Source organism: Felis catus, chromosome A1, assembly GCF_018350175.1.
Source record: "Felis catus isolate Fca126 chromosome A1, F.catus_Fca126_mat1.0, whole genome shotgun sequence".
NCBI classification, from domain to species: Eukaryota; Metazoa; Chordata; class Mammalia; order Carnivora; family Felidae; genus Felis; species Felis catus.
Window position 1 is genome coordinate 226,321,991 of NC_058368.1, and position 576,716 is coordinate 226,898,706.

General features: G+C 42.5%; 1 protein-coding gene and 2 long non-coding RNA genes across 4 annotated transcripts; 1 reads left to right on the forward strand and 2 right to left on the reverse strand.

Moving 5' to 3' along the window:
• Positions 1 to 23,774: 23,774 nt before the first annotated feature.
• On the reverse strand, positions 23,775 to 421,097 carry FBXL7 (F-box and leucine rich repeat protein 7). 2 transcript variants are annotated; one of them, XM_019812685.2, is made up of 5 exons: positions 420,582 to 421,097; positions 361,617 to 361,779; positions 316,073 to 316,162; positions 36,087 to 36,698; positions 23,775 to 27,409 (listed from the first exon to the last, which is right to left on the reverse strand). In XM_019812685.2, exons 2-5 carry the CDS (start codon positions 361,672 to 361,674, stop codon positions 26,673 to 26,675), a joined length of 1,497 nt encoding a protein of 498 aa, XP_019668244.1. In that variant the 5' UTR covers positions 361,675 to 361,779; positions 420,582 to 421,097; the 3' UTR covers positions 23,775 to 26,672. The 2 variants fall into 2 exon arrangements, with proteins under 2 accessions (XP_019668244.1, XP_006928163.1); XM_006928101.5 differs by lacking the exon at positions 361,617 to 361,779.
• On the forward strand, positions 36,695 to 38,776 carry LOC109492206. The gene is made up of 2 exons (XR_002146025.3): positions 36,695 to 36,928; positions 38,419 to 38,776. It is a non-coding gene; the product is annotated as an uncharacterized LOC109492206 (long non-coding RNA).
• Positions 421,098 to 454,123: 33,026 nt separating the features above from the next.
• On the reverse strand, positions 454,124 to 456,758 carry LOC123385443. Its single transcript, XR_006597966.1, has 3 exons — positions 456,595 to 456,758; positions 455,294 to 455,745; positions 454,124 to 454,210 (listed from the first exon to the last, which is right to left on the reverse strand). It is a non-coding gene; the product is annotated as an uncharacterized LOC123385443 (long non-coding RNA).
• Positions 456,759 to 576,716: the final 119,958 nt, after the last annotated feature.

Sequence of the window (576,716 nt, forward strand, 5' to 3'; positions counted from 1 at the left end):
TTAACCAACTAAGCTACCCAGGAGTTGCAAGAGGCCAAAAATTATTACTCAAGTAATTTACAATGAAATTGAGATGGCCTATACATCTGCAGTTTTATGAATAAAGGAAACACAATGTTCAGTATTCCTTCTAATTCAGTGTCCCCAATACTCAAGAATGTCTAGCCATGGTTGGCAGGAGTGCACAAAATTAAAAAAAAATCATTTTAGGTATCATCCACCATGGCTGTGGGGTGATTCTAAGAACACCACAATTTCTCTTACTAATCGAATGAAATCCGAGGGAAGTGATTTGGGTAACCCACCCCTTGGGTCTCAGACTGGGCTGATCAACATGAACCTTCTCGACTCTAGGTTTGGCATGAATGCTGAAGGATGCTTAACCCGGACAAGTCTTTCATACCACTGCCAGTTGTCTGTAAAGGATGAGATAAATAGATAAGTCAGACACATGCGGTCTGGGTTACTTTGTAGACAGCCTTATATTATGCTATGTTAGTGTAAGTTGTGTTGTGTTGTGTTAAGTTATGGTAGGTAAACTACACATTAGATTTAAATTTTGATTCATCTCATCAGTCGAAACTGTTCAAAATGCAAGGGTAATTTTCTGAGCAACTGAATGTCTGTCTGCCTCTTGAGCAACGTGCCACATTAAAATGCCCAGGCTACACAGTTACATGTGACTCCATTGTCCCTTGGTATTTCGTGTTGCAGAGGCACTTGACCAAAGGCAACTTGTATTCAGCTTATTCTAGAAGCTTATAAAATTTTCCTTTACTTTTGAAATTCAACTTCCATCAGGATGTAGGGATCTTGTTACTGAGTATTCCTGGAACACGCTAACGTGCTTTAAATCTGTATCCTCAGATTTTATTTATTTTTATTTTTATTTTTTTTAACATTTATTTATTTTTGAGACAGAGAGAGAGAGACAGAGCATGAACGGGGGAGGGGCAGAGAGAGAGGGAGACACAGAATCGGAAGCAGGCTCCAGGCTCTGAGCCCTCAGCCCAGAGCCCGACGCGGGGCTCGAACCCATGGACCACGAGATCGTGACCTGAGCTGGAGTTGGACGCTTAACCGATTGAGCCACCCAGGCGCCCCTGTATCCTCACATTTTCAACCTCAGACTCGGCAAAGTCTGTAAACATGAAAGTTGCTTTCTCAAACACACCTTCGATGATTGCTTCTGCAGTTTCCCCAGGTTCTCTTCCATATCACTTCTTTTATTTTTTTACATTGTCAGTTCTGTGTTTTACTGCCTCCCATAGAAAATTTAACTTTGTGACTATATTGCTGACTTCCTTCTAATAATTCCCTGTCCCATTTATCTGTTGTTCATGTCATTGTGTTGACTTTTCTCAGCCATTTCTCTCCTTGTAGCTTTTTCTTCTTTTCTATAATGCTCATATGTTTCTCACAGCCATTAATTAATGCCAGGTATCCACATTTTTCACTCCTATGTGGTTCCTATAATAAATGATTTTTAAAGAAGTTTTTGTCTCTGAGTCTCAGGATAATGTTCCCTTCATCTAAGTCTGTTGCATTGAATGTTCACACAAACTTTAGGTGATCAGATCCATTGTTAATTTACAGAAAGGATTAGATTGTATTCTAGCTCTTTCAATGTGGTGGCTAATCGAAGCCTTGTGAAAATATTCTGTTGCCCACCAGCTGCTCTAAAGTTTCTGGAGCTCCTTTGGCCTGTGGTTTTCAGTTGGGTTCATCCAATGGGACTCATGGATGTTGTAGTATCCGTTGCTCTGGCCCCCTTCCTGAGGCTGCTGGTCTCTGAATCAGTGCCTTGAATTAAGGCACCCCTTGCACTCAGCTCTTTTTGTCCATATTCTGGTAATCACTTACTCCTCCCCTCTTCTTGTCTTTTTAGACCCACGGAGAATGGCAGCCCTGTTGTTTTTCACTCCAATATACTCTACTATCAATTTTGTTTTCCCTTACTTTTATAAATAGTCCCTCCTATAATGTGTCAATTACATATCAATTGTATGTGTCAGCTTGGCTAGGCTATGGTACCCAGTTGTTTGGTCAAAGGTTAGTCAAGTTGTTCTTGTGAAGGCTTTTTGTAAATGTGATTAGCACTTGCAATCCACTGACTTTTATAATCGGATTCTCCTCCATAGGATGGGTGAGCCTCATCCAATCAGTTGGAAGCCTTAAGAACAAAAACAGATTTCCCAGAGAAGAAATTTGGTTTCAAGACTGGAACATAGAAATTGCGCCTGAATTTTGAGCTTACTAGCTGCCTTACAGATTTGAGACTCACTAGTTGCCACAATCTTATTTAGCCATTTCCTTAAAATAAATCTCTCTCTCAATAGAGATACCTATCTATCTATCTCTCCAACTGGTTCTGGAGAACACTGACTAATACACGCACTCAAGTTATCATAATTTGAATGTGAAAATCTGATTCCTGTAGGAACCATGACTGCTGTAAAGCTCTCGATAGCTACAGCTTGAGAGTGGTCTGGATTCCCCACCCCAATTCTCATTCCATCATTATTTGTCTCAGGAACTTCTTTTGTGCTAGTGTCTACGAGTTATTACCCCTGGAATTGGACTGGGAAGATGTAGTCCTTGCTTTGTCAAGCTTTCAGATTCTTGGGAAGCCTGAAAACTACAATAAGATAAAACAAATGTGATGGTGGACCAAGAGAGGTATCATAGGGCATCTTCTCTTGTTGTGGATGTTAGGAAAGCTTCTGAGTGGAAACCAGCTCCAGGTGGGGAGGAAAGGTGTATGGGGTTATGCAGATGAAGAGAAATTGGTAATTGGAGGATTTCCAGACCCCAGACCTGCCTGTGTGGAGCTTTTAAGGCAGAAAATGTGGGTAGGAGATCCACCTCCTATATGTTGATACTAATCTTCCCAATCTCCTTGGCTCCCTGACATTTTAAAGAGCTAGACCATAGGAGAAACCCCATCCCAAGTCAGTCCTGCTTTCTGGGCTATTTCTGCAGCTGCATCCAGAGTACGTTATTTGGGTGGACTCTTCTCCCTGGATGTTCACTGTCAGCCTCCTTCTTGCTCAGAAGTTTTCTGGGAATTTCAGTCTCCAATGAGTGTAAGCATAAAGGTGCTACCACATTTTCAAAATCACATGTAATACTTCAGTTGATATTTCCTTGCAGATAAGAAACAATGGTCCAACTTTCTGGCTGGTACCATCCTTACCTTTCTTGGCCAGAAGCACACAGTATGTAAGTTTCCATCAATTTTATAGTTAATGGAAATTCCCCCAAATCCTGGAAACATTTGCCCAACATTTCTGCTTCTCAGAGCAGTATGAGTCATTATTGATTGATGGATGGATGGATGGATGGATGGAAGGATGGACTGATGGATGGATGGATTGATCTTTAGCCAGAAAGGTCAGAAAATGAAGCAAAATGTTAGAGGAAGCCGGGAGAAGTTTCTTCAGGAACTGTTAGCCAGATGTCATTTTAAAACATGAAGTCTGAACCCATAGTGTTTGATAAGGGAATGACCTTCAGTTCCATTTATATAAGTGAAGTCTGCCGGTTAGAGCAGAAACTTTATCGAATCAAAGAGGACTTCTCTTGGATACTCTAGATAATTGCCTCAGTGGTCCCTTTAGTGCACATATTTTGCAGAAATAGTGTTCGAGGGAGTGGGGGATGGTAGGGCTAATTGGTGAGTCTGGTTTTATAAGCAGGCTGCTTTCATCTTGCTCTTCTTTGGAAATAATGAGGTTTGTAAAATCGCTGTAAATATATGTCTGAACATGTAACCCTCCTCACCTCTCTCTCCTCATGATTTCATAAGCAGCTGGTGCTGCCGGGGCAGTTTAACAGAGTCAGCTTGCTGTTTCGAGGACATCTGTATCCAATATAGACTATCTCTGGCATGTCTGGGTCCCTTCTCTGTGTGTAACATGATGGAAAGCAGGCTCCGAGTTTTGGGTCCTTGCCCCATGTACTTCTCCATATCAGGAAGTGAACAGCCACTTCCTTTCCAAGTTTTGTAAATGCGGAGGGGCTTTTCATTTTCTATCAAGAGGATGAGATTTTCTTCCTCCCTGTGATCTCAGAAGTTCTTGTAGCTGGCACTTTGCAGAAAGTGAAAAGAAAAAGGGTGGGGGGGGGGGGGCTCTGTCCTCCATTATACCATCTGCTCTACAGTCTCGTAATTCCCAAAACACAGCAAGTCCCAACTTCTCATGTCGGTTTTGTAACTAAAAACAATAGACGTAAAACAAGCCATATTTAATACCCAACGTTGAACAAGGTTGGGTGATGCCTACAAAGGGACAATTCAGATCCACGTGGTGGGTGTGTTCTCCATTTTCTTTCGTTCTGGAATTTCCTTTTCAAAGAAATCATTTTATAAAATCGTCTTAGAAAGTATTCTCTGGCCTATAAATTCTGATGAATTACTTGAAATGAATCATAAATAGATTAACGTACTTTAACTTGATCTTGTCCTGTGTAAACTAGAAGAGTTTGCTGAACGAAGAGAGGATTTGACAGAGTTGATGTCCTTCAGTCATGGCTCTCAGTGTGTGGTCCCTGCGCCCGCAAAATCGGCATTCCTTCAAAATTCGTCCGGGAGGCAAATTCTCTGCCCCATCAAAATCAGAAGGTCCTGGGCTGTGGCCCATCAGCCTGAGTCTTAAGAAGCCCTTCGAGTGATTCTTGTGAACTCCAAAGCTGGGGAATGTCCAGGCCCCAAAGGGCAACTGGACAAGTAGAGCTGAAGTAGAAGTTGATGTCTCTACAGGGAAGCCCAGAGAAAAAGTGGCAGTGACTGAGAGGTCCAGGCAATCCTGTGACAGAGTGATGGCTCTGGCCACGTTTGTTTGTTTAGGTAGCCACAAGGTAACTTGGCAGCTGGTGTATGTTTTCTGTGAGAAATCACCTGAGTGTTCTGATTTAAGCCGTATTAATTTAATCTTCACAACAATCCCACGCGGTAGGTACCGTCATCCTTGCTTTCAAGATGCGGAAACTAAGGTTGCTGCCTTGTCCAGGCCACACAGCTCAGTCAGCAGAGAAGGCACGCTCCTGCCCAGTATCCCTGGGGTTTAGAAATGGCCACCTCTCCCTGGATTTGCAGAAATCCAAGAAGGGGCTAGAGACCTTTCACCAGAAATGCAGGAGCTCTCTCGGGGTAGGGTCTGAGGCTGTACGTGCTCCCAAAAGTACAAAATTAAGGAAGCGTCTCAAGAAAGCTAGGATACAACTTCATATGGCACAGATCCTGTGCTCTCTGATACTTAAGCATCCTTGTCCCTAGAATCACACTCAACCGTAGCATCGGTTTATGTAGGCAAGTCCATTTCTCAATGCTAACGCCCACTCCAATGGAATATTTCTCATATGTGGTAGGGATCTATGTAAGATAGCACGTTTTCATTTAGCTAGAAGGAAACCAGAGGCAATGTTCAAATATTAACGGTTCTCCTGGATTGACAACGTGAAGCAACATTATATTGCGGTATCATTGGTAGGAGCATTTGATTGTATTATTTTGTGTATCTATGTTTTGAGGGAAGAAAAAAATCAGGAAAAGCTTAGTGTGGGAAAGGTGTGGAGATTTACTCTCCACTTACTCTTTACTTCCTTCTGTTGATTTGTAGCTATTATTTTACAACATATTCATTTATTTCTTTTTAAATTCCAGTAATTCACACAGTGTTACATTAGTTTCAGGTGTACAATGCAGTGATTCAACAATTTTATACATTACTCAGTGCTTATCACTGTAATGGTATTCTTAATCGCCTTTACCTGTTTTGCCCACTCTCCCACCCACCTTCCCTCTGGCAACCACGAGTTTCTTCCCGATATTTGAGTCTGGTTTTTTGTTAGTCTCTTTTTTTCCTTTGTCTGTTTGCTTTGTTTCTTAAATTCCACATATGAGAGAACTATGCTATTTGTCTTTCTCTTGACTGGCTTAGCTTAGCATTATATTCTCTAGATCCATCCGTGTTGTTGTAAATGGCAAGATTTCATTCTTTTTTATGGCTGGGTAATATTCAGTCGTGTATACATACCACAGCTTCTTTATTCATCTGTTGATGGACACGTGGGCTGCTTGCAGAGTTTGGATATTGTATGTAATGCTACAACAAACATTGGGGCACGTATATTCCTCCGAATTAGTGTTTTCATATCCTTTGAATAAATAGCCAGTAATGTGACTACTGGATAGCATGGTAGTTCCATTTTTAATGTTTTGAGGAACCTCCATACTATCTTCTACAGGGGCTGCACCAGTTTGCATTCCCGACAGTGCATGCGTGTTCCTCTGTCTCCACATCCCATCACTTAGTTAGTTATTCTGATAGCTTATTTTATTTGACTTTATTTTTTATTTTTAAAAGCTTACTTACAACACTGAGAGAGAGAGAGAGAGAGAGAGAGAGAGAGAGAGAGAGAGATTGAACTCAAGCAGAGGAGGGGCAGAGAGAAAGAATCCCAAGCAGGTTCCATGCGACCAGAAGAGAGCCTGATGCTGGGGCTCAATCTCACAAACTGTGAGATCATGCCCTGAGTTGAAATCAAGAGTTGAACACTTAACTGAGCCACCCAGGCACCTTGACAGATGATTTTGATTTGTATTGTGGTTTTGATTTGCATTTCCCTGATGATGAGTGATGTTAAGCAATTTTTCATGTGTGTGTTGACCATCTGTATGCTTTCTTTGGAGACATATCTATTCATGTCATCTGTCCATCTTAAAATAGAATTATTATTATTATTTGGTGTTGAGTTGTATATGTTCTTTAGAGATTTTAGATATTAACCCTTTATTGGATATGTCATTTGCAAAGATCTTCTCCAATTTGGTGGGTTGTCTATTCTATTGATGGTTTCCTTCCCTGTGCAAAAGCTTTTTATTTTGATGTGGTCCCAATAGTTTATTTTTGCTTTTGTTTCGCTTGTCAAAGGAGACGTGTCTAGAAAAATGTCTCTAAGACTGATGCCAAAGAGATTACTGCCAAGTATTCTTCCAGAAATTCTACGGTTTCAGGTCTCACATGTAGGCTTTTAATTCATTTTGAGTTTATTTTTGTGTATCGTGTAAGAAAGTGATTCAGTTTTATTCTTTTGCATGTAGCTGTCCAGTATTCCCAACACCATTTGTTGAAGAGACTTTTTCCCATTGCATATTCTTGCTTCCTTTGTTATAGATTAATTGACCATATAATTGTGGGTTTATTTGGGGGATCTGTGTTCTATTGATCTATGTGTCTAATTTTGTGCCAGTACCATATTGTTTTGATTACTACAGCTTTGTAGTATGTTTTGAAGTCTGGGATTGGGGCGCCTGGGTGGCTCAGTCGGTTGAGCGTCCGACTTCGGCTCAGGTCATGATCTCACGGTCTGTGAGTTCGAGCCCCGCATTGGGCTCTGTGCTGACAGCTCAGAGCCTGGAGCCTGCTTCGGATTCTGTGTCTCCCTCTCTCTCTGGCCCTCCCCCATTCATGCTCTGTCTCTCTCTGTCTCAAAAATAAATAAATTTAAAAAAAATAAAAAAAAAGAAATCTGGGATTGTTGTACTTCCAGTTTTATTACTCTTTCTCAAGATTTCTTTGGCTACTCAAGGTTTGTACCCATTATTTGGACAGTTTCTTCCTGGTACCTAACTTGGGCAGCCCAAGTCACAAATACTCTTCTATACTTTTCAATGAGAGGTGACCAGAATCCACAAACCTGGGCTTCCCTTTCTATCCAACTACCACTAAGAAGACTGGGTGCTCACTATTTCTTCCACAAGCCCTAGTCAGTTTTTGCTCACTTCTTCCACATCTGGCCGTGGTCGACTCTGTTCACTTGCTCATCCCAGCTAGGGATGCTCAAGTGGCTGGTGTTGCTGTCTGAGCACAGTCTGTTGGTGTGGCTGGTGGGTCATTTCTGTCCTCATTGACGAACGTGGCCAAGTAGGTGAAGAATACATACATTTAAGCAGCAAAGCTTGTTCTTGAGCCATAAACATGTTAAAATTAAACTTAAGGATATTTTTAAGAGTATCTTCTTGATATTCAGAGATAGAGTATACAGATTGCCTTAGAATAGGAAAGAAAATTGAAAGAATTTAAACAAAGTTTTCTAGCATAATTTTTTTCCTTCATAGAAGACCATCTTGGAAGCCAAAAACACTATATTTTTAGGAACTTTTCAGAGAATAGGCTACTCTGAACCAAGTTTGTACCTTATAGGTAGTGTCTTCCCCAAGAACTTAATCGTAATAAGAAAGTAAATAAATCAGTAGTTGACTGAAACCTTAGCATTTTTCAATCACAGTGAATGTTCTTGAGTTCAGAGTGGCATCTGAAGGTGGCTTCAGTGATATGATGACTAAGAAGGCAAAAATCGATGCAAATAAAAGAGAAATGAGCAGGACTTCTTGGAGACAACCATGGAGAGCTAGTGGAGCAGAACATGAAAGCAGGTGTAAGATCTTGCTGGGTTTGCACCCTGAAGACTTTGTTGGAAGTGCAGAAAGGTTACTTATCCTTTTACAGGACTTCAGAGTTGAGAAAGTACTTTCTTTTACCATCCCTCAGTCTACAACCAGTAAAAGAGGGCTGGGGCAAATTCCCACATGTGAGGGATGAAGCCCTGAGGAAAGGATTAAGTGACCTGTCCAGGGTCATATAGCTAATAAGTCATAGAACTGACACTTTAAAATATATATATATATATATATATATATATATACACACTATTTGTTTATTTATTTATTTATTTATGTTAAAGAGAATAGAAGTGGGTAAGAGGAGCAGAAGAAGAGAGAGAAAATCTTAAGCAGGCTCTATGATCAGTGTGGAGCCTGATGTGGGCTTGATCCCATGACCCTGGGATCATGACTTGAGCTGAAATTAAGAGTCCAATGCTCAACCGACTGGGTCACCCAGGAACTGTAAGGCATAGAACTGATACTTTTGATGCCAGGACTCTTGGGGACTCCATGACTCCAAGCCATCTCAAGAGATGGCAGTGAGCAACCATACTTTGGCCATTGCTTCTTTGTTCCCACAAAATCATGAAGGAAGTAGTTACAGGAAGCAGTTGGTAATAGTACAGGGGATGCATGATGGTGACTAAGATGGCATTGTCATAGCCACCATTCATACTTCTAGATCCCTCTGGACAAAAAATAGTAGCTGATGAACTATACTTCTCAGTCCTGTTATCATAACAAACACGAATAAAGGGACACACCATCCATCAGTTCTTCTGACGTATATATGTCTGGCACCTGGATACTTGAGTCAGCAGTTAAACATCCTACTTTCTTCACTGAAAGGTTTGCATCTTTGCATGGATGGGTTCAACTGATATCTTGAGGAAAAATATCACCATGTACTTTCAAACAGAGATGAGAAGAGAACAGAAATAGGCCCTCATTTATCAAAGTTGGCCATTGGCATAATAGCATGGAAATATCTGGAAAAGCTCTGTCTGCAGCACATTTTGAAGATGGGAATAGAAGCTGAGTGTCACTAGCAACACCATCTTTGGATGCATAAATATTTATATCCCCTTGATGAAAAGGAAATACTACTCTAGTTTTTTTTCAAAGGAAGAGGGGAAGAAAAGGAAATATCTGCGTGTCTTTAGCTTATCTACAGAGGACAAATTTTTCCTGGTTCTGAATTTCTACCCACAGCCTCTCCCCATGCCCCCCACCCACCCCAACTTTATTAGACTGTAAGATCAAATTAGATGTTGGAAATGTTATTCGGGTATGGTTTCAGCAGAACTGTACTACTGCAAAAATCTTCTGGGCCAAATGTGCTCCTCTGTCTTTCTTTGGGAAAGCAAGAAGGATGTGTCAATAAGATGTACCATGAATATGACCTATGGCACCTGCATTTTAGGATCTCTCCCCAGACCACAGGAGAAGGTGTTATGCTCTTTACCAATCTGCAGGTTTAGAAAAGCAATTTAACATACACAGGGTTTTCAAACAATTTCAAAAGAGGAACAAAAGATGATAATTGGTGGGTTTGAGCCATAAGGAATATGACCAACTGTGGCATTTTAGAACTGAGTGGAGAAGCACACACTTTGGGCCTTACAGGAAACATCTTGTCTTTGATACTTCCCTCTCCCTATTAGCATTACCTTACCCCAGTAGGGTTCAGAACAGTGAATCGTTGATCCAGCCGACCGTGCTTTAGATACTTCCAGAAGTTCACTTGGAATGTAGCCAATACCTTTAACATCATTGGGTTTTGTCACTATATTCCCTGTGTTCAGCTTCTGTGTGGTTTCTTGCCTTCAAACCAAATTGCAGACAATTACAGTTTGATCCCAATTATGAAAATATTGAAAGCTTTAGTTTTTATTCCTTTGTGAGAGGATATAATAGCAAATTAATTAACTAGGACTGTCATAACTAAGTATGACAGATTGAATGGTTTCACAACAGAAATTTATTTTTTCATGGTTATGGAGATTAGAAGTCCAAGATCATGGTGACCACAGGGTTGTTTCTTCTGAGGCCTTCCTCCTTGGCCAGTATATGCCTATCTTCTCCCTGTATCTTCACATAGTCCTCCCTTTGTATTTGTCTATGTCCAGATTTCCTTTTCTTATAAGGACACCAGTTATATTTGATTGTGGCCCAACCTAATGAACGCATTTTAACTTATTTACCTCTGTAAGAACTCTATTGCCAAATACAATCACATTCTGAGTTATTGTGGGTTAGGACTTCAACACAGGAATTTTGTGATGGGAAGACACAATTCAGAACACAAAAAATAGTATCCAAGTTGACTCAAAGGAAGAACGAATCTGAGTCATCTCTGGCTGGCTCCATGATTTTCAAAAAAGAACATATATAAAAGATAGCCTCCTTCTCAAGATACTGGAGGGGTCAGCTAAGAGTCCTTCATTTTCAGCAGTGCCATTGGAACTGAGTGACAATGCTTATGTACGTGGACCTGAACTTTAGAGCTTGAGTCAAAAATCATTTGCTCTTGGCTGAAACTGTCATAATTTACTATTTATTTGGAATATAAATCCTGCCTACTGCAAAAGGACTAGAGGGGGCATATAACTTTAAATATAATGAAAAAGAGAAGAGTAATCATACCAAATATAGAGAAAGAATAGATGTTACTAGTTGACCAGAAAGTGCTAAAGATTATAGTTTGGCCTTGATTATTTTCTGGATTTCCTGAAAACAAAAGAAGATAGAGAAATATACTGAGATATGTCAACTTCATGGACTATTAAAAGAAAGCAGACAAGCCTGCCTGCAGAGTCAATTTTTTTTTCTGGAACTAAACCCAAGGAGATATTTATTGCGTGAGACATTTTGCAGAGACCCTGAGTGAATTAAGAGTGTCAGATGTTGAATAAGGGGTAGTGGATCATAAAATAGGCAATGTCTTCAAAAAGGTTTAATGAAAGTAATTATTTATAATAAAAATTGTAACTGACTTTCTTGTTCTAAGGGGAACATTTGGCATAATTCATAACTTTGGGGAAATAAAATCCTTCAGAAACCCCATTTTCTCTGTGATACTTGAAGTGACTGCTAGTGGAAGAAAGGAATCTGGAGATACTGAATAAGCTACCTCATTACAGCAAGGCCTGGTACTGAGTCTTGGGACACGAAGTGCCGTGTCTAGACATGATCTTGGCTTAGGAGCTACAAAACTGAAAGACTTTCCAAAAAAAATGCAGAAGTTTCTTTCTTTTCTTTCTATTTCTGTCCTCCTCTTCCTCCTCCTTCTATTCCTGCGTTTCTCCTCTTGGCTCCCAAGAGACAAGGATTAGAAGAGGTAGTCCATACCATGGCTGGATAACTAAAAGCTGAGTGGCTCTCAAAAATGGGATGGCAAAGGGGCGCCTGGGTGGCGCAGTCGGTTAAGCGTCCGACTTCAGCCAGGTCACGATCTCGCGGTCCGTGAGTTCGAGCCCCGCGTCAGGCTCTGGGCTGATGGCTCAGAGCCTGGAGCCTGTTTCCGATTCTGTGTCTCCCTCTCTCTCTGCCCCTCCCCCGTTCATGCTCTGTCTCTCTCTGTCCCAAAAATAAATAAAAACGTTGAAAAAAAAATTAAAAAAAAAATGGGATGGCATGGATCTGATGTCGCCAGCCTCCAAGATAGCCTCCCAGTGATCCCTGCCGTCTGGAATTCATGGCTTTTGTAATTCCCTCCCACATTGTATCAGGGGCAGTCCGTGTGACCAATAGGATACACCAGAAGTGATGGCATGTCATTTTAAGACAAGGTCATTAAAAACATGTGGCTTCCTGCTTGCTATCTCTTACCCTCTTTCTTGGATCACTCACTCTGGGGGAAACCAGTTGTGTCATGAGCGGCCTCATGGAGCGGCCCATATGGCAAAGGCTTCCTGCCAGTAGCCATTGAATGAGATTATAAGTGGGTTCTCCAGCCTGTCAAGCCTTCAGATGACTACAGCCAGAGCCAATATCTTAACTGAGAGACCCTGAGCCAGAACCATCCAGCTGAACTACTCCCAAGTTCTGTGAGATGTAAAACTTGTGACACAGTGTTGATACGGTTCTGTGACCCACAGAAAGTGTGAGATCGTAAATGTTTGTTGCATTGGATTGCCAAACATTGGGCTAATGTGTGATCTGTAATAGGAAGCTAATAACAGAATTCAGTTGCAAATTGTTTGCATTGCTGCAGCGCACATACATTCTCTTTCCCGCTGGAATGCCGTCCCCCCAAAGAAGATTTCCCTAACCGTTCTATCTAAAATAACACCCCCACTCCCTTGGGTATGCACCCTACCCTTAATCTACTTTAGTTTTCTCTATAGTCCTTATCACCCAAGATATAACATTAAGTTTTGGTTTATTGCCTGCCTTTCTTTAAACAAAGTAAGTTTCACAGGCATAGAGAATCGTTTGCTCATTTCACAATTTTGGTACCTAAGAAAGTGCTTGGTACATAATTGAAGCTCAGCAAATATTGGTTGACTAAGCTAAACGATTAACAAAGTCTGTGATAATCGTTGGCTTACAGTCCTGGGAAGAGCCGGTGCACCAGGGGAAACGGCTTGAGAGATGGCCAGAGGGAATCTGCTGAGTGCAGGGTCAGCCAGGATCCAAGGGAGGTTGACAGATGGAGGTGTCAAGTAGTCTCTGTGTGGCTTTCCAGAAATTTCCTTGGGAAGTGAACCAACCGGCAGTAGTGGCTCCAGAATTTCTATAAGGAGGTTTGGTTAAGAGACAATCTGCTTGAGGATGAATTCTCGTAGCCTCTTAAGCAAGATTGAGAAAAGCCGAAGTGTCCATAACAAAGCAAGCGGTTTGACGGAGGGTTGGCTCTAGTCCTTCCATGTTGTTTTTGCTCCCAGCTGCCAGTGTGGAGAGGCGAATGGACAGCTCCCCGTGAACAGGAGGGGCCTTTGAAGTTTTTGTCAGGCAGAGAGCACAGGAAACACTACCTACTTTATTTTGTGGTCCTCATCAATAAATCTAGAGCATGTTTCAGTTTGCTTGGGGTGATCTTTGTTCTTTTTGTCTTTCCACCCACACCCAATCTGTAGGCAAACCCTTTTGGTGTTTTCTCTCTCCAACATATACCCAGAAGTTGACCACTTCTCATCACTTCCACCTCTGCCGCCCTATTCCAAACCACCCTCATCTCTCACTCAGATTGTTCCAATGGTTTCCTAGCTAGCTTCCCTGCTTGTATCGTGGTGCCACTGTTAAAACACAAGGCCAGAGGCCACCCTTTAAAATATATCAAATCGTATTATTTATTCTGTTTGAAATTCCCTAGTCTCATTGGGAATAAAAGCCAAATTCCTTGCAATGGCACCAGCCTCACACAAGCTGTCCCCGTTACCTCTGGACCCCATCTGCCACCACCCTGCCCCACGCTTTCTGCCCCAGCCATGCTGGCCTCCTTGTACTTCCTGGAACAAGAAATAGGGCTCTTTGCTCTTGAATCAAGGCCTTTGCATTTGATTTTCTATGTGCCTGAAACATTCTTCGTACAGATGCCCACACTGCCTGTTTCCTAACCCCCTTCAAGTCTTTTCTCCAATGTCACCTTTTCAGTGAAGACTTTTCCAATCATTCTTTTATTTTTATTTAGTTAAAAAAAATTTTTAGAGAGAGAAAGAGTACAAGTGGGGGAGAGGGGCAGATGGAGAGAGAGAGAGAGTTGTAAGCAGGTTCCATGCTCAGCATGGAGCCAGATATGGGGCTTGATCCCAAGACCCTAGGATCATGACCTAAGCTGAAATGTAGAGTCAGATATTCAACTGGCTGAGCCACCCAGGTGCCCCTGATCATTCTAAAAATCAAAACCTTTCTACACTGCACTTCCCATCCTCCTTCCCTGCTTTATTCTAAACCACACAGAATCTCTCATCCTCATTGATATCCACATTGTCAACCACACACACACACACACACACACACACAAATTCATTGATTTTATTTTATTATTTGTCTGCCGCTAATAGACAAGGGCTTTTCAAAATTTAATCTGAGGATTCTGTTAAAATGCATGGTCTGAATCTTTAATATCCCAAATGTTGCTGATGCTGCTGACCCAAGAACCATGTACCAATAAGCAAGTTTCTAGAACTGTGCTGTCCGATACAGCCTCACTCCACACGTTTCTTTATGTTAAAATTTACTAACATAAAATAAATTTATGTTTTATTTTTTTTAATTTTATTAATGTTGATTTATTTTTGAAAGAGAGAGAGAGAGGACAGAACATGAGTGGGGAGGGGCAGAGAGAGGGGGAACACAAAATCTAAAGCAGGCTCCAGGCTCCGAGCTGTCAGCACAGAGCCTGATGTGGGGCTCGAACTCACCAACCGTGAGATCATGACCTGAGCTGAAGTTGGACACTCTACCAACTGAGCCACCCAGGTGCCCCAACATTAAATAAAATTGAATATTCAGTTCCTCAGTCAGGGTAGCCACACCTCAGATCGTCACTAATCACATGTGACTAGTGGCTACCCTATATACAAGACAGCACAGATAAAAGAACATTTCATTACTACTGGAGTTCAAATAGGTATCCCTGCCCTAAAACTACTCTATACGGTAGCCACATCTGACTATGTAAATGTAAATCAATCAAAATTAATAAAATTTTTCTTTTTTTAAATTTTTTAGAAAGAGAGAGCATGCAAGAAGGGGAGAGGGGCAGGGGGAGGGAGAGAGAGAGAGAGAGAGAGAGAGAGAGAGAGAATCCCAAGCAGGCTCTACACTCCATGTGGAGCCCAACATGGGAATCAATCCCACGACCCTGGGATCATGGCCTGAGCCAAAATTAAGAGTCACTCATCTGGGGCACCTGGGTGGCTCGGCTGGGCGGCCAACCTCAGCCCAGGTCATGATCTCACAGCTCGAAGTCTTGTGGGTTTGAGCCCCACATCGGGCTCTGTGCTGACAACTCAGAGCCTGGAGCCTGCTTCCGATTCTGTGTCTCCCTCTCTCTCTCCCCCTCCCCTGCTCATGCTATATCTCTCTCTGTCTCTCAAAAATAAATAAACATTAAAAAAATTAAAAACAAAAGAGTCACTCATCCAACTGAGCTACCCAGGCACCCCAAAACGAAATAAAAAAAATTTTTTTCGAAATAAAATTTTTTAATGAGTTTTTTATTTCCATGAGTTGATTTCAAGCAGTCAGTAGCCACATGTGGCTAGTGACTGCTCCGGTGGACAGCAGAGATACGGAATATTTCTATCACCACAGAAAGTCCCGTTGGACGGGATGGCTTTAGAATCCAAGCTCTATGAGGTCATGGACTTTTGTCTGTCTAGTTCACCGGCCCATCTCCAGTGGCTGACATGATAGGATCCCTAGGCTGGCCTTCAAGAAATATTTGTTGATTTGAATCAAAATGCCATTTACATTTTGGTCTTCCCTGAATAGATGATGGGTGTCTTGAGGCAGGACTTGTGTTTGCTTTTCATTATGTCTCCAGCAGCTGTTGATGGAAGACCATCAGTCAACATTCACCGTATTGAATGTTCAGAATGCTTGAAACTTTCCAGCTCCTGAGGGATCAGTGTGTTTCCACGTGCGTATAGTTAACTGGGCACAGGTGGAGGCTCTCGTTTGTGACTTTAGTCTTTCTTCGTGGTCAGACATGGGGAGGGCCTAAGGGCTGCTGCCTTCTACTCTTTTGGAGAGGAATTGCTCAAGTCCCTGGGCTGGTGCAAACTCCGATCTGAACAAATTACACCTAACAGCCCCTCTCTTCCTGTGCGGTACTCCACATTCCCAGATGTGCCACCTAAAAAAAGAAAAAGGTACTTCATTCTGAAAAAGTAGCAACGTAAGACCTACAGCAAGTGTTTCTTTGATATCTTTGGACTATTTCATATCTTGAGTCCTTTAATTGTGCCTTTCCGTAATCAGATCTAACTGCTCTGTCCAAAAGAAAACACTAAGAGGCAGCACATACAAAAATTTAGCTGTGTTCTTTGGAAATTATTTCCCTAGAATGCTGGCTATTTCTGATTATCAGTGGTATTCATCCAGCTATATTTTTTTCCAGAAAAAAGTCTGGCTAGGGAATTTTAAAATCAGTACAAAAGACACATTTCACTACTACCACACTGGGAAAAAAATATTGTGTTTGGCCAAGAGGAGACTTTGGGATGCCACCAATAAATACCCTCATGTTCAGTCTTGGTAACCAGAACTGAGAAGGAAAATCAGGCCATGAAGTCCTGTCTGCATCCTAATTCAGCTGGGTTATTTATCCCCTTGGCTTTCTCTTCCAGCATTTCAATTTTGTTGGCTGAGTCAAGCATCTTGTTTGTCCTCATTCCAGCATCGGTAGAATATCTCTGTTCTTTTATTGTTTTTAGTTGGACAGATTGGCAAGATTTAGAGTGATTTTGACAAAAAGGGAGGGCAGATGCAATGCTCAATATTTTTGATAGATGCAGTTCTGTTGCTCTTTTGTTCTGGGCCTTGAAGCTAATGTGTCTCATGAAGCTAAATAAAATATGAAGCAAGTGAGTGTTTCAGGAACCCCGGAAACTTTTATGAAATGGCATCAGTGCTGTGTACTCTGACTAAATATATACACATATGTGTATGTATAGGTATCTATCTATATCTTTCTATCTATCTATCTATCTATCATCTATGTATCTATCATCTATCATTATCTATCTTCTATCTATCATCTATCTATCTATCTATCAATCATCTATCACTGTTTATCTATCTATCTATCTATCTATCTATCATCTATTCTCTCTTGTGGGGGTCTGTAGGGTGAGGCTTTCTCTTAGTATGAGACCATATTGAAGTTCTGCTACCACGCAGACTTCTGTATCAAGAGAAATGCTGAGGGACACATTAAGAATTTATTTCAGAAAGCCCCTTGGAGACATCCCGAATGCTGGACCAAGGTAAATCCAGGGACATTTGGAAACAGTTAATACAGATTGGGGTAGTGGGCAGAGGCCTGAGGAAAGTTAGGAAAATGGTCGGCAAGTGGTTCTACTCTTTATTCGGATTCTGTGAAGTCACAGAGATGGTGGCTTAAAGCAGTTTTCTGGAGGATTAGGTGTTCAGATGTGCATAGATCCTACTGAGGTTAGCTGCCTGACACTCACTTGAAGCAGATTTAAGTTATTCCGATGCTAATGATATCTTGGAATATGATCAATGATATCTAGAGCTTTTCTACCACCCGGTCCGTGTCTGTTGCATCCATTACAACCCAAACAGAAGGGAAAGGTTTATTTTTCAGTTCTATAATGCGGTGGGAGCAGCGGGTATTACCATGACAAGGCAAACGGAAATGTGAAATCTCTAATCACGATCCTTTCGCCCGGAGCCAGAACACTTGCAAAGTGAAATGCAATGTTTTAAAAATTCAGCTATTTGTATTTCTAGTCCCTTACTGGACATATAGAAAGAATATATTTGGTCATGAAAGACATGACACGATACCTACAAACCCCTCATTCCTATGATGTTCTAGTAGAAAGAAAATGTTGTAAAGAACCCTGACACATTTCTCTAAGTGGCTTTTTGAAATTATTGAACCACATCTATTAGAGGGCTTATCTGTAGTTTTATAACAGTTTTCAAAAACTTGCTGTCACTCATCCTTTACCTGAGGGTCCCTGGATTCTAACAGCAACAAAATTTATCATTGTAAACGCTGCACCAGCAGGAACATCCACGTAAAAGAGGAGGAAATTATGAGTGATGAGTGAACATCTACAGAGAGACCATGAAGTTTTTGGTTGGCTCCCAAGCCCCTCCCCCCCCAATTTGTTAAACGTATTGTTTATAGTTATGGAGTACACTTGATCTTAGCCAAAAGGCCGAGATGCGATAGTTATGGGGTAATTAACTCTCTGCCTACAGTTTGGAATTCACCTGCCAGGAGTAGAGTGGACCTCTGTGGTCTTCCAGATTGAGGCTCTTTATTTTTCCAAGACCATCTCCAAAAATGTTCCATGTCCCTGACAAATTAACTTTTGTGCTCCAGCAGTGATATTTTCTTTTGGACACTGGGCTATCCACACTGAGTAATGTTGCCAAGATGGTCTTTGAAATCACCATAGACCCCCACAGGGACACGTCTCTGTCTGACAGTAGCAGACAACCCAAGAGTGGCCAAACCCATGTTGTGTGTACAACTAAAAACAAAAACAAACCCAAACCCAAACAAACAGGATAAAAAACATAGAGAACTCAAGCCTGAATTTCTATTTCATCAGTTGCCACAGAAAATGTAATGGACAGGGCTATGCAAAAGGAGAGAAGTACATGAAATTAATCCCACTCAAAGTCAAGAAGGAGTAAGCTTTAAAAAAGTTTAAAAATTTGCATCTGCTATCACCCTAAGAATTACCAAAGGTGACTTAGTTTCAGCCAAGGGAGACTTTTAGCCAGATTTCCCCAAGACCGTTCTTGGATTTCAGCTACCGCCAGGGTTAACGTCGGGCTCCCAAGCCCTGGAGAGGAACTTTGCGATGGGGCAGCCTGATACAGTTCTTTGCGTTCAGAAAGTCGGGTAAGAAAGGTCACTTTTCTTCCTGGACGGGACAAGTTATTGGCTGTGAGCAGTTAGGCATTAGAGCCACAAGGCCAACGAAGTTAGCGTGAGGGAAGTTAAAAAAACAGAAACACTTCAGCACTGGAGAACGTGTGGCTTTTCTTTTTGTAAACGCAAAAGGAGTCCTTCCATAACTTGATCACCTTCAAGACTATTTTGCCACATGCATTTGGGATTAAACACTAGTTTGAAAAGGAAGGGAGGCTAAGGCTCTCCCCTGGCAGTGTTTGTATTTCCCATCGCCTTCCTCTGTGCACTATTTTTAAAAGAAACATTACACACAGGAGCCCTAAGGCGATGGCACCGGTGAAACAATGCCAGCTTGGAAATCCGGAGGAGACTTTGGTTTTCATTATGTGAGCAAGAGGTCATTCATTATTTAAGTGCTTCTCTCTCTCTCTCTCTCTCTCTCTCTCTCTCTTTTTTCTTTAAATCTACAGCCTTTTGGTCTCCAGCCTTCCAGTGCATCCATGGTCATTATTCTTTGGATATTTTTAAATTATGAACATAGAGCCAACTGGAGTCTCACAGTCCAACTTGCTAATGGAAAGCCTTTGTGGCACAGACGCCATTCATATAGATCAACTCTGTCGTAAATCACATATTGGCCTCTGTGGTTGTAATGAGAAAAAGAGAAATGGTGTGAATTCTCCCTCTCTGGTTTTCTTACTAAGAGCAGAATCTGTTCAGCAAAATGATCTCTTTAGGGGCTTTACTAAGTGGCCAGGGAGCATGAAAACCCAACACTTCTCACATTTCTTCATTATTAAGGGGAGGGATTGCAAAAATGAAGACTTGTACAGTTGAAATCCAATGCATTTGGGTAGTTATCCTGTAAGTATGAAAAACGTAGAAATCTACAAAGGTAATTATACCTACTTTGGTCTCCATCTCCAAAAGAAAGGCTTTGAGATAAAACAAGAAAGGCCATTTATCAGTTGTGACAGTTTTGTCCCGTTATCTACTTTCTCAGAAATGAAAAAGACCATGATAAGTTTGTTTAAATTCTCAGCGTAAATACCCATGAAGAATACATTATTGATGTGAAACCTGGAATTAAAAAAAAAAAAAAAAAACTTATAGAGGGTGGCTGTGTTCATTAGTGGTGGTAGAAGTTTGGAGAAAGAGGGAGTGCTGATGCCTGGTTAATCTTTGTAGTTAGAAATCTCTTTCCCTCTATCTTTTGCCTGCTTATCTGGAAATGGCCTTAATATGCCTTCTCAAACTCTGGAAGGCATTCGGGGCTCTGGAAAACCACAAGGATGGCTGTGCCTCACTGCAGCGAAACAGACATTAAAAGCCACCGCCCTCGCATTTTCTGCTTGCTTCCGTCATTTGGTGAATTCTTACTGTGGCAAATGATTTCACCTTCACAAGCCTGATAGTATTTGAGGTTTCAAAGAACCCATTCTCAGCGAATTTACAAACAAAATCAATTTCTTGCCAATTTTAATGGCTACTTAATCAATTTTACTTGGGCCATCTGATATTTTTGCCATTACTGACACGGACTGGTTTGCAATAAAGGGGCATGGTAATTGAGAAGCCTCAATTACTCTGACCGGTCCCATCATAAACATGTAACAATTGGAGTGGTACCAAAGAACACTTATGTGGGCTGAAGAATCCAAGGATAACTGAGGGAAGGGGCTTCTAGCATCCTCTCCCTGTGCTAGATTCTGGAGAGATCCTGACTGCAGGTTCTCAGGCACGTGGCTGTGCTTGAACTGTTACCATGTATGCTGTCTGGGAGGACAGTCAAGCTGGTTGAGGTTTGTCAGAGTTTGTTCGAGAAATTTTGTTGCAGGGTTGTTTTCACAGAACGTCCCCACTTTATAGTGTGTGTGTGTGTGTGTGTGTGTGTGTGTGTATGAAAGCATGCGTATGTGTACCCAGGAGTTACGCCGTGGGATGATGTTAGAACAGAACAGAACTTGCCATTTCCGTATGACTACCTCAAGTTAACAAAGTTAACTTAGACTTAGTATAGTTAGTATTATGATAATGCTAACCTATGGTAAGGAGAAATTGCTTTGTTAGCCTTATTAAATATTGTCTTCCTGAGTGGGCTCCATGTATGCTGTTGTGGATGTTCAAGTGCACCATGGTTTGTGATGCTCCCCTTGACGGAGTTATGAAATCCAGTTCAAGGGTCCCTACCTCTGAGATGAGTCCCTAAGTGCTTACTCCTCTCCATAGGGTGACGAAAATTACTTCTTGGGTAAACTCAATCAGGGGAAGACTCAGTGCCACCACAGCGTCTGGCACATATTAAGTTCTTAGTAAATTATTTGTTGGAAGAATAAATGAAAGGGTGTTGCCTCTGTCCTTTTTATATTCCCCTTCCCCTTCTACAGCTCATCACATGATAGTATTTGATCCAAGGGTCCACTTGGGGTAAGGATATTATCTCTTATCTACCCAGATCCTATAATAGTACCAGCTCGATAAACCTTTGGAGAGGGGTTGCAGGTTGCTGGGTACTGTCTGCTCCTTCAGAAGAAAATGACTGGAACTCCCTGGGCATCCTTTGTTTATGGAGAATGGCTGTAGTTTCCTGTCTCCATCATACGTTGATCCTCATGGGTCAGGACAGAGTTCAGACATCTTGATCTCATCAGTGTAAAACTCGGTAGCTCAGTGACTGCAAAGAGAAACATTCCACAGTACAGAAATGGCTAGATTGGAAATATTTAGGTCAAGGTTCCTTGTTTTTTTTGTTTTTTGGTTTTTTTAAGTGATCTTCAAGGCCATCCTTGGTACCTGGATGATGCTGGTCGCTAACACCTGAGCAAGAATTCAGAGTTTAAAGGGAGCCCTCCTGGGTGGTTCACAAGACCAGCATCCTACTTGCAGATATTTCTTGGGATAGCGCTGCTGGAGATGCCACATGGTGCCGGTGACAGGCAGGGATTGGGCCACCTCCAGCTTCCAAATGGAGATGTTCCTTCCCAGGTGGTTTTAGCAGACCCTAGGAGATCTAGTGGCTCGAAGGTGGGGAGAAAGCCTCTACAAAATGGACCCGTGACTTTAGGAGAGAATGGCGCACTCAGAGAAAAAGGAGGAATAGTCACATGCCAGGTACATCCCGGATGGGGTGCCCCCAATCTGAGTGTCTGTGGGAGTATTTCTCCGCCCAGGTAGAACAGCTCGACCCACCAGGTGGCCATTAATGAAAGTGCCTGAGTTGCTCTTTGGGCACCCAGAGCTGTGTTTGGGGGCATCTCAGTGGTAGCATCAGCATCCACTGCAGACAGATGATGACAGGCACGCCCCTTCCCCTGTGCCTTCCCTTCCTGCGACATCAAGAACCATGTCTGGTGAATGGATCGAGGAGAAACCACTTGACCAACAGCATGCAAGAGGGAACCCCACCTGATTTCACAGATCGTCTGTGTGAACGTTTTCACTTCAGTGTTTACCAGGTCTCTATGCTCTCTCCCCTCCCCTACTGTCGATTCAGCAGTTCTTCCAACTAATGTCTTTCTTAACTAATCATGACTGCTAGCTCTTGAACAAATGTACTCCTTTTTGTGACTTCTCTGTGAAAACTTAGACGTGGGTAGCAATTTTATCGAATTACTTTTCCTCGTAAAAATGTCCGACCTGTGTGGTTTCATGCCGCACGCTCTTGGATATCAAGTTTCTTGAAGATTTTTTCTAATTCTGAACAAATGTCAATCTCAGAAGTCATGAACCTCAAGGACAAATGCATTTTACTTACTGCTAGCTTTATTCTGGGATCTTGACGGGAGCCGCCTGGGGCTACCTCAACTTCATGTTCCCAGGTAGTTAACCGTCCTATTGGTTAACGTGACAGTCATTAAGCAGCTGACATAGGACCCGAAGAAGGCTGAGGACAAATACATTTAAAATCAATATCTCTTAAAACCTTTTTACTTGCTAAGGCTGAAGTGTGCCATTCATCTCTCAGTACTTGCTTTCTGCCCTATTGATTTCTTGGATCTAAAGGTGTTGGTGAGTAGAGAGTCGGCATTTACTTTTTTCCAACTGAATTATAATTGTTCCTTTTAGATCACGTTGCCATATTTCCCTGCTGGGTGGTTTTAATGCTTTAAGACCTTTTAAAAGATTTATAACAACCAATAGCATAATTTTGAAGATTACTCCGTTTGCATTAGGGCCAAGGGAAGCGCATTCAGGTCCACAGTTACTTATCCACAATTCTGAAATCTGGAAATCTCTGAAAGAATAGAAGATTTTTTTTTTCATTGCGTTTGGTGCAAATTAATTTGGTGACAGAATCTGACCTGAATGGATGCAAGGCTCTTTACAGTCTCTAATAATCTTACACAGTGTGACTATTTGTACCTATTGCCACGGAATACTAACATGTTTGACTAATGTTTGACTAAGGGTGCTGTTCTAGACTCTGCTAGAGGTATTTCAAAATACACCACAGGTAACTTCCTAAAATATAAAAAAAAAATTATGAATTCCAAAATTCATCTGACTCCAAGAGTTTGGGTTAAGGAACTGAAGACCTGAACCAAACTGTGAAGGTAATGATTTTTCACCCGCCTCCTAATTTTCAGCCACAGTCACTGAACCAAGGGAAATGACCAAATGCAACTTTAAGTGGACAAGAGCTGCAGTGACCTGACTTGCTCTCTACTTCAGAAGAGAGCTTGCTCGCCCTTGGATGTCCCTCTCTGAACACCATGTTCCTCTGGCCAGGGTATTAAATGAGGCTTAACCCAATTACCAACATATTGCTTTATTTCTTGGTGGTAGTAAATTAAGGCTTTCTAGAGTCATACAGCACGCAGTGATTGAACATTAGAAATAAAAAAACAACAATGAGCATTCATTTTCGCAGAGGCAGGAAGGAAGCAATGTTTTAAAACAGAGAGATTTCCTAGTGAGGCCTTTTGCTTGGTCTCTAAAAATCTGCTGAGCTGTTTCCCCAGTGACCTCTGCCATAGATTCCCACCCCAAGTGGAGGCAAAGCGGATGAAGAGAAGACGGGGAAAAAGGAGAGACGGGGAAAGACAGCATGTGCTGGGCAATGAATGTAGAGGTCACCTTTGACTCATGTTTGGAAGACAGTTTAGGTGATGCGGTCAGGTGATGGTGATAAAGGTATTTTTAATGGGACACCTATTCTCTGGTTCAGGGAGCCATTTTGGATCTCTCTTCTCATTCCGGGAGTATGAAAATACCACTTGGAAGACCCCGGTGCCAAGGGGTAGGGACGATCCTTTGTTGGCTCTCAAATTCTGAAATTTTAGACAGTCACAGAGCAGGGGAACGCTACCTTCAACCTCATCCATGACTCTAAACCCTGTGCTATCTCCAGGATACTATTCCCAGACAAGCAATTCATTTCCCCCCGTGGCACGTAGTATCGATCGCACACTAAGTTGTTGGCGATGTTGACTGGAGAGGAGGTGATGTCATATGACGCACGAGAGAAACCCCCTGGGCAGGTGCCACGTCACTCTATCTTTTCCTTCCCAACAGAAGACAAAGAAACGCAGTGAGCCTACGGTGGGAGTGCAGCTGTTGACTTGCGTGTGGGCTCGATGTGAAATAAATTCCATACCCCTGGCTTGGAGATGCAGAGGTTCTGTGTTGGGGCGATGGACCCTTTGAGAAAGAAATGGCTGAGTACTTGAATAGTGGTGAAGGAGAGTGGTGGCCAGAGAATAATCTGGGAAAAGTCACGTGTGGATTAACCAAAGGCAACTAAGTTTCATGAAATTGAGCAGCAGACGTTTCTTCTGGCATCCTGATCTCACACGCATGAAGCTAGCAAATGGATCGCCATCCAAATAGGGCCATTTAAAGTTCCTATTTGGTTTGGGGCGCCTGGGTGGCTCAGTCACTTAAGCGTCCGACTTCAGCTCAGGTCACGATCTCCCGGTCCGTGGGTTCGAGCCCCGCCTCGGGCTCTGGGCTGATGGCTCAGAGCCTGGAGCCTGCTTCCGATTCTGTGTCTCCCTCTCTCTCTGCCCCTCCCCCGTTCATGCTCTGTCTCTCTCTGTCCCAAAAATAAATAAAAAACGTTAAAAAAAAAAAAAGTTCCTATTTGGCAATCATTTTAACGTTCTATTCCAAGGGCCTGGTTGGTGGACCGGCGCCTGAGTTGTATCAACTTCCTTCTTCCATTTGCCTGACATTTTTGAGTGAACAGTATTTAAACACCTGAAAGTCTGTTGTGCATTCTTGGACAGAGAACATTTAGAGAGCCATGGGAGAAGGCACCCGAGGTGGCAAATCTGCACCGTTAAACACTTATGACTCAACCCCAAAAGGCTTCATGCGATGATGTCTGGATGCCCAAAGAAATAAATAGATGAGAAAAGTCGAAACGTGATCTGAATGACAAAGAACCAACAGGCCTGTTCCTGCCGGCTGCCGGGCAGACCTGCCTGATGCAGGCCACAGGTGCACGGAGAGGGCCTGGAAAAACCTTGGAAGACATGCGTTCTCTTGGGCCTCCCTTGTTAATTAAAAATCGTGAGGGTCTTTCCTCCTATTTGAAAACACTCAGCAAGATCACCTTGACTGGGGATATGGGCTGTGCTGTGCGTAGGAATCCCATTGCCTCCACAAGAGGGCGTGGGGTGCACCCATGTGGGAAGCCCTTGTCACAGAAAGGATCCACCTAGGGGGACAGGGAAGGTGCCCAAGAGACTCACCCACCAAAATAAACAGGGGTGGAGTGACATTCGGATTGGAGTGAAGGAACTATAGGGCATTCACGCTGGCACTTCTGAATCTCCTGAAAGCACCCTCCAAAACCAATAGAGGTGGATGCCTCCTACGGTCCAGGCCAGGGTGCTCCTGTTTATTGACATCTCTGTCCTCTCAGTTCTAAAATGGGAAGGGAGCGGATCCTGGGGCAGGGGTGGCCTCTGATTCGGTGCTGGAAGCTGAAGCCCAGAGAGGTCAAGTGGTTTGCCCAAGGTCACACAGCTATTTAGCGGCAGCGCTGGGGGGAAGAATGCAGCCCCCACTCCCTCTCCCTCCCCTGCACCGTGCTGCCTGGACAAGTGATTCTTTAGAAAAGGGTCCTTAGCACTTTGCATATACCACTTTGTATGTTCTTTAACGAGAATCTGCCTGGGTGTGGGATTGATGGGTAGGGCTTAGGCCAATGAAGCAGTTTAAGGGGGAGGAGGTCCGGAGAGCATCCCTATTCGGAGGATTTGTGGCTGCTCCTGGCGAGGGCGGGGTGGGGGTGGGGGTGGAGGTGGGGTTGCAGGGGGTGCGCGTAGAAGCCTGGGAGGTGGCCAGGGGCGGAGAGACAGAGAAAAGAGGCGTCCTCCAACACTCCGCCTCCAGCTTGCCGAGGCACGCCTTTCGGGAGACGAGACGCTGCCTCGCCATGACCCGACCACACAACCGGTTCGCTGTCAACAGAAATTCGTGCCCCTCCCCCCGCTCCCCGGGCTCTCCCCCCCCCCCCCCCCCCACTCCCCCTTCCTTCCCTTGACTCCTGTGGGCCCGCCAGACATAGGGAGAAAGAAAAGCCGGATGCCTAAGAACCTTCCAGGAAGAAAGAGCTGTTACGAGCGAGCGGCGGTCGGTGCTTACATACGCTGCTTTCTAGAAAGGGGTTCGTGGGGTCCGTGCGGCGCGCGCCAAGCGCGCTCAGAAGAAGGCGGGGTTGGTGTGCTCGATGACGCAGCGCTTGCAGTGGCGCTTCACGAAGCGCAGGGCCTCCACGGACACCTCGCAGTCCTGGACGTTGAGCATCTGCAGGTCGAAGCAGTTGGCCGCCACGATCTGCAGGCCCTGGCCCGTGATGCTCTCGCAGGACTTGAGGCTGAGCCGCTTGAGGTTGAAGCAGTTCAGGGCCAGGCACTCCAGGCCCGTGTCGGACACCAGCGGGCACTTGCCGATGTCCAGGGACTTGAGCTTGGCGCAGTTCTTGGCGAGGTACTCCACGCCGTGGTCCGTGAGGCCCTCGCAGCCCCGGGCGTTGAGGTAGCGCAGCTTGCCGCAGTACTTGGCCACGTAGCGGATGCCCACGTCGGTGACGCGGCCGCAGTGGGCGATGCTGAGGTACCGCAGGCGCGACTCCAGCTTGGCGATCTCGCGCAGGCCGAAGTCGCTGACGAAGCGGCAGTCGCTGACGCTCAGCTCCTTGATGGAGGCGCAGTAGACCATCAGGTAGCGCAGGCCCTCGTCGGTGAGGCGCACGCAGCGGCGCAGGTACAGGTGGGTGAGCTGCGTGCAGTGCGCGGCGATCGTGTGCAGGCCCTCGTCCTCCAGCACGAAGCAGTCCGTCATGTCCAGGTAGCGGATGGAAATCTGTTTGCCGTGCAAGGGGGACAGTTTAATGGAGGCCTCCCGGGTCAAGCTGATGCAGGTCACTTTGGAGCACCCTGCACGGAGAGACAGAACACACGCTCAGAGAACCTCCGGGAAGGCGGGAGGCGGGGGGGTGGGGGGTGGGCTGGGGAGCCCCGATCCCCTCCGCGAAGAGGGGGGGTACCGTCGCGGGGTCCTGCTGCCCCGCCCCGCCAACGTGCGCGGCCCCGGCGTTACCCTTTCCGTCCTGTGGCCCCCGCGGAGAAGGGAAAGCAAGAACGGGTCCTGCGTGTTTATCTGATCGGGTAACAACTTCGGTTATCTGGGTTGCAGAGGCTTCCCGGGCTTTTGAGTCGGAAAACTGCGCTTTGAATTAATTCCACATCCACCACCAGTTGCCGGATGTTGGGCCAATCAGTCCTTCCTGTGTCTTAAAATGAGGGGTGATCGCTTAAAAGGAGCACTTCCTTTGTCTTAAAAGGGGGATGATCCCGTTCCCTGAAAGGTGGCTGTGACGAATAAAGGAGGCCCTGCTTGTAACACATCTTGCCCTGGCCCAGGAACGTTCCGGAAGCTCCCTAAGGGCCGATTCTCACCCTGCAGTGGTCTGGTGGCTCTGTGGTCAAAGAGGTAAGGTAATGCAAGAAGGGTTGGCCATGGTCTAGGGTTGGCAGAAAGAGCGCTGGCTTGGGAGGCACAGCTGGTTCGGGTCTACCTTTTTATGGCCCCAGGCAGGACGCCTAGCTTCTGTGTCTCAAGGTTCTCCTCTATGCAGCGAGCATGAGTAGCTGGTGTGCCTCTACTGTAGGGATATATTGAGGATTCAGTGAGATGATGGGTACAGAGGTACTTGGAAACTCCAGGGAAATACACATAATTATGAATCTGAGATTAGGTGGCCACCTGGAGACTCAATTCAACCCTCTTTGGTCCAAGAACAACCGTGTCACCTGGATTATTGCTCTAGCGACTCAACCAGTATCCCTGCCCTGTCCTTACTCCCAACTTTATCCTCAGAGCCGCTCTCCTGAAAAACAGAACTGGAATCATGTCACTTTTCTCAAAGCCTCTGGATACCACCCATGGCACTCCAGGTGTGAAACCTCAAGTCTGAGGGGGCCTCTGAGGACCGGCACCACTGTGCTCTCTGACCTCATCTCTTTCCCCACTCCTCTGACTCCACCGGCCTCCTTGCTGGTTCCCAGACACCCTCAGGTGCCTTCGGGCCTCAATGTCTATGCATTGTACCGTGCTTCCCCGGTTGCCCTGTGGGCCATCCCCACTCTCTTGGGTCTCTGAGCAAATGTCCAACTTACTGGCCAACTCTTCCCCAATCGCCCTGTATCAAGTGATACCCCCGGCTTGACTCCCACTTATTTTCAACACTTTTCATCACTTTGTGGCACGATGCATTTATTTGCTCATTTATGTATTTGTTGTCCTCACTCTGCAATATAAGTTCCTGAGGAAAGGGATTCTGGGCTGTTCACTGCTGTACCCCTCATCCCTGGTTCATAGCTGCTGTTCACTAAGTATCTGTTGAATGAATGAATGAGTGAATTATGGAGTGAATAGAACCTTCTACAGGAAGATCAGAGAGGACAACTTATTTTTTTTTTGTTTGTAGACAACAAATATTTATTTCTCACAGTTTGGAGGCTGGGAAGTCTAAGATCAAGGTGCCAGCCAATTCAGTTCCTGATTCCTGATGAGAACCCTCTTGTAGACAGCTGTATTCTTGCTGTATCCTCACACTGTAGAGAGAAGAGCAAGTTCTCTGATCCTGTCATAGGGGCTCTTCCCTCATGACCTCACGTAAACCTAATTACTTCTGAAAGGCCCCACCTCTTAATACCATCACACCAAGGGCTAAGGTTTCAACATGGATTTGGGGGAGACAGGCATTCAGTCCATAACGCTTCCTTCTTCTTCCCACACGCTAGGCAGACCTTTCCCCTCAGGCCAGTGCTTTCATATCAGAAATGTCTCTAGCAGATGGAAATTAGGGATAAAGCATGCCCAGCACATGGGAGGCCCACCCCCATAGAATGGGGGGTGGGGTGGGATGAGGAGTTTTCTCTCTGTAGTTAAGTATGCACAAAATACATGACTTCACCTCTCGGCCCCTGAAGCCTATATAAGTCTCTAGGAAATACTTGCGGACCTTGGTCTAGAGTTACTTCTGCCCCACTTAGGATAATTTAAATTCAAACATTTAAATGTCCTCAGGACTTTGACCATGGCTGATGTATATGTATACTGCAAAACAGGTGTCTATTTTACAATGAATTATAATGCCTTTTATTTGTATTAAATTATGAAGTTTCCAGAATGCTTTTATGAACATTTTCTTACCTGATTCCTAATCCATTTTATTGATAAGGAAATTAATGCTTAGGAAGACTTTTGTGTTTTGTTTTTTTTTTTAGATCTAGAAAGCCCTTTAATACTCTGTCCTTCCTCACACGATTGGAAGATGTCTTTAGCTATCTCCCTAAATCTAGCTCTTCTTACCCTAAGAATATGTGTATAAATTATACATTGTATACATCATATACTATATATAATCATATATGAAATACGAATTTCAATATATATTTCAGTTCACTATATATTAATATATAAATATATATAATATACTGTACATACAAATATACTATATATAAAAACATACAGTAATATACATATTTTACATATGTATACATATGTATTATGCACTTTATGTGTGTATATATATATATATACACACACACACACTTTATGTAGTGGGATGAAGTATCTATCCATACACATTGATTTATGTTATATATTGATGGCACACCATTTATATTTATATACTAAGACTATACTGTAATATTACATATACATATATATATTACAGCATACTTTTATGTATGTAAAATATGTATATTACAGTAGTTTTAGTATATAAATATAAATGGTGTGCCATCAATATATAACATAAATCAATGTGTATGGATAGATACTTCATCCCACTACATAACGTGTATATATATTTTTCATTTTCTCTGTGCTCATCCTGAATCCTTCTGGCAATTCCAAAGCCAGGTGCTTCACCTCAGGCACCTCCGTGCTCTGGCTGCTCAAGCAATACCCAAGCTCCCAAGTGGTGACATAATAGTGCTAATGGGGACTTTCCTCCCATGTCTTGGCAGGCTGCCCAGGAAACCCTTATAAAATTCAGGCCCTGGGAGTAATGAGGTTCAAAAGCCAAGTGCTACCAAGTCAAAGAATTTCAGGAAGGAGTAAAGCATACAGTCCAATGCTGGAGAACAAAGCTGTGACTCGTCAGAGGCCGTCCACTCTGCTCCAATAGCCTCTGTGGTTTTGCAGAAGGTGGTTCAGCTTCTGCTTTGAAAGTTGTTCCTTTCAGTTTCAACTTCGGCTTTGAAATCGTCCTTTGTTTTGAGTTTCTTTTTTTGTTAGAGCAACTGTAATCCTGTTTCTGTGGAATTTCTATGTCCACAGTAGTGGTTTTCCCATCTGTGATGCCTGTGAAGGCACTTTGGTTTTCAAGATCATACGACAACCTTTGTTTCTAAACTCTTAGTTCTGGTTTCTTATTTATTTATTTATCTTAAATATCTAGTAAAATCCGATGCACTCCAGGAAGGACAGTATGTTTGATTCAGGGAAATATATGCCTTGTGTTTGAAACTGAGTCCCCAATTTAATGAAATACTGATTAAGCTCAGTTTTGGTGGAAGACACTACTTTGATATGCTTGCATTGTTTTAGAGCAGTAATTTTAAATTTAAGCTTCGGTCTTAATTCCTACAGGCTTGTTAGGTTTGGCTTGAGAAGAAAATAAATTGGTCCGTGGCTGAGTAGGTAGTATCTGTGGTTAGTTCATGCATTCATACATTACAAAGGTGCAGACCACCGTAGAAATCCTCCCAATTAACCTTTATTTTTTTAAAGATGAGGTATCTCACACTCAGTAATATTATGGGACTTGTACAGCCAGACTAGGGAACGTTTCCTGATCCAGGGCTTCAGTTATAGGAGAGGAGGTAAGAAATGACGAGGATATGGCGGGCAACTGATGAACCGCATGAGAGATTTACTGTACATGCGTCGGCACAAAGTGAACATTTAAATACCGAGGAGTCAGGAGTCTTGGAAGCGGTGAATATCTATAAGGGGAATCTTGACCGAGGGGAGCAGTTTGTTTACATAATATGGAGCTCAGGTAGTAAGTAACAGCACGAGCAAATATGAGAGACAAGAAAGCTGGGGGGCAGAGGGGTTGTGACGAGTTTCCACAGGGTGGAATGCAGGGTTTCTGAAACGATTTGATGGGAACTAAGTTAGGAATGGTCCACTGGGATCAGATTATGGGGCCTGCCCTAATACTCAGGGTTAGGAGTATGGATAGTACTCAGTGGGAAATGAACAATATAGGTTGAACAGATCTCTGGCGTTTCTTTAGTTAGTTCCAGATTTGGTTCTCCTTTCACAAATATAATCTTCGTTAACACTTCCTCTCGTTATTGGGGTAATACCTCTACCTTCTCTGGGATATAAGATGGCGAAGTCAACATAGACCAAGTACTGACTTCCAAGCATGTTTATAACAATGACAATCCAAAAACAATGACAACAGTCATGACTTAGTGCATGCCTGCTACACGGTTTGGAGCAGAGCATACATGTTTATTTGATACTTAAATATTTAATATTTATGTTAACCATTGATATTTATTAATTTCCCCACCAAACCACTTCTACTGATAAGGAAGTTTTAGCTACTGTAGCTTCCTAAATGCGTGTTTAGAGTATTAACCAATGGCAATTTTGTCTGAACCTTTTAGAAGTCAAGATGACCACTGAAGACTTTGACACACATAAGTTCACATAACTGTGGTATCCTCAAGTGCAAAGACAGAACATGCCTCATTTTTGCCCTCATAAAGCTTATAATGAATTGAGAGAAAGGAATCTGGTAATATGCAAATACTCAATTGCAAAACCCAGTGATGCTTTACCTGCCTGTACTCAAAAGGCAAAGAGCTGGGAGGAAACTTAACTTGCTGGGGGTCAGGCAGGGAAGGCTTTCCTTAGGGGATACTTGGATTAGAGCTTGGCCAACGAGAAGGCTGTTAAGAGGGCTGTTGGGGAGGGACAGATGAGGGAACGGTATGTAAGCCAGAGAGGTGTCCACACGCCCCAGTGTGCACAGATGTGATGTGTTTGGAGAAACATACACACGTGTAGAGAGCCAATGGCTCCATAGAGGGGAGCACTGAGTGGAAAAAGTGACATGTGAACCTAGGGCAGCTCATGAAGGGCCGTCTACGCTTTGCTGCAGAACTCGAATTCTTCCTGGAGGTTATGGGGAGCAACCGGAAATTTTATGCAGGAAAATGTATGGTTTGACTTGCTGTTTGAAAAAAAGTCCCTCTGGAGGTTGGTTGTGTGGAGGGTCGGTTGATGGGGTTGAGATGAGCGTAAGGAGAATGGCTAGTGAATCATGCATCGTGGCAGCAGGTAGAGGAGAGGGGAGAGACTCAAGGTACTGGGCAAGTAGAAATACCTGCACAGGATTCTACTGGTTCTGTGTATAAGATCAGGAAAAGAAAAGCAAGGAGGACTCCCACGTCTCCAGCTGGAAGAGGACCCTTTGAAGCAATTTCATCTGCAATAATTACGCGGTTTTACACTTTGAAAACTGCCTGGCTTTACCACATTCCATTGGTGTTCAAAGATATTGTTAATGGTGACAGTTAATTTTATGTGTCAACGTGAGTAGATGACAAGGTGCCGAGACACGTGGCTAAACGTTTCTGGGGGCACCTGTGAACCCGTTTCTGGGTAACATTAACATCTGAATCAGTGGACTCAGTAAGGCAGACTGCCCTCCTCAGTGTGGATGGGCATCATGCAATCTGTTGAGGGCCTGAACAGGCCAAAAGGTGGAGGAATGGAGAATTCTTTCTCTGCTTTCACTGTTGGAACTGACACATGGGTCTTCTGCTTTCAAGCTGAGACTTATACCATCAGCAGTCCTGGTTCTGAGGCTTGTGGACTTGGACTGAACTGCATTTCCAGTTCTCCTGGGTTCCCAGCTTGCAGATGGCAGATAGATCTCTTTGCGCGTGCTTGTGCACGCACACACACACACACACACACACACACACACACACATTCTGTTTCTCTGAAGAACCCAGACTAAATATTAATACAAGGTAATATGTGATCATGACAAAACCCTACAGCTAGCTATAGTCAGTTTCATTGACTTGAAAAGATAGCTTTTAAAGTGGGCGCACTAGGTTCAAGGAAGGCAGTCTCACATCCTCTGGGGGAATTAAGCTCTAGATCAGGGATGAATCTTGCCAAGTCAAGTTTACTGCCAACGAGAAGGTCAACTTGAAAACCAAAGGGAACAAGGCATAGGGAAATTACCTCTGGCAGCCCTCTGGCTTCTCCCAGTATCAACATAATGTTGCCGGATTCCCTCAAAACTGGAGGGCACCATTTGGACACCCCCACCCCCACCCCCTAGCTGGAATTCTGTGCTCTTAACTTGGTGAGTTAGAGATTCCCTTGTGTATATAATCGCCACATAGATCACAGGGGGTCACAGAGAGGGCATGTGAGAAAGCCACAAATATATTAGGCCCTGCAAATTAGGGTGATACAGAAGGCGGGCATCATGGCTTTCGTAATGGTTAGTCAAAAGGGCGAAGCAGGGTCCACTCACTCAGTTAGAAGCCCAGGAATTTCCATTCCCAAAGTAGTTTCCACATTTCTAAATTTCCAAAGGACTCCAAAAGAGAGGGCACAATTTGCAGCCTGGATGAAGGGTGCGTGGGAACTCCTTTAACAAAGATGGGGATTCCAAAAACAAGGCCTTCTCTAATCTGATTTTCGAAAAGAAAAGGAAACGAGGCTCTGAAAACCAGGCTCACAATGTTCAGCATCTTAGCATGTTAAAGAAGCCAATTCCTCACTTTTTTTTTTCTTTTAACTGAAGAGGAAACACATCGAGAGAAAGCTGTGAACTGTCCCAAATCACAGAGTTTTGAAACCAGTCTCCATCACATCACAATGCGTTCCCTTTCCAGAATTCCTTGGAGGAAAAGTGTAAGAAAACCTCTTTGTTTCCTGCCTCTTTATGCCCGCAGCTGCTCATGACTAACCGAACGTACGGTTACTATGGTTTTGTCCTGAAGCCAGCTGAAGGAGGGGAGAAACGAGTTGCTTCCCAGCAAGGGAAAGAATCTGCGAAACATAATTGACTGTCATCTGAAATATTTTCAGATGTCGGCCTTTGAAAGAGAGAGCAAGCTCAGAGAGTGGACTTTTCCTTCAGGTTTTGTTGGAGGGTCTCATTTCCCTCAGATGCTTGTAAATCCCAAGTCCTGTTTATTTGCCTGTCACTGTGGTTTTTACTGCTTGACCCCTCCCCAACCATCCCCGAGGTGGTGGCTCAGGCTGTTCGTTTCTTTAACTCCCTGATGCATCTTACACATTTCAGCCTCTCCAATGTTGGCCTTTTGACTGGGCAGTGAAGGAGATAAAGAAAGGCTGTCAGTCCAGCTGGATCCTCGTCTGGCACCAAAGTGTGAGTCTGGGTTTTAATTCTTCCTGCCGGAGAGAGGTTTTCGAGGAAAGCAACCATGCTGGGATTTCCTTTAATTTTTTTAAAAATTTTTTTTTCAACGTTTATTTATTTTTGGGACAGAGAGAGACAGAGCATGAACGGGGGAGGGGCAGAGAGAGAGGGAGACACAGAATCGGAAACAGGCTCCAGCCTCTGAGCCATCAGCCCAGAGCCTGACGCGGGGCTCGAACACACGGACCGCGAGATCGTGACCTGGCTGAAGTCGGACGCTTAACCGACTGCGCCACCCAGGCGCCCCGGATTTCCTTTAATTTTAAAAAGATCTAAAGGCTTCCCTCGATGGGCCTGATTCTTGCACTACGTAACTGAGAATGCTGCTTAAAAAATACATATATACAAAATCAACCCAAGGGTGAGGAGAGTGGAGGTGAAATATAAGGAGACACTTGGACAGGATGGATTTTCCCCAGTGTCTGCAAGATGGCAGGCAATTCTGAGCACAGCCCAGAGCACAGAGTCAGCTCAGACACAGCTTTCTGGCTCAGGGTGGTGTCTAAACTGCCTGTGTCAGAGTTAGTTACTTGGTTCCCATTTCTGTGGTTGCTCTGACATTAAGTGACAGCCATGGGGAGGAAGGGCGTTATTTAAAAGTCAGACTAACTTAACGGCCAGACAAAACGGTGACACTAGTGCCTTTAAGGAGTTGGCATTGTCTGGGGTGCCTGGGTGGCTCAGTCGGTGAAGCGTCCGACTTTTAGCTCAGTTCATGATCTCGTAGTTCGTGGGTTCGAGCCCCGCGTCGGGCTCCGTGCTGACAGCTCGGAGCCTGGAGCCTGCATCAGATTCTGTGTCTCCCTCTCTCTGACCCTCCCCTGCTCACGCTCTCCTCTCTCCTCTCTCTCAAATAAATAAACATTAAAAACTTTAAAAAAAAAAAAAGAAGAAGAAGTTGGCATTGTTTGATGAAAGGGAGACCTCTGGCCTCCTGGGGTCCTGATTACATAGAGACAGTTTCTCCGGAAGACTCAGCCTCCCTGCTGCCCACCCTCCCTCCCTACTGGCTATCAGGGAGGGGACCTCCTCCAGGCAGGGGTGTCCCTCTCCCGCTTGGGGACGGTGCACCGGAGGGCCCCGCCGACGGGAGGTCAGCTGCCGTTTACCTGACACATCCAGGTGCTCCAGGTTGGGGCACAGGGACACCACGTCGAAGACCGCCTCGTTGGAGATGTTGTAACAGCCCGAGACCTCCAGGCGCCGCAGTTCCGGGCAGCACTGGGCGATCGTGTAAAGCCCTCGGTCCGTGAGCCGCCTGCAGCCACTGACAGTTACGGTTTCCAGCATGAGACAGACGTTGGGTGTGTCCTGGCAGAGTCTGCGGGTCAGCACCTTGAGGGCGCGGTCCACGTTGATGGTCTCGCCCGTCAGGCGGATAGTCCTCCAGAGCCGCGGGTCCCAGGCCAGGTTGTACCAGCGGCGGCACACGCGCGCGCAGCGGCACAGCTGGTTGGTGGGCAGGAAGGAGAAGATCTGCACCATGGACTGGTCCGGGAGGCGCTCGATGCTGGCCTGCTCCTTCTGGGGTCGGGAGGCGAGCCGGATGAGCGGGTGGGTGAGGCGGGTCGGGGGCGGGGAGTGGACCATGGCCACCGTCTCCCCGGTGATGGACGACGAGGAGGTGGACGAGCCCCTTCCATTCTGAAATCCGGGCAGGGTCGGTGGACATATCAGGGCCGGGCTGGGCGTGCTCAGGGTGCGCATGCTCAGGTCGGAGTCTGGCAAAGGACAGAGAGCAAAGGGTTAAGGGTGGCGGCCGCGGAGCCCCGGGAAGGAGGCCGACGCCGCCGTCACACGCATTCCACCGGTAACCCTTCCTGGGCATCCTTCCCCCCGGCTGCATCCATCACCGGAAGCAGCAGCGCGTGCACGTTTCACCCATTCCAGACAAAGGCTAATCCTCCATCACCTCCAGGAGGGGCGGGCAACCGTTTCCGGGAAGGACCAGGTATGGGCACTGCAGGCCACACGGGAGCTGTCTCTGCTGCCATCAGTCAGCCGCGCCACCGTGGTGCCAAGGCCGCCACAAACCGTCCGTAAACAAACGGCGGTGGCCGCTTCAATGACACTTGTTCTATCCAAACAGACCAGCCGGGCTCGTCCCGAGGGCCACGGCTGGCTGACTTCTGATCTACGGTCCTGGCGGTTATCTCAAGGGCACACCTTCAAAGGTTCATTATTTCTATTCTGGGAAGAAACCTCACATATTATGAACACAAACTCTTTTCCCTTTTCTAATCACATTTTGGTCAGGCGGATAATGATGTTCCGTTTACAGACGCGGGAACGAGTTTCCGAAGAGAAAGAGATACAGAGAACACTGCTGTCTTCGCTCTGGCCCGTCCCCTAGTGTCCAGGCCCCCATCTTTTGATAATGGCACCCCAAACTCTGCCAGGGGTCTGAGGATCCACCCACTTCCTCCATTAGACCGGCCATTTCAGATGGTATTTCCAGGCCTTGACTACCTGTGGCAATATATGTGTTTCCTTATTCACAACTGTCTTCGGCAGTCCAATGATGTGATTCGTATTGCTCCCCGACACCAGAAAAGACCACTTAATGAGGATAAAAGTGGCTTTTAAGCTTTTGAGGGATGAAGAGTTCTTTAGAATACCAATTCAAGAAGCCTGCTCATTTCATATCCCCACCTTGATAGCTATATCTATATGAAATAATTTAGTTTCTATATAAATATATTTATTTATCATACAGTTTACATACATAGCTGGACAGATGTATTTAGGATGACATTTATTCTGTCTCTCTAATGTCTATATATTTCACACACGCACGCGCGATCCCACACACACACGCGCGCGCACACACACACACACACACACACACACACACGCAGAGTATATTCATCCCCAAAGCATGAGTTTCTTATTCTGTAGAATAAATGATATGGGCTAGATGAATTCTAAGGTATTTCTAGCTCTAATTCCAGTTCCAAAGACTTAAACAAAAATTCTGTTCTTGTGTGCTTTTCCACATTTCATACTTGGGAATTTTCAAACACCTGTTTTTTTTTTCAAAGAACTTCCAATAATAACAGAGGACACGGGAACTTCTGACACGGGAATCTCCACTGAGGGTCTGTCTGTAGTTTTCCTACTGGTATCCTTTTTCTACTGCTATTATGTGTTCTTTCAATTTATTTCTTTATAACCTGACACTGAAAATGTCCTACACGTGCCCATGACTTTGCTCGTGGAGCATCTCCGAATGACTGCCTACTTCCTCTCCCCTTGTCTGCCTCTTGCAATACTAAGAACAAATGCTACCTCCTCTAAAAATATTTTCCTAATGTCTTTGAGAAATAATTAATCCCCTTCCTATTCACATCTCCATCCTTGGTTATTAGGCAGTTGTGAGTTTATCTTTCCCTGATGTGCCTGACTGTATTATTTTTCTCAATGTTGCACCTCTCTCTACAGCCACACATTTTTGCCAGGTGACTCTGCCGTTCCTTCTAGATGCAGTATATTTGCTCCATCCAGTGATGCTGGACTTGGCCACGTGACTTGCTTTGGCCAGTGAATATGAGGAGATGTGAACATGCCTGGCTAGTCCACCGACCTTAGGGTGGGGAGAGGACCATGGAGAGGACAGAACTGGCTGAAACCTGCAGCTTAGAGCCACGCTCAACCAAACCCAGCTGGGGGCAGCCGATGCCCAGGTGAACCAGAGATGTGTAAGCTAACCCACTGAGCTTGGGGCGACTTGTTACACAGCATTACTGTGGCAGCAGATGACAGATATGCCTTCATTACACTAAAAGCTCCTTTGAGACAATGACTGACTCCTTTTCTTACTTGTGTCCTGGAAGCACCTGACATGGTTTATGGTACACAGTAGCTGCATATGAATGTTCTGAATTGAGAGGAAATACTTAGATGTTCAGAAAACAACGGTTTCTAGCTTGGCATGTGCTTCTGTCTCCTAGGTGGTATACATACTGCATTTTAAATCATTCATAAGAAAGGAAGTGTGTACCTCTCTCTTTTGTAATCAGGTAAAATAAACAGTAAATCCGTAAGGAAAAGTTTGCATGGAAACCAATTAGGGATTTCCAAACTGCCATCCAAGCTACTGTGGTACTAACCTTCGTCATTAGGTGAACTCGGAGAATTGCCTCCAAAGCCAGCATTTTCCGTAGGCAGGTGAACAGCTTATTTAGGGCCAGGAGGGGAGGTCAGTCTCAGGCTTTCAGCTCTGACGTTTAGCGGCTACGAGGGCTCTGACATCTCTCTCCTACCTGCCTACATTCTATTCACCTTGAAAGGGAAGCAGTACTCTGCGGAGACCTGCACATCGTGAGTTGGGCCCCCTGCGGGATGGACATACTCATAGTGGGGGTCGGGGCAGCTTCCTAAACCTGCATCTTTCGCCAATTCACTTTTCTTCGGTTCACACCCCCCACCCCCTGCACTGAGGGAGAGAATGGGAATGCATCCAGACTGGCCAGCACGGCTGTGCCTTTGGTGACGCGTTCAGGATTTTCTTTGCCAACAACCATACCCGAGCGTTCCAGAATTCACACTCAGAAATGGAGGGCAGCCTCGCATGTCTGTGAGGAACATCCTGCCCTGGAGGGGACTCAGGAGCAGGCACTAGCTCTCCGTCCTGCCTTTTCTAGAGCTCCACAGCAGGGTAGGAGTAATTCATGATCGCTTACCCACATGAGGAGACAAGTGGAGGGGGTCCGGGGGATTTCCACCAGGGCAGCTGGGTGTCTCTTTTGCCAGAATGTACAACAGCATTCTCTGGTTATTTCCTACTTACTCAGATCGAGAACCCTCAGAGACTTTTTGAAAGGATATAATTTGTCATCATTGAATAAATAACACTTGAGAATTAAATAAATAATAAAGAATAATGAGTCATGCTATGGTCTAAATGTTGGTAGCCCTCTCAAGTTCATATGTCAAAATCCTAACCACCGAGGTGATGGCATGAGGAGGTGGGGCCTTTGGGAAGTGATCGGGTCCCGAGAGTAGAACCCTCACAAATGGGATTAGTGCCCTTATCAAAGTCATTGTTATATCTCTTTGTTGTATTACCTCCTTTATTATTACAGTGCCCTTCTTTGTCTCTTGTCACAGCCTTTGTTTAAAGTCTATATTTTGTCCCATTGGGGCGCCTCGGTGTCTCAGTCAGTTAAGCGTCCGACTTCGGCTCAGGTCATGATCTCGCGGCCCGTGAGTTCGAGCCCCGCGACGGGCTCTGTGCTGACAGCTCAGAGCCTGGAGCCTGCTTCAGATTCTGTGTCTCCCTCTCTCTCTGACCCTCCCCCGTTCATGCTTTGTCTCTCTCTGTCTCAAAAATAAATAAAACATTAAAAAAAATAAAGTCTATTTTGTCTCATATAAGTATTGATACTCCCTCTTTCTCTTCACATTGATTTGCCGTGATAAACATTTCCCCATCCCCTCACTCTCAATCTGCATGTGTCTTTAGGCGTGAAATGAGTCTCTTGTTGGCAGCATATAGATGGCTCTTGTTTTTTTTAAATCCATTCTGACACCCTATGTCTTTTGACGGGAGCATTTAGTCCGCTTACATTCAAAGCAATTTTCGATAGATATGTATTTATTGCCATTTTGGTACTTGTTTGTGGTTGTTCTTGTAGTTCACTGGTTCTTCTCTTGCTCTCTTTCATGGCTTGCTAGCTTTCTATAGTGATGTGCTTGGATTCCTTTATCTTTCTTTTTTGCATATCTATTACTGATTTTTGATTTGTGGTTAGCATTAGGTTTGTCTATAACATCTTCTGCCTATAGCAGTCCGTATTAAGTTGATGGTCACTCAGGTTTGAACCCATTCTTTACTCACCCCCAACATTTTAGGTATATGGTGTTATATTTAACATTGTTTTATTTTGGGAATCTCTTGACTGATCTTTACAGATATACTTTGTTTTACTGCTTTTGTGTGTCCCACTTTTATAACTCTTACTTATGGTCTTTCCTTTTCATTCAGAGAGTCTCCTTTACCCTTTTTTCTTTCTTTCTTTCTTTCTTTCTTTCTTTCTTTCTTTCTTTCTTTCTTCTTTCTTTCCTTCTTTTTTTTTAGAGGTGGTTTAGCGGTCATGAACTCCTTTAGCTTTTGTTTCTCTGAGAAATGTTATCTTTCCTTCTGTTCTGAATGACAGCCTTGCTGGATACAGTATTCTCAGCTGCAGACTTTTTTTTTTCTTTTTAGCACTTTCTATATGTCATGCTACTCCCTTCTGGCTTGCAAAGTTTCTCATGAAAAATCCATTGATAGCCTTATGGAGTTTCCCTTGTATGTAACCATCTTCTTTTCTCTTCCTGCTTTTAAAATTCTCTATCAATAATTTTTGCCATTTTAATTATCTATGTCTTAAGGTGGACATCCTTGAGTTGATTTTGTTAGGGGATTTCTGTGCTCCTGGATCTGGATATCTGTTTCCTTTCCCAGGTTAAAGAAGTTTTCAGCTATTATTTCTTCAAATAAATTTTCTGCCCCCTTTTCTCTTTTTTGTCTTCTTTTGTCTTATAATGTGTATGTTACGCTTGATGGGATTCACTGAGTTCCCTACATCTATTTTCATTTTGTAGATATATTTTTTCTCTCACTTGCTCAGTTTGATTACTTTCCATTACTCTGTTTTCCAGATCGCTAATTCATTCCTCTTCTTCTGGCCTGCTATTTATTCCATCAAGTATATTTTTCATTTCATTATAGTGTTCTTCATCTCTGATTGGTTCTTTCTTATCTCTTTATTAAGGAACTCACTGATGTCCTCCACTCTTTTCTCAAGTCCAGTGACTATCTTTATAATCATTACTTTAACTTCTCTATCAGGCATATTACTTATCTCTGTTTCACTTAGGTCTCTTGTTGTGGTTTTGCCCTGTTCTTTTATTTGGGACATCCTCCTCTGTCTCTTGATTTTGTCTAACTCTCTGTGTCTGTTCCTCTGTGTTAGGACAGTCAGCTACATCTCCTGCTGGGAGTAGTGGTCTTCTGAAGAAGAGATCCTTCAGTGCCCTGCAATGCAATGTTCTCTGTTCACCAGAACCTGGTGTTTCAGGGTGCTTCCTACGTGTGCTGTGGGTGCCCTGCTGTTGTATCCTGGCTGCTTTTTCCTTTGTTCCAGTAGTCTGCAAATGCTCTCTTTTCCTGCTGTAGATAGGGTTGGGTCCCTGCCCAGGGTGGGGCACACAGTTTTAGGAAGATGTATGTCAGTCAGCTAGTGAAAGGAGACCTGCTGCTGCCACTGCTGGGACTCAGGCTCTGCAAATCATGCCAGTTGGGAGATGCAGTGTTGGCAAAGTTCACGCCAGTCTTCTGGGAGAGGGGGCCCACGGTTCCAGGACTGAGGCAAGTTAAGACTGGAAAGGGTGGCTCCAAGGAAGCATGGTGGGGTTTGGTGTGAACAAGTAGGGTAGTGAATTTCAGAGCCATGATGGTTCTCACAGGTGGCCATGTGTTTACGCTGCATGGGCAGTGGAGGGAAATGGCACCTGCCAGCTCCTTTGTTTCTGGAGAAGTCCCTCAGTGAACCCTGCGCCTCCTGGACATGCTCCAAAATGAGTAAACTATTCTCCTTCCTGTATGTTCCAGGCATTCTGCAAACTGCTGCCTCTGCCTTGTAGCTTTGTGGGCTGTTTGTCATGCTGTTTCTTTAAGAATGGGGACTCAGCTTCTTCTCACCTTCCAGGCTCTCCCAGAACTGAACCCACAGATTTGAAAAATTCTAGGCATTAAGTCCTGTTGGTTGTAAAAACTCATAAAATTCAGCTCCTGTTGTTTTCAAAGCCAAATGTTATGGGGATTTGTCTTACCCATGTGGGCTCCCTCGTGTGACAGCCTGTTTCTCTCCCTGCTCTGTACCCATGGATCCCTTCCCCCACTGGGTGGCTGCAGTCCCTTTATTCCCCACGGCATCTCCAAATGCATCTCTGCGCTTCCTACTCTGTTCAATATGGCCTCTTCTCTACCTTCAGTTATGGAGTTTGTTCTGCCAGTCTTCGGGTCATTTCCTGGGTCATTTACACTGATGTGAGTGTTACCTATTTGTATCTGTGGGACAAGGTGAGCATAGGCTCCTCTTACCCTACCATCTTCCCAACCTTCTCCAGAGCAGATGGCTTTTGAAATTTACCAACACTGCAGTTTTCCCTGCAGACATTTTTTGAGGAAAATTTTTTTCAAAAATAAATATATAAACTGATAATGAAATCTGTTCAAGGTAGACTCAATGAGTTACCTTGTGGTAGGATGGATGGTTGCATGGAGGGGTGGACAGACAGCCAAAGGTGTAAGAGGAAAAAAGTATAAAGTCTGCAAAAAAGACATGTCTGGTTAATTACAATTTTTTAAAAAAAAATGTTTGTTTATTTATTTATTTATTTATTTAGAGGACACAAGTGGGGGAAGAATAGAGAGAGAGGGAGGGAGAGAAAATCCCAAGTAGGCTCCACACTGTCGGCATAGAGCCTGATGTGGGGCTCAAACTCACCAACTATGAGATCCTGACCTGAGCCAAAATCAAGGGTCAGAGGCTTAAGCGACTGAGCCACCCAGGCACCCCTGGTTAACTGCAAATATAAGAATTAGAGAAGAGGTTACCAATGATGAATATGTAAGACTCTGTAAGAAAGACAGAGACACACATATGAAAGTGTCATGAAAGCAGAATGTGAGAATTTAAGGAAATGAGCATGTATTTCCGTCACGAGATGTGTATTTTGTGGCCTGTGTCTCTTAATGATACTGGGAAGGTGGATATACACAAAAGACTGAAATCAAATGAAAAATACACAGCACCGATGTCGACAGGAATATATAGAGAATGGATGGCAAGCAGTACACAGGGATAGCCGCTGGGTACGAAAATGCAGTAGGTTGGGCTGCTGCAAATTCTAGGATTACAGATTTATAGGCAGAAAAGAAAGTGACGATTCATTCTTTCGTTGGATCATTTACCACACATTATTACTGTGCTTGAGTGCCCAGTGGGGTCTAGGAAGGGAGGAGGTTTTGCATTTGACTGGATTCTAAAGCAAATATTCCTAGCCCAACTCCTTTCTGTACCACAGTCCCATTCAAGGACCTCCACAGCAAAGATTTTGACCTCTCCAATTTCTTGCATCCTTTAGGGAGCGAGAAACATGACCCTTTTGAGAATGTGCTCAAATCAGCCTAAACCCAGGATGGTAAGGGATAGAACAGTTTGTCTAAGCCTGGAACAAAAGACAGTTTTCAGAAGTCCAAGGTAAAAACAATGACTACAGAATCTCCCAGTAGCATAAAACATTTGAACTCAACAATATTTTTGGTAAGCTTTTGGACTTACTCAAAATGGTGCAATCTTTGTTTGATACAAAGGACATCTTAAGGCAAATAAATATAATTATACTTTTTTATTCATATTTTCATCTATTGACTAAAGGAAGAGAAAGTTTAAGCACTGGTGATTACATTAATGATTTAAAACATTCCAAGTATGTAATTTATGTGGGAACAATACATTTAGTGTACTTAGGTTACTTTACATATGTAAAGACTACCAAAAAATATAGCTATCTTGGGGCGCCTGACTTCGGCTCAGGTCATGATCTCACGGTCCGTGAGTTCGAGCCCTGCATCGGGCTCTGCCCTGACAGCTCCGAGCCTGGAGCTTGCTTTGGATTCTGTGTCTCCCTCTCTCTCTGCCCCTCCCCTGCTCATGCTCTGTCTCTCTCTGTCTCAAAGAGAAAATAAAATATTAAAAAAAAATTTTTAAAAATATAGCTATCTTATTCTGGGGGAAAAATAAAACCCAATAAATTTGTTTTCTCATGGTTTCAAAAGTCCATGCAAAAATTTTGCATCTTTAGTAATTATAGTACAGTATCAAAAATATTCAAGGCATCTCATACACTCATGCTTATTAGACACGTTTTCCTCTAACTAGAGAGCTGCCTGTTTCGCACAAGTTTTTATTTTCAAACCACTGCTGTTTACACGCGAGGAAGTCATATTTACATTACCCTGGCCTTTCAAAGTCAAAATTTACAAAGCTACTCTGCATTTTCCCCCTCTGATTACCAAAACTTTTCTGCAAGATGCTTTCCATTATAAATTATCTTTCTGCTCAAGAACGCTTGCCATAAAAAACAAGGTTTCTTTTCTTAGCTTAAACTCAAGCTTAAAAAAATAGATCTCTAAAACCTCACTAGTGAAAAAAAAATACAATCTGAGGGATCTTTTTCCTTCTTGTTTTCTTTCAAAATATTTTCTTTTAATGTGGTTCACATAATGTACACACCCCAGAACTTAGTTAAGGTATTGGTTGTATAAAGTGGAAATTTATATAGACAAGGTTAATTTTGCATTTTACCTGGAGAAAGTTACCTCTAGGACCCAAAGATTCTTTCCAGGATTGTCGTCCAGAAGGTGGCACCCCCCCAGCGGGATCAGATTGTGACAAAGACTTCTGTCCAAGAACAAAAACCTGCTTTGTTAGTCACGTGGACCAGTCCCATAAGGATAGGGCTACAGTGATTGATCCTTGCAGTCTTTTTTTTTTTAAGTTTATTTATTTATTTTGAAAGAGAGACAGAGCGAGTGGGGGGACAGGCGGAGACAATGGGAGAGAGAGAATTCCAAGCAGCCTGTGTGCTGTCAGCACAGAGCCCGACGTGGGGCTCAAACTCATAAACCACAAGTACGCGACCTGAGCCGAAATCAAGAGACGCTTAAGCCACTGAGCCACCGAGGTGCCCCTGATCCTTGCAGTCATGATGAGGATGATGAAGCTTCTCTCCTGTCAGGGCATATGGTCTAGTGAAATGCCTGGCTCAGTCTTTATGCTGAGCACCAGTTCCCCAGTGTATCCAGTTTTTGACCCTATACGATGCTGGGTATGGATCGTCTTTGACCTTTAATTTTTCTAAAAGGAAACAGTCATACTTCTAAGGAAGCTTTTAAAGTGCATTGTTCTAAAGAACATAAATGTAATCAATGAAATGTAGAGAATGGCATCTTTAGAAATGCAGTTTGATTTTGTCTCCAACGTGAATATCTACAAAAGATGTTTTAGGAAAGTAATGCCAGAGGAAATAACAGGTGACCTCAGAAACTATGTGAGAGTCCTGGGTTAAATTCATCAGCCTTATGGTTTTATCCTAGGTTGAAATGATGACTTCTCAGCACCTTTCTTTTTCTTATCTATAATATGGCAAAGGGAGATGACCTTATACTACTTATCCTTTAAAGGAACGTAGGATGCTTCATCCCTGTGAGAATTCACTGCTATTAGATGCCATCCTTTGCAAAAGGCAAGGGGATGTTCTTCTTATGGTTGAGCCTCTTTTGAGAATTTCCGTTTGAAGGTCTCAGATGCAAACTCTTTGACAGGCATCAGTAGTCAATGACATTAATTTAATCATATTTTAATTTTTTATTGCTCATCATAATTTATTTTTATTAGAAATTATCATCTATTTATCACAAGTGATGCTGGCCTTTCAAGTATGTGGCTTTTAGGCAATAACTGAAGTTTACTTTTAATGATGTTAAATGCATGGTAGTACAGGTGGTAAGGAGATCGCAGCAAAAGTCATGACAGCATTCGTCAGTGTCTTAAGTTAAGGGAACGCTGTTAAGGTCAAAAAGAACATTGAATACAGATGGCCCTGGGTTCCTGTCTCTGCTCTACGACGTACAACCTGCATCGTCTAAGGCAAGCAGCCTAGAGCTTCACAAGCCATAAGCCTCTTCTTTTGTAAACTGGAAATAATTCCACTCATTTTATAGAGTAATTAGATGAAGTCTATGAAAACTGGTATTGTTATCGGTAGAAGCATTTGACAAAAATTATACAGTCTCTCAGAGGACGTCATGGGGAAAAAATTCTGGGCCCTCCCGTTGTGGAGCTAGGTTTTAAGGGGTATCTGGTATCCACAGTCCCATCTTTATGAGTATTGTTGCCTCCGTAAACTTTTGAAATATCTTTCATGCTGGTGGGGAATGAGAGGGGGGAATATCATACAAATCCATGTCTCCAGCACACAACATACTTAACTCTTGCTGAACGCAATATGGCCGTTGCGTTTATTGGCGAAGGGATGTTGTAATTTTGAAATCCCTTTCTCATGGTTTGTGGGGAACAAGCTTAGGGATTCCCTGAGCTTGCACTGAGGGGCTCACAAGGCATAAAGAATTAGAAAGCCATAGGATGAACACACCCAAGTTTGGGTAAACAAGATTAGGTAAACAGGGCAAAGGCCCCCCAGTCTAGGACAAAGATGGAGGAATAGAAAAGGCTCAGGATGAAAGCATCAAGAGTGAGGTAAACAAGATTAGGTATTCAGGGCGGTAACACTCCCCAACTTGGTACAATAGCAGAAAGCTGCTTTCGTAGGAAGGAAGGACCAAATTCGGTAAACAGGTAAACAGGGCTATAGACAGCAGCGGGGTGAAGCTGTCCAGAGGGGAGCTAATTAGCAAAAGAAAGGTGCCTTGTGGACCCTGAGGTAGCATGCTCTGTCTTTCTTGTACCCTAGGCAAGTTTACATAAACACAGGTGGAGCCTCAGTCTGCTGCAAACAGCCATCTGCCTGGCACCAGGACTTTGTTTTGTATTGGCCCAAACTCCTAACACCGCATATCCTCCAAACCCCCTTTCCTTCACACCCATGAGTTAATGTCCATGGATCCATTGTCTCTTTGTGCACATCCATCATTCTTGTAAACCTCTGATCTTAATAAAGATGGGGCAAGGACCCTTAGTTGGGGCTCTTGTCTCCTCCCAGACATTAGCCTCTCTTGCATTTTAATCCTGCATTTGCTCTCTTGCTGGACAAGAGTCTACGACAATAGTTTATTTAAGAAAACATATTTTTATACAATATAGTGGACCTGCTGTCTCATTTAGATTTCTCCCATGGCTTTTGAAATACCATCCTCTCTTCTCCTTTTTCTTTCTTCTTCTCAGATGCCGTTTGCTCCCCCTCTTCTGTGGTGTACCAATTATATATTGCTATTTCCCCAAGGTTTTCATTCTTTACTCTTTGTTAGCATCTGGCCTTCCCTGAGATGGGGGGAGGTGGGTTCATGCACTCACACGGCTTCAGCAATTGCCCATAAGCTCATGACTCCCCAAACTCAATCTCCAGTCTGGACCAGGCTGTGTATCTCTCTCAAATATTAAACACATGTCTCCAAATACCTGCCATACCATTGCTACCTAATATATGATGGACCTAGCCATATGAGACTAGGCAAACTAAACTTATTAACATTGACCTAAAAATTCAGCTCCATAGGTGCAGAATTCAGGAGCTCATGAGCCACTTGTGGTCAGTGGCTATGGTACTGGACAGGACAGATACAGAAAAATTCCACTGCAGAGAGTGTTAGTGGACAACGCTATCTATCCTTTCCCTGAAAGGATATCTAGTCCTTTCCCTGAAAGTGTACTGGATATACCTTGGTTACAATACACACAAGGCTGAACACATCAATGTCTTTGCAGAGCAGAGTCTCCTTCCCTTCCATTCCATGTTGCTGTTAATGGTACCAATACTTGTCAGGTCTGCCTCCTAAGCTAAAAACCTGGGAATGATTTTGAATCCTACCCATATCTGACCAGGTGGTTAGCTTGTGGAACTAACAGTCCCCTCTCCCCTTTTTCCATGGCTGCCATCCCACTTGGAAGTTTTCAACATCTGTCTCCTCTCAATAATTCCTTACCTGAGAGTGCTGACTCTTCCTTCTAAACCCACCACTTTCATATAGCCTTTGCCCTGCGTTTTGTGTTAACCTTCTAAAATATGGTCCAACCTCCTGCCCCCAAACCTTGAATGACTCATTCCTTCTGTTGTGGGTTGAGTTGTGTCCCTGGCAAGATATGTTGAAGTTCTAATGGTATGGGTGAATGTGACCTTATTTAGAAGTAGGGTCTTCGTGGGGCACCTGGGTGGCTCAGTTGGTTAAGTGTCCAACTTTGGCTCAGGTCATGATCTCGCCGTTTGTGAGTTCCAGCCCCACGTTGAGCCCTGTGCTGACAGCTCAGAGCCTGGAGCCTGCTTCAGATTCTGTCTCCGTCTCTCTTGCCCCTCCCCTGCTCATGCTCTGTCTCTCTCTCATTGTCTCAAAATAAACATTAAAAAAAAATTAAAAAAAAAAGACGTAGAGTCTTCGAAGATGGAATCAAGTTAAGATGAGGTCTTACTCAATTACAGTGGTCCCTAATCCAATATGATTCGGTGTCCTTATGAAAAGAAGAAACAGAGACACAGGGAGAGAAGACAGAAACACATGGACACAAAGGTAACAATGGCAGCTTAAAGCTGGGAGCAGAGATTGGAGTGATGCTATCATAAGCCAAGGAATGTGTAGGGGCACCAGGAGCTGAAAGAGACAAGGTTGGATCCTCTTCCATGTTTCTAACAACACCTTGATTTCATACTTCCAGATTCCAGAACTGTGAGAACATAAATTCTGTTGTTTTTTAAACCACCTGGTTTGTGGTACTTTGTAACCACAGCTCCTGGAAATCTAGACACATCTTTTGACACCTTTTTACTCAATGCTTTCTACGTGTCAGACATTATACTAAGCACTACTCAGGGAATAAAGTTCAATTTTTTAGACTATGCAGGAGACCAGAAGTTCTATTCCCCCAGATTAAGTGTAGATTCCTAGTCATACCTCAAGTCCCGGGTGGGAAGTCCACTTCTCTGGCAATCTTTCCAGATCCACTGGGGCTAAATAATTTACTTTATAGTGTTTCCCTTGATATCATATCCACCTGTATGTTAGCCCTTTTCACATAGTGTCTCTCTTCTCACTAGACTGTGAGCACCTCGAAGCCAGGAGGTGTCTCACTCATCTCCAAGTGATTCCAGAGTCTTTCCTTGATTCAGCCATCCAGCAATCATTCAACTAATGCACCACAAGGAATGCTCTTTGCTTGGTTCTACCACAGATCCCTTTCAGTTTTCTTTTGGTTGCTGTTGGAAACATTTATAGGAACTACTTGGAGGAAGGAGGTGTTTCAGATTGCGGAAGAAGTTGGAGCATCTCTGTGCCTTATCAACATTTCATTTTTAGGTCTATTTTCTTTGTCCCTCCACTTAATATTGGCTGAGGTAGTACACACACTGAGCTTAACGGTACTCATCTACTCAGAAGATATTTAGAAAGACACATGCACACATAAAAACAGTCTCTTGCATGGGGCGCCTGGGAGGCTCGGTCGGTTGAGCGAGTTCGACTTCGGCTTAGGTCATGATCTCATGGTTCGGGAGTTCGAGCCCGGCATCGGGCTCTGTGCTGACAGCTCAGAGCCTGCAGCCTGCTTCAGATTCCGTGTCCCCTTCTGTTTCCGCCCCACCCCTGCTTGTGCTCTGTCTTTCAAAAAGGAATAAACATATAAAAAAATAAAAAAAAAAACAGTCTTTTGCAGCACACATCACCTAAAGTTTCCCAGAGTCAAATTCTTAGTGCTTTTTGTCCCGATGCCCTTGCTATTGTAGTTTACTCACATCTCTGTTCACTCCTAGTAACAGTGAACCATAAAAACTCACGATAAATAAAAAAAGAATGACACTTTTACATTGGCTCAGAACTGTAAGACTTATTTTAAGTTCAGTTACCTAAAACGGAAGAGGAACTCCCCCCACCCCCACCCCCCTGAACTGATTCACACATCGGTTGTAAGAAGCACAACTGGCTTTTTCTTCACAGTGCGGGAAAGACGGTGATATTTATTTGCCGTTCTCTAGAGAGCTCATGGATAGCTTTCCAAAGCTTGGGAAATGAGCCAGCTCTTGTCTTGACAAGGGAAGAAACACAGAGATTTTCATGAAAAGCCCTGCAATCCATACCATTCAACCTTCAAGTTATACTTTATATGGCGGCCTTAATTGTTTTCTATCTTCAATTGTCAGATAATGCTTCCACCTTCTTTCCCCATGAACAGCTGCCAGATCCCAACGTTTGCATCTTTCAATTTGAAAGATGCAATACATGCTAGAGTATTGAATTTAGATTCTGACAAAGAGAAACTTCGAAATCGTCAGTTCGCAGCAGAAAGCAGGCCTCACAGGGAGCTCTAGCGTAGCTCACACATTCAACTTTCCAGTGAGGGAAAAAGCGAAATCTCCAGTAAACTTAGGAGCATGTACGAGAGTAGTAATTAATTAGAATGTTCCCAAAGCAAAGCAAATCCTTGCATTTCCTTAGCCATTTGAAAAGACGATCCACTGTTGTTTAAATTCTTACAACGATTTGTTTTAATGTAAAAATACATGTAAAGCATTTATTATATACAAGGCACTGTCTTATGCACTACAGAAATATTGATTCATAAATGCAAAATCCCTATTACATTTTTAAATTTTTTTTTCAACGTTTATTTATTTTTGCGACAGAGAGAGACAGAGCATGAACGGGGGAGGGGCAGAGAGAGAGGGAGACACAGAATCGGAAACAGGCTCCAGGCTCTGAGCCATCAGCCCAGAGCCTGACGCGGGGCTCGAACTCACGGACTGCGAGATCGTGACCTGGCTGAAGTCGGAGGCTTAACCGACTGCACCACCCAGGCGCCCCCCTATTACGTTTTTAAATGCTTGGGAAAACCAATGACCAAATGATGTGGAGAAACATTTTATTCTCTCTCTATTAGCAAATGGAGAAGGCAACAATTAAAGAACTTAGTCTATATAAATATTGTTTTATCTACCTGCTGACAGCCTTGCTGCTTCCTGATAGGTGGATGGATACCTTACACTGACCTGGGATACATTTTGCATGGGGAGTTCCCTGGGTCTACCGGAGTCCAAGTTCATAACCTCTTTTTGAGAGATTTCTGGGCTACCCTACAGAGTGGGGCTTCTCCAAGGAATAGAGCCTATACTCAGTAGCACAAAGATTGGCTTTCATTGGGCTCCTAGGGTTTGGGGGGCAGGACTTTACATGGTTGGCTGATGGCTCCAATTCTAGACTATCTTATTTTTCAAAAGGGAAATCATATTTTTTCAGGGGGCCCCCATTTTAAATGGTAATCAATAATAATCTTTTGGAAATTCAGCTGCAGAGTAGAATTCAAACAAGCCAAAATACCTCTGGGAAATCTCTCCACTCCAACCGCATAATACTTTTCTGGAGAATTAAGACCTTTTATCATAAACCTTCCAATTCATCCTAATCTCAATCAGTCCATAATTTCTATTTCTCTTTAGGAAAATATTTGTAAACTTATATGTATTGGATATACCTTTTAATAGCATTACAACAATAAATCTAAAAGTAAGCTCTTAATTATAAATGTGCCATTAATCAGTGTTTAAAGCCCCCACTTAATCCCAAGATCATTAAAAAAAATTCCTTAGGGTGGAGGCTGGAAAGCTGGAGGGATGGAAGTATACATTTGATACGTTGGAGATCGTCTCTATTTAAGCCCGCTTTTCTAGACAACCTGTGCTTTTAGTTGCCTTTTACTCAAAATTTGAGACTTATATTTAGTCATAAAGCAAACAAAATGGTAGATTGTGGCTCATCACTTATAAGATATTCCCTGTTTAAGGATGCAAAATATTCGGTACTAGATTACAGTTCTAGTTCCTTCTTGGAAGCTAACGTTTGACCATGTAACATGGGTCAGTGTGGGGATGCAGAGATCCCCACAAGTGGAGATAATTTAAGACTCAATTCCTCCAGCCTATCCTCTGCATTCTTCCCTTTGCTTCCCTAACCCTTACTGGGAATCTATGATGCTTTCACAGGTGGATCACTTTGCTTACCTTCATATGTTTAGATCTGAACTGAAAATACTTTATTTTTACCAACAGATGTTAATACTCTCATTTTATATGACAGGCTGGTGGCCTGAGTTTTCCTCAAGGTTTTTTGTTGTTCTTATACTGGTTCATTTTGTTTTAAAACACCTATTAAATCAGTAAAAGCAAAGATCACCAAAGATGACAAAAACATTTTCAGATTCATTCTTCGGAGGTTGACCAGATAGAAGCCTTGAGGTAGAAATTGTTTTGGTGCATTCAGTATGAACTGTCTTAAAAGAAATTCCTTCCTTCTAGATCAGATGATTTACAGGCTGGACCCCAAGCAATAAATTAGTCCTTTTTTTTTTTTTTAATTAAGAAGACAATCACTTCTCTTAAAATGGTTCAAAAAGGGAAAATAAGATGAAACAGGCACCTTAAGTTTGACTTTGATGACAAACTTCAGTGTTTTATTGTTTTTGAATTGATTTTAGGTCATTTTAAATCACAACAACAACAAAAAAAAACATAGCTAGAAAATTCATAGCTAGAAAATTGTTTCATTTTGCTTCCTGGTACAGGCAAATAAAACTATGATTAAAGCAGCATTTGCAAAAGGGTCAGTTTGGCTCTTTTTGGTCACGTCGAGAGCCATATGAAATAATATAGCCGAATATCCAGTGATTAACTATTGCAAGTATAGTACAGAGTAGCACAAACCACAAAGAAATCGTCAGATATTCTTACTTAACATTCTTCTTTGGCCAGGGATGTTAAGTAAAGGACACACATTTTTGTAATTATTAAAAAATAACCCACATAAATACAAATAGTGATGGAGTAAATATTTTGCTTTCTTAGGAAAAAATGTAGAAACATCTTGACCAAGATTAATGTATAAGACATCCAACATGCGGTCAGTTTTTCTTGCTTATTTATTTATTTTGAGAGAGACAGAGAAGTGCAGGTGGGGAAGGGACAGACAGAGAGGGAGACAGAGAGAATCCCAAGCGGGCTCTGAGCTGGCAGTGCAGAGCCTGATGCAGGGCTCGAACCCATGAGGTTGGGTGAGCCGAAACCACAAGTCAGACACTTAACCAAACTGAGACACCCCGGTGCCCCTTGAACATGTAGTTATTAATGGAGCTCTTTCTTTCTTGTATCTTAGCATTCCTGGAAATGATTTTGAGCTCTGAACAGAGCTGTCCTTTATCCCTGGAAATACAATTTGAATTGTGTAAAGACCTAAAATAAAATTAGAAGCAACCTATCACAACTGTAATCTACCTAATACTTAATCATAGCAAGAAACCTCTGGGTTTGCCACAAAATCCACAAAGGGTTTATAATGACCTCCCTTTTGTGTTTGCTGGCTACATAATCAAAATAGGGAACAAAAAGCACTCTGTGTTCACATCAGGGTTGCAAGTTTTGCATGTTTACACTGTGTATGTGTATACAAAATGTCAGAGAAAGGTCCGTGGCAATTTACATTTGACTAAAAGATAACCTACTATGATCAAAGATGGCTCAAATCTTAGAATGTATCAAAACACAAGAATACGTCTTTAAATGAGAGTAGCCAAGAAAAACAATGCTTGAAGTTGTCCTCTGACTTTGCTGATAAAAATGAAAATTATAAGCACAATAGGAAGCTGTATCTATGAAGATTTAGAGATACTAATATATCATACCTTGAAATGTGGCAACTGCCTTAAGATGTACCAAGGGTATTATATCTCACAATGTCAACCTTACACTTGGGTCCCTAAAATAACCATTATGTCTCCAGTTCTTCCCTTCTCTCTCCAGAAGCTGTAAAAATGTAGTCTCCAAAAGTTACACGAAGAGAAAGTTGTTATCCACAATTCCAATCCCTGGACAGTGAAAGAGCAGAAGACAGAAGGATATTCTACTGTGCCTGCTGGACTTCTTTGAATGAATGAGTGGCACTCTGACCTCGAATTTGTTTTTGAAAATTTGAGCTGGATGAGAAATAGAAAAAAAAAAAATAAAGCAATGGCTACATTGTACAGTGTTTTAATCTCCTGTATAGAAGATTCCATAAAGATACCTATTCATGTTTCTATCTTTCAGAATTAAAAACTAAAATCCTGTTTGAAAAAAAGGTCAAATGTCTGAACAAATTCTGGGTTCCACTCACCTCCCCCCCCCATTATTGCACAAAGGAAGGACTGTTGCTTGGTAGAAAGGGTCTGTTTTCATGTGTGTATGGCCAGAGGCCATAAAAAGATAAAACTGTACCAACCACAAAGTGTCGATCTTTCCAGAGGGAAGTGTGCCAGAGTATCGAAGGATGAGGACGACATTAATCAGATGTCATGGTGTTTACATCTAAACCCCCTTCTCCCAATCCCTGTATTTAACAGTCTGCGCTGGCTGGACACAATACTCGAAAGGGAGCATCGTGGGTCATGGGGATTGGAGAATGACCGCCCGGGAGACACCATTTTTCAGAATCCTTTAACTAAAGAGGCATTTCCTTTTGTCGCCGGGTCTCACTTTCCACTCTTTTATTCCTGAAATGTTATACAGGGAGTTTAATATCCTTTGAAATGGCCTCTACTCCTCCACGTATTAACTTGGCCTGCCTGGCCTTCAACCTGCTCTATTTTTGCACGTAGCTCCCAGCGATCATCAAAGTGGTGCTTGCTGGGTCTTTTGCTCTCGTCGCTTTTGCTTTGGAGCCCAGACAGTTGGTCGGCAGGTCACCAGTGAGTCCTACAGGGCTTGCTCTGCTCTGATCTAGACCCACTCACTACCTGAAATCCCCATTGCCGATGTTATTACCACTTCGTCGAGGGGCTGTATACCATGATCGCCTGGAGACCAGAGGGGGCAGAATCCTGAAGTGACCCTGGAGGACTGACAGTGATAGCATGGTATTGGATTCCTGAGGATAGCCTCGTGACTTCTCTCAGTCCAGGGGATTTGGTGAAGGCGCTGCCCTGTATTGCCGCCTCCTGAACTGTGCCAAGCCAACCTGAAACCTCTCGGGGGAGGGGTCCCCTAAAAAGGAAGCTAGAAATTCTCTCCTAAAAAGTAAGCTCTCCACTCTGATACGGGCCAGCTGTAAATATCAGTATCACTGGGGTGCCTGGGTGGCGCAGTCGGTTAAGCGTCCGACTTCAGCCAGGTCACGATCTCACGGTCCGTGGGTTCGAGCCCCGCGTCCGGCTCTGGGCTGATGGCCCAGAGCCTGGAGCCTGTTTCTGATTCTGTGTCTCCCTCTCTCTCTGCCCCTCCCCCGTTCATGCTCTGTCTCGCTCTGTCCCAAAAATAAATAAAAAACGTTGAAAAAAAAATTTAAAAAAAATAAAATAAAAAAAAAATATCAGTATCACTAATTAAGCCATATTTTGGGATTATATTGCAGATGAAAGCATCTCTCATGTGGAAAGCTGGGTTGGACCAACATTCTCAAGTCATCTGGACACTTTTTTTCTTTAAATCAAAGCACTGAATTCTTCCTTGTGCATCTTTCAGTTGTCTTCAGTCGACATAATGGCAGCAAATGGCGAAAATGTGCCGGCTCAAAACATTAGACCGCTTAGACAATAAGAACTGTGTAAACATAGATGTGACGTTGGGCACTTTGTGCTATGAGGACATTAAGAGCTCTGGGACTTTGCATGTTAGGGCATCTGTGCCTTCTAAGGGAAAACAAACTGATAACTCCACAACTTTAAACATCCTGTTCCATCTCACATCTTCAACATATGTCGTACAGGGAAAGAAAGCACAGCCATGTGGAAGCAAGGCAACCAATATAAAAGTGTCACTGAGCACAAGACAGGCCCAGAGAGAAGACTAGGAGCGACAAGATGAGAGTCAGCTGCCTCGGACCTTTCTCGTTTGCTAAACTGGACAGAAGCGGAGAAGCAGGGTCTCTGGAATGGAGTGATTTTGACTCTTAATTGAATGCAGTTTTCTGCTCAGCCCATAATCGCATCACCTTTGATCATCTGCACAAAAAAAAAAAAACTTGAAGGCTGCGGTACAATCCCCATGTACTTGTGTTCCAAAATGAATAATATTGATCTGGATAAATAAGCCTGTGGCATATAGAGCAAGGCATGGCAATCACTCCCAGCTTAAAAGTAATTAAGAACACAATGCCAATCATTTGCACTCATGCCTGAGTATGTAGTGCATTATGCGGGGTATGATTCAAAAATCCTTCTAGAGGTGGGACAGTGATCTTGGCCTTGGTTCTACTCAAAAAGAGTAATGCATTGTGTGAAATTTAGTGATATGACCAAACTCTGACTTTACCAGATTCTGGTCTGCTCCAACGTTCTGTGGTTCACTAAGGAAAAATCTTGTGGGGAAATCAGTGATGACTTATTAATTTAAAATATACAATGAGAGGGAATACAAGGGGCTTCCAGCATCCATCATGCAGTAAACTTTGGTGTTGGGAATACATGGCTTTTAGAAATTGGAGTAGTCACTGAGGAGTCTCTATTTCCAGAGTGGCAACTAAAGAATCCATTTCTGAGTCCTATGGTCTTTCTACAAAGGTCTTTGAAGTTAAGCAGGTTTCTGCTTGATATTATGGAAGAATTTGGGTTACAGTAAGAATCCAGAGTACTAGACCTCCTAAAGGGTTTTAATTTCAATTAAGCCCTAATTGTGAAGTAAAATTGTTCTAAGAAAACTAGAAATCTACTAATTAGGCCAATAGGTACAAACGCGGAGACATTATCAGAAGTTATAGCAACAGTGATTTTCTCCTTCCTTGAACCGAATTCATTACATTTCAGTCAATACTGCTTCAATTTCTACAATCATAGGCTTCAGTTTAATTGACTCACTTGTTATTTGATTGGAAATATGTATGATGCACTCTGATTGTTGGCTCATAAAATTCTAGTGTTTATACATTTGATTTATTTTCATAGGTTTCTTTGGTTCTAATAGGGAGTCCACAAGAGTAAGTTTGCTGGGAATTATAAAGTATAATTTGAAAGGTAAACGAAAATCTTCAGGAAGTGATTCTTTTGCTTAGTATATCTCTACCTGTCATTCTTTCTCGCGCCACGGCTGGCTTTGCCGTGAATAGACCCTATGGACTGGAGCACCAAAGTATTACATTTTTCCTCTGTGTAATTCTTCAGGACAGATCCAAATTTGGTGTTGCAGAGTCAGCTTATGAGAAAGGGCTACGCTTCCAGTTTAGGAAAGCGGTGAGTAGGACTTCCCTTATCTGTCCCCAGTAATGGATTTTTGTCTTTAGAGATGCCCCCCCATGATTCCAGATTAAAATGAGGATATCTCTAGGACAGGTGAATGCAAAGTATTAACCCATCGATTTCTTATGAGAATAAATTGATTATGTTCTTTTGGGCATGGACTACACTTGCTCTTGAGTGTACGTAACAATATTTTCATTTTCTCTAATCCTCAGTACCAGGGAAAACTTCTACATGAAAGATCTTGAAGACAAATTCTTGGCGACATGAATTTCTTAGGGATGTATGTTTAACATTAAAGATTAGTTTCTCATCTTTGATCATTATCAGCAACATTCTTATAATAAAATAAGCCTATTAAAAGCTCTATCCCTTACCGATTCCATTGGTAGGATGATTTTATGGGCTCTTGCTTCTCTCTCTCTCTCTCTCTTTCTGTGTGTGTGTGTGTGTGTGTGTGTGTGTGTCTCCTCCTTTCTTGTTTAGGTTTCTCTTTCAGTCTCTGAACAGCTCCTAATTGGGCCAGGTTGCACGGCATTACTCTTCCAGACTTGTCTAACACTTTACATTGATATGATGACTGCTCCCTGTGTCTTAAGAATTGCCACAGCCAAAACCAGGGTTTGTTTGTTTCTTGAATTAATTTCTCGAGTCATTCAAGACCAAAATTTTAAGCTTATAAAAAGCTGTTTTTTCAAATCTGTTTATCTCAATGACAACCCCTTTTCTGTGTAAATGATCTTACAGGGTGTCGTTCCATTCAGCAGAACCCATGACACAGAACATATTTCAGAATATTTAAAGAGTCGAAAATACTATAACGATGGATAGCATGTATGTATGTGTGTATGTTATACAATCTTTATATATATCTTACATTTATATACAAATATATATACAAATATATATATACAGATGCTTAAGAAATAGGTATATTCTTAGTTTTGAAAGCTCTATGAATTATTCAGCCCTCTTCAAAAAGAAAGGCTAAAAAAAGAAGTCCCTGTAAGAAACAGGAATAGCTGGCCAAAAAATAAATATTAGGCAGGAGATGAGCAGGTGCACTGAAGTGACTTCCCAGCTGAAAGGGAAGATAAACAGAGGAAATGGCACTGGAAATGCATGTGATGTTAAACAGGTTCATAACACAGTTCCGAACTTCAGCTCTTCTGCAGGTATAATGGATTGGCGGAGCCAAGAAAACTTGGAGTTTTATCCCTGTGTCTATGGAAACGATTTCAGGTGAAAAGCAGTATCCTGACACATAGTTTTAGCTTGGCGCTAAAATCTAAATTTTACCATAAAAACATTTTCCACACATCTACGCCCAAGGACAGTTTGGTTGGGATCAGTGAACCAGTGTCCTTTGAGAATGATGAGTGCTCAAGTCAAATTGCTCATTTCTCTCTTTTGTGCTGCCTGATATGTAAGATCTCTCTCTCTCTCTCTTTTTCTCTTTCTGTCTCTCACTCACATAAACGTTACGTGTCTAGCAATCAATCTAGCTGCCGGCCAGCACTGCTCTACCGCCAGAAATCACTTCTAGGTTTATAGTTTACTGTTGCGTATGACCTCTCCTTCATGTTTTCGAGTAAGCCAACAGAATTTCCAAAGTGTTTGGAGAGAAAGAGGCGGCTTCATCAGAAATGGGCAGCTGATCATTGCTATCGGAAAAAAGGTTCTAGCTTATGAGGTTCCTGGCTGGGGCCAGAATCACTATGGGAGTGTCTTTCCTCTGCATACGGGAAGAATCACGCTTTCTCCTATGTTAGTTGTGATAACTATACTCAACAAAGTTAAAGAGAGATCTTTATATTCATGAGTTTGGAAAACACATTTATAGGGGGGCAGGAGCTCCATGGGGGTGCAAATCTCTGACTAGATATCTTTTTTTAATTTTTTATTTTCCCCCCAGATCCTCTAAATGTGTTCCGTTTGCAAGCTGGCTCTGCAGTGCATTTCCTTATTATTATTTACATGCGACACAGTGACATGATGGAAGATGGCTAATGCTAGTGACAATCCTCCCACTGGGCTTCACACTTTCTTTTCTTGGATCGATCTTTGTTTGTTTTTGTGTAGAGGGTCACAATTTTTGCATCCCTGGAGTGAAGCTGCCAGTTAGTCTCCTTCAGTTATGGTAAGTCCCCTGTGCACTGAGCCAGCAGTGGTTGAAAGCCTGAAATAGAACGCGATAATCGCCTTGGTGGAGACTCTGATGTCCAGATCAATCTTAAACCACACCTGTTGTCCACCCAATCGCAAACTCAACATCCGGCATTGCTGCCCCTACTGCCTGCTGAATTCAGAACAAGCCTCCTGCCTATTCACCGAAGGCTGGCCTTGTTGGGACTTTGACACATTTTTTTCAACTTCCTCTGCTAGTATTTCCCTTGGTGTGGCCTAACCTCTAGAAATTAGACTATTCGCTATTTTTTGGAGCACAAGCTAATCAAAGTCCCCCTTGCCCACGCTATCTCCTCTTCCATCTTGTGAAATTATGTTGTTGTTTTTAAATCCTTTTGCGGCTGACCCCGGTACTTTCTTCTTCATGGGATACTTCCTGAGTCCATCAGCATATGACGTGTGCCTCCTTTAAACCATGGTGGCATTTTCCATCTCAAATAAGGCTTACTAGGCTGTAAACTTCATGATGATAGGTACCCTGATTATCTTGTTCACAATTATTTTCCTAGCATTGACACTTAGGACGTATTCAATAAGTGGGGTGCATGGATGGCTCAGTCGGTTAAGCGTCAGACTCTTCTTTCGGTTCAGGTCATGATCTCATGGTTTCATGAGTTCAAGCCCGCATCAAGCTCTGGGCTGATGGCACAGAGCCTGCTTATAGTTCTCTCTCTCTCTCTCTCTCTCTCTCTCTCTCTCTCTCTTTCTCTCTGCCCCTGTCTTTCTCAAAAATAAATAAATAAACTTAAAAGAAGTATTCAATAAGTATTTGCTAAATAAATAAATGGGATGAGTAAAGGCTTTAGATTTCACTCCTTGAAGGCTTCCTTTTTATCTCCTGCAGCGGCAAGCTAAGTGATTGCATTGACGACCAATATAGACTTGTTGAATTCAGAAGACCCTGCAAAAATATGTGCTGAATTGGGAAAAATGGCACTGGCCCATGTATAAAACACTTCTTTGTCTTTTTCCCCCAAACTTAATGAATTAAAGTGAAAAAGTTAGGTTTTTGTTTTTTGTTTTTGTTTTTTTTTTTTTTCATTTTAGATTAAATTGACAGTCACAGGGAGAGACAATAAATGGCAGCCTGGGGAAACGACTGCTGGTGTCCTGGTGTTCGTCAATGACAACAGACGCCTAAGTAAGCTATCGAGGTAATTTCCATTTCACAGGGTTAGAGGAGGCAAGAATTGGCAGGAGTTATTCTTATTAGCCTGTGATGCAGGCACATCAGTTGGAGAATTAGGCCACCACGGTCTTGATCCTTCAGAGCTAGGACATATGGATTGGTTCTAAGGCCATCATCTTCACACCAGGTGAGATTCTCCTCTTCCATCTCTGGAACTATGAGATGGGTAACTTTAGAGGCGATTTGGACCATTCTAGGCTCTCGGGATATACTGCTGGTTTACCCACCATATGTGGAGTAGGTCTCTGAAGTGAGGAATAGGTAACAGGCCAGCAATTTTGGTATCATGTGCATTCCACTACCTAAGCTCCCACCTTTCTAATATAAACATCTAAGGTCAAAATGGACACTCCATTATTAGAGGGTGGTCGACACAGTCAACCTTGAGTTCAGTGCCTTAAATCCCAACTTTACAATTAGCCCTGGGCTTAAAAATATGAAACAAGAATGTCCTGAGTATCAGCATTAGATGATCATTCCTACAGACAATGGAATTTAAAGAATCAAAGACATGTGCGTTTTAATGTTTGCAAATGAAACATCCACTAAAATGTAATGTGTACAGCTTAAGGCATCTTCTTTACTTATTACGATTAAATTTCACATTTTTTTCCCTTAAAAAACTCTTAAGGATTTTCAATGATTTTTTTAAGGCTTTCTGTAAGAGTTTCAATTATGCCCCAATCCATATGTTCTATGCTATGCATGATACTGGTTTTCTTGTCTTCAAAATTAACTAGATCTAGATCTTTTAAAAAAATTTTTAAATAGCTTTATAGAATTTTAGTTCTATAAGTAATACATGTTCCATGTTAGAATTCAGAAGACATAGAATAATATGAAGACTGAAGATGGTATCTATAATCTTTTGACTTATAGGTAATGTATTTAACAGTTTGATTTGTATCTTTCTAAGTATAGGTAGGAAGGTAGGTAGAATGGCCAAGTAGAACAGTGAGAACAAACATGCTTTGGAATGTTGATAGTTTTGAACTACTTCTGAAACATACAAATGTTTTGATCTTCAGAGTTGGGTGATTCATTTCACAAAAATAAATTATTCAATACCTGAAACATTATATAATAAAATCCAAATTCTTATAACTTGCCATTAAACGGTATAGAAGGCTTATTGTGCCCTCTTCTGTGAAGTAACTTGCTATCAACTATTAAAAAATGAATATCCACCCTGTCTAATTCTAATAATAATAATAAAAAACTTTAAAAACTTGATGTAAGCCTCTAATTGGGCCCTATGGTGCCATTAGAATTGAGTTGAGGTATGGCTGTTGAGCAGAATCTAGACATGCCCTTCTGTGAATTTACCTTTTCCGGAGGGTTAATGACAGCTGGAACGCGACCTCACAAATATATGTCAAGATACAACACGCTTTATATACACTTACTGACATCTGGCAGAATCTTATCCTTGGAAGAAGTTTTTTTAGGTAACTCCCACAGGCTTTGGATAAGAGCTCATCTAAATTATAAACAGAAAATACGATAGAAAATACACTTTTCTATGTAAGGACATGTTCCTACTATCAATCAATAACCTCTCCCTGGTTCTTGTGATGTTCATGATATCGGTCACTGGTATTTACTGTTTGTGCCTAATCGGTGGGTGGTTAGGTAAGTCACATATTTCAATTTTCCCCGCAAGAAAAATGGTATCAGGGCTTATTTTTGTTATTAGAATATTCTCTATCAGCTGTGTGTTACAAATGACCAAATACTGCAGTGGTCCCCCTGATACATGTGTCACAGTGATTGGTATCCGTGAGCACTATCAGCCTGGAGCCAAACACCTAGTTTTTCCAAATGTTGACATCCTTTGTCTACAGCCCTATCGGATGGACTGGACTCTCGCCCAAATGCAAATTTGATCATGCCTCCATATGGCGGTTGACAAAGTGTGTGCATTGAGTTTGCGTTTGCCTCTTCAAAGCAAAGTACAGTGGAGAGAAAGAATTTAATTCATTCCATAGCACTATGTGCTTAAATATAACTTCCAATATAATATATTTGACCTAAATGATTTTGACCATGATGGGATAATTCTGTTTTAATCGTTGACTAATTTTGGCCTAATGTTGCATTAGAAATGTTAAGAAGAATGCACAGTGTCATTATTGCTCAAATGGACCCTGTAGACGAAGGCACATTCAGGATTAAAAGAAATTCATTAAATCCAGGCCATGCTTTTATGCAGTAGCCTAACTAAAATCAACAGGTACTCTGTTCATTGTAGTCTTTTTTGGATGTTCGCTACTTGCTCTGTTCAAATTAGTTGTTTAGATGAGGAGTTCCTTGGTCCCACCAGTCCTCATTTGGGTGCATACACTTAGTACTGATCTATAACATACCAAAGTATGATGCTCATTTCTGCCTACTACAATGGATACAAATTTAACTCTGACCGTTTTTTTTCCCATAAGTTTGTAGGAGTCTTTGTTTTTTTTGTGTGTGTGTTCTGTTTTGTTTTGAGAGAGACAGAGTGTGCGCATGGGCATGCGTGTGTGTTGAGGGTGTGGGCAGAAAGGGCAGAGACGGAGAGAGAGAATCCCAAGCAGATTCCACACCCAGCTCAGAGCCCAACATGGGGCTCAGTCTCACAACAGACCTCGAGATCAGGACCAGAGCCAAAGTCAAGAGCTGGTGCTTAACCGACTAAGCCACCCAGGCACCCCTCATAGCATCCTTTGAAAGAGATGTTCAGAGAGTTTCTCGAGTGTTACATTAATAAACAATATCTGTGACTTGTGTTGTATCTCTGGCCATTGGTAGTGCAGGAACACTGATGTGAGGTCAGATAAACTGATTCCCACCCTGCATCTCCCCAACTCAAGGACTTTGCACACATCACCTTTAACTCTCTTGATTCTTAATCTGAGAAAGGGGGAGGAATGGGGAAAATACCATCTACTTCATTGTGGGTTATGAAATGAAATAGAAAACGTATAAGCCTCAGTTAAATATTTAGCGCACAAGTGCTCCATTAAAATTCCTTCCCTCTTTTCCCTGAGCTAGAGAACTGTCTGAATTCATGCTCTGCACATCGTAGCTACTTAATACATGCCATAAAATGAACGAAAGTATCACAAAAGGTGTTTGGATGCAATAAGACGGCAAACCCGAAGAACCGCAAGACTGATTTTCTCAACATTTCTAACTCCTGCTGCTTCCACTTTATTTCAAACTACCATCATCTCCCATCTGAACTTCTGCTCCGAGCTCTGGGTGACTGTAGTCATTTCCGTTCTAGCCCCTTAAGCCCTGTTTTCCATATGGTACTATGGACTCCCCTGCATAAAAAATTCCTCTCGTATCTTTACCTCACTTTACATAAGATGACGGCCAAAGCTTTGTGGAGTCCACACAGGCCTGTGTTATCAGGCTCCCCCTTGCTTCAGTGACCCTGATTTCTACAAGATTTTCCTTTAGCCCCTGAGCTCCTGCCCCGGAGACCCCCTTGCTGTTCCTACAATGTGCCAAGCATAGCCCTCTTTAAGAATCTTCCTGCTGGTTGGAGTGTGTCCCCAGAACGTGGGCTGGCTCACTCCATTTGTCCCCTTTCTCCAATGCTCTCTCTGCCTCTTGCTCTCATGCTGACCTCGGTGAATTCCTTCTCCCAGGCTCCCTTGTCCCATGGTTTCCAGCCAGGAGGTATTGGCAGGAGGCAGGAAAGCAGGCGGAGACAGGGAGAGAACATCTTTCTTTCCAAGATTTTAAATGTTAAAGGCAGCGACTTAATATCAATAGCAACTACTCTGATCTGGTCAGAGGAGAACTTAAGGGTTAGAGGGAGTATAAAACCACTAGCTGGGCATCTGGGTGGCTCAGTCGGTTGAGCGTCCAACTCTCGATTTCAGCTCAGTTCTTGATCTCACAGTTTCGTGAGTTCCAGTCCCGCATCTGGCTCTGCACTGAGAGCGTGGAGACTGCTTGAGATTCTCCTTCTTTGTCTGCCCCACCCTGGCTCTCACTCTCTCTCAAAATAAATAAATAAACTTAAAAAAAAAAAAGATAAAATCACTGAAAATCTACGGTTCTTAAGTTAGGCTTATAATACAAGTCATAGTACCTCTCTGACCTAAGCGAGAACTTGTAGATACTTAGAGTCTCCTTTTCTGACTTCTCTAAATGCATATGGTGGAAATAGGAAGTGATGGATTAGGCAGTGTTATTGGAGGGCTTTTAAAAGTGTTTCAACTCAGTTGAAGTATCCAGACAATAACTTACAGCAGCAACAGTAGAAGGAAAAGGGTGAATTATGCAGAGGAAACATTAAAAATCATTTGGCTATAATGAAGCTTGAATTCCCTCTGCACAGATGATAAATCTTAGCATTTCTTAGATTTTTCTAATTGTATAGATTATTATTTTTTTTTCTTCAACGTTTTTTTTTTTATTTATTTTTGGGACAGAGAGAGACAGAGCATGAACGGGGGAGGGGCAGAGAGAGAGGGAGACACAGAATCGGAAACAGGCTCCAGGCTCTGAGCCATCAGCCCAGAGCCCGACGCGGGGCTCGAACTCACGGACCGCGAGATCGTGACCTGGCTGAAGTCGGACGCTTAACCGACTGCGCCACCCAGGCGCCCCAAATTGTATAGATTATTTTAAAAAATGCATCACTATTTCAGTAATGCTGTTTTAAAAAGGGATTATCACCAAACTTCTTATCAGAAATAGTTAATAAACTTTTTTTCAAAAATGTTTTAATGTTTATTATTTTTGAGAGAGAGAGAGAGACAGAGAGAGAAAGCAGGGGAGGGGCAGAGAGAGAGGGAATCACAGAATTGGCAGGCTCCAGGTTCCGAGCTGCCAGCACAGAGCCTGAAGCGGGGCTTGAACTCACAGACTCGCAGGTGAGATCACCTGAACTGAAGTCGGTTGCTTAACCAACTGAGCCACCCAGGTGCCCTAGTTAACAAACTCTTGATCTCTTTCTGAATTTGTTTATAGTATTCAGAGTTTACATATTGAAAGATAAGGCTAATAAACCAATGTTCTTGGCGTTCCATGTCAATTGCCATTTTCAGACCATCTTTGGAGGCTACCAAAGTTGTGTTATGTCAATGCTCTGCATTTTACTTAAAAAGAGAGAATGAAGCCTGATGTTCCCAAGAATTTTTGTCCCTTACGAAGTCAGCGCTATGAGAAATCTACATCAGGTTAGGAATGGCCCACCCTCCTACTACCTTCCTTCTTAAAGTGACCTGGGTTATGGCACCTGGTTTTTTTGGTTTGTTTGATGTTACAAGTCTTCGCCCTGCTTTTTATTTCGGAGTAGCTGCTGAATAACCATATGTTTGTGGAAGGAGAAAATAAATGGGGCCCGGAGGTAGTAATGATCAAAGAGAGCCACACACCAGCAGACACTCACAAGTGCTCCGATTCTTAGACCTAGCTGCACGTTGAAATTCCCTGGAGAGTTTTAAAACAACGGCGATCCTAGACCTTACCTCCTGAGATTATGATTTAATCGGCATGGTGTGCATCACAAGTACTGGAGGTTTCCAAAGTTCCCATATGTTCCAATATGGAAGAGAGTTGGAAATACCCTGATTTAGGGAACCTGAGCACCACCGCATACCTTTAATGAAAGTTTCAGCTGATTCTAGCCATCCATAGCTTCTGCTACTTTAACTCTAAAACCACCACTGATGTTCCCGCATACCCTCACTTTGGTTCATTACGTAAATCTCTGTGGCTCAGTAATTTGCTAGGAAACACGAGCCTTTGCTTTTTAGTGAGGAAGACAATTAGAAGTCATGTGCAAGCCTCCTGATAAATCACACAAAGAGAATCTTACCTTAATCCCTGGTAAGGTTGTTTAGGGGTACATCAAGAAGGATGGACAGCTACTCATTGAAGAGAAGGATAAACCCTCCACATGTTAATCTTTAATCACTGGAACCCAAACGGGAGTGTTTTCATTGGCTTGTAGCCAGTTGTTGGTAAATTTCATAGTGCTTTCTAGCACTCATGGTCTCTGGGAGGCTATTAATGCCCCTTCCTCTGCCTTCTTTTTTTCTGTTTGTTTGTTCCACCGGATTTTTGTTGCCCATCTGTGATTTAGAGAGATGAGTCTGGGTAGTCTTCTAGGCATGAACAAAGAAGCAACTCTCACTGGGAGAAGGAACTCTACTATTGCCTGAACTTTGCTCCAGGCTTTAGGATGATAAAGACTAATTTTGCCATTTTTTCACAACACACAGAGAAATTTGCCCACGAATGGCGGAGTAGACACTGGTAACATGATGCAGAAGGTATGTGTCTCAGTCTCATCTCCCTATAAGACTTTTTTTACAAACTTGACCAAGTGGTTCTCTTAAGCACTTAATAGTTTAAAAATGTCATCTTACTGGGGCGCCTGGGTGGCGCAGTCGGTTAAGCGTCCGACTTCAGCCAGGTCACGATCTTGCGGTCAGTGAGTTCGAGCCCCGCATCAGGCTCTGGGCTGATGGCTCGGAGCCTGGAGCCTGTTTCCGATTCTGTGTCTCCCTCTCTCTCTGCCCCTTCCCCGTTCATGCTCTGTCTCTCTCTGTCCCAAAAATAAATAAAAAACGTTGAAAAAAAAATTTAAAAATGTCATCTTACAAAGATTAAAATCAAGGGAGGAAACACTCAGTGGCTTCTGGAAGGCATTTGTGTAAGCATTTTAGGTGGACCTTATAGGTAGATCACAATTCATCAGAATTGGGAAGGCAAAATTAATAGTTATTGAGAAGTTCTTGGGTGATAACGCAATATAAATTAATTTTAGTGACTATGAAAGCCCTTTATGAAATCTCGTTAAATTGGCCTCTCAGATCGTCCAGACAGGCTTTTTTGATTGAGGAGAAGAGTTCAGGGACATGCAGAGCTTATGGTAGCATGATATCGGACCAAGGAGGCGTAACCGTAGAGTCAGGTGTTCGGGTGCCTGGAAGAGCAGGTAGATATGGAGTAGAACAACATGGCAGCCATTAGGGAACAAAGAATCCCAGAATAAGTTACCTTTTTTTTTTTTTTTTAAAGATCGGCATTTCCTTCCCTCTCCACTGGAAAAACACATGTATTTAAAATAATTTCACAGACACTAACACACACTCAATCCTTTTGGGCTCAGCAAAATAACCACATGTTATACCTTCTAATTGCCACAAAGAAAGCTACCGTATGCGTGATTACAAGTAGACTGCAGACTGACAGCTATCATGGCTGACAGAGTTAGTATGATAATAATCGTATTTCGTACGGCCCTCACGGCCTCGCTATGTTCAGGGACAGCCCCTGAACAAAGCCTAGAAATGCACACGGTCAATATTTATATCAGGATGGTTTGGAGCCATTTCCAACAACAGCTGTGCAAATGGTCGATGCCGTACTGTTTTCAGACTTAAATCTCCATTTGGCAATTCCTACATATGTCCAAACACTGAAAATATTTTCACTTTTGATATGTAGGAGAATCCAATTTGGGATTTAAGTGTTAAGCCAAGAGGGATCATCCATTCTCTTGCCTTCCCTTCCACATGTTGCTTTATTGTCCTCCCCCGCTCTCCTTCTCGGTGACAATGCACACTGCCATGACTTCCCCTTGAGAAATTCCCAGAGCTTGCTCTTTTGTGCTGTCATAAACATAAGGGGTGAGGCATTGGCTGGAAATGTAAACTTGGATCAAGCTTCCAAAACACAACAGAACAATTGGTGGTCTCGTCGGGTCCAGTCCTTTAATTGGACAAAACCATAGTCTTGACGAGGCTGTACTGTTTATAAGGCTCATCTCCACATATAAACGATTTTTAAAAATTATGGGAGACCCAGTTTATAAATGCAATGAGTCTTTGTTTAGAAAAAGCAATTTATCTGTCTCTTGAGTTGTTCAGTTTTTTCTTAGTCCTCTTTCCAGCCCAAAGCAAAACAAAGCACCATTAGGTCTTTTAACCGAGGCAAGCCACAGTGAACTTGCTCAATGCAAAGAACTCTTGTTGTAAATCATTTTGAGGAGAGTGTGAATATTAGATCAGCAATGTTGCTTTGCGAGCTATGACTCTTGGAAAATATGTGCTGCGAGCATAGGCACGCACCCGTGCGCGCACACACACACGCACACACACACACGGGCAAACACACACGTAGCTTCCAAAGTTTTGTCAGACTTTATTAGAAAAGGATTTTCTCTTTGGCTGTGTATACACTATTTGGACCCTGACAATTAAGGAAGTGGAAGATCTTTGGTTTATGGGGTGGAAAGACCTATTGGCAGGATGGTCAAGCATAAACTAGCATAATGAAGGGACAAAGTAGGGATAACTGACATTAGCCTCCATTTGAAGACAAAATGGAAGTGGGAGATTTGCTAAGTACTATCCGCTAGGATTGCTCTTTGGAAAAAAAAAAAAGAAAATTGCATAGTTTGGAGAAAGGAAATGGCTTTTGGAGACAACTAATTTAGGCTTCACCAACTTAAAAAATTTCCTGTGCCCGGTTTTACTGCCATAGTGAGAAAGGAGCTAGGTAAACACACGAGGCCACCCACTGGGACCCGTGTCCCTTCCCCCATGTGTGTTCTCACTGTGAAAATCCGCATATGCGCACATATGAGCGCATGACCACGCACATGCGCAAAAATACACAGAGCACAAAATTATTTCTTCGTAATTCTTTCAGCTGATTAGTAGAAAGAGAAACAGGGACACCACATATCTGGCTGCATTTGATACAGAACATTCTAGTTGTTTGCCTGAGTGGATTTTCTTCTCTCTTCTTCTTGATATCCTTTCTTGATTTACTTACACACATTTTAAACAAGAAAATGTCACGTTTGAATGTATGACTAATGATAATAGGGACTGTTAACTTGCCCAGTTCTGGCTATACATATGGTCATGGAAATTGAATCAAGTCCTGGAGAGATGATTTGTATATATTTTTAACATTTTGGAGGAAAAACTGGAGAACTTGAATATTACCTGATCTTCTACGTTTCATGTGGCCACCATTAAAGTGGAAACCGATCACCGTGTGTGGTAGGGGCTTTCTGATAGGGTCTCAAAGATCTCACTTCCTTTTATTTGCCTATCCATGTAATCACCTCACTCTTGAGTGTGGATGGGCCCTCGTTATGTGCTTCTACAAAACGAAATTTAGACAAGTGGGAAGATGTCACTTCCGAGGTTAGACGGCAAACGTGGTGACCTCCCTCTTGCTGCACTCTCTGACTTGCTCACTCTAACGAAGAGGATGTCACGTGTGAGCTGTCCTGTGGAGAGGCCCATGTCAAGAGGACAGGGAGGCCTTCGGCTAATAGTTTGTGAATAAGCGGGCCCTCAGTCCACCCATCTTCAAGGAGCTGAATCCAGCCAAGAACCATGTATATGAGCGTGGAGTGGATCCTCTCCCAGTCAAGACTTGAGATGACCATAGCTCAGCTGATACTGCGTGCTGTCTTGAGAGGTACACGGCGCCACACGGCACAGCTAGGCGGGGCCTGATTTCCGACCCAGAGACATTCTAAGGTAACAAAAGCTGTTGTTCTAAGCCAGCCAATCTTGGGGTAATTTGTTACACAGCAATTAGTGGCCAATAGACCATTCTAAAAACGTTCACCGTCATTCATGGGTAGAGTCTGATTTTTTCAAAAAAGGTAAACACAGTCACATACAATTTATTACAAGTGTCTATCCACTTTTTGGGGGGGGGGATTTTTATTTTGAAAACACCCACACCCACCACTATTCTCCTTCTAAAAGACTCTGGTGAGTCTTAAATGGTGAAAATGTCCCGAATGAAATGAGACGGTTTATAGCAACTGAATTCCTTACTCAGAAAACTGTCTTTTCTTCATTAACAGCCTGAATTTGATATTTTTAACTATCTCTCTATAGTTTTTAAATGTTTATTTTTGGAAGAGAGTGAGAGCGTTAGCATGTGAACAAGTGGGGGGGGGGAGGGGCAGAGAGAGAGAGACAGAGAGAGAGAGAGAGAGAGAGAGAGAAAATCTGAAGCAGGCTCCAGGCTCTGAGGTGTCAGCACAGAACCTAACGCGGGACTCAAACCCATGAGCCGAAGTCGGTGTTCAACCGACTAAGCCACCCAGGCGCCCCTTAACTGTCTATATTGAATTATTTTGTGAGCAAATTATGTTTTTCCGTTTTAGTCTACCTTTGTTTATTCATTTCAACAACAAAATAACAGATAATCAAGATAAATGCAATTAGTTGGATGAGCCATTACCCCCTTTTTTTGGTACAAAAAATAATTCCATGAGCATTTAGTAGACAGCTAATTCTATTTGAATCTACTATACGCTTGAGGGGATAGTTTGATATTGGTGAGCAAGTTACCTTTCCTTGGAATAGTTTCTCAAAAATAGATGAGTGTTAGGATTTTGATTAGTCTTAAGGCTCCAGCCACCTAGTTTTGTCCTCTGCCACCCTCTGAAAAATTGTCTCCAGATGTGCACTGAAGCCGAAAGACCGACAGAAGTGGCAGTTTGGCCAGCAGTGATCTAGGACTTAAAGGAATGTTCCCAAGACCACATCTTGGACTTGCTGCTAAATCTGTCCGACGAAAATGATTCCTTTCTCGCCACCTGTAAAGCTATCAGCTTGTAATGCCCAACTTGGGGTCATAAGACCCATTTCTTACAACATCAAAAATTGTCACGCCTCCATCCTGTGAGGGGAAACCAATGTGCGGGAGAAGCCTTACTCGGTGAAGAACAGCCTTTCTGTACATGGGTTTAGAAGCCATTGAGTATCTCATGATTTATTTTCAATAACAGTGCAGCAAATGGGTAGTATTTTCTCTTCTGGGAAAACCCCCCAAACCAAACCAAACAAATCAAATCTTCAAATGGTCCTGCCAAGGATCAAGGGCTTGGGAATGTGCGTTCTTCTGAATTCCCTGCCCTGTGATGATGGTCTCCAGTCGGCATCAGTGCCAAGATAGCAACTATACCAACACTGAAAATGCAGATTAAAAAATAACCTCCTGGGGCGCCTGGGTGGCGCAGTCGGTTGGGCGTCCGACTTCAGCCAGGTCACGATCTCGCAGTCCGTGAGTTCGAGCCCCGCGTCAGGCTCTGGGCTGATGGCTCGGAGCCTGGAGCCTGTTTCCGATTCTGTGTCTCCCTCTCTCTCTGCCCCTCCCCCGTTCATGCTCTGTCTCTCTCTGTCCCCCCCCCCCCAAAAAAAAATAACCTCCTGTTTCCCATCTAACTTCAAATGTTTAAAGAACACACCATAGCATATGAATGATAAATGTGAAGAGGATGGTTTTAATCACACCAAAGAATTTTTCAACTGTTGAGAGTTTGAGAGTTGGCCACCATCTTAAAAGACCAGAGAATTCAGGATCATCTGTCTGAGACTAAGAAGGCAGGCTAGGCCTTACTTAATTAATTTTTTTTTTTAAATGACTGGACCGACATGTCACTAAATATTTTAGTTGATAATACATATTTTGGTAAAAAAAAATATACGAGGTTATTTTTCAATATGCCTTTCTGAAATTGGGACTATATTAGTCTTCAAAAAAATCACCTTGCCTGGTGATCCCACACTTATGTTATGTCTGCTCTGCAAACTTAATAGTTTCACTTCAGTTTAGCCTTAGGGGTTTGGTCAAGGAGAAAGAACAGGTTCTGTGCCCATAAAAAAGAGATCTTCTTCCAAAGGGGAAGAGACTGAGAAGAGATTGTGTTTACTGCATTAAAGACCACGTGACTTCACAGGATTCACTGCTCATATTCCCCTGCCTGGAAGCACTGATGTATTTCTGGATCTGTAGGGTGACTTCCATCAGGTCTGAAATGTGACTTCTGTAGAAATCTTGGCTGCTTATGAAGAATGGGGGAGCTGTTGTGATTCCTCGTCATCGAGAGCAGACATTTCCTGCCTTGTATGACCACGCCTCAGACAAGTCAGATACACAGAGAAAGCTCTGTGCTCCAACACGAGCCTGGATTGGGTTCCACAAGAGCGTCTTGTATGACTTCTGGCCCTAACCCCTCAGGCGCTGATATACTCATCTCCGGTGGGTCACTGAGACCGCAGCACCAGATGACCCGTAGCCAACACTTCTCTCATCGTCTTGTGGGAGCTTATGCTTGGTAGCTGCACTTTCTCAATGAGGCAGATAAGAGAATTTGAGTCTCCACGGAGAGATGCTAGTAACTTACGGAGAGAATTATAGGATCTCTGCAGAAAAGTAAAAGCCTCAAAAAAACAAACAAGCTCAAATTTGGAAACAACAAGTCCAGCAGAACAATGAAATCATCTATCTTGTGAGCCATTGTTTTTTAAAAATGGCGTCTGGCTTCCTCCGAAAAATAGCATATCTGGCTAAAGAATCTATGTTTTAAAGACAACTTTTGGCAGTGAGTAATAAGTTTCCTCCTGGCTGCCCTACGGAGGGGAGTCCACGCAAGAAGGTAATGCGTTTGGTGGATGAGAGTGAAATTTCTGGAAACAGCCTGCTTGGGAAAGTTACTTATCTCTCTGTTGATTAGTTTTCTCATCTGTAGAATGGGAATGGAGATAGTAGGAGCCTGCTGGGGGAGTATCCAATAAACGTAGGCAGAAGGATTACGGTAAGTACTCAGTACATGATTTTTTATTATTAAGTGAAAATATAAAACTTTCCTTGGCCTACATCTTTCAGAATTTATTTCGCTCAGCACATGTTACAAACCAAAGTATTTATGTGATAAGGAGCAGGGCTTCTCAGCTCCCTATTGTTAAAGTACCAGTGGTTTGTTTCCCACCCATCCCAGGCCAATGCTTTCGCAAAATTAGTAACAGTGACTTATTAGGAAAGGGGGATGAAACTGGGATAAAGATACCGAGATCCAAGCCTAAGCTGCTGTATAAAATGTTTCTGAGAGCTTCTTCTCGATTTTTATACTTGTCCCTTTGTAGGCTGGTCACACAGTTCACGGACCGGTCTGCAGACCCCACCTGGAGCGACACCGGGGTAAGAGGGCTACTGTTTTTCCCCAGGACTGTCGTGCACACCTGCACATTCTCTAGTGTTGGGCAACTGCTCCATCCCTGAAGTGACACTTCCCTCTACCTGCAGGCACTGAAAATGCTAGGGCCAGCCCTTGGCCTGGGTTCAGCCATCAGGTATAGACTTGGAATGGAAGCTAGGGAGGAGAAGAAGCAGAGAACCAGAGTCCATTCCAGTAAATGGTGGACAGAGCACAAGTACGACTCAGCCTCCAGGAACAGAAGCGATTCTAGAAGCAGCCTGGCGGGGGGCGGGGGGGGGGGGGCGGTGTCTGTGGGTGCAGTTCCTTACCAGACCAGCATCTGGCCACTTTGATTTCAGATTTTCCTGGTGGGTCAGTGATCTACTTAACATTCTTCCCACCAGTTCCTCCTGCTTAAATTAGCTGGCAGATTTGTATTGTTTGCAACTGAGAGCCCTGAGTAAGTAATTCACATGAATTTAAAAGACAAAGTCAATGGGGTACCTGGGTGGCTCAGTGGGTTAAGCGTCTGACTCCGTCTGACTTTGTGTGACTTCAGCTCAGGTTATGATCTCACGTGGGTTTGAGCCCCGTGTCGGGCTCTGTGCTGACAACTCAGAACCTGGAGCCTGCTTTGGATTCTCTCTCTCTCTCTCTCTCTCTCTCTCTCTCTCTGCTTCTCCCACGCTCATGCTCTGTCTCTCTTCCTCTCCCCAAAATGAATATACGTTAAAAAAAATTTTAAAAGACAAAGTCAAGCCAACGGGCTGTCCTGGCATTTGACATTCCATTGAGTCTAGCTATCCTGGGGCTGTTTAGAAACATTTTGGGCATTCTCATCCATATCATTGCCTCATTACTAACCCCAGTTCTACTGACTTCTTTTTTATTTTATTTTATTTTATTTTTTTGCCTAGTTCTCTACAGTACCATCGTGTGTATAAAGGCGCCCTTCAGTTTAGTTCCAAAATCAAGCTGAAAATCGATGAACATTTTGTACTGCATTCTGACAAGTTCAAGTGACATGGGCCAGTAGGGAGTACATGTGTCACAATTAGATAGGAAATCGGTCTTGCTGGATTGTCCTTTTTTCGCACCGAGGGAATTTATGCTGAGAATTTCCTCTTTGGTGGTCTTGAACAAAATTTAGCCCAGCAAATTTTCCCATGTAGGAGACTGCTCAAGTGGAAGCCTCCTGCCATTTAATGGGTGATGGGGGTAATTTTCTGCCCAATCAACAGAAACCTCTTTAACCTCGAGAGAGGGGCAGAATGGTGAGTTCCCCTCGGGATCTGTGACCTTCCATTCGTGTCATGGTGCATGCAGAGACCATCCAGGCATCTTCTAGGAAAACTTTAGATTTCAAAAATAAGGAGATTAGACCTGAGGATTTCTTTTCCTTTCTTAACTGAGAGACTGGCTGCTGTCCTTAAAGTTCTCCTCGGGCCATTATGAAAGCTGAGCTTCCTATTTGAGTAGCCAGCACACTGTGCATCAAAATACTTCCTCCTGTGTGATCTCTGAAGGACATATAAGGATAAAAGAAAAATGAAGTACCTGAAATTATCATTAGTGGAGCTAGGACTTCGCTGGTTTGTACAGGGTCGTATAGGTTCCATATCAAGGTGCACATAATTATTGAAAGAGGAAATAATGAAATCATCACCTATTACTGGTGAGTTAGCAGAGATCCCTGTTTCGACTTGCTTTTGTCTGAGTACCCAGTTAGCTGACAGCAAGCAAGTTCATTTGGGAACGAGAGAGTTCAGGGCAACAGGTTCTTGACCTTGGCTGCATATTAAACTCTCCATTATCCGTGTCTGGTCCCACTTCTCAAGAGTCTGATACTCTGAAGGGTCTTCAGGAGATCATACCCCAAACTTAGAAACTCCACTGGTGTCTTCACATAAAACTTCAGAGTAAAAAATCTTACTCCTTAAAATAAGAAAATATTATCCTTTGTCAGCGTTTTTGTGGCTTATTTCTTTATTTATTTTGAGAGAGACAGAGAGATCGCAAGTGGGGAGGGGCAGAGAGGGAGGGAGAATGCTAAAGCAGGCTTCGTGCCGTCAGTGAGCCATGAGATCACGACCTGAGCGGAAACCAAGAGCCAGACACTTAACTGACTGAGCCACCCAGGCACCCCCTGTGTCAGCTTCTGGACCATTCTGCTTTATAGTCAGGTACGTTTGCAGTCTAAACTCCACTTCTTTTTGGTAACCAGGAGCTTCTGCGTCAGTTTCCTTAAAATAAGCAGTTCTTGACAATAAATAATTGCAAAGTCAAACTCAGTTCACACTTTCTGGAGAACATCTTCATTGTGTGGTGCAATAATGGTCCTCCAGAGGCAAACTAATTTATTAACAAGGGATGCGGAACCCTGTCGATAGGAGATAGGTCATACGTATTTTGTGAATTGATGAATGAGAGGTTCAGAGGACATTCTCAACCTACGTTCATGTGGCTTCATAAACTCTCATGTCCAAGAGCAGGGGTTTTGAATATTTCATATCTCTGTGAATTCGCTTCTCTGGAGATCAACTAAACTTTCTCGATAACTGCATAGTGCAACTACCCTATCTCCAAATTCAGAAAGGTCGGCTGGCTCATCTCTGATCATGCAGCTCTTAGCACCAAAGCCAAGTCAAACCCCCAGCTTACAGCGTCCTATTCCCCCCGAAACAGCCGTTAGTGGATTCACATTGTACCCGCCACCGTGTACCTTTACAGCGCCTTCTTCTTTAGTAACGCACAGACATTTTGCCAAGTACCCCAGTTGTCCTATTTCTTCCATGCTTGTGTTCTGATTACGGAAAGAGGAGAAAGCCCATGCAGAGGCTCGAATGGGAGACTTTTTGATCAGTCCCTCTGCCGTCTCGACTGACCTGATAATATAACCTTCAAAGAAAAGTTAGACCGATGCGAATAGTAACGGAGATATTAATTTCCTTCACGTTGCTTGTTAATTGATGTGAAGGGTTCATTTAATCATATTTAAATTCCGCAGAGATTAAAGAGATGCAATTAGCAGACTACGAACAATCCATCTTTGTGGTTGCAGTTCCTTGCTGTTTAGATCTGGGAGGCTGGCAAGGTAAATAACACTGAATAATGGAATAATTTCCAAATATTACTTGGAGCCATCTCTCAGTGAGTAGCAAAAGACAGATCCCATAACAGGGGAAATTAACAAGCAAAACAGAGAAAATTAGTACTAACATAGATTTCGAATTTGCTATTATTTCTGCATCACTGAACGCATCCGAGGGGCTGATTTTTCCCTTTAAAACAATGTGTAATTCTTTCTAAACTCCTGCCGGTCTAATCACCTGGCTTCTAAAGACATTGCTGTTTTTAAATATTTCTGCAAAAGAGAAGCATTGCCCTGATTAGTTAACTCTCTGAAAAAATATCACTCTTCCACGCTTGTCCCTCTTCATCTTTAAAGGTTTGTCCTCCTTCATGTCTTTTCACATGGCTTCCTGCGTGACTTTCTAGCCTTGCCAGACTCAGCCTTGGTCCTCAGAAGGTCCTGGGTTTCAGCCCTATGTGAGCATAGCTTGATTCCACAGATGCAGACCAGATCACGTGCCCATGGGCTCCCCAAAGTACCTGACCATGAGGACAACGTGGGCATAAAAGGACCATGCAAATGTTTCAATCGTCCTGGCCGACAACTCATGGAATACCCTGCTTTCAAAGTCAGCCACATCTTTTTGAATGAAGATCAGCCCAAAAAGTCCAGGAAGTTGGCTTTCTTAAGGATGACGGGGGGCTGAAGTCACCATACAATGACGATAATGGAAGCTGTTTGTGAAGATGTCCTATTTCTGTTAATAAAATCCCTACACATATAGATATAGAATCACATGAGAAACTCAACTCCAATGCCCACTGCCAGCCCCTTTCCTGCCAAATCTCTCTCCAGATTCCCTGGTAACTCAGCAGCTGCCTAGGCCAGTTTCAGCTCAGAATTTAATCCCCATCCCAGAGAGCCCGGAACTTGATCTTCCAACTATTTAGAACTCATTCTCAGATCACAATCTAGTCTCCACATCTCCAAGGCCTTGAAGAATTCTCCAGTGTTTAGACCTACTCATTTCTTGCAAAAAAACCTTAAACCCTTTCTTCTGGTGGTCTTTTGATGGCACTGCACTGCCTTCTGTCCAAATCACAGCACAAGCCAGGCAGCCAACTAGGAGCGTGAGCGAGATAAGAGAAGCTGGAGGGAAGGCCAGGCTCTTTATCCCTATGTTACATGTTAGAGGAGGTGCAAGCTACTTCCCTTTTAATATATCCTCTTAAACCAGTGGTATTCCCTCCTCCTCTTCCTCCGCCTCCTCCTCCTCCTCCCACTTCCAGATGCCCTAGGTATTCTCAATACCTCTTGGCTGACCTACACTTGGGTTACACTTATTTCAAGGAGTGAAGGCAGAACCCCCAAACCCCGCCAGAAGCCAGAAAACATCAATATTTTAAAAAGTTTCCCAGGTGATTCTGACATGAAACCAACACACGGCTCCCGAGAACGCCTGCTTCCTGGGACTCACACCCTTATGTGACTGCCTCCCCTTAAGCACGTGCTGGGCCTAGTGACCACCTCCTAAGAAACAGAGAATAGAGGAAGTGATGGGATGTCACTTCCAAGATTCAGTTATGAAAGCGTGTGACTTCCATTTTGTCACACTCTCATGCCTTCTAGGCTTGATCACTTTGATTAGATGCTGCTTCTGGGGCTACATCTCTTCTGTCTCCTCTTCCACTTAAATTTTTTTTAATGTTAATTTATTTATGAGAGAGACAGAGAGAGAGACAGAGAAAGAGAGAGAGAGAGATCAAGCATGAGCAGGGGAGGGGTAGAGAGAGAGGGAGACACAGAATCCAAAGCAGGCTCCAGGCTCAGAGCTGTCAGCACAGAGCCCGATGAGGGGCTCAAACCCACAAGCGGTGAGATCATGACCTGAGCAGAAGTCGGACGCTCAACGGACCGAGTCACCCAATGCCCCTCTCCTCTTCTGCTTTTAAGGACCCCTGTGATTAGACTGGGCTTACGTGATCATCCAGCTTAACCTCCCTACATTAAGTTCCACAAACTTAAGTCCATCTGCAAAGTCCCCTTCTATCATGTAATGTAATGCATTTATAGGTTCAAGGGATTGGCCTGTGGACATTGTGGGGACAATTACTCTTCCTGCCACAGAGGGGCCCTTTGGGGAAACATCAGAATTACTGAAGATGCTCAGATGCTCTACTGCAGTTGAATGACAAGTAAACCAATCACTGCTATGACCGGTCTATGGGATCAGTCTACCTGCTAGACGTTATCTATGGGACCAGCCATCCTCTTCCTTACACTGGAGAACTGTAAAGAAAAACTTTCTGTAGGAGGTGTGCTTGAGTTAAGTCTTGCAGGATATACAGGAGAAGGGCAGAATTGATAAGCACACTCTTCCGGAGAGAGGAAGCCCTGAGGAGAGTCAGTTCATCAACAGCACAGAGCTAGATGCCAATAACTCACACTACCTGCTTTGGGGGAAAGAAGGGAGTGAGTGATCACAGGTCTGAGACAGGGGCTTTAAGTGCACAGTCAGCGTAAGAACTTTATCCTGAAAGGTAGAGATTAGAATTTACAAGCTGTTCCCATTGAGAAAAATTTAAATACCATGATTTATACATAAAGTAGAAACTCTGTGCTTCTGTATGCTTTAATGCAACCCAAATATGTGTTCCTGCCATAATGCATGCTTCCGGTTTCTAACTAAAACCTAAGGTTAGGTATGGACACAAATTGGCTCATTTTACCCCATTTCACGTAAGCGATGGGCATTAGGTACAGATAAAATTAAACTTGTAAATACAGGAACGATTTCTCACAGAAGTAGCAACTGGAAATTTCTGATCACATGTGGCTATGGACATGTGTGCATATGTACACACTAGTGTACCTCTAAATGTATATTTATAATCTGTAAATGTTTTGCTGGTTTTCTCTGATTGGCACATTATATAATAGACATTGATGTTAGTGGTTTAATTCTACATATGGTTAGGGAAACATCTGTCTCAGTACCATCCGTGACCTCCACTCACCTAATGATTACTGTTTTGTGGTTCCTATGTTGTGTCTACAGCATCAAGTGTAGAATTGCAACCGTTCTCTGAATGTTCGACAGCAAAATCTACATCTGTCTCATTTGTGGACCATTTCTGGGAAAAGGTGACCTTTTCTCTGGTAATGAATGTGGTCATGTAGATTTTGTCTTAGAGAAAAGACATGCTCACAATTGTTTGTTTGTGAGAACTGGTTGGCCACTGTGGGCCTTCTGGGTTAAGGGGTCCCATTGTTGGTGTCTTTGAAGATAATAAGAACGGGTAGGAGATCTATTCTGCTGGGAAAATTAGAGAATTACATGTGGTGATGTCAGGAAGGGAGTAGTCGCTTCATGTGGGCACTTCCCCTGCAGCTGGTAGTTAGGGGATTATTTTTTCTGACCCTTGAGGCACTTTTAATTTTCTCAACATGGAAAGGTCAGTATTTCATCTCAGCAACAATTATGGTGAAAACAGCTCTAAGTAAAAGTGGATTGAAAGTAATTGTCCTCCCCAGCGGTACTATTGTACATTGTTTTCAAAAGGCTATTTTAAAGAGAAAGAGGAGGCGGGGGAGAGGGAGGGGGGAGGAAGTGGGGAGAACGAGACACAGACACAGAGACCCAGAGAGAGACCCGGAGATGGAGGACAGAGGGAGCACAAGGCTGAGTGAGTGAGCATGTGATGGGCTTGGGTGGATGTTTCAAGGTGGGTCAAGACCTGCCATCAATTCTGAGCACCCTCCAACAGACTTGGGAAGGGCTGATCTGGGTCCAGCTTCACGCGATGCCGGAGGCAAGCTGTATGTAGAATCTTCATTGATTCTGGTTCCCTCTGACAAATCTAATCCCAGTTTGAATCTTCCTCCCTTTGGTTTGCAGAGTCTGTACTCTGATGAATGCCCTCTTCCAATATCCAGGAACCTCCCATTTTGCTTCTAAGCTATTTCTCCTGCTGGGGGACCAAGGTCTCTTCAAGCCTGTAGCACAGAGCTGTGACTCCTATGTGCCCTCTTTGGAGCCTTTCCTGTGGGACCCACCCATCCCCACTTTGTGGGATAAGGATAGAGCTGGCAGTCCGGGGGGGTGGGGTGGGGTGGGGTGGTGATTGCTCCTCCCATGAAAGCTAGACAAGTCATGCCTGCTTACTCACTGGAGACTTTCTGGGAGGATGGAATGGACGCTTGGAGCCAGAGATGTTTTCTCTCCTTATGAGGTTTTGAGTTATTAGGAACACTTACATTTAAAATGGTTATCCTTCCCATCGTGTGAAGAGAATTCACGGGCAGCGAATGAAAGCAACATTGCAGAAATCAGATCCAGAGTCAGTTCTCTGAAGCCATCCACAGAATCCCTAAATTTAGCCAGTCTAAAGCAAAACAACACCAGAACTTTTTAGTCGCACTAGCCAATAGATTCCTGTTTAGCTTAAGGCTAGTTTCAGGTGGATTTCTATTTCTTGTACCGGAAATGTTTTCTTCAATATCTTTTTAAGTCTGATGTTCAAGGTCAAGGCCGAATCTACTGACTGGGTTCCACTGAAACCTAGACCACGCATCTGGGCTACATTCCCACGGTAACGGAAATCCGCACTATTTTTCAGGCTTCTCTCCTGAAGTTTCTCTACTTGCTCGGCAGCCCTTGTGTTAAATTATTTCTGCCAAGGTCTGCTCCTCCCCGCTGGGAAACCTGAGGGCTAATCCTATATTTTCATCCATTCGCACCTCCGAATCCTCAATACCCACCCATAAGTCTGGTCAATAGAAGAACAGAGACGGAGCACCCACCTCATTCTAGCCTTGGAAGGTCAATGACAGCAACACAGAAACAGTGGTGGACAGCAAGGAGAATACTGTCGTGACAGTGAGGTCACATCCACTACTCTCTGAGATTCCCACGTAAATATTTTTAAAATCTACTCCATGTGGATGAAATTAGCCTGGTACTCCTTAAATTTCTTCCTCGATTCATGTGAACAGAACCCTACACTCTCTGGGAAAAGAAAAGGCATCAACACTTTTTCTTCTTAAATGAAAATGGGTGCTTCAAGAGAAAATGATGACTGGAAGGGACATGCTCCTTGCGGAAAAGATTAATACTGGAGATCCTTAATTATTGGGGATTTTCTCAGTCCTCTTGTGGTTTCTCTTTCTGGCTTTCCACTCTTGAGTTTTTAGTACTGGCTGGCATCGAAAGCCGATGAAATGAGATCTGATTTCGAGTGGACAGTCTGCCACCTGGTAGGACATGTGGGAAACTTTAGTAGAGCAGGTCACTGGCTAACCTTCTTGCTGTATGGAACATGCTGGGATTACAGTCCACCGAGGTATCTCTGTGATGAGCGTACATACACCCACACAGAAGATCATGCTGTCAATATGCGCTGACGTGCACATACAGGAAAAGGCCTGCGTCCCCCGGGGGCTTTCTTAGGTGGGGATGAGCAGCCATGTGCCCCTCACATTTTGGATGTGGCAAAGAGCAGAGAACGCTGGGGCGGATCCCCCGCCACCAGGTTAAAAAGCACGTGGCTTCCCACCAGCTGGACTCAGAGGGAGCCACGTTTCTTTTCTGCTACAGGTCAGCAAGCCCCACCTTCGGCTCCAGCTCCGAGTAGATGACCTTCGCATTGCTCATTCCTGTCCCATCTCGCTGTCTTAGAGGCACATTCCCGGTCAGCAGGCCAGGCTGGCCCATTTCAGCATTCTCCTCCACGGAAGGCACTTCGAGTACAGAAAAAAGCAACATCGGGCTTCCCTCCTGGCTCTCCACTCGCTAGTGGTGAGACCCAGGCACGTTATATTCTTAATTCGTAAACTGGGGACAATCATGATTCCCTCACAGGTTCTTGAAAGGACTCAGTGCAGTAATATACATAAAATGCGTGGGTTTTATAGATGTTCTATAGACAGGATCTCTTCATTCTCTTCCTTCCATTCCCAAGGGGAGTTGGTGATAACTCTATCCCTAAGTTTAGTTTTCCATCATCTATTATGCTAGTAACTATGCCTGGCCCATAGTAGATGCTTCATAGATATCATTTAATCAATAATTAAATGAATCCAGCTGATCACCTATCATCACATTGTGTTTGCAGAAGGTAAATGCAACCTGGCTCCTTACACAAAGACACTTGGAATATATATGACAGGCTGAGCATGTGCCACAGTCTCCAGAAAGGGGACCCCCACAATGTGCTGCACTGCAGAGGACCAACTCCTGCAAAGGGCAGCCGACTTTCTATGGCCGACAATCCAGCTGGTGAGAACACCAGCATGGCTGCTGGCAAGGTTAACAGAACCATGGCACCAGCTTTCTCTTCTGTTCATAGCTCTGCTGCTGTCTTCCAGAAGAGCCTGTGTCTCTACCTCTACTTGGTCTTACAACCAGAGGTTGGAAGGTCTGGGGAATGAGGCCGACTCTCACCTTCCCATTGAGTCTGTACAGATGTGCTTTGTCTGGGTGTCCAAAGAACTATCACGAAGCTGTGCTCCCCACACACCCCGTACACAGTGCGTCTCACCTTCCAACCTACATATGACTGAACAAAAAATGGCTTTGGCTCATGAGGAGAACACAAGGATTTGCTTTCTGCCTCCTAGTTTGAGCAACTATGTTTGCTCTTTTAAAAGACAATAGAAATAAAGCGGCGCCCGGGCAGCGCAGTCGGTTAAGGGTCCGACTCTTGGTTTCAGCTCAGGTCATGATGTCATATTCTGTGAGTCTGAGCTCTGTGTTGGCCGCCATGCTGGCAGTGCAGAGCCTGTTTGGGATTCTCTCCCTCCCTCGCTGTCTGCCCCTCCCTCGCTTACGCTCTCTGTCTCTCTCAAAATGAATACATAAACTTAAAAAAAAAAATAAAAGACAATAGAAATATGGACAAAACAAATGTCTGCCCGGTAATATTCTTGCATATGTGGCGTGTGAGGCAGCCAAACTTAAGAATTTGTGCCTGTGTCTGATCTATCAGAAGGCTGTGACAGCAATGACATTTCCTCTTCCAGTGCTTAGCTAAGTATTGCTTCTACAGTCATCACACCCAGGCCCAAGAAACCGGGTGTTATCTTGGCAAGGCTAGTTAGGCCACAGAAATAGGCCGTGTTAAAGAATACCCAGGGAGCAGAATCACATCACTCTGGAATCAACGATATGGTCTGTGGAGTAGAATTCATTACCATATAGCAAATACTACCTTGAACCACATTCCAGTGAGCTCTATTACTGGAAGAAACTTGGTCAAAATATGTAGTGCAGAGATCATGGCAATGAAAATCAACAGATAAGGACCATGGTCCCACTGTGACAGCTCACTGGCTATTGGCCTTGCCAAGACACTCACCCTTGTTGGCTCTAACTTCTCTACCTACATAAACAGGGGACTGGACTGGACGCTCTCTATGACTCCTGTCAGTGCCAGCATCCCATGAGTCATTTGGGCCCAGAGACCCGTGCTTTTCCAAGAGGAATCCACTGGTAAGAACTGCACTACCCCTAAGCATTTAAGTGGTTAAAGAACGCTTGAGTTTGTTGGGAGGGACTATGGAAATGGGAAACTAATAGCCAGGTTGAGAAAAACTGATGTGCTAATGAGCAAATGTGAGAAGACAATGGGGGTAGGAATAAATAATTTTCAAAGACGGGCTCCAAGGACCTAAGTTTGAATAAGGGCAGAGGGAACCCAGCATCCAAAAGAGTGAAATATTGTCACTAAAATTGGGAGTTTTCAATATCACGTGCAAGGCACAATCAGAATTCTCCACTGGTAACCTGGCCACCCTGGACGTCTCTGAAGACTGGTAACAAGAAGAAAATGAAGGAAGTGGGATGGCCAGAGGGCATTTCTCGATATTTGGAAACTAAAAATGAAAAGTTACGGAAATAACACCTAAAATAAAATGTCCGGGCTGATTTTGGCCCGAGTTTGCTACTCTCAATAAATTTTGGCAACTCTAGGCTGTCAGACAGAAGAATATGTCTGTGTAAACAGGAGAGCATAAGGAATGAAATTTCATGACTAATAAATTGGTTGAAAATAGGAATTTATGTGCGCTGGTGTATTTTCTCCATGTGCCCCTAGTTGAGCTCCGATTTTCTAGAAGTATTGCCTTTTGTTTAATATTTCTGCATATAAACCTTCAATGGCTCCACAATCCCTCTAGGTTACAGTCTCCTCCTATTCATAACCGTCTATAATTGGATGTTGATCTACATATTCTGATTTTATCTCTTACTACCTGAGAAGGGATGAGTTTCAGTGATAAAGCGTATCAACTTATGAGTCAGCCCTGGGTTTTGATTCTAGCTCTGACATTCACAAACTGTGGTCCTTTAGAGCCTCAGGTTCCTTATCTGTAAAATGGAACAGGGTTTCTCGGCATTGGCGCTATTGACATTTTGGGCACAATAAACTAAGTAGCATCCTGGACTCTGCCTGGGATGCCAACAGCATACCAAATGCATACGTGTATTTGGGACAACCCAAAATGTTTACAGACATCACCCAAAGTACCCTGTGGGACAAAATTATCCCAGGCTGAGGATTTCTGCGTTGGGGTATTTATGCTTGTCTCGTGTGTCACCAGGAACATGGGATACAAGAAGAAGAAAAAGCTCCTGGTACCGTCTGGGCCTAGTAGTTGCCTACGCACCTTCTCTCTTGATTCCAGAATTAGCGAAAACACTGGGGACCTTCAAAGACTCCATCTACCTCCTCCTGTGTCCCTGCAGCATCTACTCAACATGGGGACCTAAATAATTGGCTTCTCTGATCTCTGTTCAATGCCTGATGGTGGTGACTGGCTTTGAAAACCTCATTTTAAGTGACATAGATAAGGAAGAGGAGGGACAGGATCCAAGGTATGTTTTAGAAATCCCAGGATAGGGCTTCCGGGGGGCTCAGTCGGTTAGGCGTCCAACTTTGGCCCAGGTCATGATCCCACGGTTCTTGAGTTTGAGCCCCACATCGGGCTCGCTGTTGTCAGCGCAGAGCCGGCGTGGATCCCCCGTCCCCCTCTTTCTCTGCCCCTCCCCCCAATCTCTCTCTCAAAAATAAATCAACATTAAAAAAATTTAAAACAATAAACAAAATCCCAGTATATTAAAACAGGTATTATATATTTATTAAGCCATGCGAGTAGAAGTTTTTCCAGACCAAATTGTGTACTAGTCACATTACAGTTCATGGCCATAGAACAATATTTTATTGCATTAAATTTCTGGTGATCCATGGTATACCCTTAAGCACAGTAAGGATGAGCATATAAAATAATACCCTAGGTCATTTAAAAGTGAAAAAAAATGGTAAAATCTGAAAAAACATTTCTATTTTAGCTTTGGCCAAAGAGGCAGAGACAAACAACTTAAATCAGGCTAAAGAATCAAAATAATTTGGTGGTTTTAAAAAGAAAGAAAAGAAAAGATAACCGCCCTCCCCCCATGAACACTTGGTCAATGTGGCTTGCTTCCTTATGAATTCACAGCTGGGCAAAGTAGTAGAAATGTGTACATCAGATCATTCCCAACAGAGCATCTCTTTGCAAATGAAATTAATGGACACATAAGGGTACGATTGCCTGTCCTGTATAAACATGGTACTTAACAATAAATGCCCTTAGACAAATTTTTCCAATCCCTCAGAGCCAACTACCATAAAAGGGCTTCAGCTACAAAACCACTGGCTTTCTCCTGCAAACCCTTCTTTCTTCCACTGAATACCAAAAGAATACTTTTACTGACCAAAACATTGACTGAATGGTTTAGTGTAGAATAATCCTTTATCTTTGCTATCGATGATGATGTGTTATTTGTGGTATTTTTCATATGATGAATTGTTTGAGTGTTTGACACATCTTAAACTACACACACACACACACACACACGCACGCACGCACACACACACACACACACACACACACACACAAATATATACCTTGGTTGGTTTTTTTTTTTTCATTCTCTAATAGCTATAAGGCTGAAATTTGCTATGGTTCTCTTAGAGTGTTACAGAATTTTAATGTGAAAAACTAAATGGAATAATACTAGAATATCAAGCCATGAACTTGGAAAAAAATCCAAACTGCCATATTGATGAATGCTACATTTTCTTGAGTCTGTGTGCCAGCTTGTAACAACTGTTTAACTTGTCTGTTTTTATTTCCTCAATTTATGGCTGTTGGTCCTTGAAACAGAAACATTTCAAACATATGCATCAAATAATTATACACATATATATCAGAAACTGTACGCTATATACTGGAAATCACCCTCTGCTCTCCATCTTTACATGTATCTGTTGGGAGTTAGAAAGATTCAGAACTTTACTGGAGGAAAAAGGAAATCTTTTTTTAATGTATAATTAAAGTAAACTCAGATATGTCTCCTGATCCCAGTCCAATTGTGCTGGTTTCCCACTGTGCCCAGGACCACAAGAAAACATTTATTACTTTTACCAACTCCCTCGTTAATAGACTCTGAATAATCCCCCATTTCTAGAACAGTGGTTTTCAACCTATGTTCCCAGGAGTTCTAGGGTTCCACAGACCTATGTCAGGGGCTGCCTGGGGAGCCAGGTGGAGGCCACGGAGTTGAGTCTGGGGGCTCTTCTACGCTCACTCCCAATTAGCACAGCTTCAATTCAATCTAAAACAAATGGAACCAAAAGATTTCAAAGAGGATCCACCACCGAACCCAAAGTTACCACGAGTTTCCGATGATTTGTGGAATGACAGCTTGGACAAGGGAATCGGAATTCTTAAAATCTTTCGTACCCTGGGCTCATGTTCAGCCAGGTTTTAGGAGAGGAGGGGAGAGGAGGAAAAGGGGGAAGAAGGGAGGGGCAGAGGAGAGAGTTTCCAAGAACAGGATTTGCAAGAAGGAAGCAGGACACGCACTTCCTGTGCCACCAGGTTCTGTGGCAAATGGTAAGTAAAGCCTGACAGACATGCCAGGGCACCATGAGTGTTGGAGGAAAAAGTTCTGCGGTGGCAGAGCGGTGGAGGGGACCACTGAGATTCCCCTGATGTTCCTGGAGAGAAAATGGGTCCCCGAAGTGTCTTGGGTCTCATTATGGAGATGAAGAGGGCAGCTGGAGGTGGGTTCAGAAGGATATGCATTTTGCTTAATGTAAGGGTCAGGCATGATGCCCCCTACCAAAGCAGGCAGATAATGTCTATTTGCGTCCTCAGGGGCCCATCAACCTGAAGAGAGCTTTGAGGGTATGAGATCCCTGTGCCTCCACAAGTTGCTACACCTAGAAAACAAACAACAAGCTGTGCAACGTACTTGAGTGGAGAATCTTAACTCATTGAGATGCATACTTGGAAAACATTCTCCCCATAAAGTACTAATTGCGCCCTTTTTACTGAATCATAAGGAACACCCTAATTGATACCTCCTTTTTTCAGCCATTTTCAGCTGGGAGGATTTTTCCAGTCCAGTTTATACCCCAGTCTCTTATTCAGTTTGCAGCTTTCTTCACTTGCTGGATTTATGGCTCAAGTGGTTTTTGGAGAGCAGAGCTTGTGTGTGGTCTCTGCTCTTACTCCCAAGAAACCCCAGCTATAGTTCACTGGTCAGAGCTGACCAACACATTCTTCTCTGCTTGCCCGAAACTCCATACTCATCTTTCCCAAGCATTCACACACACACACACACATACACACACACACACACACACACTTGGGGTTCTTTTTAACTCAAAATCCTTGATCCTGCTCTTCCTCTACATTTGATGGTACATTGGGGCACCTGGGTGGCGCAGTCGGTTAAGCGTCCGACTTCAGCCAGGTCACGATCTCGCGGTCCGTGAGTTCGAGCCCCGCGTCGGGCTCTGGGCTGATGGCTCAGAGCCTGGAGCCTGTTTCCGATTCTGTGTCTCCCTCTCTCTCTGCCCCTCCCCCGTTCATGCTCTGTCTCTCTCTGTCCCAAAAATAAATAAACGTTGAAAAAAATTAAAAAAAATACATTTGATGGTACATATAGACGCTAATACTTAGGACTTCTTAAAAAAATTTTTTTAACGTTTATTTATTATTGAGAGACAGAGAGACACAGAGCATGAGCAGGGGAAGGGCCAAGAGATGGAGAGACACAGAATCTGAAGCAGGCTCCAGGCTCTGAGCTGTCAGCAAAGAGCCTCAGCGTGGGCTCGAACTCACAAACCATGAGATCATGACCTGAGCTGACGTCAGACACTTAACCCACTGAGCCACCCAGGCGCCCGAAAGAAAGGGATTTTAAAAGCATTTACAGCAGTGTTTGGCTCTAAAGTGTTGGCCATCATTATCATTACTAATACTATGACCTCAGCTGGGCTTGCACCCAGTACTTATTACACCAACGATGATGGGAAAACAAACCTTCAGCACCTCTCAGGCTCAGTGTTGCAACTAGAGAAATGAAAAGGCTGAATAATCTCCTCCATGCCCTTCTTTGGTTAGGGTTTATAGATGGTGGCTGCGGCAGTGGAATGGGGGCACCTCTACCTGATGCTATACGAATGACAAGGGGTAAAACCTTTTTGGAAGGCGGCTTTAGAGTATTGTTTATAATTTAATATGTGCAAAATTTCAATCTCAGGCATTTTTACTTTCTGCAGTATATCTTCCCCCAAATACCTGCATACATGCAGAAAATAAATACTCAAGAATGTATACTGAACCACTGTTTATGATGACCCAAGATAGACCTTTATTAGCATTTGGTTAACTATCAAAAATAAATCTACTTTAGTTTATAGCCACTAAAAAGAAGTTGGATACTCATAGGAGTAAATAGCCAGGTGGAAAAACAGCACAGGTTGTAAACAATGTGTATCTCATGATCCCATAAAACAAAACAAAACAAAACAAAAAATGAAAAGAAAGAAGGAAGGAAAGAAGAGAAAATGAAGGAAAGCAATAAAAACACATGTGTATCTTAGCATATGCATGGAACGCTAGCTGAGAAAATAAAAGCCTGACAATTACCAGTAGTTATTCTGGGAGTGGGATTACGGATATCTTGATCTTTATGGTAGCCCTATCTTCAATATATCATTTTTCCTAAAATTATTTTTATTTTAGAGGGAATTAGAAAATATGCACATTAAGGAGTAGAAGGGTTAACTTACCTGTGCTATTTTACAGTCTGCCCTTCAGGACAAAGTATAGACAGAATCTTCATGTCCCAACCCATCTACAAGCACTGCAGACTGTAAGAGTTATCATTTCATTGTAAATTTCTGTAAATATCTATTTATGTAAATTTATATAAATATACACACACATGTAGAGAAACCCCTTCCTCACATTAACAGTGGTCATCTTAAAATACAAAACTGCAGGAAAAAATTTTTAACTCATTTACATTTTGCATGCTAAAAAAATTTTAACCTGGGGGTGCCCGGCTGGCTCAGTCAGAAGAGCATGCGACTCTAGATCATGGGGTCATGAGTTCAAGCCCCACATTGGGTGTAAAGATTATGAAAGAAACAAACTCCAAAACAATTTTTTAATGTCTATTTTTTGAAATAAAAAATGTATACTAAAATGTTGTAAACTTTTCTTTACTTACATTTAAAATATGTAGAATTCGGCAACAATAAAAAATAAACCAGGGTCTTTGATAACCATTTTGTTCTTATTTTCTATCAAAATTGCCAGGGCAAACCTTGAAGCTCATTGTATTCCTGATTTGGATGAGGTCAACTCAAAATTATAAAGGAAATGAGAACAATGGATTCTGACTTGTTTCTAACATTAGGAAATACACTGGTCTTATCACAACGGTGGACTCATAAAACCCTGGTTTCATTATAAACAATTAAACAAAACACTGGTCACCAAGTGGATGGGTACTATTTAGGGAATATTATCTGCTTTTTGCGGCCCATCTGAGTCTGTGATGATTGAGCAGTTTAACTAGGGTATTTTTGAGAAAAAGAGTAACCATCACAGTGCCTACTCATAGAACCGGACTCAAGAATTCTGCTAAGTTAATACAATGGGGCAGTTGCTGTAAGTGATGGGGGCTGTTTGCTGCTGGTTTCTGAGCAGAATAATCTATTCTGTGCTGAGAGCATAAATATGTCATAAGTAGGAGAGCATGTGGAAAAATATGAAATGTTATACTCTCAACATGTTCACATTCAAAAAGGACTAAAAACATCCGGTTTAACGCCTCCTCTTTTATGGAAAAGCACCTGATTTAAACAGGAACGTTTTCTTGAACCTGAACCTGAGCCACATATCCCAACTCAGACTTCTTCCTTCTTTTCTTTCCACCAAAACATGCTAATGTGATTAACATTCAGGTAAGGTCGCAGGGTAAATAGGCCTAAGATCACCTATACAGATTCCAAATCCTATTGAATGACAGGATAGTTCACGTGCTGGGTAACAGAATGATTATAAAAAAAAAACAAAAAAAAAAAAACGAAAGAAAAAAAACCTTTTGGAATTTGGTTTTTTCAATTTAGGCTGACCTATTCATTATAGTCAACTGTGAAATGTACACACTTACGAGGACAAACACTTAGTGTTGCATGTCCAAATGAAGCAAGCATGCCTCGGCCCTCTACAAATATTTGTCAGATAAATTGTTAGCAGATGGTTATTTACTATATGGATTTCACAGCTCCTTTGCCTCTCTCTCTTATTTCTGCTTCGTATTCTGGTGCCAGAACCATTTCTCTCTAAAGGCAGAAAGATGAAATCAGAGTAAAGAAACTCCCAAGTGGTCCACTTTATTCTATTGAACATTTTGGTCCAAAGGCTTGGCAGAGAGAAACTTTGTAAAGGTTGATGAAAACAATCTGTTACATCTCTGTCACTGTTCATTAAAGGATCGAAAGGATCAAATATCCATATGTCATTCAAGAAGATAGCCAGTGTTAAAAATGCAAAATTTAGAGTTGTGTCCCTAACAAATTCAAGCTCCACACAACCACAACTGCCATGCTGATTTTTCTAAAACCATCAGTTCAGGGGAAATTTCAAGTTCCTGCTCAGAAATGCAAAACCCTTGTTAATTGCACTCTTGCCCGTACCCTTAACTACATGGCCTGCCCTTTCCTGCCATGCAATTGATAATTCAGAGCTCTGAACGGCTGTACTCCCAAGTCAGAGCATGAGTGCACTTAAATGTGCAGGGCACCAACGGCTTGGACTGGGGAAAGGCAGGGTGCTGTGTTCCTCCAGGGGGTGTCCTCCCAGATACCCCACAGTAAACACCTCTATAGCCATCTTCATTGGCCAAGATTCAGTCTCATCACTCAGGTCCCAGGAATACATTCTCTTCTTCCACCTCTCACTATCCCAACCCTTCGCCCCAAGTACCATTCCTCAACTCAGGGCCCTTGCTGGGCTGTGGCCTCTCCTTGGTAGGTCCTCAGGTCTCTTCCTTCAGCTAGCAGCCACCTTCTCATCTTTTAAATCCCTGTTCAAGATGTCACCTCCTTGAAAAGACAAAAGCACACCCAGAGACTATACCTGGAGTCCCACTTCTCCAAGCCCACCGTGGGCGAGGCCAGATGCCCCTTGTCTGTGCTCCATGGTACCTGGTGATCAGGGGTTTAACCCCTACATTCACTGTCTTGTACCAGATCATAGTCTGAACACGGACTCTGGAGTGAGTGTACCGGACTCGACTCCTGGCTCCTTCACTTGCCGGCAGGGTCCGGTTCCTTTTTTGTTAAACGGACATGACGAAAGAATCTACACCGAGAGAGGAGGATTAAATAAACCAGTATCTCTAAAGTTTACAACAGCGAGTCCTCGGGGTGAGCTATGAGCTGTGTTTATATCCTCTCCACCCTTGATAACCTGGTTTATTTTTCTCAGGAACAGACTTCTTAATTATCTGTATATCCCTCACCCCATGCATACTGCTTGACATCTCTAGGAGCCATGTATGTGGCAAACCAAACTAAACTTGTAAGAGTGAGAAAAATGATTTCAAAGTGGTAGAATGACTGGTCCTAGAACTGGAAATGCCTAAAACATCAGCATTTGGTTCCAAGTTTGCAAGTAGGGAAGTATCCTAGGGTGGCATAGGGAGCCATGTTTTTCCCAGGAAGGAAACAATTAAACATTTCAGATTCTACCCTTGACTGTAAACATAGTCTCCTTCAATGGCACAGCCCTTACATAGCTTCTGACTAATACCCAAAGGCTTTATGTTCTTGCAGGGTATTCAATTATAGTTTTCAACAGAAAGTGTAAATTACAGGATGCCTGATAAATTCATCCAAAAACGCTAAGAAAAACAGATGGTATTTTCCAAATCTTATCAAATGATTCCCTTTCTCCTCACTCACCAGGGTAGTTTTGCGCCAAATATGATGGAAAAGTAATTTGCCTGGCCCTGATCATTTACACACTCCAGAGGGAGGGGCTGTCGGAGTAAGTAAGATATATTGATTTCCCACACACTGCTCTCTTCCTTCTCTGGGTGGTTAAAACAAAACAAAGTATTTGATTTCCTCCATTTTTCTACTGATGAAAGATGACAGATCCAATAGTTGAGCTCACAAATGGAAATCTTTATTATGTATGATTAGAATCTCTCTCTGTGTTTCCACTGTAACCAGTCCAATATTGGAGTGACATTCTAAAGTCTGCAAGGATAGTGCTAAGGGAGCTACTATCTAGCAGGGTCCGGTGGACTTTTCACCATGATGTCATCTCCTTGCACACTCAAAGACCTGGCCAGCTGTGACCTTGATGAGATCGACGGGGCACGCAGAGAGAGAATAGGTTGTTTGTGCTCAGTGGTTTGTGTCCTAGATAGCTCTTTATTATATTTTAGACATATCCTTTACTAGTGACAAGTGAACTGGTTATAGGTCTTTTAGTGAATAAGAACCTGCCTTAGAACAAGGCCACTGGGTAGCTGCATGTAGGAAAAACTCCTGGTTTCTTAGATTATTTATATTTTTTTTTGTAGTTTGTAGACTCGTGTTTTCCATGTTGCTATTTATTTCCACAAATCTGACAAGCTCACGCTAATCCTTATACATCCTTCGCTCCCCCAAACTACATTAACTACCAATTAGAATGCATTAAGAAGGAATTGAAACTATAAGATGAGAGATATGGCAAATAATATTTATTCCATTCAGGTCGATCTAGCCTTGAGAACCACAGTGACTAAATCCCTCGCCCTCTTAGGCATAATAAGAGGGAGAAAGTGTCCTTAAGGCTGCAGGGCATATATTAAATGATTGGAATGATCCATTCATTCCAACAGACTTCTGTTGCTGATAAATTAAGGTCTAGCCTCTTGGAGGACAGGGAAACCAGGACAAGTTGCTAAGAGTCCACATCCCCAGGGTTGAGTCCTGTAGTGACTCGAAGCGTGTGCTACTTGGTGAGTGATTCTAAGAGAAAAGTCTGTTCACAAGTTGGACTTCATTTTGCATACAGGCCACAACGGGAAAAGAGGGCATTTATGCCTCATTTTCAGACGGAAAGTCCTTGATGGATGAAAAATCCTCTGAACAGTGGTAGAACTCTCCAGAAGACAGGGAATGCCAAAAAAAGCGGGGGGTGGGGGGTGACTGGGAGCTGACCTGGCAACATGTTCTCCAGGAAACGGCCGGGTGTGTGCATCCCTGCAGATTATATACAAAACAGCTCCAAAGCAATGTTCTCTATCAGGCAAGGCTGCATTTCAGAGCTGTGTTTTCCAAAGGAAAAAAGAAAGAACCCTCGAATGCAGCCCTTTTGGAAAGAGGCTCAGCAGCCTGGGGAGCAGAGAAGTTAGTAGGCGCTCCCGTGCGCTGGCACCCGGGCAGAACCCCACACGAGAACACGAGCAGGGCACACAGCGCGCATCCGTAAGGACAATCCTTACTCTTCCAGGATTTTTTATTTTTAGTATCTATTTTTTTTAATAAATACTTTCGAGAGAAAGAACACTTGCTATAATTCCCAGCACCTATGTTCTAGGAAAACCTGTAATGCTTAATTATAATATTACTAACGTTAACGAATGTCTGAGCGTTAAGAAGCCCTTCTACCCTGTCATTCAGTAGATGACGTGGACATGATCACAGTCTATATGGCTGGGTAAGTGGTGTCCCTGTCACCCCCACCAAGGTCCAGCGCTGATGTGCCTGGTCTGGGAGACCTGTCAAAGACATGTCCCCGTCTCGACAGAAGCTTTGGTCCAAGGAGTCAGTAAGATGGAAACTATTCGGCAAGAGAAATGTTCAAGAGAAGCTAGAATAGGAGCTCAGCTCTTAGAGCCCGACAGGGGAGGAATATTACACAATTTCTTTTCAAAATTATTGCTTTTTCCACAAGGAATCACGTTTGAGATTTTCCCTTGAATTTATCAATCCAAAGTTTTCAAATACTTTCCTATCGTTGCCTGTATCGCAACGTTTATACAAAGTTTTCCCACATTCAGAAGGAATGATTACTAATTTAACTTGAAGTTGTGTAAGAGCCTTAATGGGTGATCACGCTTTTCCAGGATGTCACGGCGTACGGACATCTGGGATGGCTAAGCTCTAACGTCCAAGGTAGGATCGCAGGTGCTTACGAAGTCCGCTCCTGGAAACAGAGTGCCGGGGTTCAAACCCTCCCGCCACCTCTGCCTACCTTGGATGTCAGATAAGCTGACTCGTCACTCCATACCTCAGTTTTATCAGCTGTATAATGGAGACAGTAAGATACTTCACTCCTGGGGGCACTGAATGAATTAAGATCTATGAATTTTTGAGACCAGGTAAGGCAGAGGCAGACGGTCATGGACTTCAAGTTTTAACAGGCAAATTTAATCCAGATAAGCTGTCAGAACACTATTAGTAATTTCATCTCAAGAGATGAAAAACAACACTAGCATGTAAAAAATTTGTACTTTGAATTAGCAGTGATTTGTTTCTTCTGCTTCATTCATTGATCTATTCATTTATCTTCCAAGTGTTTACTAACCCTCTGCTGAAATGTCTCTTTCTGATACAGTGAAAAGAAGAAAAAACGATGCTACCATTTAACAGGCATATCAAGAGAGGGTTCACACACTGCATTCACGGTACAGTTAGGTGGCCTTGTGCAAATACTTAAATCACAAACCAAAGGACAAAATTTAGGAGTGAGCCAAAGCCATAAAGAGATTTTAATACATGGAAGAATCACTTACATAAACCATACATCAGTGGAGTTCATTAAACTGCACAGTACTAGAGCAATGATTTATACATTCAGTTTTAAGAATACCCCCCAAAAGAGGGTCCGACATGGCAGCTGCCATCTTGGGTTTACTTTTCCAGAAGAGAGATTAATTCCAGGCAATAGCATTTGAAAACATTGACCCCTGGCTTTGTTTCCTTGTGAAGAGCCAAAGATTCGGTGCTCTGAAAAATACTGTTTGAAAAATAATGAAACCTCTAGAGTTTCTGGAGAAGCAACAGAGACTCCTTCTTTTTCATGAAACGAAGTATGGGCTCTCAGTCACAACAAAAATCATGCAGCTACTTCAGTTGCGCTAGAAAGCTTTAGAGTTAGCTTAAAGTTGTGTCTGACCTCAACAATTCCGTTGAAACATACATGCATGCACACACACAAAATCATCTTAGTTTCAAAGACTGTTGTTCCTGCCATATTGAATTACCTTTAAGAATGGGAACATTAGTTAAGTGGGGTGGGCCTGATGACACAAAGAACTGGAAAAGCCTTGGAAATTGTCACTGAAAGATCAGATTATCCTAAACCATTCTTCAAGGTACATGATCCTATGTGAGACACTGGAGACTTGACAGGGTATTTTTGTCAGTTAAATTTCTAGAAGTGCAAGTGCTGGGTGTATCAGTCACCTACTGCTGCGTAACGAATAATCACAAACTTAGTGGTTTTAAATAACCCCAATAATTATTTCACAGTTTTTGTGGGTTGCTAGTCTTGGCTGGGTCTTCTGCTCAGTATCTACCCAGGCTGCAATCAAAGTTCTGGGCTGTGTTCTTTCTAGTGTTCAGGACACTTTTTCAAAGTTACATCACTGTTGGAAGAGTTCACTTCCTTGTGGTGGCAGGACTGAGGTACCTGTTTTCTTGCTGGCTGCTCACTGGGGCCCACTCTCAGCTCTTAGAGGTTGCTTGCAGTTCTTTATCATGTGATCCCCTCAAGACCAGAAGAGAATCTCTTCAGGAAAGCCCCAGTCTCTTCTTTAAGGGCTCTCACCTAATTAGGTCAGGCCCACCCAGGATAATCTCCCTTTTCGTTAAGTAAAAATTAACTGATTTGGGTGCTTAATTACATCTGCAAAATTTCTTCCCCTTTGCTACATAATGCAACCTAATCAAGAGAGTGAGATCCCATCATATATGGGTCCCGTTCACACTAACAGGAGGGAATTGTGCAGAGCTTATGTGCAGAGGGTGAGAATCTTGCAGATTTTCTTAGAATTCTGCCTTGCACCCTGGGCTAGAGTACTTCCTCCAAAAATTTGGATCGGTGTTGCCAAATTGGTCTGTCGAGATTTGGGGACAATTATCAATCCACCAGTGTATGAATGTGCGGTTTCCTCATGTTTTAATCAATATTCAAGATGAGTGGTGCTTTCATTTTTTCGTTTCCCTCAAGTTGAAAGAATCCACTTCATAGAAGGACCTATTTTACATAGTGGTTAACTCAGAGGGATCAACAGAATTAGGTACCAAACTACACAGAAAAGGAGGTAAGAGATGGCCCCAGCCAGGCGGTCGCCTTTGCATCTGGGAACACAGCACACACAGAAGGTGAGCGGCCAAGATGGAGGTCAGGTGTGTCCTACCTGAGGGAAGGAGGAACCAAGATGTATCCTGAGGCCAAAGTGGCTAAAGGAGTGGGGTCATTCTTCTACAGGGATCCCTAGCCATTTGGATGGTCTTATATCTTAGGACTCTCAGTTATTTCTGAAGTCTTTTTTATTTGAAGAGGGGGATCTGTGGGTGACCCAGTTTGTCCCTTGTGACAGAAATAATGCCACGGATCTCTGTCAGTGCCAAAGCACTGGTCCCCTCCGGAGCACACCTGCTCTGGCCCTCTCCACGCGGCCTATGGTGTGGCCTACCCACTACTGTCTGGTTTTCTCTCATCCCTGCCACCTTCTCTCCTGGGACCCGAGTGATGCTGTTGGGGGTCGAGATGGCAGGGGCACTGGCCTCCTTCCCGATCCCTGACCATTTCTCTCCATTCAGCTCAATCCTACCTCATATTCTGCTCGGGGGCTTTCTCCAGCACGAGGGGACAAGACCTGCCCCCCCCCCCCCGCACCGCGTGACCCAGGTTTTCTCTCTGCTCCAAGGAGAGGACAGCGAAGGACCCGGGGAACCTGGCCAGGCAAGGACAGGAGCCTCGTGGAGGACCTGGGAGCAGGCCCCCTTCAGACATGTTACTGCCGTTACCCGGAGCCCCCTTAATGCCTCTCACAGCCCATTTCAGGGCTAGCAGTTCTAGAAAGAAGGCAAGATTTGCTTCGGCAGCTGTAGCTAAGTGGAAGCAGACCTCCAGGGCAAGCAGTGAAGGTAATACTTCCCGTTCCCTGGCACTTGAATAAAAAGGACTGAAGCAAAATAAAAGGCCAATCTGTATGTAATTAAAGCTTCTACTGGCAATTGCTTCCCCCCCCCCCCCCCCCCACCATTAAAACCAGTAGAACTCCAAACTGTCCGCCTTCTCAGGCTGTCCCCTGCCCGGTGCTAAATAAATGGCCACGGTGGCAAGTGGTGTCTTTAGGCAGATCCATCAAAGGGAGGAAGATTTTTTGTTTCTATGAAAACAACTTTTTTTAACATAGGGCATTTCTCCAGAACAGGAGTTACTCACTTTTTAGCCGCATCTTCGGAAAGGATACGTATATCTGCTGCCCCTGTGCATAGATTCTTTCTTAAAGATGACACATCTGATACCTCTTTGAGATGTAAATCAGCTTTAAGATTTTAAAACTTAGACCCAAAAAAGGCAGTAAGACCACACTGATTATTCAGCAATCTGCAATCCACTGGGATTCCCAGAAATTCTCGAGATTTTTACCATCGTCTTTTAAGCTTTTGTTCATCAGATTTAGGAATTTAAGGACAGCAATTTGTAGATATTCATTTGCCTTCCCAAAAAAGTTGGGACTGAGCACACTTAGAATATGGGACTCTACCACATTTTTAATTCTATGACCACATAGAGGGAAAGATTCATACTATCTTATTCATTTAAATATTTTCTGAATTCCTACTACGTGGAAGGGACACAGAAAAGAGGCGAGATCCCTGTCTGTAGGGAACTTGCATTCTAAAAGGGAAAGACAGACAGACAGACAATTAGCCAATAAACACACACACACACACACACACACACACACACACACGTGTGTGTGTGTATGCAAAGTGTTATGAAGAAAAAAAAGGAGGGTAATGAGGACAGGAAGAATGAGGGCATTGATTTTAAATCGTGTGTCTTAGAAGAAGAGGGGGATATGTTTTTTAACAGAAGCAAAAGCCAAGCTTATTGTCTTTATTAGAAAACATACATTTCTTAGCTCTATGGAAGAAATTGGAGGAAAGTGAGCAAAAAAAAGATGCTTCCTGAAAATTATATGAAGAATCACATAGAAAAAAGAGGTTGATATAGGGATGTTTCAAAGCATAACGTTTTATTTGTGCAGGTGCTTCCATAGTCTTTTTTGCTTTTCTGATCATAGGTAGTAAAATACAGTACAGCTTAAAGAAGCTAATGGTTGTTTCCTTACTTGTTCCACTGAAAAGCACTAGTTCATAAGATGCATTTTTCTTTATTACAACTAAATCATTAATACACATTGGCCACAAATCATTTAAATGAGTCACAGCAATACACCCTATTCTCACTGGCTTTCTGAAGCCACTAGTCAACCCACACTGTCTGTTCCGCTCCAGAAGCTGCCTCCATTCATCCAGACCCCATCTCCGCCTCCACTTAGCCAGTTCTGCTGATTTCAGCAATGATGTAACAATAGATGTCATTTGAGAAAGGGTCTCTAATAGATCAGGCTTGGGAACAGAATGCTAAGGCAAGAGCGCTCTTAGCCTCAAGATATCAACCCATCTCATAAACCGCCACGCAGAATTAATACGCAGAACCTCTCAAAATTATTTAAAAACGGCATCGGTGTTTTTGGTAGTGTAACTGAAGGGATATATATGACAACAAAACTATTTTGAGAAACCATGAGTTAACATAAGCCCCACGAAAAGACCTCTGACACTTGATTCTTCTGGATGTCTGTACCCCCTACAAAAGATGATCGGCATCCCCAAGACAATTTACAAAACTGGGGAACTTACAAAAATGTTTTGAAATCAGGAGAGATTTTAAATGCTTTGTACTTTTTGTAAGGTATCTCCTGATGTCTGAGCAACCTAGGACATGAGGAGACAATGAAAAAAAAAAAAAAACAGACAACCTGATAGAGAAATGGGTAACGTGTATGAGGAGGGAGGCAGGTCCTAGCAGAGAAAAGCTGGCCAGCACAGCAGTACATGCAGAGATCTTGAACTGCATAGTACTGTGGGAAAGCAACAGCTTTTAAAAACCGAGAACATCACTGGGGCGCCTGGGTGGCTCAGTTGGTTAAGCATCCGACTTCGACTCAGGTCAGGATCTCACGGTTCGTGGGTTTGAGCCCCACGTCGTGCTCTGTGCTGACAGTTCACACCTGGAGCCTGCTTCGGATTCTGTGTCTCCCTCTCTCTCTGCCCCTCCCCTGCTCATGCTCTCTCTCTCTCTCTCTCTCTTGCTCTCAAAAATAAATAAAACATAAAAAAAAAAAACTTAAAAAAATGAGAACATCACAATGAAGGAAAAACAAAGAAAGAAGACGACTCTTAGGAAATCATGGTAAACAATTGATAAAAGGCAAAGCCGTTGTATGGCTCACTGGCTCTCTATATTTTTAAAACAAACAAAAATAAATAAATAAATAAACAAACAAACAATTATAGTTATTCAGTAATAGTTACTGTTAGCAATATACCCATTGTTTAAGCTACCTCTATCTGTAGAATTTAGGGAAGAAGAATCAGGGTTCAAAATAATGATTTTCCACACAAGTTTTTAAGTCATTAGAAGTCTGCAGTAGAAAGTGTAGTGGAAGAAACACAGGGGGTCCGGAAAGCCTCTCCAGACATGAATTGCATTTCAAATGCACAGCCAAGGGAGAAGAGATGTTCATACAGGAAGATGCTCTTGGTTCCAGGGGTGGAGTCAGAAACCAAGAGTGGAAAGGATTTCAAGAAGGGAATGTAGTCAGCAGAATGTAGCAGATGTACTGCACCAAATGTAGCAGAAATACGCTCTGCGATGGATATGCAAATATTGCAGGTTCTTAAAATTCGGCATTGAGAGTGGTCTCCATTCATGGCGAGCTTGTCCGATTCCCTGATGTGGGCACGAGTCACAGCCACAGCAGGGGGAAGCCCACCCACACGCCTCTCCCATCCTCCAACACACGGAACCAAACAGTTGTTTTCCTTCATGGCCTAATGACACATTTCCACGGTTCACCTTGGAAATGTCAAGAGAAACGAGTATCTCCCTTTTGCTCCCAAACAAGACTTACTTATTCATTTAGCCTTTTTGGGCTTTGTGCTGAGTGATTTGAGTTTGAAAAATCTCAAAAAAGAAAAAGAAAGAGAAAGAAAGAAAGAAAGAAAGAAAGAAAGAAAGAAAGAAAGAAAGAAAGAAAGAAAGAGGAAGGAAGGAAGGAAGGAAGGAAGGAAGGAAGGAAGGAAGGAAGAAAGAAAGAAAGAAAGGGAAAGAAAGGAAAAAAGAAAGAAAGAAACAGAAACAGAAAAAAAGCAACTGTTGATCCAAAAGCAATACAAACAACTGCTGAAGGCAGTCTGCATCCACAAAACCCCCAGCCTTGAGAACCTCAGCTGTCAGATGCTGACCTTGGATTCCTGACTTCCTACCAACTCAGTTTCAAGGAAGATGCATTGTGCTCTGGGTCTTTGCCTGACTTGACTTCTAGCCATCCTTAGCTTTCAGGATATCTTAGCACTAATCACAATAATAATACTTACCAAACAGTGATTAGGTAATAGGTTATCCACAGAGGGTTGTCTAAATCAGCTCTATCTAGAACTTGGCTCAATTTCTCTTTGCTGGATTCAATCTTAAGCACGCTTGTCTTAAATGTCAGTGGTAACCAAATATAAACGTCTTGTTCAAACAAGTTTATCTTCACTAAACTCAACTGTAGTCTCTGATTAGCTGTTTGGAAGTTAAATAAAGCATATTTATGGTTGTTTTCCCCATTGACGGTATGCCGGCTATATATGGGCAAAACTGTATGTCTCTGATCCTTTAAAATGTCCTAGAATTTCTTCTGTGAACTTTGAAAGAACAGGTGTCACACAATTTTATCCAATATATGTGGTTAAAGATAAATTGAGTATTCGCTGCTTTTGAAAGGATTCTTCCCATAGTATAAGAAAACTATACATTTTCTTAAAAGAAGTCACATAATTTCATAAAATAATATTATTTACAGTATTTCAGTTTATGTTGAATTTTTTAAATTTATTTTTTATTTTTTTTTATATATATATTTTTTAACGTTTATTTATTTTTGAGACAGAGAGAGACAGAGCATGAACAGGGGAGGGTCAGAGAGAGGGAGACACAGAATCTGAAACAGGCTCCAGGCTCCGAGCTGTCAGCACAGAGCCCAACGCGGGGCTCAAACTCAAGGGACGGCGAGATCATGACCTGAGCCGAAGTCGGCCGCTTAACCGACTGAGCCACCCAGGCGCCCCTATGTTGAATTTTTAATTGGAGTGTTATGATGGCTTCAGTCAAAGTTGGATAAGTGCTCTAGACTTGTACTATAGACTAAATGTTTGTGCTCCCCCACCCCCATCAAAGTCATACATTGCCCTCTCTTCCCCAATATGATGGTAGCAAGAGGTGACTAGCTTTTAGGAGGTGATTAATTCATGATGGTTGAGCCTTTGTGGATGGGATAAGTACCCTTGTAAGAGAGACCCTGGACAGTTCCTTCACTCCTCCCTCAACATGAAGTTACAGCAAGAAGGTAACCATCTAGGAACCAGGAAGCAGGCTCTAACCAGACACTGAATTTACTAGTGCCTTGATCTTGAACTTCCCAGCTTCGAGAACTGTGAGAAACAATTCCCCGCTGTGTAAAAGCTACCCAGTCTGTGGAATATTTATTATAGCAGTCTGAACTAAGACATGTCACCAAAGCATCAGAGACCTTAGTATCATAGATTAAGGAGTGCCTTAATGTCTCAGCCCCAGGCCCTGTATTTCTGCTAAGTTCTGGGTATTTGTCTGCTGGACACAGGGAGCAATTTAAACCTGCAAAGTCTGGATGCCTCGTGCTTTCTTGTAAGTGAAGTCGCAGAAGGTACCAAGAGTTCACAAGATGTCCAAGAGGACGTCCTGCCTGGACAAAGGGTGAAGGTACAGTTGACAGCTGATTTGCCCCAGTTCTCCTGGTGGAGGATCGCCTTCCAGATTCCACCACAGAATGTGACATGGGCGGCCATGGCGAGTGGTTGACAGGAGGCTGAAAGCTGACACAGGCCAGGTCCTGTCGCTCTCTGCTCCACAACTTGCAGGGCGCCTCGGACTGAGTGGGGCATAACACGTCACACGGTCTGGACTCAGTATCTCTCGGACCCAGTTCTTACCATCCTTCTCTTTTCCATTTTGCTCTAGTGCGTTGCTCCTCACTGTTCTTTGAATACACTGGGCGCATCACCACTCAGAAGCTTGGTGCCCCTGCTGCCTTTGGTGGAATGCTTCCGTCACAAACGTCTACGCGGCTCATTCCCTGTCTTAGTCCATCGGGGTTGTTGTAACAGAATACCAGAGGCTGAGCAGCTTATAAACCACAGAAATGTACTTCCCACAGTTCTGGAAGCTGCAGGTCCAAGATTCAGTCACCTGTAGATTCAGGGTCTGGCGGCTCCCCTCCTGAGAAGCCAGCCATCTTCTTCCTGTGACACTCACTGAAAGAAAGTGCTAGTTCTCTGGATTCCCTTTGATGAGGACATGAATCTCCTGTGTCTCTCCCTTCACAACCTAATCACCTCCCAAAGCCCACCCCCCCACCCCCACTCTGAATACTATAACATTAAGGGTGTGGATGTCAACATATGAACCTGGGGGAACATAAACACTCAGTCGAGAGCACCCCCCCCCCCCCCACCTCACGCAGGTCTTTGCTCAAATGTCACCTTCCTGATGAGGGAGACCTAGAGCGTCTTATTTAAAATCGCAATCTCCTTGCTCCCATCTTGGTCTTCCCAATCAATCTCTCTTCACATAATCTGGTTTTTTTTCTTTTACTTTTTCTTTTTCCTCTGGGGGCACTTTTCATCTCCACAGTACTACATAATGTTTCTCATTTATCATGTCTACACAGTACTGTCTGCCTTCCCTTGCCAGATGCGTGTTCCAGAAGAGCAGGGATCTTTATTCTGTTCACGGATGTATCTCAAAGCCCTGGAAACATTTTTTGGCACATGATAAGTGTGCAATAAATATCCGATAAAAGAATAAATGAGCGAAGGCAACTGACATACTACTGTAAAATGGTAAGATATAAGGACCACGAGAGCAGAGACCATTTGGATTTTGTTCATCATGATGTAGCCACAGCACCTCAAAATAGTCCCCAGCAGCAAAGGGTACTGAATTTGTTGAGTGAGTGAATCCACGTTATTGGTGGGTGCGGGCGTCTTAAACCCATGTACGTCTTAGTAGAAAATACTAGGCCAAGATTGAAGTACTTTTGTGACCCAAGTCCCGCCGACAGTTCTTTTTTTTTTTTTTTAATTTTTTTTTTTTTAACGTTTATTTATTTTTGGGACAGCGAGAGACAGAGCATGGACGGGGGAGGGGCAGAGAGAGAGGGAGACACAGAATCGGAAACAGGCTCCAGGCTCCGAGCCATCAGCCCAGAGCCCGACGCGGGGCTCGAACTCACAGACCGCGAGATCGTGACCTGGCTGAAGTCGGACGCTCAACCGACTGCGCCACCCAGGCGCCCCACCGCCGACAGTTCTTTAGCTACACACAGGTCATAGAATTACCTGTTTGCAAATAAGCTGCAAAACAGATTATTCCCAAGAGAACTCCAAGGGGCTACAGCTACTTCCGAAAAAGTCCCGACGAAGGTAAGAGGATGTGTTATATAAAGCAAAAGCATGTGAGGATGAGTGGTCCTGTGACACAACGTTCAGGTTCCCACTGCAGGACGAAACCTCTCCGCTCGGCGCTATTTTCCTGTGTTGTAATTCGAGACCACAGACTTTGTGGTCAGGCAGACCTGCAGCAAACGTCCTCCCGACCATGTCCTGGACTGTGTGATTCTGAGTCACTCACTTTGTCTGGGCCTCCGCTTCCCATATTTTATTTTAGTTTATTTTAATTTTTTTATGTTTATTTATTTTTGACAGAGAGAGAGAGAGAGAGAGAGAGAGAGAGAGAGACAGAGCATGAGCAGCCGAGGGGCAGAGAGAGAGGGAGGCACAGAATCGGAAGCAGGCTCCAATCTCCGAGCTGTCAGCACAGAGCCCGATGCGGGGCTCGAACTCACAGACCGCGATATCATGACCTGGGCCGAAGCCGGACGCTCAACCGACTGAGCCACCCAGGTGCCCCTCCGCTTCCCATATTTTAAAACAGCACTCAACTCTTCAGGGTCATTGTGAAGCTGAAGGGGATGTGTCCAGGGAAATGCTTAGTAGACATTCCAGAAAAGATCACTGTGCACTGTAGGTCCTTTCTCCGCATGATTCTAGTATTTTTTATAGTATTAATTAAGTAATTAATTAATTAATTAGTTTCTTTATTTATTTCAGAGAAAGAGAGAGGAAGAGAGCACAAGTGGGGGAAGGGCAGAGAGAGAGGGAGTGAGAGACAGAATCCCAAGCAGGCCACACACTCACTGGACAGCCAGATGCGGGCTTGATCCCACCACCTTGGGATCATGACAGGAGCCAAAATCCAGAGTCAGACGATCAACTGACTGAGTCACCCAGACGACCCTCTAATATGTCTATTATACGTTATAATTGCATAGTTGTCCATGATCATACATAGTTACCTATTATAACCCTAAATGAGACTTTGTTTCTCATCCAAGGTCTGTTTTGTTTCTCATCCATAAGACTGTTCTGTTCACATTTCCTTCCTGCATTTTACACAGGAAACGTATGGTACAAAATGCCATGAGAATTGGAATTAAAATCCAGGCCATTTCATTTCTTTCCTGGGTGCAAATCTAGCCGGTGATAGCCACGATCGGTTAGTAATGCTGGCTTCCTTAAAAATGATTGCATTACATCAGAATATTTACTAAAAGGGCAGAGCAATGACTCGTAAGTTACCCACTACGTACATCTGAAAGACGCTGATGGTGTACATCCTTGATAAATCATGACTTGATAACTGAGCACAAGTGACCATTAGGAGATGAAACTAGTTTACAATGAGTGGCCTTGCTCCATTACTTAGAAATATTTCTTACTGAAATGTAATTAACATTTAACACCTGGAATTCAAGAATAAGCAAATCAGTAGCCAATGAATTTGCTATTTTTTTCCATTGCCTACTTAGGTCTTAATAGATAGCACGCGCATGATGTAAATCTTATTGACAAAGGGGCACTTTTGCGATCTGCATACTTCTAGAAGGCCAGGCTTTCAGCCTCGAAGCTAGAAAACACACAGGTAAGAGGAAATGGGGGCATCCAAGGATTGAGAACTCTGATAGGTTCCTACAGCTTCTAAGTGTATGATCTGAATTCGTTCTTGGAGCCCAAATTTTTGCAGACAAAAATCATTTGACTGGACAAGAACGTACTCAGATCATACACTTGGAGCCATGATCTGAATTCCTTGAAAGAGAAGCCAGTTAAGGTCACAGGATTTATAATCAGAGAACCGCGCATTTAAGGTTATCTGGGATGCTTCCAGTCCATCAGATTCAGAGCAACTATACTTTTAATCTGTGTTATATACGTATCCTTCATGGGAGACAAAGATCCCATTAAAAAAAAATCTATGTACTACCTGTGCTGGAGTATAATTTTCACAAACTTAAAAGTACGACTTTCATAGAAATATAGAAAGAGCAAGTGAAAACATTTTCTTTAACTCTTTAAAGGGAACCGGCAAGGTGGATTCAAAAGAGAATGAAAACATACAGGCAGTGAGAAAATAATCTTGTAATGAGATTTCTGGATCAGTTACACAACTGGGCAGTGCCCCACAGGGCAGATATCTTTCCTGCAGACAAAAATCATTTGACTGCACAAGAACGTGTATGATGATATATAATTTCGTATGATATGGGCTTTTAACCAATAGTACTTAGTGAGTCAAACAAAGTGACATTCCCTAAACAAGTATACAATCCGTGGGTGAATCTGTCCAACTGTGTTCCCGTATGGCATCACAATGACATGCTACCTCACTTTGCTTATTTCCAACTATTGTGAAACTTTTCTTAACTCCTAGCAAAGGTCTTCGTGGAAATGAACATAGATTAATAAGTACAGTGAAGATAATAATGTTTTCTTTACATATGATTCTACAGTTGACCATTCTAAAATTTATAAATTACCTAGACGGTGAAAACGGCCAGTGATGCAAGAGAGTGTGACTGTTATTTTCGAAGAGTAAGGACCAGATCTTCTCTATGAAAACGGTTACCAAAATATGTATTTTGAATGAAAATGATTACTTTTGTCCATTTCGTGAATAGCATCATGAAAGTCTTAGCACATCCATGCCCTTCCTCCCAGACAGCACTGGGACGCGGATGCAAAGGAGGAAAAGTGACAAGTTGAAGGTGCTATTCCTGATCTGGATGAGAAGATAAACAAATCTACTTTCGCTGTTATAACCTCCTTGAGCTTGAATATGGGTCTCCGTTCGTCACAGGGACAAATGACAGAACCTGGTTAGATTGGAAAGACTTGCTTTGTGTGGCCATTGCGTTAGAGAATGAGCCTTGCTCCATATTTGCTGAAATTAAATTAATAGGGGAAATACTGGAGGTGGTCTATCACAGCAAATTAGAAGGAATAACCCACCAAGGACTCCATATAGATTTTGACTCAATCATTCTGTGTACCAGATAAACCCTTCTAGGATCTGTTTCCGTTTGGGTCCGCTGCAATGGACAGAGAGAATTTCTATTAGCTCAAGAGTACTGTGTGTCACCCAAGTGTCTGTATTCTCTTTCATTGTTCCACTTGCCAAATCATCCTCAATGTAACTAGCTGTTCTCATGATGGTTAATCACAGTGCCTTGTGTTAAGAAAGGTCATTGACCTAACATGGAATGAGGATGTTCTTTAATCTGACTTCTGAGAATTATTCAAATACTTTTGAATGCATAACTTCACACTGAGGTATAACAAACTGATGTTTATCAAGGAGCAAATGATTTTCTTGCTTGTCTTAATCCCTATTAAGTGTGATTTCTAGGATTTGTAAAAATAACCTTTAAACAGATATAACAAAATCATATTTTATGATGTTATGAGGCGGCTATTCTCTGAGGTTACTTGCTTCTGTGATCCTTTGCTGACAATTTAGGCTGCACAGATAGCTTCCTCTATGAACTGCCCTCAGGGAAAGAGTAATACAAAGGAGCTTCAAGTAGGCTTTTGAAATTCATAGCAGAGACAACAGTCCTGAAGGCTGGAATAATTTAAATTCATAAGAAAGGCTTGGAACTTCCAGGAAAAAGAAAGATGTGTGGGTTCTATTAACCAGAGCCTGGAATATTTAGCATATAGGGTTCTTACCATATATTCTGGAGCAGGGAGGGCTGTGTTAAGAGTGGTAGCTCCTTTCTTACCCTGAAGGCCAGGAATTGGAGCGGAAAGGATAGTAGAGATCCTGAGGGGTGGTGCACGGGACAAGGACCATGGGCACCAGCAGAGCAAGGACGATGGATCATCTCTTTACAAATAGATGAGTCACACAGAACACGGAGCTGCCATGTGTCTGGACAGATGTTTATTATCTTCTTTCCTAAAAAGACGTTACTGCACATCTCGGCCACCCCAACACCCTTCCCCTTGCCAACCCTGGTCCCACATACCCTGTCACCTTCCCCCTCTCCACTACTCTCTAAGGGTTTACATGGCTTTCTGCAAAGGGGAGGACGGTAAAACCTTGGTTGGCGAGCATAATTTGTTCCAGAAACATGCTTGCAACCCAAAGCACTCGCATATCAAAGAGAATTTCAAGCACCGTTGGCTCAGTTGTGATCATGTGACGTACGGTGCCACGTACTACTCCTATTGCACAGCATCGCTCGTTTAGAAGTTAAGATTCATTAGAAATGTTTGCTTGTCTTGCGGAACACTCGCAGGACAGGTTACTCGCAATCCAAGGTTTTACTGTATTCTCACTGCCCTTCCTAAGAGCAGCCTGGTGTGATATTAGAACAATGTTTCCTAGAAGAAGTTCCAGAGAACACAATCTGAGAAATAAACTTCTGGACTCACCCTGACATTAGCCTATTAAAGCTCTTATGAGTTCCGTGCGGGAAAGGAAAACGTTTTCGTGTTTCCTAGAGTATCTGATCATATGAGATCCCCTCAAATACATCTCTTTCCCGGGAATTATACTGACATCCCGTGAGGACATTGTTCCTTGAACTGTACTTTGGGGAACAGTAGGCCAGCTCCCTGGTGGTGAGGTCAGTGCGTCCTGGGGGCTGCCTCCTGCTCTAGACTTTACCCCAAACAGAAATAATACCACTGAGCATTGTTGGCAGTATCAGATGGGACTGTGTGTTGCAAAATGTGCAGCACCTGGTACGTGGGAAAGTGCCCTGTCCCTTTCCTCTCTTGCCCTTTCTTACATACCTACTGCTGGGAATGTTCTGACTCACATCCCCTGCTGTCTACATCCTCCTCAGCCTTGAGGCTTGAAAGGCCACCATCTCCAGGAAAGGTTCAGTTATTCTTCTGATGCGTAATCTCCTCTGAGCTTCCAAAGTGTTTCGTTTCACTTGACCTTGGAAGAATCTTCAAGATCTTCCGTGTAACCAACTACTCTTTTGATTGCTCGCACTAAAAGCACTCTGCCATGTATTATCTTTATCTGGGTAGACGTCTGTCTTCTCCATAGATAGCAATTCCCTTGAAGAACAGTGTGTTAGATGCTTTTATCCCAGAATTTTATGCATCTACAAAGAATCTTGACTAGACGAGGCACCCATTTGTTGTCTGATGGATTGAACAGATTGCCGGGAGAGAGAAGTGGGGACCACAGGGGGACTCTTAAGCACTATAAATAGTACTTCAGTCAGGATGAGCTAGGCTGTGCTCCAATAGCAGACGGCCCCAGAACCTTAGTGGTTCAAACAATAAAGGCATATATCTTATTTGTGTTACACGAGGGTGACTGTGCAGTTATATGCCAGTCATTTCCTCTGAGAGACGGGATGCTACCTGGAACATTGCTTGTTGATGCAGCAGAGGGAGAAAGAACTGAGGAGGGTCGCCAATCAGCAGTTTAATGCTCCAGCCCACGTGCTGTGCCATCAGCTCTGTTCCCAACTCTTTGGCTACAACTGGTTACGTGGTCGGGCCTCCGCTGCATGCCTCTTCCTTTAGTTTATAGTCCGAGCCAGTGCAAGGAAGCCACCTCCTCTAGATACCTCCACTGAGACCTGATCAAAGCAGGTGTGCCCTCCGTGTCCCCCTGTGGAGGCTGATGCCGAGACACAGGAGGTGAGTAAGCTCTGAGTGAATGTGGAAGCTTCAGAGGACCACGGTGCAAGGCTGGAGGAAGGGACTAGGTTCTTTGTATTGTTGTTTCCAAAATGTTCTCAAAAACACTTCTTTTTTGGTGAAAATAAGCATCGCCTGAAAATGCAAATACAGCTAAGAGGGTGAAGTTTATTGTTGTGGTGTTCCCAGGTAAATCAGCACGTTTGCCTTTTAGGAATGGCTCACCGCTGTGAGCAGCGAGGTACTTTTGAAGTTTGGGGGGAGCAGATTGGCAATTCTGAATCATAGATGACATCCTGAAGGGAGATAGGCCCCCCTGTGCGAAGGAACAGGCAGAGGAGCCCCTGGGCAGAAGAAGAAAGTGTGAAAAAGCAGATGGCTTGGCGGAGAAGGCACACTCAGACGATTTTGAAATTTTACTTTGGTCTTGCCTCACTCCCAGGTAGAGAAGGCAGAAAGCACCGTCTTTCTTCTCGGCTCCCGTCCTGTTTCTCAGGTCCTGAAACTGGGAATCAGGCGGATATCCTTCTGGGCCCAAAGCCTGAATGATGGTGTATGCTTTACTGATTTATTTAGTTTTCATATAAGAAAAATCTTCACATTCTTCTTCAAGAAAAACTGAGGGAGGAATCAGGTTTTGAGGGACTTCTGCGTTTCCCTGCGGGAGAGAGTTGTGGACTTGGTTCGACTCCAGCAGACATTTCTTTATTTCCTCATTTTATTTTATTACCTTTATTTATTTATGTATTTTTACTGAGGTGTAACTGACATGAGGTGTAACTGACATGTAACTTTACATGAGGTGTAACATTATTATTAGTTTCAGGCGTACAGCATAATGATTCAGTATTTGCATAAAACAGACACTCCTTATCAGAAATCGTAACAGGACCTTTTATGTTATTTTATGTAGGGCCCGTGTATTTGGAAAAATGAGTTGATGTGATTGTAATAAAGGGCTTAGATATATTATCATTTGAAACCAATAATTCTAGAACAAACGCAGATAAACGGGAGCCACAGGAAACCCGGACTAAGGGTGACCACGGTATCTGTTGACGTTTGATGAGTGTTTCCCATGTGTCAACTATGGTGCCACACGTCTTACGTCTGTCTACTTATTTAATTCTCAGGACTGCCCTGTGAGCTACCTCCATATACCCCATTTTGCAGACGAGGACAGTAGGGTCCAAAGCAGCTACATTATTTGCGGACATAACAAATAAGGAACAGAGCCTGGGTTTGAAGTCGGGAGGTCTGGCTCTAGAATCTTCCAGCTTCAACACCTGCCCCTCACCCTGTCAGTAATGTGACTGAATGGAAAACATAGCGGTGAACGTTCGAGCACCCGGGCAAGGGTGAAAGCACACAGAACTCCACCACCTCTCCCGGCTTAACAAAGCTCTTCTCTTGTCATTGTTTTATCCCGACACCTCCAACAAAACATTCAGCAAGTCCCACGGCACCCAGTTACTCAATCAGGCAAGGGATGGGTGAAGGCTGATCCCAGCCCAGGCCACGAGAGCCCCGGCCATTCACTATTGATTCTGGTGATCCCTGCAATCACAGTATTTTTACTAAAGATATCTGTGGTAAGGTTGCCATTGTGTTCTATCTTTTGCCCTCAGATTCTGAGAAAGAGCTAGAGCCCAGGGCTGAGAACCTCCTGGGTTAGTCTCTCTGGGTGTGAAGATTGGAGGGAAGTCAGCCTGAAGAGTAAGGGAACAGGGGAGCAGGGAGGAGCCAAGTCTGGGAGAAGCCATGGTGGGCTCCAGGACAAGGGCTGGGAACCAAGGGTTGAGGGTAGGGGGCTCTCCTCAACCCCCGACTCTCCCTTGGGGCAAAGTTGGGAGTGAAAAAGCTGGTTCCAAGGCCAACATGTGACTAACAGACATACTGGTAAAAAATATTCAACCCCCTTTAAAATCCAGGATGTGTAATTAACACAATAAGCTGGCTCTTGGAAAGAGGGGTGGACTCCAGTTTAGTGGGGCCTGAGGTTTGCACAATTTGGAGGTTTTCTTTCAGGTTGGAGAGGAAAAGAGACTGAAGGACTGAGGTCTTACCTGATTGTGGTGATATCCTATTTGTGCAAAATTTTCTGAAGCCTATGTGAATACATTTCTACATGTCTCCCAGGACTTTGAAAGGACCCAGGTAGGTGTGGGCCCTGAAGCAAAAGCCTCTTGGCTTTAGGATAAATCCAGCCTTGCAGGAGAGGATTTTGAACAGGGAGACATGTGGCCAGGAACGTGCTACATGAGGGCACCTTCGCTCATTTGTCAACCCAACGTGCAACTTTCTGGGCATGCCTCAAGACATCAATGATTTGGATTTCGGTTTTATTTTAAACTACCAAAATAATCACATTATACCAACAGAAGAGGGGGAACCTAAGGGCAATCACTTTTTAGGTTTCTTACAAAGGAAATATCCAAGTGCCACATATTATTATTTTTCCAATAAAACAATAATATTTCAAAAGTAAATCTTGATATTCAACTTTCCAAAGTTATGGTACCACTATAGGATAACGATTCATATACTCTCAGGAGCACTTTTAGGAAAATACAGACTGATTGTCCACTGGCAAACTTACATGCCAACTGGTGAATTTTAAAGCAAAGAGAGCCGATGCTATTAAAATGAAAATAATTATATATGATTCAGGATCCTAAATGATTACCATATGTTACTTGGGTGACTCGCAATGTAGAAAAAAATGCAAAAATGAAAAAAAATCCATGTTTTAGTTTTAACCATTTATTTCTTGAGATTGCTATTGAAACATGGATTTTAAATATATTTAAAAGGTGCCAACTTTCCAAAAGTATAAGATAACTTAAAAAAAAACCCTATAGATTTAGTATTTTCTGCAGTTACAAATTTCTAGGGATAAATGGCTTAGCAAACAAACTAACAAAAATTGTGATCATCACATGACATTAAAAAAATCGAAGGCAATTACTGTAGATGACAAGGGTAAATAGAAAGGCTTAAGATGGCTCTCAAGTTTGAAGAGTTAATTTAGGGTCACTCTTAAATAATGATATGAGAATACAGTTACTTAATTAGACGGTTAATGCAACCAGATGGATAAACAAGCTATACTAAAACCCAATAATCCAGGGCAATGGGCCAGGTTTCTAAGGTCATGAATCACTATTCAAATTAGTTATGTTACTAACAACGATTTCTTCTCATACTTCACTTTTGCTATCTCATTAAAAATTATTAAAAAAAATTTTTAAGGTTTATTTATTTTTCAGAGAGAGAGAGACAGAGCACAAGAGGGAGATGGCCAGAGAGAGACAGAGACATAGAATCCAAAGCAGGCTCCAGTCTCTGAGCTGTCCGCACAGAGCCCAAGCGGGGCTTGAACTCATAAACCACGAGATCGTGACCTGAGTCAAAGTCTGATGCTCAACTGACTGAGCCACCCAGGCGCCCCTCATTAAAAATTATAATAACTCTGAAGCCATATAATCTCTCAAATCAAACAGGACTAAGCGGGTAGAAAAGCTTACGTGAACAGGTTCCCATGGCATTTGTTTTACTGTCTTCAATTTCTTTCACAGATCCACTGAAGGTGCTTCCAAATCAGGTAACGATATTCTGCTATCACTCTAGTTACGATTTCTACTGTAGGGGTGCCTGGGTGGCTCAGTTGGTTGAGTGTCCAACTCTTGGTTTCAGCTCAAGTCATGACCTCACGGTTTGTGGGTTCAAGGCCCCCATCAGGCTCTGCACTGTCAGTGCAGAGCCTGCTTGGGATTCTCTCTCCTTAGGATTCTCTCTCTCTCCCTCTCTCTGCCCACCCCCACCCCCTCAGCACACACACACACTCTCTCTCTTTAAAAAAAGCAAACACACACACACTTAAAAAAATTTCTACTGTAAATTCCTTTCGGCCTTTCCAACATGCCATGGCAGGTCGGAGGGAGACTCAACCCAAACCTACACCTGGCACAGAAGGCCCACTGGACCCCCGAACTCTAAATGGTTGGTTCACCCGGAATTTCTGATGCACTTCCTGGCACCTAACTCAGAAGGTGTTCCATGAATCATAGAAGGCTCCTGCTGTAGGAAATTTTTTTATACCTTCCATTCAGTTGATGAAAACACCCTTTAAAGTTACATGCCTTGGGACACCTGGGTGGCTCAGTTGGTTAAGCATCCGACCCTTGGTTTTGGCTTAGGTCATGATCTTGCAGTTCATGGGTCTGGGCCTCACATCGGGCTCTGCACTGCTAGTGGGATTCTCTCTCTCCCTGTCTCTCTCTGCTCCTCCCCTGCTTGCTCTCTCTGTCTCTCTCGCAAAATAAATAAAAAAAAAAAAACTTAAAAAAAGTTTTTAATAAAAAAAATAGTTATATTCCTAACCTTCACCTAAGGTTTATTCATTCAATCACCCTACGGTCAGCCAGATTAAATACTGGGCAGCCAGTTAAATCTGAATTTCAGATAACAGATGATTTCATAGTGCGAGCGCGTCCCAAACATTGCACGGGCATCCTTATAATAAACAAATTATGCATAGTTTCCCTGAAAATCAAATTTAACTGGGCATCCACATTTTTATTTGCTAAAGCTGGCAACGCACACTCAATTGCATATTAATGGCAGCTAGCAAAAGCACATACACAGCACCGACTAGGCCAGATGCTTAATGTGTTTTTATGTGCTTTTAACTATCGCAGGAACCTCCTGAGGTAGCCGTGATCCGCATTTTACAGGTGTGAAAGGGAAGCACAAAGAAACAAAGTAAACATTCTCAGATGAAATCAAGGACATTAAAACCTTGGTTTGCGAGCATTACATAATGTGTTCCGGAACCATGCTTGAAATCCAAAGCACTTACATACCTAAGAGAATTTCTCCATAAAAAAATCACGGCAACTCGGGTGATTCGTTCCACAACCCAAAAATATTCATGTAAAAATGATTACAATGCGGTAATATAATACAAAATAATAAAGAAAATACACAATATAAAGAAAAGTACACCAATGAACCTGCACTCACCTTTGAAAACCTTTGTGGCTGGTGTGAGGGAGACAGAGAGGAGGGTTATTGGGTAGGATGTCTTTCACTATCACTAATGGAATCACTGCTATCTATTGGCTCCATGGAATCTTTTTCTTTTCATGCAGGTTTAACAAGGAACGTATCCAATGGTCTAGAATGAAGCAAAGCATTCCTGAGCTTACTCTTGTATGGAAAAGCAAACGACTGTCCATAGAAGTGACCAAAAATACATTACTGCCAGTTGTGGGCACCTTCCAACATTCTGAAAAATCACTGATTTCTGCCAAACACCCCAGCCCGACACTGAATATCTGCGCATGGGAGACGATCACCCACAATCCTGCAGCGAGAGAGAGACAGAGACAGAGACAGAGAAGAGAGAGAAGAAACATTGGCTCAGTGGTGACCATGTGACGTTCAGTGTCACGTACTACTCGTATTGCAAGACATCGCTCATTTATCAAATTAAAATTTATTAGAAATGTTTGCTCATCTTATGGAACGCTCGCAGAACAAGTCACTCGCAATCCAAGTTTTTACTGTATTTTCAACCTGGACACTCAGATGTCTTCCTGTCGTGTGGAGGTGGGCAGGGACAAGATTTTCCATAGAAACAGTTCTCAGCTGTTTGAACACAAGGACAGATGCTCAGTCAAGATCCTTAACAATCTTTGGCATGGAGTATTGTTATATACTTTTAGTTTGGAAAATATCCACAGCAGGTGTTACCAATTGCCCACTGTGCCCTTTAAAATACTCAGAATATTGAATTTTAAGCAATTAAACTTTGGGTGAGCCTTCCAAGATAAACTGGCTATAATTTATGCCCTTTAATAGCCAAATAACTTGACCTATTTGTTTGATAGAAATCATTTAAATGGGCACCAACAACTGCCAAATGAAGATTTCTGTTTTAACGTAAGTTCACGCACCTCCTATGTGTCAAATCTGGAAGAAAGACACATCAAGAAATAATTTAAATGCACTATACTGGATGTAAAGGTAGAGAGATACTCTCAGTTGCTATATAAAACATAACAATTTTTATTTTTATTTGTTTAAGTAGGATCCACACCCAACATGGGGCCTGAACTCACTACCCTGAGACCAAGAGCCATAGGCTCTACTGACTGAGCCAGCCAGGCTCCCCCATAAAATAGAAATACAGAGTGGAGTAGGGCTATCGATCTCAAAATTAGGGGACTACAAGAAGGTCCTTGAGGAGGAGATGTGGCTGAACTAAATCTTAAAGAATGAGAAAGTGGTCCTTGAAAAGGAAATTGGGGAAGGTTGTTGTAGGTAAAGTTGATCGAATGAAATGGAGAGAACTTTGCCTCTCATCATCGTTAGGCAGCTGAATCCATCTTTCCTTGAGCATATTTTCAGTATAAAAACTTGAAGCCATAGGGATGGCCCAAAGGAGAAAGCCTGGCTCTCTACACTGTCAAGAGACTACCACAAGGAACACAGTTACACTCTGTTATTTCAGGCCTCCTGGCTTTTCTTTGAAGATTCTATTTTTAAGGAATCTCTACACTCAATGTGGGGCATGCATTTATGCTGAGATCAAGAGTCTCACACTCTACTGATTGAGCCAGACAGGCACCCCTAGGCCTCTAGGCTTTTTGACATTATTTTTCCTAATCGGACTGCCTGTCCTGGGCTTAAAGACTGAAATACATATGCTCTAACCACTATTTTCTCTAAGTACTAAAGTCTTGGCAGTTCATCTGCCTTTTGTAAGATTTTCTCAGCCTTAGACATCCAGGATTAAATGAGGAGCCTTTAAAATATCTTCAAATGTGCATTCTCTCCAGTATTTTCATCTGTCAGTTTGTAGCTAAGAAGTGGGAAGTAAGGACTTGGAGAAAGAATGGACCGATACAGACGTTGATCAGACATACTGGAAATAACAGAAAGTGCTGACTTCGGTACATTTAATTTCGCTCTCAAGACAAGTCTTGTTCTAGGCTTGTTCTGGGCCTGGCCTCTGGTAACCCAAGAAGAAATGTGAACCATGTCATCAAGCTTCTATAATATGTTTCTGGCCATTTTAAGCTCATTAAAAGCTCCATAAGGAGGCTAGGATGATGCACTTTAGGCGGTGAGCACTCAGTTGGGAATCAAAGAAACCCAAGTTTGCTTTTGATTTTTTTCTTACTGGGGCAGGTCGTCAAACTACTGCGTTTCTCCCTTTCTGCATCGCCAAAATGGGACAACTGAGGTCGATGATTGCACCAACCCTGTGACTCTAATTCTCCTTCCGTACCGTAAGTTGTTAGAAGGAACTACTTATACTTCTTTGCATTTCAAATCTTTTGCATAATAGATTTTAGCAAAATCGCAGGTGACCTGGGATAGTATCCAGAAAAAAGATGGTAACTAATGCCTCCCACTGACCAAAATGCACATACCAATTCAGAAACTAGAAAACACTTAAAATAAAATGTCCAAAGGTTTATATTTTGCAGTAGGAATCGGAATACTGTCTACTTCTGATCAAAACATAACAGGTCTACTTCATTCAGATGCATGTGTGTTCCTTCCTTTGCTTGGCTAGAAGCCAGTGAAAACCTCAAACAATTCTAAATAAGTAAATTGCAAAGTTACTCTAGTTAGAGGAGTTGTAAGATCTATTCAGTATTTTATAGCAACATATGTGGTGTTTTATTGGATTGAGACCTTGTATTCCACATAAAGTCCTATTTTTTTTTTTACCAAATAAAGATGATTTTACTGGATCCAGTTCAGATAATATTTAACATTTATGGACAAATTCCAAACTTCCTTTGTTTTCTAGTAATCATATACGAATAGAAGTGGTTTTGACAATTCCATGAATACATTTACTTCTGTCAGAAGCTGTATGAGCAAGCATACAAGAAAACATCAGAAAATAAACACTGAAACTTGGACTTCCAAGGCATCCATCATAGCTTATGGATTTTATTAAATAAATGCCAAAATAATTAAATTACTGCAAAATTTTAACTAAATGTTTATTATTTATTTTGGCTTGAAATAAAAAAAAACCCTGAAAGTTTATAATATCTCATGTTACAAAATTAATATATCTGATTTACTAAAATAAAAACATATCCCAATGAGTTAGGTTCACATCTGAAACTTGCAGACGGGTGTTGACACTGCTTATGCCTCTTGGAAACTCTTCTAACTTCTTGGAACTTCGGCCCCACATCTGTAAAAAGACTGGCCTGACAATTTTGAAAGTGTCTTCAACTTCTGAGAGTTTATGAATCAAAATAATAGCTTTCAAGATGTACTGAGAGGACCCTGGAACTACTCTGTTACATGGATTGTAAAATTCTAATGTACGGGTGCCTGGGTGGCTCAGTCGGTTGAGCATCTGACTTTGGCTCAGGTCTTGATCTCGTTGTTCGTGGGTTCAAGCCCCATGTCGAGCTCTGTGCTGACAGCTCAGAGCCTGGAGCCTGCTTCGGATTCTGTGTCTCCCTCTCTCTCTGCTCCTCCCCTACTCACGTTCTGTCTCTCTCTCTCTCTCTCTCAAAAATAAACATTAAAAAAATAAAAAATAAAAAAAAGATATAAGGTAAAAAAAAAAATCAGCCAGTAGGTGAGACTAGGTTATTTAGACCAGGTGACATTGCTAAAAGGGGCTCACAGTGTTTGTCCACCGTGAAGAAGAAAACGATTATTGTTTTAAGTCAACAGATGTAATGTTCTCCTTTCAATCACAGCTTTTTCTTGGAAAATGCAAATGTTGGGAACCCTTAAGAACAGCAGAGGGAGCCACAATCACAACCAAAACAAAAGAAAAAACTTGACATCACATCCAGAGCCAGGAAGTCCTAGCTGTGAGTCTGAGAAAATGAGCCATAGCCAGGTGGGAACAAAACATTTTCAGGATGTATTGGGGAAACTGCCAATAAAAATGATTTACATTTAGTCTCAGCATGCATTTCTAGATCAAGGGCTGTGATTCTCTTTCTTGGGTATCTTCAGGAATATTCCATTCACTTTGGGACGCTGTATTTGCAAAGGAACTGTGCCAGGTTAAAGAACACCCATGGCAGGTGGGGCGGGGGTAGGAAGATATGTTTGGTGCACAGGGAATAACTGAAGACCGAGGGCTGGTGGAGCTTGAAGGCTAAGTTCTTGGGTGGTGGCTTTGTACACTGGAATGGTCTCCTGTGAAGCACAGAAAAGGCTTGTGTGTCCCTGGAGGGCCCAGGTCTTGGATGCTGGAGCTCACAGGAGGGCAGCATTGGGGGGGCTATGGAAGAGAGCTCCAAAACACGGGAATCCGCCCACAAGTGAGTCAGATAATGGGAAATTTCCAGGCAATGGCTGCCTGCCCTTCATTCACAGATCTCGGAGATTTATGAATCTGGTGAGCGGTTGGAGTTGATGACGAAGAACCTATCATTCTAATGCATGAATTACCCTTGTTGTTATGTCAAATTGCATAGAGTTTGATTTACTTCTAAAAACGAAGTATGGGATTGCATATGCTTTGGAAACACAAGCCCATTATTTCTAAATAACGTGTACGATGACTATGATGGGCTCACAGATCTGTCATTAAAGCAAAGTAATGATTATAATCGTTCCAATAAGAATGGTTCAAGAAGTCGCTAATGGTTATTCTCTATCTATCCGCAGTTGGACTCAGTGGAGCACCTGGTTATAGCATAGATGCATATATTCATCCACACACATGCATGAACAGCTATACAGGCATATTTACATGCAGAAAGGGAAGAACAGCTTATATGGAAATGGACTTTCTTCCTGTTAAGCAGATCGGTCGTGTCTAGTTATCACGCAGGTAACACCAAGGCTTTGGAGGCTTGCTCGCCTGGTTTGGAATCCAGACTCTGCCACTTCTGGGGCCCTGGGCAGCTTACCCCATCTCAGGGGCTCTCAAGTGCATCAGCCTAGAGACTTGCCTGAATCGCAAATCCTCAGACCGCACCCCAGCCCCCCTGAATCAGAAACTCTGTCCCAGGCATCTAGTTTAACGAGCCCTTTAGGTGACGTCTGATGCATACTGACATCTGAGAACCACTGTCCCATCTTCGTGTGCCTCAGTTTCTTTGGCTATAAAATGAGACAATTTGTGTTGTTGTGAGAAATACATGACTTAATAGATATCTCCAGTGCATAGTACATGCAAAGCAATATGTAAGTGTTGTTTAATATTACTATATAATCTCAATAGCTGTTAAGAGAAAAAAAAGTGACACTGACTGGAACGTGAATGTTATTTGGAGATACCCTGTGAAATGTGGAATGGAGAAATATCCAGGCTCATAGACCAGGGCTTACAGGACTTCCTAGAGAAGAAAGGCCAATCACATGGTGTTCATCAGAAAGCAGCCCTATCACCCTCACTGCCTGCATCTACACCTACTGCTCTAGCAAGCTTTCTGAAGGGCATCATTTGGGTTAAGGCTGGCCCACCTCAGACCCCAAGGATGATTTTTACGGAGGCAGGCAAAGGAACTTTGTCTAAAATGCCACGTCTTCATGTCCATTCCCAAGATGGAAGCTGGCTGCGGCCCTGCGGTTCTCCATTACTGAGAAGTTAGAGACTATTTCCCCCAGGCGCTAGAAGGGTAAGGGGAAACTGGGGCTTTCCAGGCACTTTCAGCTCATCCCCTGAAATCTGAGAAAAGTCAGTCCTGACTTTTTTGATGGTGATGAGTGAAGGCTGTGGAGTTTCTTCGATCCTTTAAAGTTTGGGGAGTCTTCAATCCTCAGTTTCTAAATATGTACCCCAGGAGTGGTGGCGGTGGTGACAGTCCTTTCCTCACAGGCTGCGAGCATCAGATAAGAGAAGGGATAAAATGGCTACCATCTAGTGCCTGCTTTCACCATTGCTCAAGTATTAATTTCACACATTCTGAGAGGTGAAGTAAATCGCCCAACATCCCACAGCCAGCAGATGGCAGAGTTAGCAGCAGGGCATGTCTGACTCTAGAATGCATGTGTTCTGCCCTGGGCACTGCTTTCTTAAGAGCTGCCATTTTATGGCAACTTGAGATAGGTCTCCCTTTGGAATTACTGGAGACGTGGTTCAAGCACCATTATGAAATTAAAAAAAAAAAAATCTTCACAATGGGAAGACCGATGCTCATAATCTAAAAAAAGACTGAAGGAAAGATAGGTCTAGTCAGTAAAATAGATACAATTATAATCTTTAAAAAAAGTTTATTTATTTATTTTTGAGAGAAAGAGGGAGAGAGAATACAAGCAGGGGAAAGGCAGAGAAAGAGAGAGCGAGAGGGAGGCAGAGAATCCCGAGCAGGCTCCGTGCTGTCAACGCGTAGCCCAACGCGGGGCTCAAACTCACGGACTGCAAGATCGTGACCTGAGCCCAAATCGAGAGTTGGACGCTTAACCGACTGACCCACCCGGGTGCCCCCAAATTATAATTTTAATGGATGAAATTGCCAATGATTTCTTACCTTTGGAAATTAACTCATCATGAAGCTACCCAATTAAGAAATCATTTACCGAGGACATACCATGTGTTGGGCCCTCTTCAGTGGATGGGAAAACAAAGTTGAGTAGCAGGTGTCCTCACCATCAGGGAGGCAGTATTCCCATAGCACTGTGACTTACCTCTATCACAGCATTTACTGCTCCAGATCTATTCCATCAGGATTTCTGAGGAAGTATCTCTTAAAATCTCCTTAGCTAACACTAAGCTGCAGCCAAGACTGAGACAGCAGGGTTAAGGACCCCATTCAAGTCCTGGGATTTATTCTCTCCTCACCGGCCTGCGTGCGGCCAGGTGTTCCTTCCTAACCAACCATCCTTCCTGATGGGCAAAAATCTGGAGCTACCACCAGATGCAAGGGTGTGGTCAAGTCTTCAAAAATAAAAGCATTAAGAGCGAGAAGAGAGAATTCCGTCGACAGGAAATGGGAAAATTGACATTGAATGCTATGGAGGAAGTCCACAAATGGACCTCAGAAGACTAGCAAGACCGCGGTCTAGGAGCAGTTTCTCGTATGGAGCTTGGCCCCGAAGGGAAGAAGGAGGGAAAACGGCACTTGAACTGTGGGAGGAAAAATGGAGGGAAGAAGGGAGAGAGAGTGAGAGAGAGAAGTTAAGATGAGGGAGGCTTCAGTGTTTGTGGTTAATAAAAAAAGAGGGAAAGATATGCTCAAGATATATTCAAGTGAACACAGGCAGAGGATAAGCCACAGAGCACTCTCAGAGGAGAGAGAAAGGAACGGGGTCCAAGATCAGGTGCAATGAAGGTACCGTGAGGAGGTGAGAGTGCGTCCAGATGAGGACAGGGCCAGAGCCTGGGCAGGTCAGTGTTGAGTGTAGCCCTAGAAGCTGTGCTGCTGAAGCCAGCCGGAGATCCGAGCACTCAACAGGCTTGTAACATTACGTGCGAGAGGACTTCAGAGATACAGGCTGGAGTTCGTTCCAAAAACAAACAAACAAACAAACAAAACTTTGGGTTCCAGCATTTGCAAGGAATGCAAAACAATCCTAGCATTTATATTTGCCCTAGATTCTGGATAAACAGAGCTGGTTTGTTTTCATTCTAGAACTCAACAGGGGGCCCAGCCTCACCTTCCAATACCATTTGGAAAAGGAGGAGAAGCCACAAGAAGAGTTTTGCTGCGAGACATTGGTTCCTCTTTCTGTCGTCTAAGATTATCAGCCACAACAGAACCCGGCAAGGCAAGACTGCACATCGTCCCCCTTTTGCAGGTTCTCTTTCCAGCATTAGGACTCAGATGGGGTTAAGCTGGGAAGTACGTGGATGGCTAAGTCTGCACGCGCATTATCCTGGGGCTGGTTACAACTCCTAACAAAAAAATCTTTAACTTGCACACTGATTGACATCAAGCTAACTCAGTGCTCTCCTGGCTTTAACTGTGATGCTTTTAAGAGAGTAGCTGATATTAAAACGTATATTATCTTGTACTAGAACCTTTTCTCCCCCCTCCATTGGCCTTCATTTTAAAATACCAGATTCAAAGTGAAAAGAAAAAAAGGTATAATTTGACTTTGTTTCCAGCTTTTTAAAATACGTTGAGATCACTCTTGGAATGAGGTACACAAAAGTTTAGTAATAATCATAATGATAACGTAATAGGTGTTTTTTAAACTTTAGATGTCCAAACATCCAGATGTTTGGCCTGTGCTGAAGGTATCCAGATGACTGATTGCATCCTTGTGGTTTTCATACACCCACAGGACTTTATGGAGCCACAAGCCTATGAGCTGCAACAATGTAATTAGAGATCCAAATTATTCTCCTATCATGTAGGACCCTTGTGAGCAACCAAGGTCTGCAGGCTAAATCCAGCCCTGACCGTTACTTTACAGACCGTCTCTGGAGGCTTTCACGCCACAAGGCAGAGCTGAGTGGTTCCAGGGCAGATCCTGAGGTCCCCGGTGCCAACAATGTTTCCTACCTGGCCCTTTGTGGAAAATGTCTGCCAATCCTTCACGTAGATCATCTCCTTTCCTTAGCTAATTGTCTTTCTAGGACCATTGTTAGGAAGTTACAATAAATCAGGAGACTTTACATGCACACGAACGACACACGCTTTGAGAAAATGTACTAATGAGCTTGGCCATCGTTCAGAGGCGAGCTTCTGTTTTGGAGGCCATTGGGTTAACCGCCCTTTGCCTTGAAAATCATTATGCCTTCGTGAGGAAAAGGGCTGACTTCAGATGCACTGGTAAACAAATAGCTAAAATGTTTTTCACAGTTTCCATTTTTATAATTTTAAATGACGCAAATCATAAGAAATGATGGAGCATCATCTTCACCTCAATTAGATTTAAGTCCCACCAAATTTTATTACTTAGCATTATTAATGTGCTTATTTCATGACCAATATTAAATTGACATTTCAATAGAGAAAGCTAATGAATAAAGAAAATGTCTAAAAATAATGAGGTGACTATATTTTCTGTATCATTTAGAATGTAAAGTTTTGCAGTATTTACTTTTTTTTTTTTAATTTTTTTTTCAACGTTTTTATTTATTTTTGGGACAGAGAGAGACAGAGCATGAATGGGGGAGGGGCAGAGAGAGAGGGAGACACAGAATCGGAAACAGGCTCCAGGCTCCAAGCCATCAGCCCAGAGCCCCACGCTGGGCTCGAACTCCCGGACCGCGAGATCGTGACCTGGCTGAAGTCGGACGTTTAACCGACTGCGCCACCCAGGCGCCCCTGCAGTATTTACTTTTTAATCCTATTATTTAGTGGATTTTTAAAAGAAAGGGTTGATTTAGCTACCTTAGAACTCACAATTCCTAACAAATCTGGATCAGTAAGTATTGACTAAAAAAAACCCATCAAATTTCTATTTTGACATCTAGCTATGAAAAAACAAACTTCAAGTGATCCTTCCTTTTTCATTAGTTTAAGAAACTGGAAAAAAAAAGCCATAGCATATCTATGATCTACAGATTCTTAGGTTCTCATTTAAACATGATCTGAGAATCTCTCCTAGTATAGATATGCTTTGTCAGATTTTATCTCTCCGTGAATACCATACACATACTGTTTTATTTACTATATTAACATATGATACTAGCATTATATACGTGTAAGCACATATACATATATATGCATATATACGTATACATAAGTTTATATACACATGTATACGGATACATGCAGGTCTGTGTGTGTGTGTATGCGTGTTTATATAGTACTGTGGCTGAATAATGATAGAATGTCTATCATAGCACTATCATCACAAAGATGTTCTCTACGACTCCTGTTGATTCAATGTCGTGTAGAACTGCCATTAAAGGAAATACAAAGACTTGAAGCTCGATCACAGAGAAGCATGCCTTCTCTTGCCTTTATTTCCAAGATGAATCTGCTGATATCCAGTCTCTAAACTTTATCACCTATGTATTAATTATTGTTATTATTATTATCATTATTATTATTTTTAAGTAGGCTTCATGCCCAGTGCAGAGCCCAAGGCAGGGCTTGAACTCACAACCCTGAGATCAATATTTGAGCTGAGATGAAGAGTCGGACGGTTAACCAACTGAGCCACCCGGGTGCCCCTTATCACCCATTTATCTATTTATTTTTTAAAGTTTATTTATTTATTTTGAGACAGAGAGTGTGTGCACATGGGCACGCAAGTCAGGGATGGGCGGAGAGAGAGCATCCCAAGCAGGTTCTGCACTGTCAGCACGGAGCCCGGCTCGAGCCTCCGTCTCACGAACCATGAGGTCATGACTTGAGCTGAGATCAAGAGTCCTACCAACTGAGCCACCCAGGCACCCCTCACCTCACTTGGCTGCCACCATGCGGGCATCCATCTGTGACAAAGCTTCAGACACTTCCCCCATCACTTTCTGACTTGTTGAGAGGGGTGTCATTCCCCTTTTACAGGCGAGAAAACTGAGGTGTGGGCAGAGTGGGTGACTGGCCCAAAGTCTGCAGCTGAATCTGGGACTTGGTCCCGCGTTTTTGGGCTCAAAGTCCAGGCAATTTCCTACTATTTAAAAAAAATTTTTTTTTTAATATTTATTTATTTTTGAGAGCAAGAGAGACAGAGCACGAGTTGGGGAGGGGAGAGAGAGAGGGAGACACAGAATCCAAAGCAGGCTCCAGGCTCTGAGCTGTCAGCACAGAGCCCGACGTGGGGCTGAAACTCATGGACCACGAGATCATGACCTGAGCTGAAGTCGGACGCTTGACTGACTGAGCCACCCAAGTGCCCCCATGGGCAATTTCTTATTACCTCTCGTTCAGCCACAAACTTCTCATGGATCTAAACACAAACAACCTACACAGAAATTAGGAGAAGTTCTTTTAAACTTTGGTTTTTCACAGAAGTGGATCGGTTAAGGAATTACACTTCATTTTCCGACAAAAACTTCTTAAGATTATTTTGTATGAAATAACAAAATAGACCGATCTCTCAACAGGAAATTTTGAGTAGATTACTAACTTTGCGGTCTTCATAATGAAAAACATAAGTAGCTACAATGTAAGATATTTAAAGCAGCTTTGAGTGTAAGGGTGGCATCTAAAACATGTCAAATATCTGTGCCATGACAGCGTGAGCTACATTTTTTTTTTTTAACCTGTGTGCGGATGCCAATGCAAAACCATGATGAGGATTAAGGCAGCACTGAGCAGGGGGTCTCTGGTAATTTTTCATCTCATCGATGAGGAAATTGTAGCCAGGAGAGCCCAGGACTACACTCACAGCCAGTCAGGATCAGATTCAGTAGTCTTATCACCAAATCGTGCTTCTCTACTGCCGGGTTTATGTCAGGATTTGGCTATCAAATTAATTCAGTGTTCACTGCATCCGAAAAGGCATGACCTGGACGGATGCACAAAGCAAAGGCCATTCACGGCATGAGAGGGGTCACCATCTCCAAAAAGAAAGGAGATCCTTCTGCTGTTAGATTTTACCATATCCATTCACTCCCACACCCTCACGGCTTTCTCAAACTTACAGCCAGAAACAGAAACAAAAACCACCCAAACTTAAGAAATTAAACCCTTTTTATGTGTATACCTATGAGCAGAAGTGAACAGAGGTAGATGAGTTACAAGAGAAACAGGTTATTTTGGTAACCTCCCTCCACCAGCTAATTTCTGAGTACTTTCTATCAGAGTGGTAAGATCAAGTCTAAAGAAATGGTAATAATCGTTCTGAATATAGGAGTTTAGTTTTGAACATCCAAACATTTCCAAGTACCTCAAAACATTTTAATTATGCTTTGTATCTAAGTCTTGAGGTAGACGTGGAAAATTTCTATCATGCTGGTAAGGATCCAACAGCACTTTTCACATATAAACATCTTTTCACAGCCCTTTCCAGACATTTTGAAATGAAACCTATATTACAAATTAATCTAAAATAAATTACATTTTTCTCAATTGCAGCCATTGGCTGTCACCTTCCTAAAAGCACCCTTCAGCCAAAACTCCGGTATCTAGCCATTTGATTTAGTGCAGGCTACTGAGGTTTGATGAAAGCAAGAAAGTGTGAAAACTTAAAACCTTTAAAGCAAATACAGGACATTTTATAGGTGATGAAAATAATTGAGTATAAATCCTGTATTTTATTTCAATCTTTCACAAAATTGTCCTGTCCTAAATAGTCAAGTGTCTTGATTGAGTAGAACTTAATGTTCCAAAAATAATCTATCAAGGCAGAGTTTCCCCATTAGCAGCATATGACTCTCATCACCTTCAAATATTTCTCATTAAATAGGGATTAATTCACAAGGCCCTTACTCCACTCAGGGCCCACTGTAAATATGCAATAGTTCAGGGAAAGTTGCTAACATCATTATCAAAGGCACTAATGTCCTAAAGAGCTTAGCAAGTTTGCCTGTATAATGAGTCCATAAAGAATTCTGTTTCCATGGAGGCTGGACAGCTATTCTGCATTGAAGCCCTATTCGAAGTTGTACGCTTATGTTTCCTTCTCTCTAAGAGGCATCTCGTGGCGTCTCTTCCTTTCTTCATTTTGTTCAAGCGGTCAGAGAATTAGCTGCAAAAAGCGTTATCAAATGCCAGTCATGATAGAGAAAGATTCCAACGGTATCTCCAACCCGGAGTGAGGAAGTGGGTGGAAAAACTGGCACCAGCTTGTTGGTAGAGCGCAAAAAAAGGAAATTCATAATTTCGGAAAGAGTTGTTAAGTGCATAACGTCCTGTGTCAAACTAAGAATGCATTCTGGAGATAGGACAGCATGGAAACAATGGCTCATTAGAGACTGAACTCATCGGCGGGGTTGCTTAGGGTCGGACTCATCAGCAGCCCTCTGCAACGGCACGACTCAAAGGCAAGAACGCCAACACAGAGCTGGGCCGCCACCGTGATCTGCCAAGTGGGTGTTCCATGGGAAGATCTGGAGATCTGTTTTGTTTTTGTTCGGTAAAGCCAGAGCCCTACAGCTTTCTCTTGGGCACGATAGCATATTCAAGGGCTCCGCTAAATGAGGTGTCCCTAAGCATGTCTCAAACCAATCTTGTTACGGAAGATTTTCGTGACCGCACTGCTACCGACTGAACCGTGTCCTCCCCAAATCCGTATGTTGACGTCCTCAGCCTACCTACCTCAGACAGGTGACTATATTTGGAGATAAGGTCTGCAAAGTAGTAATTAAGTTAAAATGGGTTCTTAGGGTGGGTGCTAATCCAATATGACTTTATAAGAAGAGATTAGGACACAGGCACACATTGAGGGAAGACTATGTGAAGACACGAGTTTATTTATTTATTCTGAGGGGGAGAGAGAGAGAGAGAGAGAGAGAGAGAGAGAGAGAGAGAGAATCCCAAGTAGGCTCTGTGCTGTCAGTGCAGAGCCTGATGCACGGCTCGATCCCACACCGGGAGATCGTGACTTGAGCCAAAATCAGGAGTTGGACGCTTAACCAACTGAGCCACCCAGGTGCCCCTCCATATCTACATTTTGTTTGACCATTTATTTGTTATGTCTACTATGTACCAAGAACTATGCTAAATGATGAAAATACAGAATAAGTAAGATAGGTCTGTCTGTTGGGTTTTTGAGTTAGGGGGAGAGGGAGGGATTAACAAATATTGATGCAATTTATTATTTCACTTCAGTTTCGATACATCACATAAATGAAAAATATAGTGGCAGCTGGACTTTAATCATATATTACAGCTTTCAGTGAACAAATCCAAGGCATATAAAATAATGGTGCAAAGAGAGTTTGCAATCATGGTAAATGTTAATGTGTTCAAATCCGTATTCCATGTAATAATGCTTTTTAGTATTAAGGCTGATCAGTGATTATTATTCAATGGTACATGTTTATTCACCTCCTTAATATGATTTGTGCTGAGAGAGATCTAGAAACAGTAAGCAACAAGAAATACACTTCAATTTAAAATATATTCCTCTATTATTTTTTGCATAGAATGAAAACAATGGGTCACTATATCTGATTTCATCACTGACATGTATTTGAACAAGAAAATACACGTATTATACCAAAACAGACCAGTGTATTTGCTAAACTATCCGACAAAATATTTTCCGTATCCAAAGAAATTCTGGGAATCCACATTGAGAAATGCGTGTTGCACATCTGAATGACAAACGTCGTTCATGACACTGGGAAAAAAGGCCAGAATTTGCAGCCCTGGCTGATAAGATATCGTGACACTCGGATACTGTTTCAAACGGCCATGCTGATATTTCTTCCCTTACGCAAAATAAACATTATTTTCAAGTTAGCTTTTCTCATCTTTTTCACTTCCTTTTTTTCAGTTTAATCAAATAATCCTGGTCTCTCTTCTCATTTGCTGTAGGCTGGCTTCTCACCGAACGGTTAAAGCTATTTTTTTCTTCAAAATGGTATGAGCTTTCTAGGAGTATAATACATTCATATGAATAAGTGATTATTTTAATAATAATATGAGTTCTTTGAGACTCTAGTGATAATGATATGAATGGCTAACAATTATTCAGTGTTCACTGTGTATAAGGCTCTGTCCTAAAATCTGTACATATCCTCATCAGATATAATCCACATAACAGCCCTATGAAATTGATTCTGTTAGTGGCTTCCTGTTTTCCCTCCCCTCCCCCCCTTCCCTTTCCCCTCTCCTCTGCTCTCCTTTACTTTTCTTTGGAGTGAATAAATTTCAGGGAGGGTAAGCAATTAGGATTCCAATCCAGATCCCAAGCTCTACACTACCACGATCACTGCTTGATAAAATCAGAGGAAGCTATCTGAAAGCACTGAAGGACTCCACAGGTAAATCTGAAGTTCAGCATTCAAATAACCATCTGCGTAAACCATCCAGAAAATACGCGTTCACCATCTTGCTTTAGAATATGCAATCATACAGATGTTCATGATAGAGAAACACTGAAACACGACATATGTGTGAAGTTAGGCAACTTCACATGATGACCATTATGTGTTGCCCACTAGCAAAATATATATATATATATATATATATATATATATATATATATATATTTCTGCACATTAAATCCACAGCAGTGGTTTAACGTTAAGGGAGAGCAATTCCTGTTGTGAGTATTACCTAAGGAACACAGCTGGGATTTGGATGGTTTGTTGGGTGAAAATAATAATCAGTTGTCTTCAGAAATCTAGGCTGGGCAAAATGAGATGGTTAATGCAAGCAGACTTTTAAAGAGCAGCCCACATGAATTCTGAGCGGCAGTGGTGAAAAGAACAAAATACACCTACACAAGCTCACGAGCTATGCTGTAATTAGGTTCCACACTCTGAGTCCCTACTAAGTGTCAGGAACCGTCCAAGCACTGGTGACGCAGTACAGGACAAAACAACGCAAGCCCTTGCTCACGTGGAGCAGCTCGGCTTTCACTCGTGGGAGACACTCAGGGGAGGGGGCCGCCACTGGGAACCGGCCACTTGGGGCAAATCTCTCTCATATCATAATTTATCAACCTGTAATTGTTTCTTCGTGTTGGGGAAGAGAATGGGGCTATATGGCTATGTCTCGTCCATCTTTATTCTCAGGGCCCAGCCCGCCATCTTTCCCTGTAACAGTTACTGAAGGATGGGAGCCAAGAGACCAGCCACACACTGTGGGAGACGCGTGGCCACGCCCACGGAATCAGTGGAAGATGAGGGAGGGGCGAGTCCAGGCTGAGGATGAGGAAGGCGCTCTGGGAAAGTGTTACCATTGACCACCAGAAGTCCATGGCTGGATATGGAAAGATTTACCACAGAAAACACATTTTCAACCAATTCAGGAGTCCGTCTCATTCCACTTAAACACAAAGAGAGATGCGTGTAAACGGGACACTTGGCCTAGAGTTCTTCAGAATTTGAGGCGACACCGAGAAAGACAATGAAGGGAATCTAAAGAAAAAGGCCTGTGGCCAACTCAACAGGAAGCAGGCAAGGGGTTAGATCACGTCCAAACACATATTTCAGCTTATTTGGAAAAAAAGAAAATAATAAATTATCCGGTCCTCAGGCGTGTGTGAGAAATTTCCAGCACAGATGTGCCCCCTGCTGCTGACAGACCTGGAAAGGCTGTCTTGTCTCAAGTGCCAAATCCTGGGCTTGCTCACAGGGAGACCCAGCGGTCAGTCAGAGCCCCCTGTAACTTTCGGTCTTTGCTTTCTGAGCCGAGGATGGAACAGTGTGAGCTCTGGACGACCTGTGAGTTCAGAGTCCAGGGCAATGTAATGTCACGCAAAACCACGTAATGTTGATTTGCCCATTCACACTCAGGCGTTACTACCAACCACAGGCCAAACTACCAGCCCTGAATGCTTCTGGGGGCGCCTCACTGCTAGAAACCTGCGTATTTGGCGATCATAAGGAAGAAGTGCTCCTTCTAGAAAGAGCGCTTGAGAATAGGAAGCTCAGTTTATGACACCTTCCTTAGAAACGCAAAAGAAAAACAAGTGTTGGAGGCAAAGTAAATACCTAGCTGGGGGAATTGGATTAAAACCAATTTGCATCTTAATGGTCTAATTTGGAATCCTGAACATTTAGTACTATCAGAAAACTCCATTTAAACACTCTGACCTGCATTTTATCAGCATGTGCTAAATGTCACCCACTGGTAACTACAGCTGCTTTCTCCTGTCCAGACTGAGGGGACTACTTCCGGCTTCTCTAGGTTCGGCCCGGGGGTTGCTGGGAACACAGTTCTTCTCTCTCTGTGCCCTGTCCTGCCCAGCAGGACGGCTGAGAGTAGGCTGAAGCTTGGTGGGGGAGTGGGGCAGGGGCTCTCTAAAGGCTGGGTGGCCCATACCCTTATGCCAACTTGGTCAAAATGATCACCTTTTGCTTCTCATTATAACATATGCACTCTTTACTGTTTAGAAATGCAGTCATGGGGCGTCTGGGTGGCTCAGTTGGTTAAGTGCCTGACTTTTGATTTTGGCTCAGGTTATGATCTCATGGTTCATGGGTTTGAGTCCCATGTCGGGCTCTGTGCTGGCAGTGCAGGGCCTGCTTGGGATTCTCTTCTCTCCCCCTCTCTCTCTAACCTTCCCCAGCTCACACTTGCTCTATCTCAAAATAAATAAATGTTAAAAAAAAAAAAAAAAAGAAATGCAGTCATGACATAGATTTAGAAATGGAAGATGCCTCAAAGGAGAGTACACATTTGACAGATGGGCATCTTTGGTCCAGACAGGTGGAGGGGAAGCCACATAGCCAGTCGCTGTCCACCTCTGCCACTTGTCCAAGAAGAAAGCGGCTCCCAGGCACGTGCGGGCCCCCACTCTCTTTAGCTAAAGTATTTGAGAGACAACACTTACCAACCTGTGATTTGTCCGGTTGGCCCCATAAATCTCTGCTGGGTTAATCCTCCCAAAGAATAGGGTGATCATATATCCAAGTTTCCTGGGAAGAGTCCTGTTTTATACCTAATGTCCCGACCTGACCTGATAATTATCACAATATCCACATGCTCAAATGAGACCCAGTAAGGAAGATTAACCACGGGGCTATCCTAATGTCGCTTCTCGACTCAAAGTCTTTCAACTCCTTCCCATCCATTGCCAACCCCCGAATTTTTCAAACTGGTTTGAAATAGTTATTTATTTTTAAGTTATTCACATTATTTTCCCCCTCAGGCTATGCCAGAGATTTATTTTTGTTCTGCATTTATATTTGTCAAAGCTAATTTAAACAGATACATGGGAAGGTAATTTTGAGATGCATCATCCACAAATCAACATGGTAAGTGTGAGTGTTTGTGGAGTTAATTTTTCTATTTTGACTAATTTTTCTATTTTGACAAGCACAAAAGTGTCAGACTTTACATTATTTTGGAGCAGAAAAACAACTAGCTTATGTAGCCTATACACAAGCAAGCTGCAGAATTATTGGAACAAATTAAACAGGTTTATTTTTAAGTTTTAAGTATTTCTCTTAAACTGTTCAATCTGTTAAGTGAAGTCACTTTGCTTTTCTTGGGTCTCCGTTACCATACCTCTCTAGACGCTGGAATTGGATCAGACCCTCTGGAAGGACTTTATTACTTGTAAATTTGATTCTGTGATGATGAGGTTTTTTTAAGCAGGTCAACTTGAGAAACAAACTTAAGGAGTGATAGGACCAAGCTTTACTTTTCTTGCTTTACTCAAAGCCTAAAAAAGGAAGAGAAGTTTTTTGTTTTATTTTTTATCTCCTTCAATACACTGATTTAAAATAAATTAGGGCACCTGGGTGGCTCAGTTGGTTAAGCACCATACTCTTGATTTCAGCTCAGGTCATGATCTCATGGTTTGCGGGTTTGAGCCCTGTGTTAGGCTCTGCACTGACATCACGAAACCAGCTTGGGATTCTCTCTCTCTCTCTCTCTCTCTCTCTCTCTCTCTCTCTGCCCCTCCCCCCACCCCCTGTCTCAAAATAAAAAAATAAGCATTAAAAAATAAATTAACAAAGTGAAGAAATCTATTTTATATGCCCAGAAGCTGAATAATTAGGTAATGCCATCAAATACTTAAGTTAGCATAAAGATCTTAGCTTTCTGTTTAAAACCGTATGATTAATCTTTTTTTTTTTTTTTTCTGAATGGATTATTTTTCTCCTGAGAGTGATTATAGCTGATACTCAGTGACCTTAGGGGTTGAATAGGACCTCTGGGGCCCTATGTTGACTACTTTTAAAACACCTCAATGGCTATGGTGATATAGTTGCCCAAAGAATTTTGTAACTAGATCATTATATGAACCCACATTATAGACATGGCTCTTAAACAGATCTTAAGTTCAATCCATAAAAACCTTAAAATCCATAAAAATGAAAAAGTTATGGCTTAATACAACATACTACTATATATGACATGATATTTCATTATAACTTCAGATTGTGGAGTATTTGTAGTTACCAAATTCAAAGACTGTGGATTTCCATTTGGAAGAGTGCACTTTCCGCATCTAAGGGGAGACATCGTCCTTCTCACTGGCCTGTAGATGGTAAGCCATTGTGTGGATTCAGAACAATATGCTTCTCTATTCTAGTCTCTGTGTAGTTGGTGTGGGTTGCGTTGGGTCCCTCCAACATTCATATACTTGAATTCCTAACCCCTAGTACCTCAGAATGTGCCTGTATTTGCAGATCCCTGAGTCTTTCAAGAGATGATTAAGTGAAAACGAGGTCCCCACTCAGTATGACTGGTGTGCTCATAAGAAGAGAAAATAAGGACACAGACACATGATGTGACGACACAGGAGAAGCTGGCCATCTTTAAGCCAAGGAGAGAGGCCTCAGAAAAAACTAATCCTGCTGATAGCTTGATCTTAGACTCCCAGCTTCCAGAATTGTGAGAAACTACATTGCTCTTAATTAAGGCACCCCAGTCTGTGGTGCTTTGGCATGGTAACCCAACAAACTAATACAACAGACAACTTTTAAAATTTTATTTTAAATGTGGAACAGTAAGAATGCAATGAAAAGAAACTGCCAAAAAATAGTCTCGTGTTAACAAAAGATATTGAAGAATAAAATCAATTATTTTAATATTTGGGTGAAAAGGGACAGTCGCAAATACTTATAAGTGAGGGCAAGAATCGTGTGACAACCTCTTTCAGAAAGGGGTAATTACTATGCTAGTGCAGCGGTTGGACTGTTCCTTCTTTGTATGACATAAAGGATGTGTATGGAATGTTCTGGTGGACTACTGTGGAATGTCCAAAGCCTGTCTTTCAAACATGGGAGTTTCCACTGTGTCACCCCCTGCACATCTACTGGGGTGCCTGCCCCTACCACAGTGTCCCTGTACTGCTCAAGGGAAGAGTCTGTGGATGCAAGTAATGAAGTGAGATGTAGGAGCAAGGAGAATAGATGTTATGAAAATTTTTCTTCTTTTTAATTTCAAAGTAGAGCCTTTGGAGAAAGGTGGAAGTCATGCAATGAATTTTCCCATCTGGAGTTGCAATGAAAGGTGACAAATCTTGAGACATTGGGATTATAGAGAAAGAGAGGAGAGGGAGGGGGAAGATGGAGGGAGAGCCATCAAGAGAGAAATATGAGGAGAGGAGAATATTTAATTGGGCATAACATGCAATTTCAATCCCCAAATTCAATGTGAAACTTATGGCAAGATAATCAATGCTTAGATTTGTACAAAGTGACACAGGTTCCCTCAATCATTCATTTGCTACACATTTCCTCTTCTTTTTCTTCTGTTTAAATGCAAGGAGAAGATAATGCTGTATCCAAGAAGAGGACAGAGTGATTACAGGAAATACTGAAGTCGGTTTTACCTGATTGAAACTCATTGTTACGTAGACAGTATCTATGAGACCAGGGGATCCAGGCTCTACCTGTGGTATATTTGGGGGTAAAATGTTGGTCAAACATTTTTAGGAGGCTGGTTTCCAAGGTCTGAGCATCGAACTGCTAGAAAGCAGCCAGTCCACAGATGGCCATCAGGTGCCCACTATGGTGATGTGCGCATTGAGGCGCTGAGGACACAGGAAATCCTGGATGATGTCCACATCTTCAAGGATCTCACTTTCTCTCAAAGAGGGACAAATCAACATGAAGTCCACCCACAAATTTTAAAACGTATGATTTCAGATGCAGGTAAGTGCAAAGAAGAAAACATGCGGGGCCATCCGGTGAAGAACGTGAGACCACAGAGACCCCCCTGGGCCATGCGGGAGAGCATGGATTTTACCCAAATTTGATTCAGTGTTAAGCAGGGACTTGACATGATCTGGCTATGCTCTATCATCACTCTCATTGCTGTTTGGGGTAACAACAGGGAGAGGGCTATCCAAAGAAGGGATGAGAGGACATCAGAATGGACATGGGGAGAAGTACTCAGATTCAAGGTGGTTTTGGAGGTGGAGCCACTGCACGTGTTGATGAACTGAACGTGGGTACGAGGGAAAGGTGGGAACTGGGGAAATCTAACCACATGTGTAGACTCCTGCCATCTTGACAGCTTCCTTTTTTCTGCCAAAGTGAAGAACACTCCATTAGGCTAAGCCTTGTTAACTTGAAGTCCCCAGCATCTGGGACTTTCATGGATAGAAGGGAGATAAATACACTCTTTCAGGAAGTTCAACACACGCAGTAGAGTATTACTAACCACGCTGGCAAACTAGCCCCCTGTAGAAATATGGAAAGAGGTTACTACATTGACCATTTGGGCTTAGAATCTTCTCCACTGTGAAAAAGATACAGTAAGGGATATCTTTGGAGAAGACAGACAAAAGTAGACCACCCCTCTCCCACCTTGATCCACACACACCCCAACCCCTCTTTGCAGTGCCAGAAAAGATTATTTAAAAATTCTGGCTGGCTTCGGAGTTTGTTTTCCTTAGATAGCAAGGTGCAGGATTCTATTCCTTGATACATAAAACCTACATAGAAGACAGCTTTTTACAAAAGAAATGGTGTGTCTTATATTTTCTTATCAAAATGAAAGCGACACTTTTGGCCCATGATGTTCTTTATTATATGCCATTTACAATTAGTTTTCCATTTAAAGTTGGTTATAGATGTGCCTTGCTCTGTAGTACTTTAAAGTATAGTCATCCTATGGCCTTAACCTTTAACTGACTACTATCCTTTCTTCTAGTAACTAGAAGTGGCTTAAATTCCTTATGATGGTTAGTTTTATATGTCAACCTACCTAGGCTATAGTACTCAGGTACCACTGTGAGGGTATTCTGTAGATTTGGTTAACAAAGATGGGCTGTTCTCCAAACAGTTGAAGGTGGAAACAAGCAAAACAATGAGGTTTCCCTGAAAAGAAAAGGTCTGTTGCATCAACTCCTGCCTGAGTTAGCAGCCTGTTGGCCTGCTCTATGGATTTTAGACTTGCCAACCCCTACAATCCCATAGGCCAATTCCTTAAAACTAATGGCTCTCCTCTGTTTCTCTCATTCTTTCTCTTTCACACACACACACACACACACACACACACACACACACACACACCTTTTGGTTATGTGTGCATATAAACAGAGTTCCACTGGTTCTATTCCTCTGGAGAGCCATGGCTGACACATTCCTGAAAACATTTGCTTGCACGTGCACCTGCTGATGAGGCCAATTTGACCAAACTGGAGGTTTGGAGGCAGGGCCTGCTGAAGAGACTGGCCTCAGGACCTTCGTAAAATTCTGCAACACCCAGAATGTGGCTCCTTCAAATACCGTGGTCCATGGATGCCAGAGTATGTTTAGATAAGGCCTCGCCAGTCTGCCTTCAGCACTCACTGGTCATTGGTAAGAAGACTTCACCTTCCTGGGTTATCACTTCCTGGCCCACAAATTAAGAATAAAATTATCTGCCTCTTCAGTTTGTCGTGAAGATTAAGTGAAATGATTACACCATGTTCCTGGCCTGCAGGGAACTCAATCAATATTAGTTTCCACTCCCTTCTCATTCATTTTTGTAAATGTTTATTTATTTTTGAGAGAGAGAGAGAGAGAGAGTGCAAGCAGGGAGGGGCAGAGAGAGGCGGGGACAGGGGATCCAAAGCAGACTCTGTGTCTACAGCAGGGAGCCTGACGCAGGCCTCAAACTCGTGAACCCCGAGATCATGACCTGAGCGGAAGTCAGATGCTGAACCACCTGAGCCACCCGGGCACCCCATCCCCCCAACCCCAACTCATTTTTTTAGGGTTGGTTTCCTCCTTTCAGGAATTGTCTGTACTGATTAGGCCTGTGTGTTATTTGCTTAATAGAAATTTATTACTTTCTGTGTTTTGTTTCCAATTTATGAAGACAACAGGTGCAGTCTGTGTAGCTTTACCTTCTGTAACACTGTCCTCACCTCTGCTTCTTTTGGATCATGTCTCCCTTCATCGGTAACCAAGAAGCAAGATGAATCTTAGGATGTGACACCTATCGCAGAAAGGTGTGGATTCCTGGGGTGCCTGGGTGGCTCAGTCGGTTAAGCATCTGACTTCCGCTCAGGTCAGGATGTCACAGTTAGTGAGTTCGAGCCCCGCATCGGGCTCTCTGCTGACAGCTCAGAGCCTGGAGCCTGCTTCCGATTCTGTGTCTCCCTCTCCCTCTGCCCCTCCCCTGCTCATGCTCTGTCTCTCTCTGTCTCAAAAATAAATAAAAACAGTAAAAATTTTTTTTGAAAGAAAAGTGTGGATTCCTACCATCCACCAGTCACCAACGTCCACACGGCTCATCGCATAGTGAAAAAAAAAATCTTCTTTTGCTACCTTTCCTCCCAGCTTTATGGAGATGTCATGGACACATAACACTGTATACATTTAAGTTGTACAACGTGTTGATTGGATACACTGCTATATTGCAAAATGATTACCACCACAGTGTTAGCTAACACCTGCATCTCATGACATAACTGCCCTTTCTTTTTTGTGATGAGAACATTTAAGGGCTATTCTCTTAGCAACTTTCAAGTAGACAATACAGTATTATTATCTATATAAGATGACATATATCACATCCCCAGAACTTACTCATTTTATAACTGCACATTTGTACACTTTGACCAATCTCTCTCCATTTCCCTCACCCTCGACCCCTAGTAACCAACAGTCTAGTTTTAGATTCCACATATAAGTGATATCACACAGTATTTGTTTTTCTCTGTTTGACTTATTTCACTTAAGGGTAATAAATACATTTAAGGTCCATCCATGTTGTTGTAAATGGCTAGATGTCCTTTCTCATGGCGGAATTAAATCCCATCATATATATTTACCACATCTTTACCTATTTACCAATCGATACATAGGTAGTTTCCATATCTTAGCTACTATGAAAAATGCTTCAATGAATACGAAAGTGCAGATATCTCTTTGAGATCCTATATTTTTCTTCTTCTTCTTTTTTTTTTTTTTACATATACCCAGAGGTGGGATTGTGGGATCATATGGTAATTCTATTTTAATTTTGTGAGTAACCTCCATACTATTTTCCACAGTGGCTGTGCCAATTTACGTTCTCACCAACAGTATAGAAAGGATTCCTTTTTCTCCACATCCTAACACTTATCTCTTGTCATTTTGATGACAGTCATTCCAACAGGTGTGAGGTATTACTCATTATGTATTTGATTCGCATTTTCCTGATGACTAGTGATGTCACGCACATTTTCATATACCTGTTGGCCATTTGTATGTCTTCTTTGGAAAAATGTCTATTCAGGTATTTTGCCCAGTTATAAATCAGACTGTATTTTAGCTATTGAATTGTGTAAGTTCATTATATACTTTGAATATTAACCCTTATCACATTTATGTTTTCCAAATATTTTCTTCCATTCACTAGGTTGCCTTTTCATTTTGTTGATAGTTTCCTCTGCAGTGCTGAAGCTTTTTAATTTAATGTAATCCTACTTGTTGATATTTGGGGTTTTTTTCCCTTTCTCTTAATATTCAGTATGACGGCACCTCCCTCAAAACCAATATACTCTGTTTTATTGTGTGTTCATCCCCCTATTTCAATGAAGGTACAAAAATCAATAAGGTGTTAGTGAAATGTTTTTTTTTTCTCAGTGCCAGACAGAACCCTTCCCCATATCTTTGTTTCCCAACTGACTCAAAAAGAATCTTTCTCAAAGATTGTTGTATAATGGCTAGTAATTAAACAAAATACACACACACACACACACACACACACACACACACACCAAAGAACACTATGACAGTATGTGACTTTAATTGCTGAGAGTGATATTCGGAAGGAAATATTTTGCCCTGGTTAAAGCTGGTCACCTTTCTCACGACCCACCAATAAAACCCCAAGATGGCCTGTTTCGCCAAGAGAATGGAATGGACCTTCTAGAGACCTGATGCCAATCTGTGTAAGTTCTCTGTGATGATGCACTGAACACTTTTCCTCAAGCCTCTTAGACACTGTCAGCATTGTGACCTTCCCCCCCACCCCCACCCAAGAGGGTCTGGGGAGCTGTGGAAAAAGACCTTTACCGCAGTTCCAGTGGGAATCAGATACAGGCACACACTCTTCCTTGATCAGCCTAGGCCTCGCTAGTTACTCCTTTTCCCATCTTCCCACAGAGCTTTATAGTGAACCATGGCTTACATTGTACCATGCATTGCACCTATGACAGAGCACTGATATTGTGTATTTAGACTGATGTCTCCTCGGTTACATGGGACACTCTGCTGGGCAGAGTGCATTCAACTGCCTGGCCAATGCTGAGGATGTGTGGTCCATTCTCTGCTTATCATATGAATGAGTCCTACATACGAGGGATTCTCAGTTAGTAGGAAAAGGCGTGATTACCTGCAATAAAGTCCGGCAAAATGGACTGCCTCGGTGCACCACGTGGCACCACAAAAGGCCCGTGGGCCGTGATTCAGTCTAGCTCAGAATCCTCACGCGCAGAAAGGGAACTTCATCTCCCCCGAGGTGACCAGGTAGGGCCAGAGGTGAAAATGTATCAACAGCTCTGACCTGACCATGTCAACCACGTTCTTTCAGAAGAGCGGGCATCTGCCAGACCTTCATGATTCTAGCGCGGGAGAGAGCGCCGAGGAGGCACTTGCTCAACTTGCTGTTGTTGGTTTTGTTTCCATTTAAAAAGTATTTTAGCTTAATTTTTTGAGCAGGTAAGCAATTCGCAGACATCATAAGTGCAAGAAAACCAACACACATGGCAAAAAGCCTCCTCCAACTCCCTCTCCCGTCTGCTCAGCACACTGTTCCCCCCATCACCCCTGCTACCAGGTTTTGTGAATTTAAAGACTTTTTACGTATGCATATACGCACATAAATTCTTATTCCCCCCCCTTTTTAAAAAAATGGTACTTAGTCATAAAAAAAGTTAATTCATCAGTGCCGAAGGAAGTCTAGAACAATGTGGAGAAACCATAAGATTCATGAACGGAAGAAATTAAATTGACCCACAGGAAAAGGGGAACTGGAAGCAAGGCGAAGCAAAGAGTGCTCAAGTGGTTTTTATTTGCTCCTCCATCATCCTTGAGCAAAGGAGAGGCTCCATTCCACAGTGTGAAGGGTCTTGGCAAGTCCTGTGGGTAGTCTGTGTGCAACAAGACACACGTTTTGGTCATCAGGCTTTACAAATAAGTTTCGCGTCTGCCAGGAACAGAACATGGAGAACAATAGCAGACTGCGTGGTGTGCTATAGCTTGTGGTCAGAAGAATTACGTGACATGGCACCAGTACTCTTAAGATGATGGCCATCTTGTCTTATTCTCCATCTCAGAGTACGAGATATATATGTATCTCTTTCTGTCATCTGGGCTATATTAATGGAGAAATGGGGGAGGAACCACAACAATTATCTGGAAAATTAGGTGGAAAAATCCAAATGACTCTCCCCCGGAAGGTCCAGGCAAATCTAAAAGCCAGTATTTCCTATGACTGAGAGGACTCCAACTTTCAGAACATAAAACCGCTTTTATAGGGGCATAAAGTTACGTTTTTAAAAGCACAGGCATCAAGAATCTCTTGCTGAATCGCAGGCTTTTACTAAGATCTGTTCTAATTGCTTTCACTGAAACCTGCATCAGTTCAAATAACACTGATTTTAGATCAAGGCTGCAATGCTGCACATATTGAACAAGATATGTCACCATGAGCCTATTTTAACTGCCATTACCACGGTTCAGGGCCAAGCGGAACAGCCACATATGGTTGTACCCTGCCAGACGTTGGGCCAGGGGTCCACCACTCAGTGAGCTATGGCCTAGGGAGTAAGGCCACATCAGTCCAGGGGAGGGGGAGCCCATCTCTCGCTGGCCACCAAAAGGAGTACCTTCTTGGAACTCTCACAAAGTTCGCATGTTCTAGCTCAGGCCTAGAGCCAAGCACCTGCAAACGACCAGCAGCAAGAGGCGTCATCAACATCAATGCTTATATGGGAGCCCACACACCAGATTCACCCGGGGTGGCCCTGCATCAGACCTGTTGATTCGGCTTCATTATTACTAATGCTGCTTTCACTCTTTAACTTTCTTTTTAATGTTTATTTATTCTTGAGAGAGACAGAGACAGAATGAGAATGGGTCAGGGGCAGAGAGAGAGGGAGACACAGAACCCGAAGCGGGCTCCAGGCTCCGAGCTGTCAGCACAGAGCCCAGCGTGGGGCTCGAACCCACGAGCTGCGAGATCGTGACCTGAGCCGAAGTCGTACGCTCAACCGACTGAGCCACCCAGGCGCCCCTAATGCTGCTTTCGCTCTTAAGAGATTTGGGGACTGGATGACCTGTTACATTGTCACCCTAGTCTTGTATGCTCTGTCCTACCTACGTTTTCATAGCAAGGAGATTAACTTACAGGGAAAAACTGGATCCCTTTCCAAGCTGCACTTATGCTAACAGCCAGGCTGGTCTGTTAGCTGTGTTGTATTTCTTTTTGAAATCCACTTTGTAGTTCAGATTACTTACAAATAATTGTATTTTTTTAAACCACCCAAAAAAAAACGGGTTCTGTTTCATGATGATATTGATAGCTGTGCTCCTCCCTGGACTACCATGGACAGGCATGGTAATAAAACGTCCGTGGGAGTAAAACCACCACTCTGCAGTCTACTGCTCTGAATCTCCCACCCATCAGTTCTAGATCTCGAGACGCATTCTCAAATCCATTCCGTGCTGCCGTGTCCGTGCTCCATTTTCAAACTGACTTGGTCAACTTGAGCACTTCAGGCAGTCTATAGAATTCCTTAATCCCCTCTTGGCCTGGCACAGTGCGTCGTAGTGAATCCAGGACTGCACTAGTAGGAGGAAAAAATATTTACTGCTGAGGTGCTAAAAGCTTTAGGTACTTCTCTCACATTTGCAAACCATCTAGGAAATGGATGTCATGGCAGGGTGTCAATTCCAACTGCTTTGATGCCTTTCTCTTAGGCAATGACTTGTGTCTTTATCTAGGACCCTTTCTTTTGACTTGGCGGTTTGGGTCAGGAGCTGGGCAGATTCTAAAGAGACAAACTAGCAGCACAGGGCATGTCAAACTTTGTAAAGAGAGGGGCTATAAATACATCAGCCTTCACATGTCCAACGGTCTCTGTTGTAACTATTCAACTCTGCATTGTAGTGCAAAAGCAGCTCTACACAATGTGCAAACAGATGAGCGTGGCTGTGTTCCAATAAAACTTTATTTACAAAAGGAGCTGGCAGGCTGGCTTTGGTCTGTGGGTCATAATTGGCTGATGCCTACAGTTAGAGAGCTTGCCTTCCCTCTGGTTTTCCCAATTGGCTATTTATTAGAAAATGTGCCTTTGGGGCACCTGGGTGGCGCAGTCGGTTAAGCGTCCAACTTCAGCCAGGTCACGATCTCACGGTCCGTGAGTTCGAGCCCCGCGTCGGGCTCTGGGCTGATGGCTCGGAGCCTGGAGCCTGTTTCCGATTCTGCGTCTCCCTCTCTCTCTGCCCCTCCCCCGTTCATGCTCTGTCTCTCTCTGTCCCAAAAATAAATAAAAACGTTGAAAAAAAAATTAAAAAAAAAAGAAAATGTGCCTTTACCTTCATTATGACGCATAGCAAAGTTCCCACCTTATCTTTCCTTATTGAACAAGACATTCTTTGTTTCTGTAGCAGAAAACCATTCAGAGATTTTTCAGGATTGACTTTGGGAATCCTATGATACCGCAAGAGTTACTTATAATTTGGGGCCCCCTAGGTGGCTCAGTTGGTTAAGTGTCTGACTTCGGCTCAGGTCATGATCTCACAGCTCATGGGTTCGAGCCCCGCGTTGGGCTCTGTGCTGACAGCTCAGAGCCTGGAGCCTGCTTCAGATTCTATGTCTCCCTCTCTCTCTGCCTCTACCCCACTCACATTCTCTCTCTCTCTCTCTCTCAAAAATAAATAGACATTAAAAATTTTTACAAAAGAGTTACTTACAATTCAACAATTTATTCCACATGCAATCTGTCCCTAGGGAGAATGTATAGCACAGAAAAATTACAATGGATACAGTGTATCAATACAATGGCTCAACTTGAAAACTCTTTTAGTAAGAAAAGATGCTCACTGAATAAGTTGTCTAAGGAGAACACACTGTAAGGTCATAAACTGAAAAAAAAAAGGTTATAGATTATTATGAAAACTTGATAGCTTTGGACCTGCTATTATTTCAGTTTTAAGATGTGGGTCACTTTTCTCTTCATCTGTTATATTTATGGTAGGAATTTGATGAGCATTACTTTGAAATCAATGAAATGTTCGTGTCCGTTTGGATCTCTGAATAGGCAAAATTATCAAGAAGCCATGTGCTTACTTCTAACTTAAAACCAAAATATTATTTTCTCCCACCCTCTCCACTTAGCCCCCCGAATACACAAAAATGGAATTCTCTGTATTCACCACTTAAAAAAAGGCAGGACGCAAAAACCTTGAGCTGATTTTAATGATCAACACACTTTTTTTTTCTTTGCAGATAATTCTCGTGACTTAGTCCCTAAGGAAAGCACATTTTGTTCGAAATAGCCATGTGCAAAGGACATGAATTGCTCACCATGACAAAGGTACCTGGATGCTGACAGTGATATCTGGTTGTTAGGCCTATCCTCTTTAGAATTCTGTACAGTTTAAGGCTTGCAGATTGTGTCAGATCTTGATAATTCTGTTAGGTTTCCAAAACTGACGTGCACTTAAAATCCTGGTGTGAAACACTAAATCATCTTTTGACCATCTCTCTCAGAACCGCAAACAATTACATGTTTAGAAAAATGTTAGTCAAATGGTAGCCAATGATAAGAAGGAAGTCTTTCTAGTTCCGCATGGGTTACCAGTATTCCCCTTCACTCCCCATCTTTTCTCAGACCTCTTTCACCCTCTCAGGTCAGAGCCATGAATTCTTGAGGCCCTGAGCTCTATCCCTTGAAGGAGGAAGGGAAGGATACAGAGTAACAGAACACCCAAACAAAACCCTGGCTGGGCAAGGGGTGTAACCAGGGAAGAGGAACCAGAGAATCACCCTTAAGGCTTCCCCCACGAAAACTGTTGTCGGTCAGCCTAGGCCTTAAAATACCTTTTAAAGTTTCATGAGCGATTCATGATAAGGCATCACACTAACAAATGAAGCTAAAAAAAGTTTTAAAATATTTCCCACAGGAAATGCACCCTGCTTGTGCTCTCTGGCCTGTACTAAAGCCAAATTTCTATCTATAGAGGAAGGACCTTTTGTGTTGGGTTTTACCCACTCTCCCCTCTTACATTATTATTAGGTTGCAAACAATGGCTTTTTTTTTTGTTACAAAGCCAGAATAAAGGAGCCTAAAATCAGCACACAATTGTGTGATCACTGGTTAGCCTTGTATCCCAAAGTTGTTAAGGAAAAAGAAATACATCCATTATTCACAAAACCAATCATCCAACTCACAACAAAAGATAAGGGAAGGCCCGGGAATCTGTGTGCAAACATCTTCACTACCTCATTTATGAGCCTCTGGCAAGATTTCCCACAAGGGCTTGCCAATTTTAAAATGGTTTTTCTTGCTTTATTTACCTGCCTTTACGAAAGGCAGATATTATTAGTCCTGGTCACGCATTCATTGCTCTGAACATGGCAGTAAGAATAACAACTTAGAAAATGTTGATGGCCTTAAAACAAAGCATGTGGCGAGCATCTTTTCTTTCTTTCTTTTAGATCTTCAGAATTTTCTATCACCTCTGAAGAGGTCTACCTGTTATTTCGCATCTCAGCCAGGAGATGTCACTGTAGTTGAATTAAATAATTAAGAGTAATTGAGCTATTCTGGGAGTAATTGAGCAGCCTGAGTGTGAAAAACTTTCCATGGATTTGTTACAAATGAGTGGACAGGCATTCTGGAGTAAAAGTAGGCTTTGTATACCCAATTCTGCTTTTAGCTAATAGATAGAACATTTGTCTACACTTCAGATAAAAAAGAACGCTTAACCTTCCTTGCCCAAATGCACACATACTAGAGCAAAATAGCATCATTAACTTAATGATTTATTCATCTGGGTGAGTAAAAGTTTTAGTAGCTCAGAGAGATTTGTTTCCATTTTTCACAGAAACAGAAAATACAATCCTAACATTTGTACAGAACCACAAACGACCTCAAATAGCCAGAGCAATTCTGAGAAAGAACAAAACTGGAGGCATCACATTTCTTGATTTCAAACTACACACAAAAAAAGCTGTAGTAATCAAAAAGTTATTACATTGTCATAAAAATAGATACATGGGGCACATAAGTGGCTCAGTCGGTTAAATAACCATCCGACTCTTGATTTTGGCTCAGGTCGTGATCTCACAGTTCAAGGGATTGAGCCCCACATTGAGTTCTGAGCTGACAGCACAAAGCCTGCTCAGGATTCTCTCTCTCTCTCTCTCTCTCTCTCTCTCTCTCTCTCCCCCTCCCTCCCATGTTTATGCACCTGCATGTTCTCTCTCTCTCCCGCTCTCTCAAAATAAATTAATTAACTTAAAAAAAAACAAACAGACATATAGACCAGTAGAACAGAATGGAGAGCCCAGAAATAAATGCCTGCATTTATGGTCCATTTATATTTGAAAGGCTGATAGGAACACTCAGTGGGGAAAGGATAGTTTTTTCAACAAACGATGTTGGAAAAACTGAATAATTACATGCAGAAAAACAAAACTGGACCCCTACCTTACACCACTCACAATAATCAACTAAAGATGGACTAAAAGTTGAATTTCAGACCTGAAACAATAACCCAGAAGAAAACAGGCGGTAAGTTCCTTGACAATGACCTTGGCAAGGATTCATTGGATTTGACACCAAAAGCAAAGACAAAGGAAAAATAAACAAGTAGAACTACATCAAACTAAAAACCTTCTGTACAGCAAAAGAAACCATCATGAAAAAAAAAAGACATCCTATGGAATGGGAGAAAACATTTGCAAAACATGTCTCTGGTAAGGGGCTAATATCCAAAATATATAAGGAGCTCACAACTCAATAGCAACAAACCAAATAACCCAATTAAAAAATGGGCAAAGGACTCCAGTAGACATTTTCCCGAAGAAAACATACAAATGTCCAACAGGTATATGAAAAGGAGCTCAATTCATCACTAGTCAGTAGAGTGATGTAAATCAAAACCACAATGGAACACCACCTCACACCTGTTAGAATGGCAGTCATCAAGAAGACAAGAGATAACAAGTGTTGGTGAGGAGGTTGACAGGAGTTATGGTGAGAGTATGGAGGTTCCTCAAGAAATTAAAAAGAGTTCCCAGACGATCCAGCCACCCGGACAAGCCGGCCAACTCTGTTTCTCCTCATTACAGTCCATCTTTGGAACGGGAGGACCGTACCCCACTTATGTCCATAATGCATGCTGGAAAACATGTCAGAGTTGAATGTCTGAAAGTCAAACAATAGAATTCATGTTATTTCATGTGGAGTGTGAGAAAGGAATACCTTCTTTTTCCTCTTCTTCTTCCTCTTCTTCTTCTTCTTCTTCTTCTTCTTCTTCTTCTTCTCCTCCTCCTCCTCCTCCTCCTCCTCCTTCTCCTTCTCCTCCTCCTCCTCCTTCTCCTTCTCCTCCTCCTCCTCCTCCTCCTCCTTCTCCTCCTCCTCCTTCTCCTCCTCCTCCTCCTCCTTCTCCTCCTCCTCCTCCTTCTCCTCCTCCTCCTCCTCCTTCTCCTCCTCCTCCTCCTTCTCCTCCTCCTCCTCCTCCTTCTCCTTCTTCTTCTTCTCCTTCTTCTTTTTCACCAGCACATGGCTCTCTTGGTGTGGAATGCAGATAAGCCAAATCAAAGGGAAAGAAAAAAGCAGAGTGAAGATGTCCCAATCACTGCTTCCTCACAACCAGAAGGTACTTGATGGGCATCATGTCATCATGGGGTCAAGGAGAGTTTGCCTGAATACTAAATATTTGACAGCTAAGCCATTTATTTTTTCTACCTTTATGAGTACATAGAGTGGGATCTTGCCATTTATTATTATCCTATCACCATGGTTAGCTTTTAGTAAAGTTCCAGGTGACAAAATGATTCTCTCTTTAACCATTACCCAAAATTACCTATTGTTCTTGCAAAGTAGGTATAACTGGAGTTTTTGCATGGGACACTCTCTGGGGTCGTGTTCTGCATTAACTCCACTAGATCCACTCTGGAACCTTCTATACCCTACTCTGTACCCAGGAGCTAGACTCTTAATGGTTATATCTATACAACAAGGCTCCTTTGCTCTCTGGCTTCTGGTTGGAAATGACCAAAGGCAGCCCATAAGAAACAGAGAGGGAAAGAGAAGGGAGAATTTGGGGCACCTGGGTGGCTCAGTCGGTTGAGCATCTGACTTCGGCTCAGGTCATGATCTCGCAGTTCGTGAGTTTGAGCCCCACATCAGGCTCTATGCTGACAGCTCAGAGCCTGAAGCCTGCTTCAGATTCTGTGTCTCCCCCTCTCTGCCCCTCCCCTGTTCACACTCTGTCTCTCCATGTCTCTCAAAGATAAATAAACATTAAAAAATGTGTTTTTAAAGAGAAGGGAGAGGTCATCTAATTTCCTATCTGCCATCTTCCCCAGTCAGCCATTCCTCTACCAAACAAAGGTTTCTCCTTCAGACACAACTCTAGCTCCCTCTCATACCTGGCAAGTTCCCCAGGAGTATGTCTGCCTTTGTCCTGTCAGGCTCAGAAGCTAGTCTGGAGTACTGTCAACTTTGGTAGGGTCCCTTTTAACCATTTCTCTAGTAAATTCTCTCCAATTACCTTGGTGGAATGTTCTGTACATACACGTCATTTCTGGACCCTAGGTGGCACCTAAAGCATGACATATGCATGAGTAAAATATGTGACATTTACTATTCAGATACATGACTAGGCATATATCCCATATAGATGCCTTATATTGGGAACAAAATTGCTTTTATTTGGATTATCAAAACCCAGTTCTTTATGAGAGAAGAAAATGTATAAATTTAACAGTGTATTTGGAACAAAGAACCCCAGAACTAAACTCGTTAGACACAATCACAAGTTTATTTTAAATCTTGATTCTAGTTGATAGTACTCAGTATACCTACTATCTATGGAGCACCTACTAAGAGTCTGACACCATGCTCGGCATTGCAACATAATAATTTTTATTTTATATTAAGTTTATTTATTTTTAAAGAAGAGTGAGAAAGAGAGAGAGGTGGGGAAGGGGCAGAGAGAGAGAGAGAGGGAGAGACAGAATCCCAGCAGGCTCCATGCTGTCAGCACAGAGCCCCATGCGGGGTTTGATCTCATGACCTGTGAGATCTGACCTGAGTCAAGATCAAGAGTCAGACCCTTAACCAACTGAGCCAGCCAGGTGACCCCAACATAAATCATTTTTAATGTGTCTGATAATCTTGCAGGGCAGGTGATATGCCTATTTTAGAAATGAGGAAAAATGAGACTCAGAGAAGTGCAAGAATCCACCGTCATGCACAAGGCCAGCCGTGACAAAGGAAGGAGCCCAGAGGAGCACGTCAACTGCACAGCACATTCTGTGCAGCGGGACATTGGTTACTCCCGGACTCCTGCAGGGCAGACCGCCCTGTGCAGCGGGACATTGGGTACTCCTGGACTGCCCATAGGCAAAGGGACTTTAATAAGCCTGAAGCCTTAACACAAATCTGTTTAATTTTACTTAATCTAATCTTCCAAACACACGTCTTCATGGAAAACCAGTCTCACAGAAAACTCGATAGCATCTTGTCCATGAATCACAGTTTGGGGAAAGTGGGATGTTTCACTTCTGTGCCCCTAGTTCCGGAATTTCCGAACTGAGAAATTCTTAGTTCTTAGAGCTGAGTCTGATGCCCGTCATTCTTCCTGGGATCCGTGATTAAACTTCAGAAAGGCAGCTCTAAAATGTCAGATGGACTAGAGATTCTCACCGTGCTGTTTTCAAAAAGATCAGCCATGTTTTTTAGGGCGTATAATTGTTTGATGACGATAAGGAAAAGGAAAGAGAAATCTTTATAACAGGAAATTTTCTTTAGTGCTTAATGATCTGGGCAGTGGCTAGGCTAGCAGTCATCTGATAGAATGACTTGCTAAGCAAAACGCTGGTGTGGTGACTTTCATAATAAATAGACACAGGAATAAGAACTAACACTTAGCACTTTAAGAAAGTGGCAGGCATGGCATTCACCTCTTTACATGAGTTACCTCACTTACTGTTTTTTTTTTAATGTTTATCTTTATTTTTGAGACAGAGAGAGACAGAACTTGAGTGGGGGAGAGGCAGAGAGAGAGGGAGACACAGAATCCAAAGCAGGCTCCAGGCTCTGAGCTGTCAGCACAGAGCCCGACGCAGGGCTCCAACTCGTCAACTGCGAGATCATGACCTGAGCTGAAGTCGGACGCCCAACCGACTGAGCCACCCAGGCGCCCATGAGTTACTTCACTTAAAGCTCGTGGTACCCCTTTGAGATAGATGGGATCGTCGGTCTCTGATTTTACAGTTGAGAAACTAAGGCACACAGAGAGGTTGAACAAGTGACCGACATCTGACAGATAAAGCAGAGGAAAAGTCACCGAGCTCTTGAGAGTTGAATTCCAGATTCTACCTATGCTCAGAGGACAGGTTTCAACTGTATAGGAGACACTAGCTGCCCTCTGTTATGGACCAGCCAGAGTTGAGCTCTTTTTAAAAAATCATGCACAGTGATCTCAACGTACTGCAAGGATGGGTCGACTCTAAGAATATGAAATGCGGTAGGGTCACATTTAAAATAAGGTCTGATATTTAAAAAAATCTAGTTTCACGAGTTCAGGGCGAAGTGAAATTTAGCAGCATTGCGGAAGTGATCTGCAGATTTTAGCGAAAGGGAATCCAAATAGGAGCAACCAGTGTTAGGGGAGCTGACAATGGAGTCTCATGCAGCGTCAGAGCAAGTTCAAGGTTCAGAATCTGCCCTTCATGATTTCTCAAAAGCGTGTCACGTGCACCAAAAAGCATGATTTCATTTTGAGCGTCACACTCGAGAAGGTCTTTGTTCCGAGGCGAGCCATCAGTGAAGCGATTCACAGGCTCATCTCACAGCCTTCCCGAGGCACCCCTCGTCTACCCTGCCTCCTGCCCAGAGCTGGCCACAGCCACGGAAGCAGAGAGAGGGAGCTGGCTTCCATTGAGGTGAATGAAGAGGAGAGGCTGGGACCCGGGAGGGGTGGGGATGGGGGGGTTGTGCAGGGGTGCGCAGAGGCCGGGAGGGACCCACGTGCCAGGGAGAGCACAACCAACATTTGTGAGTAGAAGCCATGGCAGGGCACCAGGCTGTGATCCCAAGGCCGAGTTTGGGGCTCACCAGTGATGCAATCAGAGCACCAATGGCCAGAAGACCTGCCGGGCGTGGGTGGCTGACTCCTTGATCATCTTTGTGTGCCTCACTTTGAGCTCAGCAGCTACAGGCAGGGCATTGCATTGCCTCAGGGGGCAGATAAATTCACTTAAAGGACAGAGGTAGTGTGTTCAGGTTAAAGAAGCCTTAGGTGGGCCATGACAATAGTCTTAAAATCCGTGAAAAGCTGTCATATGGAGGGACCATAGAACATCCCAGATGCTGGGGATGCTTCGGTGAGCATATTAGGCAAGGTCTTGTCTCCACACAGCTCCTGGCCTGATAGAGGCCAAAGACATTAAACAAACCACTGTGTCATTAAAAACATCGCCCCCAAACTGTGAAGGCCTCTGGTAAAGGAAAGATATCAGTTCCACAGAGCATCTGGAGATGTGCCACCAGTTTTGAAGAAGTGCTATGTCAGCCAAGAGCTAAGGATGCGGTGTTAGTTGGGTGGAGGGAGAGAGAGGAACGTTTCAGGTAAAGGGACTGAGATCAGAAGAAGCTGGCACGGCTTCAAAGTTTCTCTTCCCTCTTCTAACACCCCTTCTCTTCTCTTGTTTTCCCTTCCAAGTGTCACTTTTTAGCAATGTCATATGATTAGTGGACATGACAGGTCTGCTTCCTCATCTAGCACAAATGTATTGGTTACCCACTGTATGTCAAACCCTGGGCCAGGCCCTATGGATTAACATATAAACAGGAAGTATAGCGGGTTGAAGTGAGTTTCCCCACAATGTGTGTCCACCCACAACCTGAGGATGTGACCTTATATAGAAATAGGGTTTTTGCAAGTGTAATTAATTAAGATGACGTCATCCTGAATTCTGTTGGGACCTCAATCTCATAACCGATGCCCTAACAAGAAGAGGAGAGGACCCCGCTGGTGGCATGTGAAGAAGGCCACATGAAGCCAGAGGTATTGGCTGCAATGATGTGCCTAAAAGTCCAGGAGCTCCAGGGATTGCCAGGGGTCACCAGAAGCTCGGATGAGGCCAAGAAGGATCCATCCTACAGCCATCAGAGGAAGGCTGGCCTTGCTGACACCTTGATTTCAGTCTTAGTCTCCAGAATTGTGAGACGTCATATTTCTACAGCTGTAAGCCACTCAGTGTGTGGTAATTTGTTGCACAGCCTAAGAAACTGATATAGGGTGCATATCTCTTCCATGAACTTTCTTCTTTTTTTTCTTCAAGTTGATTTATTTTGAGAGAGAGAGAGAGAGAGAGAGAGAGAGAATCTCAAGCAGATTCTGCACTGTCAGCACGGAGCCTGATATGGGGCTCAGTCTCACGAATGGTGAGATCATGACCTGAGCTGGTCAAGAGTTGGACGCTTAACCGACAGAGTCACCCAGGCGCCCCATGACCTTTTTTCTAAATGAGGTCGCATTCATAGGTTCTGGTGGGTAGAATGTGGACGTATCTTTTGGGCAGGCCACCACTCTGCCCACTGCACTTAGGTCTGCATTCACGTACCTGTAAGTTCCTTATGCAAAATATGCATTTGGCAGCTAAATTTTTGCTTATTAAATTACATCAAATTCAACTTTTGGACACTTAGCTTAAGAGTATCTACAAACAAGTCTACTTCACTTTTTACTAAGAGTATCAAACTCTTGCTAAACCACAAACTCCATCTGGGTGTATGATTACATTTCTGCCAACTGACTTTATTTGACACTGAATGACCGTCCCAGTACCAAAGAGAAAGTTGGCACTGTGAGTGTATTAGGGACTAACACAGTCCATAATACACTTCATAATATACATCACATCCTGTGATGACATTTAAAGAACACAACAATCTGACAGGAAACAGAAGGGCCACCTAAGAAAATGGGAAGTATCAGAAAATACAATCCAGAATGATACTCAGAAACTTTGTAAGATCTAGGCAAGTGATAGAACGAGTTTAAACTCCAGTTCTATTGATGGCTTGTCAAGTCATGGCAAGTTCTGTTAATAGCTCACTTTTATTTTATTTATTAAAGGGAAGGAAGGAAGGGAGGGAGGGAGGGAAGAAAAGAGAGAGAGAGAAGGACAGAAGGGAAGGAGGGAGAAAACAAAAACCCACAAAATATCTCAAATGCCATCTCCCTTTAATTTCGCAGTATTGCAAAGATCATTGAGAATTCACCTACGGAAGCATCTGTCAACAAGTCTAGAAGTTGTGAGGACTCTATATTTAGTAGCTCTTGCAGTAGAAGAAGACGAGTTTTAGGAAGGCTGGTCTCAAACAGAAGCTGTTTTTGCATGTTGCTTTCTTCTGCCCGTGGACTCACTTTCCAATGACAGTCTAGCCCAATTAATCAGATCCATGGAGTAATTCCAGTACCGAATACTGTTTTTATATTTTCTGTTTATTATGAAAATTAAGACACGCCATTGTGTTACAGATGCCACCCAGGGCCACATGCTGCTACAGCCGAAGATGGCGATTTCATAATGTTGCAAAGTTACAGCAAACAGGCCACAATATATACCAGATGCAGCTCAACTGAGACATAGCTTAAAAGGATTTAATCGAAAATGTTTCGAATCTGCTTCGCCCAAGAATTATCACTGGGCCAGTGTGCTCTTTGATATGGTAATACAACCAGCTGTTAAGTTCTTCTCTATTTCCAACACAATAATCCACATTGCTTTTCATCTTCTTTCCATCACGCACTTCTAATATTAGGAGGCTCAAGATTCCACGTATGAGGCTCACTTCTTTCCTTTAATTGGGAGTAAGGACGGGCCGACTGGTTTGTACTCTTGGAAGCACAGAAAGGATGAAGGCTCCAATCTCATCGACCGCCTCTCTTCTGTGTATAAAACATTCCAAAGTAGCTGGTCTGAAGTTATAACCAACTGGAAGCAGAGGGAACCAGGTTGCTGCTAGAAGCCTGCCCCATCCTCTGAGATGTTCAGAGTGGGGTATGGGTGTGTGTACCATGCCCAGGGACAGGTCGATCACCGTGGGATTCTCCCTGTACTGCAGAAGGCACAGCTGTTTATATTATTCAAGTAGGCTTCAGGCCCAGCGTGGAGCCCAATGCCGGGCTTGAACTCAGGACCCGGAGATTAAGACCCGAGCTTAGATCAAGAGCTGGATGCTTAAACTGATTGAGCCACCCAGGCGCTCTCCAAGCGGTGATTCCTTTAAACCTCATAATTATAAGCTGTTTTCTTGAAATGTGGATAATTGCATAGACTCTTGTGTTGGTGAGACAGAAGTTTGCTTCATCATATCCAACACTGCGTTTTGGACTTGATTCCTGGAAATAGGTACACATAACCCTGAGACCCTCAGATCCATGAAGGAACAAAAGAAAAAGAATATAAAACAAAATGATGGTGGTGATGTATATATACACACACACACACACACATACATACATATATATATGTGTGTGTGTGTGTGTGTATATATGTGTGTGTGTGTGTGTGTATACACACATATGCTACATTTATGCTTGACTATATACTTAAATATCTTCTCAATTACAAATGGTGGGATGATACATATGCCAAAAAAACAATAAGGAAAAAAAAGAAAATTCCATCTCGTATGCTTCTTTATAAGCCCAATATCCTTCAGCATTCATTTCTGTTGGATGATAATGGGCCCAAATCCTTAATTTTAAAATGCTACAAACACATCTTCATATACTTAATGTTAGAATCATGAATTTAACCAGAATAATCTACTTTTCTTCTTTAATGAGGAATCTGAGACTCACAGAAGTTACCTGACCCACCCAGGTTTCTGGTGAGAGCGGGGACTGAGGCACCCTTGCCACCCTCAGCTCTTTCTGACATGTCCACACAAGCATGACACTGTTACATTCTCTAAGGCAACTTTCACCAAGGCAATGACAAGGACTTCTGAGGAGGTGGAGAATGTGGCCGGCCAGAACTGTTCTAGTGACATCGGTGGTGAAGGAAGAGTCACTTCTGTGTTAAGCAAGCTAAAGGTTTTAGGGTCACCATGCTAGAACCTAGTGCCCATCTGCCTATAAGAAACCCTCAGAATTAACTCATCAGGCCTCACGCTGCTGTTTACCTCAGCCATTGTCAACAGCTTCTTGTGAAATCTGATAGCCTTTGTTCTCACTGGCATCAATCCTGTCTCATGACCCAGAACTTCACTCTGCCTTTCCCTGCTAAGTCTTCCTATTATGATTCCTGACGCTCTCAGTCATCAACCCAGCACACAGCCCTGTCTCCTCAACTCCGCTGAATGCCCCCTTCACCTCCGTGCGTGAACTGACACCTGCTCCCTGAGCACACTGCTTCCTCTGTTGCCCTCTCCAGTGAGCAGTGAATTTTCCCCACGGTCCTTGAACCTCAGGGCTTGGAGTTGGGGTCAGTACCCTCCCTGATCTTGCTACTCCTCTTCTCTCACCCCCCTTGTTACAATGTCGTGTCCCTTTGAAGCTCGTGCCAACCAGTTACACCACCCTCATCATTGTCATGTTCATTGTCACCCTCATGAATGACTCAGAGCAATCACTCTTGGACACTTCCGCAGCCAGTACTCTTGCCTTCCAGTTCCCTGACCTCCCCTCCAGGCGCCTTTTCTTCTACTTTACCTTAGTCATCTTCTCCCAACATCACACCCAGGACCTGCTCACCTCTGGGAGTCGCATCACCTCTTGGTTCTCTACCACCCCTCGTAAACCTTCCAGCTTACGTGCCGGAAATGATCACAGGTCCGCGATTCCAAATCTTCAGCCTTCCTGACACTCTCATCTACTAACCCCATCACTTTCTCACTATTCCTCACCCACCTTCTGTTTTCCCTTTTTCTTTTGCTCAGCCCAGATTTCTTGGGCCACCACTACTGTTGCTCTCATGCAAAAACCGTCACTCTCCTGCTTCTCTGTTCTGATGCTGTGTTCACCTGTCAAAACCCCAAATCTCACTGTTCCAACTCTCCACTTGCATCCTATGTAATTTGTGTTGCTGGCGAAAAATCATACAGCAGCCTGTTTCACTTTAAATTTATGACTGCAAATGTCTAGTCAAATCCCGATATTGCCCGGTAAGCCTGCTACATTTCCTTCCTAAAGTCACATCTCCACATTATATATCCTTTCTTCTCAGACATCTCCCATGGCCACCTCCCCAACCCCAGCCTCTGTCTCAGAAATGCCCCTTATCTTTGCACAGGCAAATGCCTTCACTTTGCCTGTAGATCTCATCCTCCCTTACTTCCTCAAGAATTTTGCTTCTGTGGTCGTGCTTGCTTCTCCTGTGTTACCAATCTCCCCATTTCAACCTCTCACTCCCATAAGCAAAAAATGCACACTCCAATCTCTCCACTTAAAGGAAAGGTCCTCCCTCAACTCTTCAGACGTCTTCCGCATCTGCCCCATTTTATATTCTCCTTTATGGTGACTCGTCAAGGGATGGTCTGCATACATGGTCTCTACATCCTGGTTTCTCATTTCCATTTAAAATTTTTTTATTTTTAAAAGTTAAAGTAAGATTCTTACATAGTCTAAAAAGATGTATTTATTTTTAAATTTCTTCCCATAGACAGCAGCTTGTAACTCTCACTAAAATCACCTCTGATTGACCTTAAAAAAAAAAAAAAGCATGCTCACAAAGCACTTGTCTACTTCTAGATTTCTGACACTTGTATTGGCTCCTCAGTACTGAAAGGCCATTTTACTCTACTATATAGCACTCCTACACTCACCCGTACATTTCTCCTTTTCTCATCCTCCCAGTGTGGGTATGCCATACTTTTTGGTTAAACTCATGTTCAATGGTATGGAAATATTAGATTGTTGTGTGCCATGCCTGTGCTGTGTTTTTTGAACACTTTAATTTTTTCTATAGTTATCGGTTGCTTAAATTTTCTAATTATTTTTCTCTTTATCACAGATTCAATCTCCACTAGAGCTACACAACTTCTTTGTAATTTATTCAAACATATACTTGCAGTCTCAATTACTGTTGGTCAAATCCTTCCTGGAGTCTTCTATTCTCTGACTCGAAGTAGACCAGGGTGGCACAGGGGAGATCTATAATAAAAGAGGCCCTAGGGAATCACTGTTACAACTGCTTATGCAGCGTATCTTAGAAATCTGCCTGGCCAAGAAGTCTAAGAAGGTGATAGTGAGATTATGAACAGCAACGGTTTCAGGATAAATGGAATCAGAGCACTACTTCGAACAGAATATTCCTGACTCCTTGGTGCAACATGGAAAGGCAAAGTCAGCTTCCAGCGCTGGTCAAAAATCTGGCTTGCTTTGTCTGTTCATTTGTTTTTGTTTTTGTTTTGAGAGAGAGAGAGAGTACATGCAAGTGTGCACATAAATGGGGGAGGGGTAGAGGGAGAGGAGAGAGAATCTCAAGCAGGATCCATGCCTAGGGCAGAGCCAACATGGGGCTCAATCCCACAACCCTGGGATCATGACCTGAACCAAAATCAAGAGTTAGACGCTCAACTGACTGAGCCACCCAGGAGCCCCTCCATTCATTTGCATACTAAATTCCATTTCATTCATTTCTATACTAAATTCTTCAGAATATTAAAACTGTGTGAATATAGATTAATTGAAGAACAAAGTTTTATAAGTCTGAACAGGAAAATCATTTTTATCTTTTGTACAGTAATTTCAGCCACAATTCCCAGACTCTATTTCCTCTGCTTTAATAAACACAGAACTCACTGACCTCCTATTTTAGAGGTGCCCGTTGAACAAACAATATAACTGTGTCAAGCCTCTAAAACTCATTCCTGTGTCAGTAACTCTGAATTTGGTTTCTGGAGTTATTGTACTTAACAAATTGTTTTTTTCCCTAGAAAATAAGTACGTAATCATTGGACAATTACAACTCAACATATGGGATATTCTGAATTAGTAGAGTTCAAATGATTTACAATGTAAAATATACATATATAATACAGAAATATAAACAAATATAAAATTACATATATTTATTTAAATTTTTTTAACGTTTATCATTTTTGAGAGAGAGAGTATAAGCAAGGGTCGGGGAGAGAGAGGGAGACAGAATCCAAAATATGCTCCAAGCTCTGAGCTGCCAGCACAGAGCCTGATGCGGGGCTCTAACCCATGAACTGTGAGATCATGACCTGAGCCAAAGTTAGCACTTAACCAACTGAGCCACCCAGAAGCCCCCAAAATTATGTATATTTATATAACTTTATATTTGTTTACATTTTTGTATTATATATGTGTATTTTACATTGTGTATATTATATATATAATATACACCTTCCCCTCCCCCACCCCTATCCCGGATTCTACCGGAGATTCCTTCCAGTAACACAAATATGGCTTCCTTAAGTTCAGTAAATGTAAACAAGTTGCCATGGCTAACCTTTAGCTTTTTATTTTGGATGAATGATTATATACTGAATTGACCATTACTATTGCTATTTATTCAGTGAAACCAACCACAATTTGCTTTATTTTAAGTAAAGAAATGTAGACACAGCAATGGAAAATAACCCATTTACTCCCCTCCCCAAACCTTCTTTGTAGATTGAGGCTTCCCTTGGAGGGAAGTTCCAAAAGAGGACTGGTCAAAGAAATCATTTGTTTTACTCAAAACACACATGATGTGGCGATCGGTTTTCAAATACATTTTTGACAAACACAAGTAGGACATCTGGAATTGAGGTAGGGATGATTAGGTTTGGGAGAGAAGAACAATAAATGGAAATTTCAGAAATCTTTACTGAAAAAACAAGTATTCTAAGAGTAAGTGGTTCTGTCTTTAAAATGAAATTGCTTTTTCAAGTAAGAAAATGCTTCTTGAGCTCCACTATAGAACAAACTGATTTTCCATGATGATTCTTGGGCAAAAGCTAAAACTCAAATCTTAAGCACTTTTTAAAAAGACAATGCAGGGGCACCTGGGTGGCTCAGTCGGTTGAGCATCCGACTTCAGCTCAGGTCATGATCTCGCGGTCTGTGAGTTCGAGCCCCGCGTCGGGCTCTGTGCTGACAGCTCAGAGCCTGGAGCCTTATTCGGATTCTGTGTCTCCCTCTCTCTGACCCTCCCCCGTTCATACTCTGTCTCTCTGTGTCTCAAAAATAAATAAATGTTAAAAAAAAAGACAATGCAGATGTTTATTGTTTAAACTTATACTGTCACTAGTTTGTTGACTCTATCTGAAAGACTTTAACATGCTCAAAAATATATACTCAAATTTATTTTGTAAGAATTATGATGAAAATACCCCAAATTATTTTAATCTATGTAAAATTCTAACTTATTGATATGAAGCACTTTTTAAAAATGGGTCATGGATGGTTTTCCTTAGAACTCAAAATGGCCGGAAACCAACAACTGGGAAGCACATTTCCTGAAAAGCCACTCCCTGTGATGGACAAGAGAAAAATTGCTCCTAAACCATTCTTTTCCCTGTTCAATGACACAGCTTTTCTAGTCTACTCTGGACATAGTAATAATAAGACCCACCACAAGAATATATGTCGAAAACTGCATCAACAATTATCAATAAATAAGGATTTTGCCCACCAGCTAAGAGAAAAACAAAAAAAAATCAATGAACAGTCATCTGACACAACAAACTTCATATCACATTGATTTAGTAGGAAATAACATTCTTTCAATCTTCAGAAGTGGGACCCTACAATTGTAAGACATCACCCCTAGAGAGATGTTCCTTTGTTCATACCTTAAGGCATGGCCCATTTTTTTTATTTCTGGCTGAAATCTCTTCCGGTTTCTTTGGCTTTGGAACCATGACTTTCTGAAGCCATTTCACCTGCGGTAGAAAGCTGACTACAGCAGCTGTGGCTATGCATGCGTTCTGTGGAAGGGGATGGAGGCTCAGAGATTCGCTGTACCTACAATGATACTTGAACTAATTTGGGGGGATATAAAGAACTGAGGACAATGCCCATGAACCACTGGAGAAGAGAACTTGGCAGGAGAGGAAAATAAACAATTAGAAAAGGATTATAAAGATAAGAAGAGCGGTGATTCTGGGAGCAGTGCCCTTGAGAAGCCAGGAGATGTGTTCTTGACCAGAGGTGGACACTTGGTTTTATTTTGTTTGGTTGTTGGAGTACATGGGTGGGGAGCGAGATTGTGTGGCTAATTTCCTACAATCCCCTAATTATAGAGAGGATGATTAGTGTTGCCCTAGACTAAGTGCAATAAAAACGCTTCTTGCACAAATGAGTACCATGCCAATATAAGAAAAATGTTATTCAACCTCGGAATTTACTTTTTTGTTTTTTACCAGACTAGGGGTTTGCACACTATATATAGCCCACTTCCTTAAAAGGGAAATTCTTGTGTGTCTCCTAGGACCCGAAAGTTCTATGTATCGAGCTTTTACATTTCGATTCAACTTCTCTTTCACTATTCAAAACTGTGCCATGTGTATTGTAATATTTCAACTCTGACAATCTCATAACAAGTTTGAACGCAGCAGCTGTTTACTATTTCATGCTAATTGAATGTGATTCCCATCATTGTCAATTTTACTCTTTTACTTCCCGATCACTTAACTACAAATAAGAGAAAGACACAGGTGGACTATAGGGAATACAGTTATCCGTACATTATTAATTGATGAGTCTCAACTATAAACACTTTTTGGAGTAAAGATTAAGAGCTACATTATTTGACATACTAAAGGTTAATATCCAGGTGCATTTAATTTTAAGCTTGCATGGTGGCCGCAGCGTAGAGTGAAAATCATGCAACAACATCTGAAGGTATAGGTGGGGGGTTGCCCCTACTTTCACTGCTAACTAACTGAATCATTTACATCTCAGTTTCTTTTTATGCAAAATGAAAATGAAAACATCCTTTCTCACCAGGTTGTTACCAGGAAGAATGGAATAACGTGTGTGAAATATATTTTTTTAATTTTTATTTATTTTCTTTCAATATATGAAGTTTATTGTCAAATTGGTTTCCATATCATGTGAATTATCTCCAATTTAATTTTCTATTTGGAAAATGCATTATGTTTGCATATTGAGCTTCCTGGAACAAAGCATAATAATATACAGTGATTAGGAAGTAGAAATTAAGCTACAAGTATAATTAGTGAGCCACAGGGATCCAAGGGTTAAACACCAAAATTCCAAATTGGTGGCTTGATAGTTTACTGCAGTTCTAGAATTCTTATCTTGATAAATATTAGCATTATGCCTTGTTATGTGTAAGCAACCAACATAAGACTATTTAAAACACAACTTGTGAATACACTCCTGAACTTAGAAGGAAGCTGGCCCACTTAAGGTTCTTTTCTTTCTTTTGTGTTGATGTTGGTGCCATGAAATTATAAGAAACATATGAGAGAAATTATAGTTAAAAAATGTGAGAATTTTTTTCCTGCCTCACCATCACATATGTTGAGCCCCAGACACAATTATCCTTTTAGAATGTATTACAGATGCAGCGCTTAGCAAATGGGTGCAAGATGTTTGTTCAGATATAAACTTGCAGGCCAATGCTACGGGAGGCTGGCAAAAGCTTTTAGCAGGCAACGTTTCTTGTAGGTTGCCAACCCAGATCATTTTTTTTCCCTGAGAGTTTTGGCAGCTGTCTTCCATCGCTTCAGATTGCACTTATAATTGGTTGTTTCCATGGCAACACAGACTTTAAACCATAGTCTTCCTTATTAACTAGATATAAAATGAAGGTGTGCTCTAAGTGAAATGGGCTTTGGGGGGGGGAACAGCAATTAGGATAAAATCTACCACACTTTTCTATACAATGTTAATTCTGCACCCAAGAGTAGTACACTCATGATGTATTAACCCACGTTGGTGGGCATGTACCTTGACTTCTTCCTGTTAATGTTTCACTTAACAAAGGGCTCTGCACCCAGATTTATTTATTTATCATCCCACTTCTTATTATTACTAATATTATTATTATTAAATACAAGAACAAAACTTTCGCTCACATGCTAAATGAAGAAAACTCACAATATAACACAGGTGTCTATTTTTAATTCTGGGAAATCATCTAAACTGAAATCTGTTTCAAGCTTTACTAGTTAAAAACCCAGTAGTTTCAGGTGGAAAATTCCACAATCAGACTATTGCTGCGCCTGTATGTCTAGAACTTCCGGTATGTCCAAGTACAAATCTACCACAAATGAAATGTAGAAGAACCACCAGAATGTTCTGATAATAAAATTGCAATGAGGTTGCTTTGGCCAACTTTATCTACATGTAAAAAGGCTACTATTCTTGCTTTTATTTATTAAAAAGTGTGCAACTGACATGCCTGGTCCATATTCTATTCCTGTGCCTCTCTAAGGTTTGAAATTAGCTGAAATAACTGTGTAATCACGGTTATTTGTGTATGAAATCTGTAGTTTTTCCTGTCAAATAATGTGAATCACAGACATCTAGCACCTGAAATCCATTTCTAATTCCCATTCCATCCCATCCCTAAAGAATGGAGGTTTCTAAGATGAGGAACTAATGAATAATGAAGATCACAGATAAGGTCAAGGATCGAAAGTGTACGCTATCTTTGGTGAAAGGATGTAAAGAGTGGGAGAAATCTGTGGAAAGGCACATTCCCCACCATGATGTGTGATGATGGTGTCTGGGGTCGGGAGGGAGGAGGTGGGAGAGGAAGGAGAAGTGTAGGGGAGGGGCAGATAGTAACCTCAGAAACATGATGATTGTCAAAAATGCATGACATCAAAAATACATGTAATAAATTGCACAAGGTAGTATTTTCCATCAAATCGCAAGCAAAAAAGCAATTTGAACATTTTTGTGCAATTCAACTAATCACTATATTTTTACCTATTTTGTTTGCCCAAAGGTTCACATGTACACCCTTTACATTGTTCAAGGCACAAATATTCTTTTTCCTTTTAGTTATTTGACATTTATGCCATGATCAGTCATGATATCTTTTTTGTAGTTGTATTATGTGAAAATTATGTCAAACAATGTTTTCCTATTATCTACCTGGCAACCTATCAAAGGCTCTGCCTGTCCAACAAACTGTTCATTTCATATTCTCTCACTAAGCTCCCTTCACAGCTCTAACTTCTTCTCTTCTCACCTCCTTCAGAATTTCTGGAAAACACAGTGAAACAGAGACAGAGGGGCTGGTGTCCCAAAGGTCAAGAGAAACAACTGAACTCTAGCCTGCAGAGTGGTTCAGGACCATGGACAACTGCAGACAGACCTGCCTCCACCTGCACATGCAAAGGTCAGAATCACAGACAGCCAGGAAGAAACTCTGCTCTTATTACTTGGTAATTAGTCAGCGCTTGCTATTAAATTTTTATTATTTGTATGCTGTCAAAATTCTTCCTACAGCCAGGTTCACATAATTTCATTCAAGTATCATCCTCATAGGAAAATAAGGAGCTGGTTAAAACTTACCAGGGCTGGTAAGGAATCTAGACTCCACGCTATGGTGGGGACATGACAAGCTCGGATACGGAATTCAAAAAGGGGAGAAAAAATTCTGAAGTCCAGGGCCATAGCTAGTGAGATGGGACCTAGGAACTGAGGGGAACAGTAAAATCTGAAATAAAAACCATATCTAGGTCAATATATGTAGTAGGTGGGGCGCCTGGCTCAGTTGGTTAAGCATCTGACTCTTGATTTTGGCTCAGGTCATGATCTCTCAGTTTGTGACATCGAGCCCCGCATCAGGCTCTGGGCTGAAGGCACAGAACCTGCTTGAGATTCTCCCTCTCCCTCTCTCTGTGTCCCTCTTATGCTCTCTCTCCCAAAATAAATAAATAAATACACGTTAAAAAACATGTATATATATATATATATATATATATATATATATATATATATGTAGTAGGCTGAATAGTGTCCCTCCAAAGATGCCCATGTCCTAATTCCTGGAACCTGTAAATATGTTACTTTATATGGTACATGGAGTGTGCAGGTTGAATTGAGGATGTTGAGATGATGACACTACCCTGGATTATCTGGAAAGGCCCAATGTAATCACAAGGGTCCTAGTAAGAGGGAGGCAGTTGGGTCCGAGTTAGTAGAAGCAGAGGTGATAACAGAGAGAGGGAGGGCCATGAGTCAAGGAACAGAGGTAGTCTATAGAAGCTGAAAAAAAAAAATCAAGGAAACCTTATTGCCTAAGAGCCTCAGGAGGAATGCAGTGTTGTCAAAACCTGATTTAGACTTCAGATCTCCAGATCTGTAAGACCTGCATTTCTTAAAGCCATTATATTTGTGGTAATTTTCTACCGCATCAAAAAATAAAATAAGGGGCGCCTGGGTGGCTCAGTCGGTTAAGCGTCCGACTTCAGCTCAGGTCACGATCTCATGGTCCGCAGTTCGAGCCCCGCGTTGAGCTCTGGGCTGATGGCTCAGAGCCTGGAGCCTGCTTCCAATTCTGTGTCTCCCTCTCTCTCTGCCCCTCCCCCATTCATGCTCTGTCTCTCTCTGTCTCAAAAATAAATAAACGTTAAAAAAAATTAAAAAAAATAAAACAAAAAAATTGAATACAATACACACAAGAAAAAGCCATGCGCAAAGAGAAGGAAAGGAGATCAAACAACACGGAAATATTTTTGAGCGGGAGGGCTCCTGTATTGTTGCCTTCTCCTGTCCATTTCCTTAGTTGACTGGGATATCCAGTAAGTATGTCCTTCCTTTACTCACTTATCTTTTCCCCCAAGTAGACTAGACCACCCAGAACCATTATGAAGCACCCATTTCGTTCATATGGTCCCACTCTGCTGTATAATAAACAATGGCAATTGGTAAGGAATTCAGTAGGTTGTACTCCAGGCCACTTATAATTTCTTACATTTTTTGAAGATCCTGAGTTTTGAAAAAAAGTGCTTAGAGCAAAATATTTAAAGTGAAGCCAAATTCAGTAAGGTTGGGTGCAACTGAGTAAGTGCAACGCAAATAAAGGAACTTTTTTTTTTTTTTTTTGACGATCTGGTCTTTTCTCTCTGTTTAAATGTCAAGTAGTTTTATTTTATTTAAAAAGATTTTTTTAATGTTTATTGTAGTTTTGAGAGAGAGGCAGAGACAGAGTGCGAGCAGGGGAGGGAGACAGAGAACCCGAAGCAGGCTCCAGGCTCTGAGCTGTCAGCACAGAGCCCGAGGCAGGGCTCGAACCCATGAACTATGAGATCATGACCTGAGCCGGAAGTAAGACGCTTAACCGACTGAACCACCCAGGCGCCCCTAAATTTTTAAAAAGCATTTTAGACCTCAGAAAGAAGGGTCATACTATTTTCATAGCTCCTGGTCCCGACAGAGGTGTTCAGAGCATCGAAGAGGCACTGAAAGAATGTATGTCAACGAGAGATAGAAAGAACTAATATGCAAATAAGGAGGGGAATAATGAAGGGTATTTGGGGGCAGAACAGCATGGTAAATACAAGATTGGTGGGAACTGGCTCTTTCCTCCAGTAATTCCAATCAGGTATGGAGTCTGGGGAACCACTGAACTACAGTCTATGCCAACATATTTTTAAATTCATGCAATCACACCATGAAGAGGGCATTATTATACCCATTTTAATAAACTTAGAGATCTAAGTAACTGGCCCACGTTGACATAGCTGGTATGGCGGGGCCACAGGGTCTAATTTAACAATCTCTGACTCCAAAGCCGTGCTTTTTCAATCATGCCTTTCGGTGAAGAGTGTACGTGAAGCCTTTTAGTTTAACTACTTGTCTTCCATGCTTTGGAAAGATAAGGTTTTGGTTGTTCCTTTGCCAAGGGGTCAGGATGTGCACTGAAGACAGACAGTGGTCCAGCAGCCTTATAAACCACCAGCCCCTTTTCTCACTGATATACCAAGTATGCAATGGCTCAGCCTCCAGAAATATGAACAACGTTCTCACCTATAAACCTGCACACATAACATCTCCCTTGGGTTTAACTATCCTGTACCATTAAGTGGAGCAAGAGGAAGTTGAAACTGCTAGAAAAATAGGAGTATAGAGAATGTGCACTAATATTGCTCCCATAATTCTGATGTATGATTTATCAATTTATGAGATTTTTAGTTCATTTATGGATTTTCTTTTCCTTCCTTCCTTCCTTCCTTCCTTCCTTCCTTCCTTCCTTCCTTCCTTCCTTCCTTTTTTCTTTATTTCTTTCTTTTTTCTTTCTTTTTCTCTTTCTCTTTTTCTCCCTCCCCCCATCTCTCTCTTCCTTTCTCACTTCCTCCCTTCTCCCTCTTCCTTCCTTTCTTCTTTCTTTATTCTTTCTTTCTTTCTTTCTTTCTTTCTTTCTTTCTTTCTTTCTTTCTTTCTTTCTCCTCTTTTCTTCTCTTTCTCTCTCTTTTTCTCCCTCCCTCCCTCCCTCCCTCCATCTCTCTCTCTCTCTCTCTCTTTTCCTTTCTCAGTCCCCCCCATCTCCCTCTTCCTTCCTTCCTCCTTCCCTCCTTCCCTCTCTTCCTTTCTTCCTTAATTAGCTTATCCATTGACCTTCTTCTAATAGTCCAGATAACTGTGGTTTTGGAAAGAAGGAGGGTCTACATGGGAGGTAGAGCAAATATTTTTTGAGCAATCACACCCAACCTCTCCTTAATACTGACTTACACTGCTGCAGCATTCTAGTCTTTTCGAAGCACAGCTGGCTTGGAATCCAGACCTCCTAATTCCCAGTCAGAGTTTGTCCCGTTCTGATACCTGTCCTTCTCTCAAACTTGACTATAAACCCCAAAGTTGTGCTGATTGCCCCTCAGATCTCTGATACGTATCCCCAGTGTAGCTTGAATCCAGTAAGTACAAACCCAATAAAGTAACATCACGATGAAGATGTTCTGGGCATCCTTTTCTAATGAAAAAGAAACAGAAAGTGAAGAGCAGTGAAAAGTAAAAATGCCAATAAGATGTACTGTCTAGGGGGAAGCTCCCAGTGGTTAAAAGGTTGAAGCAAATGTCACACATTAGAGCAGACTAGCACAGTGTCAGGAAGTCCACGGGCCACTGATGACCGACTACATGACCTTGGGCTGGTCACACAGCTTCTGTTGCAGAGAAAGCTTAACTATAAACTATAAATTACAGGGAAGAAAGCTAATTCTGATCACTCCGTAGGAGTGTGGGATGATAAAACTGTATCAGAGATTGTAGACAGTTCTTTGTACACCTTACTTGCTGAGCTATTTAGAAATAAGAAAGCAAGCCAAGCTTCGAGGGCATCTGGAGTCCTCAAACTACTACAACGCCCACTTCGTAGGTAACTCTGGGCAAGTTTCCTTAAATGAGCATTTTTGCTGCCATTCCGGGTACAAATCACCATATAGAAGCCGTGTTGTGTGGTGGAAGAGGAAGAAAGCTTAGAGCCAGGCACGTTTGGATTCCAATTATAGATTCACTCACATTTGTCTGACTGTGGGAAAGTTAATGAATCTTCATAAGCCTTGGTTTCCCAATCTGTATAATGGGTAGGATGGGAATAAGGTCTGTATCCAAAGGAGAGTTGTGAAGTTGAAAGGAAATGGTCCACGTAAAACTTTTGGGTAAATTAGGAATGTTTTCAGCTTCAAGTAACAAAAACCACAACACTGGCTTACACTAATAAGAGTTTATTTTCCTCCCATATCAAAAAACTCTGGAGGTAGGTAGCTGCTGGTGGGCTTATCACCTTGGGGCTGGCATCTCTGTAGTTTTCTTGGACTCTGCCTCTTGTCACAAGCTGGCTGCCAGAATTCCATACATCACAGCTGTATTCAGGGTAGGTAAAATGGGGGAGAAGGGAGGGATCAGATTATGTTTGGTCCTTTTATCAGGAAAGCAATGTTTTCCTAGAAACACTTCCTGCATCCTTTCATGTTAGCTTATTGGCCGGAACTGTCACATGGGGACCACCTCCGCTGCAAGGGAGATAGGGAAATCAGAGATCATGGTGAACTCTCACCCAGGCTAGGCACGTGTGGCCCTGAAGAAAATCAGGGTTCGTGCGGCAAGAAAGAATAGGCCAACAGATACTGGGACACAATTAACAAGAGTTGCTAAAACCTGGCACCTAGTAACTAACCATTAAATATTACTTTTTCATCCCTCCAATAGGGATCCACCGATAAACGGAATCAATCCACCTAGCTCTAATAGTTTGCGATTCCATACGGATTCTTAAATTACAATCAGACATCAATACTGGAGTAAAAATTCCAAACTGGCCTACCTGAAGATAAATGGCACAGTGAAAAATTTCATTCATGAAACATTTTTAACTCTTTCTTTTGAGATTATGTCAGATTTATAAAAGAAGTTGCAAAATTAGCACAATAGAGTTTCCTACCCCCTTCCCTCAGCTTCCCCAAATGCTAGCATATTTTATGACCTTAGTAGGATGATGAAAACCAAGAAAATAGCACTGATGCAATGTGGCCAACTATGTCTCCTTAGCCTCCCCCAGTCTGGGTATGAAATATTTTTAAAGCTAGAATTTTTTTTTTTTTTTTAGTATTCTGATGCAGTGATAACAGAGCCAACTGTTTTAAAGCCTTTTGGATATTTCAGATCAAATTTAAAAACTATATTGCTATGTGGTATCTGAAGGATTAAACGGTTGATTTGCTCTTGTTAATTTGCTTAATATTCTTTTACACCAAGAATAGATATAGATTTCAGAAGAAAAAGCATAGATGCTCAAACTGCAGACGACTACCAGCATGGATTTTTGCATCTGGCTTTGGGTAATGCTCAATTTCTCCTTTGGAGCATTTTCCTTCCCGTGACATGTACATTCATCATACCATAGTGGGTCGATTTTGGGGGTTCCAGCTGGATGCATTCAAGATATATGCCCAAATAGTGATAATTAGCTCGATACAGCATCATTTATTGGAGAATTCCACTACGGAGTGCTTGGTGGTTCCTGGAATGGCGGGGATCCCACATTCCCCTGTGCGGTGGCAGCTGGTGGCAGAGAGAGTTACGTGCCCGAGGCCATGTGTCAAGGCAGCAGAAAATGCAGCCAGGGCTCCCCACGCAGCCTTCTTGCCTCTGTGCCCTGCTGCCTGCCTGCTCAGGGAACGAGAATGATTTATGACCTTGGCAAACACATTTAAATATTACGCCAATAGTTCGGATCAATACGGGGGTGCATTTCCCTAAACGATGCGTCCTATTCACTCTTCCGCCGGTCACTGTTTTGATAAATTGAGGCTTGCCTGGCCTGAGGTCAGAGTCCAATGAATCAAAATGCCCACATTTCTGGGCTTTGATGTATATTTACATCTCTGTGCTCAGTCCACACAAACATCCTCCGGTGGATGTTTGGTGCACGGTCTCACCCACAGTGCACAGGCAGACGGGGCCGGATGGAGTGTCCTGGCTCAGCGCTCACAGAGAAACCCACCATGCTCGTGAGCACATCGGGAGGCCTGTACTATCACAACTCACCGCACATGCTCAGAACAGGACAGTTTACCATCACTCAAAATCCCAAATGCAGGGGGCCGTCTCCGCTTTCCACGGGTGTTGGACAATATATTTCTGTTCCGAAGGTTAAGAAGTGGCAAATTTGTGACACTTTACTCTTTAAGCAAATGATAGGTACCTGCTTTTAGAGTTTCCACTATCCTTGGAGTAGAAGGGGTCAGTACACATCAGAAAAGGACAACACAGCTTAATGGTATTCGATTGCCCCTGATCTGCCGAAAACTGAAACAAGCGATTTCTGACTCTGACCCTGATGACACGGTGACTTGTTAACCAAAGAAATGGGACATATTGAATCTTTCGAATGTAATTACGAGGAAATTGAAGAGGTAGGAAGGAGATAATTGTTCTCAAGGCACTCAGGACAAAAAGTAGAAAAGCGTATGAATGTGCCAGCATTTCTTGCCATGTGTACATAATAGGATTCCTTTTGTAGATTGAAAACACTCATGTTATGAGCATTCGTATCGTTTGTTTAAATATACTCTGTATGCTTTCCTTTCTTTTTTTTTAATGTTTATTTATTTTTGAGGGAGAGCGAGAGAAAAGCGTGCATGGGGGGTGGGCAGAGAGAGAGAGGAGGACACAGGATCCCAAGCAGGCTCTGCACTGACAGCAGTGAGCCCACAGGGGGGCTCTAACTCACAAACTGCAAGATCATGACCTGAGTTGAAGTCAGACGCTCAACCGACCGAGCCACCCAGGTGCTCCTGTGTGCATGCTTTATCTTTGTGCAGCATAATACTGGAGCCTGACCATCACATCACTACATATAACCAGTGGAATAATGTTGAGGATAATAGTTGAAAATAACAGTAGACGCGCCCGGCTGGTTCAGCAGGTTAGGTGTCCAACTTCGGCTCAAGTCTTGATCTCAGCTTGAGTTTTTGAACTGGAGCCTGGCGTTGGGCTCTGTGCTGACAGCTCAGAGCCTGATGCCTACTTCGGATTCTGTGTGTGTCTCCCTTCCTCTGCCCCTTCCCCACCAACGCTCTCTCTCTCTCTTTTTCAAAAATAAATAAACATTAAAAAAAAAAAAAGAAAACAGTAAATTAATTAGCAAAGGCAAACAGTAAGGAACAAAAAAACAAATTTTCCAGCAAATTGCTTTTGCTTTGATATGTTAATATATTTATATCGATTAAGTATAAGTATGTATTCATATATTATTAATACATATCTATAAATTATACATTTTTATTTCACCCTTTCTACTGTGTGAACCTTTCCCACATTTTTTACCTGGTCTTTACATACGTGCTTGCTGGTTTTACAGTCTCGGTGTTTCCTTATCCCTAGAGAGGCCCTATGCTTTCAGAACCAGGTACGAGGGGACTGTGTGCTAAACGTCCGCTGTGGCTCTAGGGTTAAGGGGACAGTTCTGTAGAGCTGTGGTCTTCCACACGCTGGAAGGGCTGTGCTTCCTAGATGCAGGTATGAACACCGAACGAGCAAATCTGAGCCCAATCTTAGTTTTGGTCCCGTGGTGCACTGTGGATTTCATCCTTTGAGTAAAATGGGGCCAACTGCTTCATAGTATAATAAGACACTCTTTGGTTTATTTATTTAAAATTTTTTTAACGTTTACTTATTTTTGAGAGACAGAGAGAGACAGAGTGTGAGCGGGATAGGGACAGACAGAGAGGGAGGCACAGAATCTGAAGCAGGCTCCAGGCTCTGAGCTGACAGCACAGAGTCCGATGCAGGGCTCGAACCCATGAACCTGAGCTAAAGTTGGATGCTTAACCAACTGAGCTACCCTCCACCCCAATAAGACATGCTTTTAAAGGAAAATTACAGATTTTAAAAATAGAGTTGTTTTACCATTGGTGTGAGAGGGAAAAGCAAGGCTGCCCAGCGGAAAACTGACCTCTTCTCAGACTGTTCTCTGTCACAGCCGAGGACAGCAGTGGCTGATGGTGTATTGAGTTTCTTACTAGTGTGTAACAATGAGAAAATTCCAATTCTCTTCCCTTCCATTTCTTGCATTCGATGAAGGTAGAGAAAAATGAAACACTCAAATACGAGGCAAGATAAGCTGACAGGAAAGTCATTAATCCGCCTTCCATTTGGGAAGAGCAAATACATGCTAAGGAAGGCTCTATTAGAGACCACGAGAGTCAAGTTTAAAACAGGAACAGTTTTATTTCAAAACAACCACAGATCTGTACACGAAGAAACAATATGGCACCTGTAGCCATTTGGAATGGAATGGAATAACCGGCCATTTGATGATGCTGGCATGTTTGGAGAGATAGGTTCAGGTCCCGATATGTGAGTCCTGAAGACCACGTTAAGGAACTTATTCCTGCCTAGGATGTAAGTCACAGCATGTTTTAGAAATGGTCATGTGAACACCCAGACCAGGAAGATGATAGAGGGCTGGAGCACAAGGGGTGTATTTAAGACGTGATGGGCTGGGGGCTTGATAATGCATCGGTATTACAGGATTAGTTGGAGATTCCTGTAGGCGATCCAGGCAGAGATGCCCAGTGGGCAGGTGGATTTATAGGTGGAGGCTTCTGGAAAGAGTCGGCAACTGGCACATAATTGGGGTCACTATTGGTAAGAGGAGGCACAGAACTCCTGGTCCCAGAGCTCAGATCTCCATTTCATCGTCCCCCACACATCAAAGAAGAAAAAACAATCTTCCTTTGCCTACATTACACTCTCCCTTTTAAAAAAGAGGATCTGGGGGTGCCTGGGTGGTTCAGTCAATTAAGCGTCCGACTTCGGCTCAGGTCATGATCTCACAGTTCATGGGTCCGAGCCCTGCATCGGGCTCTGTGCTGATGGCTCAGAGCCTGGAGCCTGCTTCAGATTCTGTGTCTCCCTCTCTCTCTGTCCCTCCCCCAGTCTCTCTCTCTCTCTCTCTCTCTCTCTCTCTCTCTCTAAAACAAATAGACATTAAAAAAAAAAAGAGGCTCTCGTGTCACAGCACAATGGTCAGGCGTGATCAGTTGGGATATGCGTCTGGCTCACTTGTGACTACATTAACTATAATGCAGAAGTGTTTGCTTGAGGCAGATTATTTCTTTCATGTGTCACATGAAAGGGTGGGGTTAAAGCTATGGTGCTGGGAAGTGAGTGCCATGGGAGCGTGTCACCTCTGTGACCGTGACCCATGGTGTGGATCTCAGTGGCAAGACCGGGAGAGAAAAGTTGGGAGCCGTTGTTCGTGTTGCAGCTCTCTGGCCATATGTGGCCCATCACCTGTCTTCATACAGCCCTCCCGTGTGTCCAGAATGCCTGCTGCAGATGAACATTTGCAAAAAGAAACTTGGTGACAGGGCGCACGAGCTTTGAACCACGGTTAAGGGAAATACCATCTCCCTGCAAAACAGAATTTCGTCCTCCTTAGTACCTCTCTATTACAAAACACTGTGCTCTGCTACGTTATTATATTTTGCATTCTGCCATTAAAACTTTTGTAGGAATACGTCTAATCTCTTATTGTAAGGACCCACATAATAGTGTCAATTTGGCCCTTGGCCTCCAAAGCCTAAAATATTTACTCTCTGGCCCCTTAGAGAAAAAGTTTGCAAAGTACTGCTACTGGTTATAGCGAGGCCGCAAAACACACGGAACACTCACACTGTGCCCAGTGCGCTGCTAAGAGTGATACGCTCCGTCTCTCGTTCAAGGCTCACAAACGCTGTGGGGTGAATGTTGGAGCCGCCTCCACCTCACAGATGAGGAAACTAAACCGCAGAGATGCTAAACACCCTGCCCAAGCCCACACATTCAGAAATGACACAGCTAGGACTTGAAACATACTGGCCCGCGTTGGTTTCGTACACATATATTCGTAACTCTACGCTCTGGGAGCCTGAGGCACCTGCCTCTGTCCCTCCTCACCCCAGGCACATACTTTGACCCTTAAGGCTCCTGCAGGTCTCTGTACTTCCTCTGTCCTTCTCCTTCCAAACTTCTTCTACACGTCCCGTCTGCTTTTAATATTCACTTGAACCATGTTGATTTCTCGGCCTAAAGGGGCTACTCAATCTCAGGTATGAGAAAACGGTGAGAGAATACATCTTTCTTTACGTATACTTACATCTGCTCTTGTGGATATGCCTAAGAATAACAATAGTCTCCTGCAGTCAAAATGAAGGAATGTTCCCAGCCCGTGGCATGTCTTCAAGCTTCTGATGTGTAGAATGTGAATAACAGTGTCACTTTTTGTATCTATTAAGCACTTTCCAATAGTACGCTGATACTCAGTCTTTGGTTTAAACTTGTTATTAATGAGGATTAATGAGTTTTATTTTCAACTCAAAGTGACTTCAAATACTTTCCCTAGAAGAGAAACCCAAGGAAGCGTAGATGCTATCATGCTTTGAGGTACAGAAAGAAAACCACTACACGTAACCTGGCTGGCAATATGAGATGATTACCATGGTTTTTTTTTTTATCAAAGGAATTCCGAAGGGACAAAATCCAAATGACATTAGATCTAACATCATAACAAAACTTCAGTGATCTAGAACTCACTGGAACACTGTAGATGCTAATGTACTTTGATCAAAAAAAAAAAGAGCCCCAAATTATAGCCTGTTTGTCCTTATATTTCAGAAAATTCTAAGAGCTACTGATGCAAAATTTTAAATAATTATAGCTAAACGTATCACATGTTTACCATATTCTAATAACTGCATATGCATAATCTAATTTACTGCTAATAAAAATAGTTCATAGGTTTTATAGGTGATATACACAGCGGCACAGGGAAGCTAGGTACTTGGAGTCAAGTACAATCCAGAGATAGCAAGTATGAAGGCTGGGATTTACACCTAGGACTGTCTTATGCTCTTAAGCAGGACACGCTGCCTCCACATCTTAAGTCCACAACAGATTAGAAGAGAGAAGGGTGGCAGCACGCCGCACAGTGATGACAATGAAATGTACTAGATGGCAGGGTTAGAACCGGACAGAAGAAAAAACAGATTAAAATCAAATATAAGCACTCAAAATTAGCGCAGTTTGGGGCCATTTAAGGAGGCAAAAAGTTTCAAACGTCTCAAGAGCCACTCAGACCTCACTACATATATATATATATATATATATATATATATATATATATATATACACACACACATATATATACACACATACATATACATACATATGTATATACACACATATATATATACACATACATACACACATACATATACATACATATGTATATACACATATATATACACATATATATACACATATATGTATGTATATGTATGTGTGTATATATATACATGTATATATATATACATATATATGTGTGTATATATATATGTGTATATATATACACATATATATATACATATATAGCAATGCAAAGCAACATTTAGATTTTACACAAGGGTCACAAAATATCGAGTTTCAAAATTCTGTTGGGTATAAACTATCTGAAAAGACACCACATAATGCATTTTAGGTAAGTTTCAATGGAAATGTTAAATTAAAAAGTGTCGTTTCAGGGGCACCTGGGGGGCTCAGTCAGTTAAGCTTCCAACTCTTGATTTCAGCTCAGGTCATGATTTCATGGTTCATGAGTTCTACCCCACATCGGGCTCTGTGCTGACAGTGTGGAGCCCACTTGGGATTCTCTCTCTCTCTCTCTCTCTCTCTCTCTCTCTCTCAAAATAAATAAATAAACATATTAAAAAAAATTCTTTCAGCATTCTGAAAACCTCAGACACTGACAACATTTCACTCTCTGAACAATATGCTAGTTGTTTTACAAGAATTATTTCAATTAATCTGCAAAATGACTTTAGGTGGGAAATATTTGTTTTATCTCCTTTTACAGATTTACATCTACAGATGCAGCAAGTAAGGCTGAGGTTAAATAACTCACCCCAGGTCCTAGAGCTAGTCAGTAGCCCAGATGCAACCTGAATCTGCAACTTTAAATCTACTCTCAGTAAATTACATACATAGACTGCTCATTAAGAAAGTGACCAGGACATGGGGCGCCTGGTGGCTCAGTCGGTTATGCGTCGGATTTTGGCTCAGGTCATGATCTCGCGGTTCATGAGTTCGAGCCCCACGTCGGGCTGTGTGCTGACAGCTCGGAGCCTGGAGCCTGCTTCCGATTCTGTGTCTCCCTCTCTCTCTGCCCCTCCCCCACTCACGCTCTGTCTCTCTCTGCCTCTCGAAAATGAATAAATGTTAAAAACCAAAAAGGAAGTGGCCAGGACATTCAGAATTATATGATCCTTATCTCCTGCTAGCCATGCTTCTGTGGATCCCCCTCACCTCCTCCCTAAGTGTGCCTCTCTAAGCAATGGCATCTGGCAAAGGTCAAGCGATGCCACCTCCCTGAGTACATTACAAAAGGCTGGGATTTCCCTCTTGCTAGCAGACCGTCCCCCTCACTGGTTTTGATGGAGCAAGCTGCCATGTTGGAGAGGCCTCCGTGACAAGGAATTGAAGATAGGAACTCAGACCCCCTGGCCAACAACCTGCAAGAAACCTGGATCCTGGCAACGACATGAATTCAGAAGCAGATGCTTTCCCGCTCAAGACTTGATGTGACCACGGCCCAAGCTGACAGCTTGAGACCCTGAAGCCAAGGACCCAACCAAGCTGCACCTAGATTTCTGACCCATAGAACCTACGAGGTAAGAAATGCTTGTTGTGTCAAGCTGCTAAGTTTTGGGGAAATTTGCTACACAGTGATTGACAACTGAATATGGGGACATAGTAATATGGAAGGCCCATGTTGGTCTCAGAAGGTTGCAGCACTTTTATTTTAAAAAGTGATTCAAACATCTTTGAAGATAATTTCCAACGAGGGCTCACCGTTAAATTATTTCTGGGAAAAGAAGCAGATAAATGTGCAGTTTCAGAAATAAGGAGGTTCAATAGACTGAAACTAAGAAATCCTTTGTTTCCAAGCTTCACCAAGCTCAGGCTTATGAAGACCCAGGGAGCAGAGACACAGGGCTTGAGCAAATCTCTCTGTGGTCCCAGGAGAGCAGAGACAGATGCGTGGTCGTGAAATCCTAGGCCCCGTCTCTGCACAGGAACATCTTAACGAGTGTGGAATCGCTCTCTGTTCATGGCATTCTCCTTCCTGAAACCAGACCGTGATATTTTTGGCAACAAGACAGCCATAAACAATTATTTTTGAAGGGAGGGAAAAGGAAATTACCTACTGAAAAAATTAATGCCGTAGATTACTCAGAAAGCAACGCTGAAGCAATGGAAAGGAAATGGAAGAAACAGATCGCTTCCAACGTCAGTGCAACCGTACCTCTTAAACACTCCTCCTGTCCTTCGGCTCACACTCTGTACCTGACCAAGACAATGGACAAAGCAGCCAGGATAGGAAGGTGGTTGTGTCCAGAAAAGATGAATGTTTTTCATGTTTCCTACCTCTTTCATTTCCCTTTCATGCAATATTCTTGTAACCGTCTAATACCTGCGGTCACACTGAAACACGAATGGTTGGTTATTTGCTCTGCTTCATTCTCCAGCCATTTCCAGCCTATTTAGGGGTTCTAAAAAATGTCTCATTTGACATTTCACTTATGTGGGAGTTAATTTTCTTTTCCATGAACTCATCGATCTTTGCAATCCATGACTTAAAAGTTACGTTTGTCCCACCACTACCCCTTTCGCTACCCCCATTTTCTCCACCATTTTATTCCAACAAGGATACAATCCTTGGAGTGAACTCAAGGACAGTGCCTTGGCCTCTAACTTGCTGGCTCCATCCTGGTTATAAGGATGACCTCTTGGCTCTGGAAAACAGTAAGTCCCGGGTCCAGAGTGCCTCGTCCCTCAGTTTTCCCATCTCATCATTTACCATTTGAAACCCAAGCAAAAATCAAAACGAATTTAGTTCCCACATGAATACCAGTCTATTTAGTGATGAGGAACCTGTGAAAAACCTCAACAGAAACATAGCTGAAACACGGTGCATCCTGAATACTTTCATATTCAGTATGAATACACACACACACACACACACACACACACACACACACACATATATAATATTTATTTAATACCCTATACAAGGGAATACCACAGCTCATCATTTTTCTAGGATATGAATAATCACAGAACAATTAGCGTGTGTGCCTTGTAAGTGTGCGTGACTTGGTATAAAACGGTCTAGACAATTCAGGAGAGCAGCTGACGCCTGCCCCTGCAGGAGACTCCAGGTGCCTCCCGGCTCTGTGTTCGATCCGTTTGTGACTTTCCAGACCTTAGTTTCTTCGTCTTTAAAAAACAAATAATTCAGGCATACAACCTCAAAGGTCCCCTATGGCTCTGCAATGATATCGATATATAGCAATCAGTGGCTCATTTATTGATATGAGTTAATAAAATGCCGAGTCTCTCATTTTACTCATTCAATTTTCCAAGAGAAAGATCAATTCTTCCTTGGGCACAGCATTGCCCCGGTGGATGCCAAGCTCTACCCTTGGCACACTGTGCCTATAATATTCTCTGAGGGAAATGCCTACTTTTCCATCCAGGTATCGTGTCTCCCGGGCAGTCTTCACTCAGGTCGGCTTGTCCTTGGTTAGGTTTGGGCTCTCAATGCAATGCTCTGATCATACCCTGTACAAAGCTGTTGGAGGAGTTACCCCACGGTAGTGAAGTAATTTGTTTCCCATCTTCGTCCTCTCCAGCTGGACTCTGAAATCCTCATGGCCAGACACCAGTCGTTTTTTAAATTTAAAAAAAAATTAATGTTTATCCATTTACTTTTGAGAGAGAGAGAGCACAAGCAGAGGAGAGACAGGGAGATACAGAATCGGAAGCAGGCTCCAGGCTCTGAGCCGTCAGCACAGAGCCCAACGTGGGGTTTGAACTCACAAACCATGAGATCATGACCCAAGCCGGAGTCAGACACTTAAGCGAGTGAGCCACCCAGGTGCCCTGACCAGCCAGGCTTCAACGGGATTTAATCCTCATGAGGGCAGGAATGTTGTCCATTTTGTTCCCTGTCATCTTCCCAGTGGCCTGGCATGTACTAGTGGCTAAGTAAACATTTTCTGGACAGAAGAATGAATAAATATATGAATTGACACCTATTGATTTTAGTATCATCAGTACCTCTCAGAGAAGAGCATATTACAAACATGAAACAAATGATTGGAAGTCACAACAAATACCTTACATTTCTAGAACACACACTAATGAGTCCAGAAAAAAAATCTATGTTACAAAGTGCAATGTCAAAGCATAATTATTTTGTTAAAAAGTACAAGCAAAAATGATTTCCTGAAATTCAGAAACTTGCCAACATTGTGTACTAAGTTATTTCAAAGTTTCTCAACGGAAGTTAGAGAAAAATCACCTCGAAGAAAGATGAAGAGTACTTGCATCATCAGTGTCTCCTTTCAAGTCCATGGTTCGGTTTTAATAAAAAGAAAAGTCAAAGAAGTTATCAAATTATTTCATAGGACTGGAAAATGTGGCCTGCCATCAATAGAATTATACTAACACAGTATCATGCGAATAGCTTCAGCATTCTGAAACAACCTCCTTCCAATGTCTTAGGTACGAAAATCCTAAGAAAGTAACTAGTAGGATGTAAAGTGTAGCTTCATCTGTGTAAACACCTCACGAGTCGGTCAACAATTCATGTCTACCTCCAGCTTATGTGTGGCCACAATTATTGTAACACATCCAAGAAATAATAATCGTCTGTTGGCAAACACACATTAGCATAATTCAAATGTGCATACTGTCTATTCTGAGGACAGACATAGATTTTAAAGATTTAATAAAATGGTAACAGATCCTGGTCATTTGTTTTCTCAATTACAACTCATGTATGAATCCGTCCTATGGTTTTCTTTCAAAATGTATCAGCATTACTTTTATTAATTTCTCTTAATATAAAAGCAATTCAAAATAATTAGACTATGAAGATGAATGAAAAGAATACTTACCATCACAACCAACTACAGAGAAACAATCCCTATATATAAATACCTTGCTATGGATACACTTTATTAAGTCCATGTTTTTAACTGAAAACGAGATCATGCTACTTTGTGACTAGCTTTTTAAAATGTAATATATTAGGGGAGCAGCCCACTCTTGATTTTGGCTCAGGTCATGATCCCGGGGTCGTGGGATCGAGCCCCGTGTTGGGCTCCACACTGACCATGGAGCCTGCTTCAGAGTCTCTCTCTCTCCCTCTGCCCCTCTCCCCCGTTTGTGCTCCCTCTCTCTAATATAAATAAACAAACAAACAAACTGCAATATGTTGTGATAGATTTCTGTATCATTTGATATATTTTGGTAACACTTTAATTGTTGCCAACTAGGTCATTATATAGAAGCTCCACAATGTATTTACCTAGCCATTTATTTGGGGCTATTTAGCACTTAAGGAAACATTCACGTATACCAGGGGTTTTTAACTGCAATCCTATTACCACTTTGGGCTGAATGGTTCTTCGTTTTGCGGGTCTGTCCTGTGAACTGTAGGACGTTGGGCAGCACGGCTGTCCCCTCTCTACTGCGTGAAGCAGCATTCCCCTCCCTCAAGCTGTGACAACTAAACTTTCTCCAGACATTGCCAAATACTCCCTGGCGGACACAATGGCCCTCAGACGGGAACCACTCCCGTAGACAAATAATTGCATAAACCGTGGATTATTTCCATTGAATATTTTCCCTGAGGCGGAACTCCTGAAGCAAAGGACATGCCTGGTAGAGGGTTTGATGACGTGTGGCCAAATGGTTTCTCTTGAAGACAGATCACGTCAACTCCCCAAGCCAACAGCACACAGTGAGATGTTCTGTGTCTTTTTCTGACCAGCACTGAATGGTTTCCTTTTTAAAAAATCTATACCAACTCGAGAGTATCTTGTTGCTGCTTAAAATTCACGTTTTAAAACTACTGGGAAGGTAAAACACTTGAAAGTATGTTTCGCATCATCTTTGCTCTTTGGTGAACTTTTTTTTTTTTTTTGTCTTTTCCTGATAAAGGATTTTCCGTCTTTCATTTTCTAAGAGTTCTTTACATATTAAGAAACTGCCACTGACTCTGCTACGTTGCAAATACCGTTTTCTCCATTTCTTTCTCTACCTTTATTTTTCACTTAATAATTGCTTTTATACAAAAGCTTCATAATATTGTTTCTCTTCACAGTTGCTTTTATAAATTCTGATCTTGGCATCATGTTACAAGCTACTTTCCCTCCTCAAAATTACGTAAATAATGAATTATATTTCCTTATAGTACTTTTGTTCTTTTTTCCCCGATTCCTTTTTGTTTTCAATTTAAATTTTAGTTAACATACGCTGCAATACCGGTTTTAGGAGTAGAATCCGGTGACTCATCACTTACATACCCCACCCGGCACTCATCCCAACAAGTGCCCTCCTTAGTACCCATCACCATCTAGCCCATCCCCCGCCCACCTCCCTCTATGAACCCATATTCTTCTCGATCTGTAAGAGTGTCTTGTGGTTTGTTTCCCTCTCTTCTCTTTCCCCCCTTTCCCATACGTTCATCTGTCTTGTTTCTTAAATTCCACATGTGAATGAAGTCATACGGTATTCGTCTTTCTCTGACTGACTTATTTTGCTCACCATAATACTGTCTAGCTCCAACCACATAGTTACAAATGGTAAGATTCCATTCTTTTTTATGGGAGACTACTCTCATATATATATATATAACACGTCTTCTTTATCCATTCATCAGTTGATGGGCATTTGGGCTCTCTCCACAGTTTGGCTGCTGTTGACAATGCTTTCCTGATTTCTTCTCTGTACATATTTTAAGCAGAGACTCTTTGGGGAAAGTAACGTGTGAGGTGATTTTCAAAATATTTTGATGTTAAAGAGAAGGGGCCCTGATACATGGGTGAGTAGGACCCCCAGACCAGCTCACCATTATGTTTTACTCTGTTAGCCTCACTTGGCAACATGTTGGGTTCCTTCATTCTTTCTTGCTATTTCTCCTATTATGATCACAATTGGATCATGAGATAGGTACCAAGAGAGCCAAACAGAAGAAAAAAGGAAGAAAGAGAAACCAAACTTATCTGTGAACGTGAAAACCAGTTGTGGGTAGAAAGTGAATATAGAATATAATGGGGTTGATGGAGATAGCTTTCTGTTGGCTGAATCAAGCCTTATTCCCAATAGCCCCATCCTTCAGCCCTTTGAGATTTGTGGAGGGCCTTAAGTACACAACATGTTTCCACATATGCAACCTACTTACATCCTCACAAGAATCCTACTCGAAATTTTAGTCATTCTCAGATCACTAATGAGACAACAACAGTTCAGTGCCTCACAGCCATCATGCGGCTGCTGGGTGACGAAACTGGGGTGCTGAGAAAATCCTGGATTCTTTGTATATCACCACTATCTCGGTTACAGCAGCGTAAGACATCTGGTCACAAAAGGCTTTGTTGTTGTTTTTGAGAACAGAAATCCGTATCGGGCTTTGGCAGGAACATAATTCAGCTTTCTGTTTGTCACAGTGAATGGACGTCTTCTGGACTCTGTGACTCTACCTGGGATTAGTGTCTGAAGTCTGACAGCCCCCTAGGAGTACAGCAAGAATTTGAAGCATTCTTCAAAAAACCGTAAAGGCATGTGAGTGCCCAGGTCTCAGAGCTGTACTACTTGAGTCAATTTACTGCCGGTGGCCTCCCTGAACTGAGGCAAGGCTCCTTGGGTTTTCAGTTAGTTCCTCATCCTTCGATAGCTTTTCTTAACCACAAAACTTACCTTTAAAGAAAAAGAACACAATCTCAGGGTGCCTGGGTGGCTCAGTCCGTTAGGCATCCTACTTCAGCTCAGGTCATGATCTCATGGTTCTGAGTTCAAGCCCCATGTCGGGCTCCATGCTGACAGCTCAGAGCCTGGACCCTGCTTCGGATTCTGTGTCTCCCTCTCTGTCTGCTCTCTCCCCCCCACCCCCCCCCTCTCTCTCTTTCAAAAATAAATAAACTTTGGGGCACCTGGGTGGCTCAGACCGTTAAGCATCTGACTTTGGCTCAGGTCATGATCTCACAGCGTGTGAGTTCGAGCCCCGCATCAGGCTCTGCGCTGACAGCTCAGAGCCTGGACCCTGCTTCGGATTCTGTGTCTCCCTCTCTCTCTGCTCCTCCCCTGCTCATCCTCTCTCTCTCTCTCTCAAAAATAAATAAACATTTAAAAACAATAAAAATAAAAAATAAGCTTTAAAAAAAATTAAAAAAACAAACAAAAAACAAACAAGAATGCACTCTCTAGAAAAGGATCCTGACACAGGAGCAAGATACAGAATTTGGACAAGGCAGTTTTATTGATGTGTCTGTGATTCCTAAATCCAACACACCCAGTTACTTTCTGAGCTTCCCAGAAATACCATTTAATCTACTCTCTGTAGGCACTACTGCTGAATAAAGAGCACCCCACCCCCCAGCCCTCTCTCTCCCCTCCCAGCAAAAAATACTTAGAAACCCTCATATTTACTCCTCTGCTCAAACTACTGACCCTAATTTTTTCCAGGCAATAAAAAATTAGGCTTTTTTTTTCTTTAAGTTTGGTAATTTTTTTTTAATTTTTTCACTTTTATTTCTTATTATTTGTCCATCGAGGTTATTTCTAATATTGGATAATGCTGAAGAATATACTGAGTTCATTAAAACATTTCAGACTGAGGCAAGAACAGACTGGAAAGTAATCTCTTAATGACTTCAATTATATGTTTTACAAGGGGTACTTGGCATCATTAAAAATGACCCAGGGGCGCCTGGGTGGCTCAGTCGGTGGAGCGGCCGACTTCCACTCAGGTCGTGATCTCATGGTCTGTGAGTTCGAGCCCCGCATCGGGCTCTGTGCTGACAGCTCAGAGCCTGGAGCCTGTTCAGATTCTGTGTCTCCCTCTCTCTGACCCTCCCCTGTTCATGCTCTGTCTCTCCCTGTCTCAAAAATAAATAAAAAAAATGTTAAAAACAATAAAAAAAATGATCCACTTCAAACCTCCAGGCACCCTTGTGTTGTGGGGACTTGACCTTTGAAATCTTTTCGCTGGTTAAGAACAGCACAGCGAGTAAAACTTGAGTCATGCAGCTTTAAACTATCTGCATCCAATGTTGATATCCTAAAAAATGGTCCATATCTCGCGGCGCTTAGTGACTTGAAGGCTTTTCTTATGATTTGCCCTGTACGTTCCTGGCAGAAGCCACAGCAAGACAAAGCTATCAGAAATGAACCTGCAACTCAGATCCGTCTTTTTTTCCTTGCAGAAACGGTTGACTTTCTGGAGAGTAATTTGGTTCCATGGGTGTGAGAAATGACTATCAGGATGCCCTGTTCATTCTTTTGGACCCTCTGCTGTTGGTATTTTTTGCCATCTGGTTAGAGCAAATGGGTAACCACGGATTATGGAAACGAAGAAAAGAGAGAGCAATTTGCTTGCAATTAACGCTGAAATGCATACAAGGAGGGGTGGGGGGGAGATTGAAATTGTATAGTTGTGCTATCACAAAACTAAATAAAATATTTCCATTTTATATGAGGGCACAAAGAAATATGAAAAAAATCATAGGTTTTTTTTGGATAAGATTGTTCTTTTTTTGCTTCCTCTTGACGTAAAGAATTGGTAAATACTATGTGTAAAGCTTACATTTTTAGAGTGAAATATATTTGAAGTGAAATATTTAAACACACCATGTAGACTCAGTGAAGAAAAAAAAAGAATCTCAGCCAGGTCTTGGGAAAAATCCTTTAAGATTTCAGAAACATGCAAATCAGTAACTAGATCGGACAGCTTCAGGGCTAATCCTATAACTATGAAAATTCTCATTATACCTGGAAATGCCAATTTACTTCTAAGCCAATTTCTCGTGAACTAGGGTTTTGTTGTTGTTGTTAACTGAAGTATCGTTGACACATGAACTAGGTATTTTTACTGTAGCCAGCTACTAGGGGAGTCTGGAAGCTGACTATTGTCTCTCTGTGTGTGTCTGTGTCCCTCCCTCTCTCACCTTCTCCCCCACTACTCTGAAAAAACAGAATGCAGTTGATTCAACAGATACAACAGGTTTTTCCTCCTGCCAAGGCACTGGAACGCACCAGATTCCTTCAGGGCTAGGCTTTCTCAGTTTATTTCAGCGGTGAACCTCACAACAACCTCTAAACACCTCGTCACATTTTATAACATTCTGAGTGGCTGATAACATACGTCTGGTTAGTTCTTCTTGGCCAAGATTGTGTATTAGTCAGTGATTCTTCCTGGCCATTTCCAGATGTAATGGAAAGTGTTCACCCTGGCGGAGAAAGGAGGTAAAGGGCCAGGGATATTTCTCCTGGATGCACCTTCTGAAAATTGTCTTTGGGTAAATTATAAAGTATTTGGCGAGGCAAAGTGCAGCTATTTTGCTGAGAGTTTAATGCTTGCTGTGTGCAGACACTGCATTTGGTGGGACAGGGTGATTTGAATTTGTAGATCAGAGAGACACCCCCCCACACACACACACACACACATCCACACCCACACACACCCGGAAGAGCTAGCCAGCACTCGGAAATCTGTCTTTTATACCTGCTCATTCATGCCTTCAATGCCTGCATCCTCATTTTCAATTAGAGATATTCTTGGATGGGATCTATTGATATACCTCAATCACATCTTTCTATAACATTTTTACAATTTTTATAACGATATAATAACGCTTTTATAATATTGTGGGAAAGGTTTGGAAAAACCAAAGATTTAATGTTTTCCAGAATCGCTAATAGAATCTAAGAGCCTAGACAACAAAAAAGCCAGCACGATTCTTAGGTGGTATTCTGGGCTTCTGCACGTTATTTATTTTGCAGTTGCTGAAGGATAATGGTGATACAGAAATAACCAGAGCTTTTAAAATTTAACTTTATTTTTAGAATAGTACAATTTTCTCACTGATACTAAAAGTTACATTAATTATAGAAATACAAAGGGTATTGGTTGCCCCGTGACTGGCTTATAAAATCAAATTACTTTTTTTTCCGTACCCAGTATATATCCATAAACTTGTTCAAATTTGTCACATCGCTTATACTGAACACACTAGCCTAGCCCAACCGAATGCCAAGCTCCCTCTAGCCGTGACCACTATGGTCCCCCTGTGTTCAAATTCCAACATGTCAACTTTGGATGCCAGCACATCCCTAACCGTATCGGCCACAGACAATGCATTCAGAAGGTCCAACTAGGCTACCACAGCCACTAACAGCATGACCCGACAGCCACTAAGAGCATGACCCGGTCTCCCAGAATTAACGCTGGAAGAGGTCAGGTAAATCACGAATCCACTGATTCTCAAAGTGTGGCCTTGGACCAGTAGCATCAGCATCACCCGGTTAGAAAGGCAACTTATCAGACCCCCAGCCCAGGCCCTGCCAAATCTGGGGGGGGGGGGGTTGAGACCCTGTGATTTGCATTTTAACTAGCCCTCCAGTTGATTCTGGTACGCGCTCAAGTTTGAGAACCACTGATGTAATCCAACTACCCATTTTACACATGAGCATGAGTCTCATGAAAATTTAATGAGTTATCCATGACCTCATTGCTGGTTGGTGCTGAAGTCAAGGCTAGAACCCACATCTGATGTGCAGTCCAGGGCCTTCTATGTTCCATAACAGCATTATTATTCATCATGCTGACCTGTCCTAAACATTGGCTGACCCTGTCCTAAACTAATAAGTCCATGTTAGTAAATACAAAACTGTGAAAGGGGGCTGGAAGTAGTGAGAATTGAGGCTCTAAAGGCATGTGCCATTTCTTTATCCCACTATTTTTACTCTCCCTGCAGATAGCTAAGTCTAGGAAACAATGGATATATCCACTAGGAGAACCAGATCAAAGCACTTACCTACGTCTGACTAATGGTACTCAATAAGGCAAGTAATGAATTTGTACTAATTAAAGTTCTGAAGGGGGAAAAGCAACAAAATGTAGACATGGGAATTTGATCATTAGAACAAAGGGCCATGAGCATTTCTTGTCCACACCTCCTGATCTGCAAATTTAAAAAGCACATAGCATTTTAACAATAATGAGGGCTTTTAAGACTTGCTTTATGCGTGCACATTAGAGCTTCTGATGTATGCTCATAGGCTGGGAGGAAAGAAAGCCCGTTGTGCTTATGGCTCTGCTAAGTCACAAATACTGACATTAAAAATGTGGATCATCTCAAGTTGAGGTCAAATATTCCCCTTGATCGTCCTTGAGCTTGCTCAGCTAGCTGATTATTCACTTGCCAAGATGGGCTCTCAAATAAACAAATGGTCTGCTGAAGGAACAAAGTAGGAGATATTCAAGTGCTGAGTGAATTCATCAGTGACAAACACGAGGAGGGAAATAAAAGAAAAAGTGTGTCCTAGAGAGAGCGTGTCTAGCCTGCTCCCTAGACTCCACATCTATGCGGGCAGAACTGTAGCCCTCCAATCTCACTGCTGCTGAATAGCCAAGTACTACTTGAATTGCAGTGACAGAAATGTTCAAAGTCTTATCGCAACAGAAACAACTTTGCCCTAAAGTCAACATTTTGCTGAAGAAAAAAGATTGATTAAACCCAGGACAATTCCCTAGACGCATCACTCTGAACCAAGAATGAATGATGGTAGTGAAAGCACAGTCATCCCTGGAGTCGTTTACAGTTCCCTAAGAACCTTCTAGAAGGATCATTTATAGTTGATGAATTTAAAACATAACTGTAAAAGAAAGATTAGGGGACTGAGGTTGGGGCTGAATTTATATGAGTCTCTATAAATATACGTACGTTTACTAAAACGAAGTAATAAAAAATATAGTAAATAATGCACTGTGAATTTCGATACATAATAAGTTAGCAGTCCTAACACAATACCGTTGAATTCCATTTCTCTTTCCTTGATGACACATATTCTTTAAGATCTTCCCCTGCAGATTCAAAGAAATGTCTGCAAATTCTTCTGTTGCATATTAAGATGCATATTTTTCCAGGCTTTTTAAAAAATCCTGAACTCTTAATGCCTTTGAAATTCTAAACTCTCACCTCCTATTACTTGCCTTACCATTGGAGTAATCCAATGGTATGGGATTTAAATAAAATACAAAACTGCTTTGGGAAATTTAGCTCTGTTGACTATTTCTAAAGCTACATTTCTTTTACCTGACATTTTCTTCCGGCAAAAACTTCATGACAAAGCACTAGGCCAACAACCCTCTCGATTCACCTCAACTTCCTCTGTTGCGATGCTTGTCGCCGGAGAACACAACTGAGGCACAAGTCTCCTTTCATTTTTTTCCCCTAAGATTTTTTTTTTAAAAACCTCTAGCCCTTTCCCTGTGGTTTGTTTGCTTTTATATTCCATTTTCTACTCTTTGCCCCTAGGTACAGTCTCCATGTGGGGTGATGTGCATACTGTGTGCACTAGAAATACAATTCTGAAGATGGATGAGAAACAAACAAGGCATTAAAATTTTTGCAAGAGGAACTTACGCTTTGACCACAAACCTTACACTTACTTAGTGAGGTGAAATGATTTATCTATTTCTCCATTCTGTGATATTCCCGGAATGACACTGGGGATCTGCAGTTATGCCTGGTGTTTACTCACTTTGTGGATTATCCATTTTTAATCCAGTACCCGTTTCCCAACTGCTGTCCTAACCTAATAATCCAGCATACTCCAGGACTGCTCTCCTGCTGATGAGTAATCATTATGGATCCAGGGAACACATTCTTAAATATTAATCTGACCCCAAAAATATCACTTCGTATGTAAACCCACTTTAAAAGTAATGGGCGCAAATACTCTAAACACTGAACACAAATGCATTTTTAAGATAAGCCATTGTTGCAGACCATGCCCATTGCATTCCACTCTTTAATACATGACACAGAACCCCGAGGCTCACCTACTTCTACTTATTGTAATATTCAGTCTTCAACATGGTGGGAAGAGAATGTGATTCCATTCAACTTATGTATGAATCCTATGGTCTCTAGTATTTTTAAGCTTTATAGATAAGTCAAACTCACCTAGAAGATATTTAAAAATATCCTAAGTGGACTCTAAAACAAATAGAGTGAAAAGATTTCTGAATCATCCATACTTAGAGATGACTCGGTCGCACACCATGAAGTCTGGCCTGGATTGCCTTCCAGTCAACTGAGTTCTAACTGGAACCTCACACAGGAACATTTCCTTCAAACTCTATCACATTTTGTGCATCTTTCAGCCTCCTAATGGTCCCCTTTTCACACCCCCAAATTGTAGTTACCATCTGGCAAATGATCAAGAAAAGGTAAGAAAAAAAGTTTTATTATTGGGCAAGAGGCTTATGGGAAAAAAAGGCGACCTTTCAATAACAGTTATGATGGCATTGGTTTTGGGTAGGAGTCTACTTTTACTGAGTATCACGCACATATTTTGCTGAAAGCACATAACCCTCAGAAATTACAGTACCCTGGTAACAAAATACACAAAGAGAAATTTGTTTGAAGATGGTGTACGAATTATGTCTTTTTGAAAAAGATTATCTTCCATCTTTCTCTTTCAATGAAATAGGTATACGTTGACAAATTTTGGAACGGGAATGATTGTGCCTAATAGTCTATATCCTGCAGACTTGGGCACTGTCTTCTCCCAGGAACACTCAGGGTAGTTCACACTTGGGCCAATGCTATTCAACACCACATTCCACATGAGCCACTCGCTGCTGCTGCTTTATCAGCTTTATCTTTGGTTTTATGTGCCCTTACATGCTTCACTCCAGGATTGTGGTTATGGAGATGGCGGTATATAGACATTGGAGTAAGGCAGCCGCTTATGACATTCGGCCAAAAGCAACCCAAAACCCCCCAAACAGAAACGTTTCCACTGATAGGGCCCAAGATGTGGGTTTTGGGTACCTGAAGGCAAAAAAGCAAAACTACACAGCAAAAGCAAGAAACGTCTCATAAATTCAGAATGGGGCCTGTGAGCAAATGTTCCATCAGGTACTTGCCAGGAATGGCAGGTGAGGCTGCTGGAAATATTCAGAGTCGTGCAGCAGCGACCAAGCATACCCCTCCACTGTCTCCCCTGACCCGCCAGGGTCAGGTGGTTGAGCGCTGTCCTGTGCTGTCCCAGGGGCCCTACCTAAGCCCACGGATGTGCACAGCACACACAGGAGATGCCCCCCGATTAACAGACGCTGGTGGTCAGGAAGGATTGTGTTTCTGGGCCCCACAGGTCTGAGACCACTGGAGACAGTTTCTGGAAGGCTGTCAACTCAAGGACACCGCAGAAACAGCAACTGAAACAAACAAACTGCCAGTGTGCCTGTGAAAAAGCTTGGAGCTTCAGCCTGAGGGACAGGACTAGCATATATCTAGAGGCTTCAGAAGTGTGCTAAGGGAACTAGGTTGGGGACACCATTTTTGTGCTCTTCCTTGGTCTCCTTACAGCTTTCTGGTACCTCCCAGAAAAAAAGTTCATACACATGTCTGGAGCCCCAATTTTTGCAACTCTTGTGAAGGAGACACCTCCAGATCACCTGGTCTAGAGGCCAGCAGGGTTTACAATTGCAGTCCTACAGGGCTGTACATATTTACGTACCTTAAATACTGTTGCCTGAGGGTCTGGCTTCCAATCAGCCTGAAACTAGGTGCTGACAGAGATCCCTCCCTGTGGAGCACTCACAGAACTTGGCACTCCCTCAACAACAGGGTCCTATCAAAAATATATCAGGCTGTCTTGAACCTGACAGTCACACAGGTTCAAGAAACAACTGAGAGAAGTAGCTGTTTCACCTTATACACAGAAACAAACACAGAGAGTCAAGCAAAATAAGGAGAAAGAGGAATATGCTCCAGAAGAGAGAGCCAGATTAAACCAAGATTAATAATTTATCTGGGGCGCCTGGGTGGCACAGTCGGTTAAGCGTCTGACTTCAGCCAGGTCATGATTTCGCGGTCCGTGAGTTCGAGCCCCGTGTCGGGCTCTGGGCTGATGGCTCGGAGCCTGGAGCCTGTTTCCGATTCTGTGTTTCCCTCTCTCTCTGCCCCTCCCCCGTTCATGCTCTGTCTCTCTCTGTCCCAAAAATAAATAAACGTTGAAAAAAAAATTAAAAAAAAATAATTTATCTGATACAGAGTTCAAAATAATAGTCATGAAGATGTTCAATGATCTTGGGAGAAGAATGGATGAACACCAATAGAACTTCAGCAATGAGACTGAAAATATAAGAAAGTACCAAATAGAAATCACAAAGCTGAAGAATACAATAACTAAAATGAAAAAACACTAGAGGGGTTCAATAGCAGACTAGATGAAGCAGAAGAAAAAGTGGAATTTGCCCAAATAAAGCAGACAAAAGAAAATAATTTTACAAGTATAATAGCTTAAAAGACTTATGGGACAACAAGCAGAATGACATTCACATTATTGGGGTCCCAGAAGGAGAAGAGAGAGAGAAAAGAGTAGAATACTTATTTGAAGAAATAATGGTTGAAAACTTCTCTAACCTGGGGAACAAAACAGACATCCAAATCCAGGAAGCTAAGAGAGTTCCCAAGAAGATGAACCCAAAGAGACCTACACCAAGACACCTTATAATTAAAATGTCAAGAGTTAAAGATAAAGAGAAAATCTTAATAGCAGCAAGAAAAAACAACTTGTTATGTACGAGAACCCCCATAAAACTATCAGCAGATTTCTCAGCAGAAACTTAGCAGGCCAGAAGGGAGGGGCATGATATATACAAAGTGCTGAAAGAAAAAAAAAGCTTCCAACCAAGAACATTCTACACAGCAAGGTTATTTGCGATTGAAGAAAAGATAAAGACCTTTCCAGACAAGCAAAGCTAAACAAATTTAAGACCACTAAACCCATCCTACCATAAAGTTAAAGGGACTTCTTTAAGTGGAGACAAATTAGTAAGAAGCACTAATTAGTAAGAAGAAAACATATGCAAGTAAAAACTCCTTAGAAAAGGTAAATATGTGGTAAAGTAGTAGATCAATCACTTTTACAAAGCTATTGTGAAGGGCAAAAGGCAAAAGAAGTAAAAACAACTATGCAATAATTAGCGGATACACACAATAAAAAGATGTAAAATGTGACCTCTGAAACATAAAACATGGTGGGGGGCAAGTAAAAATGCTTTAGAGTTTTACAGTGCATTCGAATTTTACTTGCTAAAATAAATGAATCATGGAAATGTTTTATAAAAAAAAAAAAGAGAGTCACGCAGGAGGTACAATGCTTCCTTCTTTGCTAAAATAGGCCGTTAGCAAAGACGCGAGATCAGAGAATAGTGTTACAGGAAGTAATGCAAGAAAACTGCCCCAGGTTCAGGATGAGGTCAGCTGGCACCTTCAGCAACAAAAGGAAAGTCCAGCCCAAGGAACTTGTAAGATTTAAACCAGGCTATTGCTGAATCTAATGATAAAAATCCTCAGCAATTTATTATTTTTCACCCAGAGTATATAATTATTAACTTTATATCACAAACTTAAAAAAAATCAATGTTTATTAATTTTTGAGAGACAGAGCATGAGTGGGGGAGGGGCAGAGAGAGACAGAGACACAGAATCCGAAGCAGGCTCCAGGCTCTGAGCTGTCAGCATAGAGCCTAACATGGGGCTCAAACTCACAAACCGTGAGATCATGACCTGAACTGAAGTCAGATGCTTAACTGACTGAGCCAACCAGGCACCCCACACATCACAAACTTTTAAAACAAAAGTTCTACTAGATTGTATACCCTACTAGAATATAAGCTCCTTGAGGGCAGGGATTTTAACTTATTTTATTTGCTGATGTATAACAGTGCTTACAATAGATACACGGCGGGCAGTTAACAAAATATTTGCGCAGTAAATAAAAACCAAAAAGGATCCTTATCCCATCCCCAACATGGCTGCCGTATACGACTGTGCAGGTTGTAGCCTGTATAAAATTACCTTGTCCAGCTGGCAAAGTGAGGCTGGAATCCAGCCCATGTGTATCCACGAAACTCTGGCCCTGGCCTGCTAGTGCAACCACAAAAAATGTGTGGTTTTGTAATCCATATGCCCAATGAGGAAGGTTTCTTGTGGACAATGTCTCCTGGGCTCTGCCAATGCATGCTTCCTCAAGATGGTACCCTGGTGAGACACATAGGTCAAGCCACTAGAAGCAACACAGTCCATTTCCTCAAAACCATTCTACAATTCAGACATTCTGTCAGTTTGTTTCATTACTGAGATCTTCCTGCATCAACAATCCTGCCCAATGACTGAGAATAACACCTTCAACAAGTCCTTACAAACCTAACTCGCAAGTTGAATCTGAAGTCTTGAAATTGCAAAGAATTTGCCCTGCCTCCTGTATAGCTTTTAATTAGTCAACATGCTACTCTGGGCAATTGGATCATCATTTCTTTTTCCTTTTCTTTTGTTATTACATAATCAAAGATAATTAGTAACTGAAAGCATATAAAATATTTAAGTGGGGAGAAACATTAGCATGTAGGGTAAATTAATGAATGAATCAATGGTGCGGCATATCAGTCAAGTTTCCTTAAACTTTGATACTCTTGGCATTTGTGGCCAGATAATTCTTGTTGTCAGGGGCTTCCTGTGCATTGTGGGATGTTTAGCAGTATCCCTGGTTTCCACCCACTAGATGCCAGTAGCATTCCACCTCCCAGCCGAGTCATGCCCAATGTCTCCAGATGTTTCCAAATGTTTCCTGGGGAGCAAAATCACCCCCAGTTGAGAACGACCAGTAGGCAAAGCTGCCATATTGGAACTGGGGTAAAGCCAGAAGATGTTTAGATAGTCATGGGTAAATAAAAAGAATTACCAGCAAAATACTAGCCTAAGCCTTAGCCTTAACGGCAAACTGAGAAATGGTCCAAGTACAGCTGCCTTTTCGGGGAACAGAAGATGGTAAAAGGGGAGAGGGATGAGGTCAGATAAGCAGAAGACTAAGCAAAAAATATGGGGTAATGTTTGTGACTGGGTAACTAAGTCAGAGATGGAAAACCTGGATTGTGCAATCCCCTTGGGTTCCACCTCAGGGAACAATCTTACGTAAGATCCTCATGTGTGCATTTGAGCCTGCTAATCCCCTTTGCCTGAGAAAACAATCTTTGCTGAGAAATCAAGAGTACCACCACTCTGTTGGCCTGATGCAGAGAATGTATGCATTGAAATAAGATCTACTGTGATAATAAAGAAAGAAACGCCGAGCAAATAGAAATGGTTGGTTTCATAATGACCATTGTGAATGGCCAGGTTGACCCCCAACAACCTCCAATCTATGAGTGAAGTTGATTAGCTTATGTTTTTAGGGAGGAAGTTGTTTAAAACTGATCTCACTCTAATCTTGATGATCCCGTTGCTCTTTTCGGAAACTTTCTGAACTTCAGGTTTGGCCCCAAACTATCTTAGAGCAGAGCACGCATTGACAAAGCTTAAGACTGCAAGAACTGTATCCTCATGAAAGCTTGTGAAGGAAGGAAAGATTAAAAGCAAAGTGGCATCTTGGCATTCATTCTGGCCTATTTGATCATTACGGTTGAGGCCTGGGAACATTGCTTATGATATCTACTAGCCTCCTGGTTTTCTTGAAATATCTCCTTCGTTTGAATTCCAAGACCCACAGTCTGATGATTTCCTCCTCCTCCTCTTGCTCGGGGCTAAAATTGGAGGCGCAGGACTCCCTCTCTGGGTAGACTCATGTCCAGCTTGGTGGCACCACCACCACGGTCCCTGAAAGATGCTTCCTATGAACTGTTATCAGTCCACAGTTGTGCAGGTACAGAAAGCCGGGGTAAGCATTTAGAAACTTGTGTAGCAGTTTGACAATTTCATGTCCGTGAAATGTAATAGCAATAGACTAAAACAAAAATGTAGCCCTTTATATTCTTCATGTCTTTATTTCACTTCTCCTTTAATTTCATTTTGTCTTTATAGTTCCTGTATTTAACAAAGTATGTGTCCACAGCAAATGAGAAAGAAAAAAAACAAAGATTCTTTACCAGAGATCAGAGAGGTTTTGAAAAAGAACCATCTTCAGATAATCTCATCTAATTCCGTGGTTTTAGCAATGTCATCTCTATGCTGCTGGCATTCAGTTTGAGATCCCCAGCCTCAACATTCCCTGAGTTCCAGATTCAGATGTCCACCAGCCTACAGGCGTCTCTACTTGGAAGTCAAGAAGCAACTCATAGTTGACATGTCCTGAAACAAAGGCTCTTGTTTGATGTTGCTCAACCCTGCTCTGCCTCACTTACTATTCCTCAGCTCATTAAATGCACTACTACCAAATTTTAAGGCCAAATACTCAGGGGTCATCCTTAACTAGTATGTTTCTGTCCCCCTCTACATCCTATGCAGTAGGTATGCCTGGAGACCCTGACTCCAACAGATATCTCAAGTGGGACCACTTCTCACCATCCCTTACCAGCAAGACCCCAGCTCAAGCCATTATCCCCTCACCCCTGAAGAAATGAAACAGCCTCTGTTCCTTCCCCTGCTTCTACTCTTGTCCATAACAGTCCATTTCCCCAGCAGCCACAGTGGTTACTTAATAGTATAGACCTGATCAAGTCCCCTGTACTCTAAACTCTTCAGTGGGTTCCTATCACATTACAACAAAGTCCAGAGTATTACCACAGTCTAGGAGACCCTGTAGAATCTTCCCCTCCAGTTTTCTGACATCACTTGTGACTGCCCTTCTGCTGGCTCACTCTGCTTTGTCAAACACAGGGCCCTCCTCTGGTCATGTCAACACCTCAAGCATGCGCCTATCTTAGGAGATTTTGCAGTTGATTTCCCTTTGCCTGAAACATTTTTCTAGACATCTCCAAGGCTCACTTCTCTGCTTCCCTGAGAACCTTTTCCAAGCAACATTACCATGCTTTGTCTTTTTTTTAAGTTTATTTATTTATTCTGAGGGAGAGAGAAGACAAGCAGGAGAGGAACAGAGAGAGAGGGAGACAGAATCACAAGCAGGCTCCACGTTGTCAGCACAGAGCCCGACGTGGGCTTGAACTCACAAACCATGAGATCATGACCTGACCTGAAATCAAGAGTTGGATGGTTAACTGACTGACCCTACCATGCTTTGTCTTAATCACACTTACTACAATGCATCACAACTAATTAATATTGTCATAGAATTTCATTATTTTAAAATTTGCTAATTACCTCTCTCTTCTCTCTAGAATGTAACCTCCACAAGGGCAGGGATTTAGACTTGTTCATTCTCCTGTGTCTGAAGAATGCCTGACACAGAGGAGAGGCCGTGTTTGAATGAGCTACTTTATTTCAAACCCGTTCATGAAAATACCAAGTAATAACAGTATATTAGCTAACAACAAGGGTTCTTGACTTAGGCTTGTCGCTCACCCATTCATCGGATTCCTTTATCATTTTTATCAAGAAACCATGCACCCTATGGGCCACCCTTTCCAAATAATTAAATATTTATAACTAAACATTTAGACTGTTCAGCAATGAGCCACAGAAATGGGAACTGCGGAGAAATGCATCAATTCAGACTCACCTGACTTTTACTTTGTGGTTAACAGTTTTGAGTTTTGTCCAACACACCATAGGCAATTCAACGTAACAGTGTGGATAAGATTGAAAGGAAGTGATTTAAAATTTTTTAAGGATGCCAACTCTCCAACACCAGCGAAGAAGTCATAAAAAATACAAGTGATTTTGGGGGCACCTGGGTGGCTCAGTAGGTTAAACGACCAACTACGGTTCAGGTCATGATTTCACGGTTGATGGGTTCAAACCCGCATTGGGCTCTGAGCTGTCAGCACAGAGCCTGGAGCTTGCTTGCTTCAGATTTTGTGTCTCCCTCTCTCTCTGCCCCTCCCCAACTCATGCTCTGTCTCTCTCTCTTTCTCAAAGATAAATAAATATTACAAAACTTTTTCAAAGTACAAGTGATTTCAATGATAATCGAAATGTCATCTCATTTTTCCATAGTACATGTCATTGAAGACTCCACTAGACCGCCCTCATTCATTTAGTCCTTGGCTATTGGGGCTTATCACTCATTCATTCATATTATAGGGATTTACTGAATACCTACTTTGTGCCGGGCACTGTTCCAGGGGGTGGGACAGAACAGTACAGCCAACAACAAAGCACACAGAAGTCTTTTCCCTCACCCAGCTGCCTTTCTGGGGGAGCTTTGTTACTTCTGACATCTGTTTTTAAAAAGAGCGAAACTACTTTCATCAGCCAAATTCTGTAATTCATTGGCTTCGAGGAGTTTTCGTGTCCGCTCTGTAGAGATGGGTTTGCTCTTTTTTTTCCATAGTCCATATTTTAAAATGTCTAAACAGCTTCAAAATTAAGATGTATATCCTTCTCTACCACCCCAGGGAAAACACTTAGGAAACGCTTTTCAGCTTTTGATTTATTAAAGACAAAACCATTTGTATTTCTCACAAGGGAGTATTTATAGATATGTATCCCATACAAGTAATCTCATCAAGTAATTTTGGATGAAAACATTTCTTAAAACAGCAGAAGGTGACTATAAAGCAGAAACAGACTTAAGCAGTCTATGTGCTCAATTAACCACTCGCTCCTACTCCCAGAGCTCTGGGTTTATGCCAACATGCTGCTGACACTAGCATCCGTAAAATCATTGCTTTGGATTTTTACTCAAACCCACTTGTAACTACCATGAGGCCATATATCCCACCACTGGTATATCTGTCCCCTGACTACTGTGCTCCCGTTCAGTCAGTGGATTTACTTTATATTTGCAAGGCAATCTTATTCTAGCTGAACTGTTGGTGTTTCCAGTGAAAATCTTTTTTTCCCTATTCAGCCTGTATAGATGGTGTTAAAACTCTTAAGGACGGCTCCATTTTCCCTATAAAACTTAACCGGACTATATGTGTCTTCCTTTCTTGCTTCCTACCTTGCCTTTTTCAGCAAGGCAGCCTCTGAGAACCCATGAATTAATATTCACTGCACAGAGCCAGATGTATTTTCAAAAGTTGTAGTCTTTGATTCTTTTTCCACCCAAGAACAGCGTTTTCTGGGAAAAGAAGAAAAACAAGGCGAGGAAGGAGCTTTAAATCTTCCACAAAAGGTAGTGAATGCCAAAGAATGACCTCTTCCATATACATAATTTCACCATGACTGTCGATCCACAGTTTTTGGAAAGAAAAACTCTATTTTTTCTTAGTTGAAAGTTCATGGGAGAACTGTATGAGAAAGAAGTTGCAATTATATATGCAAAACACTCATATCTATCCAATGGGCAAATCACCAACAAAACTGGGTATTACGTTTAATATGAGGCAGAACTGTTTCCAAAATTAAAAATATGTATCAGTAGACCTAAAGCGTGTCTGTGTAACTGTGAAAGCCAAAAACCAGGCAATGTTTACAGCGAGACCACCAATTAACATCATGTGCCCGTCTACAAGAATATTTTCTAAATAACAAATAACCTCTGGCAACGGGCCATCTGTTCGCATTGAGAAATGTTCCAAGAAAGAGCATGAGGACACGTGCTACTTATGTGGGTGATACTGTCTTTTGGTCTTCCTCCTTGTTTAGTGTCCCCAGGATGAGAACACACGGGAGACATTTATCTGTCTCTTAGGAAAATGTATGATTGTCCAGGGCAACGCCACTCTTCAAGGCTTACAAATATATTGAATTGTGAAATTGACTGTGTTTCTCTCTTTGTCTGGACAGTTAGGGAAGTGAGCCAAACTTGTGACCGCCTCTGACAAATGTGGCAGAGCCCAGCCTTTGCGAATGTTACCTGTTCCTTAGCTGTGTTTCACGTTTCTGTCCATACTTTCCCTGTGCCAAATTGATCGTACCTCTCACCTCTCCATTGATTCAATTCCACACTATTGGTGAGCCACCTCAAACCCATTTCATCCAAAAGGTAAGGGTTTAGGGAACCAGGGACACACACATATTTACCAGCAAAAATAATTTCTCATTAGATATATAAATGCTCTCACTTGTGATTCATGACTATTTGCAAGAGTCTGGTGTTCTTCTCCTGGAAAGCCGGTCGTATAGGATGCAGTTCATTTTAAGGGGCAAATGAAAAGGGTAACACGTTCAAGTGAAGTCTGAGGAGGCCTGTGCCCAACACAGGGAGCTGTGAGTAGACAGCAAATAGAAGACCCATGCTTTCAGGGGCAAGTCACTTGTTAGACGGACATTCCAGCTGACGCCTGAACACTCTAGATCCAACACTTAACACGTGACCCAACACATAAAGTGAGGGGGCAAATGTTACTGTGCAGAGCTCATAGCAAAGGAGGTGGAAGAAAACCAAGGTGATGAGTCTGGAATCCCTCACCCTCACTGAGATAGAAGGTTTCAGAGACTGGAAGTTAAAGAATGGTCTTTGAATGATCTTTGTCATTAGAACTTTGCTGTGAGTGCCCTATCTCCACCAGCTAACGAAGCAGGTATGGGGTGTCCCCTCCAACGTCAGTTGGGAAGCGGAGGGCCTTACAAAAACCACTTGAAACCGGTAAGATCCTACAATGGATATCATGAAAAGAAACGGTAAGAAGTGGGAGGATGTAGAGAAATTGGAACCCTCATAAAATGCCGGTGGGAATATAAAATGGAGCAGCTGCCGTGGAAACCAGTCTGGCAGTCCCTGAAAGGTAAGAACCACCCCATACCCAGCAATTCTCCTCAAACGCGTATACCAACAAGAGACGAAAACGTATGTTCGCACAAACACTTGCACGCAACTGTTCCTAGCAGCATTCTTCAGAAGAGCCTGCAAATTAGAAGCAACCCAAATGGCCATCAACTGATGAACGGATAAACAAATGGGTGAATGCATAAAAGGAGAATATCTGACAATAAAAATGGGAAGTGCCGACACACGCCAAAACGTGGAGGAACTTCGTAAACGCTACACTGAGTCAAGGAAGCCCATCACAAAAGACCACACACTGTGTGATTCTCTTCACAGGTTTTCTAGGTGTTTTAATGAAATAGGGATGCATCTGTCCACGGGATGGAAGCCACAGGTGAGAAAACCCCAATGGTGGGGGCCTCTGAACAACCAAGTCAAGTAGGCATGGGAGAGAAAGAGTCCGATGTGGACATCTGCTGAGTCCAAGAAACAGAGACGGCAATGCCACCATAGCATCCGTGAGCACAAACCCCTTTCCCCTCTTCCCTCTGCCCCCTCTGCACCCTGGAGGTCTCAGAATCCCAGGTGACAAAGGAGAGGTCGGTAACCATCAAACTTGACTTCCTCCAACGGCAGGCTACGCGCTTTCCTCCCTGCAGCAGTCGCATCGAGGGAAGAAGTAAGCCACTTTCCATTGGGCTGGAGGCTTCGTGATTATAAGGGTCTGAACAACGGAAATACTGAAATGAGGTGGTCTTTGCACCTCCCTTAAGAGCAACTGAGAAGACTGGGTCCATGTGAGTGCTCACCCGGGGAGGGCAGGGCTGGCCCCCACTGACTAATGAGGAGAACATGGGAGACAAAATAGCTTTGCTTAACGAATGTGTGCCATGAGCCATAACTTGTCTGACATAACATTTTCACATTTTTTCCACGTGTTACATATTTGTTTGTCATGGTTAATGTTACGTGTTAACTTGACTGGATCATGGGGGTCCCAGATATTTGACTGAACATCATTTCTGGGCGTGTTTCCGAGTGTGTTTCTGGATGAAATTAGCATTTGCCTTGGTGGTCTCAGGGAGGCAGTTCACGCTCCTCCGTGTGGGTGGACATCACCCCATCTATTGAAGACCCAAATAGAACAGAAAGGCTGAGTAAGGCAGAATTCAGCCCTTCCCGCCTAGCTGTTTTTTGTTTGTTTGTTTGTTTTTAGCAGAGACATGGATCATCTCCTGATGCCCCTGGTTCTCAGATCTTTGCACTTGGACTGAATGACACCACCAGCCTTCTGGTCTCCGGCTTATAGACAGCAGATTATAGGACTTCTCAGTGTCCATAAATGTATGAACTAATAGTTCATAGTAAATCATACATGCATATCCCATTGGTCTGTTTCTCTGGAGAACTCCAATACATTATTTCATCCAAACCAAAGAAATATCCTACAACATGAAGCTCAACGTGATCTCCCAACCTGTAAGTGACACCCCTTTTCTACGGACCACATCCTGGGTCCTGGGGACGCTGGTACTGTTTCCACATGTTGGAGGGCAGGCATCAGCTCTACAGGAGGGACCAGTGACTCAATCACACTTCAGCTTTTCTCAAGGGCAATCACAGATCTGAAAAGGTTATTGTTGACCTATTTGACGCAGACACTTGTCAACGTGTGAGATAATGACACTGCCACTCATGGAAAAGTACACAAAGGTGCAATGCAAGATCTCCTTCCTTACTAGATCTGCTGAGGGGCTTCTCAGCTCCCTCTCTATGATGACACTATGCAAAGTGGCCATTACACAAAGTGACACCCTCTTTACAAAGTAAAAAAGTCACTTTTCTGCCTACCCTATCTTCTGCCTGCCTATGTCAAGGGTTTGACATACTGAGGTTTTGAAAATAAAGTCTGTCTACATGACATTTATAATTTTATAGAGTTTAAGCCACGTGTTCATTGAAATATTTGTTGAACATCTACGGGAGACAAATTCTGGGGCTTTGATTTGGGTGTAAAAGATGAACGTGGCCAAGGACCACTTAGTCTAATGGGGAAGACACAGAAACTGCTAGCTATAAGAGCGTAATATCGATGTGGCAGAACAGATACAACAAAGAGCTCAAGTGCCCATTGGAAGAAGGATCAGGGAGTGGTGACTACGTGGAGAAGTGAACATGGCTCTGGAATTAGGGTGCTGGCTCTCACATCTTAACTTTGGCCACTACTGGCTGTGTGACTCTGGGCAAGTTAGTAACCTCTCTGTGCTATTGTTTTCTCATCTATGAAATGGAATGATAACTGTATCTACCTCTTAGAGTTGTTATAAATATTACGGTTAGCCCATAGAAAGCACATAAAATGGCTTTTGGACACAGGGAGGACCACATACATTGCTGATATGATAATTAGCAGGTCCCATGAATTGTGACAATGAGCAAATATCTGCTACTTTTTTATCCATAAAAGAAAATAGATGGAGCATGCTCTGTGTGTGTGTGTGTGTGTGTGTGTGTGTGTACACATACATCCCATCGGACAGAAGTGTGTCAAGTGGCCCCCTGCGGCTGCAAGAGAGGCCAAGAGTTTGTATACTTCACTTTCCAGCTTTTAAGCTGGAGGAAGGCAAAGGGAACTGATGTTAAGGAGACCAGACCTTGGATGGCAGAATCGTCTCCTTGGTGCATGAACTTTTTTAAAAACTAGCCAAGTTTAGAGTGAGGGACAAAGACGATGAACCCAAAACAAGCCCAGTGCACTAACATATTTGTGTTTAGAAATTTGTGTGTAGGGGCACGTGGGTGGCTCAGTCAGTTAAACGCCAGACCGGATTTCCGCTCAGGTCACGGTCTCACAGTTTGTGAGTTCGAGCCCTGGGTTGGGCTCCACACTGACAGCGGATTCTCTCTGTCGCCCTCTCTCTCTGCCCCTCCCCTGTTCACTTGCTCTCTCTCTCTCTCTCTCAAAATAAATAAATAAATAAACTTTATGGGGCACGTGAGTGGCTCAGTCGGTTACACATCTGACTTCAGCTCAGGTCATGGTCTCACGGTTTGTGGGTTTGAGCCCTGCATTGGGCTCTGTGCTGACAGCATGGAGCCTGGAGCCTGCTTCAGACTCTTGTCTCCCTCTCTCTCTGCCCCTCCCCCACTTGCCTTCTTTCTCTCTCTCAAAAATAAGCGTTAAAAATTTTTTTAATAAATAAACTTTATAATATATATTTTAAGAAATAATTTATATATTTTTCTATTTTATCTATCACATTTAAGATAGGGTAATTTCTTTAGGTTTTCTGTCTTAATTATAAAAATAATAAAAATATATTAGTCTATAAAACAATACTGTAATGATCAAGAGAACTGAAGGGTGACCATCCTTACACATTCGATTGTTTACATTTAAGTAGGTTTCTCCAGAACTTGGGGCCATTTAGTTTGTTAGACCACTGAAAAGCTTGGAAAAGGGAAATGAATACATTACATCTATGAATGATATTTAAATAGTTAGTGACGGTTAATTAACTTCGTTGTGAAGGTTCCCTTGAAAATGACTGCTCAAGTGTACCAGATTTATAAATAGAATGATGAGAGTCTGAACACAAGAGCTTAAGAAAAATTAGGTTTTGGAATTTGCAACTTTAGTATACTGAATGGTCACTAAAAGAAAGGCAAGTAGGTACAAATGATTGTTTTTCTTTGGATGGAACATCCAGAAAGACACTAAATCGTACACTGAAAACAACTAGTAGGAAACAGACCTTGATTGAAAACCATCAAATCAAATTCTATCCCATCCTTCTGAGTAGTTCAGATTCCTATTGTGGTTTCTCTGGCTCATTGCCCATCATTTCAAAAGTCACTCTCACTATCTTTCACATCATCTCACATCATTATAGCTCAGCCCTGTTCTCCTCTGACATTTATGACCCTTGGACGTTTCCTGGTCATTTAACCTCTATTCCACACGCTACATAAATGGTGCTTAAGTAGCCGAGGAATTCAAGGCTTATATTTGCCATCACTCTAGAAACATGACGTGCCAAATTCCTAGCCAACACCTCAAACTTCCTCCGCAAAAATCCTTCTTTCCATCCACTTCCTGTCCAAGACATTGTCTATCCTTCCCGTCACTAAGCTTAAATCCTCAAACACCTTTGCTTTCACCACATGCTCTGCTCCCTACATGCCATTAGCCGTGAGTCCTACTTAGATTGCAATTTATTTCTCAACAACCCTTTCTATTTTGTTTGTCACTGCCTGATTCAAATCCTCTGAAGGGTCGCCCTGTTCTCTTCTGTACCTATTCAATTAATCACAAAAGTCACTTTCAGTATGAACACCCTACAGTTACACCTAGGACATGATTAAAACACACACACACACACACACACACACACACACACACAGCTCTGAAGACTCCACACCGCCTGAGAGATTCAAACACTTTCACATAGGATGCAAGGCCTCCATGATGGTTCTAACTTCCCATCCACCAGTCTCCATGTTCTTTCTCTCTTTTTCACATGTGTAAAGTCTAGTTGAACTGCAAGATCTGTATCAGATGCTCTCCCTGAATATCTCTCTTGTGCTTTCACACAGAAATCTTTCTTTTCTTTTTTAAAAAAATGTTCATTTATTTATATTGAAAGAGAGCACAAACAAGGGAGGGGCAGAGAGACAGAGAATCCCAAACAGGCTCTACACTGTCACCACAGAGCCCGACATGGGGCTTGATTTTATGAACCATGAAACCATGGCCTGAGCCAAAGTCATGAATCAGACACTTAACTGAATGAGCCACCCAGGTGACCCCATTAATCTCTTTCTTTTCTAAATACCAAACACATCACAGATTCTACTTTTGTGGGTCTAATATCTTTAAAAACTAATAAAGGAAAGGAAAGGAAAGGAAAGGAAAGGAAAGGAAAGGAAAGGAAAGGAAAGGAGAAAGAATGAAAAGAAATCGAGCAGAAGAAGGAAAGTAGGTAAGAAATAGATAACACAAAGGAAAAAGGGAGGGAGAGAGGGAGTGAAGGAGGTGAAGGTTCATGGACATTTCTGGGGTCTGCTCTGGGACAGGTCCTAGGAGAGTCTTCCTCTCTTGTTGCTTTCCTGATACTTACAACAACGAATCCTATGAAATCTTATCCTCTATGATAATCTATATTTTTCAGAAGTAGACACAGATTAAGAAATCGGATGCCTTGACCAAAGTCTAAGCAGCCAGTGGCATCTAGAGCAGGGATTGAAGTCAAGAGTGTGACTGGCCCCAAGGGCTAGTGGCACATGGGGATGTGGGCAGGTCACTTAGCCCAGCTCAGAGGCAGCATCATGTTGGAGGGAACAATGAAAGGGCTTGTGTAGCAGGCTGTGGCCTGAAGGGGTGTGCTCAGCCACAGTGGGGACAGCAAGACCAGAGACTGGGCTGCAGCAAGAACATAACCGGTTACCTCATGGGAAGGAAAAATATTATTAAAATAAAAAGTAACATGCTTGAAAAACACTACCCTGCGATATGTCACAAAGCTTTTCCCCTTAATTTGTCACCATCTACTTTTAGAGAGCCACACTGTCTCCGCTGCACCCACCCTCCCCAACAAACATTTTAGTTACATTATACTTATGTGGAACCCCAAATTCTAGCCTTCCATAGACAGATAGGTTGTGTTATGACAGTGATGACTGCATCCCCTTTGCGGTATGAAATCTTCCTAGGACAGAAGGCAAACAATCATTAAATATGCACCCAATGTTTACAGCAGCACTAGCTACAATAGCCAAATTATGGAAAGAGCCCAAATGTCCATCGACTGATGAATGGATAAAGAAGATCTGGTGTGTGTGTGTACGTGTGTGTGTGTATATATATATACAACACACACGTACACACACACACACACACACACACACACACACACACACTGGAATATTACTTGGCAATCAAAAAGAATGAAATCTTGCCATTTGCAACAATATAGATGGCACTAGAATGTTTTATGCATTTTATGCTCCGTGAAATAAGTTAGAGAAAAATAAATATCATATGATTTCACTTATATGTGGAATTTAAGAAACAAAACTGATGAACATAGGGGAAGGAAAGGAAAAATAAGACAAAAGCAGAAAGGGAGACAAATCATAAGAGACTCTTAAATCCCAAGAAAAAACTAAGGGTTGCTGGAGGGGTGGTGGCTGGGGGGATGGGCTAGATGGGTGATGGGCATTTAAGGAGGGCACTTGTGGCGATGAGCGCTGGGTGTTACATACAAGTGATGAATCACTAAATTCTGCTCCTGAAACCATTATTACGCTGTATGTTAACCAACTTGAATTTAAATACAATTTCAAATATATATATTGTGTTAAATTTGTGAGTTTTGTTCAGACTCCATCAATCATTTTAGAAAATAACGATAACACCCTAATACAGTAATCGCATCTTCCTGTCTTTGCATTCCTGTTAAATCAAGTTCTAAGATTTATGCCTGGTCTAAGTCAATGGTATTAATGCAACAGTCACCATCATACTTGTCAGAACATTTCTGGAATTTGCATAGCTTTACCTCTTAACTGAAATAGTTCTGTGCTGAAGTCTACTATACTCCTAGAGAGAGTTAAGTCGGCATCAAAATCCTAAAAGAGAGGCAAATCCTAGAGGCGCAAAGCTCCTTTGCTCTTTCTGGATTAAAGTCCACGGGCAACACCATTACTCCGGATGGCATTTTGTTTTCTATATTTGGCTGTAGGAAGCCGAAAAAGGAAATTGCAATGAAAGGCAATCCTTTTTGACATTAAGTTGTGGTTCCAAACCTGTGGGTAGTGAAGTTTAGACTAAGTGGGGTTTCTGTAGACTGGGATCTTAAAATATACGGCCATTTACCATACTCCCAATCTTCAGTCACGTTACCTTTATTTTTTAAAAAATATTTATTTTTGAAAGAGAGAGACAGAGACAGAGACAGAGAGAGAGTGCAAGCAGGGGAGGGGCAGAGAGAGAGGGAGACACAGAATCCGAAACAGGCTCCAGGCTCTGAGCTGTCAGCACAGAGCCCGATGCGGGGCTCGAACCCACGAACCGTGAGATCACGAGCCGAAGTCAGACGCTCAACCGACTGAGCCGCCCAGGCGCCCCGGCCATGCTACCTTTCAAAGAGAGTTCCCTAAACTGGCCATACCTATGCTTCTGCAAATCAACAAATGTGGAAGTCCTGCATCTGACATGCTGGGGTTTCTTTTATCTAACAAGACACTGAAGGATAAATGAAAATATAAATAAAAGAGATAAATAAGAATAAATATGGAAAACTTCGCTTTACTAAAACTAGTTTCACTGGTATTATGTTATTTAGTATACATTAAGTAATAAAAAATATAAACCACTAATGAATATCACTAATATTCATTTTGTATTAAGCTTCTCCTTCTCTTGTTTATTTTGTTCGTCTGTTTGGCTAACAAACAGAGTGACCCTTAATGCCTGAAAGAATCGTACCCCTGACATGTCCTGGTTATAAAGAACAGTAACTTGAGGAAAGAATTTTAGACGTGAGTCAATAAACACGTCTGTGGAATTAACGTTAAGAATTATTTGGTTAACTTTCCCAGAACCAACCTTCACATACCGAATTTTATATCTGGGGGAAAAAGTTTTTCAAAGTGTGGAAAACAAACATACCATGAGCAAAAGAGCTCATAAGATCCACCAGAGGGAAATGGAACAAGTAAATTCGCCCATCTGTTCATACCTTTTTTTTTTTTTTCCTCCACTGCATTTGGAAACGTGCTGGACAGAGATAACTTTGTTCAGTCCTGAAGTGCGACTTGACATGATTGTTGTTTCTGGCGCCTGACACTCCACACAGGACCGGTGAAGTCCAGAAACCAGCCAGGAAAAGACAGCTGCCAGTTTCTGCAAGATTAGAACCCGGGCGCAGCCTCCTTTATCTACCTCTACCCTCCAAGCACACTCAGGAATTCTATCCATCAAGAAAATTCATCGTCTCCACTTACTAACAGCACAACTCTCAGAATGCAGGGTCATCGTGGGTTCTGCGACCCGCCACACGGGATTCGACAGGGGCTGGCCAGGAAGCTGATGCCCCGCCCTGACTTACCTTACCCTGGTCATCTGTGTCCTGTGGTCATTAATTTTTTCAGCCAGAACCAGTATTTTCTTTTTCCTTCTTCCCCACCCCCCCAGGATTCTTCCTCTTCTACGTTCCATGGGATAGGATAATGTGTTTTTTGTTTTTGTTTTTGTTTTTAGATACTCTCCATGTTGTAAATAAGAGTGGACTCGTCTTATATCGGTCGACAGACAGGTTGTATATCTGGGTTGTAATCTCGGGGGTTGTACCTCTGGGGCCGGAGCTGGGTAGAAACGTCATGCTTTCTTGGCCACACGGATAATGAGATGCTCCCCGACATCACTACCAAGAAAGCTTAGCAACCTGGTTTCAAATACAACCTTTTAACCTCGTCTGCATAATCGGTATGGGTGTTCCGTCTCCGAATTGTGAGAATAATCAATTGTGATGTCACTGCCCAGTTGCGGGGGTTAGGTCGTTACTAGGTCATCCAAAATAACACTATTTTATCAGCTACACAATTTTCTGGAATAATGCACCTTTGACGTTTATTATCAAGCACCAGAAAACTGTCTCTGTGTGTCATACAACTAATGGAATGGAAAAATATGCTTCAGGAATAGTTTCTCCAAAATAAATTTTTTATTTCTTCATGGATATTTTTGAGAGAGAGAGAGAGAGACAGAGTAAGAGTGTGAGTAGGGGAGGGGCAGAGAGAGAGGAAGACACAGAACCTGAAGCAGGCTCCAGGCTCTGAGCAGTCAGCACAGAGCCCGACGCGGGGCTCGAACTCACGAACAATGAGAGCATGACCTGAGCTGAAGTCAGATGCTTAACTGACTGAGCCACCCGGCTAGACCTTCCCTGTTTTATTTTTGATGTCCAGGCCTCAGTAAGATTTTGAGGTGCCTTGAAGGAATTTTTACCACACAGCAGAATAAAGAGTAAACAGCTCAAGAAAACAGGGCCCAGGAAAAATGGGGTAGAGAAATAATAAAAAGTCTCGAATATGATTAGTATCAGGGCATCCCCAAATCCTATACAATTCCTATAGGTAGGCCGCACGTGTGGTTCCGAACTTCTTAGCAGCCAAAGGAAATAGGCAAACCTGGTCAGTTACAAGACTCACAGTGTCTCTTCGAGAAAAAAATACATGAGGGTCCGAGAGAAATTCCCTCCAAATTTTTCTGTCCTCATCAAGTGGAGATGATGTGAAACAGCAAAAGTGACTTTACAATTTAGTCTATTTCTCCATCCTGTGATTCAAGAGAATTCTACGGACAGAGATCTTCCTGGTCACTGAACTTGTTACCTCGATAACAGAACCTGCTAATGGTTTCAGGCTCTGCCTTTGTTTGGTGAGGCAGGTGCATTGTTTCTCATGCAAACTCCAATTCCTTTCTTCTCTAACTAGACATCGAATGGCGGTTTAGCATAGAGCTCAGAAAGTGGAATCTGGAACCAGCACGTGCACCTATCACCAGCGTGAATGCGTTGACCTGATTCATTTCTTCGGGCGTTATGCTAGGCATTTGTAAAATGGTTGGCATTTGTGACAGTCTTTTAGGTTTATTGTGAGGATCACACTAAATTACTTACGTTAGTGCCTGGAGCAGAGTCCAGCACTGACATGTCAGCTGTGACTAAAATGATCATTGCTATTTGCTATTCATATCTCTGTCCGTGCACTATGCATAACTATTCATATCTGTACATACAAGAGTGTCTAACCAACACTAACTCTGCCGTAAAGAAAAGATACACACCGTTACCAATAGACTACGTCACAGTATTTGTTTCCCAAATGAAGTTTGTACGTCCACTTCCACTAAATTAATTTTTAGTGCTGGTTTGGAATCACCGTGTTCTTTTTTTCTTTCTTCCTTATAAAGCACCCATCGTCAAGGAAAGCGCCTAATAATTGTACACGTCGTTATCTGGAACACTGGCCATTACAAAAAGTCGGCATCAGTTCGATGGGCCTCGGGGAAGAGAGTATGGTCAAAAGACCCTGAGAAGTCAGTCAACACTGCCGGTGTGAACCAACCAACAGGGAACACTACATTGTCCGGACCGATGAATTCAAAAACTGAAAAATAAACTTTCAAGGATTGACAAGTATCTTCAGGCCTTGGTGATGTGGCGACAGTCCAGGAAGAAGTGCACACAAAATTTCTGTCACCCTTCTTGACTCGTTCTGTCCGGTAGAGAAATGGGTTCTTTAATTATATACGTTCTGGTTCCCAGTTCAGTGCATTTCCGTCATGCATGAACTCTATGGAAGTTAACTTTGCCCAGTCAGCAAATTAGGTCCATACATGCATTATACACTACAGTCCTCTGGGACACCAGTAAGTCACTCATCATCCGATTCTCAATTCTACGACACCGAGTAAAATCAGATGATGTAAGAGTCAGACGATTTGGCAGTTTCATGCACAGATGCATGAAATGTCTGATTTGTGTTGACTGGAGAAGGGTCCTATATGGACAAGCAGAAGAGCTTCCATCTGAGCCTCACACTCAGAAGTCTGTGATTTTGACCTAGATACTTAAATCTCTCAGCCTCAATGTACTTAGTCATAAAACAGAAAGAAAAAAATAATAATAATTATCACTTTTCAAAGACCATATTGTGATAACATGAGATTTTTGTAAACAAGCCTTTGAACACTAGAAAATATTATTCAGAAATAGAACCACTGTTTCTGATCTGGCCCTCACTTAGCAACATCAAAAATACAATCTGAGGGGCGCCTGGGTGGCTCAGTCGGTTGAGCGGCTGACTTCGGCTCAGGTCATGACCTCACCATTCCTGGGTTCGAGCCCCACGTCGGGCTCTGTGGTGACAGCTCAGGGCCTGGAGCCTGTTTTGGATTCTGTGTCTCCCTCTCTGTCTCTGCCCCTCCCCTGCTCGTGCCCTGTCTCTTTCTCTCTCTCAAAAATAAAGAAACATGAAAAAAATTTGTTTAAATACAATCCTAGTGTTTCAGGCAAGAATCAATCTCATAAGAGAATTAATTACAAACTAGAATCCCAGTTTAGACTTAAGTTGTAGGATATAATTGGTCCAGGCTTTCTTCATAATGGCCATAGCCTCTTCTGACACTAAGTTATGCATTAAAAGTTTATTTTATGAGGGGCGCCTGGGTGGCGCAGTCGGTTAAGCGTCCAACTTCAGCCAGGTCACAATCTCGCGGTCCGTGAGTTCGAGCCCCGCATCAGGCTCTGGGCTGATGGCTCAGAGCCTGGAGCCTGTTTCCGATTCTGTGTCTCCCTCTCTCTCTGCCCCTCCCCCGTTCATGCTCTGTCTCTCTCTGTCCCAAAAATAAATAAACGTTGAAAAAAAAATTTAAAAAAAAGTTTATTTTATGAGCACTGAATTAGAGACAAAGTAGCAGACGATTTTTCCTGAAGCTAAGGACAAAACTCTAGAAACGCACAGCCTGAGTTTGGAATCCTAGTCGACTATTATTTTTCCGGCTGTTAATTTCTCCAACCGTCACTTCCTTTTTTTCTGAAAAGATGGAGGTGATGATAAAACATAGTAAAACAATTGTGAAGACTAAGTGAGATGCTATATGTGTAATTTAACAAAACAAAGGATCAAAAGGGAAAAACAGAGAGGCAAACCAAGAAACAGACTTAACTATAGAGAACAAAGGGATGGTTACCAGAGGGGAGGGGCTTGGGGGGGTGGGGGATGGGGGATGAAGGAGGGCACTTGCTGTGACAAGCTCTTATGGGGAAGTGCTGAATCACTAAATCGGGCACCCAAAACTAATATCACACTGCATGTTAACTAACTGGAATTTAAATACAAACTTACAAAAGAAAAGACTAAGTGAAAAGACATACGTGAAACATGCAGTGGAGTGCTTGGCATATGCCAAGTGTTCAAAGAGGGCTTGCTTTCATTATCTATTAACAGGGGACCAAGATCCTACACTACTCAATGCAGAGTGGTCTTCCTCTACATATGAAAGATGACCCCTTCACTGGAGCATCTAGTTTAAGAAAGGATGCAACATACAGCAGAGATGGATGAACCCTATGGACGAGTGATCTACCCTCTGTAGATAAGTCAAATTATTTGCGGGTTGAATGGATGACAAACATGATGTCACCACTTCCTTGACTGTGCTTAAAGTTTTATTTAAACAAAATACCAGTAAGACAAACATTCCAAGATTGATCAAGAAAAGAGACAGCAGGGGGCGCCTGGGTGGCGCAGTCGGTTAAGCGTCCGACTTCAGCCAGGTCATGATCTTGCGGTCCGTGAGTTCGAGCCCCGCGTCAGGCTCTGGGCTGATGGCTCAGAGCCTGGAGCCTGTTTCCGATTCTGTGTCTCCCTCTCTCTCTGCCCCTCCCCCGTTCATGCTCTGTCTCTCTCTGTCCCAAAAATAAATAAACGTTGAAAAAAAAAAAAAAGAAAGAAAAGAGACAGCAGTCTGAAATTAAAACATCCTGCAAGAAAGTAGGAGGAACTACGGGAGGACTAAAGGAGAACTACAAATAACACAGCTGTAAAATAAACTTTAAAATTTAGATGAAATGGGGCGCCTCGGTGGCTCAGTCGGTTGATCTCGGCTCAAGTCATGACCTCAGGGTTGTGGGATCGAGCCCACGTTGGGCATAGAGCCTTTTTGAGATTCTCTCCCTCCTTCTCCCTCCGCCCCTCCCCTGCTTCCATATGCACGCGCACACACTCTCTTAATCAATCAATAAAATTTAGATGAAATGGAGAAAATATTAGAAAATGTAACTTAACAAAACTGATTCAAGAAGACACAGAAAATATAAATCGCCCTAGTGTCATAAAGGTATTTGAATCTATTTTACTGAAAGGAGCCAGCAAAATATAGTCTACAGGCTGGCCTCCTGTATTTTCATATAAAGTTTTATTGAAACGCAGACATAAATATTTGCTTACATATTATCGATGGTTGCTTTTATACTGTAACAGCAGAGATTAGTAGTTGTGATGGACTGTATGGCCTGCAAGCTGAAAATATTTATCAACTGACTCTAAGAAAAAGTTTGCCAAACCCTGGTCTTTGAACCCAATCTCACTCATGAAAATATGCAAGTAGGACATTAGAGGAAAAAATTGATGATCAATACAATCCAATACCCATTAATGACTTGGAAGTAAAAAGAAGTCAAGACAATCTGATACCCATTAATGACTTGGAAAAGGTTAGCTAACTGAAAATGGAAAGCAATCTACTTAGCTTAATAAAATCTGTTTATATAACACCTACAGCAATTATTAAATTTAATGGTGAAATATGGAGAAGCAATTCTTTTGGAAAATAAGAGACACATGATGATGCCTACTGTTGTAACATTAATTTAGCACTGAATGTTCTGGCTAGCATAAGACAAGAAAAGTAAAGAGTATAAGGGTTGGAAAAGAAGAAATCAAAATGTCATCATCTCTAGATTCTATGATATTCGCATTAAATAACCAAAGTAGTCTCTATAAATTATTGGTTTAATTTAAAAGTATAGCAAAATAACGGTCAATAAGATCAATTTTCACAAAACATAAATTTCATTTTCAGATAGCAGTAAACTTGTACATAAAATGTTTGGAAAAGAATACCATGTTTAGCAAAAAGAGCCAGACACAACGATGTACATACGATGTAATTCGATTTATATGATGGTCCAGAACAGGCAAAGCTAACCTGTAGTGACAAAAAGTGAATCAGTGACTTCCTGGGGCTTTGAAGAGAGGGTGGATTTGACTGAAATGGGGCAGTAAGGAACTTTCTGGGAGGAGGTGCATGAGTGTACACATTTGTCAAAATTTATCAGACCATACATATAAAGTTTGTGCATTCCATTGTCTAGACATTAGATCTCAATGAAGGTGACTTAAGCAAAAAAAGAAAAAAGATGAAAAAGTCCTTACATCAGCCACCAAAAATATAAAATATTTAGGAATAACTCTAAAAAAAAGTTTTAAACATTTTAAGATCTTATCAAACATGAAAGAGACCTAAAAAGAAGAATACAGTATTAATGCATAAGAAATCTCAGTATCCTATAGGCATCTGTTGTCACCAAACTGACCTACTATTCAATAGGATTTCATCCAAAATCCCACGATTTTTTGGTGAAATTCACAAAAGAATTATAAAATGTGTATCGAAGTGGGCAGTCTCAAGATACTCCTTTACAAGAACGGCCAAGAGATTTTGGAAGAAAATTGCCAAAGGACTGCACTTCCAGATATCAAGCTGAATTTAAAACTGAATTAATTAATAGTGTTGTTTTGGAGCAGAAATAAATAAATAAATAGGGCAACAGAATGGAAGAGCAAACCCAGGAACTTTCCACATAGACTGTTCAGCGAATGGCATTGGGCAATACTGTACTGGAGTTGCTCTGAACCAGCTTTCAATAGCCAACCATTAAACTTTAAAACTTTCCAAGGTATTGTTTTTTGGTTTTTGTTTTTTGTTTTGGTTTGTTTGTTTGTTTGTTTGAGACAGAGAGAGACAGAGCATGAGCGGGGAGGGGCAGAGAGAGAGAGAGACAGACAGACAGACAGAATCTGAAACAGGCTCCAGGCTCTGAGCTCTCAGCACAAAGCCCGATGCGGGGGGCGGCTTGAACTTGTCAACCACAAGATCATGACCTGAGCCAAAGTCGGACGCTCAACAGACTGAGCCACCCAGGCGTCCCTCCAAGCTACTGTTAATATGGCCATTATTAAAAGTAAATTGTATAAACTTAAAATGAAGGAAATCATATTAATAACAAAACAAAAACTCAAAACTCATCACTTCTTTATTTTGACTGCATTTTCTGTATGTCCTTTGATCTATATGGTGGACACACGAAGATGTGGAACTCTGTGCATCTTGTCCCAACTCTGTGTTCAGCTTGGTGTTCAGCATGGTAGTAGCTTGACATTCACAGATTGAGGAGTATTTATACCACAGAAATTTTCAATGTTACAAATCAGGGCTTCATTTGTTATTTTTGGTCTTGCCCAGACTTAGGAGCATCACGGCAAAAGTGTTAATAATACAGATTAAGCTTAAAAGTGTATCATGTCTATAGCCAGCACATTGTGAGTAGTGCATGAAGTTAAGAAAATATTTTTCCAGGTCTCAAATATTATTATATGATTTAACATAGAGGTCATTAATGTCACTGACAAATGGTGAATTTTCCAAACATTTTATTGTTTCATTTTTGTATTACTCGTTAACATAAATAAGAACATTATCCATTGTTCTTTTTTTTTTTAATTTTTTTTTAACATTTATTAACATTTTTAACATTAATAACATTTATTAACATTTATTAACATTTTTTAACATTTAACATTTTTGAGACAGAGAGAGACACAGCATGAATGGGGGAGGGGCAGAGAGAGAGGGAGACACAGAATCGGAAGCAGGCTCCAGGCTCCGAGCCATCAGCTCAGAGCCCGACGCGGGGCTCGAACCCGTGGACCGCGAGATCGTGACCTGAGCTGAAGTCGGACGCTTAACCGACTGAGCCACCCAGGCGCCCCGTTATCCATTATTCTTTACTACACACCAATTGCGACCATACGTTGGCTACCAACAATACAGCATTAGTGAAAGCATTCTGGAATAATCAATCAGTCACATCGATTTGGCTACAAAGAACATTGTATAAAATATCTATAATACATGCACAGACATTTTCACTGCTTTCTAGTATTCCATTATGTAACACAAACTGTCCAATTTCCTGTTAACCAATAAGTGAGTTGTTTCCAGATTTTTTTAAGCAATGCTGGTCCAAATAGTTCCATGAAAGCTTCCTAGTGCCTATGTGCAATAAATCAGCCACCCAAGGGAACGTACCCTTGGTGATACCTGAGTACCTTGCACCTTGTTCCAGCCCACATTCAGATATCCCAGACGCTGCCCAAATGGCCCTATCCCAACTGCAGGGACTGTGTCGTTCTATTTTCTGGGTCTAACCTCTCAGCAGCAGACTGTGCCATGGCTATGTGCCCACCTAAGCTTGATGGATAGTTGAAGGCAACCACTGGTGAAGGTTAGGGGTGGAGCCCGGATATGCACGCTGTGATGGCCAAGTGTATATGTGCAAATTTCCTGTCAGTTTAGAACAAGTTGCGGGATGGCGGGAGTATGAACGAGACACCAAGGTTCCTGGAATTCTAAACTCAAGACCTGGTCTTCCAGGTTGCTACGAAGATATATTTATCAAGTTTGCAGGACATACTTCATTGTAAGCATGACATATATCTGTTAAATATTTATCACGTGGGAGGTAGGCTTCCATTTGTATGCTCACTATGGGCTCTATAGACTGGCTACTAGAGGTATTAAAATATTTCATAATAAAATATTTCTTAGAAAAAAGAAATACGCTAAGTGCACAATGATGTACATTCTCAGGCAACACTTGTAATTTTTATAATAGCAAAACATCCACTATTAATAAGTTTATGATATATTTTTTAATGATCTAGCTAGGCAAAAAATAGCGTATAATGCAATCCTACCTAACAAGCATTCTTATCTGGCTGAAATACGTCTGGGAAAGTATCACTGAAATGCTAACAACTCAAAAAAAAAAAAAAACAATACAAAAAATGGAGGGGTGGGGGGTATGAGGAAATAAAAGCAATATGAAAATCAACATTAACTGTGAAGGAGAGCTGAGGAATTGACACAGGTGGGAAGGTCTGAGAGTCAAAATAGATATTCTCTGTCTTTTTGTAAGTTGGGGAATTTTTTTTTTTGTATTATCAGAGGAACTGAAGGCAGTGCAGAGAGGCAAGAAAGGGGAAGGAAGAAAAGGAGGGAAAGAGAGAATATAAATAATCTCATTTGAATTACAAATAACAAGGTAGGACCTACAATGAGTCATTTTTCTCCTATTTTTTTAAATCTTTGTTTGCCATGATTTTAGGCAGAACTTTTGGAGAATTTGTGAATGATCTTACTGACACATGCTGTAGCTAACCTCACAAGCTTGCAGCTTTTTAGAAAGTCACTTTAAATACTCACAAGTCTCTTGAAATCACATGCCTAAAAGAATTTAGAAGGAGACTGTTTTCTTTGATAGCACTGATCTCACACCGAAAAGCAAGTCTTTGAAAATCCAGGATAAGGTCCATAAGCAGAAAATGAAAGGAAAATTTACCTAGTCCTTATAATAAAATAAAAGATGAGCTCCAGGGATGTGTGTGAATGAGCATTCACAAAGCTCTTACCAAACAGTCTCAATCATAAAAGCAAATAGGTAATTTTGAAATTTACGATAGGATCACTTTAAAAGCAAAATACTCAAGAATTAAAAACAGATATCACGATACTACAGAGGAAGTTGCACCAGGAATATAACTTAATAGAGGAAGAAAAAGATACTACATTTGAAAACTATTTTCAATCATATGTCTCACTTGACTCACTGTTGCCTTTATTTAACAAATAATTTGCACTGTAAAAACATCCATCGTGTTCCAGAACAAGCTTATTCTCTAAGCCTATTATACGAGGTCTTAGAATGTTGGCATTTTTCTCCCAGATTCTTTTTTCAGAGAAGCAGGGGTAACTACCAATTTAAGTGAAAAACCTCATATTAACCTGTTACAATAATCGTTGCGTGATTGCATAATATTATACTCCTTCCAATAAACCAGTTTGAAAGACAACGGATTAAAAAAGATAGTAGCTGATGACATTCCTGCTAAAGCCAGTGGCTCAGTGTTCATAATGATGGGTCATAGTAGGAAAATTAATCGTTGACCAACACGTTTCAGATAACAAAGATTGCTGAATTTATTAAGTGGGAGAGAAAAATAAAATTAGCTAGCTATAAATGCAAAATCAGGCTTCCAATTTAAAACATATTAAGTTTTAATGAATTATTAAATGGTTTCCAAATAGGTACAAACTACATGCATATTTCCAAGGGTTCGCAATAGAAATGGATCATGTAATGAGGCACAATGTGGCTTTATAACACCATTTTAAGCATGGAGAAAAGTCAAGTAATTTACTCAGTCATCCAAGGTAAATATAATCAAAGCTTAATGTTTACAACACGGAAGTTGCTAATTAGTTATCTTCCACCTGATTCTTGAACGTTTTCAGGAAAAGATTCAGAGAAGACCATAAGGAAAATGTCCTGTGGGCATCCATAACGTGGGCTTTTTATTACTATATTTTAAAGATGATGCTAATAGTCATGATTGCTAACAAATGACTGATTGAGTGTCGGTATTATCGTTTATTGCTAACATCCTACATTCTGCATTGCAATTCAATAGAGATGGTGAATTGAGATCGGGAAACTGGGGCGATTCCTCAGGGTGACTTCAGTACACGGCCCAGTGCCTGGCACAGAAGTGATGATCATGTTTGTTGAACAAACAAGTATCAGTAGCTACTAGATGTTGAATAGGCGCTCAACCTCCCACCTGCCGAGTCTTTTCCAGCTGGTGGATGGACTTCAGTGGAGTAGCCTTCTTGCTTCAGAATCTCCCACTGCTGTTCTCTGTCCTTGCAAGGAGGGTCCTTGAGAATTCTGCTGAATTCTTCCATGATCATTGGTCTACATCAAAGCAAGTTACCTTGACATGAATCATTCCTGCAGAATGTCTGACATTTCCTGGAGTCGGTGGTATAGATTTTAATTGACAAATAAATGTCCACCCTTGTTAAGACTTTAGAAAGATAAAGACACTCATAAAAGACCTAACTGTTCAGCTGGTAGGGAAAAGCAATAAAATTGTCACCTGAAAAGGATTTGTTTCAATCCATTTGATTGTACTTCTGGATGCTATCTGTCACATTCTGAAATGCAGGATGGAATAAAGAAAAATAAATGCCCTTCATTTGCAGGACGTAATATATTGCAGTGGTAAAAGCAAGACTTTATTATCGGACCAACTGCCACCTATTAACTTAGCCTTAGAATTTTCCTTCTCTGCCAAATAAGATAATAGTACCTGCTACAGGGCTCTTGTGGTGACTGTAGGAGATCATTGTAGGCAGTTCACCTGGCATATGTCAGAAACATCATATTTTTCCGTAAGGAAACAAAGGGGAGTGTGAGGTCAAACACACAAAGAAATCTTTGAACCTTTGCTGTTCCTCAGAGTAGTGTGGGGATCCTTTTAAAACTGGTCTCGGGATAACTATTAAGATGGCTACAGTGCTCAGAACAACTGGTTTGAGTCAATTCCTGGGAAGTAAGTAATGATATCCCCTGAGCTTACAATTCCATTCTGAATTGGGTTCCAAGGGAAAAAAATCCAGATTTCAGTAGGGAAGTGTGGCCAACGTGCTTGGACAAAATTCTAGGTTTATCCTTGGGTGAAGGCCACAAACAGAAATGGTTTAGCGTTGTTTAAAATGATGGAGAAGCCCTTTTGTGACCAGTCTTTTTATCACCTTTAGTCACTCAGAATTCTGTCTCCCCAGTACACATTCATGAGAACTTCAAGTGATCTTAATGTTTAAAGAAAAAGAAAAAGGTCATTTATGTTTCCTCAACACTGCAAAATTGCACTGATGATATTTATTTTAAACACTATGTATTTTTCCCTTAGCGGAAAAGCCCATTATTATTACAGCTGAAAGCAATAACTTTCAAACTGGGAAACATTTCCAAATCAAAAACTTGTGATTATCACCATGCGTGGATGACTGGCTGTGTGATTTTATTTGTTTGTATATTTGACAGGCATCCCTTAAAGGGTCAAACGTATATGAAGACATATTTATTTAGCTAGCCTTCGACTGCCCTTGTTTATAATTACCAAAATATCCAAAACTTATAAAGGATTAGGACAGATTATTTATTTTAGTAGCTTGGGGATTTTCCACTTCAGTTTATCCGAACCTTAACTAATAATCCACCCAAAGCCAGGGAAAAAGACACTTTGGGACTTGTTGCCTTTTTCTCCCCAACATTTTGTTTTGAAAACTGTCAAACCTATGGAAGAAATGGAAGAACAGTATAACATATGTCTATATACCAAGATTTACCAATTGTTAACATTTACCACATTCTTTCTCTCTCTCATTTACATCTGCCTATAGATGTATGCATACGAGTGTATGTGCATATATATGTATATATGTATGCACAGGTACCCACACAGGTACAGATTCTCTTATTCTGAATTAATTGAGAGTCAGTGGCAAATCTTATTACTCTGTATCTCTAAAATATTTCAGCATTGGGGCGCCTGGGTGGCTCAGTCGGTTAAGTGCCCGACCTCGGCTCAGGTCATGATCTCACAATTCGTGAGTTGGAGCCCAGCATCGGGCTCTGTGCTGAACAGCTCAGAGCCTGGAGCCTGCTTCCGATTCTGTGTCTTCCTCTCTCTGACCCTTCCTCACTCACGTCTGTCTCTCTCTCAAAAATAAATAAACATTAAAAAAAAGAAAAGAAAGAAAAGAAAAGAAAAGAAAAGAAAAGAAAAGAAAAGAAAAGAAAAGAATTCAGCATGTACCTTCCATGAAGGATATTAGCCCATACCACATCAATATAATTATCACACACAGAAAATTTAACAATAATCTGATACTCTTAACATACACTCTATATTTAAAGTTTTTCCCATTGAGGCAGTAATGCCCTGTAAAACTGAGAAATTTTATTTTTGAATTCGGGAGCTGATCAAGGATCCTTTATTCTGGAACATTTCCATAGGCTCGTTGGCTTTCAGGACACTGGCAATATTTTTCAAGAGCCCATGGCATTGTTTTACACAACAAGCCTCCATCTGGGTCCATCTGTTTTCTCACACCTAGTTTCAGGTCACACATCTTTGGCAGGTGCACCTCAGAAGCGATGTTGAGCAACTTCTTGTGTCTCTCTTTACGTGATTAGGATCTCAGCTTTTCACTCACCTTTTCTTACTCAGCCAAATGTACAATGTCAAGGGGGTAAGCAAGCACTTTTAGTTGAGCTTCTTATTAGGCTCATGACCTGACCACCAGTCTGCAACATCATTAGACATCTGAAGTGGAGTGAGTCCAGAGAGAATTAAAAAGGGGAATGGTTTGGTACTCAGCACTCATTCATTAAAAAAAAATTTTTGTTAATTTTTTTTTTTTACATTTATTTTTGAGAGACAGAGAGAGACAGAGCATGAGCGGGGGAGGGGCAGAGAGAGAGAAGGAGACACAGAATCTGAAGCAGGCTCCAGGCTCTGAGCTGTCATAACACAGCCGGACACAGGGCTCGAACCCACAAACTGTGAGATCATGACCTGAGCCAAAGTAGGATGCTCAACCGACTGAGCCACCCGAGCGCCCCAAATGTTTATTTTTTTTTGAGAGAAAGAGAGACAAAGTGTGAGCGGGAAAGGGGCAGAGAGAGAGGGAGACCCAGAATCCGAAGCAGACTCCAGGCTCTGAGCTGTCAGCACAGAGCTCGACTGATGCGGGGCGCGAACCCACGAACCACAAGATCGTGACCTGAGCCGAAGTGGGACGCTTAACCGACTGAGCCACTCAGGCGCCCCAGCACTTATTCATTGTAAACAAATATCCCTAGAAGAGTTTGTGATTGAGTCTCAGTGGAATTCTACTTTGCCTATCTGCTGGGTGGATGGAAGTATATATACACTGTCAAACCAGGCCAAGGACACAGTCTTCATACCTACAAGACATCAGAATACAAGGAGCAGGTATTCCTGAGAGCCTGAAAGAAGACAGAAATACACTGCCAAACACAGCTCTCCAGACCAAGTGGTCCATTCAAGGAAGCCCCGCCAATGCATAGCGCCTTATATGGCAGATTATTTAAAGTAGAATCAATCCATGTCAGGAGACTCTAGACTTGCTTTCTAGATAAGTCTTTGAAGAAAATAAAAATGCTTAATCACCTGGAATAGTTAGGTGAAGTCAAGCCATAGCCAAAACTGTTCAGGAATACTGCCTAATTATACTTTGCTTCCAAGACATTGATTAAACGTTATTATCAAATACGATTTTTTAAAACATAAATGGCAACCACTAAGCAAATCTGGAAATTAGAGTGGATTGCATTCTCCAAAATATTAAGGGAAGGAAAAAAATTTTTAATTAAATAAAAAAAGAAATACTAAGGAAGGGGGTGAACACTTGCTGTAACTTAAATGGTAAAATGAAAACAAGGATTCTGTTGTAAGCCCCCAGCATATTTTTCAGTATAATGTCATACACCTATACTAAAATCCAAAGGGTCTTTTTTCAGAAGTGGGCAAATCCAGCAGGCAGAAAATAAGTACACAGCTGAACTGAATAACACCAAATTGACATCTATAGGCTACCTCATCCAACAACAGCAGAATATGTATCTTCTCAAGCTCATATGGAACATTCACCAAGGTGGATCACATTCTGGGCCATAAAACACCCTGACAATTGTAAAAGGATACTCATATACAATGTCTGCTCTCAGACCACAATAGATTTAAACTAGAAATCAGTAAAAGAGAAATAATAGGAAAACCCCCAAATATGTAGAGATTAAACAGTATACTTGTACATAATACAAGGGTGCGAGAAGAAATCTCAAGAGCATTTTAAAAATACTTTTAACTAGATGAAAATAAAAACACAATTTGTCACAATCTGTGGGAGCAAAAGCAATGCTTAGAGGGAAATTTATAGTATTGAATGCACAGATTAGAAAAGATCTAAAATCAATAACCGAAGTTTCCACCTTAAAACCTATAAAAAGAGGAAATTAAATCCAATGTAAGCAGAAATAAAATAAAATTAAATTAAATTAATAAAATTAAAATGATCCAAAGCAAGCAGAAAAAAAGAAATAAGAAGCACTAGAGCAGAAATCAATGAAATTATAAACAGGAAGTCAATAGGGAAAATCAACAAAACCAAAAGCTAGTTCTTCAAAAACATCAAAAGAATTCATAAGCATCTAGCCAAGGTAACTAAGAAAAAAGAGAGAGGACATAAATTAATACTATTAGAAAAGGGGGGACATCATTACAGATTCTCATGGAAACTGAAAACATAATAAGAGAATATTATGAACAACTCTATCCTCACAAATTTGATAACCTAGATGAAACAGACCAATTCCTTGAAAGACAGAATCTACCAAAACTCACACAGGAAGAAATAGATGATCTGATTAGGCCTATCTCTGTTAAATAAATTGAATTAATGATGAATCATCTTCTAAAACCAAAAGCACCCAGCCCAGATGAGTTCACCAGTGAATTCTACCAAACCTTTAAGGAACAAATTATACCAAGTCTACAATCTCTTTCAGAGGATAGAAGCAGAGGGAATACTTCCTAACTCATTTTTTTGAGGCCAGCATTACCCTAATATCAAAACTAGACAAAGATAGAACAAGAAAAAGAAACAACAGACCAATATCTCTCATGAACATAGATGCAAAAATCCTCAACAGAATATTCGCAAACTGAATCCAAAAGAGTATAAAAAGTACACACTATGACCAAGTGGGATTTATCCCAGGTGTGCATAACTGGTCCAATACTCAAAATTCAATTAATGTAATCCATCACATACATCAACAGACAAAAAAGGAAAATCACATGATCATATCAATAGATACAGAAAAAGGATCTGGCAAAATCTAAGACACATTCATGATGAAAACTCTGAGTAAATTAGGAATAGAGGGAACCTTTCTCAACTCGCTAAGGACTATCCACAAAAATACCTATAGCTAACATCATACTTAGTGGGATGAAACTCACAGCTTTACTATTAAGATCAAGTACAAAGCAAGAATGTCCCTTTCACCACTCCTTTTCAACATCGCACTGGATGTTGCTAATGCAATAAGGCAAGGAAAAGAAATAAAAGGTATATATATTGTGAATGAAGACTTAAAACTGTCTTTGTTCACAGATGCCATGATCGTTTACATAGACAAGCCAAAAATATTGGGAAACATAAGCAAAAATAAACTATTGGGACTTCATCAAAATAAAAAGCTTCTGCACAGCGAAGGAAGCAATCAACGAAACTAAAAGCAGCCCACAGGATGGGAGAAAATATTTGCAAATGGCATATTGGGTAAAGGGTTAGTCTCTAAAATCTATAAAGAATTTATAAAACTGAATACCCAAAAAGCAAATAATCCAGTTAAAAAATGGACAGAAGACATGAACAGACATTTTTCTAAAGAAGACATACAGATGGCCAACAAGCATATGAAAAGATGCTCAATATCACTCATCATCAGGAAAATACATCAAAATTGCAGTGAGATGTCACCTCACATCTGTCAGAATGGCTAAAATCAACAACACAGGAAACAACAGGTGCTGGCAAGAATGGAGAGAAAAGGGGAGCCATCTTAAACTGTTGGTGGGAATGCAAACTGGTGCAGCCACTCTCCAAACAGCATGGAGGTTCCTCAGAAAGTTTAAAAAGAAAGTTAAAAAAATACCCTATCATCCAGCAATTGCTCTCCTAGGTTTTTACCCAAAGGATACAAAAACACTGATTCAAAGCAATACATGCAACCAATGTTTATAGCAGCATTATCAACAATAGCCAAATTATGGAAAGAGCCCATATGTCCAGTGACTGATGAATGGATAAAGAGGATGTGATTCTATATAAAACAACAGAATATTAATAAGCCTTAAAAAAGAATGAAATCTTGCCACTTGCAATGACATGGATGGAGCTAGAGAATATTATGCTAAGTGAAAGAAGTCAGTCAGAGAAAGACAAGTACCATAGGATTTCACTTATATGTTGAATTTAAGAGGGAAAAAATGAACATAGGAGAAAGGAAAAAGAGGCAAACCAAGAAACAGCCTTAAAAAAAAAAGAAATAGACTCTTACCTATAGAGAACAAAGTGATGGTTATTGGAGGGGAGGTGGGCATGGGGGATGGGATAAATAGGTGATGAGTATTAAGGAGGGCGTTTGTGATGAACACAGGTGTCATATGTATGTGATGAATCACAAATTCTACTCCTGAAACTAATATTGCACTGTTAACTAGCTGGAGATTTTTTAAAAAATTGGGAAAATAAAAAAATAAAATCCAAAAATATCAACAGAAATCTCTTGGAATAGGGGTGCCCGGGTGGCTCAGTTGGTTAACTGTCCTACTTCAGCTCAGGTCATGATCTCACTGCTCATGAGTTCAGGCCCCATATTGGGCTCTGTGCTGACAGCTCAGAGCCTGGAGCCTACTTCGGATTCTGTGTCTCCCTCTCTCCATCCCTTCCCTGTTCATACTCTGTCTCTCTGTCTCTCAAAAATAAACATTAAAAACAAAAAGAAGGGGCGCCTGGGTGGCGCAGTCGGTTAAGCGTCCGACTTCAGCCAGGTCACGATCTCGCGGTCCGTGAGTTCGAGCCCCGCGTCAGGCTCTGGGCTGATGGCTCAGAGCCTGGAGCCTGTTTCCGATTCTGTGTCTCCCTCTCTCTCTGCCTCTCCCCCGTTCATGCTCTGTCTCTCTCTGTCCCAAAAATAAATAAACGTTGAAAAAAAAAATCCAATGCCATTTACATTAGCACCCTCCAGAAATAAAACACTTGAGAATAAGTCTAACAAAATATGTACAGGATCTGTATGAGGAAAACTACAGAACTCTGGTGAGTGAAACCAAAGAAGACTAAATAAATGGAGACATTCTGTGTTCACAGATGCAAAGACTCAATACCAAGATGTCCGTTCTTCTCAACTTCATCTATAGATTCAATGTAATCACAATAAAAAAAACCAGGAAGTTATTTTATGATATCAATAAACTCTTTCTAAAGTTTATACATTCAGGGACACCTGAGTGGCTCAGTTGGTTAACCATTTGATTTCATCTTGGGTCATGATTTCATGGTTTGTGAGTTCAAGCCCTGCGTCAGGCTCTGTGCTGACAGCTCAGAGCCTGGAATCTGCTTGAGATTCTGTGTCTCCCTATCTCTCTCTGCCCCTCCCCTGCCCTCTCTCTTTCTCTCTCAAATATAAAAATTTTTTTTTTAATTTTTAAGTTTATACATCCAGAACAGCCAATACAATAATAAAGTAAAACAACAAATTTGGAACAGTGACACTCACTCATTTCAAGACTTAATAGAAACTATACTAATCAAGACAGTGTGGTATATGGGTGAAAGAGAAGACAAAAAGATCAATGGAACAGAATGGAGAGCCTAAAAATAGATCCCTATAAACACAGTCAACTGATCTTTGCCAAAGGAGTAACGGGAATGATACAATGGAATAAAGATAGTGTCTACTGCTGAGACAACTGATAACCACATGAAAAAAAAGGAAAAAAAAAAAAGAATCGAGACACAGGCCTTACATCTTTCACAAAAATTAACTCAAAGTGGATCATGAACCCAAATGCAAAAACACAACTATGAAACTCCTAGAAAGAGAAGACAGGAGAAAACCTATATTGATCTGAGATGCAACACCAAAGGCAAAATCCATGAGAAAATAATTAATAAGATGAATTTTGTTTAGAGTAAAAAAACTCTCTTCTGTGAAAGACAATTATCAAGAAAATAGTGAGACAAGTTACAGACTCAGAGAACATACATGTAAAAGGTGCGCTTGACAAAGGGCTGTTATCCAAATATACAAAGAACACTTAAAAATCAATAATAAAAAAAAAACCAAACAACCCATTCAAAAAATAGACAGTAACAGACCTTAACAGACACCTCAACCAAGAAGATACACAGATGGCAAAAACACTCATGGAAGCTTCTGTCATCAGAGAAATACAAATTAAAACAACCATGAGATTGCACCACACACCTATGATAATGGCCAAAATCCAGTAAACTGAAACGCTGACAAGGATCGTGGGGCTACAAGAATTCTCATATACTGGTAACAGGAACGCAAAATGTCCTTTTCGAAGGGAGTTTGGTGGTTCCTTACCAAGCTAAACATACTTTTACCATACAATCAGTGCTCCTTAGTAATTCCCCAAGGGAACTGAAAGCTTACGTCCACACAAATGTCTGCATACGGGTGTTTATAACAGCTCTATCCATAACTGCCCAAACTCTGAAGCAACCAAAGTATCATTCAGTGGGTTAATGGACAAATGAACTGTGGTCTGTGGTCTATCCAGACAATGGAATATTACTCAGTGCTTTAAAAAATGAGCTATCAAGCCATGGAGGAACCTTTACTGTACGTTCCTAAGTGAAGAAAAGCCAATCTGAAAAGGTTACAGGCTATATGATTCCAACCGTCTGACATCCTGGAAAAGGCAAAAGTATGGAGATGATAAAAAAAGACAAGTGGTTGCCAAGAGTGTGTATAGGGGGGAAGAGATGAATGGGAACAGCACAAAGAATTTTTAGGGCAGTGAAATACTCTGTGTGATATTATAAGGATGGAATTTGTCCAAACCCATAGAACGTACAATACCCAAACTGAACCCTAAAGTGAACTGTGCGCTTTGGGGAATTCTGATGTGTCAATGTCAGTTCATCCCAGATTTAAAAAAAATGCACCTGGTGAGTGATGTTGATAATTGGGAGGGGCGGGGGCTATCTCTACACCTGCCTCGATGCTGTTATAAATTAAAAATGTCCTAAAAAAATTAAGTCTTTGAAAAATCCAGAGAAGGCTCAAATTAAGCAAAATCTAGCAAGCGAATAAGCCAGAAATATTTATTATTATACTTAAGTATTAGGAGCTATAAATAAATTATAAGCTAGTTTCTGAATATGAGCACCTATGATTTGGTAGGATGCATGCAAAAATCAAGTAAACAGCAAAGCTTCATGTGACATTAATTAACTAACCAACATATAGGCCAGAGGATGTTAGGAAAAGTTGCAGAGGGAAGTGATAGATAGCAATGCATGACTGACCAGAGGGTGGGCAGAATTGGATCTAAGCTGTTAAGGTCGGAGTCAGTATGACAGGCAAGGAGGAAGGGAGAAGAAAGCCAACAGGCACAGGAAGGGGGTCGCTGTCACATCATCCTAATATAATAAATACGATGGGGACAAAACTGTCTGTGGCAAGCCAGGTATAAGCTGGCTGCTTCAACTTGCCGCACATATACAGATGTTTGGGATCAGGTTCACACAAGCACAAAGTTCTCCTGTAAGACATGAGCCTAAAAAGAATCCCCGTGGGCAGCCATTTCTTTGGCCAAAAGTCACACCGTCTGTAGAGTTCTCCTCTGCCGAGAGAACATTTGCCTCAAGAGAGATGTCCCAGGGAGAAATGATAAACAAAAGAGCGTTAGCAATCCTGAAAGCTGTACACAAAAACATGGTTTTACAGTTTAGTGTCATCCTCTGTAGACAGTGCTGGATGGGATACATTTTGATGAGATGTGCACATTCTTAGAAATGCTGGCTGCTTTGTGAAAATACAATACGATCTTGTCGCTGGAGCAAATCTAGTCTGAGTACTCGAGCACAACTATTTACACTCCTGAAGCACAGCTTTCGCAACGGGCAAACACTGAGGAATTAGAGATAACTGTGGAGTCTTAATAATGAGCTTGACCTTTACAGATTAAAAATCGTACTGTCGCTGGCTGGAGAACAAACCACGGGCCACTGGCGAATGTTCTATAGTTAGTTCACTGGGTCATGTGGCACACTTAAATCGAAACAGATTCCAGGACATGATGAAATATAAATTAAATGAATACATAGTGATGAGACACAGGTTTATACCATGTTATCAGCAAGCTACAGCCCATGGGCCAAATCCGGTCTATTACTTATTTTTATAAATAAAGTTTTATTGGAATGCAGCCATATCTGCTTATTTACATGTTGTCTCTGGCTGTTTTCTTGCTACATGACAGAGTTGAGTAGTTGCGACAGAGACCATATGGCCCACAAAGCGTAAAATATTTACTATCCGGTCCTTCACAGAAAAGATGGCCAAGTCCTGGCCTCTGCTTTTAATTGTCAGGGCCTTCCTTAATTTCTCTTCCCGAAAATATGTGTGTTAGTTTCCTATTGCCACTGTAATATATTATCATAAATTAATTTACTTAAAAAAACAGAAATTTATTATCGTACAGTCTTGAAGGTCGTAAGTTCTAAAATCAAGGTGTCAGCAGATCTGCGTAACTTCTGGAAGCCCCAGGGGAGACCTCATTTCCTTGCCTTTTGTAGCCTCTAGAAGCCAACTGCATCCTTTGGCTTGTGGCCCCATCCTCCATTGTCAAGGCCAGCAATTCAATCTCTGCTCTGTTGTCATGGTGCCTTTATTTTCCTCTTTGCTCTTATTATTACATCTCTTTCTCAGAGTCCGACCCTCTTGCCTCTTTCTTAGTAATGACCCCTGTTACTACACTGAACAAAGCCAGGTAATCCAGAATAATCTCCCCATCTCAAGATCCTTGACTTAACTGTATCTGCAAAGTCCCTTTTCCCATGTAATTTACAATATTCATAGATTCCAGGAATTGGGATGGGGCCATCTTTGAGGGGACATTATTTGGTCTACCCCAATATGCAAAAGGATTTATTTTCCAAAAAGAGCATGAGTGCTTGAAAAACAAAACCAAAGGTGGTTAAGTATGCATAATACAGACTTAACATTCACCAAACCTTTTCCACACTTCTTAATTCTTATCAAACCTTTCTCTCTGAATCCTAAACTCTTTCCGTCATCGTGTATTGCTGTCTCAGAACATCACGTCCTTACATGTGAATATTGACATATTTTTGTTCAGAACAACACAAAAATTTAATCAAAATTTATATCTACAGTTTCCTGGAAAAAAAAAAAAGAATCACTCTTTTGGTCTGCTTATCACCCTAACTTAGAAGAGACAAAAACTTCATTCACGTACCCCTAAAAGGCAGGGCAGGAAATAATGAATGCCACAAAATGTTAGGGGTAAACTTGCATTTGAAGATGGAGAAGCTGGGCATAGGAAGGAAGTTGGCAGGAAAGGCCTTAAGTAATGGCTGCCTGTGACAAGAGCTGAAGGAAAAGCATAGAAAGAAACTTGTGCAGGGATGTAGCAAGGGGTAACTATAGGTAGGAGCAAATCCTACAAGTTAGATGGGTCACAGGTTATGTGACCCATGGTGGATCACATAATGGTGGATGGCAAACCAATGTGGAAAGCCTCAAATTCTAGAGACTGTAGACAAGGTATAGATGCTCAAGATTTTCTGTCTGAGTAGATGCTGGACCAGAGCTGTGCTGATGTGATATTAGTCTCATTAAATTCATAGGAAGGGGTGCCTGGGTGGCTCAGTTGATTAAGCGTCCGACTTCAGCTCAGGTCATGATCTTACAGTTTGTAGTTCTAGCCCCGCGTCGGGCTCTGTGCTGACAGCTTAGAGCTTGGAGCCCTGAGCTCCTTGGATTCTGCGTCTCCCTTTCTCTCTGCCCCAACCCTGTTCATGTTCTGTCTCTCTTTAAAAAATGAATAAACATTCAAAATAAATTTTTTTAAGAATTTATAGGAAAAAGGGAGGTCAGATAACATACAAAGGGAATACCTTTTTCTTCTGTCCCTTCCTTCTTTTCTTCCTTTCCTTTCCTTTCCTTTCCTTTCCTTTCCTTTCCTTTCCTTTCCTTTCCTTTCCTTTCCTTTCCTTTCCTTTCCTTTCCTTTCCTTTCCTTTCCTTTCCTTTCCTTTCTTTCCTTCCTTCCTTCCTTCCTTCCTTCCTTCCTTCCTTCCTTCCTTCCTTCGTTTCCCACCATCCCTCTCTCTTTTAGTTTCTTTAGCTACCAGTACATGGCCTCTTGGCTTTGTGGGGATTTTCTTTCAAATCCTTATTTAAGGGGTGCCTGGGTGGCTCAGTTGGTTAAGCGTCCAACTTCAGCTCAGGTCATGAGCTCCTGGTTCCAGCCCCGCATCAGAATCTGCTGACAGCTCAGAGCCTGGAGTCTGTTTAAGATTCTGTATCTCTTCTCCCTCTCTCTGTCTCTTGCTCTCTCTCTCTCTCTCTCTCTCTCTCTCAAAAATAATGAAACATTAAAAAGTTTTTTAAAAACCTGATTTAAAATATAACAATGGAGTGCTTGGGTGGCTCAGTTGGTTAAGCGTCTGACTCTTGATTTAGGTTAAGATCAAGCCCCTTGTGCAGCTTTGTGCCAACAGCGTGGAGCCTGCTTGGGATTCTTTCTCTCTCTCTCTCTCTCTCTCTCTCTCTCTCTCTCTCTCTCTCTCGGGCCCCTGCTCATTCTGTCTCTCAAAAATAAACATGTGTGTGTGTGTGTGTGTGTGTGTGTGTGTGTGTGTGTGTATACAACACATGCTCTATGTGTGAACTTCCCACAAAAGAGACATGTAAAAAGCAACACACAAGTCATACAACAGGTAACTTCATGAATCATAAAAGGTGACCCACCCAAGACATGCATACATACACTCATCAAGAACGGAGCATTTCATTATGTCTATCCATGTCTATATCTGTGTCTGTCTGTCTGTCTATCTATCTATCTTTGGGGGTAAAAGAAAGGTAGAAGAAGCTAGGAAGATTTCTCCTAAGAATGAATTTGATGGAAGAACTGACAAAAGCATAAAGCAAACCAGAATCCTCCAGAGTTGTATTGATGAGAGAGTACTTCTGGCCACAGAAGAGGCAGGGCAAAGCTCAGAATTTCCCCAGGGTAGCCCTTCTTCTGAGTGTTCTGCTCTTCTCCAATTGTCTTGAGAATTTTCTGGCTACTCTTGAAAAGCATCTGATGGTAGATTAAGGACTTACACGAGCACAGGCACTGTTCATTTGCCAATCCATTCGACTGGCCTGGTGGGGACTAAAGGACTTCTAAAAGAAGTCTGAATTGAAATACTTCCATTACCAAGCTTACTCCAATCTTCAAAGATCAGTAGTGCATAAAGAAAAACAGAGTAGCGTAGAACGTGAAAGAGAGAGGACACGAACAGAGGGAGAGAATAGGTGTCTCAAAGAACAAAGACTCAAAATGTACGTTATGAACTAGTTCAACATTAAGTTGAAAAGGACAGGGCAATTAACATCTCAGGTCGCTAGATATGATATACACAGTGTTTCTTACGGAGACATGAAGCATAAATGCAAGTTTCAAGAGAAGTTCTCAGTAATATGAGGAAAGTAGGAGAATTTAAAATGTGCAGCCAATGCATTATTTCGTCACGATGAAAACCAGCCCTCAACTCCTCCCTCACTTTCTAGTAGTTCTTTAAGGATCTGTTTCTTGAAGGCAGAGGGCAGTCTTAGATCCACGTTCTTCTGGGTAAGAATTCCAGGAGACACACAGCCGGCCACAGATATTGGCTGCCTCTGGGATGTGGGGCAGCTTGTGGAGGAGGGGATGCAGGGTGCCAGTGTCACTAGGGGTGATGGACGTGTCTTCAGACCTTCCTGTCTCCCTCGGGCTCCATCCCCCAGGCAGAGAGATGCTTTCTCATCTCCGGCTTCTACCTCATCACACTCGAGAGGCACCTGTTACAGGATCCTGTGTACTCTTCCTTCAAATCTCATGCCCACCATCTGCTTGCCGTGTCCCCATTTCCATCATCTCTACTTACCTCAGAGCCTTACCACCTTTTTGGGGTCAAGCTGTGCCCCCTGGAAAGATATACTTAAGTCCTAACCTCCAGTATCTCAGTGTGACTTCTTTGAAAATTGTGGCAGATGTAATTAGTTAAACTAAGATGGGGTCACACGAGAGTAAGGTGGGCCCTTACTCCAACATGACTTGTGTCCACATAAGACGCCACAGACACACACAGAAAGGAGAGTACCACATGAGGACACTGCCACAGGAGGAGAGAATGCCCTGTGATGATGCAGGCAGAGATTGAATGCCGCGAGCCAAGAATGCCTGAAGCTACCAGAAGCTGGCAGAGGCGGGTAGAGATGTCCCTCTAGAGGTTTCGGAAGAGCGTGGCTCTGCAGACACCTTGATTTCAGGCTTGATCGTCCAGAATTGTGAGCCAGTAAATTTCCGTGGTCTTAAACAACCCAATTTGTGCGATAGCAGGCCTCGGAAATGAATCCACCACCTTGTCTGCGTGTCTGACGCCACCCCGCGTGCTCAAGACGCGGCAAACTGGAAGAAAACCCAACACTGCCTTCAAGGAGCTTACTTCCCACTGAGGAAAAGACAGACCAATATTCAAAATATTAGGGCTTCCCATGGGGATATCTACATGGAAAACAATTAAAGTGAGTACGTGTGTGTGCGTGTGCGTGTGCGTGTGTGTGTGTGTGTGTGTGTGTGTGTGTGTGTTCATGAATCCAATTTAAGAGAACGTGGCCTAGGAAGACCTCACTGTGAGTGAAGACAGGAACACAGGAGAAACTGAACCATCTGAGGCCAAGAGGTGTCCGGGCAGGGCAAAGGTCCTGAGGTAGAAGCATTCCTGGCATTCTCCAGGAGGGGCAAGGAGATGAGCAGAGAGGAAGCAGGAGGCTGGGAGCAGAGAGTCCCTGACAGTATATGTGACGGGACTGTGTGTAGGGTCTGGTCTGTGTTGCCAGTATCCTTATACTAGCTCTACTCTGAGGGGGCTGGGGGGCCCCTAGGGGTTCTCAACAGAGGACCCACGTGACCAGATCACCCTGAGAAGTGGCTAAAGAGGGCAGCAGTGAAGTGTAGAGATGCCACGTGGGAGATTAGGGTAATAATGGCAGTGAGATGAGAGGGTTTAGCGCGGGTGGCGGCAAAGACTACATAACGTTGTGAAGGGAGAGCTAATGGGGTATGAATCTGTAATGATGGCTTGGGACCACAACGTCAGGTCTTAACTGTCCGACAAGACTGTAAGCTCCCTGTGGGCAGGCCTTAGTCTTCAGTGACCCCAGGGACTTCCTCTTACACAGAGCAGGGGCTGCATTTCCAACACATTCTTTTTTTAAAAATTTTTTTTTAACGTTTATTTATTTTGGGGACAGAGAGAGACAGAGCATGAACGGGGGGAGGGGCAGAGAGAGAGAGGGAGACACAGAATCGGAAGCAGGCTCCAGGCTCTGAGCCATCAGCCCAGAGCCCGACGCGGGGCTCAAACTCACAGACCGCGAGATTGTGACCTGAGCCGAAGTCGGACGCTTAACCGACTGAGCCACCCAGGCGCCCCTCCAACACATTCTTAATCAGATTCATTTACCAAGAAGGAACTAACCATGTCCAGAGACCCCATGCAAGTGTGGTTCCAGAGCACTTGCCATTTGAGTCGATGACCAAATATGTGACACGACGTTTCCTGGGACAACCCCCAACCTTTATCCCCTGTTCCACCCAACAGCACATAAGCTTATTGCTGTAAATTTAGCTGTATTCAATTATCCCAATAATAAGCACTGGACAATTCCTTAATTCCATATACTCTACTTGAAGCACTCTTTTGACTTGAAAACAAATTAAACCCAAAAGAAAAAAGACATGACTTGGAGAATTCATGAGAATAGAACTGAGAACAAAAGCATGTCAGATTACTGGCTTGGGTTGCTTTCAGTGAAAGAGGAAAAAAACGGACTCTTTTCTTCTGAGGATAACATCTCAGGGATTTATACAAATGGTCAGAGGATCTGGTAACTGACTGCTCATTCCCTGAAGCAAAAATGAACTGGCAAAGAGAATTCTTCAGGATTGGGATGTCAGGCAACATGATATTGGGCATCGGCAACTGTCGGCACTTCGGTTAAGTTCCTTGAATGCTAACGGTTGCGATTTCTAGCTACAGTGCTAGCAGTGAGCTTGAGGTAAGGGTACCCCTCTGCACCTGCTGAGACAAAGGGCAGAAAGAGTGGACCGAGCATTACACTCTCATTTGGGTTTTTTTTTAAGTTTATTTATTTTGAGAGAGAGAGAGAGAGAAAGAGAGAGAGCTCTAGCGAGGAGGGGCAGAGAGGGGGAGAGACAGAGAAACCCAAGCAGGGATTGGGGGATGGACTCACACCCGCGAACCACGAGATCATGACTTGAGTCGAAATCAAGAGTCAGATGCTTAACCAACTGAGCCACCCAGGTGCCCCATGAAAACAAATTTTATTTGTTTCACACACAAATTGCAACCTGATCTACAAACGCCCTATCACCAATAATCCCCCTTTTAATTTCTTCTTCCTCCTTCTTTTTGTAGGAATTGAACCACATTTTGACGTAGGATGTGAAATGATATTGGAAAAGGAGCCTTACCTTAAAAGATTCATAGAACTTGGAATACTGCCATGAACTAAACACAGATCACTGGGGCGTTACAATTTGTGGACCACTGTATACAGCAGGCAGTAAGGGTCCAGGGGCTGAGAAGCAGCTGACGTAGGCACCAGGTCAGGAGGTTGAAAGGATGGTGAGAGCCGCGATGCGGACATGAGAGACGACAGGATAAAGGGCAGGTGTGAGAGAGGACAAAGAATGGAGTCATGGTCAGAAAGGGCAAATAGTGTAGACAAGGGTCCTGTGGCAAGTAAAGGAGGTGTAGGAGCAGGCTGAGAATGTCAGGATGGGTAAATAGTGAGGGATGAGGAAAAGCATTTGAGGTAGTTCAGTGTTCCAGGTCCACGTGATGTAAACTGAAGGCTTGAATTTGGTACACGCAGCGGGTTTCCCATCACTGTAGGCTCGGTGTGTGAGGATTCTCACGTTTGTATCCTTAGCTCAGACGTTTCCTCTGAGATCCACACTCACATACCTGGCTCCCGACTGCTACCGGGTATCTCTGAGTTTGTCTGGCAGACATCTCAAACTTAACCTGTCCAGCACTAAACCCGTGTTTCCTAGCCTGGATGGGTATTGCCCCCCTCAGTAAGGAGACCCCCCCCTATCTACCCACTATTTCAATCAGAAACCTAGGAGTACTCTCTTCCACTTTTTTCCAACAGCAAATTCTTTCATCCAACCTCACATCCTTCCATACCTGGTTTTCTTCACTGCTGCTACCTTGGTAGCAAGGTCGCCATCTTTTTTTAAATTTTTATTGACTTCCTTATTTTTTGGATGAACTATGAAAGCAAATGCCCACTCCCGTTCTGGTGTACCACAATCCATTCTCCACATCTGAGCAAGAAGGAATGTTTAAAGAGGGGAGAGGGGCCAAGAGAGGCGGGGAGAGAGAGAGAATCCCAAGCAGGCTCTGCCCTGTCAGCTCAGAGCCCAACGCAGAGTTTGAATTCACGAACCACGAGATCATGACCTGAGCCGAAATCAAGAGTTGGACGCTTAACCAACTGAGCCACCCAGGGGCCCCAAGAATGAATTTTTATAATGTTATTATATTTTGTGCCTCACAGTACACTCGTGTACCATATGCCATCTTCATCCACACCCTTCAGTACCTGCCTCCTTCTTCACCACCATCTGGAAGCTCTCTTGGTGACTGAGTTCCATAATGCCTTTGGACCCTGGGGCTTCTGGACGCACATTTCCCTCTGCCTGTAATGTTCTTCACAGAGCCGGTTCCTTCTCATCCTTCAAGTTCAGCTTAAATGTTCCGTTTTTCTAGTTCACTTTCTTTGTGAGTAGCTATTACGTTGGTCTCTATCTCCATGTGCCATTTTTTTTTTCAAAATGTAACATTTTTCATTACTTGGTTTCTGACGGTTTTCCCCATTAGATTATAAGTTTCATTGGGGCAAGACCTCCATTTATTTTATTCACTATTGACTTCGCAGCCCCTGATATACTGCCTTGAACACAGAAACACTCAAAGATTTGTTGCATAAATAAATAAATAAATAAATAAATAAATAAATGAATGAATAAACAAACAAACAAAGAAACAAACAAACCACTGACATCAAAGTCTGTTGGGGGAAAATTCTTGTTTATATTATTGTCCTACTTTGAATATTGAGGACAATGATTTCAGTCATTATTTGGACAATTAAAATATGACTGTCCTGAGGTAATTTCCCATTGTGATCTCAAATTATTACTGCTCCTTAATCTTTCGCCAATCTGCCTCCAGAATGTAAACTCTTTAATGGCGATGACCATATCCTTAAGTTCATTCATTCCCTCGGCGAATGAGAGGCAGACACTTTTTGAGGGGCTGCAGATACAGAGCCATACAAGACAGGCGTGATGCTCACCCTCAGGAGAGCATGGGTCACCCTCACGTTCATTAATTTAATCTAAATCAGCATCTTTTGCACCAAGGCGAAAGGAATAGGATAGTAAAGAAAGAGAAATCCCTGTCCTAGTGATCTCACATTCTTATGTACGTGAACTTAAGTATGTTTGTTATAAAACTCAGTCTCTAACACTGAGATCATCTGTATGTATCTCTGGATTGACCTCAAAACAATGTTAAGTTCGGAAGGAGTAAGATAGGGATGAATTTATGGAAATTCAATGCAATGCTTCTTGAGATCACAGAGAACTGGCAGAAGACAAAGTCAGAGGATGGGGCCACTCTGCATCCTGGGTGCCGTCATTCTTTTAATCCACTTAAACCAGGTAAAAATTGCCCAAATAACTTCTTGACATAATGCAACCCACCAACCTGAATGAACTGTCTATGCATCGAAATCTGCTTTTTGTCTGCACTAATTACCGGGGTTCAAGCAAGAGGGAAGAAACGCATGCCCGGAGGTAAGAAAGGAGGCGAGGGGAAGGAGACTGCCCAGCCCAAGCCCTGCCCTTCATGTGCTCTAGCAACACACGCCACATCTCAGCCCTGTGATTTCACTCACAAGGTATTTTAAATAGTTTAGTATGTTGCATCGTCAAATGACAAAGAGCATTCTGGAATTAAAAAATAAATAAAAACATTCAGCCTAGGCTCCAGGAGAATTTAACTCCGACTGAGAGATGAAACAGAAGACATACTGTAGGTCTTGACCAGGACACTAGAGATAGGAACTGGAGAAGTCGCAGGATTTGAATCCAATTCTTGGATTTGATATCACCACTTGGGGTTCTGCGTCATAGTTCTTTTCTACAATTGTCTTTCAGAAGCCCTGTGTCAAAAGCTAAGGTTCTACCTGAAATCTGAGAAACCTTTTTTTTACCTCAAAGAATTACCTTATATTCCAAGGTCAAAATAAATAGACTGTACATTCAGTAATTAACACACATGAAAGAAGAAAGAAAGAAAGAAAGAAAGAAAGAAAGAAAGAAAGAAAGAAAGAAAGAAAAAGAAAGAAAGAAAGAAAGAAAGAGGAAGAAAAGAAAGAAAGAAAGAAAGAAAGAAAGAAAGAAAGAAAAGAAAGAAGGAAGAAAGAAAGAAAGAAAGAAAGAAAGAAAGAAAGAAAGAAAGAAAAGAAAGAAAGAAAGAAAGAAAGAAAGAAAGAAAGAAAGAAAGAAAGAGGAAAGGGAGGGGAGGGGAGGGGAGGGGAGGGGAGGGGAGGGGAGGGGAGGGGAGGGGAGGGGAGGGGAGGGAAGGGAAGAATTCTGTCTTGAATTACAGAACCTCAGGTCTTTGACTATCAAAGTTAGAGGGGCCATTGTCCCAGTTCCTCATTTTATACATGAAGGAACTGAGATCTTGAGAGACCAAAGGATTTCCCCAAGGCATCATGTTGATGAGCAGCACAGGCACAATTTAAATTTGGTGACTTGAAGAGTGACCTCTTCACTTTTCCAGGACGAGCTGCTGTCTTCCTCATCTGGTTCCTCTCTGGCTAGTTGTCACTGCCCTCAGATCACATTTTGCCCGAACCACCAGGGGCAGCAGAAGGAGCAGGAATCCAGGCCACTGGAGAGGGATCATGGAGGAGTCGAGTTTAGTGCTGTGCCAGCCTGTGACTCCAAGCTGAAGCACAGACACCAGGATCCACCAGTGCCTGCGTGTGACCTTGTTTGTCTGCTCTGGACATTACAGGCTGGCGGTATCCTTGCGCCATGGGGGGAATATGATTGTATTTGTTATTTTGTCTTCTTAACACTGTGCACTTTTTCAGCGACAGTGAGGTCATTTTCATGTAGGAGACTGAACTGGACACTGTATTATTTTTAAAATTATACTGTTAAAAATAAAAGTCCAATACTCCACTTTTGAATCAACGGGGCCACACCTTTCAAAATTAGCACCTCCTTATTGTCACCGAGATTCTGGCCTCACCGCTTACCAAAACGTTTCTGACCTCGTGAAATCCACAAGACACACGGTCTGTTGAAGAAGGGTCAGTAACTGCTATCAAAGGTCAGCAGTTATTTTAGGGAGACTGTGCCTAGAATTGACCATTCAACATGCGAAGCTATGAAAGGTGAATTTACATGTCAGTCCATGATCCATCACTTTCCATTTAGATCAATCGATGCTTTGCTACATTAATTTTGCTTGTTTTTCAATTCCAAGTTGTATTATGGGTATACAAAACGTAAAGCAGTAACCCCCGATATACTGGCTCCATTAGCACAAGAACTCCCTCAGAGTTGAATGATGCTAATTTTATGTCAATATTAGTAGATGTTTCACATGCACCATAAAGTTAATTCCAACAATAATTTGGCTTTTGTCATCCAATTCATAGAGTCAAAGCAAACTTTTGGAAATTCATTCTTTTGGAGGTGAAAAAACTGACATTATTGTGGACGACCATTGCGAACTCAGTTTAAAATTTATGGGGGCACTTGGGGGGCTCAGTCGGTTAAGCATCCCACCCTTGGTTTCGGCTCAGGTCATGATCTCATGGTTTGTGGGTTTGAGCCCCACATCAGGTGCTGCGCTGACAGTGTGGGGCCTGCTTGGGATTCTCTCTCCCTCTCCCTCTGCCCCTCCCCCTGCTTGTGCGCTCTCTCTCTCTCTCTCTCTCTCTCTCTCTGGATAAATAAATAAACTTTAAAAAAAGAAAATAAGATGTTAACATTATAAATAAAATGTGAACAGATTTGAGCTGAAATAATTACATGTTTAAATATTAAAAGGTAGAATTAAAAATAAGCTCTCACCAGCAGAATTCGCTCCAGACCTCGTAGGCACCTAAGCAACTATAAACAGTATTTTCACAATTACAAGCATCTACAGACAAGAGTCGACTGGAAATGTCAGTGATTTCCAATCTGTTAGCCAAAAATGCAACCTTGAAGATGACTGCAGGAAATTTTCTTAAAATGAAGATGGAGGAGGAGGAGGAGGAGGAGAGGGAGGAGGAGGAGAAGGTGATGATCTATTGAAAAAAATACATCATTCAGTAAAAATCCAGTGATTCTGTATTAGAGAAAACACACATAGAAAGGAACATAATGAGACCGGGCCGCTTAGACTCTCAGAGACAGACGGATACAGAGTGCTCACCTGATGCCCGGTTCTCTCGAGAGCAGATACTCCCTGCCTTTTGTTTCTGTGAGAATCCCTCATGTCTTCAAATGACCCTACTTCACTTGAGCCCATTTGGGTGGACTGAGTCTTTGGAAACTAAAGAACCCAATAGCATTTCCTTCTCAGGAGCCCTTTCCTCTCTGCCCTGGCCCAAAGACCATCAGTTCTCTGCACTTCCATAGAGCCAAGATTGTTCTGTCACCTAGCTGTCTTCCCCTCCACCTATGAGGGCAAAAAACTTTGTTCTAGTCATTATCAGCACAATGCCCAGTACATAGAAATGCTGAGTTAAGTATACGGCAAATGAGTATCATAAAGGCCAAGAGTGTGTCCATTTCACCAGGAGTATCTTACTACCCGTAGATTTCTTGTTACCTTCTTCTTCCATGCATTTTTCTCGCATTTTGCTCTTGTGTTACAGTATATTATTTACCACGTCCGTTCCAACAGTTGGAAACTTTTTCCCAGAGATCAATCTTCTCAATTACACTGAGTTTCTCTTAAGTTGTTACATGCAAGTGAATGCAAGCAGTAAATGTTTGAAAAATATTGAAGAATTAATTAATTAACTAATACGCAGATAGAAAAAAAAAAAAAAAAAACTAAAGCATAACAGTGAAGATGCCCTGTGGCCAAAGGGAAGAAAGCCCAATGACATGGCGATAACTGGCTGTTAAATGCTGACATTGAACTATACACACCCCTCTTTGCCCAAAGCTACTGTTTTCTGATGAAGGTCTGAATATTTATGGGGAATGTCATAGATATTCTTCAGAATATTCGGAGTGTTATTCCAGCTTGGTGTTTTCTGCTTCTCTTTGATAACTTTTGACCCAGAGACACAAAGATAATAGATCCATCAAGAGGATGCAACCCTTCTCTAAGAATCCGGAAATCAAGGCTTCAGTCTCAGCGGAGACTAGATGAAACCAAGAAGGTATTGCGGCTAGAAATAGTCTTTGTCTACTTGTGTCTCCAACGTGACCCTGAGAAAGTTCACAGACATCATCTGCATTCAGCCACACTCTTCCCTCAATCTCGGTCCACTTCTGGCATATGGAAACTGATTGAAACATTTGGCTCAGTCACATTAAATAACACTTTCTATGAAGTGATAATTTTGGCAAAATATTTTACGTACCAGATTTATGCAAGGAATCATCAAAAACGTGTACCTCACTTTACATCCAACATTACCAGGGAGGCAGATACAATGGAGGGGATTTTGCCACCAAATGCCAATCGGTAAACAATGGCACTATGGGGGGGGGGAAGGTCCCATTGGAACATACATGTAACTAAAAATACGCAAAGGAAACTACGAACTGACTACCAATTATTCAAGAAGAAACCACATTTGCTTTTTCAAAACGTGCCATTTGAAACAGCAAACTGGGCCGTGATCGTATAGTGGTTAGTACTCTGCGATGTGAAACAGCAAACTGCCTCATTAAAATTATAAATTCCACTCGACGGGCAATTCCGTGACTCTGAGACACGCTTGTTAATTCTGAGAGTGGCATGAGTCCTCTTGCCAAGGAAAGGGCTAAATGCAAACCTCCAGTCTGTAAGACCCACGAAGGTCCAACTCGTTCCTCCAGCAAGATCGGCTCCTACAAGCAACCACTGGCAGACTCCTCTTACTATCATACTTAAGGACATGCAATTTGAATTATCTTAGTCTCCAAAGTCAGAAAATTGGTTCCACGAAGAAGCCTGCAATTACTCTGAAATGGCCAGGGATTAACAACGTATGTATTATCGAGTGCGGCTGTGGCAAAGAGTACTTTTGGCCTCAGAGTCTCTGTATTTTATCTGTATTCTATCTTGAAAGGAGGATTGTTAAACATGCCATTTTGATCAAATGCATGGTCTCCTTAAGTCCTTAGAGGCTTGGTGAACTCACATCTGCCTTTTGGTTCCACTTTAAGACGAGCCTTTGCCATTATTAATGAAAAGAAAGCAGTCATAATGGGGTCAATGGCCCAATTTTTCATCATCCCGTTGATAATTAAAATAGTGGAAAAACAAAAACATTGAAACTGCGCTTCATTTTATAAAAGATGGCTCTTAGGAGGAGCTATAATTTTCCTTAAACGCATGGAACGATCAATTAAACAAGCATAATCTGTGAACACTGCTTCCCTGCTCCTGCCGAGACAAACATATGGTAGCAGCTCATTGTGGAGACATTATACATAGTTGTTACATGTGGCTATACCTCAGTTTTACGTAGTCATAATTTATCATTTACACAGCCCATTCAGCAAAACATAATTAAGCGGATGCTTCCGGCGGGGTTCCTCAGAGTGGGACTTTCCTACAGATCAGTAACACAATGCGAACACGATTGTGTTCTAAGGCACAATCTCATCCTCACTGAGCTGGAATCTGGAGCTCAGGTTAAAGGAACCTGTGATTCTAGCTTGTTTCTTAAGAGACCAGACAGTCACGCTGGACCAATTTATGACGCTGATTTGTGAATCCCGGACCTATTCTAGCCACGTGCCCTTCCTCCCTCTTTTGTGGATTAAATCACGTCTTCCAAAACAGGTATGTTGAAGTCCTAACCTCCAGGACCTCAGGATATAACGAATTATTGGGCAATAGAACTGCTGCAGATGTAATTAACTTAGTAAAGTTGAGGCCACACTGGAGTAGAATGAGCTCTTAATCCAATATGGCCGGTGTTCTTCTAGGAAGAGGAAAGAGACACAGGGAGAACGCCATGGGGGACAGAAGCAGGGACTGGAGAGACTGCCCCTACAAGTCAAGTAACGCCAAGCGAGGTTTGAAGGCCACCACCGTAAGCTAGGAAAAGACAAAGAAGCATTCTAGCCAGGCTCACAGGGGAAATCACCCTGCCGACACCTTAATTTTGGACTTCCAGTCTCCAGAACTGTGAGACAATAAATTGCTGTTGTTTAAGGCCACTTAGTTGATGGTGCTTTGTTTTGGCAGCGCCAGGAAACAAACATAGCTCCCAATTTGGTAACAGGAAAAAAATTCAGAGGAAAAAAACCGGTAGAAACAGAACTTCAACCAGGATGGTCCGCCTTCCACTAGAACATCCTTAGCAAACCGCACACGGACCTGGATGTTTGTTTTCTCTCACTTGAATTACTACATTAACCTTCTCATTTAGTGATGATGAAGGTATGCTCTGAGAACACCTACCTCAGAACCAGCTGAGAAGCGCTTAACAAGAAACGGCACGTTCCTGGGTTCCATCTACGACCTGGTGTGTCAGAGTCTCTTGCAAGTAAACTGCAAGAATCTGCCTTCTTAAGAGAAGCCTAGGCTACTCCAAAAATTAGAATTAGTTTGCAAACTCTGTCTGAAAGAATAGGGTTTCCTGATTAATTTAATTTAGAGTTAATTGAGCATCTTGCAAGCAATGCTTTGATTTTAACCATGGTTATGGAAAATCATCATGTACGTTCAAGTCCAAATTCTTGCTGGAGTAACTGAACTCAGTAATGCTATTTGTGAGTAACTGTATAACGCACACACTTGAACTCTGTGGAGAAGGAAAGAAGGAAAGAAAGAAGAAAGGAAGGAAGGAAGGAAGGAAGGAAGGAAGGAAGGAAGGAAGGAAAGACAATCCTTAATTGGAGATGACTTAAGATGCCAACTAAAGGGGGTGCCTGGGTGACTCAGTGGGTTAAGCATCTAACTCTTCATTTCGGCTCAGGTAGTGATCTCAGGGTTCATGAGATTGGGCCCCACATCGAGCTCAATGCTGACAGCATGGAGCCTGCTTGGGATTCTCTCTCTCTCTCTCTCTCTCTCTCTCTCTCTCTGCTCTTCCCCTGCTCTAAACAAACAAACAAACAAACAAACAAACAAACTTTTAAAAAGACGCCAACTAGAATTTATCATTACTGTTTCAAATAAAAATCAGGAATAAAATACAGTCTTCTGTATTTATGAGAAAATACAGCATACCATCTGTACTTTGCTCATTTCACTATTGAATGGTAAAGATAAAAGAGATTAGCTCTGGCAATCATGACTCTGGCTCTGTAGTTCTTAACTTTTTTAGGCACCCATGACCCATTGGGTAAACAAATGAAATTTTGGTCAATGTGCTCTCCAAGAGCACGCGTACATACGCAGCATCTATATACAACTCAGTAACTGAGATTAAAGACACAATTTGGATTTAGGTGATAGCCATTGGGTGAAAATATGTACTGACTCTACCATGTTCCAGAAGGTGTTATGCCTTCATACAAATCCTTGATAACCCTTTAAAAAAGTAACCGTGAGTTATTTTTTAAAGGATTACAAATAACCTGTCTTTTGGTGATTTTTCTAAAAACACTCCCTTCCTATTGCTTTCGGTTAAGATGAACAAACTCCACACGCCTCCACTTCTGAAAGACACATTAAACATCAGGAAGAAATAGCTTTCACACCACAACTTCCCATGTGACTATAAGGGTTGTGACTCGTCATCAAATCTCCCTCTAAAACAGAAGTGATTAGGTAGGTCTCAAGATAATGTTACCCTAGTAACAGGTCTGAAGTCGTTATTAATTTTGGAAAAAGAGCATTTCTTTAGTTCTTTGCTCTGGGATGCTGGCTGGTTTTGGTAAAATCCAAAACAGCATAGGCTTTAAAGTTGAGAGCTGGCTTCTTTGCTTGTATTTAAACACATGACAGGGAGAAGAAACAGACAGAACTTCACAATTTTGCTTTTCAGGCAAGTCTTTAAAATGTACAAGAGAGAGAAGCAAATGAGTTCCTTTGATAACTTAATGAAGTCTTGTGTGCACAAACACTCTGCCAATTCCTAAGAAAAAAATGTCTTTATCACCTCAAGCATTCTGTCTCCACCCCACCAGTCTCGATTTATGCCTCCTTACCCCAATCCTAGAATGTTAAAATAGACTGTTAGGAGATTTTTCTGCCCATTTAACTTCCTATCATCCTTAGAACATACACCACGGTCATATTAATCTCATAGCACTTTTTCAATCGTATCATTCTTTAGCTCAAAGACCTACATTTGCTCTCCAAATGCCTTCAAAATTAAGTATAACTCCTTGGTCAGACATTTAAGACCCTCCAAAATGTGTCACCAAAATGTATTATTCTCTTACTCTTCTCATCGGAGCCTCTAACTTCCACTCACATTTTCTCCTTGAGCCTGTATTGTGCTTTCAGACTTTCTAGACCTTGCAATTTTATCGTCCCTCCATCCTGGCATTCTTTCTCTGTCAATCTGCACCTGGCCAGAGAAGATCTCCTTCTCAAGTCCCAACAGAAATATTAAGCTCCCCCTGCAAATTGCGCTGGTCCCAAGAGGATGTGATCTCACATTCACATAGACCTTGATAACACGGTGCCTGCAACTCACAGAACTTCCCATAATCTGCCTGGTGCTGGGTAACCAGTGACCTTTTCTTATCTGCCCTGAGTTTTTGTAAAAGCGTATTCTTTCATTCACTCACTCAACAGAAATATTTATCGATCACCTACTAAATGATGGTGATAGAAATCACTAAGTTGTACACCCAAAACTAGTGTTAAACTTGTGTTAACCATATTCAATTTTTTTTTTAATTTTAAAATACTTAAAAAAAAACACTTTACATGACGGGGGTGACCTTGTTATGATAAACTCACAGAGGTGCTATGGAAAAGGGCTAGGTAGGGTACTTCCGTCACACAGGATGTGACAAAAAACCCTCCAAAGAAGGAACTCCTAGGCTGAAATTAGCATTTGTCCCATAACAGCCCTGAGAGAAGGATGTATTTCCAGGAAGAAGGGATTATTTCATGGGTTCTCAATACCCAAGTTATAATTAATCCAGATATTATTCTGGTGGAAATTAGCACCGAAGCCTTTTGGGGAGAAAAATCTGCTCTAGTTATAAAGTGATATTAACAAGGCAGATAGACCATGCATATAATAGAAGGTTCCCTTTAATATGTCAATAGTGGTGAAAAGTTACAATAAGCAATACTCTAATGAAGCCGGAGACAGCTGCACAGTATGACTATAAGATAAGATGTAGTTCGTATACCTCGGCCCACACAGGACAGTCTTAATGAGAATTCAGGTGGGGGTCCAGCTTACTGTCTAAGGAGTCATTGAAAACAAAACCAGGTCACATGGTGCTTTTATTTTAAATTCTAGGATGTGTCTGGAAACCCTTCAATTTTAAAATAATCCCTTTCCTTTTGTTCAAGTCCCATGTATAATACTATGGAGAGAAAATAAGATAAAAACAGAGAGGGAGGCAAACACAAGAGACTCTTGAATACAGAGAACAAACGGAGGGTTGCTGGAGGGGAGGTGGGTTGGGGGGGGGATGGGCTAAATGGGTGATGGGCATTTAAGGAGGGCGCTTGTTGGGAAGAGCACTGGGTGTTATACGTAAGCGGTGAATCACTGGGTTCTACTCCCGAAACCAAGACTACACTGTATGCTAACTAACTTGAATTTAAAGAGATAAATTTTAAGAAGTACTATGGAGAGAAAATCGACGTCTGTAAAGATGACTACAACTCGAATGCACAACAATGATCGTGTAACATTTAAAAAAATGTTAAATTAGGCTTACCTTATTTCTGGGGCAGTAAAATGTACTAGTGGAATGACAGAAGAACCCGAAAATGCAGTTAACCACAGGGCACGGCACACGCGTTCCAGTAACGCAGTGTCTCGGTCCCAGACGGCAATAGGTTGGGGCCAAGCATATTCAGTACAAGGATAAGCAAGACAGGCACAGAGGACAGGGGGTGGCAAAAACGAAGCCCAGGGAACCCCACACGTGGCCTGAGGACTCAGCGGGCATGCTTCCTTTGGCAAAGAAACAGATCTTCCAGAGACTTTCTGCATGCCTCTTGCCCAGGCTTCAGCAAAGAAGGGAAGCAGAACTGGTACATTTCTCAGGAAAGAGAAAGCAACGGCAGCCAGAAACAGCACAACAGAGCCCTTCATTAACACCATCACTTTTCTGGAACAGGGGTGAGCAGCTTGATTTCTGGCTTCAGACAGGCCAGGGTGGAACCCCAGCTCCAACTTGTATATATTGTGTGATAATCTCTCTGAATCTGGTTTCCACATCTGTGAAACGGAGATAAATGAAACCTACTTCAGAGTGTTTCTTGGGAGATACGGAGATAATCCACATAAAGTGCTTTGCACGGTGACTGACGCACAGTGAGAAATCCATAGATCACAGCCGTTGTGTTTAATTACTAAGAAATCACCCCAGTGCCTGACCTAGATGTGCTAGTATTTTGACAAAATATTCCCAGCCCTCCTCTCCCCTTCAGAGTAATTTAGGATGACCACTTGTTCTCAAAACAAAACAAAACAAAACAAAACAACAAAAAACATCATTGGGGGGCACCTGGGTGGCTCAGGTGGTTAAGCATCCAACTCTTGGTTTCGGCTCAGGTCATGATCTCAGGGTTCTTGGGTTCAAGCCCTGCATCGGGCTCTGTGCTGACCTTGCAATGTCTGCTTGGGATTCTCTCTCTCTCTCTCTCTCTCTCTCTCTCTCTCTCTCTGCCCCTTCCCTGCTCACACTGTCTCTGTCTTCCTCGAAATAAAAACTTTACAAAAAAATCATTGGGAACTGATTTGACCTCTGGCCAAAGACCTTCACAGCAGAGCAATGCAGACTTACCACAAAGCAGGGGAAAGGGGGCAAAAAGTCCTCGTGGCTTTAAACACTGTCCCCTCCCAAGGCCCAGGATACTCTCACTGACTGCTATTTCCTCCCACCCTGGGTGTCAGGGGGGCTCTGCACGGGAGGTGCTCTGGGGGAGGACTCCTGTTCGTGCTTTAGGACTATGTAAGCATCAAATGGAAGAGCTGCAGATGAAAGGCAGGTTGAAGTCATCGCAAGTACTGTTCAAGGACATCTTTCCTCTTTCTTGCTTTTGACTCTAAAAGTAAAAAGTTATTAATCATATCACAAGCCTAAAAAAAGAATTCTCCTAATCCCGGTCTTTGTGGAGTTGGGTTAGACACGCAGGCAGCAATTTCTGTTTTTGTTTATTTTTGAGCAGGTCTGTTGCCTATGCTTAAAGCCTCTTGTTAAATCTCCCTGTTTTATAGCTAATCACATTTTTATAGCAGGCATGAAGCTCTCTACAAGGCCCTTGCTGAGCTGTTCCTGTAAATCAAAACCTTACTCGGCTGTTCTCGTAGCTGGCAGTGGAACAGGGTTAGTTTTACCATTTATGGTTGTAAAGTCCATCCAGATTTTTCCTTTGGTTCCCTTTAGCTTTTTGGGTTTTTTTTTTTTTCTCCCACTCAACCCCTTCCCCTCCTGCTGCCTTAGAAATGTATATTCCAGGCTTGGCTACAATATGTATGAATAGATTATTTCATTCCTTACCACGGTACGTTAATAAAGGTGTCAAAATGACAGAGGATCCTTGGCTTAGGCTCCTTTGTCCCAGATCTATTCCTCGAGGGCAGGCTGCAGCTATTTGGGAGAAGTCTCTTGGGCTCCTGGAAGCTGACCTATAAAGTCTATTTAAAGTATTAAAACACTTTCTAGTAAAATACATACAGCAGACAGGGCATGTAAATGCACGCTGTCTTCTTCGGCCACGCATACCTCGTCACTGTCCTTACCTCTGTGCCTGCGTCAGGCTGGGGACAAAGCAGGGCCAGGCATATGTAACCCAGGATCACCCCACTGAGGGACTCAGTGTCCCACCTGTGTTAGCACGAGGGTTAAAAATGGTCCCACTACGTTGTTAGTTACGGCAAGGCTAAAACAAAAGGAAGGTGTGAAGGCTTAAGGCAAATACAAAGAAAGCTTAGGGGCACCTGGGAGGCTCAGTGGGTTAAGCATCTGACTCTTGACTGCAGCTCAGGTCATGATGTCGTGGTTTCTGAGTTCTAACCCCTTGGGCTCTGCGAGTTGACCAGGCAGAACCTGCTTGGAATTCTCTCTTTCTGCCCTGCTCCCACTCGTGCTCTGTATCTCTCAAAATAAATAAACTTAAAAAAGAAGGCTTAGTCATAACTGAGGGGAGGGGTATGTTTTTTAATGTTTGTTTATCTATTTTGAGAAAGAGTGAGAGAGCGGGCACATGGGTGGGGAGGGACAGAGAGACAGGGAGACAGAGAATCCCGAGCAGGCTCCATACCGTCAGCCCAGAGCCCAACGTGGGACTCGATCTCACGAACTGTGAGATCATGACCTCAGCTGAAATCGGGAGTCAGACGCTTACCTGACTGAGCCACCCAGGTGCCCCAAGGGGAAGGGTGTTTTCAAACAGCAAGTTAAAAGGAAGCTTGGGGATGAGGAGCTGTGTATCCTAGCCAATTCTCCCCAAAGGAAAGACTCTCCCAGGCACCAGGGAAATTTGTACCTGTGGAGTAAGACAAGGGGGCAGTGACCAGATGGCTTCGGGCTGCCAGGGAATCCCACATCTGGTGGCACCCACTGTTTCCCGTTCCAGGTGAAAATCTCGGAGGAGACCCTGCTCTCAGGCGACAAGGAGACACTGGCCTGGTTCCAACGATTTACCAAGGTCAGCCCCACGAAATGGGAGTCTTGGTTCTGACATGTGGAGTTCTGCTTCTCCCAGGGACCCAGGTGGTTCCTCTGCCCCGGCCAGGTGCTCGGCTAGGCCCAGGTGTTATAAAGATAGGAAGACATCGTCACTGCCCTGGTCCTAGTAGAGCTCCTTAGGTTTTCTCTGTTTGGGTTTTTGTTTTTGTTTTTGAGTTCTGGCACTCCAACTTGTTCAGGGGACCGAAGCGCAGCTCAAACATGACTGAGCAGAAGGGAATGTACCGACTGTGCAAAGGAAGGGTGGTGAGTGACAGAAGGGACTGTGCTCACACAATCCGCCCCCCCCCTTTCTCGAGGCTGCTTTCAGCCTCGCTCGCTCTTCCAACTGAAAGGAACTTTGAGGTTGCCACCACCAGCATAGCAACTCCAGCAGAAAGAGGAAATGCGTTTAGCCCTCTGTATCTACTGCAACCGCTATAGAGGGCTCCGAACACGTAAGGTCATGTGCACGGACCTTGAACATCTCTCTTTACAGCAAAGGGGTCCTTTTGGTCGGGCCCGGAGCAGGTCCCCAGTACTATGGCCAGGAGTACAAGTCTGCCATCAGAAGAAGGAGGGGTCAGAGAATTAACTAGTGGCCCCAGTTAACCCCATGGGTAGAGAAGAACGGTTCTACCAATGTCAGGATATTGAGCTGGGAAAGAGACATTGAGAGGCAAGGAAAAATATTGAACGGATGGCTCTCTAAAAATAGCACGGGGAGATAAAGGTTGGGCCGAGGTCCTTTGCAGATGTTGGTACGTAAGCGGGGAGAATGGCAGTCCACTTGACTGGGGAGATCGACTCCTCGTAGGCTCGACGTTTCTTGCTAATAACAAAGGATAGCATTGACAATTATCGGGCCCCAAGTCTAAGGACTTGAACCGTGTAACCCAGTTAATTCTCATCTCTATGGAGAAAGTACTTGTGTTGTCTAAACTCTACAGATGTAGAAACTTGAGGTAAAGAGAGAAGTCTTCTGTTAGACCTTTCACTTAAGAAGGGGAAGAAAACCTGGATTCCCAGCCAGGTGACCGAACGCGAGAGCTCACGCTCTCCCTTGCATTCTCTTGCCCCGAGCCTCCCCTGTCCCCCACCCGCCCTGGGCTGCTGCAGACACTTCCAGAACCTAAGTCCTGCCCAATCATGCATCAGACTCATCTGCTCACAGCTCTTTGCCGGAAACGAAGCCTCCCATCTTTCACTGAATGCTGCTTCTGTAACCCCGGCTCAGTGCTATGGGGAATCCCGAGGGAGTGGCTTCCTCCTTGAAGATACCATTGACTTCTCACACTTCCCTCGTCAGTGCTTGGGGCTTACATAGGCTCAAAGAAGGAAGTGGGCAGAGGGAAACTTCACCGCTGAAGCATAATGAGCAGCACCTGGGGCCTCCTGGTGCTTCCCGGGGTCGAAGGAACCTCCAAAGAACAGGGAAGCCCCCAGAGGTCACTGAATGCCATCAGCTCCCTACAACAGAACAGAGCTGCATCCCAGCAACTCCAAAGAGATAATAACAGAGGCCAGTTACCCCCCTCTGCCACCATCCTGGGGACCCAGTTCAGCAAAGGGTGACATGATCAGCTAGGAAAGTCTGGTAAGGAGGAGGATGAGAAGGGCATGGCCCCTACAGAACATGTCCCACTTGGGAAAATTAAAACAGAATATTCTAAATGAAGATGAGAAGGCATGCTTTCCCTTAAGGTCTAGAAGAGGGCCAATAACCGCAGACACTCTGCTAACACTCCATGCACAGAAAACCCATTCTCCTCCCAACTGTTCTCCTCCTATGGTTACGGCACTCGTCCCAGCTCCTATAGCCTCTGAGCTAAAGGGACCCAGGAGAACCTCCTCAGGATGGCCATCACCCCCCACGGTGTCACGAGTCCAATCTGAATAACAAAGTATGTTTGTTCTAACCACTGACCAGAGGGACAGTTCCTTAGCTGTGTGTTATTACTGAATTTATTTTAATTGAATTGGGTTTTGATTACACCCACAAAGCTGATTATTTGAAGTAATTACACAATTTGAAAGTTGGAAAGCAAAGGTTCTTTTCTAAAGAAATGCCTCCTCACTTAGCTCATCTGTTTAAAAAAATATTTAGAAAAAAATGATTCTCCTTCATGATGAGGATAGTGAAAAGGGCAGAAAAGTATTGGTTCCCGTCAGTGGGTCTCAGCCAGAGGCAATTCTGCACACAATCCCCCTCCCCAGGGAGGTCCGGCAACGTACGGACGCGTTCCGGGTTGTCACATGTGGGGTGTGTCGCCGGCATCTAGAGGGTAGAGACCGGGGATGCTGCGAAACATCCTACAATGCACAGAACGGCCCCACAGCGAAGAATTACATAGACCCACATGTCAGCAGTGTCAAGGATGAGCCCCATGGTGTAGATACACCTGGATTCCATGCATTCGTAGCCAAATGGTTCTTCACGGTCCAGTCACTTGAATTCTCCGAGACACTGTCACATTTTCAAAATTGTGAGTCTTAAGCACTTATTATGCGTTAGGTACTGTTCTCAGTGTTTTTCTTTCAGTTCGTCAGTATGCCTTCTGAGGTACCATTATTTCCCCATTTTACAGGAGAGAAACTGAGACAGGAAGGGGATGAGGATCTTGCCCAACGTAAGAGCTGGTAGAGGAACAGGGCCTAGAAAATGCTGGGCGGGTTATCAGAGGCGGTGTCATTGCTACTGATCTCAGATGCTTCAGGAAACACTTAAAAGACAGTGAAGAGGGACATCGCCCAGGATCTCTGCATCAAGACCCATTGATCAAAGGAGGCAGAAATCACTCATCGAGTCACGTATTTTTTTTTCCCATTTGTTCCTATCATACTGGAAACACTGCCTTATGCGTTTTTCTAAAACTAAAATAATTGAGAACTATCACCCTGAGGACAAGCAACAGTAATAATATGTAGGACAACAGAGAAAGGAGTAAGAGTACAGAGAGAGAGAGACAGAGAGAGAGAGAGAGAGAGAACCCCCCAATATCATGGTGGAGCAAACCGCCCAGCAAGTGGCAATAGCATCAGCCACTGTCAGTCCTGGGGTTCCTGTCAGGAGCCCAGGGACACGGAAGCAACGGTGTGATGTTCTCCATGTGCATGGCTTTGCTACTCTAGGAGCATGGGGAACGAGACCGAGTTCACTGGCTCTGTCACTGACAGTAAGTTATGGAGAGGACCTTCCTTGCTGGACCAATTACCCAAAGGGATTCTAGAATGCTCCTCTCCCAGGGGCACCTGGGTGGCTGAGTCGGTTAAGCATTGGACTCCGGCTCAGGTCATGATCTCATGGTTCGTGGGTTCGCACCCCGCACTGGTCGAGCTCTGTGCTGACAGCTCGGAGCCTGGAGCCTGCTTCGGCTTCTGTCTCCCTCTCTCTCTGCCCTTCCCGCGCTCATGCTCTGTCTCTCTCCCCTTCAAAAATGAATAAAAACTTTAAAAAAAAAAGTTCCTCTCCCAATCTCTGTGTAGCCCCTTTTTTGAGCCTCGTCAGCCCCATTACTGCTTCACATACGTAAACATACTCAGTCACGAAGTCAGCCCACTGTCATCTGACATTGAATGTTACTCGAAATGGAAACCACATGTGTTGTGGTCTCGCTGATGGCAGGAAACCTTTAGCCTCAGGCCACTACGCTGTTCCCCAAGTTCACTGTGCACATTTCCTCCAGTAGGACATTCGTAGACAGATGCTGGCTGATCCGCATGGACAGCCCTTGGGTAATACCTGTAGGCTACCGTCTATGAATCTCACTTTATAGGACAGTGAAGGGGACAGAACCACACATTTGTTACAGGATTGTTGGGTTCCATTGTGGATGGCAACCATTGATCTAGTGCCCATCCGCACGTCGCAGGTACTATGACAAAGGTGCTACAATTATCCCCAGCCGGCATAGGTGCTAGGCAGTATGGTCCCAGTTTGCAGACAGAAGACGAAGGGTCAGGAATGTGCTTGCAGCTGGGAGCCGGCATTCGAATTTGTGGGGTCTGCTCGCAACAGTCTGCCTCCGGCCAGGGGACAGGTATTAACCTACACACATAGCTGCCAAAGAAATGATATAACGCTCTCAATACGTAACGAAGGAGAAACAGAAGAGAAGCAAATGGCAATAAAATACCATGCCTTTAAATTTGCGATCGGTCAGACTCCACCAGGGAAGATGCGAAGCTAGTTGTCATGCCTCAAGCTGCACGGGGAAGTTCTGACTCAGAGTCCTGCCATCCCTCAAGGGGAAGGGTCATGCCGTCCTCGGAAAATACGATACATACTCATTCTGCACACACACACACACACACACACACACACACACACACACACAAAACAAAAAACAAAAAGCTTCCCGTTTACAAAGACAAAGGAGTTAGATCCTAGACGCCAACCATTATTAAATAATTTTTTAGCCTCCACGAATGTCCAGTGAACTCACAAACGTTTCTTCATTGTCTTTGTTGTGCACGACTCTTCCACGTGCTGCAGGGTCATTAGCATCCCTTTCCTTCTCAATCGGAATCCCGGGAGCTCCCCTCCAGTCATTATGATAACCAAATGCGTGTTCACGACTTTGACCCCAACAGTGCCTTGAGAGTTGTGCCACACCAGTTAGGAAGCATTCCACCAGGTCAGTGATATCATTATCTCTCTCTCTCTCTCTCTCTCTCTCTCTCTCTCTCTCTCACACACACACACACACACACACACACACACACACACACAATGTCCTACAGTTCTATGAAACGATCATCCATCATACTGCATTAAATGCATTTAGAATTAGCACTACGTAGTAAAAACAAACCCATGGAGCCTCCCTCATGGAGACTGAAGGTACGAGAAGCATAAGAAGCAACTCTAAGTGGGGAATGAGCCTCTGGCCCTTGTCTCTGAATGTCTTTTTCTGCTGCCACAATTTGGAGCCACTAAGACTGATACCAGGCCAGCGGGAGTTAAGCTCAGAAGTCTGGAGAGCAAAAGGCAGCAGTTATATTCCAGGGCTTTTGAATTCTAATCAGCCATGTGGATTTATTTCTGACGATTTTCCAAAGATAGGGTTTCCTCTAAAGGGGTTTTGGTATGATTATAGCCACCTATCCTAATCCAAGGTGGCCTTAGAGTGTGATTCTGTCTCATGCTTTCACTTGTATGCTTTTAATGGGGGCTGGAGAGAATTTAATCATGGGAGTAGATAGTGTGGTATTCTAATTCATTCAACAAACATGTGAGCTCCACAACCTGCCAGACCTTGAGTTCAGATGAAAGGACAGGCTCACTTGGTACCCTACATAGTTACTAAATCCATGTGATGATTCTAGAATTTCTCCGGCCCAAATAGAGGTGGTCTTCATTTAATTAGAACTATCTTTGGCCTTGAGCTTGACAATCAGGACACCATGCCTGAAGCCCAGTGGGTGGTCACCATGCTTCTTGGCTCGATGGTCCAATCCATTAAAAGTTAAGTAGGTCACAATTTCTGAAAGTTTTTCCTTCCAAAAATTTACATTTTCAAGCATCGCTGCATTTCCAAGCTATTAAAAATCCAGTAACTAAAGATACAGGTCCAAAAAAGTCAATTTCACCTTCTAAATTACATTGAAAATGATATAAATTGAGGTTTTTGTAATTCTGTATGTTTAAGTCTTGGATAAAATGCAGGAATTAAAATAATATCCCCAGAGGTCAATATACTTTGTTCATTGCTACACAGGGAGAGGTTGGGAGAGAAAAAGAACACAAGTAAAGCAGGAACAAGGCCCCTAACTCAGGTAATAGAGCTTCCAGTCAAGATCGGGTGGTTTAGGTAGAAGGACCACGGAGGTTTTGTTTGGTTTGATATTGAAACCTTTTCACTGTGTGCTTGGAAATTAATTTAAATACTGTCACATTTATCAAACAACAGTTCATTACGTAAATGTGTTGGCTCTGTCCAACATGGGGCTTTCTAAATCTGAGTGTGCAACAGACAACGTAATAACAAGATACTCTGGTCTCTTTATGATCTTGAAGGACTTCAATGGAGAGTTGATCTCACCTGCACATCAAGTGCAGAACAAAAGTCTATGTGAAATTGACCACGTTTTAAAGTACTTGGAGTGACCCAGTCAACAAAGCCATTCAGACAGCTCACTGGATGCATTTGGAACTATTGTCCAACACTATTTTGTTATGTTCAGTCCCTAACCCACTCATAAGGGCATTCCTAAAAAACCACACACCATCTGGTCTCTCTGTTCTCCAGCAAAGACACCAAGAGGACCATTGTTACAAAACCTTGTTTTCCTGGTACGGTTTTGTGTATTTGCACATCTGCTCTGCCCTCAGCTACCTAACTTGAATACCAGGCTGGTGACTTCAGATTTAAGATTGCATCATGAGAAGGCCCAGCAAGGTGAAATGCAGAATATGCCGTGATAATAACTTTATTTGTTGAGTGTTTCCTATGTTCCAGACATAGTGCTAAACTCTAGACACATATTCTTTCATTGAATCTTGGTGACAGCATGTGAAGAAGACAACAGCATTGTCACCCCAGTTTATAGATGAGGACACTGAGGCACCGAGTGGCAAGAAAAAAGTGGCCACGGTCATAAATAGGGCAAACAGCAGAGCTGGGATTTGAATCCTAGTATGACAGTCAAGAAAGAAATTTGTTCAGTAGCCTTCTGAAACATGCAACCCACATTTTGTCAGCACTACAGAAATAAATGGAATATTCTACTATCCCCCCCCCCATACATTTCATCCTGACATTTGAACGACACTAAATGCCAATCCTTCCCCCTGAGGTATTCACCCCAGGCCTTCAAGGTAAAGTTGTTCTTATTGCGTGCGTGGAGATGCTATCTATGATTTTGTCCTCCCTAACTGAATCATAAGAACCACCCTCCTCCTCCACCACCACCATTCGGCTGCAGTGACGCCAGCCGCTTCCAAATACCCTTTTACCTTCTCTGTACACGAATCTGGGAAGCATATGCAAGATGCGTTTGCACGTTTTAGGGACTCCGTGTCACGTGCAACGCTGCATCCAGGCTTATGACATTCACACTACGGACATAATTAAAATTTTGAAAATGATTTTCCCAAGTGCATTCATGATCTTTATTATTTGTTCACACTCAAGAGTAAGGCTTTTTTCTTGTTGTGGAAGCAATGCCTCTGTCTGGATTGATACTGCCACCGGGAAAAGTGTTGAATAAGGTAGGATCTTACAAAACATCACAAGCAGAAAAAAAAAATCTCTATTCAGAGAAGTATTGAGCCCTACAAATAGGAAACACTTTGTCAGTTTTCTCTCCAACAACACTGCGGTGGCCATTTCTGTCTTCACCATCACAGATCTGTTGACATCCCATTGTAACCTAATGATAAATTTAACACATTTATTATGTTGTCCATGTAATGTGTCTGAGAAAAGAAAGATCTTGTTGTTCCTTTTTAACTTTCTATGAACCACGTAAGTCATTCTCTCTCCCTCCCTCCCTCCTGCAGGGGCCACACTGTGAGCAAATTTCCTCAGATACTATGGCGAACAAGACAGCCACGTCCACACAGTTTACAGCTTTGTGACTTCTATACATAGATGCAGTTGACTTTCACAGACAGCATGGCATGACACGAAAGGACAGGATGTTGGGGCTGGGGAGGATCCGAGTTCATCCCATGCAGGGTCCTTATCTAGACGATGAGGACGCTGAGCACCAGAGAAAGGAACCTTCTTGCCTGAGGCTAAGTAGCTAGTTAGCACATGTAGAAATCTACATGGACTACAAGGACTGTAGATTCCTTCCAGTCAATGTCTGATTTCTTTCAACCCACGTCTGGCTGATTTCTTTCAACCCCTATTATCAATTCTCTTCACTCCATGAAATAAAAAAAAATCTTCGGAAACGTATTCATATGCTGAGAAAGAGAAATGTTACGCCCTCCTTGTTGGCAATCCTTCCACGGATTCCCTCCAGCTGCCGGATACTTTCTATACACCTTTGTGTGATCTGGCCTCTGCCTACTTTTCTGTTTCCTGCTGAGCAGCCCCATTTAGTCTATAGCCACCTGCAATTGCCCAAAAGGGCCATGGTCTCTCCCTCATTCACACAGTTTGCTTGACCGATACAAACCCCATGCCGGTGACGTGCCAGCTGTCCAGAGACACCAGGGACAGCCAGTTCTTGCTGTAGGCGGAGCTCGCATTCAAATGTATTTGTTTCCCATTGCTGATGTAACAAACAACCAGGAACACAGGGGCTTAAAACAACACAAACTACCATCTCCCAGTTCCAGGGGTCTGAAGTCCAAAGTGGGTCTTACAGGGCTAACATCAAGGCGCTGACACGGCCGAGTTCTCGGTGGAGGCTTTAGAGCAAAACCCATCTCCTTGACACGTTCAGCTTCTTGAGGCCACTGGCAGGCGGTGGCTCCTGGCTTTTTCCATCTTCAAAAACAACAGCATCGCCCCTTTCAGTCTCTCTCTACCTCTGACGACCGCTCCTTTGTTAAATCTCTTTCTCTGTCACCGGCTGTCTCCCTCTTATCAGGACCCATGTGATTGTATCAGGCCCGCTCAGACCACCAGGATAATTTCTTCATCTCAAGATCCTTAACCACACCTGCTAAGTCCCTTTGACCATCCGAGATAACACATCAAGGGTTCTGGGAGGTTGGACGTGGACACCTTTGGGGCCATTATTCTGCCTGGCATGTTTGCCCATCGTTGATTATGTTTCTGAAAATATCTCTCTCTGTATGCTCGACCTACTTAGCCTCTGCCCCCCAGATCAGCCACCATTACCTGACCCGCACCCACCCAGGTAGATGCACCGCTTACCTCTTCTCTATACTACTTTGCATATATCTTTCTCATAGGATGTATCATATTATAGTATCATTGGCTTGCCCCCCTTACCAGATCGTAAATTCAGGGGGAGCAGGTTCTTAGGCTCATGCATTCATGCAGCCCCCTAAGTCGGTACACAGATCTATGAGGACTATCTCAACAATAACTATGTGGGCAATGAATAGATGGAAGAAAGGAGGGAAGGGTGAGGGGGTGGACAGCATGGACTAATGGTAGCATGTTGTGATTTAAACTGTATCATATGCATAATATTGAGAATTAGTATGTTGTATGCCTGAAACTGTTACCTATCAATTACATCTCAATCTGAAAGATGTAGACTATATTGAAAATGATCGAAATTATCTCAATGTGGGAGAAATACTAAAATATTCTTAACTTTTCATCACTTCGAACTTCAATGGGGCTTTGTATTCTTAAATTGTACTGTGTATAGAGCCCTTAGGAAGCACTGCGGGGAAGCCCTTGCATGTTTTCCATACAAGGAAACTGCAGTTTAAGGAAGTTAAGGGGTCCAAACATGGAGGAGGAAGGGGAAAGAAGTCATGCACTTCAAGCCCCCATCTTTGCACTTATAGAAGAAAATGATTAGAAGTGAGGATTTTGGTAAAATTATTGCCTACAGTTTCTTCTCTAACTTGGATTATTGTCAAAGAGAAAGATAATTTTTTCTAGGGCTAAAACTCCTTAACTTTCTTAAAAGCCACGCCTCCCACTGCCTACGCTTTTATGGGGGTACGTTCCATATTAACAGCTGCGCTTTTATAAATATGCTTCGAGAAGGATCTTTGCTGTGAAATTTCTTTCCTTCTGAAATCCATGAAAATTTCCACCCTCTTTTTGGTGTTCCAGAGCACGTGGTTTATTTCTTCTTAAAGGGGGGGCCCTCTCGTGGGACCTGGGGACAGATGTGGTTTTACAGAAAGCCTTGGGTGGGAATTCCTGAAGAGTCCAAGGGTGACAGAGGCCCTAGAGGGGTCAGGTGGTTCCCTGAAGTTGTTCGAGTCTGGTACAATTCTGGTATAAAGCCACTAGACCCAAAGGTGCCTCAGTACAATACCACACATACACACACTTTCAGCTGATTAATTACAAATAACTACGAACCATTACTTGTGAGTTGCGGGCTTCAAGAAAAATAAAAGACAAAGTTAAGGGCTCCAGAGTCTACTTCTAGGTGCTCCTGAATCAGTGGTTAATTCTACATTTGAAAGAGAAATTTCCTGCATTTCAAATGAGTAAGCAGTATCAGCAATAACAACTTCACCTTTTATTTTGCTCTCCTGTTCTATTTACAACCTGTCCTTGGCCTCTGTAAACATTATAAGAAAGATAATTAGGGCTACAGTTTACTTACCACGACCAGACACTGCCTAAAGCTTCAGATCTGAGAAATGAAACTAGGTGATTCCATATGCTCAAAATTTCTTTTACTGCCCTCTTCAACAAATAGAAAATCTCAGACAGTAAAGTGTTTTTCCAGTGTCTGATACAAGCTGAAGACTTTCCAATCAGACATAAACACTTTTGAAGCCTGGAGGCAGGGGTAACAGACTGTATCCATCAGTTAGGTTGTAGCCTACACAAACATGTAGTTATTAAATTGCTCTCCTCTTAACCGAGAGCCACTTGGGGGTTCTGTCCAGGAAATATGTTATCATCTTCTTGGGCATCAATTACTCCCTGATAAATACAATTGGATTTTCTCAGCTGGATAGAAAGGTTTTACAACAATGGACTATAAAAAAGAAAGTATTGAACAAGCTCCCTACAAGATCATTTAAAAGCAATATTTTACTTATATGCCAAAGTAAGATGGAGTATTAAAGTGCCATTCTCTGCCATTAAAGATAAAGATCAATTTTGAATGGTACGTTAGGCGTAAGTGGTAATGATACACCTATACGTTCACTCAACCTGTCTTATTTTGTTTCCCTCCCAAAATACACAGTAAGGTACATTTCCAACCTTCCTCTGTGTTAACCTTAAGTAAGTTCATGGGATTGAATCTGGCCAATGGAATAGAGACACAGCTGACAGGACACATCATACCTGGCCGTAAACTCCCTCACAGCCTGAGTACTATCTCTTCTTATTTTGTGACAGTTTTGGAAGTCACACGTTGACCATGATGAACAAAGCCTGGGTTCCCAAATGTCTAAATGACATAATGGAGCTGAATTCCCTCCCCTTCCCCTGCCTCTGACCACATTGGTCTATGACGTAATTAAGCAAAAAGCTTTTACTATATTAAGTCGCTGATATTTTAGGTGTTCATTGCAACAGTCAGCATATTCTGAATAACCCGGACCTGAATTATCTGAGTGACTGGTACGCTGTGTTTACATAAACCTAGTCTAAATGAAACAAACCAGAGATTTCTTATTCCTTGAGAGAAATCGTCATGCCTGGGCAGCACAGTTATGCTCTACCATCAAAAACATAAAACAAAATTCATTTTCCTTATGCCCTTACGCTCCTTGTTCCTGTATTTCCTAAAAAAGGCAAAATGAAAATGCAAACGTAAGATAAGCACAAAAACCAATATTAATTCTTTATACTTGGTTCAAATGTAATCACAGGATAAATGACTACATTAAAACCGTATTTTAAAAGTCTTTCTCTGATTACAAAAGGAATACAGTTTAGTGTAGAAAAAAGAAGACATATACAAAAATGGAAAGGAAGAACTAAAAATCACCATTATCATACCCTCCATCGGTAACCACTATTCACAGGTTTGCACAAACCATCGCGGTCTTTTCTCTGTGTATGCATGTGAGTGTATAAATACATATTCAATTTTACAAATTTGTAATCGTACACTTTCAATAATCCCTTTAAATATTTTTCAATAAGTTAGAATGTTTCTTCTACAAAATCATTTGTAAAGCTGCATATGAATATACTTTGTTTACAAAATCTCCTACTATGAATATTTATATTTTTTTCAAATGTCGTTAGCAGAAGCAATGCTAAAGTAAATAAACCTGTAGAGAAATCTTTGCCACCTCTTTAATCGCATTTTTTGAATAAATTCCCCTGGCTGAAATTGATGAATCTGAGAATATGACTTTCTGGAAAGGTTTTTGACACAAATGGCCAAATTATCCTCCCGAAAGGCTGTACCAATTTATGTTCCTATCGGGTTTATCATGTTCTTCACATTGATTCCTATATCTCTCAACAGATTTATGTCCAAATGCTATGTGTACCTATTTATTCACATCTTTTAATAATTGCATTCTCCCAGATGATTCTTTGTGGCATATAAAACCACTACTAATCATTGCCTTTTCCTTTCCATTCTAATTAATGGCATGGACTTTGGGGTCCCCATAGGGTAGGGTGTCTAACTTTACTTTAAGCATTATTTCCTCATTTAGATTATAGGAATAACTAAAACAACAGCTCTCAATGAGTTATTACAACCACTCACTAAAATATTACATAGAAGGCATTCAGCACAGTATCAAAGTACCTGATAAGTAATTAATACAATTCAGTAAAATGATACACTAACAGGGATGCCTGGATGGCCCAGTTGGTTAAGCATCACTCTTGGTTTTGGCTCAGGTCATGATCTCATGGTTCATGAGTTCGAACCACACTGGGCCCTTTGCTCTCAGTGTAGAGCCTGCTTCAGATCCTCTGTCCCCTTCTCTTTCTGTCCCTCCCCTGCTCTCTATCACTCTCTCTCTTGAAAAAATAAGATACACTAACAGAGTATCAAATACATTTTCAGAAATCTACACATTTAGATGAATGTCACTGACATAGATTGAAGCTTGTTCACAATTATGATGTCAGTGAGCTTCAGCTAGCATTTATTCATCACAACTTATCTGGTAATTTCTAACTGACATCTCATCTTTACAACTGTTTTCCCCTACTTTGGATACATTAATTGGAAGTCTACTGAAATCCAAACACAACCCAGTAAAAGACCACGTGACCGATTTGAGCCTGGTTCTTTTTTCTCTATTTGACTATAGGACAGGAAGATAAAACTAGATAGATTTCTGACTCTTGGAGTAATTTATCCCCTAAAATACCTGCGTAGTGCAGTTGTTTAGGTTGTGAATTGCACAAGGGTGACATATCTAATAGGCTGTAATTCACATCTAGTTACCTTTTACTATGACTTCATTACATCCAGAGATAAGTATTTATGAGACAATTTTCCCAAAAAATGGCAGTGAATTCTTTTTCTAATGAACTTAACAGAATAATTTTCTAGTAATTGGAAAGGAAATGTCTCAGGAGGAATTACCTTTTTCAAAAGCACAGGAAGCCATCACGTAGCAGTCACTTTGTCCTCAGTGGCTTCAGTAGTTTGCAGAAGTGATTAAAGCACCGAACAAAATTGCATTCAATTGTGAATGCGGATACTTGTACCACAAACAAAAGTTCAATTAAAACTTGTCTGGGGCGCCTGGGTGGCTCAGTCGGTTAAGCATCCGACTTCGGCTCAGGTCATGATCTTGCGGTTCGTGTGTCCGAGCCCTGCATCAGGCTCTATATTGACAGCTCGGAGCCTGGAGCCTACTTCGGATTCTGTGTCTCCCTCTCTCTCTCTGTCCCTCCCCTGCGCGCTCTCTCTCTCTCTCTCTCTCTCTCTCTCTCGAATAAGTAAACGTTAAAAAAATTTTTTTAATAAAAAATCAGAAAAAAGAAACAACTTGTCTGTATCACCTATTAGAAATCCATATTGGATAATCTACCTCTCTGTTTCCTCCAATCATGTAATGGAGGCATTTTGGCAATATGCTTAGTAAACAAAAATATAACATTTTTTTCTTTTTAATCTCAATTTTTTCGTTGGTACAAATGTCTATATTTTATTCCATTTTCAGGGTTATCGCCATTTCATTTCTTTTTTTTGCTCATGACTGAATTGTTAGATGTGGCTAATTAACTCTCTTTCTATGGAATAGTGAGTGCATAGTCCTCTAAGACTTCCCCCAAAACAGGGCAGCCAGAAAGCCTTTACCATCTAAAAATTCATTCGGCACTCAGGCGTCCAACAGATACTGGCACTCTTGTATTTACTGTTCTTTTTAAGAAAAAACAATGTAACTTTCCACAACTATATTCATGAAATACATTTTAACTTTGGTACTTGAGTATGAGAGGGAGAGCATTCTGGAAAACAAAAGTAAAATAAATACAGTATCCTAGGGGAGCTTATATTTTCCAATCTTAATTAACATGTAGACAGTTTCCCAGCAAAGCCACCAGAATGGCGTGTAACCTACTGAAAAACTGAACTGGAAAACCTTAATTAAAAACTAATCACATCGGGGTGCCTGGGTGGCTCAGTCCAACTTTGAAGTGTCCAACTTTGGCTCAGGTCATGATCTCAGGGCTCATGAGTTCGAGCCCCACGTGGGGCTCTATGCTGACAGCTCAGAGCCTGGAGCCTGCTTCCAATTCTGTGTCTCTGTCTCTCTCTCTGCCCCTCCCCTGCTTGCACTCTGTCTCTCTCTCTCAAAAATAAATAAGCATTAAAAAAATTATAAAAGAACTATAACCACATCTAAAATAGGGGTGTTAAGAGGCATTGCAGTAGGCTAGCTAAAGCACAATCCATAATAGTCCATTCAACTGTTAAGTCAGGTTTCAAGAGGGTGTTTTATCAGCATTTAGAAAAAAACAAGTGAGGGGCTGCCGGGTGGCTCAGTTGGTTAAGTGTCCAACTTTGGCTCAGGCCATGATCTAGCAGTTTGTGGGTTTGAGCCCCACATCGGGCTCTGTGCTGACAGCTCAGAGCCTGGAGCCTGCTTCGGATTCAGGGTCTCCCGCTCTCTCTGCCCCTCCCCCACTCATGCTCTGTCTCTCTCTCTCTCTCTCTCTCTCTCTCTCTCTCTCTAAGATAAACATTAAAAAAAAACCTTTAAAAAAAAGAAAAAAACAAGTGAGGTTTTCCTTTGGCATTGTCATCCAGTAAGTATTAATGAAAAAAAAAATCAACCAAAATTTTCAATTCCTTTTGTCCAAAATCACTCTTGCGTCTGTAAGCAGATTAGTAGATGGTTGTATTTTTTTTTTTTCAGATGTTGGTCAGAGGGCTAGAGTGAAGAATTTAGTCAAAATCATTTTACGTGGTCAAAGAAACTGAGGGGGCAATAGAATTTGCAGCTGCGTGGTAACGCAGAGTCTGAAGAAAAGTAGAGGACCCTGCCCCACCCGGATTCTCTCAATTCATAAAAATGAGAACTAGAAGTTCAAAGCCATTTGTATCTGCCTGAAATTATGTGATTCCCAAATGTCCTTTCGTTCCTTGCCATGAATGTGCTCAAAGAAACAGTGTGATTCTTCTCTTCTCCAGACACGCTGGCTGGTTTTAAGGATGATTTTGTTGCTCAGTCACATCCACCATCTTGAAGAGGTCTACAAATATTAACTACTGAGGCATATTTTCTTACATATACAGACATTAGTAAGGAACCTCAATATCCCTAAGTCTGTATCTCTCCTCTTCTCTGGGCTCTTGAAGAATCAAGAGTCTGAACACCGAGATCACTGAAACCCAAGCAAAGTCTTTCTCGTTTCCATCCTGTAAGCTCGAAAGCAATGCATCCATGTCCTATTTATCCTTGGAGAGGATTAATTTAATTTGGATTTCCGCTCTCTGTGTTTGCTTTGGGGGTTTTCCCATGCATTGCTGAAACTAACTAGATCTTGGCAGTGAGAAGGCTGTAACGTGATGTATATCCCTTCAGCCTCCCTCGGCCAACGTGGCGAGGCTGTCAATGGAGGAAGGAGGACAGCTTCATCTCCCATCAGGGGGCAGAAGACTGGGAAAGGGGAAAAGTGGAGGGATTGTGTTTTTTAGCACAAGAGTACCGAGAGCTTGTCACACTTAATATCGCAGGTGCGTGGGCATCCTCCAAACTATCACCTTTCTTAGGACATGGGGCTAAAGAGAAAGGACATCTCCAGGCCAAAATCACACTGGAAGAGGATTAAAAGTTCAAGCTTTGCCACCGCCCTTGTTTCTCCCCTGGTGTTGGTAGTGAATAAAAAAGATGGGAGCATCTGGGTGGCTCAGTCAGTGAAGCATTCGACTCTTGGTTTTGGCTCAGGTCATGATCTCATGGTTTGTGGGATCGAGCCCCACATCAGGCTCTGCACTGCCGGTGTGGAGCCTGCTTGGGATTTTCTCTTCTCCCTCTCTCTGTGCCCCTTCCCTACTCATTCTCTCCCTCTCGCTCCTCTCTCTCAAAATGAATAAATAAAACAAAACAAAAAAGGTTGGTCAGAGTAGTAGTTCAGAAACGAAGCCCATGTTGTTAGACTGAGGTATATGTCCCCAAACATGATGTTATACTAAAGTATCGTGTTTCTGACTTTGATACTTTTAAATAAAATTCTCCCTAAATGAAGTTGTTTGCGTATCTTGCCCATTGTGAATAACGCTACAAATAACATGGGAGTATAAATATCTCTTCAAGATTCTGATTTCAACTCTTTTGGATAAATACCCGGAAGTGGACTTTCTTGATTATATGGTAGTTCTATTTTTCATTTTCTGAGGAACCTCCACACTGTTTTCAATTTTACACTTCCATAAACGGTAGGCAAGGGTTCCGATTTTGTTTTGTTTTCTTTTATGACAGCCATCCTAACAGGTGTGAAGTGATATCTCATCATGATTTTAATTTGTATTTCTCAGATAAATTGATAAAGAAAATGTGGTGTGCACATAGAACAGATTATTCCACCTGCAAAAAGAAGAAAATCTTGCCCTGTGTGATAACCAGAATAAACCCTGAGGATATTATGCTAAATGAAATAAGCCAGTCACAGAAGGACAAATACTGTGTGGCTGCACTTACATGAGGTATCTAGAACAATCCAACACATGGAAGCAGAGAGTGGAATGGTAGTTGCAGGGGTGGGGAGAGAGGGAATGGGGAGTTGCTACCCAAAGAGCATAACATTATGACTATGCAATATGATTCAGTCCTAAAGATCTGCTGTATAACACAGCACCTGTAGTTAATTATACTATATTTATTGTACATGTAAATTTTTGTTAAAAGGGTAGATCTCATGCTACGTGTTCTTAGCGCGCGCGCACACACACACACACACACACACACACACACAACTCCCCAAACTAAAAAACTTTCAGAGAAACAGATGAGAATTAAAGCTCAAACCTACTGGGGCACCTGGGTGGCTCAGTCGGTTAAGCATCCGACTTTGGCTTGGGTCATGATCTCACGGTCCGTGAGTTCGAGCCCCGCATCAGGCTCTGTGCTGACAGCTCAGAGCCTAGAGCCTGTTTCAGATTCTGTGCCTCCCTCTCTCTGACCCTCCCCCGTTCATGCTGTCTCTCCCTGTCTCAAAAATAAATAAACGTTAAAAAATATATATTTAAAAAAAAAGCTCAAACCTACTGAAATGTCTGCTGATACATTCAGTCTCTGACCTTTCCAGAAATTTCCTAAGGACAGCAACTATTTTCATAATCATTTCTCTACCTCAAACACGAAAGCACGACCCTGATGAGCCAGAATCGTCCCGGCTGATGACGGTCATGAAAAGGCCAATGGTTCAGCCAACGTGAAAGAGGTCTTTTGTATTTTCATTTCCATCACAAGAACTTAACACCTAAATTAACAAGGTCTGCCTTTACAGTCAAGGCCCGTATTTCATTTGTGGCGTTGCAACAAAAGAATATAAAATGGCAGGTATGGATATTTCCCAGGTAGTATACATAATGATAAACTGCTTCGCATGCAGTTAGGATCTATCGTGTGGAACACTTGCTTGGGGGCCAGTTCACGAGCTCCTTCCTACTTGAAAAGCATTCATTCCGTCTTTGCTTTGCCGTGCTCACACAAGTGTTTTCTTTGGCTGACCCCTCGTGAACAGCAGTGCCCTGCAGCATGGTGACCCGTGGTCCGACTCCTGTAATTGGAACCTTAAGCAAGAAGCCTTCTTAATACAGACATGAGATCTTGCAGGGCAAATCACAGAGGGTGAAACATTGCACTAGGTAGGAGCTTCTTCCATCTCCATCAGAAATATTTTCAGTAAAACTGCCGGAGATAGACACAGAGGACCAGAAAAATGATTGTTTTGAAAAGCCTGAGTAAGAGTTTAAAAAATACAGAATCAGACATCTTTGCAGTTGGTTTCTAAAAATATAACCATATTTTCTGCTTCTCAAATTACAAAGCCTAGCGAAAACCCTGGCATCAATATCCTGCTGCATTTTAAGGATCAAAACGTGGGGTCAAGAAAGGATGTTCGACCAATCAGATATAAGAGCAGAAACGTGAAGAAGAAAAATATCTCCAGCTCTCCTCTACTTCAGTTGGAGATCAACTCATTACTCAAAGAACATCTGCAAAGATCGTTTCAGCTTTATTTTAGGGATAAGCAGCCTGAGACTCAATGAAGCTAGACTCATGTTCCAAATTAATTAGAAAAAGGAGAGATCTTCGATCTCCTGACATCCTGCTTTCCCTCTATGCAATACTGGTGGGGGAAAACATAGTTAAAAGTGTAAAAATGTGGGGAGCCTGGGTGGCTCAGTCGGTCGAGCATCCGACTTCGACTCCAGTCATGATCTCACCATTCGTGAGTTCGGGCCCCACATCAGGCTCACTGCTGTCAGCATGGAGCCTGCTTCAGATCCTCCGTCCCCATCTTTCTCTGCCCCTCCCCAGCTCACACGCCGTCTCTCTCTCTCTCTCTCTCTCTCTCTCTCTCTCTCTCAAAAATAAACAAACAGCTTTTTAAAATGTATAATAATTTAACCTCAAGGACAACGGCACAACACATGATAGACATTCACGGGCTGTGCAGTTGGCCACTGAACACTTTTCCCTACTCTATGCAGCCCACTCTGGCGTGCCCTAGGTACGCAAAGATCGTGAAAAGTTAAGACCATGCGGGGAAGAGAGCCTTGGAAGTAAAGAATGACCAAGCCACAGGGTAAGGCCCTGCCAGAGAGCAGGACTTAAAACCGCCTTTATGCCCAGTGGGTGATTATTCCACGCATCAAAGATGCTGAGTGCTGGGTGCTATCCGGGGTTGTCAGGGAAGATTTCTCCAAGGCAGGGACGCCTTGAGTTGTGTCTTAAGGGATGAATACGAGTTTGCTTGGGTGTCAGAAGGAAGAAGAAGAATCCGGCAAGATGGGAAGAACTTGTGGTCAATCAGCAGGGTGGCGTCCTAAAGAAGCAGACTGCCGTGGATAATATGCATCATACAAAGGAGGAGTGGTAGAAGGTGAATTTCGGAAGCTAGGCGATGGCCTTGTATCACATGCAAAGGAATTACAGCTTTATCCTAAAGCCCATCATTCCCCAATGTGTCACAGAGCATCGCCGTCTAAGAAGATGCTCTGTGTTAAAAGAAAATACTATCTCACACCCCCGAAAGGTCACAACTCATACTATTACACTTATAGTTTCAAATACCAAGCAAAAAGTATCATTCTCAACTTTGATTTTACTTTGTTGAGTTATAGCTGAGGGAAAACGTGGGTAATATTTACATAGCAGATAACCGATCCATGAAACACAGTTTGGGAGAAGTCACTGTATGTGACAGAAAGATCACCGAGGAGAAATCGGGTCAAACATGCATGCAAACAACACTAGATGAATTAAGACGTAAGAAAGAGGCCCAAGTGGAGCCACTTAATTCCAGATAGCAAGGGGACATCCAGGAAGCAACAGAAATTAGGGATAACAAATAATATGGAATACAGGATTTAGGAAAGACTCCAAACCCCCAGCTGGAAGCAGTGAAAATTCCTACAACCCTGTCTTAGTGTTTCCTCCCTTGTGTTCTTAGGCTTGTGATGCCACTATCATTCTGGACTCCACTCTAGTGGCCAAGTACTATCACCCAAAAGGTACAGAAAGTAATAAAAGAATAATACGATCACATACTTTTGTTTGACGCCCAAAAAAAAAAAAAAAAAAAATCTAACCCAAGCCAGGGAGTGAACATTCATGTGATAAAATCAATGGTCCTATTAAAAGCTATCAAAAGGCATTCAAAATCCTTCAAAGAGTGCCCTGAGTAAGATGGAAGACTGCTCAGGACCTACAGAATGGGAATGCTGGGAGGTATTTATCCCAGCAAATCCACGAGCGGTAGTGGGAATGCACACCCACTGAGGGAAGTGGGAGCGCCATGCACAAAGCTCTGAGCAAAGGAAATACTTTCCTGCTGCATGTTTCCTCCCAGTGGATAATGCATACAGAAGAAAACCTTACATTTCAGCTCAGTAAGTAGAGATGTTCCTTGCAGCACTTCCGTAAGCTAACTGAAACGATGAATGGAAACAATTAAACAGATTTCTCAAGCTTTAAAGGCCAACACTTTGATCCAAAATATCCAGAAAATGGAGATGATATGCGATTGTCTTATTTGTTAAAGTTTCCCAGATAACAAGTTGTATGCTTCCATTACTTAGTTGAGATAATGTCTAAATTCAGAAGAAAACCTTGCAAATGCAATATTTCTCAAAGACATTACGAACAAAGAGCCTAAGAATTCTTTTTAAAGTTCAACGATAGCAGAAACACTTTCAATTAATGCGTGAGTCATATAAAACTTAACGTTTTGAATATAAAGCATATTTTGACTCAACTGCTTTTTTTCTTAGGGATTTACATCCCATGCCAGCCACTGCAACTGATGAATTATTCATCAGATTCCGGATTCATTTTGTGTTCCAAAATAAATGCAGATCGTCTATCTGACCCAGCCTGTTGCAGTTCAAGGAGGTCTTGGGGGGAAGCAGGTTCATTTATGTAGCAAAGACTGAAAAGACATGGAGGTCGTGCTGTGAATTCCAGGAATCCTTCCAGAGGTCAGTCCTGGAATCTTCATCATCTATGTGAAGGAAATGCTGTGAGACTGTCAGAACAAATAGAAGTATCCCTGTGAACTAAGAAAACTTATCTCTTTCAGACAGATAACATAGGGTAACACTAAAATCTCCCATACGTGGCAAAATATCAAAATTACCGAAGGTAATGGTCAACTGCATTTTTGTGGTCAAGAGAGACCGGGCTAACCTCTAACCCAATGGTAAGAGAGAAGGAGTTCTGTTAGAGCTTTCAAATTTAATACTTGCCCCCTCCTTATTTTTTTGTGTAAAATCAAAAAAAAATCTTAAGGTAAACTGAAATTCCAAACTGCGTGAATTATGTTTATGAACTTTGTGGACTGGAGTTCTTTCCCCAAATGACCAGATAGTTCCGTGTGTGAGCTATCTCTCTGAACAGACTATGTACAATTCCACGATCTCTAAAGCTCTCCTCTCACCCTGATCATTGTTTTCAGTGTTCTTCTTTCATAACCTTGACACCTTTGCAACAAACTCTTAAGCAATTAATAGTTGGATCCGGTCCTTCTCAAAAACTTTTCAAGAACCCTCGCCACGTATCTATTTGCTTCTACAATGTAAGAGTTGATATGCAGTAATACAACTATACTATCAGGAAGCTAAATAAAGCATTCTCTGAGTTGTGGACAAATATTCTGATAACATTAACCTCATTAATGGTACCATTATTGAGCCTGGAGTGACCCTAAGCCTTGCAAATGGCTTACTGCTAGTTCTTACTCTAGTCTGCAAGGTTGCTTCTCTCAATTCTGCTTCAACGCTGAAGAAATAGTAGTTCAGAAAGACACCTGCACACAGTTAGCCAGTAGTCGAGCTCTTTTTGAACCGATCTCCAGGACTCTTCAAAGCCTGCATAGGCATTTTTCTCCTTCTATAACATTACAGTGCAATGTAATGGATTTCCCCAACTTGCCAGACCCATTTCCAAATGCATGTTCTCACTTGCAGGATAATTTGCTCAGGGAATTGCATGTGTTTTCTAGTAGGCTGCCATTGATTCACATATTTTTTTGGACTTCCTCCTTTTGGAATTTCAGTGTTTAAAACATTTACACACAAATGGCAGCAAACCTCTGTTCTTGAAAGATGTGTTTATTGAATACTACAAAAAATATCATAAAGAGCCAAGATGTATTAAAAAAAAAATGGATGATCAGGCTTCAGGATACTATTTGGGGTCAAAAATGAGGTGTACCTAAAAGTACAAGATTTATTTTCTTCTGTGGCTTGTAGACCCTGAAGACAGTTCCAAGGAGACCCAAAATTGTTAAAGCAGTGGTAACACTGTTGGAATAAGTGCACGTTCTTACCATGTGGCCGTTCCAAAGGACAAAATCCCTTCTGAGGCATGACTTGTGCTTAAAACTTTGTTTCTGCATTTGATGATCAATGTTCACCGTCAGTATAGTCACTAAGAGTCATACCAACACTGTATTGTAGAAACTAAGTGAGTAATAAATGACTACACTTCTAAAGTACTATAAGCCATTGATAAGGATAAGTATTACTTTCAGTCTAATTATTTAGCATTTTTCTCTAACTTCAATGGCTCTTAAGGGTCCAAGAAAACCCCATTCAATATCCTTTCTGTATCTCTCAAATCAAACTCTGAATCATCTCAAAAAGCTGGTGGAACCTTTGTAAGTGCCTGAAAACAGCAACCAAATACATTTTTCCAAAATAGAAAGAAAAAGAACGGGTAGAACACTGACGAGGTTCCAATTTAGGAAAACAAATTACGAAATCATTTTTGAATTTTACAACTTCAGATTTTAAAAGACCTCCTAGAACATTATTTCCAGCATAAAATCTCTCTATAAAAACAGGCCCATTTTTAGAAACTAAATGAAAACACTGGTAATAAGTCTAATTTTAAACAGGAGGAAAAAGAGATGTAATGCTGGCCAAAGGTGTTTAAACCTCTAAGAACATTGTAAAGAGTTAAAACTCTTTAAAATAATATCTCTTTCAAGTAGTTTTAAGGCATTAGTTGCTAAAATTTCCAGAAGAAATCCATTTAGTGATATTAAGATGCCATGAAAATATCCCTTTTTGTTGTATTCTAGATAGATAGATAGATAGATGACAGATAGATAGATAGACAGATAGATAGATAGATAGATGACAGATAGACAGATAGATAGATAGACAGATAGATAGATAGATAGGCTACGTACAACAAATTTCACTCTATTCTTGGACAGAGCTATTATAAAAATAAATATAGTTTATAAATATATATAACACATATATACATACATATATACATGTGTGTATATATATATATATATATATATATATATATATACATATAGGAGCAACTCAGAACTATCATGTAATCAATCTTATGACCAAGAACAATAAGAGATAAAAACAAGATTATTTAAGTGGACTTTACCAGGTTGAATGTTACCAATTCATGAATCAGTGTTAAATTTGAGAGGAGGGATTTCTGGCAGATACCTCTTTGAACTCAGCTGTGACTTATACAATAGTTTCATATATATATATGTATATATATATATATATGACAATGGTTTTATATATATGGCTATATATATATATGGCTATATAAAATGGATATATATATATATATATATAGCCACATGGCTATATATATATATATATATATATATAAAGGACTATGGCTTTCTCTTTCCCTAAAAGGAAAGGAAAGATATATATATATATATATATATATATATATATATATATATATGACAATGGCTTTATATATATATATATATGGCTATATATATATATATGGCTATATAAAATGGCTATATATATATATATATATATATGGCTATATATATATAAAGGATATATATATATATATATATATATATATATATATATGGTTATATATATATATAAAGGACCATGGCTTTCTCTTTCCCTAAAAGGAAAGATATATATATACGACAAATGCTTTATATACATATATGGCTATATATATATATATATATATATATATGGCTATATAAAATGGATATATATATATATAAAGGACCATGGCTTTCTCTTTCCCTAAAAGGCAGGAAAGATAAAGTAGAAGTCCCCATCATTGGCACAAGTCAGAGTTTACTCATGCCATAACTTCAGGTTGCTTTTCTTTATAATTTTAAGCTAATTTTTATAGCAACTATCATTATCAGCATTAATAGCTAATGTGCATTCAACACCTGATTCCTACTCTAACTTCTAGGAAACTGCTTAGGTTTAGCAAGTATAGTCCTCTTTTCCAGGAATAAGAGGCTCACGTTTTACACACGAGTGCCCGGCAGGTAGGTCACTAGCACTTAACGGGGTTTTCTTTCTTGCTACTGTCTACCCATCTCACACTGTTAAACCTGTTTGATTCCATCAGATGAAATTGATCCAAAACAAATATCTTTAAATTCAGCTTGACTGATCAAGATTCTGGCAGTTATTTTTACTATAAAAAGGAAGAAAGGAACACACCCCAAATGGGAAAAAAAATGCCTGTTTCGATTTTCTAAGCTTCCATTATTGTGAACCAGTGACTAGAATTCACAATGGCCCATCGGTATATCCCCATCAACTTTCTCTTTTATTTGTTACGAAATTAGAACAAACTACAGGAGGTCTTCCATTGCACCACAGAGCCATCCCACAAACAAGGTCACAATGAAACTTATAAAAGAGTACTGAGGTTAAAATTGAAATCTTGAGGTCAAATTAATACATGATCAACTAAGATTAAGGCAGAGCCAGAAACTCTACCTGGAGCCAACAGATAGTAAGAAATGACAAAGAGAGAGCTCCTACCTACCTTTTGTTTTCCCTGATAATACACATAAGCTACCATTTGAAAATGATGGGAAAAAACAGTTAAATGTATATGAATCCACAAAAGAATAAAGCACCATACAGAATAGCTGCTATAGGATCCAAGTGAGTTCCAGTTTTCTGCCTTGGGTTAAAAATGTCCCAGAGGACCAACAGACATGCACCTAAAACCAGTGAATGTGGTATCTGAATAATTACGGCAAACGGAAATGATGCCAGAAGAATAAAACAATAAATGGGCAAAAGTTATGATTTTTCAAAAAAATAAGCAAGGTGCTCTCCAAACTGTAGATATTACTATGGATTGTTAAGGTATACATATATATATATATATATATATATATATATATATATATATATATGTGTGTGTGTGTGTATGTATATACGCACATATATATATGTATATACATATATATGTGTATATATATACACACACACATACATACATATATACACACATACACATACATACATATATACATACATACACATATACATACATATATACATATATACATACATGCATGCACACATATATACATACATATATACACGTATATATATAGGAGCAACTCAGAACTATCATGTAATCAATCTTATGACCAAGAACAATAAGAGATGAAAACAAGATTATTTAAGTGGACTTTACCAGGTTGAATGCTACCAATTCATGAATCACTGTTAAATTTGAGAGGAGGGATTTCTGGCAGATCCTTCTTTGGACTCAGCCGTGACCTATTTGATAGTTCCATCAATAACTTACTGAAGGAACAGGAACTCTGTCACATGGGAGATCAGGACTCCCCAAATCCAGGTAGTCTGAAGAGATTACATTCATCCCCAAACTATAATTTAAAATGACAATTTGCAAAACTTTGCTCCAGGGATCAAAAAGACAGCTAGAAGTTCAGGGTTGGGAAGAAATGGTTTAGCAATGGCAGGATGTATGAAAAAGACCTGGCAGATAGTTTGACATTATACACACATTATGACGCAATAACATGCAAGGCACAGTAAAAACTGAACTGACACTGATAAGTATATAGCTGTGGATACAGCCTAATCTACTCTGTTCACCTGAAGGATTATCTTTATTTCAGGGTAATGTAAGTGGGCTACCAGCAAATTGTAACCCATTCATTAAAGAGTATCTAGGTTGGTGAACAGCTTCAAAACCATAGCAAACTATGATGCAAAAAGTTGCAAGATAATGCTGTTCTCATTGCAGCAATGGGAAAAACCCAGAACCTTGTGATCCTTATCTAAGAATTGAGTTCATAATGCAATCTAAACTGAATTCCAAGGAGAGACAGGAGACAACCTTTGGCACAGCATGGGAGGAAGAGGTGGCCTTCATACTAGTAAGAAGAAATCAGCTGAAAGTTGATTGGATTCTTAAAGACCACACTTGGACTCGGGGGTCGGTTTACGATGGCTGAAAGTTCAAAAGACAGGGAGAGTTCAATATTAATATCCAGGCTCTTCATAAGAAGTGGGGGCAGGGGAGGAAAATGGTGAGAATTCTTCTCAGTGGTGCTGGTGAGCAAGCAAAGAACTACTGCTGTGGGGAGCAGGCATGAAATGTCTCCCATTGTGTTGAATCCTTCTTTTATTAAAAGTATAATCCTGGGGTGCCTAAGTGGCTCAGTTGGTTAAGCATCCGACTTTGGCTTAGGTCATGATCTCATGGTTCATGAGTTCAAGCTCCACACATCAGGCTCTGTGCTGACAGCTCAGAGCCTGGAGCCTACTTCGGATTCTGTGTCTCCCTCTCTCTGCTCCTCCCTGACTTGTGCGCTCTCTCTCTCTCAAGACTAAATAAATAAACATTAAATATATATATATATATAATCCTTACACTGCTGCGTGGAGAAATGTACCTTAACATATTTAGGAATAAAGATAAAATAACATGCAACCCAGAAGACAGGGAAGTAACAGCCTTAATGTACTAAAGAAAAACAAACAAAAAAATGGTCAACCAGAATCCTTTACCCCATGAAAACATCTTTCAAAAATGAAATCACAGTAAGCACTTTATTACACAAACACAAGTTATAAGAATTCATTACCTAAACCCAAAGTAATAACCACAAAATAAAAAATGTTAAAAGAAGTTCTTCAGAAAAAAGTAGGATACCAGATGAAAATCTGAATCTCCACAAAGTAACAGTGAACTCCAGAAAAGATCAAAATGGACGTGAATATTAAAGATACGTTTCTTATTTTTAATCACTTCTAAAGACGATCGGATGTGTAGGCAACGGGTAGTGGGCTGCAGGGTTTATACTATACATAGAAGTAACGTACATGGCCACAGCAGTACAAAGGCTGGGAAGAGAAAATGGATGTATACTATTGTAGGGTTCTTACACTACAGGTAACACCCTATATTATTATTTCAAGGTAGACTGTAACAAGTTAATGATGTATAATGTAACCCCTAAGAATCTGCCACATAAAGAATTATAAACAAGAAGAAACAAGAGCGAAGATAAGATGGAATCATAAAAATAACAACAAAGCAATAGAAAAGAAGGCAGGGAAAGGTGAACAAAGAAAAACTGAGCAGGCAAGATGAGAAGAAAACAACTGGTGAGATGGTAGATATGAAGCCAATCGCATCAACAATTACATTAAATGCAGCGTGAACACTCCAATTGCAAAAGGTAGCTTGAAGAGATAATGGATGGATTTTTAAAAGCAAGATCCAACTGTATAATGCATGTAAGAAATCCACTTTAAGTAGAAAGGCATAGCTAGATTAAAGAAAATGGATGCAAACAGTAATGAAAAGAAGGCTTGAATGACTAGATCATTGCCAGGCAAAGCAGATTTCAGGTAAAGGAATACTACGATACAGAGGAGTATTTTATAATTATGAAAGGCCATTTCCTTAACAAGGTGCAATGATCCTGAGTGTGTATGCACAGAACAATAGAGGTTCAAAATACGTGAAACAAATCTAATAGAACTACAAGGAGAAATAAAGAAATCCACAGTTTAGATAGAGATGTCAACACTCCGCTCTCAATAAGTACATAGAAAACAACTAACGATACAGAAGATTTGAATACAAGCTACCAAACTGACCTAATTGTAATTTAAAGAACACTCAATCCAATAATAGCTACATATAGATTGACGTGCCCATGAAACTTTTGCCAACATAGAACATACCCTGTGTCATAAAACAAATCTCAACAAACTTAAAATGACTGAAATCACACAAAGTAAATTTCCTAATGACATTGGAATTAAACTAGAAATCAGTATCTGAAAGAACGTGGACAATCCCGGTATCTTTATAAATAGGAAAAATACGGAACTTTTTAGAAATAACACATGGGAAGTCACGAGCAATAAAAAAATTTGGAAGTGACAAATGAAAATACCCAAATCAAAGCTTGTGAGATGCAAAGAAAGTAGCAATTAAGGGCTGTTTATACCGTCAAATGCTTAACAAGGAAAAAGAAAAGCAAATTAGACTTCAAGGAAGAAGAAAGAAAGAAAGAAAGAAAGAAAGAAAGAAAGAAAGAAAGAAAGAAAGAAAGAGCAGAAGCCAATACAGAAATCATTTTGAAATGGAAAAATAATAACAAAAATGACAAAATCTGGTCTTTTGGAAAGATGAAAAAAAATAACCTCTAGACAGACTGTTATGAAGAAATGGGGACAGAAAAAGAGAGAGAGAGAGAGAAAGAGAGAGAATGAAGCAATGATCAATACCAGGAATGAAAGAGGAAGCATCATTACAGATCCTAGAGATCTGAGAGAATATAAGATGACATTCTGAAAATCTTTGGGCCAATAATTTTGATAAAATAAAGGAATGGACAAATTCCTTGAGAGACATGAATTACCAAATTTCACTCAAGAAAAAAATAACCTGAATAGCCATTTACCCATTAAACTATATTCACAGTTAAAAGATGTTTCCATAAAGAAAACTGCAGGTCCACGATACTTCACAAGCGATATTCACCAAATATTTAAAAAAAGAAATAATGCCAACTCCACACAAGCTCTACCAGAAAACATAGGATGAAAGAATACTTCCCAACACATGTTAGGAGATCATCATTACTTTCAAATCAAAACCAGACAAAGCTCTTTCAATATAGGAACAATGATAGACCAATATCCCTCATGAGCATGGATAAAAAAAAACCCTTAACAAAACAGCAAATTAAATCCAGCAATATGTACACTGGATAATACATCATGAGCAAGTGGTTTCTCCCCCTGGAATGGAAAGTTGGTTCAATAATCAAGAAGTGCTTACTTTGGGGCATCTGAGTGGCTCAGCTGGTTAAGTGCCTGACTCTTGATTTCTTCTTAAGTAATGATCTCACAGTTGGTGAGTTCAAGCCCCGCATAAGGCTCCGCACTGACAGCGTGGGGCCTGCTTGGGATTCTCTCTCTCCCTTTCTATCTGCTCCTCCCCCACTTACTCTCAACAGATGATCAATAGTGGCAAAAAAAAAAGGCATTGGACAAAATCTATTGATAATATAAACTCTGGGCAAACTAGGATCAAAAAGAAACTTCTTCAACCTGGTTAAGGATGTCTACCAAAAAAGCTCTACAGCTAACAATATACTTAATGGTGAAAGACTGTTTTTTTCCCCTAAGATTGGCAAAAATGTATGCTGTCATCACTTCTATTCGGTATTGTACAGGAGTCCTGGCTGCTGCAGTAACGCGAGGCAAACAAACAGAATACACAGAAACCAGAAAGAACGGAAACTGCCCTTACCTGACAAAAAAGGTACAAATAAGTAACATTAGCGAGGTCACAGGATACAAGCCAATTAATAAAAATCAGCTCAATTTCTATATGCCAGCAATGAACATTTAGAATTTGAAATTATATTTGTGCCATCCTAAGACCAGCAGGTGAGAGGTAGAAATACAAGATAATTTTCTCAGTATGAGAGATTGCTTCTTAACAGTCAGACATACGGAGAACTTCCAGGGATTACCCAGCAGCTTTAAGAAACTATAGCTGTTCCACCCTGGCAAACTGCTTCAAGGGAATTGGAAGCGAGACAGGTAAGATCCTCAACTTTACAAAGCCATGGTATAAAGCCATAATATGTCACAGAAAATGCTGCAAAAATAAAGGAAGGTGAAACCAGAAGCATTTAAAAATTGTTAAGACTCCAAGTTCTATAAAATGGGCAGATGTGTGCTGCACAGTTAGGATCACGCGAAGAGCCCTCATACGCTATCCAGTTACGGGTACCACCTAACAACTTGGCTGTGTCATCAATTTGGTTTCAAGCTAATGTCTGGGCAGTAATAAGCATTAAATTAACAGTAAGTTTGTCTACCTTCTTATAATTAATGGGAGTTTGGAGAGAGAAATTGGATGGACGCACTTCACTTAGGAAATCTACAAAGACGTCTGAGCAAGTACCATTTTCCTCCTAATTAATTTCTCTTCTGTAAGTCCCAGCGTCCAACTACTTTCCACTGAACTTTGATCTGCTTCAGTGACTGGCAGTAATGGCAGTCAGTGTCTTTGTGAAAAAGGAAACACTGAAAGCAAAAAGGAAGGAATGGGAAATTTACTCTTCCGGGGCGAGAGGATGGTAAGAAGTAAAATGTTTCTATCAGAGCTTGGACCAGGATGGAGATTCCCTGGTACCTGCTGATGGAAATGTGGCTCCTTCCTCAGGGAGTTAAAAAATCTCCCAGGATCTTCTCCACAACATAAGCACTGTTAGCAATGTGGTGAGTATCTTCTATAATATTAATTTTTAAGATAAAGTAGATTTATATATATAATCTTTTACACTGAGATAAGATTGAAACTTGACATTTTCATTTAACAAAATATCGAGAACAGTCTTCCGAACGCATGCAGACAGACCCGCCTTAACGGCTCTATGGAATCCTGAACTATGGATATTAGCCTCTTTATATCAGGCATTCTCCTTCCAACGGTTTCCAGATGTTTCCTATTCCAAAGAAACTGGTGATAAAGTTCTTTGTTTATATTTATGTGTGTTTATGTTTATCTTAAAAATCCAGGGTTTTTATTTGTTTTTGGTTAAATCCCTGTGAATGAAACTAATAGATCAATTAGTGTCCAGATTTTAATTGTATAAAGTATTGCCAGGTCACAAGGCTTCACGCCTAGCCATTCCTACCAACAGAGTATATGAGTAGATATTGAACATTCGTTCAAGCCCTGAATTCTAGCCATATTTTAAGTTCTAGTAAATATGACAGTTAAAACATACGATGTTATCATTGCTTCCCTAGTTATCCCGGTGGTTATGTAGATTTTTATCTGCATTTTTTTTCCTTAATAGATTGCCTGCTTATAGAACTTGTGCATTTTTTCCTCTTTGGTTGTTTTGATCCTTTCTTATGGGGGTTGCAATTATTCTTTTCAAGTCTCTCATTTGTCTTTTGACCTTTTATGGGCATGACTCAGTCAGAATTCTTAGTGGCAAACACAACTCTCTCCTACTAGCTTAAGCAGAAAAGGAATTTATTAAAAGGCATTAGATGCATCACAGAAGTTCCGAGAAGAATCAACAACTGATCTCTGAAGCCAAAGAGCTAAGGAAAATGTCCAATTAAATTGCTACATTGTTGCCCTGGGTACCTTGCTATCTCCCAACCCCTAGGACACAGGAGGTCACTGCTATTGCTTTTTGCAACAGCTGAGTGTTTCTCTGTCACTCTCAATGTAGTTAGTTCCATGAGCCACCTTCTTCTTCACATCACACTCTTCTGAACCAGAATTTAGAATGAATGGGCGCATCTGGGTCATGAGGCTAACGTCCCAGCTAGCTGCAAGGGAGCCTGGGAAAGTGGATTTCTGCTTCTACTTTAGGACAGCAGAATTTATAAACAGGGTAATTCCCCAAACGTCTGAATGATATTCAAAACTTGTTGGAAGTCAGCAAGCTTTTAAAATGTCCATCATATGAAGTCCTTGCCTTTCCCATGTTTTTAAGTTTCGGGAGATAAAGTATGTCATTTTTTCCTCCCTATTTTCAGGCTTTTGGTGTTTTTTTTTTCCCTTTCTACTTTTACGGTTCTGGTTTAAAAAAAAAATACCATCATCACATGATGATTACACAAATATTCTTTTGGACTGTCTTCCAAGACTGCTGTGGTCTTCATTCCTTAGCATTTCTATTTTTCATTCATCTGTAATTTGTTGTTACACAATAAAGTATGAATAAAATTTTATTCTCTCAAGAAAGTACAGCCAATTCTTCCAGTTTCATTAACTGAATAATATAATTTATTCGCTGAATCCTAATGCCATCTTTAATTATATGTTAAGTGATCTTTATGTGCTCTATAGAATCATTTGTTGCAGGCCAGGACTATACTGTTTAAAGTGGCTTTGTATTAGGTTTTCCTATCTAGGAAGGCAAGCTTCTCCACTGTCGCTCCATTTCACAATTTCCTTGGCAAGTTTTACTTGTTTATTCTTCCATATACACTTTAGAATCACTTAGGTGGCTCAAAAGAGAAAAAAAAATGAATTCTGATTGGAACTGCAGGAAATTTATATGCTAATTTTAAAAGAAGTGACATTTTTATGATATTAAGTCGTCCTATCCAGACCATGGTCTTTCTTTCCATATATGTGGATTTTGTTTTATTTCCTTCAATATAATTTTATAGGTCATTTCATAGAATCTTTTTCATTAAATTCATTCCTACGTATTTCATGGCTTTTTTTCCCCACATGATTATGAATGGGATCTTTCTCATTTCCATTTTTATAATGTCAATTTAGGCGATTTTCCTAACTGCATCTGATTCTACCATGTATAATATGTAGAGTCTACTCTTCACGTAAGTAACTCCCAGAGCGCTCTACGTTGATAATTTAATGCCTTTATATAAAATGAATCTGATGGGACACAAAACAATTTCCTAATTAAAATGGTCTCATGCACTAGATTTATTATTTTTCCAACTGACGCATCTTTTAGATAGTCATTCATTGTCTAGAGTCTATAGTTCTAACTTGTTTTTACTGTGATAATAACTCTACGCGTGCATGTGCTTCCTTACTGTTTACCAGTGCTCTTTTGCAATTTGACATGTTCATAAATTACTTTGATTCCCACGAACCTATGCGTTCACAAATCAAATCTTTAGCAAACATTGTGACATTATCCATTCTTTACATACAACCTATAGCTCCGGTATCTGCTGTAAATCCAAAGCTAAAATTTCCAAGTAACTGCAAAATAAGGGGGAAGCACAGGAAGAAGTTTGTTTTCTCCTGTAAAATGCTCCTACTATTTTGAACAAAATAATTTACTCCAAAAATAATTCTGATCCTACGCACACAAGTGATCAAGGTTGGGGGCTCAACGGCTCTGAGTTCTGTGATAGGGACGTGCTTTGTAGAGTAGGCCACTCCAGATGCAACAGGAGGGACTCCTGGCTGCAGCATTGAACTAGGTCAAATGATTCAGGGTTTAGTCAAGGCTCTGGGAGATACCAGGTCTCGTACGTCATTTACCTTCCTGGTCCTGCATCTATAAAATGAGTGAGTTCGTCTAACAGGCACCAAGGTCTCTCTCACTTTTCATGTTCCAAAACTCCAAGTTTCAAAAGCGGACTCCTGCTCCTCGACCATGGGAAATGGTGGATATGTCTGAATCCACGGAAATGTAACTATTTCAGGCACACTGAAACCACAACTTTCAAGCCAACTGATCAGCCATAGTTTGTTTCTAAAGACATTGTACTGTAGCCTAGATCTTTGCTTGATTATACCACCACATATATGGAAGTGCAGATTAATTTAGCCAAATGTTATATTCCGGCTTCAGTTCTGATACCACAGAAAGAAATACAGCTTCTGCTTATTTCCACACCTTGGACTGGCTGACGCAGGATGTTTACATTTAACTTGGACTAAAATGTGTGCTGACATCAGTAACCATCTTAACATGGCCACACCAGGAACATGAGTGTTTCTGAAGCAAGGCACTCTACATACACCATGACAAATTAGCCATATCCCAGTTTATAGTAAGACCCATTTGAACCACATTCTGGGAAATTTTCTAGCATGTAAATAGTATGCAAACATAAAACTGAATATATACAATTTTCAACATGTAGTTTATATTCTAGAGACTTATAATTACAGAACCCACATGTGTATATCTAAATAAAGTAAGGCTTATGGTGGATTCCTATTCCGTAATTTTTTTTTAAATCTCAGATGAAATGTTAATGCCTACTCTTCCAAAATTTATCCAATACAGACAGAGAAAAACCACCAAAAATCTTGGACAATATCTCTAGTAGTTCAGTGTTCCAAGGGGCCAAAGCAAGCATCTGTTTTTCTAATCAGGAAGTTTTCTGTTTCAGAGATTAAAGCTTCGGGGAATCGTTAGAGGTCTGGAATCCTTTAAATAACCTTGAATCCTTCAGGTATTAAATTCAAGACAAAAATGAGCCATAAGTAATAGACATCAAGGATATTAAAATCGAGAGATGGCTACCGAATATGTATCAGACATTCAAACTGTAAGAGGGTCTGTGGCTGGATGTTAAGTAGATTGCTAAAGAACAGTTTTGTTGTTCCTGTTTTATAATTTCCCTCATAAACAGAATTAAGTGGCGGATGATCCTCTTTTCATCTCACTCTTGCACAAATGGATTCCCAGGCTCCATTCTCAGTGATGTCAAGAAGCCTAATTAAGGACCCTACAATTTATACATCAAGGTAACCATCTGTGACTTGCCAATTTCATCTGGCCTGATTTGGAGAATCATTCGGGGGTATTCCAAGGAGTTATAGACCCTTACCCTAGAGTAAAAATAAACCTTTCTCTAAGACGTAATTGGTTTCACTGTCTTGTGGAAATGAAAGCCAGTTTACTTAAGGCTAATTAGCTTATTGTTTGGTGTATTTGACCCAAATGAAGTACAAGACATTTGCATGACCATAAACCTCATTTCCATGTGCTGACAGGTTCATTGCTGCTAAATGATGTTTATTGGTTCTCCGATTTGCAGTCAAAGTCATTCATGTTTGCAATAAATGGGCAAGTTTTTGTAAATAAATACCACACTGAGGAAAACTGGAATCAGTTTGGTCATGCAATCAGGAAAACTAAAGGTACATGTAATTTCTGGTAGCTTCTGTGCAGAATTCCCCAAGAGGAAATGATGTTATCACTGTAGATTAATACAGCGAGGGCAAATGGATAAAGCAAGCCTTTTTTATTCCATTAACTTTTTCCATTACAGGTGACATTTTGGAGAAATTGAAAGTCCTTCACATTTCATCTTGCTCTTTTTAGTGGCCGAGAGCTTTTATGGCGTATCTTCTTTAATGTTAACATTTGTCAAGAACCTGAGTCGTCTTACAACACATTGTGCCAGCTGGATGAAAGGCAAAGTTACTTGGTAAATTTTGGTAACTTTTCCATCCAGGAATATAATTCCTATCAGGAAAATCGGGCCCGTAGGTCAGCCACAAGTCCTTTAACAACTGAGTCTGAATCAAGGTTATCAGCAATTCCAGACAAGCTGGAATTAAACAAAATCTTCAGGCATTTCTTTCCTGCGGGTAATAGCACAAACTTCCAAAGAGAGAATGAAGTCACCAAGGTCACCAAGGATGGCTGCATCTACAACTGGGAAAATGCTGATCAGAGAGATGCAAAATTCCTTACCCCTCAAAGCAACCACGGCTTCATAGAAACAGTCCTACATTTAGATCATGTAAGAAAAACGTGCCACCTGAAGTGGATGAGTTAACACTTTCTACCCAAACATTTGCTGGTGCAAGAGTTGTTTCTATCCTAATACACAAAATCAGAGGAAGTCCAAAGTGAGAGGGGAAAGAGACTGACTAAAAAGAAATGAACGAGCGAAAACAGAAATGCAGGTACCGGCATGGGTACCGAGATGGACAGAGCCAGGTGTAAAAACAAACGAAAGCTTTGTAGATAAGTCAGATGTGAAAAGAAGATATTTCCGATGGACAGAAGAGAAAGAACAAATGTACACAGGTGAGGAAACACTGAGGCAAAAGTAGATTAGAAACAACAAAGGGAAATAAAGCAAATACAAAATTTAATTCCTAATACATCATAAAATAAAAATCCAGGTCTATGTTAGGTCTGGAGTGTCAAATAGCAAAGAAAATTTAAGTCGTAGAGACTTTAATCTTCCCCTCCTTAAAGACCCATTGCATTTCAGCACCAATTGGCCAAAAGATGTATTATGGCAACATGTTCTTCAATTTTGCCCACAGTCATGTTATAGACAGGAACTAGTCAAATTTCAGAGGTCAGTGTCAGGTAAAGTTTTAGCAACTGACGAGGAGCAAGTCTGGGGAAGGGGCAGGACAAGCGATGAAAGCATTAGGTTCAACCAAATAATGTGCAGTCTGGGAAACGTTAACTTGGAGAGCAAGGCAAAAGTACACTGTTCTGCAGACGTGTTGTCATACCTGACAAGGGCAGGATGTGAAATATCTGGGCAGCCCCATGGAGAAAGAAATCTCAGCTAGGGAGAACCAGTGGTAGGCAATACTCAGAAGCAGACAGTAGGAGTAAAATGGGTGAGAATGTATCAGACCATTAAACTGGGGGACAGGCTGAAGCAGGCCCTGTAGTTTCAGGTACCAGATAGGATGCTGAGAGAGGGTCTCACACATAGGGAGCATGTTTCCTAGAAATAAGAGGCCAGGTAGAAAGAACATCACCATCCACATTTTTCATTAGTAGGATACATTAGCACTTCTTTTGTGGTTAAATGAGTTTTTATTTACCTTTCTTGAGGCATAACTAATATACAATAAAAAGCACATATTAACACGTATAGTGTGATAAAATTTCACACAGGTATACACCAGGTAAACCATTTCCACAGCCAAGTAAATGAATATAACCATCGCCCACCAGATGTTTCCTTGTGCCCCTGTGTAATCTCTCTCTCCTCTCCCTACCCCTCAATGTCCCTCGGTAATCAATGATCTGCTTTTGGTCACTAGGATTAGTTTGCATTCTCCAGAACTTTACAGAGTTATATTGTATGCTTTTCTCTGGGTTCTTTCTCTCAGCATGATTATTTTGAGACTCATCTATGTTGGTGCATGCATCAACAGAAAAAAAAAATTATTCCTGAATAGTATTCCATGGCATGGATATTTCAGTTTGTTTGCCCAGTGAACTACTGATAAACATGTGAGTTATTTCCAGTTCTATGCTATTATAAATAAAGCTACAGTGAACATCTGTGTACAAATCTTTGTATGGTACATACACTTTGTTTCTTTGAGGTAAGCATTTAAGAGTGGTATGACTGGATCATATAGTTGGTATAGTTTCACTTTTTTAAAAACTGCTGAATTACTTTTTTAATTGAGTATACAGCATTTTACATCCCTCTCCCCCCGCCCCCAGCAGTTAAGGAGAGCTCTGCTTGCTCCACATCCTCACCTATACTTCATATGTTCAGTCATTTTCCATCATTGTAATTGTAGCCATTCCAGTTGGTCTGTAGTAATGTCTCATTGTGGCTTTAACTAGTATTTCCCCCATGACTAATGGTTTTGAGCCCTTCCTCATGTATCTTTTTGACATTAATATATCTTCTTCTGTGAAGTCTCTGTTCAAATAGTTTGCCCATTTTTTATTGTTGGTCTTTTTATTATTGAATTATAAGAATTCTTTACATATTCTGGAATCAAGTTCTAATCAGATTGATACATTGCAAATATCTTTTTCTAGCCAATGGCCTGTGTTTTTCCCCCTCTTTTCCTTAAAAGTGTCTTTTGAAAAGCAAAATGTTTTAAGTTTAATAAAGTTCAATGCATTGATTTTTTTTCTTTATCATTTGGACTTTTTATGTCTCATTTAATAAGTCCTGGCAAACCCAAAGTCACTAAGATTTTCTCCTATGTTCTCCTGCAGAAGTTTTGTTTATTTGTTTGTTGTTGTAACTCTTACATTTTTGGTCTCCAATCCATTTTGAGTTATTTTTTTGTACATCGTGCAAAGTATGGATTGGGAATACTTTTCTTGCACATGCAATCCAATTGTTCCAGCACCATTTGCTATAAAGATTATCCTTTCCCCCATTGAATTGGCTTGGCACATTTGTCAAAAATCAATTCTATAAGTGTATTTCTGGACTTTGTCCTTTTCTACTGATCTATTATTTGTCTGTCTTTGCATTAATCCACACTGTCATGTTTCCTATAGCTTTACAGTCTTGGGGTCAGGTAGCACCCCATTTCTAATGACTGGATACAAGGTCAGAACCAGATAAAAATAGATGTCATTTGCTGAAGAGGCCCAGAGAACTCTTCCATCTCTCCTGCCAAAGTCAGGACTGGCCCTGGAGACCAAGTAAAACTAATGTCACAGGGAGGAATAAAGCAGTCCCAACCACAAAGTGGAAGCAACAGAGAGAAGATTACAAAGGACCACGTAGGACCTATAATACTTGACCTCAGCGTCTCTGCCATAAATTGACAGGATATTAGAATAACCAATTCAGCATCTTTTTTTTTCCATTTAGTCCTGCCCAGATGACACATGAGCAGTGTATTATAGTTATACCTTTGTGAGATAAATATCTAAAAAGCCAAGCATGATAATGCCTTTAGGAGAGCTGAGACAAGATTAATCAGATAATTTAGAGTTAACTTGCCAAAATGTGACCGCCTCGTTTCTTTCTTTTCATTCTCAGGACCTCATAACATAAATTATATAAATTTTCTTTAGCTATTCTATTGTTCCTTAGGTCAAGCCATAGTTTTTATAACTACAAAACCTGTCCATATCAGTAACTCGAACTACTAATATGTTAATGGAGCAACCAATAAGAAAGACCTGTTAGATTTCCAATGTCATCTGTAACAACAACAAAAAATAAGTGTATCAAGAAAGGAAATGAAAAATGTGGCCATTTTCCTAAAAGCGTAAGAACAAATCTGGCTCCAAAAAAAGTTGAAATTGACTTGGCTGGGACTCTGATGAGCACAGTCTGAGACAATAAAACAGTTACAGAGTCTGAGTTCAAGTGGTCATTTCTCCATGGTTTCCGGGGGAAGATCATTTCAGCTGGAGTTCATCATTCAACAGAAGTCTTCAACAGGGCATACGGCTAAAGGATGGAGACATGGAAAATTACTGTGGCTAAGAGAACCCGAATGGAAAAATAAGCTTCACACAAATGCATGTGGAAGTTGGTTAACAGAGACCTTATCTTGCAGGAATGTGGCCACTTCAATTGGCCAGGTTCGAGCCATCCTGGGGCTTGATCCACTTGGCTCTGTGAATACTGAACATTTGAAATGAACTTCAGTTCAGACAGGATAAAAATGATCACCACAGGAATGTTCCAGAGATTTTAAAATGCAGAAATAGCCATTTTACTGGAGGAGAAAATCCTTTATAGAAAGTCTAAAGCCAGAGTTTGGTGCCGTCTCACATATATCTAGTTAGAGATCGCTTTATGCTCCACATCTTAAAACGTTTTATACATGTCCTTTCACCTGTATTACACATGTGAACTTCGGTGACAAGCGGGTGCCTTCACTCCCAATTCAGACGTAAGAAACAAACCAACCAACGAAACAAAACAAAACAACACCGAGAAACCCACAAAACAACCCACAACACACTATGTTTAAGAAGAAACAACAGAGGATCCTACAAAACCAACATCAATTCTTGGATGACTTCAATATTAGTGAAAACACACTTCAATGTATATCGTAGTCACATCAGTAGTTGATATGTTCAAGGCAAACTGAAGTCAGTAGCCGGAAGTATGCATTCGAATTGAATATGCATTCAAAAAGTGGCCATTCATTCTATCCACTTCACGTTCGTGTTTCCTTTATTGAGGTTTTCATTTACAAAGGGCGCTGGGGGCAAGCATTTATAAAGTGTTACGGACCACTGGCATTTTCATATTTTCAGCACTCCCTCTCACCTCCAGGCTTGAGAGAGGCAGCCTGAGAGAGTAGAAACTAGAGACACTCTGGCTTCAAATTCTGATCCAGACACTCCCAGCTGTGTGAGCTCAGGTAAAGCACTCCCACTTCTGATCCTAAGTTTATCCTTCTGCAAAATGGAGCTACTACTGTCGAGATGAAACACAACCTTAATATAGCATGCAGGGGATGCCAAAATACTCTGATAAATGTCAATGCTCCTCCACTCCCTCTCCCACTATCCTTGGTACAAAATATATTTGATGAAAAGTGTTCTTCCTTTGGGGACTCTAATCGTTGCCGACTAAATAACACTGAGAAGGAATAAGCATGAGAGGATAAACTATGTTCACTCACTACCTTCATCCCTGGATTCTTTTTAATAGCCCCTTTGTAACATTCCCTTTTTCTAGCCATTTAGCCTCTCCACCTTCCGGAGTTTGGATTTTGCTGTGGTCTACCACTTGGATTTGGGAGGTAACATATTTTTGCAACAGCACGGAACACTGACAGTTGCCTCTAAGTACTGAGAGATAACAAGGCATGAGATGCTGCATCGTAGGGCAGGAAGAAGGCTTGGAGTCTGAGTCTTGTGGTTAAGTCCACAGCGGAGCACTTACTGTCTTGATTTTTCTGAGTCCTACTTCCCACAATGGAAATGTGGATAATAAGGCTTAGTCTATCTAGACCAGAAGAATTTGTGGAGCTCAGATGCAATTATTTGTGGCATTTCTTTGTAACTGCTAAATAACTTTTAATAACTGACACTATTCTTGTCATTATAAGGTCACATGGATTGGAATTCTTTTCTTCACATGGTCATCTTGCTCCCATCCTGAAGTCAGTCCAGTCCCATGTAATACAGGACTGCCACATACTCTGAGCTGGCACCCAGCTGGTACCACTTAATACCTGAAGACCACAGAGTGAATTTGGGGTTGTTTAGGATCTGGACCAACAGACACAGTGGGCACACATGATCTCTGGCCAGTCCGGTTCCACAAAATATGATCTGAACCCTCCGTAAATTCTAGAACCAACCAGGCCATTCCAGGCTCCGGAGTTTTTTGGGAACATCACTTGGTTATATACTCCCCAGGGGCCTGTCATCTGGGCTCACCGTAGCACAATCTAAATCTCTGCGACTCGTAGTCCATAACGTCTCAACACGTGGGGGTAACACTTGTCCATTAGTATCGTATGGTAACACACCCTTAACACTCAGACAGAGAGAAAATGGGGTGGGGGGCTATTGCAAAACACCAAAATAAGTTAAATCAACAATGTGGTGCTTAAACACTTCCAGCAATTCCAAGGCTCTGAAACAGCTGAAAATGATTTGAGGGATAAGATCGGCCAAGGAGAATGTCTAATTTCCATTAATGTAGGAGTATCGATTCGGCTCCCGCCATAGCCATAGAAACAGCATTTTAGACAGTTTTCAAGCCTGGTTCCAGCTAAACTTGGTGAAAATCACTTCCTGGCGTTGTTTCAAGTTCCTCATTCTGGAGCCAGACTGTCTGGGTTCAATTCATAAGTTGACCACTTACCAGCAGTGTAACCTCAGATGAGTTCCTTAACCTCTGTGCCTCAGTTTCTTCATCTGTACAATGGGGGTCATGATAAAGCTCCTTCAGTTGTGTATTGCAAAGATTAAATTGGAAGTAACTAAAATAATTCCAGACACAAACTAGTTACTAAGGATTTACTATTATTATCGCTAAGTGGTATGCAAATGCTCAAAAAGAAATAACTTTTTACATGTCCTTTAGAGTGCACCAGACTGCTGCCTTCAATTGTATAAGATGTGAGGCATGTACGATTATCTTCATTTTGTAAACCAAGAGCCTGCATGTTTGGGAGGTTGAATTTCCAACATTATCCAACAAGTAAGTGGGCTAATCATGGTTTCTAACATTTCTCCTCCTCCCACCTCTACCCACACCCATTAAACCTCAATGCCTCCAAGAGTTTTAAAGTTTCTTAGAAATACAAATGAATGAAGTAATCGCTGTGGGTGATTGTTAGAACAGAGAACAAGCTCTAAACAAGCCAAAATTCCATGTTTGAGAGGAAGGCTAAGCAATTATGTTGTCATTTTCAAGTGAACGATGCAGCCAAGTTATTTTGTTATTGGACAGAACTTTCAATCTGTAAAGCTGCATATAGAATTGACCCAAGTAAGCCTGCTCTCAAGAAGACAAAGAGTGATAAAGATACTTTTAAAGCCAATCTAACAATGGTGAAATGGGTGAAGGGGGTCAAAAAGTAGACTTCCAGTTATAAAATAAGTCATGGGGATGTAATGTACAGCATGGTGACTATCGTTAATAAGACAGTATTGCATAGTTGAAACCTGCTAAGAGAGTAAGTCTTAAAAGCTCCCAGTCACAAGAAAAATAGATTTTTGTAACTATATGGTGACAGACATTAACTAGACTTATTCTGGTGAACATTTCACAATATATACAAATATCAGATCACTATGTTGTACACCTGAAACTAATATTATATGCCAATTATATCTCAATTCAGAAAAGATAGAGGCAAAAAAAAAATCTAAGAAAACATGAGACAACTTTCGTATCGTGGAGCTCAGTACCAAATGAAGGCATCAGTGATGCAAATGTGTAACTATGAATACACATGCTGGCTTAATGAAAACAACAACAACAGCAAAAATGGAAAATTACTTTCCAAAATCAAACGTCCCCCTAAGGAAACTTGTCCAGATTGTGGTAAAATTGTCTGACTCATATTAGTTTTCTGTTTCACTTTGTCCATGAAAATTGCTGATTATCAGAGTGGGTCAACATCCCAGCTGGGAAAGGAACAAGGCAAATATAAAATCCCAGATGTGCCAAGACTGACACTGAGCTTGTTGGTTTCCAGTATCTTTTGCTCTGCCATTGTTCTGGATCCATCCAAAGATGAGGGCACTGTGACCGGATGCTCTATTAATGCAACCAGAGCATACCTGGGTGTCAGTTTGTCTCCTTTTTCAGGCGAAATTGATGAGGGGATTTATTTCCTCATGAGAACACTAGATTCTCTAGATCTAAAAACCACCAACTACGGAGCATCTCAAAGTGCCATTAATTCCATTAAAGCAGCATGTCTCGGTAAGGCTTCAGCTTCTTGCACATCTGTGATATGCTGAAATCCAGTCTCTGAAAGCAAGTGTCGAGCTGACATTTGAGACTGACAGTGCGTTTCCTTAGAAATGAAGCATTACTGGGGCGCCTGTGTGGCGCAGTCGGTCAAGCGTCCGACTTCAGCCAGGTCACGATCTCGCGGTCCGTGAGTGCGAGCCCCGCGTCAGGCTCTGGGCTGATGGCTCGGAGCCTGGAGCCTGTTTCCGATTCTGTGTCTCCCTCTCTCTCTGCCCTTCCCCCGTTCATGCTCTGTCTCTCTCTGTCCCCAAAATAAATAAACGTTGAAAAAAAAATTAAAAAAAAAAAAAAAAGAAATGAAGCATTACTGGGGCAGTTAAGCATCTGACTTCGGCTCAGGTCATGATCTCACAGTTCGCGGGTTCGAGCCCCATGTCAGGCTCTGTGCTGACAGCTCAGAGCCTAGAGCCTGCTTCGGATTCTGTGTCTCCCTCTCTCTCTGCCCTTCCCCACTCACACTCTCTCTTTCTCTCTCTCAAAAATTAATAAACATTAAAAAATATTTTAAAAAGAAAGAAATGAAACATTACTCAAGCATGCAAAAGTGTCAGATAAACTCTCTCTCTCTCTCTCTCTCCCTCTCTCCGTCTCTCCCTCTCTCCCTCTCTCCCTCTCTCCTTCTCTCCCTCTCTCCCTCTCTCTCTCGATATGGAAGGAAATAAGAGTCATTACCATTTAACATAGATGCTATATCATTTCCTGTGTAAGGGCAATAATAAGACTGTTCTTTAACTCCTCGCTCCAAAGCATCAGCGTAAACAGCAAAATATCAATGAGGATGGATTTGAAAAGAAAAACTCCAGGCAGCTTATTGTGGCCTGACAAACTCACCATTCCTTTGAGTGAATTCAAGTATAAATTGTCACAACGATGTTTAATTCAAAACTCATTTCTTTTGGTTTTATACTGGAGGAAAACACTGAGTCGGACACACATCCAAGCACTAATTTGGGCAAAATCCCTCTCTCTGTTTGCTAGATCCTGACACGGACTCAGATCAAACCCAAGGAGTCACCTCTACAGCCAGATTATCCACTCACAGATGATCACTGTTTCCAATCAACAGACACTCAAAGCACATGACACCAACGGCTCACGCAAGAACCATTTCTTCTTCCTTGACCAGACCAGTCTTCCACTGCCTCAACCTTACACTGTGGAAAAACAAACGCTTCCTTCAAACTCTCTGACGTCAGCCCCCAATTCTTGCTTGATCCTGAGAAGTCAAGCGTGGTTCAAAGTTCCATATTTAATATTTGAAAGAAGTTAAGCCCTTCATCCACCCACCTTTGTCACCTTGGCTGTCAGGCCAGGGGTAAAGAAAGTGAAAAGACAATGAGGGTTTCTGCATGTTGTTCTACCCCAAATCAGCAGCTGCATCCCAAATCTTTCCACACATCTGCCTTCCAAGTGAGGAGACCAGGATGAGTTTTTTCCAGGCATTGCATTAAGGTTCTAACCTACAATTACAAGTGGGGTGCAGAAGACGAGGTGATTCTTGGCTGAATTTGTTGGCTCGTGAAAATCAGAATTCATGCAAATCTCTGGCTAGATTTAGCTGGTTCCTTTCTCGTAAGTTTCGCAGCAAGGGGGAAAGATGAGGTTGGCTACATCAATAATTCAAGCATATAGAAAGAGAAGCAGCTTCGTGAGGAAGCCTGAAGATGGGGACCCTTGCTGCTAGAGAGTTCATTTAGATTTATAAAAACTCAAGCTGTCTTTGTATGGTTCATAAAAAATTATTATGTGAAAAATTTGGCCGTTCGCTGCATTATTCATTGCAGACCTTCTTAAACAAATAACGGTTAAACACATAAAAGGGTTCGTGGATTAAGTGGGGAAAAGCAAATGAAACCTGTAAAACCAATTGTAATTTAGATGAGTAAAAACGGTACTCTGGTCGTAAGAAGAAAGGCAAAAAGTACTCAGAGTTTTGCAGTTAATTTATGGAAGCGAGATGCAATGGTTCTTTCTCTTAAATGAAATCACAGAGTCAACTGAACAGGTTGGCAAGTGGTCGTTATGGGATATACGACTCTAGGAGAGTGAGCCATGTTAGATGAGTACCAGCCGAGGATTCTGATACGGATTCCAAGTCTCCTCCTCCGCCTCCTCCCCACTTGCCACACGGAAGCCTGTCTAGGTCTGTCTCGCTCCAGGGGTCCGAAGGTTAGCCTGGTTTGCTCCATGGCATCCATTGGGTTGAGAACAAATCAAATTTCCTTGCATTTAGAACCCCCTGAAAGGCTCGGTTAATTCTCCTACCACTTGAGGGTTCAAATGTAGGGAAGGAAGAGCAGGTTTTATTTTTATTTTTTTTTTAATTTTTTTTTCAACGTTTATTTATTTTTGGGACAGAGAGAGACAGAGCATGAACGGGGGAGGGGCAGAGAGAGAGGGAGACACAGAATGGGAAACAGGCTCCAGGCTCTGAGCCATCAGCCCAGAGCCTGACGCGGGGCTCGAACTCACAGACCGCGAGATCGTGACCTGGCTGAAGTCGGACGCTTGACCGACTGCGCCACCCAGGCGCCCCAGAAGAGCAGGTTTTAGGCGATCGATTCTTACTTTCTAAAGAGCCCCAAATTCTCGGTCCTGCGAACCACTCCAAGGTCCTCTGAATCAGAAATCAAGTGCAAGGAAAGGCTTTCTCACTGGAGTTTTGAGTGGAACAGGTGCATGAGCCCTGAAACCTGTGGCTCTTGGAGCCTTATCAGCACCAAAAACAGCTGTGTGTGGCACCCTTGCCTTGCCTATCCCAGCCACGTACAAAGTGGACTGGAGCCATTTTCTTTCTTCTTTTTGTAACAAACAGAAAGTATTTGAGAAACACATAAAAAGTCATCCATGCGTGAATACTTCCACGCGCTGACAGCGCGGAGCCTGCTTGGGATTCTCTGTCTCCTCTCTCTGCCCCTCCCCCACTCATGCGCTGGCTCGCTCTTTCTCTCTCCGAAAAATAAATAAACTTAAAAAAAATAGAAAGTGCCAATTATTGTAACTAATGGCTTACAGTCAGGCTTCTCCAGAGAAACGGAACCAACAAGATTACAAATGAAGACAGATTTATTATAAAAAATTAGCTCACATGATTCGAGAGGCTGAGAAATCCCCAGATCTGCAGTCAGCAAGCTGGTGACCCAGGAGGGCAGTGCTGTGGTTCCAGTACCAGGACCAGGAAAGCTGATGCTCCAGATCCCAAGTCTGAGCCCTTGTCCAAAGGCAGGAGGAGCCTGGTGCCCCAGCTCAAAGACAGTCGGGCACTGAGAGAATCCTTTGTCACCCAGCCCCTTCTTCTATTCAGGCCTTTAATGGATTGGGTGAGGCCCACCCACACCGGAAAGGGCCATTTGTTTTACTGGGTCCACTGACACAAACGTTCATCTCATCCAGAAACACCCTCACAGGCACAGACTCACGTTGAACCAAACGTCTGGGCGCTCTGTATGTGACGTTAACCCCCACAACTAAGATAGCGGCGATGACTCAGGACAGATCCTTCCTTCTACTCCTTCTGCTTCCCTGTGAAGGAGTTTCCATGCAGCCAAAAGTCCCTGCCTCTCTGTCTCTCACGCTCCCAGTCAGAGGAGACAGGAGAGGAGAATTAATGGACTACTGGGTGTGGAAGGAGGCACCAGGTGGGCAGGACTCTGTCCCGCACGCACCCTCGACCGTGAATGCACCTTGCTCCGGCGTGGCCCTGCACCGTCCTCAGCTCTCAGTCCCACAGAAAGGTTTGGGGGAACTAGCCCACCTCAAGACGTCCCTAGAACACAAGCATACAGTGCATTTGCTGGGAACCAAGAGAAACAGATGACTGATTTCCAGAAAGAAAGTGATACCTGGAGAATGTGGTGGCTCTGTGGGGGTTTGCCTCACGTGGCTTGAACCAACGTATTAGCCGGCTCTGGCCACAGGGCCTCAGCCAGTGCCAGCCGTGCGAGCCTCAGCAGCCTTGCCTTGACTGTTCCAGCTCTAGCGTGTGAGAGGCGGCACACGGCTGGTCAAATTAAGCGACATAGGCTCCCCTTGGCCCGGTGTCAGGGTTTGAGACTGAGGACAGGGAAGGCAGCCGACTAGCCCCAGGGATTCTGTCATGGGTTGAACCGTGTCCACCAAAAAGACGTGTTGAAGTCCCAGGCCCCATTACTTAGGAATGTGACCTTATTTGGAGACAGGGTCCTTGAAGATGTAAGTGGTTAAGATGAGATCATACTGAAGTGGGGTGGGGGCCCCCAATCCTTACAGAAGAGGAGAGACACAGACCTACAAGAAGAAGGCAACGTGATGAAGAGGCAGGTTGTGGCCAAGGAACACCAAAGAGCCAGGAAGGATTCTTCCCTGAGGTTTCAGAGGGAATGAAACCTTGATTTCTGACTTCTAAACTTCAGGCCTGTGACAGCACGGATGCCTTTTGTTTTCAGCCCCCCAGGTGGTGGTACTTTGTTATGGCAGAAGGAACATAGACTGATGCAACACCAATTCTCTAACCACTCTAGACAAACACTAAACCACAAAAGTTCCTTACGATGCCATCAGATGCAATTCAAGGAAAATCAGCCTTTTTCTAAATATGCTAGGATAAGGTCCTGGGGCCTCAGTTAGGACACAGTGCTTCTCTGGCCCTCGGCAGGGGGTGTAGCCAGCACTATCGAGCTGGGCAGAGGCTTCAAGAACATCAGAATTCACCGAGGCAGTAACCACTGCCTTTCCTCCACTCCCGGCTTCTGTATGGGACTATTTACAGCCTTGGTCTACTTCGACAGACATGATTCTGTAAATTATTATGGGTAGTGGCAACTGCTCATTAAGCATTTTCCATATTCCAGGCAGTGATTTAGCAATCTTTATATAGATTATATTCTGACGCTTCCAAGAACTTACGAGATAAGCATTTTTACCTTCATGTTTTGCAGTGAGAGACAGAGCTATGTACAGGTCCAATAAATCATGGAGCCCAATTCTGAGGCCAGGACTCTCTGAGTCTGAAGGCCCAGCTCAGTGCGAAAGACATTTCTGGACTCAAAGAGCCAAATAAATTCCCCAATTTGGAAATTTAAGAATAAACCACAGTGCCAGAGATGACCAAGAACAAAACAATACGAGCTTTCCTCAAAAATTATTCATCAGAATGTTTCTCGAGACATGAGAGATCCTGAACGATCCAAACACAAAATAACACTCCTTACCAAGAACATCTCACTGAAAGGTCATTTTCCGATTCTGCCGGGGAAATCCAGACCAGGCATGGAAGTCAAACTCGGGTTTGCACAGCTCTGATTATATTTTAAGTGTGAAGTATAGTACCAGAGGATTTTTTTTAAGTGTATTTATTTATTTATTTATTTATTTATTTATTTATTTATTGAGAGAGAGAGAGAGAGAGAGAATGTGAGTGGGGGAGGGGGCAAAGAGAGAGGGAGAGAGAGAATCTCGAGTAGGCTCTGCACTGTCAGCATAGAGCCCAACATGGGGCTCAAACCCATGAACCATGAGATCATGACCTTAGCAGAAATCAAGAGGCAGATGCTCAACTGACTGAGCCACCCAGTGCCCCCTGAAGATTGTTTTATTTTAAATCTATTTCCTAGTATCACAAAATGTTGGAATATCACTTTCTACAAACACTGTAGAAATGCTGTTTCTGGAAACTGTGAACAGGAAACTATGATGTGCAGACCGATGACTTACAAGGGCCAGGTATACAAACCACCTGCCAAACCTCTGGGGTTTTGCAACAGGTCCTCATTGCCCTCGGGACAGTCTGAAGTCAGCCCGACTTGGGAAACACGGCGTTCCCCTGAACGCACCACCGACTCAGGACGTGCAACGCTGAAATTACACACTCACTCCGCAACAAGGCTTTCTAAACTTCAGGGTACACGTGCATCACTCGGATAACTTGTTCAAGTGCAGATCTGGCAGGTCCGGGGCGGGGGAAGGGGGGGGGGAGGAAGGGGGCCTGAAATGCTGCATCTCCAACAAGTTCCGGGAGATGCGATGCTGCCGATGCTGGATCCCACTTTGAGTAGACACTCCCTTCCACTTCCCGCTGGCTGACTCTCCCTCATCATGCAAAGCCTGGATCGAACATGAGTTCCTCTGTGAAGCCTCCCCTAGATCTGCTTCCTCATGCTTCCTCTGGGCCCCCTGTGCTTTTTAAGTGGTGCATCAAACAGAATTACTGTTCGCCTTCATCTGTTGGTCCATGCCGTAGATCGCACTTCTGGAGGGCAAGGATCGACTTGTGCAGATCTACTGCGTCGTCTTATCCTTAACACCTTAACACTCTGCACAGTGACTTCGCGGAGCTGGTGGTAAACTGGGTTAGCTGAATGAATGAAGCCGACTTAACGAGCTATGGTAGCAGGATCCTCGTTTATGGAGAATATGTTCTCCATATTCAAAGAGCGTTGGTTTATCTCCAGTCCTTCAGTCCTTGGTGTTGTGACTGGTTCAGTCTCGTTGACCTGTGCTCGCTTTAAAGATTCTTTTTAATACACGTCACCGTGTGCGGGCTGCGATTTCAAATCGTACAGCCCTGCTCAGAAGAAGAGAGTCCAGAGAAAGATGCTTCGGTTCAAGACACTTCAAAGGCACGTCATTCTGAACCAATTACGAATGCTCCCAGCCTCCTGCTTCTAAAACGGTGGCAATAATAATAGCACCTGCCTCATCAGTGCCGCAGTTAAATGAGTTCAAGCATGCAACGCACTTAGAACCACGCCTGGCCCACAATAAGCACTGAGAGTGGTCACCCGCTCTTCTCGTTTATGCCCTTCAGTATTTCCGAAGACATGCTCCTTCCTCCTGAAAAAATTGGTTCCAGCATTCCTGTCGCTCTGCTTTCCCTAGGTCAGCTGTTAAATGACACTGTCGTCTATCACGGCCTTATGCTTTCTTTGGCACGCTTCCAGCTTCGCCTTCCTACATAACTTGAAATAACATGCCTTTGTGCAGTTTTCTGCTTTTTCATTTTTCTCCATCCCGGCTCGTTTGCAATGCTCCCCCTACGGATGCCGCTCCTGAAGATCTGATACGACTTTCCCCTTGATTGCTGCGCCCGTCTTTATCCCTTTGATACGGGCTTTGGAATCTGAGCTCCTAAGAGACCCCTTCACTCTGGTTCCGACTTCTGCTCATGGGAGACGGTGTCAATTACACAGTCCGAGTTTCATTTTTATTTTTTTTTTTATTTTACAAGCTCTCCCATCGTTATTGTTTCTGATTTCTGAAATAGAAAACCTTCAGTAAGGAGTACCTACATTTATCAGATGTTCTTTTATTAGCAAAATGAGAATCAGAACGTTTGAGGAGCTGAGAGAGCACTCACACATACATCTCTTCTCTCTGCCAAGATAGACGGCTGCATCATCCGTGCATTCAATACTTGCAAAAATGAACCACTTCTGCTTCCTTCTCCTTTTACCATAATGAAAACGCACCACTTCTAACTTAAAATCGATGGCTCTCTGATTCTATGACTTCTATTGTATTTCTCCCAATTCCTTCTATCAGATCTCTTATTTTTGAGAAACTCAAAGCATGTTTCATTCTACCAAACGTAAAGGCAACGGAACCCAAAATCATAAAGGCTGTACTGCACGATTCCAATCAGTAGCCAAACAGTCAAAACAGAAGGTTTTGAACCGAACTTCAAAAGACTCGGAAACGAATGGACATGGTTTGAGTTAAAGAAAACATTTACAGCCTACCTATTAATTTTTAAATGATTCCTTGTTTGAATCTATTTTTTCTAACATTTGCCAACCACAAATTGGCCCCTGTCACTGTGAGCGAGAAGTCTTCCACGGCTAACGCGACCAGAGAGCACTTAATTGTAAAATGCAGGGATGACAAATAAATACTGACAAGATGTTACAGCAGAGCAGCCATTATCGGGGCCTTTAGCGGACTCTTGCAAAATTGCCATACCCCGGTTCTCAGCAGTCGCAGATTACAAGAGCAAAGCAGTTGCTCCCATTCAGCCTAAGAAATCCAGCACGTGTGGTGGTGGGTGTTTCTCTTCCATGAGGAGAGCCCAGGGCCCCCAAGAGGGGCACAGAGGGAAGATGTAATACGTGCTAAGGTGAGACACTGTGTTCTAGGAATCTAGGCAGGGTGCTTCTCAATCTATGAGCTGGAAAAGACCAGTAGTTTTTTTCAAATTTCCAACTCACACGAATGCTAAAATGCAACAGGAATGGAGGGAAAAATAAAAGTTAAAAAAAAAAAAAACAACAGACACACAAAATACTAGCCCGTGCTCACCCCCTGTGGATGCTGTAGCACATCAAATTGTTGGAAGGACCTTAATCACTCCCGATTTCTGCATGACCGTGAGATAGACACAATTCACAGACTATCCCTGACCTCCTTTTATCACTCCTCTATCATAAGCTACTAGAAAAGTGCGGCAGAAAATGAGCCTGAACCCTACGAGTCCCAAGTACTGTTATTTCTGACCCTACGCACAACTGACTTCTCATGGGCTTCCCTCACTGTCCACTGTCAGGGTCACACAGGAGCCACAGCAGATCTGTCCCTGCTCAAGGTCCTCAGGGGCTCCTCCTTACTCTTAGGATAAACCCATAACATGTATGTGGTCTAGAAGGCCCTAGAAAAACTTACCCTGCCTAATGGCCCCACCTACATCATCTCTCCTCTGTCATTATGATGCAAATACACACAAGCCTTTGTTCAGAGAAGCCCTAAGCTCCCTCCAGGTCCAGGGCTTTCCCACACATTCATCCCTCTCCAAGGAATCCTCCCCCACTACCCATCTTCCCTATTGATTACAAATAGCTGCATACACACCAACATTCGCACGTGAAATGGTGACATCCATGCTCCCCACCTCAAATGTGAGTGGTTCTGTGATGGTGTGATGAATACAATAATACATTATTCCATGCTAATTTCTGAACCCAAGCCTCAAGAAACCGGCAGCTTCCACTTCTGGTCTCTTGAAAACCTCTTTCTAGAACCCTGAGGAACCATGTAAGGGGTCCAGTTACCCTGAAACTGTCCTGCCAAAAAGGTCACCTGTAGGCTCTCCAATCGACAGTCCAGCCCTTGTTGGAAAGGGGCAGGCACGCAGTGTTGACCTTCTAGACCAGCCTCTCCACCAGCAGAATACCACCACTGACCTCAATCCACGCCATATGGAGCAGAAAAATTATAGCCAACCCCTACCCAAATTTCTCTTTGGAAAAAAAAAATTGTGAGATATAAGAAAATGGTGATTGTTTTAAGTAAGTAAACATCAAAGGCAGAAAAGTGGCTTCCCCAAAGATGTCCATGTTCTAACCCCCAGAAACTTGGACCTGTGACTCCATGGTTAAAAGGCACTTTGCAGATGGGATTACGTTAAAGATCTTGAGATGGATCTTGAGATGAATGAAGTTAAAGATCTTGAGATCCTGAAATACCTGGGTGGGCCCAAAGTAAGCCTTACAAGAGGGAAGCAGAAGGATCAGAGAGACAGATTTGAAAATGTTATGGTTTTGGCTTTGATGATGAAGAGACCATGAACCAAGACGGAAAAAGTAAAGAATGGATTCCCCCTAGAGCCTCCAGAAGAAACACGGCCCTGCCAACACCGCATATTTAGTCCTCGGAGACTTATTTTAGAGCTTCCGACCTTCGGAACTGTGAGATAATAGATTTGTGTTACATTAAGCTTCTACATTACTGGTAATTTGTTACAGCAGCAACAGGAAATTAATTCATTGTTGTCGAGTAATTTGTTATACAATAATAGATGAGGACTCCACTCTCCCCACCATCACGCCTCCTGACATATAAATGTTCACCCAGACATTTACCTTGCTAATTCCCGTTCATCTTCAGACCTCAGCTTCAATTTTCGTTTCTACGCATGTACTGAATAATGCATTCTTAGAACGTTATTTATTTTTATGTTTCTATAATATCTGTGTCTTCATAAGATGAGAGCCTCGGTGTCTGGCTCACCAAGGAGTCCCCACATTCCCCAAGCACAATACCTGGCACTCAGTAATTTTTGATGAGTGAAAATATCACCTGGTAAATGAATACAGAATGAATCAGAATATATGCCATGTATTGGAAACATATTCTATAAATGTACAGAGAAGAGAAAAATTGTGTTGGAAGTACATTCAACTAAAAAAAGTTTTAAGAATGGGAAAGTCTTTTAAACTTGATTATAAAGAACATCATGAAAGCAAGCAATTGCTGCACAGAACGGTGTTGAATGAATATTGGAGTATCTGTGATAAGAAACAGCAAGGTCAATTTTTATCCATAAATCTTAATCAAGGTGGTATTTGATTAATATACCAGTTGTGACCCTACTGTCACAACAGTGACAATTCCAATTTTCAACGTGTGGAAAATTGGAATTATTGAATTGTTGGTCATATCACATTCAACAAAGTTCAAAAAAAAAAAAAACTAGTGAAAGAGACATTTTCAGCTCTTAAAAAAGAAAAAAAAAGAACCAACTTGAATTTTCTAAAAATTACCTCTTCAACACGGGAAGTTCCGCACTATCGGAAAACACAAAATAAAAATAATCTATAATTCCATCACTCAGTGATAACCATTCGTAACATCTGGAAACATGTCCCCTCAGGTTTTTTTCCTCTTCAGATGCAATCCTATTTGTGGGATTCTATAGGAAATTCTGCTTTATAATATACATTTTTCATAAATAGTTTCCCATATGAAACACTATTTGTGAAGCTGTTTTTGATACCTAAACAGATCTTCGACATATAGATGACTCAATGAAATACTTTACCAATATTTTTACATCACGAATATTAAGAAGCATATATCTACAATAAAAATTCAGACTTTTAAGGTGATTTCCTAGTGTGAAACTTTTACATCAAAGTGTGCACACATCTTTTAACGCTCTTGATTGACAAGTATTCGCATTTCCCGGTCATAAGGATAAGGGTAAGCTTGTGAAATAAAATATACCACCTGAAAATTAACAACACACATTAACACATCAACAGCTTCGAGAAGTTCAGCAATAAAAAAGAGACCTGTGTTGAACTTTGCTTAACGAAAAGACAAACATATTTGACAATGGAAAGATCTTTCTCTACCCACTAGAGCGTGTACGACCCCACGCAAGCGCTGGTGGCCTTCGTTAGCTTTGTGACAACTTCTGTTTTCATGCTCTGAAAGGTTCTTCTACCTTGAGATCGTAAAACCATTCATCTAGGTTTAATTTGAACACTTAAATCTTTCATCCATACAGAATTTATTTTGGCATCAGGAACACATTAGGTTGCCCGTGTTCCTTTTCTTTAAAATGAGAAGCTGATTTTCCCGTTAGGATGTACTGACAAGGCTTATCCCCTTTATTAATTTATAATGCCATCTTTAACAAACCTTAAATTCCCATATATAACTAAGTCTCCCCTGAACTCTCAGTTCCATTACACCAAGCTTTACCATACCACACTTCTTAAATGTTTGTAAATGTCTAATATATTTTCATGACACGAAGGAAATGTTACTCTCATTACTCGTTTCCAAAATTTTCCTGGATATCCTCATGTGTACATGTATTCACTCAACAAATGAGTTCAACATACTAAGTAATTCAACATACATACTGTCATATACATGTAATGGAGTTGAATTCAACGTCCACATATGGCAGGTACTTAGAGATGCTGGATGCATTCTTCCAGGTAAAGAAAATACAGTTGGGTCACGTTTCGAAATGAAAATCTTATTTAGAATTATGCTGAATTTATGTAAGCGTGATTTTTCCATACAAACATCTTCCTGTCCCTGAGCAAGGTAGGATATGGAAGCCACAGATAGTGGTCGTGGGTAAGCTGATGACACTAAACCAGCTAATAGGCGCATGGACTCACACTGCATATAATTTTTAAATCTCATCTTCATAACCAAGACTGAAGTAGAGAACGTTATTATTACTGGTTTACAGAGAAGAAAATTAAGGCTAAGCAACTTAGGCCACCCATAAATGGGGAGTAAAAAAAAGTGACAAAATTTTTATCTCACGGCTTTTTCCCCCCTCTCATTCATATTAAATGAAGAGTTCAACCGCCTACTTCATTTTCCAAATATATCCATTACCAGAATTTAGCTCTTTCTAAATCTCTGAAATTGGAATGAAACAATTTCCTAATCTCTGTACTGACCAGTTCCAACCCAGCTAAACAAAACATGAACTTTACAGTTTCCCACCTTCTGTGAAATAGAATATAGCTTGCAGAAGATAATCTGAGGTCAAGGTTGGCTCTAGGATAATTCTTTTAAAAAAGGGAAAGAACAATATTAGTTTCTCCTTTAGGAATGTTTCTCCTAACATTTCTTTATAACAAATCAGTGAACCCACCCCCACCCAAAAAAAACCCGGACACATTTATTAACTGGCCAATTCAGCCATATTCTGTGCCAATAAAATGAAACTTACTTCTCCAATTTCATCAGTTAAAAAACCACAGGCTCTAATTTGATACCTTGAGATGTTGGGGAGTGAAGAATTGAAATAATTCAACGTATCAAGGTTAATAAAGATTAAAAAGGGATTTAATAAAATTTAATTGGTTAGGGGGTAAAGAATATTTTTCCTCTGCCCTTGAAATTGCGGTACAGAGGCTGAACAGCTCTAGAATTCTGTATTTCTATGTTTGTCCCATTTGGTGAACTAAAATGTTAAAAAAACTTCCTGATAGAAACTGGTTATTTATAGAACTAATATTCAATAGATAACAAACCTTGCCTGTTTGTTGGTTTAAAAAAGTTGAAACAAGTGAAAACACAGAAACCAGAAATATCTTCTGTTTCATCCTCCTTCTGGAATGTCTATTCTGCTTAAAGAAGTTGTTTGTTTCCTTAACACAAAAGGCAACTAAAAGCCAATGGATGGTAAACATTCCTATGATGTGCCTCAAGTTTTCCTAAGAAATAGCATTATTCTCTTTTCTAAAAAGTAACTGTACCTCTCAAAATTACCTTGGATTTGCACAGCTTTTGATGTCATGGTCTTTATGACTACGGTTGGAAAAACTAATCAAGAGGGCTATTCCTTCTCAGATTCTGCATAAGAACCCACTCATTCATTTAATAAACATTTCTCAAATACTTATTGTATGGAAGTCTCTGTGGTAGCCACGGAGCACACAAAGGGGGATAAAACAATTCCTTCCTCAGAGGAGTTCAAGCGATTGTAGGAATGACCCTATAGAGCCACCAACTGAAAGCATACACAAAACTCTCACGCGATGGATATCTTGATTGAGCCGTATGTAGCCTATTACTTGTCACTGCTATGGATCAGGCAGGTCTGGGAATATTTGAAGATTTGATGGGGAGGGCCCAACAGAAGTCATATCTTTGACTGCTGAATAGTAGAAAGTCTTAGTGGCAAATGAAATTTCATACTATGAGGACCTAAGCACAGTGCAGGAATTTAGAACATAAAATATTATAAATTGATAAAATCGATGTGTACTAGAAGCTTAAAAATACATGTTCTCCAGTTCTAACTTTATTAAAAGTGAGCCCACAGCAGAGGAGCCCTTTGCTTTACTCCCAGATTTACATCTTGAGTGTCTTTCGCCATTAAAAACAAAAGACCCATTGGTCATGATTGATCCTGTATCTTAGGCAAGAACAACAACAACAAAAACTGGGCCTGCACCATTCCTCATGGCCAGAAAGCAAGGGTGGTCTTACAGCCTGAAGGACAGTGCTTTAAGGACAAAGGAGATGCTTAAAGGTTTCCCATAGAAGAAGCTATAAAAAAAAAAAAATCAAACATCAAGCAGAGAGTAATAATTATTAATAATTGGAACAATGTGAGCTCATAATCGGACTTAAAAGAGAAAAGTTAATTATCAATTGTGTAAGTAAATATGTTATATAAAATAGCATTATCCACAACAGAATATAAGCATAATAGAATGCTTAAATGTGTACAAATTATCATAGTAAGGGTGTGTTAATGGATGGATTCTTCATCAGTGGGCATTTGCCGTATCTGCATAAGTCAAGGGACTACAAGAAAGGCCAGTCTCACAATTCAGCCCTCCACTGATTTCTATAGAAAATCCACTCCCTCCGAGCACTGTGTGAGTTTGGCAAAGCCCCGCCATCCCTCCTTCCCATCCATCTCCTCTTTGATCTGCCAGATACCCACCGTGTCCCCTTCCTTTGCAGCTCAAAATCTCCCCACCGTGCAGAGAAATCTGGTTTTCTGAAGACCACATCGGGCAATTCACATGTTCAAACACACACAGTTATTTGGAAGAACAAGTGTCCTTCGGGATAGCAGGCAGCCCGCCCCACCTAGGAAGGCGGTAGTGGTGATAAGCAAAAGTATCCTAGTTACATTTATAATTATAAATTATATTACTATCTGCTTCCCACACACTGCACTCCTTCTAACAATTCCTCAATCACCTCTTAATGATCACGAACAATACCTAAGCTACTTGTATATCATTCCCTCCAAAATGGGGATTTTCTACGTTTTATAAATATGTAGGATATAAAGGAACACACTTTACAGCTAAAGTGCTTTTCTCTCATTATTTGTTAATCAGCCTAACAGCCTTGGGAAGCCTGGGACTTCCTGAGGAAGTTAGTTTATCCTCAGGAAGTTATTTCCTAGTCAAAGAGGAAATAAACAGACGTGTTAACCTGATCTTTAAGGTCAGACTGTGTCCAGGACTGCGAAAGGCAAATATTTCCAATGTCGGGTTATTCTTTCTGAAACGTTGGTCCCCACCCCCTTCCATATGCCCTTTTTTGCCTTACACGAGCCCAGAAGTCAGCCTTGTAGTGTAAAACCCTCCAAAGAGCCCAAAGAAAAGTGGTGGGTACAAAATGTCATAGAACGGTGGCCTATTTGTCATTGACACTTCCAATTATACGGTATCCATCGAAAACCTAGTACAAAGAATGTGCAGCCACCCCGTAAATAACTATTTTAGTGAAAGACTGGATGGTCAAAGCACTTTGGAAACATACTCAATGTTGTCAGGGAGGGGGGTCTTTAGAACAAGCCCCAATTTTTCCCCACGTGAACCCAGATGGCTTTTTTCCAACTCCCGACTGCGTTACACGCTATGCAATATGTTCCTCTCCACCCTTCTATCTTCTTGTCCACGCAGGAGAAGCCAAATCCCCAGCTGCCATGACACCTTTCCCAGTTACTCTAACCCATGCCTCCCTCCCTTCCTCCCCAACTACAGCACGTTTCAGGCCACTTCTCAGGACACAATCCTACACCACCTACACCAATTACGATTGAACCGATGCACAGGGTTTATCCCACCAGTAATCGCTAGGTTCTGGCAGCAGTGGGTCTCGCCATAAAATCAAATTCCTCCAGGAGCCAAAGACGTAACAGCAATACTTTGGAAGACGCCTGTTTAAGGCAATAGAGAATGAAGGGAATTCAGTAGCTGCAGGGTAGATGCCCCACCCGAATCCATTAAATGAAACCCAAAATTAGTTTTGAAAATTCTTCAGGGAGAAGCAAACACATCCGAGGGTAAGGATCATTCTCTGTGCCACCAACCTGTGACTGACACACATTTTGAATTCTCCCCCTAAGTGCCTAAACAAATGTATTTAAACCTAGATTACATCCTTTAATAAATTCCCATTGAACTAAATAACTGAGATTACAGATAAGAGAACTTAAGACACGATCCAAGCCTTCATTGCAAATACACTTAGTTGTATTCAGATGAACCAGAATGTCTATGACTGAAACATATCGATTATGTATTGAGTTTTGTTTGGTTTGGGTTTTTTTGCAAATGACAGAATGTAGGTGACAGAAAAACACAGAATAATTTTACACATGGGATTAGAATGCTAAAGATCTAATGTTTCCTCTCCTAACTCTACATAAAGGCACTGGCAGACTCTGGATGTCTCAATTAAGTATTACTTTAAGATGTCCTTAAACACACACACACACACACACACACACACACGCGCGCGCACACACAGAAACCTAATTTCCTTTTGAGACTATTAAATGACATTTTTGCCATTCTGGATGATTCATTTTGGAAGATAATTCCCTTAAGAAATTAAACTTAGTTCTCGAGTCTGAGATGGTATTTAGGATTTCATTGTACATTTTTAGGCTTACGTAACAATTTGATGGATACCAAGCTGATGAGTTTTCCACTGCTTAAACTTATCCTCAAGTGCAAATTTGACTTCTTTATTAAATCGGGCACACTGAATCTATAATATGCTCAAATCACCCAGTGTAATTGGTGCAGTTTTTCAAAAGTCACCTACCTTACGAGTAGGCAGTAGTTATTAAACAATGGAGGAAAGTTGGTCATGAAACAGTGAGTTGCTAATTTAATTACCCAAACATGTTAAACTTCAAAGGCTAAAGCCCTGTCAGGTGTACCTAAATGATGCTGAAATTTTCAGAAATAGTTAGGTTTGAAATTTAATGTTTAAAGGCAAAACAAATCCTCATAATAATGAGGCATCACCCATACAGAGAAAGACAGATACCATATGGTTTCACTCTTATGTGGACCCTGAGAAATTAACAGGAACCCATGGGGTAGGGGAAGGAAAAAAAAAAACAGGTTAGAGTGGGAGAGAGCCAAAGCATAAGAGACTCTTAAAAACTGAGAACAAACTGAGGGTTGATGGGGGGTGGGAGGGAGGAGAGGGTGGGTGATGGGTATTGAGGAGGGCACCTTTTGGGATGAGCACTGGGTGTTGTATGGAAACCAATTTGTCAATAAATTTCATATTAAAAAAAAAAAAAAAAAAAAAAAAAAAAAAAATAATGAGGCATCACCTTCTTCATACATGGAGTAAAAGCTACTAATACCACATTTCTCATTTTGGAATCTCTCCTTCCCGTAAGGTCCCCCAACCACCCTCCCAGTTTGAAGACGTGTCATTTTAGAACTATTTTGAAAGAGACTTTTTCTATGCCATTTTCTTTCTCCACTTCTTTATTCTTTATTCCTCTTCCTGCATTATATGTTTTTACTTTATTTTCTCTGTGTCATGGATGGAGTTTCATTTGATTATGCCGGCTTCAAGGCATAATTCCAGTCTTCCAAGGTACATGCTCTAAGACTGGTATCTTTCACCTGTGTATATTTCCAATTAAGGACTACATGGCTCAGTTTTTTTTAATTTTTTTAACATTTATTTATTTTTGAGACAGAGAGAGACAGAGCACGAACAGGGGAGGGGCAGAGAGAGAGGGAGACACAGAATCTGAAACAGGCTCCAGGCTCTGAGCTGTCAGCACAGAGCCCGACGCGGGGCTCGAACTCACAGACTGCGAGATCATGACCTGAGCTGAAGTCGGACGCTTAACCGACCAAGCCACCCAGGCGGGATACATGGCTCACTTTTAAAGTAACAAGAAGCAACGTGACTAGTCAGTACTTTTACATTATTCGCACTACAGATCCTATGTCATGAATTATTTAAATCTCACTTTCAAACCCTATGTCTGTCTGATGCAGTGTGTTAAGGACACAGTTACGATAACCTGCAAATTAACCCTTCAACAGTTTAATACAAAGACAGCTTGGAATATTAACTCTTGCTTTCAACAACCAAGCATTTAAAGTAAATGTCTAGACGACACACAGACCACAAAAGGGTTTCCATGTATAATATTGACAATCTAGACACAATCGTGGATTAGCATTTCAAAAGGTACGTCTCACGAGGACTTTCAAAGCATATTTTGATATAAATTCATAAAAATGATCAGCATGAAATTCTTGGTAATTCTACATGACAATTATAAAACAAGCGTTAAAAATAAATCTTATTCAGAACCGAGTGCTTATAACCATCTCCGTCTTTTACTAAATTTCCATGACTCTGGGCCACACGGACCCCTTCCCAGTCCCCCTGTTGTCATCTGCCAAATGAAAACCTTTGTATCCCATTCTCAAGAGTGACGTGACAATGAAGCAGTTGAATAATGACGTGCATGAAGGCAGCTGTTCATCATGAAGTAATATGTGTCCCCACAATGTTTGCTGAATTTGTTGGATGGGCAAAAAGGCTTTTACGGAAATGGAATCTACCTTGAATTAAAAGCATCATCTTTCTCTTTCTCAGTGACTCACGTGAATTTCGTTTGAGAAGGACACTCAAGTAGAAAGAAGATGACATAAGGAAGACAAAGAGAATAAAACAAAGCCAGATTCCTGGGCATTTTCAAACTACCTCCACTTAGCACTGGTCTAATTTGGGCACTGAAAACATGTTAACCCATGACTGTATAAATAAACTGGTGGTTTTAGGTACTGTGGAAAGAAGAGCACCACAAATCCTCGATATATCGACTCATTTCACGCACAGCTCAAATGAAACATTTTAAAATTCATTTCCTCCAGGGAGTTAATTAAACGGGCAACTTCACAAAACGATATTAGGTCAATTTGCTTTGAACCGCTATTTTATAACCAGGAAGTAACTTAAAGGTAGTGTTTCCATCTCCAGGTGAGAAGCCAACCTACACAAGTAGCTTGAGATCCTTTTACCCCTTCAAGGAGGTCCTCTCCTCCTACTGGAAGTACCCGTCTAGGTGAACTCCATCTTTCTCAAACTCTTTTGAACAGCCTGCCTCAGCTCTGCCACCAGCTCGAGACGGGTAGAGGGCAGGAGACGCACAAAACAGAATTAAATAGCTTCACGCTTAGAAGGCAGCCACTTTTTTAAAGGTTAGGCTTCTTCCTGATTTGACCATCTCTCACCAAAACGATACTGGGTCAAAGTCCTGCTCCGCAATTTATTAGGTGTGTAATATTGAGCAAATCTCTTTATTTCTCTGTGCCGCAGGGATTTCTTTGTAAAACAAGTGTATTAGATCAGAAAACTGCCAAAGCTTTGTAGCTCTAAAAATCCTATGATTCCATATTTGGCTGGCTTGATAACAACATTTATAAGCCATCGCACCTATAAATTGTGTTGTCAGTGAGTTCAATAGCTGAACTTGAATATCTTTAGAGAGCAGCTGGAGGAAGCTGGCTCTTCCTCAGCCAATTACATTTGGCCTTTGAACTCAACTGTGTCACCTTCCTCCAGCTCAAGAGATGTCTGCGTTGTTGAGAGGCCGCCATTAAAGCCACACAGTCATAACCCTGTTCTGAGAAAGAAGCCCCAGCTCAGCTTACTGTTCCTAGGAAGCTTCTTCACCATCCATGTGTGCTTTTCCAGCAATGGGCTGTATGTGGCTTTCATAGCTGAAAGTCAAAGGCCATGGCTTCCAGTACAAAAGAGAACACCCGTGGATGAGAAAGACTGGAGGAAAAAAAAAAGTATAAGAGAAAGAATAGCAACACAACTGGAAAGAATTAGGCTGTGGCTGACGAAGCTGGAATGCAGATTTTGTTGGGAAAAATGGAACGTTTCCAGCTTTCTGCACTTGAACCCAAACCCCCTACAGTGTCAGGAAATCAGGAACTTAAACTGTCACATGAAATATAATGGGCTCTAAAGAAGGCCTATACCATTTATCAAGGAGAAAGCACCGCAGGCTGCCAATTCCTTAATAGGGGTGTGGCTTTAGAATCACAAAATTAAAATGCACGAAGCTTTCGCAAGAGATTTTGGAACGGAAGGCTACCATTTAGGTAAAAAATACCACTGTCTGTTGGATTGAAACCAAATTGTATCACCATCTGTGCCCATCATGCATAGGAGAGGAGCCTTATGACCCAAAGCGAATGAGTGGGAACAACAGATAGACAGCAAGGACATAAGTCCTTACACTGATTAGAGTCAGTAAATGTGACCGATGTCTCAACCATTAGGCTTGGTGGCTCAAAATATAAATCTAAGCTAAAGTTAGAGACTCTCCAGGAAAAGCTTAAAAAAAAAAAAAGGTTTTGAGAAACTTGTGGGTCTATCATCTCTCATGTCTTGCAGAACTTTCCAGGAGAGTATGTTCTCTGAGGAGTCCACTCTGACAAGACACCACGCTCTGGGCTGTGAACACTACTCGTCCAGGGACTCCTCATGATGCTTTCAGGGCTGTTCTGGCCCCAAGGCCAGAGCATCTCAGGAGAAGCTTTCGGCCAGCAGCCCTGCACTTTGGATGGCCAAGACCCATGCTCCTAAGGGGTCTTCTCAGCCCTGTTCGGGACTTCTTCCCAGAGGTGGGAGGCAGCATTTTTCAAAGAATAGTTCGTGATGATTTAGATGGCAGTCTTCAGGTCACACAGAAGCCACAACTCCCAACTCCCCTGTCATGTGTATGCTTCAGTGAGTTTTAGTAATGTACCGTGCTGTGCAACTTGCACCACGATCCAATTTTAGAACCCTGTCATCTCCCTAGTAAGTCCCTCGTGTCTGTCACAGTCAGTGACCATCTCTACCACCAGCCCCAGGGTAGCGCATGTTATGTGAGTGCCCTTCCCTCTCCTCAGCTCCCACGTCCTCAGTTCATGTGCCAGCAGGCATCGCATGGGTTACCTACACGCTTCCCAGCAGGGGACGATGACTCTGCCGTCCGCCGTCTGGTGGAGGCTGGGCACAAAGGCACCGGTGCGTGCACACGCTCCACGCTGGCCGGGAAATTGACGTGATACCTTCCCCATCCAGCCCAACAGGGAAAGGTCCAGCTCTGCTCCAAAAGGCTTCCAACCCAGCTATTACCGGTGTGGCCACGGCTTTCAAAGGCTGCAGGAAAACTGAATACGGTCCTTCACCACATCCCCCATTTTTATAAATCGCTATCACTCAGACCTTGAAACCGATGATCCTGCCTGTGTTTCTTGAAGAGGATATCGGGAAATCCAGAGGGAAAACAATCTTAAGAGGATCAACCGTGGGAGAAAATGACGATAGTCAAACCGTTTCTGGAAAGCCAGTTATACCACTCACCCAATATTAACAAGACAGGTTAAACACAGTTCTCGAAACGGTGGGAAGAGAAGCAGAGAAGCATTTTTTAACTGGCTCCTCTGTGGCACATGGAAGACGCTGGCGTCCAGTCTCTGTCTCTTTGCCAGCACACCGCACACCGTGGTCACCAGGTGCTTTCTAGTAGGAGCAAACATGTGTACGACTGGCGAAATCCACTCTGGAGGCCACGGAAGGTGACACCCTAATCCTGAGAGGTGGATCAGGATTCTGTCACCCGCGCTTTGAGAAAATTAGCATTACTGTCGTGCTCCCGTCTTGAAAAACCAGGCTGATAGTGAGACCGTTCGGCAGCAAACCTCCCTGCGATGCATTTTAATTGTAAATGATACATACCCATGCCGAATTCATTTTAAAATACGTTTTTGTTTCATTGATTAAAAAACAGTAGCAAAATGGATTCATACACAGAAATACTAAAAACCACTTAATTTTGCAGACATGCAAAAAAAAAATGGACAGCATCTCTCATAGGGATGGGGTCCAGTCACTTAAGAGCTGGAAAAAACAGTGGTATTAATTTAGCTCCATTGCTAAAAATGATTTCACCTGAACATTGAATTTTCCCATTTTTCTCCTGAATTTACTCTCAGAATGGTAGAAAATGCGCTGTGACAAAGATATATAAAACACTGGCTGGGCCTGCATCAAAAGAATCTTCCTAAGGAAAAGGCAGAATAAAATGAAAATTTTAAATCCCTGTGGAGTCGGGGTTTTTTTTTTGAAGCATAAAAAGCAGGCATTTTTAATGCATGAAGCCCCACAGTCCCTTCCCCCAACCCTTTCACCAATGTCCATGCAGTTTTGTATTTTCCATTTTTGAAAAGAGAAAAGAGTAATACGAGAACTTAAATCTGGAGACAGAAACACACAGGGATTATCAACGTAAAGTCTTGACTTTCTATTTTCACAGCCACTCAAATTAGCCAAACTATGACTATGGCAAAATTAACTGTAATCACGATGGGAAGAAGTGATCACCTTACAAAACGTACATTTTTGATTACAGAAGACTGTAAATCAGTTATGTTGAAGTGATTTCCACTCGGGCTCCTAAGAACGGAGGCCTCAAAAGCAAATGTCTAGAATCAATTTACTTGACTTGCCCATTACCTTAATTGAATTTCAAGAATGACCTAATGCTCATATTTGAATTAACAGGCAGAAAATTAAAATTGGATTTCTACCTGGTGCTTCGCTGCTCTGAGAAGAACACCCCACTCTGTTCGCCTTACCACGTTGGTAAAACAACGCTAAGGCATTTAAACACCAGGGAATATAACCCGTTATAAAATCTCTTTATACGTCAGCCATTTGAAACACAGCAAGTCAAAGAATACCCAAAGAGGAGACACGCACAGCAGAGACCAGCCATCATCGTTCATGCACACGCTGTCATACAGGAGCAACCAACATCAGGTCAAGGGTACGCTTCCCAATATTGCAAGCAGCTTAAATGAAGCCTCCAAACAAAGCCTGGAAATGTACTCCCACACACCCTGCACACTTCAAGGAAGCAGGCTGCACACCCTATCGTGAAAATCAGCCGACACCTCACAGATGTCTTACACTGGACCTGCGTTCAACAATTAATTTAGAAGGAACTCTTCTTCAGAAAAAAAAGAACTCACTTAATTGTGTTTCACATTAAAATAAAAACAACTAATTCCATAACTGGGTCAACCAGCCACTAACTAACTACCACAGGAACAGTCATTTCCACACCCAAGTAATGACACAAAAGCTTCCGACTACGCAAAGCAATTAATTCCAACATCTGTTACTACACATAGTGAGATTCTGTATCAAGACCATCAGTGGAACGAATCTTTGTCCTGAGAGGCAGGACTTTCCACTTATTCTTTACGTAACCAAACAAATCTCTTTTCCTACTTCCAAATATTGGTTAGTTCAAATTCTACAAATCACATGATCGTGACCTTCCGTTGCCAAAATCCTGAATTCCGAGTGTGCCTATTTTGAAAGCTCTTCCAGGAACTTTCAACTACAGCACAAGGATTTGACAATCCTAGTGTTTTCCACGCTGAAAAACAGGATCTATAACGTCACGGAGGCTCGCCCAAAGTGAACCTATTATATATTCACAAAATAACAGCACTGCCTTAGAATTGAGACACTTAAAAATCCTATCAAAACCCCTTTATCGGGCAGCAGCAGCAAAGCAGCAAAAAAGAAACTCGAGAAACCCTCCGCCTTCTCATTTTTAAGAATCTCATATGCTCCCACTCGGTAGAACAGAACTGAGACTCACACATTTTATTTGTCTTCCAAAAATAGCCAGCACTGTGAACACAGGGAGAGAGATAATGAAGACCAGATGCCTACCTTCACTGGTAGCCACATTCTTCTGGGCTTGGGTCGGCGTGTGATCTGTACTTGAACTCACGTCGGATGAGATGCTTGAGCTGCCTTTGCCTGGAGAAAACAGGAATGAGCAGCTTTTGAGTTTTGCGATTTCAGAACCGGACCATGCCTTCTACTCTGTCCCATACCAAGCCATATCACTTGTTTCCAAGAAAGGAGCCATAATACCAAGTATGGAGTTTATTAGGTTTCCTGCCTTATGCATTAAATATCTGACCCATGTAAGAGTGGAACTAAAGCCCTATTATAATATGGCTTGACTGTAAACTCAGACAAGATTATAAAACATACGATAACGTAATTTCATTTTGGCATGCACGTGAATAAGTAAGGACATGTGGGAAACACATCCACAGCATTAATTTTTTATTTGCAACTATAAACTATACATTTCCCAGCAAAGGACAAAAGCACATCTAAGAATGAGGCATTACCCAAATAGTAAGAGCCTGCTAGCTCCAAATAGTTGTGGCATCTCTTCTTTTTACGTTTATTTATTTTTGAGAGCAAGAGAGACAGAGCACAAGCGGGGGGAGGGGCAGAGAGAGGGAGACACAGAATCTGAAGCCGGCTCCAGGCGCTGAGCTGTCAGCACAGAGCCCGAGGCGGGGCTCGAACTCACCAACTGTGAGATCATGACCTGGGCCGAAGTCAGACGCTTAACCGACTGAGCCACCCAGGCGCCCCTATGGTATTTTGTTGTAGCAACTTCAACAGGCTAAGTTAGCTGGTGCTCATGGCATGTCCTTAGTTCCCTTGAGCGTGGGTAGAACCTGTAACCTCTAAGCAACAAATATGGTAAATATGAGGGGGTGTTGAAGATGCAATTAAATTCCCCAATCACTAGGCTTTGATCAAAAGGGAGATCATCCTGGGTGGGCCTGGCCTAAATAGGTAAGCTCTTTCCAAGAGTCTAGAGGAAAGAGACCCTGCCCATTGGCCCCAAAGAAGCAAGCAGCTGTGAGTTCTACCGCTGCAAGGGAAACGAATTCGGCCAACACCTGCATGAGCATGGAAGAGACCCCAAGCCTCAAAGGAGCCACAGCCCTGGCCAATGTCTTGACTACATCTCTGTGACATCCTGAACAAAGCTCCCAGCAGATCCTGGCCCAGAATTCCATCCCCAGGGAACTGTCGGATAATAGATGTATCCTGTGTTCCACTGCTCTGAAGTTTGTGGTGACTTGTCACACGGCGATAGAAAACTAATATAATGACCATCCAATTCTATCACAAATGCGCTCTTCTCGCTTAGCAAGTTAGGATCAAAACCCTTACATGCAACTGAGAAACACATTCCCTGTGCAGTGATACGTGCCCTAGTTTCGTGGAGTGCAGTCACATCTAAAAACAGAGTAGAAAGTACAAGGGCACTTCAACTTAGGAGCTTCGGGGATTTGCTTGTGAATGTTGAGAGAATACTGGAACAAGCCAAGTTCATGGGTGATATCACCTGAGCAGGGAAGTCAAAAGGCTGTTGTCTCCTTTCAGCACTGCCCGTTGTTCACTGTGACTCCTGACTCTGAAACAAGTCTGTCATTCCAGTTGTCCCAGCCCATTTCCCATCTTCCGCGCTCAGAGTTAGCCAAGGTGACGCATAACTAACTCTCCATGAGTTTGCGTCTAGCCCAATTTTGTGGCCTGGCAGTGGTCGCCATTTATCTGCCACGGTCCACCTTTGGACAGGGTTGACACGTTGGGTGGGGTGTGTAGTTTGAAGCCTGCCGACCTGCTCTCTGACCTCAGTCAGCCCCTACTCGTTTTTGACCTTGGCCACTCATTTCTCCTCCAGGAGGCTCAGTGTCCACATGCGGTAAGAGAGATGGGTGGACTGATTCCCAACAGCTTGGATAATCTGTGATCCTAGGAGTCCCTCACAGTGCTCCTTAAACCCGAGCAATGCCAACACTCCCTTTGATACGGCAAAAAGCATTATTGCCCACCACTGATGGAGACTTAGATTATTTTTAGTATATTGGTATTTAGCAATGCACAAATGGAAAGCCAGAAACAAACTCCATACGCTTTAACCCTGATTCAACAATGAGACCAAAACAAAGTAACACATTGAACACAAAAACAAGAAAGCCCATAAAATTCAAATTACGGCATTAATTTCATGTCGCAGATGATGTTATTTTGCAGAGATTAAATTGCCTTTCAAAATGTTAACACAGTACCGGCTGCGAAAGCGAATGTTCTCTGGGTTAGGGCATGTCCGTGCTCCCCCTGGCCCGTGTGAGGGCTCAGCTGAGCACCACTTTCCTCCATCCAGAATCGGGAGTCCTCCCTCCCAGAGCAGGAAGACAGGTCACTGGGCCTTCACTCCCGTCTGTTTTACTCATGATCTTTAAGTCTTCTCCTCTTTTATTCCTTATTGGCCCCTAGGCATTGAAATAGAACTCCTATCTTAAAAGATAGGCATAAACTTGGACAATGAAATCCTGTGGCAGGACTCATCCATAAAGGGGAACCAGGATACAACGATTTATTATTTTCACGCCTGTCATCAAAACGAAAGCCCAAAGCAAAATAAATTCTAGAGGAAATTCTCAGACAGGTCTGAAAACAGAATGCAGACCCCCTCAGGGGACCACAAACTCCAATTTAAGAAATGCTGGTCTATGAAGAATGGGAAGAGGCTAAGAAAACAAATAATATTATCAATGATATTAATAATAACAGCTATTGGGGCGCCTGGGTGGCGCAGTCGGTTAAGCGTCCGACTTCAGCCAGGTCACGATCTCGCGGTCCGGGAGTTTGAGCCCCGCGTCGGGCTCTGGGCTGATGGCTCAGAGCCTGGAGCCTGTTTCCGATTCTGTGTCTCCCTCTCTCTCTGCCCCTCCCCTGTTCATGCTATGTCTCTCTCTGTCCCAAAAATAAATAAACGTTGAAAACAAAAATTTAAAAAAAAATAAATAAAAAAAATAATAACAGCTATGTATACTGTGCTGTGTAGCCTAGTAAATACTTTCTTCATCACATATTGACTGTGCCCTGCGGCTATGTTTTGCAGTCACTTTTTCATTACTGCCCTCCCCACCAAGGAACCTTGTTAGACATTTCTCCCAATTACCCCAAAAGATATTGTAATACCACCAATATACTATATATGTTACGCACTGCGTATACACCTCTGCTTTTTACATTAAATGGGGTTCTCCTCCCCCCCGCCCCCGCCTCAAGAACCATTTTTTGTCCCTTTGAGAATATATGTCCGTTGACAGTAAAACACTGAGTATTTAACAAATTAACTAACTAAGGAAAGCAAGATCATAGAGAAATGCAGTCCGTTCTTGTTATTCATGGTAGTTATGTTCTATAAAGCCACCCCAAACCATGCGATGACAAGAGTGGATCACTGCTTCTAGGGGAAAGACAGGGTTAGCTTTCTGCCAGCTGCTGGACACAACATTTTTGTCCGCCCGTCAGTACATACCCTTGTTTCATGTGTGTTTCTATTTAAAGACACCTCATACTGTTGATTGATTCGCCCTGAACTTGAGGCCAACAGAGCTACACCTCAAGCTTAAGTGAACCTTATCTAATAATACATGTGAGACACCTCCCAACCTTCTCACACCTAGGCATGTTAGACAGCTCTTCGGCATGACGCCTGAAGGCCACCTTAGAGAGTGAAACCACCGAAGAAATGCACGCAAATCGAAAAACGTGGTGGTCAATAAGGCTGTAAAAAGGACATTTAGTCACAGCAGAAGAGCCAAAACAAGAAGACAGGCATCACCTTGTTCATCCCCAGCTGGGGACATGCACGTTGGGAGACTCAGATTTTCCTCCCTCTGTTCGTGTCCGCAAATGACCACGAAAACATGTATTGATTTGGGGGTTACAAATAAATTTCAGCAAATGCACAAATGTGCAAATTATGGAATTCACAAATAGTGAGCATCAACTTATATAATCTTGTATTAAATATGGTTTCGCAGCTTTCATGTGGACCGGAGGGAGTATAGTCTGTAAATGACAAATCTCATATGTGGATTTGTAATTTACTGGTCTGAGGATTCAATAAAAATAACCCAGAAACAACACTTAGGAAATACTCCACGAACCTTAGAATAAGTTCATATTTTTGGATGCTATTAATATGCTCTTTGTTTCTACCCTCCTTCTGGAAACATAACCATCTCCCCAGTGAGTTCAGGAAAAACGTGTATGTTTCGGGCTGGGAAACTTATAACAGAAATGTTACAGGAGGAACTCAAGAAGGAATGGACGAGATCGTGTGTGTCCAAAACAGGAATTGGAAGTATAACAATGTTCTTGCAAGCCAAGCTATGGCCTTAGAAAGATCACCCTACATTTCTTGCCTTCAGACAATGTTTGGTTGAATAACTGCTGTCTACACCTTGGCCAAGTTGACACATAAAACTGTCCATCAGTGTCAGACCACAAGAGTTTTAATTCCATATCTACCAGTTCCAAGCAACGTGTCCAGGAGAAAATCTCTCTAATTCTCTAACGTTCATTGTCTTTATCCATAAAGTGGGGATAAATGCAAACAAAAAAACACTACCCGTTTCCTCCATAAATGGGGGATTGTATCCACCCTTCAGTGTTTGGGGACGTTGCTAGGAGGAATAAACGGGATCCGGCTGGTAAAGCATTCGATCATGCCCATTGGCTGTCAAGAGCCCACCCTGTGATTGTTTAGTACTGACCCATTTATTACAGCCTAATTTGTATCAGGAAACAGGAAATGAAATTTAAAACACTAATTATTATTACACCATTACATGGATATATAGTAGTAAATAAATATTACACATGCATGTAAATTAAATTATACATACTTTATATAGCTGGCGAAAATCCCTCTGGTATGAGCAAAGCCGATAATTCTGCTATCTGACTGCTTTATGTAACTACATGAAAGTCTGTGTATTTGATCAATGGCCAAAACCCTCATTAGGGGTTATGAGCATATCAGAACTACGCCTGTTAGACTTGGTAAAGAACCATGTTACGCTTTATTAAATGTCCTCCCAATTGGGCTAAAGGCCCCAAAATGAGGATACTTGAACCAACAACTAGGTATCAGATACAAATACACACCAAAGCAAGTGAAAACTAACTAGTGTGCTGATGTTGGTCGATGTTATTTGTACCAGATTAACATACATACATATAATTCTCAATCACAGTGTAGCGAAACTAGTCAGCTGGTTGATTACCCCGGTCAGTTGGGACACACTGTTAATCCGGGGATGTTAGCAGAAGAAAGTGCTGGTCCTCTATTCCAGCCATGCTGTGAGAGCGTGCCAGGTTTCCACAGTGTTTGAGGAGAAAGACCATGTTCATTAAATGGGGATCCTCTCATAGAGAACGATTTTAAATCTCTTAAAGTTCCCATGCGTAAAACCTGCAAAACTAAGTCTCTTCTCTCTTTTCCTTCCCAGTGCCCAGGCTGACTTTGTAAATGCAGGTATTTAAAACAAGACAGTCAGACATTCCACTGTCATTTATTGATAACACGAGAAGGTAAAGGGTAGAAGAGACCAGATCAATCGATACATGACCAAAAAAAAAAATGAACCAAGGGATCCTACGGTTTTGAACATTCTTAAGAGTCCAAGAAATTACCTGCAAAATTGATTCCTTATATAACTTCCAGATTATATGCATTGAATTCATTCCTGTGGGTTTCAGCCATGGACTTCGGACATGAAATCCACAAACCAGCATGTGGGCCCACGTGGGGGTCTTAGCCCGCTACATTTCCTGTTCCTCTCAGGTACCTTCTTTACAAGCTGCTGTTGGCACACCCTGAGAGCATGGTTTAAAGACTAAATGTCTACACCAAATGAAAGAGAATTCTTTGTAATATCTCAGAATTAGATCACAGGAGTGGTGGGGCATATTTGTATGTTGAACTCACTGTTATTTTCCTGATTGTTACCGTGAGATAATTTCTTATCTTCTTTGATCCACAGTTCAAGGGTCTATACATGCAGAATAATAGTATTAGTTACCTCAAAGAATGATCCGGCTTAATCCCCAGCCCAGGTGCATACAGGGTTTGAAAAAGAAACTCATATCATGAAAGCGTATTAGTCCTTTCAGACCACAGGGGAGAGAGAGATTTAACAGAGGAATTCTCCAGAGTCAGAAATCTTGAAGTAGAGGGAAAGGAGGGATCGGCTCCTGAACTTTCTGCTTTATTTTGTTACGAGCAAAAGTCAGTCGATGGTGCCCTCTGTATTTGCTTCTCCCCCAGAGAAGACCGCAACAGGGGATGAAGAGGGTAAGAGGAAGAAAGGAAAGGAAGCAGAAGGGCAAACGTGAGTCCCGGTTCTCTTTTCATCTCAAGCCATTTAATGTCCTAACTAGTATCTTCCTTCCTCCACTTTCCCAAAGCACCTAGCAACTGATCTCACGGCCACTGAGCAGGATACCGGCATCTATAACGTGTTGGCGGTCCAGGGCAGGGCTGGAAAACAAGACAGTTAAGTGAACACCTGCTTCACACCCCGGAGGTGTGCCGGTCCCTTCCTGCCGAGACGCTGTCATTCTTACGGGTTTATATTCAGCCTAAGAGAAGCCAAGGATGCTTTTCAGCGTTTTTCTCAATTGCTAAGAGAGGCAACGTCCACCCAAACACAAGATCTGGTTCAGAGTGGGGGCATTCTTTAAGTCCATGAAAAATAGGTACAACATAAAATCTGCCAGAAAATGTAACTATTTTTAAGTGTACGTGGTAGCGGCATTATTTACCTTCACGATGTTGTACAACCGTCACCTACTATTTCCAAAACTGTGCATCACCTGACACAGAAATCCTGCATCCAGGAAGTAGGAAGTCCCCACTCCACCCTCCCCCAGCTGCCGGTAACCTCTGATCTGCTTTCTCTCCCTGTGAGGTTGCCTATTCTAGATACATTCTCTAAGGGGAATAATATAATATTTGTCCTTTTGTGTCTGGCTTACTTCACTTTTGCAAGGTTCATCTGGGTTTTAGCACGAGTCGGCACGACATTCCTTTTTACGGCTGAATAATATTTCATTGCGCGTATCTACCTATTTATCTATTTCTCTCTTGAGGATGGGCTTTTGTCTACCTACTCTTCCTTGGGCTATTGCGGGTAATGCTGCAATGACAGGGTGCTGGCTTCCACCGCTTGTGGCTTTTGACTCTCCAACTTCTGGTGCATGTTGTTTCCAGCCGAAATCAGATCCGAGAGCTGTGGCTGGAGCAGGCGAACAAAGTACACAGAGTTCTTCCAGGAGAGAAACACGCAACAACCCCGCTGCTGAGTCAGCAGCTCCCCGACAGGCCTGCCGCACCCCCAGGAACGGAACGTCAGGCGGGGATACGGGGTGTGTTATGTTACCTCCAGGCAGGGCTGGATGGCTGCTGCCGCCAGTAGCGATGAATCGAGAACAGAAAACCAGCGCGCGGCACAGATGCTAAGAGGGCAGACACAGAGAGGCACAGAAAGGGCTTGGGGATCCAGACACACACCTGCGGCAGGAGCTCTGCCCTTGGAAGGCCTGCGAGGCTCAGACTGCACGCTTGGGGGCCGCCCCCTTCTCCCCAGATGGAGACTGTCTACACTCTCTCTCTAGGAAAGGCAAGAGCTTCTGCCTCAAGTAATTCAGGGCAGGAGGGGGTGGAGGGGTCCCACTCCCAAGTCACAGGAGCGAAACCACGACGTGAAATGCAAGCCCAGGGCTTACCCACACATGACCCTGGAGGAGACCGATCACTGAAGTGGTGTTAGCTTGGACGCCAAGGGCTAAAAAGAGGCAGAATTAGATAGAAATATAAGTTGATCAGCAATCGTTCGCTGCACACCCTGTCGTTCTTTTTCTTGGGGGAAGAAAGAAGCCACGCTCGGAGAAAAATCCCAATTAAAACCCACCATTTCCGCACGCCTGCGGAAGGCTGTGATAAAGAAAAAGAAAGGGGCATGACTGTGACACAGTCCTCTCCAATCCACGGAAGGTGGCAGACAGCCACGTGTGGGCCCAACGCACAGCGCGTGGTGCCGGAGGGCGTGGAGCCTGGCGGCAGGCTGCTGGAATAAACCCGAATCTTGGCTTCACTGCCAGCTGAACGGTGGAGCTTCAGGCAGCTTTCCTGACCTCTGAGCACCACAGTTACCCCATCTTTAAAGTGGGACGGTGGGAAATAGAAACTCACAGGGAGCAGCTGTGAGAATAAAATGACAAAGGGCCATTGCTTATCGTGGCATGTACGTAGAAAAGGTACTTAATACCTGCTAGCTGTTATTAACCATCTTGCCTATCGATATCCTCAATCAATAACTCAGCTTAATTCAGCAACGACATGTGAAAGCTACTGCACGCAAAGGACTGTGATTGTGGAAAACGCAGGATGGTTTTGTATTGGGTTGGGGAGAGAAACCACAGGCACATGAATAGAACTGAACATAAACACAGCATATTCAGTTTCTGAATCAGATCATTGAGTGACATCCCCAAATACTATTTGATTCGCGGAGTTTCACTGCTGTTCAGCGTGACTGCTTTTTCCATATACATAATGACATTAAAAATATGTAGAGTCGGGAGCCTGGGCGGCTCAGTCGGTTGAGCATCCAGCTCCGGCTCAGGTCATGATCTCGCAGTTGGTGAGTTCAAGCCCTGCCACAGAGCCTGGAGCCTGCTTGAGATTCTGTGTCTCCCTCTCTCTCTCTATCCCTCCCTTGTTCATGCTCTCTCTCTCTCTCTCAAAAATTAAAAAAAAAATTAAAAAATTAAAAATAAAATAAATATGTAGATTAATTGAAATCAATCCTATTTGTCTTCTCTACGGTATCCTCAGCTCCATGTGGGTAGATCCCTTAGCCTCCAAAGCAAGCCTGTGCTTGGCATATTATGGGCACTCAGTACACGTGTTAAATGAGTTGGCATAAGAGGAAGGTCCTAAGTGAATACGCTGGAAATTTCTTTCTTTTTCCTTTTTTGTTTTTAAAAAATTTTTTTTAACGTTTATTTATTTTTGAGACAGAGAGAGACAGAGCATGAATAGGGGAGGGGCAGAGAGAGAGGGAGACACAGAATCTGAAACAGGCTCCAGGCTCTAAGCTGTCAGCACACAACCCGACGCGGGGCTCGAACCCACGGACTGTGAGATCATGACCTGAGCCAAAGTCGGACGCTTAACCGACCAAGCCACCCAGGCGCCCCTCTTTTTCCTTTTTTGGGAGAGAGCACGAGTGTGCGCACCAGTGAGGGAGAGGCAGAGAGCGAGGAAGGGAGAGACAGAGAGAGAGGGAGGGAGAATCTTAAGCAGGCTCCAGGGCAGAGCCCAACTCAGGGCTGGATCTCACCACCGTGAGATCACGAGCTGAGACGAGATCAAAAGTCGGATGCTTAACCGACTGAGCCCCCCAGGCACCTCTGGAAATTTATTTTTTTTTTTAATTTTTTAATTTTTTTTTAAACGTTTATTTATTTTTGAGACAGAGAGACAGAGCATGAACGGGGGAGGGGCAGAGAGAGAGGGAGACACAGAATCCGAAACAGGCTCCAGGCTCTGAGCCATCAGCACAGAGCCCGACGTGGGGCTCGAACTCACGGACCGTGAGATCGTGACCTGAGTCGAAGTCGGATGCTTAACCGACTGAACCACCCAGGCGCCCCTGGATATTTATTTCTAATGGAATGGCCCCGTTCCTGTAATGTTGCCTAGTAAGCACCGTCCCTTCCTTACAGACGCCACTCAAATCTATGTTGGCCCAGAAGAGTCTTTACACAATGGCGATGTGTTGAGTGTGCAAAACAGAACTCGGAAAACTCACGCGGATTCCCAGTGACGACACAGAACACAGTAAGCTGTACTAGCTTCCTGTGGCCGCTGTTAACAAATTGCCGCTAACCACGTGGCCGAAAGTAACAGAAATTTCCTGCCTCACAGTCTTGGAGGCTGAAGGTCTGAAACCGAGGGATTCGGTCAATTCTCCAAGAGGAAGACCCTGCCCCATGCCTCTCTCCTAGCTTCCGCTGGTCGCTAGCAATCCTTGGCGCTCCTCAGCTTGCGGGACAAAACTCCAATCTCTGCCTCAGTCATCCTGTGGCCATCTTCCCTCCATGTGTCTCCGGGCCCCTTGTCATCAAGGCACCAGCTACAAGGGTCCAGCCCACCCCAGTGTGCCCTCATCTTAACTGCTTACATCTGCACTGACCCGATTTCCAAATAAGGTCCCATTCTGATGCTCCAGGAAGGACCGGAAGCAGAGGGGGGTGTGTGTGTGTGGAGGGAAAGGAGGGCCACTTTGCAACCCGCTAGATTTTCCAACACCATTTTCTGAAGAACTGAACAGAAAGCAGAAAACCCCGCCCTGAGTCTCTCATACAAGAATTTACTCAAGTCCTATTGCCCGGCAATGTTGCTGCGGGTGCAAAAGATTAGCAAGCGGGGCACCTGGGTGGCTCAGGGGGTCAAGTGTCCGGCTTCAGCTCAGGTCATGATCTCACGGTTCGTGAGTTCGAGCCCCGCATCAGGCTCTGCCCTGACAGTGTGGTGCCTGCTTGAGACTCTCTCTCTCTCTCTCTCTCTCTCTCTCTCCCTCTCTCTGTCCCCACTCCACTTGCACTCATTCTCTCACTCTCTCTCTCTCTCTCTCTCTCAAAGTAAATACACTTTAAAGATCAGCAAGTACGATTTAATGCATCCTGGAATGCAAGAAGCCCTAAAAGAAAGGGTCTCCCAGCTCGTGAAAAAGCAAGCGCTTAGCACACCATCACGGGGGGTTTTCAGTTGAAAAGGCCGGGCACTATTTCACTAAAGGCACCACCGCAGAGCCCGCTTCCCTGAGCCTCACAGCCACCTACGGGCCTTCAGGCAAGTCCACGAGACTTAACGCAGATGTCAGCCGACGGAGACACAGATGCCGCCTTCGCTGACAGATGGGGCCTCACAGCTGGGCTTCTGAGCAGGGTACCGAGAGGATCGGACCTCGGACAGGCTCAAGGGTACGTGCACCAGCACCAGAATTTCCATTGTGCTCTAAGTCGCCCAGAAGACGTTTTTTTTTTTACTAATGGCAGCATCACTGTCATTTGTACCAGTGATTTCGTCCAAAGACCACGGGCGGACTGCGTCTGCTTGAACGTGACGCGCGAGGAAACAGGGGAGCTCCTTCTGAAGTTCAGCGCTGTTTCCACGTGATCTGGGCGCCGCCTTACAGCCACGTGATCATTTCCTGGCATCCAGAGCCTCTGGTGCCAACAAATGCACCACCGCGTCTTCTAATTCCCCCTCTCACTCATTCACTCATCCAACAGGCCGCGTGCCAGGAGCCCGTCTGAGACACCATTCCGTGATCAAGCATCTTGGTGGCAGAGGATCTTGAGAGCAGGAAAAGAACGGAGAAAACACCAGCTTTACCTTTCAGCGGAGAGTCTACTGAAGGAACAGGCAGCAACATCCTCTGAGTCTTTGTGGCTTTCTGTGGCTCAGCCCATCAAAAATTAGTAACAGGCCTTTGTACCCTATGGCCACTGATTGATTTCAGAATTAAAAAAAAAAAACTTTTTGTAATGTTTATTTATTTTTGAGAGAGAGAGAGAGAGACAGAAGGCGAGTGGGTTAGGGGCAGAGAGAGAGGGAGACACAGAAGCAGAAAGCAGGCTCCAGGCTCTGAGCTGTCTCAGCACAGAGCCCGACGCGGGGCTCGAACTCACGAGCTGTGAGATCATCACCTGAGCCGAAGTCGGACGCTCAACCGACTGAGCCACCCAGGCGCCCCTGATGTCAGAATTTTTATACAAAGCACATTTATAAGTGTTTACCTTAATTATCACTGATGATCAACGTAAATTGGTGGAAGTTCTGAATAATAAATTCTTAAAAGGCATTGATTCTCCTTTCATGCACAAGCAGTAAATCAACCAACAGTGAAAGAGAAAAACGAGCTATCTATTTCAGAACTTAATCTTAATTAATATAATATAATCTTAGGATCTTATATGTTCCCCATTCCCCACTGGGCAAAATTCTATTATCAAAATTCTGTATCAGTGGAACGAAAAAAGATCCAACCATCCCTACTTCGTAAACAGGATTATAACAAACAAGTTTCTCTTCCACAGGAGACACAGGCACCAAACACTGTTGGGAAAGCATTTAAATGGAGAAACTGGAATTCTCAGCTCAGATCCACATTCACTCCCTGACCAGCCAGGAGACCCTTGGTAAACTACTCAAGACTTCTCAGTAACAATCCAGACCCACTGATTGGGGGAGAGGAAAATTGGAGAAGCTCATATTCAAGATCCCTTTTAGTTTTCAATTGCTACATTCTCCGTTTTCTCCACTTCCCCAGAATCCAAAAGTTACCAACTGTGTAGCAAACTACAAACTGCTTTACAACCATAAGCCAAGACACAAGAAGACCTAAAAATTAGTTAAAAGTTGAATGACAGAGACAGAGTGGTTAGCCAATTTCCTCCTTCTACTGAATTGAAATTATATAGAATCATACACATAATTATACACACACACATACATACATTCAAATATATATTTGTACACACATACGTTCAAGTCACCAACTCACAGCTGGATTATTTCACTGCTGTGTCTTCTTGGGTATGCGACCTCTGAGCCTGCCTGTCCAGTGTGGTGATCTTAGTCCCCAAATGAGAATCTTGATTATATTACCTGCCAGGCTCCCAAGAGTATCGTTATTCTCCTCCTATGTCTCTTCCACTTCCCTTGGGTTGGGAGAAGTTTTCTTTAGAACCACAGTGGGACGCTACAATCCTATTCCATAGGAGTTGAAGTGCTTATCCTTGCCAGTAGGCAACTCTGAGCACGGGGCATCTCCAAGAAAGTATGAATGGCAACAAGAGAGTGTCTCACAGACAGCCAAAATCCTTCTAAGTCCTGACTCGAGGGAAGGAGAGGCTAAACCAGTACCCCGAGCGCAGTGATCACCCCACCCCTCAATCCATTCCATCCCCTTGACTTTATGTAGCTGTCTCACAGTTGGGTGATAGTGACGTTACTTCTAGCTCCAGCAGGGAGCTCTGCCTGTCCTAACTCAATCAACATGAACCTGTCCTCACTGCACAATGATTAACTGGGCAGAAAATGAGGGGCCATTGAATGGCCGAAACTTTCCAACAATAGCGACAAGATGCTCTCTCTCTCCCTTTCTGGATGGAAGACCAGGAGTTGTGCGCAGCCATACTGCATTGAAAAGGACAGTCCACCTGGGCGTAAAGATACACGCGGCAGAACAAACACAGAAGGCAGTTAGGTTAAGCCTATCGCTAAGGTATTACCGATTGTAAACCGTCCTGATGCCTGCTCCACTGCTAGAATTCTGTTGCACGAGTCAGCGAGGAACAAAGGAGAAGTTCTGTGTGCTGCACCTCGCGGTGAACATTGAAACTGCAGACGTGTTATGCTTACACATACGACTTGCAAAGAAAAACATTGCATCGTAAAGCTAAGACACTTGTTTTCCATGTGCAAGCAGCACTTTCTTTCTTTAGAAACTGACTCCGTGAAAGGCTGAATAAGTACCCAGCAGTAATTTTAATAGTGATGAATTGTAAGATTTTAAACAGGCACAACCAAGTAAAATAAGAAGCAGTATATGCAGCCACATGATAAAATCTGATAAGGTTTTCCAGACCTGGGAAATAGTTTAATTTTCTCTGGGCGATGAACAGATGATTTGGTAGGTCTTTCTTCTTTTAACAACCTTAATTCAGCTTCCACCTATAATCTATGTGGTATTTTTCAAAGCGTTATGCATTAACAAAAAAAAAAAATCACTCTCCCTAAATTTTGCATTTATGGCCCTTTTATCATATAAATTGTGGTTATAACCTAACTTGAGGCTTGCAGGGGCCACTGAAGGGAAAGGTCTGGCTTCTATAAAATGAGATACATTAAGCAAAATAAATCTTGCCTGAAACTGAAATAGTTCTTGAATATAGTAACTTAGGAGCTAATCTCTCCTTTCTTTTAAAAATATAATAACTTTGCCTTTTGGCCAAAATAGATATACTCCACCAAGAGCTGTGGCTTGTTTCTCCATTCTCTTTCTTGGTGTGCTGATACTTGGTTGATAGCTGGAACATTTCCTAGAATTCTTTTCCCAAACTCGTCTAGCACAAAGTCATCGCTTCATCCATGAAAGTGATGGCATTCTGACCATCCAATCTAGTCTGAAGGGAGAATAAGGCTCAGGGATTTAAGGTTTCAATCTATTCATCAATGTCTCCCTCTACACTCTGCCTTCATTCACCTTCTTGTAAATCTTACACTCATCCTAAAAAGCAAGCTACATTTGATGAGCACATTTTGTGAAACCCAGAGAGGAATTCTGAATATGTTTATGCCATGCGTATGTTCATGAAGACTTCGTTGGAATGCAATTTACAGGGCTTAAAGTCACTGAAATAAAAAGTAAGAATTTCAGGGATTTGTGACGGTATTTTTTGCTCCGTGTGATACCATCTAGGAAAATGTTTTCAGATGCATGATTTGCAACAGGCAGAATAATCTTGCCTGCCTCGAGATTTACAGATTCTTTATAAAAGAGGAGATGGAATTAAATATTCCGGCCCTGTTTTCCCTCCTGGCCTCACTACTGATTCTTCCCCATCTTTTCAAGATGTTACCAACATAGACGCTGATCCTCAAACCATCTGATCATGTCGTCAGCCCAGTTTAAAACTCCCTAACAGTTTCCTATTGGGTTCTGGCTTAAGCCCAAACTCCCTACAGTGGCCCACGAGCCTCTGTGTAATAAATAGTCACTGCCTGTCCTCCTCTCAGAAGCCACCCCGAGGATCCCCAGAGGTCTCTGTCTATTGCGATCACTGCCATCCACAGTCCCAGGCGCTTGGAGATATTCAATATATAGCTGTTGAATGAACTAGGTAATACTACTATAAACACAGCCTTTCCCTTTTAGATTTACTCAAATTACAAAATTAACAAGCTTTTTCAATACAAAGAATCTTCACCTACAGAGAAATAAAAAATTCATGTAGATCAATGTGAAACAGACAAACGAGTTTGGATATTGATCACAGAAAGGAAAGGCCACTGACATCTCTTTAAGTTCCTAGAAAAACTGCTTAAAGTAGTTTATTGCCAAGTAGAAATCGAACAGGGGCTAAGAGAAAATAAACTAATGAGAACAGATCAGAAAATAAATTAGTTGTTTGGGCGCCTGGGTGGCTCAATTGTTTGAGCGTCCGACTCTTGATTTCAGCTCAGGTCGTGATCACAAGGGCATGGGATAGAGCCCCACATCAGGATCTGCACTGGGCACAGAGCCTGCTTAAGGCTCTGCTCCCCCCCCCTGTTTGCGCCCTCTCTCTACATACAAATAAATAAATTAGTTGGAGGTAAAGGAGGAGGATGCTGGTGACCAGCCTAGCCCATTAATACCATACAAAGGGTACACCCATTAGGTCAGGATGATACAGACAGGACAGAAATACCAATGTAACAAAACAGGAGCCCAGAGGTAATTCACTTCTAAATGGTGAAGGCAGAAACGTAACACAAACAAATCGGTGGAGAAGGGAAGAATTCCCTGAGATAGCCAGGTATCCATTGTTCAAAAAATCATATCCTCGTCCTCCTCAAAAATAAAGTATAACAGTCAAAATAGATCAACTTTTATTTTTTTTTTAATTTTTTTTCAACGTTTATTTATTTTTTTGGGACAGAGAGAGACAGAGCATGAATGGGGGAGGGGCAGAGAGAGAGGGAGACACAGAATCGGAAACAGGCTCCAGGCTCCGAGCCATCAGCCCAGAGCCTGACGCGGGGCTCGAACTCACGGACCGCGAGATCGTGACCTGGCTGAAGTCGGACGCTTAACCGACTGCGCCACCCAGGCGCCCCAAAATAGATCAACTTTTATAAAAATAAGCAAACATTTATCAAATTTCTAGAAGGCAGAAGCCTACTAACCTAAAAGCTAACATAAGAAAGTGCAAAAGAAATTATCAAGAGATTCAACCTTAGACAAATTTTGAACTTCCGCACGTCAAAAATCAACAAACAGTAACATATATAATTGAAGTCAAACAGTCGGTTAGGGGGAAAAAAATCACAAGGGGCAAATGTCTTTATTGTTCAAGGAACTCACGGGAATCACTCAAAAAAACAGTAAGACAAACACACAAATCAGGAAAGAACACCAGGCGATTCCCCAGAGGAAAAAAACACACATGGTAAAACAGAATGTGAAACAGAGTTTAACGCACTGATAGAAACAAAGCAAACAGAGTGTTTGTTTTCATGAGAATATCCATTGCGCTGCTACAAGAAAAAATACATACAAGTACTTTAAAGCGTCCGGCCACATGCACATCAAAAGCCTTGATATGGTTTAAGCCCTTTAACCCAGAAATTCCACTTGTCCTTCAATTAACATGGGAGCCTGCTACTTCCTTACCTAATGTATTCTTGAATTTGTCTTTAAAAGTAAACTATGGGGGCGCCTGGGTGGCTCAGTCGGTTGAGCGTCCGACTTCCGCTCAGGTCACGATCTCACGGTCCATGAGTTGGAGCCCCGCATCGGGCTCTGGGCTGATGGCTCAGAGCCTGGAGCCTGCTTCCGATTCTGTGTCTCCCTCTCTCTCTGCCCCTCCCTCGTTCATGCTCTGTCTCTCTCTGTCTCAAAAATAAATAAATGTTAAAAAAAAAAATTAAAAAAAAAAACCTTTAAAAGTAAACTATGCAGGTCAAGTAGCTGACCATGTTGTTTAAGGGGCAGGACGGGCTACATGATTTATGGGCCCCAGAGCAAAATGAAAATGTGTAGCCCTTACTAAAATGTGATTAGGAATTTCAAGGGATTTCAAGAGCATCAAATAAGCATGGGACTCTTTTGAACACAGGGCTCTGTGTGACCACAAAGGTAGAAAATCCACGGATCTGGCCCTGCTAGGGGGTGTTCTGTATCCAGACTGCTGGGGAAGAAAAGGAAATTTCTTATTGTGGTCCATCCTGGCACTACCCTTCTGATCCTGCTCAGCGGAGGAGAGGCTTGGGGGGTGGATTAGGGAGAGAGCTGTCTGTTAAGAGGAAGGGTCCTCTTCTCTGAGGAAAGCAAAAAGTAGGTCCTGGAGATGATGCACCTGAGCAGACATGATGCCAAAGCCTAGGCCATTTATAAGGCAGCCCCCAGCAGTGTCTTCTCATCATGGAACTTAGTCGACATCCAGAACAGGCACCCAGTCTCTCTTCCTTCCCCCTGGGCTGCAACAGAAGTCAGACAGTGAGCCTGACCGGCATGGCTCACACCCAGCCCAGCCCTCTCCTGCCAAGGGACACCAGGCCAGGAGATACCAGAGTGCCACCACCCCTAGAGACTGGTTCACCTGGTGTCTCTCAAATCAAGCAGCGCCATGGGAAAGGGATAGGAGGTCACGGATAATTATCAAGTCTGCTTGTATGTCACTAGAGAAATTCAGCACGCAAAAGGTGCTTTAGGAACAGCAACGTATACAAATTGGGGAGTGTTTGAAAGTGGCCATTCATCTTCATTTTAGTGTGGGGAGAACATATGCTAAGATGCCGAAGTGGAGAATTAACATCTACTCCTGAATAATTAGAAACAAAAGAAACTCTCTCTGCCGCAAAAACACATACCCACAGAGATCTTCGTATCATACAAAAGTAAACTCTACCATAATATGCCTACCTGAAAGCTTTACTTTCAAATGCTTTTTTCTCAGTTATTTCGAGAGCGAGCCTTAGCCCAGTTTTGGCATGACCCGACATTCTGATACAGCACGTTGCACGCTGTTGAGACGAGAGTTCTCACTCTTGTAGACGAGAGCACTTCATCCTAATCCCAAATGTGTGTTTGAATAAACCGCATAAAATCCCTGAGCCTCCATTTTTTCTTATGTCAGGTGAGAAGATGAGGGCTCAGAAGTTCCCCGACCTCTCCCAGCAGCCAACCCCTATCGAGTACGTACCGCAATCTTCTTATTCCACCGCATGAGATAAGACCTATGTTACCACCCCTTATGCCCATACAAGGAAATTAAGGCATAGGCTGTGCAACATTCCCAGAGCTCGTAAAGGAAAGCACCAGGCATTAGACGCCCTGATCACCACATGACATCATGTGAATTTTTATTAGAGCCTTGTAGGGAAAAGCCCAAATGCTGGGACCAGCACACTTAGATTTGAATTCTTTTGTCACTTATCACCTCTTTGACTTTGGAAAGATAGTGAACTGTTGCAGCATCCTGGTTTAGAAAGCGGGGTCCCGGAGTGGTGGGTGTGCTGTGAATTAACACACGTAAAGCACCTAGTTTGATGCCTGCCCCTAGCAAGCACTCGGTAAGTGTTCCTTATTAATACTGTGCCGAAAGCATGGATTAATACAGTTGTCTGACACTTCAAAATTAAGACCCTAGATCAGCCCTTTAATCTGAGCAATTTATTCCAGATTAATAATCAGGTTAAAGAATTCCAACCAGGGCTCTCTTTGCCACTGGTTCTTCTATCGCTGTGCTGGTCAATCCGGTCGGCCTGTAATTTCCCAAACTCACTATATGCAGGGCCGCCTTGCGCCCCATTCCAACTTCTCCGGTAGCTTAGAGTGACATCTCTTTCTCTCCTAAATATGACCCTAATCCATTGCCAACTCTTCCACAAACAGCCTCCTGTGGGTCTCCGGGACCCCACCCCACTTGGAATTTTGGCGTCATTTACAGTCATTTGGCTCTTACAATTGTAATAATCACAACTGACATTTATAGCTGTTGTGGGAATATACTGATTTGTTTTTATGTATATCTCCCCGCTGCACTGGCATTCCTAGCTTTTTACGTGCCCCGGGATCACGGCCTCTCATACACTGCGGCTGGCAAAAGGGTCACACCGTGGAGCCCTCAAGAGAAGGTCACTGCTGACAGCAGGGCTCCACAGAATGGGGCAGGGGATGACAAATCCTCAGTGGACTTCATTTCGTGCGCAGGTATATTTTGTCAATCTAAAGAATGACGAGATTCTTTGACAGGGTGCATAGATCCACCTAGGAGAATAACAAAGCAACTAAAGTTAGCAATGGGGACGGACGCAGAGCATTTAGGGAGAAACACAGCATTTCCATCGCCATCGAGAACTTTCATAATACGCAAACGCAAACGAGAGGGTTGGCTTGGGCAGCTTCTTCGGCAGCCCCTGGAACACAGCGTGCCACAAATACAGCTTATTATGGAAAGGTCGGTCTAAATTTCTAGGAACCTGAATTCTGGAACATGTCCCAGGCCACCTGTGAGTCTCTACTGTGGACCTGCCCCTTCTCTAGAATCAGTTTTCCTGGTTCCTGAAGCCCAACTTCAGCTTCCTGATCCAAGGCAAAGCCCACGGGCTCTCTTTCCTCTACGGCCCCTGCGTGAGCTGGAAATAGGAACGCCTGCTCCTGCTCTTAAGCGTCAGGAACTTAGCCTGTCTGGGGGGTGGCCAATGAGGACGCCCATCCCCCCAAATCTACCTCCTTCACCGAGTAAGGAATAGACACACCGCTTCAAAGAGCCATTATGTTTACTGGCTTAGACCGCCCAAGATCAGAAGAGATACACTCCTAACCTTCTCAACTGTCAGCTTTTCAAATGCCTTGCCAAATGCTTGACCTCTTTGACCCACCACATGTCCCTTCTTCCTCCACAATGAAAAGCCTGGACAACCAGGACATGAAATCCCCTGCCAGCCACCTCAGCCTCACGGTATTTACTTTCATCCCGTGGTGCAGAGGTGGACACAAATGCGGTAAAACCGATCTGATTAGTATCGCTAAGATCAACTCCCTCCACAGGTAAATATGAGGTGTCTAATGCATATAAAACATAATATGAGTTTTGGACAAAATAATGTAGCATTAAGGAAAGAACTGAGTAGACTAAATTTTTGATATTAGGCTACATCGTAAGAAACTGCCATTTTTGTGGGTAAAAAAAATGTCAAGATCAACCATTTCACATGTTCAACCTAATTACAAACACTTATTTGGGACAGCACTCTAAAGTTGGTGATGAATATGAAGTACAAAGAAAATGTCATTGGATGGTACCCACAATGGAATACTCACTTCTACCGAACCTTCTCGTGAGTTACTAATGAACACAGAGAAGTAACATTCAGCATAAAGTGAGACAATCCACAAACTTCCACTAAAAAGGATGGAAATTATTTGTTGCACTAATAAAACAAATAAACAACAATAACCACGAAACCTGCACATTGTTATTTCCATCTCTTATGCTATTTAACTTCTTACAAAACTCTTGGGAAGGGGCGCCTGGGTGGCGCAGTCGGTTAAGCGTCCGACTTCAGCCAGGTCACGATCTCGCGGTCCGTGAGTTCGAGCCCCGCGTCAGGCTCTGGGCTGATGGCTCAGAGCCTGGAGCCTGTTTCCGATTCTGTGTCTCCCTCTCTCTCTGCCCCTCCCCCGTTCATGCTCTGTCTCTCTCTGTCCCAAAAATAAATAAACGTTGAAAAAAAAAAATTAAAAAAAACTCTTGGGAAGATCAGCGTATTAATTTCTTATCTAATATCTTCGCACCAGAAAACTTAATGAGAATTCCATACTGAGCAGAGGAAGACTAAGGTCTGCTTACTTCCAAAGAAGAGGCCAGTGACAGAGAATCTGGAGGAGGTGAGAAAAGAGAAGGCCACATGAGGGAACAGAATGATAAACAAATGTTAGGCAGTGCAGCGGACTGGCCTTCGGTCCATTGCTTTTCATTTTAAAGGCTCTAAAATTTCAAATGTTTGCAAGGACAATTGTTCTACAAGGAGAACAGTGTTACTTCCCATCCTTAAGTACTTCCTAGCCTCCAACCAAATCATAATCATGCAGAGGCGTTATTTGGATGGCACTTCCCTTGGGTTTGAATATGCATATTTTACTTACCCTAGAATCCGTCATTCATCAGCGCTTTTTTTTTTTTCATTTTAAAATATGAACAAAAGTTTGGCTCTAGGCTAAAATGTGAGGTAGGTGAGCATAGGATCAGTTGTAAACTTCTCCAGATAACGAAAATAATCCCTCACTAATAAAATTTCTTTTCCCTTTATGTGGCCTGAGCAGAGCTAAACGTTAGGAGTGGAATTTCAGTTTTTAATCTATGTAGAAAACAAAACACAAACACTAACGGCTTGAACTAGATGTGTAGACAAACATTCTCCTCTCTGCGGTGATGGGGGTAGCCAAACCAATTACAGTGGTCCCCCCTTTATATGCAGGAAATATGTTCCAAGTCCCCAGTGGATGCCTGAGGACCAAACCCTATATTCACACTGTGTTTTTTTTCTGTATATACTTACCTATGATAAAGTTTAATTTATAAGTAGGCACAGTAAGAGATTCACAACAATAACTCATAATAAAATAGAACAATTAAAACAATAAGCTGTAATAAAAGTTATGTAAATGTGCTCCTTCTCTCTCTCTCTGTCTCTGTCTCTCTCCCTCTCTCAAAATATCTTACTGTGCGGTATTACCTTTCTTGTGAGAACATGAGATGATAACATGCCTCTGTAATAAGATGAAACGACTTGAATGACGTAGGCACTGTGATGTAAAGTTAGGCTACTGTTGACCTTCAGATGACTCGTCAGAAGAAAGATCATCTGCTTCCAGACCGACATTGACCATGGGCAACTGAAAATGTGGATGGGGAGCGAGGGAAACTGAGGTACCACAAAACACACCAGCAGCCTAGGACACAGCATTACCACAAAGCTTTCAGGGGTATCCACATTTTAAGTGGAGACTGAATTTAAATAGACCAATAGTGTGGATTTCAGGCATTCCAAACAGAGGAGGAAAGGTTATCTGAGATGATGTCAGGTAGTCAACTAGGGACTTTACATAATAATCCAATTTGATCTTCACGAGAAGCTTACGAACTGAGCCTCATTATTTCCATATTCAAGGAAAGAGAATTAGATCTCACGCACAGAAGTTGAGCTTTTGCCCCGGTTCCCAGTGCGACTCTATCCCAGAGCAGAAATGGGTCCATCTGACTCCAAAACTCTTCTCCATTATCCTGCGCCAGCATAAATGAAGTGGGTCACCACCAAATTTGGAGGTAGAGAATATCAAATTGGACTAGATGACAAAAACCAAGACGACCTGGATTCCAGGCTAAGTTCTAGAATTTTCTAGCTAAAGGACTTAAGTTTTCTGAGCTCCAAAGAGCACAGAGATAGTAGGTGTTCAATGCACACTGGTTGAGCCCAAAGATATGCCTTCTACGAGCCTCTGATATGCCTTCCGTGCAGTGGCCTTCAAGGAACCCTTACACCACACCAGGCAGAGGGCTAAATATGGGGCCATAAATGTCAAGACTCACATCACAAGATCTGGGGTGAAGAAGACTGATGTCATTGAGCTCTTGGACCTGCCAAGTGAGAGAGAAAACTGGAAGCTGACACTTCCCAAGTCAAGCCTGGTCTATTCCTAAGCCTTCCCCCTTTGCCCTATCCCTTAACAAGGACATTACACTTGAACCTTCAACAATGCATTGGTTAGGAATGCCAGCCCCGTGGAGTTAAAAATCCATTTATAACTTTCAACTCCCCCAAAACATAACTACCCATAGCCTACTGTTAACCGGAAGTCATACTGATAACACAAAAAGTCGACGAACACATATTTGGTAAGTTATATGTATTATGTGCTGTATGATTGCACCAAGGTAAGCCAGAAAAAAAATGTTATTAAGAAAATTGTAAGGAAGAGAAAATACATTTATAGTCCTGTTCTGTAAAAAGTCTGCATGTGAGTGGACCCATTCAGTTCAAAACTCTGTTGTTCCAAGATCAATTTTTTTCCAACTTTCCAATTAATTTTCCAAACGTATTTCCAATTTATAAAGTGAAAGTTGCACTTTAACACCTTGCCCCATGCCCTGTAAAATTCTCCAGTCTTAACTCAGAGTTATCATAACCTGCTACTATCTAGGGGCAAAATCGTGTTGCAATCATTCCGTGCTACAGAGATGCTGAGCCCCAGGAAAACCAGACTCAAGTCTTTGAACCACTAAGGGGATAAAAAGGGCAAATGGTGGTCAGTGTGGTAAAGACTCATTCACACCATTAAAAACGTGCCTTCTTTACACAGAACTCTTCTTGCTGTAAATGGAGAAAGGAAAGAGGCAGGAAGTAAAATAATACTACCCCTATAAGGTTAATAGAAAAGATCTCCCCAAACACAGCTACCTGACTCATTCATTTATACGACAGATACTGATTTGGTCTCTGCTTTAGTGACCAGGCGTTAGGAGCTAGGAGCCTCACAGCCATACCGCCTCTGCTCTCAAGACACTATCAGACTAACCTGAGACGCATAATCATCTCTGCAAATGTCAGGCTCCAGGGTTCCCTGTAGGTGAACTGGGAGGAATAAGGTGATCTGGAAATTTAGACAATGGTTGAGTTTACACCCCAGGCAGAGTGAAAGGTCCAGAAGCAAAAGAGAGCACTGAGCATTCAGGAACCACGGAGAATTTAGTGGGGCTGCAGAAGATGGAAGAAAGAAGGAAAGGAGAAGAGAGACGGTCGGGAAACTTGAAGTCTTGCAGACCCCGGCAGAGAACATGGACTATATGCAGACAGCCGCCAGGCACCTTGGAGAGGGCTTGGAAAAAGAACACGAGCGTCCCAGGCTGCAGAAAGCCAGGTCGGGCTACTACGGAGGAAAGGGACCGGAGAGGGCAAAACTGGAGGCAGTTAGACTGGTCAGACAGATGTTCCTAGAAGTAGAAGTGGTGGGTGGACAGAAATGAATGGGTTTGAGACACATGGCTCCAGCAGAAACGCCAGGAATTTGTGATTGGACGGTCGGAGTGAGGCAGGCGGAAGAGTCACAGATGGCACCCAAGATGATCTTTTCTCGTGCTCAGAGGAGTAAGCGTTGCCAAGTGTGTCGCATATGAGCAACTGAAGAGGAGATGGTGTTGTCATCATTCAGGTCCGCCGAGATGCTGAGCCCTGGGAAAACCAGACTCGAGTCTTTGAAACCCTAAGGGAAGGCACCGGGCAAGCTGTCGTCAATGTGGTCAAAGATCCGTCCACACAGTCTGAATCATGCCTGCACCCAGAGGCGACCAGAAAACAGATTCCAGTCCCCATCTTCCGTGCCCAGCTTCCTCTTCACACTCTCCCCGTGCCTGTGAAATTCTCAAGCACTCTGATTCCCCCCCTTACCCCTGCCGATCAGGCCCAAGTAGGACCCAAAGTCTGCCTTCCCTTCCACTTGCTGCTTCCAAGCAGATCTTTACATCACTGTGGACCCTCAAGGTCAAAGATAGCCTAAAACACATTGTAAAAACAAACAAAAAAAAAAACACATTCCACATATGAGTGAAAACATATGGTATCTGTCTTTCTCTGACTGACTTATTTCACTTTGCATAATACCCTCCAGTTCCATCCACGTTGCTGCAAATGGCATGATTATTCTTTCTCATTGCCCAGTAGTATTCCATTGTATGGATAAAGAAGGTGTGGTTTATAAAAAGGTCATTCCTTTAAGGAAAAAAGAAAAGAAAAAACATGGCACGGGCTTGGGATGGTGAATGAAGTACTAATTCATTGGTTTTTTAAACACGGAGGATCAAGTGTTAGCCAATCCTTCAGGGCAGCATTCATTAGCTGAGCACAGATGAAGAAGGCACTGAAACACGATGAGGACCTGTCCACGACCACTGCCTGAATCTCATCTGTGCGTCGTCACCTCTGATGACGGCATCGAGGCCTCGCTGGCTGAGCCCAAGGCTGGCTTGAAACCCGACAGGAATGGTCAGAAAACAAAAACAGTTATTGGGGCCACATGTTGGCCTGATGCTACTACCACCGGAAGGCTTCTTAAAGGACAGCGTCCAGAGCTGTTACTTCTGACTTAAAGAATAGGAAAATAAACAATGCAGTTCATCAAGCCTCTTTATGCACAGTAACTCAGCGTGACGCTCCCCTCACTGCACCTGCTGCGTCCACACAGGGATGTAGGTGCCAATGGGCTGCTCACTAATACCCAAGGTTACAGGGAGCTGGGGTCAAAAACATGAGATTTCTTGGGATGCCTGGGTGGCTCAGTCCACTGAGTGTCCAACCTCAGCCCAGGTCATGATCTCACAGTTTGTGAGTTTGAGCCCCACGTCGGGCTCTGTGGTGACAGTGCAGATCCCGGAGCCTGCTTTGAGTTCTGTATCTCCCTCTCTCTCTGCCTCTCCCCTGCTTACAGACACACACTCTCTGTCTCTCAAATAAATAAACATTAAAAATTTTAAAAAACAGAACATGGGATTTCTTGCTATCCCTCCTCTTGTATATTCATCCTTCTTTCTCACTGAATGTATTTTTTAAGTAATTGCATTAGTTACAACAAGAAAGAGGTTTTCGTGATCAGCACCATTTCACTGATTTCAGCCAATCAAAGAATCAAAACAAAATAGATTCACAATATCAAGAGAGTAAAATGACTGAGAGTAAATTAACATTTATTCATTTTTGACAGATGGAGAGAGACACAGCACGAGCAGGGGAGGGGCAGAGAGAGAGGGAGACACAGAATCCCAAGCAGGCTCTAGGTTCTGAGCTGTCAGCGCCGATCCCAATAAGGGGCTCAAACCCACAAACCGTGAGATCGTGACCTGAGCTAAAGTCAGACACCTGACTGACTGAGCCACCCAGACACCCTGACTTAATTGAATTTGTTTTAAAAAAGAGATTGGACTAAAATCTTTAAAGGAGGAACAAAGCAAAGTTCCGATGGCATTGGCCTTCAAAAACTCGTAATTTAGGAATTACTCCATGATGTGCATGGAAATGGAACATGGATAGACGCAGTGGTAGGAAAAGTCATACACACACACACACACACACACACACACACACACACATCCCAGTTGCACATAAACTGTAACTGAGTCAAGATTATAACATTACTTCTGTTTTGTGCCACGGTTGTTCCATGTGATGACCAAAGCCATGAATTTACATACCGATACGTTCGAATGTGTAGTAAAATCAGCCTCAGATATTTTTAAAGTGATAACTTATTTGGGGAATAATAGCATTCACTTTAAAAACTTCACCATTTAGTTCTGATGGTAAATAAATCACACAACAGTCTCCCTGCAACCTACCAACCCTGAGTAATAAATCTCTGAATTCAACATTACACCAGACATAATGCTGTAAAGTAAAAAGTCTAGTTTTAACTCCGTGACCTCAGTCTTGCCTCTGCTGGACAGTAAATCTGATGCAAAATGAGCAAATATGGGTGGCTGAGTTTCAACCTGGCATAACAGTGAGGCTTTGTCAAGGATCCCAGAATTTAGAGAGTTTTTAGGAACAAAAAAAAAAGTTTGAAAAACAAAAACATATGCTAAACAGCTGGGGGTGGAAGACTGGAAAGCTGGGAAGAGCTTTTACCTTAGCTAGGAAAACATTCTATTTAATGACCTTTCTTTTTAGCTGACCCATTCTACAGTTTTCTTTTTTAATCTCTAAAACTATTATTTCTAGACGGCATACGTTAGACTGATATTCATTCGTTCATTCAACTAATATTCAACAATAGTGTTATCGTCTCTTAATAGATCTGGGACCCTGAAAAAAATATTTAACTTCACTATACCTCAGTTTCTTCATCTATAAAATGGGGGCATACTTGTACCTAACTTAGAGGACACTTTAATAATAGCCATGTGTCCTCTGTGAGCAGACACCATTGTCAAAGCTAAGATTTACAACAGCAAATAAAGCAAACCAGATTCCCACCTTTAGGAAGGCAGAGGACATAATTAGGAAACAAAAATAAATAAATACAGAACTTCAAAATACACAAGGACCTGGAGTAAATATATAGAGCACTACTGAATAAAAGGGGGTGGGGGGCTACTTAGCTGGAGGGATCATGAAGGCTCTGCTGGTTGGGAACCTGGAGCTGAAATCCAAAGGATGGGAAAGAGTCAGCCATGCAAAGAAAAGAAACATGTCCATTTCAAGCCAAGGATGTTGGCTATTCAAGGACTGTGACCTTGCAATTAGGCAGGTGTATTCCAGGAACTGGGGAGATGTAGAGAAGGGGCAAATCGTACCGTACTCAGAGGTGATAAAGAATTTAGCTTTAGTGGATTAGGAAGTCACTGGATGGTTTTCCAATGGGGGAATGACAGAGTTTTGTTCTGAAACATGATTCTAGCTGCCAGATAGGGAACAGACTAGAGAGGTTCAGAATGAAAACAGCACGGAAGCTAATGAACTCAGTTTAGCAGGGAATGATGTTTGCTTGGTGTCGGCAGGGATTGGGAAGGTAGAGAGAAATGGACAGAATTTAAGACACCTCCTGAAACTTCACAGAATGTCTGCCTGGGCAGTCTCTTCTCAGATGCAAATACTGACCAGAGAAAAGGCTAAGGGGAAAATGTAAATAGTGCCTGTTTAACTCAAGTTCTTCAGATGGCTCTCCTCATGAAAGACAGGAGCCAGTGAAGTCAACAAAGTGTTTTTCACAAGATAGTTTACAGCCATGAACTGATTGGACAGTTCAGGCTAACTTCTTGACGTGGTTTAGCATGACAGCTGTAAGACCCCATTCCTTACGAATACAAATCAAGATGCATAATGGTGCTAGATCGTGTGGTAGACAATTCTTCATTGTTTCCCCTCTGGATTGGACTGTAAATTATCTTCTGGAACACGAACTAGAGGTTTGGTGCTGATAAGGGCCAGTAAGGGAAGACTTCCCCACCATAGCTTCCTGATAAAGTATCCAAAAACAATCACCTTGTTCTCAGGTTTCCTTCCAGAGGTTACACTAGAGAACACCTTATGAGATGCCATGCTTCCATTCCAACCCATCATTTTGTGCCTGAGGAAGGAAATGAGAGGAGGGAGAGAGAGATGGGGAATAAGAGAGAGAATAAATATAAAAGGGGGGTGGTGGCTAAGTCATGATTTGTCATCGCCCAGAAGTGTTAACGCTGGCTCTCAAAACTCAAGCTCTCATTCCTTCCTCAATCTTCATCCACCATCCCCCCCCTAGATTCCGTGTAGAGCAAACATGGAAAGAAAAGAAAGTTCTTAGCCAAATGTTAGAGTCCAGCTTGGAAAAATGAGCTTTGCAATGACAGCACATATTTTTAGGACTTACTGGGATCTAGCTAAGGAGACTGGCTCCAGGGTGTAGAGTCACACATATTTTCTCGATTCCTAACTTCATCCTTTTTACATCATCTGCTTTCAAAGAAGCCAAAGGGAAGCTCCCTCCAGGAACAGCCATTCATTGGCATTTCACAATTAAAAAGATCACATTTGTGAGACCAGCCTTGAACCAGAATTTGATTTCGATTTAATAAGATACATGCTCATGCGTAACGCATGCCAAGGAGTCTGACAAGAAATAGCTGACGTGATACGACTCCGGCATAAACCGAGATCAGTTTTAACAACTCATCAGGATTTATCAGGCACAGTTTAGGCAACTTGATGGCATTATAGTTGGTGGTATCTGAGGCTTCCATGTGAGAAAAATGAGTGTAGGTTTTCCCTTTTCCTCTCAACATATTTTAGGCCATCCTTGGTCTTCTCCACTAATGACACCCCAAAGGCAGAACAAGGTTAACAACTGAATGTATACGACCACATTCATAATAAAGTAAGTTTGCTAACGACGATGATATTTTTTGACATTTAATTTTTAATTTTGAACATTTTATTCTCTTTGCTCTCAAACATTGCAGGAAATAACAGTAGCATGGGCCACTCTTACTTTTCAGCATTTTTCTTTTCTTATTTTTCTTTTTCTTATATTTTTTTTGAAAGAGAGAGTGTGCACATGCAAGCACGCAGAAAAGAGAGAGAGAGAGAGAGAGAGAGACGGAATCCCAAGTAGGCTCCATGCCTGTCTTGGAGCCCGACATGGGGCTTGATCTCATGACCCTGAGATCATGACCTGAGCCAAAATCAAGAGTTGGATGCTCAACTGACTGAGCCACCCAGGCACCTCACTTTTCAGCATTTCCAGATCTTATCATGAATATCACTCATTCAATTGGTCTCATCCTCCTCCCTCTACAAGCAAAGTCTGTGAGTAACCATGAGGTACAAACAGGTACACAGTCTGGCCTCAGGACACCTTTCAGTCTTCTCTTGTAGCCAATGCACATGACAAATGTGTCCCTTCCTTCTGGTATATGGCTGAGGCTATCAACTTTCACATATGGCAACCCCTCCCCTCCTCAACCTCACTAATGAACACAGATACACATTTTAAGGGGAGGGGGAAGGAATTATAATTTGATCAATTAATTTTAAATCATGGAATATTTTAAAGCAATGCACCCAGGGGTTTTAGTGTGCTACAGCAGAGTAGCTGAGAGGGATTCCAATGGGTATTCATGACTCCCCAAAACCAACTGGTACAATAGCATAGGAGTGCAGGCAAATGAGACTGTCTCTTTTTTTTTTTATTATTTTTTTTAATCTGAGAAAGAGAGGGAGTGGGGGAAGGGCAGAGGGAGAGAGAGAAAGAACCCCAAGCAGGCCCATGCTCAGTGCAGAGCCCGACATGGGGCTCAATCACATAACCCTGGGTTCATGACCCGGGCTGACATCAAGAGTCGAATGCTCAATGGACTGCGCCACCAGGCCCCCCATCACTTCTTTGAAAATCACTATTTTTCTCAGAGGCATTAATCATGCTCCCAGGGGCCTGCTTTTCCCTCTGGAGCTTCCAATCTAACGGTTTTGGAATATCACAGTTTTGCTTCTGGATAATGGGAGACCCCCGTTAGGAGGTAGATGACCATTCTTCCTCCCGGCCCTTTCCCACCAGGAAACCAAGAGACCGGGAAGTTCACCACTTCCGGATAAGGTTCAGCATCGGCAACTAGTAAATCTGCCATGGGATCCACGGATGAGGACCAAGACCAAGAGCCTCAAGGCCAGGGTAAGTACGAGTACCAGGCAGACTAGACGAGGTTCTGCTGGTGATCCCCACGTGTAGCCAATCCTGGAGCATCAGGAACCCCATGAAACCTCACTATTACATCTGGTTCGAAAGGCACAAACAGAGCAGGAATTACCTGCATCTGACTCGGGCTTGAAAAATCAAAGGAGATTCAGGACCCAGACAAACCTGACCACCACTCTCTTCTTCAGAGATATCCCAGAGATAAACTGGGGTAAACAAGCACCTCTCATTAGGTCTTATATAAATACTCAGGGAATAATATCTAAATCCCAAGCAAGAATGGTAAAAAGGATGTCCATCCATCCATTCATTTACTCATTCAGCAACCAAGAAATCTCTACGAAATGCAACCATGCGGCTAGTGATGGGGATACAATAATAAACTATATCAGGCAGAGTCCCTGACAAGGGGAAGTTTCCCGCCTGCGAAGGAAGGAGGTGCTAATCAAATTATCACACCCTTAAATGTATAGTTTATAACTAACTACTCTAAAGGACATGAATGTGGCTCTTTGAAAGTGTAATTAAAACAAGAACAAACCCAACCTGAGATCAAAAAACCAAAGAAGGCTTCCTTTGAAAATTAAGAGGTAAACTTAAGGCCAAACAGAAATCTGGGTACAGAAAGTGTCAGGCAGGGGAGACAGCCTGTGTAAAGGCCCTAGGCAGGAAGGAGTGAGGGTTGAAGAGCTAAACAGGGCTCATGTAGTGGGGCACGTGGAAGGCAGCAACGAGGTATAGCAGAAGAATGACCACACAAGACTCACCAGGCACGTTCAGAACAGAGATCTTTGTCCCAGAAGCAACGAGAAATCCTCAAGAGTTTAAAAATAAAACTCAGGTTGCCTGAAAATGCAATCTATCATAAGAGTGGCATTTTCAAATCAATAGAAACAAAGACAGATGCTCCAATTAGTATTTGGGGACAACCGGTCAGCAATTTAGAAAAAAATATATGTACATCAGGCTAGATCTGACCTCACTCCTTACCCAAAAATGTATATCAGGTAAATAAATCATCAAAATGCACACACTGAAAAACTGAATGGGTGCTAAAACACACGCATAAAAGTTTTCTACTCTGGATTAGGGAAATCTGTGTGATCATACTAGAATCATACTGTGATTCTGAAATCACATCAGAAATGATGGATACATGTGACCTAATAATACAGTGAGACTTAGATGTAGCAAAAAAAAAGGGGAGGGGGTGAGAAAAAAATAAAATCACCCAAAAACTCCCCTATGGCAAGTTGATGGCTGAAAACTATGCAGAAAATATTAACAACACACAGGATGAACAAAGGACAACTGTAACATAATACTACAGAATACAACCCCAACATCAAAACAAGTCCTGGCAAGGTTTAGGCTATTATTTCTCAAAGCAACAGAGAAGTGGTCAGTGAGCATGTGAAGAGTTCCCTGTAATAATATAAATGAAAATCAAAATCAAAATAGGGGGTTATTTTGCATGTGCACATTACTGACATCATACAAGATTTGAAAAGACTCACCAACCCCGCACAGTGGGACGTGTTTAAATTTAAAACGAGCACAGTCTTTTCGACCCAACAAGACTGCTCAGAATTCAACCAAAGAAACTGCGCAAGTTTGAAAGGTTCAATGCCTCAGGCTGTTTGCTCACCTCATCACTTATATATTTTTTTTTAATTTTTTTAAGGTTTATTTATATTTGAGAGAGAGAGTATGTGTGCAAGTGGGAGAGGGGCAGAGAGAGAGTCAGATTCCAAGGCAGGCTCCAGGCTCTGAGCTGTCAGCACAGAGCCTGACGTGGGGCTCGAACCCACAAACCACGAGATCATGACCTGAGCCGAAGTTGAAGGCTTCACCGACTGCGCCACCCAGGTGCTCCCACCTAATCATTTATATGAAAGAAAAAGTGAGGACAATATGGAACTGACTAAATGAACTTCCACTTACAGTCAAAGGAAGATTATACCTACATTAAAGGGTGATGCGTTTACGGGCATGGAAGGTTGTCTATGACACCGTTGAGCGAGCGGAGATTACACAACAGTGCGTGTAGCACAATTTCACTTGTATGCCGTGATGCCCACGTAGCTATCTTTGTAGGAACGTGTAGGGGATGGCCCTTTCTTCACCTCCGACACAGAAGAACGCAGAAGATCAAATTTGTTCATCATTTCGTCTGAGCTTTCAGTATATCCTACGACCATGAAATTAGATTTCTCTAACCCAGAGTAGAAAAAACTATGTTTACGTTCTTCTAGTAGCTCCTCAATGTTCATTTTTACACATTCCGACCTTTCATCTGTCTGGAATATATGGTAGGGTAAGGAGCGAGGTGAGAGCAAGCCCGTGTTCGGAGGGATTAGGCCTGGACTGTGGGATTTGGGTTTCTTGGAGAGGGCTAGGTATCTGACAGGAATGAGCTTGCTTCCCCACCTCACCCCGCACTCCCAAACCCATAAACTCATCCACAAAGGCACCACATTCACAAGTGCTCACACAAGCACATGATGGGCAGGAAGGAGGAAGACAGACAGACCAACAAAAAAGACTCCATAAGACCAAATTCTGAGTCTTCCAGCTACAAAGGGATAGCTTTTTGAGTGGGCCTGAGCGTTCTCCCGCTGGGAGAAGTGTCCACAGCCAGAAGAGAAGGTTGCATAAAGCTGACAAAAGTTGCTACCTTTGGGGTGCCTGTGTGGCTCAGTTGGTCAGGCTTGGTCGGTTAGGCTCAGTCGGTTAAATGTCTGACTCTTGATTTCAGCTCAGGTCATGATCTCACAGGTCTGTGGGTGCGAGCGCCACATCGGGTTCCATGCTGACAGCACGGAAATGGCCTGGGATCCTCTCTCTCCTTCTCTCTCTCTGCCCCTCCCCCACTTGTGCGTGCGCGCACACTCTCTCTCTCTCCCCCAAAATAAATAAACTTAAAAAAAAAGTGGCTACATTTTTACCCCCATTCCTATGGTTCCTCCCAAGCCCTAGAGGTGGTCTTCTCTGAATGCAGCAGCACCCTGGACACAAGGAGAAGCAGTGGTGGGTCCACCAACTTCAACGTGGGTCCACCGTGTGTGAGCGGCACTCACTAGGGCACAGCCTTAGGGTGGAGGGGGCGAGAAGAGGGGGGCCGGTGGGGGGGTAGACAGTGGGTGGGCGCCATGAGTTATCTCCTAGGCCACATGCCCTGGAGACCTGCCATGCCTCTATCAATCCAGTCCCTCATGTAACCTCGAGCTTATCGTAAAAGGTTAATTTGAAATAAGTTCCTTTAGAAGAATTACATAATAAAGAACAGCTAGCGAATGTGTCAGTAGGAGAACTGCTGAGGCCCCTTTAGTGACACTTGATACGCCTGTTATCATACTCAGTGTGCATCAGTTACATTGATCAACCAATCGAACCAGACTCTCAGAAGATTTTTGAAGACTTTTCAAATATACAGTCCACAGAAGCGTGTGCTTGGTTGTACGTAAGGAGGCAGGCAGCCTCCACCCGTCACCTAGTGGCATCTGTCCCTGGATGCCGGAACTGTTCAACCATCAGTGGTTGACATAACTCATAATGTCGGATCTAGAAAGATGCCTTTACTGGGTCACCTTGCCAGCTTAAAGCAGGACCACTGCAGGATTCCAACCTCCTGTCTGCCCTTAATCGTCCTAGACATGCATTAAAATGCCCTGCTGCATCCCTAAGTGTTGCTAAGACCTTCTCCAGGCCCGTGACTGCTCACCGAGATAACGGAGATACACCATGAGCAGCCAGGAGCCTCAAGACATACTCAGCAGGTGCAGTTCATGAGATTCTTCAGGATCATCCCCTCCCTTTCCTGTTCTGGCACCTGCAACCCTCCCTGACCCAGAGGTTTATTTCACATTTCCTTCAGTATTTCCCCCCAGGTAGGCATGGCCTTTCCTATAACAAAAGAAAGCAGTTAAATATTTCAAGCCTTGTTCAATGACTGTAAAAGAAGGGCTTCTCAGTTTGCTTATCCAGGAATGCAAACAAAAACTCTTTCTTTTCGTTAAATGTGAGGCCAAGTGTGGTAGACAGTATTTTTCCAAAGATGACCACACATTACCATACATTATCTCCTATCCCACATGCCCTTGAGAACGGCCATGCCCTCATCAGGAGATGGAGTCTGATTCCCCTCCAGGTAGGAAGTGATACCACATGAGTTCTAAGACTGAGTCATAAAGGTAACACTGCTTCTACCTTGTATGCTTTATTGTAAGAGTGGAATAAACCATTCTTGAAAACTTTTTCAGCCATATAAAGAGATGGACTTCCCTGAGACCGCCATTTTGTGAGGAAGCCCAAACTAGCCCATATGAAGAGATCAAAGGAGAGGCCTTGAGACCCTGTAGAGACAGAGAGACAGAGACAGAGAGAAAGAGAGGCGAGCCCCAGGCGGAAGTGCTCCAGCCTCGGTGCTCCAGCTCCAGCCACTGCTTGGCCCCAGAACCGCTCCACCTAGGCCTTTCCAAATTTCTGACCACAAAAACTGAGAGAGTGAATAATATGATGGCTGTTGTTTTAAGCCACTAACTTCCAAGGTGATTTGTTACACAGCAACAAGGACCAGAATGCACTGTGACATAATAATAAAGAGATGAGAATCGCTTTATTCTGAAAGATGATTTCTTGCACTTTTGTAAAGCAATTTTGTCGAGCTTAAGAAAGCATCTGTGTTTTATAACTTTCATTATTTCCCTTCAGACATGGTATTTTTCTGGATAAGGAGTTATAGGTTACATTCTAAAGCCACATACTAATAGACAAATTATGGCCTGTGGGAGACGCAGCATCCTGGGGTCCTACGTCCCTCTAAGATGCCAATTATTCACAGATCCCTACAGTAATATATTCAAATTCCCCTGAACAGAGCTACTTCCCACACTGCTTATGGCCAGATACTGCCTGGGGAAGCAAATCTTAACTTCAATGTGGTTACACATAAGTAACGAGGTATAAAACCTCTTCCTATCTGTTTTCACGAAGGGTTAGGAACATCACTGCTTTTGTCTCTTATACTGTCCGCCTCCCACATGCAGATAGAAACCTAAAAGCCTAAAGACATTAAGACCCAGAAATCTGAAAAGAGAAAAATGCCTAAGAACACAACACCATTCAGTTTCAGCAATCCAATCCATTGATGTCTACCAAAAAGCAATGGACTCTTTGGCAACAGCTGAATATCTATCTACATGTATCTGTTTCCTGACAAACATGTAGACTCACTTGGAAATTGGGAATGCCTACAACAGCTAAAAAAAAACCGTACTTTTCATCAATATGTTCTATGTTATGCATGACAAGAGCATATATAAACATTTAGCCAATTCTGAAACATTCCATGTCAAGTTAGTTTAATGACCAAATGTTTTTACATTTTTTAAAGTCTTTATTTATTGAGGGAGATAGAGAGTGCACAGGAGGGGCAGAGAGAGAGAGAGAGACAGAGAGAAAATCTCAAGCAGGCTCTGCACTGCCAGCACAGAGCCCAGTGCGGGGCTTGAATTCACAAACCGTGAGATCACGACCCAGGCCGAAATCAAGAGTTGGACGTTTCATGACTGAGCCACCCAGGCACCCCCCCCCCTTTTTTTTAACATTTCATAGAGGGGAATGGAACAGAACAAGAGAAGCTGAACGTACTTGTTTTGTAGAATTAGTACACCTATGTTTGCTCCATACTAGATTGGAAATGTATCCATTTTTCTTTTAAACCTATGGTGATTGTACTATTTGCTGCTTAAACCATGAAAGTACTTTGGATCTCTCATAGCATTATGGGGGGAGCGTGACAGTCTCATGAGGAGTCCAATGCTAAAAATATTTGGTGGTGCACTTAGTGTACTTCAGACTTTCCAGAACTACATCTGAGGCCATAGATCTGAGTTAGATTGTTTAGGCTTTGCCTAAGACACAAAAGTTCCAAATCCCCTGGGCTTACACAAAACCACCCAAAAGGCTCACCAGTCAAACTCACTGATGTCCTTTTGATATCTGGTATCATGTTAGTAACAACACTGTTTTTCTTTGAGATCAAGTCTCTGCCTACTGGGAACCGCATCCTAATTACTGCCCAAAGGGGATTTTTTTTCAATGCATTGTTGTGTCTTGTCTTAAGAAATTCATTAGTTATTTCAAAACATAACCCATATGCTGTTCTCCTCTCCTCTGTTTTATGTAAGATTTCTCTCTCTTTCTTTTTTTTTTTGGCAGAAAGTTCCAGAAATTTTTCTATTCTCACAAGAATAGCTCTAGGCACTTTCCCAGTATAATAAAGAAGCGTTTTATGTTATGGGTGATGGCCAGTTAACATTTGTATTTCTCCGGAAGAACTACAGCATTTCTATCAGCCAAGGGAAACACCTGCATAGCCTGTGTTTCTGAATTACATCCATGACCACACGTCCCATAAACAAGGAATCAGAATCCAAAGGAGAAAAGCCACAGGTGCTGCAGAAAAACAGCTCCATGTAAATCCGTAATATGCAACAGTCTCTTCAAAACAAACAAGATTATGAGGGTATCATTACAGCCAGGAAATATGGACATCACCTATAATCACCTACAATCAGCCTATAATTATTTTTATAACATACAGGGTTTGGACTACACATGATCACAAATTAAAGCCCTAAGGCAGGGTTCCTTTTGGTGGCTGACAAATACACAGATTGTATTTGTAAAATATGTAGCCAGACCTGAATCTTCTTCGTTCTTAACAAATTCAAAACACAAATCTGGAAACAAGGGTGCATTCAGACCACAGAGCCCTTAAACTACCACATCCCTCAGTCGAAAAATACACACACACACACACACACACACACACACACACACACACACGTTTTATATATTAATAATAATATTTCAATAGAGGAATCAGGGCAAAACCAAAAACTAGAAACCACTTTAAATTTACTTGAAAATGATGACATTGCCCAGAACCTATCTCTTTCAGAAGGCTTACTCAATGAAGATGCAAAGCTAATGGGAGAACCAATGACTTTTTGTCAGGTATCCAACAGACATGCTCCACAGTACCGGACTTTCGCAGGAAGTAAGTAATGCCCACAGGAACCTCCCAGACACATTCCACGGAGGACAATGGAAGACAGTCTTCTGAAGAACCCAAATACTGTGATGTGGACAATAAATACCAAGAGAGATGATGTCATCGGAAACCACGTTAAGCGAGAGGGTCTGGGGATGAGATGAGCCTGGTCGCTGGACTATAAGAATGAACGCGTGGGTCACGCTTGTCAGGAGGAGTTTCACGGTGGGCAGATTAAAATGAAGCAAGTCTCTCGGGAGGCCCTGTCAACAAGGCTGCTTCTCAAAACATTTTACATAACATCTCGTAACTTTGGATCTTTATGTTTAATAAAGCCTTTATGGCGAAAAATACTGATACTGTTTATTCAATGAAACTTTTGCTATTTTTTAATGGCTTAATGTTTGCTACATTCACACCACTGCGTTGGGTATGCTCTTAGAACAGCTGCAAAGTAAGACAAAACAGAGAGAGACAAACAGATAATCAGGGTGTCAAAAAGATCATGATGATTCTGTACCGATATGTACACACACTTGGGAATGATTTTTCACACTGACGGCCCAGATCCCAAGTAGTCAACCACCTCCTCTGAATGCTACGGTGCCAATGAGTTATTAAGGACAAAAAAAAAAATCAATCTTTTTAAAGGTGTCTGAAATGTCAGTGATCCACACCAGCTGTCAAGTTAAGCAAGAGCTCTGCATCACCAGTCTCTTTGCCTGGTGAAGTTTGCCACATACCAAGCACTGACAACATAAATATTATTTTAATTCCAAAGATATAGCCTCTTGAGCGTTTATAAAGTCTAACTACTTAAATGTTATCAGCTGGCTCCGAAACTCTAACTGTTTACGACTCAGAAGTCATCGTCTTTCCCATTGCCATGAAAGTGGTGGGCTATCAACCCAGTTTGTGCCTTAAAAAGATGCGATAGTAAGAAGGCTTCTGACAAACATTATTTTTGACATTATTTAATGAATCACTAAGCCCAGTCCCCATTTAAAAATATAAATCAAACACAAAAACATTACAGGGCAGACCAAAGCAGGAAAGGGAGAATGCATTGTCGCAGACCGGGCAAGAGAGTTGCCAATAATTTGGCTCTAGGTTTATAGGTCTCTTGTGGTGTTTTTGTAGAAAACTGTGGCTCTTTGCTCCCTAGACAGGTGTGCAATGAGACAGGCATATTGCCTATGCGAAAACGGAACCAAATAAATAAATAGATAGATAGATGATAGATAGATAGGTAGATTGATAGATAAACTAGAGATGACACCATATTTCCCAATAGATGTCAACAAACACTTAACTACCTTTCATTCAACTTATATTATTGCATGACAACTTGAAAATAATTGAAGTATAAGATGTAAGAAAAGGATGGCCAGGATTACCAGCCATTGTTCACAGGAAATGAAATGTTCTGCTAAGCAACCCAAATACTAAGGACAAGGAAAGAAAACCTATATTTTATTTTATTTTATTTTATTTTATTTTATTTTATTTTATTTTATTATTTTATTTTATTTTATTTTATTTTATTTTATTTGTAAAGTTTATTTTCTTATTTTGAGAGAGAGAGAGAGAGAGAGAGAGAGAGAAAAGCAGAGAGAGAGGGAGAGAGAGAATCCCAGGCAGGCTTCAAGCTCTCAGTGCAGAGCCCAACACAGGGCTCCAAGCCACGAACCGCAAGATCACGATCTGAGTTGAAATCGAGAGTCAGACACTCAACCAACTGAGCCACCCAGGTGCCCCAAAAACTGTATTTTAAAGTAAAGCAATACTCCCTTATTGCCACAGACTTAAAACATGAAGCCAGATGAGCAATGGGTGTTATATATGTGATGAATCACTAAGTTTTACTCCGGAGAGAACATTTAATCTAAAATAATTAGGCCAGCATTTGTGCCTCTAACACAAAAGGATGTGTCTTTTCTGCTCACTGATAACAGAAAGCTAGCATAACTGAAAAGAACCAAGAAAACACCAGCGGATAACCATCCTTTGTGGGATTCTCAATCCCCTTGTGTGGATCACCCAGGAATCAAACTCTAGATTTGTTTCGTACCTCAAAAAAAAAGGCAAAGCAACACACACGAATGATAAGAGCACATAAAGAAGTACACAAAGGGAGGCAAGTTTACATGAAGACACATCTGTATGTCAGAATAAGTTAGAGGCAAGCCTGGAATACTCCGTAACTCAGGTTGAGAGAAACTCAACATGTGATTATTTTTTCTAGAGCCACTGTTGCTAATCCAGGGTTTCTCAATCCTGGTGCTACTATCATTTTGATTGAAGCCAGATAACTCTTTGTTTAGAGAGGCTGTCCCGTGCACTGTTGGATGTTTAACAGCCTCCTTGGCTTCTACCAACTGGGTGCCAGTAGCACTCCCTCCGACATGTGGCAACGAAAAATGTCTCCAGAGTCAAATGTCACCTGGGGAGCCAAACTGTCCCCATTGAGAACTACTATCCCAGGGGCACCTGGGTGGTTCAGTTGGTTAAGCATCTGACTCTTGATTTCAGCTCGGTCATGATCTCATGGTTCGTGAGATCGAGCCCCACATCAGGCTCTGCGCGGACAGCATGGAGCCTACTTGGGATTCTCTCTCTCTCCCTCTCTCTCTCTCCCCCCTCCCCCTCTCTTGGATATTCTCTCTCTCACTCTCTCTCTCTCTCAAAATAAATAAACATTTTTTAAAAAGATCTAGGGGCGCCTGGGTGGCTCAGTCGGTTAAGCGTCCGACTTCAGCTCAGGTCACGATCTCGCGGTCCGTGAGTTCGAGCCCCGCGTCGGGCTCTGGGCTGACTGCTTGCTCAGAGCCTGGAGCCTGCTTCGGATTCTGTGTCTCCCTCTCTCTCTGCCCCTCCCCCACTCACACTCTGTCTGTCTCTCTCTCAAAAATAAACATTAAAAAAAATTCTTTTTAAAGAAAAAGGAAAAAAAAGAAACCAACAGAAAGGAAAGGAGGGGAAAATATTTAATGGTCATCAAACATGATCAAGACACTGGGGCGCCTGGGTGGCGCAGTTGGTTAAGCGTCTGACTTCAACCAGGTCACGATCTCGCGGTCCGTGAGTTCGAGCCCCGCGTCGGGCTCTGGGCTGATGGCTCGGAGCCTGGAGCCTGTTTCCGATTCTGTGTCTCCCTCTCTCTCTGCCCCTCCCCTGTTCATGCTCTGCCTCTCTCTGTCCCAAAAATAAATAAATGTTGAAAAAAAAAATTAAAAAAAAAAAAATGATCAAGACACTAAAAGATCCAAGAAATATGGGAAGAACGATTTACAAAATGCCTCGGATTCTTTACAGGATAAACTGTCAATTCATTCAATAAATAGGCACTGGGCACCTACCATGATTCAAGGCCTGAGATACAAAGATAAAAGAGAACCATATCCTGCCATTTTCAGGAGTTTAGGGACCCACTGAAGTCTAAGACATACAGACTAATTCTCAAACCTGGCTATATGTTCAAATCACCTGGAGGAGCTTTGCCAAACTGCCAATGGCTGGGCTTACACCCAGGCCAATTACATAAGCATCTAAACTTTTGGGCAGTTCTTAAACACCTTTGAGCTAGACCATTAAGGTGGGCGGAGATGGCATTTCTAGTTGAAGAAGCTACAAGAGAAGAGTCGCCATGATAGAAAATCAAGGGCATTTAACAGCTAAACATAAAAACAAGTGGTTCAGTTCCCTCCATTTACAAGGTCTGAGAAGGGCAGTAAAAGAAAATAGAGTGGGTGAAAACCAGACCCTGGAGGGTGTTAAACTTTGGAGAGCATGGAGAATCTCTATTTCTGAGAAAAGAGGAAAACTATACTTCAAAAACTTAACCTTCCTAGAACTCTAATAATAGAGGGTCCAAGGGAAGAGGCAAAGGCGTGAAGTTGAGTGTCACGTCTAAGGCAATAAGCCCAAATGAAAGCCCTGGCTTCCCTTCATTCCCACAGAAACTCTCCTTGGCGGACTCCCCTTCGGCCTCACCCAGGGCACACTAGATTCCCTCAAGGGTCAGGGCTGGACCCTGCGGCCTTGTTACCCTGATTCGTTTTCCCTAGGTGATGTCATGTCTGTTCAGTCAGTTATCATCTGCGTACGCGTTTGGAAATTCTCCACCCAGACCTCACCCCCCACTCCGACTGTTAACCCTAACTGCCTGTTTAACATCCATTCCCCTTGGACACACTGAAGTAACCTCAAACTCACCATGTCCAAACTTGAACTCGTCATATTCCTTACAAAGCCTAGGGCTCTTTATGCTTTTTCTTCCTCTGGAAATGGTACCACATCCCATCCAGTTGCACAGGTCAGAGATTTGCATGTCATTCTTAACACTGTCTCTTTCACCCCCATACCTGGCCTACCACCAGGTCCTATGGATTCTACCTTGCGTATGTCTCTTAGATTCCTCCTGCTCTCTCCCCCTCCGTCAGCACCTCCTTAGCCCAAGACGCCATCTTCCTTGTTTGACTGTTTCCATAAAAGTTTCCGCTCACCGACCCAAATTCACTCTGGTCTCCCTGCCACCAAGTCACCAGTTCAAATTCCAAAACTAACCATGTCACCACTTTACTCAAAATTCTTTCACGGCTTCCTATGGGTCTTTTTTTTTTTTTTTAATGTTTATTTATTTATTTTGAGAGAGAGAGAAAGAGTGTGAGTGGGGTAGGGACAGAGAGAGGGAGAGGGAGAGGGAGAATCACAAGCAGGCTCCACAAGGGGCCTCAATCCCACGAACCGCAAGATCCTGACCTGAGCCCAAATCAAGAACTGGGTGGCTCAACCGATGGAGCCACCCAGGTGCCCCCGGTCTCATAATATTTAAAAACTTCCTCAGAAGGCCTGACTACATCTCCAACCAGCCACAAAAGCCTTTGTTTAGCCCTACACGTTTGCCACTCTTGCTCCCGCCACAGGGCCACTGGATGCACGGTTCCATCTGCCAAGAGCTTGGTATCCCTGTTTGGACTATTCAACTCCTTGGCCACCCCTCAGTTCCCAGTAAAGTCATGACTTCCTCCAGGCACCCTTCCCTGATCTCCCTGCCTTACCAGCGGTTTCTAACAGCAACTTGATTTGGATACAACTCTACGTTTGGTTGACTTACATTTGATGAAAGCATTTGCTTCACACTTGTGCCCCCACCAACATAACCCCTAAATCATCCCAACACGGGGCTGGGAAGAACCAAAAAATACGTAGGAGAGAGTGTGCCAGAGAGAGAATGGATTCAAGAGTTCTTCTGATTTAGAGATCCTCAATGTAACAAGAAGGAGTAGACTCAAAGATGATGACAAAGCTCTCGGGTCTGGATGACGAAGAAATACGAACTGTTAGGTTACTAACTACACCGATCCTGATTGACTGATTTCATTTGTACGTGGTTTTCTTTGCTTTAGTTTGCACCGTTCCAATCCCCACACCAAAACACACTATTCTTTTATTTAAAGCAAATGACCTAAAGTTGGCTGCTACCAGCACATTCCAGTCAAGCCCCAGCGCAATAATTAGTGCAGGCTTACAAGTACTCCCACGGTAAGACCAACTCTCATCCCCTGCAGCATTAAATATGAAACACCCACATGCAGGGAAACGCTACCTCAGGGCAAACAAAACTTTCTTCATAGAGGAACGTTCAGTGCATGCACGAGTAATGAAGTTCGTGGACTGCTTCAACCCTGCATAGTTTATTTTTAGTCTTAACCTAATTTCACTAGTCCAGAAATATTAACACATTATGTCTACCACATCAGAATACTTTTCGTCATAAAATAATAAAGTACATATCCAAAGGCTGCTAAGATTTGAATTTATTTCACCCCAAAAATCCCCTTCTCTTGCGCTGGCAAATATTAGTTTGAACCTGAATTATTTTATGGAACCTGGTAAGTTCCTGCTCAGTAAGTACTTCTGTTGTTAAGCCATATTTTATCCCTTTTCACTTTTACAGGGAAGGCATTAAAGTTTATTTTTTAAGGCAAAGCTGTTATATAATAAACCATTCTGGACATGACACAGTTTATGTATTCATAAAATGTTTCTGAGTTTCAAAAGATGCATGTTACAGCGTTATCGCACCTACAGGAGTTGCCAAATATTTGCAATATTTTTGAAATAATAATAAGGACAGGTATACACAATAAAAAGCTACCAACCGATTTCTGGGAAAGCAAATTGCACTCCGAAGTCTTAAAGAGTTTCCTAGAAGTAAAGAAATTATGGGCTTCATTCTGTCTCTGCAAGATATCAAATGCAAGGGTAGCACTGAATTCTAACATATCAACTTTATGATGTACCCATAGGACTCAAAAGTTCCCAGCTAGATTATTCTCCTTTGGTGGGAAGTTGGAAGACATGGTACAAATTTGGTTAATGCTTATCTACATATATGATGCTGTAAATCAAAGACCACACAGTAAACCATCAATCGGACTGGGCAGACTTATATCCACGGTCTCCAGGGATGGGAGGCACACTGACTTTATTCATCAGTGTTGACCCGCCGAAGCAGGGCACCAGTGAGGTGGACAGGACAGCTCCTGACAAAACAGACCATCTAATTTACGTTGGCAAAAGCCACTGCCTGCATCAGACCATCTGCTTTCTGGGAGAAACAAAGAAAATTCCAGAGTGCAACAGTAATACTGCCTTCCCTTGCAGTGAGGAGGGATGCCTGTCATTGGATTCCCTCTTCTGCCAAGACCTCTTCCCTCTTTCTACCAAGCAAACGAACACGACAGTGACTTTTGATAAATAGGGTAAAAGCTTTTTTCTTTTTCTGAGCTGGCTTGACCATCTCATTGGCAAGATGGAGAAGCCTTCCTTAAAACTTTCTGCAGTAGTATTCTTCGTCACCCCCTACTGCTTGCTGCTTCTCTACTTCGAGAAAATGAGAACGCACGTCCTTTTGTAAACACTATGCTTTCTCCAGAGACTCAAAGACATGACAGCTCAGAGTTCTTCAGTACGACGGAGCAAACGTTGAGCTGTTGCAATGCTCACTGGGCCTTAGAGTTAAAAAGAGTTAACGGGCACCCGGGTGGCTCAGTCGGTTAAGCGTCCAATTTCCGCTCAGGTCACGATCTCAGTTTGTGGGTTCGAGTCCCACGTCGGGCTCTGTGCCGACGGCTCAGAGCCTGGAGCCTGCTTCGGATTCTGTGTCTCCCTCTCTCTCTGTTTCTCCTTTGCTTGCGCTCTCTCTCAAAATGAATAAACATAAATAAATAAATAGAGATGACATTTGGGCGGTCTCCCTTCAAAGATTCCACGGTGTATTAAAGAAGACAAACATCTGCTATAAACAAATAAGTGAAGTAACAGGTACTGTGAGACACAAGCAAGAAAATGGGAAATGGCTATTTTTGCTAATGAATTTTGGACCTGGAAAGGCTTTTCCAGGACCCAGGGTGAGGCATATTCTCTGCAGCACCTCCTGATCCCTCCCTAACAAGGAAAACTATGTTTATGTGGCTAAATGAGTTACTATAAACCATTAAATCGTAAGAGACGGCCTTAAAGGTAGAAAAGAGGTTTTAAAAAAAGGATAAGGAGTATTTTCAGGGTGCATCAGGGGGCATGGGGCTCACACTCCTTTGCCTTGGGCATGAAAGAAGAAAGGAGATTTCGGGCATTTGCTTTCGGAGTGCATATTGAACCAGGCTGGTGCCTGCCCACTCTTCCCCAGTTCATCTTTTAGCTGGTGCAGTATAGCTGGGAAGCAGCTGGCACGACCTGGGGCCAGTACAGATGGCTCTGCGGAAGCTACTCCACAACGTAGCATGTTGTGTCCCTCCACACGACACTTAAAGCCTCTAAAGAACTCCGCAATTACAAAATGCTTCCCTTTCCCCTCTCTGGTTTTATCTCCATTACTTCCTAAAGCAAGCATTATTACTTCAGCTGAAAAAAGCACAAATGAGGGGCGCCTGGGTGAGTCAGTCGGCTGAGCGTCCAACTTCGGCTCAGGTCATGATCTCACGGTTCGTGGGTTCGAGCCCCGCGACGGGCTCTGGGCGGACAGCTCAGAGCCTGGAGCCTGCTTCGGATTCTGTGTCTCCCTCTCTCTCTCTGCTCCTCCCCTGCTCATGCTCTCTCTCTCTCTCCTTCAAAAGTTTTAAAAAAAAAACATTAAAGAAAAAGCATAAATGAAGCGTCAGAAAGGTGAAATTAGTACCCCCAAATGACTCCAATAGTAATGTTAAAAACATGTGGATGGACCCAGAAGCCCTGATACCCCAAATAACAAACTGGTGAGTCACAGCCATTTATAAAATAAAAGTTGGATATAGCATATGAAACTACAAATTTCTAGAACCCTTGAAAAATTGAAATCTGGAAACTGAAACAGTTCTGGGCTAATTCCATGTGCTAGTAACAGGGTAGGAGGCAGAACATTTGAGCACCAATGAATTCTCTACCATCTAAACCAGCCCATTCCAGATGATGTACGCGTTCACCTGACCTGTTGGCATCTGAGGGCACCTGCTAAACCATATGGCAAGTGGCAGGGGACATCTCATCCAAAACGCTCAGAATACTCTTCTCCTTTAGGTCATCTCCAGCGTGATTCCATTCACACAAATTTCGTCCAAATGTCGTCTGCTCAACCACGTCACATAATGTACCTAAACAGTGATGGAAAATACATCCTCTGGAAAAGTCTGTCTATACCCCGATCGAATCATTTTACTGTTATAAACGATCTACATATTTGTGGAGAATAAAGGCCACTGGATTCCAATTGCTGTCTCTAGCCCTATTTCCACCTCCCCATGTTAAAGCAGACACTTTAATCTCCTGGAGTCCTACGCCTGTTCATTTGCCAATGACTATGGAATAGGTCAAGGTTTAGAGGTCTTGGAAGGTTCCCAAAGTCACTTCTATTGTCACTAGTATAATTCTAAAGAATGAACACCCAAACTAGGGCATTCTCAGTTTCTACTTTTCTAGTTAAAAGACATTCTTTGGAGGGACGCCTGGGTGGTTCAGTCAGTTAAGCGTCCAACTTTAGCTCAGGTCATAATCTCACAGTTCATGAGTTCGAGCCTCCCGTCTGACTCTGTGCCGACAGCTCCGAGTCTGGAACCTGCTTCGGATTCTGTGTCTCCCTTTCTCTTTCTGCCCCTCTCCCTCTCGCTCTCTGTCTCTCAAAAATGAATAGACGCTAAAAAAAAATTTTTAAGGACATTATTTGGGGGAAAAAAGGCACCATTGATTTAAATGGCAGTCAAACTGTTGGTTAGGTTTTATGACTCCAGTTCCATTTTGGGATTTGAATTCGCCTGTGGAAAACAGATGTTTAGCTGCTAAAACAATAACATTTTAAAGTTTCATTTCACAAAAATTAAAGCACAGCTATAACCCAGAAGCTCAAAAGGAACCAGCCCACACAGTTATTGTCAGATGAGGGGCAAACAGTCTCCCAAGTCTCTGCTGAGGGGTGCACAGAGCTGCAGAAAACACACACCCTCCAACCTGACACTGGAAGGTAGTTTTCTGAAAGCCAGCAAGTGCACGGGGCCAGCCTGGAGTGAGAAGTGGACAGCCCATGGCCTTGAGCAGGGCTGGTCAGCCACAGATGCTGGCCACGTCCTTTTCTCTAGGATCTGCACACTCCGAATTGAGCAGAATAGCACAATTCTAATGACAAGACAGAGGCAGGGTTCAGGAAAGGGAACGGGGCTCTCAGTATAGACTGTCTAGATCCCCAAGTCACAGTCACTGAAGTTCATCTGCAAAGCAGACTCACATTTTCTAATTAATTCAATTCAACTAATATAGTTTTGCTGGGAAGGAAAGTAAACTTTGGGGACTTTTTTCTCCTACAGATGAGGAGATATTTTTAGACTTATTTCATTTATATTTGAGCAAACCACCCAATTTTTCCTGGCCTCTGTTTGCTGGTACATAAGGTGGAAGGATTTACTTCGGTACCCACTAACTTTCTTTCCAATCCAGTTCTATGCTTGTATGGATTTCTACTAAGTTCATACGCCTCAGCAATACAAAACAAGCAAGCAAGCAAACAAACAAACACAAGCATTCTTTTTTTCTTCCAAATTACAGAGCGGAACATTAAATTTCAAAGTCTTTAATATTCTACTTCATAGTTCATAAGCAAAAAGAACCCTTTTTTCTCTATGAATAAAATGCTTGAACTAAAGAGAGATCTCAGAGTATGGCAGTCATCAATTATCCACAAGAAAAAAAAGTCCCCTAATTTGGAGACAGGCAAGGATGAAAAGGCGGAGCACAGGAGATGTTTAGGGAAGTGAAATTACTCTGTATGGCACCACAAATGTGGATACCTGTCATTCTGTATTTGTCCGAACTCACTGGATGCCCAGCACCTATGCGGCTCCTAATGTAAGCGATGGCCTCTGGGTGAGAATGATCTGTCAGTGCAGGTACATCAATTACAATCAATGTCCCACTCTGGTGGCCATGTTGATGGGGCAGCCTGTGCATATGTGGGTCAGGTGATATTTGGAAAATCTCTGTACCTTTCGCTCTATTTTCTGTGAACCTGAAATTACTCTAAAACATAAAGTCTTTATTTAAAAAGAGAGAGAGAGAGAGAGAGAGAAGAAAGAAACCAAGTTTAAAAAAAAAAAAAGCCTGAAAAGTAATGTTCAGGATCTGCTGGTGTGATTAAAATGAAGAGTGCTGATGCCTCTGGGGTGCCCGGGGGGCTCAGTTGGTTAAGCGTCCAGCTTTGGCTCAGGTCACAGTCTTACAGTTGGTGAGTTCAAGCCCCTCTCTGCTGTCAGCGTGGAGCCCGCTGACAGTTTCTACTTTTCTGCTTAAAAGACATTATTTGGAGGGACGCCTGGGTGGTTCACTCAGTCAAGTGTCCACCTTTAGCTCAGGTCGTAATCTCGCGGTTAGTGAGTTCGAGCCCCCTTTGGAGCCCACTTTGGACTCTCCGTCCCCCTCTTTTTCTGCCTCTCCCCCACCAAAATGAATTTTAAAAATGCTAAAAAAAAAAAAAAAGAGAGAGAAAGAGAGCACGCTGATGCCCTCACAGCTCTACAGGTTCAAAACTGTCGTGGGTGCAGCAGTACGGTATGAAGCGGATAAATACACATCATTTGGATCAAAATGACTGTTCTCTCAGCAGCCCCACTGGAAGGAGCCTGTCTGCCTCAATGCCTACCTGGGGAGAAAAAAATGGTTCTGCAACCAACCTTCTCTGACAACCTTTCTACACGTATAAATACAACATGTATCTCAAAAGTCATTTTTTTTAAATTTTTTTTTCAACGTTTATTTATTTTTGGAACAGAGAGAGACAGAGCATGAACGGGGGAGGGGCAGAGAGAGAGGGAGACACAGAATCGGAAACAGGCTCCAGGCTCCGAGCCATCAGCCCAGAGCCTGACGCGGGGCTCGAACTCCCGGACCGCGAGATCGTGACCTGGCTGAAGTCGGACGCTTAACCGACTGCGCCACCCAGACGCCCCAAAAGTCATTTACACGTTTCCGGGAGAAAGGTTAAGTCACTACAGGTAGGTCACGAAAGGCAGGACATACAACGTTGGACAGTGCATGTCACAACACTGGTGCCAAGGAACCTGTCCTATCTGATTCTCTTCCAGAGACTGCAGAAAAAGTAGTCCTCTGCTTCTTGAAATGCTTGAAATATCTATTCCTTTGCGATAAAACGGGTTTCTCAAAAACTTGCTTCTTGTACAAAATGTAACATTAGTGGGGTTGGAACTAGCATCTTGGTCCCAAAATTCACGTTCCCGTTTACAAAGCCAAGGTCCTTCCTCTCCCCGAGTGTTTGCTCTGAGTCACGTCCCTTATAGCCACACCTCGCTCAGTGCAGCTCAGTGTGTTGAGTTCACCACATTGAATTAAATGGTTTACAGACATCCTTGGGGAAAATTACTCAACTATTGTTTGGTATTCCTAAGTTGGCTTGCCTAAATAAAACAAAAGAAGCCAGTGCCCCTCTGCCAACTGCACTTATAATTGAAATGTTAGTTGTTCCTTTTTACTATTTATGCTCAAGTTAAAAAAAAAAAAAAAAAAAAGCATACCAGAGCACAGGTTCTTGGAAACCTGCTCAATGTAAGTCTCAAACCCATCCAACTCTGTTTCGATACAATAGTAAACTTGGACCCCACACTCGCACTACAACATAAAAACGTCTACATCCTGAAGCATTTTACATCATCTTCAATCTATTTTCAATACAAGAAACAGAAGAGATGTGAATTTTCCAGGACAGACTGCTGTAAATGTCTGTTTCTCCTGTCTTCCATGTTTTTCTTCTTCCTATCCTTTAAAAACAACATCTTGGGGCGCCTGGGTGGCGCAGTCGGTTAAGCGTCCGACTTCAGCCAGGTCACGATCTCGCGGTCCGTGGGTTCGAGCCCCGCGTCGGGCTCTGGGCTGATGGCTCAGAGCCTGGAGCCTGTTTCCGATTCTGTGTCTCCCTCTCTCTCTGCCCCTCCCCCGTTCATGCTCTGTCTCTCTCTGTCCCAAAAATAAATAAACGTTGAAAAAAAAAATTAAAAAAAAAAAAAAAACCAACGACATCTTTTTTGGCATGTGTACTGCTTAATTTTACGTGCCAGTCTGACTGAATCCCAGGGTGCCCAGATACTTGGTCAAACATTATTCTGGATGTGAGAGTGAGCGTGTTTTCGGTGAGATTGCCATCTGAACTGGTAGACTAAATAAAGCAGATACCCTCTCTAAGGCGGGTGGGCCTCATCCCATCAGTTGAAGGCCAGAATAGAACAAAAAGGCTAGTAAGTAAGAGAGAAAACTCCACCTGCCTGACTCCTTGGGCTGGGATTCCATTCTTGGTCGACTCTGGACTTGAACTGAAACACTGGCTCTTACATAGTCTTGAGGCTGCCGGTATTCACTGGAACCCCACCGCTGCCCTCCCCCAGCTTCCCAACTACAGACCTTGGGACTCGCCAGCCTCCATAATTGTAGAAGCCAATATCTATATATACACACAGCTATATACAATACACACATATACACACCCTACTGGCTCTGTTTCTCTTGAGCAATGCTGACTAATACAATATGGCACACAGACACATGACCATGTTCCGGCCATTTCTCCTTTTACAGTGTTATAACCAAACCATGAGCTAGTTTCCCTGAATGAAGATGAAGGTTTTCTTCCATTTGAATATTACCTTTACCCAGCTTCACATTTTTACAGTAAAAACGTGGTGTCATGTTAGAAACAGTCTAGGCTTCAATAAACATTTCCGTCATGGAAACTTGACGAACTTTTCTTAAGCACAAGCTGATCATATTTTTATGGCACGGAAAAATCATATCAGAAAGACAGGAAAATGCAGCCAACTGCCATTCACTTTAATGGAAAAGATCATAGGCCTTTTTTTCTCCCTAAAATAGGAAAACCTACTATTTTTATTACCGTGATTTTAATAGCAGCATATTGGAAACATCTATAAATGCTTGGTTTTATTTGCTTTTCCAAAGTTGTATCTTTATTTCAAAAAGATACACACATACATACACACATACATCATAGCATTTTTCTTATGTTTTGAAAGACTTAAAATGTTTTCTTTTTTTATGAAGGCCACATAAGCGTTACCAGGCTTTTTAATATCAGTGCTGTGCATCATCACTACGGGAGCCAGAAGAACAAACCTTGCGACATCTGAATGTATTTCAGGCATGTTGCGCACCGAGTTGCATTTTATCCATAAAACCCTCACTAAGCTGACTTCTGTGGGTTTAGTGTCAGAACCTTTCTGAAAGCCATTTGGAATCCTGGATCTTGGACCACATTCAAAGTAGGAGGAGAGAAAGGGTGCCCGCCAGGCTCCATTGGTAGAGTATGCAAATCTTGATCTCTGGGTTGTAAGTGCAAGCCGGGCATACAGATCACTTAAAAGGAAAACAAAATAACAAAATAAACTAAGAGGAGAGAGGAAGAAAGTGACATGGTGGTTCACCAGTCAACTGAAATGGCAAACAAGGTATGTTTTCTTTATTAAAACTGTACTTCAGGTATTTTTCTCATTCATTTTGCATTTCTGGTTCTGATGTTGAGAGTAGACATCTATTTATTATTTATGCATTTAATAAATCTTATGAACACTGCCATTCACTTTCAGAATTTTCTTTGAGATAATCTAGTGAGGTGCACTAAATATATCGTGTGTCTGCACACACACACACACACACACACAGATATTATTGACCTCATAACTGTCTAGTCTACTAGATTGAGGCTGAAAATTATTCTTATTTTTTTTCTCCTTTTTTTAATTTAAATTCAAGTTAGTTAACATACAGTGTAGTCCTGGCTGCAGGAGTAGAACCCAGTGATTCATCTCTTACATATGACACCCAGTGTTTATCCCAAAAAGTTCCCTCCTTAATGCCTGTCACCCATTTAGCCCATCCCCCCACTCACCCCTCCAGCAACCCTCAGTTTGTTTTCTGTATTTAAGTATTTAAGAGTCTCTTATGGTTTGCCTCCCTCACCAGAGTCAGAATTTAAGAATGGCTATTTATAGGGGTGCCTGAGTGGCTTAGTTGGTTAAGCGTCTGACTGTTGATTTCAGCTCAGGTCATGATCTCACAGTTTGTGAGTTCGAGCCCTGCATCAGACTCTGAGCTGACAGTGTGGAGTCGGCTTGGGATTCTCTCTCTCTCTCTCTCTCTCTCTCCCCCTGTCTCTCAGCCCTTCCCCTGCACCCTCTCTAAATAAATAAATAACCCTTAAAAAAAAAGGAAAAAAAAGAATGGCCATTTATACTGAAATAGCAAAAAAAACCACAAAAAACAAAAAACAAAACCCAACAACAACAACACAATCCACAACTGTTCTCTTGTTTTACATTAATATAACAAAAATGCACATTATAGTCTTTCTTATAATTCTTATTTATACCAAGAACCATTTATTAGGAAGAATAGTATATCCCAACTTTTAATAAAGAAAAGTTGGTTAGTAACTAAATGGTTCAATATACACTGGAAAGAATGAGGACAGAAAAAAATAAATAAAACACTCACAATTCATCTGTTAAATGTGCTAACCGGGATGAACGGTTGCCAATGACTACACTAAAAGAGACTTTATAAGAAATGAATTTATTTATTTTAAATGCTGGGACTGGACATTTCAAACATGATGAAACAATCAGACACAGAGTGACTGGATGTAACCACCCATTTTTATATCAAATATTTAGAAAGCAAAGGCACGACGCTGGGGCTTGACATATTCCAAGAGTACTTCGGCCCAGAACTTCCTTTTATGAGGCATCAAGCCTTCCCAAGCCCAAATAATTCCCCAAGTACCTTAGATTCATTTTCCACAAGCAAGGAAGGATCAATTTTAAGGTGTAATGTTCTGCCTGCCAAAACATCAGCCGGACAGGAATGTTCAAAGGTGCAAGTTCAAGTAGAGACTCCTGATTCCATACAGGAGCCGGAGAACACGCTCTTGAGGCAAGCTTCAGAAGCCAGGAGCACAGAGGAAAGGGGGGATGATGTCCTATAAAGAGAACTTGGCTTCTTCAAGGGTTGTTTCAAACAGGAGAGTGACAAATACTAGCAATAAACAGCTAGAAGCGACTTAACAGTGCTCGTTACTGCTAAAGAGGCTTTAGCAACTGTGCCGAACTCACCAAATGTCCAAAGCCATTCTCTGAAGAATAGTTGAGCACAGGAAACAAATGGAAGGCTGCTTTCTGCTTTCCATGCAAGGTCTGATGCATAAATAGCAGAGCACAATTTATAGGACGAAGTAGGTTTCAAGGATCAGTCCCTATTGTTCTGGTTTCTACAATGAAGTTCTATTTGGTCAAGCAAATGTTAGCCTACCTCTGTGTCGCACACCATGCTGGGCTCTGAAGATGAGAAGATGAGTAAATCATTATCAATGAAAAACGCTTTGACATTTTTGTTTTTTTTTTACAAACTCCAGCAGTCCCACCCCTAGGAATACATACCTCGGAAATACCTCTGTACCTCGGTGCCCAAAGACATAAAGCACTGTTCACAATGGCCTCAAAACAATCAGAATAGGTGAATAATTTGTGCTATATTCTCTAATTATCCTTTTTAATGTTGAAAATCATCTCTGCATAGCCGGGTCCCCAGCCTCTCTCATGCCTTACTTTTATGCACAATAATTATTAACATCTAATATATGAACATTAAGACAATTTGTGTTGTTTAGCATCTGTGTTTCTACCTGAAACTTAAGTTCCATGAGGGCAGGAATTTTTTTTTTTGAGAGCAAGGATTTTGATCTCGCTTTATTTACCACTACTTCTGTCCGCGCAGCCTAGAATGGCATCTGGCACGTGAAAGGAATTTGGTAATATATGTGGAAAGGAGAGGGGAAGGGATACAGACAGGGAGAGAGAAGCAAAAGAAATTACAGAGGTAGAGAAGAATGGAGGGAGGAAGACAGGCAAGAAATTGCTAGAAACACTGAAAATCAAAGAACTAAAGACAACCACCAGCTTAACGGGAGCAATTCTCATGACTATAATGCTGACTGGGGGGAAAAAAAACAAAACAAAACAAAAAAAACCGAGATGGAAAAGAATACATACAGGCTGATTCCATTTACTTTCGATTCCAAATAGGCAAAACTAATGTTACGATCCGTACGTAACTAGAAGAGCTGTAAAGAGAACAGCAAAGGTGTGGTACACACAAAATCTGATGCAGATACCTTGAGAGAGTGACGGAATTGCAGAGGGCGCAGGGAGGACTTGAAGCGTGTTGGAACACCGCATTCCTTAAGCTGGACTGTGAGTTTACACTTCATTATAAGTCCCCATACCTCATACATGTAGTGAACATGCTTATGAATTTCATAATGCATACAAAACAGCAAGTCACTTGGTCCTACTCTCTGGTGAGAAAGACCTGACGAGAGAAGAATCCAGAATCCAGCAGGACAGAGGCACAAGCATGGGCTGTGGAGCACCCAGGCGGCTGGTCCACCCAGAACCCCATGTGGTTCTAAATGCTTCCTTTCATAGTGGTAAAGGGATTGGTCTCTAATGGTCACGTGATTTATATATTTTTAAACCTGTAGTTCATTGAAGAGCAGCCTCTTAAATAACTGTTAGTAGTATTTTAAAGAAATCCCACCCAGCTTCAACAGAATTTGGGAGGTAGAGGAACCAGAAAAAATACTTCACTGGGTATTATTAAGGTCATTTGGGTGGGTGCTATTAAGAATCAATTGCTAGGGCACCTGGGGGGCTCAGTCGGGTAAGCCTCCGACTTCAGCTCGGGTCATGATCTCATGGTTCGTGGGTTTGAGCCCCGCATCGGGCTCTGTGCTGACAGCACAGAGCCTGGAACCTGCTTGGGATTCTGTGTCTTACTCTCTGCCCCCTGTGTTCGCTTGCTCTCTCTTTCTCTCTCAAAAATCAATAAACATTAAAAACAAATTTTAATAAATAAGAATCAACTGCCTATAATTGCATGAACTAATTTGTTCTGCTATATGTTCACTGAGTATTTATTCAGAAACTAATACTGAGGGGCGCCTGGATGGTTTAGTCCGTTAGACTCTTGACTTTGGCTCAGGTCATGATCTCCCAGTTCATGAGTTCGAGGCCCTACTTGGGATTCTGTCTCTCCCTCTCTCCGCCCCTCCCCTGCTTGCTCTCTATTTCTCTCTCAAAACCAAACAAAAATAAACTTAAAAAAATAAACTATTAAGGAGTAGCAGTAATGTGCAAGGTATTGGCTAAGTACATGGGAAGGTACAAACGTGGAAAACGTCACCAGCGAGCTCATATGCCAGTGTTAAGACATGTATTTAATGATCATAGCATATGTGTAGGTGTCAGGGATGTCCCCAAAAAACAGAAAGGACTGTGCCTGTCGGGTTTTGCATGAAGTCACAAGAGGAAGTGAGCAGTTCATTCTTAGGGCAAGAAAAGAAACAATGTGCGTTGCTGAATGTTGCCTTGCCTTTCATTATTCACTGTAGGTTCTACTCCTTATCCTCAGCTTAATCATTCATGCCTCCAGGTCTTTTACTGCCAAAGCAGTATCAGCTATGTTGCAAATCTTGCAAATCTTTGCTCTAACTCCACTAATCTCTCTCTCTTTTTTCTTTTTGATTGACGTTTTGCTTCATCAAATTCTAGATGCATTTTGAACAATTAGGAACTCGGCAAAAAATAACTTTTTTGTCCTCTGCTCAAGGGATGTGTGTAAAACTATCCCACAGAACAATGAAAGGGGTCTTCTATAAAAGATTTCTGGGCCACTTTCAGTGACTATTACTTAGGGCAAGTCACTTAAGTTCCCCGATGCCACTGTCTCAGTTACAAATTAAGGAAGTTAAGACTACACGTCCAGGGACACTTATGTAACACAAATGCACGCACACACACCCGTATATGATACACGTACAGATGTAATTTCTATCACAGTGATATTTTTCATTGTCAACACCATGACTCTTCAGTCTTCCAATGGTCACATGAATATAGGACCTCAGCCCTTTCACAGTCTCGCATTAGATTAAGTTGAACAGCACCCGGTTGAAGGGTTTCCAGTTGCTTTGGACATATGCCTTCTCTCAGCACTTCACGTCTTCTGGATGTGTCTTTAACTTGAATCTTTTATCTTCCTATACATTCTCCTTCCCCAAACACAACTTCATATATGTTGCTTCATATATAGTGTCGGAACAAGCAAACATACAACTACTAGACCACCGCTACAACCGCTACTCACAATGACTCATGCGGAGGGAGCATTTATTAAGTGCCAGGCACTGTCCTCAATGTTTTACCTCTATTAGCTCATTTAATTCCCAGAACAACCCACGGGGCATTAAGTACCTTGTGGAGATGTCATGGCCTGCGTGGAGGAATGTGAATCTCGATGGTCTAGCTCTAGGGTATATGTCCTAACCCAAGCCACTGTTATAAATGCCAGAACTGTGGATGCTTTCCTACGCACACACACATACATTTGATTTGTGTCTGATACTGTAAAGGATACAAAAGCAGCCTCAGAAGAGAGAAGAAAATAATTCTCTCTGAAATAAACCTGACTTGGACACCATTCAACGTGGGTTTAAATCCAAATACCCAAAGGGTCGCGTATGTGTGCCCTCACCTACAAGGAGGCGCTATTGCTTGGGTCCAATTTAAAGTCTCCGGTTTATTTTTGGAATCCAGATTCTGGGAACAAGCTATTTCCATATTCAATCCCTTGGGCATAGCAAGCTGGGTACTTAGAAACCACATATGCCATTTAGAGACAAACCCAGCCTGGCACCTACGTGGTGCCCTTGGCCAGCTCCCCTTGGCCAAGGGGAGCAATAAAAAACAGCAATAAAAAACAAGGCATGAGCCAGAATCCGTGCTCTGTGTTCTGAAGGGAAGTGAAGATTTATCCTCTTGGAAAGAGAAGGAAAAACCAACCCAGCCTCTTCTGGCTCCTGAAGGTTGCAGCTGAGGCTGGTGCTGTTAATAAGATGTTCACTCTGCAAAATAGCCCACTGGGAGGTTTTCTCCCTTTCTTTTCTTTTTTCACTTTTAGCAAATCTTGGCAAAAACACTTGCCATTTTAACCACTTTTAAGTGCCCAGTCTAGTGGCATTAATTACGTTCACAATGTTGTGCAACTATTTCCTGTATTTGTGGTCACCCCAAACAGAAGCTCTGTGCCCACAAACTCCCCATCTCTCCCTTCACCCCTCCCCGGACACCCCTAACCTATTTTCTGTCTCTCTGAAGTTACCTGTTCCAGCAACTTCATGAGAGTGGAATTATACAACATTTGTCCTTTGTGTCACAGGACGTTCAGGTTTTATGTTACTCTCTTCCTAGCACAATTTAACCGCAAGCATTACCCACCGGGTTACACACTGGCAAGAGCACAGGGAGAGCTGGGGTCCTGCCCAGAGCCACCCGGCTGCCTGTCTCTAAGCGGTCACCTTGTGCCATGGCCCCCCAGTTCCCTGCATTTCCAGCGACCCAACAGGAATAGCAGACCCAAACGGCTACTCCACCAAGCTGAAAGCCTCTCATGCATTTCTCCATCAATTACCTCTCCAGCCTGTGGGCCACACCACTCTGGACAGAGCATGCCCAACCCTTCTGTCCTTGGCACCAACAGAGCAGCTTAACAGAAGACCATGGGGGAGGGGAAGGGGGGGGAGAAAAAGTTAGAGAGGGAAGGAGGCAAACCATAAGAGACTCTTAAAAACTGAGAATAGGGGTGCCTGGGTGGCGCAGTCGGTTAAGCGTCCGACTTCAGCCAGGTCACGATCTCGCGGTCCATGAGTTCGAGCCCGGCGTCAGGCTCTGGGCTGATGGCTCGGAGCCTGGAGCCTGTTTCCAATTCTGTGTCTCCCTCTCTCTCTGCCCCTCCCCCATTCACGCTCTGTCTCTCTCTGTCCCAAAAATAAATAAAAAATGTTGAAAAAAAATTTAAAAAAATAAAAAAAAAACTGAGAATAAACTGAGGGTTGATGGGGGGTGGGGGGGAGGGGAAGTGCGTGATGGGCACGGAGGCGGGCACCTGCTGGGATGAGCCCTGGGTGTTGTATGGTAACCAATGTGACAATAAATTTCATATTTAAAAAAATAATAATAAAAAAATAAAGGAAGATGAAGTTCTTTTTTATGAAATGGTGCAATCAGGGTCATTCTAAGACCTTCATGTGCCTTACTTGTCTTACTTTCACAAGCGTTAAACCTCCAGTACATCAATTTAAGATAACCTACAGCTCACTTTAAATATAATTAGGCGGATGGGGCGCCTGGGTGGCTTGGTCGGTTGAGCATCCGACTTCAGCTCAGGTCATGATCTCGCAGTCTGTGAGTTTAAGCCCCACGTCAGGCTCTGTGCTGACAGCTCAGAGCCTGGAGCCCGCTTTGGATTCTGTGTCTCCCTCTCTCTCTGCCCCTCTCCCACTTCTGCTCTCTCTCTCTCTCTCTCTCTCTCTCTCTGTCAAAAATAAATAAACATTTAAAAAACTAAATGTAATTGGCAGAATTCTGAGTCGAATTGCATTAGAAGTTGCAATGGTACATCTCAAAGACAACTAAACCTTTACTAATTATAATGTTATCGTCTCATTTCCGCTTTTAACAAGTTTGTAGGGCTGAGGAACTAGGCCAATAAAACCTAATAAATAAAAAGTCCCCGCGCATGAATGACAAAATGCCGCATTTTAGGCAGAGTTAAGGATCTGGCCTCTTTAGCCACTTCTCATTTTGATTATTGGTTCTGGCTTTAAAACATCGCTTCGAAGGTGAAAAGAGTCGAGTCTCACGCGGCTCCAGCTCCAGACAGAAGGGATGCTGGCTCTTCCTTGATATCACGGAGGCTGGAAAAATTCCAAAACGTGGTTCACGCCTACGCCTCACTTCCTTTCTGACTTGCCACAATAAAAGAGATACCGGGATGCTTCGCTCCTAACTTCTCAGGGATTTTTCGCAAACCAGGCAGTCATGAGAGCAGAAAGTGAACAGGAGTCTAAAAATCTGACTGGATGAGATGTAAAATCATTTTAGTCCAAGTATGCGGATACATGGATGCCGTAGCAAAAAAAAAATAAATGTAAGATTTATTATTTTTCCTATTCTACTATCCTTGCTTCATCCCAATCCTGGCGTGAGGGTTGATTTTACGTGTCGACCTGACTTGCCACAGGATGTTCAGATACCTGGTTAAATGGTATTTCTGGGTGTGTCTGTGGGACCATTTCCAGCAGATATCGGCAAGTGGAATGCCAGGCTGAGCACAGAAGGTGGCCCTCCCCAGTGGGGGTGCTCACCCTGCAACTATTTGAGGGCTGGCATAGAACCAAAGGGTAAAGCTGGGACATCAGTCTTCTGCCCTCCGAAAGGCACTTTTACTCCTGGCTCTCCTGGTTCCCAGACTGAATTACACCGACATCTTTTCGTTCTCCAGTTTGCTGACTTCACGTCTTGGAACTTCTCAGCCTCTATATTGTGTGAGCCAATTCTTCATCAGAAATTTCATTATACTCCATATCCTATTATAAAAATAAGGCATAATCTCCAGGTGCACTAGGGTTTTCCAAAGACACAGAAACAACAGGATACACACACACACACACACACACACACACACACACATATATACTTAAAATTTGGGTAAAATATATTAACAAAATTTTCCATATATTGTGTGCACATATATATAAGCTTATTGGCTCTGCTTCTCTGGAGAACCCTAATACCCCTGGAGATTATACCTTATTTTCATCTCTAGTAAAAAAGGCATCTCTCTTTCTGTGGGAAGGGCCGTGGGTCCATCCATCTGTCCTTCTCTGCTAACCCATCTCCAATTTGATTCAAGTATCCGATAGAGAGCCTTTATCCCAGGGCTGTGACCGGCTCTGACCAATGAACCGTAAAGCAGGGAGGGGCCCGATTCTGGGAACAAGATTTTCTCCCCGATCCAAAAAGAGCACCAGTGGGGCACCTGGATGGCGCAGTCGGTTGAGCGTCCGACTTCAGCCAGGTCACGATCTCGCGGTCCGTGAGTTCGAGCCCCGCGTCGGGCTCTGGGCTGATGGCTCGGAGCCTGGAGCCTGTTTCGGATTCTGTGTCTCCCTCTCTCTCTGCCCCTCCCCCGTTCATGCTCTGTCTCTCTCTGTCCCAAAAATAAATAAATGTTGGAAAAAAAATTATAAAAAAAAAAGAGCACCAAAAGAAATTTCCTTTCCCAGCTCTGCCTCCTGAACACAACATTGTGTGACAACAACTGTCTACGGGGAAGAACACAGAAGATCACAAAGAGGCCTATACCCTCAACCAGGCCATCGCTGGGGTGCTAAACCAAGTTCAGCTACTGCCCAACTGGGGATGCTGAGAAGCTCCCCCAGATCAGTGCCCGTGGGATAAAGACCCCGCGAGTTAGACTGTCACTTGAGGCTGGAGATATCTTTAAAAAAAAAAAAGGAACACTTATTTATTTTTGAGACACAGAGCGTGAGCGGGGGAGAGGCAGAGAGAGAGGAAGACACAGAATCCGAAGCAGGCTCCAGGCTCCGAGCTGTCCGCACAGAGCCCAATGGGGGGCCCAAATCCATGAGCCATGAGATCGTGACCTGACCTGAAGTCGGATGCTTAACCAACCGAGCCACCCCCAGTGCCTCTAGGTTGAAGACATCTTAACCTCGATACAGCTGCCAACTTTGACTTCTGCTTCCCACGTGGTCCACGCCATTCGAGATCTGTCCTTGGGCTGTATCGCCAGGCCTACAACATAAGCCTCTGATTTCTGAGCAACACAGGAGCCCTCTGTATCAAAAGTGACGACTTGGCTTTTCTGCTCTCGCCGGATGTTTTGTGTGTGTATGTGCATATGTGTGTTAACTTCAACAAGAACCAGTAAAAAGTCTGTTGATTACAAGGTAAATTTGAACGAATGGGAAAAAAACCGAGGAATGGCACCCTTACGAGCCAGACTATGAGGAAACTATATTTTGGAAATGCCTTCATCGCCCAATCACTTTGAGGCATATCTATTCTAGCAGAAACAAGCCAACAACACTTGTTTTCACTGAGGATTACGTATTCCACAGTGTGAGTCCGGTTTTTTTTTTTTTTTTTTTTTTTTTTTTGGTTTTCTGGTCTTGTTTTGGTTTTTTGTTTTTGTTTCTGTTTTTGCCAAAAGCACTTAATTGATTGAACTCACCCTTCAAGAACACCACCCAGGCAGCAGATACTTTCATGTGTATTTGTTCATGGACCGACCCTGTAGAAAGAAATGTCACTGTTCTACAGATGGCCAAAGCGGGAAATACGTGACGTCGACCACGTCCCATGGCGGAAGTCTTACTCAGAGCAAAATGAAAATCAGGTCGCAGGAATTTTAAACCGGTGCCCTTCCACCTGAATATGCCACAGATCAGCTGGGCAGCTGGGCACGTGCCAATTGGATCCTCTCCTTCTGGGATGGGGCCTGAGCATCCACATTTCTATCAAAGCTCTGGGTGAGGGTGACGCTGCTGGCCCGCCAAGCACATCTCAAGTATACATACTCTCCAAGGGCAGCGCACGTAAGATTCCATTTGCAAGCTCAAGATTTTGAGTGCCATGGCTCATATCCAATTACCTAACTTGTCTTACGACCCATCTTCTCGTCCAACAAAAGGGTTATACGAACAGTACCCACCCCCTCTTTGGGCTGTTAGAAGTTGAATGAGAGGAAGTTTTTAAATGCATTGGAGATGCCTGGTAGACACGGAGCACTCACAACTGGTAGACAGGACCACCATATATATCCAAGCTCAAGTGAGGACGTAAAAGGTCACAGATGAATCAGACAGAGATCTGCTTACGTTGGAAGAACATGCAGAGTAGTACAATCCCAAGGCTGTAGAGCCCGCATTTCAACTCTGCCACCGTGGGGTGGAAGATGCTTTGCAGGGGCGCCCGCACCCACCCATCTCTCTTCCAACCTATGCTCAGGATGGGACCAGGTGGCGCTGGCCCATCCAGAGCACAGAGGGTCTGCGATGGACACCTAACAGGCAGAGATGATTCAGAGGCAAGACCCGACAGTTTGACTTCGTCCCCAGGAGCCTGAGAATGTGACGTCCCCCTGATTTTCCCTGTGAGTCTGTTGTTCAGTGGCCCCAGACCTTGGATGTGGATGATAATGGGGGCTGAAGAGGGAAGAGGAACAGAGAGGAGCAAGGATGAGAATCCCATGTGCTAAGGGAAAGACCGAGCCTGATAAGTCTCTCTTCTCAGCTCAAGCCCTGCACTTGTATTCTGCATAATTACCTTGTATCTTTTTGCCCCCTTTGCTTTGCCTAATTTGTGGGGAACTCTGGTATTTACAACTCAACAATGCATACCTAAGACACTTGAGTAAGTTCTCAATTAACCTCTACAACCCTCAGTTTCCTCCTCTGTAAACTGGAAATGTATTCATTTGTCCTATATTTATCAAGAGTCTATTGTTTGCCAAGCACTAGCTAGGTAGTGGAGAAACCAATGGTTAGGAATTCCAGAAACCATCCTACCTTTGTGGAGTTTACAGTAGAGTAGAGGACATAAGCTTTAATGGATAAATCGATCAGAAGAACAAACATAAAATTCCAAGGGGGGTAAGCGCTCCAAGAGAGGAAGGACATCATACAATGAAAACATATGCGAGGGAGGCTGGCTTAAGAGGAAGCCAGAGAGAATCTAAGAGAGCAGCAAGGCAAGGAGTGAAGAGAGAAGGACTCCAGGCAAAGAGCTTAGACTCTGGGGAGAGCAGGAGCATGCAAATGTGGCCGAAAACAGCCAAGTGGGGGTAGCAGGGGGTGCTGTAGGGAGAAGGGAAACTGAAACCAGATAAAGCTGGAAAAGGGGCTGGGATCCAAACGCCAGGGGCTGGGGGCACCACGGTGAGTATTTTGATGATTATTCTAAGATACTTATCCCAAGATGGATGGTTGGTCTTCAGCAGAGAGATGTAAGGTCACATCGGCCTTTGAAAATAACACGCTGGCCACAGAGTGGAGGATGTACTGTCGGAGGCAGGGGTGGTGTGGGTGCAGCAGGTAGGAGACTGCTTCAGCGGTCCGGGCCAGAGGACCAGAGACAGAGGCAAAAATCCTGAGCGTGACTTAGGGTGTTCTGAAGTGAGGTGTCTTTGAAACAGCCAAAATGAGACTGACATTTCATCTCGGCAGTCCACTGAGTCCAGGAGCGTGGCAACTGGTGGGAAGGTCTGGACCAGAGAGACAAATGTGCAAGTCAATGAAACTAACCCGTGGTTCTTAATGGAAGACGTGAGTCTGCCCAGGAAGAGATGATGGCATAGGGAAAGGGGAGGGCCCGGAGGTGGACTGGGGGTAGTGACTGTCACAGAGGGGGCATGGGCCACAGGGGAGACAGGGGCAAGACCAGGAGACTGCTGTGCCGTGAGCCGAGGAGGAAAGTCTTTCTACCAGGACAGGAGGAAGCGGCCAAGAAGGTCCATCAAATGACATGACGACTGATGGAATTAAACTGGATAAATAAATGAAACCTACAGGATGACACAGGTCCCGGGGCACTGTGCCCCCCCCCCACAAAAAGGTAATTACCCTTATGAGCAGCTCGTGGATTTTTGTGAGCATGGAACCTGACAATCCATATATTGTAGTAATTGACAAGTGGAAGGCTTCCAACAGATGGAAGCAACGAGCCCTTCTCCCCTTTTGTTATTTCATGTCTATAAATTCCTTCAAAAAGAAGGGATTCCTTGAAATAGGTAAGACGATAGGGGGATGAAATGAATACTAAAGAAACAGGAAGAGACAAGCGTCTTTGGAGCAAAAGACACACGGACATCCGCTGGAGAGAGAAGCCTGGGGTGAAACTGATCTCCATGCTTCTTCCAGCACCAGCTTGTGGCCGCAGCGACGTCAAAAGTACCGCATTCAGGGGCGCCTTGGTGGCTCAGTCGGTTAAGCGTCCAACTGCGGCTCTGGTCATCAGCTCACAGATTGTGAGTTCAAGCCCCACACCGGGCTCTCCGCTGTCCGCGTAGAGCACGCTTCGGATCTTCTGCCTGTGTCCCTTCCTTCCTCTCTCTCTCTTTCTCTCTCTCTCAAAACTAAATAAACACTAAAAATATTCTAAGTGCTGCATTCGCACACACAGACATACACATACACACATAAAAATACAACCCCACCTCCCAATCCAGAAAAGTAACAAATAGGCACAAAACGAATTTCTTCAGAGACATCCTTGATACCTGCTTTAATTGCCAAAGGTTTATCCCATATCCAAAAACAAAAAACAAAAAGAAAAAAAGGTAAAATTGTTTTAGTCACTGGAAAGCGATCAATAGAGTGTCCGGCCGGAGCATCAGTCTCCGCTCTTGTCACTACAGCCCAGCATGATACTGAGCCATCGGTTAACCGTTCGGGGCAACGGTTAACTACGCTCGCGCTTGCTAAAACCCCTTCCAAGTTCAAGAGAGCAAAATTCTTGTTCTTGATAATATCCCATATAAAGCATACAGGACAGACCCCTAGTGTTACTACCAGTTGCATAATTATGCAGAAACAAGGCTCTGTTCCCCTGCTTTGTCGGGAGAGGCTCGCAGGGCACGGGGGGCTTTCTGCCTTGCAAGGGAAGCTATTCAAATGTCGGTGCCTAACAGCTAAAGAAAAGGGTTCCATGGAAACACAGATGCTCCCGGGTCAAGCACACGTTCCGAGAAAGCAAGGGACATGCAAATGAACACAAACTAATGGGCCAAAGCCTATGCCAGCAGTGTTTTCTCTAATCAAGCCTTTGTCCTGCTGAAACGTGACAATTCTGTGGCAGTGCTGACTACCACACAAACACGGGGAGATGAAAGGCCGGGGCTTCCTAGGAAGAGGTTTTCTGCCTCATTCTCCCAATCCAAAAAAGTGGATGTTCATTTTACTCAAAATTGGCAGAAAATAATAACTCCCACCCTGTTTTGTATGGCCAAAAGCCCAGATTTCAATTTTAACATTTGCTCGTATGCTACTGTTTAAGTCTTGAACTGATTCAGCTGCTCAGAGGGGGGAGGGCCAGAAATGGTGGGTGGGCGCCCCTCGAGTCAGGATCCAGGTGAAGCGGAAGGTGACAGGTGACGGGGGTCTCATGACCTGGGGGCAGTCCCCGGGACGGAGGGCAGGGCATTCTCCAAGAAGAGTTGAGGAGAATCCGGGTCACGACAAAGGGATCCGAACTTGCTTTACGTGCTCACAAGTTTCAGAAACAAAAAGGTTTCGAGAGGCCTGACGGCAAAGTCAACAAGGAACTTTGCAGGAAGCCCCGGGCCCTCATCTGGGCCACTCACCAGCTTGGGCAGGAGGTTATTCAAGGTCTGTGGTCACATCTTGCTTCTGTGCAACGAGGCTGACGTAGCCTCCACACCTCCTGGCAGGCCTCGACAGCACACTCTAGGGTTCCATCTCTTCGGTCTGTTTTTATTTGGCAAAATCCAGATCGCCACGGGCTCCGTGCCACCTCCAGCACCATGTCAACTACCAGAGCCCATTAAATGCGTCCCAGAAGCCATTTGGGACAGGGTTTTATCCCAGGCTATCTCCCGAAGGCTTAGCGATGTAAATGAGTTTTCCAAGCCTCCTTCAAGGGAAAATAAAAATACTTCAAGTTGCTTTTGAAAAGTCTTGCCAAGCTTCTAGGCTTACATCTTTTGAGGACATTTTTTTATTTAGAGCACCCCTGAGAGGTGGAAAGAAAAGTGTAATCTGGGAGAATGTTTCTATTTCGACAAATTTCGCCAATGTTCCTTCCCTAAGACAAGCGATCTTCAGAAACACTCCCTCCTCGGCCTTTGCCCAAAAGCTCCTACGGGGCACAGGGTCCTGCCCAAATCTCTGTGGGCACCTTACATGCAGCGGCCCCGTGACTGTTCACAGCCTGCTTCTGGAAGTGTCCTCCTTCACCCTCCTATGCCACCCAGCTTCTGTCCCCGGCACCCTATTTGTGATGACCAGTTCGGTTTTCAGAACTTTCTCGCACAGACCACCCCAGCGGCTAACAGAGACGGAGACAGACACAAACCCTTTCTGGAAAGGGCCAGAAGGGAGTCTTTACAATGCATTTGCAGGTCGGGTGGAATACAAGTCTGCTAATGAGAATTTGGAAATATTTGGGGGAGGGTGGGCATAATTTGGTTTGAGTTCAAATTTTCTATCTTTCACTCAACAGAATCCATCCGATAAAAACCATCGTTAGCCCCAGGGCCTTGCAAAGGCAGGCAGCAGTCAGGATTTGGCCCCCATGTTGTTTTCTGATTCAGGTGGTTTAGCACAAGCTTGAGATTTGGGCTAAGCTTGGGCTACATACTGGTTATATGACTTACCTGCCACCTCCTGACTTCACTTGTCCAACACGTAATTTTCTCCTCTTTATAAGAGGCCCAGAAGAAAACTCTAAGCATTCCACAAACTAATGACTTATACTTGTCAAACTCCTCCTATGTCCTTGAAATTACTCTATGTGCTATGTGTTTCCTATGTATTTCCTGTGTATTCCTATGTAAAACTTGTTTAGTGACCAAAACAAAATTGTACAAGGTAGGAACAGTTTTTATACCCATTTTATAGGTGAGGAGATTGAGGAACAGAGAAGGTAAGCAAAATGCCCACCTACGTGCCAACACAGGCAGTCAGAGGGCACTCTTCCCCACTAGCACCTATAAGCCCAGTTTGATGAATGTTGGCTATTATCACTTTTAATCTTGTTAGCGAGGTAAGTCAATGAAGTAATTAGGATTAATTTTTAATGTATATTCCTGAACACAAACATCAAAAGGAGTTTTGCCTTTCAAAGGTGTTCACCTTTGGAGACTTTCTGCTTTCTAATAAAGCATCATTGTTCAAAATGTTCCTGGTTTTACCCTTCAAACAAGTTCATTAACTCCAGGGGGCATTCAGTCTCATTACGCTGTTACTCCTCCTAATCTCCCTTTCTAAATTATAAGCTAATATATCAATGAATGAAATAGTAGGCTACCTCCTAAGACAGTCTATGAGTGAATTAGCACAAAGAAGCCCTACCACCCTTGCATGGGTAAACAGGAAACTAAAATGCCAGGCTAGGATCTTTCCCAATTTGTCAGTGTCCGTCACTCTGATATCCTTGCCGGGAGCACCCCACATCCATCCTCCTGTAGTTCTAGGCAGCCCAGCACAGAGAACCCCCTCACGTGACCTGATTTCATACCTCTGCTGGGGAAGGTCATCGAAAAGCCATGACCGTCGACTGATCTGTGAGCTGGACCCAAGCACTCAGCGGCTCTTCGTCTCCTCCGCTGACCTTGGAATGTGGGTGGGTTCCACTTGCCTGTTTCACTCCCAGAAGCTGCTCCAAGGACACAGCCTTGAGATGGTGTGTGGGACTGAAAACACCTGCTCGGTACACATGACTGAGCCCAGTTAGGGCCTCTTTATAAACTTGTAAGATTTGGGGGACGAGTGCGGAGATTGATTCTCCTTGCTGCCACCCAAGACGAGCCGCATACGCAAGTTGCTTTTGGTGATTAAAACTGCCACTTACCAACCTGGGGCGGCTGCCTCTTTCTTGGGTCTCCCCCTGCCCTCTGAGAACTGGCGCTGCTTTCAGATCTCACCTGGGAAGCGCCTGAGACACCTGCAAATGGACACTCCCCACGTTGCTGCAGCCTGCCAGTCCTTCAGTCATTTCTCACGGATTTCCGCCCTTCACACCCTCTGCGCGAAGCTGTCAGCTTCCTCCCCAAACATCAGCTTAGTCCCAGCCAATCTTTAGGGGCTAACATGAAGGGGGAATATTTCCCAAGGGGTGATCTCTGTTTTCTTCGTTTTCTTTACACATGCATCTCCCGGGTGCAAACATCACAAGTTCAACAGGAGTCACAGGATAGCAGAGGCAAGGTGTCTGGGAAGGAGCTCATAAACCAAGCCCTCGGGGTTCACATCAAGGTACCTCCGCTATCTGACAACCCCGGGTACCTTCTGGAATTTTAAGTGCAAAATGACATCTCTCAAATCCAGATCTCTGATCCAAACCTCTCCTCCAAGTCAAAGGCACACCCATTCTGCTAGAGCATGCCCCCGGCGAATGTCCACCTGGATTTCCCACTCTCCCAACAAGCTTGGGGTGCCAACTACAATGTGTTCAAAAAGCTTCTTTCCTCTGGCTTTCAACTTGATTCACGGCCACATCAAGCCACAAGACCCTGTCCACTGCCTCCTCCTTCCCTGCCCCTCCACCCCACCCAATTTGCAATGAGTCCTACTATCTAATGTACGGTTGGCTCCAAGAGAAAGACAATGCAGGCCAAACCTGTGAGCCTTATATGTAATTCCAAATGTTCTAGGGTTGCCTGGGTGGCTCAGTCGATTAAATGCCTTACTCTTGATCTTGGCTCAGGTCATGATCCCATGGTTGGTGAGATCGAGCCCCTCGACGAGCCTCTAGACAACAGGCTCTGTGCTGACAGCTTGGAGCCTGCTCAGGATTCTCTCTCTCCCGGTCTCCCTCTGCCCCTCCCCTTCTCATGCACACACCGTCTCAAAATAAATCAACAAACAGATAAACAAACATTCTGGAAGCCACATTTTAAAAGTCAAAAAAGGTAAAATTAAAGATTGAGCATAGTTCATTTCGTGCAATATATCCAGTTTTATGATGTCAACAGGCAATCCCTATAAAATATTGAGGACATACTGAAATTTCCTTACACCAGATTGTCCAAAATCCAGTGTGTATTTCACGCTTACAGCAAGTCTTGATACAAACGAGTGATACTTCAGTGCTTTGCAGCCACATTCTGGCCAGTAGCTACCATGATGGGCAGTGGTGGACACAGCAGGTCTAAACTCTACCCAACATCCACGAATCAGCTCAACTCCTTCCACTCTGCACGATCCCTCCAGTTCCCACAGCCGTCACGGTCTTTCCCTTCTTGGAATTGCCATTATACTGATAACCAGTACACCCTGCCAGCCACTTTTTTCTATGTATTTCGTGACTGTAAGACACGTAAGTTCTGCCTTCACAACCAGACTCCAAACATATTAAGAACAGTATCTATTTTATCCCTAGAGTGTCTATCATGATGCCAGATGCAACCATTCAATAAATATGTACTAAATGTCGGTGAGGAATCAATAAATGATCTCAGTAGTAAATTAAGGGGAACATTGAGGGTAGAATCATCAGAATCATTAAAAATTGAAAGCAGCAAAAATATAGTCACATTCAGTTGAAGAACATGGCAATCCATATGAAAATAGACGGTTGCCCTTCCAAAGTGCTATTGTTCGATTTAATCTGCCATTTGTGTGTACGTTTCAAAGGCTGGTGAATTAAAACTGAGCCTGCAACCCTCACCATGAATGAGGCGATAACCCCAGAGAAAAGCCAGAGATGGTAACATAAATAAAAAAGGCACACTGGTCTGAAGCTCTTTTGCCAACCTGATTGGTGGGCAAGGCTGTTGCTAGAGTATGGTATCGAGGAGGGGCCTTGGGTCTTGTCCGTGCTTGGGTTGGGTCTTGTTCGGCATCCAGTCTCAGGGTCCATTGCTCCTAATTCCCCCTTTCTAAATTACGAACGGATATCTGCTAGTAAGGCATTAGATCACTCATAAGATAATGCTAAGTTAGGAAACGAAGGGCTAGTAAAGTATCCGGCACAGGGCCCACTCTCAAGAAAGGTTTGTGCACTGACCTAGTAATAGGATTGGTGCCTGAACCAGGATGACAATGGCATATGTGATAGGAAATACGGAAGCAGTGTGAGCGGAGAGGATAAGATAAGGAGGAGTAAATTTGTTTTCCTCATTGTTCTAAAGGTATTCCCATGGATCAGAAACAGTAGGGTGGGGACAACCCATCTCTGCCTACAAAAGGTATCCAGCATGCAGGGGTTGTGTCTCCAGGAAGATCCTTTTCTTTCCTCCTCTGTATAAAGAAAATCTCAATAATCCTTCAGAGTCAGGCATTGGTAGATTTTACCTTGGAACACTAAAGGAGATATATACTGGCACCTCGAACCAAAAATTTAACAAATGAGAAATAAGATGGGCTAAAACGAATGAGGGCTCAGGAAGGTGAAGTTCGCATGCTGCACATAGGAAGGAGTAATTAACAGGACACTATGCTGTGCTCTTACGCAATCAAGAGACACAAGGAATGTTCTAAGACTAGACATAACCCCCAGCGGGGCTGTTTAATTTCCCTACCCACAAGCAAATTATGTATCCATAGCCTACTTTGAAATTAATCATAAACATAAGCCTAGGTCCAAAACTTAAAGTAATAGAATGTATCTTTCTTTCTTTTCTATTTTTTGGTGGCATTTAAGGTATGTGCAGAGGGATGGTGTGTGTGTGTGTGTGTGTGTGTGTGTGTGTGTGTGTGTATGTGTGTGTGTGTATGTGTGTGTTGCAGATGTTACACCAAAAAACGTCTGAGCTGGCATTATCGGATGTCTTAACGACATGCTAGAAGCAACTGCAGTATCCAACCAGACAACGAAAAACAATAATTGTCAAAAATGGCTTATGAAATGATTAATTCTTAAAAGGACACTCTGACTCTCACATAGACCCACTTAAGTGTATTTCTGGTGAGTGCTCATTTGGGATTCCCTTGACCTACTAAAATAGGCGGCAAGTATGGATGAGTAAGCCAGGGCAGTCTAATTGCTGACAGAGGACGCAGCAAATGCAAATCTGGCCAACCCAGTGCATTTATGTCCTGGGCCTATTTGATTTTGAGAACCATTTCAAGACAGTTGGAAGACTTTAAAAGAAACAGATATCCCATCTCCGGCTCAGTGGTCCAATGGTCATCACTACACAACAGCCCTTCTCGCTGAGCTTAACCCTGCTTCGTTTGTTACCCTTCCGTGCCTGGGACTGATAACTAGACCCTGCTGGTCAAATGCCCACTGACCCACCAGTGCTTTCCCCCTGCATGTTTCCAGTTTCATGAAGACACAGACCTGAGTGAATAATGTTGCCCTTGGTAGACTAGTCTTACAGGGAGAGAATGTGCTTCATCCACCAGTTTGTCCCCAATGCCTAGCTCGAAGCCTGTTATATATTAAAAACCATATAAACGGTTGTTGGACTAAATTGGGGTTGGTTGCTGATTTCCTTTTGGAAACATTGGAAGAAAATGACTCTCTTCCACCGCCAACTCCCCATCCATTAAACTTATATTTAGACTTTCTCTTGCTCAGGAACCTCAAATCTTTCTTCAGCATGAAAAGGGCATCCGGCATCTGGTAGATCAACCCCACTCACCAAGCTGAGGCCCCAACCTGTTCTAGCTCAGGAGACCAGTTCTTCTGTATCCCGAAAGCAAATCACCGTTTCTGTTTGCACAGAGGAGCATAAAAATCATGGGGACATTACCATAAAACAGAGTAATCCCTGTTCATATTTTAGTGTATCTCATGGTTAAGAAGCAGAAAAGGAATTTGCAATTTGGGACATTTTAGGTTTGTCTCCATCAAGATAGGCACAAGGTCTTATAGATTCTGAAGTTGATCTCTGTTTCATGTCTACCACTGCCACAAAAGGTCACTGATGATTTAGGAAATAAAAAATCAGGAGTTTGGAACTTCTGGCTCTTCGCAAATGTTGAAACTACTCTAAAAGAATGATAACTCTAGGTCTAAGTGTAGGGAATACATGAGCATATGTCCCCGAGTAAATAATTACAGTAATTATTTTGGGAAAATATTAAATTATGGAATGTGCTAGAACTGTGACTAGAAATAACCTGTCATTACAAGGCTAACGAAGGACGTTCATAGCAAAGTCTAATGGGTGATGGCAGAAAAGTCTCCCACGCCTTCTGGACCTCCACGTGTTAATCACATAAAATGGGCTCATCAAAAAAATGTACGGGCACTCACACTTGACGCCATAAAGTTTTATGAAAAGCAAATGAAAAATTCTGCACGAGAATTATTTGAAAACACATAAGGAATCATAGTGCTATATGTTAACTGAAGATAGAATTTTTTTAAGTTTGTTTATGAATTTTGAGCGGGAGCGGGAGTGGGGGGAGGGGCAGAGAGAGAGGAGAGAGAGAATCCCAAGCAGGCCCTGCACTGCCAGCGGGGTTCGATCCCAGGAACCGTGAGATCACGACCTGAGCCGAAACCAGGAGTCGGACACTTAACCAACTGAACCACCCAGGTGCCCCATCAATTATCCTACTTCCTAAAGAGTTCTATCTGTCAACGAAGGAGTCCTCATTTAGAGAGAAAGATTCTCAGAACTTATAAGGAGTCATAGCCAGCATATATTATTAAACAAAACATTAAAAAGAAGGCAAGAGAAAGAAAGCTCCATCGCAAAGAGTATACATAGCATGCTGTCCTTAGTGTAAGTAAGAAGGAGAAAGGAAATCCACACTCACAAACTTACCTCTACAACAAGAAACAGAGGACGGGTAAACTAGAAAGGAATGAAAATAGCTTCCTACAGGGATGAGTAAGAACAGGAGGAGGGGATAAGGAGATGGGGAAGGGGTCGACGCTTCCCTGGCTGCACCTTTTATACCCACAGTTCTAACTTTGGAACCTCGTAACTATGTTCCATGTCCAAAAACACAATTGAATGCATAAGAAAATGGAAAAGAAAAGAAAAAACCTCTATATCTGAAGACAAACAGTACTGGATGGGATACTGGCATTGTGACTATGTAAGAGAATGTCTTTATTCCCAAGAGATTCATGTGGGAGAGCGGGGTCATTATATCTGCACCGTATTTGTAAAAAATTCAGCCAAAAAAATATACAGTATACGCAGGTTCGTATTTTCACGTGGGCACATGAGCAAACGGGCTCCAACACACACATACACACATGCAGGGAGAAAGAAAAGAGAGTAAATGAGAGAAAAATCTTACAACTCGATGAACCCTAGGGAAGGTACATTTTACCTTCATTCTTTTTCTCCTGCCACTGAACATCATTATACCCGGAACATGGGAGAGCTGCTAAGGGCTTGGCTGGTCTCCCTCGAAGCAGGTGGAAGGATACGGGATCAGAGAGGTAGGCAGGAGACTTCCCCTTGGGAGGTGAGAGTTTTACTTTTAATCTAGGAGGAAACATCGGGACTTAGTCCCATACAGTTGAAACAAACCAGTACGCCTTCCTAAAGGTCAGATGCTAAGAAGTAAGAAGGCCCTGTAAAAGATTTAAAAGCAAATTTAAAATTTTGATTGCCAGGAACAAATTGCCCTACAAAAGGACTAGAGAGCCAATCAGTGAAATGTACTTTAGGCATTTTATTTTTAAAAGGGTTCCTTCAGTTGAACAAATGTTTGTTTGGAAGGCAAAAGAGAAAGTTAACTCTGACCCTGATTCATGAGTTCTTTAATGCTATCACTCCTGTCAATTAAGGCAAAGTGCTCCGATTCAAGACTTTTCATCTCCCCCAAAGTGGTTCTTCCATAGTCTATTCCAGTGACCACTGTTAAACCCAGCAGGGTGCTTTATTTGCATATTAGTCTGGGGGGGAAATGGATAATCAGGGGTACCTGGGTGTCTCAGTCAGTTGAGAGTCTAACTTCATCTCAGGTCAGGATCTCAGGGTTCATGGGTTTAAGCCCCACACCGGGCTCACTGCCGTCAGCACGGAGCCTGCTCGGGATTCTGTGTGTGTGTGTGTGTGTGTGTGTGTGTGTGTGTGTGTGTGTGTGTGTCTTTCTCTCTCTGCCACACCCCCCACTCATTCTCTCTCTCATTCTCTCTCTCAAAAATAAATAAAAAACGTTTTTAAAAAATGGATAAAAGGGGCGCCCAGGTGGCTCAGTCGATTAAGCGTCCGACTCTTGGTTTTCAGCTCAGGTCATGATCTCACAGTTTGTGAGTTCGAGTTTATATTTATTGAAAACTCCTAAAAAGAGTATAATGAAGGATCCTCATTAGGAACCGTGTTAATTATTAAAAAAAAAAAAACTCAAAAAAGAACAACTTTGAGTTACATGCAGAATGCCAGTGTTTTATAAAGTAATCACAATATTATTTACATAGCATTCTTTGACTTGCAAAAGAAAGCCTAGGAGAGATATGTTGGAAAGATGACCTCCTCTCAGGAAGGCACCACGACAGGGGGATGAACCAGCAGGAGAACATCTGCCCACACCCTCATAAAACATCACCGACTGTCCAACGAACTCTCTTCCAGGTCACCAAGCCTCCCCCGTCTGTCTCCCTCATCAAGAGAAGCTTTTATCGAAGATAACATATGGCAGCCCAAATGGTAAACTCACAGATGAGCCACAGCCACCTTAAAAAGAGGTAGCCGGGGGCGCCTGGGTGGCGCAGTCGGTTAAGCGTCCGACTTCAGCCAGGTCGCGATCTCGCGGTCCGGGAGTTCGAGCCCCGCGTCGGGCTCTGGGCTGATGGCTCGGAGCCTGGAGCCTGTTTCCGATTCTGTGTCTCCCTCTCTCTCTGCCCCTCCCCCGTTCATGCTCTGTCTCTCTCTGTCCCAAAAATAAATAAACGTTGAAAAAAAAATTAAAAAAAAAAAAGAGGTAGCCGGGAGACAACGAAACACTGTGTAGACTGGCAGGAATCACTCAGTTTAAGGAAGGCTTCTGTGAAATCCAAGATGGCCCGACATCCTTGCTCTGGACTTCATGTAGGGGGGTGGGTAAGGAGAAAGTCGAGAGCTGAGTCCCATTTGAAAAGCTGTGCTATTTTCCTGTGGCTCCCTATTTACAACCTCATTCATCCAAGTGCCTGGTGAGACATGATTGCCATCAGCCACCAGAGCTCAACCCTACAAAGCAAGCTCAGGCGCCACAGAAGCCTTTCGCCATCGGGCATGATGAGGTCGGGCTGTTGCATTTTTATTGCCATTAGAATAAACTGTTCGCAAGAGAAAGATGCTTCAGCTATTAAAATAAGTGAGGGGGAAAAAAAGCCCAGGTATATAAGTATGTTTTATGTGCAACGCTCAGCCGAACATCTGCAAATCATTTTAGTCCTGTACGCTAATAAAAAGTGTGTGCGCTTTTTCCTTCTGTTTATCCTCGAGAATTTTTTCTTCTGTCTACCACTCATAAGAATACATTTTCATTTTCTTCTCCATCGACTTTTTTTTTTTTTTTACTGGCTCCTCTAATAGACGCTGTCTCTACATCTGAATGGAAGAATTACCCCAACAGGCTTTCTGAGTTTGTGTAAACCCACAAGGAAGCAAACAAAATGATTTCCCCCACATTTTAGCTGGAATCATACCAAGACGATGTCACTGACCCACTGCTCCCCGCCGGCCCCTCCAAGTGCACACTGGCCTGTGTGGGGCCTCTCATAGTCAGAGTAGATGCATTTAAGTAGATTTAAATACTGGGCTATGCCAGGACGCATAGAAGAGAGAGTATCAGGTTCCCTAAGCACATTTGCCATTAATATTCTGAGCTCGTGAATGCCAGTAATTTGAAAACTTGACTTTCGGCGTCAGGTTGAATCTGTTGATTTCTGTCCTGTGATTTAGCACAAACCAATTATTCTTCCTCCCCCCCCCCCCACTCCTATCAAGGTAATTATGCCTTGGAAGACACAAGAGTGGGTTCTGGCATCTTTGGTTGACCCCCTGAAGACACCAGTCTTCGCTTGAGTTTTCTGAGCAGAACAAACCCACTGAAAAGCACAATCGGGGCTATTTCTTCTCATTTATTAGCTGATGAAGAATAGTAGAGTATTCCTTGCAATATAAGCTCCTTCTAAAAGAAAGGCATGTTCTCAGAAATAAACAGGATCAAGAATTTTTTCCTGCCGATTGTTACAAACTTCAAACTGTTTTTCTCATTGTGTCCCCCCTTTAATGCATAACGGGCACGAAGAATGAGCAGGACTCACAAAGCATAATTTCTTTTAGTCCTCCTCTACCCCATTAGAGTATATCCAAAGGGGGGGAACCTCCTCCCCGGCTTCTGGATAAAAACTCAGCAAACAGAGTCCTAGGGGGAGGAGAAACAAGACGAGAAGAAGAAATCTTACTTGACCTGCACAGAACTTGGGTCTGGCTAATATTTACGGCATTTTTCTGGGGTCTAGGGGTTACCCCTCCTCACCGTGTCTCAGTCCCTCTCGTGGCAGTTCCCTTGATATCAAGGAGCCACTTTTCTCTGGCCACTTGCTCCCTCGACAACCCGAGGTCCAATGATTCCCCCCCTCCGGCTTTCCTCTGCTGACAGTTAGCAAACCCCAGCAGAACCTATTTAACGGCATCTAAGACCATCTGGCCCTTAGCTCGCTTCGTGTCCTTGGGCGATACTCATGCATTTTTCTTCCCTATAAACTCCCTTTGTTCTGTGCCCTGAAGTAGCCAGCCAGGAAGATTTTTCGGGCAAGAGCAAACCCCATAGCTCTGTCACTCTCCCCACTTCAGGGAGCACTGCCAGTAGTCAGGATGAACCCCTGTCAGTGGCCTTGAGGGGAAGGGTAGGCATCCCTCCCATCCCCTACGGCCGGGGAAGGGGGCCCTCACATCACCAAGAGCTCTCTCTAAAGACAGTCACTTTTATCATCTCTTCCTCTTCAATAATCCAACCCTTTCTAGCCTCTATGCAGCGAGCAATCCAAGGACTACAAAACTGGTTTTTGAAATGCCACGAACAGATCTGCATTTGGCCTGGGGTCCCTGCTGTGTTGTATCTACTGTGCTTTCACATCTCAGCGAAAACTTGCCATTTACCCTCTCGTTAAAAATGCCGCTCTCCCAAGAAGATACACAGGTGGAAAACAAGCATGTAGAAAGATGCTCCCCGTCACATGACAGCAAGGAAAGGAAAATTAAAACGAGATACCACTTCACACCTGTCAGGATGGCCAAAATGCAGAACGCTGACAGCACGAGAGGCCGGCAAGGGTGTGGAACAACAGGAACCATCAATCGCTGCTGGTGGGAATGCAAAAGGCTACTGTCACTTGGAAAGACAGTTTGGGGGCTTCTTAGAAAACCAAACGTACTCTTACCACATGATCCAGAATCACATTCCATGGTATTGACCCAAGGGAGTTGAAAACTTATGTCTGCACAAAACCTACACGTGAATGTTTATAGCAGCTTTAAAAAAAATGTTTATTTATTTTGAGACAGAGAGAGAGAGAGAGAGAGAGAGAGAGAGAGAGAGAGAGAGAATCCCAAGCAGGCTCTGCACCGTCAGAGCCTGACTCGGGGCTCAATCCCACGAACCATGAGCTCATGCCCTGAGCTGAAACCAAGAGTCAGACGCTTAACCGACTGAGCCACCCAGGTGCCCCTACGGCAGCTTTACTCCTCATTGCCCAAACGCGGAAGCGGCCAAGATGTCCTGCAGCAGCTAAGTGACTGAATACATTGTGGTCCATCCAGACAAATGGATATTATCAGTGCTAAAGAGCAATGAGCTATCAACTGGCGAAAGGACAGGCAGGAACCTTAAATGCATTCTACTAAGACAAAGAAGTCAGTCTAAAAAGGCTACATACTGTATGATTCCAACTATATCACGCTCTGGAAAGCAATATGGAGACAGTAAAAAAGAAAAAAAAAATCAGCAACGCCAAGGGTGAGTAGGGAGGGAGGTATGAACGTGTGGAGCGCAGAGGATTTTCAGGGCCGTGAAACGATGCTGTCTGATACTTTAATCGTGGATCCGTGTCATAACGAGTTTGTCAAACCCAAAGAAGGCGCAACACCAAGAGTGAACCTTAGCGTGAACTCTGGCCTCTGGGTGATAATGATGCGTCTGTAACAACTGTAACAACTGGGCCACTCTGGTGGGGAATGCGGGTAACAAGGGAGGCTCTGAGGGTGGCGGGGCAGGGGGAAAATGAAAAATCTCCAGATCCTCCTCTCCCATTGGCTGCGAACCTCAAACTTCTCTGACAAATAAAGTATACCGAAGAGGAAAGCAAAAATGTTACTCCTACGTCAAGTAACTAGGAATGTTTTGTTAAATATTCTCAACAGTGCCTTCCTCGTCTCATTATCTGCAGTACACAGGAGAGGGAATATTCTGGCGGAGGAAGTGGCCAGATTTTGGAAATTACCCTTAATCCTCCCTACATTCCTTGTCCTTCGAAGATTATCCACATCCAGAACTCATCATATTTTGGCCTTTGATTCTGCCAAGCCACACTATGAAACTCCTGACCCCCAAATTCCTCCGATATTATACAACACTGGCACAGGGCGAAGCGTAGCCCACAGGAACTGGGATCCCTCATTGTCTAGGTGATTTGTCTGGTTTTCTGAGTTATTCTGATGTGATCTTTGTTCCCTCCACTTGCCTCCAGGATCACAGGCATTTAGTCCATAATTTTCATGTCTCTTTGAGAATCCGATCAAAGTTATGGCTCCTTCCCCCCCTTCTGCATATAATTTCAAGTCTCCGTGTGCTCTCTGAAACTCATTCATAAATTCCCTCAGCTCCCTGCATGTAAACAGTGCTTAATATCTCTCATAACCACACACCATATCCTCTTTATCCTCCTGTAAACATGTTTTGTCATTTCTATGGAGCCAAAATGAGAAAACAGTTGATCTCCGTGAGGCAATCAGTGTTTTGCTGTTTTCACCAAAGGTTTATGGAACAGCCACAGCATGCGGGGCACTAAGGCAGAGGTGTGGCTTGCACAGGCTCACAGTATAATTCCCTAAGATGTGTGCTCCTTGGCCAACCTCGTGCGCTCTAGCGATTTCAACGACAGGGCGCTGCTCCAAAATCTCTCTGCCCCAGATTTCTTCTCAAGCTCCAGACTTGAATGTCCACCGGACATTCCGATTTGGGCATCCCACGGTCACCCCCAAACTCAGCAAATCTGGAACACACCATCACGCCTCCAAATCATGCTCCTCTTCGTTCCCTCTCATGGGTGAACTGCAACCCCCGTTCGACCATTCATCCACAGCAGAAATGTAGAAGATGCCCGGACTCTTATTTATTCTTTTAAGTATTTATTTACTTACTTATTTACTTCTTTATTGAGAGAGAGAGAGAGAGAGAGAGAGAGAGAGAGAGAGAGAGAGAGAGATCAGGCGTGCGTGCGAGCAGGGGTGGGGCAGAGACAGAACCACCTTGGCACCCCGGGACTCTTTTATTCTAATACCCAATCAATCAGCAAAATTCTGCCTGTGCTAAGCCCTAAGTGGCTCTTGAATCAACTCATCTCTAAAATCACGGCTCTGGTTGCATCTGATTATGTAACACCAATGTGAAATAAGCTGGTCTTGAACTCTGATTTTCCCCCTCTAAAGGCCCAGGAGCCAAGTCTCTTTGTTCTCTGGCTAGAGATCTAGAAGGTACAGCCAAAGGCTGACTAGATGCTGGAGGACAATGCTGGAAGTGGAGCCCGTTAGGGAGGACGAGGGCCACGGAAACTTCATTTCTATTGACAAGGCAGTGTAGGTCCCAGTTGGTCGGTAAGGTTTTCGAAAGGAGGGTTTTTACTGAGCCTTAATCAAATTCTTTAACTTGCAACTTAGCCAAGGGAATACCAGGCTGATACGAGCGTCTGTCCCTCAGAATTTGTCCTCAAGCAATTATCTTAGAAATGTGTTTTTTATCTGAGTGCTAGATCCGGAAATAGAACGGCTGTGGAAGAAGGGTTCGGTCGCAGCTTCTTAACAAACTAACCCAGATTATTCAAGAAGCGGTCATTCTCACTTCAAAATACTTTTTAAATGGCGGAGGGCAGTACCATTTAATAGTAACACGGGGAACTCTATTAATATGCTAAGAATGTTCAGGAAGTTAAAACTCTTCATTTCTAGCGTTGACTAGGAAGAGACATTGCAAAACGATGTATTTGACTACACAGTGCTGAACAGACTTATTCAGTAAGTGTTTTTGGGCACACATGGTTTAGTTTTAATAACAACCAGGAATAATTTGTATCTAGCACTCACCATCTACCAAGCAATATGTTAACATTTTATACAAAACATGTCATTGTCATAGAGGCCTAAGATACTCTTATTAAAAGCACTTCCATGTTATAGTTGAAGACCCCAAAGGTTAGAGAGTTAGTAATTGATCAAAGACTGCACGCTCTTGACCCTGAGCCAATAATACCCAACAAAGGGTTTCTTTGAGTATTACTCCACGCTGTAGAGGCATGTCAAGAAGAGGAGACATATAAATTACGTTTGATATAGTTCACGTCCTAGAAAAGGTGGGGGAAGGCAGGAAGAGAAAAAAGGCAGTATACAAGGACTAATTTAGTGCTGGATACACAGTAGACTTCAATATTCTTTTTTTTTTAATTTTTTTCAATGTTTATTTATTTTTGAGAGAGAGAGACAGAGCGTGAGTAGGGGAGGAGGAGAGAGAGAAGGAGACACAGAATCCAAAGCAGGCTCCGGGCTCCGAGCTGTCAGCACAGAGCCCGACGTGGGGCTCGAACCCACGAACCATGAGATCGTGATCTGGGCCGAAGTCAGACGCTTAACTGACTGAGCCACCCAGGCGCCCCTAGACTTCAATATTCTATGACTAAATTCAATGTGTTAGTAATTACAGAAAATTGGGCTAGAGGAGATAAAACCTTGAACATAACTTTTAAAAACTGAAATGAAAATTACATTTTAATTGAATCTCCTATGATAAATAGATAAAACAGCCAAACACACCCTCTGAGAAGAGATAAAATTCAGTGTGTTAGTAAGAAAAAAAGAGAATTCACTGACCCACAGCAATTCATTGCATGAGTTGCTGTTACGGTCTGTCACCAACAGATAATAACACCAACTCCACAAAGTACATTCTAACACTTTATAATCCTACCAGGTTCCGGTTAAGACAGAGATGGGTCAGCAACAACAAGTAGTAGAGAAATCACACACACACACACACACACACACACACACACACACACACAGATGCACAAAGACAGTTCCCATTTTGATTCTAAACAAGAAAAAGGAAAGCAAAAGATAATTCTACTAACGTGGAAAGAATGTCTTGGGTTTCTCCAGAAGAGGTTTATTGGTTCATTACAGAAACGAGCCCTGCCGCCTCCCATGAAGGAAGCATCATTTACGCACACGAATGGCCCATAAAATCCATTCTTCCGTTGAAGTATATTTCATTGCCTTAGTCAAGCCTTTTGCTTAGAGTAGCAGGAGGGTCAATATTTCCAATCCCCAACTCTGCTCCAACTCTAATCTCCATTGAAAGCAGTCAGGGAGTCACAGCTCTGGGGTGCCACCTGCGAATCTAAACCACACCACCCCACACACGCTCAGGTTACGCGGTCGGTGAAAGAACAAAATGAGGTGTATAAAATGTCCTAGTCTAGTTTACTGGAGTTTTATGACTATATTTGCTTAAATGACAACAAATAAAACCTGAGAGCCATGCAATATCTGAATTAAATCCACATACCATCTCTCCTAACACTCACATTAACTATGACAAATAAACCGTCCCCTTAAATAGCAAATCCCTCCAGTGGACACGAGCTGATGTGGTAGAAACTGCTGACTGTTCCCTCAAATCCATTCTCTTTCTCCAGTAATAGTTTAAACTGAACACATCCCACCAAGCTATGGGACACCTTCCCTCGATTCACTTGCAGAGTGGGGGTGGATGAATGGCTCCATTTGGAGCAAAAGATGTGAACAAAAGTGATGTCATCAATGTCTGGGTCATGTGCAACATATAAGAAGGCCACTCGCCCTAGCATTCTGTCTGTTCTCCTTCTAAACTGGAACACGTATGCACCAAAGACGCCGCGGGTAGGCTGAGCCAAAAAGATGGAAGGAATCGCATCCAGGTATAATTTACGGAGAAGAGCCCCGTGTGCAATCTGGACTGCCCACCTCCCGGATATTATTACAGGCAAGGGTTTTAAAATCCTTTCATTTACTGTATTTTTGTCATCCCTTGTTTTTTATTTTTTTAATGTTTCTTTATTTGTGAGAGAAAGAGAACGAGAACGAGCAGGGGAGAGACAGAAAGAGAGGAAGACCGAGGATCCAAAGTGGATTCTGCATTGGCAGCACAGAGCCCAATGCGGAGCTTGAACTCACGAACCATGAGATCCTGAGCAGAGCCCAAGTCAGACGCTTAACCGATGGAGCCACCCAGACACCCCTGTCCTCTCTTGTTAAAGCAGCTTAGTTTTCCCCTAATAAACTCTGTGAAATCTACTAGTTAGTGCCATTTACCCCAGCTTAAGTCCTCTGTAACAGGATTTTCTCAATGCTGGAAATGCTCCATATCTTCACTGCCCAACATAGTAGTCACATGTGGAGACTGAGTCCTTGAAGTGTGGCTACGATGCCTGGACAACGGAGTTTTTAATTTTATTTAATTGTAGTTAATTGAACTTTTAAAAGCTACATGTGGCTAGTTGCTAGTTACTACCCGATTGGACAATACAGTGTCTGGAACATCTAAAATAGTGAATGTGCGGTCAGAAAGAACTATTATCATCATAGAAAGACCTGCTTTTTAAAGCTTAGAGATTTTGCTAGAACATTACAGAATAACAGAAGGCTTCAAACCACAGTTTTCTCGAAGTAGCAACAGACTTTGGGCTGACACTAAAGGAGGAAGTGCTTAGGGTTGTACCTCCATTTCATTTTTTTAAACGTTTATTTATTTTGAGGAAGAGAGGGGGGAGTGGAGAGAGGATCGCAAGCAGGCTCTGTGCTCACAGCACAGAGCCCAATACGGGGGGCTCGAACCCACAAACCGTGAGATCGTGACTTGAGCGGATGTCAAACGCTCAACCGACTGGGCCCCCCAGGTGCCCCAGGCTGCACCTTCAGTTCAAAGCTGACATGAGCTCCCATTTCAGTATGAAGGACACCTGGCATTCTTTTACACTATCATCTATGTGCTTACCCTCCATAAAACTGAACGCAGCGGATTATTTTTGTTGAAGAGACAAATGCAAACAGTTAGCATCAATCAGCCTAACCAGTAAGTTACTTGCTTTTATTCCAGAACTCTGAGACCTGGGACAGTAAGAGTTAATTTAGGGATATTCAGAATACCTTCTCATCGATTTGGGTACTCATTTTGTAAAGCTCCACTCTGGAGAGGTCAAGGTTGCATTTTTATCGTAAAACACTGCAAAACTCCAGGAAAATACTTGTGTTGTGAAGGAGACAAAATGCCATTTGAAACATCCATCTGAAACATGTAACTGAGGCTCTAAATACAATTATGAGAAACAAATAAACCAAACCGGGCAGACTGCCCAGCGACAAGAGTCAAATGTAAACTTTGGAGAGACAGAGACATAGAACGAAGAGAGAGTGGTAAGTTGGGGGGAAGGGAAGGGAGGATAAGGGCAAGAGAGACGGGAACGTGTGAGGGAGGGAGCCCCCAGGGAGGGAGGACAGGTCATCTAGAGCAGTACAAATAATAAAATACTAATGAAGGAACAAATCAAACAGAAAAGTCTGGCCCAAAGCCTTAAATGTACTCACAAAAGCCCTCATTTAGGCGCTCCTATGGGGATTCACATAGACACCTATAAAATGTACATGGTTTTGGCCCCTAAGTGGGTTGATGAGAATCTTAAAATGGAAGCCCTGGGGCTCCATGGTTGGATGAACTTTACCAGCAATAAAAACAGCATTTTCTGATTACGATTAAAAGTTTCAGATGAATTTGAATATCTGCTCAGTAGAAAGACGCGTATCATTGTTTAAAGATTTAACCAACACGGGGCACCTGGATGGCTCAGTCAGTTGACTGCTCTTAATTATGGCTCAGGTCAGGATCCTGGGGTCATGGGATGGAGCCCCACGTCGGGGCTGAACATGGAGCCTGCTTGAGATTCTCAATCTCTCTCCCTCTGTCCCTCTTCCCCGCTCACATGCTCACTGACTCTTGCTCTCGCTAAAATTAAAAAAAAAAAAAAAAAGGCTTAACCGACCCAAATATGAAGCAATAACAAATAGAAACATACAGTTTCATTACCCCTCAGCCTGTAACCATGGGTGGAAAGAGCAGCCTCATTCTTTCAGGGAAATCTGGGCGTTTCGTTAGCCTCCTTTCTGCAATAAGATAGGAGCATCACCCTTCGTTGACTTTTAGGACTTGGAGCCACAAAACTTAAGCGTCACAACAGCTTCAAGTCGAACGACGTCATCCCCAGAGGAGCAGGTTCCGTGTGCTCAGAGTAAACAGCTAAAATTTTCATTTCCCAAAGTGCACGTGTCTGAAACCGTACTGTATACAAAAACATACCCCGGATGGACAATGCAGAATAACCGGTGAGGGGCTGGATGAGGAGACCCAGCTTCTAGTTGAAGCTCTACCTTAAGTCCGGCTTACTAATAATAATAACAGCACCCAATTTCATTGATTCCAAGCCCCGCCCTCTCACTGTCCATTTCACCTCCATCTGACAATCCACAGGACCTTCAAGTCATTGTGGCAGATCACACCATGATTTTGTGAACCCTGCCAGTCATGCATTTTGAGATCCAGAAAGCAGTGGCGAAGAAGCAAAACGGATGAACGTTTGGGAAGGTGGCGGGGGGGGGGGGGGGGGGGGGGGGGGGGGGGAGGGGGGGAGGGGGAGAGAAGAGAGGGAAGAAAACCACGAGAGACTTCAGGATGGAGAACAAACCGAGGGTTGATGGAGGGAGGCGGGGTGGGGGGTGGTCTAGACGATGATGGGTACTGAGGGGGGCACACGTTGTGAGCAGCACTGTTGGATGTAAGTGAGGAGTCACCGAATTCGACGCCCGACACCACTACTGCCCTGTGTATTAACCAACCAGAATCTACATGAAGAACAAATAAAAACTCACAATGAGGGAAAAAATAAAGGAAGAAGTGGCCTCACGGTATCTCAGGTTTGACGAAATGCAGATCATTGTAGACCAATAGCGGCATTTGCTGTGTCAGACGCCACGGCTTTATACCTACTCATTTAATCCATTCCCTGACAACCCTTAGAGGGAAAAACTGCTACTAACTCCAAATTCCAGATGTGCAAACTGAGGCAGAGAGGTTACGTAACTCGCACAAGATCACGCAACCGGTAACTGGCACAGCCAGTTTGAAACCCAGGGAGTCCAACTCTTAGCCACCGTGCTGGCTATTGTACCTCATAGGGGACATTGCCAAAGGCTTTTCCAGCATTTGGTGCCTCAACTTCCTGTTGGTCCCCGAAGGGGAGAGCACTGAACTAAGTCATCCCTCATCCCATCCAGCTTTAAAACACAGGGTTCTCTGGGGGCGCCTGGGTGGCTCCTTCAGTTAAGCGTCCAACATCGGCGCAGGTCATGATCTCACAGCTCGCGAGTTCGAGCCTGGCGTCGGGCTCTGTGCTGACAGCTCAGAGCCTGGAGCCTGCTTCGGATTCGGTGTCTCCCTCTCTCTCTACCCCTCTCCGGCTCTCGCTCTGTCTCCATCTCTCTCAAAGTAAATAAACACTTAAAAAAATCTAAAAACACTAAAAAACACACAGGGTTCTCTGACATAAATGAAAGCAGATCACAGCCGTAGGACGGACACCATACTATTAAAGAAACAAATGATACTTTAATTTTAATTGTATTTCTTAAATTCCTTACAAGATACCGTTATTTCTTTCCATGCATAGGGAAAAAAACTTACAGGACAAAACTGGGGCGTTTTTGTTCCTGCTTAAAGAACAGTAATTTCAGACAAAGCAGATATTACCCACTAGGAATCATTACTTCTGTCCCACCTTCTAATTCAGCTACCTTTTTCAATTTCCGTGGTGTGGGACATTGGGGGACAAACTGAAATCACAGCAAATCTAGACCTTCCTAGGCAGCAGAGAAATAAGGTGTTTGCGAGGTTTGAAGACAGACCTCCTATTAATAGGGAACGACACTCTGATTTGTAGATGCTCGTGCCATTTCATACAATAATGGCAGGATTTGGTGCATAGCATAGAATTTGGTCTATGTCCCAAATAGGAACAATAAAGTACACATACACATGCACACACACACACATACTCACACAATTTGCATTATGTGAATAGTATTCTACATTGAATCAAGCAAGGACTCTTGAAACAATGGGATTTTCCCCACCAAGTTTAGAACCTTTAAAAAGTCCATTATTGGGGTGCCTGGGTGGCTCAGTCGGTTAAGCATCCAACTCTTGGTTTTGGCTCAGGTCACGATCTCACAGTTTGTGGGTTTGAACCCTGCATGGGGCTCTGTGCTGACAGGGCAGAGCCTGCTTGGGATTCTCTCTCTCCCTCTCTCTCTGCCCCTCCCCTGCTCTGTCTCTCAAAATAAATAAACTGAAAAAAAATTTTTTTTAAGTCCATTATTGTATGAAATGGCACGAACATCTACAAATCGGAGTGTCCTTCCCTATTAATACGAGGTCTGTCTTCAAACCTCGCAAACACCTTCTTTCTCTACTTCCCAGGAAGGTCTAGATTTGCCATCATGAAAAGAGAGCTCAGACTCTTTTCCAGGTCCCTGATGCAATTATAACTCAAAAATGAAAACTTAACCAAAAAATAAACCGCATTCTAACTGCCCTCCATCAAGTGCGATCTGAAGGGATTGTCCAAAAGAGGGAGAAATAGAGCATAACCTCCACCGCTCCTGTGACTTCTTTCAGCTATAGACAGGAATTTCCTGTTTCAAAGATGAATTCCAAAAACAACTTTTTTTTTTCCAATTTTCTAAGTTTCTGGCAGAACTTACTCAAAGTCGATCCACTAGTTTCCTGGGCCAAATCAGGAGAATTTAGAAAGTGTGAAAGTAGCATTTGAGGTAGATACTGACTTGGCTACCTTAAAAATAAGGCTCTGATGGGGCACCGGGGTGGCTCAGCTGGTTAAGCATTGAACTTCAGCTCAGGTCACGATCTCACGGTTCGTGAGTTCAAGCCCCAAGTTGGGCTTGCTGCTGTCGGTGCACTCTGCTTCGGATCCTCTGTCCCCTCGCTCTCTGACCCTCCCCTGATCTCTCTCTCTCTCTCTCTCTCTCTCTCTCTCTCTCTCTCTCAAAAATAAAGAAGCATTTCTTAAAAACTGGAAAAATCAATCAATCAATCAATAAGGTTCTGATGAGGCCACCTGTCTCGCAAGTGGCAGTGTCTATCCAGATTCTAACTCAGGTTGTTTGGCTCCAAAGCTGTTGGACCAGTACCTTGCTTTTCTGGCTCCCCCACTAGACCCTCTGAGTCAGTTTGCAGAGGACACGTGAATGTTTTATTCATCACTGTATGTCATGGGCAAGCCAAGATAGGTATTGACACATGGAAGGAAATCAATAAATATCTGCTAGCTAAATGAATTAATAAAGGAAAGAACAACTTGGGTGGACAAACGCCCAAGTGGATCAGTCCCTGAAAACTTGTCCGATGGGTAGGAATGACCAAGGAGAAAGGAAAGGCCAGACTAACTGTCCTGGCCTGGAGACAGTTACTCACTGGTAACTCACATCAACCAGAAAGTTACGGTAGGTGAAGGATTGTGGCCTGCAACCACCCAAGCCTGAAGGCAGAGTCTTTCTAGAGTGTTCCATTGCACTCATCTCCTTAGCCAACTAGTCACCAAGTCCTATTCATTCTACCTTCTTTTCATCCCTGAAACCCACACCAGCCTCTTCAATCATTATACCACTGCATTAATTCAGATATTTATCTGCTCACATTTATCTATTCTTCCTATCTCCCACCACATACTACATTAGGATCTTGATGCGGCTCAGTGAAAAGCACCGCTTCTTCCCACCCAGGTTCAAAACAAATTGAGGAAATAATTTTAAAAAGGAGTGGCGGGGGCACCTGGGTGCCCCAGTTGGTTGACAGTCCAACTCTTGATTTTGACTCAGGTCATGATCCCAAGGTCCTGGGATCAAGCCCCTTGTCAGACTCCATGCTCAGCTTAAGGTTCTCTCTCTTTCCCCCTCTCCTGCTTTCTCTCGCTCTCTCTAAAATTCAAAAAAAAAAATTTTTTTTTTAAGGAGTGGCAGATAGAAAAATGACACCTTTGTTTCTGAAAACTCTAGTTCAGAAGTTGTGGTTTTAGGTCTACAGCTAAGTGGCTAGCAATGAACCCAAGGGCTGGCAGGCATGAGACCAAAGCTAGTCAGTCTACTCATGGAATTCTATTCAAAGAGCTTCTGCCAGAGAAGGTGCTCGCCAAGGGCATTTCCCTCTCAAGAGGAAAACAGAAAGGAGCTCAGATGTTGACTGCATTTCTCCCAAATTTACCAACAGGTAAATTCTCCAGGCCTGGAGTTATATTAATGACACTCTGTCCACATGGAAGTAAACACAAGGAGCGGAGAAGAGTCATCCACAGGCTTCTCCAGTGATCTCTGTAAATCTGTCCACGGCGGACGTCACTGAACCTCTGCCACTGGCTCCCTCCTGCCGTCCGCCTTCGTCATCTTTCACAGGGACGCAAACCTGCCTACCTTTCCGGGTGTGATGTTCCACTTGGATCACTCTCTTCTCCCCTGTAGCTCACCCAACGGTTCCTGCCTCTTTGCCTGACCTTCCGTGGTTCCGCTAACCTCCTCCTTCTCAGCCATACCGGGCAAGCCCTTATTCAACTTTGTAGACTCAATTCGAGGTCATCTCAGATAAGAAGTCCCTATGGACATCCCCAGCTAAGGGTCATCACAGCCAGGCTTGTGCCCTCCACCACGCGCTTTAGTGCCCCCCTACATGGCTCCTCTTATACTTTGTTATATCCCATTCACTAGACTGGAGACCCTAGGGTGAAGATCAGCTTCTCACGTTTTTGAATCTCCCAACGCCTACCACAGATTCTGGTATGGGGATATCTACAAGTATTTATGAATTCGAGAGATGAGGGCAGCTGAATTCAAAGTAGGACATAAAACTTCCATAGAAATAAAACACCGCTGGCAGGGAGGCACCTGTGTGGCTCAGGAGGTCAAGCGTTTGACTCTTAACTTCAGCTCAAGTCATGATCTTACAGTTAGTGCGTGCGAGCCCCACGTCAGGCTCTGTACTGATGGTGCGGAGCCTGCGTGGGATTCTCTCTGTCCCTCTTCCTCTCTGCCCCTCCCCCTGCTCACTCGCTCTCTCACTCTCTCGCTCTCTCATACAAAAATAAATAAATAAACTTAGAAAAAAAAAATTCCATAGTGGTTCAGAGGGAAGAAAGAGGAACGCCAGTCAGGAATGCCTGACGTGTTTCCTCAAAGCAAGGGGTTAAGCATCATAAACAAAGATGTATCTGGGGTACTTCGGCGGCCCAGTCAGTTAAGTGTCGGACTTAGGCTCATGGTTCGTGGGTTCGAGGCCTGCGTCAGGCTCTGGGCTGACAGCTCAGAGCCTGGGGCCTGCTTCGGATTCTGTGTCTCTCCCCCCCCTCCCCCCCGCCACCTCTGCCCCTCCCCAGCTCATGCTCTGTCTGTCTCTTTTAAAAATAATAAACGTTAAAAAAAATTTTTTTAAGAAACAAAGATGTATCTGAGGGAAAGAAATCAAAGAAAATGTCATTGGTAGGTAAGCACAGGAGAAGAAAGGTCCAAGACAAAAAGGACCAGTGTGACAAAAGACACAAATCTCGGAAAATAAAAGATACGCTTGGGGCACTCTGAGGTTTCCGGTTCGGCTGGGGTACAAAGTGCATACAGAAGGGCAGCTTGAGAGAAAGCTGGGAAGGCAATCTGCCTACAGCATACATAGGGCCTTGGGTACCAAATAAAATAAATTTTGACTTAATTTACAGACAATGGGAGTCAAAGAACATTTTCCAGAAGCGGAGCTGCTTAATTATGCCAAGGAAATTATATAAAATCTGAATCCTTGTAGTAGCAATAATAACAAACTAATAATTTGCTTTTCAATTACTTCCAAATTTCTCAGGATCATAGTGACGCTGCGCTTATAATAGTTTGATAATCTCCATGGAACATTATTTGAGCATAATAAAATGACTAATAAACTATTTAGGATGATCCTGAGACTCCATATTAATTTGTAGTCATTTTTCATTTTGCCGACGACTATTTCAACCCACTGCTGCATGTTTCATCTGTTTAATGAACGTGTACTTGCCACCGGTCTATCATGTAATAAGCCTTGCCAATTTCCCAATTCTCTTAATAGCCAGTTAACACGAAATGCTGATTTCAGGCAAAAACAACTATGACCATCTGTTTCTACTTCCTTTTTCTTCTTCACTGTTCTACTACCAACCGTGGTGAGCTGCAGCGATCACTCTTCAAAGAACAGTGGACAATCGGCAAAATCAGACCACGTAGGAATTATTGAGACGTCGGATTTCAGTGCCAGAGCTGAACAAATGGATCAGACAGATGAAGGGTCTCTAGATCCATCTGCAGTCAATTCCGAGTTATAGCAGCAGAACGACTCTGAACAAATTCCAATATGGCTCTTCAAAATCAGCCCCAACAGCAGCAGACAGGTATTACGAGCTCACTTTTGCTCTTTATTGGTCAAGTCACTTTAGGGTAGGAGGCTTGCTTTCCTAATCTATACAGTGACAGGATGAGACTATGTCCCCAAGCAGAAAACCAGTCCATGTCTCTTACCTCTCAGCTGAAGACTCCCTTTAAGGACAGCCAGGATTCCCAGGAAGAAGATAATTTTCCCAGCAGTGCCAGCCTGCCCTTGACCACCAAGAGTAGCACCTTATTCTAACTTCTCTGTTGTCTTATGTTTCCCCAGTAAACAGTTTCTGTGCAGATTTTAGGTGCAGTTTGTTGGGAATTAGGCTTGGGATCACACTTACAAGAGGCAAGGGAGAAGGCAGACTGGACAGGGACAGAAGGACTCCGCAACACAAGACTCAGCCAATTCCATGGGGAACGTGGACCCAAGAGGGCCCTTCTGAATTGTCCCAAATGGTATTCCGCCTCAACTAGTCATGTGATGGGGGCCGCTCCTGGCCTTGGGTGACAATAATTTCTGGAGAGGCACTGGGCTGTGAGTTATCAGTACCAAGACCCTGTGCAGCTGAGGGTCTGAGAGGGTCGGTCCTGCAGAGGCCACAGGGTAGAGAGGTGGAGCGGACATGACATTCACCTTGAATCTTAAGTAAGAAGAAAAGGGTGTGAAGCATGGTGACGAACAAAGACACAGATTAAAAAGAAACTAAGAGAATCCATGTTAGTATCCTAAAGCCTTGCTCTCTGCATGACCTTGGCAAAGTTGTGTCATTTCTTTGTGCCTCAATCTCTTTGTAAGGTGATCTATGGTCACTTTCACTACTAAAATTTCCATGACTGTATTTCATTTTTGGTCAACATCCAAAGGTTTTCTGTTAACTACCTTAAGACTTACAAATATGGCTAAGGAAAGAAGAACCCACCCATATCAAAAATCTCCAGTAGCATCTGGAATTCATCTTCAATGACGGTGAAGAGATAATCAGTAGTAGCAGCAAATTCAAATCTGCACACCATGGTGGACACACAGCAATCCCAAGATGAAATCAGATTTGCAGGCAACAGCCTGGGGATTTCGACATTAGACTGACTACAATTACTCAGTTAGCTGTATCTTTATTACCCACGCTCCCCCTTGTGAGGCAATTTTCCTTACTGGAGGTAAAGCAACCCCAAGAAAAGCATTTAAAACTGATCCTTTTCCTGTTTTTATTAGCCCGTATCAAAGAAATGACTATTTGAAGCACAACCAAGAGGAGGGAATTGGCTTTTTATTGCTTAGTTCACGTTCTTATGGCTTTAGGAGGAGAGAAAGACTCCCCAAGGAGACACTGTGTCTCAAAACAAGCTCATAGGATAATCAACAGGAGAGGTCTCTCAAGAGAGCTGGAAAATAGAGAAAATTATTAAAACATAATTAAATAAGCAGAGGGGATACAAAATGAAATGTCAAGAGTAAGATGCTCAGGACAGAAATGTCAGGTCTTGAAATTTACTTTCATACGAGTATATGCAATGCACACTGTCCAAATGGGGTGACGTAAATCCTTCCAACCAATGGAGTAGCCATTGATCTTGAAAAATTTTTTTTAAAAAGACAAAAATGAGCATGTCAATGTTGCCTATGATTCCGAATGCACATTCTGCCACTTCAAAGCAAATGTCAACCAGGCTCAGTGTCATGCAATGTAAAATTCCCACCAATGAGATATTACATCCATTCATGTGAGCAGAACACACATTCGGGTAAACAAACGAAACCATACAGCTTCAAGTGGATTTCAGGTCATAGAACTATTTCAAGTCCTTGTTCATACAGTACGGTACCTCTATCCTAAGCTCCATCTCAAAAAGCTCCTGTGTTGGGCTATTTGTTTTTTCTTTCGCCCAATTCCTATGGTATCCTTTTGTTTGAAGCTATTCCTCTACCATACCGTATTATTAGAGAAACAAATGCCATTTTAATTTTAGTTGTATTTCTTAAATTCCTCATAGGATATGTATTTCTCTCCACCCACAGGGGGGAAAAAAATAGGTGTGAAGAATAATAGATTTCACTTAATTTATAGAAAAGGGTTATTTAAGTATGGTTTCAAGTACACGAACACATCCATATACCACACACACAGCTCAATAATGGTTTTTTTTCCCTCAATCACTTCTGATTTTAGTAATGTGGGAAGCCAGAGGCATAAGATCTAGAAGCCATTCCAATCATGCCAGACACACATAATAACTTTTATATTTTGCATAAGAATAAAGATAAAAATGGAGACCCAAGGCGCTTAGCATGAAGTAGAGCAATATACAAATTTAAAAAGATTTAGAACCCTATGAACGTTTAATCCAGAGAACACAGGGCCAAAGGAATCGTTTATTAATTTAAAGACCACATTTTATAAATGTGTTCTAGGTTAATGATTTGCTTAAATTGTCGCATAAAACCAACTTCCAAGTCCGTTTAGGCAAATATGACCCAACAATATACTTTTCAATAAAATATACACAGCAGTGTCCCACTCAATACTAATCACGAAAACAGTTGAAATACTGTAAGGCAGTGAAGTCAAAGTCTTCAACAATTGCCTTCAGCAATCCTAAAAAACAGACATTTCATTGTTCCTTAAATACACAAGTTACACTATTTCATCCATAAGAAGATGGCACTGCCTGATAAAAAATGAGGGTCCAAGTTAGAATATCCTCGGAAGAAGACACGTGTCCAGAAAAATATGTTTTTAGAGTTAAAATGTCTGAGTCCCAGAAACACTCATGAAACTACTACAGCGTTTTCATGAGCCTTTCTTAGATCCAACAAAGACCATGGCCACAGATTCATGTTCATTTCATCATTTAACAACAAAAACGTGTACTTCAGGCCTACTCTATGAGCAGGGTTGCAGTCACATCTGGGGGAACACATGTAGGATGAATAATGAATGAATACAAAGGACCAAGAAATAGAAAAACAAATGAGACTAAGCTAGAAGACAGTGCCTGGAGAGTAAAGCAATTAAAGACTAAATGAACAACGCGAATTTCTATCACAATGATAGAACCTCAGTGACTTCATACCAACTCATCCTAAAAGACCTGCCCCAGGCCCTCACCACTTCCAAAGGCCTCTGGGAAAGGTGGTCATTCAACAGCAAAGGACAGAGAAGATGGAAGAGGACCAGGATTCCTGTCACGCTCAGAGTCCCCAGTTTTAGAGGTGATTCTCTGATCTCCCTGGCAGTGACATAACTTTCTCTAAAGCATCCGGAGCAGACGTTGTCAGGGAGGGAAACACCCCTCCAGGCCCCACCTGAGTTTTGCCAACTAGCAAGGGCACTCCAAACAATAATGTCATCTTGCTGTGAACATGTTTTGTTTCTTATGTTTATTATTTTTGAGAGGGAGAGCGCGCACATGCATGAGAGCAAGAGCTGGGGAGGGGCAGGGAGAAGGGGACAGAGGATCCAAAGCGGGCTCCGCAGGGACAGCAGAGAGCCCCATGCAGGGCCTGAACTCACAAACCATGAGATCATGACCTGAGCCGAAACTGGATGCTTAAGTGGCTGAACTACCAAGCCCCCCTCCCTTGTCACCAATATTTCCAACAATTTACTCCGCATTCTCATTCTGATCATCTTATCACCATGAGGCTGCTCCCGCACACCCATGGCTGGGTATGACCACTCGGAAGGCAGACTTCTCTGCGTCTAGCAGAGCTGAAAAGCGATTGAAGGATGGATGCTTGCAGATCCCCATTTCTATCCTGGGGTGAGAGCAATTTAAAATACCGTCAAAGGCACCCGGGGGCTCGGCTGGTGACGCATCTGACTTTGGCTCAGGTCATGATCTCAAGGTTCCTGAGTTTGAGACCGGCACGGGGTGATCTCAGGCCCCGCTTCAGGCGAGCTCTGCTTCTCTCTCTCTCCCCTCTCTCAACCCCTCACTCACTTGCACCCTCTCTCTCTAAAAATAAATAAATAAACAGATAGATTAATAAATAAATAAAATACTGCCAAGAATTCCTGGTGATAACCCTCTAGCAGGATTATATTCTTGTTTTCCTGTAGCACCGAAGGGGGAGTGATGGTATCGTGGAAAGTGTAGTATATTTAGAATCAAAATGACCTCACCTAATCTTCAGCGTAAAATCAAGGCAAGTCACTTACTCTGTCGAGGCCTCAGTTTCCTCACCTATAAACTGGGGATAATGACGGACGCCCCTTCCACGGTCCCTGTGGCGATGAATAAGATTAATGTCTGAAACGCTTTATAGTTTCCAAAGCAATTTCAGAGACATACTTATGGAGAAGTCTCCCAGGAGCTGGCAAAGGAGAAGGCCAAATTCCCCAGTACATATTGGAATAATTCTCCGTATTAACAGCTGTTTCAAATCCACGGTTCTGCAACCAGAGGGAAATAGAAGGTAGAACCCATCGACTGTTGAGGGAGGAAAGAAAACGTGTGCACCTCTCTCAGTCCTCCGCTAGCTTTTGTTTGGGAGCAGGTCCCCAGGCTACCCAGAACAAAGGCCAGCGACAAGTACATAATGCTGTGGAGAATCCAGAGGATGGCATTTCAGGCAGACGGTACAGAATATGCTAATTATTTCACGTGCTGATGCCATTATAGACGCTCGTTAGCCCGCCAGTTTGTCGGCAGGTTGTTGCCTAATGAACAGGTAATCTATCCCTGGGAGACCCAGGTCAAATGAGTTGAGAGTTTCCTTCAAAACACATCCTTCGGGGCGCCTGGGTGGCTCCGTCCGTCAAGCGTCTGACTTTGGCTCAGGTCATGATTTCACAGTTCGTGGGTTCGAGCCCCGTGTCGGGCTCTGTGCTGACAGCTCAGAGCCTGGAGCCTGCTTCAGGCTGACTCTTGATTTTGGCTCAGGTCAGTGGCCCCAGGATTGTGGGATCGAGCACCCGCCTCAGGCTCTGTGTTGGGCATGGAACCTGCTTAATATTCTCTCTCTCCCTCACACTCTGTCACTCTCTCTGCCCCTCCCCTGCTTGTGCCCTCTCTCAAAAAAATTAAAGAAAATTAGAAGAAAAAAAAAGTTTTCCATGTTGGATCTCCTAATCCATAAAACTGTCACCATTTTTTTTTGTTTAAGGGCTACTTCTCAGCCACTGCACTTCTTTGAAATACACAAACAAAACAAAGATTGGGAAAAGTTTTGGCTGCACACCTACAATGACAGGCAGGAGGGGGTCATGGGCACAGCAGAAATGGCCACAGACTCCGGCGCCACCAGGGACTGCCGTTGTCACGGACCGCTCAGCAGCTGTGCGCCCTGGGTAGGGATGAGCCTCTCGGCTTCCCTGTTGGCACCTGTAAAATGGAGTCATCAGTGCCCCCTGAGCGGCTGCCATGAACTACAAGAAAAGCGTGTGTAGAGTGCACAGAGGGGGAAGGCGGCACCTAGTAAGTGCTCAATAAATGTGAATTACTGTTACTAAACTGACAGCAAATAGAATAAACTTGGAAATACTAGTATTTATTAATAATCATTTTGATCTGTGAGCTCAGATTTTTTTATTATTTTTGAGAGAGAGAGAGGGAGAGAGAGAGTGTGTGTGAGTGGGGAAGGGGCAAAGGAGACAGAATCCGAAGCAGGCTCCAGGCCCTGAGCTGTCAGCCCACAGCCCACAAGGGGCTTGAACCCACGAACCACGAGATCATGACCTGAGCCGAAGCCGGGCACTCAAACAACTAAGCCACCCAGGGGCCGCGCGGGCTGAGATGTTTTTAAGAAAGCAAGAGTTGAGCGCAACATTGATCCTGTTCTTTACATTAGGAGACAACCATTGCCCTCATTCCCATTCTCTCTGAATTTGTTCTTTTCCCCCCTCCTTGAACTTGTGTTCCTTCTTCCAGGGCACTCGAGGTCTCCTACCTGCTGCTCCTTCTGGGCTCTGACCTCCATCTGACAGTTAGAACCCGTCAGGCCTGGCCTTGTGACTTGGGCTTAACCCAGATGCTACCATGATCTGACCCGAGTACTTCACCGGGCCAGCGGGTTGTACTACATGTCTAAGTAGCCTTTTCCTGACTTCTCCACCTTGCCAAGAAGTGGGTTACTTGCAGCCAGAAGGTCAATCCACAAGTACACGAATAATTCCTGAAATTTTTCTCTACAAATTTTGATGCACTTTCCACGGCTGCATCTGCTTGAAAAATGCTGCTAAGGAATTTACCACAGAAAGGGTAGCAAACAAAAAATGTTTTAATAACATTTCTACACATTGCTCAAGGCTTCTAACGTTACAATTATGAGTTCATGCAGTGTTAACAACTGTTTTTCATTTTGTTACTGGTTTCAAATTTAAATAGGAATTGATAGAATGAGCACATCTAATGCAGGACCTAATAGAGATTTACGGCTCCAGAAACAGTCTACACTTCTTCAACCATGGAATGGGGAAAATGTTGACCATGTGTTTATACTTCATTACCGAGGAAAATTCAGAGATGGTTAATGATTATTCATGTCAGACATTTTAAAGTTGTCCATCTTTGGGGCATTAACTAGCACATTTTTTTAAATGTTTATTTATTTTTGAAGGAGGGAGAGACAGAGCAGGAACCGGGAAGGGGCAGAGAGAGAGGGAGACACAGAATCCAAATCAGGCTCCAGGCTCTGAGCTGTCAGGACGGAGCCCAACAGGGGGCTCAAACCCACGAATTGCGAGATCATGACCTGAGCCAAAGTCGGACACTCAGCTGACTGAGCCACCCAGGCACCCCATCGGCTAGCATATTTTAAGGGCATCTGCCCAAAGGCTGCCATTCTCCTTTGTGGCAATGTGCATGTTTGAGAGGGACCCTGACTAGGGACCCTAGTGAGATGGTCCTGCCCTTTTCTGAAACATTTCAAGGTCTTCACTTACAGAACCTGCAGGAATCACTTTCCATGAAATAAACCACATGAGGATTTGAGGGAACAACTAGGGAAAGTCTCTTAACAAACATTTAGCTTCTCCCAAGGGTCTAAGCTACAGTCAATCCAACTCACCTGTTTGTTGCTGTTGTTTCAGAAACATCCTTTAGATACTTCTGGAAGCGCAGGTACTATCCAGAGCTGTCCTCGTTTAGAGAGTAACTCTATCCCTATTCACACTTTCCCCTGACCACTTACCTCCACACTTAGCACACGTGGGGAAGCAGGGTCCTCCTGTGAATCAGGACTTCTCATCTTGCTCTAAAAGCATCTGCATCCCTGCCTAGCTTCTCAGAGACTGAACGTTTTTAGAGCAAGTCTATTCTCCCTGCAGATTTAATGCCGTGAGTAGGTGGAAGAAGGGTTCGAAATTTCTGTAACTAGAACCAAAAAAACGAAAACAAAAAAGAGCTACATTCTGGCAAAGGTCAGCTGATCTGGCCTCCATTACTACGCAGAAGATCTGTTGCTACGTCTCACTCATGGTACACATCGTGCGGAACAAAATATCAGAGCTTCTTGGGAAGATGCTGTCTTTGTGTGATCCCAGGCAATTTGCAGCTTCTGATCGAATTTCACTAACCAGTAATGCCAATTAAAAGTCTTATGTACAAGGTAAACCGTGTATTCAAGACACTCAACATGAGCACAGTTAAAGGTCTTGCTTCAAGTTCAGCAGATCAACATGTTTCAGGGTTAATAATAAAAGTGAAAAGTAACACCATAGGTAGAGTCAGTGTCCATTACTACACTGAAAATACGGACAAGCCACTTATCAAACCCAATTTTTGGTGCTGGAGCTTATGTTCACAGAAGGCAGGAAAGTCAATAAAATCAGTAGATTTTTCGAATTAACACCTAAATATATCTAGCTAGACATAAACACAAACATGTAACAGGTGGAGACGAAGAGAGAGAAAGAGAATAACCCAGGGAAAGTGGGGAAATATTTTTTAACACCTAAAATGATAGAGCTGTATTCGGGAGAGGGAAGTGAAGCAGTAAAATGAGTTAGAATCAAACAATAACCCTTTATCAAACATAACTTCACATGACCGAATATTTGCAAGGGAACTGGGCATAGGGTCCTATAACATACCCCTCGGTCAATGTAGAAATCTCTAGCACATCATCCTTTATTGTAATCACCTCCTTCCCATGTCTAATGACTCACTCACTGGGAAGCCTATCTCAGAGGTGGTCAGCTCCAATCATGGGGTCTTACTCAGACGCGGCCAAATCTACCCTCTAGTAACTCAAATACAATTGGTCGTTGCTCGGCATCTTGCGATTTAATTTTTTCAGCACGACAGTTCTTCAAATACTATTTTTTAATGAATTTTCTTTTTTTTTTAACATTTATTTATTTTTGAGAGAGAGAGAGAGAGAGAGAGAGAGACAGAGCATGAGTGGGGGAGGGGCAGAGAAAGAGGGAGACAGAATTCAAAGCAGGCTCCAGCCACCCCACCCCCACCCCACCCCACCCCACCCCACCCCCTACCAGCACACAACCTGATGCAGGCCTCGAACGCACTGACCTCAAGATCTTGACCTGAGCTCAAGTCGGAAGCCCAACCCATGGAGCCACCCAGGCGCCCCTTTAATGAGTTAAGTTTCTAAACTTCATTTATTCCCTTCTTCATTATTCAGAGAATTGACTCACTCTTGATTTTATTCAAGATTATGTCATATATTTTAATACATCCTTAACGCCATCTTAAAATCCCTATCTAGACTGCCCCACCAGTTACACAGCCAAGTAATCTGCCCAGCTTCCAGAGGGACACCAGTAGATAAAGGCTGAAGGCAAAAGTTATTAGTTACTCAAAACCAATCCAGAATTCGTTTTCTCTCAAAGGGCAGAGGGAGGCAAGACAAAGGTTTTGTGAGTTGACTCTCAAGGGAAAACAAACGCTCCCTCTCTTTTCCTTCTCATTTTAAACATAAAAGATTCCCCAAATCTCTGAAAATCTCTTCTCACCCTCAGATCCAAGATGGTCCCATGAGCTACACTAATGCTTTGATTTAAACCGAACAGTAGAATCAGTACAGTTTCTCTTGATTGTCATCAGAATGAAATTATTTACCGGGGGCAAAAGATGAAGACCTATCTCTATCTAAGAACTTTGGAGATCTTTGGGGTTATCTTCACATATCCAGTGAAGTCAGACAATATCCCCTGGTCCTAGGCTTCCCCGACCCAAAAGCAGTCACAACACAGCTAATGTAATATAATTAGATAAAAAGATATTTGCAAAGATTCTAGGCCAAAAAAAAAAAAAAATGCCCAGTGACCAAAACTGACTCGGTTCCACTGTAGCTATTATGGAGAGCTAATGATGTTACCTTGCATAAAATGATGACTTACGCTCCCCAGAACAGAACGTATTCACCTTGGTATAACACAGTGGTTCCAAGTTATAGTCAATGTGCTACCTGGATGGATCCTCAAGGATCTTTCACTTCCTTTAAGTCCTGGTCCAAATGTCAACTTTTCAAAAAGGCCAACAGTGACTGACTAAAATTGCAACAGTCTCGTCCTCCCAGTCTCCAAATAATCTGATGACTGTTTTTATTCAGAGACATTAGCCCCTTAGGATGTATCACAAGGGTGACTGAATTACTGGGTGTGTATGCACACGTTAATTGTTCCACTTCCCCTCCCTCCCAACGTGTATGCGCGCACATACACACGCGCACACACGCGCACACACACACACACACACACTCACGAAGAAAAGATTGACGAGTACAGGATCTTACTCCGTTTACTGATGTATCCCAACTATCCAGAAGAGTTCCTGGCACATAGTAAGAAATAAGAAGTCAACATACATTAGTTGAACGAACGAATAAGTGACTCTGGGCTTACTTGGCTGGGAGTCCCAGTGCCACCTACACCAGCTGTAGGACCTGGGGGAAAAGGTCATGTTCTCTACAGCTGTGTTTCCCCATTGGTAAAATGAGGACCTTAGGAGTGCCTGCCTTTACGACTGTCATGAGGGTTACGTGAGTCAGTGTACGTCAATGGCTTAGAAGAATGCTTGGACACAGGAAACTTTCAATAAACATTAGCTGCCATTATTATCATTATTCCAAGATCTGTTTCCCGAGGTGGTGATGGATTAGTGATGATTTATGCGTTCGGGCAGCTGACTATCCTGATATCCGACAGCACAGGTCTGAGACGGTGAAAGGGCACCCAAGGCACTTGATAAGAGCAGCAGAGAAACCAAGAGTCAAACCCCATCACGGTGTCCTCATCGGCTCCAATTCAACAACACCCAGGAGTTTGCAAAGGAGCTGTTAACTGCGTATTAAAGCTGAAACTACTGAGTGAGTGAGGGTGAGGCTCAGACACCTTAAAAGGAAGGGAAAGCAGCCGGTCCCTTCCTACTAGAACAGGGAGATTTGTTTCTTTGACTTAACTGGAGCCAAAGCTAATGGTCACAAGCTTCACTCCAACTCATTCTCCAGATTTCTACACACAGGCTGAAATTGACACCTTATGAAAGAAGAGAAAGGGGGAAAAAAAAAACAGCCTTCCCTGAAAGAATTTATCAGAACATCCTAATCATTTAGACATTCACGTATGTTTCTAGAAATCTAAAGATCAGGATTGGCATGGTAACTTTTTCCTGGAGCAAAATCCAAGTTGGCAGTGGGGGGGAGAAGGAGATGGGGTTACAAATTAAACCATTAACCTGAATAGTCACTGAGTATTTAGCAAAAGAAAACACTTTGGAAACGCCCATTATTTACACAGATTTTGATTTTTGGAAGAAAAGCAGGGAGTCCAGGACTGATTTATTAGGAGAGGTGAGGGGTGGGGGGAACAAGTGAAGAAGACAGAGGTGAAGGAAAAGAGGGTGGCAAGGGGGGAGGGGCGCTTGTGGATTTCATGGCAATAACTAACAGTCTTAACTTCCCTATTATGATATTCCCTATATATTATATTTACTATATTCCCTATTATAACACACCTTCCAAGGTTAATCTCCATTAAGTGGTCCATTAAGGCATTAGGAGAGCAAAATAAAATGAATGACCATGTACTCAAGAATTAGATCTTGACAAGTAATGCCAATAAGGAATTTCTCTCCTCACTCGAAAGGAAGGAAGGAAGGAAGGAAGGAAGAAGAAAGAAGAGAATAGGAGAAGAAAAGAAAAGAAAAGAAAAGAAAAGAAAAGAAAAGAAAAGAAAAGAAAAGAAAAGAAAAGAAAAGAAAAGAAAAGAAAAGGAAAGGAAAGGAAAGGAAAGAAAAGAGAAAACCATGATTTCAGGAGAACTGAGCAAGGTCACAGAAGGTAAATTGAAGCAGGACTCAAATGTACAGACTCCCAAATTAATGCTCTGCCCTACACAAGAACTTCCCCAAGTTTTAACAAGTACGTGATAAATGATTCAATTCTAGGAGGAGCCCAAGATTCTGCATTGTTCACAAGCTCCAGGGTGATGCTTATGCCACACGCATCCTTGAATTACACAGAACTGGAAATGTCTGCCCTGTTGCACCTGCTACAGTAAGCCTCGGGAAGCATTTGTGTTGTTTTAATGTACAGAGTGCTTTTCAGTAGCAGGAGAAATAAGATTACATAAGAAATCCTGAAGTTTTAAACATTCCAATAATTGAACACTCACTGTAAAAGGCAGGTGGCTTGCATTTACATTGGTGGTGTCAACCCTAAAATATACTTAAAGTACAGATTTTTCTTTAATTTTTTTTAACATTTATTTATTTTTGAGACAGAGAAAGACAGAGCATGAATAGGGGAGGGGCAAAGAGAGAGGGAGACACAGAATCGGAAGCAGGCTCCAGGCTCTGAGCCATCAGCCCAGAGCCCGACGCGGGGCTCGAACTCACGGACCGCGAGATCGTTACCTGAGTTGAAGTCGGACGCTTAACCGACTGAGCCACCCAGGCGCCCCTAAAGTACAGATTTTTAAAGTATACTCAAACACCTATGTTTCAGAGTGGAGCGGTCTCTCACTGCATTCTATGGATATGCATCCACTAATAATTTCCCGCTTTCATTTCAAGTTAGGTATGGTTTGAAATAAATCTCTGAAATAAATCTTACTCCAAAGTATACCTAACTTGTACTAAACCTACTGAAACTGTCTTAAGTCTCAGTCTCCTTAATGGAGATACTGTGTTGAAGGGTTGAGTCCACTCTCTTTGAAATTTGACATCTTAGATTAAAAAACAAGGTGACACTGACATGTTGAATTCCAACAGGCTTATCTGCATGTATGTTACCACCCAATGACACACTGTAACAAAGCTGGCCAATACCAATTACAGTTGACCTTTGTACAACCGGGGTTTGAACTGTGTGGAGTCACTTACATGTAAATTTTTTTTATAAACACGGTACGGAATTGCAAATCTATGTTCTCTTCCTTAAGACTTTCTTAATAACATTTTCTTTGCTCTAGCTCTAAGAATGCAGTATGTAACACATATAACATACAAAATATGTACGCATGAGTATAAATCAACTGTCTGCTATCAGTAAAGCTTTGGTCAACAGTAGGCTCTTGTGGTTAAGTTTGGGATGCGTCAAAAGTTATACTCAGATTTTAGACTCCAGGGGAAGTTGGTGCCCCTAAGCCACACGTTGTTCAATGGTCTACTGTACATATGTTATAACCCTATGTACGAGAGGTCTAATGTCACTGGGGGAAAGATGTTTTTTTTAAGTTCACGTTACTTCTCTTTCTCTTATTTTTTCCTTACCGATCACAGAGGAATCTCCCAGCATTTGAACAGAGTCTATGAAAACTAAGCACAATGTGTCCCTCCAGCCAAAACCCAGTTACCGCCCGAAGCTTCCTATTGGTTCCCCCGAATCAGCTGAGCCCAAGAGGCTTTCCCTATAAAAAGTTCCACAGTGTATCTAAATCTGATCCCAGTAAAATTTCACTTCAGCCGAAGTGAAAATGCAGAGGTAGCATTTACGGATAACAGCTGGAGATCATTAGTTCTCTGTCTCTCCTTTTCTCTCCCAAGGGTTGAAAACTCCACTGTTCAGACAGGAAGTCGTCATACACCACACACCGCACCATACGAGAACGCTGGGATAGAAGAACAAGTTGCAGAGAATCAGGGGTGTTGGGAGTGGTTTCATTCAACAACACAGAGCCCTGATTCCACTTAACTCTTGGGGCGTCCTCCCCACCGCCCAACAGTGTTCAAGGATCACAATGTATGCACATCCAGAATTGACAAGCACACATTTTACGCCCTGAAAGCTTTTTAATACCCAGAGTAAGAAGGCTTAATCTTTCATTATTCCACAAATTTTTAAAACATTAAGAAGTTCTGGGCAGTGGCCAAGATTCTCCAATAATCTTTGTTGGCATATTTTCGCATGGGCTATTTAAAAAGACAACTGCTAAACTTTTTTGTTTTTAATTATCAAAAAAAAAAAAAAAAATCTCTCCCACAAAACTGCCCAGAATAAGGAGACTATATAGATGCAATTCAAAACATTGTGATCTGGAAAAGAATGATTTAAACAAAAGGTTCTTGTGGGTATGGTTTTTTTAGGGCGGGTAAATTTGCTGTAATTGCGCAAAGCTCCTGAGAAGGAACACAGACACACATGGGGATAGACGTCCACGTTCTGTGACCACACCTCAAAGTTTTGAACAGGATGATAGAAGTTTCCCTAACACCACATGCTGAAGAGCCACTCTGCATTCCCACCAGTCTGCAGGCGCTGGACCCGGTTCGTAACAGCCTGTCCTGGGGAGGGGGTGGGAGGGGGTGGGGGGGCGGTATAAAAGCGATCCTGTCTCTTCCACTCCCCTCCAGCCAAGTTCGCGAAAGACAAACCTTCCCAACTTTTGAACCGCGGGAAATGCCTATGCAGGATGCAAATCGGGGGCAAGCTGTTAATCAACTCGGTTACAATACTGCGGTTTTATGCAAAGAGGAGGAGGAGCGAGGGAGAAGCCAACCCACACATCCATCATCCTTTTAGGGGTAGGTGGAGTTTAAAGTTTCCCCAACTTCCAACTTCCCACTTGACAGGCAATATTTCTGTGCAATTTCCAGCCCCACGTAACAGATGGTCCTTCACCCGTCCTGAGCCCCGAGAGAGACCAGACAAAGCCCCCGGCCACTCCTCGCCTCGCGAGGCCCATAGGTGGTGTTTCACGAAACCGTCAGCTCAGGGGCCTTGAGCTGAGAATGGAAACTTAACTTCTTCTTCCAGAAGTTGTTCCTGCTTACAGGAGAGTCCCGGGGACTGGAGCACAAAGGCCTGGGAAAGTTTTCTCAGCGTTATTTTTCAAAACCGTCTTCCGCCATCTGCCAAACCATCGCCCTAAACCCCAGATGCTTAGGGAAGGAAAGTTGAGGCACATGTGCTCAGAAATACGGCAGAAATGCAACTCGAGCCCTCCCAAAGACAACCTGGGAAGTTGCTTAAAGAGCCCCCCACGGTGGGAACGCATCCTCGGGGCCCCCGAACGCTCAGCGCCAAAGGGAAAGGTGACGGCCCCGATCGGGTGCCGAGCAGGGGTGCGCCACGGTAGCGTGCGAGAACCTTCCTCCCCAGACGGGAGGGCGAGGGGGAGAGAGAGGAGGGAGGCGCGATCCGGGGGCTGAGGACGGGCGGCCCACTCACCCTCACTGCCGTACTGTTTGCCATTGTTCGCGCCCATCCTGCCGCCGTCATGCCCGCCGTCTCCCCGGACACTCCATAGCTGGGGCGCACCGCCTGCGCGCTCCGCCAGAGGAAAGCCCGCCCGACGGGACCGTTAGCTGCGCATACCCCACGCTCCGGGGCCAGGCTCCGGCCGGGGGGCGGCCCCTTGCACTCCGGTGGGAGGGGGCGCTGCGTCCCCGCCTGGCACCCCCGATGGCTCCGGGTGGGGCCGGGGGCAGCCGCCGCTCTTAGAATCCGCGTTCCGGGCCAGCGGGCGCAGCGCCGCGGAGAGCCCGCGCCCCGGGGCCGCCCAGAGGCTCGCCGCGCCGCCGCCGCCGGGTCCCCATCCGCCCGCCCCGATCCCTCTGCGGTGGGCGCTGAGCCGCGCGGGCGGCCGGGGCTCCCCGGCTCGGCCGCCTCCTCCCGGCGCCCCTGCGCGCCCGCGGCTTCCCCGGGGAGGGCGCGGCGGCCACTTGTTGCGGGTGCCCCGAGCGAGCAGAGACTCGCGGCCCGGCGCCGCTCGCCCGCGGGCCGGACTTTTGTTAGCGCCAGGCGCCTCCTCTCGCCGCCCAGCGTCAATCACAGCTGGAGCCCCGGGGAGGAAGGCCGGCCCGGAGATGCGCGGCCTTTTAAAGGGGCAGCGCGCCTTTTCGGGGCTCCGGCTCCCGGCCCCGGCCTCGCCGCAGGCCCGGGCGCCACCGGGGAAGCAGTTTGAACGGAGGAACGCGCTCCTGGCTCTGTTTTACTATTGTTCTTTTGCAGGCTTGGCCCCCGACTTGTAAGATGAGCTTCCAGGCGCCGTTTGGAATCCCTCGGGTTTGCCTGCCGATACGGCCTATTTTGGGTGCGGGGTCCTTTAAAATAAACAGGCACCGGAGTCTGGTTCTGTCTGACAAAGTCAGGTATCTCTGCGGGCATTCTCCTGTGGCTCCCACGTTTGGGGACTGAGGCGGGGAATGGAGGAGAGAGGGAGGGAAAACTTGAGGGGAACTTAGCAGGGAGTCACTGGAGAGCCAAAGACATTCCCCGCCCCGGTGGAAGGTTTCCTGGCTCAGAACTTTTAAGAGCTTCCTAGCCAGGAAGTGTATTTTTCTCCCCGTTTCGATGATTTTTTTTTTTTTTCCTCCTCCTGGTTGGTGATATCCTTTGTTTAATACATCACAACCTCTTTTGGAGACTTATCTGGCACTTCTAGAGCCTTAAAGGGGCCCTTTGGTATTCCCTGCATTAAACAGAAAAAGCAAGTTCCTCGTGATGGAGTCCCTTTCCGTGTAAATACCTAAAATTCTGTAACATTGCATCTTTGTAAAGACCTGGGACGTCACAGCGCAAATTTCTTTGAGGAGAGGCAAACACACAGCACAGTTTCTTCTTATAGGTGTTAGATGTATGAAATTAAATTAAACATGCGTACATAAATTAAGTGAATCACACGTCATGATACGTATACATGCAAAATACAGAAGCATGTGTAATACAACTGCATGGAGAACCAGGGCTTTTGTAATTACCTATTCCTTCAAGAGCTTTCAACCACCTGCAGAAATTGAGGTTGTACTGGGGTAATTTCCTTAAATTTGGCACAATTGTCTTTCTTAAAAATAAGATAAAACATCATGTTTCAATATTCTAAAGTCCAGACTTTGTGTGCAGGATAAATCATGTATCGAAAGAAAATGTCATAAACGTATCTCTTTTCAAGGACAGGTTTAAATAGGTTTGGTAACATTCTGGTAACAGGTTTAAATAGGTTTGGTAACATTCTGGTAACATTTCAACCTCCCTAGTCCGAAGAGATTAAGGACTCCATTTTAATTCACCTTTTTATATAGAGTCTAGCATACTGCCTGGGTGATAGTATGTGTTTCCCTTATCCTTAGTGTTAAATTAAAATCTTGTGTCACAGGCCCTAAATAGGAGGTATGGGGGTCCAAAATTTGGAAGGGGCATCTGGGTGGCTCAGTCATTTAAGTGTCTGATTCTTGATTTCAGCTCAGGCCATGATCTCACAGTTCGCGGGATGGAGCCCTGCATGGGGCTCTGTGCTGACCGCCTGGAGCCTGCTTGGGACTCTCTCCCTCCCTCTCTCTGCCCCTCCCTTGCTTGTACATGTGTTTTCTCTCTCTCTCTCTCCCTCCCTCTCTCTGCCCCTCCCTTGCTTGTACATGTGTTTTCTCTCTCTCTCTCTCCCTCCCTCTCTCTGCCCCTCCCTTGCTTGTACATGTGTTTTCTCTCTCTCTCTCTCTCTCTCTCTCTCTCTCTCTCTCTCTTTCTCTTTCTCTTTCTCTCTCTCTCTCAAAATAAATAATATTTAATAGAAAAAAATGGGAAGAGTTAAATGGATTTTCAGAGACTCCAATCCCAATCCAGAAATGAGCTGAATCCACATTACCTTCATCCAAAGCGGTTTTCCGCTCACCTGGTCTTTGTAACTTTCCATCACTGTTTAAGGAACTTTCCCGAATCTGATCCTTTTGGGGGCGTAATTGAAGACAAACCCAGCAAAAAGTAGTGGATCAATGGAAGCTCATCTCAAAAGTAGAGCTAACAACCTGCTTTTTTTTTTTTACATGCAGTTGTCTTTTTGAGGATCTCCGGCCTTCTTCTGAGCTCTACGAGTCAGGACACCGACAGCAGAAGAAACTGAGGCTCAAAACTTTAAATACGTGGAGTCACCCAGGTGGTAAATGATAGATGTATTGAGGTTCTCAAGTCTTCTTCTCACAGAGGGGGTCACGGCCTCTCTCAACCTAGCCATTATTCATCTTGGCCACTGTCACCCCTTTATGGTTGGGTCACGGCCCAGGGTCTTTAATATCAGAGCAGAGCTAACAGTGACAAGTGAATTATAGTGACTAATGACATTTATCAACTTTGCAATTAAAGTCTTTACATATACTCAAGTCTCTATTGCCTACCATAAGGGGAAACAGAGATGATCCCGTTTAACAAACCCCAGTTTAAAACAAAATAGAAAAAAAAAAAACACTTGATTTTTAACATCTTCTGGTTATAAAATATAAATACGTGTTGTCGTAGTTACTATAAAAGCTTGCATGGAAACATGGTTAAGCAAAAAGAAGGAAAATTCCTGCCAAAAATAAAAATGTATTCACATGTGTTTATTTTGATTTTTTAATTAAGATATTGTACAAATAAATGATTTTAACCAAGTTACCAAACACATAGAGATTTGTAAGCTTATGGAGAAAAGGATAGTGTGGTTTTCACCCTTGTGTTCCTAATATCTAGCAAAAATTTTAACACAAAGTAATTCCTCAGTAAAAACTTGCAGAGTAAATGAGTGTTGAACAAAGAGATAAAGTACTTTGAATGTTATTCCACTTTCTCTCTCTGCCTTTTTTAAGAGGCTGCAACCACTGAAAAGATCAAAAAACAAGTAAGCATTCTAAATTACCCCAAAACAACAATACTAGGCAACTTGTTTTTCTCCAACCAGTGCCTTCCAACCTTGTTCCGGGAGCACCAGTTCCTGTGCTTTGGGAACCAGTTTCACCAAGATTCCAACTGTGGGCTTCCAGTGGGAGCTTGTCAGTTGTGGAAGTCATGGTTGGTTTCTTGGCCAAGTGAGAGCCCATGATCAGGCTGCCCCGATTACCCACCTGCCCTTGTCCCTAAGTGGGGAGTAAGCAAGTGCTCCCTCCCTCCTTGCTAGACCTAGAGTAGAGTAGTATGTCCTGGCAGCAAATCAGGACTTTTAGCAGCATCCAGGAGTCACAGGGCAACCCCACCACAGCATCAGTACAGACGATGTGGGTAGCCAGAAATTCTCACACCACCCAGCAGTAAGGAGGAGCCCCTTGCCTCCAGTGTCAACAGTGGTTGAGTGGGAAACCTGAACTTCTATCTCCACCTGGCAGTGATAAGGCGGCACAGTTAAAACAGAAAGCTTTAGGGGCGCCTGGGTGGCGCAGTCGGTTAAGCGTCTGACTTCAGCCAGGTCACGATCTCGCGGTCCGTGAGTTCGAGCCCCGCGTCAGGCTCTGGGCTGATGGCTCAGAGCCTGGAGCCTGTTTCCGATTCTGTGTCTCCCTCTCTCTCTGCCCCTCCCCCGTTCATGCTCTGTCTCTCTCTGTCCCAAAAATAAATAAACGTTGAAAAAAAAAATTTAAAAAAAAAAAAAAAAACAGAAAGCTTTAACTTTATGTATTAATATTATATGTTAACTTTATATTACGACCCATAGTCTCGTGGTAGCATATGAAAATGACCAGGTTTCAATGGAAAACACTTGTCATACCAAGTACCAGGAAGATTTCAAATGAACGAAAGAAGACAATCAACAGAAACCAGCACCAAGATGATGGAGATGTTAGAATTATCGGGCAGAGATTTTAAGGCAGCCGTAGAAAAAGGTACTCAGTGAACAATTACACAAACGCTTGTGATGCATGAAACAAGCAGAAAGCCTGAGCAAAGGAACAGAAGATATGAAGAAGGAGCCAAACAGGAATTTCAGAACCAAAATGGGAAAGCTCAGTGGGTGGGCTGACCAACAGAATGGAAGAGGCCAAAGAGAGAATCAGTGAATTGGAAAACAGGACAATAGATATTACTGAATCTGAAGAACAAGGAGAAAATAGTCTGAAAAAAGGACAAAGCCACAGGGACAGGCGGGATTATGATACAAGATCTAACATTAGTGTCGTCAGCATCTCAGAAGGAGATGAAAAAGAGGGAAGAGCTGAAAATCTACTTGAAGAAACAATGGCTAAAACCTTCCCAAATTCTTAAAATATGAAAGTCCTAGAAGTGGAGAGCAGCTTCGTGGTTGAACAGATTAAGGTGAGTTCAAAAGGGAAGTGAAGGATTATGAAAGGGCAACATAGATTTCTCATGATGAGGAATATATCTCAACCGTTTCCATGTCAGTATCAGGGTCGTGACATTATACTATAGTGTTATAAGATGTGACCACGGGGAGAAGTTGGGTAAAGGATAAATGGGATCCATTTGTATTCTTTTTTTACAGGTGCAAGACAATCTACAATTATCTCAAAATAAAAGTATAATTTGAGGGGCGCCTGGGTGGCGCAGCCGGTTAAGCGTCCGACTTCAGCCAGGTCACGATCTCGCGGTCCGTGAGTTCGAGCCCCGCGTCGGGCTCTGGGCTGATGATGGGCTCAGAGCCTGGAGCCTGTTTCCGATTCTGTGTCTCCCTCTCTCTCTGCCCCTCCCCCGTTCATGCTCTGTCTCTCTCTGTCCCAAAAATAAATAAATAAAAAAAAAAAACGTTAAAAAAAAAAAGTATAATTTGAAAAAAAGAAGCCCTTTTCTTGCCATAAGAACTATTTCTGCATATCCTTTCTGTGCTACCATTTACAATGCCTCCCACATCCCCTTCATACACATATGCTCCCCTGGGAGGGCAAAAGTCTTAACGAGAAATGATTCCTTAGTGTTAATCAAATTTACATCTGAGTCTAGATTTAGGCAGAGAAGCCAAAAATGGTCCATACCCAAAACCATGAATTTCGGTTTATGAGAATTAACAGAGTCTGTCGATGAATTGCTAAATGAAATTGTCCATTTGCTTTGTCCTATGTAGACCTGATTGCAAAAACAAAAACATAAGAGTAGAAAAACCTATGTTTTAGTTGATATTTACCCCTCTGTTTCTATTTTTCAGCAGTGACCTTTCAGCCACTATAATAAATATATCCACTCTCTGAGTAGCAAGAATACGTTCTTTTCCAGTAGCACATTTTTAGAATATTGAATTCAAAAGCAGCTGGACTTATAACACCTTAGGCCCCCATTTTCTCTGGGGGTCGAGCCACCCAAGTTCAGGTTAATCTCCTGCCCTTGGCGCTGATGATGGACAGGCTGCCTATAACTATATTAATGGAGCCCAAATGCCAGGAACCAATCAGAGCACGTCTTTCCTTCAGCGAGACTTAGGCTGAGAGGCGTGCAAAGGAGCAAGTCATTAAACACGTGCTTCCTTGGGAATGCTGTAGACAAAATCAAGTTTCTCATGAAACCCGTGTTAGGAAATATTCAAATGGTCATAAGAAATCTAGCTTGTAAAAGGAAAAAATGAGCCAAACGGTACTTTGTTCACATTTATGGTGACTTTAGTTTTCCTCTTGAGCATGCTGAGTTGCCTTCAAAAATCTGAATCACCTGCTTATCTTTAGTTATTTTCACATTTCAGAATATGGTTAGATTTCCATGTTCTTACTGCAGTTATATGGGAAGATGGCAACTTAGTTCTCGAGTCGACCTGTGTTTAAGTGTATGTTATCTGAAGGAGAAAATATTGTTTTTAAGTTAATATCAATTTATTATCGAAATATGAAGCTGGATTCTTCACAAGGCAAATATTTGTTTCAAGTAGAAAATAAAGGTATAGATGCTTATCATGTCGCCCCCGCCAACAACATTTAGTGTGTTATTAATTAACCTGCAGAATGAGAGGAGAGGAAAAAGAACATGGACCAATTGTCTTTTATTATTGCCACTGTGCTGTTTTGAATTAAGTGTTTGCATGTCTCACTTAATGCTCACAACTTAATCAGGCAGTGCTTCTAGACTCCACTTTATGGATGAGGATACTGAGGCTCAGAGAAATGAGTAAATCCTGTAATGGTGCACAGCAAGACTGGAACCAAGATCGGTTTGCAAAGCCTATGATTTGTCTCACCACTTTCCGCCCCCAATTTCATGCCGTCACGTGCCACCCTAGTTTTGGACAAAGCCCAGCTTTCGACAGAGATAGTATGTGTTTAACTTAATAAAGAACGATACATCTTCTGACATCTGTGAAACTTAATTAGATTTCAAACCCAATATTCGTTATGCAACGTGAATCTTCATCATAGCCACAATGATGAGTGGCTGGATATCTCGGAAATTTAATTTATATATTTTGATCATAATAAAGTAAATAGATGGCTTAATAGTTTATACGGGACTCTGGAAATCATCTCCTCACCAAAGTTTCCCTTCCAGCCCTGAAAAACCAAATAGCAAGTTGCTCTAATCCAAACTATCGTAATATTCACACACTCCCAAACAGGTGCACTTCACCCTTGATTCTGCGTGCAACAGGTAATTCCATATTTATTTAGACTGGTCCTTTATCCAGTAAGTATCCCATAACAGGGATAAGCCACCCAAGACCCCACAATAGCCCAGTCCGGCATCACAAAGTTCATGTGCTTCGCTGAGTATTATAGCATTCAGAGTCCTAACACACTTAATTATCTGGCTTGTTAGAACACAGCAAATTAGCAAACCAGAAAAGACTCTTAAATACAGAGAACAAACTGAGGGTTGCTGGCAGGGTGTTGGGTGGGGGGATGGGCTAGATGGGGGATGGGCATTAAGGAGGGTGCATGTTGGGATGAGCTCTGGATGTTGTATGTAAGTGATGAATCACTACATGTTACTCCTGACACTATTATTACACTATATGTGAACGAACTTGGATTGAAATAAAAATTAAAAAATAAGAAAATAAAAACAAAAAATAAATTTTTAAAAAGAACACAGAAAATTAGAAGCAAGGCATGAGAAAGAGTATTGCTCAATGTATTTGACAAACTGCACAAAGTTAAGGCTAGTTATAGAGAGGGTGATGACAGAAGTCTCTACAGGGACATGGAAAAACTGAATAAAAAGGGAAACAAGAAACAAATGAAAAACCCGGGGTGATGTAAACATGGGTCCTTGCCTTAGATAAGGTAATGCTAGCACCTGTAACAAACGAACATGTACATTTTAGTAACCTGGCTTAATACAACAGAAGTTTATTTTTGGCTCACAAAACAGTCTAAGCACATGTCATTAGTCCCCCGGAGATTATTCTTCATTCATGGATCCGGCTTCTTCCATCTTGTAGACTCACCAACCACATCATCCACACACAGCTGGCAGAAGGCACAAGGAGTAAGCGGAAAGTCATATCATATCACATCTGCTCACAACTCACCGGTAAGAACAAGTTAGATGGCCACAGTGGTACAAAGGAACCTGGGAAATGTAGTCTCTGGCTGCCCTGATGTCCCTAACAATCACCCCATGCTGTGGGAGAGAGGGAGAGAGAGAGAGAGAAATAGAAAGAGAGAACGCAGTGATAACGGTGAACATACACGTAACTTAAGTCTTTAGTAACCCCCCAAAACACCACTTTACTGTTTAACAATTAATACATAAAACTATTATATTTCAAACACTGTTGGCTGGCGCACGCAACACACATTTCATTTCCCCTTTGCTTCTCCCTTGCCTTTCTCCTCTCTCTAGTTCAAAAGGTAAATACTTGTTTTCCCAGAATCCCCAGCAGTCATGAATGGCCGTATGGCAATATCCTGGCCAACGAAATGTAAGCAAAATTCACCAGCGGCACCTGGAATAGATTTGGCTATGGAAATAAAACTCGGAGATAGCTTTGCCACTGTTTCCTTTCTTTTCTTCCTACATTCAACTCCACTGTTTCTTTGAAACTCTGGTAGCCATCCTGTGAATTTAAAGGAGACGCCAAGAGAGTTATAATGATGGTCACCTAGAGTGCTGAAGACATAAAGCCACGGGAACAAGATCAGCAACCTCCCACCTCCAAACTCAACTATCATGGAAGGATAAAAACTGTCTTCAGGGCACTGTTAGATTTTCTGTTACTTAAGGCCAAGTGCATACCTAAGAAATATGTATTTTGTTCATTTAAGAAGGAAGAAAAAGTAGACGATATAACAATATTTCCATTCATAATAGTTAAACTGTATTAAAATAGATCAATACTCATGGGGCGCCTGGGTGGTTCAGTTGGTTAAGCGTCCGACTTTGGCTCAGGTCACGATCTCATGGTTTGTGAGTTCGAGGCCCACGTCGGGCTCGTGCTGACGGTTCAGGGCCTGGAGCCTGCTTTAGGTTCTGTGTCTCTGTCTCTCTCTGCCCGTCCCTCGCTCTCTCTCTCTCCTTCTCTCTCTCTCTCTCAAAAATAAATAAACACTAAAAAAAAATGTTGATAGATTGAAACTTAAACACGAAACTTAAATTATGTGGAAATATACGTGTACAAAACAGCAAACTTCCCACAATACTGGCCTGTTAAAATGATACTCTATTCACTTTCGATCATATCTAATATATTACTGTATATATAAATAATACACATTTACTCCACATGAACAAATTGTATTTCAATGTCTTTATCAAGACTTAGTCTGTACTTAAAACCAAAATCTCATGCTAGTAAGAAAGATGCAAAATAACAATGGAATATTACAGCACATTTTCTCTCTCAGCTATGAATAATATAAAACTTTCCTGGAATTCATTGTGACTTTTTTTTAAATTGTTTTTAGCGTTTTATTTATTTTTGAGACAGAGAGAGACAGAGCATGAACAGGGGAGGGGCAGAGAGAGAGGGAGACACAGAATCGGAAGCAGGCTCCAGGCTCTGAGCCATCAGCCCAGAGCCCCACGCGGGGCTCGAACTCACGGACCGGACCGCGAGATCGTGACCTGAGCTGAAGTCGGACGCTTAACCGACTGAGCCACCCAGGCACCCCCATTGTGACTTTCTTGAAAAAGAAGTTTTAATACAACTTACAATTTGCTTCAAGGGCAAAAAAGTATGCATTTTTGTTCTCTGGTAGTGATAAGTCAATTCCCTGATATAAGCAGTTTCCACATATATGTCACCTTTCTCTGCAAAACTCAAAGAACTGTCAGTATTGATCCAACTACCCCCCTCCCATTTCTAGCTGAAATCGGGCACGTAGGGTGTGATTGGAAAAGGCTTTATGCAAGGTGTATAGGAGGTGATTTTTTTTGTGGCAATGGCTACTACGGCTGGAGTGATCAGAGAATGTGTTTCTGTGGATGTGACATTTGTGCTGAGAGTCGAACAATGAAAAGAATGCAGCCATATGCAGATGTGGGGAAAAGAGTATTCCAGACAGAGGAAACAACACATGTAAAGTCCCTAAGACTAGAATGAGCTTGGTGTATTCCAAAGCCAACAGGGGGCCAGTGTATCAAACAGCTATTGCTATGATGATGTGATGTAACAGACCATCCCCAAACCCAATGCGTGTCTCACTTTGTTGCCCACGGGACTGTAGAGCAAGTGGGGCTGCTTTTATTCAGGCTTGTGGCTGACCTGGGCTTGGTGCCAGAATTCAGATCAAGTTCAGCTCTCCCCCGCAAGTCCCCCTGGAGTCCAGGCCGAAGGGGTGAAGGTATCTAGTGCCTCAGAGTGGGTCACAGGACTCAGAAAGGCCAGACCAAACTTTGCAAGCACCCTTTAAACTTCATAAGCGTCACAAACAAAAGAGAGTCGCATGGCTAAGTCTCAATCCAATACACGAGGGAGCTGCGTGGCTCACTTTTGTGCATTGCAAGGTCACAGGACAGGAGACTGAAGAATTAAGAAAAATAATCTCTTGCAGCCAATATGGACGGAATGTTGCGAATAAGTGGAAACTTTACAGGTTTGCTGGAGCACAAGTCAGATCACGTAGGGTTTTGTGAGCATGATAATAATTTTGAACTTCCTTTTAATTGTAACGCAAAGCAGGGTGATTTTCCGTAGGGAACTGATTTGATTTGACACATGTTTCAGATCAGCAGGTTTTAGTGTGGAGAACTGACAGACTCTTAGAAGCCCAGAGACCCGTTAAGATGCCCCAGCCCTAGAACAGGTGGGGGGGGGGGAAAAAGGGACTTTGATTAGCACAATAGTGGGAGAAAGTAAAAAATGGCCAGATTCGAGGTGTATTTTGGAGGCAGAGCCAGCCAAACTCACCAGACTGCGTCTTGCATGAAATAAGAGGAAGATGAAAGGTGGCCTCCAGGTTTCTGCTGGAACAAGAGGGTGGATGGTGGTTGGAAAGATGGGGGAAAAGCACCATAAGACTGGTTGTCCGGAGGGGCAGTTTGGTATCCAGAGATGTGCTCTGGACACATTAAACTTGAGAGAATAATTAGACAGGAATCACACGCAAGTAAGCTGTATCTAGGAACGGAGAGGTAGGTTGTGCGGGCCTGATTACTTCCGTCATCTCTGAAGATCCGTCTCAGCTTCAAAACTCCTTCATCTGCTTAGGCTGTGCTTGTAGCTACATCGCCGCCCAACATTTCCCTCTGCCCAGCCCCGCTCCCCAGCACTCCGTACCAGAACTATGGCGGAGAACACTTCCTGGGAAACCTCTACACGAATCTTCACCGAGAGAGTTTCCAGGGTTCCTGTTCCCTCAGGAACCGGCCCACGTCTTCTACATTCTGCTCGATTTCTCTTTGCCCTTTCATTTCAAAATTCCTTGAAGAGCTATCTATGCTCACTGCCCATACTTTCTCACTTCCCATTCTCTCCCTATTGTGTTTTGGTTTTGTTTCTGTTTTCCAAACCACTCCACTGAATCCAAATCCAATGACATCCATCTTGCCAAAGCTTCCAGGTCATTTATCCAAGCCTCCTTAAACCCCGGTTCTGAATCCCAACATCATCACCTGATAGCATCAACTGTCCCTCCTGGGTGTGGTTATACGCAGACCCCAGAGATGACTCTGGCTCATCTTTTGAAGATTTCAGTGCTTGCTTCATTTTCCGCTCTCCAAACTCCCTTGTCCACATTCCCATGTGGACATCGCTTGTCCACGTTCCCAGCGATTTCAATATACAGGGAGATGATCCTTCCAACACCCCAGGAGTTGATGGATCACAGAGCCCCTTTATTGAATGAGTATATTCTCTGTCCCCCCTCAGCCACTGGCACCACTATAAACTCCACTTCAAGTACACCTTTCCAATAATGGCCTCCCATCTTTCCAGCCCACGTCCTATATTACCATAACTTAGTTGGGTTCTTTTTCCTCACTTCACGCTACTGAAATGTGACAATGTTCGCTACATGCAGACCCACTATCCAGTGAGCTGACCCACTTTGCACCGTCCCAAACTGCCCTCACAGTCTCAGTTCCCTCTTTAAGAAGATTAGTTCCTATCCATCATTAAAAATCATTTTCAACTCCTACGACCTCATGCTGTGTTATTGCACTTAATTGGCCAAACCACAACCCAGAAAACCAACTGTCTATCTACTTAAATACTGTACTGACTTCAGCTGAATGTGGCTGAGAAAAATATGCCAGTACCCTAACCCAAAATGGACCTGCCCACCGTGCTCCGTTGTCCCAGCCATCTAGTGCCCCACTCTCCTAGATGGCTGCTTCATACCATCTGTCTCCTCAACCTTCATCAGCACCCACGAATCCTCATTCTCAGCTGATGACTTGAATTTTTTAATCTGCTAAGAAAACAGAAACAAGAGAACTTTCTAGGCCCACGTTTCCACTCAGTCCCATGGATCTGTGCCTCTTATTCTTTCCACGCTCCCATCTGAGGTTAACCCTTCCAGGTATGTTCTAGATAACATTCCCTTTCACCCACATAGCCCCAACCATAATTCCCTCTCTTCCCTTCACTAGCAATTGTAGCAGATGCTGGACGTGCCTATTTCCCTGAGGGTTAACAGTTTAATGGATGCCAACTTATTTCCAACTGCCTTCACCCTCCTGCCCTCCAAAAATTTGTTCCCAGGCCCTTGGTTTAAACTGTCCTGTCCAATCACTCGTGCATCCCTAGGACTGCCTTCGTCAATTGCCAAATCAGTTACTTAGCGTATATGTGATAATTTACAAAGCTAATTACTGAACCTCATAGTTCCATTATGATCGTTATTCGGCCCCTCTGCAGAAGCTCCTAAACTTTGGCGGTTTGTCTACGCACATTTTATTTTTAGCTAAGTATTTCTGATAAAAAAAAAAAAAAAGGCAAGTTTGACTAAATAGCTCTGGTCACAAGCCCTGAAGGGTGAGCAAACACCCTGTGCTTAATATTAAAGGTTTCTCCGGGCGCCTGGGCGGCTCAGGCAGTTGAGCGACCAACTTCAGCTCAGGTCATGATCTCACGGTTTGTGAGTTCAAGCCCCACGTCGGGCTCTGTGCCGACAGCTCGGAGCCAGGAGCCTGCTTCGGATTCTGTGTCTCCCTCTCTGTTCTGTCTCTCTCTGTCTCAGAAATAAATAAACATTAAAAAAAAAAAAAAAAAAAAAAAGCTTTTCCATCCCGTCCCCACCCATACACCAATATTTGTTGCTATCTTGTACTATCCAATACCGTAAACACTTGCATTCTGGAAACATCAACTGAGTGTGCCAATACATGTCTCAGTGTTGCCTGGCTCCAATGCAGCAGTGGGCATTTGATGAAGCAAGACTCTAGAATAATAAGAGCAATTCTGATGAATGTACTAGCCTGTTAAATAGAAATACTAATTGCATTGTCTTTGGGAAAAGGGTCCTTCTAGTTTAACAGAAACACGATTTTCTATGATATAAACACATTTTGTTTTATTTCCTCCTGTCTTGCCTCATAAACTCATAATATGAAGAGGAAAGAGAGGGCACTTCAGCGGGCGTTGAGGGTAAAGAAGAGGCAGTACGTTAGGAGAGATTTGTTTCTATGGGCTCCACTTTTCTCTATTAATAATGCTTAGATTCGTAAACAGTATGGATCACCAGCAAAGAACAACCTTCCCTCTCTTTCCCCCCGGCCTCATTCATATCCCCTAAATACATTCACATGCCTTTCTTTACTTGAAAAATTTCTGCTGTCCTTTCAAAGAACAGATCTAATAATTTCTTCATGTTCAGGATGACAGCAACCTCCCTCCATTCCTCTCCTACCCAGTCACTAATTTTTTATATCTATGCTGTATTTTCTATATAATACTAACTGACCATTTTTGTGGGCTGCTTACATAAATGTTTTCTGGATTCTGAAATTCTCAAGAGCAGAGACCATGTTTTTTTTCTTTTACACTCAGTGTATTATATTCAGTACCTAATAAATGAATACATTGGTGACAAACTGAGTAAATGAAGTCAATGTTGTTGCCTAATGAACAGGAAAAGAAATAGAATTGCTAAAAGAGAAAGAAAAAACATCTAGATACACTAGACACACTAACACAATTGTCTTTGGGGTGAATGGAAAATGCTATATTAGCTCTATCCTCCTAAGATGGGAGTGTTTGTTTCCCTGAGTGTAAAGAGACCAGTGGACAAAATGTATAAGGTCAACATGACCGCCTCCTCCTGGGAAGACCTTCTCTCACACTGGCCCCAACTTTTGCCTGGCAAGTGAAAGGAACTGTGACCACAGGCCAACAGAGAATATACACGGAGTCATTTCTCTTATTCTCAGTGAGCAAAGCCGTATTTGGAACTGACAAAGGAGCCGTCCACATCAAAAGGGAGACCCAACAAAATGGTAAGGTGCTCCCAAAACAAGCTATCATGGTAGAACACCCCTGTTGTCATCTTTGAGGAAGAGAAGAATGGCAATTCAGGAGGATAGGGGATGGGCTTAGAGGTAAAGTCAAGACCTTGGCTTGACCAACAAGTCACAGGCTGCATTCTGCTGCTGGCTTTCAATCATAGATGAGATGTGAAACCTGTCCATCCAAAAGAGGTAAAGCCAGACTCTGGCTCAGTGAAGAACAACTTGAAAATAGTTGGACCAGCACAAGGGACCCAGGGCACACTAGGAGGTATAGAGGTATATGGGCCCTGCTAGGTTCTAGGAAGGAGAGATTAAGAGACTGAACAGAACCACATTTTCCAAAGAGCATACTCTAGACCAGTATCTAATAATGTGTTCCATGAATGTAGGTTCTTTGGACAAACAATAGAGCCAACACTTCCCAGCACTCTCTCTGCTTCATACCCAGCTTGAAACTTTCTAAATAATTTCTCATTATCAAGGGATAAAATATGAAAAGAAATATTTTTAATTTCAACATGACAGTTGATGCTCCAGCTGAACAAGGAGTATCTGCCTTGCCTGGGCTTCTCCCATTGGTCCCCCAGTCATCCTATGTTCTATCTAACACGACTCTCTTAGGGCACCAGGGTAGCTCATTTGGTTGAGTGTCCGACTTCGGCTCAGGTCATGATCTCAAGGTTTGTGAGTTCAAGCCCCGCGTCGGGCGCTGTGCTGACGGCTCAGAGCCTGGAGCCTGCTTTGGATTCTGTGCCTCCTCTCTCTGCCCCTCCCCCACTCATGCTCTGTCTCTCTGGGTCTCACAAATAAATAAACATTAAAAAAATAAATTAAAAAATTTTTTTTTAAGTTTATTTATTTTGAGAGACAGAACAGAGGAAGGGCAGAGAGACAAGGAGAGAGAAAATCCCAGGCAGGCTCCATGCTATCAGCAGGGAGCCCCATGTGGGGCTCGAACTCAAGAACTGTGAGATCATGGCCTGAGCTGAAACCAAGAGTTGAACATTTAACCGACTGAGCCACACAGGTGCCCCCATAAAAATTTTTTTTTTTTTAATGACTCTCTTGACTCCTCAGGATACACATGGCTGCCAGCTTTTTGAATGAAAAATATTCCTTTCTAAACCACTGACTCAGGTTCTGGCAACAATCTTAAAGTGACCACTTGATCAATTACTAGAACTACCCTGCTTCTAATCACAACAAATTGCATTCAAGCATGCCCCAAGGTGAATCCCATGAGATGTGAATGGATTTGAGTGGAGAAGAGGGTGGTAAAAATATTCTTGGGTGCACATCAGATTGCAAGGGGCTCTGTTCTGCAAGGTTTCCCAGTGCTTTAGTGCACATTGTCATTTTCCAAGCGCCATCCACAACCCCTCCTCCAAGCTGCCCCTGACTTATTTGTTCCCACCAAGCAGCAACTAAATGAAGCAGATATCTCTCAAATGTCATCTATAAGGCCCATAGACCTCACTCATTCAGCTGATCAGAAATTCAGTTAAGAACATGCATCAAGATGGAAACTCACCCAACATTAGCAAATTACAACCAATCTAGGGCTAAGCCCAGTCCCTACCACTGGGGATGGAAGGTATGGAAAATGGGTAACAGTTTTAATACAGTTAGGCCATCAGGGGAAATGTTTTAGAGCTACCAGTCTCCTTTCCTCAGTGGCAAGCCAGCAGCAGGACTTTTCTCCCAAAGGCATTGTCTCCATAAAGCATTAGAGTGTTGCCAAGTCCTAACAACTTTTGAAACCAAAGCTCTCGGTAATCTAGTTGTTGTCGGATTTTTCCTGTCAGTCAGGCTATAAAAATCCACAATGTTGGTTTTGTTACTCAAGGGAAGGCCAACAGCACTTCCTTTGTCTTAATTCTATTTTCCCAATACTTTCCCTCCCCCGAGTATGTACATCTTGCTGCTCTTGAGAAGAATTTGCATCAGCTCATACAGCTCTCTTATTAACTCACTCACAGGACCGTTAGGAGAAACTTAGAAACCAATTGAGGATTTGAAGTCACCTAAGAGACTATCTTTTCAATCGTTTCCTTTCTGAAAACAGGAAAAGTCATGCCCGTAAAAGTTAGGAGTTTGCCCGAGGACACCTAGCTAGCAACAATTTTGGAAATCCCCATACTAATTAATGCATTCTGAAGAAAACAACATGTATCTTGAGGAAATAGGTTGGTCTCCTTTCGCTCTGTAATGTAAGTTTTATTCTGAACAAGGATTTAAATATTAATAACAAATTTAAATCATTAGTAATAGTCCCTAATACAGGATGTGTCCCCCTTAAAATTATCTTCAGCTTAAAAAGCGTTTTATATTTAAGTCAGTTTTTATTTTTTTTTAAAAAATGATATGTTAAACAGGAAATTAAGGGTATTGATGCTAAGCTTCATAAAAATGGTGCAAATGTACCATTCACAAAAGGTGAAGTTTCCTTCCGGAATTATCAAAATCTGAAATTCATCATTCTTGAGAGACATAGTGTAGATAGAACAGGTGTTCGGTCTACAGTTTGATTTTATCTGCTAAAAGGACAATATGAGGTTGGTGCCGTCATCTCCCAAATTGCTCCTAAGGCCAGAGGTTTCTCTCCATTTAATCCATCCTCTCAAGTCACGGAGAAAGGAAAGGGATCATTGAGTCCAGAAGGCCACCATTGTCTCCGACTCCTTCTCTCACCCACAAATGACATCTGTCTGTGTTCCCCTCCTCCTAAACTTTTTTTACTTGTCCATCTCCCAGTCAACTTTGAGCTCCTTGAGGGCAAGAACCAAGAGGCATGATTGGCACAGAGAAGAGAGTCTACCATTAAATGTCAAAAGAATAAAGGCGAGAAGTCGTAGAGAAATCACCATACAGTCCTCCAGTGTGCCAGACGAAATGTAGCCACTGCAAATAGCATTTCCAAAAAGGTCCATATGGTTGGAGAAAGAAAGATCAAGATGTTCCTTACCAAAAATCCGTGGGTATGGCAGATACGGTTTAGAGAACTGTTAGTAATTAAAGGAAAGACTCATAAGGTAGGGATGACATAGCTTGAGTAAACCCCAGGCTCTTACAACTCCACGTGCTCATTAACAGAACACTACCTGGCATTTGTAGGTGGGTATGTTTATTCCTATTTTATTTATGTCAACTCTGTAGTAGATTATATGCATTTCTCATTCTATTATGGGTGCCCGGGCATTCTCTACTCTTCTGTGTCCTTATGGAGTCTGAAGGTAAAGAAATGCCCCCTCCCTCTGCCACTGTAATGGCACATAAGGGATTCAGGTGAACCTCAAACAATAGCTTCACTCAAGGTTCTGGTGTTCAGAACAGATAGGCAGCGGCCCTTTTGGGGTAGAGTCTCAGTGCTGTTACTTTGGGTTGGGTGAGCTGCACAATATACAAGACAATATACAAGACCAACTCTGATGCACCCGAAATTAGGTCTTAGGAGTCGAAAAGAGGGAGAAAGAAGGGAGAAAAAAATATTCCCTAATGAGCCTTAAATATTACTTTTCCCTTTCCAGTCTCTCAGTAAAAGGCCCAAGAATATTTGATTTTCTAATAAAAAAAGAAAACCTCTGAATAATGTAGACCACAATTTCATACTTCCCTTTACATTCCTACCAACAGAAACGCAAGAACTAAGTGGCTGAACGTACAACCTCCTCCTTTCCTCTCCCAAGAATGATTCAAAATCACCATTTGTGTAGCAAATGCTGACCATCGATATGGCCATCTCTGGAATGTGACTGTTGAGTGGGATTCTCAGGGTTCCAGACTCTATGTAAGTAACAAACTTGCTGACCTTGTTAGCTTGCCCCCTTGGCTACTTCACACCCTCATTTGCTACTCACGGCATTTTCTTCAGTTGTTTATAAAATGACCTCATGTTCTATGAAGAGTAAAATTAGAGATTTTGCTACGGGGAGGTGCACTATAAACATATCCAGTGGCTAACTGTTCTCTTTTGTTTGAGAACAACTTGGTAGTTTTCACGGAATATAGACTTCTACAATAAATTGAGTTCAAATCTTTTTGCAACCTGAATGCACATAGAGTACCCCCCCCCTTTTACACTTTCTCCATTCCCTTCTTTCCAGAAACCACCTTTTGACTCATTCTAAGATCATTATAAACAGAGAGATACGGACATATAGACCTTGGATTTCCTGACTCTGTCCTCTCTCCAGTGCTGCCTTAGACGCAATTTGTCAGTGACTGATTTACTTAGAATAGAGAGCTCTCCAGCCAAAGTCACATTCAGCCAACTCAGCAAAATTCTTCCTAAGAGGAAAACACAAGAAAATATGACTTTTAAGAACTAACATGAGAATCTGATTTAGTGTCATGTTGTTCAGAAATCAGTTTGACTCTCAATTAGTCTCCATTTTAATGGGTCTGTTCATTTCTATTTGCTTCTAAAAGGCAGGTGGTCCTTTTCACTTTTCTTAAAGGTATACTGACTTCCATGCCTTTTGCTTGCGTCTATGGCCTCTCGGTCAGATGGGACTGTCCCTGAAAAAAAAATACGACAAATGTAGCTTCCTACTTTGAAACCCTTCTCCCTTATTATCATCAGTGCCTAAATTATGGGCACTAAATGTACCTACTCAGATCCCCAGTCATATTACATAAATGTCTAAATTATTGTACATCTTTCGTGACATGCTATTACTGTAAAAATGTTCATCATTTCAGCTCTTAGCCTTGGTGAAAGGGAATGTAATCCGAAAGACAGTGTCTGGCATGTTAATCATTAATAAATCTGAAAAACATGTTGTTTGATCAAGGCCATCTTTCCCCTCTGTATAATTCTTGTTTTTTTTTTAAACATCAGCAAGTTCTTCCGAAATTCATGATTATCTCTCTGAAAGCTTTAAATAACAACTGTCGATTTCAAAACAGGCACAGGCTGATACTTTGTTATTTATAGTAAATCCCCGGTTGGCATTGCGTTGATAATCAATCTTTGTTTGTTGTTTAAGCCATTCAAACTTCCTCGGATATATAGGATTTCATTGAGTAGGAGATACTGTATGCAAATAAATGCACTTTAGTTACAGAAAGCAGCTGTTAGAACACATTTATATTCCAGCAGCAGAGAAGAAATTAATCTCACAGTGGCTTCAATTCAAATTGGTATGATATTCCAGTAATAAATTCCCTGCCCAGATGGAATCATTTTCTCTATCATAAATATTTTAAAACACTTGATCTGTATTAAAGTTGTACAGGACTGAAACTGATTTTAAATATCTTAAATATTTTAAATCAAGCTCCAAATAGAAAAAAATACTTTGGTTATAAAGAATCCATTTAAAAAAAAAATAGTTTTAGAGAAGTTTCTATTTAACCCAAAAGAGAAGCTCATCAGATGATAATTTCGTCTGACTTGGAGCACCAAAAGAAAGTGTACCTTTATCGTCTGTATTAATCATATTTCTATCATGTGTTTTAATGATACTAGTCGTTCCTTTTACATTGAAATAAATCCTGAAAGCAGCTATCATTTTTTTCCTTTGTTTATAGGCTGAGTAGAATTATGTTGCCGATTGGCTTACTGGTTTGTCTTTTAAAAATCAGTCTCTGCATAATGTTAAAATAAAGGGGTTTTTAGTAAGGAATCTCTATCGTCACATACAAAAAAAACCCATCTCATTCTCCCCCTACCCGCACCCCCGGCCTTTAATGATCTCAGTATGCTCAGGATCATGACCTTAAGGAGAGCAGACGTTGGCTTCATCAACCCAATGGGTAGAAGCCAATTCCAGAGTTGAAGTTAATCAGTTAGGAATTGCCAGCTTGCGGGAGGTAAAATTCAGGACCCATTGGCTTACATCAACCATTAAGATGCTGTGTAGAGAGCGAGGCTGTCTTCAGGATTGCCAAAATCCAAATCCCATGTGCTTTTACAGATTAACATCAGCCCCGAAGTTATATCTGGAAGTAAACTAGAGAGTAGCCTGGTGTGCTCCGTGTAAGTATTACATAACCAAACAGGCAATCCAGAAATCAATGAGAGATTTTAGGCACTAGCAGATGTTTTGAACTATTTGGAAAAATAATCGATCCATCGCACAAGCCAGGCGGAGCGCTCTCATGACACTGACATACAGGTTTGTCCTTGCTTGATAGTGTGTGGACCAACGCCTCCTCAGATGTCAATCCTTACACCTCGAAAAACTGGAGAAGGCAGTGATGCATTTCTCCAAGCATAGGCAGGCTGTGCATTCTCAGGTGGGTGTTATGATTTATCTTGAGAAAACAAAATGGTGGAATGGTTTCATCAAGATGAAAATCCTCACAATATGATCACAGGCGGAGGTAGTTCTTGAACTTCAGATCGCTTGGATCAACGAGAAAGAATGGTACTCAATAAAAGAATTTGACCCTGCAAAAAGAAAACCAAGATGTATTTTTGAAATCGAAAGTAGAATTGAAAGTCAAAACTAGGGGCGCCTGGGTGGCGCAGTCGGTTAAGCGTCCGACTTCAGCCAGGTCACGATCTCGCGGTCCGGGAGTTCGAGCCCCGCGTGGGGCTCTGGGCTGATGGCTCAGAGCCTGGAGCCTGTTTCCGATTCTGTGTCTCCCTCTCTCTCTGCCCCTCCCGTGTTCATGCTCTGTCTCTCTCTGTCCCAAAAAATAAACAAACGTTGAAAAAAAAAAAAGTCAAAACTAAGACTATAGTTCTTTTAGTGTCTAAATAAAGTTATATTTTCTCTGTGCCTCGGAAATTAATTCAAACTTTGAGTCAGGGCCAACCGAGACTGATTTTTTTTTTCTGAATGGCTGGTTGCTCATACCTTCAAAACGACAGTAGTTTCAGGTTAGCTAGACAAAGCTTAAGTCACAATGCAATAGAAGGACACAGGCAGAAGAGAAACAGATGGAAAGATTGTTCTGTCTTGTTCATGCTAATCTCTCTTTCATCAATGGAGATCATCTCTCTTAGAGTAAAAGATCTTTAGAAAGGCATAGGGGGACGCCACAACTCTTCCAGGAGACCCCTCCGGTAACTATTTCACAAGAGACAAGATGCACATTTTCTTATCTGTCTACTCAGAATAACTGGTCACCCTCTTGTGCATCATCGCCTTTATCTGTCAGCTAGAAGATCTGCCTCTACGCCATCTTTCACTTAATTGCAGCATCCCATGGGCAAGTTAATAATGACGTCTACAAAATTGTCATGCTTACCGATTTTATGTCTAAAACTTTACAAAATGTACATTCCAGGAATCATCAACAACTCTTAGCCTCATGTACATTCTGGATTAAAAAGAAATTTTCATTGCTTCATGACGAAAGCTGTTGAGTAGCCCAGGGATGGTGAGCCTTGCAATAGCTTTAACTTCTAAAGCTCATGGTAATAGCTGGAGGTTGCCCACCAGGTGCTTCCCGTACTTTAGTACAGAATGCTGCCCCTCAGTGGGGTAGACGCATTGATATTTCCCACTAATCCCAGTGTATACATTTCTTTGATACCAGTGAAATAGTAAAAATGACGTCAAGAACCAACTTAAAAGGAGAATTAAATACAAGATCGACAGAAATGTGCTTCATAGCCTGGTAGGGATTGGTGGAAGAAGCAATCATCACAGAATCTAAACACAAAGAGGGGTTATTCTTATAGGTAAATCACAGGAAAGGAAGCTGAGGTCTACAGCTACGGAGTGACTTTTGCAAAGTCACAGCAAGTTACTTTAACAGAAGTTAACAGCGAGGCTCCGACAGTAAAATGTTAGGAAGAGTCCCATTACTTTTCAATGATTTTTGCAATTTTAAGCAAAATTGGCATGCTGATTATACGTATATACGTATATGACTTGAATAGATACATAATTGGATACACGGTTCATAAATATATACACCTGGGTGACGATTCCTCTTCCCAAACTGTTACATTAGGAGTCACTCTAGCCACACGTCTCCAAAGGGCAACGTGAGACAGAAGGAGACACCCAGATCCACAGAAAATGACCACTTATATCTTTCAGTTTCCCTAGAATATGGGATCAAGAACTGGGCATATTGAGGCACTCTTCGTCTGATTCCAGCTATCCCTGGAGTAGATCGGCTTCTCACCGAGACTGCCTGGAGATGAGGGGCCCCTCGTGAAACACCACAGTTCCGCCTTTCTTTCAAACCAATACTCTGAAATCCTCCAGGTCATAGGAAGCTCAGGGGACAAAGACACCCCCGTCCTGATATCTTAAGCATCCTCTCCTGACCTTGACTCTCAAGCTGAGGGGACATGTAGATCTGGACGTTTTAGTCCACTGTGGCATTCAAATGTCTGAATTTAGAAGACATTTGATAGGATCGTTGTAGTCATGTTGGTCAAATAGTGACTTACCTGAGGCACAATGTTACTGACCTTCCAACCACTGCTGTTATTCCTTCCACCAAAAAATGGCAAGTTTTATGGCTGAAGTATACACCAGAAGCCAAACAGTCGAGTTCAAACTCTGAATTCAGTCTTTTTAAAAATTTTTTTTTTGAGATAGAGAGAGGATGCACATGCAAGAGAGTGGGGGAGGGGCAGACAGAGAGGGAGAGAGAATCCCCAGCCTGATGCTGGGCTCAGTCTCACAAGCGTGAGATATGACCTGAGCTGAAATCAAGAGTCAGGCACTTAACCGACTGAGCCACGCAAGTGCCTCCTGAAATTCACTCTTGAGACTGAAGCTCCACAAGACCCTTGCTGAGTCTGTACTACATAAAAAGAAGGAGGACTGAGCACCGGTTGAAACAACAAGAACTGGACAGGAATTTATGGAACAACTCTTCTTTACCATGGATTGAAAACAAATTGGTATTTCGCAGATTCAGTCTATGCTCGAACCTGCATCTGGCAGGATATTTGTCTGCAAAATTGATGACTGGAAAATGTTAGCCATTTTTTGGGAGATGATACCCGATTCCTTAACGATCTGAGACAAAGTTCTATGTCTTTCAGATGGTAAACTATTAGAAAGGACACACTCTGTCAGAAAAACCTACCTGATAAAGAGCCCACACCGGCTTATACTTGTCGACATTTACGGGCAGCTGGAGACAGGGCTGCAGGATTTTTGGATCTTAGTCTCCACACTGGCATTGGCTGGATATGTCTTTTTACCCAGTGGAGAGCTGTGTGAAGAAGAAAGGAGAAGATCTTCAGGAAAGCATTTTGAGAAGCAGGAATTATTATATAAAGATGTCATCAAAATACCCGATGCCAAGACGATTCCCAGAGGAAGGAAGGCTTGAATGTGGACAGGTCCTATAGGAACCAAAAGTAAAGACCCCACATAATGGACTTATAGATAAATATAAAAGTTGACAGAAAACTGGATAATGTTTGGCATTTCAGATCCAAAGTTCAGACCAAAGTTTCTGCTGAGTATCCAAATGGGTAAAAGTACACGTTATCGTATTTCTTAACTCTATTGTGTGCCAACTAGCAGCTAGGTACTTTATATATTATTCTCAAATTAAAATTTAATTCTCGGGGCACCTGGAGGGCTCAGTCGGTTAAGCAACCGTCTTCAGCTCAGGTCATGATCTCACAGTTCATGAGGCGGGCTCGGCGCTGACCGTGTGGAGGCTATTTGGGATTCTCTCTCTCTCTCTCTCTCTCTCTGTCTCTCTGTCTGTCTGTCTCTCTCTCTCTCCTGCTCTTCTCCCACTTGTGCTCTCTCTCTCCCAATATAAACAAATAAACTTTAAAAATTAAAAAAAAATATATCAGCCAAATGTTATTTTGTAGACATTATTTTCAATTTCTGATGAGAATATCGAGGCACAGAGAGATTCACCTGGTTGTCTGCAACGCCACCCCTAGGAAAGAGCAGAACTGGAGTTTAAACCCCCAAGAAACTACAAGACCATGATTTTGTCCATGACACTACATGATACTGAGCTGAAAAGAGACAACATTAACAGGATGAGCAAAATTTTAAGGGTCCATATGGGACCCCCCAGTCAGAGGGTGTCGTTTCTGAGAGATCAACGATTGGAAAAAACGGTCTTTGTATTGCATCCCTGTTCTCTTTGTGCATCTAGGGGATAATGGGACAGCATTAAAATTTTTTTTTAACGTTTATTTATTTTTGAGACAGAGAGAGACAGAGCGTGAACGGGGGAGGGGCAGAGAGAGAGGGAGACACAGAATCGGAAGCAGGCTCCAGGCTCCGAGCCATCAGCCCAGAGCCCGACACGGGGCGCGAACCCACGGACCGCGAGATCGTGACCTGAGCTGAAGTCGGACACTTAACGGACTGAACCACCCAGGCGCCCCAATGGGACAGCATTTAAATCCATGTTCTCGATTTGAGTGTTATCCCTGTAAGTACTGCCAAGGAGAACACTACTTTAACCTTTCTCCAATTTTCCCAAAAATAAAAGTTTTCAAGGACAAACATTAGTGCAGATTATACCTTGACAATGTCTCAAAACTCTGCATGGCTCTATTTGAACAGAAGCCAAATTTATGAAAAAAAAAATGTCCACTTCAAAAGCTTAATGAAGGCAATTTGTCAACAATTTCACACATCATTTGCTCACAACCTTTGAATAGAAAGTTTCCCAATTTACCTTTTTCCCATGTGAACTTCTGGTCATGTGCATTTAGTGATTCATTAATCATCATTTTCCCCAGAAACTGAGACGCAAGCAAAACACAATCCAAACGATCTGGGAAAATATCTTCGATCCAATATGCTTATCATTTATATTTATCTTTTATGTGATGTCAGAACAGTGCACATAGAATTATGATCAGAGGCTGGTCTAAGATTTGGAATGAATTTGCTACACAAAAGGTTAAAACAACTTAATTGTTTCCTAGAGTGTCTAAATATTAGACGTCTAAAAATTTTGTAGAGGAGGGAGAGAAACAGAGACAAACAGAAGCAAATGAACATGACTTACAGGAGAACAAGCAAAGGCTTCCCTTGGCATGGATTCTCGAAATAATTAACACGACACTCTTTGCAAAGGGACCTACTTGTCAAATAGCTAACTTAAATCCACGACTGTTGATTGTCAGTTGCAAAACAGATGATCTGTTTTGCAATCCGAACAGCTGAGCGGTAGGATGATGGAAAGTAATTAATAACACCAAGAATAAGGTTATACTATTTGTATATCTGGGGCTCATAAAGTGTTATAGTGACTGAGGGAGGAGTTGCAGATGTTTCTGCTATTTCAGGAAAGCAAAGAAGCGTAAAACACTTCAACAGACAAGGGGGCGCAAAACATTTGGTGCTGCGATACTTACCGCAGAAACTATTTTCTGTTAAATTTTTTTTTATTTTTTTATTAAATTTATTTTTATTTTTATTTTTGGGACAGAGAGAGACAGAGCGTGAACGGGCGAGGGGCAGAGAGAGAGGGAGACACAGAATCGGAAACAGGCTCCAGGCTCTGAGCCATCAGCCCAGAGCCCCACGCGGGGCTCGAACTCCCGGACCGCGAGATCGTGACCTGGCTGAAGTCGGACGCTTAACCGACTGCGCCACCCAGGCGCCCCTAAATTTTTAATGTAAGGCAAAACTTCCCTATTGCGTACTTGGGCTGCCCACATAGGGGACTCAGGTATGACATCTACATTGACAAAGAAAGGTAGTTTTATAAGACGAGGTGAAATATACTCTTGACCCAGGTATCTAGATAATTTGTCAAAAAGAATTAGAACCAGAAAAAAAAAAATGGGAAAACTGGTGGAGGACTTGGGAAAGTGTTGGAATACATTATCCAGTGATTTTCACCCTTCAATCCACTTTTCAGCATAAAGGATTGTGTTTGCTAAACTATTTGGGCTATAATGATTCATAGCGCCGGTGGTGGAATCTGCATGTGTCTGTGTGCGTGTCTCTGTGCGCATATACTTATTTTCACGCATGTAAGTGCTTTGTCCGAATGAAATGTTTGGGCTACATTTATTACCCAATGGATTTTAATCAGCTTTACCAGATATATATTGAAATCATCAAAGTTCTTAACTTAAAGATAATTCCCTGAAGAGCTTGATGAAATGTTCTTGTTTTTTTGTTTACATTTTACTAAGAGAACGAAATGTTTGCTTCCAAGGAAACTGATCAATTGTCTGAAGATATTCACCCAGCTTCACCCAGCAAATGTCCAGGTTCCTGGGGAAGTTTGTTTATAGCGTCCTCTCCTCTGAGTGAGTGTGGTGCTTACCCTGACAACACTTTGCTGAGTGGGTAATAATGGGAGGATCATTTTCCCTTTTTTAAACCGTGAATATATTGCTCCATTGTCTTCTACTGTCTGTGCTGTTTATGAGCACATGCTGGAAGTTTGTACCTTTTGTCCCATATCTTCCCATTGCCTCCATTCCCCAGCCCCTGGTAACCACCACTCTGCTCTGTTTCTAAGTTCAGCTTTTTTAGATTCCAAATATAGGTGATATTACATAGTATTTGCCTTTCTCTATTTGACTAATCTCATTAACATAATGCCCTCTGGTTTCATCTAAGTAGTTATAAATGGCAGAGTTTCCTTTTTTCTCATGGATGAATAATATTCCACTGTGTGTGTGTGTGTGTGTGTGTGTGAGTACACACAGCACATCATCTTTGTCCATTTGCTTGTTGACAGGCACTTAGGTTGTTTCCACAGCTTGGCTATTGTAAATAACGCTGCAATAACATAGGTTTGCTTAGGGTTTTTTCTCCATTATTCTTATTTTTCAAATTCCATTGTGGTAGGTCTAGGTGTGGATGTTATTTTATTCAAATTATTTGACATTCACATGGTTCTTTCCATCTGAAAATTCATGGAAAATATTCTATTAATGTGAGTGATTCTTCCTTGCCATTTATACTTATTCTCTTTCATCAGAACTCTTATTATACAGATAAAGGAATTTCTGGATCTGTTTTCCAGGTCTCTTAATTTTTTCTTTTATTTTTTGTATGTCTTTGCTATTTTGTGTTTTAATCTGTGAACATTCACAACTTGAGGTTTTAGCTTCTGAATTCAGTCTTTATTAGCTAATCTGTTTAGTCTATTCTATCTCCTTAGATTTTTAAAATTTAAATGATCATATTTTTTCATTTTCAAGACATCTAATAAGTTATTTTATAGCAGCCTACTCCTGCTTTATCCTATCCTATATTTCTGAGATTAATGATGACACTTTAATTTTTAAAAATTTTTCATTGAAAAGATGATGCATGCTTATCATAAAAGCAAACCTCCCCCCCCCCCAAATAAAAGCTTCAATGGACAAATAAAAAATTAAGTCTTCCTCCTAGCTAGAACCAGCAGAGGCTTCTGGAAAACAAGTTATATCAACAGTTTCTTTTTTGTGGGTATAGAATTCCAGAAATTTTCTATGCATATTTAGCATATATTTATATGTGAGCCTATATGTTTTTTAAACAAAAAAGTTGGTATGTTAAACATACTTCTGAAATATGACTGTTTTTGGGTTCCTTTCCATTATTTCACTCATAAAATTTTGGAGGTAATTTTATATCCATACATACAGAATTATCTCTTTAAAAAACACTTTCTCAAAACTTCCTCTATGGATCACCATAAATTATTTATGTACTGTCTTATTGTGAAATATTAAGATTATCACTGTTTTTTTTTTGCCATTACAAACAATACTGTAGTAAACATGTCTGCATATTTAGCTTTTTCACATAGTGTGAATATGTTATAGAATGAGTCCCTAGAAATGGAGTTTCCAAGTCTAAATGTACACACATTTAAAATTTTGACAGGGACACTTGGATGGCTCAGTCAGTTGAGAATCCGACTTCAGCTCAGGTCACGATCTCGTGGTCCATGAGTTTGAACCCTGACTCCGGCTCTGTGCTGACAGCTCAGGGCCTGAATGAAGCCTGCTTCAGATTCTGTGTCTCCCTCTCTTTCTGCCCCTCCCCCTCTCACACTCTCTCTCTCTCTCTCTCTCTCTCTCTCTCTCTCTCTCTCTCAAAATGAATGAAAACATTTTAAAAATGTATTAAAAAAATAAAAAATAAATAAAAGGTTGACAAACGTTACCCAATTGTCCTCCAAAGAGGTTGCATTAGCAATTTATGAATTTAGCAATTTACTTCCTCATAACCTTAACAAAACCATACATTATATTTGAAAGTGATAAGCTATTTTTCCGCCGGGGGTGTTGCAATTTTTCCCACTTTTTCACTCTGTTTTTTATTTTATTTCTTTTTTTTTTTTCAACGTTTATTTATTTTTGGGACAGAGAGAGACAGAGCATGAACGGGAGAGGGGCAGAGAGAGAGGGAGACACAGAATCGGAAACAGGCTCCAGGCTCTGAGCCATCAGCCCAGAGCCCGACGCGGGGCTCGAACTCATGGACCGCGAGATCGTGACCTGGCTGAAGTCGGACGCTTAACCGACTGCGCCACCCAGGTGTCCCTGTTTTTTATTTTATTTCAATGCAACTATTTGAAACTTTAGTTCCTTCTAGGTTTTTTTTACCTTTCTTAGAAAGGTCTTTCTCCTGCCCAAACTGGAAAAATATTCAACCATGTTGTCTTTTAATACTCTCCTTTCACCTGAAATTTACTTTTATTATAAAAAATGAGGAAGCAAGCTAAATAATATTTTCTTATTTAGTGGCTATTCCATCTACTTGTCACTAAAATTGAATAGCACTTTCATCAGATGCTAAATTGTCATATGATTATATTTCCTTATGTCTTCGTCTCTTTACTATTAACTCTGCTTTTTGGGGTGTTAGTTCTACTCTTTGCTGAATTCGATGACATCATATTGATGTACTAAAATGCATGGTAATTTTGGTTATGTGCTTTATGTTTGAGATTCTCTGTGCCCCTGTCTGTGGAAATTCTTGGGAACTGCTGTTAGCATTTGTTATGGGAGGAATAAATTCTAATTCTGCTTGGGGATGTAAGTACCTTACCATTTGGTGCAGCCCCCCCGTTAGTCACGAGTATCCTCAAAGATGTTGGGCACTGCTCTGATTCTCTGGATCCAGTGCCCACACTCACTGCTCCAGCTTGGGGTTAAAGAGCCCTGCTGTATCTATGAGCCACTAGATACAAATTACTGCCGGATGAAGGAGTAGGGAGGAGAAACACCAGACTTCTTGGTTTACCAAAACAATCACCCAGGCAATTGCCCTAGCCCCCCCTTCCTGCTTCCTGACCCTATTACCTCTGGGCTTAGAGCCTCTGTGGAAGTGCCTCTACCTTTTACAGAAGTCCTATTCTACATGTGCTATTGGCCATCAAACTTGTCTTCCTTTTGGAAGAAGAAATCAAGGATGTCTCCAAATTTTCAATCCATCAATGGCAGTCTTTTTGGGTTCCAGCATGTTATAAAGAATCTCTTTTTTTGTCATTTCTAATTTTGTGTGGGAATGGCAAGCAAGCATAGGCATTTGTTGTGCCATTTTGACCCAAGCTACAGACCTTTTCCTTCTTAGTAGGATCTTGTGCAATTTCCATTGATGAAAAACAGAATATTCTTCATGAAATATGGCCTCAGACCATCCATTTATCATGTGGTTTTCAGCAACATTAACTATATGATCCTTGCAACTTTAAAGAGTACTGTTTAATAATAAGTTCCTCGAAAGAAGAGCCTGAGATGAAGACTTATATTCAGGCATTTTATTTGGAAGGCAATCCCAGGAATCAAGAGTGAGAGGGAGGGGAGAATAAAACAGAGAGGGAGGAAAACTTGACAAAAGATGCATTATCAAGGTCATCACTGTAGGCAATGGGGGCTCCATTCCACTAGTAGTTCCGGAGAAATGTGTAAGATACGTCTCAGAATTGCCCACCTGAGGGAGGGACGCACGTCCATTTACTCTACTGGCTTCAGTCCCCTGCTGACTGAGGGATTTCGCTCCGTGACTTTAACTCCATTTTTACATACATGTGCCAGCTGGCCATTCAGGTCCCTGCAGTATTGAAGAGAACACGATACCTCAAAGAAAATATGGCCAGGCTTCTGGAGGAGAAAAGATGCCCTGTGCATGTTTGAAGTGAGGCATTGTCAGTACAAGCTTACCCTTGTAAGCCTTGTAAGTTTCATTTAAATGAAAATATCCATTGCACCTTTGTCTGAAATCAGAGATCAGTCAAGGTGATTGATGTTGGCTCAGAGGCATATATGGAAAGTACACATTGGCCTTGGCGATGTGTCTTGTGAGAAAAAGATCATAGAACATATATGGAATGACCACTGCCATACCGCAACTTCTTGGACAGTTCCTGGGCTGAGTTCAATTGGGGTTTACTTGTCACCCCCTCTGTCAGTGCATACAGGATATAGCTTTCTCAGTTTCTGGAACCTGGAAAAGGTTTGCTGTATCTGAAGACCTATGAATATGGTCTGAATCCTACTAGAACTCTCTATTTGTAAAATGTTTTTTAATGTTTCTTTATTTATTTTGAGAGAGAGCGTGAGTGGAGGGAGTGGCAGAGAGAGTGGGAGAGAGAGAATCCCAAGCAGGCTCCCTGCCCAGCACGGGGCCTGACCCTAGGACTCTGTCTCATGACCATGAGATCATGAACTGAGCCAAAATCAAGAGCCAGACATGGGGCGCCTGGGTGGTGCAGTCAGTTAAGCGTCCAACTTCAGCCAGGTCATGATTTTGCGGTCCGTGAGTTCGAGCCCCGCGTCAGGCTCTGGGCTGATGGCTCAAAGCCTGGAGCCTGTTTCGGATTCTGTGTCTCCCTCTCTCTCTGCCCCTCCCCCGTTCATGCTCTGTCTCTCGCTGTCCCAAAAATAAATAAACGTTGAAAAAAAAAATGTTTAAGAGAGTCAGACATTGAACAGACTGAGCCACCCAGGAATCCCTCTCTGTATGTTTTATACGTAGCATTTATAATAGAAGCTGATTTAACATTACTATATGTAATAATATCATCTAGTACTTACACAAGAGTGGTAAGTATGTGGCATACATTCTCCACCATCTACATAACTGAGAAGCTGTTCTACACGTACCTGTCAACTCCACGTGGGACCTCAGAATGCTTCTCAACACCATGCTCCAATTTGACATTTGAGTTAGCGTTTACTTGCCCTTTGTCGTTTAATACCTCTTCTTACTTCGTGACAATCATCAAATTTACTCAGCCTCAAAGTGATTCATCAGAAACATCACAGGCACTGTAACATCCAAAAAAAATATATATATATTGCGGGAGTTCATACGTTAAGAGAGCACTGCTTGGCAATGAAGTTAAGATGACCCTTGCTCACGTGGCCGTCAGTCCCTTTGCAGACCTTACAACTCTGAACAGAACTCTGCCAAATCTTGTGTAGCCGTCAGAAGTTCTTGAGGCTGAAATAGGGGCTGGGTGTCCAGAGTGTGATACAGAATGCTCTCACCTTTGCAAGGCGCCATGTTATCTAAAACGTGTGCACGGGGGGACTGTGTCCTTGCTTTACACAATTCTCTGCTAACTGAGATCCCATCTGCAATAATATCGAGCCATACATTTCAGTTAACAGAGTACTGCAAAAGGAAGGACTGCCTGTATGTAGTTCAACTCACGAGCGGTCAGAATTACAGGATAATAACCTGGTTCCGGAACGTCCATGCCTTGCGCCTCAACGTGGAGAGCCTTGCTGCATGTGACGTTCAGGAGTGGGTTTCCTGACCGAGCTGTGCTCTACGTCTGTGATCCATCTATTTGAGAACAGTTCTCATTGAACTGGTGGGGAAAGGAAATCATCCAGCTGCCTGTAAAGGCACTTGAAAGATTTGTACCCACTGTTATTTTCATCTCGTTAAAATAAGGTCCCATACTTCTGGCCGGAACATCTTGATTCAAAGTGGTAGTGAAAGCAAGCTAAAGATAAGTACACCTTTAACAGCAGTCCACGGTGGAGACAACAGCCCCTTTGATCCAACACTGTTAATAACTGAATGTTTGGGCTCACCCCAATTCGTAGGTTGAAATCCTGACCCCTGAAGTGATGGTATTAAGAGGTGGGGTCTTCGGGAGGTGGGTGTGAGGGTGGAGCCCTCACGAACGGGATTAGTGCCCTCGTAAGAAGACACTCAAAGGGATCCTCTGAGGACCAGGAAGACACTCTGACCAGAAGCAGGATTTGCTAGTACCTTGATCTTGAACTTTCCAGCCTCCAGAACTATGAGAAATAAATACTTGTTGTTTAAGCCCTCCAGTCTCTGGTAGTTTTATCATAGCAGCCTGAATGGATTAAGACAAGCATCATTCCAAACTGTATATATGGCACGCAACCATAAAATTTTATTTTATTTTATTTTTTTAATTTTTTTTCAACGTTTATTTATTTTTGGGACAGAGAGAGACAGAGCATGAACGGGCAAAGGGCAGAGAGAGAGGGAGACACAGAATCGGAAACAGGCTCCAGGCTCCGAGCCATCAGCCCAGAGCCTGACGCGGGGCTCGAACTCCCGGACAGCGAGATCGTGACCTGGCTGAAGTCGGACGCTTAACCGACTGCGCCACCCAGGCACCCCACGCAGCCATAAAATTTTAAAAGGAAGAATATTTTTTTGATCCTTTATTGATCTTTAACGACATTAATATAACATGCCGGTGGTTGGGGTGCCTGGGTGACTCAGTCAGTTAAGCTTCTGACTCTTGATTTTGGCTCAGGTCATGATCTCATAGTTCATGAGTTCAAGCCCTGCTTCAGGCTCTGTGCTAACAATGCAGAGCCTGCTTGGGAGTCTCTCTCTCTCTCCCTCTCTCTGTTCCTCCTTTGCTCAAGTTTCTCTCTCTCTCTCTCTCAAACTAAATAAATAAACTTTAAAAATATGTAATATTTCTGTGGTTAATGGTAGATATATTTCTTGACAGAAGGCTAAGCTGTTGTTAGAAAAACTTTAAGCCTCGCAAACAAGTTTGGGAAATTCTAGAATTAGAACAAAACAAGCAGCTATTTTAAAGTCTGTTTATCAGAAGGTTACTGTTGAGTTTCAGTTTCTGCTCCTGTCTATTGTTTGTGGCATTCCTAATCACCATTTTCACTCACTAGCACCATTCTCTCAGCTTTTAAACATTTCCAGTTCCCCAAATACGATGCTTCCAAGTAAGACTCATTCCGTTGCAAGTATAAAAGCATAAAAATATTTTTTTAAACTGGAAGGCTGCATTAAAAACTCAACAAGTCCAATAGTCTCATTTTAAATATGAGGAAACTGATACCCAAGATTTTAAGTGATGTGGCCAATGTCCCCTACCTTTTTAGACGCAGAGTTCTGCCTTTCTTCTAAATCTTTCATTCTGGGAAGTCGCAGAGAACTGCCTTCCCAGCATATAGATAATTCCTGGGAGGAAACGTGGAAAATAAAAGAATTGCATTCATAGGCAGATGCCTGGAGAATTTCCCTCACTTTTAATTTCTTTTATTATTATTACAATATGTTGTTACCATGAATAAAAATATGGGGAAAAATTAAAATGAAACAAATTGCAAACAATTAGATTTACTAGTTCTTCGTGAAAGGTAACATATTTAACATATGTTTCTCCAGATTACAGCAGCCTGGAGGAAAACCAGTTTTGAAATAACAGCAACACGAGGTATTTTTCTGACTCAGGCCTTGCCCACAGGATTGTAAGAAATTCAGCCTCCCTTAAATTCTTCCAACTAGTTCAGAAAGTCATTATCTGGGGATTTTTCATACGAGCACACGGTCTTGTTCCTCTAGCAATGTTAATCCTACCAATTCTTACTCTCTATGGTCTGTTGCTTCTTTTGTCGGGCCAGTCCCAAAACACCACCTGCCTCCTATCGAGAGATAAATTTGGGGAATCGATGCACAGGGTGCCACACCCCCTGGATGGTTGTGTCTGGCTCCTGCTGATGATAAATACTAGGGCTCCTGATAATGAAAGCAGTCACGGCAGGGAGTTACTTGCTCCTTGGCCCCAGTACACCTTTGTGATATTTGCCTGAGGGGTGAGGTCCAAGTTCTGGCAGTGGGAAGACTGCCCCATGTGATTTCAGACTGAACACTCTTTAGGAGGAAAACGAACTTGAGCCACGGTATGTTTTCTCTCAGGTCACCTGGGGGCCAGCTGCCCCCATTCTGTGGACGTAAAGCATCTCCCTTCCCTTCCGTTTTAAGGCCCAGGTCTCATGCTGGATTCTGTTGTAACAACAAAGAAGTGGGATGAGGGAAGCATGGCGATGCCACCTGAGGAACGAGAGTTTACAAATCCCGCCCTGGGGCGGGTGTCCAGGGCCTCTTTTGTAGGTAGGTCTGGTGGGGGGGGGGGTTGGAGGGAATGATTGGGGTCATCAGATTAGGTAGGACAGAGAGTTTGAAGAGGAAGTGTAGAAGGGTGAGGGGGACTGAGGGGACACAGGAACACTGGAAGTTAGAGGGATGCCCCGAAACACTCACCGAAGACACAGGGTGACACATTTCCCCTCTGGGGAGGAGGCAAGCTCATTGGGTGAGGTCCCTCGTTCCTGTCCTTCCATCTGGAGCTATTTCTGGAAGCTCTCCTGGCCGTTCAATAAAACAGTCACGTCACCTCCACGTGGGTCCGTGGGTGTGAAGGCTGGGAAGAATGGTGTTCCAGAACCTGGAAAGGACCCGCCACCTGCTTCCTGATCACCTGGGTGGGGAAGAGGGCCTCAGGAGGGTAGAGCGGAGGATGGAGAGGTCCTTTTCTTGGGAAGTAATCCACGGAAGGAGGAAGAGACTGCCAGGGGACAGACAGCCTGAGTCCTTGACTTGCTGGGCAAACACAGTTTCCCTGGCCTCTTTTCCCCATCAGTGACCAGAGGGAAAGCCACATCACCCGACTCTAGGGAGCACCATGCTGATCAATGTCCATAAGGATGGCATCTCTGGGGAGGAAGACATGGGGATTTACACACGCTGTGTCATTATCACACATTTCGTGGCTTAACACAACACAATTTTATCATCCTACAGCTCTGTATGTCACAAGTGTGAAATCGTGTTCACTGGGCTGCAGTCAAGGGTGTGTGCAAGCCCGTGTGCCCTCTGAAGGCTCTGGGGGAGAGTCTGCCTCCTGTCCTATCCAGCTTTTAGGGCTCCCTGCCTCCCCGGACCCATGGCCGCTTCTTCCATCTCCAAGCCAGCTGGGCCGCATCTTCTCTCCGGCCTCTGTTTTCTTCCCTATGTCTTCTCACCCTTACTTGGGTCCCCCAGCCTCCCTCTTAAAAGAACTTTTGTGATGACTTTGGGCCCATTCAGATGACCCAGGATAATCCCATGGTGTCCAGATTCTTTGTTTAATCACTTCCACAATGTCCCTTTTACCATGTGAGCTGACGTATTCATGGGTTCAGGAGATCTGGATGTAGGCATCTTTGGGGAAGGCCATTACTCAGCCTGCCCTAAGATGCAGAGTCCATGCAGATATATGTTGAGGCCCTGGTAGGGACCCCACCACCCATGCTGGCACAGAGGGGACTAGGTTGGCTCTGGACGTGGGCCATTATGGCCCTACTTCCCATGCATTGGCCTTCCAAGCCCCTAGCACCCACTGTCCCCATGCACTGAATCAAGGGCTAAGTTCTCTACGTGTTTTGCTCTGTCATCACCGTGTAGCCAACCAAACCATGTACCTTCTGCTGGTCATAAAAAAGTCTGAGCAGTACAGTCAAGTTGCCCTCTCTCCCCTGTCACTAATCGGTTGTTAGAGACAAATTCATACTCTTTTATCTTACCTTTCCCCGGGATGACGTTCTTTCCTGGAGGCTCTTTCGTGTGCAAAGTGGTCAGCCCCACAAAACATATCAGAAAGCCCACGTGCGTCCGAATCCTCGCGGGGGATACACACTAGGCCCTTGAGCGCGGCTCTTAGTGCCATCATGACTCAAGATAGAAGTTTCTGGGACCAAAAATACACACCAGTAGAACAACTTGTGGGTATTTTTTTTTCAATAAAGTAACCAATAATTTTGAGGTCGTGAGAGTTAAACAAAAAACCTCCTTGCTATCAATGGCAATAAATTATTTATCTTAACTACGCAATTTGGAAAAATTATGTTTGGCATTATGTAAATGCAGCCTTTTTCAATAACACAAAGAATTTGTTCTATTAAAAATTTATCACTTGAAGATAAATAGAAAGCAGATTTATCAAGAACAAATCAGAATTAATACTAAAATTACTACTAATAAATAATAATAAGATCCTCATGTAAATAATGAATGCCATACTCCAATCTCCTCGCTTGTTCGCTTGTTTGTTTATTTTTGGTTTTAAATTTTTTTTCAATGTTTATTTATTTTTGACAGACAGAAACAGAGAGTGAGTGGGGGGGCGGTGCAGGGAGATAGGGAGACACAGACTCCGAAGCAGGCTCCAGGCTCCGAGCTGTCAGCACAGAGCCCGACGCAGGGCTTGAACTCGTGAACCGTGAGATCATGACATGAGCCCAAGTCTGACCCTTAAAAAAAAACAGCCCAGTGCCCCTTTTAGTGCTGTTTTTAAAAACAACGTAACATAAAAACTGTCATGGGGATGCACAATTAGTATGTCAAATTCAAGTCTGGACACCTAGTAGAAAGGGGTTCTTTCTACACACATACACACCACAGTCATGGCAGGGATCAGGGAATCTTTGTCTCACAAAAGGACAAATCTAACAGGCATTGGAGACTCACAAAAGCTCAGAGTAAAGAAGCAAAAGGCTGCATCTCAATATCTGGGGTTAGAACTAAAAGATTAGGAAATATCTCTGATTAGTGATAAGTAAGGATCCCCAATTAAAGGAAGGATCTCAGGGCACCTCGGTGGCTCATTTGGTTCAGTGTCCGATTCTGGATGTCAGCTCAGGTCACGACCTTGTGGTTCGTGGGATGGAGCCCCGTGTCGGACTCTGTGCTGAGCATGGAGCCTGCTTGGATCCTCTCTCTCCCTCCCTCTGCCCCTGGCCCCACCCCCCTCTCAAAATAAATAAATAAACATTAAAAAAAAATAAAAAGGAAAAGATCTCTCCATGAAATCCATGCTTTGATGGACCAAAATGTTTTGAGGCAGCCAGAAGAGAATGGGAACCAGACCAGAATGACTGTCCTTTCATCCTTCATATGAGGAGGCTGAGACTTACCTTGGAAACCTTGCCACATCCTTTAACGTCACCCACGTATGACTAGCTTTTACTCTAAAAGGAAGTCCAGTCATCCGCAAGGTAAAGGACACAAGTAGATACACAATCTTCAAAGGTCAACAGATGCCCTTACTTTCCCTCTGGTGGATTCAACCCATTGGCTCTAAGCCCCCTTCGCAAAGGTCAGCAAAACACCAGTATGAAATCTTCAGTCAACTTCATGACATCCTGTGTAGAGCCTTCTCTGGGTCTTGTCTTACAACCAGATCAGAGGAGCTTCGCTCCTCTTCCGGAATCTTGATTCTTGAACCCAAGGTGGGGAAAGACGAGGAAGTGGATCCATCACAGAATTGTGCGTTGGGGAGATGGGTAGCTCCGTTCAGGTGGTGTCAGTTGCCTCCACGCTAGATGCGCAGGACAGCCTGAGCTGAGGAGGGGGGCGTGAGTGCACTGCTCTGCTTGGTGACGTAAAGGGAGAAGAGCTTCCTGGAGTCCCTTACAGGTTGGATCTAGGAAAATGGAGACAAGGGGGAAAGTGAGGGGAGTTTGGCGCGAGTGAATTGGTAACCCGAAGCCTCTCCCTTTACGGGATCTGCTACATATTTAAGTGCTAGGTGTGAGCGTTTTTATTGGGGTGAGAGGGATCACGGAAAATGAGCCACGTTCCACATTTCGCTCAGCGCGGAGCAGAGACGTAAGAAAAGGACCGGGAGGTGAGAACAAGAGTTTGGTAGGAGCCAAAAGTGACCAGGAGAACATGAGCCCCCTGGGAGGTAACAAAACTTAGGGAGGTTTTGGACTTCCCACCATGTGTGAGTTAAAGCCAGTTTGCATTTTCTCCATTTTACGAGACTGGATGGCCTCAGTGGACAGCTGAATTACACTCATCTCTAAAAGGTCAACCTCTGCTGTTAAAGGAGTCGTGTGTTTATAAACCTCGTGAAGCAGAGGTGAGTCGTGAAGCCTGAGCAACCTGAGCAAGAAGAGGGGTGTCGAAACGGGCAGAGGGGGGTCCTGTGGTGGAAGCTTGGCAAGAACATGAACCTGGCAGAGGCCATGGCAGGTGAGTGATACCCCGGTGCTCGCGCTGCGGTGGTAACAGGACGTGAGGCTGCACCGTGGGGAGCGAGGTCCTCGGTGGAAAAGGGGGCAGACACGCGGGGGGCTCTCTGATAATCACGCAGAGAAATTCTGAAGGAGGGAAAACTGCTAAGATGGAACAATTATTTTGAACCCGCAGCCTAGCGTTGGCCATTATTTGGGTCAACTGTGATTCAAGTGTGTTCATCTTTCTAAATATTTCAATATGTGGCAAAGCGAAAGAAGTTTTCTGACATATTGAGTTACTTTTTCACTGAGCGACAGTGGGAAATCTGTCAGTGAGGCCAGTAAGTTTCAGACTTCTGAATGAAAGACAATTAATAACCTATCTAGCGGATGAACAAAACTAGCCAATGTAATTACAGTAGAACCTGAGAAATTGGCCAAAAACATTCAGGCACGCAATTTGGGGAAAGAAAAGCTTCCCCACTCCAGGCCACACTAAATCAACAACAAAAAAAATAGTTTTAGAACCTTTCTTTCTGAAGGGAAGTAAATTTATGCCAGGAAGATTAATTTTAAGAGCCATAAAAATAACTGGATAGGAAGTCAAGTAAACCTTAATGTGTCCTCTTGATGAATGTATCCCTTTAATATTATGAAATGTGCCTTTTTATTCCAAACAATATGCCTTGTTTAGAAATCTACCCTGTCTGATATTAATAGAATCACTCCAACTTTCCTCGCATTAGTGTTTGCGTGGGATATCTTTTTCCATTTTTTATTTAAAAAGGAATCAGCTTTGCTGAAGTGTAACTTACATACAAAGTTTCCAGCAGTTATAGGAATATAACTTGAAGGGTTTTGACCAATGCAAACAGCCCTTAACTACTACTACAGTGATGGTATAGAACATTCTCATCACGTCATCAATTTCTCCATGCCCTTCTGTTTTTTCATCCTCTTGTCCCAGAACGCTGCCAACCTCTGATCTGCTCTTCATCCCTCTAGTTTTGCCTTTTCTAAACTTTCACATGAATGGACTCACACAGTACGTTGTGTCTGGCATCTTCCTCTGAGGGCAGTGCTTCTGAGATTCATCTATGTGGATGAAGTGTTAAAGGGGTCAGTGATTCGTCCCCTTTGCAGCTGGCTGAGTGGTGCACTTTTATAAAGCTAAACCACAACTTGTTTTTCCATTCATCAGCTGATGGAGATTAAGGATCTTTCTAGTTTGGGGCTAGAATATTCGAGTACAAGTCTTTGTATAGACACATTTCCCAGGATGCATTCCTAAGAATGGAAATGCTGGATCACATAGAAGGTGTGTTAAACTCTGGAAGAAATTGCCAAACTGTTTTCCAAAGTAGGTAAGCCATGTGTAAGAGTTCCACACCCACACCAATGTTAAATTCTTTTAATTACAGCTGCCCTTGCCTTTTTGTTATTATTCTTTTTGATTGTAGCTAGTCTAGTGGGTCTGTAGTGGTATCTCACTACACGTGAGTTTTTCACGAATACTCTGCTCATACTAAAGATGTTAAGTATCTTTTCATGTGCTTGTTTACTATTTGTATATACCCATTTTAAGTGTATTCAAAAATTTTTTAAATTTTTAATTGGGCTATAAGACTTCTTTATATATTTGGATTACAGATCCAGGCAAATGTTTTGCAAATCTGTGACTTGATTTGATTTTCTTTACAGTGCTTTTGGAGAGCAAATGTTTTTAATTTTAACAAAGTCCAATTAAATTTTTTTCTCTTATACTTTGTGCTGTTTTTGTCCTATTTAAAAATCTTTGCCTAATTTGAGGTCTCTAAATTTTTTCATAGGTTTTCTTATAAAATTTTAATAGTTTTGGCTCCTATATTTAGGTTTGTGATCCATTTGAAATCAATTGTTGTATATGGTATGTGTTAAGGTTTGAGATTCTTTTCTTTCCTTTTGCATATGGATAGCTGATGTTTTCGGTACCACTCGTTGGAAAGATTGTCCTTTCCATGTCGAATTGCCTTGGCAACTTTGTTAAAAAATCAGTTTGTTATATTGGAATCTATATTCTGTTCCACCGATTCTAGATGTGTGTTTTATACCAATACCACACTGCTTCATTACTGTAGCTTTATAATAAGACTTGAATTTGGGTTGTGTAAATCCTCCAAATTTATTCTTTTTCAAAATTGTTTTGGTATTTCTAGGTTCATTGAATTTCCATAAAGACAAGCTTTTCATTATTTAAAACATAATATTTTTAGTGTCAACCAAAATGTCTGTGACAATTTTATCTGGGAGTGTATTAAAAATGCAGTTCAATTTGGAGAAAATGGCCATCTTTTTTTACGACATATTTTTAAAAATTTTTATTTATTTATTTTGAGAGAGACAGCGTGCTCAAGAGGCCAGGGGTGCAGAGAGAGGCAGAGAGGGAGAGGGAGAGAGAGTGGGGAAGCGGGGGTGGGGAGAGAGAGAATCCCAAGCAGGCTCCGCACTGTCGACCTGGAGCCCAGTGCGGGGCTTGAACTCACGAGCCATGAGATCATGAACTGAGGCGAAATCAAGAGTCAGACACTTAACCAAGGACACTTAGACACCCAGGCATCCTATGGGCGAATGGAAATCTTAATAACATTGAATCTTTTGAGTCAGGGACATTGTATATGTCTCATTTTATTTTTATCTTATTTAATTTCTCTCCAAACTGTTTTGTTTTCAGTACACAGTTCCAAAAGTTCTGCTAAATTTTTACCTGTGTATTTCATGTTTTTAATTCTTTTTAGAATGACACTTAAATATTTTTCTTTTTCTGAGAGAGAGAGTGTGTGCATGGGGGAAGGGGCAGAGAGAGAGGTAGAGAGAATTTTAAGCAACTCTGCACCCAACATGGAGACCAACTCAGGGCTTGATCTCACAACTGTGCAATCACCACCTTGAGCCAAAATCAAGAGTTGGATGCTTAACCTAATGAGCCACCCAGGCACTCCTCTTTCCTCTTTTTACTGAACAGAACCTTCAGTCTGACTTTGACTAGGAAGAACGAACAATTGTCTTGCTCCCAGTTTTGAGAGAAAAGCATTCAGTCTTTTACAATTTATATGTTAGCTGTCAACTCCTCATAGCTGTTCTTTATCATGAAGAAGATTGCTTCTATTCTTAGCTTATTGGCATTTTAAAAATCATGAACAGATGTTGATTTTTTCCAAATAATTTTTCCGCATCTATTGAGAGGATTTCTTAATGTTAAACCAATTTGCATTTTTGGGGTACATCCTAGTTAGCCATGATTTATGTTTATATAAATATTTACATATTGCTTGATTAATTCCTTTTAACATTTTGTTAAGGATTTTTACATTTGTGCTCATGCAGATGTTTGTTGTATTCTTTTCTTGTAATTCTTGTCTGGTTTTGGTGTCACTGTAAAGCTAATTTCATAAAATGAGTTGTCTATTTTCCAGAAGAGTTTAATGCAGAATCACTCTTATTTTCTCCTTAAATGTTTCCTGGAGTTCCCCAGTGAAGCCCTCTGCTTCTGGAGTTTTTCTTTGTGGGAAGACTTACTGTATTGAGGCCATTCAGATTATTTCTTCTTGAGTAAGCTTTAGTAGTTTGTGTCTTTTAAAGAATTTGCCCATTTTAGGGGCGCCTGGGTGGCTCAGTCGGTTAAGCGTCCGACTTCAGCCAGGTCACGATCTCGCGGTCCGTGAGTTCGAGCCCCGTGTCAGGCTCTGGGCTGATGGCTCGGAGCCTGGAGCCTGTTTCCGATTCTGTGTCTCCCTCTCTCTCTGCCCCTCCCCTGTTCATGCTCTGTATCTCTCTGTCCCAAAAATAAATAAACGTTGAAAAAAAAATTTAAAAGAATTTGCCCATTTTGTTAGAATTGTCATATTTATTGGTTTTTACGGTTGTAGACAATATTACCTTCTTAGTCCTTCAAGTTTGTAGGATCTGTGGTGATGCCTCTCTTTTATTGCTGATATTGGGAATTGGGCTTTCCCCCCCTCACTTTTTGATAAACCTGGCTAGGATTTTATGAATTTCCTTGATGTTCTTCACAAAAACAGCTTTAGATTTCTTTGATTTTTCTCTATCACATTTTGTTTTATGCTTTATTACGTTGACTTCTGCTTGTAACTATTATTTTCTTCCACTTTAATTGCCCTTATTGTTCTAGTTTCATTGATTTGAGGCCTTCTTTGTTTTAATGCTATGTATTTCCCTCAAAGCATTTCATTAGCTGCATCTTACAAATTCTGATGAGATTTGTTTTCATTCCTTCAGTTCAAAATAATTTCTAATCACTTGTTTCTCTGCTCCTTTGATCATGGGTTATTTAGAAGTATGTGTTTTGATTTTCAAATATCTTGACATTTTCCAGATAGCCATTTGTTATTTATTTCTAATTTAATTTCACAGTGGCCAGTGAACCTACCTAATATGATTACAATCCTTTGAAATTTGATGTGATTTGTTTTATGGGCTAGAATATGGTCTATCTTTGTGAATTGCTTTGTGTGTATATGAAAGTGATGCATATATGTAAATGTCAGCTAGGCCAAGTTAAAGTCATATATATGCTTATTAACTTTCTGCCTGCTTGTTCTACTATTTATTGAGAGGAAAGTTAAAGTCTGCAACTGTAACTTTAGGTTTTTCTGTTTTTTCCTTTTAATTCCATTAGTTTTTGCTTCATGTATGTGGAAGCTCTGTTGTAAAGTACATTCCCAGTTAGGATTATTATATCTTCTTGATATATTGATCCTTTTTTTTTAAATTATGAAATCTCTCTCAATATCCCTGATAATATTCCCCATTGTTAAATTTACTTTGCTGATATTAATAAAAAATCTCCAACTTTCTGTTGATTAGGGTTTCCATAATATATCTTTTTCTATCTTTTTAATTTGAGCCCATCTGTATCTTTAGATATAAGAGTAGTATTTTTAAAAATCTAATCTGAAGGGGCGCCTGGGTGCCTCATTTGGTTGAGCATCAACTTCGGTTCAGGTCATGATCTCACAGTTTGTGAGTTCGAGCCCCATGTCGGGCTCTGTGCTGACAGCTCAGAGCCTGGAGCCTACTTCAGATTCGGTGTCTTCCCCTCTCTCTACCCCTCCCCTGCTCATGCTCTGTGTCTCTCTGTCTCTCAATAATAAATAAACGTTAAAAAAATTTTTTTAAATCTAATCTGAAAATCTCTCCTTTTTCATTGGAGTGTTTGGATTCTGTACATTTAATGGAATAATTGGTAGAGTTAAAAACAAATCTACCATTGTTACTATTTATTTTCTTTCATCCCCTTTCCTGTTCCTTTGTTTTTCCTTCATTTCCCACATTATTTTGATTAATGATATATTTTTAATGATTACCTCTGATCTCCATGACTGGCTTTTTACGTGCAGTTTATTGTTTTGTTTTCTGTGGATGCCTGAAGTTTTACAATACACGTGTTTAACGTACCACACTCTGCCTTCAAATATTGCTACAGTGCTCTTTCTTTATTTTATAAATCTTGCAACGGTTTTCTTCCATGTCCCTCTCTGATCCTCTGTGCATATTTGTCTTGCATTTTCTCTCTGCGTATATTATGAACCACGTAAGACATGGCTTTTGTTTTTGTGTTAACACAAAAGAGACTAAAATGAAAAAAATGTACTTTGTGCTTACCCATTTATTTACAGTCTCCAACTCTCCTCATTCTTTTTGCAGATCCAGATGCCATCTCTTATCATTTTCTATTTGAAGAACTTCCCTTAAAGTTCTCACAGTAAAAGTTTACTGACAGTAACTCCTCTAATTCTGATCTAAAAGGGTTTTTTTTTGCTGAGTATTGAATTTCAGTTGACATTTTTCTGACTTCAGTTCTTTTTTTTTTCAAGTTTTTATTTAGATTCCGGTTAGTCAACATATAGCGTAACATTAGTTTCAGGAATTGAGTCAAAATCAAGAGTCAGATGTTTGACCAACCGAGCCACCCAGGTGCCCCCTGACTTCAGTTCTTAAAAGATATTGTTCCATTGTTTTCTGGCTTGATGTTTTTGGACAAGAAATATGCTGTCATTGTGATTTTTGTTCCTCTATACTTAATGTATCTTTTTCTCTCTGCCTACTTTAAAAATTATCTACTACTCACTGATTTCCAGGAATTTGATTGTGATATCGCTTGGGATGATTTTCTTTATGTTTCTTCTGAAAGGAGTTTGTTGAACTTCTTGAACATGTGGGCTTATAGATTTCATTAAATTTGTGAAACGTTGGCCATTTTCTCTTTCTCCTCCTCTTCTTCTGGATCTCCTACTATAGGCTTTATCGAACTGTTTGATATTATCACTCCGGTCACTAATTCACTGGTATTTATCTTTTGATTTTTTTCTCTCCGCACACTACTTTGGCTGCCTCTATTGCTGTCTTCTAAGTAACTATTTTTTTTTCAGTTTAGTGTCTTAATTTAGTGTCTAATACTTCATCTAATTTTATCCTTTGTAACATCCATTCCGGATGTATATTGTTCAACTTTATAAGTTCCCTTTTGATTCTCTAATCTTTCGTTTCTATCATAATATTCACGGTTTTTCCATCTTCTTGAACTTAAAGTGTATTTACAATAGCTGTTTTAATGTCCTTGTTGGCTAGTTCCATCATCAGTGTCATATCAGGATGTGTTGATTGAATTTTTTTCTTATGGTCACAGACTACATTTTCCTGTTTCCTTTTATGTCTGGTTGGATGCTAGACATCAAGAAGCTTACCATTTTGTCTTGGCAGCTAGATATTTTGTTTTTCTTTATATAATTTGGAATAATTTCTAATTTACACTCAGTGTTACTTGAAATCAGCATGATTCTTATGAGGCAGGCTTTTCTGCTTTGTTGGGGGCATGCCAGAGCACCCTATGGTTTAAGGCTAATTTATTCTCACTACTAAGGTGATACCCTTTCTTGGATTCTACCTGATGAATCATTTCTTATAAGGCCTAACTACCCTAGCTGGTGGGAAGATGAGCTGTTGTCAGCTCTGTGTGGACTCTAGGAATTGTTCTGTCTATAGCTTTTCAGTGATTTCCTCTCCAGGTGTGGACATTTTTCTCTCCTGCATATGGAGATTAATATTCAGCAGAATACTTAATACTATACCACAAATATCCAGACCTTTCTTCTTGGAGTTCTCTCCTCTCTGACAGTCTTCCCTATAGATTCTATCTATTTCTGTCCTCCTAACTCAGTAAGACCACTTGGCCATATTTGGGTTCCTCCTTCCTTCACTACAGTCTAGAGTTGCATCCAGGTATTGAGCTGATGCTATCTTAGGGATCACCTCATTTGTTTTCATTTTCTCAGGAATCACAATGTTGCCCTGCCTACTGTCCAATGTCTGAAAACTGTTGTTTGATAAGTTTTGTCCAATTTTCTAGTGGTTATGGGGAGAACCATTATTCTATCATGAGAAGAAGCAGAAGCCTCCTCATCAAGAGCTTTGATGAAAGCTATAAGGATTCTGATTTTATCAAATGTGGAGATAAATCACTGTAAGCTCTTAAGAAGAAACATGGCATAGTCAATGCAAAATGAGTGGATGAGAGTGTGGACACTTTCTCTAGGACTTTGCTGGTGTTCATCCTTGGAGAAGAAGCAGAGCTTGACATCAGTCCCAGACAGGGAGACTTGATTCAGTAAAATAAATAAATAAATAAATAAGCACATAAACACTTCATTTGGAAGGAGAATGCTCAAAGTGAGTGAGTTCTGATTCTGCCCACTACTAATTATGTTATCTTAGGAAATCTAATCACTCATCTAGCAGGTGATGCTGGTCAATGAATTTATTTCCTCACCACCAAAATGGTGCAAAGCCATCTCCCTCATTGGATCCTAGGAGAATCAGCTGGACATAAGAATGATCAGATGTGTAGAAGTCAAGATACTGAGAGTTCTTTTTTTTTTAATATGAAATTTATTGTCAAATCGGTTTCCATACAACACCTGAGAGTTCTAATTCCATTTCAGTCACTAACACGCTGTGTCAGTTACAACTGTAGAAAGTTCACTATTGGAAGGGATTTTATAACTAATTAACTTTGATACCTTTGATTTATAAATGAGAAAATTCAGACCTTAGAATTTTCTATGTAGTTTATATATGTTGCTACAAAAACTATGCCAGGATTCTAAGGTTTGGAAATGAAAGCTTTTTCTAGACTTTAAGTTTGTTTTTTTAATTTTTTTTTTAGGTTTATGTATTTGTTTTGAGAGAGAGAGACAGAAACAGCATGAGTCAGGGAGGGGCAGAGAGAAAGAGGAAGAGAGAGAATCCCACACAGATTCCACACAGTCAGCCCAGAGCCAAATGTGGGACTCCAACTCATGGACTGTGACATCGTGACCTGAGCTGAAATCAAGCGTCAGATGCCTAACCGACTGAGTCACCCAGGTGCCCCTAGACTTTAAGTTAGGACAAACAAAAATGTAAAGTTTCATTAATATTTTAAAATTCAAGAATGCAAAAGAAAGGGTCTTAGCATGGGCTGTGATTTCATTGAAAAAATACAGTCAAGGTGACCCTACATTCTTTTGCTTGTGAATATGAGTGATAGATTTGGGAACTGGCCAGGAATGTGGAGGAAAGGCAAATAGCACACTTGCCTCCAGAGAAAGTATAAATTGATGATACGAAATATGGTGCTAAGCATTTGCCATATCCAGTACTCCAATTTGAAGTGTACAAATTTAAATGTCATCATAGACGAAGGATACACCTACTATAAAACATTTAAAATATTTTAAAGTGAGAAAACTCGAGATGGGAATTCAGTGAAATCCCAAGGTAAAAATACAATTCTAGTAAGAAAGCTTGGTTAGAAGCTGCTTTTATGATTTCCAGCTTAATGGCAAGTCATAATCCTTTGTAGTTACAATATTAAATTATTATTTGATATCATTTACTCTTCCACTTTTCCTTATGAAAAGCACGTTTTTACAGTTTCTGCTTCCAGGAATGTGGAGTGTATTTTCTTCTCTTTCTCCTGCTAAGTACAACTAAAAAACCTGGCAAATAGATATAAAACAAACATAAGAAAACTCTGAACGATGGAGAGAAGGCAGTGGCCAGGCTGGGACCTCAGGATCCAAGGAATAGCACAGAGGTGAACTCTATGGGTTTTCTTCTTGCCTTCTATATCTCAATGGAAGTAAGGTAGCCAGAAACCTGGAAACAAAGGTAGCCAGAGTGGAAACAAAAAAAGCCCCACCAAAATCCCATCTCTGTAGCCAAAAGACCAGAGAGTGGAGCCTCTCACTAGCATGTGTTGAGTGGAGACTCCAGACTTCCATCCTTCCCAGTTCATAATGGGATGTCCCAAACTCTTGCTGAGGTAGTGTCAGAGAAGCCTGGTGGGAGACGAGATTTCACCCGCCCGTAATGAGGGGCCTTCTACTACCCAGCTGGAGTAACGTCAGAGGAGGCTGAGCGGAGAGTCAGAACTTTCCCTCACTGCTCAGCAGCTACAGGTCACTCTCAGCCTCCTAGTATCATCGAAGGCCAGGCGGGAAGCAGCAGCGAGGCATTCCTATCCCTCCAGCCAGGTTGGGATACTTGTATGAAAGTCAGAATCCCCACAACTGCCCAACAATAACAAAGATCACCTTCCCTCAGTATCCACAGAGGCTGAAAAGGGAACCTGGATATGCACTCCCCGCTGGAGGAAATGAGAAAGTCTCCCCTACATCTCTCCCATCACAGTGGCACCAGGGAAAGCAGCTAAATCAGGGTGTCTAAATAATTTTCAATCTCATAACATAAAACCCCAAGTGGCCAGATTTCAATAGAAAATCACTCATACCGAGAGCCAGGAAGATGCCAATCTAGAGGAAGGAAAAAATACAGATAATTCAATAGATACCAACACTGAGATGACAGAGATGTTAGAATTATCTTTCAAAGATTGAAAGAAACCATCATAGGGGCGCCTGGGTGGCGCAGTCGGTTAAGCGTCCGACTTCAGCCAGGTCACGATCTCGCAGTCCGTGAGTTCGAGCCCCGCGTCGGGCTCTGGGCTGATGGCTCGGAGCCTGGAGCCTGTTTCCGATTCTGTGTCTCCCTCTCTCTCTGCCCCTCCCCCGTTCATGCTCTGTCTCTCTCTGTCCCAAAAATAAATAAAAAACGTTGAAAAAAAAATTTAAAAAAAAAGAAAGAAACCATCATAAAAATGCTTCAAAAAACCAATGAGAAACATGCTTGAAACAGATAAAAAATAGAATTTCCTCAGCAAAGAAAGCGAAAATGTGAAGAAAAACTAAATGGAAATTTTAGAACGAAAAATACAATCACTGAAATGAAAAACTCAGAGGACGGCATCAAAAGCAGAATGGAAGGAAGAGAGAAAAGAAGGAGCAAAGGATGATAGAACAATAAAAATTACTCAATCTGAGCAACAACAGGTATGAAACGCATTGAAAAAAAAAATGAACAGAGCCTCACAGACATGAGGGACTGTGATGACTAGTTTTATGTGGCAACTTGGCTAGGCCACGGCTTCCGGATATTTTGTCAAAAATTATTCTAGATGTTTCTGTGAAGGTATTGTTTTAACTCAGTAGAGTTTGAGCAAAGCCTATTGCTCTCCATCATGTGAGTGCGTTGCATCCAATCATTTGAAGGCTTTAGTAAAGAAAGAATTATCTTCCCACATGAAGAGAGAACCCAGTCAGTGAAGAACATTTACACTTGAACCACGACCCCTGTCTACATCTCCAGCTTGCTGGTCTACCTTGCCAATTCTGGACTTGCCAAATCTCTGCAAGTATGTGAGACATTTCCTTAAATTATCTCCCCACACCCATCGGCATCAATATAGATATATAGATATAGATGATACACTATAGACAGAGATGATATAGCTATAGATAAAAATAGGCAAGGAAGAGGGCTGAAAGATCAGTGCTCACAGAAATGATGGCTGAAACCTTCACCTATTTAGAAAAAGACGCGAAATGCAGATTTGAGAAGTTGAGTGAAATCCAAACGGGATAAACTTAAATCCACACCAAGAAACGCGATAAACAAACTTCTGCAGACAAAAGACGAATGAATCATCCATCAAGCAGTGAACAAAGAAGTGATACTTCATCACTATGGGAAAAATAATACGAATGACAGTGGATTTCTCCCACCAGACACCATGGCGACCAGAAGAAGTGGCACAGTGTTTCTCAAGGGCTAAAAGAAAAGAAACGTCAACAAGAATCCCACCATGCTGGCATCTTCTACCCCCGAAGACCACAAGGAACAAATTTCTGTTGTTGAAATGACCGAGTCTCGTGTATTTTGTTATGGCGGGTAGACTCTAGTAAGACAGGGAAAAGCTAGGTAAGGGTACACAGTGTCTCTCCCTGTTATTTCTGACAACATGATATGCATCTACAAGCATCTCGCAATAAGTTTAATTAAAAAGTAAATTTTACGTAAATAAGTGAAAAGTAATCTTGTTTTGGAACTGTTTTTAGAATATCTTAGTATATACCATAAGATGATACCTTCCATTCATATGCAGTTGATATGGTTCCAGGTATTTCCACACAGTACCTCTCACCAGAACTTTGCCACACGTTGGGGCAGCCATTGTTGCCATTTTGGAGGTGAGGAAACGGCACTTTCCAGAGGTAAGCTAGCTGGAATGTGGGTGTATAACTAGTAAGAGTTGAGACTTGGACACTGACTCAGGGACCTTTTCCATTATGAGTCTATCTAGGGTATCACAAATTTGCCAAGTCACTTCTAGAAGAGGATGAACTGACTCTATACCCCGCAGAATAAAATGAAAGCCAATGGAGAACCACACAGCAACGTATTAGGGGCAGGCTGACAATACCAAGAACTGTGTGACGTTCTACCTCCTGAGGAATCAAGTTGCTGTGACTGGCCTTTGATTGAAGATGTGTCTGTGCAGGATGCCTCTAAAAAGGCAGAGGATGTACAGTTCCGAGGGCTCAGGAACACAAGGGTTAACTTCCAGTTAGTTATTCTAGCCCCAGCCCTCCAGATGAGGCCTTCCTGTGCACACCCTCTGAATGCAGAACTCATAGAAAAAAAACTGTCTCCGCAGAATACGTTCAAGAATAAATATGTAAGGAATGTATGGGGAAAAGTAGTGATTCTCTGTTTGCTTTTCATTAGGAATGGATTCCTGATATCCACTGTCTCAAGCAGGAAATCAAGGCCAGTCCCTAAAACCAACCGTCTTCCCTTTGGGGGGCCTCTGCCAGGTTGACAGAGAAGTCTATACAACATGCAAACATAGTGGAGCTGGACTTTATGTTCTGTCACTGCAGCCACATTCCCTGCACTGGGAATCAAATGGCAGGTTCCACCTTTCAGCCAAGAGCCCAAGGTTTTATTTTGCATTTGAGAATTCAGGACAGAAAGAGCTTCTCGGGTCGTTGTTATTTTGTGAAAGCACACCGTAAGCTAAATTTACTGTAACAAGAGCCTCCTTGAATTTAGAGATCGGGGTGTGTGTGTGTGTGTGTGTGTGTGTGTGTGTGTGTCTGTGTGTCTGTGTGTGTGTGTGTGTGTGTGTGTGTGTGTGTGTGACCAACTGGGGCATTTGGCTTAGTGCTCTTACTTTAATTTCCTTTTTGAGGACACAAAGCACTAAGGTGCTTTGACAAGAGGCTTGTTAAACGTAGAATGGACTTGAATTATTCACTGTGTTGAGTACATCTACGAAAACCAAAACTTATCATTGAGGTAGTCTGCTGGCTCACTTGGATCCTCCATATAACAAGAGGACCGAGTAATCAGATGATTCCCAACATTGACCTGAGCATTTTACCTGATGTAAGCGCCACAGGCCATGGTCAAGTTCAACTGTCATTGAACTAATACATCTTGGGCGTGACTGTTCACACAATCTTTGCCAGGGTCTACTATCAACCCTCCAAATATATATCATCATGGCCATTTTTGAGAAGGCCACTTGAAGAGAGGACAGTGACTTTGCTCAGGGCATTCATATCCATGTGAATCGGATAGTTTTCCTAATCCATTTGTTATAACAATAGCTACTACTTATTGTTTTAAGTTTATTTATTTATTTTGAGAGAGAGAGAAAGAGGAAGCATGAGTTGGGGAGGAGCAGAGAGAGAGGGAGAGAGAGAATCCCAAGAGGCTCCACACTATATCAGCTCAGAGCCCAATGTGGGGCTTGAACTTATGAACTGTGAGATCATGACCTGAGCTGAAATCAAGAGTCAAGATGCTCAACCAACTGAGCCATCCAGGTGCCCCAATAGCTACTACTTATTAAATTGCAAATATTTGCCATGCTTTGGGGTAGGTGTTGTATATGTATTATCCCATTTGATCTTCAAAAGGATTGAAGAGGTAGATAGGATTAGCACAATATTACAGATGAGGGCAATGCTCAGGGAAACACCTGCCCCGAGTCACACAGTCTGGCAAGTACAGAGTTTAGAATTGAATACAAGTCTGGCTCTTAGAACCCATGTTGTTTCCCTCATTCAACACGATGCACTGGCACCAGATCTCTTCAAGAGCTAAATCCCTGAGGGATTCAGAGATGACTGTGGTGCAATAGAGTGTCAAAACATTGAGTTCTGGGGCGCCTGGGTGGCGCAGTCGGTTAAGCGTCCGACTTCAGCCAGGTCACGATCTCGCGGTCCGTGAGTTCGAGCCCCGCGTCAGGCTCTGGGCTGATGGCTCAGAGCCTGGAGCCTGTTTCCCATTCTGTGTCTCCCTCTCTCTCTGCCCCTCCCCTGTTCATGCTTTGTCTCTCTCTGTCCCAAAAATAAATAAATGTTGGAAAAAAAATTAAAAAAAAAAAACAAACATTGAGTTCTGATTCTTATTCCCTAACACTTATAAAACCTCAAAAGCTGCTCTGATATGCCTCATCGGTAGCAAGTAAGAGGAGTTCAGTATGCTGACTTAAGTGTCTTTGCCCATTCTTTTTGATTGTACTCCATTGGAGTCTACTATTTGCTGGTTTTTCGTCCTCATGTTTATTGTCTTATGGTTGCGAAATGGCTGCTGCAGCTCCAGTATCACATCCATAGTCAATGAAGGAAGACTAAGGATGGAGCAGAATGAATAGCTATTCTTTTCATCAAGAAACAAGATGTATTTCTCAGTGATTTCATAGCACACTTCCCCTTATGATGTCATTGTGAAAAAGTAGGTCACTAGACCGAGAGGCCAAGAAATGAAGTGTCTGAATATTCAGTTTTGGTATTAGGAGGCAGAAAGATAGAAAGTCGTTCAGAATGGCTTTTAAAGGTAATCATCAGTGTCTCCTACATTCATGATGTCAAAGGGTTTATTGCATCAAGCCAAACTTTCCTCTTTTGTCCCTCTCCATTCTAGATCATTTGTAACCAGTATTTTAGACATTATATATAGGTAACAATCTTTTTCTATGTAAAGTTTCATATATGTGAAGTATAAAAATGCAGAGTGCATACCATAGGTATATAAGAAACGAATTATTTCAATGCAGGAAAATGCTTACCTGTGATCTAATGCCCAGTACATTTTTCTTGTCACTGGAAGTCACCTCTTATGTATGTGTTCTCTTCCTGTTTCAATGAATAGCAAGCTAGACATGAGCTATGTATAAATAATGCCAGAACATCTGGGTGAAAGGAAAAAGACCCAATTATCTGGATGTTTTGTCTACATAACATCAAAACATGTACCATTGTGTAGACAAAACACGCAGATGATTGAATATTTTACTTTTCATCCAGGCATTTTGTTGTCATGTGGACAAAAAACACGGCCAAGTTAGGGACATAAGAGAAAAAAACAGGGTCTAGCAAAACTTGTCTGGTCTGTAGAGTTCAACAATGGTTGCTAAGCTCATCATGGGAAAAGAGGACAATTAATGAGATACGGTGTCAAATTAATTTTAAAAAATGTTTAGGCTATACTGAAAGAAGTTTCTGGACATCTGAGTGGCTCAGTTGGTTACGCAACTGACTTCAGCTCAGGTCATGATCTCGCAGTTGATGGGTTTGAGCCCTGCGTTGGGCTCTGTGCTGATAGCTCAGAGCCTGGAGCCTGCTTCGGATTCTGTGTCTCCCTCTCTGTCTGCGCGCCCCCACCCCCCACCCCCTGTCTCTCTGTGTCTCTCAAAAATGTATAAACACTGAAAAAATAAAAAAAGAAAGAAGTTTCTTACTATGGGTTCATAATGATCATAATAAATGGTAGTGCCATTATGAGGCACTTAATAGAAAACACACAAACCATGTTTATTTGACATTGTGTTTATTATACAAATGAAGCAATGCATTCACAGAAAAGAACAGTCACTACTTAAAACACTCCTTTATGTTCTGGAAGAACAAGTATACAAGTCATTTCTAGTTGTATATTTGTAAGTCAGCTTATTAGCCCAGATTCATTCCAGATTCAATAATCATTTACCTTTGGAGTTCCAGGCACTGGGATGCTAACTTCTCACACGCAGGCTACCCTTTCATTTATTCTGGGTTAATTCTGTGGAGTAGCTATTGCTTTTCCAATTTTACAAATGAGACTCTGGGTCTTAAAGATGAAGAAAAATCTCCCAAATCCCACAGGTTGATTGTGTCTACAAATAACATAATGCTTGAAATTATTTTTTCTTTTCAGACATCCAGATGGCCAACAGACACACGAAACAATCCTCAACGTCACTCATCATCAGGGAAATACAAATCAAAACCACACTGAGATACCACCTCACACCGGTCAGAGTGGCTCACATGAACAACTCAGGAAACAACAGATGCTGGCAAGGATGTGGAGAAATGGGAACCCTCTTGCACTGTTGGTGGGAGTGAAAACTGGTGCAGCCGCTCTGGAAGACAGTGTGGGGGTTCCTCAAAAAATTAAAAATAGAACTACCCTATCACCCAGCAATAGCACTACTAGGAATTTACCCAAGGGATACAGGAGTGCTGATGCATAGGGGCACTTGTACCCCAATGTTTATAGCAGTGCTTTCAACAATAGCCAAATTATGGAAAGAGCCTAAATGTCTGTCAACTGATGAATGGATAAAGAAGATGTGGTTTATGTATACAATGGAATACTACATGGCAATGAGAAAGAATGAAATATGGCCTTTTGTAGCAATGTGGATAGAACTGGAGGGTATTATGCTGAGTGAAATAAGTCAGTCAGAGAAAGACAGATATCATATGTTTTCACTCATATGTGGATCTTGAGAAACTTAACAGAAGACCATGGGGGAGAAGAAGGGGGAAAAAAAGAGTTACAGACAGAGAGGGAGGGAGGCAAACCATGAGACTCTTTAAATTTTTTTTTTAACGTTTATTGATTTTTGAGACAGAGAGAGACAGAGCATGAACAGGGGTGGGTCAGAGAGAGAGAGGGAGACCCAGAATATGAAACAGGCTCCAGGCTCTGAGCTGTCAGCACAGAGCCTGATGTGGGGCTCGAACCCACGAACTGTGAGATCATGACCTGAGATGAAGTCGGACGCTTAACCGACTGAGCCACCCAGGCGCCCCAAACCATAAGAGACTCTTAAACACAGAGAACACACTGAGGGTTGATGGGGGTGGGGGAGAGGGCAAAGTGGGTGATGGGCATTGAGGAAGGCACTTGGAATGAGCACTTGGTGTTGACAATAAATAATATTAAAAATTTTTTCTTTTCATTTACTATGCCTAAAAGAGTGAGGATTTTAGGGTTCCAAAGCTTGAAGTATCATGATTCCTAAAAAGCTGGGAAATGTGGCTAAATGCATTCTATCATGTATCTTATTTCATGTTAAATATATTCCATATATTTCATACATGTATATGCTCTAAATCCAATATACTTCTATATATATGTCTGTGTTCTAAATCCAATATACTTAATTGAGAACTACAATTGGCAGAGAGGCGTATTCGTATTTGAAAGGAATCTATTTTACCCTTGAAGCAGCTGATAGGGCAATGTCTGTAATTCTATCTGAAGGGCCTCACTGAGATAACAAATTAAGTTTTATGATTCACTTTTCTCATTCCTTCAAGCAAACAGTTCCAAACTCAATACACAGAGGTCACTCAGGGAACATTCTGTCTTCAAAGTCGGCCTGATGTAGTCTCTCATTTTTCTGGCAATGACTTAGCTGGATGGGGTTGCAAGTGAGAGCTAGGACAACTTTGGAGCCCCAAATTGTGTGATCAGTACTCAATGGTCTGGAGCTTTCCAGGTCAAAAAAACTTGGCAAAAATATCATCGGTAGAGGAGTGGGGCTGAGTAGGAAAGCGGCGGACTTTGCAACTTGGGTCCTACTGGTGTATTATTCACAACAGAGAAACTCGTCCTTGCAATAATCCTTGAGTCCTGAAGACTCTCCATTAAATACGGAATTTTCTGGTTTATGATTGTGGTGTTAGGGCTGGAACAAGTCCCTTGTTTATAACAAAAATTCACATCAAGTCCCAGACCAGGAGCCTCAAGGTGAAACCCACTATGCAGCTCTTCATATGTTTCCTATGGTTCAAATTCAATATCTTATTAATGCAATGTGTTTTCAAACCTGTCTTGGGTCCTGGAATTAGATAGTGGTAATGGTTGCACATCTTTGAGAAGATACTAAAAAAATACTGAATTGTGTACTTTAAAAGCATGAATTTTATAGTATGTGAATTAAATCTCAATTTTTAAAAAAGTATTGGACTAATTCAAATGGCTTCTTGGACATCAAATAGATCTTACAAAGCAATATTTTGGTGATTTAAGTGTAAATGGAACAGAAACATATGGAGTAAATTTCTGCAAAATTGCACATGATTTCAAAAATTAAGGGGGAAACGTTCTTGGCAAAACCTACTTGGGTTTCATCTAATCCAAAATACTTGAAAAATAAATTAAGACATTTTGTAAACCAAAATACAGCTGGTTTTTCCATGCACTACGTATTTGTTATATACTGTCCTTATCACTAAATACATTTCTATTTTTTATGGGAAGGTACAGTCAGTTCAGGTACCCAGGTACAAAACTATGACTACTTAAGGCACCACACAGCATAAAGCAAGGTCACGCTGTGGAAATGTTGCTGCAATATATTGAACACTATTTTCAAGGAAATATTCCCTGCTGAAACAATTAGAGAAGAAAGCCTGTGGTAACAGCCCCTGAGCGAGGTTCAAGAGCACAGAAAAACCGAAATCTCTGAGACTATTCATCAGAGACCATCTCATGTCCATCATACGTCAACAATCTCTGGGCACATAAGCACCACTGTTACTGGAAATGCAGTCTTCTATATGGTTTTATAAAACCCAGTCACAAAAAGGGTAGATATTTACACATCTACCAGATTTTCGAGGTTGTCATAGAAAACCTTGAAATCGTTTTTTTAACGTTTATTTATTTCTGAGAGGCGGAGAGAGAGAACAAGCATGAGTGGGAGAGGGGCAGAGAGAGGGGGGAGCGGAGGATCAGAAGTGGTCTCCGTGCAGACCGAAGTGAGCCCGACGCGGGGCGCAAACTCACGAACGTGAGTGAGACCATGATATGAGCCAAAGTTGGACGCTCGACAGACTGAGCCACCCAGGCGCCCTGAAATCGTTTTTAAATTGTACATCTATTTTTTTCTCCTTTCTTTTCTACTCTATCCTGGATTGTAAAGTCTTCAGCAGAAACTGTGAGTACCCTTGTCACAGCCGATTTCGGTGCCTTATGGCTCCTTCCTACCCACAAAAATGTGTTGAATACATGCTCTTGATAGAGTGCCATTTTAACTGCCCTCACTTCTGCTCTGGTGTCATTTCTCAAAGAGACTTTCCCTGACCACTTTTGACCACCGGTTCTTACCCTCTGTCCACCAACCTTTCTTTACTTCCTAACATGGCATTATATTGTAAGTTGCTATCTGTTTACTGTCTGACTGTCTCCCTGGAATACTATTCTACAAACCAGGCACTTAGTTTTTCTCACTGCTCTCTGATAATCTGAGGACAAATCATCAGAAGATACAGAGAAACCGGAGACTGGATCAGTTATGTTGACATTGGCTCCAAGGCCACAGAAGGAAATATTAAAGAAGAACTACCCATCTCACAAATAGCCATTTCTAAATTACTGGAATTTACGAAAGGGAAATACCATATAGGACTACCGGACCCAGTTTCCGTTACTGGATCCTCCCCAGATCTGCTCAGATATGGCTCGCCCAAGGGCTTGGCAACTCATGCTGCTTCCTGGTCCATAGGGAGCCAGCGAGTACTTCATGTTTCACATGATGGCAAAGCCACCATGGTAACAGGATCACATGTCTTAATACCACTGATGTTAATAGCCTTTAACAAGGGTCAGGAACTTTGGCAGTGGAGACACAGGACCTCTAGCATGTGGGTCCTACTGGCTTCTTCAGCATCTACACAGGCTGATTCTCATGTCCCACGGAGTGATCTCTAAACGACTGGATGGAAAAACGCAGGCAGATACGTTGCTCATCGACCCCCACTCCATATAGACTATGCTGAGAGGTAAAAGTTCCATATTGCCTCACTGGAGCTATTTCATACATCCACATAACCAGCTATGTTTTCTTGTGAAGCTGTGGCCAGCTTGGTAATCCACAAACTCAGATTTGTTTTCTCCTTTCCTGCCTTCCCTTTCGCCCTCCTTGTGGCTTCACTAGATCACGATGTAAACCTTGTTCTCCAGAATTCTAGGCATCTGGGCTAGGATAACTGGCCATAGAAAGCGGTCTCTGGGGATAGGATTTCGGAAGTTGATTTCCCACCTGTAATAGTAACAGTTACTAAATCTCTCACCTGTCGATAGTTGAGATAGCATGTGACTGGAAAGAAAGGCATCGGGAGATAATGCAGCTCCCACTCTTGGTTAGTAGGAGGGATGTGGTCATAATAAAGACTGTGGTAGCGAGGGGATGCTTTCGTTAACAATGGAGGACTTGTAAGAAGAAAGTGATAGGCTTAGGGGAACAAACAGCCAACTCTACTTTGAAAGCCTGGGGGCCTCTATGGTCGCTTTAAAGGGAAAGTGCACTTCCTTCAGACACAAGAGTATATTAAAGATCAGGCCTGGTATCTGATTATCAGCGTGGCAGTATTATAAAAGAGACTAAAGGGAGGTTCTCTACTGAGGTTGACACCTGATAGAAAGAGTGAGAACAGGGCATTTTAGCTCAATGCGTCCAATAACCTTAATGCCTCAATTCCCCAGAATTCTACCGGTCAGCAAAAGAAGTCCCCTCCGCACTTATCAGAGAAGGATAAACTCCTGTTGCCTGGAGATTGTATAAAGACCTTACCTGAAGCAGGTGACTCTCAGTGTGTCTTGTCTTTTTCGGATGGTCTGTGCCCACAATGCCTCATTTTGTGACCAGACCAGGTGGCAATACATAACTCTCTGAGGCAAAGTAGGTGTAATTATGGAACAGGCAGCAGACATCTCAGAGGGACAGAGAGTCATAACGTTTGATCCACCAAGACCCACAGCGATGGTGTTTGGAGAAGACAGAAAAGACCAAGAAATACTTAGGTAACTAATCGTGTTGCTTGATTTGTATAATCAAAAAATATCAAAGTCTGAGGAAATGAAGGATGATGTCAGCAGCTATAATGGAAAATCAAGATTCCTCACTCTGACTCCAGAGCTAAGTTAAACCACAAGCTCAGAGCCATACGATTAAAAGGAAGGCATGATCAGTGGAATAAAGTAAACAGGGTGTATGTTTCCCTAATCCTTCCTCCAAAGGGACCCATGGCCAGTTTGCAAGGCAACCATGAGTTTGGGAAGGAAGAATTATCTGAGTATCTGAGAGCCGTGAGATACAGAATCTGAGCATACATTGATCTAATGAGACCTAAAATGCCTTCATAGTCTTTCAATGAGGATGGACATTTTATTTTTTAAAATATTTATTTAATTTTGGGAGAGTGAAAGAGAGCACAAGTGGGGGAGGGGCAGAGAGAGAGAGGGAAACACAGAATCCGAAGCAGGCCCCAGGCTCTGAGCTGTCAGCCCAGGGCCCAACGCGGGGCTTGAACTCACAGACCGCGAGATCATGACCTGAGCTACAGTCGGACTGAGCCTCCCAGGCACCCCAAGGATGGACATTTCAGAGACTTGAGGAGACAGGGTAGATGGGGAAAACTTCCAAGAATGTGGGTAGGCATAGGATTCAATGCACCGAGTGACTTCTGAAACCTGAGGATAGGGTAGATGGGGACATTAGTTATATGTGGTTAGAGAAGTTAGCAAAGGAGAAAAGTAGATGACAGGATGGAGGCTGGGAGAGGAAAGAACTTCACATAGGAAATGGCTTGTCAATAAACATTCTGTGGTGAGATCATTTGTTCTAGAGATGAACTCCTGAGTGTTTTTTATATTCGTAGAACAGCAGAAGACAAATTCTGCCCACAGCTGTTTATGAGGAAAAGGCCATTGTTTTTTTTTCTTTCCTTTTCCTTTCTTTTAAAACTTGGCTCTAGGGGAAGGGACAGGGGAGTCTTCTTGGAATGGAGCTAGGATAGGGCAAGCACAGATGCAGGGGGTCAAATTTTGACTAGCCGGAACATGGCGATAATGGCAAGAGAGGTCGGTTTAGCTCTCAGTTACAATCTATTTTAGTATTATGGCCTTGGGCAAGCATATTAAAATTGGAAGGGGCCTTGAGAGTCATTAAACAGGAAAGGAAATTGGAGGACTGTTTTAGCCTGGGTTCCTTGGAAAACAGAGCCCAAAGCAAAGTGTAGTTACTTTATCAAATCATGTAAATCCCATGCTGAGGTGAAGAGAAAGGGAAGAGATTTAGGGCAAAAAAGAGAAGGCAAGTGAAAATATGGGTGGGACTTTACCTAGACGGCCACATCTTCCCAAGAAACAAAACTCTTTGCTTAGGCAAATAAGATATTTATAAATTAGTAAAATTAACAAGTGAATTTATCGAGATCAATATAAAAATGGATTTTTATACAGTAGCAACAATTAGAAAAATAGGTTAACTGAGGAGGAAAAAGGGCAGGTTGTATCTCTTACCCTGTTAGGGCAATATATACATCCCACCTACTTCTATTTTTTTTTTTTTTTTTTTTTAGGTACACTCTACCTTCAGCATGGGGCTCGAACTCATGCCCCCGACATCAAGGGTCACACACTCTACTGACTGAGCCAGCCAGGAGCTCCCCCACCCCCGCCAATCTTCTTCTATAAACAGGGTGTAGAATACACATTTTTTACAGTTAGCTCTGAATTTTCGGTTATGTAGAAGTGTCCTTAGTAAAAATTTCAAGCAATTTCCCTGAAAAAGATTGTGATGGTAAAGAATCTCCTGCGACCATTTGTAGAGCCTTAGTGAAATATCCTCTGAGGGTTGATAGCTTTGATTTTCAAGAAAATGGTGGGTCTTCCCTGGTAAACTAGAAGCAGGACTAGTTCAAGGTTCTGTCTAGGCTCTTGTTGGTACCTCTCTGGTGTACCTAAACGTCTTCACCATACAACCCAGAAAAATGTCTTCCTTACTCGGTTCTGTGAACACAACATCTGCATTCTGTTTGGCCCTCTGCACCTGGACCTCAGTCCTACCTCTGTGATTCCTTCGGACTTCACAGAGCTTTCTTTAGGAGACATGACCCGGTTCCAGTTGGAAGGCATTGTGGGTATTAACAAGAGATTATGATTTTGACATGAATACAGCTGCAGATATTTAAGTCTGAGCAACAAAATCACAAGTTTACTTCTCTGAGCTATCACTGTTAATACAGTGTTTCCTACTCTGTTGTAAATGTAATCACCGGCCCCGGCTGTCACTTCTTGCTTCCTCCCAAGAAACTGGGTCTGATTTACTTGATAAATGTGAATGACTTTTTAAAAAGTTCCTTTTAAGGACTGGTAAATTACAGACTTAAATGTATTTTTTGGTTTTCCGGACTTTTTCTACAACCTAACTGAAGAGTCATGCAATGGTTTTCTAAGCAAAATGCTACAGCATTTTAACCTTCAGAGAATCTCTCCGAATAACTTAAAAAAAATTCTGGAGTGTACAAAAAGAATTATTTTGGGAGTCATTTAAAGAGTGCTGACCTTTGGTCACTTACTCCACCTAACTGTACGTGAAATTCTAATACACATCGTACACATGTTCCTAATAAACCCTAAGTGTTTGGATCTGTCCAACATTTTTCTTTGTTTTTTTTTTTTCTCAGCTGAATATGGTGGAAAGTAAAATTATTTATTCAGTAAAAATGTCACATGTTGTGAGTCATTCATTCAACAGTGTTTGGTTAATTTGATTTGGTTGGGTAATTTTATAAATCTGATATATTTCCTTAGAAATCTTTTGGCACTGGAAGCATATTAAAATCCGCCAAAACAAAACAAAACAAAACAAAAAGATACAAACCCCAAAACAAAAAAACAAACCAAAACCCACCAGCCAAACAAAAGCCTATTTATCCTAGGATTGGGAAGATTCAATTGCATCCAGATGAGGATAAAATCCACTTCATATTTTCAAAGCAAATAAAATTAATTGTGTCAAAAATTAATCCTTTGGAGACTTCTGGAATGTGTATTTTCCCCATTCTAATTCCTGTGACATTCTAGTGACCCTATTTTGCATTATCTATACATTCCCCCACCTGTCTCCTTGTCTTCCTTCTTGTCCATCATTGTCTTTATTTCTGAGTCACATAGTCTTTGTGACCCCACAACTGAAATGGACAGTTGAACCAAGGACATAGGGGCTTTGAGGAACGAACTGGCCAGAGTTATGTCTCATTTTGGACGCTCAACTAATTTGTTTGGCTACAGGATCCCCAGGCGCTCTTTAATCCAGTGTGCCTTGTCAGAGAATCCTCCTTCGACATTCTTTGCAGCTTATCTACCCAAGGTGAGGTGGACGGGCTTGAGTGCCCACTGTTGGGGGCTAAACGTGGGTCACTTCCACGGAAGAGAAAGGGAGAGAGTCTCAAGTGATTACATTGTGGTCAAAGTGTACACACTTGCAACGAGAAGACAAGACGATGAAGTTCTGGAGATCTAATGCACGGCCTAGTGATTAGAGAGATTACAATGTTCTACTGTATACTTCAAAGTTGCCAAGAGAGTAAATCTTGAATGTTCTCACAACAAAAAGGAAACAATCATTTTGTGATATGATCGAGGTGTTGACTAATGCTACAGTAGTAATCATATTGCACTGTATCTGTGTATCAAATCGACACATTATACACCTTAAGCTGACACAATGTTGTATGTCCATCCTTTCTCAATTTAAGTAAAATAAACAAGATAAAATTGCATACGTGAGCGAATGAACTAGCCTATGAGCCATTGTAGAAAATAGGTAATTACTCATTAATCGTAACTGACTTTGGATCAAGACTATTCTGTCAAAATGTGATTTTATTACTTTGGTAATTCCCTAAATTAAACCCGAAGACACGGGGTGCCTGGGTGGCTCAGTCGGTTAAGCGTCCGACTTCAGCCAGGTCACGATCTCGCGGTCCGTGATTTCGAGCCCCGCGTCGGGCTCTGGGCTGATGGCTCAGAGCCTGGAGCCTGTTTCGGATTCTGTGTCTCCCTCTCTCTCTGCCCCTCCCCCGTTCATGCTCTGTCTCTCTCTGTCCCAAAAATAAATAAACGTTGAAAAAAAAATAATTAGTATGAGTTATTTTTAAGCCAGAGTAAAAATGTACACAAAGGTTCCATATCTGGATAGGGTCTTTTGATTTCTTTGGGTGTCTTTAACTGCTTCTATTTGTGCTATTGCGTACTTCGCAGTACTAAAAACTAGGCTGACATGCCTTATGTAAATAATATCCTAAAGAAATATATTGTATTTTAAAAAAAATCCGTTAGACATAAATCTGTGACTTTATACAATGCCAGTCATAAAAGGCTAAATTAAAATTCATATAGCTTGGTTTCATACCCCTTAAAAGCAATCTAAAGACCATCTCTATATAATGCCGAGTAACTGGAAAGCAAAAAGTCACCTGAAAATGAAATAACTTAGTGTCGCAGCTATGAACAAGTGTTTGTGGTTTCATATATTCTAGACATATATAGTTGCACCAAATTTTCAATTTTCATTCAAGTGTTATATATCGAGTATAGCATCAGGCAGATGCTTTCTCTAGCCCTCGAGGATTATAGGCACTAATCAAGGACGTTATATTTATCCCTATAACTAGTGCGTTAGTCTATTCGAGCTGCTCTAGCAAAATATCATAGACCGAGAGGCTTATAAACAACAGAAATTTATTTCTTATTGTTCTGGAGTCTGGAAGTCTAAGATCAAGGTGCAGTCAGAATAGGTGTGTGATGGGGGCCAATTTCTTGGTCCATAGTTTTTTCTCTGTGTCCTCTCATGGCAGAAGGAGCAAGGGAGCTTCATGGGATCTCTTTTATAAGGGCACAAATCATAAGGCTAGCGTTCTTGCTGGTCTGCTCCCAGCAGCCTCCTACACAGAAACCTTCCTCTCGATGTCTCTTCCAGGGAACCTGAGCCTAAGACCTGCGTTTAACATTAAGCATACCATTTGGTCTCTTATGGCAAGTCAAGTACTTTCTAGAAAAATGTTGGGATGAAGGTCATAGTTCAGCAGGGAGAGGCTTTTCAAGGTCAGCATGCTAATGCTCACTTGTAAAGTAAAAACATAATTGTCAAACAACAGCGTCTCAGCCATGTGTAGACGGTTCTCTCTAGAGAGAGCCATGTTTCAGATGGTCTCCCATTTGGCTCCAGCCCAGTTTGAAAGGTACTCGTTCTACCAAAATGAGTCAAGATTGAGGGAGCTCCGCAGTTTCAGATCGAAAGCAGAATATAGAGGTCCAAACAAAGAAAACTGATTACTGAGGCTGAAAGATGCAGGACTATCCAAAAGAAGGCACTAGACGCCATTTCTAGTGGTAGTAGGTGTTTTGCAGAAGCAACGTCTCTGGAGACTACAGATGTTGTCTTAGCGGTGAGTCTCCAGAAACCATACAAGTAGAGACTGAGGATAAAGACACTTTGGTAAGAAAAAGACTCTGTGTGGTGATGTGAGGAACAACAGCTTGGAGCAGACAGAAGAGACCCACAGAGCCTAACTAATGTAGGCCAACCAAACAGCTTCCCTTCTACAGCAAGTCAGAAACAATCTTGTTAAAAAAGGAGGAAACAATCCTATTGAACCCTCTCTTGGGTGGAGTTTCTCTGCTCCTTCCAATGTAAGTGTTTGGCATCAGTATTAGACAAACCGTGACTTTATACATAAATTCACTAAACAAGAAATTATCTTCGTTTATCATGGAGTTTTCAGACACTCTCTATTTACCTTTCTGTTGTCTATAAAGCCCCAAATCAAAAAAACAAAAACAAAAAAGCAACTCTTCCAGGTGTTTTCATACAGAAACATTTGTAACCATACAACCTTCACCAAGATTTTGGTGCCTGGGGTGAGTAGGTCAGTCGTGTCTTTAGGTAACTTTATAGCTGGTGTTACTTTAGTCTGGGCTCAGGCTCCATATACACTGCATTTTCAGAGAGCTTTCTTGTTTCTTCTTTGTTGGCTGGTTATCTCCTGTTACGCACCAGACACCAAGAGGCAGACGAGCCCAGATCGGATTCTGGTGCTCCACTGAAGAGTCCTGTTGCTTGATAGCAAGATACTACACTGCTAAACTTCTATTTGTTCGTTTGTTGAATCTGTCTGTTTAATCTAGATCTGTGTTGTCCGATAAAACTCCCACCATGATGGAAATAGTCTATGTTCTGTGTTGTCCAATATGGCAGCCATAAGCAACATGTATCTATCAAACCCTTGGAATGTGTCTGATGTGACTGAGAAACTCAATATTAAATCTTATTCCATTTTAATTAACTTGTATTTAAATGTAAATAGTCACATGTGGCCAGGGGCTACCATACTGTGCAAAGTAGATATCAGTTGACATTTAGGTGATAAAATTTCATATTCCTATTACTCTAAGACGTTTGGAGATTTCTGCCATTGGTCCAAATAGTTATGAAATCCTGTGGCTTCACTGTAGATAAAGGCTTGTATGTCATTGACTTGTGATCTGTTCTTGCTAACAATTAAGGCTTCTCATGATCTAAAACAGAGGTTGGTAAATTATGGTCCTCAGGCCAAATCCAGCTCGCTGCCAATTTTTGTTGGGTTTTGAAAAAAATCCAACAGTTGTGTTGGAACACAGCCATGCCATTGACTTCAGTATTGTCTATCACTACTTTTGTGCTGCGATGGCAGAATGGAAGAGCATTACAGAGACTGTGTGGCTGGCAAAGCCAAAAACATTTCTACCTGGCCTTTACAAGAAAAAAAAAAAATTGCCTACCCCTCACTTACAATATGGCAAATTTTCTCTCTCATTGTATGTTATAAGGATAAAATGTTTATGCCTTCTGTATTATTTTACTCTATTTTAGAAGATAAGACTTTCGTATTGGAATGTTGGGTGCCTCTTCATTTTTCTTCTCATTCTGACACCAATTAAATGTCATCGGTTCAGCGGTTAGCTCCGCTCGCCTTGTTTTAAATTTTGGCTATCTGATGAGCTGTCTCGGGCAGTGGTTATTCCAGTAATGTGACCAAACGTTGCACTAACCTTTAAGTGACTTTAGAGGACTTCAAAGTCCTTCCAGGTGATTTTGGCTTTATTTGTAAAAAAAATATAGAATTCAATTCATTGATTTTATGTATTTTTGGGATGGATTTCTCCACAGAAAAAAAGTGGATCAACTGCTCTCAAATACAAATATGACTTCAGTTTCTCATTAGCAGCAAAGTTAGGATTTGCACAAAATTTTTACTGCATTTTTGGATGCTTTTATTTACCATCTCCAAACCATTATGCTCCTCAACCCAAAGTCATGGTGGCTTCTCACTCCCAAGTCATGGTGGCTACTTCAAAGAGATCTGTTGATGATTATTCACCTATCAATTGTCAAGTTAAAATCCAGGACTTATTAATACACATATTAATTAAGACATTAATAAATTTATTATGGGGGCGCCTGGGTGGCGCAGTCGGTTAAGCGTCCGACTTCAGCCAGGTCACGATCTCGCGGTCCGTGAGTTCGAGCCCCGCATCAGGCTCTGGGCTGATGGCTCAGAGCCTGGAGCCTGTTTCCGACTCTGTGTCTCCCTCTCTCTCTGCCCCTCCCCCGTTCATGCTCTGTCTCTCTCTGTCCCAAAAATAAATAAAAACGTTGGAAAAAAAAATTTAAAAAAATAAATTTATTATGTTATTAATTTATACTTGATCCATTTACTATAGCATCTCGTTTGTTAAAAGTAGTAAAGAACACCTGTGCTAACATTTTGGGTTCTCACTTTAACTCCTGTTTGTTTTTCAGAGTTTTGAAAAATGAGTAATCAGCCTTCAGAGCATGAGTCCACATGCATGTATCTGACATTCTGTCCCTGACAAGCACGGCCTGATTCTCACGGACACATTGCCTCCAGTAAAAGCAGAGAGAAGAACAGGCACACGGTGCTAAATAATCGGCAACACAAAGAGTCCTCTATCTGTTGAAGGTCAAGTGTGTTAAATGTAACCTTATTGCCATGGTTGTTAGTCACATTGCTGTCTTTTCCTGCTTCCAAGTGTGGGATTTTCTTCTTAAAGACATTTCCCTTTCTCTGGTCAAAAACAACCTTGCAAACCGTGTGATATCGCAATTCCAATCTCTTTGGTTTTCATAAAAACTCTATGCCAGGATGAAAATTTGGTTTTTCTTTTTTTTTTTTATTTTTTTTATTTTTTTTTTAAATTTTTTTTTTCAACGTTTTTATTTATTTTTTTTTGGGACAGAGAGAGAGACAGAGCATGAACGGGGGAGGGGCAGAGAGAGAGGGAGACACAGAATCGGAAACAGGCTCCAGGCTCTGAGCCATCAGCCCAGAGCCCGACGCGGGGCTCGAACTCACGGACCGCGAGATCGCGACCTGGCTGAAGTCGGACGCTTAACCGACTGCGCCACCCAGGCGTCCCGAAAATTTGGTTTTTCAACATCACAGTTACAAGGTATAGCAGATCTTGTAACATCTTAGTGAACACTAGAAATACCGTATTATTATATTAGAAACACCATTCTATGTCTCTGTCTTAGTTTGTTCAGGTTGCTATAACAAAAATACTGTAGACGGGGCGGTGGGGGGGGGGGTGTGTGGCTTATACACCACAGCATTTACTTCTCACAGTTCTAGAGTCCAAGATCAAGGTGCAGGCAGAATTAGTCTCTGGCAGGGTCCACCTCCTGGTTCCTGGATAGTAGTCTTCTCATTGTGTCCTCACTTGACAGAGTGATGAGGAAACTCTACAGGGTCTCTTCTACAAGAAGCCTCTGCTGTTGCGACCTAGTCATTTCCCAAAGTCCCAGCGTCCAAACATTATCACATTAGGGATTAGGTTTTAGCATATGAATGTTGAAGGACACAAACATTCAGCCAATGACAGTCTCCAATGATTCTAGTCATCCGTTAAGTGGCAGTTTTGTGCCCTGCTTCCTGTACCAAAATAATCTGTGGTGACGTAGAAACCTTGGAGAGTAATCACAGGTCCTTACAATGCTTCTGTGACAGCTATAGGTACACTGCATGTGGCCAGATTTCCTAGGTCGTCGGTGACAATCTGTCTGACGTAAGGGCTCTTTAACAAAATATCACACATTCCTGGTATTTCATAAGGATATAAATTCTTAAATTATTCTAATTTCTCATTTTCCATCAACACAGTTCTGATCACACCTTTCAGGTGAACGTCTTACTTGTCCACAGAGACCCACTGCAAGGCACCTATAAAAATACCAAGACCTTAACACTACATGTGAGACCAAAGTGTTATTTATTTATCTATTTATTTAGAGAGCAAGCAAGGGAGAGGGACAGAGGGAGAGAGAGAGAGAATCTTAAGCAGGCTCCACGCTCAGTGTGGAGCCTGAAACAGGGCTTGATCCCCTGACCCTGGGCCAAAATCAAGAGTCAGATGCTCAACCAACCAAGCCACCCAACGTTCCCCGCCCCCCGCTGGCCACCAGTGTTATTTTTCAAAGTATGGAGCAAACAGAAACAATACAAGATTTTCAGGGATTAGTTAGACTTGAAAACAAATCTGTATTTTTTTATTCTCTAATAAACATTAACACCTAACACTTTCTCCAACTATTGAACCAACATAGAAACCGGCCCCAAATTAAATCCTTCCCACGTTCTCTAACATTTTGCCCATAACATCAGCATGGAAGTGACCACATTGTAGAGCAGTTGGTTTACTCAGATTTGAGAGCCGTTTAACGGGGGCAGGACTGGAAGACCCTTCTACCCGTGTCAGCAGGTGGGACCCTGCCTGCACGGCCATCTCTTTGATCAGGGTGGAGGGTCCACCTCCAGGAGCACCCTAAAAGGCAACAGCTGTTCACCTGACCAAGGTCACTAGGCAAGGTCCCTGGTACCACTCTCCGCGTGTGCCCCTCCCAGCTGCTCGCGATTCGGCTGGGCAGAGACACCACTATGTTAAGGACATGGACCGCTGACTTCCTTCCGGTCTATCGTTCCCCATACCCACCCCGCCCCCCATCATCCTCTTTGATTTGTAAGATACATCCTCCTAACACTGGGATGGCTTATGCTTAATGCTTATGCTTTTGAATTATTTCAATTTTCATTTTCCTTCACATTTACGTTTTAATTATTTGTGAAGACTTCCTTTTCCCTGGTTGCTTTCCAGTCTTTAGAAAGGCAATGGGAATGCCATGCATTCATCTATCTACCCCTGAAATGCAAAAAAAAAACCCCCAAAAAAACCCAAAAAAAAACACAAAAGGACTAAATTTGGTTCTTTGGCTATGTTTGCTGAACAGAGAACTGCAGACCTGAAGGAGTCTGACTGGAGGCCATCAGGAACTCGGACTCAACACAGACCAACAAAATTCATGATTGCATCTATCATAAATGATGTTGAGTGGCACCTGGGTGGCTCAGTTGGTCAAGCGACTTCGGCTCAGGTCATGATCTCGCGGTTTGTGAGTTTGAGCCCCCGCATCGGGCTCCGTGCTGACAGCTCAGAGCCTGGAGCCTGCTTCTGATTCTGTGTCTCCCTCTTTCTCTGCTCCTCCCCTGTTCACGCTCTGTCTCTCTCGGTCTCTCAAAAATAAATAAACATTAAAAAAAATTTCTTTTCAATGATGTTGAACATTTTACCGTAGCATGCATGTTTTCTTTATGAGCTGCCTTTCACCATTACCCCTACCAACCACACAGGAGAGACACTTCATTGAGCCTTGGCCTTGCCAATCGGCATTTGGTTCATTTTTATCTTAAGGATGTTGCTCTGGGCGGTCGGAAGCTCCAAGCTCAGTACAGAAGTGTGGTGGGGAGAGGTGCTCGTGTGGTTCCTGCTTTGACTTGAATCTCCTTTCGTTTTCTCCGATTCCTCCCATTTTCTCAGTAAGTGCTTTACCAAATGTGACTTTATAAGCCATCATGAGTAATTTCTGGAATGAGGCAGTGTAGATCTAAAGGAAGGAAGAGAGAAGAGAGGATGAGGGGGAAAGGAAGGCAGGAATTTGGCATCCTTCTATGCCAGGGACCCTCCAACACAAAGTTCGCCTGTTAATCTTTATTATTTTTACATATTCTAAGATCATGGATAAATGAAAATTATTGAATGGTAAGACCCTTGATTAATCCCTCTATCGCTAATATTTTTTAAAGATATTTAAGTCATCGGTAATGCTTTTAAGATAATCTTTTAGAAATATCCCCTCCAGGGGCACCTGGGTGGCTCAGTTGGTTAAGCATCTGACTTCAGCTCAGGTCATGATCTCGCGGTTTGTGAGTTTGAGCCCCGCATCGGGCTCTGTGCTGACAGCTCAGAGCCTGGAGCCCACTTCAGATTCTGTGTCTCCCTCTCTCTCTGTCCCTCCCCTGCTCATGCTCTGTCTCTCACTGTCTCAAAAATAAATAAAACATTAAAAAAAAAAAAAGAAATCTCCCCTCCAGAACATCTATCAGAAGATTCAAATTGGACTTCATTTAATCTAAACATTTTTTTTTTTCATTTTCCTTTCACTGGCATCTTTTATTATGACTCACTTTATTCCCATTATCATGCTGAGGTGGATCCCACAGTACCGGCAATGTGTGCGTCCTCTGGACTCCACCCAGCACTCACAAGCTTCCACCCTGGGGTCAAGGGCATACACCATTTCAGCCACGCAGAGCAATGCTGAAAAAAAAACTTTAGGCAAAAAATTAACACTTTCATCTCACTGCAGTTGGGGGGGGCGGTTGGAAATCATCCCTAGGCCAGACGGGGATCATTCATCCGGGCCCCAGGCCAGGCATCCAGGCTGACTTGATGATCACGCTCAAAGACCAAGGAGACTTTTGTAAATCTCACAGATCAGAACTTCTGTTGGAGGACTCCAAGTTTTCTAACAAGTTGGCGGTGAGCTTCAGAATAATTTACTCTATTTATCAGCAGTGCTTTTCAATAAAACCCTGCTTAAAGGCGTTTAGGAGAAAAATATAAACTTTCACTCTGGGACAGTGAGGAGGGAAAGAAAAGGAAAGGGAAGGATCAGATTAGCTACTGATATCATTTGTTGGCCTGTAGGCTGGCCTTGTTGCCTCCTTGTCGTTCAACACTTTCAACTTTAGTTTCTCAAACTCTAACAGCCCCTTGCTCACATTCAGACCTTCTCTCAGTTTCCCATGATGTTTCTATGGCTGAGTCTTAACTTGCCCTTCAAAAGTGTTATTGTTAAAGGCTCTTCCCTGGGGAAGCATTTGATGGTCCTGAAACGAAGTTAAGTCCTTGCTGTTGGATGCACACTCAGAAACCTGTACCTTTCCTGTGTAGCATGGACCATTATCATGATTACATATTCAATGGTGTCTTTATCTTATTTGTGGCGGTAACCGCATCACTTACCACAGAGCCTGGGAGGCAATGAGTCCTCAGTAAATAGTTGTTTATTGATTAAATAAAGATTACTTGAGCATGTGCCGTTAATCATTTGTTTTCTCTTTTTTTCGGGTTTTTATTTAAATTCCACTCAGCTGACATACAAAGCAATATTTGTTTCAGGAGTAGAATTCAGTGATTCATCACTTGCATGCAGCACCCAGTGATCATCATAACAAGTGCCCTCCTTAATGCCCATCCCCCACCCACTTCCCTCTATCAACTCTCAGTTTCTTCCTTGTCTTTAAGATTCTGTCTCATGGCTTGTTTTCCTCTCTCTTTCCCCATCCTCCCGTATGTTCATCTGTTTTGTTTCTTCTTAAAAAAAAATTGTTTAAATGTTTATTTGAGAGAGGGGCAGAGCATGAGTGGGGGATGGGCAGAGAGAGAGAGAGAGAGACAGAGATCATCTGAAGTAAGCTCCAAGGTGGAGCTCGAACTCACAAACCATGAAATCATGACCTGAGCCAAAATCAGACGCTAAACCGACGGAGCCACCCAGGCACCCCTTGTCTGTTTTGTTTCTTAAATTCCACATTCATGTGATGAAACAGAAAAGCTACCAATACATTTGAAAGATGAAATAGGTTTTTTTTAAGTAGTTGAGAAAAACACAAAAAGCTTGTTACCCCTTTTCCTTTTTCTGTCTTTTTGCAAATATACCCACTCATAGGTCCATATTTCTACGATGCTTTGTAATTTTGAGTAAATTAGAGAACATAACAAGACTATCTTTGTGGAAATTGCCCAAATTCCAGAGAAAAATGAAGGCATTATCTAAGTAATCTGCCTCTGACTGCTGTATGAACTGCTCCTTTGACGGTCTTTAAAGATAAGGGCGTGCCCAGAATCCAGCGGGCCCACAAAGTTGGGAGTCAGTTATAAAAACTTTAATTCTGGGTAGCCAGTTGGTTGGAAAATACTTTGGTATACTAGAGTAGGAGTCAAAAAATTTGGGTCCAGTCTCCAAGTTTTCCAATTTTTTTCATCAGTGAAAGGTAAAGTTTATTTACTCATTTAACAAGTATTTATTTTATGCTTTCTGTATAACAGCCCTGTGCTAGGGGATTAAAAAAAAAAAAGATGCAAGAAGAAAGATATATAAATAAGTACCCAAATTAGCCACAGAGGTACTAAGTGTTATAAGCATGAAGGAGAAGTTGGGCTGAATATACAGTGGAACAGCAGGTTCCCAGGCATGTTTTATGGATTATGTGTGATTCAGTGTGTCCATCCAGAAAGGGTTTCTATGTCTAAGAAAATTGGAGAATGGTGCACACTAAATTTCCTCCGTGGAGAGACACCATGAATATAAGCATAACAAAATCTCCACGGTCATGAAAAGTATTTAATTTTAGTTAATCAAATATTTTCCCAAATCATTTGACCACAGTTCCATATCTTTCACCTAAAATAATCTATTGATATCCCAGTGTTCAGAGAAAACTTGCAAGCTTCCCAAGAAAACACTGCATCAAATTCTTGGGAAAAGCCTCGGGTTGAGCCCATCATGATCACAGAGGATCCAAGAATCAGAGAGGAGTCAGGCCTGTCTGAGGTTACTGGTAAGGTAGAGGTTGACATTGGCAGGTGAAACTGAGGCAGAGTCTATGCGAAATGCTGCCCTGAGGCACTGGTAGATTCCTAGGCAGCAACCAGTTGCCTTAGGCATTATCTGATCAAAGGAGGTGTCACAGGAGAGAGACTTTGATGAGCTTTGTTTTTCCAAGAGACGTATTGGGAAAGAGTATTTCCTTTAGATTAAATGAGAAAGTAGGGCATAGAGAAGAATCCAGAAGCTCCTGGGCTAGTTGTTCAGGGATGATGGCCTGGGATAAGATAATAGCAATGCAAACAGGGCTTGCAACATTCCAAAGGACAACGTGTCTGATCTTGAGGAGGAAGAGTGATAAAAGAAGGCAAAAAAGTGGAGGTGGCTCCACGGTTATGGGTACCAGTGGTCCTATATGGCAGCTGGAGGACAGGCCTCACTCTGGCCAAGCTCCTCCATTGCTACAGAACCAACCAGTAACATGTGGGGCAGAAGAACCACCCTGCTGAGCTCTGTCAATTCAAAGAACCATGACATTTGACTCGATCCTTGCTAGTGAAACACACTAAGCTTGCTTATGCTTTGCACTTGGTTACAGTTAAGCGAGTCAATAACTGACATAGCATAACGTGGTCAGCTGTATAGAACAGAGGACAAAGTGATTAATCATGCAAGGTTGGGCCAGGAGATCTCAGAATAAGTTGGAATGCTGGAGACTGGTTGAAGGAAAAAGCAGATCTTTTCCAGTGATACAAGAGGGGAAAGTATTCCAGCAAACTGGCAGCACAAAATATGTACATTTGGGAACCAGCATAGGGTAAAGGCCAGGTGCATAGGAAGGGTGAAAGGATTAAATCGAGAGAGGTTGTTGAGTCTAATTCCCTGAAGTAGTATATGTAATAGGCATGAAATTTACACCACAGGTAAAGAAGCTGTAAAATCCAAGAATAAAATACAACAGAAGTGACGTATCACACATTGATTCAACACGTATTTATTGAGCACCTGCTATGTAACTGACGTTGCAGTACAGGTTGAGGATAGATGCAATGATAATAGCAAACAGGCACGATTCAGGACTTTATCAGGCTCGGAGTACAGTCTGAGAAACAGGTCCCGTAGTTACGAAAGTAATGAAAAGTTCTAAATTGCAATGGATAGCATGACAAAAAGGGAACCTGAGCTAAGAAAGGGCACAGAGATGAATGAGACAAACCCCTTTCACTGTCTTGACATAACACATTCCCAATAAATGTTGGTAGCGTGGCTGACTGGTTGTAGAGAAAGAGAAATGATGGAGGCAAAGAGAACAGTTGTGAGGTATCGGTGTGAGCTATTGTTCCCTAATCCAGGAAGGGGATGCTGGGAGCCAGGGGCAGAGCAGTGGCAACAGAAGTGCAGAGATAGGAAAGTAACATCTCAGATGCACAGCTGGCAATTGCGGAGACGTGAGGAAAGAGAAAGGAACCTTGAGGACAACTCCAGTGTTGATCTTGAATAAGAGCCTTGATCTTTGGGGTGCCTGTGTGGCTCAGTCACTTAAACGTCTGACTTCAGCTCAGGTCATGATCTCACAGTTTGCGGGTTCAAGCCCTGCATCTGGCTCTGCACTGACAGTGTGGAGCCTCCTTGAGATTTTTTCTTTCTCCCTCTCTCTCTACCCCTCCCTGACTTGTGCTTCCTCTCTCTCTCTCTCTCTCTCTCTCTCTCTCAAAATAAATAAATGAACTTAAAAGAAGAGTCTTGATCTTTAATAAAAGAGTTTTATTAATGGACATAGAAAGCACCCCAGGAGGCTTACATTTAGATAGGAAAGGTCATGAATTGTGGTTTGTGAGTGTTGAGTAGAAAGTACTTTAAGGACAAGATTTCCCATTGGTGCCCTAGACTGTATTATTCCAATTTATTTAAAATCTTAGTAAATGCAAACTAATCTATCATGACAGAAAGCAGATCAGTGGTTCCCTGGGGACCAGACTGGAGGTGGTAAGGGTCCCGACAAAGACACTGCGGAAGGTCGTCAGAGAAGTTTTAGGGGTGATGGATATGTTTACTGTCTTGATTTTATTTCAAACTCTTCAAAGTGTACAGTTTTAATTCATTGACTTTCTTTTATATAAATTATTTTTCAATAAAACCTTTTTTTGTACAAAGAAGACACTTACGAGAGCACCACCCACATTTGCAAATTGGGGCAAAAAGAGATGGGAAAGAGTTTGAGCTGTTTGCAGTGTGCAAAACAAATTAGTACGTACCTAAGGTCAAAAAGAAAAGGATGATGTGCCGTTTACTTGTGAAGGAATTCTCATTTTTACCCTAAACAAAGGTAATGAGATTGGATATTGGGGGATATTTACTCCTACTAACGAGAGTTGGAGGAAAAGGAAAAAAAACAATGGTTGAAAATAAAATGATCAGAAGAAAGCAGTTAAAATGAAGAAGAGGACAAATCGAGAAACATAAAAATGTCTCAGAAAAACAGCCTTCACAGAGAAAAGTCATTACTTGATGAGAAACGAGAAGGAAAACACACACACACACACACACACACACAGAGGCATGCACACGCGTGCACACACATGCCACAACCAAAAAAAAAAAACCAGAAATTGGCTTAAGCGAGTCAAAGATTCCTGTCCATGTGAGTATTGGCATAGCGGAGGGAAAAATCCTCAAATTAACATCAAAGCAGAAGAGAAAAATGGTAAAAAAAAAAAAAAAGAAAAAGAAAAAAAAGTAGAAAGGAAAAGCCATTTATTGAATCAAATAAAGCAATAATAGCAAGTTAAATGTTATAGCTACACTAAGACTAAGGTAATAACAAAAAATAGTTTGGGACCCGTGACTCTCCTCTTTTATGCAAGGCCAATCTCCATATTCATTTGTTTGTTTATATACAAAATATTTATTGAAAGCCTTCCATGTGTCAGATACTGTTCCAAATGCCCAGGTTACCTCCGTATGCAAAATAGATTAAGTGCTTAAGGTCACAGAACTGCTACTTAGTATTTTCTTGATCAATGTTAAATTGATTAGACCCTCCGTGACTATGTTAAGATAGAGTCTGTCTTGTTTGAACCACATTGCAAACTTTGGCTTCCGGCTGTTTACAGAAGGTTTCAGCTGTTTCTAGGGGGTGCTTTCTAAGAGCAGTGGTATCAGTAGTAGTTAGCAACTCTTTTCATTCTTCAGCTTGAACAAAAAGGATAGAGGGGCCGTATTTTTCTGTGTGCTTTCAAGAGAGCTCAGGGCGTCCTAAAAAATCATCATTCTCTTTCCTTCCCTCTGGTGTTCCTGTAGTTGCTACCATTATCGTGGTCTTCTCTGGGCGAGAAAAGAATGGACAATCCTCTGTCAGATGCACAGTTCAAAAGTCAGGATTGTAATATTGTTGCCTAAAGAATTCCCAACACCAGGGAATCTCCCAAAGAATGCTAGAGCCCCCCTTTGCTCACAGGCCCCCGCCGGGCCTGGTGATACTCTGCTGCCAGTGGAAACATACAAGGGGGAAATTATCTGTAAAAAGCAACACGGCCATCCTTACTGGGACCTCTTATCAAACATCAGGATATTCAGCTCAGCTACACCTTTCAGTGTGGGCGGGGGTGAGGTGGGGGGGAAACACCATTTTTTTCACCATTGACTCTAGGTGTGTCTGGTTAGAAGTTTGCCTGAACAACCAAGAACATCAGCTTTAAGAAAGAAAAAAAGAAAGAAAGAGAGAAAGAGAGAGAAAAGCATTCTATAGTAACAAAATATGGAAACATTCAAAGTATTTCTCTTTTGGGATAAAATATTTCATCTCCTTATGCAATTGTTGCCTCGGTGGGAATGGGCTTTGAATTGCGTGAAAAGAGCAAAGACTTCCCTGGAATCCGTGTACGGGGGGGGGGGGGGGGGGGGGGGGGGGAGTTCTAATCCTCCTAGAATTTTCTAAGTGGTTTATTTTGAATAAAATGGTACGAGTGCCCTTTGCCTTCTCCCTTATCACAAACAAAATTCTTCCTCACCCAAGTCAAAGTTGAACTGCATTTCTCATTTGGTCCAAACCACTGAAAATCCCATAACGTATCCAATTATATGTGAAAACAGATTATTCTACCTTTAAATTAGAGGAAATTATCTATTTCAGTCCTGGTGGAATACACTTCAAATGTTAGAAGTTTAAATAAAAACCCATAAGTGTGTTTTAGCATCTCCCCCCCCCCCTTAGATCCCAGCCATTCATACCCATAAATGCAAAAAAAAAAAAAAAAAAAAAAGAAAAGAAAAAGGGAAAAAGTTATTTTTATCATAGCTTTAAGCTATGTCTTTGCTCTCAATGAATTTTTATAAAAATAAAACCTTGCTTCCTGCCAAATTTAGTTTATTGGCACTTAAAATGGAAATTAATGTTTTCTTGGCCTTATGGCTGCTAAATCAAAGAAATTCATAGCATCAGTGTTTTTGTGTGATGTGTAGAAAAGCGAGAAAAGGGTTGTGACTCTCTGACCTTTTGTACTATATCTGTGAAAAATCATTCACATCTCCCTTTATTTGGGAAGACTCGCGATGTATCTCGTAAGGAAAGTAGGTTTCAAATACTTTTAAATTCAGAGAAGAAGAAAGTGCAAATGAGAGCTCATCTAAAGAGAAAAACCACGATAAAGCAGGGTTTGAAGTAAATGTGAGAGGGCCAAAGGATATTTGGTTTGTCACTTTTTATGAAGTGCTAACAAGGAAAAGAGTAAAGCTGCAAAAAAAAAAAAAACCAAAAACACCCACTCTTTAGATGTCTTACTGCTTGAATTTTTCTGACATGAGGTTATGGAATATGAATGTTCTTGAACAAATCTTTTAATAACTGGAGCCTACATGTTGCCTTTAAAAAAATATCGATTTGTCTCCTGGAAGAGAACCCCCCCCCAAACCATAATCACCTGACTTTATTTAGCTTGGGCTAAAAGGTAAATCCTATACCTAAGAACATGCCAATGCCCCCCAAAATAACTTTTTGGCCAAACCAGTTTCTCTGTGCCGGAAATAAAAAGGGGCACAAAGCTATTCTAATGTTCCAGCCTTCAAAAGACGGAAAACAAAGACGTTTGTCGAAATCCTGCCACTTGTGCTCACTGAGGAGCTGTCCGTCTGGAGGTCTGAGACCAGTTCAGGAAATAGGATTTCCCTTTTTTTTTTTAATTTTTTTTTTCAACGTTTATTTATTTTTGGGACAGAGAGAGACAGAGCATGAACGGGGGAGGGGCAGAGAGAGAGGGAGACACAGAATCGGAAACAGGCTCCAGGCTCCCAGCCATCAGCCCAGAGCCTGATGCGGGGCTTGAACTCACGGACCGCGAGATCGTGACCTGGCTGAAGTCGGACGCTTAACCGACTGCGCCACCCAGGCGCCCCAGGATTTCCCATTTTTATCCCACGTGAACCCCTCAACCCTCTGAGGACGCCTGGGAACAATAAATGAAACTCGTTGAATTCAACCTCATCCTCTGTACTCCTGGACACTGCAGTCTCTTTATTTCCATTGGTTCTAATATTCAATATAGCGAAAACAAAGTTGAAAGAGTAGGAGGAAATACCTTCTCTCTCTTTTGTGGGAATGGTCAGTGAAAGGAGTCTAAGATGAAGCCACAAGTGTCTCTGAAGACTCACTCCAGTTGCCAGTTACCAGCGCCCAGGAATCCCAAGAACATCCATCCAATAACATCACTTGGCATCTACAGTCACAGTGATGGAACGACTATGACCACCTTTTTAATGGATTTATTACGGACATTGCAGAGCAGGAACTCTACAAACCCTGAGTCAATTAACGGCGTTGTCTGTTAAAAAAAAAAAAGGAAGAAGAAGAAGGAGGAGGAGGAGGAAGAGAAGGAAGAAGATGAGAAGGAGGAGGAGGGGGGTGGAGAATTGGAAAAAGACAACAAAGAAGGCTGAAACCAGTTTACGATAAGAATGCGGCAATAGGGGTGCCCGGGTGGCTCGCTGGGTCGGTTAAACATTCGACTTCAGCTCAGGTCATGATCCTTCCATCCACGGGTTGGAGCCCTGCGTCAGGCTCCGTGCTGACAGCTCAGAGCCTGGAGCCTGCTTCGGATTCTGTGTCTCCCTCTCTCTCAATGCCCCTCCTGCTCAGACTCTCTTTCTCTTCAGAATAAAATAAAAGCATTATTTTTTTTTAATGGGGCAATAATAGATCTTCCGGGAAGGAAAATACACAAGTCAAGATTTATTTTGATAAGAGGTACAAATGGCAAGAACAATTCTAAACTCTTACCGCTCCCTAGATGATCCTTTTTTTTCACATGGCAAAACACACGTGTCATCTGAAAAACTTCTGTCTCGTCCTAAAGATGTGTTTTGATCGCATTGTTCTACAACTTCAAGTGAACCCCATCGGACAGTGTTTTCAAAAAAGCCCCAAATAATGACAGACATTTTAAAATGTAAATATAAGTAAAAACCAGGGGAGGAGGGAGGATGAATAGGCAGAGTACTGAGCATTTTTAGGGCCCTGAAAATACTTGGCATAATACTCTAGTGATGGGCACCTGACATTATACATTTATCAAGCCCCCGTAGAACGAACAACACCAGGAATGTACCCTAATGTAAACTGTGGGCTGGGGGCGATTGTGATGTATCAGTATAGATTCATCCCTTGTAACAAATGTGCCGCTGTGGTGGGAGATCATAATGAGGGAGGCCGTGCATGCGTGGCGACAGAGCACAGGAAAAATCTCTGTTACCTTCCTCTTCATTTTGCTGTGAACCGAAAACTGCTCTAAAAACAGTCTTAAAAATATAGGGGGAAGCAGGGTCTGGCTAATATGATAAAACTGTAGGTTCAAGAGAGGACTATAGTCCCGAACTAATCGCTTTACACTAACGTGGTTTGGAGCCATGAACGACACGAGGACTCGAGATGAACCAAACAAAAAAAAAAGCAAAAAACAAAAACAGACATGTCTTGGAACCAACGAAAATTGGCAAGGATAAAGGAATTTAGGACCAATCAAGAAAAAAAATAAGGAGTAGTAATTATATTCAGAATTAGAGGGGCGCCTGGGTGGCTCAGTCGGTTGTGTCCAGCTCTTTGTTCGGCTCAGGTCACGGTCTCACGGTTCGTGAGACCGAGCCCTGTGTCGGGCTCTGTGCTGACAGTGTGGAGCCTGCTTGGGACTCTCTCTCTCTCCCTCTCTCTCTGCCCCTCCCTTGCTTGTGCTCAGTCTCTCCCAAAATAAATAAACATTTTTTAAAAATGAGAAATAATACTAGAATTTATACACTTTTTCTTAAATGAATGTCAAAAGTAACCCCGGGAAAAGAGCATGTTTAAAGCCGTCCTCTCTCCAACACAGTAGCCACTGGCCCCTTGCTGCTCCTGAGCATTTAAAATGTGCCTGGCATGACAGAGGAAGTCACTTTTTAGTTTTATCATTTTCCTTTAAAAACTGATACTTAGTTCAGTTGTTAGAAGACTTTTAAGTGTGGGGGCGCCTGGGCGGCTCAGTCGGTTAAGCATCCGACTTCAGTTCAGCTCATGATCTTGCGATCCGTGGGTTCAAGCCCCTGTGCTGACAGCTCAGAGCCTGGAGACTGTTTCACATTCTGTGTCTCCCTCCCTCTCTGCCCGTCCCCCGCTTACCCTCTGCCTCTCTCTCTCTCTCTCTCAACACTAAATAAAGATTAAAAAAAAGAAGAAAGAAAACTTTTAAGTGTGTTTGGAGCCCTGTTTTAACTGTGTTTGGAACAACTAGGATATGCGAATCGTTTTCCATGGCAAATGTTATACCTGAACACAGACCCATTTTTTTTCCAATGAGAATTTAGTGTTCAAATGGATGGGTTGTAAGCGTAAAGCATACACGAGATTTAACAGACCTAGTCCAGAAGGAATGTAAACTACTTCTACATCAATTACGTGTTCAATGATCATATTTTAGACATATTGGATTAAATAACATATACGAATGTTCTACAACACTCTGTATGACGCTTTCATGGTGAGTACTTGTCATTGTACATTTCTCCAAACCCACACAACGTACAGGACCAAGGCCAGGACTGAGCCCCTAGTGCCAACCGTGGACTTTGGGTGATTGTGATGTGTGAGTGGGGGCTCACCAGTTGTATCAGAAGTGTGCAGCGCTCTGCTGGGGGTGTCGATGCCGGGGGAGGCCATGCATGCGGGGGGATTGCAGGGGCTTATGGGAAATCTCTATGCCTTCCTAATTGCGCTGCAAACCGAAAGCTCCTCAAAAACATAACAAATAACCCCTAAAAAAAAAAAAAAAGGTTAAGATCGTAAGTTTTCTATTATGTGTGTTTTATCACGATTAAAACTTTCTAATTTAGAAAGGAGAAAAAAAAAAACACTATGAATTACTGTCTGCAGTTTTAACTCTATTCATTGAAAATGTAACTTCTTTTTCTGGTGCCCCCCCAGAAAGAGTGAAGGCTGAGCTGATTTTGAGGTAGGATCCTACTCCAGAAGCATACACTAGGCTCCGCAAAATCTATAAACGGGACTTGCTTTTGAGGCCTTTATATACCCTGCTGCCGAACTGACCAAATTTCCCCGAACCTCAAATGAGCCTGAACTTCTCTGGCTCCACCCGAGTGGAACATGCAGAGCAAGTCTGGCGAATTCTGTCCTGCGTGCGCTCCAGATGCTGACCAGATGTGTGTGCCTTGGAGCCCATTGGTCTGTTTGGGAACGTCTGGACATTTACGCTGCAGTCAGTCTATGTTTTAGTATCATTAAGAGGCAATGTGCCGGGACTGGAAATTACGGAATGCGACTACTGTCACTTAAAACAGTCACGTTGGGTCATGCCGTCGCTTCTCCGTGGCTCTGCTTCTCACTTCGAAATGAATTCAGAGTCTCCGATCCTTCTTTCAGACTCAGCTTCCACGCAGGGCCTCCAGGAAGCCTCCCCTCGGTCAACGCCGTCACGCCTCTGTTGGATTTCCACCCTGCTCTACATGTTGCCGTGTTTTTCCTGTAGACCAGCTTCCTCGTCTCCTCCCCCCGGCGTTCTCTGCCTCTGACCCTTCACACCAACCCGTGTGTCGGCTGAAGCCTTTGCTTCGTATTTCACTGCAAGAACAGACTTCTGTGAGCAGGACCCGCTCGCCCCCACGAATGCCTTTGCGTAAACATCTCCACCTCCCTTTCTAGCATCCAGACCAGCGCGGGGCAGACTATGTCCCGTGCACCATATCTAGTCTTTGGCCTGTTGTATGGCCAGCCGATTTACATATGTTTTGACTTTTTTTTTTTTTAACAACTTAAAAGAAAACAAGAAAAAAAAAAGATGAGTCCTATTTCAGGGCGTATGAAAATTATACGGAATTCAAATTTCGGGGTCCATAAATAAAATGTTTTTGGAACACGGCCACACTCATCGTTTACTTATTGTCTATGGCCGCTCCCTGCTCTAACGGTGCGTTGACTTGTTGCAAGAGAGAGACCATATGCACTAAAAGCCTGTAATATTTACTCTCTGGCCTTTTCTAGGCTCACTGACCTCTGAATCTCCTCTCTTCTTCTTAGCAAAACAAATGAAGGCCCTCTCCTCCCTTCAAAGGCCAAACCTCCCGTGTTTCTGCACAGGCACCTCGCCTGAACGTACCCTTTGATCCGCAAGCCCTTCTTCCTCTGCTCCCTTCATAGCCCGGCTGTTGACGCCACACGATGAATCTTCTTCCTAACTTTCTGCTTGGCCACTTTCAGCCTTAGTGTTCCTTTTCTTCTCTCCAAGTGTCGCCATCCCTCAGGACTCTGTCCAGACTCTCTCTGCCCACCCTACCCTCTGCCCACCCAAGGCCATCCCCTTGATTGCCAGGACTTTAAATGATAGTCACACGCTGGCACTTTCAACGGGATCTCCAGACCTTCAGGCATGACCTCTCCTCGGGCGTACATGTCACAAAGTCCAAATGTTAAGCTGCCATCCACAACCTTCTCAGTTTCAACACGCCCTGAATGGAATGCTAGTTTTCCCTTCCGAATCTGTGCTTGTCCAGGTGTCTCTCATCCACTTGGTTGTTTAAGTGAGATAACTAAGGGTTCATCTGAACACTTGCCTCTCCCCATCCGCATCCAGGATCCGTTGGTCCTGTTTTCCAGATCCCTCTCGACTCTGCCTCTCGGGTATTCTAATTCAAGCCACCTCATTCTCCCTGGACTGTAACTGGCTCCTACGTGGCTTTGCTATTCACACTCTTGCACTTTTAAAATCCATAGAACAGCATGAATAGATCCCCCCCTGCCCCCGCCCCGCAACATTCTCTTTACCAGTTGATCCAGAGGACAAACTAAGTGCAGTAAGCCTGCTGGGGGGGAGGGGGCACGGGGCACCTTGCCTGGATCCCCGGCCCCCGCACCCTGTGGAGCCCAGCCAAGCCCTCCTGGCCTCCTTGGAGCACTGGGCTGTTTCGTAGGGTGAAAGAGTGCGGGGTCAGAGGGGAGAGAGGATCAGAGGCGGCTCCTTCCTGGGATCCAAGCGTTTGACTGGCAGCTGAGCCCGGACTGGGCCCACACGGTGGGTGGGGCAGGGGGAATTGGGTGGGGGTCAGGGGGGATCGCCACAATTGAAAAGAATGAGGGGATAAAATAAAGGAACAAAGCCTCACCAAAAAATGCACAACCCAGGTGAGAATGGGGACCACCTCCGTGCACAACGTTCTCCAGCAGTTTCTTAGGAAAGAGACTGCACGGTAGTAAATGAAGGGGTGAAGAGCGGCCCCCAGCCAAGCACCCACAGTCACCCACTTCCATACGGCCACGGAGGCCACGGAGGTGAGCCAGCTGCAGCCACTTGGCCCCAACCGTCCCCACCCCGTGGAGGGGCGGCAGCATCGGGAAGAGAAGGGAAGGCAGAGAGATGAGACAGCAGGGTGGGTGTGGGGGTGTCACCACAGGTGCCCGGATTAGTGCCGATGACTGATGAGGAGAAGCAGGGGTGCGTAGCAGGGGTGCTTTTAGACAAAGCCCTACCCGGGGTCCCTGTCACCGGGGAGACTGTCCACCCTGCCCGGTAGCCCTTCCTCTCCCAGTGGTCCTGGGTCTGCTCCTTCTGCCTTCTGGAGGCAGATGGAACTACTTCTAGGGAGGGTACAAATGCCCAACAGCAGCTTGTGGAAGAGAAGGTCCAGCTCCAGGGAAGGAGGAATTGCAGGGACCCCCCCCCCCCCACTACCTGCCTAGGCCTCCAGCCCAGAAGGTCACCTCTGGTGCTGTGCTGTTTGTGGAGGAGACGGGGCCATCTTCCTCTCCACGTGAATCGGGGGGGCGGTGCTGTTAGGCCCTCCTTCACCCTGACTCTGGTCCTCCTCGGGCCGGGCCTTTTCTCTAGTAACTTTGGGTCTTCTCAAAGCAGAAGCTGGGTGGGAAAGGCGGGGGCAGTCTGATCCCTGAAGCGCTGCTTCCCGGGGCTGGCTGACCTGCCCCTGCAGGCCTTGGCAGGAGGGGAAAGGGCGACTGATCAGCCCAGGTGCAAACGGGCTTCGAGGGGACAATGGCACCCTCTAGCTTCAAGCTTTTGAAGCCCAGGAGAAGACAGGTGACCTTATCTGGTCTCTGTGGCCCACCCACCAGCAAATCCTGGCTCTCTGTGCATCACACAGGGGCACCACTAACACGGTCCACAGGGGGCCCTTGTAGGCGGGGAGTGGCTCCACGTAAGGTTTTATTCATCAGCTTCACGACCCACATTCATCTACCCGCTCCACGATCTGCTCTAACATGCTGGGACTGAGAACAAGAAATTCCTCGGGAAGGTTTTATGGTGCCCTCAGCACCTGCCCCCGTAGCTCCTTCAGATTCTGTCCATCAGAAGGCAGGCTTGGGGCACCCGGGTGGCTCAGTCAGTTAAGCGTCCACCTTCAGGTCAGGTCATGATCTCAGGGTCTGTGAGTTCAAGTCCCTTATCGGGCTCTGTGCCGACGGCTCAGAGCCTGGAGCCTGCTTCGGATTCTGTGTCTCCTTCTCTCTCTGCCCCTCCCCCACTCATTCTCTTTTTCTTTCTCTCTGTCTCTCTCACTCTCTTTTGCTGTCAAAAATAAATAAACGTTAAAAAGTAATTTTTTAAAAAAGGCAGGCTCCGCTGACCAGTGCCTATAGTAGGACTCCCAGGCTCGGCACCTCGGGCCCCTCCAAGTTTATCCGGCGTGAGGGCTGGGGCAGCAAAACGGGGTCGGCCACAGAGGCTAACCAGCTTTTTGCCAAAGGTGGATTCGTTGCTGAAGCCAAAGGTTGTCATCTTGATGTTCACCTCGCACCCAAGAACGGTTTCTGCCTTTAAGTCTCTCCCAAATGAAGGTCTGCGGATAGGTCCGCACAGCAGACCCTACGCGGTAGAACGTGGCTCCAGCCTTTTATCTTTCGTGTTTCCGCAAGGCCCTACGTACAGGCACACTCTGCTTCTTGAAAGTTCCCGCCACGCCACTGTGCTTTTAGGAAAGACCTACATCAGTACCTGTTTTTTGCTGACAGAAATCTGAAAAGGATTTTTGCCTTTGCAGATAAAGGGGGAAAGCGGCACCTGTGTCCTGCGTTGGTTTTTTGCAGCGAGTTTCACAGAGGCAGGGCTCACCTGACCAGCTCCTTTCCCCGGGAACCACCCTCCAGCACCAGAGCTCCGATCTGTATCTGGGCTCTGTCTCCATGGATTTTGTGCATCCATTAGCAAGGTGTGTCTGAAGGTATCGGAAAGGATCTAAGGGAGGTGATTTTTTGGGTCTGAGAATGCTCAAAAACTTTCCCATGTAAGTTAATGGTGACTGTTTCTTCATGTGCTACCATTTTGGCTTGTGAAAGTTTGCACAGGAACGCTCTACTTTCAGATAGGGGGACACCCGTACTCAGCACCCCTGCTCCACTGGTGTGCTCTCCCACGGGATAGAGTGCTCTCTGTCCTGGTCACCTCAAAGAACTTGATTATGGTGGCCTGATTCACTGCCTTCATCATTCTTACCTCAGTCAATGATCTTCGTGTCTACCTGTTACCCAGTCAGGATGTTTGGGGCCAACCTCAACCTGGAAGGTTGACCTGTGCCCATAGTCTCCAGGGACCCCTCCTGGGCAGATGTGGCCCCACAGCACGTAGGGCTTACTGCTGGGCTTGGAGTCAGTGTGTCCAAAGGTGGACTTCACATGGGAATATCTAGTGAGAGGCTTGCTCCAAATCACCTCAGAAGAGAATCACTTCCAAAGGATGTCCATTTCACGAACTTCTCCTTGTAATGACTTCATAACACAATGGCAGACAAAAATAAGAATACCAAAATAATGTCACCAAACTGCGTAAAAAAAGAAAAAAAAAAACCAAGAAAACTAAAAATGAGAAAAAAATAAAGAAAATGAGAAAAGAAAAAGAAAAACAGAAATGAAACAAGCATGAGAAATGAGAAAAGAATTAAAAAGTTAAGAAAAGAAAGAAGAAAAGAAAAAATGAAAAAGGAAGACATGAAGAAAAAGAAACACATGAATATTGAAAGAGAAAAGAATGAGAGATAAAAAAAGAATAAACATAAATGAGAAAAATGAAGGAAGACAAAAAGACAAAATTAGGGAAAAGAAGAGTAAAAACAGTAAGTAAGAAAATAATTCAAAAACTAAAAACAGACAAAACCCCCCACAATGTCAATGCAATATATCTGAACGAAGAAACAGGTAAGATTGGATTAGATCCTTCAGGCAGGTGACAGCCAGCATCCTCAGCTATGAGTGCCTGACCCTAGACAGTGGGTGCCTGAAGTCTATCCAGGGAGTAGCTCCTTTGAGCTCATATTAAAAAAAAAAAAAAAAAAAAAAAAAATCACAGATACCTGGGTGGTGGCTCAGTCGGTTAAGCATCCTACTTCAGCTCAGGTCATGATCAGCAGTTCATGAGTTCGAGCCCCGCATCAGGCTCTGTGCTGATGGCTCAGAACCTGGATCCTGCTTCAGATTCTCTCTCTCTCTGCCTTTCCCCCGCTTGCCCTCTATCTCTCTCTCTCAAAGATAAATAAACATTAAAAACAAAAACATCAACCAAATAAGAGAAGGGAAAATCAACAATGGTTTTGTCTTACTTAAAAAATTTTTTCTTGGGGCACCTGGGTGGCGCAGTCGGTTAAGCATCCGACTTCAGCCAGGTCACGATCTCGCGGTCCGTGAGTTCAAGCCCCGCATCAGGCTCTGGGCTGATGGCTCAGAGCCTGGAGGCTGTTTCTGATTCTGTGTCTCCCTCTCTCTGCCCCTCCCCCATTCATGCTCTGTCTCTCTCTGTCCCAAAAATAAATAAATAAATAAATAAATAAATAAATAAATAAATAAAACGTTGAAAACAAAAAAAATTTTTTCTTAAATGTTTATTTTTGAGAGAGAGAGAGAGACAGAGTGTGAGTGAGGGAGGGGCAGAGAGAGAGAGGGAGACACAGAATCCGAAGCCGAACGGAAGGTCGTTTTTGGCATATTTTCAGCTCTCAGCTGCAGTTTGGCCCAGTTTCTCTGGAGTAGATTCTTCCCTCGCACGGGTCAGAGGACTGCGCCCATATGTCAGTCCAATGAGGAGCCTGAAGCTGGGGGTTGAGAAAGCAAGTCCTCTCATTTCCCTCCTTAAGGCCAGCAACCTGCCAAAGACGAAACATATTTGGATTCAGGTAAGGAGAGACTATTAAAAAAGATGAGTGCTCTAGGGAGAGGGGACAATTGCAATGCCATAAAATCTCCAAGTGCCTCACAGGTCAGGCAGAAACAGCTTATCTTTTATGAGGAGGAGTCACCAAGTCTAGAAAGAACAGGGTGTGGGCGAGTAGGATGAGCTCATGGAGCGAGGGGACCCACACGTGGGAAATGTCTTCCTTTGTGGCCGGCTGATTGGGGGGAGTTGGGGGAAGCTGTTTGCGGGGGTTGCTCTGAATGCATTCTAGTGCTCACTTAACCTCAGGCTGAGTCAAAAGAGCCCACAAAGCTTAATTTACGATCTGGCCCTTTACAGAGAAACTTTGCTGACCCTGTTCTAGAAAACACTAGACTCACTGAATATTTTTCTATCTATAATAAAGCTATGGAAACATAATTTATAGGAATATAAGCTTCATTATGGCTTTTTGACAGTTTTCATACGTTTCCTTCCCTAACCCTGGAATACTACACAGCACACAGTAGGTGCTCACTAAAAGTCGACTGAGTGAATTAATGTACAACAAAGCAATTTTAATTGTAAAATTCAATCTATTTCATGTCTGTTTTACCTCTGTAGGGACAAGGTATCCTATTGCCCAAAGTAATGAACCTTTTCTTTGGTTTTTGGCAACATATGGATAAAGCTAAAAGTTACATCAGACAAAGAGAAGAAATTATGTAGGTAACAAATCTAAGTAAGAACAAGAACAAAATGCAAACTATGGATTTAAATTAGGAAGTCTAGCGGGGCGTCTGGGTGGCTCAGTTGGTTAAGTGTCCGACTTCGGCTCTAGTCATGATTTCATGGTTGGTGGGTTCAAGTCCCACAATGGGCTCTGGGCTGACAGCTCAGAGCCTGAAGCCTGCTTCACATTCTGTGTCTCCCTCTCTCTACCCCTCCCCCACTCGCACTCTGTCTCTCTCTGTCTCTCTCGCGCGCGCGGGCACGTTCAAAAATAAGTAAATTAAAAAAATAGATCAAGGAATTTAGTAACCTGAAAAATTTCAACTCTGAGTGGATGTCTTGAAGTTTTTTAAGAATGCACACACTTTGGTGTTCATATTTTCTGCTCATTCTAGACCAGAGAGAGTGATTTTTTTTAATGGGTTAAGTTTAGCACAGGAGGAGAATATTTGGCCCAAACTATAGCAGCCACTTTGAATTCACAGAAGAATAAAAAAATTGTATCACTTTTTTTCTTCCACTTGCCCCCTCCCCCTTTTCGGCATATTTTAATAGCTGTCAGTGTCTTTAGCTCAATGTCAAGATCTGCCTTGGCTAAAAATTTGGAGTGGCCAAGTAATCAACATAGTTTTGTGGAAAGTACAACCTTTTGAAAAATACCTGTATGCATTCAACTTCAAGTCATACTTTTTTCAGGCACCCACCACATGCCTGGCACTAAACCAGCCTTTTGGGTATGGCAGTCGATGAAACATTCAAAGTCCTCGCCATCATGCTTACCTTCTGTATATCTATGTCTAAAATAAATAAAACGAGTTTACCTCAAATTTCAAACACTAGCGGGGTTACTCTTACAAGTAGATGCATTTCACACCGTCTGTGGACCTTGAAACCCTCTTAAGCAAATGGAAAGTAAAGAGAAGGAGTGAAGAGTAGAAGAAAGAACCTTGAACTTGGAACTAGGAGACTCGGATTTTAGCTTCCCATCCCCCCACTAATTGGCCATCTATCTAATCATGGGCAAGGCACCTGACCTCACTGACGCACATCCTATCCTCACCTACCACAGTTCTGGGACAGCTCCAACTACTGGCTGGACCACCGTTCTCTAGTACAGCGAATTGGTATTCAGTTTCTTAACCTACAGTGCTGCTCAGATACTCAACCATATGTTAGAGACAAGCCCCATTCATCCATGAATGAAATGCTATGGCTCCTCAACGGAACCTACCCTAAAGAATCTGCAGGTGCAGCAAAGGGAAGCACTTTCTTCGGCCCATCCCTTCCCTTGCTCCAACGCCCCCATGCAAAAAAGAGGAATACGATATTAAAGGGCAGGTGGCTGCACATGCCTCATGCTCCTTTAAACATCATCTCTGACTTGTGTATTTGTGGGCGACCTCATTCGACCCTCATCATCATGGGGTCGGTCTGCCATGCATCACCTACCTCAGGCTCTTACCATCTCCATTGCCACACTAGGGGGGGCCAACATTCTGTCCCGCTTCCTTCCCTCTTCTCTGTCGCTTACTTCTTACTGTCTCCTTTCTTTCTAGTTGGTTCTACACACCTTAGTTCTGCAGGAAACCAGAACTCCACTTATTGTGAATCAGAACAGCTACGGCCCCATGAATGTCATAATGTACCCCACTCGGGGTCTACTTCCGTGGACCAGCCCTGAGACAAAGTACGTCATCAGAGCCTCCAGGTGCCTGTTTCTGTTCTCTAGAATCCTCTGCTCCCCAGATCCTCCATTCCTTAGCTTTGAAGACCATTCTGTCAGTCTAGCCCCAGCATCCAAACTGTACTCGGATTTTCTCCTCAAACAAAACTCACCTGTCCTTTTGTCTTGGGCTTTTGGTGGCCGTGAGGTCTTGCTCAAAAGATGATACGTCCCTCTCTCATCCTCTGTGGGAAGTCCTAGGTACTCGGCCCTGAAGCTAGAAGGCACATCTATCTCCCTCGTAGGTCTGAGCTCACTGCTGCAGAATCACTACCAGAAAACATGAATGGGTTTAGCCCCTTACAAGTCAAACCCTGCTCTCTCCTAGACAGGAAAAACAGGGCAAACAACTGGGTGCCTGAAACGTAAGGTGTTGTGACTCTACCACTTGGGAATCCGGTGCCAAGAATTGTCCAACAGAGAAAGAGAAAGGGCACATTCCCCCATAAGACCCTGGAATTACGAGCGGAACGCCACAGATTTGAAGCAAACCAGTACAGAACACACCACTTCTAATAACTCCATGTTCTTTTCTCTGGACTTCTTCGGCCTCAGCTTTCTCCACCTCAGAGTGAGCCTACCAAAAACGGAGAAAACATTCCAGATGTCGTGGTGTTATTGTTCCGTAAAATGCCACTTTCATCTGGTCTGTGTTATTTGGCATCCATTTTTAAATATGAACAAACATCTTATTTGTCCTTTTGATGGCTGTTGAGCATTTGGCAGCTGCCGGCATTGTTCTACATCGTGTGACTCTGACAACACCCTTGCTCCATAGAACCCAGCAGAGGGCATGGGCAAACCAGGCTAGTTTGTCTGAGAACGCATGAAATAGCCAGTTCAAGCGAACTCTTATTTATAACACAGCCCAAATCCTCTAATCCCCTGACGTCCATCCGGTTGTGTTTCATTGTATTAATGATGTCAAGAACTCAAGCCCATCGCCTACTAATTATACGTTAAACCGACACAAATATGGTTCTGTGAATATTTTGATTTGATTGACGGTCGTAGTCCAACTTGGAAAGAGCTACACGGGCATCCCCGGTTAGCAACGACAAGGTACTGACGTATTTGCCCGGTTCTTCTTTTTTCATCGTGAAAAATCACCACAACCCACATTCGGTGTGCAACTTACACTCTGTACAGTAAATGCCAAGAACTTAATTGTCTTTCGCAGCTGTCCCATTTTGCGCACAGGCTAGAAAATTGCAAAATGAAGAGGAGAGCGTCACACAGGAGAAGCGCTTGGTTCTACCAAAGGCTTTGCTTCTTTTTGTTTTCCGGGTCATTCGGCACCAAACAATGGAAATTTCTGGACCACTGGTATCTCGGTCGGAGCCTTTTAAATGGAAATACCAACCATGAGCCACGAGAGTGGGTTCCCGTGTCCAAGAGAGGCTGATGTTTTGGAGTCAGAATATGGAAGGTCTTCATGTAAGCTAGAACTTTACAGAAGCAAGGAGAGTCACAGGTTGTACGCAGATTCAATTTTCCAGGTTGAAAAACTCCTTTCCTTCTCCTCCCTTTATTGGTCACTTAGACACATTATGACCGAGTCACTTGGGCTATGGGCAAATAAAAGAAAACAATAAAAATCTCAGGGTCTAGAAGTAGTCAAACAAGTAACCATTGTGCAGTGCTACCCAAGGGCCCTCCTTGGGTTAATGCGTGTCTTACTGATGCTGTCAGGCCTTGACTTTACAATCTCTTGTTCAATGGCAGGGTATGGTATAAATAAGAAGTATTTCCTTAATCAGCTACTTTATTCCCGCGCTTTGGAATAGTCCACAGAATGGCAAATTCACACCCTGGATCAGTCTTATACCTACCGGTTCAGATTTCCATCACTCACTGATCCTACAGCTAGATGATAAAAAATCTGTTAATGCCAGCTTTCCTTTTAGAATGATTGTTGATCCGTTATTCATTAAATTTTTTTAGGACAATCTTTTCCAGAAATAGGATGGAATCATGGAATTTCAGAGCTGGCAAACGATTAGAGATCCTAGTTCAACTCCTGGACTTTACAGATGAACAACCTGAGATCAGGAGTGGATAAATGATTTCAGTGGAGATAGCAGGGCTCCAACAGTCATCTGACTTGTGGGGTTTTTTTTCTCCTCTCTTACTCAGCAAGGAAGATGCCAGAAAACCACATTGGATTACAGAGAATGGCTCCAGCTCTCCTTGGAAGCCAGGGGGAGAGTGCGCACAAGTCACAGACACAGAGGTAATATCGTAAAGGTTAGTAACTAGTGTGGCACGGGTTGACCAGGCGTCGAATGGACATTGGCCACACACTTGGAGCAGACTTCTGGATACCTGCTGTGCTGGTCATTAAATTTCAGCTAGTGAATAATGGGAAGGTCTGGAGGCAAAGAGGGAGGGGCTGGAGCAGGCAGAGGTGGGGCCCTCAGGAAACACAAGGCAGAAGCCATATAGACTAACCAACGTGGAAGCGTTTCAGTGTTTAAGCAACCAGCATTCCATATCGTCAGGTGCCAGCCCAGCTTGGAATAGTATACAGACCGAGCGGCCCATTACTTGAGGGGAGGGATGCAACTAACTCTTTGGCGTTCTCAGGACTTAACGCGACAACTCTATGGCACCCAGTGGTATCGTCAGGGAAAAGTCAAGGGCAGCGGTTCTAGATCTGTTGGTGGCATCAAGTCTGATGTCTCATCCCACCTGGCAGGTTGGGACATGGCAGTACATGTGAACTGAACAAAGAAATGCTCCATACAAGAGGGTGTTGCCTTGAGGTTCATACAGAAGAGGGGACCCATTGTCGACCACAGGGTTCTGCTCCCCGTCTGAAGGCCGGCCGTGCCGGTCCTCACCATAGGCACTGCAAGAGAGCAAATGTCCCCACCATTCTGCCCGCTACCAGGGTTGGGAGAACTTTGTAGGTAAGACACATCTTGTCAGCATGGAGTCTACTGAGCTATCAGCATTCTTCTCCATGGTTAGCGTAGAGAATGGGGCTACAAGTAGGACAGACACTGGCCTTAAGACCATCAGACCTCCCTATAGGAATGCTAGTGCTGTGCTTCTGGGGCTAGAACGTGCGGGTCCCAAGTGTGCTTGCTCTGAGCTTGGGCTGAGAGGCATCCGTTGTCCGGTGAGGAGCGTGGGAGAGCCCTGGCTTTCCCAAGGTGTCACGCCAAGAAACGTGTGCAGCTGGATCCCTCATCAGCTGACTTCCAGTGCCGTGTTCTCTGCCCTTTTACATAACAGTGATGATGTATCACACTGAGACATTCCTGTGAAATTAGACACAGAAGCTGACTCTCCGTGCGTAGAGGACTACAGGAAGCCCGTAATGCGTAATTGCAGATTTCAGGAATTTCCCACTCACTCGTGTTCTCCTTTCCAGTGGCTCTAAAATGACCCTGGTTGCTACACTGCCTGAAGGTAATGCTGAGTTCAGGATCTATGTTGTGATTACTCATCAATTTATCCATCTACCATTTTTATGTGTCAGAATCTGAGCTAGACCCTGGGACTCCAAAGATGTTATGACAGGTTCTCTCCATCTGTCTCTAAGCTGTGAGCCAACAGGCTCCAAGTGTTAGCCTCCTGATGCGACACAAATGCCTGTTAGTCATTCCATTTAACCAGCTTTTTTAAATATCGTTTCAAACATTTCAATGATCCAGCACTAGATGGACCAGGGTTGATTAAATCAATATCCACCCTCTCATTAAATACCCCATACTTCTGATCCATTGTACGGAGGCCAAATTTAGAAGCCTGAATTCCTCCTTCGCATGGGGCTAGTTATCCCATCCAAGGCTCTCTGGTTCCTGTAGGGGGTTGAGTGGTGGTCCTTAAAAACACATGTTCACGCTTTAACCCCCAGAATCATGAAGGTGACCTTACTTCGAAAAAAGTCTTTGTAGATGTAATTACATTGCAATCCCAAGATGGGATTGTGCCGGAATATCTGGGTGTGCCCTGAATCCAGTAATAAGTGTCCATATAGGAAACAGAAGACGAGACACACAGAGGGAAAGGGTCCTTTGAAGGTGGACGCAGAGATTGGAGGGAGACGGCCCCCAGCCAGGGAACGCCAACAGCTGCTGGAAGTCGAAAGGGCAAGAAAATTTTCTCCCTTAAAGCCTCTGGAGGGAGTGTGGTCCTGCCCACCCTTTGATTTCAGAATTCTGGCCTCCAGAACTATGAGAGAATAAAGTTCTGTCGTTTTAAGCCCCCCAGTTCATGGTCATTTCTTTCTCTCATGGTCAGTGAGTTCGAGCCCCACTTGGGGTTCTGGGCTGACAGCCCAGAGCCTGCCTGGAGCCTGCTTCCGATTCTGTGTCTCCCCCTCTCTCTGCCCCTCCCCAGCTCATGCTTTGCCTCTCTCGAAAATAAACATTAAAAAAAGTTATAGAATGAGTCCTCTCTGTCACCTACTTATTTTCTCACCTCTAACCAGGGACTCATTTAAGTTACATTTTATTAGAAGGCTGAATCACAAGGTACACAAGGCAACTCGTGCCTAGAGCCTGGGGCAGCACCTGACCGTGGACAGTCCATGTATGTGTGTTGTGAAGCCAAAATTGATTACAGTTATTTCTGAATCAATTTGCAGTTTCCTCCCCACATTTGTGTTGTTACACGAGGCCCGTGCTGTTATTTCTCTTGGAAATCAAGAGCTGCAAGACGGGCAGAGTGCTGTGGGAATTTACGAGAGGCTGGAGCTGCTTTTGCCTGGGGAGCCTGCAGCTTACTGCACTCCCAGGGCCCCGGGTTTTCTCTCCTCTGTGGCTCCAAAAGGCCTCTGCTTTGTAGTAAACATGGGTGTGCATGCATTTGTGCATGCATTTGTGGTCTTACAAATTCCTCCAGGGTAAGGACGAGTCTCAAGCGTGTTTATAACCGCCCTCCCCACAACCAGTGCCCACCGAAGTCCCTTCCACGTAGAGGAGGCTGGAAACCCTTTCGCTGAGCCCAGATGTTTCCATCCGGAGGTGGTTCGGGGCTACCTCGGGCTGCCAGCGGTAGATGGCGATAGAAGGTGCAGGGGAAGCAACCTCGTCTTCCATTTCTCTTTTATGCACTTTCCGTTTCCGTCAGCTTTATTCTTGGAGGCTTTTCTCCTCGGGGGTTATAAGCTAAGATGCTACTGTCTGCCCCCGGTGGCTTCGTGGATCGTTTGAGATCTCCTCCCAAGAACAAATTGGAATGCCCTGCATTGTGTCTGCTGGGTCCCAACCATAATTTATTTAAACGCAGCTCTTGGCAGTTTATATAAGTCAGTTGGCCCATTCTGTGGGTGAGCGCCCCAGTGTGTTCTCGCTCTATTTTCAGACTTGCACGCGAATATGTTTAGCAATTGAATTTTTTATTCTATAAAACTTGAGCCCTGCCTGTCAGGAACCAATGCTTGGACTACACGCATGGTTGGACTACATTGCTTTGAGGATTTAGGGGTAACAGCATGCTTTTTACATATATTTATTTTTATATTGGTGTTTTACTCCTTAATTCTGAAGCTTTGTCAATTGCTGGAAAAAGTTTCGGTTTTCTTTCTTTCTTTCTTTCTTTCTTTCTTTCTTTTTCTCTTTTTCTTTCTTTCTCTTTTTCTTTCTTTCTCTCTTCTTTCTTTCTCTTTCTTTCTGCCTTTCTTTCTTTCTCTCTTTTTCTTTCTTTCTTTCTCTTTCTTTCTTTCCCTTTCTCTTTCTTCTTTCTCTCTCTTTCCCTTTTTCTTTCTTTCTTTCTTTCTTTCTTTCTTTCTTTCTTTCTGCCTTTCTTTCTGCCTTTCTTTTTCTTTCTGTTCTTGGATTGTAGCCCGTCACATTGGTATTTCCGAATTTTTCTGAGATTGCTTTATTCTTTTTCCTTGAGGAGTACTCTGCCCATCTTCATTCACTATAAAAACACAGACAAGTTTGGTGATACGGGGCACTAGGAACTTACTTTGTGGTGAGAAAACAGCCTCTGGAGGGTGTTGCAAAGTTTACATACCCTGTGGCTACTTCCTGAGATTTCAAATACTAATGGTCCTTGGATTACAGAGCAAATGCATCGTCAATTGTTAGTGTGGGTGTGCCTAGGCTCCCAAATTATATGTTAACATTGAAATTTGAAAAGAGGAAATGAGAAATGTCTGGCTGGACCTTTAGGTTGTTTTACGAGAGGCTATCCATGATGATATCAACAAGAGGTACAAAGTGACTTTGACCCGGATCTCAGCTTCATAGCTTTAGAATGGCCTTAGCTGTGGAAATGCACAGCCCAGCTGAACCACGCTGTGTTCGTACAGCCTGACTGTGATCAACCGACTAAAAAATAAAGAAGAAAAACAACGCTTTGCACTTGTGAGTGCTCGATAATTATTCATTTACATTGAGTAAATGAAGTTTTGGAAATTTCAGTATTATTTTTAAGAAAGTAAAAAAGTGTGCCAACATGTCTTTATTTTTAGAGGCGATGATAAGTGTGCATTTACGTCATGCATAACAAAAACTTTTTAAGCGGTGCTCCACGGTTTAAATATTTGTAGCATGCAAGCATTGCTGTAACCCGGATGGAGCAAAGGCTCAGCATTTCACTATAACCCCCAAGGAGGAACCTAAATCCCAAATCCTTTCATGAGAAATGTAGGTTTTACTAAAGATTTCACTGGGCAGCAATCACCCAGCTAATTTTTTAAGTTTATTTATTTTGAGAGAGAGGGAGGGAGAGAGAGAGAGAGATGCGGGAGGGGCACAGAAAGAGGGAGAGGGAGGACCCCAAGCAGGCTCTGTGCTGAGTGTAGAGCCCAACGCAGGGCTCGAACCCAGGAGCTGTGAGATCAAGACCTGAGCTGAACCCAAGAGTCGGGTTCTCCACCTACTGATCCACGCAGGTGCCCCCACGAAGCAAAGTTGAAACTGATTCACCACTGCTCTTTTTCCCCAGGACACCTTCCCACAGACTCTTCGCTCCCCCTTTCCAAGCTGGACTTTCCGCAGGTAACTCTGTCATGTTATACCTCTTTCTTCACGGGCAGCCTCTTCCCTGCCATCTCTTTTTTCAACTCCATTTCCAGCTTCTCCCGCTCTGAAGGGCCCTTTGGAGTTCCGTGATATTGACAAACTTTTTGATAAGCCACGCAAAGCCTGATGGGGAATCTCTTCCCTGAGCTTAGACAAACCAATATCAGGATGTATTTGTGTCTGGAGGAGGGAGTTGGTGCCCAGCGTGAGCGTCTGGCTTCTCTGTCTTCTTAATCAGGGTCAGAATTAGCCCGCACCTGATGGACCCAGTAACAGCCACCAGGCGTGGACAACTCTTGCTCCTGCGTCGGGGGGAGGGGGCTGACTCCCTCTCGCGCTCAGGGTAGTAGCACCAGGGCTCACTGTGAAGTTCGCCTTGAGATGGCCTGGCATACAGGTGACAGGTGTGGACATGGCCATCCTCCCTCACTGCCAAGCTCCGATCACACGATGGGCATCTCTTCTGGCTGCTGTTAACAAATTACTAGACAACATGAGTTTATTAACTTACATCTGAAGGTCGGGAGTCCGAAATAGGTCAGCAGGACCGTGTTACTTCCGGAGACTGTAGAACAGGATCTATTTCCTCGCCTTTTCCAGTTTCTGACGGCTGCCCCTACTCGTTGGTTCATGGCCCTGCATCACTCTGACCCCTGCTTCTGTCGCACATCTTCTCCTCTGACTCTGGCCCTTCTCCCTCCCTATATAAGGAGCCTTGAGATTGGTTTGGACTTGACAACGTGATCTCCCCATCTGATGCTCTTTAACTTGATCATGTCTGTAAAGTCCCTTTTGTCATGTACATAATAACATTCACAGGCTCTGAGATGAAGATGTGGAGGCCATCATTCTGCCTAACACACACCCAGTCATCAGCTTCCTGTTGTCTGCGTGATAAGAAGTTCCCAGTATTGCTGAGCCTAATCATTGGCAAACCCAAGGCATCTCTGCTTGAATCTGTCCCATTTCCTGAAGCTTTCAGGCTCACCTGAGCTCTTTTAGCATGAGCAGTGGAGTCTCCTATGGGAAGCCGCCAAGAAAATCACCGTCTTCCTCAGAAGCACAACAAGGTGGGTATTTACATTTTCCTACCTCCTCAGGAGTCATCTCAGAGACCCTTCCCTTTGGTGTCGGGCCAGTCGGTCTGCTCAGGATTGAAGAACCTTACAAGCGCATGACTGGACAATGCTCAGCCTCGCTAAGTCCCAGGTGAGCTGGCTTCCAAATTCCAGAAAACAGTTGAAGTAGTTCTTTCAACTCTGGGAAGCTCAGGGAGCTTGTCTTGTTGCCTAAAATGGCACAAATGCCTTTCGTGGCGAGTAGTCCCATAAGGAGTGATCTGCACCCTGCGATGTGAGGGCAGCTGCTGTAAAATGTTCAGAGCCAAGCCTTTGACCGGTTTCTGCCTTCTTTCCTCTTCTCAGACCTAGCCAGCACATTAGGTGGCTGGGGCTATGTAGATACAGCCTGGCCAGGGAAACTTGATGACCTCTGGTGCAAACCATTGACGGGTTCCATTATACCCTAGCCTTCTCTCATTTCGCTCACAGACACTCTCACAGATTTCTGTTAGGGTGGGTCAGCCAAAGTTCAAATGCCTTTTTCTCCCGGGATTGACATTCTATTGCTTCAAAACACCATCAGTTATCTGGTGCACCATTCCCCCCCCCCCCCCCCCCCCCCCCCAGTCCAGACAACATGATCTTTCCTATCTCCTGTCTTCACGTGTTAGCCAGGCTTCTGATAGCCATTCCCGACTTGGAGTGATGGTCTAAAACAAGGGTGTTAAACATAATTCCTTGTGCATTCCTTTTCTTCATTATCTCTCAGAAAGGATTGATGGTCACAGAAAAAGCCTTTCAACAGCTCAAATAAGTGGTTTATCCCTCATTTCCAATCGCTTTTTGTCTTCTGAAGACTTTGCATTACTCCCTCTTAACCTCCCGCAGTGTTAAAAAATCTCCATTGTATAGCCATTGTTTCCAACTCAAAAGAGTTACCCGCCAGGGATTTTAATTAGACCTTGGTAGAGATGTATACTGCCTCGGGATTCTTAAATCCAGGTCTAGGGCTCTGACATGGAATTTCCATGAACTGCTTTCCAATGCCGGCTGCAAATACATTTCCCTGTCTTTCGTTTGTTCAGTTAAAGGCTGAACACTCACTAGCCTCTGTAGTGGGAAAGACTGTATTCCCTTTGGAGTCATCTCACACAAACAGGTGTGCAAGTCCCTGGTGGGCAGGGAGTCCGTCTAAATTGCCAGACCTGAGTGAAGAAACAGCTAGGGTCTCATTAGCTCACCAAGCTAACATCTCAAGGCTGCAATCGCCTGGGGTGCAGTGATTCCCTGCCGGCCCAGATACCATTAAATACCTCTTTTGGAACAATGCTGGGAGTGTCTGACCACGGCAAGCCCCCTCAGGCGTAAGCAGGCAGTAAGGTTCCTCTTAAGAATGTAACAGACCCCACCTACGCCCCCTCAGGTTTCTCTTCTAGAATTTGACAAAAACCAAGTATGGCCATAGACCAACCCTCAGACAATGGAAACCAGCAGGTCAGGAATGGACAACTCAGCACCTAGAACTATCAAAAGCCAATAAGGGTAGAACTTGAGAAGGACCAAGGGGGAAGGGATGGGGGAGGGTTGACCAGAACCTTATAAAACAAGGACCCTCGCCTAGAGTCGGGGCATTCACTTTTGAATGTCCCCTCTCCGTAAAGAGAGCTTTCCTACGATTCTTCCTTTATCATTTTATATTCTAATAAACATTTGCCTGCCGATCATTTTGTGTCTACCTATTCATCCTTCCAAGTGGCGAGACAATGAATCCAAGTAGTGTGGGGAAAAAAATCCTGCAACATTAACATGTTTCTTTCTAGGGGCCATCTGAGAGGACAGGAAGCGTGTGGTTTCCCAACCCTGATCTGATTTTACTCTTCTTCCATCATACAGTTGATTTTCTGCGCCACCTCTTAAGGGGAGTTGCCCCCAGTGACTCTAGGCGGTGTATCTCCCAACCTAAGAAAGGCTATCTAAGTGATCCTAAAGTGCCTGCACCTACCCATTGGGTGAGCTGCTTTTAGAGATTCTAAGTTCACATCCCAACAACTGTCTCAGAGAAAAAAGCTATGACACATGTAAATCTGTTTAATGGGGAGATTTAGCTTTTGGGGGATGTCCCAAACCCCTTTCCCTCCACCTCTTTGGTGCTCAATACTGGGCCCCCTTTATGAGACCTATTTGCTCAGTGCTATAGCTTTCTGGGAACTCTGAATTGCCGGAAGTCTGTCTATTACTAGTTAGTAAGACTCAGCCTGCGGGGTGCCTGGGTGGCGCAGTCGGTTAAGCATCCGACTTCAGCCAGGTCACGATCTTGCGGTCCGTGAGTTCGAGCCCCGCGTCAGGCTCTGGGCTGATGGCTCAGAGCCTGGAGCCTGTTTCTGATTCTGTGTCTCCCTCTCTCTCTCTGCCCCTCCCCCGTTCATGCTCTGTCTCTCTCTGTCCCAAAAATAAATAAATGTTGAAAAAAAAATTAAAAAAAAAAAAAGACTCAGCCTGGTTACTGAGGAATTTCAGTCTCATAATTTGCTCAAAACCGTTCTTCCTCTCCCTCTCACACTTACAGTTGCTAAGTGTGGAGACTCAGAGCAGAGAAAGAGGATGGGGTCTTCTTTCAAACACCCCCCCCCCCTTCCTTTTTCTCTGGTCTTCCCTGTAGAGCTGGAAAGAGAGAAGGGAAAGTGATCCTCCTTATTTGTCTGTTCCTTCTGAGACCACAAGCCTCTCCTTGGCTGATTCTAACTCCTACTCAAACTCATTATCTAATGGCTCAAGGAGAGAAAGTGTTGGCCAGGTCTCTTACGCAGTGGAGGTTGCTGGTTAGATTCAACTGTCTCTAATTGGTCACTAGCTAGAAGCATCATACTTCAGGCCTCTCGGCACTAAGTCCTTTTTGTCTTTCCACTTTAGGCTGCCCCCATCCTTAGCAAAGCTGTAGCACACTACCTCCCATCCTCCACAATCCTATCTATCATCTCAAGCTCCACCTCTGTACCCACCAACGATTTTCAGCATCTATCTTTCATGCCTCCGAAGAGCAAGGCGTGGTAGAACAGCCCCGCCCCCTTCCACTTGGTCTTACCTCCACACCCCTTCTCACTAATGTACATTCTCCTGCAGGAGTGACCCAGGTGATACTTCACAAGGAAAATGTCTAAGCAGACAGCCAACCAAAGATTCAAATGTTTCCCTTCTTGCAGATAAATCTTATAGTATTTTGTAAGTGGATCTCTTGGAGCCTTTCACTCTCGACTGTAGAAAGACAAGGAAACCTTATGAACGCTGCATATAAATAGTAAAAATTATATAAAATTAACCTCCAATAACTCATCCTCTCCGATAGCCTGGCCTTCTGCTTTTTATTTATTGTATCCTTTACTACATTGTGGAATTCATTTGTCCTTTCATGGCATTAAATACCTTAGCATTTGTTTTTATAAATTTTGGGTTCCCTATCTCTCTGCCATCTTCACCACCTTCAAATTGTTTTAAACATTACTTTTTATTCCTATCTTAGATTTCTTAACTTAAAATTTAGACATCTGATCCCAGTAAAATTTCTTTTTCTGTATGGTGTGAGAGAGGGATTGAATCATAGTTTCTCCAGTATCACTTTCATTGATTTCATGAAATCCTGAATCTTTTACAGGAGTTGAAATTTTCACTCAGATTGATTTAATTTTTATATTTTTATTTCAAACAATGCACAGGATCAGCCTATCAGCTAAGAAGGGCAAACAGTGACAGAGAAATTGGCATAACTGGAGGATGAATGGCTTTGAAAAAGGAGAAATAGGAGAGTATATTTCTTGCTCTCAGAACTTGAGTTAATACTTTTGGTTATGACGATCTTTCTTCTACATGTAATCTTTTAACTGCGTACTTGGGTGAGGAGGACCCTTTACCATATCACATAAGTGATCAAGCTAGCGAAATTTGCTAAGTGAAAAATGCTGTTATCTCTGATCAGCTCTATACTCACTCAGTTCGTCTGGGTGGGACGTAGTGCAGAGTTGTGCTTCTGCAATAATGTGGGTGCCATGAAACCTTCCCGATATTAAAAGCAAAGGGGACAGGCATGTGGCACAGTATGGTCATAAGCTTCTCTAAAACCCCTATTCAGCTACCTCCACACGAGAAAAACCCCAGGCAATAAAATGCATCACATACGTAGAAAACATGTATCTTGGCAGAGAAGAAACTTCGGCGTATATGTCCCCGGTTACAGAAATTATGTTAAAATTCCAACTACTACATTTTGAAATTCAATCAGTAAATACCAATTGAGTTTACCTCCCTAGGACCAATTTGCAAAGCTAAACAGAGAGGAGAATTCAGGGGTAAATAATCGTCTTTATTTTGTAGGCTTTTATAGCTCCTTCCACAACGAGCTTTTTCTAGACACGAAGACAAAACACTTATTGATGGAACATTAAATGATTATTCAGGAAAATAAATGCTGGGAGAGTGATGTTCTCCTGAGGCAGTGCTTTCAAAGAGCAGCTTCATAGAGGAGCTGAGAAGTCGGCAAGCTCTAAATGCAGAAGTTAGGCTGCAGAGGGAAAGCAGGAGGGAATATTTCATGAGGGAGAGACATGAACCAAGCAAGCGGGTGGCCATTCGCAGGTGTCATCTTTTTATTTGGTTTTGTTTTCCAAAAGTCAAGCAAGGGGTAAAAATGGCCTATCTTCCCGGAAAACGTGCATGAGGCATTTAAACCTAATTTACTTTTTGTTCCATAAATATTAACAGATCTCTATGAAGATTCTTTTTTTTCCTCAAATTTGCTCTACAGAGTATTTGTTTTCCAAACAGAGGCTGTCTGATTTGGTTTTCAGCAGAATAGATTCTCATAGGCTTTATTTTCCGTACCTTCTCTGGCGATATGCAGCATGAACATTATTCAGGGACCACACAAAATATAATCTGAAAGAGACGGTACTTAGAAATCTGAAATAGTTATGGATGGCTCCAAAGAATAAATCATCTCAGAATAACACTATTTGACAGACAAGTCTATTGAACGTCAGGTATTAGTGAAAGAGGCTTAAACAGAAAGTGACAGTTGGAATAACAGTTGAGTCAGCAGTTAATAAAGAGACTCCATGTTTATCCACCAGGCATAATAATGCTTTGAATGTAGAAGACATTCCTGAGTGTGTCCCACACCTCTGTCCCCAAAGATCCTCTTGGCTTTAAACTGCACGCTTTCTTTGTTCTTCTCATGTACGTGATTTTCTACCTCGGTGATGCAACCTTTCCCAGTTTCAGAGCTCCTGGAAATCAATCAATGGAACCTTTTTGCTCCGTCCTGGCTTCCTTCTCCCTCTCCTCTAGTCTCCCTCCCAGTTGCCCCAGCACCTCCCCACCCACCCTTAGTCTCCTTGGATTGTATGCCAATTCTAGTTCTTGGAACCACTTGCCAATTAGCGCACTACAAATTTCCCCACCCTCGACCCTCTTTAGAGAGTCTCTTGGGAGAAAAAAAAAAAAAAAAAACAACTCTGGAAATCATTCCAGGTCCAACAAGATGGTTTGGTGACCCTTCTTTTGTACTGGTTTATTCTCCTAGGCTGAAATGGTCAGGAGGCATAAATAATTCTTTTCTCCCCACTGTGCCCACGGAACACTTTGGGTGCCATGTAATTCATGCGAAATTACCTTGGGAGAATCCTCTCTCCTGAGCGGGTTTTGTTCTGTGTGCCAGGGCGCGTCAGTTCCGAGAATGGTTCTGCGCCTGCAATTCCGATGCCCGTCCTCCCTTTGGATGTACCTGCTTTACCGACTTTTCTGAAACCGGCAGCTTCTTATTGTTTTTCCTTGCAAGTGCAATACCCAGGCACAAAGGTTAAGGTCGGACCTTATGGTTGTTTCATAGGGCTCATCCTGGAGTGCGCACACATGCAAAGCATCCGCGGGCATTAATGAGATGATTGGAGGCCAGTGCCTTTATTTCAAGTTTTTAACATTTGGTACGGTTTGGCCCGCTGAGCTTGGGTTTTTAAAATGTCCCCTCAAACCAAATTGAATCCATACTGTCCTGGCAATTACCACAAACATCTCTTACCCTGGTCAGAAAGTTCCAGAGGGAATAAAATATAGAGTCGAAATTCTCAGTGTCTTCATTAGGAGTGTAGAATTGTTCATGTTTTTCTTATTCAGAATGAGTGACTAGGAAGTCCAAAGTACTGCTCTGGTCTACAGAGCAGTGTGTTTCCAGTTTAAGCCATCCACAAACACATTGCATTTTTGTGATTTGTTTCTGGAGGCCTTGCAAAGCTTCATAAGTGAATTCCAAATAATTAAATGATAGATAAGTGAAGTGTGTCTGTGCTCCTCCTGGACAGGGACCAGTCGATCAGCACAAAGGGACCAGCTGTGGGAATGGGGTTTCAGCTCAGGTTATCATTTCTCTAGCAGCCTACCGTCTCTTCCAAATCATCATCATGACGCCTTCGATCGAGAGCTCCTGTTCCTCCAAAATTCAGGCCATTGAGCTAGAAGTGCCTCTATGCTTTGTCAGTCCTGTCATCTATTGACCTATTGGCCAATTCTATTTACTCATCGAATACTTTAAGATTTGATCCACTTTCTTCTCTGACAATTCTTGAGCTACTTAGCCAGCACGTTCTGTGGCTAGAGCTAGGTCGGTGTTGACTATCTGGGAAAAATTGATGACCTCTTTCTACTCCTGAATGGCAATGCCATGTGGAAAGTGCATCTGGAAACCTAACCCTGTCTCCTTAATTCCAAAGGTTGTTCACTCTGTAGCCTATCATTCACTGTTCCTAGGCTCTCATCCTAGATCTGGTCATCACCGAGTGGAATATTGTCTTTCTCCATAAATACTTGAAGTTTCTCTCATCTTCAAAATAAAACCCTTCTCCTGATTCCCCAGTTATCATCTAGACTTTGATTTGGGTCGAAATCCCTCTAAGTTCCGTTCTGCCCTGGTTACTTTCCTTTCATCATTCCCAGTTATTCCTAAACCTCATGTCATATGACATTCATCTCCATGACGCTATTGAAAGTTATCTCACTGGGGTCACCCAATGGCTTGATGCACTTGCTTCCAGTGGATTTGGTTTTGTGGATGGTTCTATAGTACTTTGTACTGCACAACACCGTTCCTTTCTCTTATATATGTGACAGCATATTTGTTTGTTTCTGCCCATATCTCTCTTAGTCATTTTTCTTTGTCACCATCATGGACTCCTTTTAAATGTTGTTGTCATCAGGGTTCCATCTTAGATTTTCCCCATTTTGTCTTCCACCATGCTTTCTCTGGATGGTCTATTCTAACTCCCACTTTCAGCTCATTTGTGTTTATATGCCAATCACTCCCAGATCTCCATATTTAGCCATTCTTCAAACTTCAGACTCATAATAAATACTACCATCTTCTAGATGCCTCCACCCCTCTGTCACACCAAGACCTAAATCTCAACATGTGAAAAACATAATTCATCTCCCCTCAAAACAGCCTCATGCTCCTGTGGACTCTAGTGGGCCAGTGACGGAAGCTAAGAGAATAGCCTTATCTTTATGTCTTCCTCTTCTTCATTCCTCACTTCTAGGAAATATAAAGTCCTTAGTATGGTCCCTGGCTCATAGTAGATGCTCAGTAAAATTGGACAGCTGACGTTAAAAATAAGTTTCTAATTTAGAATTTTTAAAGAAAGCAAGGCTAATTTGGAATGCATAAATCTCAACATGTGGCAGACTTAGTAAACAGCTAGCTTAATCATAAATTTACCTCAAACAAGTAGCAAATAATGTATGTGCTGCTAATATTAACTTAAATCCTTCCTTTCTGAGGAAGTAATGAAACACTGCAATTCTAAGGAGGTTTGCTTTCTTCTAAGGTATCCTTTCTGCAAAATGCCTCCTCCACTTTCTCTTCTGGGATTCACTTCAGACTCTGTGTCTTGCTGTATTAGCTCTCTGCCTCCCTCTGTTCTATAAGGTCGATGCCAATGTGTGGTGGGGAAGAAGAGGGATTTTACATTCTATTTGGTTTTCAACCTGGAAAAAGAGAAACTTTTAGGCTGAGTGTGTCTGTTTCCGACCTGAAACTTGGCTTCAGAATGCAGAAGTCATGGACTCCTTGCGTTTCTCGTGCCATCCGACCAACATCCCCCCTGGAGATAGGTGTTTGGGGAGAAGAAAGGGTTGCTATGAATGGCTACATGCTCCCCACTAATCATGTCTTTAGACTTTCTAATCTTCCGAAGTCCTTTCTTAAACCTGATACCAATCACAGGGCTAAATTATGAGGCCTTTAGAGCCCAAACTGACGGACTATACTTTAATACGTTTGCCCATTATGCACCGTACGTTTAAAGAATTTAAGCAACACATCTGGAAGTCCCAACCTTAATTCTCTGACTAATAATACTTTATAGATATTTACCCATCTTGAGGAAAACTCTTCTTTCTAGTATGTTCATAAAAACTGACAAGGACTCAATGGCTCCCCCTGCATCTGGCAATGACACAGTATCCAAACATTTGGCTTCTTTGCCCGAGCAATCATTTCCTGGTTAGTGATGTTGGTGGGTAATTGTTAACTTGCTCTACTGGCAATGAGAACTGTTCTCTACCTACACCTGTTTTTGGTTTGGGCTTCACAAGTCGGTCAAGGACACATAAAACCACTTGGCCACAATGTGTATGACTCTGTGCGGGGTCCTAACGGGATCACGTTTGGGGTAGCTGCTGGTAAGCACTGGTGTGTGTGCTATCTGGCATCCACGCCCATTGGCCACTGTCCTAACCTGCTGTTAACATTTTGAGTGTCACCAATGCCCATCTCTGCCCTTGATCTGAACTTTGGTTAACTAGCAAACTGCCACATCATTTCTATATACCGGCGCCTCTGACCCGACATTTAATAGATGAAATCTACTTCCCATGGCTGATTTATTCATCAAAAGTTGATCGTCAGATTCTATATCTTCAGCACACTAATGTCCTTATCTGGCTGCCTGACATTTAGGAAATTTTGGCCTTACTGGGGCACTGGATGGCTCAGTCGGCCAAGCCTCCAACCCTTGATTTCACCTCGGGTCACAATCTCACAGTTGATGGGTTCAGGCCTCATGCCAGGCTCTGCAGTGGCAGCACAGAGCCTGCTTGGAATATTCTCTCCCTCCACCCCTCCCCTGCTAGTTATCTCTCCCTTAAAATAAATAAATAGACATTAAAAAATTTTGGGGGGCCTTACAGACCTCTTCTGCTAGATATATATTATTCCTTTACAGTCCCAAGCATCAGGATGCCAAATGTGCTCTTTACCTGCAGGTAAATTATCAGACACCAACATGTTCATTTTAAGCAATGGATCTTGCATTCAATTTTCTGTTGTTTTAGTCAGCTCAGGCTACCGTAACAAAATAACATAAACTGGGGAGCTTAAATCGATTTCTTTCTCACAGTGCTAGAGCCTGGAAGTGCAAGATCAAGGTGCCGTCCATGTTAGTATCTGATGAGAGCTCTCTCCTTGAGTGAAACATGACTACCTTCTTGCCATGGCCTCACATGGCAGAGAGAGACCACAATTTCCGGCGTCTCGTATCTGAATAACACTAATTCTTTCAGAGTAGGGTCCCACCTCCATGACCTCACTGAACCTTATTTCCCTACTCCAAATATAGTCACATCAGTGCTTAGGGTTTCAACAGGATAATTTAGGGCAAAGCAGTTCAGTCCGTAGAAACTGCTTTGCACAGTTAGGTCCATAGAAATTACCTTGCAGAGTGAATTGCAAACAAATACAAGTATCTCCGAAGAGTAGTGTGGCTCAGGGAACAGGTGATGTGAAGTGTTAATGGAGCCATCAGCCAGGTAGGTGGCTTTCGGCACCGATAGGCAGAAGCTCTGGAACAAAGTAGTGAAAGCCGAGAAGGCATATCCTGTCTAGAGCTGAAGGTAAACAGGGCCGTCAGGGTAAACAAACAGGAAGTGACGTTTTTAAAAATAAAGATGAGCAAAACGGTCAGGACTTTTTTACAGCCAGCAGACCATAAAACCCAGCTTGGTAAATTTCCTGCCAGATTCAGGTGAAGAAACTGAGGTCCAAAGAGGCTGTGAGACTGGGAGTCTTTGGCAAACCAAGGTGAGTTGGACACCATTTTTTCCAGTGCGGCGCGATTCTACATGAATGGGAACAAGAAGCCATTCCTCAAAGAATGCACTTGAACTGTGACGTGGTGATGCCATGATGACAAAGACAGAACTGCATTTTCATAGAACGTTCTTCTCCAGAGACTGGCAAATTCCAACCTCCCAACAAGTTTCCCCCACACATGGGGCTCATTAGAGGCCCTGCGTCTCCCTTGGCCCGGGAGACAAGTTGCATTTCAATACTAACCCGAGCTGTTTTCCATAATGTATGCAGGGTGGGCTTCAGCCACGTGTTGGAATGACATCAGCCATCTGGAGACCGGAGCTGCTGAGGTTCAGGATCACTGCAGGCCAGAAAAACGAAAGAGTGGGGTTGTTATCTGTCAGGGGAAAACTGACGAACTCATCCACTCCAGCTAAAGAGGACTCACAAATGTGCCTTGAACTAAGTAGAGTCTTAAAGAATCTCTGATCTTAGCCAGAAGACTTCGCTTACATTAGTTTCAATAGACATGAAGAGGAAACGCTGGAAAATACGTCCCTTATTTGCATCGTCGAATGAGTTCCACAGCGAAGCTGTATGAAAGCCCTGATATTTTGTGGGTCTGCCTCTGAGGCCCCCAAAATGTGCACCACGCGGGAAGTGTTACCACAGTCACACGCCTTCCTCCAGGCTGTTCCCAGACACAAAACCTTCCTCACAGAATCCAGGGCTCCCAGCTAATAAGTAGGGTATGTGCTTTTGTTTAAAAGAATGAATTAGGGGCGCCTGGGTGGCGCAGTCGGTTAAGCGTCCGACTTCAGCCAGGTCACGATCTCGCGGTCCGTGAGTTCGAGCCCCGCCTCAGGCTCTGGGCTGATGGCTCAGAGCCTGGAGCCTGTTTCCGATTCTGTGTCTCCCTCTCTCTCTGCCCCTCCCCCGTTCATGCTCTGTCTCTCTCTGTCCCAAAAATAAATAAAAACGTGGAAAAAAATTAAAAAAAAAAAAAAGAATGAATTAACACTGTGCCATGTCAACATTTTTTAAAGGATGATGTTCTAAGTTTTCATGAAATAGAAATGGTTCCCACAATTTCTTTGGATCGGTAACATTCATTGGCTCTTTCTTGATTGCAATGGCACCTCTGATACCTGCCCACATGCAGGTAGAAACCAAGAGTCTGAAACTCTTGTTGATGGGGAAGAAGATAAATTGACCTGGCTGCCGCTGTTCTATCTATGAGAATATCTATGTAAAAAAAAAAAAATCATGGTTGATGAAATCAATAGACTTATTCTTCCCGCTTGAAATGTTACATGCCATTAAGGCAGAGAGAACGTCACAGGATTTCTAAGGTGGAAGAGAGAGGGTGTGGAATTTTTAATGTTTTCAGTCTGGAGAGAGCAGTAAGGTTAAGGTTAGAAAAATTGGTTCAAAATTGTGTCTAAGACTTACTTCCTGTACGACTTACACAAAATACTTCAGCTCTCGGATGTAAAGTCTCCTAACTCAATTCAATGGGGCGAGTGCATTAGATCATCTCATTGGTTCTTTCTACCACTGCATTTCTATGACACTAACTAAAATACCTAACACCGGGAAACCACTCTTCCTTCTTTGGTACAATACCAGCATGGAGACACAAGCAGACCCGAAGAGATGATCCATATACTCTGTTATGGGCTGGATGTTTGTATCTTTCCCAAATTCATATGCTGAAACCTTAGCCTTCAAAGTGACTAGAACTTGTGACAACGTGATGAAGGTCAAATGAGGTCATAAGATTGGGACCCCGATTTAATAGGACTAGTACCTTTAAGAAGGCACTAGAGCTTCCTCTTTCTTTCTCTCTCTGCCATGTGAGGCCATAGCAAGAAGGCAGTCATCTACAGCCCAAGGAGAGAGTTCTCATCAGAAGCCAACCAGGCTGGCACCTTTATCTTGCACATCCAGGCTCCAGAACTGTGAGAAATAAATTTCTGTTGGTTAAGCTACTCAGTATATGGTATTTCGTTAAGACAGCCCAAGTAGACTAATAAATAGTTATATTTTAAAAAATTATTAAAGCCTCAGTCCCTACTCTCAAACCTGGATTCCACAGAATAGAGTCAGGCTCTGTCTGGACACATGCCAGTTCAATACTACTAACACTGTGGATTGAGCCTTTCAGGTAAATACTTAAAAGTAAGGCTTCTCTATGTTTCTTAGAAGCTGTGAACCCTTTATAAAATGTGAGCTAACGTGGTCAACAGATTTTTGACAAGGATGCCGAGACCATCCAGTGAGGGAAAGGACAGTCTTCCCAAACACATGAGTCTGGGAAAACTGGATATCCCCATGAAACAGAATGATATTAAACCATTTCTTACTCCATGTACACAAATTAACTCAAAATGGATCAACAGTCCAAACTTAAGAATTAAAACTATAAAGCGCTTAGAAGAAGACATAGAGAAAATCTCTCAACATCAGATTTAACAATGATGTTTATGACATCAAAAACAAGTAACAAAAGAAAAATACATAAATTGGATTGTCATCAAAAGTAACACCTTCCTGCATCAAAGGACACTCTCAAGGGAGGGCACAAAACGGGAGAAAATATTTGCATGTCATATATGTGATAAAGCACTAAAATCCAGAACATATGAAGAACTCTACAACATAACCATAACCAAAACCAAACCAAAACAAAAACAGTTCCAAAATGGCCAAAGGATTTGGGTAGACGTTTTTCTAAAGCAGATATACAGGGGCACCTGGGTGGCTCAGTCTGTTGAGCGTCCGACTTCAGCTCAGGTCATGATCTCGCGGTCCATGAGTTCAAGCCCCGCATCGGGCTCTGTGCTGACGGCTCAGAGCCTGGAGCCTGTTTCGGATTCTGTGTCTCCCTCTCTCTCTGACCCTCCCCCGTTCATCCTCTGTCTCTCTCTGTCTCAAAAATAAATGTTAAAAAAAATATAAAAAAATAAAGCAGATATACAAATGCACAATAAGCACTTGAAAATATGTTAACATCATTAGCGACTAGAAAAATGCAAATTGAAACCACACTGACAGACCACTTTACACCCATTAGGATGGCTATAAGAGAAAATGCAGATATGGAAAATAACAACTATTGGTGAAGATGTAGAGAAATGGTATGCTTGTGCACTGTGGGTAGGAATATAAAATGGCGTAGCCACTGTGGAAAACAATTCGGCAGTTCTTTAAATAGTTAAGCATGGATTTACTATAGGATCCAGAAATTCCACTTTTAGGTATATACACGAAAGAACTAGAAGCAGATGTTCAGTGTGCATAGTAGTAATATTAATGGTAATCAAGAGGTAGAAGTGACCCAAGTAAATATCAACAAGGGAATGTGTAAACAAAATCGTGTGTGTGTGTGTGTGTGTGTGTGTGTGTGTGTTTGTATACATGCAATGGAATATTATTCAGTCATAAAAAATGAAATGTGGATGCATGCTATAACATGCACGAATCTTGAAAAGGTTAGGCTAAGTGAAATAAGTGAAATAAGCCAGACAAAAAAACAAATATTTTATGATTCCACTTACAAGAGCTACCAAGAACAGGCAAATTCATAGATACGGAAATAAGAATAGGGGTTACCAACAACGAGGTGGGGTGAAAATGAGATATAGAACAGGTACAGAGTTTCTGTTTGGGACGGTGAAAAGTTCTGGAGCTAGTGGTTATGATTGTATGACACTGTGAATGTACTTAATGTCATCGAACTATGTATCTAAGAAGAGTTAAAATGGTAAATGGTACATTATCTATCCTTTATGACAATCAAATGTTTTTTAAAAAGTACGTCGTGAATCAAGTCCCCTCCATCTCTCTCCTACCAGTCTAGCCCAAGTCACCACACATCTCCCTAGGGCCCCGGTAGCAGCCTCCGAACTGGCGTTCTTCCTCCTACCCTTGCCTTCATACCCATCATGTATCTTCAAGCAGCCACAGTGGTCTTTTAAACGTGAAAATCGAATTTTGTCAGTCATAGTTGAATCTCGCAATGGCTTCCCATCATTTACAGTAATGTTCAAGTGCTTTCTCGTGTCTTCCCAGGCCCACGTCATTGACCTGCTTCCCCATCTTTCATCTCATCTCTGTCTCTATCCGCCTTCTCTCAACCGCACAAGGCCTGTCCAGCAGGCTCCCTGCTTAGAATCTCTGTTGTTTGGCCACTATTTCATCCAGAGCACGACTGCCTGGATCTTCATCATCCAGGTCTCAGTTCCAACTGAGCATTCGTTGAGTTTCTACTATGTTGAGGAGTCTGAAGCAACAAATACAAGAATTCTATAAGATTCTTTAACCTTTGCACCTCCAGTTGCCATACTTGCATGAAGGGGAAAAGAGAGACTTCATTTGCATTCCACCTGGGACTTTGAGTATGGGCTCAAGACTGCCATCTAGACTGTCATTAGTGGAACCTGAATCAGAGGGAATCCAGTTGAGCCCCATACCCTTTGCCCCAAGACTTCCTTGAACATCACTACAAATATAAGTATCTTGGTTAGTCTGTGCTACACTCTGCTCCCTTTGTCTGTCTCTTCACCCAAGCTGCCATATCCCTAACATGCTCTGTTATATCCCCTGTGGTTCCTATGCCTCAGCCTGCTCTCAAGAGGAATTTACATCCATCTACTTCCCTTGGGCTGTCTTGAGCACCTGTGCCTACTATTTCCCTTGAATCTCGGGATACTGGTGGGTGGTTTCTCCGTCCTCATAGCTGCTTTTACACTGTTTTACCGTCATTTAAAAGCATTGTTGGCTCAGAACGCCCAGATCCAATGTCCTCTACTAATCGACATTATGAGCGTACACATATCATGCCCTCTTATCTTTGCCCACTTTTAGTGGAGGTCCTTGGCCCTTGGTACACCATCTTCCTTTCAATGTTCAAAGCCACCAGTATGCCAGGTGACTGCAACGGCTAAGTGGATCAACCTTGCAACTACGTTATCATTTAGCAAATTATTTCCAGGGCCAAGTCCTGGACTGGATGATTATGCAAAACTCCTTTATCTCTGAAGTCATACATTTCTTAGCCCATCGACTGCAGATACCTTATAAAACTCCAATCTCAGGTTAATCCAAATATCAGACTCTTTATTCCCACAACTAAGCTGCTGAACACTGCTTTGGAAGAACCATTTGTCTAGGTGAAAAGACAAGTCATGCTTGATCTTTAGCTTTACCTCAAAATCCCTTTAGATGTCCTTAGTCACCAACCTCTCCTTTGCTTTTCAATACCTTTTCTGTTTCCTTCTTTTTCTTCATCCCTTCTCCCCCATCCTGACTCTCAGCAGGTGCTTCACTTCTTGCTCCATTGTCACACTAGAGCCTTCTTTGCCAGTAACTCCCTCAACCCCTTCCCCATGTAGCTTAGAAATTTTTATGTATCCACCTATGTCCATACTCCTGCTCTCCTTGTTTAGGCTGAGGCATAGCCATCCCTCAATCTGCCTGCAGGATCACATCCCTATCTGCTTCCGCAGGGATTTTATTCCATTAGCTCTCCCTGATCGCTACAAGATCTCCAAATTCTATCTTCTTCTTCTTTTTTTTTTTTTGTTGTTGTTTATTTATTTATTTTTGAAAGAGAGAAAGAGAGTGGAGCAGAGAGAGAGGGAGACAGAGAATCCCAAGCAGATTCCGCACTGTCCGTGCAGAGCCCGATGTGGGTCTGGAATTCACCAACCGCAAGATCATGAGCTGAGCTGGAACCAAAAGTCGGATGCTTAACTGACTAAGTCACCCAGGCACCCATCAAACTCTATCTTCTGATGGCTTTTCCATCTCAACGTATAAAAAAACCTCCATCTATGTCCCGTCTCTAATCTTCCTTCACAGACAAGTTTGGTGACAGGGTAGCCACCGCTCGAAGTCCCCATTTCTCGTTTGTCATTTTCCTCCTCAGTTCAACTGATCGGCAAATGCAGAGGCATGCCTGCTACCCAAGAGGGAGCGTGAGTAGTAAAGAAAAATACTAGGCACAAGAGTTCTTGGCTGTGGTCCTGACTTGACCACTGTGTGTCTCTGGTAAGTCACTTCCCTCTCTGAGCCTCACAGTATGTGAACATATTGTGTAAACTATAAAATTAGCATTGAAGCACTTCAATGTGTGGAAATGTTTACTAATTATATGGGGCTATTTCTTTTTTTTTTTTTATGAAATTTATTGTCAAATTGGTTTCCATGCAACACCCAGTGCTCATCCCAACAGGTGCCCTCCTCCATGCCCATCATCCACTTTCCCTTCCACCCCACCCCCCACCAACCCTGTTGGTTCTCAGTGTTGAAGAGTCTCTTTAAGGGGCTATTTCAATATTAATATTTTAATTATCCTTTCCCCCAAGTTATTCACATTTAATCAGGGACCTGGTTTTGTGAAGAGATAAATCTCTTTAGGAAAAAAGAGTGTGTTCTGGAGATAAAATCTCAGGCCCTGGGCAAGTGCTCACCGGTTCCCTACGCTCAACCTCACCTTGACAGTAACTCCCCTTGACTTTGGCTTCACTGAATATGTGCAAAAAGGAGTTCAGAATTGAGCTACGGTAACAGTTTGTTGAAGGTCACAGACTGCTTTCCAAATGTTTGGGATTTAATAAAATTCCAGATGCATTTGGCCCACAGCAATTTTATTTTGTTTTTAAACCCGCGTGTGCTTTAAAGAGAATTCTATCCACATGTTTTTGATTAATTTATGCTTCAATCAGTAAAGTTTGGTTTATTTCATAGTTATCTAATGTCCAAGAAGGTTTTTTAAATATGTGTTTAAAAGTACTTTCCTTAAAAAAAAAATTCTAAAGAAAAGGTCAAATAACAGGAAGCTGTGGTTTGCCAAGAGTAAATAAATTTTACACACACACGAGTTTCCATTTTGAGTCCAAACTCCAAACCTGTTATCTTCGTGTTGTGTCTAAAGAAATGTTAGCAAAACAAATCCTAGTCTCCAAAGTAAGCAGAAAAGTGTCAGGTGAACACAACTGAAAATAACTAACAAAGCATGACACCTACAGCCACAGTTGCAAACACCTACCGGCTGATTTGTTAATAGACATTGGCTCTAGAGTATGGGATCAGAAAGAGTACTTAGGTTGGATTGTTGAATTGGATTGTTGAATGAGCTTGGGTCAAGTTTTTATTTTCATAGGGTCTCACTTTCCCACATAAGAATATGTAGTTAACAAGGCCTGCCCTACTTATTTCAAGGTGTTGAAGATAGGGTCAAGGAGTGCGTAGGACAGAAAAGCCTCTTGAAAAATATAAAGTGCTATGCTCTTGCATTGTATCTCAAGAACAGTAATAAAAATGTATAATCCTTGCTGTGGCACAAAGAATTTTGCAAAAATGTTGGACTTTTGTTGATTACAATGCAATACTCTTAGTAGGGAAGAAAAGACATTTGAGTTCAGGTTTTTGGCTTTTTTTTTTTTTTTTGAAAAAAAACCCATCCATTTTATAATGCTATGATACTCTGATCCCCCTTATTTTTTTGATTCAGAGGCATGCAAGAATAAGTTTTGAATTTTTAAATTATAGAGTTGCAGTAAATACCTATTAAATATATTCCCAATGTGCTAGTCCCTTTAATGTACATTGTTTTTTTTTTAATCCTCTCTTAATCCTGTGAAATAGATAGCATGATCTGTAATTCACAGGTGAGGACATGGAAGGAAACTAGTTGAAGGTCACATAGTTAAGTGGGCAAAACAACACCCCAACAAGCGTAGCCTCTAGATTACAGATATTTTATTTCCATTAATGAAGTTGTTTCCAACTTCTCAAAAGGTAAGGAAAAAATTCCCAGTTTAAAAAAAAAATAGTATTACTCTTCCTGTAAGCACAAAGGTAATTTAAAAAAAATAAAACAACTATCTTTAATGCTTTCCTGACTCAACCTTTACTTCCCTTGGACAAGCGGCTATTTACAATACATCTTTAGTATTAAGTACAACATTTAAGCACTCAGCATTGCCACTGCTGTGATTTGATTAACAAGGAGAATTCTAGTGCTTCTGTACTGTTGGGGTAAGGTAATGACCCGAGCAGACATACGCCTTGCTAATCCTCTTCAGTTCTATAATGTCATTTTTCTGTGTATTTCTTAAAAACCACATCAACAGAGCAGATGGCCCACCTCAAATATTTTCATGACGTTTTAAGGGGACCGAAACCTGGTAATCAGCCTCCTATGTTTGCCCCATGGTGGCCATGTTTGTGTGTCTGCAACTTACACATGGCTTTGGGCGTCTACAATTCATGTGTACATTGTCTTTGGGGCAGACAGAGGAGCCCTGGGAAAGAGGTTGACTGAAGTCTACGGAACAAGTTCCCTTGTCCTCCTGATTACCATAATGTTACTCATATCTGTTGAGTACTCACCTGGAGCAAAAATACCTTTACAATCTGTGTTTGTTCAGAAAAGTCTATCAAATACCTCTTTTCCAAACCTCCTTACCACCCTTTTGCTAATCATCTTCTTTCTGAGTCCTTGACGATCCAGGCAAACTGTTAACCACTACCCATGAATCAATGTAGACCTGAATCTCTGGCTTCTTCTTCCAAGAAAGTTGACCTACCACATGTACTGTTCAAAGTTCCAATTATTGGGCGGATCCTCCTTTACCACTGTCCTTCAAGTAAAATGCTGCAGACATCTACACTCAACCGATGAGAGCATATTGTTAGAAGACAATTCTCTATGGGTCTCTTGCATTTCTGTACATCTTATGAGCAGATGCGTTTGATGGCCTTTGTTTTAGACTGTCTTTTAAAGTATGTTTGTATAGTAAACAACCTTGGGAGATAGAGATAGTGTCTATCCACAACAGAGGTCATGTTTGTTTACTGTCAATAATGGTGAAGGTTCTGAGATTTTATCCACTGAAAAGCCAACAAGTTCATCTCCCATGGTTTCAAGTAAAACAGAGATGCTCCTGGGCCTGGACAGCTACATGTTGAACATCCCATTTCCACCTTCATTAGTCATAAAGTCCAAGTTAACCTACCCCTACAGAGGGAGAGCAGCTCCTCGCCAGGAAGGCAGACAGACTTACTTTCTGTTTTGTGCAGAGTGGAACCTGCTTATAGCTCAACCCTCAGGCTGGAGGGTCACGAGGTCTCCATGGGTCAAGCATTTGATTTTAACAAGAGGCTAGTCATGAGCTAATAACTACTTTTCAAAAGGGATGTATGGAAGCTAAGTCAAGGCAATGAGTCCAAAATCCCAAGAGGTGTCTCCAAGGAGAGGCTGCCTCCCTTTACCAGGTGGTAAGATCATCAGTCACAGAGACTTGTAGCTTACCGGGATCATTAGGGGCCCCAAAGGTAAAGAGCATGCCGCAGCTTGCTGGATAACTTCCTCTGTAGTCTGCTGGTTTGGCTGCCACTCAATGCACGCTGATTTGGGGGTTGGCAGATATAAAGGACTAAGCAGAATGCCCATGTGAGACACATATTATCCAAACACCTCAACAATCCAACAATGTGCTGGGCCTCCTTTTGGTGCTGGAGAGACTGAAGGTACAACAGTTTTTCCCTGACGGCCAGAGGGATTGAGCATTGTGAATTAGTCTACACAGTTCCTCCAAGAAACATCTTGGCAAGAAGGACTCTGGATTTTGTTGGGGTTTACGAACTGCGTCAGCCGGTTGAGGTGTAATAACACCAGAATCAGGATAGCTGCCGCTGAGGCTTTTCAACCAACATCAGAGGTTAGAGGCACTCAGGCTAAATCCTGGCCCCTTATTGGTGGGAAAAGGTGGGGCAGAGGGGGGCGGGCTTTTGTCCCGCTAGCACTTCTCTACAGTCCCTCTTCATGATTGACAGAATCCCTTCTGGCACTTATGGGTCGCATCAACACAGCAATTGCTACTATACCTTGAGATGTAGAAACACTGTCAAGAGTATATTGAATGAGGGGTGCCTGGGGGGCTCAGTCTGTTGGCCGTCTGACTTCAGCTCAGGTCATGGTCCTCCAGTCTGTGCGTTCGAGCCCCACGTCAGGCTCTGTGCTGACAGCTGGGAGCCTGGAGCCTGCTTCGGATTCTGTCTCCCTCTCTCCCTGCCCCTCCCCACTCATGCTCTGTCTCTCTCTCCCTCTCAAAAATAAATAAATATTAAAAAAAGATGTAAGAGCCCAAGATGAACGAGCCCAAGAGGGGTCACTCACAACATCCTTTCCCTTCCCAACGTTTTCCTGTACACTTGGATGGTTGCGAATGGTCTTCAGTCCCTTTTGGAAACTGAGTCTTCAGCCTTATCTCTAATCGTTCTCTTAAACTAGAGACTGGAAAGAGGAGAGGGAAGATCAGGAGAGGGAAGTACAGAGGGAGAGCAGCTCCTCACCAGGAAGGCAGACAGACTTACTTTCTGTTTTGTGCAGAGTGGAACCTGCTTATAGCTCAACCAAATGAACTGCTGGTGTTTTTGATCCACTTAAAGCTCTCTGTTCTCATCGCTGACACCAATCCCTTCTACCCTGAAGACCCCTTAACTCAGCAACTATAGTCACATTGCCTTTTGTCTGGAGTCTCAAGACTTGCTGACCCAACGGCATGATAAATACCCCTTCCTTCCCTGCCTAAAAGAGAGCAGGCAAAACCCAAAAGCACCATTCAAGAGACTTGTTTTAATTCTTTTGCTCAGCTCCTGAACATTCATCAATAGGTAGCGTATTAGAGGACCCTTATTCCATATCCCTCCTATCACTTGGTTGAGAGCATTTGCTACTGGATCATAGTAAGGCTCTGCATACTCCCTAACCCGGCCTACAAAGCCCTCATTCTTTCTCTTCCAGAAACCCATGCCTCGGTCAGTATCCCATCTCCAAAAACTTCAGAAACTGTGAAGGGTCTGAGATTATATTGTACTTGCAAGGTAAGAAATTAGCCTGCCATGGTTTCATGGGTGCTGACAGAAAACATGAGACTCCTGAACATTTATTACTCACAGAAGAGCAAGTGGCCTGAGCTTCATGTCTGCATCAGTCATTCTTGGCCCTCAGTTCCACTGGGCATCATGAAGCAACTCAGGTAGACTCTGCACATGCATTGAATTTATACCCTATACTCCATTATTGTTAGGGAACCCAAATATTTTATAACGGGATGCAAACAAACTTTCCTGAACTTTGCCCTGGAGGGAGACATGACTATTTTACCTGACCCTGTTGGGAGACATTGCTTTCATATTTTTGAATACCTTGCCCTCGGCGTCGCTGACATCACTAGGTCTTGTGAAACACAACATCCTTATGAATTATAGACACAGGGACAGAAACGTTTTTAGGGCAACATGGGCATATTACGGGGCCTCCTTCTATTTTTGCCCACTCAAATCTTGCAGCCTTTTGGGCTCTTCAATCAATGGAACACAGCACATACCCAAATTAGGTGCATGTAGCCTCAAAATCCAAAGGGCCCACTAGTCCTTTTGTTTCCTTCTTAGTACCAGAAGGGCCAGATGCAACAACTTGCTATTTACCTTGGAAGAGTTATCTTGATATTTCCCAGACTTCTGGATTCCTAGAAATCAAGGCTGGCAGACCTACACATTTTTATGGAACTTTTTTCCCCATCCTCAAGCAAACATACATTTTTCCCAGCACCATGTTTTCTTCCTGCTGTTGAGGTCCAATTAACAGGATATCACCCATGTACTGGGTCAGTGTGAAGTCCTGAGAGGTGACTGCAATATAGGGCCAGAGAGTTGATGTTGTTGGAACTTGGACTGTGTACGTATATTGCTGATTGCGTCAGGTGAAAGAAAACTCTTTCTGTTGATCTTTACTAAGAGGTATAGGGAAAAAAGAACATTTGCCAGATCAAAAACTCCATACGAGTTGCCTGAAGATGTGTTGATTTGCTTTAGAATAGCGGTTATCAATGGAGTGATGTGGGGGCGGTTTGCCACCCAGAAGACAGTGGCAATGTCTGGAGACATTTTTGGTCATCACAACTGCGGGGAGGGGTGCTACTAGTAACTGGTGGGTAAAGGACAAGGATGCTGCTAAACATGCTGTCATGCACAGGGCAAGACCCACCACAAAGTATTATCTGGTCTAAAATGTCAACAATGCCATGCTTGAGAAATCTTAATCTTGAGTAAAATTGGAACAGAGCTGTAGTTGGAATTCGTGGCTGGTTGAGTTTGTAATAATCTATTGTCATCTTCCAAGATTCAGCTGTGTTCTGAACAGGCCAAATGTGTGGGCTGAATGAGATTATGGTTATAATGACCCCTCCCCCCTGAAACTTTCAAGTCCTCAATGGTGGCACATACCTATGCAATGTCTCCAGAAATGTATTCTTTCTTCTGGATTATTATTTACCTAGATAAAGGAAGTTCTACATGCTTCCCCTTGGCCTTGCCTACAATAAAAGTCATCACTCCGGAGATCAAAGAACCCAAATGAGAATTTTGTCAGTTTTGGACCATACCTATTCCAATTTACTTTGCGAACAGAAAATGACAACAGAAGGACTCAGCAACCCATTGGACAATTTGTTAAATACAACCTTTATATTGAAGAGAGGGAATACCAGAATGGATTTATAACGTAAGGCCTGTTTGTTGATCCCCTAAGTGTGTCACCTGGGAGGTCCAGAGGGGATTCCCTCTAACAAGGCTGTGAGAAATATATTCATATGGAGTGCCTCAACATCCCTGAAAATCTCTGTGGTTTCTATTTTCTATAGGCCATAAATGACAGAGGGAGTACCTGTTTTCAAACTAGTCTTCTTTTTTTTAATTTTTTTTCAATGTTTATTTATTTTTGACAGGTAGAGACAGAGCATGAGCAGGGGAGGGGCAGAGAGAGAGGGAGACACAGAATCCGAAGCAGGCTCCAGGCTCTGAGCTGTCAGCACAGAGCCCGATGTGGGGCTCAAACCCACAAACTGTGAGATCATGACCTGAGCCAAAGTCGGACGCTCAACCGACTGAGCCACCCAGGTGTCCCTCAAACTAGTCTTCTAAATTCAGTGGGGATTAAGGAGTTCTAGGGAAATCTCTGAAATTGACATAAGCCCAAATTACATTTCCCCAACTTGCATGTGATTATTAACAGAACAGAGCTTCAACATTATCTGAGCTTTCTGTCACTACCTCGGCAGAATTCATTCTCTCCACTTACTTTTCACTCAGTCAGTCTTTCTTCTCTAGCCCTTTGCTAAAATAGCTCTTCTCAAGAACATCCCTAACTCATACTTTGGTAAAGTTAATAAAAAATTATTCAACCTATCGAGCACTTCAATCCACAAAAATCTCACGTTTTCATTACCCATCAGAATCTTCGTTTTCTTTTTTTAACATTTATTTATTATTGAGAGACACAGAGCGTGAGCAGGGGAGGGGTAGAGGAAGGTAGAGTCCGAAGCAGGCTCCGGGCTCTGAGCAATCAGCACAGAGCCCAACGCGGGGCTCGAACTCACAAACTGTGAGATCATGACCTGAGCCAAAGTCAGTCAGCCAACCAACTGAACCACCCAGGCACCCCTCATTAGCCATCGGGATCTTGATGGTTTTATCTCCTTCCTTATTAAACATGTTCTAAAAGTATAACCATGGCCTTACAGAAACTCTTTTTCTCCCTCTTTCCCATCAATACACTAAGGTAGCAGAATCTACAGCCACTGTCCTCTTACTCAGCCTCTGATCTGAGTAGGTAAATATTGACCCCCAAAATCACATTTACTGCATTACTTCAAATTTGTGAGCACAATTATCAAATGGAATTGCAGTAAATTTCCCGTACTCATCATATTTAAATCTCTGCAATGTTATAAGCACTGTCAGCCCCTCCCTCCTTGAAATACATTCTTCTCTAAGCATAGCCCAAGACTTGTATCTTCAGTTGGTTACTCAGTCTCCTCACTTGAATGTATAAAAGATAGCTCAGGGCCTCCTGGGTGGCTCAGTCCATTAAGCATCTGGCCTCTTGGTTTAGGCTCAGGTCACGATCTTACAGTTCATGAGACGGAGCTCTGTGCCAGGCTCTGTGCTGACAGTGTGGAGCCTGCTTGGGATTCTCTCTCTCCCCTCTCTCTCTCTCATTCTCTCTGCTCCTCCTCTGTTCTCTCTCCCCTCTCACAAAATAAATAAATAAACTAAAAAATAAAAAATATTAAAAAATAAATGAAAGATATCTCAAACTGAATTAAAAAAAAAAAAGAGCCATTATTTCCACTCCCACTCAAATCTTCCTGGGCTCTTTAATGCCCATATTGATAAATAACACTACCATCACACTACTCTGGCTCTTTTCTTTCTCAATCATCCAATATCTCATCATCTCAAAATCTTATTTTGTTCCATCTCTAAAACATATTCAAAATCTAGTCACCTTTCATGTCCCTCCTGCCCGAGGCTAAAAAAACGTTCTCTGTTGCCAGGACTTCTGCAGTAGGCTCTTAACACAGGCCCTGAAGGCTAGCAAATCAATGAATGATAAAGAGTATTATTGACTGTTGTCAGATTCACTTACCCATCCCCTGTCTGGTATTATATGTGTGTTATCTTTAATATCTTATCAAATATAGAATCATATGACCTAACAAAGTTAGGCGCAACTATCTATTTATATACTTATTTAGGACGTTGGGAGTGACTTAATTTTTTTACTTAAAAAAAAACTTTTTCTAACATTTATTCACTTTTTTTGAGAGACAGAGCACAAGTCAGGGAGGGGCAGAGAGAGAGAGGGAGATACAGAATCTGAAGGAGGTTCCAGGCTCTGAGCTGTCAGCACAGAGCCCGATGTGGGGCTCAAACCCATAAACTGCTAGATCATGACCTGAGCCAAAGTTGGACACTTAACCAACTGAGCCACCCAGGCACCCCAGGAGTGACATTAAAGATAACTTGAACTATGGCCTGGTCTCTCAGGTTATGTTGCCAAACTCCAAATATTTAAGATATACTTTCGGGGCCACAGGGCTAATTAGTCCTAGTGCCCAACTAGAGACCACATATCAGGACTCTCAGCTAAGTGCTCTTCCTAATGCTTGAAAAAGCGATGTTTCGGGGCACCTGGGTTGGTCAGTCAGCTAAGCATCTGACTTTGGCTCAGGTCACGATCTTGCAGTTCCTGAGTTCGGGCCCCACGTCAGGATTCTGTGCTGACAACACGGAGCCTAGAACCTGCTTCAGATTCTGTCTGTCTGTCTCTCTCTCTCTCTCTCTGCCCCTCCCCCTGCTCTCTCTCTCTCTCTCTCTCTCTCAAAAGTAAATAAATATGAAAAAAAATTTTTTAAGTGATGTTTCTCCATATGTATGCATGTGCATGACCTTGTGATCATGCTATATTCCTTTTCTAACCATTCTGGACTAATTGTTATGGCTCTCTGGTACTGTGTTGTGCCTGGAAGTGGTATAAGATAAAACAAACACTGTATGTATAACTTGACATTAACTTCCCTGGTTAATTGCATTCTCCCCTCTCAGTATACCCAGAGGTATCCTCTGAGCTGTTAGAACTTTGTGTAAATAAAGACATCCTTACCACGTAGGAAACCTCCAGAATGCCTTACTCAGGGAATTGAGTTCCAAACAGCCCAAGAACCCTTCCTTTAGTAACGAAGACACTCCCCAAATGGTAGGCAGTATGTTTGGGTCCTTGTAGCTAACTCTGGGCCCCTTTCTTATCTGTGTGAAGTGTCTGACTGTCTGCTTATTTTATCCCAGCATATGGGCTAAATTACACCTTCCTTTAGATACGTAATTTAAATCACCTTTCCTGCCCAGCAGCCTGTCAGGATTCGGCCACCTGTAGGGGCCTAAAGAGATTACATGTTGAAAATACTGAGCGCTATGCCAATCCCAACTTCTGCTCTTGAGCCTGAGGCTAGGTAATTCCACAACTCAACATTTCAACAAACATTTATTGACTATTTGAAAAGTACTATGTAAGTTACTCAGGGGGAAACAGAGATGAATTTTTACCTATGTCCTCTAGAGGTTCACCATCTGGAGAACATATATGAGTTTGACACAACATGAGGCTGTGATTCAAGCCATGGTAGAAGCCCAATTTAAGGGAGGGAATTTGGATAAGGTCCTGAAAGATCCATGGTATGTCAAACGTGATCATGGGGCCCGGAGAGCTGCAGGGCGTTAGGGCAATGGAAGAACTACCAATGTGATTGAAGCTTTGCATGCGTATTGGGGGTTACGAGGCTGGAAACGTTACTAGGAAACAAATCATGAAGTGCTTTGAACTTTAGCATTTAGATCGTGGTTCATATTCTGATTTCAGTTGTGACTCATACAAGTTTTGAGCAGGAGTATGATACCACCAGCCCTGTATTTTACGAAAACAGCGTGTGTAAGGGGCACGACTGAGAGTAGAGTTGGCCAGGAGATAAGAATGCTAACCAGCTGGAAAAGAGAAGATCTGCTGTTGTTTGCCTTCAGCAGAACACCAGGCACTCATGACCTTTTCCTTTAAAAACAGTTCCTCAGGTTTCCTTTGGGGGAACAACAATTCTTCCAGCTAATGCACCTTACGTGGTATTGACTCCATTTTTGCTTCCAACGTAGGGCATGTGACTTAGGTAGCTTCAATCAAAACAGTGTCTTCCCCTAATTGAAATGATTGGTTTCATAATGCGTGTTTTGGGGTGTCTAAAAGAAAAACAGAAGATTATTCCTATTGGGATTGCATTTGGAAGGTAGAGTTGACTGTCACACATTACCTGCTCAGTGATCATGTGTTTCATAAATGAAGACAACTATTTGCCATGAGGAAAGAAAACCTGAGAACAGAGCTTAAACTGGGATGAAGCAAGAGAAACTGGAACCTGACGACACTGTTTGAGCCCTGAATCAAGCCTCCGTAGAGCTATTTCTACTCTAAGACTTTAGTTAATGAAAGACACATAACCAATGAAGGAGGATGCAATAAAACCCCGAGAAAGGCTCAGGGATCTAGCTTCAAACAGAGGTCCACCTGTATCAGTCAGCTATTGACATGATAATTCTTTGTAACAAACCATCCCAAGGATCAATGGCTTAAAATAATAACAAATAAAATAAATTATAATAATAATAATAATTAATAAATAAACATTATTTAAAGTAACAATTATTATTTTAATTATCTTGTTCACATGTCTATAAGTGGCTGAAGGATAGTTGAAAGAGACTGAAATCAGTGGTGCAACTTTGTTTCGGTCTGTGTGTTTGACTTCCTCAACTCCTCGGTGTAGATTTGACTCAGATCTGCTCCATATTTGTTTATAATGGAGTCTGTAATCAGGCAATAGCTATAAAGGGCAGGTTTTTATAATGATGGTGTAAATGTAAGATGACAAGCCCAAACATACAAGTACAGTTCAAGCCTCTGCTGCTGAGTTCCTTTTGGCCAGGAGCAAGCCACATGGCTGAGCTCTAAGTCACGCTTTAGGGAAGCACACTCCACCTATATGAGGTTAAAGCAAAACTCACACAGCCAAGCCCAACATCAATGGAAGAGGTAAGTAGACTTAAGATAAGAATGTGAGAAGGGGAGTAAATATTTTTTAACAAGAATGTATTCTGATACAACTATTCTCACTAAGCAGATAGGAATTTATCAAGGACTGGAAAATAGCTCATAGGATGGAGAGAAATTCTTTCCAGAGGCCAGTACAGGACAAGACCCTCCAGGATCAAGACTACTGCTTCAGTCCTGATCACAAAATGGTATCCTCAAGTGGGCATATTAAAATCCAAGTACAGTGGGATATACAACCAAGTGCTGATATCTATTAGAAGACGGGAAATAGTGAGCTATAATTATACACAAGAATATTTGTTCACCGTGAAAGACAGGAACCAAGTACTGAAACCTGTTGGGATGTTACATCTAAGCACAGTTAGAGAAGCCAATCAAGAAGAGAAAGAAACAGCGCAAAACTTGGAAAATGGAAAGAAGCCATATGAGACCCCAGCTATATGGGAAATTGGCTCTTCCAAAACGCAAGGCTAAAAAGACTTTCATCTTCATGGTTAGCCATAGGGAAATCTGCAGCATCGTAGGAGTAAGCACTGTGGAGCAGTGGGGTTGGCTCCAGAAGAGTCTTGAGACGTTGTTGGGTTTCCACGGGTCGTGCTTGCACCTGGATAAAAGAGTGATGGGTATAAAATTCTGGAGTCACAATCTGCTTCCTCTAATCCTCTGTAGATGGTGTTCTATCATCTTTAACACTCAGGGTTGCCAGGAACAATTATAAGCCCAGCTTCCTGTTTGTTTGTTTCCTTTTTAGATAAGTCACTCTTTCAAAGTGACTGGGTAGCTAGGTGTTCACAGGATTCTTTTCACGTTGAAGAGTATTTCTATGGAAACACGCGGAGTGGTGCCACAACCTGGAATTCAAATAGTTTACTTTTTAAGGAAAGTTGTATTTTTCATACAGTCAATATAGCTTGGCTCTGTCTGGGTGGGAAACGTATGATTATTTTAAAATTCATTTGGGAATGTGAAATTGCTTGCGTATTGCCAGGTGATCTCCGTATCATTTCTCTTGCTCTCCCTCATGATCCTAATGATTTGTTTTTACTCCTATATTGTTAATAAAAGAGATTTCTATGGGGTTTGTCTTCTAGTTGCAGAGCAGATTTCATCAGAGAGACTGGATGAAGGGTTGAGATATTTTACCTCGGGTAAAACAAATGACTATTTCATCTACTGGAATGTTTGCCCAAATGGTACTTAACTGTGAAATAAATTTTTACTCTACACTAGAGCGTATTAAGCCTGTACCAACAGATAAATTAACCCTTTACTCTTTTCTCCCTTCAGATAGTTGTTTGGTGCTTTATTCAATGCAATTACAGGAGGTATGAACCCATCTATCTCACTTCCTTCTGGTAACATGCCAAACTTCTAGAGAGAACAAAAAAATGTGGGTGTAGTTAGCCTGAAGCCTACAACCCAAAATCGATCCCTTCTCTCTAACCCCGATCCTCACACACAGTCCCCTTTTGGTTTGAGGCCCACTTTACTGTTGTAAATTCAACCACAGATCACAAATTCAAATCTTTAAGGAGCAGCTATGGGGTGCCAAGCACTATATTAGGCACTGAGGACATAAGGGTTAATTAGAAAGGCACAGTCCCTTAGCATAATACCCTCTAGGCCCATCCTTATTGTCATGTATGGCAAGAATTCATTCTCTTTTATAGCTGGGTAATAGTCTATCGTGTTTCCATACTACGTCTTTATCCATCCATCCACGTATAGATGCTAAGTGAAATCAGCCAAAGAGAGAAAGATAAATACCAAAGGATTTTACTTATATCTGAAATATAAAAAATAAAACAAATGAAAAAAACAAACAAACAGACTAATAAATACCGAGAACCAGAGGGGCAGAGGGTGGAGAAATGGATGAAGTAGGTGAAGGCAATTAAGAGGTATAAAATTCCAATCACAAAATAAATAAGTCATGGGGATGTAAAGCACAGCATAGAAAATGCCGTCAATAATATCGTAATAATTTTGCATGGTGACAGATGGTCACCATTTATCATGGTGAATATTGCGAATGCATAGAATTGTCAAGTCACTCTGTTGGGCACCTGCAAGTAGTATAACATTGTATGTCAACTATATATCAATTAAAAATAAGCATGTTAATGAATCAATTACAAAAGAAAGACACAGTCCCTGTAACACCTGAAGCTTTCTTCATTCTACACAAAATTAAAATGGAGTAGAGGAAATCACTTTCACAGTGTAGCCAGAGGAGGTATCTCTGAAGAGATGACATTTATGGTTACATCAGCCAGACAAGCTAAAACCAGTGGCCTCTGTGATGTTTCCTTTTTACAGTTAGAAATTGTACTGGTTGAATGGCAGGATTTACGGTGATGGTCGGTTTCCAGATTACGGTTGTGGTAGACATTACCCCGTTAGTACTGATGCTCGTGGAGAGAAATGGTGACTTCCTAAGGGTCCTGGCTGCAAAGATATGAATGGCGATGTAGGGGCGAGGACTGATAGAAGATAGGATTACTTAAAGCACTAAAACATCTCATTCCCAACACTTTTATATGTTCTCATTTAAAAAACTCTCTGCATTGATTGGGCCACAGAGGTAGGCGACTCTAAGGTCTTTTCCAAGCCTAAAATTCTGTGATTCTATGTAATGAAAAGAAATGGTACGTGGGTCAGAGGAAGCAATGAGGACCAACCCTCGACATTTCATAGTACACGTTGGACAACACGGATTGCGTATTTGCAGTGTAAAAGCACATTTATTCCTATTTCATATATTTCACGTGGACTATTTGAAATTTCTAATAACATCATGGGATCAATATGATTATCTGTGTGATGTTGATGAGAAAATGAAGACTCAGGGGAAAAGTCACTTAGTCAAAATTTGCTTCTAGGTGCGCCTCTCCTCCTGTGATACCCATACAGCCATCTGATGTCACCACCTACGTGTGAGCCATGTCATTTGTGGGCCTTTGATAGGTCTGATTCACGCAGTTAAGCAAATTAAATAGATAATCAAGGAAAAACCCATGGACTTAGCTGCCACTTACTGCCTGACAAAGGAAAGAAATTCAAACAGTTTTGCAGACACCTACATTTCCCTAGGAACTAAGTTCAAGAAAATATGGATTCCTTCTTAAGGGATGCCAAATGACAGTAACCTTAAACTCCACATTTGCAGGGACACCTGGGTGGCTCAGTCGGTTAAGCGTCCGACTTTGGCTCAGGCCACGATCTCGCAGTTTGTGAGATTGAGCCCTGCCTAGGGCTCTGTGCTGACAGCTCAGAGCCTGGAGCCTGCCTCAGATTCTGTGTCTCCCCTTCTCTCTGCCCCTCCCCTGCTTGTGCTCTGTCTCTCTCTGTCTCTTAATGATAAATAAATGTTAAAAAAAATTTTTTTTAAACTGCAGATTTGCAAAGTATGCGGAAAAACTGATCAAATGCTTGATTCTCAGTTGGTCACTTTCACGGGCTGAGCACGTAATTACTTAATTTTTACGCATTACCAACATTTACTGAGGAGTCTAAGAAGATATGATCTACACACTTACCTTTAATGATTTTTGGAATCATTTATGGAATGGTACTTGGGATATCTGGAAAATAACCCCCTAAATATCAGGTTTATTATGTGAGCAATTGCAGAAGTTGATTGATTCTCTCATGATGGAATTTTCTAGCATGTATTCATAGTGTCTGTGGTTCAAGAATACTCTATGCTTTAAACATCACAGGTAGTGGAGGAAAGTTTCCATGGCTCTTAAATTATAGGTACTTGGAGTATGATCTCATTACCCAGAGGCCCACCCAACCCACATCAGCAGCAGTATGGGCACCTGAAGGAATTTGTTAACCAGTTGAAATTTAGAATCACAAAGTCAAACATTGTATTAGGAGATCTCAATTCATGACAACATTATTCCTCTTTCACGTGGGAAATCCGATGCCAGAAGCAGAAACTAAAAGTCAAAATTGCCATTTTCTCTCACAAAATGAAAAGGGAGTTTTAGCTAGTCTATACCACTTGCAAAGACGCCACAGACAAAATACTCCTGAAATGGTACATTAACTTTGGCAGTCTTAACATTTCTATTTCAAATTAAGCGTCTGTATGGGGCAACCCTCTTCCTAAGTTGAAATGTTTTCTTACATTTTTTAATGTTTATTTATTTTTGAGAGAGAGAGCATGAGCAGGGGAGGGGCAGAGGGAGAGGGAGACATAGAATCTAAAGCAGGCTCCAGGCTCCGAGCTGTCAGCACAGAGCCCGATGTGAGGCTCGAACTTGTGAACCGCGAGATCATGACCTGAGCCAAAGTTGGACGCTTAACTGACTGAGCCACCCAGGCGCCCCTGTTAAAATGTTTTCTAAACATTAAGTGTGATTATATTAACTTGACATTTTTCTCAGCAATGTGTTTAGCATACATACAAGTGCGAAAATTTTTTAAAGTCAATTCACATAAGTTATATAACTAATAACATTTTCCCAGCATTTAGCATGTCTGGAGAACATCAGTGCCAAAATTCTTTGTCTACTGAATAATAAATAAAGCTCACCCCATTGTAGCAACCACACATTTTGACTCCTCTTTGTTTATACTGAATTAGATTTCCTCTCTTACAGTTAGGGGTCTTTTCCCCCTTCCAATGGCCCAATCTTGATTGTAGAACTTGTTTGGATCATTTGACTGTCAGGCTACTCTCAAATTTGCAACTTTCTGAATCAAAATTACTTTTTATAAAAATTCTCAGAAATATGTGTCCCTCTCAGATACCTCCTCTTGCGCACAAAAAGAGACAGGCTTTGCCTAGTGCTCGATTTACACAGAAATGAGCCAAGTTTAGACTCAATGGCGCCATCTATTGGAGTTTCCTTGTACACTATCTCGTGCTGGTGTGGTTTCTTTCGTAGGGCAGGACATTACTGGTGATAGTCCATTGGCTGCAATGGTGCAAATTTCTGCCCTCCAGATTGGAAACAGATAGATGAAAACGAGACATGTAAATATTAAATAATCCATTTGTAAGCTTTAAGATAAAAGGGGGACATACAAGAATTCTGCTTCTGTGCCCTCAGCTATCGACCGAACGTTTGGGTCCCCTCAAAATTCTTATGTTGAAATCCAACCCCCAATGTGATGGTGTCTGGAGATCGGGCCTTTGGGAGGTGATTAGGTCATGACGGTGGAGCCCTCATAGATGGGATTAGTGCCCTAAAAAGAGGTTCCAGAGGGATCCGCGGCTGCCTTCATTTAGGTGAGAATATAATGAGAAGTCTGCAGCCTGGAAGAGAGCCCTCACCGGACCACGCCCGCACCCTGATCTCAGACTTCCCGACTCCAGAACTGTGAGAAATAAACGTCTACTCTTTATAGCCCCCCAGCCTGTGGCGTTTTGTATAGTAGACCTAATGGACGAAGACTAGTATCTCTCCAGGATGAACATGTCACCAGCCTTTCTCACCACCTCTTCATGTACGCTGCAGAAACTGAATCCCACGTGAGTGCAACTTAGAGGGGCTCCTTCTCATGCCAATACCCCGCTAACGAGACAGAGGCTCAACCTCAGGCACAGCATGCTGAGAACTCCAAGGTCCTCATTCTCTCACCTCAGCTCACTTGCAGGGTGAGGGTCCAATGCCTGGAGAGGCAAGCCAGGAACCCAGAGGCTACTCCACTCACCCAGCACCTTGCTTTTCATGCAGGACTGTGGGAGATGTTAGCAATCATGCCTGCTCTCAGATCCAGAGCCATTGTTCAGGAATCTTGTCCGAAAGGAGCAACAGCCATAGAGCAGAGAGCTCCAAAAATGTCCCCAAATGCACTGACCATTTTTAGCACAGAGCAGGAGAAAGTTCAGGCCCAACAGCGCTCTCGGAAAGCAACGGTGATTGTGGTGCTAACCAATAAAGAGGAGGCTGGTAGCTTCTTGAAAGTGACAAGCCAAACCATAGGCCAGGTAGTTTATCAATGAGAAGCAGGAAAGGAGGCCTCTGAGAAGAGCACTCTTCGGGTCAGACAAAGACCTCGCAAATGATCCCCTCAAAGGATCCCAGATTTAATCGGATCAGTCTGTGGAGCCAAATGTATTCTCCAGGGCATTGGCAAAAACAAAAGGGCAATCATCTGGAATTTAGTAGAGCTTAACAGCTGGGTACAATCAGGGAAAGAGGGAGTCAGCGAGAGCCTGGCTAAAACCACTGTCCTCCAAGGGTGCGTGCGTGCCCCCGGGGCTGTGCTTCTGAGCAGGAAAATCAGGGCTTCCACTGCAAAGTAAATAGCACTCACTAGAATAGCCCAGCCAGTCAATAAACAAATATTAGTTCTCATGGTTTTTAGTAGATTTTGTTGGAATTTTTTGTAGGAGAGATATGCCTTCGACAAAGAGACAGCTTTACTTGTTTGCGCGTAAACAAAACATGGAGAAGCGTGCGATTATCTCAACAGAAGGGGGGAAAGCGCTTGACAGAATGCAACATCCACTCGCAGTAGAAACTTAGCAACGTAAGGAGTAGAAGCGAAGTTTTACAACCTGATGAAGAGATCTATGAAACCTACAGTAAACATCATAATTAAAGTAAAATATTAAACTTTTACCCCTAAGATGAAGAACAAAGCCACTGCAATGTAACAACAACAAAACAACAACAGCAGCGGCAGCAACAACCACAGCAGCAAAGGTAGAAATGGGAAAAGAAAAAGTAAAATCATTTTTTATTTTTGTTCACAGACGACCTTCCGGTTTACGTGAAAATCCTAAGGGATCTAAAAACTTGACTACTAGGAATAAAACTTAGCAAGGTCAGAGAATAGAAGACGTAATAGACAAATGTTAGTTGTGTTTCCCTATACTAGCAAAATAGAATTAGAAAATGAATTTTAAAATGCCATATAGGGGCGCCTGGGTGGCTCAGTCGGTTAAGCGTCCGACTTCGGCTCAGGTCATGATCTCACGGTCCGTGAGTTCGAGCCCCGCGTCGGGCTCTGTGCTGACAGCTCAGAGCCTGGAGCCTGTTTCAGATTCTGTGTCTCTCTGTCTCTCTGCCCCTCCCCTGCTCATGCTCTGTCTCTCTCTGTGTCAAAAATAAATAAAACATTAAAAAAAAATTAAAAAATAAATAAATAAAATAAAATGCCATGTAAAAGACCACCAGAAAGGTTTTCCAGGAGCACTAGGTGGGATGTATAGATTCCACAAAAGGTTTTTTGCAGGTGCAGCAAGATGCTAGTGTCTCTGAACCTGCAGGGGCAGGTGGGGCTGGAGGGGAAGGTGGTGACATCTCCCAGCGAGGAAAAGGTACCCCCGGAGTAGTTTCTATGGGTCATATGCTTGGAGGGCTTTTGGAACCCAGCTCCCAGTCTGGCACTGTTATCATACTCAGACTACCCAGAAGGGAAAAAGAAAAAAAAAAAAAGACTGGAATACTGGAAATCACAAAGGCTGCGCCTTTGTTCGAGTTTGAGTCTGAAGATGTTGCCAAGATAGCGGCTGAAACAACAAACAACTACTGTTCTGACAAAGGCAACTTGAAGAGTCCGTTGACATCATCCGAAAAAATACCCGAAGCAATTTTTAAAGATCGAGATGGTTTATTTTCAAAGGCATCCTATGGTATCCGTGGAAGAGAACAGGAATAAGTAGACACGTAAAACAAGAGCTCAGAATGGAGAAGGAGTTTTAAAACCAGGAAAAACGAGGAAGAAAGTAGCTGCATTAGGCATCAGTTGTGATTTTCTCTTCATTAATTTTTATGGGGAAAACCATTTCAGCAGACGTCATCAGAATTCCAGGAATTTCCAGGTTTCGTGAAAGAAGGAAAGAGGTTTTAGGTACTCTAGCTCTCCTAAGATGACCATGCGTTACACAGCAGTGTTTGGAGTAGTGAAAATCGTTGAGGAGCTGAAATGAACAGTGATCATGAAATCGTTTTCAAACAGCTCACAGCTGATGTAAAAGAACTACCAGAGACTCAACACCTACACATTCAAGAAAAGGAAAGACGAAGCCACCCATAGATATTGATGCATACATATTCTGAATATGTTATGTGTGATATTTCTTCCGAATATGTAATGGCTTCATTATTAAGACTGACTCTTTACATTTGCTAGGTGCAATGAAACGTGACCATTGGCAAGATTTTTGGAATAGAAATGCAGTGTTGTTTTGAGTCGTAAAAACGGGAAGCAGTGAGTAATTTACGCTCTGCCCACCCTTGCTGAAATGCGAGGGCGCGTACCAGCTCACCCCAGCTAGGCTCCACGTGGACAGAAAAGTCACACTGGTAGCTGTAGACTTAAGCCCTGAACTTACCGCCAATCCTGCTGGAAGTCTCTCCTTCATGTGTTCACCCCGTTCGACGGTATACATTCAACCATTAAGGGTACTTAAGAGTTCAACATCAGAGGGTTAATTTGGAAAGATAACTTAAGCTGGAGAGTGAGGATGTTTTTCAAATATTAATACGGATTCATTTACGTGTATATGACTTAATTTCACCAATACTGTCCAGTTCATTTTTGATGGGCTAGCATGGATCAATGAACTACCATTCTGTTAGTGGAAAATGGAGAATTACATCAATGTGGAATTACATTCTAAGATTTAAACGCTATACAACAAATAAACTTTTTCTACAATTTATTTGAATGCAAGTGGGACTTTAGAAACCTTGAAATAAGATAGTAGGGTTTTGCCTCCTCATCAAAAAAAAAATATAACACCAAAAATATAATACAGGAAAACCTTGGATTACAAGTAGCTCATTCTATGAGTGTTTTGAAAGACCAGCAAATCTTTCTAATAAATTTTAACTTCATAAACAAGCATGAGTAGTACCTGACGCTGAATGTCGCATGATCACAACTGAGGCATTGGTTCTTGAAATTCGCTTTGAGATACAAGTGCATGGGGCACCGGCGTGGCTCATTCGGTTAAGTGTCCTGCTTAGGCTCAGATCATGATCTCACTGCTGGCGAGTTAGAGCCCCCATCAAGCTCTGTGTTGACAGCTCAGAGCCTGGAGCCTGCTTTGGATTCTGTGTCTCCCTCTCTCTCTCTCTGCCCCCCCTCCACTTATACTCTGCTTCTCAAAAATAAATCAGTATTAAAAAAAATTTAAAAACAAACAAACAGCAACAACAACAAAAACCAAGTGCTTTGGGTTACAAGCATGTTTCTGGAACAAATTATACTCACAAATCAAGAGTTTACCGTACTTAGAAATAAATTTCACACAAATATACATTATATCTTTACTGAAAATAACAAAACATTGCTAAAGGAAATAAATGAATGAAGAGAAAAATCCATGTTCATAGACTGGAAAATAATATTGTTCGGATGTCACTGTCCTGAAATTGATTTATAGAGTCAATAAACTTCATGGTATAATTCAACAAGCAGATTCTAAAATTTATATGGAAATGAAAAGGACCTAAAATAGTAAAACAAAACAAAACAAAAATATCATAAAAGAGAAGAACACAATTGCAGGACTTATGTCTACTTGATTTAAAGACTTGACCTTACAGCTAAAGGAAGAGTGAATTTGGCAAGCTGCTGAATAGATCGACAGAGCAGAATAGGTCCAGAAATAGACCCACATACATATAATGAATTGACTTTCAAGAGTAACATTAAATCTAATAAGTGGGGAAAGAAAATCTTTTCAATAACTAATGTTGGGACAAGTGGATGAATACATGGACAAACAATTAAGGTCAAGTCCAACCCCCAAAAAATTAAGATAAAAAATGGGCTCAACCTTCAAAGCAAAAACTATAAAATCTCTCAGAGAAAACACCAAAACATATCTTCATGATCTCGGGGTAGGCAAAGGTTTCTTAGGGACCCAAAAAGCGTGACTCATAATATGGGAAAACAAAGGATAAATCGGACTTCATCAAAAGTTAATGCTTCTACTCTTCAAGAAATACTAGGAAGATAATGAAAAGACAAGACGCCTTCTGGGTGGAAATAGTTTCTATCTCTATCTATCTATCTATCTATCCATCTGTTCATTTATCTGACAAAGGAATTGTATCCAGAAATTATAAAGAACTCCTGTCACTCGGTCATAAAAAGTCAAATACAGATACAGTATACAGGATCTGTACCCAATATAGATTCTAAAGTACTTTTTAAGGAGTTGCCACAATGGTGCTGCTGTTTCATCAAAGTGATGAAATGCTAACAGGCAAGGAGCCAACTGAAAAACTAGAGGCTACTGTAGCTATTTGAATGCCTGAAGGTACTTTTCTTCAATTATTTTTAAAGTGTGAATGAGGTCCCTAAGGATGTTAGGAGTATTACAGAGCAAATATTTAGAAAATGAGCCACAAGCCCTTCAAGCAAAATTCCAAATTTGCCAGGAATGAAGCAGTAGAAATGGAAATGGACCAGAAAGCTGAGACACTTGTGTTCCCGGACCAGCAGTATTGCTACCTCACTGTGTAAATTTGAACAAAACAGAGCTTCACTGAGCCTCATTTTCCTTTCGTAAAGCACAGAATTTAGAGAGTAGAACCCCTAATATTCCTTCCAAATCTAGAAATCCTGTGATTCATTCAGCCGTCTATCTATTTCATTTCTTTATCAACCATTTGTCGGCATCTACTATCTACACTGGCTAAGCACCATTAATACACAGATGAATAAAATGATCTTCATACTCACTGAATTCAATCCAACTGAGGAGATATATACAAGCAACTAAAGACATTTGTAAACTGTGAAGGGAGTTCAGATCTAAGGATTGCCCAAGCAGGAACATAAAGTACTGATATGTCCAGGAGAAGCAAACACCCCCACATGGAAACAAGTGGTGTGTACCAGGCTGTAGGGTGGAACAGCATCACTGGAAGGGAATAATGGCCTAAAGAGTGTGGGCAATGCCAAGGAGCTTGGCCTTTATTCTCTACAGTCTTTAGAGAATTCTCGATGTTTCTTTTCTCCTTATTTTTTTTTAAACAAACATCTGTTCTTAGAAAAATTTGTTTAGAAATAGACTAAGTTGGTTATAGAGCAATAGTATTTTTAGCCAATATTTTCTTTAAAATGCTATTTAAAAATGTTTTTTCCACCATGAATCTACCTCATTTTGAGACCCTTGGTTCCTATCCTAGAAATAATTCCTTTTCGTTCTTTTACATCTGCGTGGTGTCCCTCGAAGAACACTGACATGCCATTCGAGACACAAAATGTTTCCAGGCAGCTTGACTAAAGACCACGGAGGAGAGTTAGCCTGTCTAACGAAAAGAAAAAAATAATACAGTCTTCCCTGCTGTAAGTGGCTGACACTCTTATCGTCGTCCCCTTTTGTAATGCAGAAGAAGATGGAGTTCAAGTAAGATAGAAATGAATTTAAAATAATAATGTTTTCAAAATGCGTACGGTTGGATCTGCAATGAATTTCACACAGCTAAACGTGTTCTTCTATTTCCGCTTATGTTGGCAAAGTCACAGTAAGTTAAACTGGCAGAAAATTCGGCAGTGTAATGTTTTGGGATGCCAACTGAACAAATATGAGTTGGCTGACTATTGAAGCAGGCCAGTTAAATCTAGTCTGTTTTTATTGCCGCCGAACCACTTGGGCTATATTTTACAAAATGTGGTAGATTTACCAATACTTTATTTATGGGCTAGCTTTGTATTTTTAGACAGGTTTGCAGATGAACACTTTTTTAGGCGTGCATGTTGAAATACTTGATGGGAATATAGTTTCAACGTTCACCTTGCAGTCTTATAAGGGCTTCCTAGTAGCCAGGCCAAATACAGGAGTAAAGATATAGTCCATGGATCAGTTAGGACTTTCTCAGAAAAATAGAGATGATGCTGGGTATTTTAAGCATCAAGGGAGGTATAATACAGGGCATTAAAGTCTTATACAATTATTGCAAAGCCAAGGAAGGTAAAAATGGCCTTAAACAATCAGAAAGTAGGAGAATCCCAATAAACTGATCATCAACTGATGATCTATGCTGCTTACAGCGTTGTAAACGACAGCTAGAAGCCACTGGCAAAACCCCATATATGCCATCTGCAGAATTCCAGCTGCTCCTGGAGAATTCTGTTCCTGTACATCTTCCACTTCCAGATCCCGTACAAATGCTTTTCATTGGCAGAATATGAAACAAATCCCTATTGGCCAATAAATCTGGTTAACGTAGCTTCCAAACTGTCATGCCCCATGTTACATGATAGAGTTCAAAAGAACAGGCGTTGTCCTACATATCAAGATACAATATCTAGTTTGGCTCTCCATACATATATCTTTAAAATTCCAAGCAACAATATTAGGCTTTTCACTGTTGCAACTTTCCGTCAGTCTAATGAAGATGGGCTCACCCTCTCCCTCAAAGGCCAGACAAGAAAACACAAATGTTACTGGACCCATCACTGGATATTCATTCTTTTTCAGCTCAGTCACAATCCTTATTTGATATCCTGTAATAATCAGACCAAGATACAAGTTTAACCAGCACCAATACTTCTTGTAGAAACTAGGAGAGGAAGGAGAAAAAAATTGGGTAATATAATACACACACAATAGAACAAGAAAGAATATAAGCCTCGTCGCTATAGTCCTTCTTTCTGTAGCAGATCACAAAGCTCTAAGAGTTTAGAACTTCCTTCTTCTATTCTCCATTCCATATTCACTTTGCCTGTAGTCAGCAGCTCAGGTGGATGTGGCCTTTTGTCAGGCAGAACAACCCTAAACTTCATTCCTGACTGGCCAAAGTCATGAGTAGTCTTGCTTCTATCTGGTAGCTATGGTTTTTCATGAACAGTATTGGTAGTATTAAGTGGCACACTCAGGGGCACCCATGTGGCTCAGTCGGTTAAGCATCTGATCTTGATTTTGGCTCAAGTCGTGATCTTACCTTTTGTGGGATCAAGCCCTGTGTCCGGCTCTGCACTGACAGTGTGGAGCCTGCTTGGGATTCTCTCTCTCTCTCTCTCTCTCTCTCTCTCTCTCTCTCTCTCTTGCTTTCTCTCTCTGCCTCTCAAAAATAAATAAATAAATAAATAAATAAATAAATAAATAAATAAATAAATATAAAAAAAAGTGGCACACTCAGACAATGCCTGCATTTTTTGCCTGCCTTCTTCCTCTCTAATGGTATCCCCTTGGTAATCAAGATTAGTCACCCCGGTCCATACAGTATTTTCCTTCTTTGTTGTCATTTCAATGACATTGGAAGTCCAATATGGCCAGGGTACATTCTGAACTTCAAGTCCAGCGTAATCCCTGATAGAAGCTCTCCATTCTTGGGAACCAAGATATCAGAATCTTCAGAGCCCAGCATTATGGGGACAGGAAGCATAACTTTTGAGAGACGCTTGTTAAGTGAAAAACTTAAAAGGAATCAAGCTCACTTCCACCCTTTGTTTCTCAGACCTGTGATTTCCTATCATAGGAGAAAGATCATATGTTCACAGGTGTCGGCATTTGGTTTGGCTTCTTCATACTATTGTCTCCCAGCCTGCATAAAACTGAGTTTTCCATAGGCTCTTCAGTGTTGCTATCCGGCTAGCTTTTATTATTGTAAAACGAATCCCGTGATCACAGGGGTAAATTCGTTATCACCATAATAGTGAATAAAGTTATCATTAAATCTATAGATGATAGTGCAGGCAGAAGCACTGAGAGCAGGGAAGCTAATTTATGACAGGAGAAAATAACTGTTCGAGTGAGGACACGACACTGTCCCCTCCATGATAAAAGAGTTCTGATGTAATGAACCTGTGAGTTGCTCTGGAGAGTTGGAAATATGGGAAAAATCACATAAGGGGTTCACTGCTAGTCTCTGTCATTGGCAGGTTGGACAAGCAGCAGCGATTGTGGCCAGATCAGGCTTGGTTAAAGGAGGCCCATAGTTTTTATCCTAGTCATATCCTAGTCATAAGTTCAATCCTATTGCCATGGCTACTTAGTTCATGGTCCGATAGGGAAAGCAGTGAGATGGCTGGAAGACGATGCTAATTGACATTCACAGACAATAACCTTTGATTAGCGATTAGCACTCTTATGGAAAATAAATATTTATACACTCTCTGTGCCTTCTGAGAGCTCCATTCTTACAATACCTTCCTGCCACCTACCCTCTAGAATAATTCTTTCTGAAACCCCATCTGGCCAAATTGTTAGATATTACCATTAATTAATATGGAACTTTATCTCTGGTCACTTTCTTCTCCACCCCACAGAAAACAAGATGCTTAGAGTTCTTTCCACTGAAAGTATTTCTCTCTCCCTGCTCCTCAAGGCATCCCCTCAGGGAGATATGAAGCTACAACTGTCCAAATGTAACCAGCGCATATCTTGTGGAACTGACTTAAACCAAGAGCATTTGTTTCCTCCCTCAGTCAACTAGTTAGAGGAAGTTCCCTGTGAGGATAAAGTGCGTGTGGAGGAAGAGGTAGTAACACATTAGGAATGGTTTCATGAGAATCTGAGTCATCTGCTCGTTCAATTTATTAGCCTTCAGAGTCTACTTAAGGCTGGCCTTATAAGTATGCCACTTCCTCCAAGAAAAGTGCTTCCATAACCAGCACACTCAAATATAGTAGAGGTAGCCACCAAAATAAAGCGAAGCTTCCAGACCATTGACTTCTTTCTTAGGGGTAGGGTGTGAAAAGTTCAGCAACTCGTCTTTCACAATGAATGTGATATCTCAACCAGGCCAGATGACTACACGATTAAAATATTCACTGAGGTGGCAGATAACTGAATTGTAACGAGGTCATCTCCAATTGTCTGTTCAACATGTGTCTTAGCAAAGCAACCAAGGTGCCATCTACATCTTGCTCATCATATTTTTATCAGCACGATGTATATCATCAAGAGAGTGGACAATGCTAATGTTTTGTGGGACAATCTAATCCTTGATCTAATCCTTGATTAGAAACTGGAAAATTGGGTGCCTGGGTGGCTCGGTTGGTTAAGCGTCCGACTTCAGCTCAGGTCATGATCTCACGGTCCGTGGGTTCGAGCCTTGAGTCGGGCTGACCACTCAGAGCCTGGAGCCTGTTTTGGATTCTGTGTCTCCCTCTCTCTCTGCCCCTCCCCTGTTCATGCTCTGTCTCTCTCTGTCTCAAAAATAAATAAACGTTAAAAAAAAAAAGAAGAAACTGGAAAATTGACCTAGCTCTGAGATAAATCGGTTTAACTGTTCCTATAGTTCCCGAACCTTCTGTTCTTATAAGGTGAAAGCAAATTGTCTCTAATTTTCTTTATTAATTAGTAAAGATAAAAAAAATGTTTTTCTACACCAAGAGCTGAATTCTGGGTGTCAGAAGTTACTGCAGTTATAGTGACTGTCTGCTTCGGTTTTCCGAGGTCCATCTGTCTTTTCCATAAGCCAGTTAGGTGAATTAAATGAGCAATGGAACAAGACTCAACTCCCTTTCAATATTTTGAAGGTGACATTAATCTCTCAATATCCATAGGGTTGTGTTGTTAACCTTTGTTTACTTTCTGGTAGTGGCTGTGAGGCTTAAACTTGTCACTTCCTTCCATAGAGTCCCGTCTACCTGAGGGGATTCTGTCAGTTACTATGTCCAAATCAAGTAAGCATTCAGGAACAATGAAAATGAACTGTGGTTTTGTAGTTCCACTGGGACAATTGCGAGACAGAGTTGGGCCAAAACTTCACTGATCTCCATAAGCTTCCTCTCCAATCAGAGACAGACTTGAATTTCAGGTTCCCTTTTCATCTCAAGGTAATTGAGATGAAATCCCCAAACAATAAATCCCCAAACACCCAGGTAACTCCATTTCTCCAGTGCATAGTCAGTATGTTAAAAAGCCAAATGTTTTGTTAGAAAAGCTAGAATTCAGACTTACCATAAATATGTATGGAGTGTCACAGGGCCTTCTCTCAAGGGAACATGGCCTTCCTTCAGTCAAAGCACTCTTGGTCTGGTCTTTGAATTGATTCAGGGCTGGGAATTGAATGGGGGGTGGAGTGGGGTGGACATCACTATCCGTTGTATTGAATTCAGACCTAGACTTTTTTTGGATTATGTATTTTAAGTAATATTTTAGCAGGGTCCCCGTGTTTTTCAACCTTACAGGCACCATATTTAATTAGCCACTGCCCCCCAAAAATCTGCAAACCAAACCATTCTGATTATGATCCCAACTATGTGGCCCAGTTCAGTAACTGCCCCCACTTGTTTCTGGTGCCTGAATGCAGCCAATAAATGACTTCTGCCAGTCTAGGATGTTCTTATTCCTTTTTTAAGTGTAGGAGTCCATTTCCTTGAGGGTACCTCCCACTATCATCCCTGGCTTACAGAGAGCAGTCACTAAAAAGCCCCAAGGTTGCTTTTGTGTTCCTCATCAATATATTGTTTTCAAAGCTTTTAGGAAAGAAGTACTCTATGGATCATGGGACATGTGGTGAGGAAGCTAATGAATTGATTGCACATGATAAATTCATTCCAACATTCCTATCTCCTTAAGTCATTGGATTCCTTCTTCTCCATTGTGTCCAAGAAGTTCTGATGTCTCAGACTCACTTAGTGGAAGACAACTCTGCATCTAGGTTTCAATCAGCCAAACAATGAAACTGTTAAGAGTCATTCTCCCCTGTTTGAGCTACATATTGAGTCTAGAAATGGGCGTGTGCAAAGATATCGACAAATTTGACCTATTTCAATGTTAGTCTCTTTATTCTCTGGTCTTAGCTGCTTAGAATCCATTTCTTACGTGTATCCCCTGAGTTTTTCTTGATATAAATGAACAAAAATCTTACGGTGCCTTTGACATGCGTGTTCTCTCCTTTAGCTTGGTCGGAATTTGCACTTAAATTCCTGCCACTGGACTCTAATTATGGACCAGAGACAAGAAGAGACCTTGAGAGGGGCGCCTGGGTGGCGCAGTCGGTTAAGCGTCCGACTTCAGCCAGGTCACGATCTCGCGGTCCGTGAGTTCGAGCCCCGCGTCGGGCTCTGGGCTGATGGCTCGGAGCCTGGAGCCTGTTTCCGATTCTGTGTCTCCCTCTCTCTCTGCCCCTCCCCCGTTCATGCTCTGTCTCTCTCTGTCCCAAAAAGAAATAAAGGTTGAAGAAGAGACCTTGAGAGCTGGCTGTGAGGAGAATCTGCATCTCTTTGTATGCAGTGGTCTCAGGTGAAGTCACTGAAGGGTCACCAAACAAGGTGGGGGGGGGGGGGTGGGGAACAATGGAGGAAATGTCTCAACAGGGCTTGCTGCTTTGGTGATACCAGGGGATCAAAATATTCAAAGTCATTGGAATCCCTCCAAACGTTACCATTCCAGTTCTCAGGATCCCATTCTTGCCTACTCCCTAATTTTCACATGAGACCTGGTGAAACTGTGAAGTCAAATGGTGTTTAATTTCTGCAACCTACAGGATCAACCTTGAGTTTGGGTTTTGGATGCATTGGTCCTATAACTGTAAGAACTACGAAATGTTTTTAGGGCAGTTATAGAAGCTCTCCACTTCTCTGAACTATAAACTTGCCATATTCTGACTGGAACCTCTCTACGGCAATAAGCAGTAGCTAAAGCATTCCAGAGTCTGTATAACAACCATTTCCACTGTAACATCTTATTGGAATAGTCACTTGACCTTCCAGTGTCTTCCCTCTTAATAGGCATAGTTGTGAGTGTCTTGAGAGGTTACTTTAAGCAAATATTTTGTCTATGTCTGCTGTGAACTATCAACAACCCATTTTTCTATGGCAATGAGATCATTACTGCCTTCAAATCTAATCCAGTCAGATAACCCATCCCAGATTCCCACCTATGAGGTTCCGTGTATGATCAAACTTTGGTACCAAATTCTGCGTCCAAGAGCGTCAGTGAGGAAACTGGAAACCACTGTTGATATTGTAAGCATTAGAGGTTGCATCGTCATTGGGAAGACTGGAGGAGTAAAATTCAAGGAAGCTGCTACTAGCGAGAGAAGATCAAAAGTACTGGGATCCCAGGGGCACGTGGGTGGCTCAGTGGGTTAAACGTCTGACTTCAGCCCAGGTCATGATCTCATGGTTCATGGGTTCAAGCCCCACATCAGGCTCTGTGCTGACAGCTCAGAGCCTGAAACCTTCTTCAGATTCTATGTCTCCCTCTCTCTGCCCCTCCCCCACTCACACTCTGTCTCTCTCTCAAAAAATAAATAAACATTAAATTTGTTTTTAATTAAAAAAAAAAAAGAGTGGGATCCCAGACAACAGGCACTGATGAGCTTAGATGCTCATGACACTGCAGTAAGTGATTCTCAGAGGTCACCAAGAAGCTGTTGGAAACCTCCCACAGCAATTTGTCACTATAGAAGCTTCTTCTTGTCTACATCCCAGATCTCACTGAGAACTCTCAAGGACAGAAACTAAATGGGACCCTGGTGGCAAGGAAATCTAGGGCTTTCCACTCCTGCATTATGGAGAGGTGCTTGGAAGGCAGGGACAGTACGGAGTTTTAACATATAGCGTCTGACACAATGACCGTGAATAGAAAATAAAATGTCAAAAATTGACTTCTTTTCAGATTGTTTCAAATCAAATGAACTGATCATAGTCAAATATGAATTCAATGCTATCAATCTTAGCTGGATGAATTTGGGCAATATTCTTCATCTTTAAACTTTCATTTCCTCCTCTATAATTGGAGTTAATTATGATGAAATTTCTTAATTTTGTTGAGAAGATTTAGTATGTATAGAACGGGCCTGAAATAAATGTAAGCAATTCGTGTTGAATAATATGATACAATAATATTTCTTTTGTTTATACGAATGCTTTGCATGTAAATGCATGTCTGTACATATTATGTTTTATGTTGCAATAAAAAGGCGCCATTTTAGAGCTAGAAATAATTTTATTTAAATGACATAGGCAGAAAATCTAAAATATAAATAAGAAAAACTTTGTCACACAGAGATTGAATACCACATCAATAACAATGTAGCTGAACTCGGGCCATCTGCCTTACAGTACCTTATTTTATTTACAAATATAGATTTGTGATGATATCAGCACTATATTTTTGTGCCTGGTTTATAATACATTCCTAAACCAAACTCGAATCATTAATTCTGAATGCTCTGCCTTAGAAAAATGATACCATATGGATCACGAAAACATGATTTATGTTAGTTTTAAAGCCAGAAATTAAGTAGACATTAACTTTGATAATTCCAATTCAAGATGTGATATTTATTCCAACTTAAAACTCCTAAGGGATTCATTCTGGAATTACATGGGCAAGTCACATAGTATCTTCAGGCTGTGTTATTGAAATCAAGATTGATAGGTAAAATTTTATGTTTTTTACCTCTATAAAAAAGGCTTTATCTGATGTTAAATGGTTTGTCTTATTGGGAAACTTTCTACTTTATTACCCATCTGATAATCTGAATTAGTCATCATTGAGTTGTAAACAGAACTACATATTTTATAACTTTGTTCTTTTTTCTTCTATTTAAAGTTTTTCCAATTATAGTCGTGGTCTAGAATGAAAAGCAAGCAAATGTGTGCGTGTAATTAATTGCGTAATAAACTTTTACAGTCAGCTATTTAATTATTCCTCTTTCCTATTTTCAGCTTATTATCTCTAGTTACATGCTCCAAACGTTTTAGGGAAGCTATTTTTCAGTGTAATGGATTTTTTTTTCTTAAGCAAGAGGCAGCAAAATACAAAATACATTCATTGTGTTCTGAAGGCAACATTTTGAAGGGAGGAAATATTACTTATTGATGTATAAATTGCCCCTTATTATCCTACTTCACAAATGTTGTTTTATTTCTACAATGACATCAGACAGGAATGTGTAGTAGAAACATCTCTGTCAATATGAAATCCCAGACCAAGCTTTACAGAGACGCAGATGTAGCTCTACAATTGGTTTGTCCCAGGATCTAATAGAATGCCTAAATGTATGTCATCAATGAGTTAAAAGGGGATATATACTCTTAGAAGAGTGCAATGGTATCTGGCAAATGGAACCCCTCATTTTAAGATAAAAGCCATCCCCAAGAAGATCAGAATCTCTGTCCGTATACAACATTAATAGAAAATCTCTCTCTCTCTCTCTCTCTCTCTCTCTCTCTCTCTCTCTCTCTCTCCTTCAACCTCTCCCTCTCTCTCTATCATCTCTATCTCTATCTCTATCTATCTCTATTTCTATCTCTACCTCTATCTCTTTCAAGTAATCAGGTATCAGATAATGATAAAACCATTTTGCTTTGGATTTACCCTTGGGAACTTCCATACCCACTAAACTCTTTTTCCCACTCAAGAGAGGTAGATGGGTGGACTTCTCAGGTGTCTCACAAGCTGCAATCAGTCAGTATTTGCAATCCCACCTGTTTCCTGTGTATCTGTGTACTTGGCACCCTTGTTAGTTACCTTTACACCATCATCGTCCTAGCCAACAACAATGCCACTGGCTCGCTAGGCTTTCTGGGACAGCCTCCCCAACTTCATCCCTCCATAGCTGCTAAAAGTCTGCCCTTTCTTCAGGACATCTCTGTGCCAGGCAATGAAACTGAGTTGCATGGAGTATCTATTTTTGCTTCCATATCAATGGTACTAGAATGTGAGCACTGTAACCTTGGGCCATTTTGATGGCTGTTTAATTTCAGATGCAAAGCCTGGGCAAGAACAAGGAATAAGTTTGGTCCTCTTTGTCCCTCCCTTCTATGACATGACAGGTGTAACACTTTCTCATCTCTGTTCCCCCCCGGCCCCAGCCTTAAAAGTCAACTCACGTGCTCTCAAGAATCCAGTCTTTTTTATGTTCACTTATCAACCACTTCTTAAATAATTCGACAGCAAATTTACCCCAAATTTTGTATTTCCTAGGGAATTTGCTCTAACGGCAGAGACACTGAAGTGCCTACTGAATTTATAGCATAGCTTAGGACTTTATTTTACATTTACTTGAAAGTATTAATTTCTGCCATATTAAGAGGAGATTTTCCAGAAAAGAGACTCTAGGTGCTACTCAAAATATTCTCCATTTCCTTTATTTTAGCATCTTGTAGCTCTAGGCAGGCTAATTACACAGGGAAGAATAGGATGGAAGAAATACAATATTGAAACATTTGTGTTATAAAGACCTCACCTGCAAAACTGACATTTAATTCTTAGTTTCTCTTCCATCATCTGGGAATCAGTCAATCACTTTCATTAGTTTGGTAAAATCATTAAGGGCAAGAACCACATTCTCTTTATTTTCATATGACCCAACAGAACTTAATAATATCCCATGCAAATAATGGAAATTAGGTTAAAGACATAGAAATAATTAGAAAAATAATTTATCAGTTATAGACTATCTTCATGCTTCTTGTATTCATAAAGACACTTAGTAGCATTGTGTGTGACAGAAAAAATGTTTCCGACATTGACAGTAGAGGTCTTGTCTGCATTGTTTCCTGTTGTATTCCCATTACTCACACCAGTTGCTGGTACGCAATAAATGCCCAATTATTGAATAAATAAATAAGAGATGATGGTTCTTTGTTGAATAAAGATGCTATTACAACCATTTTATTTTGGGCAAAGAAGATACTAACATTGCACCTGCTGTTAGCATCTCTTTTGTGTCATGCTTCACATAGTATCTTGACCTACATTTCCTTAAAAAATAAAAATGTAAGTTTAAAGACTTGTGTAATTCTCTTAAATAGATATTTAGGAAAACATATTTATTGATATATGATCTTTCTGTTTCTCTTCTGATTCACATTTAAGGAGAAACTACTTTTAAATTTTTGTCTGCTTGCTTCAAACCTGAAGACATCGGGAAGTAAAACAGAGGTATTGGGCTTGGTCAACCATTCACAGGAGTAAAAAACCACTCAGTCTTCCTTACTAAAGGGATAGAGAATGCTTCCAAGCAAACAAGTAAGCAGTCTGGCGCAAATCAGAGCTTGCATTTACAAACATGACATGCAAAGTCAAATATCACACAACTGTTTAATCACTTCACATATAAAAAAGTAGAACACAAATAATTTCTGCTCCTTACTCCGGGTCAGTTTCCAGGCTTCCAGACTCATTTCTTGACTTTGTCTTGGCGATTCCATAGATGAGTCATTTGGTTGCCTGTTCTGGTAACCATGGGGCCCTGAATTTTCAGCCACCCCTAATTAATCTAGGCACGGCACCCCCAGCACCCAGCCAGAGCCTTGCCTGGGATAGGAACTCAGTAAATGGCTTCTACTTGAATTGAGCTGCCATGATCACTAGATCATCAATGATAGAGCGTTAACTTCCATGTTCCTTCCTTTCCCTCTTGCCCTTCGTTATACAGGGAAGAATTAAGGAAGGTTGTTCCCTCTATCCAAATATATATGCAAGGATCACATGTATTTGACAAATATAAAATAAAGTGAGCAAAGGAGAGATTTTTTAGAAGGATAATATTTCCCAGTCTAATGAATAACAGAATTGGTCCCAAGTGGAATTCAAATGGCTTAGATTTCAGAAAGACAAACTAGTTCTCAAATTATTTTTCTTCTGGGCCTGTCAATCAATTGTAGTCCAGTTTATCTCTCCATAGTTACTTTTTAAAATCAGGATGATAAACAAGTGTGGATCCAGAAGTTATCTTAGAGATTCTTTCCCCAATCCTGCTATCTAATCAGTTCCCAGATGGCGTAAATCCTACTTCTTAATGTCTCTTAAGCTTCCCCCCCTCAACTGCCACTGCCTAATCTCAGAGCCTTATCAAATCTAGCTGCTTTCTTATTCTTCCTGAATCTAGTTTCACGTATGCTCGTCTCAGCCTCAAATCTATATCCAGAATAATTTTTTTAGAATCCGAATCAATCATGTCACTCTTCCGCTTAAAATGTCTGAGTGTGTCCAGGGAACTGTGCAGTGAGTTCCCTGGTAAGATGTTATGTCAGAGGATAGTGTCTGGAGGGTGAAACTGGCTGACACTCTGTGGACAGGAAAGGCGAATACAAAACTGTTACGATGCATGAAACATTAAAGCAAAAACTTGCAATGCCCCAAGACGGAGGCTCACCATGAAATAGATTGGCTACGACCCAAAGATGGGATACTATACTGTCATTAAAAATCATTTTGGGGCACCTGGGTGGCTCAATCATGTAAGCGTCTGACTCTTCACTGCGGATCAGGACATGATCCCAGGAACTTGGCATTAAACCCCGTGTTGGGCTCCGCACTGAGCGTGGAGCTTGCTTGAGATTCTCTCTCTCTCTCTGCCCTTACCCCCTGACTCGAGCTCTCTGTCTCTCGCAAGTAAAGAAATAAATAAAAATATTTTAAGAAGTCACTTTGAAGCTGAATATTTGATGATCTTTGGAAATATCCTTAAGATAATTTTGTAAGAAACAAAAACAGGTTGGTTATTCCTTCAAATTATTTCTGAATTGAATTTATGATCTTGGCACACAGCTTGGTAATAGGTTTTAGAAAGAGGAGGAAACTTTCTGAATTGAGCAACTGTGTCATTACCAGTGCCATTTTGCTGAGAAAAAAAAAAAAGAGGGAGAGAGAGAGAGAGAGACAAGTAGGAAGTTTCTAAGGAAATGTTAAATTCCATCGCAGAACAACTGACATTTCTTTTAAAACTCTGAAATGGGTAACAGGAAGAACGTAGCTACAATATTCTCCTTTAAAGCCATTGTATCATTCAAAGGGCTAAAGCTTAACTAGCACCTTTCGGTTATAGAAGCTGGTAGAATTCGGGCAGACTGGACCGGATGGTCTGGGTTCCAGTGAACTGCCCTAGTTCAAGTCCCAGCTCTAATGCTTCTTAGCTCCCACCTGGCCTTGGGCTACTTCTATTTCATTAACCACCCTGTATCCTATTGTCCTCATCTATACAATGCAGATGATAACAGTATCTCCTTCGAGACTTGCTGTTCAAAGCACTTAGACCAGTGATTCTCAACAGAGGCTCTACATTCTGCGGGGTTCCTTTGGCAACATCCGGATACATCTTTGGTTGTCCCAACTGGGATGTGGCATGCTACCGGTATTTAGTGGATAGAGGCCCAGGCATGGTGTAAGCATCTTACAATGCACATGAAGGTCACCTGACTCCATCCAATGTCAACAGCACCAAGGTTGAGAAATCCTGGCTCAGACAGAAGCTGTCAAATAGTAACCTCGAACAACATTAGTTATTATTCTTACATTCTCAGCCCATGTGCCTCTGGATTTATTTTTTCTCTACTGACATCATCAAACGATATCAGTGGAATTCCTATAATGCGAGTGTTCTCTTTGAACTAGTCTCCAGTTTGGGTCAACAAAGAATTTCATTCTTCTTCCTATAAAGCATCCTCACTGCCCCCTCCCTGGGAGAAAACATAGAACCCCATCCTGTCACTACATTCAGCTCAGTGTCCAGGATCTGTGGGTACCACGCAGCTCTACCCATCACTGACCGGTCAGGTCCCCTATGAACTAAAGAGACAAACCATCTGCCTCCCCCACCACATGCCCCACACATGAAACCTAATCAGTGCTTCTCAAACTGCCTGTGAAGAGGGACTGGCTTTGCTTGCTTGTTTGTTAGTTTTTTTCCTTAATCCATCAGGGACTGATACTTTAAAATTGTCAATTTAAATGAATTACTGGAAATATTTTTGTAAATACGTGCCAAATACAAACCCTGATCTCTTAGTATTAGATTCAACCCTCACAAAGTTACATTTCAGTAGATGAAGTGACAATAAACTTAGCACAATGAAACCAAAAGCCACCAAATTATACCCATTGCTTATTGAAAGTGTATGCATGGGAGATTAATGTAGATCATTACTATTACCCTGGTTATAAGTAAAACAATGATACACTATTAAATACCTTTATACAAACCTTGAACACTGTTCATAACAATATATGTAGCTTTAAATGTATAAAATGAGGCTGTATCTGGGTGGTTAATTCACTTTATGTAAGTTGGGTTGATCCAATACGTCTCAGGGGAGAATGTGTATCTAAATTGTTCTTGTGTTTTGTTTTAATCACCCTCCTGGTGGGGGAATCTTTTCCATAGTGGTGATGTTGATGGAAGCAGAAGAAAAGGTCTTAAAGCATATTTAGCAAGCTCGAGATATTAATTTTCCACTTTTATCAAAGAAAATAAGTAACATCATATTTTCTGTATCTGTTTCAATGATTTATCCGGTATAGTAACATTTAAATTATCTTTTGGTGGGACGCCTGAGTGGCTCAGTCTGCTAAGCATCCAACTTAGGCTCAGGTCTTGTCTCTCGGTTCATGAGTTCGAGCCCCACATTGCACTCTCTGCTGTCAGCATGGAGCCTGCTTCAGATCCTTGGCTCCCCTCTCTCTGCCCCTCCCCCCATGCTTTCTCTCTCTCTCTCAAAAATAAGTAAACATTAAAAAAATAATCTTTTGGTAAAAAGAAATAGACCTTCTATGTATGTATTTTCTTTTAATGGAAGGCAAAAATTCAAATGTCCTATAACTCAGGCTATGCTCAACAGGTGGCTTCCAAAGTCACTGAGGACAGAGAGATAGAGAGAGAGGTGTGGCAGGATTATGGGCCAGATTTGCTGGCCGTATGTCAATTTGTCATATTCTTTTGGCGACAATGAACACCAGCTCTCCTAGATAGGTACTGTCAGGAGCTCTGTTATTCAGACCCGCTGTTATAAGCAGTCTGATCAAAGGGAGATACAGATGTGCTCCCAAATCAAAACGGGAAGTCAGAACTCTTTTCTGAAGGAGTTCATACCTGGAGGAATTAGTTGCTCGTTGTTATGGACCGAATGAGTCCCCCCACCCAATTCATATGTGGAAGCCCTAACCCCCAATTCGGACCATATTAGAAGATGTGGAGGGACCAGAGCCCTCCTCCCTCTACCATGTGAGGACACAGCGAGAAGGCGCCTGTGTGTAAGCCAGGAAGATGTTCTCACCAGGAAGAGAATAAGTGGGCACGTTAACCTTGGACTTCCAGCCTCCAAAACTGAAAAGGAAGTGTCTGTGGTTTAAGCAATCCGGTCAGTGGGCCTTTGTGATGGCAGCCCAGACTAGGACACTGGTCTGGGGAAGAGGATGGACAGGGCAATGTGGCATGAAATGTGAATAGCAAGTAACCCCTGCGGCCCTGAGCTCTGAGATTCCATTTTCACAGCCACAAGGGTCCTCTGTGAATCAAGTGTTAAGACATATTTAAGGGTTCCCAGAAAGTGGAAGGCACAAAAATGGAAGGATAATTAGGAGACTGGGGTTACCTGTGTCAGGCCCTGTGCAATCACCATTCGGACTCTCCTTGTACCACAAAGCAAATTGCACCCCACCCTGTGGGGCTAATGGTGACTGACAGTTTTGACAATGGGCAACCAACTGCTTTTTCCTAACTGAGTACATCCCATTGTAAAATACTCGTACAGTCACATGTCATCAAGCCAGTGTCCTAACTGGGGGGCCAAAACCTGTCAAAAGATTAAGCCTCCTGTCTTTGACCTAGGGTGTTTGTGTAGTTCTGCAGGTGCAAATCTCTCCTCTGTCTCTGGTAAGAAGCCCATGGTTTCGGGGTTATTTGGCAGTTTCCCTTAAGGAGGTAGAAACTGAACGCTAACCATATCAAGACAAATCGTGGGCCCGTCAACCCTCTGAGACTTGGTGAACAGTTTCAATACGTCTTAACTCTCCTTGACATTTGTTGCTCTTTCATTTCACTGAAGTTTCTATTGGCTTCCCTTCTAACACTATTTCCAAGTATTTCCAATACTTCACTCTCTGTGAAGTGATTTTGTAAGAAGAAAGAGAAAACCCTGCAAGGTAGACTTGAACTAAATACAGGCAACTTGTTAAATGTTTTCGATGCTAGAAGGATAAGGTTATTTTTCTAAAAGCCTGGAACTTTCTGGAATTTAAAAATTGTAGTTGCCACATTGAACTTATAGTTACCAAGGAGCAAATAATGCACTGCAAAGTTCCTAAATGATTGATTTCTCAGAATGCCTAGACTCAATATTGCTTTTGAGTTTTCAGATTCATTGTTTAATTGGGTCACGTTAAGAGAGCAAGATGTGTTTCACTACATAGATAGTAGAGTCTCTTTATAGTTTAACACTTGGGTTAGATCATTATTTCTCAGTAATGCACTCTGGAGTTGACTTCCCAAAAGCTGTATTTGAGTGGGCTTAGATATTAAACACTTGGTAAATTCTTTTTATGTTTCAGATCGCGTCCATGAACCGATATCAAATATAGCTTCCCAAGAGAGAACTCTGTAAAAGATGGTTCTCATATTCTTGCATTTCCTATGGTAACAAGAATCTTGATTTTCATATACAGAATTCACCAAGACCAGGGATATTTATATTGATAATAGCATATAGCTTGCCTCAAACTAGAACTTCATGAAAGTGAATAATGGGATCCACTGAAAATGACCGAACTCATATTCTACGAAAACAACAGTTTTTAAAATGTAGTTCCAAGGCGTGTTAGTATTTTGAAACATTGACTACATTACTGTTGATTGTTGATATTTCCTCTACTCCTCAGCCCTCTTTGCATTCAGATGAGTACACATTCAGCATCATTGTCTTACAGAAAGGGAGCTGCAGCAGGAAACCAGGAGATCAGAGAACGTTGTCCTAGGTTGAGAAGCTCTAAGTTCAGGGAAAAGATACAAATGTAGATTTGAGAGAATATCTGTTGAGAGAAAGTACATTTTTGACGCTATGCTCTCCCCTCCCCTCCTACTACAAACTAAGAAAAATATCTTTTGAATCTTTGGGGGTAGGAGAGATCCAGAAGAACAACAGTGAGATGCTTGTGGATCTGAAAGAAAGAGCATAGACTCTACCTATCTCCTCACTCCTCAGTTGTCGGCAGCAGAGGGGGATCCCACGTCCATTCCCAGAATGATCTGAGCAGGCAAGAAGATGCAGAGGTAACTAACAGTGGCCACAGAGGCATCTAAACAGATGAGGCCCTACATAAACACAGGGTGTCTGTGGCCCAGGGTGGAGCATGAACAGCTGAAAAATTCCTGAGGGGGATTCTGGAGGTAGCCTCAGACGATGCCCAGTGACGTAGCATACCCAGAATGGCCCTGAAAAAACAGAGGGAAGGGTAATGCTAAGGGACCTTGAATTGGGCTTGAGAGGTGAGTTTGTAGTACCTTTGGATGGACCTCCAAGGACGGGGCAGGACAATAGTGCAGAGCAGATACTTAAGAGTGACCAGATAAGTGGGAAACTCTTCTTTCCGCCCAGTCTTACGGAAAACACCACACAGTCCCCTCAGTATGTAGGCACGTGTTTGGGGGAAAAGAAATAGAGGTGGTGAGGTACACCTGAATTGTCTGAGATTAAATTTCCACAATCTGATGTAACGGGGGCTCTAAACAGAATTTAACGCATTTTAAAAAATAATTAAAAAAAATTAGAAACAACCTGAGTTTGTGATCTGAAATGCACACTTCAGAATATATTTTTAAGTCTTCTGAACTCCTAGTTCCTCTTCACGATGGAGTATAATATGACTTTAATTAGGGCTAAAAGATACAAATGGTGTTGGTTGAGTCTGGACCCTATTCAGGGCGCCCTGAGGTGTTCTCGTCACACGTGTCAAGGTGTGGGATGGGCATAGCGAGCTTTGAGAATGTGCTACTAAGTCTTAGGAAATATATCCAACATATAGTCAAAGTACATCATTTATGGACTGAATCTTTGCCAGCTGATTCAATGGAAGGCTTCTCTTTCATCCAAAAGTCTATGCAAAATCCTACCTCTGGCTGTGTTTCCTCATTGCATTTCTCTCTGATCTCAGGGTTCTGTGTCTGTCAGCTGTTTCATTCACTGTGGAAACCAGTGCACTCTCTCTTTCTCTCTCTGGCAGCTGTGTTCTCTCGATAGTATCATCCGTCTTCCACAGGCTGTGGTGATAGGATCGGGTTTTAAACTCTTTTGGCAGAAAGAGTCACTTCCTGCCTGGGGAGAAAGATGAAAGTGAATCCCGCACTGTGCAGAAACAGGGACGCCATGACACTTCCCACCGCCCCACCGCACTCACTCAGAGCTTCACTGCCTCGGCCCTTCTTGACCTGGACCATCTGAGCTGCATTCGCTTCTCAGCTCAAGTCACATCCGTCCCAGGAAAGGCGATTTCTAAATACTCAGAAGCTCTACTTTACAGGAAGAAAAGTTGAGGTTAGTTACTGCATCTCCCACTGTTATCTGCCTGTGTTTTAATATGACACCCTCAGTAACTGAAATGTGTGTGCACCATACATTAAAAAATAATTGCCATAAAATCTCTCGTGAAATCATTCCACGTGGCTATCTTAGAGAAAAAGGTGTTGTTAGAGTCGTTGGTTAGTGGAATGTAAAGGAAGATCCCCATTCCTGGCTCCTTTCTGTAACTTGACTTCAAATCAATACAAATCATGGAGGCAGTTCAGAATCTGTAGTCTCCACATATAGAAAACAGCCCAGGGAAGATCAATAACCAAAGGCAGTTGAATGTGTGGCTGTGGAAAGAGTCCTGAGGAGAAATAAGGACACTCAAGTCTCATGCCAGAGCCACCCGTGTAGATCTTTCTCTTGCTTTCTTTTATGCCTGCTGCCCATAGGGATTTGGGGGTTATCACTCAACAGTTTCACTTCTTTGGAGTCTTTATTCAATTCCTTCCAAAGCCAGGAGTTTGTGGGGAGCATGAAGACCCTACTTCCAGATCACTAGCTCTCCTTATTCATGCCGACAGAGGTAAGAACCCTACATATGAAGGATCTGACCTTTAACAAGTGGACATGATGAGTCTCGCTGATGGTAAGAACATCCTACACTTCTGGACTGTAGCCACCCCCGGCCGCTACCCATCAATCCTTCGTGAGATCCCTTGGTGGTATGGGAGGACCAGGAAGATAGATTCATGACCCTAAATAGAAGCTGAGAGAAGAGCCCAAACGGGTGGTTTCCGTGTAGACTCGGTTCCTTTCCCAGGCTCTGAGCTTAAGTAGACAATGATAAGATGCACAATGTGGATGGAACTAAAGCCAGACTCAGAAGTAAGTAGGCAGGCAGTTGCTGGAACCAACCCTTCGCAGGGAACCTGAGATTGAAAGAAGATGTCCCTGATCTCTAGAGTAGATCCAGTTCACTTGAGAGAACCCTATAACTGAGGGATCAGGGCTGAATTGGTCTGGACCATAGATAAGAAATTAGGTGCAGCTAGGAGCTCCTGGGTGGCTCAGCAGGTTAAGCATCTGACTTCAGCTCAGGTCATGATCTCACGGTTGGTGGGTTCGAGCCCCGAGTGGGGTTCTGTGCTGACAGCTCAGAGCCTGGAGCCTGTTTCAGATTCTGCGTCTCCCTCTCTCTCTGCCCCTCCCCCACTCGTGCTCTGTCTCAAAAATAAATAAATATTCAAAAAAAAAAAAAAAAAAGAAAAGAAAAAAAGAAATTGGGTGCAGCTATAGTTTTCCTTGT

Bases quoted from the DNA above. Each gene is read 5' to 3' on its own strand.
- FBXL7 (XM_019812685.2), bottom strand. From the start codon at position 361,674: ATGAGATGTCCCCTGCCACTTGCCATATGGTTTAGCAGGTGCCCTCAG. The intron at 316,163-361,616 runs GTCAGGTGAACG...TGTTTTCTCCAG, and splicing joins GTGCCCTCAGATGCCAACAG to GCAAAGGCAGCTCAAGCATC. The intron at 27,410-36,086 runs GTAAACGGCAGC...CTCTCCGTGCAG, and splicing joins GGAGCACCTGGATGTGTCAG to GGTGCTCCAAAGTGACCTGC.